This window comes from Giraffa tippelskirchi, chromosome 13, assembly GCF_054371585.1.
Source record: "Giraffa tippelskirchi isolate mGirTip1 chromosome 13, T2T-mGirTip1v1.2.pri, whole genome shotgun sequence".
Taxonomy (NCBI): domain Eukaryota; kingdom Metazoa; phylum Chordata; class Mammalia; order Artiodactyla; family Giraffidae; genus Giraffa; species Giraffa tippelskirchi.
In genome coordinates, this window is record NC_137287.1 from 104731711 (window position 1) to 105175208 (window position 443498).

The window sequence follows — 443498 nt, forward strand, 5'->3', positions numbered from 1 at the left end:
GACAATCATAGGTCCTGTTATTATCCCCATTAGGCAGATGAGGAAACTGAGGCTCAGTGACAGGAAGTACTAAGCCCAGCAAGTCTGGCACCAGAGCTCGCTGTGATGCCATACTGCACCCAGGGAGACATTTGGATCTCAGCAGAGGGTGGGAGGTTTCCAAAATCTAAAACTGTGGCATCTTGTGGGGTAGAAATCAAACCAAGTGCTGCCCTTACACACCACGTCTTAATCTTCTTGCGCCTTGTGAGGCAGGCACTGTCATCTCCATTCTACAGGCCAAGGCTCAGAGACAGAAAGCAATTTGTCCAACGTCATACAGCTAATAAATGAGAGAGCCTGGATATGAACCAAGTTATTTCTGATTCCAAAGCTTTGGCTATTTCTGGGCTACCCTAAGATCTAAGTTAAAATCAGACTCTCAGAATGTTTAGGGAATTCAAATTGTAGGCTTGTGGAATTTAGAATAAAGGAATGTTAGCATCCAAAACTGGCTTTTGAGCTTATTCACTCAAAAAACATTTATTAAATCTCTACTCTGAACCAGTGAGATGCTGGTCATAGACCGTGAACAAGATGTATATAGTCCCTGACATAATAGAATCTACGGTCTAGTGGGGGAGTCATTATTAAGCAAACATGCGTGCCTGCTAAGCCACTTCAGTCGTGTCTGATTGTTTGCGACCCCATAGACTGTATAGCCCACCAAGCTTCTCTGTCCATGGGGATTCTCCAGGCAAGAATACTGGAGTGGATTGCCATGCCCTCCTCCAAGGGATCTTCCAGACCCAGCGATCAAATCTGGGTTTCTTAGGTCTCCTGCATTGGCAGACAGGTTCTTTACCACTAGCACCACCTGGGAAGCCCTTATTAAGCAAGTTCAGTTCAGTTCAGTTGTTCACTTGTGTCAGACTCTTTGCAACCCATGAACCACAGCACGCAGGGCCTCCCTGTCCATCACCAACTCCTTGAGTCTACCCAAACCCATGTCCATTGAGTCAGTGATGCCTTCCAACCATCTCATCCTCTGTTGTCCCCTTCTCCTCCTGCCCTCAATCTTTCCCAGCATCAGGGTCTTTTCAAATGAGTCAGTTCTTCGCATGAGGTGGCCAAAGTATTGGAGTTTCAGCTTCAACATCAGTCCTTCCAATGAACACCCAGGACTGATCTCCTTTAGGATGGACTGGTTGGATCTCCTTGTAGTTCAAGGGACTCTCAAGAGTTTTCTCCAACACCACAGTTCAAAAGCATCAATTCTTCAGTGCTCAGCTTTCTTTATAGTCCAACTCTCACATCCATACATGACTACGGGAAAAACCATAGCCTTGACTAGACAGACCTTTGTTGGCAAAGTAATGTCTCTGCTTTTTAATATGCTGTCTAGGTTGGTCATAACTTTCCTTCCAAGGAGTAAGCATCTTTTGATTTCATGGCTGCAATCACCATCTGCAGTGATTTTGGAGCCCCCCAAAATAAAGTCTGACACTGTTTCCACTGTTTCCCCATCTATTTGCCATGAAGTGATGGGACCGTATGCCATGATCTTAGTTTTCTGAATGTTGAGCTTTAAGCCAACTTTTTCACTCTCTTCTTTCACTTTCATCAAGAGGCTCTTTAGTTCTTCTTCACTTTCTGCCATATAGGTGGTATCATCTGCGTATCTGAGGTTATTGATATTTCTCCCGGCAATCTTGATTCCAGCTTGTGCTTCTTCCAGCCCAGCATTTCTCATGATGTACTCTGCATATAAGTTAAATAAGCAGGGTGACAATATACAGCCTTGACGGACTCCTTTTCCTATTTGGAACCAGTCTGTTGTTCCATGTCCAGTTCTAACTGTTGCTTCCTGACCTGCATACAGGTTTCTCAAGAGACAGGTCAGGTGGTCTGGTATTCCCATCTCTTTCAGAATTTTCCACAGTTTATTGTGATCCACACAGTCAAAGGCTTTGGCATAGTCAATAAAGCAGAAATAGATGTTTTTCTGGAACTCTCTTGCTTCTTCGATGATCCATTGGATGTCGGCAATTTGATCTCTGGTTCCTCTGCCTTTTCTAAAACCAGCTTGAACATGTGGAAGTTCACGGTTCACGTATTGCTGAAGCCTGGCTTGGAGAATTTTGAGCATTACTTTACTAGCGTGTGAGATGAGTGCAACTGTGCGGTAGTTTGAGCATTCTTTGGGATTGCCTTTCTCTGGGATTGGAGTGAAAATTGACTTTTTCCAGTCCTTTGGCCACTGCTGAGTTTTCCAAATTTGCTGGCATATTGAGTGCAGCACTTTCACCACATCATCTTTCAGGATTTGAAATAGCTCAACTGGAATTCGATCACCTCCACTAGCTTTGCTCATAGTGATGCTTTCTAAGGCCCACTGGACTTCACATTCCAGGATGTCTGGCTCCAGGTGAGTGTGAGTGATCACACCATCATGATTATCTGGGTCGTGAAGATCTTTTTTGTACAGTTCTTCTGTGTATTCTTGCCACCTCTTCTTAATATCTTCTGCTTCTGTTAGGTCCATACCATTTCTGTCCTTTATTGAGTCCATCTTTGCATGAAATATTCCCTTGGTATCTCTAATTTTCTTGACGAGATCTCTAGTCTTTCCCATTCTATCATTTTTCCTCTATTTCTTTGCAATGATCGCTGAGGAAGGCTTTCTTATCTCTCCTTGTTATTCTTTGGAACTCTGCATTCAAATGGGTATATCTTTCCTTTTCTCCTTTGCTTTTCACTTCTCTTCTTTTCACAGCTATTTGTAAGGCCACCTTAGACAGCCATTTTGCCTTTTTGCGTGAGATGGCTGGATGGCAACACCAATTCAAAGGACATGAGTTTGGGTAAACTCTGGGAGTTGGTGATAGACAGGGAGGCCTGTTGTGCTGCGGTTCATGGGGTCGCAAAGAGTCGGATATGACTGAGTGACTGATCTGAACTGAACTGAGAAACTGTCACAGCTGAGAGGAGCCTAAGGACACAGGACATCTAAAGGAAATGAGGCGTCCTGGATGGGATCCCAGAACAGAAAAAGGACATTGGGCAATAAAAACATTTTTTTTTTTAATTAAGGGGAGAAAAAAGGACTTCCTTGGTGGTCCAGTGGTTAAGACTATGCTCCCAATGTCAAGGGCACAGGTTCAATCCCTGTTCAGGGAACTAAGATCATGCCATGAGGCAGGGTCGAAAAAGAAAACAAACAAAAAACAAAAACAAGGAGGCTTCCCTGGTGGCTCAGTGGTAAAGAATCCACCTCCCAATGCAGGAAACACAGGCTTGATCCCTGATCCAGATACCACACACCTTAGAGCAACTAAGCCCACGTGCCACAACTATGGAGCCTGTGCTATAGAGCCAGGAGCCGCAAGTACTGACTCACCACATTGAAACTCCTGAAGCCCATGGGCCCTAGAGATGGTACTCTGAAACAAGAGAAGCCACTGCGATGAAAAGCCCACACACTGCAACTAGAATAGCCCCTGCTTGCCTCAACTAGAGAAAGCCCAGGCATAGCAAAGATGACTCAGCACAGCCAAAAAACAAGCAAATAAAATTATTAAAAAATAAAAATCAAGAAAACCTCTAGCCTATGTCAACATCAAACAAAACAGTCAATGTATCCAACAAATATATGTGAAAGTCTACTCTTAATTGGTCAAGGAACTGCACCTTCAGACCATAAAACAGAAAGAGGTAAAACCTATATTTAAAAAAAAATTAAGAGATTGTTTAACAAAACAATTCCAAGGACTTCCCAGGTGGTCCAGTAGCTAAGAGTATGCCTGCCAATGCAGGGAATATGGGTTCCATCCCTCCGGGAAGATCCCACATGTGAGGGGCAACTACTGAGCCCATATGCTGCAACTTCTGAAGCCCATGCACCCTAGAGTCCGTGCTCTGCAACAAGAAAAGCCACTGCGGTGAGAAGCCCACGCATCACAGCTAGAGAGTAGCCCTTGCTTGCTGCAAAGAGAGAAAGCCCACTGGCAGCAACGAAGACCCAGTGCAGCCCACAGTAAATTAAATAAATAAATATAAAAAAATAATAACAATTTCAGTTTTAGAGTTAGGCAGTTCCTTAAATGTTATAAAGCATAGTTATCATATGATCCAGCATTTCTATTCTTAGGTATATGCTTGAGAGAAATGAAACCAACTGATGAATGGATAAACAATGTGATACATTCATATAGTAGATTGCCATCAAGCAATAAAAAAGAAGAACAAGGTACTGATACAGGCTACAACAAGAAAGAACCTCAAAAACATTGTGCTAAGTGAAAGTCTCTCAGTCGTGTCCGACTCTGCGACTCCAGAATACTGGAGTGGGTAGCCTTTCCCTTCTCCAGGGGATCTTCCCAACCCAGGGATCTAATCCAGGTCTCCCATATTGCAGGTGGTTTCTTTATGAGCTGAGTCATAAGGGAAGCCCAAGAATACTGGACTGAGTAGCCTATCCCTTCTCCAGGGGATCTTCCTGACCCAGGAATCGACCTGGGGTCTTCTGCAATGCAGGCAGATTCTTTACCAACTGTGCTATCAGGGAAACCCAAGTGAAAGAAGCCAGTCACAAAAGACCACATACCATTTATATGAAAGGAATAGGCAAATCTATATCACCAGGCAAATTTTTAGAGACTGAAAACAGATGGGCAGCTGCATAGGCCCAGATTGGGAGGATGAAGAGAGTCTATCAAGGGGTGACATGTTTCTTTCTTTCTTTAATTGGAGGTATAGTTGCTTTACAATGTTGTGTTAGTTTCTGCTGTGCAATGAAGTAAATCAGCTATGTATATACCTATATCCCCTCCCTCTAAGACCTCTCCCCCTCCCCACCCCTGCCCCATCCCACCCATCTAGGTCACCACAAAGCACTGAACTGAGCTCCCTGTGATATAGAGCAGCTTCCCACTAGCTATTTTACACATGGCAATGCACACACATCAATTCAAATCTCCCAGCTCATCCCACCCACTCCCCATCCTTGTGTCCACATGTCTGTCCTCTAGTCTGTGTCTCTATTCCTCCTTTGCAAATTGGGTCATCTGTACTATATTTGTAGATTCCACATATAATGTGTTAATATACGGTATTTGTTTTTCTCTTTCTGACTTACCTCAGTTGGTATGACAGACTCTAGGTCCATCCATGTCTCTACAAATGACCCAGCTTCATTCCTTTTTATAGCTAAGTAACACTTTAGGTAATAAAAATGTAATGAAAATCCATTTAGAGTATGGTGATAGTCATACAACTCTGTAAATATAACAAAAATGATTGAGTTATACATGAGCGAACTTTATGGTAGATGAATTGTATCTTGGGCTTCCCAGATGATGCTAGTGGTAAAGAACCCACCTGTCAATGCAGGAGATGTAAGAGACATAGATTCGATCCCTGGGTCAGGAAGATCCCCTGGAGAAGGGCATGGCAATCCACTCCTGTATTCTTGCCTGGAGAATCCCATGGACAGAGGAGCTTGGCGGGCTACAGTCCATGGGGTCCCAAAGAGTTGGACATGACAGAAGTGACTTCAGTTCAGTTCAGTCGCTCAGTCGTGTCCGACTCTCTGCGACCCCATGAATTGCAGCACGCCAGGCCTCCCTGTCCATCACCAACTCCCGGAGTCTACCCAAACCCATGTCCATCGAGTCGGTGATGCTGAAGTGACTTAGCATGCATGAAATTGTGTCTCAGTCAAACTGTGTATCTATATAGTTTCAGTTTAACTAAAATTAAAAATTTACAATTTTCAGAACCAAAGATTCCACTGTCATACTTGACTCATGTTCTCCAATATGATAGAAAAGGTCTAAAATGGATGATACAATAACTCTTTCCAAAAATGTTTGAGATTTACATGTAACAAGCCTTTATGAGTTGATTTATTTTCATAAGTTGTATGACTCAGATGTTGCAGAAATACTTGTGTGTGAAAATAGTTTTTGCTCTATCCTTTTCATTCTTAGCTGTTCATAGTGTATTTTTAGGTTTTACCCATCACTTTTAGATTTTTTTGAGCAAAATAGTTGTTCAGAAAAAAAAAATAGGGTTGTTCAGAGTTATCTAATCCACTAAACTGCTGACTGTTTTATGCTTTTAAAATAACTCTCTGGCCACCAAATAGAATATGGACAACATGGGGGAACAGATTAGAAACAAGAAGAGTATTTCAGGAGGGAGGCCCTAGAGAGCCTCACTAGCCCTGTTTCCAGAGCCCAGTATTGGTCACTCACAAAGAACACTGTCAATAAGCAGGAGACAGGCTGAAGTTGGGGGTCATACGGATTCCACAGCCTAGTGCCACATCTGTCAGGTGCCAGCAGAGGGCAGCAGAGAGCCAGGGCTGCAGAGTCCTGGGCTGGCTGGCCATCCAGCTCTGGCACAAGAAAGATGGAAATCTAGAAGAGGGTGGGAAGCAGGCGTCCTTGAGATTGCCACTTCTGAAGCACTTTCTTCTCTTCCTCAGATCAGAATTACAAATTCACTTCACAGATGGTGATAATTATTATTGTAACCATATTATACCTGTCACCATTTGTTGAACCCAACCCATCTGCACACTCTCAACCGCCAGTCACAGACCCCCCCCAGAGGAAGAGAACCCATTTGGGTGTCAGACTGACTTGGCCTCAACCCTGGCTCTTCCCTTAACATCGAATGTGCGTGTTAAGTCGCTTCAGTCATGTTCCACTCTTTGCAACCCTATGGACTGTAGGCTCCTCTGCCCATGGGATTCTGCAGGCAAGGATACTGGAGTGGGTTGCCATGCCCTCCTCCAGGGGATCTTCCTGACCCACGGATTGAACTCGTGTCTCTTACGTCTCCTGCATTGGCAGTCGAGTTCTTTAGCACTAGTGCCACCTGCGAAGCCCCCACTAACCTCATATAACCTTTAATAGCTTTCTCTTTGAGTCTACTTTCCTTGTCTATAAAATGGAAATAATAAAACAAAAGGTTGGAGGGCTCTGAGAGAATTAAATGGGCCCTGTGTAAGGTGCCTAGCACATGGGAGGAACTCCATAAATTTCAATCCCTTCTTCTGGCTTCTATAGATTGTTTTATTTAGATCAATGTTATTGATGTCACTCAGTGGACATTCACTTGGTGCATACTCTAAGCCTAGATCTATCCTAGGTGCTTTGGGACACGTGGTGGATCTCCCAGATTGGCAGAAGCCAGGAAACCACCCACAAAGTCTATCTTAAAAGCCAGGGTTCCAAATACCTGTTGCCTTGCATTAAATTTATGTTGAACCCCTCAGTTTATGACCCTGGGCAGGTGATCCTGTCTCCCTGAGCCTCAGTTGTATCATCTGTAAAATGGGGATAGTTGCAGTCCCTAAAGGATCAGGATGATAATTAAATGTAACAATGTACAGCAAATGCACAAAGTAAGTGCTCAGTAAATTTAAATACAAAACAGTGGCAGGAATTCCCTGGCAATCCAGTGGTCGGGACTCAGTGCTTTCACTTCTGGTGGCCTGGGTTTGATCTTTGGTTGGCATCACCTACTCAACGGACATGAGTTTGAGTAAACTCTGGGAGCTGGCAATGGACAGGGAGGCCTGGTGTGCTGGAGTCCATGAGGTCGCAAAGAGTCGGACGTGACTAAGTGACTGAACTGAACTGAACTGGGGAACTAAGATCCCTCAAGCTGTGGGGAAAGAAGAAAAAATAAAAATTAAAAAACAGAATTAGCCTCCCTTAAAGTTACCTCTCCCTTTACTGCTCACTTTGGCCACCAATCACCTCCTCAGATTTACCAAAGCAGGATGGCATGAGAGGAAGCAAAAACCCAGCATCTGAAGACTCATTCTAACAAGGTCTAATGTGTGACCTTGCACATTCATTTGGCCTCTCTATTCTTCAGTTTCGTATCCAAAAAATTGGGGTTATAATAGCAGATACCTGTTAGGGGTTTTGTGAGGGTTAAATGAAGATAATACTTAGAAAGTCTTAACACAGTGTCAGACAGAGTGAGTGCACAATACATGTTCAGTTGCTAGCATTATTATTATCAATATTATTATTGTTACTACTACTATACTACCATGCTATCTTCCACATTCACTCTGGCATCAATTCCTATGGTTCAGCTTCCTCAAAGCCCCTCAAAGCAGTCTCCATCCTCAATTCCTAAACTTAGCCCTGTCTATCATTTCAGGCCTCTATTCAGTTCAGCTCAGTTCAGTCGCTCAGTTGTGTCCGACTCTTTCCGTGAATTGCAGCACGCCAGGGCTCCCTGTCCATCACCAACTCCTGGAGTTTACCCAAACTCATGTCCATCGAGTCGGTGATGCCATCCAGCCATCTCATCCTCTGTCGTCCCCTTCTCCTCCTGCCCCCAATCCTTCCCAGCATCAGGGTCTTTTCCAATGAGTCAACTCTTTGAATGAGGTGGCCGAAGTATTGGAGTTTCAGCTTCAACATCAGTCCTTTCAATGAACACCCAGGACTGATCTCCCCTAGGATGGACTGGTTGGATCTCCTTGCAGTCCAAGGGATTCTCAAGAGTCTTCTCCAACACCACAGTTCAAAAGTGTCAATTCTGTGGCGCTCAGCTTTCTTCACTGTCCAACTCTCACATCCATACATGACCACTGGAAAAACCATAGCCTTGACTAGACGGACCTTTGTTGGCAAAGGAATGTCTCTGCTTTTTAATATGCTATCTAGGTTGGTCATAACTTTCCTTCCAAGGAGTAAGCGTCTTTTAATTTCATGGCTGCAATCGCCATCTGTAGTGATTTTGGAGCCCCCAAAAATAAAGTCTGACACTGTTTCCACTGTTTCCCCATCTATTAGGGGCTTGTTAAAACACCGATTGCTGAGCTGCATTCAGCCATTAATAAATCCAGAGTTTTGATTCAGTGGGTCTGCCATAGCCTCATTTGCATTTTTAACAAGTTCCCAGATGACACTGATGCTGTGGTCCAAGAATTATCCTTTGACAACCTTAGCTTCTGAGCTCTTGTCAGCTTCTCTGATTCAGGAGTCTCCCACCTAACCCTTCTCTGGCCAGTGGTCCCAGAACTGGGGTGACTTGGGGGTGGAGATCATTCTATGAGAGTCAGAGGTTACAGACTAGGGTATGAAAAGGAGACTGGCCTCTGGTTCCCCCGTTTGTTCTTCACCCAGCCCCCTCCCCAACACACACATATACACACACACAGCTCTTCTCTGTCCCTCCTGAGGAATATGTATACATACAGCTCTTCCTTACCCACTCCAGGAAGAGTCCCAAGCTGTGGAGGAAGCCACCCTGAGCTCAGATCTCACTTCTCCTCGTGCTGTGTCCAGAATAACCCTTCCTTCCTCTCCTCACAGATGTTTCATTCACCCTCCTCTCTGGTCTGAAATTCCCTCAAAAGCACTCACTAGTAATTTTTCCAAATCACAGTAATTACCTCATTACTTTGATATTAATAGACTTCACTTGGCATCAAGGAGCCAGTTGAAACATGCCCAGACCCTGTGCGGGGAGATGGATTCCTGGAGGCAGCACTGCAGGAGGGCTGGCCTGACTGCAGCCCTGTGGCTCAGCTCTGCTCACCTCCCTCCCCACCGCCTTCTCCCTTCATGCTCTTGCCCACATCAGAGACTATTCTGGAACCACAGACTCCTGAGAAACAGCAGAGGCCAAACCATCCATTCCCCAGAGGCCTAGAGTCTCCCAGCAAAATAGTGGTGCATCCAGAGGAAACCCAGGGCTCTTGGCCATCCAGAGCAGCCTTGCTCCTTTCCTTCCCTCAGCTACGCCCAAGATCTGACTTGGAGACCCTCTGAAACCCAGCCTGGATGAGGAGGCAGGGGTGACTCCTAACCTCCCAATAGTAATGAATACTTACTGAATATGGTTCATAAACTCTCCAGGTGATAGCTTATTTCATCCTCATAGCCTTCTAGGAGATAACAATTCTCATTTAACCCATTTTACAGATAAAGAAACTGAGTCACAGCCAAGGAAAAGGTGGCACAATTGTAACTGAGGACATCCTTGGGGAGGATTCCAGGACTGAATCAATCACCTGCAGATGCTCTGGGATCCTCCTCTCCCCACCCTGAGGCTTTCTTGTCTCTAGCAGCACCTTCAACCTCTTCCTAGTTTCCAGAGACAATAATGAGATTTAGCTCGTATGTATTGAGGGCTAACTCTGTACCAGATGCTTTCCTTGCATCATCTTCCCTCTTCCTCAGGGCTGTTCTCTATGATAAAGATGTAATTAGTCCCATTTCAGATGAGGAATGAAAGTTTAGGTGATCTACCCAAAGACTCAGTCTCAGTAATAGATCTGGGATTAATTCAGGTGGGCCTGACTCCCAAGCTTCTTCTTCTATCCAGGAGACTCTCCCGCAAGCACCTTCCTCTGTAGGCTTCAGCTTCCCCGTCTGCAGTAATCAGGGAGATCATCAGTGGGGCTCCCTGAGGGCCAGGCACCGGTTTGCCACAATCTATACATGGCCTGTTGCACTCGATCTTCTTAGTGCCTTTGAATTGGTGGCCTGTTATAAAAACAGAGCCATACTCAGTCACATCTGCCCACCCTCAGATGGATGGTGAGTGGGTTTCCAAGTTCAAGGCTCTCCAGGAACACTGCTTGGGAAACTTCCTCCACAAATAGCACAGGGGGGAGGGACAGTTTCAACAGAAAAGCTATGCAGAGCAAGGCAGGCCAAGACTGAGAATGACCGGGCAGCCAGAGACTAGACTAGCCAAGCTGGTCAGGGCGGGGGGGGGGGGGGGGCAGTATAGAGGATCCTTTGTCAGACCAGAAGCTACAAGGCTGCCCCATCCCCACCATCTGGCTCCAGCTCCAACCCAGTGAGGCATGATGGGGGAAATGGGGGTGGGGTGCTGGGGGCTGCCCACCTGCTCTGCCTCCTGGGATAAACCCAACCCAAGACCTCCCAGGCCCATCTGGCCAACATATCCCCGAGCACTGACTACCCCTGGGGACTCCTTTCGACAGGCTGGAATTGGCCGGGAGTGTGGCCAGCCTGTCAGGGTCACAGGTCACTGTTAATCTGCTAGAACAAGGGAGGGCAGGCAGGCACGTGGGCAGACAGCCAGTGTGGGCAAAGCCCTGGCAGTTCCTGCCTTCTGCTCTGGTGGTCTCAGAGGGAGATTTTCCTCTTCTGGAGTCAGAGAGGTGGATTAGAAAGAACACAGACTCTAGGAAAGTTGCAAACGCTCATATCTGGCTACCTAGCAAATCCTCTTTTAGGTAAGGACTCTAGAGAAACTCTCACCCTTATGCTCAAGATGTCATTGCAACACCATGTGTAACAGCTGAACACTGGCAATAACCCAGACACCCATCAATAAGTTCCCGTAAGTCCCCTACATATGAACCTTCAAGTTTCGAACTTTCAAAGATGCGAATGTGCATTCCATCAATGTCAGGCGTGAGTGAAACTGCAGCTTGCCCTCTGTCTCCTATTGTTGACGACCCTTCAACTCTAACATCTCCCACCTCCTCTCTATCCTCCAGTCAGTTACTCTTCTTGCCTACTCATTTGATGCCAGCCTGTATATGCCAGCTGTTGTTCTGTACCACTGTATTTTTCAAGGTACTGTACTGTAAGATTTAAAATGTTTATTTTTGTGTGTGTCTGGGTTTGTTATGTATTATTTGTGTAAAAAGTATTATAAACCTATTACAGAGTAGTACTATATTACCAGTGGTGTTAGTTGGGTATCTAGGCTAACTTTGTTGGACTGACAAATTGGATTCATGCATGTGCTTTCTGAAAGGAACTTGCTCTTAGGTAGGAGACTTACTGTATAAGAACCTAGACCATTTCCTCACTGTTACTCAGTTATTGGGTCTGAGAACTGAGGTCCCCCTATGTCAACAAGACTTGACCATTTGCTCCAGGAAATTCTTGCCCAGAAAGATAAGACTGTAAACCAGTAAATAACTTTGCTATTTGCCTCAGGAAATTCTTGCTAACCAGTTTGTTTGGGCAAACAGTTTGCTCACCTTGGCAAATACCTCTCTTATCAGATATCGGTTCATTTGTCAAAGTTTCAAGAACCTCTTCTCAGGTGTCCACCAACTCCAAACTGTTTTGTCACAAACTTTGCACAATCGCAGTCACTCTTCTACTTTAAAAGACTTCTGCTTGGGAATTCCCTGGTGGTCCAATGGTTAGGACTCCTTGCTCTCACCGCTGAGGGCCGAGATTCAATCCCTGGTCAGGAAACCCAAATCCCACAAGCTATAAATAACCTTGTAAGTATTCTTCCCTGATCACCCTTTTTTGAGGCACTGCTAAGACTCCCTGGAGATACTGCTCCCCCTTATTGTTGTTTAGCCACTAAGTCGTGTTTGGCCCTTTTGCAACCCCGTGGACTGTAGCCCGCCAGGCTCTTCTGTCCATGGGATTTCCCAGGCAAGAATACTGTGGTGGGTTGCCATTTCCTTCTCCAGGAGATCTTCCTACCCAGGGATTGAAACTGAGTCTCCTGCATTGGTGGGCATATTCTCTACTGCTGAGCCACAAGGGAAACCCACTGTTTGCCCTTGCTGCAACAGATTTCATTAACTCAGCTTTACCTAAGAGCAACAGATTTTCCTAGTGGTCTTTCTGGAGAAGTTGACAATAGACAAATAAAATGTGGTCTGTTTATATGACAAAACTACAACAGGTAAAGAAAATGAACTAGAAATGGATGGATCTTGAAAAACTTAAGGTGAAAAATTCAAGTTGCAGCAAGATATGGGGAACAATATGACAAATTACATAACACTTTTAAAACACACAAATAATATTGTATATGATTTTAGGACAACTCATAAAAAGGAGTACAAGTATAAACTATGCACGGTGCTCCTGGAAACCCAAACTTAAGGCATTTATGAAAACCAAATTCCCCTATGGGGGGCAGGAAGGGCAGTGGGATAGAGGGGTAGAGGAATGCAAGGAATGGAAGCTCTACTGTTTTATCACTTCTGTAAAAAACGAAAATACAAAAAAATTTGAAAAAACATCTTTAAAACTGTAGTACTTGATTATTTAGGGAAATAGGTACCCATGTGATCTTTTCATTTCCAAAAATTGGGTTTTTTTTAAACTATCTACTGGCCAAAAGCTTACTCTTTAAAAAAATTCTCGTAAAATATATAAAACATGAAATTTACCAATTTAATATTTGTAAGTGTACAGGTGTGTGGCTTTTTTTTTTTGGGAGAATAATTGCTTTACAATGTTGTGTTAGTTTCTGCTGTACAATGAAGTGAATCAGTTATATGTATACACATATCTCCTCTCTCTTGGACCTTTCTCCCACTCCCCCCACCTCCCATCCCACCCACCTACGTCATCACAGAGCACCAAGCTGAGCTTCCTATGCTTTACAGGGGGTTCCCACTAGTTATCTATTTTACACATAGTAGTGTATATGTCAATCCTAATCGCCCAATACATCCCGACCTCCCCTTCCCCTGCTGTGTCCACATGTCTATTCTGTAGGTCTGCTTCTCTATTCCAGTTCATTCACATTGTTACACAACCAGCACCACTATCCACCTCCAGAACTTTTGCATCTTTCCAAACTGAAACTCCATACCTATTAAATAATAACTTCCTGTTCTTCTCTCCCCCATCCCCTGGCAACCACCATTCTACTTTCCGTATCTATGAATTTGGCTACTCTAGGGACCTCATATAACTGATATCATACCATATTCGTCCTTTTGTGACTGGCTTATTTCACTTTGCATAATGTCTTCAAGATTCATCCATGTTGTAGCATGTGCTAGAATTTCCTTTCTTTTCAAGGCTGAATAATGAGTTGAGTTCAGTTGCTCAGTCGTGTCTGACTATTTATGACCCCATGGACTGCAGCATGCCAGGCTTCCCTGTCCATCGCATACTCCCGGAGGTTGTTCAAACTCACGTCCATTGAGTCAGTAATGCCATCCAACCATCTCATAATATTCCATTGTATGTATAGACCACATTGTGTTTATACATTCATCCATCAATGGACACTCAGCTTGCTTCCACTTTTTCACTATACTGAATGATGCTGCTATGAACATGGGTGTACAAATACTGTTTGAGATCTTGTTTTCAGTACTTTTAAGTATATACCCAGAAGTGAAATCGCTGTATCATTGGTAATTCTAGGTTTAATTTTACAAGAAACTACCATGCCATTTTCCGTAGCAGCTGCACCATTTTCCATTCCCACCAGCAGTACGTGCACAAAGGTTTGAATTCTGCATCCTCACCAGCCCTTGTTGTTCGCTGTTATTTAACAACAGCCATCTTAACGGGTGTCTGAGGCTTCCTAGGTAGCTCAGTGGGTAAAGAATATGCCTGCAGTGCAGGAGACACAACAGACACAGATTCCATCCCTGGGTCGGGAAGATCTCCTGGAGAAGACTGTGGCAACCCACTCCAATATTCTTGCCTGGAGAATCCTGTGGACAGAGGAGCCTGCTGGGCTACAGTCTACAGGGTTGCAAGTTGAACACGACTGAAGCGACTGAGCACAGCACAATGGGTGTCTGAAGTGGGCTTTTTTTTTTAAGTGCAAATAATCTTATATGCTTTTCTATATTGAAAAAAAGGGGGGGGGGAAGTAAAAAGGAAAGAAAGAAAAGGAAAAAAAGAAAAAAAATATTTCCAAAGTTAAAGGAAAGAGCACACGTTGACTCAAATCCATAATCCAGTAGTTAGGTCTGTACAGCAATGAACAAACCACTTCACCTCTCCAAGCCCCAATTCTGTTACCCAGGAAAATGGAGGAATAGTAATCCCTCTTCTAGAATTCGGGAAGTAACAGTTGTGCGGATGTTCTTGCAAAGAAAGGAATCTGGCCAGAAAACCAGTACATCTCCCTGCAAAAGTCGGGAACCAGGATCTGCGTGAAGGAAATGGAGCCTCACTAGCCCTTTACTGAGGACCAGGCACTTCCAAACTTTAAAGTTCTTCCCACTGTACAGAAAAGGAAGTGAAGGCGCAGAGGGTCCAGGGACCTGCCCATAGTCACACACAGCAGAGCTGGGACCTGACCCCAGACTGAAACTCTCAGTCCCTGCTTTGCATGTGACCTGATCCTAATACCAAGTGTTCAATGGAATAGGGCCCTATAGATCAGAAAATTTGAGTACCTCCATAACAGTAACTAACATTGAATGAGCACTAGTCCTGTGCCAGGGCTTCCCGGGTAGCTCAGCTGGCAAAGAATCCAGCCACAATGCAGGAGAGCCCGGTTCAATTCCTGGGTTGGGAAGATCCCCTAGAGAGGGAATAGACTACCCATTCCAGTATTCTTGGTCTTCTCTGGTGGCTCAGACGGTAAACAATCTGCCTGCAAAGCAGGAGACCTGGGTTCGATCCCCTGAGTGGGGCATGGCAACCCACTCTAGTATTCTTGCCTGGAGAATCCCATGGACAGAGGAGTCTGATGGGCTACAGTCCATGGGGTTGCAAAAGAGTCGGACATGACTGAGTGACTGAGCACTCTTGAACCAGTAGTTAGGACTCCACACATCCACTACAGAGGGCACGGGTTCGATCCCTGTTCAGGAAACTAAGATCCCTATGAGCCACATGGCACAGCAAAAAAAAAAATGTACCAGCTGCACAAGGGTTGTTGTGAGTTTTGAATGGCTAATGCGAATAAAGCAGAGTTTTCCTATCTGTAATAAGGGAGCAGCTTACTGTTTCCAATCCACCCGTGGACTGACATTTTATAAGATACAATGAAAATGAATTATTTGAAAAATAATCACATGCTCAAATGTCAGAGCCATGTCAAATTGCTATAAAACTTCTAGACATTCTTTTCTTACTCATTTTGCAGTAACAAACAGTTTAGGGACTTACAGTAGCAGAGATTATAGATCACTTGGTTTCAGGACTGGCACGGTTAATGGTAGTCATTGCTACTATTAATAACAATACTGATGGAGCAATGAATAATAAATGTGGGGATGGGGAGAAGAAGGGGTCTTGGATGATACCCTATTGTGGCTAATACTCACAAGGGGGAAGGGCAGGACTGAAGCCCAGATACAAGTCACTCCAGAGTTCTTTCATTCAATGCAGTAGGGAGAAGGCTACAGAGGCCACAGGAATGATTGCAGATGTTGCTGTCTTGTCATTCAGTCGCTAAGTCATGTCCGGCTCTTTGTGACTCCATGAACTGCAGCGTGCCAGGCTTCCCTGTTCTTCACTATCTCCCGGAGTTTGCTCAAACTCATGTCCATTGATTCGGTGACGTCATCCAACCATCTCATCCTCTGTGGCCCCCCTTTCCTGCCCTCAATCTTTCCCAGTGTCAGGATCTTCTCCAATGGGTTGGCTCTTCGTATCAGGTGGCCAGAGTATTGGAGCTTCAGTTTCAGCATCAATCCTTACAATGAATATTCAGGGTTAATTTCCTTTAAGATTGACAGGTTGGATCTCCTTACTGTCCAAGGAACTCTTTAAGAGTCTTCTCCAGTACCACAGTTCAAAAGCATCAATTCTTTGGCGCTCAGCCTTCTTTACAGTCCAACTCTCACATCCATACATGACTACTGGAAAAACCACAGCTTTGACTGTAGGACTTTCGTAAAGTGATGTCTCTGCTTTTTAATACATTGTCTAGGTTTGTCAGAGCTTTTCTTCCAAGGAGCAAGCATCTTTTAATTTCATGACTTCAGCCACTGTCTGCAGTGACTTTGGAGCCCAAGAAAATAAAGGTATATGTGGAATCGGGGCCTGGCTCATCCAGAGGTGTACCTCCGGGCTTGTTATTTTTACCAACCTTGCTGCAGATGAAACTCAGGTGTTATGACTCAAAGGTGGAAAAATGGATCCTTTTGCAATAGATTTTTTTTTTTCAATTGAATGCCTGGGTAAGGGGCAGGTTCCAGACCCCAGCTTTTCCACCTTCCTGGCACAGGACCTTGGTACATGCTGTGTGTCCCCTCCTCCTGAGCATTCTTCCTCCCCTCACCTGGTTACTCCCACTGATCACTAAGGTTTTGCCACACCCCCTCTGTAGCTGCTTTTGCAGGGAGGTTTCCCAATTAATAAGAATTTCACAGATTCAGAGTTCTATGAGTTAGAATTTCACAACCAGAGAATTTTATTGACTGGAATTTTATGGCACCAGAAAAGTATTGATTAGCATTCCATGGTCCCAGAATTTTATTACTTAGAATTTCATGACTTGAGAATGCCATTGATTCAAATTTCATGCTTAGTGTTCCGGTAATGAATACTTCCCCCAGATACCAACACAGACTGCTCAGCCCTCTGCTCAAACTGTCACCTGTCACCTTCTCAGGAGGGGCCTTCCTTCACTTCCTTATTTCAGATTGTCTGTCTTCCACTTGCTCTGTTTTATTTTTCTGCATGGTGGTGATCACCGCTTAACAGACCAAATCATTACTTACTGCCCCCTGTAATAGAATGTGAGAAGATCCACTGGACAGGGATTTTGATCTGTCTGATTCACTGCAGTATTCCCAGGGCCTAGAACAGTGCCTGATGCCTAGTAAATGCTCAATTAATATTTGTTGAATGTTTATAAATGAATCAACTGCAGAATTAATAAACTGTTTTATTTATTACACAGTTATCATATAATAATTTTTAAAAGAGTGACTGCCCATTTATCCATCTTCCTCCTCCAGCATGCTGCCTCTCACTCATTGCCTCAACTTACAATGGAGAGGAGAATGCCCCTCCTTTATCTGTGTCTCACTGCCTAAGACAGGGTTCTCATTTGAGTCAAGATCTATAGGCTTCAAGGAGAGGCGAAGGAATTGAAATGAATGACAGACAGGGATGGACCAAAAAGGAGATATCCTAACATCTGGAACCACTAATTTTTTAGGCCTCAAATGTTATCATCACCTCCTCCAGGAAGTTCTCCCTGATGGCCAGATTAACTTGGCTCTCCTGTCAAATGCTCTTCAACTTTCATGCACCCTGTCCACAGCACTCTGTACTATTTCTATTTAGAGATGTGCTGTGTGATTGATATCTGCAGATAAGGACCACATCTGTTTTGTACCTCATGCGAGGACTAATGCATAGAACACAGAAGGTGCTTCGACCTACTTGCGAAATGAATGTACAAACACCGTATCACACTTCTGCTGGCAGAATAGAAAGTGACACGCTAGGGTCAATAGCTGTCAAGGGTCAGGGGATGTCAGAGGAAGAAAGACCCTCAGGAGACCAAACCTCCCTCGAGTTATCTCTAGGGTTAAGGGGAGGATAGGGTAAGCAAACTTTTTATATGTCAATGGACAGATAGTAAAACATAGCCTGCCTGCTGTTATAGCAATCAGCCATAAACAATATGTAAACAATAAGCATGGACGTGTTTCCAAAAACTTTACTTAGGAATGCTATTATATAATATACAATAGCATTTATAAACTTCATGTAAGTCTCAAGTGCTAAAGTAACATTCTGACTTCGGTCTGTTCAACAGTTAAAAGGTATAAACAGTACAGTACAGCAAGCAGCTATAACCTGCAAAACTCCAAAAAAGTTTTAAGTGGAAAGGGTGGGAGATGGAAGTGAAGAAGGGGAGTTTTTGTTTAAATGTACAAGGTTGAGCAAGTCACTTAACCACTCTCAGTCTCCTGTTCCTCCTTTGGAAAAGGGTGATAATGAAGTCCTTGGTTCACAAAACAGTTCTGAGGATTAACTGAGATAACGCCTTCAACCCAGCCAGGTGGGCTCAGCATGAGCCACTGGGATGCTATTGTTAATAATAATCATTATTATTATTGCCAGGGGGACTTTGGGAGGAGCCAAGGAAGGACATATGCAAATCCCACAGCACAAAGTCTGGCACCCAGGAGACCTCCTTAGAAGATTCTAACCTCCCCTGGCCTCCACCCCGCCTAGGTCACTGGAGATAGACCTCCCCAGCATCTTCCACCAGCCTCTCAGGCTCTCCTGCTCCCCACAAGCCGCTTTGGAGATAGAGAAGTTGCCCACGGCAGCTGGCAGGGTGCGGGGAGGAGGGTTCTGACTAGGCCCCCCTGCGTATTGTCTGAGCCCGCCAGCCCGCCAGCCCGCCAGCCAGCTGATGTCCGGAGTCCCGACACCAGCTGGCCCACCCCACCCCCATCCAGCACTCTTTCCTCCCAGGTCCCTCCTTGTCACAGCCTCCATCCCCACCCACCCACAGCCTAGGGTCAGGGTGTGACTAGAGGGTCTGAGCTTTTGTCCCACCCAACCATAGGCTGATTTGCATTCCTGTAGCAATTTGCACACCCCATTCGTTTGTAGAGGCTAAACAACTACAAAGCCAGCAGGGTCCTTGGGTTTAATTTATTTGCGAGGGGTTTTGAGAGGTGACTTTGGGTGTTCCCTTTCAGCCTTTAGCACTTTCTCATTCTGGGAACTTGGTCACTCAGATCCTTGGTTTCCTCATCTGGAATGGGTACAATAATGCCTTTCCTATTGAATAGTTGTGGGGAGTAAATAGGGGCTTCCTAGGTGGCTCGCTGATAAAGAATCCGCCTGCCACACAGAAGAGGCAGGTTTAATCCCTGGGTCTGGAAGAGAAGGAAATGGTAGCACACTCCAGTATCCCATGACAGAGGAACCTGGCAGGCTATCGTCCGTGGGATTGCAAAAGAGTCAGACATGACTGAGCAACTAAACCGAAGAGAAGTAAATAAGGGAACGCATGCGGTATATCTGGCATAAAGTATGTGCTCAACAGATGATAGTTATTATTTTTTAAAATATTTATTTATTTGGCTGCATCGAGTTTTAGTTGCTGCCTGCGTTAGAATGCATGGACACCCTAGTTGTGGCACATGGGCTCCTGAGTGCACAGGCTCTGTGGCACATAGGATCTTAGTTCCCCAACCAGGGATTGAACCTACATCTCCTGCACTATAGGGTGGATTCTTTCCCTGGTGGTCCTACCAGGGAAGTCCCAACCGTTACTACTTAAACAGGGTAGCACCCTCATGCCTTCCAGAACCAACTGTTAAAACTGGTGCCGTTCCATAAGACAGCCACCAGGCATGTGTGGCTATTTAAAATTAAACAAGCGGTAAAGAATCTACCTGCAATGCAGGAGACATAAGAGATGCTGGTTTGATCCTTGGGTCCGGAAGATCCCCTGGAGAAAGGAATGGCAACCCACTCCAGTATTCTTGCCTGAAGAATGCCATGGATAGAGGAGCCTGATGGGCTACAGTCCATGGGGTCCCAAACAGTCAGACACGACTGAGCAACTAACACAGTTAAATTACAATTACAGGTAAATTGAAGGCCAGAGGAGAAGGGGACAACAGAGGATGAGATGGTTGGATGGCATCTCCGATTCAATGGCCATGACTTTGAACCGGGGAATTGTAAAGGACAGGGAAGCCTGACGTGCTGCAGTTCATGAGGTCTCAAAGAGATGGACACGACTGAGAGACTGAACAACAATTAAATTAAATTAAATCGGAACTTTAGTTCCTCAGTCTCACTAGCCTGGTGTTCTGGTGGCTGTCGTCTTGAGCAGCACAGATATTAAACATCCCTATTAGCAAAGAAAGGTAGATTAGACTGTGCTGATTCAGGCCCTCTAACTCCCCCGAGCTTTTCTCCCTTTCCCCAAGAGGGCTCTCTCTTCTGCATTCTTTCTCCCTGCCCCCATCAAGGTAATGACCTTGGTGAGTGGGTGTTCTATTGTTCTCAGCACCTGGGCTAGAGGGTGGAGAACAGGTGTGGAGCTGTGCCCTGGAGCACCGAGGGGGTGGGCGCAAATTGTCCTTGTGGTAAAGCAAACAGCTGCACCCAGCTCTGTGCCGGGCCACCAGCAGGAGCCTCCACGAGCCCGAGCCCGGATGTCGATGAGGGAGGGGAGGTTCCGGGTTTCCATCCTCACCATCTCCCAGAGGTGGTTTAAGGTCACACAACAGATCAGAGCCTCGGATGAGCAGTTTCCAGCACAGCTGACACCTGAGGAAGGTGTGCCAGATGGGAGGCCTGGAGTGCAAGGGGAGGGGAAATTAGCAACCTCTCTATGCCATGGCTCAGCTGCACCAGAGACTGAAAGGCGTAAATAGGTCACTCTCAGACTATTTCAAACTAGGTGCATCTGTTGTGGTCCCTGGGGTTTAACAACCACAGTAAGAAATGTATTGGGTTGGCCCAAAAGTTCGTTTGGGTTTCCATCCCAGCTTACTGAAGAACCCAAACGAACTTCTGAGCCAGCCTGATAAATCTTGATGTGACTGTCAACTGTCATCTCCAAATCAACATCCCTAAAACTGAACTCGCTTTTGTCTCCAGGATGTGTCTGTTCATTTTATAGCTGTCTCCAGCTTAGGCAATGGCTGCCCCATCATTTCAGCTGTCCCAGACCAAATCTTCCAATCAACCTTGATCCTTCTCTTTCTGCCACCCTACAAAGGAGCCCTGGCTTCCCAGGTGACGCAAGTGGTAAAGAATCCTCCTGCAATGCAGGAGACACCAGAGATGATCCCTGGGTTGGGAAAATCCCCTGAGAAGGAAATGGCAACCCACTCTAGTATTCTTGCTTGAGGAATCTCATGGACAGAAGAACCTGGTGGGCTACAGTCCATGGGATCGCAAAAGAGTCGAACACGACTGACTGACTAATCACACCCACAAAGAAGCCATCAGCAAATACTGTTGGCTCTACCTTCAAAATATACCTTGAATCTGACTCCTTCTCACCTTCTCTGTCTTCTTCACTGCAGTAACCCCAGTGCTCAGGACAATGCTTGGCACAAAGTCAATGTTCAGTGAATGAAAGAAGGAAACACAAGCTCTGGGCTAGAAACCATGCTAATGCAGTGTGCATTTCTATAGGTGTGATGCAGTTCATAATAAAACGTCTAAAAAGAGACCAAAATAAATAGAGAAGTGGTGAGAGGACTTTCCTAGCGGTCCAACGATTAAGAATCCACCCACCAGCACAGGGGATGTGGGTTCAAGCCCTGGTCCAGGAAGATGCCACGTGCAGCAGGGCAATTAAGCCCAGGCGACAAAACTACTGAGCCCAGCTGAGCTCTGGAGCCTGTAAGCCACAAGAGAAGCACGGCAATGAGAAGTCCATGCACAACAATGAAGACCCAGCACAACCAAAAGTAAATAATAAAAACTTAAAAAAAAAAAAAAGAAGTTTTCCACTGTCTACCCTGGACAGTGGAAGCAAGTATAAAGAGGAAGGCATGGACTCAGGGGCATTTACTGGTGATGTCAATGGGATGGTGATTGGTTGTGGACGTTGACAGGAACAAGCCTTTCTCTCATTGCCTGCCGGGTAGGAGGTGCACTGGTTTGGGGTAGCATCTACTTCTGATGGGCACTTCTGAGTCACAGGGATTTACTCTCTCAGGAATGGATATTGGCCATTAGCAATTGACCGCAGTTTCATCTACAAATTTGGAAATGCTGTAAAATAATTGTAACACCCATTGTTAGATGAGCATGCTCAAACCCTACGGGTAGAAAAAATAATTTGGTAAAATTGAAAATCCAATTCCACTCTGAAAAACCTACTTTAAGAATCAAAAAAGAGGAAAAGCTAATGCACAGTGGTGTTCAATAAGGCATAATTTGTCACTGAAAAAATTGGATTCTACCACAAGAAGAATATGAGACCATCAAAGAATGTTAATGAGTAGTTTCTAGTGACATGAAAAAATACAGATAGAAAAAAAAAGATAATAGTGAAAAAAGGCTGGATGCAGAACGCATTAACAGCGTGGTCTGAGAAGACTGTACAGTGAAATGGTGAGAACAATTTAATTCTCAGTGTTGAGAATTGAGTGGTTTTCCTTTTCTTCCTGACGGTGTTATATAGTATTCAAATTCCTCACCTTGAGTTTGCTCACTTCCTCCTCAATCATAAACAATAGTGAATTTTGATGACATAACTTGTCTTGTTCATCTCTCCCTCAGAGAGTTCTTGGGCTCTTCAGCCTCCAATGGAGAAAAAGCTTTGCTTATTAGAAAACTCCCAGCCGTGCCAGGTATTTCTCTGGTGTATAGATAGGCTTTCTAAAGCACCATGAGCATGTCAGACTCCTGTTTACCCAACAAGGATCATATACCTTTAAATTGCTTCCCCTCGTTGACTGTCATCTGGCCAGGCCTTGTGTTTATCCTGCGTTAGTGGAAGGGCATGGTCAGGGCAGATGGCAGGCAGCGAACACTTCTCTCTGCCACCCATCTTCATCTTCCTTGTCACCATTTAAAGAAGAATAATTCATTTGGTTTGGACAAGAAACAGTCAGGGTCCCCAGCAATTCTTTAGGTCTACTGAGTCTATGATTCCTTTTGAAGGTTGTGAAAGTCAGAATTCAATCCTGTCACTTGAGACTTAGCTTCTGACTCAAGCAAATGTTATGGTAAGCCTCTTAACCTCTCTAAGACTCAGTTCTCTTGGCTGGAAAATGGAGCTCTTGCAAACTGAGCTGAAATTCAGTTTCTAAAGCACCTCTTTCAGCCTCTTAACACGTTAATGTTCTGGACTCTGTGTTAAATCACTTGAGTCGTGTCCAGTGCTTTGTGACCCTTTGAACTGTAGCCCACCAGGCTCTCTGTCCATGGGATTCTCCAGGCAAGAATACTGGAGTAGGTTGCCATGCCCTCCTCCAAGGAATCTTCCCGACCCAAGGATCGAACTCCCATTTCTTACGTCCCTGTAGGCCTTAGGTAACAGAAGGATGCTGATGTTTCGTGGCTCTGATCTGTTCAAAGAAGGCCTCTCTTCTCAACCTTCAACATACATACACACTAAACCCTGAACTAAGCAAGAATGATCTATAAAACCGAACAGAACTTAAGGAATCTATATGTTCAAAGCCAGAGCTGCCCAGGTCTTCAATAAGTTTTATTTTCAAAAATGGTAGATTGTAGTGTATCTCAAACAATGGAATAACTGGTGATAAAAAGGAAGGCAAATTACTGATAGATACAACACAAATGAATCTCATAATTACAATGTTGGGTGAAAGAAGCCAGACAGGAGAGTACATGCTGCTTGAGTCCATGCACATGCAATTCTAGAAAATGAAAACAAAAGCATAGTGACAGAAAGCAGACAAACGGTTCCCTGGGCCCATATTCAGATGGAAGGATCGATTGCAGAGGAACAGGAGAAATCATAGAGGGGTGATAAAATTGTTCTGTACCTTGATAGTACTGGTGATTTCACGGGTATGTACAACTGTCAAAATTCATCAAATTGGGCCCTTGAAATTGATGTGGTTCATTGTACATAAACGAAAGGCAAAGGAGAAAAGGAAAGATATGCCTATCTGAAGGCAGAGTTCCAAAGAACAGCAAGAAGAGATTAAAAAAAGCCTTCCTAATAAGTGATCAATGCAAAGAAATAGAAGAAAACAATAGAATGGGAAAGACTAGAGATCGCTTCAAGAAAATGAGAGATACCAAGGGAACATTTCATGCAAAGATGGGCACAATAAAGGACAGAAACAGTATGGACTAACAGAAGCAGAAGATATTAAGAAGAGGTGGCAAGAATACAAAGAAAAACTATACAAAAAAGATCTTCATGACTCCCATAACCACGATGGTGTGATCACTCACTTAAAGCCAGACATCCTGGAGTGTGAAGTCAAGTGGGCATTAGGAAGCATCACTAGGAACAAAGCTAGTGGAGGTGATGGAATTCCAGTTGAGCTATTGCAAATCCTAAAAGATGATGCTGTGAAAGTGCTGCACTCAATATGCCAGCAAATTTGGAAAACTCAGCAGTGGCCACAGGACTGGAAAAGGTCAGTTTTCATTCCAATCCCAAAGAAAGGCAATGCCAAAGAATGTTCAAACTACCGCACAATTGCCCTCATCTCACACACTAGCAAAGTAATGCTCAAAATTCTCCAAGCCAGGCTTCAACAGTACATGAACCATGAACTTCCAGATGTTCAAGCTGGATTTTGCAAAGGCAGAGGAACCAGAGATTGAATTGCCAACATCTGTTGTATTACAGAAAAAGCAAGAGAGTTCCAGAAAAACATCTACTTCTGCTTTATTGACTATGCCAAAGCCTTTGACTGTGTGGATCACAATAAACTGGAAAATTCTTCAAGAGATGGGAATACCAGACCACCTGACCTGCCTCTTGAGACATCTGCATGCAGATCAAGAAGCAACAGTTAGAACTGGATGTGGGGCAGGGTTTGAAAGATGGCAGACGGCGTGGACCAGTAACAAATGACCAAACATGTGGAAGAGCCCCTGGATCTCATCCGGCTCAGCCTGGACGAGCGCATCTATGTGAAGATGAGAAACGACAGAGAGCTTCGAGGCAGGTTACATGCTTATGATCAACACTTAAATATGATATTGGGGGATGTGGAAGAAACTGTGACAACTATAGAAATTGATGAAGAAACATGTGAAGAGATATATAAATCAACAAAATGGAATATTCCGATGCTCTTTGTACGGGGAGATGATGTTGTGCTAGTTGCCCCGCCATTGAGAGTTGGCTGAAATGGAGCATTTATCCCATGTGGAAGACGGGCTATACTGTGTGAGTGCCTCTTTGAATGTGGAAGATATTCAAAAGAGAGACCAATGTACATCTTGATACTAAGAAATAACCAAGAATTCTTCCACTTCTGAAATAAGTTGATTTGTAGATAACTCACAAATTCTTCGGCTAAACAACATTTTTTTCTCCAACCCTTCCAATAAATGTGATCGCTGTGATATACAGCTTTCTCAGGAGTTGATTTGCTCCACTGTTTTTTTGGACAATTTCTGGGTTTCTTCCTTTAAATTAAATGCGTTGTTTCCTTTTTTGTGTTTTTTAAAAAAGAAAAAAAAAAGAACTAGATGTGGAACAACAGACTGGTTACAAATCGGGAAAGAAGTACGTCAAGGCTGGATATTGTCACCCTGCTTAGTTAACTCATATGCAGAGTACATCATGCAAAGTGTACGGGGCTGGATGAAGCACAAGCTGGAATCAAGATTTCTGGAAGAAATATCAATAACCTCAGATATGCAGATGATACCACCCGTATGGCCGAAAGCCAAGAGGAACTAAAGAGCTTCTAGATGAAAGCGAAAGAGGAGAGTGAAAAAGCTGGCTTAAAACTCAACATTCAGAAAACTAAGATCATGGCATCTGGTCCCATCACTTCACGGCAAATAGATGGGAAAAAAATGGAAACAGTGACAGACTTTATTTTCTTGGGATCCAAAATCACTGCAGATGATGAGTGCAGCTGTGAAATTAAAAGATGCTTGCTCCTTGGAAGAAAAGCTATGACCAACCTAGACAGCATATTAAAAGGCAGAGACATTACTTTTCCGACAAAGGTCCATCAAGTCAAAGCTATGTTTTTTTTCAGTAGTCATGAATGGATGTGAGAGTTGGACTATAAAGAAAGCTGAGCACTGAAGAATTGATGCTTTTGAACTGTGGTGTTGGAGAAGACTCTTGAAAATCCCTTGGATTGCAAGGAGATTCAACTGTGCAATTTTGTTCTCATGATCTTAGTTCCTTGGCCAGGGATTGGACTCCTGCACCCTGAAATGGAGGCAGAGTCTTAACCACTGAACCGCTAGAGAAGTCCCAGAAGGTTGATTTTTTTTTTTTTTAATTCATTTGGCTGTGGCAGGTCTTAGTTACAGTATATGGGATCTTCATTGTCTTTCGTGGGATCTCTCCTTGCTGCTCATGGGTTCTCTAGTTGCAGCTTGCGGGCTTAGTTGCTCAGTAGCATGTGGAATCTTAGTTCCTGATCTGTGATTGAACCTGTGTCCCCTGCATTGCAAGGCAGATTCTAGACACTGGACCACCAGGGAAGTCCCCCAGAAAGCTGATTTTTTAAAAAAGCAATCATAAGAGCTGGAGAGTGCAGGATGGGAAGTGACTGCTATTAAGCACGGGGGTATGTCTCTTTGAGATGATGAAAATGTTCAAAGCTAGGTTCTGGTGATGGTTGTACAACTCTGTGAATATACTGAAACCATTGAATTATGCCCTTTAAATGGGTGAGTGTATGGTATATGAATCATATCTCAATAAAGCTGTTAAAAAACAGTCATATAGCTAAAGTTATAGAATAGTGATGACCTCTGGGTGGAGTATTAACTGAAAAGGGACATTACAGAGCCTTCTAGGGTGGTAGAAAGGAACTTTATCTTGATATAAGTGGTGGTTACAGTGTGTTAAGCCTGAAACAATTCATCAACGTGTATGCTTGCGATTTGTGCATTTTGCTGTGTATGTAACTTGCACTTCAATGGTTTCGCTTTCATTTTTTATCATTTATTTATTTGGCTGTGCCAGGCCTTTGTTTCAGCACATGGAATCTTAGATCTTCAATCTTTTTTGCAGCATACAGGATCTTAGTTCCCCAACCAGGGATAGAATTTGTGACCCCTGCAGTGGAAGCGTGGACCACTGGACCACGAGGGAAGTCATTATACATTTTTTTTATATTCTTTTCCATTACGGTTTATCACAGAATATTGAGTATAGTTCCCTGTACTATACAGTAGGACCTTGTTTATCCATTCTATATATAACAGTTTGCATCTACTAACCCTGAACACTCAGTCCATCTCTCCACTACCCCCTCCCTTCATTCACGCTGTTGTGCCTACCAGAAATGTGTCCCTTTTTAATGCTGAATAATGTTTGCTTGAATGATGATTGTACCATAGTTTATCCATTCACTAGGTGAGGAACACTTAGATTTCCAGTTTTTAGTAATTTTGAATAAAGCTGCTATTGACAGCCATGCACAAGTTTTTGTGTAAACAAAAGTTTTTAAATCAGCTTCGAATTTCCAGGATAATTCCAATTTGACTAGGATATATTATCCTTTTTGTATATTGTAGAATAAAATTTGTTAATATTTTGTTGAGGATTTTTGCATTGTAAATACTTACTAATTTTCCTGTGACTTCTTCTGTGACCCACTGGTTATTTAGAAGTACTATATATTTTAGTTTTCAAGTGGTTGGGAATTTTCAAAATGTCTTCTCTTTTATAAATATTTATTTAGTGAATGCATTGATTCTCTCCTTTCCTGACGATGCTTCTGTGACTCTCAAGAGCGTGTGTTGGGGAAGGGTGTCAAGGGGGCTGACTAGAAAGACTCTTTGTACTCTAACAGATGCCTATGCCTACCTCCACTTTAATACTTCCCTTACTTATTTAACAGGCATTTACGGAGGGCCATCTCTGTCCCAGACACTGGAGACATAGTGTTAAAGAACAAAAAGGAAATTTTTATGGAACTTGAGGTCTATAGAGGAAGATGGATAGTAATCCAAGAATGGGAAAAATAAATGCAGAATGACAAACAGGTTCTGTGCTATGAAGAAGAGCTGCATAGTACTACAGGAGTGGTCACTAGGAGGTCTGACAGGTCTGGAGGGTTTCTCTGAGGAAGTACCAGCTGAGCTGATATCTAATGGGTGTATAGGAGTAAAGTGGGGGTTGGTAGTGTGGAGGGAGGAAGGGGGCTCCCAGAGGTGAGGTGAGGCTAGAGACCTGGTACACAATGGGACTCACATTCTGTCTGACCAGCCTGAGAGCAATGGAGATGCTGTCATAGAAGTAAGCCAGATTTGACTTGGCAAGGACAGACAAGAATTTGGGAAGAAGTGAAAGTTGCTCAGTTGTGTCTGGCTCTTTGTGACCCCATGGACTGTACAGTCCATGGAATTCTCCAGGCCAGAATACTGGAGTGGGTAGCTTTTCTCTTCTCCAGGGGATCTTCCCAACCCAAGGATCGAACCCAGGTCTCCCGCATTGCAGGTGGGTTCTTTACCAGCTGAGCCACAAGGGAAGCCCAAGAATACTGGAGTGGGTAGCCTTGGAAAGAAGCGGAAGCCACTTTCCTTTCCTTCTGCCTCTGGAGAGGAGCTCTTGTGGTTCCAGACCTGGGGGCCTTCCTGATCATCAGGGCCTGTGAGTATGTGTTTCTAAATCAGTTTCTCATTTCCAAATGATTTTGACAGTAGCTCACTTTGAGAACCACTGAGTTACGGGCTAGTTTCTCACTATGTGTTTAATAAATAAATTCATACTCATCAGCTTGAATGTGATATTGTTGCAGAAAATTCTATGTTTAGCCTATTTGACCAGGCAACCGCTTCATAGTATATGGTCTTAGGCAGGTTAATTATTGTCCCTACTTCCTTCCTTCCTTCCTTTTGCTGAATTTTCCTTTAATTCAGCAAAAATTTCTTAAATATCTACATCATAAAAATACTTCAAATGTTGCTCAATTATTATATTCCAAATAGCTAAGTGCCAAGAGAAGGCAAGGCAGTATATGGCAGGATTCAAATGGTAATAGAATGCATCAGCAAGGTTTTTTTTGAGCACCTACTTTGTGTTAACAACTTCCAGGCATGAAGGGTAGAGGCTCGGTAGTAGGAGGGAAAAGAGATTAACAACAACAAAAAAGAAAGCGCATATAATAATAAGAATAACATTTAAAAAATGTACCAGGCATTGTACTTTTCATGCAACCATCTTTCAACCTAGGTACTATTGTGAACTACTTGCCTAGGCTTAGAAATGTAGGATGACTTGTCCAGGTCTGCATGGCTGGTAAGTATGGAGCTATAATTTATATCCACTTTGTCTGGCTCTGGCATGTGGGCTTAGATTTAGCACAATTTTAGAGTGCACATAGTATGTAGGTGTTAAGAAAAATTATCCAATTATCCAAAACTTGGAAGTAAAGCAAAAGAATAACTATATGGAACTTGAATTTGCTTTTTCAGTTAATAAGTATGTCTTGGCAACCCTTTATTACAAGTAGATCTACCTACTTTTTAAATGTTGCATATTATTCTCCATAGTTTGTTTTACTAGTTTTCCACGTTGGACATTCGAGTCAATTCCACTTTTTGTTGTTGTAAATAATTCTGGCATAACCTTCTTTCCTACACAACTTTTTGTGCACATGAGCTAGTATTTCTTTGGGATGGAGACTCACAGTGGAATTTACAATCTAATGCATGAAATATGGCAACTCATTGTTTGGTGTCGTCCTGATTATTAGAAAGACTGAGCAGCTTTTAAAAATGTTTATTACCTATTCAGATTTTCTTTTCTGTTCATTGTCTATTTATTCTTTGTCCATTTTTCTATTAAATTATCTTACTTTTCTTATTGGTTTTAAGGAGCTCTTTATTTATTTTGAATATTGATTTTTTGTTGAGTATGTTGCAACAATTTTAAAAAGACAAGTATAGTTAAAAGAACTTTGCTTTTGGTATCTTTGTACATAGAAGAGTTTGGAAATTTTAATCTCTTGTTTTAATTTAGAGACTTTGGGAGGCAGAATACTTCAGCGTAGCTCAAAGTACTGGGTCTGAAGTCACAAGTTCCTAGCTTCCAATCACATCTCAGCTATTTGTTAACTGTACCCAGTGAGCAACCTGGTTAGTGGGAAAGCCCTATCCGCATGTATAGAAAAGGGAAAATAATAATAGTTCTCTTGCTCATTGTAGGGATTAACGGGATGGAGTGTATAAAAATAGCTCGGTAATAATAATGTCAGCTAACAGTTTTTAAATACTTGGAACACTGTCGGGAGACGTGACTTGCCTAAAGACAGGAGCAAAGGCGAAAAGACCTTAACCTGGAGAACTCAGGTGGGGCATTGCGCCCTCCCCCTAAGCTCCGCCCCCTAGGGCTCCGCCTCTGAGCTCTGGCAGTTGCCTTGGCCACAGCTGGAATCCCTAAGCCTGAAGAGTGGACCTTGCACGTGATGGGCGCGCGTGACGCAGGGGGGCGGAACTGAGAAGCAGGGTGCGCCGGGATAGGGTAGTAGGTTCGCGCGGAAGGGGCGGAGCAGGTCAGGAGGCGGGGTTTAGTGGGAGTCGGTCTAGGGGCCAGGCTTCCGCGTGCGTTGGTCTGGCGGTCGAGAACGCGCGGCGGGGGCGTGCCCGGCGGGCGGGGCGGGGCCAACTGGGGGGCGGGGCGGCGCGCGGCCTAACGGCGGCGGCGGCGGCGGCGGCGGCGACTCTGGGGTCTGCGAGCTTGGTGGTTACAGGTCCCGCACCGGTGCCTGCGGGGGACCCGGGCCGCGAGTGGAGGCGGAGGTGCGCGGCAGCGGCGCTGGGCGGTGGTGGGCGTCCCTGGAGCGGCCGCCCTCCAGCGTAAGCGGGGCGGGAAAGCGGGAGGCTGAGGGGGGCGTGTGAAGGCCTGCGGCTCCACAGGCGCGAGCTCCCGGGAGGCCCCCGGCGCGAGGCCAGGCTGGTAAACTGAGGCCCCAAGAAGGGCGGCAGATTCAAGGTCACCCGGCGGGCCGGGCCTTCCCGAGCTCCTAGGGCCTCCCAGGCGCCTCCTGCACCGCTCAAGAGCTCGGAGCTCGTGGTGTGCGCGAGTCTCGAGGCACCGCGGCCTCGGAGCCCCGGCCGGGCCGGCGTCCATCTAACTTGCCGGCGGACAAGGATTGTTTTGTTCTCCTGGCGCCGGGGCCACTAAGTCCGGCCCTGGAGAAATATTAACACACATCCAGTTTCGAGGGGTGTGTGGCAGATGGTGGAAGAGGCGAGGATGGCCCCTCTGAGGGGCCTGTTGAGTGCAGGCTCAGGGGTCTGACTGCCGGGGTTCACATTGCGGCTCCTCCGCTTACAGGCGGTGACCTTGGGTCTCTCTGAGCCTCAGTTCCCCCTTCTGCAAAATGAAGGCGAGAAGAACATCTCCAGCCCTTCCCCACCCCGGCTCAGGGTTTCATGAGGCCAAATAGGAGGCTTGACATGGACTCTGGCACACACAGGCGTGAAAACTGTCATTACTGAAATCGCTGTTAAACCTCATCCAGGGTGAACCTCACTCGGGAAAGCTCGAAATTCGGCTCTGATTATGTATTTATTTGAGATTTTAATTTTATTTTAGGTTAGTCCTGCTCTATAATCCAGTTGTTTTTCTTACCTCCATTTCTCCTTTTCAGCATTTATCTACTGTACGTCCTAGAAATGTGAGATCTTTGGAGGAGGTGTGGGTCTCTTAACAATAAAATTTTCATTGTTTCTTGTTAGCAATAATAGCCATAATAGCCAACATTTTTTGAGCAGCAGGCATTTCGCATTCTATTCATTTAGTACTTATTAAATAAAAAGTACCATTTTGGCCCTGGGAATATGGCAACAAATTAGATAAACCAAACTCAAGCTTTGAGTTTTAGTTAGGGGGAAGGGAGAGAGGCACGTCCAATGAGGAAACAGATAAACCCATTTTGCATGTTTTCTCTCATTTAATCCTGGTAACATAGATAAGAGTTAAGTATTTGTGTATGCCCATTGTGCAGAGGATGAAGCTGAGGACAGGAGGAACCTTCTGGGTTTAGCCTCAGAGCCCAGGTTCTTCCACCCATAAAAGGGGGGCTTTACACAGCCTCTCTTCTTTGATTCCCATTAAATGTTGGACTGAAGAAATGCAGAGTAGGTAGGTGGACCCAGCTAATGCCTCTTCATAGTCAAGTCTGCAGTTGCTGCTTTGGAAAGTTTAATCTATTACTCTTGGAGTTTAACTCGGGAGAGACCAACAGAGGTGACCTTTAGGTCTGGCAAAGTTACACTATCTCTGTGTAGTGAAAGGACCTTTAATGTAAACTTAGATTTTTTTTTTTTTAATGCCCAGATCTCTTTTATGCAGTTTTCTGTTTAAAATAAGCCCTAAAGTACAATTTTTTCGTTCTATTATGTAACTAAGGTTGGTTTTTTGTTTGCTTATAGTGTTCCTAAGAGATTCTATATAACATTTCTAGGCAATGTGCTTAGTATGTTTTTTCTTTTAATCTGGAAGTATTTATAAGTTGCATTAAAATGTTGAGAGACTTTATTTTTCCTGAAGAGAATGTTTTAAAATGAGGGTCTCATGATACAGTTAGTCTAGAATAGTGGCCTCAAATGGTTTTAATGTTCTTTGTATCAGTAAATATGGTTGAGTATGCACACACATTATGTGTTTAAGTTACAATTACAGTGTTGACTGTACTGTCTGTTATGTACATTTTATAACATGTGCAAAAATAGACATTTTACAAAAGGATGAACTGAAACAAATGTAAGTAGAAGTTCCAGTATTTTGGCTTTCCACACCCCAGTGTGTGAATAGTAACTGTGCTCCCTGTGGTGGAGACCATTGATCTTGTAGTCTGACCTTCGCCTCAACCCATGATGTCTATTGAAATTCAGTTCTGAAGTTGTGCCTAGATTGAAATCCTGGGGTCCAGTCCTTACTAGCTTTGGGACTTTCAGCACTGCTTAACCTTTCTGTGCACTTTATTTTCCTCACTTGTAAAATTGAGAAGAGAGTTCCTGTCACCTTGTTTTCAGTTTTACTGTGATGACTTACTGTGATGTACATATTAATAGAATGTATATGTTAATATATGTAGAATACTTACACTGGGCCTGACATACTATTTTGAGTGCTGTTAGTGGCTGAGGATACAGATGACTTGGAATCTCACGATCTAGTAGAAGTGAAGTGAAGTGAAAGTCGCTCAGTCCGACTCTTTGCTACCCCATGGACTGTATAGTTCATGGAATTCTCCAGGCCAGAATACTGGAGTGGGTAGCCTTTCCCTTCTCCAGGAGATCTTCCCAACCCAGGGATTGAACCCAGGTCTCCTGCACTGCAGGCGGATTCTTTACCGTCTAAGCCACCAGGGAAGCCCCAATCTAGTAGAGGTCCTGCACAAATACATGGATAATGATAAAGTGCTTTAAGTTCTCAAAGTAAAGGCTTTTGGGAATGCAGAGTAGGCGCATTGTAATTGTTCTTTGAGGGTCCAAGTAAGATTCAGGTAAGGAGATGACATTTGGAAGGAGAGGGACTTTTTCCAGGAAGTTGAGGCATGAACCTTATTGGCTGAGGGTATAGAGTGGGAACTGGGGGCTGTTGAGGGCTTGGTGAGTGGTTCTGCAGATCTGGACTTGTGGGAAACCTTGTTAATAGAGAACAGTGAATTCTGGCTGAAGTTATGCCTGCCTGGGGCTGGATGGCAAAGAAACCTGTCCTAGAACTTTTCACAGCACAACAGCTCTTTCCTCTCTGGTGGCACTCATTCTGTCTTCTTAAGATATCTTAAGATATGAGTACAAACTCCTTAGTATTAAGTTCCTTGAGGGTTGTGGTAGTACGTGCATTATTGTGATTTAATTTGCCTAGTAGGTAAGTGCAAAATCCATAAATGTGGAGAAAAATATGTAAATTCTTGAACCTAAAAGATTTCTGAACAGTTACAAGTGGGATGATAAATGACCATACTCAATTAGTGAAAAACTCACCCATAAATATTTTATGGTAGATAAGCATTACTCTTCAAAAGGGGTGAGAACTGTCACGTTCAGTAACTCTTTCCTTATCTGGCACTTAGCCATTAGGATGAAAGAAGAGATGTGAAAGTGCACCAGGAAGACTTCTCTGAGGTAGAAATAGGTGCCTTCTGTTGGCTCCTCTAGGTCCACTCTCCATCATTTCCCACCCTGGGAAGCTGACTTACTTAGACTACATCAGCTGGCTTTCTTCCCATCTGAGATTATGGAATTTAATTATCCTGTTCCCTTCCTATGAGTGTTGTCTCTATCTAGCTGTGTACCTTGTTATTCTTCTGAAGGTTATTCTCCCTACATGCATGACTCGCTCCTTCTGGTTTGGAAAGTTTGTAATTCCTTTGTTCTTCAGGCTTAGAGGTACTCACACTAGTCCTAGGATACTTATTAGAGCCCAGATAATAGCAGATTTAAAAGCAGCAAATGCACTTGGAGAGGAGAGAGGCTACTCTAGGTAAGTATACTGACAAGGAGAAACTGGGTCTCGTCTTTTCCCCTGGTCATCACCTGCTGTGGCACACTGCTGTGTTCAGTCAGTTTTCCTCCCAAACTATTAGGATATGAAAAAGAGAAAAATGGGATAAGATTAAAAACACACCCGTAACCTGTGACCACACAATAAAGACTAGTTAAATTGCAGTTAGTAGCCTGTTTAAAACGACAGGGATAGACATGAGATAGGGCTTCCCTGCGAGCTCAGTTGGTAAAGAATTTGCCTGCAATGCTGGAGACCTCGGTTTGATTCCTGGGTCGGGAAGATCCTCTAGAGAAGAGATAGGCTACCCACTCCAGTATTCTTGGGCTTCCCTTGAGGCTCAGCTGGTAAAGAATCTGCCTGCAATGTGGGAGACCTGGGTTCGATCCCTGGGTTGGGAAGATCCCCTAGAGAAGGCTGCCCACTCCAGAATTCGGGCCTGGAGAATTCCATGGACCGTATAGGCCATGGGGTCCCAAAGAGTTGGACACAGCTGAGCAACTTTCACTTTCATACATGAGATAGGTTGTTTGGCGTAATGGAAAAAGAATTTGGAGGCAGACTTTTGGGTTTGAGGTCCCATTCTACTGGGAAGTTATTCTATCTCTGAGACTCAGTTGTTTGTTTATTTGATCTATAAATGAGGTTAACTCTTGCCTAATAGTAATGATGACTAATATTGAATGTTTATTTTGGGCCACCTTTTGCCTTTTAATCCTTTACTTTTAGTTATATATCCTCTTTTACAAACTAGGAATTGACTCAGATCTCACCTGTGCATGTTAAGTCTATTCAGTCATGCCTCATTCTGTGCAGCCCTATGAACTAGCTTGCCAAGCTCTTCTGTCCATGGGATTCTCTAGGCAAGAATATTGGAGTGGATTGCCGTTTCCTCCTCCAGGGGATCGTCCTTACCCAGATATCAAACCCACGTCCCTTACATCTACCTGCATTGGCAGGTGGGTTCTTTACCACTAGTGCCACCTGGAAATACATAGAGCTAATAAATGAACAGTTTAAAATCTAGATCTTTTGTGACTACAGAGCCTGACTTCTTAACATGAAGGTAGCTGCTGAAAGCTTTTAGGCAGAAAAGGTGGTTTAAATAAGAGTACAGTGGATGCATGTAGCACTAGGATAAAGATGAGTTAATTCCCTGAGTTCATACTTCCTCCAGGGTAAGGAAAACAGGAGGAAAGTTGGGGAAGTAAGATTTCTTACCTGCTGGTTTTAGCCTCAATTCTTAATTTTAGAGTATTGTTTTGAACTTCATAGAAAGTGATCATTCATTTGTAAAGATTTACTTAAAATCCCTGAAAGTTTAAAGGCTGAGGGAGAATCTCTCCCCTAGTTATTGTTTCTGCTTTAGTAAAATTACAAAGAGGAGGGGCCTTTCTGGCGCTGTATTGACTGGCCCCATGTGCAATATGAGCTAGTATATTTACATGTGACAGAGTCTGTCTCTGGGTTTTATTATGGCTGGTTAAGTAACTTGCCTCTGTCTCTGGTTTTTGTCTCAGGCCTCTCCAAGGCCTTGAGGCTATCTGAAATTATAGCAGTTGGGGTATCATAAATTAAACTTGTAAAATGCGTCTATAGCAGATATGTCAACTGAATCTGACTTTTAAGTCCAGTTGAATTCTTTAAAAAAGAAAAGTCTTTGCTAGATTTTCTGCTGGGTACTTTTCATGTATGTTGTACTCAGTTGTGTCCAACTTTTTTTGAACCCATGGACTGTAGCCCACCAGACTCCTCTGTCCGTGGAGTTTTCTATGGCAAGAATACTGGAGCAGGTTGCCATTTCCTACTCAAGGTGATTTTCCCACCACAGGATCAAACCCAAGCCACCTCTGTCACCTGCATTGGCAGGCCAATCTTTACCACTACGCCACCTGGGAACCCCCTTTCACGTATGTTATCTCATGTATTCTTAAAACATCCTCGAGAGGGAGTTAGTATCTCTGTTTTACAGATGAGAAAATAAGTCTCAGAGAAGTTAAATAAATTCCCCTAGGTCACACAGTTAACCAGTAGCAGACACACTATTCACACTTAGTTCAGTCCTGATACTGAATTCACTGAGATCTGAGTCCAAAACCCACTATTTTTCACTGTCTACCATGTGGCTTCTCCTTTTCACTAGCTATACTATAGGTTTTTAGACATATGTTCCCAAGGATCCCAGTGTTCCCTGAAGATGCTTGATTTCCCATCATTTTTCTTCAACACTTTTCTTTCCCTAACATCTTTTCTTATTTAAAAATATCCTGGGAGTGGATATGGTTTAAAGAGTGCTGTATTAGATCTTGGTCTTGTTTAGAGGTATTCTGAGTTGGCCTTAGCCATGAATTAAAAACAGAGAACAGAAAGGCAGCAGAAACTCTCAGCAGCCTTTACCAATTCTTCCCATATGTTTCCTGATTTTAGCAGTGAAGCACATGATGGCAGTGAACATCAAAAGCCCAAGAAATGTCCATGCTAATTTTGCATGGCCCCGTGAGGAGCTGTCAAATATGGATCATCAAATATAGTATATGGACTATGCAGTGAACCTTTACTTTGGAATGTGGCTCTTTAAAATATGGTTCTGCCCCTCTCTTTTGTATTCCTGTAATTAAATGCAGGAATCAAAGTAAAACTCAGAGGTACTCGGAGCTAGGTATCCTTCTGTCTGAATTGATGGCGTTGGAGTTGGCTAGACCTTTCAATTAAATTAGCTGATGGCGACAAATATGTAACCTGACCTCTCCAGCAACTCAAGTGAAATGTTAATACCAGGCATAGCGGAGTTCCCTTGACACACTGCTTTGACCTTTTCCTCTCATACAGATGTTTCCCTTATTCCTTTGTTAACTTAGCCATCTCAATGCAGAGGTCCTGCCTGCTTTTAATTTTTTGAAGCCACATGAGAACAGACATTCAAATAGCACAGATTTATTCATTGTTACCTTATATCCCTAGAGCTTCACTAATCAAAATCATTTCCTCTATTTCACATAGTTTTTAGCTGGTTTACTGTCTCCTTACCACTATCCTCTCCCTCTCTCATCCCCCATAGAAGTTAAAACACTAGTGATATTTTTTTCCACCAAAAATGTGGCAGTATTTCTTTGTCCTTAATATTGAGAAAGTGATTATGATTCATTTTGTTTCTCTCTTGAGAAGTTGCATCAACCTTACAAGGCAGAGGCTGGCAGAAAGCAAGTCTTAATGGCCGAAATTAAAAGTAGCAGTGGCTTAGACAAGGCAGGTTCTGAGAGATGGGCAAGAGGAGAATACCAGATAGCTCCTCTGGTATTCATTCACTAGCTGCCTGGAGCCACTGGGAGCTTAGGAGCTCAGGATCTCAAGTTTTCATAAGCTCCTCCTTAAGGGCTTCTCTTTAGTTGTGGCCCGTGGGCTCAGCAGTTGCGCCTTGGGGGCTTAGTGGCCCCAAAGCATGCGGGATCTTAGTTCCTTCACCAGGTATTGAACCAGCATCCCCTGCACTGGTTCTTAACTAGGTGGATTCTTAACCACTGGACCACCAGGGAGGTCCCTATATTCTTTTTATATATGCATATTAATTTTTGAAACGAGTAAGTTATAAATATGATACTTCTTTACCCTAAACATGATAATGTATATTTTCAGTAAACTAAGACGTTCTCTTATGTAACCACAATATTCTTTCCAAAATAAGGAAATACAGATTGGTTATAATATTATTATCTAATATACTGATTTTATTCAAATTTTGCCATTTGTTCCAATGTTTTTTATAGGGAAAAATTTTTCTAATCTAGGATCCAATCCAGGATCTGCATAAAATATTTGCTTGATCTCCAGTCTCCTTCAGTTTGAAAGAACCCTTCAGACTTATCTTTAATGATCTTGTCTCTTTTGAATGGTATAGGCCATTTATTTCATGGAGTTGCTCTCAATTTGAATTTGCCTTCCTCATGAATAGATTCAGATTATGCATTTTGATGGGTATATTGCAGAGTAATGTTATGTCCTTCTCATTGCATCATATCAGGAAGCATTTGATATCCATTTGTTCAGTACTGGTGATGTTAACTTTGATCACTTATTTAAGATGATGTCTGTCAGGTTTTTCCACTATAGAGTTTAATGTTTTCCTTTTTAACTAGTAATGTTATGGAAGATACTGAGTCCATGTAAATACCTTGTTTTCATCAAACTGTTATCCAGTAGTTGTAGCATCTGTGAATGATGTTTGCCTCAGTCAGTTATTACTGTGATAGTTGTGCTTTCATATTACAGAACTGTGCTATCAGTTTCTATTTTTTGCTTATCAATTTTATTCTTTTCAGCTTATCAGTTTTATTCTTTGCTTATTGGTTAGTATTCTGCTGGAGAGCCTTTTCTTACCTTTATTTGTGTGTACTAATATGGATTCTTATTTTATGCAGTAGGTCATAATCTGTTAGTATCATTATTTTTTGTGGTTTTCACATTGTCCCAGATTTGGCAGTGGGAACCCCTTCAAGCTAGCTTTTGACAAGTTCCTAACATTCTTGAACCACTTCCTTTTTGGCACAAAAAGATGTTCCAGGCTTATCTTCCCACCTGAACTTTGGAATCAGCTATTTCTCCAAGATGTTTCTCTCCTAATTTCTGTTAGTGGAGAAAATTATTTAGAAATCAAGATCTAGTTGCTATGTATGCTCATTGCAGTGGGTTGTCATTGCTTTCAGATCCTTTCAATGGGCAGAGCTGAGAAATCTATCTGTATATATACACACACCCATATACACATACATATATACACACATGTATCTAAATTTATTTCTATTTTTATCTAAATGTAAGAAAAACAAACTGAGCAAAGGGCTCCTGTGCCCGCAGTACTGAAAGCCAAACTCTGACAATGGGAGTTTGCAGCAAAGTAAGGATTTCAAACCCACCTGGTCTTTGAGTTAGGGTGATGTTTTAGAGGAAGAATAAAGAGACTGGGACTAATTGTCATGTGATGTTACTGTGACATTTCTTATTTGTAGTTTTGGGAAGTCAGGATGTCTCTGGTTTACGATTCTCCAGCCAAAGTGGTCCATGGCTCTGGGACCACTCATCTTGCGCTCGAGAAGCAACCTGAGTTTGTACGTTAATGATGATGTGCATAATAGCAATTTTAGTTGCTTAATGATGTTGTCAGCAATAACAGTTTTAGTCATCTGACTCTTGTTGATTAGTGTTCAGTTAGCACAGGCTTGAGGTCAGAGTGTACAAGAGAGGGAATCAAGTTTTGGATAGAGAGGTTGATCATAAACTTGATAAGGGAACTTGGTTTTTCAGAATTGTGTGTTCAGACTAACACCTCCAATACCACAAAGTTTATTTAGCCTTTATCTTATTTTTCCTGTATTTTTAAGCCCCTTCTCTTACCTAGGGATCGTAAACCCCACTCACATAATCCATAATATATTTATTTGTCCAAACCTAGAATATACTGGAAATAGTTCCAAGATTCCTAACCCATGTTACTGTGAAATTCAGTTTATAAACCTCTTTGTTTATAGTTTTTTTTTGTCTTTAGGCTGAGGGTATGTGGTCGGTATATTGTACTCAGAAGTTACTTTGGGATAACTTCTCAGTGATTTAAGAGCATTGAAACGTGTATTATCATATGTGAAACAGATCGCCAGTCCAGGTTCGATGCATGAGACAGAGTGCTCAGGGCTAGTGCACTGGGACGACCCAGAGGGATGGGATGAGGGGGGAGGGGGGAGGGGGGTTCAATATGGGGAACATATGTAAACCCGTGGCTGATTCATGTCAATGTATGGCAAAAACCACTACAATATTGTAAAGTAATTAGCTTCCAATTAAAATAAATAAATAAAATTAAAAAAATTGAATGTAACAAACATACTAATAAAAAAAGATGTAATTCAACTTACAGAAATTTGATGTATATATATATGTATGTATATATATGACTGGTTGGTTTTGGCACATAGTGAAATTTTAAATATTTTTTTCTTGTGAAAAAGGCAGAGTGATTTGCTACTGAGTGGTTTGCCTTTGACATTCCAAGTAAGGAATTTAAAGGTGCTCGTTTCTCAGATATATTTGTAGGTGAGAACTGTAGGTTGCCTTTTTTGGGGTTTTGGAATGGGGAGAGCATTGGAAGGAAGTAGGTGGTAATGAATGAAAGTCAAGTAGTAGTGACTACTAGAGTGAGCACTGTCAAAATAATTAAACTAATGATTAAAGAGAGAGAATAGTTTCTCTGAAAACAGGGTATCCCTGTAAAACCTCCTCAGAGAGGTTTAACCCAGCAGTTGTTAGGTGGTTTAGCTAAAATTTCTTAAGCAAATACTGAACCAAACTGAGCATAAATATTGTGATATTTAACTATTCCTTTTCCCCCCAGATGTGTAAATGGAGTAGTTTAGTTTTTCTTTCTCTTTTAGTCATGTTTTTGAGGTATAATTTACATATAGTAAACTTTATTCTTTTTTAAAGGTACAGTTCTGTGAGTTTTGACAAATATATGCAATTGTAATCATCACACCAACCAAGATGTAGATTATTTCCATCATCCCCAATAGTTACCTCATGCTCCTTGCCCTTCATTTAGCAGCCCCTGCTAACTACTATACTAGTTTTTGCCCCTCTAGTGGTTTCTATCTTTCTCTCTAGTTTTTTGCCTTTTCCATGTCATGTGAATGAAACTGTACGATATGTAGCCTTTGTATCTGATATCTTTCACTTACTATAATTGTTTTGAAAATCATCCATGTTGTGTATATCTGTAGTTCCCTTTTATTGCTGGGTAGCATTCCACTGTATGGATGTACTGTAATTTTTTAAATCAGTCTGTCTACTAGTTAATGGACATTTGGGTTGTTTCCTGTTTTGATGATATGAATGAAGCTCTAAACATTTATGTCTTTTGCGCATATGTCTTCATTTCTCCTGGGTAAATACTTAGGAGTGGATTCACTGGGTTCTAGGTAATTTCATGTTTAACTTCTTAAGAAACGCCCAAAGTATTTTTTGAAGTGGCTGCAATGTACCATTTTGCATTTTTATCAGTAACGTATGAGAGTTCCATTTGCTTTTTGGGTGTTTTACTTTGTTTTAGAATTAATTGTTAAGGAAACAGTGTATTTGGGTAAAATCAATTTTGGTTGTCTCGTTTCTACTTAAAGGCGTATTCTCTTTTATAATATAGAGTCTGTCTTCTGTTGGAGTAAACACAGTCATTTCTTATTTACATATCATTAATAGAAATAATAGCAACTACCACTTAAATGTCAGAATAGTTTTCACACATCTGATTTTTACAGCAGTCAGTGAGTAGTAGTATTCTCATCCTCTATTTCATATAAAGTTCAGGAGTCAGGTGATTTGGTCACTATCACACAGAATTCAAGGGTGTAGGTTTTGGGAAGTTGGATCTGTGAGGGGACATTCTTTTCTTTTTGGTTAGATGTGTAATGAAAACATGGGTGTCATCCTAGTGCTTCCTTTTACCTTCAGCTCACAAGCAATGCAACCTTGGACAATTCATATTTGGATTTTGAGTGGCTTTTATCATCTGTGAAAAGGGGACAGCCATACCATCCCTGTCTACCTGACAAGATGAGAATCAATTGAGAAATTGTAGAAGCATGTTCTAGACACTATTTGTTGTTACATCAGTGATTTTGTAATGCTTGAATATATTTTAGATATGTAAACAATACAGATAAAGTAAAAATCCCCTTTATAATCTTAAGTGAAGCTGTTCATTTAACAACTATATTGTGGAGCCGTTAGCTGCAGGGATGGTTCTAGGTGCTGAGGGGCTTCCCAGGTGGATAAAATTCAGGCCCTGTCCTCAAAGATCTTCCAGTTTGTCTGGCCCTCTATGTCCTAACATAGATTTTTGTTGATTGCTCTTGTAGTGAAAGCTTTGACAACTGGATTTTAATTAAGTTTGGACAGTGATTGTCCGTCTTTTCCTCTTATAATTGATGCTGTTGGGGAGAGTTGTATTGGGAAATAGTGAAGCAAAGATTCTGGTTCAGTTGATGGAGGTAGTGAACTTCTTGGGGAGGAGATGGGATGCCAGACATGCCTCCGAGCCACTGAGCACATAACTGTAGTCGTGATACCAACGCTTGACTTGTTCTGAGCGTCCTATAGATGTCTAAATAGTCCATGCTAATTTTGTGGCTGTTGGACTCTGAGGAATGATTAGGTAAATAAGGAGAGTTTCCATTAAAGCCATGGTTTTTAAATAGTAATTTGAAATCTTGGAATCAATTGTTGATTATCTTTTTCTTGAGTCTCTTGGTTCTCTTTATTCTGCTAATTAAGTTCAATAAATCTTTTATTTGAAGGGCCTAATATCTGTATTCTACTGTGACCCAAGCTAATTATACTAGAAGGTGAACTTTTTTAAAAAAGATATTTTGTTTATTTAGTGGTGACATGTGGGATCTAGTTCCCTGACCAGGGGAACATCTATTAAGCCCCTAGTACATGATGCTGCAGATACAGAGAGAATTCTAAGGTGCCAGAGAAGTTTAAAAGTTGTTCAATGGTGGAGGGAGGAACAGATTGATGTTTCATTATCAATGGTAAGCGGTAATAATAGCATGATAAGAACGACCACCGATAGGCATCTGACCTAATGTATCTGCATGTATGTATGGGTGTGTTTCAGAAAAGGGTTCTCCAACAACTTAAAAAAAAATCAATTTTTGGGCTGGTAGTATATTTGCATAATTCAACAATTAAAAGGTACAAAGGTTATTTAGTGAACTGTCTCCCTCACCTCTGTGCTCCAGCCAACACTTGCCTTCCTTGGAGGCAGCTAGCATTACCAGTTTCTACTGTATCCTTGCAGATATATTCCTGTAGGCCATATAATAACATAGATTAAAGAACTTCCTCATTCTGCATTGTATTTCACTGTATGGATGCATGATACTTTTTTTTCTACAGTCCACTACTGGTGAACATTTTACATGCCGGTCTTTTGCTGTTAGAAACAGTGCTGCATAGCTTTGTAAAAAATGCCATTTCATAAATCTGCCGACTAGATTCCTAGAAGTAGAACTGCTTGGACAAAGGGTACAATTTGTATAATTTTGATAGATGTTGCCAAATTACTCTCCAGAGATGATATATCAATTTTTTTTTTTACTTCTAATAACAAAGTGTGTGACCCAAGTAAAGAAATGGGAAGAGATGGAAAGCTGAGTCTGGACCAGGTTTGGGGGGAGGGATTGAAAATAAATATGTTAAAGTATAAAGTGCTAGGTGAAGAAGGGTAGGAGATGAGACTAGAGAAGCAGGCAGGGAACAGGTTTATGCTTGGGTTTTATTCCATAGCTAATGGAGAACAATAGAAAGGATGAGGGAATGACATCGTTATGATTGTATTCTAAGTAGAGCACCCTAGTGGCTTTGTGAAGATGGATTTGAACAGGCAAGGCGGAAGCAGTAAAATAATTTTGGTTAATGCAATAGCTTTGTCAGACCATGTATTTCAGTCTTGGGTTTGGAAACTAGAAGGGAGTGCTAGGTGTGCTAAGGGAGATAGAGGATATGGAAGAGAGGAAGAGTGTATCTCACTGAAAGTAGCAAGAAAGGCTTCACTGAATATTACTTAGTTGCATTTTGATGGGTGGGTCCATCTTGGATTGGTAAATACAGAGAGGGAGAAATGGAATAAAGAAAATCATGCCAGGGCCTGATACTGGAATAAGGCAGCAGTAGGCTTCCGTGGACGTAGGAGCCTGCAGTCCAGGGGGTCGCTAAGAGTCGGACACGACTGAGCGACTTTACTTTCACTTTTCACTTTCATGCATTGGAGCAGGAAATGGCAGCCCACTCCAGTGTTCTTGCCTGGAGAATCCCAGGGACGGGGGAGCCTTGTGGGCTGCCGTCTATGGGGTCACACAGAGTCAGGCACGACTGAAGCGACTTAACAGCAGCAGCAGCAGCAGCAGGCAAACTTTTTCTGTAAAGAGCTTAATAGTAGATATTTTAGGCTTTCTGTCACATATTCTCCTCCTCTTTTTTTTTTTTTAACAACTCTTTACAAATATAGAAATTGTTAGCCTATAGCCATTACTGAAATAGGCCATGGGCAGGGTTTGTACAGGAGTGGGATGGGAAATGGCCTTAGTTACTAACTCTTGTTCTGGAAGGTACGGGATGTACTAGTAAAAGCAAGAGTAAAGGCAGGTTAAGGCAGAACTGTGGGGCACTTTGAATATCAGGCTAAAGAATTTGTTCCTAGGTTAGACTCATTGAGGAGTCATCTATCATATTGACTCTGAGATGGTGACATTTTGCCTAGTACTGTAAACTTACTGTATTATCAGCTATAAAAAGCCTGGCTGGGAGAACTGTCTTGTGTAGACATTTGTATTGCATGCATATACTGCTGATGGATTGCCTGATATTAGTATGAAATACTGAGTGAGGTCTTACCCACTCACTGGGGCTTTCCTGGTGGCTTAGTGGTAAAGAATCTCTCTGCCAGTGCAGGAGACATGGGTTCAATTCCTGGGTCGGGAAGATCCCCAGGAGAAGGAAATGGTAACCCACTCCAGTCTTCTTGCCTGGGAAATCCCTTGAACAGAGGAGCCTGGTGGGCTACAGTCCATGTGGGTCACAAAGAGTTGGACATGACTCAGTGACTAAACAACATTTTATGAAACTGCTTTTATCAGCACAAAGACCAAGAATAGATACTCTGCTCTTGCTACCTCTAAGTCCTTGAACTCATTTTGAGCACCTTATGTGTACACAGTGGGTATGAAGGTTTTTGTTGAGGCAAAAGAATGCTCTAAATATAGGAAAGTCAAAAGATAAAGGATCTCTGAGGTTCTTCTCATTTCACAGTCTGTGTGTCCATGAATTAAAAGGCAATAAATCCTGAGGAAACACTCAGGATAAAATCCTCAGACCATCCACCAGACATGGTATCTGACAACCTTTAACAACTGCTTCTTTATTCCTTTTGGTGGCCAAAGTGAATAGGATAACTATGCAGACTATTAGGACATGCAAAGTTTGGAGACAACAATTTATCAGTCTTTTTTTTTTTTTTTCCTCTAGCTTCATTCACTTTATTTTTCTCATATAAATTATGTGGTAGCTACAGCTAGAGCCTGGGTCCTCTGAACAGAGACTCTGATGTGGGTCTTTACAAGATGGTCAGTGAATTCTGATACAGAGACTTAGTGAATATTGTCTCTTTCCAGAGATCAGGGGTGAGATAACTGTGAGTCTTGGAAATGGTGTCAAAAATGGCCTTGGTGAAGTTGCGCAAGGTGGCGGAGCAGCCCCTGGCAGAGGTGAAGCAGTTGTTAATGCCAGCCATCATCAGGAGCTTCTTGGGCACAGGGGCTGAGACGATACCAGTGCCCTTGGGGGCAGGGATGAGGCGCACCAGCACAGAGCCACAGCGGCCAGTCACCCTGCAAGGGACCATATGGGGCTCCAGTCTTGTTCCCCCAATAGCCATCTCATCACACAGGGGTGATGAAGAGCTTGGCCAGGATGATGGCCCCATGGATGGCAGTGGCTACCTCCATAGAGCACTTGATGCCCAAACTGACATGCCCCGTAGTAACTTCCAGTGGCAACAGATGCCTAGAACCTGGTCTGCTGGTCAGCACAGGTCTGCTTAATTAAGGGATGCTCCCAGGAAAAAGTGAGCTGTCTCAGATTCCTTGATACTGGAGAGAAGAGATAGATCTCCTCCAGGGACGTGATCTTCATGTCTTTGACCATGCAGCCCAGCTTGGTAATGGGGAGCCACTTGTCCTCTCGGCCTTGCCTCTGCGAGGTCCATGGCCCCTGCCTTGGCCTCAGCCCCAGCCCAAGATGCCGCTGCCAAAGCCTCCGCAGAAGCTACCATGGCCTCCCATTCCAGGGCCCCCGCGGGCCTCCTCCGGGCCCTCCCACAGCACCAGTGTCATCTGCCATTTGGTGTTTTTACAGAGAAGTGCCATCTTTTCTAATTAAGGCTGTTATTTCCATTTTGAAGCAATTGAAATTTCCCAGTTTGTTAAAGCACATGTTGGTTGTGGCAGTGAAAGCTGTAAATGCAGTAATCAAAGCTTTTTTGATTGTAGCACATTTTCAGATATGCAGATTTGGAACTAAGTCTAACAGGATTATCTGGATGGTTGATAAAGATTATAAACTTAGAGGGATCTATTAAGACTTCTTTCAGAAATAAGAAATTGGGATCCCATTAGGGCTTAATTGGTTTCACTTCAGTTTTTTAGCTTGGAGGCTGCTGAAGAGTTAATTTATTGTGCAAGGGTTTGGCCATGTGTGGAGCACAGATTTATTTTAAGGAAAGGATCTCTTTGTATGTTTATGCATTTGTGAGATCAGTACTGTTTACATGTGAACCCGCTTCTCAATTATAGGGAAAACAGGCAGATAGTTGATGCCAATTATAAATTAGAACATGACACTGATTTTGGTCCCACAGATTAAGGAAGAAAACAGGGCCAAAGGTTTTATTAAACTTACCCTGAATGCTGACATTAGAAAATGGAAACCATTGGGGAAAGGTCTGTCAGTAACAGATGAGTAAATTTTTCTCATTTGAATAGGTCCTTGTATCTAATTAGATACTAACAGTATTGTGTAGTGAGAAAGGATCTTTAGGTTGATTTTCTTAACACTTGGACTCCAGTTTATAGGTGAATGAAGATGTGGCTTTAACTAATCACCTAATCTTGAGTTATGTTTTAAATGAAAATAAATTTGCTTTTGGCTGTTAACAAAAAGATGTTTAAAAGATAAGTGGAGGGAATTCCCTGGAAGACTCTGTGCTTCCACTGCAGCAGACATGGGTTTGATCCCTGGTTGAGGAACTGAGATTCCCATAAGCCTTATGGTGCAACCAAACAAAGGAGGGGAAAAAAAAGATGAATGGAATCATGAACTGTTTGGAAGATAGCTTAATAATGTTTCTTTTTTCCTGTAGCTTTCCCTTTTTTGGTAAACTTTTTTATTAAAAAATTCACAAATCATAAATGTACAGCTCAATAAATTTTCATAAAGTGATCATACTTGTGCTTTCCAGATCAAAAAACAGAATGTTAAGAGCAGCTACTTCAGAAACCCACCTCTCACCTGCCAGATACTATCCCTCCCTCTCCCAGGGTAACCAGTATCCTGACCTCTATTACCATTCATCAGCTTTGTCTTCTTTTTTTTTTTTAAAAAAAGGAACGTTATGTAAATAAGAATCATATATTGTATATTCTGTCTGGCTTCTTTTGTTCAGCAGTAATGACCCATGTTCTTGTGTCAATAGTTTTTTCTTATTGCTGTATAGAATTCCACCATAAAAATACACTGCAGTTTATCCACTCTGTTGTTGATGGACATTTGATTATTTCCAGTTTTTGGCTGTTAGGAATAATGCTCCAAAGAATATTCTTCTGTGTCTTTGGGTATATGTGTGTATGACTTTTTGTTAGGTACATGCCTAGGAGTGGAGTTGGAAGGTCATTGAGTGTGTATACTGCCAAAAGGTTTTCCAGAGATGTTGCACCATTTATACTTGTGTCAGCAATCTATGTGAATTTCATTTTTTTACATCCTCACCAGTCTTTTAACATTTGCTGAGTCCTACTTTGTACAGGTGTCAGGGGTACAGTAGTGAACAAAAGGAAGTCCTCTCAAAGAGTTTGATGAAAAATATATTTATACATGCATGTAGAATTTTATATATTTAATTGGCTGTGCTAGGTCTCTGTTCCTACATGGGCTTCTCTCTGTTGTGGCGTGCAGGCTTCTCATTTCAGTGACTTCTATTGCTGAGCACAGGCTCTTCGGGCATGCAGGCTTCAGTAGTTGCTATTCCCGGGCTCTGGAGCACAGGGTCAGTAGTTGTGGCACAGGGGCTTAGTTGCTCTGAGGCATGTGGGATCTTCCTGGACCAAGGATCAAACCTGTGTCTCCTGCATTGACAGGTGGGTTCTTACCACTTGAGCCACCAGGGAAGCCCCAACACAGTGTTTAATATATTCATATATTTAATATATTAATATGTTTAATATATTCAGTTCAGTCATTCAGTCATGTCTGACTCTTTGCAGCCCCATGGACTGCAGCATGCCAGGCTTCCCTGTCCATTACCAACTCCTGGAGCTTACTCAAACTCATGTCCATCGAGTTGGTGATGCCATCCAACCATCTCATCCTTTGTCGTCCCCTTCTCCTCCCGCCTTCAGTCTTTCCCAGCATCAGGGTCTTTTCAAATGAGTCAGTTCTTTGTATCAGGTGGCCAAAGCATTGGAGTTTCAGCTTCAGCATCAGTCCTTCCAATGAAATTCAAGACTGATTTCCTTTAGGGTTGACTGGTTGAATCTCTTTGTTGGAGAAGACCAACACCACAGTTCAAAAGCATCAGTTCTTCAGCACTCAGCTTTCTTCATAGTCCAACTCTCACATCCATACATGACTACTGGAAAAACCATAGATTTGACTAGACAGATTTTTGTTGGCAAAGTAATGTCTCTGCTTTTTAATAGGCTGTCTAGGTTGATCATAGCTTTTCTTCCAAGGAGCAAGCATCTTTTAATTTCATGACTGAAGCCATCATCTGCAGTGATTTTGGAGCCCCCTCAAAATAAAATCTGTCACTGTTTCTATTGTTTCCCCATCTATTTGCCATGAAGTGATGGGACCGGATGCCATGATCTTAGTTTTCTGAATGTTGAGCTTTAAGCCAACTTTTTCACTCTGCTCTTTCACTTTCATCAAGAGGCTCTTTAGTTCTTCACTTTCTGCCATAAGTGTAGTGTCATCTGCATATCTGAGGTTATTGATATTTCTCCCAGCAATCTTGATTCCAGCTTGCGCTTCATCCAGCCTGGCATTTCTCATGATGTATTCTGCATAGAAGTTAAATAAGCAGGGTGACAATATACAGCCTTGACGTTCTCCTTTCCCGATTTGGAACCAGTCTACTGTTCCATGTCCAGTTCTAACTCTTGCTTCTTGACCTGCATACAGATTTCTCAGGAGGCAGGTCAGGTAGTCTGGTATTCCCATCTCTTGAAGAATTTTCCACAGTTTGTTGTGTGTGATCCACCCAATCAAAGGCTTTTGCGTAGTGAATAAAACAGAAGTAGATGTTTTTCTGGAACTCTCTTGCTTTTTCTGTAATACAACAGATGTTGGCAATTCAATCTCTGGTTCCTCTGCCTTTTTGAAATCCAGCTTGAACATTTGGAAGTTCACGGTTCATGTATTGTTGAAGCCTGGCTTGGAGAATTTTGAGCATTACTTTGCTAGTGTGTGAGATGAGGGCAACTGTGTGGTAGTTTGAACATTCTTTGGCATTGCCTTTCTTTGGGATTGGAATGAAAACTGACCTTTTCCGGTCCTGTGGCCACTGCTGAGTTTTCCAAATTTGCTGGCATATTGAGTGCAGCACTTTCACAGCATCATCTTTTAGGATTTGCAATAGCTCAACTGGAATTCCATCACCTCTACTAGCTTTGTTCATAGTGATTCTTCCTAAGGCCCACTTGACTTCGCATTCCAGGATGTCTGGTTCTAGGTGAGTGATCACACCATCGTGGTTATCTGGGTCATGAAGATCTTTTTTGTACAGTTCTTCTGTGTATTCTTGCCACCTCGTCTTAATATCTTCTGCTTCTGTTAGGTCCATACTACTTCTGCCCTTTATTGTGCCCATCTTTGCATGAAATCTTCCCTTGGTATCTCTACTTTTCTTGAAGAGATCTCTAGTTTTTCCCATTCTATTGTTTTCCTCTATTTCTTTGCATTGATCACTGATTAATTGATTAATATATTCAGGTGATGATAAAGTATTAACTAAGTGTGTTAGCTAGAGAGAGGAGGGTGATGGGGAGTGCATTTAGATGCGATGATGAGGAAAGACTCCTCTGATCAAATGCTATTTGAGCAAAGACCTGGAGAAAATAGGCTAGCCATGTGGATATCTGGAAGAGGAGCAGTCAGACAAAGGGAAGCAAGTGTCAAAGCTCCGAGGAGGGAGCATGCTCGATAAGTTCATGAAACAGCAAGGAGGCCAGTTTGCCCAACAAACGGAAAACGTTGTAAGGGCAGTAGTGGTAGAATCTCAGAAGGTAAACAGGGACCAGAGTATGTGGGATCTTAAGAGTCAAGGGAAGGATTTTGGATTTTCTAAATGAGGTGGGAGACTGTTGGAGGGTTTTGAGCAGGGGGAGACTTGATCTCCTTTATCTATCTTTTAAAGAGTTCATTCTCCTCTTGGAGAAAATACTGATGGCAATGGTGGAAGCAGGATTGTAAATTCAGAAGCTATTATAAATAAAAATAAGAACAAAAAAAATTATTGCTATGGGCCAAGAGAAGGAAGTTGATTTGTATCAGAATATTTATTAATGGGGGAGGTAAGGAGAAATAGTTGAATTCAGGATATTTTGAAGGTGCAGCTGATAGAATTTGCCCCAGTGGCTTGGCTAGAATTTGCCTCAGTGGGTGGGTGGTTGTCAAGGATGACTCCAAGATTATTGACTTAAACTGCATCTTTACTGATTTGAGAAAGACTGGGGAGGTGGTAGAAGCCCCCAGGTAGGTTTAGGCTGGTATGGGGAACCAAGAATTTGAAATGGGACATTTTGTATATGAGGTATCTGTTAAATATCCAACTGGAGATGTTGAGTAGACAGCAGGATATGTGAATAAGATGGTGGGAAATTCCCTGGCAGTCTAGTGGATAGGACTCTGTGCTTTTACTGCCCAGGCCAGGTTCACTCCCTGGTTGGAGAACTAAGATCCTGCAAACCATACAGCTCAGCTTAAAAAAAAATGGTGAATGAAAATAGAGACTGGACCTAACAAGACCTTTGTAGTGAACAGATGAATTCTCTTTATCATATGAATGCTTGTAAAGCTCATTATTTGGAATTTAGATTATGCAGACTTTTCTGGTGTTTTTGTGAGAGCTGTTTGACAATGAAGTAATATATTAGGAATTTATCGAGAAAGTTCCTGGATTCTTCTTTGCAAAATCTGTGGCCGAAATTTATTAGACTTTATATAGATTTAATCGGCACTTCTCAGGTGGTGTCAGTGGGAAGGAATCCATCTGCCAATGCTGGAGACGCAAGAGATATGGATTTAGTCCCTAGGTCTGGAAGATCATTTGGAGGAGGAAATGGCAACCCATTCCAGTATTCTTGCCTGGAAAATTCCATGGACAGAGGAGCCTGGCGGGCTACAGTTCATAAGATCACAAAGAGTTGGACACATCTGAGCCATGGACTCATTGTAGATTTAATCTACTCTACCGTAGTTTATATTGTCTTTTATTCTGTGTAAAATGATCATATTGACCTTAGAAGATCTGTATGACTGTTAAGTACATTGTGAATTGTTTGAAGAAAGAAAGCTTTAACCACTATTTTATGTTTTATCACATATTTGTAATTTGTACCTACATTGAAAAATAGTGGTTTACATGAGGATTTCATATAGATTATTTTATTCAGTGCTCACAACAGGCTGTGATTTGTACTATTGCCATATCCCACTTTACAGTTGAGAAAACAGAGGCTGCATGGATAATGAACTGACACTCAGCATGTCTCTCTGTTTAGGTAGTAGAGACAGGACCTGAACTCCTCAGAATTATATAGACTAACTCTGTTAGCTACCATGTTCCATTTCTCTGGTATGCTGAATCTGTGATAATTTATTATGATTATATAATTTTTGAAAGATAATTTACAAAAGTAACTTGACGTTCTCATAAAAAATTTATAGCAAATTGCAGTCAAAAGTAAAAATTCCGTTTCACCTCATCACTGAAAGTTTGTATTTCCAGACTTTTTGGAATACCTTTACAGACATCTGTAATACATAAGAATGTATAATTTTTTTTATGAATGGAATCATAATATTTTGCGAAGTCTTTGTAATTTCCAGTCAGATGAGCAGTCCACAAAACCATTCTGTCAGACCTTTGCTTTAAACAAGAGCAAAGCCATTTATCTCTTCTGCTATCTTAAGTAGTTGGAACATATTTTTATGAATGACTGCAGCTTTCAGTATTGATTTGTTCAGTGTTAGTAGTGAGATGCTTTTAAAGTGATCACACCTTTCGTCTCAGAGAACTTTCCAAGTGCTCTGTAAAAAAGGCAAATATATGATCAGTTGCTTCTTGAGGTTGCCAAGAACCATTCAGATCCTTTTCCCTTTCTCAGAAAGTGCAGGCTCGTCCATTTTGGAGCAGTTGGCTCTTGCAGATGCACCTGTTACCTGTAGTTGTAGGAGATGATGTCTCTCCATGTGTCTGGTAGTAGAAAAAGGAATTAATGAACCTGTAACTAAATAGAACAGTGCTAGAAGTGAAAATAGGTCCTTTCTGCTATTGATGACGTAGAGATGGAAAGCTTCAGGTGGATCAGACTCCCCAGGCCTGTCATAGGAATCTTGCCATTTTTAGCTCATTAATGCCATAAAGGTATTTTGGTGATTATTTTCACCAGTGTAAACTAATACATATGACAGATTATGCATTTTGCTTTTTATTTATTTATTTTTTAAAAATTGAAATATAGTTGATTTACAATGTTGTGTTAGTTTATGTAAAGTGATTCAGCTATACATATATTCTTTTTCATTATAATTTTTTACAAGATATTGAATATAGTTTCCTATACTGACAGTAGGACCTTGTTGTTTATCTATTTTATATATAGTAGTTTGTATCTGCTGATCTCAAACTCCTGATTTATCCTACTGCCACCCCCAACCCCTTTTCCCAGGTGGAGCTAATGGTAAAGAACCCAACTGCCAATGCAGGAGACATAAGAGACGGGGGTTTCGATCCCTGGATTGGGAAGATCCCCTGGAGGGAGGTCATAGTAACCCACTCCAGTATTCTTGCCTGGTGAATCCCATGGATAGAGGAGCCTGGTGAGCTACAGTCCATAGGGCTGCAAAGAATTGGACACGACTGAAAAGACTTAGCACTCACACATGAGATCTGAGTCAATTTCCTAGTTTGTAAAAGAGGATATATATCTAACTTAAAAGGGAAGGATTAAAGGCAAAAGGTGGATATGATGCTTGTCATGGTTCAGTTCAGTTCAGTTCAGTCTCTCAGTTGTGTCTGACTCTTTGCATCCCCATGGACTGCAGCATGCCAGGTCTCCCTGTCCATCACTAACTCCCGAGGTTTACTCAAACTCATGTCCATTGAGTCGGTGATGCCATCCAACCATCTCATCCTCTCGTCCCCTTCTCCTCCTGCTTTTGATCTTTCCCAGCATCAGGGTCTTTTCAGATGAGTCAGTTCTTCGCTTCAGGTGGCCAAACTATTGGAGTTTCAGCTTCAGCATCAGCCCTTCCAATGAATCATGGTATCTGCCCCCAAATAAACATATCAAGTAACTAGTAAATATAGGCTTATTAAAATAATGATTAAGGAGGAAAAAATAACTACATGCCACGTACGCTTTGGTGTGCATCCCAGGCATCTGGCAAGCTTGTTAAATGCAGCTTCTGGGACTTCACCTCCCAGAAATTTAAATTCCAGAGTTTGGGATCAGGTCAAGAATCTGCGTTTTTTCATCAGGCTTCCTAAGTAATTCTCTTTTAGGTGGTCTAAAGACTACTTTCAGAAATACTGATTTAGAGTATCTAAGCCTAATAAAGACCATCCAAATCGAAATGGAGAAAGCATTAGGGGGAGGAAAAGTTATTTTGATTTAGGACATTGTGGTAAAGTTAAAGTGAAAGTCTCTCAGCTGTGTCCGACTCTTTGCGACCCCATGGACTGTACAGAGTGGGATCACAGAGTTGGACGTGACTGAGTGACTGAGCATATACACACCTAAGTTAATTTAAAGTCCCATGGGGAGAATAAAAAAATCTCAATTGTAAAGTTTCTTAAGTGTAAAACTAGGAAGAAATTCTCATTTTTCACATGTTTATTTGCCATTATCTCTTAATTGAGTACATTTACTACTTAATTGAGTACACTGATACAGCCATTCTTAATATAACGCACTGACTGCTGGGAGATAATGAGCTCATTTTACTGGGATTATCTTCCTTTAATTGCTCTGAATTAAGTAGTTTGGGAAGTGGTTAATGATAACCAAATTTGTAATCTAGGATTTCACACTTTATAACAGTTCTTTGGCATTATTACTCTTAACTTCTTTGACATTGTTGCATTTGTGTTTTGGATATGAAAAATGTATTTTAACATCTTATAGTTAAGAATGATGTTGGTCTTTAATTTTGGCAATAAGATGAAAATGCTGACCTGGGCTTGCCTGATTGGTAACTAGGGTTGTTATAGCAAGCTGCATGGAATGGGTGTACAGAACCAGGTGTTTCACTTTAACTGCAGCTGTGCCATCTGTGGGAGCAGGTGGACAGATTCTGTGTCATCAGGAAAACACAGCTGGTGAGACTTATGAGAAGAGGTAATTGACTGCTTTTCCTCAGCTATAGCTCTCTTCAGTCACGTACATTTAAGCACAGCTTTTACCTGTACACATGTGTTGCCTTTGGTCAGGAGGACAGCAACAACCGAAGTGGACAAAAGAGTGTACATTTGGCTGCTTGTTTATTTTTGGGATTGGCACTGAGAAAGATAATTTAAGGTTTTATTTTTTTAGTTTTTATTTTTGTTTTTACTTACTTGAGGATATTTCCAGTTCATCATATTAACTTCTCTGAGAGTTCCTTGTAAGGATAGTTAAATATAGTAATGTCTATATATAGTTTATGCAGGCTCCTTTCTCTGGAGAACTGGGAAGTAAGCAAAATAAAGCAAAATGTCATAGATCTCAAGCACTAAAGATTGGAAAGGAAATAACTCTAGAGTCATAGATTCTTAGAATAGACTTACAAGGCATTATTTCTGTTTCACAGATAACAAAACTATGACTTAGAGAAAATAATTCCTCAGTACCAGAGCCTGATTTCTTGGAGAACTGGATTAAAATTCAAAGTAACTTGTAATTCTGAAAAAGTGGATCAAATCCAGTGGTATTTTACAAAGAATTAGCAAAGTGAATGAACCAACTGAATATAGGGAGCAACTAGTTATGTACATAATTTCAGTTCATCTGAGACTGCAATCTAAAAATGAGCCTGTATTGGTGTTGTTTCAGAAAGAATCATGCCACTGGGTTGTATGAAGGGAGCCAGGAGTTTGCTCCTTCCTACCTAAGGTTTAACTTAATATTTATGTACCTCAGTTTAAGAGATCTATGTGAACAACATTTGCGAGATTCAAAGAAGATCCCTAAATGTGATTAAGAAAAAGAAACTCCGATTGATGAAGAGCATGCATGGTGGATTGATAGGCCTTTTGCAGAAGCTGGCTGTTTGTATGCCTGTTCACTTTAGACAAGAGTGGTCAGGCAACATCAACTTTACCTTAGCCATGAGAAAAGTAAATACACATTGCCTGTGCTGAGGCTAGCAGCATCATTGTCACCTGGGAGCTTTTTAAAAATGTAGAATCTCAGGCTGTGTCACAGATCTAGTGAATTTGCATTTTAATAAGATTTCCCCAAGTGATTCGTGTGTACTTAAATATTTGAGATGTACTGGGTTAAACCAGTGTAGAATCTAGGTAGACAAGGTGACTTTTAGATGACTTAAAAAATGTTCCTTCTTTTGTTCTCCTTTTCGTAACACTGTGACTTGCTGGAATTCAGAATCAGGGTTTGAACAGAGAAGTGAGTTACTTACTCTGTTGCTTAAGTTAACCATCTACATGGATTGGCTTTGTAACATCTAAGGGGTTTTCAGACTGAGTTCCTGAGTAATCGGTAACACTTCTCTCCCTCTGTTGTTTCTTCTGGAACTTGTTTTAGATGGATGTGCTACAAACATGCAAATAAATGTTCTCATTTTCAAGTAAAAAAACCTTTGGTTGCAAACTCATTTTTAGGTTTGTTTTTTTTTTTCCTTATCCACAGGCAGTGGGCAAAAAAAAAAGAAAAGAGAACGAACAAAAATACCCCAAGGCTCTATCTTAATAGGAAAGAAGTGTGTGCTTAGAGAAGGGCCAGTTTTAGGCTTGCTTTGCTAGAAGTGAACTGGTTAAGTTATACCCAAGTAATTGTATGATAAGGCACAATTTTTCTTTTGGTATTAATTTGAAAAGCAGGTCATAAGCATATTGCTGTGCGTAAGTCAGAAAATAATGTAGGAAATAGTGTTTTTTCATTAACAGTTTTATAATAGATATAATTCACATACTATACTCTTTTAAAGTGTACAATTTAATGAATTTTAGTATATGCACAAGGTTGTGCAGCTATTGCCATTGTATACTGGGACATTTTCATAATCCCCATAAGAAACTCCATACCCATTAACAATCACTCTGCATTTTCCCCCTTTCCCATCCCTTAATCTATTTTTTGTCACTGGATTTGCCTGTGTGAACATTGCATATAAAGTGTTAGAAACATTCTTTGGCTTGCATTATAACTCTTTTCTGAATTACTTGTCAATATTTAAGATTGGGAAAAATACAGTATTTTGTGACTTTGTCAGTTTTTGTGACTGACTTCTTTCACTTAGCATGTTTTTGTTTTTCCATGTTGTAGTGCATATTAGCACTTCATTCCTTTTTATGACTGAATAATATTCATTGTATGATACACAGTCAGTCCTCATCAATCACAGATTCTGTATGTGTGAAACTGCATACTTGCTAAAATGTTTGTATCCAAAAATCAATATGAGGTGGTCATTTCTGGACATGAACAGTGAAAATTTTGAGTTGCCCAGCACTCATATTCCCAGTTGAAGTTGAACATGCATGATAACACTCTGCCTTCTTTCTTGCTTTAGTTCTCATACAGCAAACAAGTTTGTTTTATTTTTCAAACAAGTTCTTTTTGTGGTCTATTTAGTGCCACATTTTTCACATTTTTCTGCTGTTGGTAATTTTTCTGTTTAAAATGGCCCCCAAGTGTAGCACTGAAGTGCTGTGTAGTGTTCCTAAGGAAAAGAAGACTGCGATATGCCTTAAGGGAAATAGATGTATGTTAAATAAGCTTTGTTCAGGCATGAGTTAATATTGCTGTTGGGAATGAGTTCAATGTTAGTGAATCAACAATGTATTAAGTCAGATGGCTTTAAACAGAAACACATAAAACAAGGCTATATATTGATCCATTGATGGAAATGTTTTGACCAGAGACTCGAAGGAACCTAACCATGTGTTTATTTCCCCTAGAAGCAGTGGTTTGATATTTGCTAATTCAATGTTTGCAATAGCTTTACAGAACACAACTACTGTGAATAATGAGTATATGCTGTGCCTCATTTTTACTTAAATATTTATCAGTTGATGGAATTTGGCTTGTTTCAACTTCCTGGCTAATAAGAATTGAGTTGCTATAAACATTTGTATATGAGTTTTTATATGGGCACACATTCTCTGTTCTTTTGGATATATACCTAGGAGTGAAATTACTTGAGTTATATGGTAATTCTGTGTTTAACTTTTTGAGGAACTGCCAGGTCTCTTTGAAAATGTAGCCAACGTTCCCTTTAGCAGTATATTTGGATTCCAATTTCTCCACATCCTCTCCAATACTTGTTCTTATCTTTTTCTTTATTATAGCCATCTAGTGGGTTGGAAGGGGTGTCACATTCTCATTTTGACTTGCATTTCCCTAATGGCTAACAATGTTGAGCATCCTTTCATGTGTTTATTGTCCATTCATATATCTTCTTTGAAGAAATTTCTAGTCTTTGCCCCAAAGATAGCTTTTTTTGGGGGAGTGGTGTGGAATATCCAGGATTCTTGCCTGGAGAATTCCATGGACAGAGAAGCCTGGCGGGCTACAGTTCGTGGGGTTGTAAAGAGTCGGACACGACGGAGTGACTAACACACACACAAAATATGTATATATATTTGGTTATGCGACACAGCTTGCAGGATCTCAGTTCCCCAACCAGGGATCAAACCCAGGCCATGGCAGTGACAGTGCTGAATCCTAACCACTAGGCCACCTGGGACTCCCAAAGATAGCTTTTTAATGAAATCAAAACATCTATTTGATGAGTAAATTTATCTTATATCAAAACTGAAAGTTTTAAATTGTCAACAACCCAATTTCAGAGTTATAAGTTTGCTTCTTGCAGGATATTGATACATTATTGATTAAAAATTTCAAATTGATTGTAATATAGGAAGTATACCTCTTAAAGCCATATTTCCATGTGAAAGAGGACTGTGTTTTCAGTATGGTTTTGAGAGGAATTTAGCGAAGTCTGCTTCTTTGTGGTTGGAAGACTCAGAAAGTTCTCCATTTTGCTCATCTAGCTAGCACTGCAATATTTAGGATTAGAGTTGGGCCACAGAGCCACATACTCAAGTGAGTACAGGTGTGTATTTGAATGGTACACAACTCCACACTTGAATAAGGCAGATTTCCACACTTGCCATTATTTGAGTGTGTGATCATCCCAGCGTTTCCTAATTTTATAGGATCAGTTGGTAGTAAGCTGCTTTCTTGTTCAAGTCTTCAGCTGTGTTGTTATTACAAGACTTGCGGGACCTTGTTGAGCCACTACCTCTTTGTATGTATATTTAGTAAAGTTTGCTAAATCCAGGAGCCTTTTGAAATTGTTCTCCTTTATCTCCTATCTACAGTTATTATAGATCATTTACTTTGTATATGTTTTATAATAAGTGTGTGTTTACTGATTATTTAAATTTTATTCCTGAGTTTGGGATATATGTGATTTGTCCAGATTTTAAAAAGCAAACAAAATATAGTTAGTATAGTTTTCATGAAAGGCAGAGAGCTAGGAGTTCTTCAGAAGACAAATTTTTCAGGTCTTAAGAAACTTGATACCTTGTGAGAGGTGTATGGCCTCTGCATTTAAGTAAGTAAGTGAGACAGGTTCAGACGAGGACACATGAATGGAATAAAAGAGATAATCAGTAAAAGTTGCATGTGGAAGATGTCATCTGAATGAGGTCTTGAAGGGTGGCTTTCAAAGAGTAGATCGTGAGTGGAATCCAGGCTTTTTGATTGGCTTGATTTGTTCAGATGGGTGCTTTTCCTTCTGCTTTGAATCAGAGGATTCTCAGATGAGCCCTTTATCAACCTTTGACGCAAGTGTAAGTTTTATTTTTGCCCCCAATACTTGTGTGTAGAATTAGGACTTTATGACTTACAAGTTGCTTCTTAAGTGATTCTTACACCTTTTTGCCAGAATTTTGTATATAACTAAGTTCAGTCTTCCTTCACATGTCCACTCTTGAGGAATTTGCTCAAGAACCAAACTTAATTAGCCTGTTGCATCCAGTACCAAGGTATTATCCATATCTAGGCTCATGGTGCCACCAGTTGACTGGTGTGAGGAAGTGTTTTAATCTTTTTCCTCCCACCCCCAACCTCCCGACTTGCACTGCCCACGGCTTAGTTATTTTCACATTATGACATTTCTCTCACATTCATGTTCTTTTTAGTAATCTTCCATTCCTCTGGAAACTCTAGTTTTATTACTGTAGGACATCTTCCCATCTCCTCTGTTTACTGTGTTCTCGTTGTGAGTTAAGAAAAAGTAAAAGAAAAAAACTAGGCATAAGATTACTCCCACTATCTTTGTATCAAGAAAGAAGAAAGCAGTCATATTAAGGGAGAATGTTAGCAAAGGCTCAGAGGTGGGAAAGCACAAGATATGCATACAGAATGACAGAAGCTCTAATTTAGGCCAACATGTATCTCATATACTACACATATTGTTATTGTATAGCCTCCTGATCTTGTGTCTGGGGATTTCGAAAATGCATTTTCGTTGGATTATTGCCCCACTAGGAAAAAATTTCGCTCTGTTGCAGTTCCACATTTGAACTGCTTCATTCTGGATTCCTCATCCTTGGACCTTTCTAATAATTTCTGTGGTCACACTGGATCTGATCTGTTCCTGTGCTAAGTGAAAGCACACAAACTGTGTAGGCATAAATGAGAGGCATATGGGAGTGGTGTAAAAGGAGCTCTAGGAGTCTTCATATGCCTGGGTGGGCAGGCTAAACTAATAGCTCCCAGCAGTTCTTCTGAATCAGACATTGTGGAGCCAAGAGTCTAGCATTTGGAATTCCACTGCCTGTGCAAAGGGTCTGTCTTTTATCCTCCAAACCAACATTTGTTAAATGCCTAATGACCCAGTGGACCTGTTGACAACAGAGGAAGGAGGCTGGCAAAGATCATATTTAAAGGAAAAAAGAAGTTCAAAGGTACAAAAGTAAGAGCAAAAAGGATTTGATCCTATCTTCACCTACTCTTTATTATTATTTTTTAACAATTTATTGCAGAATTTTGAACATACATAGAATAGACAGATTAGTGTAATGAACCTCCATGTACCTTTCCCCTCAGCCCCAGTAAGCTGCGATTACCACACTTAATGAAGGGAAGCCAGAAAGAACTCTGCTGAGCCATGAGTTTGGTTTTCAGGCCTGTTTGGGTCTTGTCACCTTTAGCCTTAAGCCATCAAACTCCTCTTTTCTCTGTTTTAGCACCTACTCTGTATAGAACACTGAGGAGTAGGGCAGTACTTAATCTCTAATAGCTCAAGGAACTAAGTACTGTTGTTTAAGTATAGTTATGAGGGCAGAAAAGTGTAATTAATTCTGTCAAGGGAGGACACTGTGGAGAGGGCTTAGAAAGGCTTTATTGAGAAGGTGGCATTTAGAATTTACTGTAGAAGGTTGGGGCATGGGCGTATGGACTGGATTCCTGATCCAGATAGCAGTGTAAGCAGTCTATTAGTTCTTTTCACTGGACTGTTTAGCACGTGACATTTTTGTTAACATTTCTAACACAAGATTTATTTTAGATGAGCTTTTCCTCCTGCTTTAAGCAATTTAGAAATATAAGTCATTTTCAGATATTTTTTGTTAAACTGTCTGTCTCCTTGAATGCATATTAAGATGAATTATTTAAGGTATGTTAGATTCTTTTGAGAAATACCATTCAAAGCAAGCTGAGCCAAGTTGATTGTCTGGACAGGACTTGTGAGAGGATGTGGGCTTTGTTGGGATCTCTTCTTTCAGTTGTATTTATCAGTGAAATAAGCCAGGAGAGCAGTCTGACTTTTGCATTTTGAAAAGCTGTCAGGCCAAGGGAATGCACCGTAAATAGCGTGTTACAGATTAATGAGGTATTGAGCTAGCCCAGCACCTTCTGCCTTGTCTTCTGTCTTCTGTTGTTTCTCAAGGAATGATTCCTCTTTGTGTTTCATATGCATGTTTCTCTCTGCCTGCAGAAGATGTTTGGCTTGTTTCACTGTCTTCTCATATCCAGCTGTTTCTAACTGCATGGAATCCTCAGGGATCTACTCACTCCCTCCTGAACAAACAGTGTTTCTTCCTGACTTTTCTTAAAACTTTTTATCACTTTTTTCCTTCAGTTCAGTTCAGTCGCTCAGTCGTGTCTGACTCTTTGTGACCCCATGGACTTTTTTTCTTACATGTACCTTGTTTTGTTCTTTTACTTTTTAAGAAGTGGAGGTATAATGGACATACAATCAACTATACATGTTTAAAGAGTACAGTTTGAGTTTTCTTATGGTTATATCTGTGAAACTTTCACCACAATCAAGATAGTGAACATATCAATCACTGTCAAAAGTTTTCTTGTGCCTCTTTGTAGAAGAGTACCTCCCCCTCCAGGCAAATCTGCTTATAGATGAGTTTGCATTTGCTAGAATTTTACATATATATTTATATTTTATGTAAATAAAATAATACTGAGTATATTTGCTCTCTCCCTCCTTTTCCTTCCTTCCTTGTCTGGCTTCATTCATTCAGCATAACTATCTTAATATATTGTTGGTTGTATCAGTAGTTCATTTCTTTTTATTGTTGTAGTATTCACTTGTATGGATATATCATTTGTTTATTTATTCACCTCTTAATAGAAGCTTGAATTGTTTGCAATTTTTGGCTATTTTAAGTAAGTAAGGCTACCTTTGTAAATACATAGGAGTGGCATGGCTGGATCATATGATAGTGTATAACTATTCAAGAAATTGCCAAACTATTTTTTCAAAATATTTTCATGTACGTTTACCATCCATATTTTTTCCATGGTGAAATGTCTGTTTAAATCTTTTACCCATTTTAACAAATTGAATTTTGAGAGTTCTTATTTATGCTGGGTGTAAGTCCTTTATCAGATATATGGTTTGCAGATACTTTCTCCCAGTCTATAGCTTGTCTTTTTGTTCTCTTGGTAGTGGTATTTAGTTGCTAAGTATAGTGTTCAACTCTTTGCAACCCCATAGACTGTAGCCTTCCAGGCTTCTCTGTCCATGGAATTTCCCAGGTAAGATGACTGGAGTGGGTTGCCATTCCCTTCCCCAAATTCCTGGGGATCTTCCTGACCCAGGGATTGAACCCAAGTCTGTGCATTGGCATGCAGATTCTTTACCAGAGAACCATCGGGGAAGCCTTTTGTTCGCTTAGTGATTTTTTTTTTTTTGAAGAGGAGAAGCTTATAAATTTTTTGAAGTGCAGTTTATCAATTTTTTTCTTTTATGGACTGGGCAATGCTTTTGTTGTCATATTTAAGAAATATTTGCCTAACCCAAGATTGCAGAGATTTTCTTTTATGCTTTCTGCTAGCAGTTGTATAGTTTTGGTTTTACATTTGGGTCTGTTAATCCTTTTTTAGCTCATTTTTCATATGGTGTGAGGTATACATCAAAGTTCAGTTTTTTTGCAGTGAACGTGTAGTTTCAGTGGCAGTTTTGTGAAAAGGCTGAACTTGCTCTGCTGGATTGCCCTTACGCTTTCATCAAAAATTAGTTGTCCAGGGACTTCCCTGGTGGTCCAGTGGCTAAGACTCCATGCTCCCAGTGATCAGTTGTCCATGTGTGTGTGGGTCTGTTTCTGGACTCTAGTCTATTTATTTATTTATGTCTGCCCTGGGTCTTTGTTGCTGTGCATGGGCTTCTTCTAGTTGCAGAGTGCAGGGGCTTCTCATTGTGGTGGCTTCTCTTGTAGAGCACAAGGCTATAGGGCATGTGGGCTTTCGGGCTCTAGAGTGCTGGCTCAGTAGTTGTGGTCCAGGAATTTTGTTTCTCTGCAGCATGTGGAGTCTTCCCAGACCAGGGATGGAACCCGTATCCCCCTGCCATGTAGGCAGATTCTTAAACCACTGGATCCACCAAGGAAGTCCTCTGTTCTGTTCTTTTGATATACTCGTCTTTATGCCTCTTCTACAGGATTTGATTTACTATAATTTAAAATCAGATAGTGTTAGTCCTCCAACTGTATTTTTCTTTTTCAAAATTGTTTTGGCTGTTCTAGGTCCTTTGCATTTCCAAATAAATTTTAGGACTAATGTGTTAGTTTCTACCAAAAAAAAAAAAGCATGCTGGGATTTTGCTTGGGACTACATTGAATTTTGGGGTGGGGAGGGAGGAGAATTGACCTCTTAACGGTATTGAATCTTCTCATCTGTAAACACAGTATTTAGGTTCTTTTATTTAGGTCTTTGTTAATTTTTCTTAGCAATGTTTTGAAATTTCGAAGTATAGGTCTTAGACATCTTTGTCATTTATTGAGTATGTTACAATTTTTGAGAGCATTTTTTAAATTTCCACTTCTGATTGCTCATTGCTACTATGCAGAAATAATTGATTTTTGTATATTGATCTTACATCTTACAACTTTAATAAATTAATTCACTTACTATAATAGCTTTTTTGTAGATTTCATTGGCTTGTCTATACCATCTGCAGCTAAAGAGTTTTATTTGTTTCTAAGTATCGTTTATTTTACTTATTACTGATATTTTCTGTTGTCACTGTCTCAGAGTCTGTTGTAAGCTCTTTTGTTACCTTTTTCTTTCTAGCCATTATCATATATCTTTTTTTCTTTGTTAAATCACTTAATAGCAGGTTGCTCTAATACCAGAAATTCATCTCTCAACATCTATCTTGCTTTTGGCTATGAAAACTTTTCCTCAGGAAACACTGGTTTCATTTTGTTCAAGGCCATACGTATCACTTACATGAAGTCCTAAAACTTACTTATCCCTCCACATTGGAATCTTTCCCTTACTGATAATAATTGACATCTGTGTTCACCAGTCTGACTTATTCTAGTTCATTTCCCACCTAAAATAGTAGATGAGGGGAGTGAGCATCAGAGTTGAGATTAAGAGGTTTGGTTTGAATCCTTGGGTTGCTGCTGAATATCCCTGTCATCTTGGGCACGTTTCCTTGTATACTGTGTGCTCATCTTGGAAGAGAATTAACACAAGAAGGCCCTAATAGTGTGTTGTGAGGACTGAAAGAGCAGAGTAATCCTAGCTGTGTGCCTGGAACACAATGTGGGTAGTCCATAAATATTTAGGCTGGCACTAATGTGAGCACTGAGTGAATGATTGCTTTACTGCTTGCTTGATTGTCCTATTCTGGACTGATGTTAATGCTGTTCTCCCATCTCAGGGTACCCCTATAGGTTTTCAGGTCCTCTGAATCCTTCCTTATTTTTCAGGGTCAATTAAGTTTGCTTTAGTTACTCACTTCCATCTGTTCTTTACATCCCTGTTAAGTTGACTTCTTACTGAACTTAAGGACTGGGACTCTTTTTGAATATCTTTGTATTCCTCAAAATGCCTTGCTCAGATGTATCATAGGTGCTAAAATAATTAGTTGATTATATGGTTAATTCAAGAGCAGTGCAACAAAATACTTGGTAAAGTTTGTTGATTTGGAAGGCAGGTATGAGATTCGTTTCAGGGAGAAATAAATTCGATTTTATATGATGTATTGGACATGGTAGAAATAGTTTTATCTGATTAAAGGTAGCTTTCAAAAAATAGTAATTAACTTTTTTCTTTTTAATTTTGACTTTGTCCGTCAAATAGGGTCATTTATGTTACAGAGTGGAAGTTTGGATAGCTAACCCATTTTTCTCTCTGTGCCACTTTATAAATATTTTAAAAAATCACATTGATGAGCTGAAGTAAACTGTTCAGTACTTCTTCAGGGGTAGTGTGAGTACGTGTGTATGTGTATACAGGTTAAAAATGATAATTGATTAGTATGCATGGAGAAACTACCTTTATAACATACACTATTTGAAAAATAGCTTAATACTTGCAGATTTCATTAAGAAGTTCTGTGGTAAGATTATGCTTATCAGAAAAAGATTTCTTGGGCTATTTAACATTTTAATTTTAAAATAAGGGGCTTCAAAACCAGGAGATGTTATTTTTTCATGTTAAATATCCACAGTAGTCATTGTAAGCCATTAGACCTTTTCTTAGTGCTTTGTGTGTTAATAAGTCTTGGTGTGCAGAATACTTGTTGAAACATGTAACTGGTATAGGGCCGGCCAGTAACTCCTGATCATTACTCACCTTGTATCCTGGAGTTGTGCTCTAGGGGGTGCTGTTCACATGGAATATAATGTAAAAAGAAACCCCTTAGAGTTGTGCAGGTAGGAGGTACTATCTTAATGCCTTTGGCTCTATTAAGTGAATAAAGCGATTTGAACATTGCTATGAGGTAGAGTTTAAGATGCACTGTGGAGCACTGGAAAGAGTAATTTGCCGTCAGCCAGGAAATCTGGGCTCTGGACCTGGTCACCAACTGACACGTAGCCTTCCCTGTGATACCACAAAGAACTTTGATTAGGTATCTAGTGGCAAATGTTTTGAATTTCGGTGATAGGTTGAACTTGGGAATCAAGTCCAGCACTGAGATTACTAAAGGTAGCAGAGACATGTGATTGTTGAGAAGTGATTAGAAACAGTTTAGGGCAAAGTTAGGCTCATGATTTTGGTGTAGAATGTGAATGGGAATCCATACACCTGCTCCATGTTCATTGACTGGAGATAGATCATATCATTCTTACATTGTACTGCAGGTACATGAAAGCGAAAAAGAGAAGCAGAGCTCAGTTACCTCAGGTTTAGGCCTTCCTAAGGCTGATGATGAGTTTCTGCTCCTGCCCGTTGCTCAAGCAGTGATTTGACTGGTAGACAGTATGGCCTGTATATTCTAGTGTAGGCTTATGCCCAACCATTTTGATATATTCACTGCATGAAACCCCCGGTTTTCCCCTTGCCTTAGTTTTTTCCACTCCCCTTGATTATAGATGCATTCTCCCTACTCGTCTGAACTCAGGACCCATCTTTTGTCTCCATGAAGCATTTCTTACTTAGTTGGAAGAGACTTTTCTTGTCATTTTTGGTAATTTTTATTTTATATCTCAGATTATTATATCTGGTGCTATATGTGTATTATTTCCCTACTATCTTACAGTCATATTGAAGGCAGGGACTTGGTCTTAACTATTTTTGCATCTCTTAGTGCCATGATTTTCTCAAATTTTAGTGTATAGAAGAATCGTCTTGAGAACTTATTAAACTTTGAATTCTTGACCTCCTCTTCCCCATTCTGATTCATTGGATTTAATGTGGGCCTGGAAACATGCATATTAACAGGCTCCTTGAGAGTTTAGTTAGGCAGGTGGGCTAGGGTCCCATATGGTTTACAGCATCTGTCTAGCTCAGTACCTTGTCTTGCTCTTCAGAGCATATAGTATGATCTGTTGATTGAGTAACTAAATCAGTGGTCAGTCAAAACCAATAATCCACTCATTGGTATGTCTACTAGAAGTGATCTTTAAATCTGTCAAGATTTATTTTATTCCTGGCTACCTAATATTCTATAGATTTTTGTGAGTTGTGTGAACTCTTTGGACCCTCAGTTTAAAGTGCCCTTTGACTTATTTTTAAAAATTTCTGATTAGTCACTCAATTATCCTATGCAGAAAGCTAATTGTAGACATATATGCATTTGAGTTTTGTTTTTAATCTATGTCTTCTAAAAATAAGCTGTCTATAGCATAGCTTTCTTACAGAAAGCAATACTTTCAGACTTTGTAGGAACTAACAGAAATCTTTCTAATTCTTGCCCAATTAAATAATTAATTTCTATGGATACAGTGTGGTATTAGTTATTAGAAAACAAGTATAATTTAAGATTTTTCTGATGCATTGTGGGTACTTAAGGTAAACACATAAATTAGCAAAGGGAACACATAAGGTGTTATGTGATGTGGGACCAAATGAATTGTCCGTGTATAACAGAGGTAAGTAATTACTGGAGTTTAGAGAAGAGAGAGAACCTGAAAAGAGACTTGAGAACCTGAGAAGTCTCCAAGGAGAAGGTAACAGGAGCTGAACCTGAAGAATTTTGGAATTTGATCAGAGGAGTAGGGCATCCTAAGAGGGAGAAACATACAAAAATCATTTTTTAGATGAAAAAAATGGAGGCCCAGAAAAGGAAGTGTCAGATGAGGTACTGGTCCCCCCACCCTTCCCCCCACTCTTTCTCTTTGTTCAGCATTGGGAGGTTTCCAATGTTACCAAGTAAAAGACAGGTAGTGTTAGGGTAACCAAGTGTCAAAGCACTGATAATTCCCATTTTTAATTGTGATAATCTGAAAGTTTAAAACCAAAATTTTTTTGTAAAAGAATTATTAATTTGACAGAGTTGATGTTCCATTAGTACATATTTAGTTTGATGCATTTTCAACAGTACATTTTTAGAAGTAAAAGAGAAGTTGAAATAATAATTATAATAATTTTGAATTGTATATTCCTTGAAAACATATTTATTGTGATGAGCACATGTCTGAGGATATCTAGTAGTCAATTCTTAGTTCTCATCTTACTAGAAGAATTGACTCAATTGATCACACTATTTGTTTAGTTTCTAGAGTACCACCATACTGTTTTCAATTGATCACACTATTTGTTTAGTTTCTAGAGGACCACCATACTGTTATTTTTCCTCCTGTCTCACTGGAAGACTATTTCTTCTCAATTTCCCTTGATGTTTCCTTCTTTTCTTCCTGATCTCTTCATGGGCTCCTAGAACCCAGTGCTAGTCCTTGAATTTCATGTCTTTTTCTATACTTACTCCCTTCATGAACTCATGGCTTTAAATACTGTGCTGACAATTCCCAGATTTATATCTTGAGCCCAGATCCCTTCCCAGAACTCTTGATTGGTTTGTCCACCTGTCTTCATGACATCTCTACTTGGATATCTTAAAGCTATCACAAACTAAAAAATGTCTAAATCTGAACTTCTGACCTTTCTCCTCAAATCACATCTTCCTTCCATCTTCCCTGGCCTTTAATCAGAAACCTTGGAGTTATCCCTGACTTTTAGTGTATGTATTAAAATACATTTAACATAAAATTTACCATCTTAACCATTTTTTTAAACTGGAGTATCAAGGAAGGCTGGGCACTGAAGAATTGACGCTTTCGAATTGTGCTGGAGAAATCTCTTAAGAGTCCCTTGGACAGCAAGAAGATCAAACCAGTCAATCCTAAAGGCAATCAGTCCCAAATATTTGTTGGAAGGACTGCTGCTGATGCTCCAATACTTTGGCCACTTGATGTGAAGAGCTCACTCATTGGAAAAGACCCTGATGCTGGGAAAGATTGAAGGCAAAAGGAGAAGGGGGCAGTAGAGGAGGATATGGTTAGATAGCATCACCAACTCATTGGGCATGAATTTGAGCCAACTCTGGAAGATAGCAGAGGACAGAGGAGCCTGGCATGCTGCAGTCCATGGGGTCACAGACTTAGTGACTAAACAACAACAGCAATAATTGCTTTACAATGATGTGTTAGTTTCTGCTGTTTAACAACATAAATCAGCTACGCTGCTGCTGCTGCTAAGTCGCTTCAGTCGTGTCCGACTCTGTGCGACACCATAGATGGCAGCCCACCAGGCTCCGCCGTCCCTGGTTTTAAGTTCTATGTGTTAAATACATTCACATTGTTGGGCTGCAGTCACCACCATCCAGCCACATAACACTTTTCATCTTGTAAACTGACACTCTATACCTTTTAAGCAGTGACTTGCCATTCTCTTCATCCCCTAACTCCTCATCAACTACAATTATACTTTTTGTCTCTAATTTTAACTACTGTTAAGTACTCATGTAAGTGAAATGCATAGTATTTGTCTTTTTGTGAGTTCCTTATTTCTCTTAGCATAAAGTCCTTAAGGTTCTTCCATGTTGTAGTATATCACAAAATTTTCTTCCTTTTAAAGGCTGAACGATACTCCATTGCATGGGTATACCACATTTTGCTTATCCATTCATTTGTCAATGGACATTTGGATTGCTTCTGTGTTTTATAGCTATTGTGAATAATGCTGTTTAAACATAGGATATACGTATCTTTTCAAGACTCTGCTTTCAATTCTTTTGGGTATATACTCCAAAGTGGAATTAATTGTGGGCTCAAGTGGTAATTCTCTTTAATTTTTTAGGAACCTTTACTGTTCTCCACAGTACCATTTTACATTCCCATCAACAGTATATCCTATTTGGAGAAATGTCAGTTCAAGTCCTTTGCCCATTTTTCAATTGGGTCATTTGTTTTGTTGTTGTTGAGTGTTAGGAGTCCTATATATTAATCTGGGTATTAATCTCTTATCACATATATAATTTGCATTCTCCCATGCTGTGGGTTGCCTTTTTACTCTGTGGACAGTGTATTATGTACAAAATTTTTAATTTTTTATGAAGTCACTTTGTCTGTTTTTTACTTTGTTATCTAGCTTTTAAACAAAAACCATTCAATTTTCTGTAACTTTTATTTTCATTACCCACATTGACTCAGGAGATCATGTTTGCTTCACCTTGAGAATATACGCAGAATCTAAATAACAACTTCAGTCCTCCCATTCTGGTCCAAACCACAAACACATCTGACTTGGCTTAGTAGAGTTGCATGCTAGTTGTTTTCCCTGCTTCCATTCTTGCCCCTCAATATGTTTTGAACACGGCAGCCAGAGTGATTCAATTTAGTCAGGTCTTATAAATTCTCTGCTTAGGCCCCTGTTAATGACTCCTATTTTACTCAAAATAAAACAAGAGTTTTAAAAAAGATTTTCAAGGACTTCCCTGGCGGTCCAGTGGTTAAGACTCAGTGCATCTAATCCAGGGGACATGGGTTCAATCTGTGCTTGGGAAACTAAGATCCCACATGCTGTGTGATGTGGCCAAAAATAGAGACTTTCTGTGTTCTATTCCCATATGTTACTCCCCCTTGATCTCTGGACTCATATCCTACTGTTGATACTTTTCCAGCTCCAGCCACAGATCTTCTTGCAGTTCCTTTTGAATACTCTAGTCCTTGTCTTGTGTCAGGACCTTTATCTAGACTGCGTTTTGTTCACCTGTCCTGTGGTTCATTTCTTCACTTCCATTCTCAATGCCAACCAGGCTACCCTATTTTAAATTGTATGCCTTTCCCCATTGCCAGCTTATCAACATACTGTGTATTTTACTTATTTTGTTTACTGTCTGTTTCCCCTTTCTAGCATGTAAGTTCCAAAGGGGACAGGGATTTTTGTCTGTTTTATTTATTGATGTATTTCCATTGCCTAGAACATTGTCAGGCACATGGTAGATGTTCAGTAAATATTTGTTGAATGAATGAATGGCAGAGGAAGCAAAGTAGCCATGTCATCCTTGCTCTCATGCAGTTTTCAGTTTGTGGTTTGCTTTCTCTAAATGAAGTTGACTACATTTTCCTTATTTTTTTGTTTGGCTTAAATATGTGTAATTCAGAATCTCTGAAATTATATGCATTTAAGCTTTGGGAAGCAGTGTTTGTTAAAAAGAATGCTATCTTGAGTTATGTTTTGAATGAAAGGAAAACTGTAAAGCATTAAAATAAAAAAGTCATGTGCATGCATGTACCAGAAAAGGTGATGATATGACCAGTTTTTGAAAAATACTGTTAGGTCACTTTAGGTCTTAATTCATTGCTGTGGAAGTCTTAATTATATAATGTTCCATTTCCTTGCAATAAAAAGCAAATTCTTTGGCTTATAAAGTGGACTCACAGACCAAATTATTTTAGCTCTCGTTAATCTACCATAAAAAATCTTAAATTTCATTGAAACCCAAAATTCTGTGGTAGAAATCACATATGGAAGACTTTTGAACAAATATCCAGTGTTGAAGCAAACGTAAATAGTAGATATCATATTGATGCCAACTGAGGAAATATGATTAGACTTAGTCAATAAATAAATCTGTTAACATAATCTGCCCTGTGCCAAATGAAATAATGAAAGTATTACTGTAGGAGGATGTTTTGTTAAATGTCCTACAAAGGCCTGTGTCTTCTCTGCAAGCCTACCGTGTGGTAAACACTTAATAATAATTGGGAAATAATAAGACCAAATTTTCTATCACTTAAATCGTTTATCTGAGGGAGGAGGTATTTACTTGTACATAAAACTTGAATAAGATGGCTAATATATCTTGTCTGTTAGTGGCTGACACTTTTTCTTTCCTTTTTCCTGAATATTTGTAGTGATTCCATAATAGAACATTTATATTTTGATGGTTTTTTTGCTTAAAAATTTAGAAGAAATAGCCATATGCTAAAGGAAAAGGAATTTTCAATTGATATGAATTTTGCATTTCTGTTGGTTTACTCTAGAAAACTAGCTCATTGCTATATTTTCTTTGCAATTAAAAGTTTACCACTTGTAATAGCAGAGGAAAATAAGTTTACATTATCTCTCTTTAGTTTCATTTCAGAGCCAGAATTTGTTTAAAGATATGAAATACCAGGCCTTATTAAGAGAGTTTTCAGGGAATGTGATAAAAGTAAAATTTTCTATGAAAATGCAAGAGAAAAATGGGATGAACTGAAGAATTTGTAAGGTTTTCCAGCAGGATGTATGAATTATATATTTATCTGTAGATTCTGTAGTTACTTTATAAAAGTAGAAAGCTATCATTAACCTTAGTATTTTGTGTCTCCAACTGAAATATTGATTGTGTGCTTGAAATACTGAATGATTTAAGTTTTCTTATGTTTCATGCTTCCTAAGTTATCAAAAGATAGAAAATAAAAAAGACTACCTGGCAGAAATTCAACTTAGAGGTGTGTATAAAAATCTGTTATGATCACTCCCACATTTGAGTGAAAGAATTTGAACAGAACTAGTTGTAAAAAAATTTCTCTGAAGTGACTATTTTCTGACTAACTTCTGGTATAAAACCAGAAACACTTTCCTGAAGGGTAAAAAGAAATAATCCCAATGTATCAAGTGTAAAATCATAAGGAAAGTAGCATCTTTGTATTATTCCAGTTGTTGTATAAGTGCTAGGCCAGTTGTGAGTTTTAATCTTTACCTTATGTTCGCTTTTACCTTGAGAACTGGGAATTTAGATCTCTTTAACTGCTTGTGTGGTTTTTGGACTTTAGTTTTCCTCTAGGTAATAATAAGGGCTTTCCTGGTGATAGTAGTTGTAAAGAACCCACCTGCCAGTGTAGGAGACATAGAGATACGGGTTCAATCCCTGGGTTGGAAGATCCCCTGGAGGAGGGCATGGCATCCCACTCCAATATTCTTTCCTGGAGAATCCCAGGGACAGAGGAGCCTGGCGGGCTATAGTCCATAGGGTTGCTAAAGGTCAGACATGGCCAAAGCAGCTTAGTACATGTACAGGTAATAATAGACAGGCTTCAGTAATAGGTACTTGTCTTAATACTAATAAAACTCATATTTTAGGCTTTTTCAACCTCAAATTTGAGTACCTGAAGAATATATAGATGTATTTTTTTAAATCTTTCTAAGTGAAGTGAAAGTCACTCAGTCGTGTCCAAATCTTTGTGACTCCATGGACTCTCCAGTCACAAAGAATGATTCCATGTACAGTCCATGGAATTCTCCAGGCCAGAATATTGGGGTGGGTAGCCTTTCACTTCTCCAGGGGATCTTACCAACCCAGGACTCGAACCCAGATCTCCCACATTAAACATGACATCAATATCAGGCAAACTTCTTTTAAGAGCATAATCGCCTCAAAATAATCAGGAGAAATTACCATTATATATTTTAAAAAACTTGTTTAGGGTGAAACTTCCTGAATGGTGGAGTAAGGGGCTTGGCAAATTCCTTCCTCTCAAGTTTTTGCAGTTAAAACTGGGCAGAATTGTTAAAAGCAACCGTTCTAAAACTTGTACTGGCTTGTTGCCAGCAGCATTACTCAACAACCAAAAGCTGGAAATAGTCAAAATATCTGTCAGCTAGTAAATATAAAGAATGTGGTGCATCCACCAATAGAATACTACTCTGCAGTAAAAAGGAATGAATATTGATACTTGGATGAACCTCAGAAGCATTGTACTTGAGTTACGGTAGTCAGATACAAAGGCAGCATATTATGATTCCATTTATGTGAAATGTCCAGAAATGGTTAATTTATAGGAGCAGAGTAAGCAGATGAGTGGTTTCATAGAACTATGGGTATAAATGGGATTTCATGTAAAGGACCATAAAGGATCTCTGGGGAGCAATTGAAATGTTCTAAAGTGAGATTGGGGTGATGGTTATACAGCTCTATAAATTTACTAAAAATCATTGAATTATACATTTAAAACAGGTAAATTTTATGGTATGTATGCTATGCCTTGGACTTCCCAGATGGTGCAGTGGTAAAGAATTCACCAGTCAGGCAGGAGACTCGTGTTTGATCCCTTGGTCGGGAGGATCCTCTGGAGAAGGAAATGGCAACCCACTCTAGTATTCTTGCCTGGGAAATCCCATGGACAAAGGAGCCTAATGGGCTACAGTCCATGGGATGGCAGTGTCGGACTCAATTTAGCAACTCAACAGCAGCATGCTGTACCTCAATAAAACTCTTACGTTGGGTTCCCCCAACCTCCACCATTCTAAAGGAGTGGCCCAAGTATAGCGCATTTCTGCAGATGGTTTATGTAAATGGCTTTTTTCAGCCTATTTAATTCAGGTATTCTGAGAGCTTGAGGCCAGCAGGAGATAGAGCACTGGCTTTGTTTGATCTTAGGCACATCAATGACACTAACCTTATATGTTTTTAAATTTATAAAATAAGATTCAATAAATATCCAACTTTAAAAAACCTGACAAGAATTTGGACATTGAGTTTTGTCATTCACATAAAGTCTTCTGAAAGATAGTGAGAACTGTAGATCTTAGTAACTTGACAACTCTTCCACCTTCTTGCAAATAGATATGCACCCCTGGGATGAATGATACTTTATCTGGGACAAGGCAGGGGTAGCAAAAATGGTCAAACTGTTTGGGGAAACCAATTCTAGGCTAGTAATTTTTCATAGTTATTAACAAAGTAGTCTTGAAATTATTAAAAGTTTTTGCCATTTCAGAACAGTAGCTTTCCCATAAAAATTCTTGGAGAGAACATAACTTGATTTGACCACAGCATATTTAATAGGAATTTCATCCAACTTTTCAGAACTTATCCTCTCTTTGCTCTATTTTTTTTTTAACTTTTTAAAATTAATTTTTGGCTGTGCTGGTCTTCATTGCTACAGGGGCTTTCTCTAGTTGCAGCAAGTGAGGCTACTCTCCGTTGCAGTGGACAGGCTTCTCATTGCAGTGACTTCTCTTGTTAGGGAGCACAGGCTCTAGGCATGCGGGCTTCAGTAGTTGTGGCACACAGGCTTAGTAGTTTTGGCTCTCGGGAACCCGTGTCCCCTCCATTGACACGTGGTTTCTTATCCACTGCACCACCAGGGAGTCGCCCTTGCTCTATTTTAGTTTAATGAACGAGTTGGACTTCTGTTTTGTTTTGCTATTCCTTTTTGGCCACATCATGCAGCTTGTGGGATCTCAGTTTCTGGGATTGAACCCAGGCCCACAGCAGTGAAAGCACCACGTCCTTACCACCAGACCATGCAAGGACTCCCAAAGTGGGAGTTGGATTAGATTCTTTCTAAGGTTGATATTCTGTGGTTCAATCCTGTTAAATTATTTTTGAAGCAGTTAGGAAATTTCAGTTTATCTAACAAATAAACATTGAGTATGTTGATCAAAACATACCAGTTGCCCTCAGAGAATAGTAACAGAGACTCAGGTCAACAAAAAACTGAAAATTTTAAGTACTAATGTGGTATTATGTCAGGCTTCTTGGACAGCACTGTGAGGGGCCGATTGTCAACTCTGCTTGCTTTGAGAATCACCTCTCCTTAGGGGAAGGCGTCTAAGATAAGTCTTTAAAAGATGAATCCTTTCCCGAGTGTGTAGAGAAGAGCTTATTTGAAGTGCTCATAGTGAAGGAAAATGGTTGGTACTCTGATTTGAGTAGAATACCTGTGTAACATCCCTCATGCCTTAAAATATAGGGTAATGTGTTGGTTTATTCTAGCAAATGAAAATTCCTGCTTCATTTATATTCTGTTCCTCTGATCCATCAACTTTAAAAAAATCTGCTGTCACAATCAGATTGAATTCTTGATTTTGAATAATGATCCACAGCTGTTGCAGTCTGACTTGGTCCCATAAGGGTCGATGACTCAAACATCAAGAGAATTGTTTCAGCTTTGTTTTCAAGATCACTTATGAACTTGATTGCTTCTCTGCTTTTTCTTTTTAAGTTGACACAAAATTCTTACAAGCTTTGTAATGGTAACTATGTAAAGCAAATAATCAGGAAATTATGAAGTTTTTAATAATAGTGAAACAAGAACCTATAGGTAGCCACATAAACTGTAAAGTTAGAATATCTTGTTTCTGGAGAGCCTCCAAACGTCTCTTTCATTTTCAGGCTATTATCAGGTTACTAGACTACATGGAAGATAAATTTAAATAAGACATAGAAACAAAGAAGTTTAAGCAAGAAGCAAAGCTATAAGAAACCTCCTAACACCTAGTTCCTCTGATTTGACAGATGGAGAGGATTAATGATTTAGATAATATACTTAGTAGCTGAATTGGCACAGGTACTCCAGGCTATTTTTGTAGAATTGTGAGAGAAAATTATTATCTCTTAAAATGGTTGCTGTAAATAACCTAAAAAAGAGGACACTCCATAGTCAGATCAGCTGTATATTTCAAACTTTAAACATTTGTTGTCACGCCCCATGGAACTGAAGATGAGTGAGACAGCTTTTGTCTGTTGAGGTTTTTGCAGGATTGTCTGACATGGGGAAGCTGAGACAAACTGGCCTATGTTATCTTCTTACTACTCCCAATAAAGCTCTGTGTGGTCTAACCCCTTGCTTGTCACACAGCTTCAGCCTCCTCCTGCAGGTTTAATGCTGTCTAGTCATGCCAGCCTCCTTCCACTTCTTCAAACTAGCCACGCATCAAGTTCAGTTCAGTCGCTCAGTCGTGTCCGACTCTTTGCGACCCCATGGACTGCAACACACCAGGCTTCCCTGTCCATCACCAACTCCTGGAGCTTACTCAAACTCATGTCCATCGAGTCGGTGATGCCATCCAACCATCTAATCCTCTGTCATCCCCTTCTCCTCCTTCCTTCAATCTTTCCCAGCATCAGGGTCTTTTCAGATGAGTCAGTTCTTCACATCAGGTGACCAAAGTATTGGAGTTTCAGCTTCAGCATCAGTCCTTCCAATGAATGTTCAGGGTTGATTTCCTTTAGGATTGACTGGTTGGATCTCCTTGCAGTCCAAGGGACTCTCAAGAGTCTTCTCCAACACCACAGTTCAAAGGCATCAATTCTTCGATGCTCCACTTTCTTTATAGTCCAACTCTGACATCCATACATGACTAGTGGAAAAATTATAGCTATGACTAAACGCATCTTTGTCGGCAAAGTAATATCTCTGCTTTTTAATGTGCTTTCTTCCAAGGAGCAAGCATCTTTTAATTTCATGGCTGTAGTCACCATCTGCAGTGATTTTGGAGCCTCCAGAAATTAAGCCTGTCATTGTTTCCATTGTTTCCCCATCTATTTGCCATGAAGTGATGGGACTGGATGCCATGATCTTAGTTTTCTGAATGTTGAGTTTTAAGCCAACTTTTTCACTCTGCTGTTTCACTTTCATCAAGAGGCTCTTTAGTTCTTTGCTTTCTGCAGTATGTGTGGTGTCATCTACATATCTAAGGTTATTGATATTTCTCCTGGCAATCTTGATTCCACCTTGTGCTTCATCCAGCCCGGCATTTCACATGATGTACTCTGCATATAAGGTAAATAAGCAGGGTGACAATATACAGCCTTGATGTACTCCTTTCCCGATTTGGAACCAGTCTGTTGTTCCATATCCAGTTCTAACTGTTGCTTCTTGACCTGCATACAGATTTCTCAGGAGGCAGGTCAGGTGGTCTGGTTTTCCCACCTCTTGAAGAATTTCCCCAGTTTGTTGTGATCCACCTAGTCAAAGGCTTTGGCGTAGTCAGTAAAGCAGAAGTAGATGCTTTTCTGGAACTCTGCTTTTTCGATGATCCAACAGATGTTGGCAATTTGATCTCTGGTTCCTCTGCCTTTTCAAAATCCAGCTTGAACATCTGGAAGTTTACGGTTCACATACTGTTGAAGCCTGGCTTGGAGAATTTTGAGCATTACTTTGCTAGTGTGTGAGATGAGGACAATTGTGTGGTAGTTTGAACATTCTTTGGCATTGCCTTTCTTTGGGATTGAAATGAAAACTGACCTTTTCCGGTCCTGTGGCCACTGCTGAGTTTTCCAAATTTGCTGGCATATTGAATGCAGCACTTTCACAGCATCACCTTTGAGGATTTGCAATAGCTCAACTGGAATTCCATCACCTCCACTAGCTTTGTTCCTAGTAATGCTTCGTAAGGCCCACTTGACTTCACACTCCAGGATGTCTGGCTCTAGGTGAGTGATCACACCATCGTGGTTATCTGTGTCGTGAAGATCTTTTTTGTATAGTTCTTCTGTGTATTCTTGCCACTTCTTCTGAATATCTTCTGCTTCTGTTAGTCCATACCATTTCTGTCCTTTATTGTGCTCATCTTTGCATGAAATGTTCCCTTGGTGTCTCTACTTTTCTCGAAGAGGTCTCTAGTCTTTCCCATTCTGTTGTTTTCCACTGTTTCTTTGCACTGATCGCTGAGAAAGGCTTTCTTATCTCTCCTTGCTATTTGGAACTCTTCATTCAAATGGGTATATCTTTCCTTTTCTCCTTTGTCTTTTGCTTCTCTTCTCTTCTCAGCTATTTGTAAGGCTGCCTCAGACAGCCATTTTTGCCTTTTTGCATTTCTTTTTCTTGGGGATGGTCTTGATCACTGCCTCCTGTACAGTGTCACGAACCTCCATCTGTAGTTCTTGAGGCACTCTGTCTATCAGATCTAATCCCTTGAATCTATTTGTCATGCCATGCATGCCTCTTCGAATATATCCCATCCCCTCTGCCTGAAATGCTTGAAATGCTCTTCATCTCCTTTTGAAAAAGAAGCATAGTTCACATCTTATCTTTTAATCACTTTATCAGAGAATTCTCACTCCCCTCACTAACTCTCACTTCACCCCCTGATGGGAGATCCATAGTTCTTCTAATCTTTTTCTAATTTTTTTTCCCTTTATGTTAATAACAGTGGTTCCCAACCTTTTTTTGCACCAGGGACAGGTTTTATGAAAGACAGTTTGTCCATGAGTCAGAGTTGGGTGATGCTTTCAGGATAATTCAGGTATATTACATTTGTTGATCAACACTGCATCAGCTCCACCTCAGATCGTCCATGCTATCTCTATCCCAATGCAGATCCTGATCTGACAGGAGGTGGAGCTCAGGCATTAATGAGAGCGATGGCTGTAAAGACAGAAGAAGCTTCCCTTGTTTGCCGTTCATCTCCTGCTCTGTGGCCTGGTACCTATAGGACTTCCCTGGTGGCTCAGATGGTAAAGCATCTGCCTACAGTGCGGGATACCCGGGTTCAATCCCTGGGTCGGGAAGATCTCCTGGAGAAGGAAATGGCAACCCACGCCAGTATTCTTGCCTGGAAAATCCCATGGACGGAGAAGCGTAGTAGGCTACAGTCCATGGGGTCGCAAAGAGTCGGACACGACTGAGCGACTTCACTTCACTTCACTTCACCTATAGGCCATGGACTGGTCCTGATCCATGGCCCAGGGGTTGGGGACTCCTGCTTTATTTACTGTTTATTATATATTTATGTGTATGAAAGTTAGAATACTTTTCCCTCCAGCAGACTGCAAGCTCTATGTGGACAGAGACTATATTTTTGTACACTGTTGTATCTCCAACACATAGCATAATGCCTGGCCCAAGTAGGTGTCTGAGTCTTTCTGAATCTACTCTGTTGCAGTGAAACCATAGAAACATAGTTTTATGTATAGAGCCGGATAGTAAACATTTTTGGCTTTATGGGCTAATACAGTCTCTGTCTCAACTCTGTTGTTGTCATGGAAAACCAGTTGTAGATCAACAATATATAGAGAAAAGGGCTATATAAGTTTTAGTAAAACTTTTATTTACCAAAAGAATAAGCAAGCTATAGTTTGCTGATCCCCCGCTCTGAGTAATCATCTCCTAAATTGTTTTTGTGGACCTGAAAGTTCTCACATTATGCAGTCTTGCAAACTTTCCCTAAAGGTTTTTTAGATAATTTCATTTTTGTATAGTAGATGTTAAAGCGGTGATTTTTTAAAAGACTGGTGTTAAAATATTTTTTCTTTCAAAATATAATCTTTAAGATTTTTATTTTCTTACTATTGTATTATATGTTTTTGCTTTACCCAATTTAGCAAATATACTTGTACATTTAACTTTACATTTCTGTTTAAGTAAAACATTATTCTTTATATTAATTTAAAAATAAAAAACTGGGGGACTTCCTTGACAATTCAGTGGTTAAGACTCTGTGCTTGTGCTTCAGGGGCACAGATTTGAACCCTGGTCAGGGAACTAAGATCTCACATGCTGTGCAGCAAAGTAGAATAGAATAGAATAAAATATTTGGCTTTGGGGTAAAGCGTAGTTTGAAATTTTATAGTGCGTTAAATTTTAAAAAATATAATCTGATGTTTGAGATGACATATAATATTGTTTTTAAATGACAAATTAAAGAAGATTCCAAATATGCAAGTAAATATGATCCACAGTGGGGAATTCCCTGGCAGTCTAGTGGATAGGACTCAGTCTAGTGGATAGGACTCTGTGCTTTCACTGCTAATCCCTGCTCAGGGAAATAAAATCTCACAAACTTCATGCTATGGCCAAATAAAAAGAAGACCATCCAGAATGAAAATGTAGTTGACTGTAAGCATCAGTATTTATTGTTATTTTTTGACACCATTGTTTGAGGACCTAGAGTCATCTTTATGTGCTAGATGAGAGATAGTTTTAATCTAATGAATCCAACTCAAAGGTCTGGATTACAAGCATATTTGTAGTATCATTTTTAGGCTTCTCAATTTTATGTTATACATTATTAAAAAATAATTTTTAAAATTTATTTATTTTTGTCTGTGCTGGCTCTTCATTGCCGTGCGGGTTGTCTCTAGTTGTGGCAAGCAGGGCTACTCTCTAGTTGAGGTATGTTGACTTCTCATTGCAGTGGCTTCTCTTGTTGCAGGGCAGGGGCTCTAGAGCATGATTTCAGTAGTTGTAGCACAGGGACTTTGTTGCCCCTCAGCAAGCGGGATCCTCCCAGACCAGGAATTGAACCCGTGTCCCCTGCATTGGCAGGCAGACCCCTAACCACTGGACCACTTGGGAAATCCCTACTTTGTCTTTCAGCAGTGGCCCATTATAGGTGTGAAATGAGCATTATTACTGATACATCACTAAAAATAACAATTTAAAATAACTTACTGTTCAGTACCACCACCATGGCAGTAGTTGTGATCATCAGAGTAAGAAACCAAAGGAGAGACTGTCATGAGCAGCTTCGTTAGAACCCCATGGACTGCTGCACACGTTCACTTAATACCCCAGAGTTTTCAAACTGTTCTGTTGTGAGTGGGGACTTTTTTCCTTTTTGATAAGTGCTTATTTGGTGTTATAGAACATCTATAGTAAGTTGCAAGAATCATAAAACAGACCCTTGTTCACCACTTGTTAACATTTTGTCCCATTTGCTTTATCATCATTATGTGTGTATTAGGTATATATAATTTTTAAAAGCACTCTGAGAATAAGTGAAACAATGTCCCTGTTGGCTCCAAATACTTAAATGAGACAATGTCTAGATAATTCTGTTTTTCATCAAGTTTCTATTCACTCGTCTACCATGGTGATTTTCTGCTTCCATCATCCTTTCTGTTTTTATAGGTTGACATCTGCTAGAAGGGATAGCTTTCTTTTCTTCCTTGTAGATTGATAGATTTTTAAAATTCAATTTTTATTTTACATGTTATGCTTTAATCTATTATTGCCATTTATTTTGATGCTCAGATTGTCTCACAGTTGACCACAGTAGCCCTTTCTAACTGGCATCATTATCTTTTTGACATGCCCTCATCATTTCTGAGTAGTCTTTTATTTTCTTATATAAGATGTTGCCTGCTTATCTTGTATTTTCCTGCCCTATCCTGGATCAGCCATTTCTCCAGAGAGCTCTGGTTTTACTAGAAAATGTGGTTTAGGTATCAGAATCTGGATATAAGATGTGTTCATCGCTACAAGGTGTCATTGCTTCTAGACTCTGAGTAAACAGGTAGGAAGTATATGTATGAATGTGTTTGTGTGTGTATTCCTATGTCTATATGTTTTTATTATAAAAATTTATAATATAGTATCATATATAATATAATAGCCATGTGTTCATATTGATACCTCCAATTCAAATCTAATATCCAGGGGCATATTCTAATTTTCCTATAGGAAGACATTAAAAAAAAAGTTTGTTCCTCCCCAAGTTTTTGGCTGCCCTGCATGGCATTCAGGATCTTAGTTTCCACCACCCACCAGGGATTGAACCCATGTACCCTGCAGTGAAAGCACAGAGTGTTAACCACTGGACAGCCAGGGAAGTCTTGGGAGGACATTAAAAAAAAAAAATCCTTTACAAATTTCATTGTAAAGCAACCAGCTAGCACCTGTGTTCACTATTCCTGATAGAGATTGGACTATCATCCTTTATTTTTAAAAGTTGATGATATATCAACTCATGATGTAGTCAGTGAAATAAATGAATATGTTGGTACCACGTTAAATTTCATGTCAGACTTAAATTAGTTTTGTCTGAGTTGCTTCAAAAAACTCTCTCTAGACACAGATACCAAGGGGGAAAGTCGGGGGAAAGTGGGATAGGATGAATTGGGAGATGGGGATTGACATACATACACTGTTGATACTAAGTATAAAACAGGTAATTAATGAGAACCTACTGTATAGTACTCAGTGCTCTGTGGTGACCTAAATGGGAAGGAATTTTTTACAAATGGGGATATCTGTATACATATAGCTGATTCACTTTGCCATACAGTAGAAACTAACACAACATTGTAAAGCAAGTATACTCCAGTATAACTGTTCAAATCAGCCTGCCAATTTCACCCATAATTTGGCACACTTAAAAAAAAATGCTGTCTTTAGTTTTTACTTTCTATTATGGAAAATATCAAACAGACCTAAAAATGGACCCTCATGTAAGTAAACACCATGCTGCAGTAGTCACCAACTCAGCTTCTCTTGAAGGAAATCTTAGATAGCATATAAGTTTATAAATAACAATTTCTGTGTATCTCTTAAGAAATAAAGATTTTTCTTATAAATATTAAAAATTTTAGAACAATTCCTTAGTATAATTAAATGTCAAGTGAGTCTTAAAAATTTCCCCATCGTAGGTTATTTTTTATGGTTCGTTCAAGTCAGAATCCACATAAAGTCCACATACTGCGTTTTAAGTCTTTTATTTCTCTTTATTTATAGGTTTTCCTCCAGTTCCCTTCCTCTATCTCACCCTTTTTTCTATAAATCTAGGTTTGTTTGCACTATAGATTTCTTCACATTCTGGACTTTGCTAATTGTACTTCCATGCTGTCATTAACATGTTCCTATATTCTCCCAATGTCCAATAAATCTGTTGTTAGATCCAAAGATTTAATCAGATTCAGAGTTACTTTTTGTCTCTTGGCTCCGCTGGGTCTTTGTTGTTGCGTGCGAGCTTTCTTCAGTTGTGGTGAGGGGGGGCTACTCTAGTTGTGGTGCGTTTTCTTCTCATTCCAGTGGCTTTTCTTGTTGTGGAGCACAGGCTCTAGGCTGGGTGGGCTTCAGTAGTTGTAGTGCACAGGCGACTTTGCTCCGTGGCATGTGGGATCTTCTCAGACCATATGTCAGTCACACCCATGTCCCTGGCATTGGCAGGCGGGTTCTTAACCACTGAACCACAAGGCAAGTCCCCATATTTACTTTTTTTTTTTTAATCATGAATGCTTCACAGGTGATGGTATACTTCCTCTAGGAAGCTCATTAATGTCCATATATCTCTCGTCTCATATAGTGGCCATTGGTTTATTACCTAAATTAATTTTTTTCATCAGAGATTTGCAAAATGTTTGTATTGTAAGTACATACATACCTCAGATAATTTCGGGTTCAGTTCCAGACCACTGCCATAAAGTGAGTATCACAATAAAGTGAGTCACATGAATCTTTTAGTTCTTCAGTGTATATTAATATTATGTTTACACTAAATAGTAGTCCATTTAAAGTGTGGAGTAGCAGGCCTAGAAATGTACATACCTTAATTTAAAAATAGTTTATTGCTAAAAAATGCTAATCATCACCTGACAATGCAAGATTGCCAGTCATTCACTTTGTAAAAAAAAAAAAGAGTAGTATATGTAAAGTGCAATAAAATGAGTTATGCCTGTATATAATTTTTTCATTTTAGTTGGACTATTTCAGTAGGGATCAGTTTTTACCAATTATTTGTTTTCCTGGAGGTACAGCTCATATGGGAAAGCAGGTAAAATGCTTGATATACTGGTTTTAGAATAATGAATTGGTTCCCTAGTATCCTCAAAAAGGTGAAAAATCAGTTTTTTTCTAAGTTCCATTCTAAAGTCATGAATATAAATATTTTGTTGTGTTTCAATCCACTGCAGTTATTATTACTGTTTTACTGATGCCCAAATTATCACATTTTATTTAGTGAGAGTCTCTTCAGGTTGGCTTCTAAGTCCCTTGGACCTAACTCCAAAAGACTTGGATAGCTTAATTGATTTCTGATATGACAAGTTTTGTACATTTCCTGCCCTGTGCCTGGAATCATCTGTTTTTCTAAAGAGCCCTGCTTCCTTTTAGTGGGAAATGGTATTTAGGAACTGTAGTCTGGGTGCTAGAAGTGAAAGAACCATCTTTTTTTCCTTTTTAAAATAATACTAGATTGATTTATTCTCTCCTGCATTTCCTATAGGTCAAAATTCCAAGGTATTTTAATTGGGTGATTGTGGTTAGTTATGTGGACAAGTTAATGCTGGCATTGGCAAGAGATTTCAGTTCTTTACCATATAGACATCTTAGGGCTGCTGAAGTTTTTATGACATGGTGGCTGGCTTCCCCCAGACCTAGTGATCCAGGACAGCCAGTGGCATCTTTTGATTCATTTTTCTACTAGGCAATAGGAAATAGTTTTTTGGCTGTGAATCCAGACTACTTGGTGCTGACACTTGCTTTGTGGGTTAAATAGCCAAGTTATATAACTCTTCGTGCCTTATTTCCCTTAGCTATAACTTTGAGATAATGATAATATTTAGAAACTTTATAATATAGGGTCTTTGTGAAAGATTCAGACAATTAAAACTGTCTCTGGCATTTAATACGCATGGTAAGCACTCAGCCGGCTGCTGTTGCTTCTATTACCGCCCCCACTGGGATGAACTACAGACGTGAAACCAAGTCAGTAAGTTGCCCTTGACAGAAATAGTCTTTCTTCTTATTTGCCCAAAATTGCCATGACTGAAAAATTGTTTACAGATTCCAGATATTCCAAGTATGATAGAAAAGGGTTAGAGAATCATAGCCACACCTGTTTTGATTATATACATGGAGGATCTTTCATTCTTAATCTGTGTTCATGGAGACTTTAGTGCAGGTATGTGTTGATGTAATGTGACCAGGAAGCAAACACTGCCCCTGGTAACTTTTTGTTTTAAAATACAGATTTTCAGGAAGTTTTTAAAAAAGGTAAAGGAGGTCCAGTGGACCTTTTACCCAGTTTACCTCAATGGTAATATTTTGTGTATTAAGTACAATGTCAGTTTTTGATGATCTATTTTCATTTAGCAGAAATTGACTGAGCAGCTGTTACATGCTAAGTATTTGGAGGTATAAGTGATTAAACTCTGACCTTGAGCAGCTCAGTCCTTCTCTTTGGGTTCTCATTGTTGATATTTCTAAATGTATATTTTGTCTCTTCATTGTTGAAGCTTGCATTAGCAGCTCCTTAATGTTAAGCATTATGTTATTTCTCACATTCATATTTGCCTTGTTTTAAAACAATATTTTGAATTGTGTCTCCATCTTTCATTTATAATCTTTACAGCATCAGAACCATGTTGCCTGCATTGTCTTAATTTAATCACGTGCCAGTTTTGCAGTGCTACCAAGTCTGGATCAGAGAGGCGGCTTGTGTGATTCATTTACATATATTTCTGTTAATATAGCTCCCCAAATTAATTTTCAACTTTGCATTTTTCATCCAATTACATGTTCGTTTTTAATCATTGATTTTAAGAAGGAATTTTTCATGTGTAGAATTTTAAAACTGGTTCAAAGAGCAGAAGCTATTAAACAATAGCAAAAACCAGACAGTATGTAGGACTTTAAATAGTAATTGTTAAACATTTGAATGTTCCCAAAAATATGAGTCTCTGTGTTAGTGTGTGTTTCTACATGTTATTCCACTAGGGACTTGCACAGATAGGTTTTGCATAATATCCTTGCTGTTATTGTCAGCCATAAACAAATTACACGTATTTAACAAGTTAATGTCAGATTGGCCAGGAGCCACTGGGAGGTGTGTACTTAGTGACATCAGCTGGCAAAGAGCCCTGGTAACAGGGAGGGTTGGAAGGGTAGTGGAGGGAGAGGAAGCAGGAGGGAGGGAGAAAAGGAGAGAGACAGAGAGACTGACTGTATCTGGGGATTCTGGCAAGGTGAAGAGCTGGTCTGTTTGGCAGGACCTTCCCATCTGGGATCCATCTGTGTTTCCCTGGAATGGGACAGGCAGCTCTAGTCAGTGAGAAATCGCAGATGTGAGAGAGCTGACACATGTCCAGCTAATGAAAGAAGGAAGAAGGCTGGTCTCACATTGGGCTTTGAAGATTAGGAGGAGAAAAAGAGGAGCTTTTCTCTATTTCAAATAAATTTGGTATATTTTAAGACTCTGGATTGTTATAACCTGGGCATTTGGGGTAAGTACACTTTAGTTTTGGGGGCTAACATGGGCAATTATTTATTTCAGATTATGATGATATGAATCTTTTGATATTTGATGAGAGTTTAGCCTTTAGCTACTCAGTGTTATTTTGATGCTTCATTTAGTTCATATTTTTACTGTATCATTTTTCACTTCCACCTTTATATTTGAATGCCATGCTTTCTTGAATGGAAACTTTAGTCAGATGTTACATATAAACTCTATGGCTAGGAAAGTAGTCCCACAAATATTTCTTTAAGGTATTCTACATTGAGTCTTTCTGTGATATTTTGAGGGAAATTTTTTTCTCCTTTAGTATGCATAATACGAATAGTGTTAAAAAAGATGACTCATAAAATACTCTTTCTTATTGTCACATTTTATTTCAACATATTTGGGTGAATTACAGCTAAAAGATAATTTTAATGTATTTAGCTCTTTTTTTTCTGTCTTATACTTTCTTCCTATCCTGTTTTCTTCTGCTTACTTCCTACATGCAAAATAAATAACATCGACAAACCTGATTTGAATTGTAAGTTTGGAGTAGTTTTGTGATGCAATAAATTCATGGGTACTTAGCTACTGTGTTCTATAGTCCTTTTTAGTTTGTGATCCATAATTAAAAATTTTTTTTTTTTTTGGCTATTTCTGTACATTGTATTCATGTTTTTCCAGGCCCCCTAATCTGGACAACTATGAGAAGAGCATGGGTTTGGGAATTAGACATACTATACAGCTCTTACTTGCTAGTTCTCTAATCTCAAGCAAGCTACTTATTCTCTTGGAGTCTCTGTTTTCTGAAATTCCTGCCTTATGTCATTATTGGCAAAATTTGTCTGGCACATAGAAGGCATACAAGTTAGTTTCAGAACTTTCTAGATGTTCATTATTTAGCTGTGATTGTCTCCTAAATCTTCTGCATTTTTAACTTCAGGCTCTTAGACTAAGAATGGATCTTATCTGTGTAGTTTTCAGGGTACTTTCCTCTTGCTGTACCTACCTCTCAGATCATTTGTTTCTGTTATAAATGTTGTATGCTGTCTTTTTGTCTCACTGTGATTATAAATGATTTGGAAAGTATTCTAAATATTGTAATGCAAATGAACCTGTTTTATTATATCAGAACAGAAGTTTAAATTGTATTTCTTTTCTTTCAAAATGCAAATAGTACTTTATTTAAAAAGTACTTTATTCCTTAAAAATTCTTCAGTCTTCACTTACGTCAGTTGGGTAATTATTTTAAGAGGACAGTATTAATACAATACTGTTTATTTTTTTCTTTCAGTTTTGCAGTCAGATTTCTTTAGCTGGGGGAGACTTTGTAAATGAACTTTTAAAATGCATATTCTCTTACACCCAGTTGATTAAATGGTTTAATAACAAATTTCGAGTTTATTTTTTTTGATAGGTTCCAGTGTTCAGAATCTTTGGAGACTTGTTTGAATATTTGATAGGGTATAGGATTTATATTGAATTTAACTGATACTCTTTCAGTGAGAAAGCTCTTTTCATTGACTCTAAGTGCCTACTCCTAGGTTGAGTGGAGAGAAATAGACTTAATGCTGAAGTGCAGTACAGGTTAGGGTCTACTGTGAAGTCATTCTCATACTGCTGCATGTCCTTACCAGGAATACTTTGATGCTAGAGTTTCAAGAAGCATATAAAATGATAAATAATATGCATTTTAATATGTGGAGTTACCCTGACTGCAAATAAAGGTGGCTTATTAAATGTCCTACTAGGGCCAGCACAGTTCAGGAGGATAGCTGCTTATTACTAAGGCAATAACCAATATTTTCGACTTGAATATTAGAGAAAATTGTAATGTTAGGTTGGCCAAAAAGCTCATTTGGGTTTTTCATTAACATCTTATGGAAGATGTTCATCTTTCTGAAGACTGTGAAAGCTCTCAGGAAGCTTTCCTACTGTAAAAAGAGGAAACCTCCTAAATTGGCTTCCAGGAATGACCCAACCGAGGCTTATTTCATAGCAAGGGGCCATGTTGGGTTGAAGGTATTTACTACAATAATGTCAGTAAACTAGAGAAGAAGATAATGATATTTAAATTGCATCTTTGGAACATAAAGGAAGAATGCTTTTAAGTTTGAATGAACATACTTCATACGAAACTGGAAAAATTGAAGTTGATCTGAAAGACTAGTTGGATCGTGCATTGAGGGTTTTTTAAGGCCACTGATGTTCATAAGTCCCCAGTGATAACCTGTTGAAAGTGTTAGGATTGAAAAGGATCTTAAGGATAATCTAGTCAGTTGCATTATTTTATAGATAAGGAAAGTTGAGGAAGGGTTATAGAGTGGTAAAAAGTCAGCCTGGCCCAGCCTTTATTACCCTAGTTGGTAACTGAGCTTGGACTGGAATCGTATCCTGAGTTTCCAGGACATTGATTTTACAGTTTTTCATTGCCCGTTGTTTGTGATGAGATGGTAAGGGATAAAAAGTCTTCTAGAGGAAGTAAAATGAACGCAAATGCATAAGTCCTGGAAATTACTGCCAACTCAGTCAATCAAGAGAATCTTCAAGAAGAGTTAGCATTTGATTAGAATTTAGAAGGACAGAAAGAATTTGGACTCTTCATTTTTTTTTGGAAGAAGCACAGTGGATAGATGAAAGAGTTCACCTTTCATTAGCTCCAAGTTCATTAACTCAGACTTTGTCAGATATATAACTACACAGTGTTAATTTCTACTATGTTTTCAATTTGCCTAGCTGTTGTTGCTGCCTTTCCAAATCCAAGAGTAATTGTTTCTGAGATAATTATCTATATACATGATACCCCCTACCCCCTTTTTAAACTTATGATTTTTACCAGGAACTCTATAATTTAAAAGGTTTCTACTTAGATGGACTGTGTGAGTTGTTTAATTTTCCCTCCAAGTTCAAGTCAGTAAATACAGGAATTAGGAGTGGCTGTGTCTTGTTGAAAAACAACCCACTATAACTGGCTTTTTATATTCTCACTGGTTGATGGGCTTTCCAAACAGTGTTTAACTTTTAAGATCTGTGTGGCGTCATATTTATGCTGGGAAACTTAAAATGCATATGGATTTACTTTTCTCAAGCGTGCCAAAACTTGCAAAAGCCACTCTTTGTGCTTTGTTTAAAGCAACGGCTAGCAGAAATCCTGTTATCATTCAGTCCTGAGCAGCTTGTTAGAGATGCCTGGCAAGGTGGAGTGCAATTCTGTATAGAATATATATGTGCATATGTCTGCAGTTGCTTCTCATGGCTGAAGTTCTGGAGTAATTAGGATATGTATTTTCATTTGGTTATGCTAGTTAGGACAGGTGGAGGAAAGTCAGTGCAAAGATTATATATAGTCTTTGGCATTAGTCTCTGTAACCGTGAGCAAATTTAACCATCCCTACTAAGCCCCAGTTGTTTCACCTGTAAAATGGGAATAAAGATAGCTATCATTGTGGATTGTAAGAATTAAGTTAGAAAGTAGCAAGCATGATACTAGCTGCATAAATACTCAATAAGATTTACCTTACTGTGTGATTTTTGTCAGTCCCCCTAACATCGAAGTCGCAGTTAAAATGTGTTTCTTGCATTTTTAATAAGCCTCGCTTCAAGCTGACAGGGAGCCAACCTGCTTCCTTAACTAATTCTTAGTCATGGGAGAAGCGTGTGTAGAGAGAATGCATCAGCCTTAACTCAAACCTGTTGCTGTGTGGCAAGCTGTTAGTGTTTGGGGACCTTGGTTTCTTGCCCTGCTAGAAGAGCTGGGGGTGGGCCTCTTTGAGGGTGACAGATGTGCCCTCTGCTGCCGCGGGCGCGTGCCGGCTCTGTTCCTCTGCTCCCGGCACCAGGTGCAGCCATTGTTCTGGCTGGTCTCTCTTCATCCGGCCTCGTCTGTTACTCTGCTCTTTCTAGCTCATTGTTTCTGTAGGAAATTAGCATTAAAAACCCATCTGAAACCCCCATGTCCCTCAACTGCAGGTGACTGTTATTGGCCCCAGCTGCCACCCTTGCGCTTGATTACTTCCATATGGGTCTGTGCAAAGAAGTAGTAGCCATTTATTGATTTCCACCACAACCCCCACCTCTATTACTCAAAGTGTAATACCCTGAAATCTATTAGACCCCCAATAGGCTGTATAGCTCAGTTGGCACTACAACTGTGATGAACGTTTTACAAGCAAAACTAATTATGCCCTCTTTCTCCCCCCATACCACCTCCTACCTAAATATTAAATGTAAAAAACCAGAGTGTCATAGTGGAATAGTAAATCTTTTAAATGTCTGGAGATGAATCTTTCTGAGTAGGAAAGCTTTTAGATTTTGGATGGGCTTTTGTGGAAAATTTTAGTCATTGCTTTAAATATTTCATACCACACCCATAACATTCAAGCAAACCATGGTCCAGTAGGCCCCTAGGGTGGGGGTGGGGGGACACAAATATTTTGGTCATCTGCTCTTTGGTTTATTAAATTTAATCAGGGCAGGCAGAATGTTAGTAAAGGGACCTAGTTTTAAATGATAATATATTTGTGGAAAACTGCATGCATTTAAAACTAGCTAAGTCCTCTAATTTTGTATTGTTTTGTTGTTTGCCCCACTATGTTTGCACAAATTGTTATTCCAGTTTATTTACTCCAATAAATATCACAGAGGGGAGGTTGGCTTCCTAGACTTTTCTTCCTTCATCAATAAATTTAAATGTTCTATTTTGGTTTGGACTAAATCAAGATTATAATGTATAACAAGTTACCAGACTTAAAACCCTAAATCAATATTGTTACCTAGACAAAGTCACTACCCTTATCAGTAAAGAGAATCTGATCCTGGTGGCCTTTACAAGTAAACAGCTCAGAAAAATCAAGGCGGGAGTAATTGACTAAGGTATTTTGACTGCTGAATATTTAGATGTGTCAACTTAGTCTTAAAGTAAACTCTTGAGTTTATAATATTTCAAATTAAGTTATTTAATAATTCTGATATATAAAGTAACAATTTCAGTGTTTCAAATTTAGATTTGTGGTGCTTATAACATAAATAATTACAGAACATAAGGCCATTTCTGTTGGAGAAATGTCCTTTTGCATTTCTTCCTTTTTTCCTTTTCCTTTGTTTTTGGGAATTTGGAGTTTGAAAAGTCCTAGAGGCCCTGGCAGCCAACATTTTACTGGATAGCTCCTTTGGAGGCAAGTCTCCAAGTAAAGCTGTATGATTATGTTTAGGATGGTTTAGGATTTGTCATTTTTGAAGAGTCTCTGGAGAGCTTTTAGATTTGTCCCTCACTTAAGTAATGAAGAAGTGGAAGATTAGAGAGCTCAGGAAAGGAGAGAATTGAGATTTGAAACTGAGTCTTCTGACTCCAAATTAAGTGTGGGGCTAGTAAAAGTGAGGGCTGATTGTAAGCATGGCAGATGTTACTGTCTTGAAGTATGTGCATGTATTCTTGGTTTTTCTTCCTTTTTTTTTTAGTTTTTCTACTTGATGCTCTGAAAGAACAGAATTTTCCTTCAGTGGCCTTTCTGAAGAGAGAAATATGATTCTTGTTTTACTCTGTCTTAGAGAAAGAGATTTGCAACCATATGTAAAATAGATAGCCAACTGGAATTTGCTGTATCGCTCAGGAAACTCAAACAGGAGCTCTGTATCAACCTGGAGGGTTGGGGTGGGGAGAGAGATGGGAGAGAGGTTCAAAAGGGAAGGGATATATGTATACCCGTGGCTGATTCATGTTGAGGTTTGACAGAAAACAGCAAAATTCTGTAAAGCAATTATCCTTCAATAAAAAAATAAAAAGGATTTGCAGTCTAATGTGAGATAAATTTTCTGTTCATCCCTTTTAATGATGTAAATTGTCCTATACCATTCACGGGTTCAATGCCATGATGAAGCTGGCACTGGCTTTGTTTTTGAATGAGAACTGTGATTTCAAAAGCTGTGATTTCTACTTGGTTGCCCCAAGTAGAAAAGCATGGCAAATGACCATGTATGCTTTTATTGCTCAGATCACATTTATGATAGAGATTCTTCAAGACTGGGATTGGGGTAAGGCAACTGAGATACCTAGGTGAAAAATAGGAGGCACTCTCTAAGGGAGACACTCAGCTAAGGGAACAATCTCTTAAACCTAATCTTTAAAAAATGTATCAGGGACTTCCCTGGTGGTGCAGTGGATAGGAATACACCTGCCAATGCAGGAGGCATGGGTTCGATCCCTGGTCCAGGAATATTCCACATGCCACGGAACAACTAGACCCGTGTGCCACAATTCCTGAGCCCAAGTTCTGCAACTGTTGAAGCCTATGCTGCCTAGAGCCTGTGCTTGCAACAAGAGAAGCCACTGCAATGAGAAGCCTATGCACCAAAATGAAGAGTAGCCCCTCCTTGCCACAGATAGAGAAAGCCCGCACACAGCAACGAAAATCAGTGCAACCAAAATCTTAAAAAAAAAAGGGGGGGGTGTATCTGGAAGAGGGGAAAGAGAATCTGTGATTGGCCTTGGGAACTTTAGCTTTGGGGGTCTGTTTTAAACACTTTAGTACACATTTCTGAAGGTTGTTCAGCTTTCTTGGTTTGTTACTTTTTAATGTACTATTTAATTTTTTTTTCTTATATTTTGCAAACACAAATCAATATATACACTTAATAAGATAACTGAAATTAGTGGGCAGTGTGAGGACAGACATGAGAGAATATTCCACACTGCATATTTTCTGCCTTTTTGAGGGTGATTGTTTAATATCCTTTAACTGCATCCTTCCATGTCATCTTCCTGTAGCTTTACTCGTATCTGTATGCTGATGACTCCTAAATTTATACTTTAAGTCATATTTGTCTTTTGAACTCCAGAATCATCTCATCTCACTGCCTAATGAATGTTTCCACGTGTCAGACTTGTTCATTGTGTTGTTCAAGTATACATTGTGTTGTTCAAGTATACTGCAGCTATAGTAATTTCCCAGTTTTATTAGTTTTAAGAAAAGATGTGTTAAAACTTTCCACTGTGATTGTGTGTTTTCAGTTTCTCTTTGCAATTCTGTCATTTTGTTTTTGAACCTGTGTTGTTGGGTACATACTTTGTCCAGGATTATTATATTTATTTATATAAAGAATATTTATTTATATAAAGAATCATTTCTTTATCATTTAGATAATGATCTTTTTTGTCTCCAATAGTGCTTTTTGAATTAAAACCTGTTTTCTCCAGTATTAATATTGCTAATTCATTTGTCTTTTTTAATGATTTTTTTCTTAACCTTTCAGTATTATTATGGTTTTAACATGACTCTTATGAATATCAGACCTGCAGATTTTGTTTGAATTCAATCTAAAAATATTCTTTTACTTGGTAACGTTGTTGTTCAGTTGCTCAGTTGTGTCTGACTCTTTGGGACACCATGGACTGCAACACACCAGGCTTCCTTGTCCTTCACTATCTCCTGAAGTTTGCTCAAACTGATGTCCATTGAATCGGTGATGCCATCCAACCATCTCATCTTCTGTCGTCCCCTTCTCCTGCCTTCAATCTTTTCCAGCATCAGAGTGGTTTCCAGTGAGTTAACTCTTAGTGAATGAGTTTGATACATTCAAAAGAGTAGAAAAGTGGCCAGTGTAGTTAAAATGGAGTAGATGATAAAAATGGCTTCCGTAGATGGCTCAGCAATAAAGAATCCGCCTGCAATGCAAGAGACACATGAGACATGGATTTGGTTTCCGAGTTGGAAAGATCCCCTGGAGAAGGAAATGGCAACCTACTCTGGCATGCTTGCCCGAAAAATCCCATGGACAGAGGAGCCAAGTGCGCTGTAGTCCATAGGGTTGCAAAGAGTTGGACACAACTGAGCTACTTACTGAGTGTCCACGCACAGATGAAGAGAAAAGGGTAAAGAAGTTAAAGAAATAGGGAGACAGCTCCTGTAGAACTTTGTAAATCAGGATGAGGAATTTGGATTTCATTCTTAATAGTGAAAGGGCTATCAGTGGGGTTGTAATGTGATCTGACTTATACTTTATAAGGATCACTCTTCCTGTGATAAGGAGAAGGAGTTATATGGGAGGGATGACTGAAAGCAACAAGGCCAGAAGTGAAAAATAAGTTTGGATTATGTTCATGACTTGGGAGATAGACAGGAGATGATTTGATTATGATTTGGATGTAGATTGAGTTTTTTGAATTTGTCAGTGTATTGAATATTGAGAGAATAAGAGTGCTTTCAAATAATTGTCACATTTGTTCTCATTGTTATTCATCCATTCATTTAAATATTTGCTAAGTACCCATCATGTGCCCAGGGACTCTTCTAGGCATTAAAGTTATATCAGTGAATAAAGCAAAGACCCTGCCCTTGTGGAGATTAAATTCTACTGGGAGAGACAAATGGTAAAGTTGTTTAATAAGTAATATATGTGACCTCAACTATATATGTTGTATATATTTCAAATGTCTGAAATATGTGTTACAAAAATGGGAAGTACTAAGGAATAAGGGAAAGAGTTTAAGAAGATCTAGGCTAAGTTGAGGCAGGTGTCTGTGTGTGTGTGTGTGTGTGTGTGTGTGTGTGTGTGTAAAGGGTAGTTAAGGAGGGTCCCTAGATCTAGGCTAAGTTAAGGCAGGTGTGTGTGTGTGTCAAAGGTAGTTAAGGAGAGTGTGTGTGTGTGTGTGTGTGTGTGTAAAGGGCAGTTAAGGAAGGTCCCTACTGAAAAGGTAACGGTTTTGAGAATGCAAAGGTAATAAATGTAAAAGTTCAGCACTTTTTTGCGGCACATTGTGCCTCTCATTTTTTGAGTACTTACGAACATTGAAGATGGTGGTTGTTTATGGGGTACAGTCTTGACTCTGTGAAGTTGTGTTCATCTTTTTGAGCATAGGCAAGGACTCACCAAATGAGAGCCTAAAGTATTTGGAGTGAGGCGTTAAGAAGTATAGGTCTTGGTGCATGTGAAACATTCATAAATAGTTGGGGAGTCATTTAATAATAAAAATATACACTTCTTTAGAAACAACTTGCAAGGTCCTTTGACTTCATGGGGTTTGAGGTAGCATACAATAAAAGATTAAAAAGAAGGCAGATTAAGAGCCAAGGATTTTGGGCAAGTATCCTAAGTGGAATTAAGTTCTTGCCACTCAGCCCTGCATTAAACTTTTAGCTAAAATGAAAAGGAAAACCCCTAGGTGTTTACCTTGTTCTGATCATCTGGATAGAGGATACATACTTAGGAGAGCCTTTTATCCTAGCTTAGTGAATCCTTTTATCCTAGCTTAGTGACACACCTTAGGGAAGGTTTGTCATGAAAAGATGATACCGAGGTCAGTTCTTTTGGAAAAGGTGAAGAGTCCCAGTAAACTTTGAGCTCAGAAGTATATGACTGATGTCTTGATTATACAACATAATCTGTAGAAAATAAGATTAAGATTCCTTTAAAAATTTTTTAAAGCAGGAAAGTATAACTTGTTTGTCATTTTTTATGATGGAGACTTCTGGGCAAAAGGTGAATTTCAAGAGGGTAGTCTTAGGGTTGAGAAGACCATTTTGAGATGATGGATGTAGTCTAGGCAAGAGATGATGAGGGTCTGTATTTTGTTTGTTGTAGATGGGAGTAGAGAGAGCCAGAGGATTTGAACTTGGCAGGGAGTGGGTGGAGGATGCAAAGTAATGATTGGCTTTAAAATATAAATGAAGGGTTTTGTGAAAAGGGGAGGTTTAAAAGGGTGAATAAAGCTTCGGTACTGTATGTATTTTGTTAGATATTTGGGGGTGGCAAAATAATTTCTAAATATTTCTAGCAACTTTCTTTTTTTTTTTTTCTGCAAGATGAAAAAGTAAATCCTAGGGTTCTTTTTGATTGAATTAGCAGACCATATGGTGTTTATACAGACTGACTGCTACATGAGGTAGCTATGTTATTTTTCTCTTTCAGGATATAATACTTTACCTGATGCCAGTGTTCTGAAACATTTATTTTCTAGTGAACAGTATGTGAAGCAATTATTCTAGTCATTGTATTTTTTCTTAATGTCTCAGTTGATGTTATTCTTTGTGTAGTGTGTTTAACTCTACTGGTTTATTTAATCTTTTTAAAAATTAAATCTGTAATACAGGTCTGTATAGTGCTTTCTAACCTTTTCACATCGTAGCACACAGAGAAACTGATAAATTCTGATTGGCCATCCCAGGCTGAGTAAATCATATCTCAGTACACTCATAACCATTCACACCTCTCCAGTGTGCCTTGCCATACAGCTGGGGAAGCTCTGCCTTATAGAAAGATTCTTATACTGCTTTTCTTTGCTTTTTTTTTTTTTTTTGGCTGCTCTGTATGGCTTGCAGGATCTCAGTTTCCCAACCAGGAATTAAACCCAGGCCATGCCATGGCAGTGAAAACCCAGGATCCTAGGCACTAGACCACCAGGGAACCCCCCCTATGCTGAATTTTGGTTAACTGAAATTAGGAAAGAGTTACGGTCTACAGCATGTATCAGATATGCTAGGTAGGTGCTGTGGTTATGACAATGAAGAGCTCAAAGAACTCACATGGGCTAGTGGAGAGAGATGGGCACAGAAAAAAAAGTTAGGTGATAACAGTATGACAAATGTCATCCTATCAGTGTTTATAGGGGGTCATGAGAGTGCAGCTGTGGGAGAGTTTAATTCTGTCAAATTGCAGTTGAGGAGTATCTGGGAGGACAAAGTTCCTGAGAACAGGGAAGGCAGGGCAATTTAAGGAGAGGGGACAGCCTGTTTGCAGGCTTTATGCATCTTTAATTTCTGTCGGAGATCTTGCTCCTCTTACTGTATAAGAAGATATTGAAACTTAAGAAGTTTGCTCTAATGGCAAATACAGTTATCTGACTGCCAAAATGCCCATTTACTTTCCATTTATGTTGTTTGGATTCAGTCCCCACTCTAATCCAGACTTATATTTGTGTTGTGCTTTTAATTTTCAAAGCTTTTTATCCCCATAACAGCTCCCCAGGGGCAGGAATAAAAAACAGGTGGTAGTCTTTGTATTTTTATGGAGGAGAAAACTGAGACATCATCATCATATCAGCATTTTTGTTTTCCAGGTCATTAAGAAGCAGGAATAGAATCTTGAGGAGAAATCCCTCTGTGATGACTGTCAGTTCCTAGATACAGTTTTTGTTCTCTGCTTAATTACAGAGGGCGCTGTCCAAGAGGAGGAACCTCTGGGCACAGCCAGAGTGCTGACTGCTAGGGCAGTGACCAGGAAGGAGTCAGCAAAGCAGACAGCATGGTTGCCAATCCCAGAGCTAACAGTCCGACATCTGCAAGCTGCAGCTCTAGTCATTGGTCACAGCGTATTTATATACTTGCTCACACTCGGTGAGGAATCACTGAGTCTGGAGGAGAAATGGGACTGTATAAGAATATACAAGAATATGTCACTAGGACTTATATTCTGTATTGGGTAGAGTTGTCCATCAGATTCTATAGTTGGTAGTTGTCCCAGTTCATTTATTACTATGTTTATGCCATCTTCCTTGTACCAATTTTAGTTTCATGCCAGAATAAGATTGAGCTATCTTAACAGATGAATTGAGTAGGTGCTAATTGCACTACTGTGATACTTGCCAAAAATATTTTGTTTTCTAGTTGGTTTTGATCTGTTCTATCCTTCCTAACTACTGTATATGGCACTGAGCATAGTGTAACTTCCCCAGAGCCTTAGTTTCTGTTGAGTAATGTGGTAATGATGATGGTCCTGTCTGACTCTTGTGACCTCGTGGACTGTAGCCCACAAGGCTCCTCTGTCCATGGGGTTTCCCAGGTGAGAACACTGGGATGGGTCGCCATTTCCTTTTCCAGGGGATCTTCCCGACTCAGGGATCAAACCTGCATTGCAGGCAGATTCTTAACCACTGAGCCATCAGGGAAGCCCATTTAACATTATAGGAAACTGCTAAATAGTTCTCTAGTAGTCCAAAGTGGTTATACCATTTACACTTCTACCAGCAATTTGTGAGAGTTTCATATGCTTCATATCTTTAACATTTCATCTTTTTTATTTTAGCAATTTTAGTGAGTTTATGTTGGTAGCTCCTTGTGATTTTAATGTGCTTTTCCTTGATGATTAATGATGTTGGCCACATGTATATATTGGACATTGCTATATCTTCCTTTGTGAAGATATATTAATCTATTCCATTTGCACAATCTATGTTCAAATCTCATTGTCAAAATGTAGATTATTTGTGTCTTTATTGTTAAGTTGTCAGAGTTCTGTGTGCATTCTAGATATGAGTCCCTTGTTAGATATTTTGAGCTTTAAATAATTTGTGTTATGCATGGCCCATCTGTCCATTATCTTAATGATGTCTTTTTTAAAAATTCCGTGTTTTTGGTGGTGCTGGGTCTTTGTTGCTGCACGTGGGCTTCCTCTAGTTGCAGAGAACAGAGGCTATTCTCTAGTTGTGGTGCATGGGCTTCAGTAGTTGTGGCATGTGGGCTCAATAGTTGTGGCGCATGGGCATAGTTGTCCCTCAGCATGTGGCATCTTCCGGGACGAGGGATTGAATTGGTGTCCCCTGCATTGCAAGGCAAATTCTAAACCACTGGACCACCAGTGAAACCCTTAATGATATCTTTTGATGAATAAAAAACCTTGATTTCATAAAGCCTAATTTATCAATTAAAGATTTTTTTAATAGTTTTTTATAGTTTGTGGTTTTTTCTTTTGTGACCTGCCCAGGGATTCTTTGCTTACCATATGGTTACGGAGATATTCTCTTGTTCTTTTTCTAGAAACTTTGTGATCCTGGGTGTTAGTCTGAGCTCCATGTTGCACTTGTGTTTGTGAATGGACTGACGTGAAATTGAGATTTTATTTTTTTCCTACTTGGGTGTCCCCCACTGAATTGATTTGGTACCTTTTCTAACAGCCACTTGCCTTTGAGTAGTTTGTCCTCTAACCTTTTTTTTTTTTGAGGTTGTTTTGACCGTTCTATATGCTTAACATATCATGTAAATAAGTTCTTAGTGTCTATCCCTCTTGTCTTTCTGTTTTTTAATGCAGAGATATTCTTGAATTTCTAAAACTTATAAAATTGAGAATATACTTTTTATGTGGTTGTAATGAAATGTTGTAGAGTAGTAAATGCTGTTGCACAGTATAATCTCTTTTGTGCTTAAAATATAAAGGCATACAACAAATTATTTAAAAATAGAAGAGTGTTTTGCGTTATCTCCCATTGTAAGCAAAGCTAACATTTACCTTGTTTTTATTTGGATTTAAATCCAAGTTGAAAAGTTTGGGTTCTAATTTCCCATCCTGATTTTTTTTTAACCTAATTGTTCCATTATTAGGAAAATTCAATAATTCTGTATAACCCACTAACAAATGCCTAAGAGTTGAATTAAACAGGTTTTTAAAAGTTAAATAAGCAAGTGTGTATTGGACTTGGCACTGGGAATATAGCAGTAATTTAGACAGTCATGGGCCCCAACTTTCAAGGGGCTTACTGTACAAGAGACAGAGGCTGGCCTCTTCTGGGGGGGAAAAAAAAGGACAAATTGTGCATTTGGGGACCGTGTGTGTGTGACTGTGAACAGAAGTTTTTTGATGTTCTTTATTTTAAGCAGCTGATAGAAGCATCAAAACCATCACCTAAGGAAGTGATTTTTTTTTTTTTTTTTTGCCATTTGGGTAGAACAATATCCAGCATAGATAACATTGAAGTGTTTTTGTTTTATTTTTTAATGAAAATAAAGCCTGAAGCCATGGTATACAGCATGAACATTGGAATGAGTAGGTATGTATGTCTACAATTTACTTTGTCTATTATGTAGTTACTTAGTGGTTTTCACCTTCTAAATTCTCTTTACAAAGACTTGTTTTATACTTTGATTGGTATTGTATCTCAGGTTCTTTGTTTCTGTTTTTTTTTAATTTTGGTTTGGTTTTGTTTTAATCCAGAGGAACCAGGGGTGTTAACCTATGTTTTAAAACTCACATTTGATAGTGGTACAAACAGCTGTCACACTGAATGAATAATTGTCAAGTCATTATGAGGGTTTCTTTTGCTCACTAATCTGTAGGTATAAATCTGGGTTTTAACCACATGTGATTGGTAAAAATTAGTTCTTGGACGAGTTTATGCTGTGTGAGCCATCTGTTCCCTGTTCTCAAACACTGAATGAAGTTAGCCTTAAAATTTTCAAACCATTGAACTAAGATGTATATTAGGAAGGTAGGCTGAATGAAATCTCTAGAAGAGACACTTGTAATTTGGGATCTATATGTGGACACCACTGGATTTGGTTGTAGAAGCATTAGTATATGTGAACATACTCTTCATTTGGTGGACAGAAGTCTTCATTTTTAGCTGATTCTCAGTGATGACCATGAGCCATAAGATTCAGCTACATCTTCCTTTTTGTGTGCATCCCCACTCCCTCTTCGGAGAAGGCAATGGCACCCCACTCCAGTACTCTTGCCTGGGAAACCCCATGGACGGAGGAGCCTGGTAGGCTGCAGCCCGTGGGGTTGCAAAGAGTTGGACATGACTGAGCGACTTCACTTTCACTTTTCACTTTCATGCGTTGGAGAAGGAAATGGCAACTCACTCCAGTATTCTTGCCTGGAGAATCCCAGGGACGGAGGAGCCTGGTGGGCTGCCGTCTATGGGGTCGCACAGAGTCGGACACGACTGAGGCGACTTAGCAGCAGCCACTCCCTCTTGGACTTCCCTGGTAGCTCAATCGGTAAAGAATCTGCCTGCAGTGCAGGAGACCCAGGTTTGATCCCTGGGTCAGGAAGATCCCCTGGAGAAGGAAATGGCAACCCATTCAGTATTCTTGCCTGGAAAATCCTTTGGACAGAGGAGCGTGGTGGGCTATAGTCCAAAGGGTTGCAAAGAGTCTGACGCGACTTAGCAACTAAACCCCCACCCACTCTCTTTCTACTTGAGGTTCCCTCCTTTGATTCTTGTCATCCATGTACACCATGGACTCTTTCTGGGTTAGAACTGCAGCTTCATTTTTGTTTTCTGAGCACTTAGTACGGTACTTGGGTCATGTTAGCCTTTAGCAATGATGTATAAGATGAATCATCATGGTAACCTCTTGCTTTAAAAATGGCAGTACTACCTTACCTTTTATTAAAAACAAGTTCTATTTTTTCCACGTTTTCTTCCAGGTTTTGCCTATGATTGTATTTATGTTTTATATGTTATTTCTATAAATACATTATCTATTCTCTTTTCCTTTACCTTAAGGCCTTACTGTGTTATAATTATTTCAGTAGAAAAGTATACTCAGAATGTGTATTGTTTTTATCACATATCTTTATTTCCATGAAACCTTGTTGCCATTTACCAGTCCTTTATACAAGAACACTATTGTACTAATTTGAGAATTCATTTGTTTCAGTTTAGTCATTACCATAAAGTTGGTCTAGCCACATGGTAATGGGCTTTTCCCAGGGTCAGAGCCACAAGCTCCAAAATCTTGTCTGGGTCTCATTTTCTTTGTCTGGACAGCCTGCCTATATGGCTTTTTAGCTTAAAGTTCTTTAATTTTGTAAACCTTATTTTGGGAGAGGTAACTATTTTGTTGTTATTGTTTTAGTTGCTAAGTCTTGTCCGCCCACCAGGCTTCTCTGTCTGTGGGATTTCCAAGGTAAGAATACTGGAGTGGATTACCACTTCCTTCTCCCCAGGATCTTCCCAACCCAGGGATCAAACCCATGGCTTCTGCATTGCAGGCGAATTCTTTACTGCTGAGCCAAGTCAAGTATAAGAACTATTTTTACGAATTAGTAATTTGAATACAATATTGATAAGGTTTTAGGATGTTTCTTTTTGAGTTGAGTATGTTTATACAGTGTCTTCATATTTTATGTTTCATAAAGCATAGTAAATATTTTAAAATCACCTTGTTTCTAAAAAAAGATAAAATTACATATAATTAAGAATGAATTATTTGTTGAATTTAAATAATGACTCATAGAGGGATGTTGATTGAATATATTTAAAGCCCTAAGTCACCTTCTTTGAATTTAGGTGGTGACCAAGTCCCTACTTTATTTTCGGGGCTTTATTTTTCTGGGCTCCAAAATCACTGCAGATGGTGACTGCAGCCATGAAATTAAAAGACGCTTACTCCTTGGAAGGAAAGTTATGACCAACCTAGGTAGCACATTAAAAAGCAGAGACATTACTTTGCCAACAAAGGTCCATCTAGTCAAGGCTATGGTTTTTCCAGTGGTTATGTATGGATGTGAGAGTTGGACTATAAAGAAAGCTGAGCGCCAAAGAATTGATGCTTTTGAACTGTGGTGTTGGAGAAGACTCTTGAGAGTCCCTTGGACTGCAAGTAGATCCAACCAGTCCATCCTAAAGGAGATCAGTCCTGGGTGTTCATTGGAAGGACTGATGTTGAAGCCGAAACTCCAATACTTTGGCCACCTGATGCGAAGAGCTGACTCATTGGAAAAGACCCTGATGCTGGGAAAGCTTGAGGGCAGGAGGAGAAGGGGACAACAGAGGATGAGATGGCTGGATGGCATCATCGACTCAATGGACATGGGTTTGGGTAGACTCAAGGAGTTGGTGATGGACAGGGAGGCCTGGCGTGCTGCGGTTCATGGGGTCGCAGAGTCGGACATGACTGAGTGACTGAACTGAACTGAACAAGTCCCTACCAGCAATGCATTTTGAAACTATTTCATCAGATGTGTTCTTTCTGCAGGGAGTTCTGCTATAGTATGCATTTATTTCCACCCTCAGAGGACAACTGTGAAAATGCTATAAGCCCTTTCCTGTACCCCTCTTACACTGGCCAGACCATGCATTTAGTTATGAACTTTCTATTTCTCCTTCTTTTTTTTTTTGAGGGGACAGGTGTTTAAGTATCAGTTTTGGATTAGAAGATTTCTTCTCAACCCATTAGGTAAACTGTAACCAGCTTCTTCAGCTGGCTTCTTGGTAGGAACAGTAGAGTTAGTAACAGCAATAATAGTGGATGATATTGATGATGACGATGTTGGTGTTTTTGTAAAATGGTTTGCAATTTAGAACAGGACTACTAACTTCATTTCATGATGACAAAACAGGTTGGAGAGAGGGGCAGACTTCATTGTCTGTTTTACACAGACAGTGAACCACTCTTTTAGGTGTGATTATTTGTTTAAGCAGTTACTATGTTCGGAAAAATGATACCCTGTAAACTCACAGTGAAGTTTTTACAGGTTAACTGGCATGCCTTTGGTCATACAGCCAAATTACTGGGATTATAACCTAGGGCAGTTGGTCTGAATTAAGAACCTATTTTTACCCATCTGTGCTGCTCATGTGGAGAAGGACTGGGATCTAGGGCTTCTGACCTTGAAGTCTTGGTTTTCCTGTCATGCTTCCTATTTCAAGTAATCTGTCCCATTGTTCCCTGACCCTAAGTATTTGTCAAAATTTTGGTTTCAGTAATTAGGTCACTGTAACTAGATCATACTGCTTGTGTGTAAAGGAAGACTTAATATGTTAGGAATGCTTGGCAGCTCAGTGGGTATCTTATGATTCCTCTGTAGAAAAGAAAATCTAGTAAGGAGAGTAATGAAAATATTTCATAAGCAGTGTTCGAAAAGAATTCAGGAAATTGGTATTTACTTGCTATGCCCACTATATCCTCTATTTCATTTTCATGCTCCTTTACATACTCTGTGTCCATGTGTATCAATTTTTAAAATAAATAATTGTAATAATACTGCATATATAACTTTATAGGAGGCTTCCTCCTCCATAGTTTTGTTTTGTACGCATGTTCCAAGTGTTGAATGATCTTTATAAATATAATTCGTGATGCCTTCATAATTCACATTGACATGCAGTTCCACCATTTAATTAACCACTCCTCTGTGGCATAGACTGTTTTATCCCTTGAGTTATTTTCTTAAGAACAAATTCCCAGGAGTGAGGTCACACAATCAAATGGTATGAACATTTTTCTGGCAAAGAAATCATTTTTTAACCCCAGTAGCTGAAGTGGTACTTGGAAATATGTTTGTTTCTGTGTTTTTTCTTTCTAGTACATTACTAATCAAATACTGGAACTGATGGAAGATAACAAGCATATAGATAGTCCAGAAAGCCTTACAGTTTGAGCTGGAAATACATCAGTATTTTCTCCCAGAATTCACTATCCATTTTCTTATACTTTGGCAGAGTGATGGAGGACTGACTGAATGAGAAGATGTGGGAAATTGATATTAAAACCTTGCCCATGGCAAATTGAAAGTTAACTTTAGAAGAAAAGCTTAACAATAGAAGAAAGGCATGATTACTCTTCATGGTTAATTATGAAATATAGATTTAATTGTTTTGTCCTTCGTTGCATATAAGACTATTTGACTATTTGCCCCATTTCCCTAAAAAGATAGATATTAATGGGTATCTTACTTTAGCATGTGCAGACAGACTGCAGGTATATGCTCATGTAATCCTATCCACACTGCAATTAATTATTATTTTTATCCATATTTTAGAGTAAACTGAGGTTCCCATTGGTATTGGTTCTTTGCCCAAAACAATGAAAAATGCTCATCATATCTTTCTCTGAAGGTTTTAAATAGACACTGGACTCATGAAAGTCATTCATATCTTACAGCAGATCCTTGCATTGCGCATGGATTCAAAACTGATAAAAATCTTAAGATCCTTCATAGTCAGGAATTTCTAAAATCAAAAGTACTTTGCCATAGGGACTGATACAGAGAAGGAGAAATACAAAAGATGCTCTGAGTCAGGAAAAAATCCCCACAGAGTCCTTTCCTGTCCCCACAATGTTATGTATTTTGACTCTTTAAAGTTTTCTTTTCCTTAGAATATTCATAATTAGAGCACAGAAATTGAGGATTATCTCAGTTTGGAAGCTGTGTACTTGATTGCCAGCTTCCTAAAAGTATACGGGATACTCTCATAGAATTGTCTCTACCTAAGTCTAAACTTCACTACTAAACAAATCTGAAAAACTCAGCAGTGGCCACAGGACTGGAAAAAGTCAGTTTTCACTCCAATCCCAGAGAAAGGCAATCCCAAAGAATGCTCAAACTACCTCACAATTGCACTCATCTCACACGCTAGTAAAGTAATGCTCAAAATTCTCCAAGCCAGGCTTCAGCAATACGTGAACCGTGAACTTCCACATGTTCAAGCTGGTTTTAGAAAAGGCAGAGGAACCAGAGATCAAATTGCCAACATCCGCTGGATCATCGAAAAAGCAAGAGAGTTCCAGAAAAACATCTATTTCTGCTTTATTGACTATACCAAAGCCTTTGACTGTGTGGATCACAATAAACTGTGGAAAATTCTGAAAGAGGTGGGAATACCAGACCATCTGACCTGTGTCTTGAGAAACCTGTATGCAGGCCAGGAAGCAACAGTTAAAACTGGACATGAACAACAGACTGGTTCCAAATAGGAAAAGGAGTCCGTCAAGGCTGTATATTGTCACCCTGCTCATTTAACTTATATGCAGAGTACATCATGAGAAACACTGGGCTGGAAGAGACACAAGCTGGAATCAAGATTGCTGGGAGAAATACCAAGAACCTCAGATATGCAGATGACACCACCCTTATGGCAGAAAGTGAAGAAGAACTAAAGAGCCTCTTGATGAAAGTGAAAGAGGAGAGTGAAAAAGTTGGCTAAAGCTCAACATTCAGAAAACTAAGATCATGGCATCCAGTCCCATCACTTCATGGGAAATAGATGGGGAAACAGTAGAAACAGTGTCAGACTTTATTTTTTTGGGCTCCAAAATCACTGCTGATGGTGATTGCAGCCATGAAATTAAAAGATACTTACTCCTTGGAAGGAAAGTTATGACCAACCTAGATAGCATATTTAAAAGCAGAGACATTACTTTGCCAACAAAGGTCCATCTAGTCAAGGCTATAGTTTTTCCAGTAGTCATGTATGGATGTGAGAGTTGGACGGTGAAGAAAGCTGAGCGCCGCAGAATTGATGCTTTTGAACTGTGGTGTTGGAGAAGACTCTTGAGAGTCCCTTGGACTGCAAGAAAATCCAACTAGTCCATCCTAAAGGAGATCAGTCTTGGGTGTTCATTGGAAGGACTGATGTTGAAGCTGAAACTCCAATACTTTGGCTACCTCATGCAAAGAGTTGACTCATTGGAAAAGACCCTAATGCTGGGAAGGATTGGGGGCAGGAGGAGAAGGGGACGACAGAGGATGAGATGGCTGGATGGCATCACTGACTCGATGAACATGGGTTTGGGTAGACTCCAGGAGTTGATGATGGACAGGGAGGCCTGGCGTGCTGTGATTCATGGAGTCGCAAAGAGTCAGACTCGACTGGACTGAACTGAACTGAATACTCATTGCCTTTGTTGACTGGAATTAGTTTTAATTACATTCTCTTAAGTGGAACTTGTATGGAAAACATCTTAGATGTTTCCAAGACCTAAAGTTGAATTGTTTTACATGTATTTCATTTTAACTTGTTATGTCTGGACTGTTTTGGCATTTAAAGCCATTAATCTTAACATTTGTATCCCAAGGCAAATTTGAGAGGCAGATGCTCACATCTGGACCATTTGTTCCAAACATTGTTTCATTCATGTAGGTTAAATTACACTAGAAATTTTATAGTGATGAAGTTAGGAATTTAGAGTGAACCATTTTTTCCCGTTGAAAGGGAGTGTTGTCTAATTTCAATAAAAATCTAGGTGTGAATAAACAGATATACAGATATTTTAAAAAAATTACCACTGTCATTCAGCTCATATTTCTTTATTGTTCCTTTTTTTCTGGCCTGTTTGAAAGGCTTATACTGCATGATCTTTTTCTTTATTCCTCGGTTTATTATAAAGAACAACACTGTATTTAAGAGTAATACCAGTACACCCTAATCAAACAAAGTGATTCCATCATGCAGGGATGGTTGACATTAAGGCCTTCAAGGAGAAAAAAAAAAATTTCTATAAATAGATCCCTTCCCCACATTAAAAAAGTGTTCGATTAACCTGAAGGCCTATTTCTAATAAAAACAAATAAAAAGCAAGTTTGTTGTTGATAGAAACTTAAAGGGTATAAATGTATAATGTATGGCTTTAATTAGAGCTGAAAATTAATGATGATGGAGATAAACAGAGGACAGTTTAGGGCTGTGGGAAATGCACACATGAATAAATCTGATATAGAACTTCAGAGTTAGAAGTCAGATGCCCAGACACAAAGATCATGAGGAGGCTGAGGAAACACCCCCTTTAGTCTTTATCCATTGTGGGACTATTAGTCTTGATTCTGTTTCTGCTAGATGCGTTGTTATAAAGCATCTTGTTTACATATATATCTTGTTACATTTTTTTAAGATTTAGACCCATAAAATGATCAGTTAATATAAATTCTCTTTATTTTGAGCTTAAAGGAACTAAAAAGGAACAATAAATCAAAACTATCCCCCCTGCTTATTTTTTTTTTTGGCCATGCTGTGTGCCATGCGGGCCGGAATTGTAGTTCTCCAACCAGGGATCGAACCAGGGAATTCCCAAAACTATCCTGCCCTTAATTGATCAGCCCAAACAGTGCTAGGTCATTATTGTCCAGATTTCTCTCTAATTGAATTTCTTTTTGTGGCATGCAGTTTGTGCTAGCTTTTTCTATTTTTATTTCATTCGCTTGTCAACAGCAGCCCCAGCTGCTGGACAGTATTGACAGCATTTTATAAACAAGGAAACTGAGACTTTTCAGGAAGAACTATTCCTACTATTAAATAGTTGGAAAAGTAGCAGAGCCTCAGTTTGAATGTGAATCTGTCTGAATCCAGAGACCATGTTTTTTTCTTTCTTGCTGTATCGTATTTCTACATCAGAGCTGTCCAGTTGAAATATAATGCATGCCATGTAGGCTTATATTATAATAGGGGGCACATAATGTAAAATTTTCTAGTAACTTCATTGAAAAAAAAACATTAAATTTCTTTTTTTGTTTTCATTTTTTAAATTATGAAAGTGTGATAACACATTTACAGGAGACTTGGAAAGTACAGAACAATGTTACAAGTAGTTCCACTATATATTACAATTATTTTTTTAAGTAGATAAATTAAGATTTTGAGTGGGAGCTTCAATATCAAACTCTCAAAAATTAATAGAATGAGTATACAGAGAAGTAGAAGGATATAGTAGACCTGAAGAGCACTGTGAACCAATTTAGCATAATTAAGATTTATACAATTTTCATGCAACAGTAGGATGCAAGTTCTATTCAAGTTCTCATAGACTATAAACTCGGAGACACTAGAACATACCCAGGGACATAAAACAAGGTGCAAAAATTTCATGGTCTAAAGGTATTAAAATCATTCAGTGTCTGTTCTCATATCACTATGGGATTATGTTAGAAATCAATATCAAAATATATTTGAACATAACCCACATACTTGCAAGTGCAGTGTGACATTTACCAAGAGAGATTTTTGACTTGGCCAATTCAAAAGCATCAATTCTTCAGCACTCAGCTTTCTTAATGGTCCAACTCTCACATCCGTACAAGATTACTGGAAAGACCAGAGCTTTGATTAGATGGACCTTTGTTGGCAAAGTGATGTCTCTGCTTTTTAATATGCTGTCTAGATTTGTTATAGCTTTTCTTCCAAGGAGAAAGTGTCTTAATTTCATGGCTACAGTCACTGTCCATAGTGGTTTTGGAGCCCAGGAAAGGAAAGTCTGTCACTTCTTCCATTTTTTCCCCATCTGTTTGCCATAAAGTGATGGGACTGGATGCCATGATCTTAGTTTTTTGAATATTGAGTTTTAAGCCAGCCTTTTCACTGTCCTCTTTCACCTCCTTCAAGATGCTCTTTAGTTCCTCTTTGCTTTCATCCATTAGGGTGGTGTCATCTGCATATCTGAGGTTATTAAAATTTCTCCCAAGCAATCTTGATTCCAGCTTGAGAGGTTGAGGTTTAAATTGTGTATAGTAGGGGTAACATTCACCTCAAGGCACGATGCTGATCAAATGTAATTTTAAGTCATTCTGTTCATGTGAAAAATATTAACTTGGTGGAGACTTGAAACAGATGGTGTGCCATTGGAATAGATAACTTTATTATTCCAAATAAACATTTGTTGAAGCTGAGAAGCAACAATCCATATTTCACTTTTCCCTATTTACATTATCAAGTCAGCTGTGTTGCTGCTACTTTTAACTTGCATTAAGGTTATCAACACAGTTTTGATGTTGGCAGGCAATTACAACATACCCTTAAATTTTTTAAATCATTAGCATTGGAAGAGACCCTTCAGTTACTTTCAACATGTAGTGGTATAATGATTGTTAATACATTCCTGATAGATAACTGTCTAATGATATCTTATACATGAGTCGTGTAACAGAGCACTTTCTTAGTTGTTACTTTGGCTTTTCAACACCTCCCTCCCATGTTACAGATGAGGAAAACTGGACTCTGGAGTGAATTGTACAAGGTCCCACAGCTGATAAATTGGCAGAACAATTAGGATTCAAAGGCACATCTTGTAGTTTCATGCCCCGTCTTCTTTCTGCTATAATAGCCTGCTTTTGACTCTACAAGGACTTAAATCTCCAGCTGGTTTGGAATTTGGTCCGTTTGTCAGACTGTCCTTTTCTTCTTATCTTTGCTGCAAACTAGCCTTTTTGTCTTTGTTATATATTCTGATTCAACTAAGAATCTTAATTTGGGAGAGGAAGGAAGATTATATATTAACTGTTTGATGTGCCCTAAAGCACTAGCCATTGTGCTTGACTTGTTCCAGTTAAGTTTTGGAATGAGACTTGTGTAGTCTCTTAAATGCCTTTGTATCCTTTGCTACAGATAATATATTTGTTCTAGGCTTCTTTGTAATTTTTTCTTGTTTGTTGATGGTTTGACAAAAGGCGAAGTTTTAAAATACTTGGTGTTGAAAGGTATTTACCTTTTCTTTTTTTAATTTATTTTTTATTTAAGTATATTTGAATTATAATGTATTAATTACTGCTGTACAGCCAAGTGACATGTTGATATATACATTCTTTTTCATATTCTTTCCCATTATGGTTTATCACAGGATAGTGACTGTAGTTCCCTGTGCTATATAGTAGGACCTGATTGTTACCTATTCTATACCAGTTTGCATCTGCTAATCCCAAACTCCCGATCCAAACCTCTCCCACACCACTCCCTCTCGGCAACCACCAGTCTATTCTTTATGTCCCCATTTCTGTTTCTTAGATTCTACATCTAAGTGATAATGTATGGTACTTGTCTTTCTCTTTCTGACTGACTTCACTTTAGTATGGTAGTCTCTAGTTGCATCCATGTTGCTGCAAATGGCATTATTTGGTTCTTTTTTATGGCTGAGTAGTATTCCATTGTATATATATACCACATCTTCTTTATCCACTCATCTATCAGTGAACATTTAGGTTGTTTCCTTGTCTTGGCTGTTGTGAAAAGTGCTTCAGTGGACATAGAGGTGCATGTGTCTTTTTGAATTATAGTTTCGTTTGGATATATGCCCAGGAATGGGATTGCTATATCATATGGTAATTCTGCTTTTAGTTTTCTGAGGAAGCTCCATACTGTTTTTCCACAGCAGCTTACATTTGAACTTACATTCCCACTAACAATGTAGGATTCCCTTTTCTCTACACCCTCTCCAGCGTTTGTTATTTGTAGACTTTTTAATGAGGGCTCTCTGACTGGAGTGAGGTGGTGCCTCATTGTAGTTGTGACTTGCATTTCTCTAATAATTAGTTGAGCATCTTTTCATGTGCCTATTGGCCATCTGTATTTCTTCTTTGGAGAAATGTCTCTGTAGGTCTTCTGCCCATTTTTCAATTAGGTTGTTCTTCTGTTGTCAGATTGTATGAACTGTCTGTATATTTTTGAAATTAATCCCTTATTCAGTTGCATTGTTTGCAAATATTTTCTCCCATTCTTTGGTTGTCTTTTCAGTTTGCTTAAGTTTTCCTTTGCTATGCAAGAGTTTTTAAGTTTGATTAGGTCCCTTTTGTTTATTAAAAGAATGTATTTCTACATGAGTATCTGTATATTTAATTTTGAAACTCACAGTGTCTGCAGTTTGGAGGATTATAGTCTTTACTTGGCTTCTGTTTTCCATTTCCCTGGCTGCCCATTTTCTTTTTTTTTCTCTTAATTTTCTTTTCATTTTTATTGAAGTATAATCAACATGCAGCTCTATATAAGTTTAAGATGTTCTGCAAAATGACAACACAGTGCTGCTCATTTTCTATCTCCTTTTTCAGTTTCTTCTCATCTTGATTGATCCCCCAAATTAGAATACCTAAAAATCAGTCCTTGAACCTCTGTTCTTTACTCACTCACTCTAATATATCGTCTCAAGCTTTAAATAGCATCTGTGCATCGTCAGTTGACAACATTTAGTCACGAGCCCACCTCATCTTCAGACTTTTATATCCACCTGCCTATCCAGCATCCCCATTTAAATATCTGCTAGGCCTGTCTAAGTTAGTAATGATCTCAAACTATACCTCCCACCCCATCTTCTTTTCACATTTTCCCCCTTCTCAGAAAATAGCAACTCCATTCTTCCAGTTGCACAGGCTAAAAATCTCAAAATTGTTCCTTGAGCTCTGTCCTCAACCGTAGGATACTTTGTGGATAGGTACTCACCTATTTTCAAATGGATGAATGAGAGAACACTAAAATTCAGTTCAGGAAAAGTTGCTCAACCTCCTCCACTATTAAAGGGCTGAACTGTAAAAATGTATTTGTTGGAGTCCAGACCCGGAGTACTTCAGAATGTGACTGAATTTGGAGGTAGGGTCTTTAAGGAGGTAATTGAGTTAAAATGAGACTATTAAGGTTGGCCCTAATCCAATATGACGCTCTCCTTATAAGAAGGGAATTCGGAAACACAAATGTCTTCAGAAAGACCATATGAAGACACATGGAGAAGAAAGATACAAAGGAGGGAGGCTTCAGAAAAAAAAACAACCCTGACAAAACCTCAAACTTCTGGCTCCCTGAATTGTGAGAAAAGAAAAATCTCTGTTGTTAAAGCTACCCAGTCTGTGATACTTTGTTATGACAGCCAAACTAACATGCCAAAAAGAACAGTTCCATAAAAATCAGCTATACACTTTTTTTAGGGTCGCAGAGCCAGACACAACTGAAGTGGCTTAACAGGCATGCATACACTTTTTTTTTTAATATTCCAATGTAGGGAAGTAACACCTTTCTTACCATGTCCTTTTTTCTGCCCTCCTTATTCATATTTCCCTGAGAATGGATTTGCCCTAAAAAGGCTTTGGTAAACAGAAGATGGACATGGGTGACTGATCCTGGCTGTCCAGAACTGGGAGCTGAAAATATCACCAGAGAAATGCAAGGTAGAATGTTCTGTGAAACAGTATGGGCAAATTGCAGAACATGGGAAATGGTGAGAGTGAGGAGCTTGTGAACATGCTATAAATCTTTGACTTTATGACTAATCCGAAGAAACTGATTAGTAACTTGAAGAAGAGGATGTGAGTAAACTATTAAAGTATGAACAAGTATTTAGTGTATAAATAGTCACTATCCTGTTTTTAAATTTATTTTTCATTGAAGTATAGGTGATTTATAGTGTTGTTAGTTTCTGGCATATAGCAGAATGATTCAGTTTTACACATACGTATTTTTTCATATTTTCCATTATGCTTTATTACAGGATTGAATATAGTTACCTGTGCTATACAGTAGGAGCTTGTTGTTTATCCATTCCTTGTACAATAGTTTGCCAAACTCCCAATCCATCCCTCCCCCATATTTCCTCCCTCTTAGCCACCACAAGTCTGTTCTATGTCTGTGAGTCTGTTTCTCTTTCACAAATAAGTTCATTTGTGTCATGTTTTAGATTCCACATATAAGTGCTATCATATGATATTTGTCTAAACAATCAACAAATCTTATTTATTGTAACTCTAAATATTTTTGAAATCTATCCCCATTTTTCCATTCCTACTACTACTCCTATCCAAGGCCACAGTCGTCTCCCACTATAATAACCTTGTAAGTTAGTCTCTTCCTGTATTATGATCTTACCATTTCCCCAACTGTAGCTAGTCATCTTTCTTTTCTTAGGACATATTTCAAGTTTACAAAATAGGAAAAAAACAAACACCAGGTACCCACTGTTTATCAGATTTTAATGTTTTGTCTTATGATTTGCTTCAGATCTTTTAAAGAAGTGCAATGTTAGAACTACAGTTTGTGACTGTACCTGATTCCATTCCTTTCCTTCCTTTGCAATAGTCATTATCTTGAATTTGATGTTTATTATTCCCTTGCTTAAAAAAGTACTTTACTACATATACATATGTAAATGTAAGTCAATCCCTTATCACACATAAATTTTAAATGGTTTTTATTAAAGTATCCTACTGTCCCTATTTTTCGTACAGCATACTCTTTAGCAAGTATGGTTACACTGTTGGGGATTTAGCTTTTCAATACACAGAGCTTTAATTAGTTCACTTATTTTAACAGTCTTCACTGTTTTTTATGAATAAGCCACAATTGTCTATTCTCTGTTGCTGGACATTTATGTATGTAAATTTTGTAAATTTTAGTAATTGTTCATCAAGTTACACCAAAAGTCTTACTGGCATGTAATAAGATTTACGTTGAATTTATTCATTAAAATGAAGAGAAAATATTAGTGATAGTGAGTTTTCCATCCATAAGCATGACAGATCTTTCCAATTATTTGTCTTCTTTCATGTCTTTCAGTCTACTTATATTCTTTATAAAGATTTTATGTATCTTGAGTTATGTTTATTTCTAGGTGGTTTATAATTTTTGTTGTGTATTCATATCTTGTTGAAATTACTGTTTATTTGCTGGTGTATAGGAATATAATTTTTAAAGCTGTTTATTTTTAGCTATTCTGGGTCATCTTTGCTGCACAGAGTTTTCTCTAGTTGGAGTGAGCAGGGGCTACTCTTAGTTACAGTGCAAAGGCTTCTCGTTGCAGACTATAGGTTGTAGGGCACACTGGCTTTTGGTAGTTGCAGCATGTGGGCGCAGTAGTTGCGATTCCCAGGCTCCAGAGCACAGGCTCAACAGTTGTGGCATACGGGCTTGGTTGCACTGTTGCATGTGAGATCTTCCTGGACTAGGGATCAAACCTGTGTCTCTTGCATTGGCAGGCGGATTCTTTACCACTGAGCCAACAGGGAAGCCCAGGAATGCAATTAATTTTTAAAATATTAGGCTTTTATCTAGCACCCTTGCTAAAGCTACATGTTTTTTTCTAATATTGGGTGGTAGAGTCTCTTGGGTCAGCATAGAAAGTTATCTTGTGTGTGCAAAAGGATCATTTTATTTCTTTCTTTCCAATCCTTATACCCGTTACGGTTGCATAACAGTCCTGCTGCCATGACTTGTGGTGGTGGTGTTTTAGTCACTAAGTCATGTATGACTGTTGTGACCCCATGGACTGTAGGCTGCCAGGCTCCTCTATCCACGGGATTTCCCAGGCAAGAATGCTAGACTGGGTTACCATTTTCCTTTTCCAAGGGATCTTCCTGACCCAGAAATCGAAGACACTTTTGCATGGCAGGTGGCCTCCTGCACTGCAAGTGGATTCTTGGATTCTTTACTGCTGAGCCACCAGGGATTCCTACTATGGCTTAACTCTTGAGTAAATATTGAAAAGAAGCATTGATAATGCACATCTTTTTCTTTCAGAGTTGAAAAGTGATGCTTGTATTTCAACAAACAGTATATGGGTTTTTAGAGGAGACCCTTTATCAAGTTAAGGAATTGATCTTCTATTTCTAGTTTTATTCATATTTATAAATGGAATTGGGTTTTATTGAGTGCCTTTCTGTAATTATAGAGTGATCTTAAGGTGGGTTTAGGGGGATTTTTTAAAATTAATATTTATTGGAGTATAGTTGATGTACATAGTTGTGTTAGTTTCTGCTATACAGCAGAGTGAATCAGTTACATTTATACATCCACTTTTTTTTAGATTCTTTTCCCATCTTGGTTATTACAGAGTATTGAGTAGAGTTCACTGTGCTATACTGTAGGTTCTTATTAGTCATCTGTTTTATGTTTAGTAGTGTATATATGTCAATTCCAATATCCCAATTTATCCCATTCCCCCTTGGATACCATAAGTTTGTTTTCTACATCAGTGACTATTTCTATTTTGTAAATAAGATCATTTGTGTCATTTTTTAGATTCCACATGTAAGTGATATCATGATATTTGTCTTTGACTTCAGTACTGTGACAATCTCTAGGTCTATCCATGTCACTGCAAATTGCATTATTTCATTCTTTCTAAGGTGTTTTTCAAAAATCTGTTAATGTGGTAAATTATTGGATTTCTAATATTAAATTATCCTTACATCCTTAGATAAACTCAGCTTGATTGTAATTTTTAAAAAAATACGTTACTGGATTTGGTTTGCTGATTTTCTTAGCTTTATTGTGAGGTAATTTATATATAATAAAATACACCAATTTAATGTAAAAAATTTGAGTTTTAGCTATTGTATGTAGTTATTTTAACATCGTTACAATCAAGATATGGAATATTTCCATCACCATAAAAAGATTTATCATGCCTCCTAATGTACCCCTTTGGGGTCAGTTTCTTCCCATCAGTACCAGGCACTGATCTGTTTTTTGTCACTAATTCTGTCTTGTCTAAAGTTTCATATAAATAGGATACTACAGTATATAGTTTTACTGTGTGTCTGGCATCTTTCACTTAGCCTAATGCTTCTGGTATTCATCCTTGTTGTTGGATGGTAGTATGTCCCTTTTCATTGATGTGTTACAATTTGTGTTTCTTTGATGGCTAGTATGTCTTACACCTTTTTATGTCCTCACCAGCCATTTATATATCTTCTTTGAGAACTGTTCCTTCAAATCTTTTTGTGCATTCTTAAAATTGGGTTGTTTGTTATCATCAAGTTGTTAGAGATATTTATATGTTCTGGGTTATCTTTGTTTCTGGTGTCAGATGGCACTAGTTGAAGACAGAGAGAGGAGAGATGACTAAGAAGGAAATAAACATAGTCATGAAGCAAGTGGTCCTTCACAGGTATGCTGGTCATCTTTGAGGTTCTCCATTTAGGTCTGTCTGAGTTTTGGAAGAAAATCAGATGACTAGCCTCCTTTTAGCAGCTCTTCAGCTTCATGTTGTTAGTGTTCTGTCTTTAAATATTTTTTTTTTCTGTTTTAAACTAATTTTTATATGTTATTTTCTTTCACTGTCAATAGTAGAATCTCTTTACATCCAGGCTTTAGAAAATAAAACATTATTCAAGTGGGCCACTTTGGTGGATGTGATTTTTTTACAAAAATGTTTATAGGCATAGAAATAAAAAACAAACTAAGAATTAGGCATTTGAATTTTTCCAGTCTTTTAATCAACCATAGTTCAGTTCAGTCGCTCAGTCGTGTCCGACTCTCTGCGACCCCATGAACCGCAGCATGCCAGGCCTCCCTGTCCATCACCAACTCCTGGAGTCTACCCAAACCCACGTTCATCGAGTCGGTGATGCCATCCAACCATCTCATCCTCTGTCGTCCCCTTCTCCTCCCGCCCCCAATCCTACCCAGCATTAGGGTCTTTTCCAATGAGTCAACCCTTCGCATGAGGTGGCCAAAGTATTGGAGTTTCAGCTTCAACATCAGACCTTCCAATGAACACCCAGGATTGATCTCTTTTAGGATGGATTGACTGGATCTCCTTGCAGTCCAAGGGACTCTCAAGAGTCTTCTCCAACACCACAGTTCAAAAGCATCAATTCTGCGGCGCTCAGCTTTCTTCACCGTCCAACTCTCACATCCATACATGACTACTGGAAAAACCATAGCCTTGACTAGACGGACTTTTGTTGGCAAAGTAATGTCTCTGCTTTTAAATATGCTATCTAGGTTGGCCATAACCTTCCTTCCAAGGAGTAAGCGTCTTTTAATTTCATGGCTGCAGTCACCATCAGCAGTGATTCTGGAACCCAAAAACATAAAGTCTGACACTGTTTCCACTGTTTCCCCATCTACTTCCCATGGAGTGATGGGACCAGATGCCATGATCTTAGTTTTCTGAACGTTGAGCTTTAAGCCAACTTTTTCACTCTCCTCTTTCACCTTCATCAAGAGGCTCTTTAGTTCTTCTTCACTCTCTGCCATAAGGGTGGTGTCATCCGCATATCTGAGGTTATTGATATTTCTTCCGGCAATCTTGATTCCAGCTTGTGTTTCTTCCAGCCCAGCGTTTCTCATGATGTACTCTGCATATAAGTTAAATAAGCAGGGTGACAATATACAGCCTTGACGGACTCCTTTTCCTATTTGGAACCAGTCTGTTGTTCCATGTCCAGTTCTAACTGTTGCTTCCTGACCTGCATACAGGTTTTTCAAGAGACAGGTCAGATGGTCTGGTATTCCCATCTCTTTCAGAATTTTCCACAGTTTATTGTGATCCACACAGTCAAAGGCTTTGGCATAGTCAATAAAGCAGAAATAGATGTTTTTCTGGAACTCTCTTGCTTTTTCGATGATCCCGCGGATATTGGCAATTTGATCTCTGGTTCCTCTGCCTTTTCTAAAACCAGCTTGAACATGTGGAAGTTCACGGTTCACGTATTGCTGAAGCCTGGCTTGGAGAATTTTGAGCATTACTTTACTAGCATGTGAGATGAGTGCAATTGTGCAGTAGTTTGAGCATTCTTTGGCATTGCCTTTCTTTGGGATTGGAACGAAAACTGACCTTTTCCAGTCTTGTGGCCACTGTTGAGTTTTCCAAATTTGCTGGCATATCGAGTGTAGCACTTTCACAGCATCACCTTTGAGGATTTGAAATAGCTCAACTGGAATTCCATCACCTCCACTAGCTTTGTTCGTAGTGATGCTTTCTAAGGCCCACTTCACTTCACATTCTAGGATGTCTGGCTCTAGGTGAGTGGTCACACCATCATGATTAACTGGGTCATGAAGATCTTTTTTGTACAGTTCTTCTGTGTATTCTTGCCACCTCTTCTTAATATCTTCTGCTTCTGTTAGGTCCATACCATTTCTGTCCTTTATCGAGCCCATCTTTGCATGAAATGTTCCTTTGGTATTTCTGATTTTCTTGAAGAGATCTCTAGTCTTTCCCAATCTGTTGTTTTCCTCTATTTCTTTGCACTGATCGCTGAGGAAGGCTTTCTTATCTCTCCTTGCTATTCTTTGGAACTCTGCATTCAGATGGGAATATCTTTCCTTTTCTCCTTTGCTTTTCGCTTCTCTTCTCTTCCCAGCTATCTGTAAGGCCTCCTCAGACAGCCATTTGGCTTTTTTGCATTTCTTTTCCATGGGGATTTTCTTGATCCCTGTCTCTTGTACAATGTCACGAACCTCTGTCCATAGTTCATCAGGCACTCTGTCTATCAGATCTAGTCCCTTAAATCTATTTCTCACTTCCACTGTATACTCATAAGGGATTTGATCTAGGTCATACCTGAATGGTCTAGTGGTTTTCCCTACTTTCTTCAATTTAAGTCTGAATTTGGCAATAAGCAGTTCATGATCTGAGCCACAGTCTGCTCCTGGTCTTGTTTTTGCTGACTGTATAGAGCTTCTCCATCTTTGGCTGCAAAGAATATAATCAATCTGATTTCGGTGTTGACCATCTGGTGATGTCCACGTGTAAAGTCTTCTCTTGTGTTGTTGGAATAGGGTGTTTGCTATTACCAGTGCGTTCTCGTGGCAAAACTCTATTAGCCTTTGCCCTGCTTCATTCTGTACTCCAAGGCCAAACTTGCCTGTTACGCCAAGTGTTTCTTGACTTCCCACTTTTGCATTCCAGTCCCCTATAATGAAAAGGACATCTTTTTTGGGTGTTAGTTCTAGAAGGTCTTATAGGTCTTCATAGAACCGTTCAACTTCAGCTTCTTCGGCGTTACTGGTCGGGGCATAGACTTGGATTACCGTGATATTGAATGGTTTGCCTTGGAAACGAACAGAGATCATTCTGTCGTTTTTGAGATTGCATCCAAGTACTGCATTTTGGACTCTTTTGTTGACCATGATGGCTACTCCATTTCTTCTAAGGGATTCTTGCCCACAGTAGTAGATATAATGGTCATCTGAGTTAAATTCACCCATTCCAGTCCATCTTAGTTCGCTGATTCCTAGAATGTCGACGTTCACTCTTGCCATCTCCTGTTTGACCACTTCCAGTTTGCCTTGATTCATGGACCTAACATTCCAGGTTCCTATGCAATATTGCTCTTTACAGCATTGGACTTTGCGTCTATCACCAGTCATAGCCCCGGCCCGGCCTAGGCCCCCGGCCCCTGGCCCGGCCTAGCCCCTGTCGGCCACGCTTCTGCGCCGAGCCGTCGCAGCCGCCTCATCAACCATAGTAGAGATCAGTAAACTGTGGCCCACTGCCTGGTTTTGCAAATAAAGTTTTATTGGAACACAGCCCAGTTCTTTGTATATTGTCTACTGTGCCGCCACAGCAGAGTTGAATAGTTGTGACAGAGACCATATGGCCCAAAATGCCAAAAATACTTACTCTATTGCCCTTTACAGAAAAAGTTGCTGATCCCTGACTGTAGAAATGTATTAAATTAATTTTTCAATGTATTTATGAATGTGGAATGTAAACATCTGTTTTTTTCAATCCTTATCATTAGTATATGGTAAAGCATTTATTTTGTTTCAGTTGGGTTCTGTTTTCAAAGTCCCTTGTAAAATACTTTCTGATAGTCTTTACCTGAATACTTATGCCTCTGTTTTTGTTGAATAATAAATTCTCTCTCATTGTAAACCATTATTCCTGGCTATCACTGCGTATGAAGCCTGCATGTTGTTAGAAAGTTGAATGCGTTGTCAGGTTTGTGGCAGAGCTACAAGAAAGGGAAGTGCTTATCCTTAAGCCTTATAAGCCTATAAGTGCAACAGTAATTTTGATGTTCTTTCCATGATCTTTAAAAGATTAAAATAGTCAGTTTTGGAAATGCTTCTTACCTGATAGTTACACATTTAGAACATTTACCTGTGCTTGACAATTGTTAAAGAGGAATTGTGGTCAAGAAAATCTTTTTCCTGATTTTTTCCTTGGTCTGATACCAACTTTTGATGCAGCATTCAAACCATACACTTCATGCTTTTTGTCCAGATATGCTGCCTGGATAGCCCAAGTAGCCTTCCCAATAAACTACTTAATGATCTATAAAGACTTCCCTGGCCTTAATGAATTAAGTAATGCTTCTACTTCTTTATTTTCTTAGTATTTTGTACACATTTAAATATGTCTGTCTTTCTTGTAACTCAGGGTCCTGTCTTCTTTCTCTCTTTCCCAGAGTCTTGCAAATACAGAGCAGTTGGTATTATGGAAACTAGAGCACCTCAAAATTCAGCTACAGATGATTGCAAGTAGTTCAGTTATATATCAGTAGAGAATTGTTTGAATAAACTGTGGTACGCTCCCACAATGAACTGTCATGAATTGATTTTTTTTAAAAATTTTTATTACAGTACAGTTGACTTACAGTGTTGTGTTTCTGTTGTACAGCAAAGTGAATCAGTTATACCTATACTTATATACAGTCTTTTTGAGATTCTGTTCCCATATAGGTCATTACAGAGTATTAGGTAGAGTTCCTTGTGCTATATATAGTAGGTTCTTATTAGTTAGACAGTATATATTTATACTATGCTATATATATTTACTATATACTATAAATATTTAAATATACTATATATATTTTATATAGTAGTGTGTATATGTCAATCCCAATTTCCTAGTTTATCCCTTCCCCATCCATCATTCATTTGTTTATTTTTTTAAAAAAGTTGTGGAATTAGGACTTTCAGGACATATTGTTAAATTATAAAATGAAACAAAAAAACAAGGAGCAGTACAGTTTGTATGTAGTATAGATCAGTTGCCTATTGGTTTATTGCTACAACAAACCATGCTAAAACTTAGTGGCTTATAAATCTATGAGACAGGAGGTTCTGTTCTTGCTTGTGCTCATTTATCATGTCTGCAAGCAGTTAACTACAGATCATACTCATTAGGTTAGGCTCTTACATGTTTGGGGATCAGCTCATTTGTAGAGAGAAAGAATGGGTGAATATACAAATACAAGTGGTTTTGGGTGAGGTGTAGGGTATATAGGGACAGGAGCAGGGAGTATTTCTTTTTATATCATATATTAATGTTTGAACCATATAAATATATGCTTGTACATACAAAAAAGAAAATTATCTACCTAACCTCTGCACCCCCCCAAAACAGTTCTGTTTAAACTATGACAGTTGTTTCTTAGTTAGGAATATGATTTGTTTTAAAGAACTGGTAATGACTTCCTTGGTTCACCCTGTTTGGAATTATCAGTATTCCTGTGGTATTCATATGAAAGATCTATCAGTTCAGTTCAGTTCAGTCGCTCAGTCGTGTCCGACTCTTTGCGACCCCATGAACTGCAGCATGCCAGCCTTCCCTGTCCATCACCATCTCCCGCAGTCCACCCAAACCCATGTCCATCGAGTCGGTGACGCCATCCAGCCATCTCATCCTCTGTCGTCCCCTTCTCCTCCTGCCCTCAATCTTTCCCAGCATCAGGGTCTTTTCCAATGAGTCAGCTCTTCGCATCAGGTGGCCAAAGTATTGGAGTTTCAGCTTCAGCATCAGTCCTTCCAATGAATATTCAGGACTGATTTCCTTTAGGATGGACTGGTTGGATCTTCTTACAGTCCAAGGGACTCTCAAGGTCTTCTCCAACACTACAGTTCAAAAGCATCAATTCTTCGGCACTCAGCTTTCTTTATAGTAAGAAAGTATAACTATAGTATAGTAAGATCTGTATTCAGCTTATTTTTCTCAGAGATGATAATCAGGAGCACTTGACCATATCTTCTTCTCTCTAGAACTTAGCATAGGTAAACATCTCAATGGCCAAGTAAAATCATTAACAGGGTTATTGGGAGGGGACATGTCACAGAAACCATAGTCACACAGCAAGTAAGTGATAGAGCATCCTTCACATCAAACTCACCTTCTTTCACCTAAATTTCATTCCCCTTTGCAGCTCTGGGATTTCCACCTCTTTGCAGTTGTTTGTGGGCACTCCTTCCCCTCACATAGTTGCATTTGTCTTCTCTCTTATTTATACTTCTTGTATTTATTGCTCCTTCATCAACCTCAAAGTAATTTTTTAAAGACTGTAATAAAAAAAAAAAAACTAATGGAAAAGCGGTTTATAATGACTTGTAAATGCCCTCATTTGTGGGCAGTTTATCATACAAAATTCGTCTCGAGTAGAACTTAGTTACACAGGGTGTTTATGTTTGTGTTTAGCATTATTTTCTCTTAAAGCTACAGAATAATTCTGCCCTTTAGTTTCATGTTTGATTCTTCAACTTTTTATGTGGGAGGAAAAGTATCACAATATACCCTCACACAGAGAACTGTTTATTATTTGTTCTCTTTTGTCAGTTTTCTGTTTTCGTGACTTCCTTAGCATCTTTCACAATGGAGGGGTAAAATCATTACCCAGACATATTTTCCCATGTTTATCCTTCTTCTTTAGCTCAAGTTGTTTGGCTTTATGTTGTTAGGTGGTGAAGCATCAGTGATATTGCAAATTCATGTGATCACATTTCCAATATATCCAGATATTTTAAATAATCAAAGCACAAACTCATAGAGTGACTGAATAATTGTGTTGAACTTTAGAATCTGTGTTTAAGACCTAGTTGAACCTTTCTGATAAAACTAAGGGCTAATTAATTTTCTAGGACTGAGTACTTTGTCTCTTTAGTGGTGTTTCTGGGCTCAAGTCACACTGAAGAAAATAAAATTTCTTCTGTTTGAACTTTAAGGTTCTCTGGAATTGAAAAGAGCTCAAAATATGGTTGATTCTTTGAAGGGATCCATCTAGATGTTTTATAAAACATCAGTTTAAAAAAAATTCAGAAATTATGTCACTCTGAAAGTGATTGACCACCAAGCAGAGGGTTAAAATGCCTACTTCGGAATATACTCCTTATCCACCACCTGAACAACTGCTGGATTTATCAGATTATGAACCAGGATAGAGCTCTCATGTTATCAAGTGCAGTTTTACTGCCCAGCTTCCAATACAATATCATCTTACATTATACTCGGTGCTTTTGCAACTGTTAATTCTTAGATTTTTTCCATACAATATCACTGAGGTTGCATGGACTGTTGATCGTATACTCATTTTCTGTGGGGAACAAATGTCAGTATTAACTTGGACATGGTAACAAGGCAAGTTAAGTGATAAAATCAGGCACTAGTCTTCATGTTTTCTAATCATCACTAGTATTCTTTCTTAAAATACCTTTATATCCAGCACTAGCATTATCTCTAATCCTTAACAACAGAATGAGGCCCAGAAAAGTGAAGTGATTTAATAAAATTCATGCAGGCTGTTAGAATGATGGTTCACACCAAACCTTTCCATCTCTGTACCCATACTCTTCCTACTAGACAGTGTTGTTGCTTGAAACCTGAGGCATATCACTAGTGTTGCAGGTTTGTGAGTAGTGATGTGAATAAGGGATAGGTAGTTTTAACCTATAAACAGTACTCTGGAGTTTGGGTTTTTCCCATATTCTAAGCTTTCACTTGGTATATATATAATTCAGTGTTGTGTAGTTGGGCTGCTCTGAGTTTTTCATTCTGCCAAGTGCTTAGTGCTAAAACACATCTCACTGCTAAGCCCTCCTCGGGCCTTTGGCGCCCTTGCTGTAAAGGCAGGTGGTCTGAAGAAAGGCTCCCTCTAGGTTGTTGCACATTGTACACAACACATAACAGTGCGAGACAACTGTCAGCTCCTTCCTTCTTTTCTCCCCTCACCCTCCGGAAAGCTGGGCCCAGATGGAAGAGCTGGAAGCATGTCAACTGTGCTCTGAAGGGCATTGAGAAAACACTGTCAAGAAGAAAAAGGCAAACGTGATAGCTAATTAGTCCACTAATCAGACAGGACGACCATCAATTTTATAGTGAAAATGTCCTGGACAGAGAGATGGAAGGGCTGGCAGAGTGTTGCCCACATGGCTCTCAAAGAGCTGCACATTTTTGTCAGGGGATTTGTAACTTGGGATTGCTACTCTGATTGACTTTGTGTATTCATTTTCTCTCTCCCCAAAATGTGGCAAACTAAAGTAAAAAAATTCTTTTGGGGGATATTTTCCTCATGAGAAAGTACCCTTCAGTGTACAAAGATTTGCCTTTTTGCCAGTGTCATGAATCCTTTTAGATGTATTGTGTTTATAACTGTGATCTCAGTGAAGGAAAACTTTGATGTAACATTCTCATTTCTTTTACTTGAATTTAGCAGTTATTGGAGAATAAGTGCATGGTACTTAGGTGAAAAACTTGGAATAGCTGAGAAGAACATAGCTCAACTTAAAGGTTATTATGGTAGCCCTGACCCTATTTTTAACCAAATAGGTAGCAAGTTTCCTTTAATGGGAAAAATAACTCTCTGAAGGTGTTAGAACATTACTCTTCAAGTCCTATTCATATTAGCTGAGACCTAATTCTAATGTCAAGTTTAATCTACCCAATCTGATTTTCTGGGACTTGTTGCCATCGAGTATTGTCAAACAGCTATAAATTGCCCTTGTGGATGAAGTAGCCTGTGTTTAGGGTCACCTCTACTTTTATTTTATTTTTTGGGCACTCATCATAAATGACATGCCTGGTGTCAGAAATGTTGTCGCCACTCTTTTTTCTTACTTAGAATAGTTGATATATATAAACATGTATTTCATCATCCATAGTAATTTATATATAGCAGACTATGATTCTGTTTCCATGCCATGCAGTGATGTTCAGTTGTCTGGATAGTCCCACATTAGCTACCCACCCCCCACTACTTGGAGAAGGAAATGGCAACCCACTCCAGTGTTCTTGCTTGGAGAATCCCAGGGACGGGGGAGCCTGGTGGGCTGCCATCTATGGGGTCGCATAGAGTCGGACACAACTGAAGCGACTTAGCAGTAGCAGCAGCAACCCCACTACTTTGATTAATTTATAAGAAGTCAAGAAAGAATGCAGTTGAGATAAGCTGAATTCATAACATGGTTTCTTTCTTTCCCAGCCACTGTTCTCACTGTTAACCCTTGTGTCACATAATCCCTTGCCCTTGCTGCCTTGTCTTAGATTCCTAGAATTGCCATAACAAAGTACCACAAACTGAGTGACTTAAAACAACACTATTTTCTCACAGTTCAAGAGGCCAGATGTCCAAAATCAAGGTATCAGCAGAGTTGATTCGTTCTTGACCTCAGAGAAAGAATCTTTTTTATCCTTGTCTTCTAATTTCAGATAGTTACTAATAATTCTTGGCATTCCTTAGCTTGCAGATGGCACTATTCCAGTCTCTACCTCTGTTGTCACATGGTGTTCTGTCTGTGGGCCTAGGTCTATCTTCACGTCGACTTCCCTCTGTCTGTCTTTTCCCTGTTATACAGACATCATCCTCTTATAAGGACATCATATTGGATTTAGAAACTACAAATAATCCAGAATAGTCTCCTTCCCTCAAGATCCTTAATTACATCTTCAAGGACCTTCTTTTCCAAATAAGGAAACATTCATAGTTCAAAGAATTAAGAGGTGGACATATTTTGGGCAACCACCATTCAGCCTATTATACTAAGTAATCATTTCCATAACTTCTCAGTCCTCTAGGTAGATATGTTGGTATTAGGTTGTCACAAAAGTAATTACAGATTCAGAACATAAATTTTAAATTATTATAACCAGGCTCAAACACATCTTTATTAATCAAAATAGGAACCATTACCATCAACACATATTTGCCAAAGAGAAATAAGTTTGTTTACTCCTGTAGTATAAAAATCTGTGCTTTGGGATTTGAACAACTCTTGGAAAGCATTTTCTACCTCTTGCTGATTGTGAAAGCATTTTCCCTGCAAAAAGTTGTCGATGCTTAAAGTGGTAATTGGGGTAATTGGTTGGCAAAAGGTCAGTGGAGGATGAGGCAAAACTTTATATCCCAATTTATTCAACTTTTGAAGCATTGGTTGTGCAATGTGCAGTCGGAAGTTGTAGAGAAGAATTGGGCCCTTTCTGTTGACCAATGCCAGCTGTAGGCATTGCAGTTTTCAGTGCATCTCATCGATTTGCTAAGCATACTTCTTAGGTGTAATGGTTTGGCTGGGATTCAGAAAGCTGTAGTGGATCTGATGGGCAGCAGACCACCAAACAGTGACCATGACATTTTTTGATGCAAGTTTGGCTTTGAGAAGTGCTTTGGAGCTTCTCGGTCCAACCACTGAGCTGCTCATCACCCAGCTGTCATATAAAATCCACTTTTCGTCTCATGTTGTAATCCAGTCGAGAAATGGTTCATTGTTATTGTGTGGAATAAGGCAAGACAACACTTTAAAAAATGACGATGTTTTTGGACTTGCAGTCAGCTCATGAGGAACCTGCTTATCAAGCTTTTTCACCTTTCCAATTTGCTTCAAATGCCAGATGACCATAGAATGGTCGACGTTGAGTTCTTGGGCAACTTCTCATGTAGTTGTAAGAGGATCAGCTTCGCTGATTGCTCTCAGTTGTCGTTGTCAACTTGGCGATGGCTGGCCACTGCACTCCTCATCTTCAAGGCTCTCGTCTCCTTTGCAAAACTTGATCCACCACTGCACTGTTCATTAGTAGTTCCTGAGTCAAATGCATTGTTGATGTTGTGAGTTGTCTCTGCTGCTTTATGACCCATTTTGAACTCAAATAAGAAAATCACTTGAATTTACTTTTTGTCTAACATCATTTTCCTATTCTAAAGTAAGTATAAAATAAACAGCAAGTGATGTCATTACCAAAAAAAAACGAGAAATGTGCATTAAAATGATGTATAACATAACCACATTTAAGAATGTATTCTACTATCAAACAGCAAATTTCAACAATGCAAAAATGGCAATTACATTTGCACCAATGTAATATTTCAGATTGTTGTCACTATTTTTATTATCTTATAGAAAATTCTGACTTCCATTCCATGTATTCTTTACAGTTGCTGCTGACAAAAGGGTGCCAGCGATGCCTGGATCTCCTGTGGAAGTGAAGATACAGTCAAGATCCTCACCTCCCACCATGCCACCCCTTCCACCAGTAAATCCCGGAGGACCCAGGCCCGTGTCATTCACTCCTACAGCATGTGAGACCTCTTAGTTACTTGGGTTTGTGGTTCATGGTGACGTTTGAATCTAAATGAATGTCATTAAGTCTTCTATATATACTACTCAACATTTTCTTAATGGCTATTAACATACACACGTATATTTGGTTGTTTCTTTTTCCCTCGGAGAACAGTACATAACTCTTTCAGGTACTTGGAAATTTAGTAGTATAAATATTTTGTTTTCATATTTTTGACTTAAAAGTATCTATTTTAATTTCTTTGACTCTAAAAGGATGAATTTTCAATTATTATAGTGACTCATAGGATTCAAAGTAAATTTTATAAAATTATTGAACTACTCCATGAGTGTCATGGTAAGGTTTTTTTACAAAAGAAAATTATTGTTTTATTAGTTGAGTAGGGCAGCTATAACAAAATTCCCAAGACTAGGTGATTTAAACGACAGAAACTTATTTTTTCCCAGGTCAGGAGGTTAGGAGTCTGAGATGAGGATGTCGGCAGAGTGGATTCTTCCGAGGCGCTCACTCTCTGTCTTGAGGAGAGCTGTCTGCTTGCTCTGTCCTCTCACAGCCTTTCCTTCTGCATGTGCATCCTTGATGCTTCTTTCTCCTCTTATAAGTGCAATAGTCATATTGGATTACGACCTGGGTTCGTGACCTCATTTAACCTTTAAGGCCCCTGTCTCCAGATACAATCACATTCTAAGGTACTCTGGGGGTCAGAACTTCAACATAGGAATTTGAGAGGGGGGATATAATTTAGTCCATAGCAATCCTATTAGATAATAAATGTATAATAAGTTGCTCAGCCTTATTAGTCAAAAAGGAACTAAAAGCAATGTAGTACTGTGTACACCCACAAGAATGTTCAGAATAAAGTAGAACATCAAGTCTTGGTGAGAGTATGTGTGGAGCAACTTGAACAATACATTGTTTATAAGAACGTTTTTGGTACTATCTACTAAAGCTGAATTTCCCCAAACCCTGTAACTTATCATCAGATTTAGCCCTAAAACCTCAATTTTAAAAAGGTTTAATTATTTATGGTCCCAAAATATTTGAAGTTAAGTAACTGGCAACTGGAACAATTTGAGCCAGAATTTATGATATGAAGTTTGGTGTCTTTTTCCCTTAATTTCTGTAATTTTATCTCACAGTTAAATAGCCTTAGATAAAGGTACTGTCTTTGAAGTGAAACAGATTTGAATCTAGGCTATCATTCAGATTTCAAGATACATAGTGTAGAATTATATGTGTATCTGTATGTATAACTAAATTGAGCCCTTTTGACCTCCATACTTGACTGTTTAGGGGTGAATATGTATTGCGGAGCCCGGTGGGCTGCCGTCTATGGGGTCGCACAGAGTCGGACATGACTGAAGCGACTTAGCAGTAGCAGTAGCAGCAGTATGTATTATTTCAGAAAATGTGATCACATACTTTCTTTGAAGAAACTGTAAAACAGCTCGAGTGAGTATCAGAGTGGCCAAAAGCATGGTAATGTATTATATTTATGGGTTGCTTCAAAAGAGGGCAGCTCTCCAGTGACAGTGGTCCTTTCTGTGAACACAGAGAAATGGTATACCTTTGTAGCTAATTTTCTGAATTGCTGAGATTGTGTGTTGAACCTTCCTTTCCAGTAGTAGCTCTAATGTCCTTTCCTGGAAGACAGTAGGAAGATCACCATCTTTTTTCTCAGCCTGTTAACCTTTTATGCAGTGAGCCTTTTAGCAACATTTTAATGAATGCTTTGATAGCTAATTATGATATACACAGATGTATATTTATCAAGAAGTGGACAGTCTTTCAAGGCAGTGCAAATATAGAAAGAACTAAGTATAATTTGGTAAGTAAAATAAGGGGCACATGTACATAGCACAGAGAAAAGTTATGAAATCTAATAGGAGCAACATGCATGCATGCTGAGTCGCTTCTGTTGTGTCCAACTCTTTGCGACCTCATGGACTATAGCCTGCCAGGCTCTGTCACACAGTCTGTCAAATAATGCTTCTTAATACAGGTGATATGTTTTTAGACCTTGTTTTATTTTGCTAAATTTTCAGGCCTGGAAATGATTAAATAAAAATCTGTTGACACTTAGGCATATTTATTTCATTCATCAGGGAAGAAGGGACTTTGCCTCGAAGACCATAGCTCGAGTTGTGTTCCAGATTAAAACTACAAGAAATCAGTGTTCAGAACAATGGACAAATAGGAAAACTGTAATTAATCACATATATTATCATTAGAGCAGAAATATAGAATGGAAGTGTCCCATATGGTATCTAGAAAATGCTTGGCACTATCAAGGCAGAGAAAAACCGATTTTGATGAACGTGAATATTTTGAATGGTCAAAGAAATACATATCTCATTGCAGGAAGAAGTCAATAAACCTATGGAGTAGAAAAAAAAATTCTCATATGAACACAACTCTCTACTTTCTGATAATCTTGTTCAAATGCTATATATTTAATTGACTGCTTTACTTCTTTGGGAGTTTGAAGTTGAGGTCAGTGTCCTGTTGGAAATACATATTCTACCAGATTCCACTCATGCAACCCATTGCAAGAAGTCTTAAAAGCTAACCTTCCTCCCCACCCCCCACACCTGCAGAGGTTAGATGTCCCTTCTCTTTGCTCTTGTGGCTCTCATAACTCTTCTATGATTTACTAACGCATCTATGTTATCGTTTTTTATATGGCAGTCTGTCTCACTGTAAAGCAGTGTTGTTGAGGGCTGAATCAGTGCCTTGTATATGCTTTTATCATGTGATTTACAAAATTCAAATCAATAAATGAAAGAGAATGCAAAAAAGAAGAAATTAACAGAGATCATTGTGATTTGCACTTAAACCAAGTTTTTCTTTTAGTGAGCAATGGCATCAACCATTCTCCTCCTACCCTTAACGGCGCCCCATCACCACCACAAAGATTCAGCAATGGTCCTGCCTCTTCCACCTCATCTGCGCTAACTAACCAACAGTTGCCAGCCACTTGTGGTGCTCGGCAGCTCAGCAAGTTGAAACGCTTCCTCACCACTCTGCAGCAGTTTGGCAATGACATCTCACCTGAGATTGGGGAGAAGGTGCGGACTCTTGTTCTAGCCCTGGTGGTAAGTACGGCATCACTGTCAACGACTGCTTTGAGTATGTGGCTCAGAACTGAAGCCAGCAGAGAAATTGTACATACTTCTCCTCATTCCCAAACTTGTAGCAGTGTGGTAAATTCTACAGTCTAGATTAGTTTTAATTTGTAGAATATTGTTGAATCATGGATTTCAGTTGTGGATAATGTTTGTCAATTTAATGTCTTTAAGCAACTTTGAATTTGTCTTAAAACTGAGTTTCAATAGATCCACTGAGGTTCCACTAAGTTTTGTTACTTAATAATATATTCAGTGCCTGGTGCATTGTTTCCTCATACAAATACAATTTCTTTAGGAATTTCAAGGTACACGTAATTTTTTTTTTTTCTATACTAAGGGGCAAATCCATGCTATAAGTTAGAGATTTTCTTACATTGACACCTGGGAGGGTTCAACTCTCAGTATGTGAAAGAGAAGAGCTACCAGTTCTTAATGTTTGTAAATTGAATTCCTCAAGATTTACCTCAACTAAAAGCACACTGTGCTCCTGCGTATTAGCCTCTTATGTGATAAAGATGATTCACAGAACTTGGCAGTTCTCAAAGTGTAATTAGTGACCCCTTGGATTTCTCAAGACCCTTTCAGGAAGCCCAGGAGATCAAAAACATTTTCATAATAATACTAAAATATTACTTACATTTTGACTCTTAATTCTCTCATGACTGTTCAATGAAATTTTCTAGAGATTATATGACATAGGATATTGCAACACATTAAATGCAGAAGAATCCAGCTCTCTTTTATTAAGCTATATAGCAGAGAGATTTGCAAAAGAGGGGCTTCCCAGGTGGCTCAGACGGTAAAGAATCTGCCTGCAATGTGGGAGACCTGGGTTCGATCCCTGGGTTGGGAAAATCCCCTGGAGAAGGGAATGGCAACCCACTCCAGCATTCTTGCCTGGAGAATCCCATGGACAGAGGAGCCTGGCGGGCTACAGTCCATGGGGTCGCAAAGACTCAGACAGGACTGAGGGACTAACACTTCCACTTTAAGTTACAATTTTGTGTTAGTTTCCGGTGTACAGCCAAGTGCTTCAGTTATATTCTTTTTCAGATTCTTTTCCTTGATAGGTTATTACAAAGTATTGAATATAGTTCCCTGTGCTATACAGCAGGTCCTTTTTGTATATCTGTATTATACATAGTATTGTGTATCTGTAAACCCCAAATTCTTAATCTGTCCCTCTCCCACTTTCCCCTTTGGTAGACATAGATTGTTTTCTGTGCCTGTGAGTCTGTTTCTGTTTTGTAAACAACTTTGTTGCACTTTTTTAGATTCAACATTTAAGTGATACTTGAATTCCCTGTCAGTCCAGTGGTTATGTTTTCACTGCTTTGGGCCTGAGTTTGATCCCTGGTTGGGGAACTAAGATCTCGTGCCTTACAGCCAAAAAAAAAAAAAACCGAAAACCATTTAAGTGATATCATATGCTATTTGTCTTTTTCTGTCTTACTTACTTCACTTAATATGATAATCTTATCTCTAGGTCATCCATGTTGCTGCAAATGGCATTATTTCATTTTTCTTATGGCTCAGTTATATTCTTTTGTGTGTATATATCACATCTTCTTTATCCATTCATCTGTCATTGAATAGTTAGGTTGTTTCCAACCGTAATACAATGTCTTGGCTATTATAAATAGTGCTGCTGTATACATAGGGGGTGCATGTAACTTTTCAGGTTATATTTATGTCTGATATATACCCAGGAGCATACGGCAACTCTGTTTTTAGCTTTTTGAGAAAACTCCATACTGTTCTCCATAATGGCTGCACCAACTTACACTCCCACCAACAGTATAGGAGGCTTCCTTTTTCTCGATATCCTCTCCAGCATTTATTATATGTGACTTTTTAATGATGACCATTCTGACCAGCATGAGATGGTACCTCATTGTAGTTTTGATTTGCATTTCTCTAATAATTAGCAGTGTAGAGCGTCTTTCATGTGCCAATTGGCCATCTGTATGTCTTCTTTGGAGAAATGTCTAATTTTGTCTTATTCCTATTTTTTTTATTATTTTGTTGTTGTTAAGCTATATGAGCTGTTTGTGTATATTTTGGAGATTAATCCCCTGTTGGTTGCATCATTTGCGAATATTTTCTCCCAGCCTGTGGGTCATCATTTCATTTTGTTATGGATTCCTTTGCTGTGCAAAAGCTTTTAAGTTTAGTTAGCCGGAGAAGGCAATGGCACCCCACTCCAGTACTCTTGCCTGGAAAATCCCATGAACGGAGGAGCCTAGTAGGCTACAGTCCATGGGGTCGCTAAGAGTCAGACACGACTGAGCGACTTCACTTTCACTTTACCCTTTCATGCACTGGAGAAGGAAATGGCAACCCACTCCAGTATTCTTGCCTGGAGAATCCCAGGGACAGCGGAGCCTGGTGGGCTGCCGTGTATGGGGTCGCACAGAGTCGGACACGACTGAAGCGACTTAGCAGCAGCAGCAGCAGCAGCAGATCCCATTTGTTGATTTTTGTTTTTATTTTATTGTAGGAGATTGATTCAAAAAAATATTGCTGTGATTTATGTCAAAGAGTGTTCTGTCTGTGTTTTCCTCTAGGAGTTCTATAGTTTTATTCAGTCTTACATTTAGGTCTTTAATCCATTTGGGGCTTATTTTTGTATTTTGTAATTTCCATCTTTTACATGTTCCTGCCCAGTTTTCCCAGCACCACTCATTGCAGAGACTGTCTTTTCCATTGTATATTCTTGCCTCCTTTTGTCAAAATTGACCATACGTGTGTAGGTTTATTTCTGGGCCTTCTGTCCTGCTCCGTTGATCTGTATGTCTCTAGTTGTGCCACTGCCATACTTTTTCATTACTGCAGCTTTGTGGTGTAGTCTGAAGTCAGGTGGAGAAGGCAATGGCAACCCACTCCAGTCCTCTTGCCTGGAAAATCCCGTGGATGGAGGAGCCTGGTAGGCTGCAGTCCATGGGGTCGCTGGGAGTCGGACACGACTGAGCGATTTCACTTTCACTTTTCACTTTCATGCATTGGAGAAGGAAATGGCAACCCACTCCTGTACTCTTGCCTGGAGAATCCCAGGGACGGGGGAGCCTGGTGGGCGGCCGTCTCTGGGGTTGCACAGAGTCGGACACGACTGAAGCGACTTAGCAGCAGCAGCAGCAGCTGAAGTCAGGGGATGTGATTCCTCCAGCACTGTTTTTTCTCAAGATTGTTTTGGCTTCTTGGGGTCTTTAGTGTTTCCATACATAAATTTTAAAATATTTTTTTGTTATTTTTTTTCTTTTCTGATTGCTGTGGCTAGGACTTCCAAAACTGTGTTGAACAAAAATGTCAAGAGTGGGCACACTTGTCTTGTTCCTAACCTTAGAGGATATGCTTTCAACTTCACTGTTGAGTATAATGATAGCTGTGGGTTTGTCATATATGGCCTATATTATGTTGAGGTATAGTCCCTCTGTGCCCACTTTCTAAAGAGTTCTTATCATAAATAGATATTTAATTTTATCAGAAGCTTTTTCTGTGTCTATTGAGATGATAATATGGTTTTTATTCAGTTTGTTAATGTCATGTATTACATTGATTTATGATATTCATGGTGTATAATCCTTTTAAAGTATTGTTGGAGTTGGTTTGCTAGTAGTATTGCTGAGGATTTTTCCATTTGTGTTCATCAGTGATATTAACCTGTGGTTTTCTTTTTTTGTAATATATCTTTAGCAGGGTGATTGTCACCTAATAGAATGAGTTTGGAAGTGTTCGCCCCCCTGCAAGTTTTTGGAATAGTTTCAGGAGGATATGTTTTAACTCTTCTCTAAATGTTTGGCATAATTCACCTGCGAAGCCACCTGGTCCGGAACTTTTGTTTGTTGGGAGTTTTTTAATTTCATTACTGGTACTTGGCCCACTCATATTTTGTATTTCTTCATAGTTCAGTCTTGGCAGATTATATGTTTTTAAGAGTTTGTCCATTTATTCTAGGTTGTCTCTTTTGTTGGCATATAGTTGCTCCTAATAGTCTCTTATAGTCTTTTGTTTTTCTGTGGTATTGGTTGTAACTTCTGCTTTTTCATTTCTTATTTTATTGATTTGAGCCATCTCTTTTTTTATTAGTCTGACTAAAGGTTTATCAGTTTTGTTTATCTTTTCAAAGAAACAGTTTTTAGTTTCATTGATCATTTTTTTAAATTTCCACTTCATTTATTTCTGCCCTGATCTTGATGCTTTTTTCCCTTCTGCTAACTTTGGGATTTGTTTTTTCTTCATTCTCTAGCTGCTTTAGGTGTAAGCTTAGGTTGTTTATTTGAGATTTTTCATATTACCTGAGGTAAAGGAGTATCAGTGTAAACTTCCCTCTTAGAACTGCTTTTGCTGCAACCCATAGGTTTTGGAGTATCATATTTTTATTTGTCTCTAGGTATTTTTTTTTAATTTCCTCTTTGATTTCTTCAGTGATCCATTGGTTGTTTAGTAGCATATTGTTTAGCCTCTATGTGTTTGTGTTTTAAAAGATGCTTGATAATGATTTCAGCTTTCTTAAATTTACCAAGGCTTGCTTTATTGCCCAGCATGTGATCTGTCCTGAAGAATGTTCCATTAGCACTTGAAAAGAGTGAGTATCCTGCTGCTTTCAGATGGAATGCCCTATAAATATCAATTAAGTCCATCTGGTATAATGTGTCACTTAAGACCTGTATTTCCTTATTGATTTTCTGTCTGGGTGACGTGTTCATTGATTAAGTGGAGTACTAAGGTTTTTTGTGTCTGTTAACATTTGGCTTGTATATTGCTCCTATATTGCTCCTGTGTTGGGTGCACATATATATTTACAATTGTTCTATCTTCTTCTTGGGTTGATCCTTTGATCATTATATTTTGGGGGGTGGTGTGGGGAGGTTTGGCCACACCACTCAGCTCGTGGGATCTTAGTTCACCGACCAGAAATTGAACCTGGGCCCTTGAGAGCATGGTGTCCTTCCTAACCACTGGACCACTAGGGAATTCCCAGTCACAGTCTTTAAAGTCTATTTTGTCTGATAGAAGTATCACCACTCTGACTTTCTTTTGATTTGTATTTGCTTGAAATCCCTTTTCCCATCTCCTCTCTTTCAGTCTATATGTGTCTCGAGATCTGACACATACCTCGTGCTCAGTCACTTAGTCCTATCTGACCCTGTGCAACCCTTTGGACTATAGCCCGCCAGGCTTAGGCAGCATATATATGGGTCCTGTTTTTGTATCCATTCAGCCAGTCTGTCTTTTGGTTGGAGCATTTAGTTCATTTACATTTAAGGTAATTATCAGTATATATGCTCATATTGCCGTTTTGTTCATTGTTTTTTGGATTTGTTTTTTAGGTCCTTTTTTGCCTTTCTTCTTTTGTTCTCTTCTGTGATTTGATGACTATCTTTGATGTTGTGTTTGAATTCCTTTTTGTGTTTGGATATATTACAGATTTTTGTTTTGCAGTTAACATTAGGTTTTTGTATAGCGGTATATATATATACACACACACACACACACGTGCTTGTTTTAATTTGCTGATTTCTTTCAGAAGAGTTTTAGATACTCTGCATTTTGTACTCGGCTCCTCTCATGATTACTGTTTTGGGTTTTATATTTTACATCTAACTGTTTTGTGTGTCCCTTAACTGCTTATTGTGGATACAGAAATGTTGCTACTTTTGTCTACCCCACCCTCCAGTAGCTTTGTGTATGGGTGATTTCCTGCCTTTATTTTATATTTGCCTTTACCAGTAAGCTTTTCCATTTCCTAATTTTTTCATCACTTTAAGTGTATTGCACCACTCCTTTCTGATCTGCAGAGTTTCTGCTAAAAAAATCAGCTGATTGCCTTATAGGAGTTCCTTTGTATGTTATTTGTTACTTTTCCCTTATTGCTTTTAATATTCTCTGTTTATCTCTAATTTGTGTCATTTTGTTTACAAGTGTGTCTTGGTGTGTTTTTCTGTGGGTTAATCCTGTGTAGGACTGTGCTTCCTGAGCTTGGGTGACTGTTTCCTTTCCCTGGTTAAGGAAGTTTTCAGCTATTATCTGTAAATATATTTTCTCAGGCCCTTTCTCTTTCTTTCTTCTCCTTCTGCGTCCCCTATAATGTAAACATTAGTGCACTTGATGTTGTTCTAGAGGTCTCTTACACTGTCTTCATTTCTGTTCATTCTTTTTTCTGCTTGGTGGCAGTGATTGCCATACTTTGTCATTCAGCTCATTTATTGATAATTCTACCTCATTTAGTCTACTATTGATTCCTTTTAGTGAATTTTTCATTTCAGTTATTGTATTCTTCACCTCTTTTTGGTTACTTTTTATTATTTTCTAGTTGTTTCTTGAAAAGTTCTGGTTTATTGCTCTATGTATCTGTTTTCCTCGCAAGTTCTTCGATGATCTTTACAAGCATTACTCTGAACTCTTTCTTGGGTAGATTGCCTATCTCTACATCACCTGTTCTTCTGGGGTTTTATTTTGTTCCTTTGTCTGAAACGTTCCTTTGTTGCTTCATTTTGTCTACATTTCTGCTTGTGTTTTTATGTATGTAGTAGGTTAGTTATGTTTCCTGATTCTGGAGAAGCAGCTCTCTAGGAGATATCCCACGCATCCCAGGAATGCACTCCCCTCTCGTCATCCAGGGAACACGGGCCAGCTGTTCCTATGGTAGTGTCTGGCATGCATTTGCAGACTTGGTTTTTATTTCCTTACAAAAGTTTGTATCTATCACAAGTGTTTTTAATTCTCGGTTTAATTTTCAGATATAGTGATTATCAATAGATGTAACCCACAATAATTAGAGGGATTACGAGACTAAAAAGTTTATGAACTGCTGCTGTAAAAGATTACTCAGTATTGTGCAGAAGAAACCATTTTCATACAAGGCAAAATGAAATAAATGTCTTCTTTATCATGCAAGATTCTATCCGTTGTTTTGTATAACTGTAGGTGCTTCATTATCATTGCTGTATAATGTTTCATTGTAGAAATATACCACAATTTATACTGTTTAAAAATATTTTTGGCTGTGTCAAGTTGTCGTTACTGCACAAGGACTTTCTTTAGTTTCAGCAGGTGGAGACTCCTCTCTAGCTGCGATCTGTGGGCTTCTCATTGCTGTGTCTTCTCTTGTTGCAGAGCATGGGGTCTAGAGCAAAGGTTTCAGTAGTTGTGGTGGCCAGGCTTAGTTGCTCTGCAACATGTAGAATCTTCCTGGACCATGAATCGAACCCTTGCCCCTGCATAGGCAGGCGAATTCTTAACCACAGTTTATACTTTTCAATGGACATTTGAGTTTCTTACATTTTGAGGCAGCATCATAGGTTCCCCAACACTATTCCCACGTCTTGAGATTTGCTAGAATTCTCAGGACTTGGCATATTGTTGTGCCCAGAGCTGAGATTTAATCTGGAAAAATCCATGTGTAGGCTTCCTTTTTCCCCTGTATGAATGGTCAGAGAGAGTTCACTCTTCCCCCATCTGTGAAGGTACAGCAGCATATGTGTGATGTTTCTACCCAAGGAACACCATTAAACACTCGATGCCTGGGCAGATAGGCACTCTATGTAGCATGTATGAAACTACAGACTCCTAGAAGGAAAATTAGTGTTTAGCATAAATCAGAGCTTGTAAAAATAGTGCCCTCATCCATTGAGGGAAGGTGTTTTTGTTTCTTTGTTTGGGGTGAGGCTGCTGCTGCTGCTGTTCAGTCGCTTCAGTCATGTCCGACTCTGTGCGACCCCATAGACGGCAGCCCACCAGGCTCTGCCATCCCTGGGATTCTCCAGGGGGGTTCTGTTTATTGGTCAGATTTTAGAGTACCATGGAAAAGTCTTTCTGACTCTAGACTAATAAAATTTACCTTAAATGTCAAAACGAGTTTGAACATAATTGGAAGCAAAGTAGACATCAGAATTTGTCTGATACCATTTCCAGCAGCAAATTACTTTAAGTAGGATCTGCTTAATTTCAAGAGTAAAAGGGAAAAATGACAGCTCATTTGCACGTGCATGCACACACAAAATGAATTTTTTTCTAGCTATGAAAATATACTTTTTTTTTTTGTTTGGAGTCTCTATCTCAAGGAGAGCAGACAAGACTTCAAGAGAAAACATCTTGAGGATACATTGGAGTGGTTTGCTAGTCCTTGACAGTGAAAATGTTAGTTGCTCAGTCATGTCCGAATTTGCGAATCCATGAACTGTAGCCTTCCAAGCTCCTCTGTCCATGGGATTCTCCAGGCAAGAATACTGGAGTGGGGTGCCATTCCCTGCCCTAGGGGATCTTCCTGACCCAGGGATCAAAACTAGGTCTCCTTAATTGTGGGTAGATTCTTTACCATCTGAGCCAAACGTAGATATAGCCAATTGTCTCTTTTAAATGGCTGTGGTTAAGGTTTTGTTTTTTTTCTCTTTCAAATTTTTTAATTGTTTGATCATGAGAAGGTGGTAAGATATACATAGCACAAAGTTTATCACCTTAACTATTTTTTTCATCTTAACCATTTTTAAGTGCACAGTTCACTGGTTTTAAATATACTCATTGTTGGGACTTCCCTGGTGGTCCAGCAGCTAAGACTCTGTGCTCCCAACGCAGGGGACCCAGGTTCGATCCCTGGTCAGGGAACTAGATCCCACATGCTGAAACTAAGAGTTTCCCTGCTGCAACTAAGACCTGGTACAGCCAAAATAAATAAATATTTATTTATTTTTAAAAATAAATAAATAAATATACTCATTGTTTTGCAGCTATCAATCACCATCTACCTTCAGAATTTTTTTTATCTTTTGGAACTGTAACTTGAGCCCTTAAGCAATGATTCCCCATTTCCTTCTTTCCTCAGCTCTGTCAGCCATCATTCTACTTGACTACTCTAGGTACCTCATATTAGTGAAATCACAGTATTTATCTTTCTGTGGCTGGTTTATCTCACTTATATAATATTGTCAAGGTTCACCCTATTAGTCTAGAGTCATGTTGGAGAAGGCAATGGCACCCCACTCCAGTACTCTTGCCTGGAAAATCCCATGGACGGAGGAGCCTGGTAGGCTACGGTCCATGGGATCGCTAAGAGTCGGACACGAGTGAGCGACTTCACTTTCACTTTTCCCATTCATGCACTGGAGAAGGAAATGGCAACCCACTCCAGTATTCTTGCCTGGAGAACCCCAGGGATGGCGGAGCCTGGTGGGCTGCCATCTATGGGGTTGCACAGAGTCGGACACGACTGAAGCGACTTAGCAGCAGCAGCAGCATGTTGTAGCATGTCTTACAATTTTCTCCCTTTTTAATGATGAGTTAATACTTCATTATACACACACTCACACACATACACACTATGTTTTGCTTATGCGTTCATCCATTGATGAATACTTGAGATGCTTTCACTTTTTCAGTTATGATTAGTTTTGTATCAGTGTAGGAAATTATAAGTTCCTAGACACCAGTCAGCGCCCCAGCCTTGCAAGCAGGCTTTCCTAAAGTTAGCAGTTGTTGACCAACTATATTAAGTCTATTCTGTACAAATGCCATTGTAAATAATGAGCATTTTTATGTATAGTATATGTATGCAAGCATTGCATTGAACAATGGAATTGTGATTTCATAGGGTATACATGTATATACATTTAGTATATAAGGCCAAATTGTTTTTCCAAGTTGATGCCAGTTTATATTCTCACATATTGAGGTTTTCATTGAGATCAACATCTTGGGGCTTCCCTGGTGGCTCAGTGGTAAAGAATCCGCCTGCCCAGTGCAGGAGAGTCGGGTTCAATCCCTGATCTGGGAAGGTACCACATACTACGGAGTAACTAAGCCCGTGTGTCACAACTATTGAGCATATGCATTGGAGCCTGGGAGCCACAACGACTGAGCGCACGTGCCACAGCAGCTGAAGCTGGTGCATCCTAGAGCCTGTGCTCCACAAGAGAAGCCACTGCAATGAGAAGCCTGTGTACTGCAACTAGAGAACAGCCCCCACTTGCTGCAACCAGAGAAAAGCCCACACAGCAACTAAAACCCAGAATAGCCAAAACTAAATAGATAAATAAAAATAAATAAGCTTATTTTAAAATCAGCATTTTATGCAGACATAGACAAATGGATTTGTGGACACAGCGGGGGAAGAAGAGGGTGGGACAAATTTAGTAGCATCAAAATACATACATTACCATGTGTAAAATAGATAGCTAGTGGGAAATTGCTGTATAACACAGGGTGCTCAGCCTCGTGCTCTGTGAAAACCTAGAGGGATAGGATGGCAGGGGTGGGGAGAGAGCCTCAAGGGGTAGAGGATATATATCTACTTATGGCTGATTCACATTGTTGAGCATTAGAAACCAACACAACGTTGTAATGCAGTTATCCTCTAATTAAAATAGATCTTAAAAAAGATCAGTGTCTTAGTCCTTTTAGGCTCTTATAATAGAATATTAAAGAGTAGGTGGGTTATAAACAACAAATATTCATTTCTCACAGCTCTCAGGGTTGGTAAGTTCAAGATCAAAGTTCAACATATTAGGTCCTGTTTCATAGATGGTCTTCTCACTGTTTCCTCACAGGGCAGAAAGGGCAAGAGGGCTTTCTGGGATCTTTTCTGTGAGAGCTCTAATGCCATTCATTAGGGTTCTGTCCTCATGACCTAGTCATCTCTCAAAGGCTGTGCTTCCAAATAATGGAAATGAAGTTTCAGTGTAGAAATTTTGAGGGCTTACAGAAACATGTAATCTGTAGTAATTGGTATTGAAACTATATTTGGAGACAAGTGTTTGTTAAATTTAATATCTATTTGTTGTTAAAAAATGCACACTTAGCAGGAATTTCCTTAATCTGATGACAGTAGTATGTATAAACAGAAAACCTTCAGCAGACCTCTGCTTAATGGTGAAATTTCAAAAGCTTTACCTCAGATAATAGGAACTGGATAGAAAGTCTATTCTCTGTAAACCTGAACATTATAGCCTAGTAAATAAGGCATACTTCACTTTCACTTTTCACTTTCATGCATTGGAGAAGGCAATGGCACCCCACTCCAATACTCTTGCGTGGAAAATCCCATGGACGGGGGAGCCTGGTGGGCTGCCGTCTATGGGGTCGCACAGAGTCGGACACGACTGAAGCGACTTAGCAGCAAATAAGGCATAAGGATTGGAAAAAGATAAATAAAGCTATCATTATTTGTAGATGAAATGATTGTCTTATGCGTATTGCATTTGAGCTTACCAGTCTGTTCTTTTTCCTTTCTTTTTTTTTCCTTTTTCCCTTTTCTTTTTCTTTTTTTCTACCCTCTTGTTGAAAATTTTGTCTAATTTGGAAGAAATTAACATGTTTAGATTATTATATTTCCCCAATCCATGAACGCCTTATTTGATCTTCTTACATAAGGAATGGTTAAGATTTTGGCAAGCATATATAAATGCACGGTCATTCCATATGGAGAAAGCTTGCTTAGCAAAGTCAGAAAAGGTCACATAGGTAGCATAGCCAGAGTTTAGTTCACCTATGTGCATATGGTGTTTCTGTTGTGTAAGAGGTAAGTAAGGTCCTGGTTGTCCTTAACTATACCAGGAAGCAAGGGTGGCAATTACCACTGCAAGGTAAAGATAAATGTTTTCTACTCTGGCTACTTATCTGGAAAATACACATTCTGGAAGGTAGTTTATACCTTAAACTAGACAGTTCCTTTGACTTTCCAGTATTTCTCCTTGACATTCATCCTAAGAAAATGATAACCAATGTGCACTAACAGTATTTATAATGCCAAAAAAAATTTGAACCAGCTAAATGTTCTATAAATGCCTGAGTAAATGTGACAGTACCTCAGTTTAATGGAATATGATATGGTCATGTCCAGTGTGATTCAGAGATGTAACAGAAAGGTGTGTGTGTGTGTGTATGTAAGTCACTCTAGTCGAGTCCGACTCTTTGCGAGTTGGACCTGGCTGCTTTGTCCATGGAATTCTCCAGGCAAGAACACTGGAGTGGGTTGTCATTCCCTTCTCCAAGGGATCTTTCCAACCCAGGGATTGAACTCAGGTCTCCCACATTACAGGCAAATTCTTTACCGTCTGAACCACCAGGGAAGCTCCAACAGAAAGGTATACTTCTTCCTATTCCGCCTGACAAATACAGTAAAAAAAAAAGAACAGTTACATAAAGCAAAATTAAGACGACTCTTGAAAGGTTGAAGAAAGCAGATTGACTAGTGACCTTGAGACCCAAGGAAGTACATAGCAGTAAGTTCCCTTCATTTTATGCTTTCATCATATATCCTGGACTGTGGTCTGGAGAAATCAGTAACAAGGAAATGCTAATGAGCACAGACAAAAGCAAACCGAAAACCACCACCACAACAAACCCACCCCTTTCTAGCCGAAGGACTAGGAAAAGAGCGTCCGAAGTAGAAAACTGTTAGACGAAAATCACTCTATTATAGTCGACCAGCTCAGGAAAAAAACAATAATGTACAACCTTCCCTCTCCCATAAGAGACCTAGTGGCGAGTCTGAGCTCCCACCACTGCCCATCAGTAAGGAACCCCTCCTTCTCTTCAGATCAACAGAGGTTGAGTGGGAAGCTTGGGATTATACCGCAGCTGACAGCTTCAAGGAGTCTCCTGTTCTCAGTGGCACACTGATGAAGGATGCCTCAAAAACAATATGTAGATAACATCTGGAGTTTTAGAACCCAAAACATCCAGTATACTGCTGAAAGTCACTTATACCAAGACGTGACCATCTTGAGTGTAAAGAGAAAGTGTAACCAAGAGACATCAGTCAAGATGACCCAGATATTTGAAATATGTGATAGGGATTTTGAATCAACCATCATAAAAATGCTTCAGTGAGCGATTATACAAATGAAGAAATACAAAGGTCTCAGCAAGGATATAGAAGGTATAAAGTAGAACTAAATGCAAATTGGAGAACTGACGAATACAATAACGAAATTATAAAAACTCAGTGATGGACTCAACAATAGACTGGAAAGAACAGAGGAAATAATCAGTAGACTAGAAGCTAGACCACTTGAAAAAACTACCCACTCTATACAACATAGAAAAGTTAAAAAAAAAATGAACAGAACCTTGGGGATTTCAAAGAGATCTGAGTCATAGTAGGAAAGAAAGAATGCGGGGCTAAAATAACGGCTGAAAATATAACAAAAGACCTGTGTCTATAGATTCAACAGCTGAGCAGACCTCAAACAAGACATCACATCTGAGGAATTCCCTGGTGGTCCAGTGGTTAGGACTCCATGCTGTCACTGCTGAGCACCCTGGTTCAGTTCCTGGTTGGGGAACTGGAATATCCCACAAGCTGTGTGTCCTATTCTTTGTGCCCCATGGACTGTAGCCCGCTCTGTCGATGGAATTCTCCAGGCAAGAATACTGGAGTGGGTTGTCATTTCCTTCTCCAGGGGATTTTCCTGATCCAGGGATTGAACATGGGTCTCACATATTGCAAGCAGATTCTTTACTGTCTGAGCCACCGGGGAAGCCCCTTCTCATAATTTTTATTCCCTGATTGTCAGTAGATTTGGTTGCATTATATACCTATCATTTACTAAATTGGGCACTCAGGTTTAAAAGGAATTTTTTGATATGAAATGGGATAAGCTGTTCAAACATTTTCATTTAACATGGTTAAATTTGATACATTCTTTTTTCCTAAAGAAATATTTTAGTTTTTACTCAATATTGTATGCTGTATTTGGAAAATCAAACATAATTTCACATATAGAAATAACTACTGTTGTAACTTTCCTTCCAGACACTTAAAATATTATATAAATGTATGTGTATTATTTTAAAAAATGGATTATTGGAATATACTTCTATGTTTCTGATTTTTCACTTGGTATATTATATGTATCTTTCTTCATTTATGCATACAAATATACCACCCTAAGTGTTCTAATGTATGACTGCATTATAATTTTTAATGCAGTTTTGGACCTATATATTTTCCATTTCTTCTTATTAAGAAGTAATAGTTTGCTGATGAATAATTTGTGCGGTACATGTTACATCTTTGAACACTTGATAATTTTATAAAAATAAATCCTAGAAGTCGTCACCGTTCTTTTCGGCAAGCAAGAATTCAGATTAATATTTTGTTTTTAACCTAGTATGCTGTGTTTTAAGGAATTGAAGTAAAAATAACAATAGTTTGTGAACTTTGAAGAAAATATTTGTATTGTTCTATTCCTCTTAGAGAAGCTGAGAATCCTAGTTGAAAGAAAGGCTGGAAAAAATACTGGGGAAATGCTGAAAACTTTCCTGGAATACTAAAATCTAACTAGTGGAAGTCTGCTCACTTGGAGATACTCTGATTTGTAAACAGACCACTTGAAGAGCACCTATTTTTGTTATTAACTTCCAGCTTAGGAGATTTAGGGAACTGATGCCAGAAGTTAGGCAGAACCAATGAAGAAAACTGAAGAAATGAGGCTTCAAGTCATTTAGTTGACATCCTGGACTAATTTGGGAACTGTTCAACTGGAAACACTGTACTCTTGGCTACTTGTACCTAAGGTGACTTGTGATGGACCCCTCAAGACAGGGTACCTCAGTGCCACTCTTCATGGGAGGAATGCAATGCCCTGTTCTACCCACACTGCTGAGCATAGTGGGGAACTTACTAGATTTGGGACAGTTGAGAAGAAAATCAAAGAGGCTGGATTTCTTTCATAAAGGAAACAGAATCTGGTTAACTTTTGAGAGGGATCTGGGTTCACAATAGTGCTCTTGGAATTATCTTCATTATTCCAAAGGGCTCAGCACTGGCAGATTTATGTTAGGAGAACACTGCCCAGTTTTTGAAGTTGAACAGTGTTATTTTATCTTTTCAGAACTCAACAGTAACAATTGAAGAATTCCATTGCAAGCTCCAGGAGGCTACAAACTTTCCTCTTCGTCCTTTTGTTATTCCATTCCTCAAGGTAATTTTTATAACTACTGATTGTAAATTATCTTCAGCATTTCTTCAAAACTGCTACTGATCCCTCTTCTATGATCTACGTCAGGGCAGCTTGCCACATTTTCATATCTTTATTTTATTTGAGGCTGCTAGAGAAAATATGAGTGCAGTTTTCAGATAAGGTTTATGTTTGGTGAGATGACAGTTGCAAAAGCCTTGAGTTGTGGTCTATTTGCAGACACTGCTGATAACACACGGAGCAGGTGGGAGATGGGGAACAGGAGTGGGGGCGAGCTAGAGTTGTGTGCATGACATAATGATTGGGCTCTTAGCAGAAATAACTGGACATTCTTTTGGTTGTGGCCAGCAGGTAAAGAGTGTGTGTTATCAGTGGAGGCTGTCAAAACAGAGGCCTTTGCAGTTAGGACTAACCCTAAGGGTGGAAGAGCATGTGGGAAGTCATTGTTTGCTTCTCTCCTCCCCTCATTTAGTCTAGTTTCTACTTATGTCCTCTGAAATTACTTGTCCTCTGGAACGTAACTTTTGGGGACATTGTTTAAAATTATTGTGTGTCCCTGATATTCAAGTCAGGGTTAAATTTACATATTAAAAAAAGACAATTTTATTTTGAATTAATTTCATGCTCACAAAAAAGTTTTTAAGATGGTATAGTAAAATTCAGATTCTCTGAATGTTAATATTTTATCACATCTGCATTATTATTCTCTTCCTATTATCTTTTCCACAGAAATGTTTTAGAATAAGCTACAAGCATGATACATATGAATACTTTAGTATAATTATCAAATCTAGAAATTAACTTTGATACAGTATTATCTATAGATCTTATTCATATTCACCAGATATCCCACAAATGTCCTTTTTAACAAAATGTCTTGATTTTTGGTCCTGAATCTAATTCAGGATCACATGTTGGATTACACTGTCATGTCTCCCTTCAGTTCATTTTAATCAGAAACAGCTTCTCAGTCTCCTATGATCTGGATTTTAAAGAGTGCATGATAGTTATTTTATAGCATATACTTCAATTTGGATTTTTCTGATTCTGCTTTATGATTACAGTGAGGTTATACATTTATCACTGCATGCTGTCAGGAGATACAGATGTTAATTTGTCTCATAATTGATAATGTTGACTTTGATTAGTTAGTAAAGGTGGTGTCTACCATGCTTTTCCACTGGTGCTGTTTTTCCCTATTAAACAGTAATTTATAAAAACAAGAGACACATTAACGCATAGATATGTATTGATGAACCTGTTTGTAGGAAAGGAATGGAGGTGCACACATGCAGAACAGACTTGTGGACACAGTTGGAGAGGGAGAGAGTGGGACAAATGGAAAGAGTAGTGTTGACATTGGAGAAGGCAGTGGCACCCCACTCCAGTACTCTTGCCTGGACAATCCCATGGATGGAGGGTCCATGGGGTCGCAAAGAGTCGGACACGACTGAGCGACTTCACTTTCACTTTTCCCTTTCATGCATTGGAGAAGGAAATGGCAACCCACTCCAGTGTTCTTGCCTGGAGAATCCCGGGGACCGGGGAGCCTGGTGGGCTGCCATCTATGGGGTTGCACAGAGTCGGACACGACTGAAGCAACTTAGCAGCAGCAGCAGCAGTGTTGACATATATACATTATCATGTTCAAAATAGATAAATGGTGAGGAGTTGCTATATAACACAGGGTGCCAAGCCTGATGCTCTGTAATGACCTAGAATTACAGCTGATTTGAGTGGTTATATAGCAGAAACCAGCACAACGTGGTAAAGCAGTTATCTTCCAGTTAAATAATAAATTTTTTTTAAAGTGATATTATAACTCATAAAGATTTTTTAAAACTGAACCCGTGTATGTGACACAATTTGAATTGTATTTAATTCAATTCAATTAATGAGGGAATCTATAAGGTGTTATAACCTGTTCAGGAGAGAAGCCAAAGAATATACATTATAGATCAGGATTGTTGCTAAGAATATGCGAACAGGGAATTCCCTGGCGTTCCAGTGGTTAGAGCTCTGAGCTTCCACACTGCAGGGGGCACAGGTTCAATCCCTGGTCCAGAAATTATGATTCTGCGTGCCACAAGGTGTGGCCAGAATGAAAATATGCAAACAAAAGTAAAATTGGCTGCTTCTACAGTGGGGCAATGGAAAAGTCTCTAGAACCTTTACTGCATGTAATTTTATGCATGTTCACAGACAGCAAGTTTTTGCATTGCCATCGAAAGGTTAGGGTGCAGTGTTATAAAATAGGTTAAAGGCAATGAAAGGCTAGGGTCGGACACCATTGTATTCTAGACCAAGCACAGTTTGGAAACTTACGACCCGTATCCAGCCCACTACATGGTTTTACCAAGGACTAGAGAGAAGAATGATTTTTACAGATGAACGTTGGGATCGATTTGGTGATAGGAAATACTTATTTTCAACCCCAAATAAGCTAAAGATGTTATCCTCAGTCCATCCCTAGCAAATGAATTTCATTCTTTTCATTTACAGTAAACTATTACCAAAAAAAAAACTGAACTCAAATTTTTTATATTTTGACTTTTGTCAATACAATATTTGTGGAAATTTATTTTCTCTCCTTTATCACAATGTGAGTAGTCACATAATATCAACAGTTTTTGTCTCGACAAAATAAATATGTCCTGGTACCTTCTGTATTTCCTAAGAAAATGTAATAGCATCAAAAGGTTGAGTCAACTTACTGAAGTACTGATTCTGGTATTTGGGTTTTTTAATAAATGAGAGCATTCAAGACATGCAAGGAAATGCATAGGTCTCCATGCACAGCCTGTGTTGGGCTCTGTTCTGATGGCATTGACACCTTGGCCTCCCAGAGCTGTCTGGGGTGCCTTTTTCAGCCTTGAAAACAGCTGTGTGAGTTCTATCTTGGTCTCTTTTCTGTATATCAGAGCCAGTAGATAATTATTTCCCCCAAGACTCCAGAATCAGAGATTTGGAAAATTTGTGTTAATAAGAAACAATTAGCATTTTTAAAAATTCATCAAAGGGCACATGTCACAAGCGTCGAGATCTAACATTGTATTTTTTCCGATTAAGTTTTTACAGTTGCTACAAGATTGAGGTTATAAAATAAAAAACTTTAAAAGTGTTTTATATCATCAAATTCTCTATTCTTAACTCTTGTTATTTTGGAAAACAGCATGAGGTAGGTTGTTCTGGCAGCTTTTTGGCTAGCATTTGGGTTTTTGTCAATTTATTTCTGCTTTAAAACAGTCACTAATTATGGTGCTTGCTAAATTAACTGTTGGTAAAGGGATGAGTACTTGCATATATTAAACTCTCCTTTCACTTGCTCGTCTGTTTCCCTCAGGATAAAGACTTATTATGAGCTCAGTCTGAGTTGTTTTCAAATTTGAGGGAAAATATAATTATTCTTTTAATAAAATAAATGTGGGGAAAGTATATTTTAAATATGAAGGACTTACAGTTAAATTTAAAGGTGCACAGGGTTTTTTGTATGATTTGTCTCATTAGAGGTTTAAGTTTGAGGAGAAGTAAAAATAATCAGTACATAAATAATTATCCTTTTACAAAATAAGGGAATGTGCTTAATGGAGCACCACAGTAAGAAATAGATTCTGCCCGTGGGATACCTGTGTATACTCAGATACTAAACTAGTCTAAGGCTTGTTGCCCCATTCCTATCACTCCTGTTACTTTTTTTAAGACCCCGTGTTCCAACTAAGCCGGAGTAGTTGCTGTTTCCAGAATTCCATGGCAGCTCTAAGAGAGAACAGGAAGGCAAGGTTTTTGTGCTATCAGAATGTCCTAGGATTCAGAAGAGAGAACCAGGATTTAAAGTGAGAAAGGAAAGAGGGAATGCCTTCTACTCCTATGTAGGCATTACTAATTCTCTAACTGATCAAAATCTTCAGAAATGTTTAAGTTTTAAAACTATTATGTTCAACAAACCTTTATGGAGCTTTGACTCTGTGCTAGGGCCACAAAGGTAAATAAAGCACAGTTTCTTGCTTAAAGGGATTTAGATCTTGTGGAGACAATAGACAAGTTAACAATAATTTAAGCTCAGTATAATGGATGTCATATGAAAATTGGACTGACAAGGAGAGAAGGGCTTTTGTTTTGTGTCACCCTGTTTGTGAAAGCCTTTGGAGGTGCTGAGCCCTGTGTGTAGGGCCCAACACTGGGAAGACTGCCTTCCAGCCCCTGCCTCTTCTTTTCAAGGCAAACCTGCCTCTGCTGCAGCGAGAACTGCTGCACTGCGCACGGGCTGCCAAGCAGACCCCATCCCAGTACCTGGCTCAGCACGAACACCTTCTGCTCAACACAAGTATTGCGTCCCCTGCTGACTCCTCTGAGCTGCTCATGGAAGTGCATGGAAATGGAAAGAGGCCCAGTCCAGAGAGGTGAGCCGAGAAGAGCTTCTTTGTCCTTGATTTTCTGGAACTGCTCTGGGCTTTCCTTTTCTTGTGAAAGAAAAAGAACTGGATGACTGTGGTTATATATAGGTATGGACTCAGAATTTCTAAGGCTAGTTTTGCTTTGTCACAGCATCAGGCAGCAGAATGCTTTTCAGCTCTTCAAATGACTCTGTACACCCCTACTGATAAATTCTCCTCTTGAGTATTCTGTGGGTCCACTGCTCTAAAACCATAGAAAATATAATCTGTTTAAGACATTTTTTTCTGATGTGAAGTCTTATAAACGTATCATTACTTTACTTTGAAAATTGAAATTATATTGATTTTAATTTACCCTGGAAATTTATGTATGAGTATCTAACACTGTTTTCTATGGTTTGTTGAGGAAGCAACATTTTAATAACAGTGGAAAATTTGCTACAATTGAAGCAAATGACTAAAAATCCTACCAGATCACAAGTGTATTAATTTTGTGAGCCTTTTTCCTCCTGTGTGGAGAATTGTCTCCTTCCAGTACTCACCTCCACAGTAGCAAATTTAACCTTGAACAGCATTTCTAAACATAGTTGAATCCATAATCTTCCATAGTACTGTCAAGTAAGAAAATGTGTCATCTCCTTAATTTCTCCATTGCTTCATGAGGTTGAGATGTTTCTGTTTGTTGTGGATGGATTTGACCTCTCCTCTTGTGCTGGGATAAATCAGTGGTTTCTTTTAACCTGCCTGGCCCCTGAAGACATTTCATTTCATGCCTCATCTCAAACCGTTTCTTAACATCTTCCTGTTTATGAAAATGCACAATAGCACACAGTAGGTGCCCGGGAAATGTTTGCACCAACACTTGCTGACAGGTTCAGACATGTACTTGCCCATTCTTCTACAGGCGGGAAGAGAGCAGTTTTGAAAGAGATGCAATTGCTCCTGAGCCTCCTGCCAAGAGAGTGTGTACCATTAGCCCTGCTCCCCGGCACAGTCCTGCCCTCACTGTGCCCCTCATGAATCCTGGGGGCCAGTTCCACCCTACTCCTCCGCCTCTTCAGCACTACACCTTAGAAGATATCGCAACTTCCCACCTGTACCGTGAGCCCAGCAAGATGATAGAACATCGAGAAGTTCGTGATAGACACCACAATCTTAGTAAGTGGCATAAACAGCACAGTAATGATTTAAATTCAGATTGAATATGTGGTTTTCTTTCCGTCTCAGTGATAAAGCAAAATAGTATCATCATTGCTTTTTTCCCATTGATAAAACAATATTATACATGAAAAGAATGTTAGAATTATAGTATTCTCATTTGAAATTGATCTCAATTCATACTTTGTTTCTGTTATCATTATAGGGTGGAAGTGGGCTAAACATATTTTAGGAAATACACAGTGAAAAGCATTTAAAAATAAAGGGATATTACTTATTCTGATATGGTTCAGAAGAGAAATGGAGAATGGCAAAGTGAGATAAAATTACTCACATTTAGGAAATCTGGGTGAAGGGTATATGAGAATTCTTTATTCTTGCAACATTTCGGTAAGTCTGAGTTTATTTCAGAATGAAATGTTTTAGAAGTTAAGCAACAAAGATGTAAAACATGTGGTGAAAGGTGCAGAGACATTTAGGTCAGAGGTGAGGCATACCTGAAGTTAAATCTTGATTCTGCATTATAACTAGCTGTGTGATCTGATGCAAGTTGCGTAGGCTTTCTGTGCCTCAGCTTACTCATTTCTAAAATGGAGAGAAAACCACCCCCTGTGCTGGGTCATTGTCATGTGCCAGGAATGCCTGGCATATGTGTCCTTAGCAACCATTAAATTTAAGAAAAAACAAGTCCCCTAGCAAACCTCACCTGAGATCAGTTGTTTTTTAATTAATTTTTTTTTCAATTATGAAAGTATGATAACACATTTACAAGAGACTCGGAAAATGCAGAGTGAGATCAGTTTTGAACAAAGCTCTTTGTCATGTACTCATGTAACTTTACTGCAGAAGGTTTTTTGCAGTTGTTCTGCTGAGATGTGTCAGAGCAGAGAACCAGAGGGCTACTAGCTTCCAGGATTGTTCATACATTTCCATGTGTGGGTTGCCCGTGGAGTAAAAAGTTGCAAAACATTTGCCTGTCTCCCTTCTGACTTAGACTCACTGTCATCTTTCAGACTTGAACCACAGTAGGGCTCTGTCTTCATGCAGTGGTAGCTGAATGGTGAGGGCCATGACAGCAGTGATGTTCTCAGCCACCAGCATTTACTGAGTCTTAAGTACTTAGATTGTGGAATACGTCAGTTGTCTCATTTAATCCTCACACATGGGGCTCCATGGAGTTTACATCTTTTTATACATGAAAATAGACAGAACTGTGGTCAGAATCACATAGCTGCTGCTACTGCTACTGCTAAGCCGCTTCAGTCGTGTCCGACTCTGTGCGACCCCATACACGGCAGCCCACCAGGCTCCGCTGTCCCTGGGATTCTCCAGGCAAGAACACTGAAGTGGGTTGCCATTTCCTTCTCCAGTGCATGAAAGGGAAAAGTGAAAGTGAAGTCGCTCAGTTGTGTCCGACTCTTTGCGACCCCATGGACTGCAGCCTACCAGGCTCCCCCGTCCATGGGATTTTCCAGGCAAGAGTACTGGAGTTGGGTGCCATTGCCTTCTCCAATCACATAGCTAGAAAGTGGCAAAAACAAGATTCTGACCCCAGTTGTCTGATGCTGAGAGCTTGGCTATGTTCCCAGTATGCTATGATGCCTCCCTTAGCAGCTGTTCTGTATGTTTCATTTTATGTTAAAAATGAGACTTCCTATTGATCTCTTCTATATTCGTACAAGTTTTTTGCCAGTTGAATCCATTAGAGAGAAGCATGCCACAAACTAGCTATAACTGCGTTTTGGTCAGGTTTTCCTTGTATTTCTACTAATTTTAGAAAGAGGTTTTTCTTTCATCTTCAAGTATTCTGCTCAAAAGATCTTTATAAGAGACACAGATGCATGGAACAATTTTATGGACTCTGAGGGAGAAGGTGAGGGTGGGACGTTCTGGGAGAATAGCATTGAAACATGTATGTTATCATATGTGAAACAGAACACCGTTCCATGTTCGATGCATGTGACAAGGGCTCAGGGCCAGGGCAATGGGATGATCCAGAAGGATGGGATGGGGAGGGAGGTGGGTGGGGGGTCCAGGAAGGGGAACACATGTAAACCCATGGCTGATTCATGTCAATGTATGGCAAAAACTATTACAATATTGTAAAGTAATTAGCCCCCAACTAAAATAAATAAATTTATTAAAAAAAAAAAAAAGAATAAAAAAAAAAAGATCTTTAATTCTCTACCTTGATGCTTCTATTTTACAATCAACCATTTGTCTTCCAATCTGGATATATGTTCTGTAATTTTCTCCAGTCCTCTTTTGAAAACATATGCCTTAATAAAATAGTTCTTACCTAATCAGTTCCCACCCCTCATATTTAAACAAATAAACTGTAACAGTCCCCTAATTTATTATCCTAAAATGAAATTTATGGATACTATCATATGGACAGAGGAGCCTAGCAGGCTACAGTCCATCGGGTAGCAAGAGTCAGACACAACTGCATCACTACTAGTGCATAGCCTGCCTTAGTGCCATAATTTTAGGATCAGTATTCTAAAGTAGGATATTAATATGTAAGAAAGTATTTTATAATACGTTAGTGCTCAGGCATGACTACACAAAAAGATATGATGAAATAAGCAGATGGTTGCACAAATACAGATTCACTATGAACACAACGCCTATAAATTCAGACTGATGACAGGTCACAAAGAGTTGGGCACAGCTGAAGTGACTTAGCATGCACACAATTGTGTTACATTGATGATTCAGATACCAGGAGTAGTGGTGACATATGACATGATTTTTCAAAATAGTGGATAATTCAGTATACCCTTGATTCACACAGTCATTGCATTCTTGCAAATTTCAATAATATGTATCAAAACCATGCAACAAATAATACTTTGGGAGTACTGAATTGTTTACAAGTGCTTGTACAGCACCAACTCTGTTTATGGTGATTAAGTCTTTGTATTCTGCTGCAACCTTGCCAACAGTTAGTATGATTGACAATTTAATTTTTTCCAATATATAGATGTCAGATTATCTTCATGAACATTTTATTTACACTGTGTGACTACTTATAAGTTTGAATATCTTTTCATATGTTTATAAATTGTCTCTGCTTTTTTTGTCTGGGGCGTAACCATTTATTTCTTTTACCTACTTTTCTTTTGGCCTGTTTGTCCTTCATAATTGATTTGTAGGAGTTTTTAATACATTCTGTGTAGTGATTTGTTGGTTTTATGTCATTTTTTGGTTTTAAGTCATTGTGAATCATTAGCCTTAACAATGTGCTCATAGCTGGTATGGATGAATGTGTATTTACTTGGTAGAATTCTGTTTACTGTATTCTTCTCTTTATCTTCAAATTTAATTTCTAATAGGTCTAAATGGAGGCTATCAGGATGAGTTGGTAGACCACCGTTTGACAGAAAGGGAATGGGCTGATGAATGGAAACATCTTGATCATGTAAGAATTTTACTGTGTATAATTTTCGTAACTACTTATTACTTTTCATCCTAAACATTACTGAGAGTAAAAGTGTGTATGCTTGAAGTGAACTTAACCAGAGCTACAATGTCTTTGCAATAATAGCTGATTATCTCCTACTCCCCAAACTAGAGTGTGAAGAGTAAGTCCCAGATCTTTGTGGTGGGGTTTTCATTTTAGGTCATAACCAAGTGAAACTCGGTAGTATAATGGTTAAAAACATAGGTTTATGAGTTTTAGGTCCCAACTTTGCCACATCCTATCTTTGCAATGGTAGGAAGATAGAAAAGTTAAGTCTAAAAATGGTGAAGGAACTTGCCCATTACCATTTTTAGGCTTAATTTTTATATATTAAAAAAAACTAATGCTGTATTTGAATTTACAGGGGGAGTTAGAATGATATACAAGGTGCTTATCACAGGGCCTGGTATAATAAATGGAGCTTCTCTAAATACAGATGAGAATTAGTACACTGGCACAGAATGTAAACTTAAGTTCTCTGCCCCACTGGAAAAGAGAGTTTCCCCTCTCACTTAAAAGTGAAGAGGAGATGTAATACCTCCTTAAAATATACATACAATAGCTTTTCCTTTCTGAGTGGTGTTGTCTCTGAACATAATTTCTCTGATTGCATTCTTACATAAACCTGCTCTGGGCAGAGATTATACTGTGCTTTCACCATACTCTGAAGAATCATATTACAATGAGACTGGCTGCTTCAACCTTGAAGAATCCAAAAAATAATTAGTTTGAAATCTTAAAAAAAAGAAAAGTATGTGTATATATTTAAAGAGAAACAATAAGATAGGCTTTCAAATGTAAACTCTATTGCTAAATCTGTAAGATTCTTAAGCCTTTATTCTGTGTATTTTGTTTACCTTTCCTCGATGTTCAATGTTGATTGTCTGAATGTCCTTATCCTGTGGCTTTGCCTGACCTTCTGCCCGGCTCAGGCCCTCAACTGCATTATGGAAATGGTAGAGAAAACAAGGCGCTCCATGGCAGTCCTGAGGCGCTGTCAAGAATCAGACCGTGAAGAACTCAACTACTGGAAAAGACGATTCAACGAAAACACAGAGATGAGGAAAACAGGGAGTGAGTTGGTCTCCAGGCAGCACAGTCCTGGGAGTGCAGATTCTCTCAGCAATGGTAAGGGGAGAGTCTCTTTAGTTGGCAAGGGAGGCTTTTTATATATCTTTTGTTCTTATTGTTATTTTTTATATTTGAGGCTTTTTATATTTTCCTTTAAAAGGAAAATGGTACTTGATTGTGGAATTATAAAGACCTTGGGAATTATGAACACTAAATCACAAAATATGTCAAGAACTTGGTCAGTATCTGGTATGTTCAAAAAATGTTGTCTTCCTCACATAGAATGAGAATGTTTGTCATTTTGTTCTGTTTTCAACTCTATACTGTGTATAAGTATGGGGTGATGTTCAAAGAGTGTTTGAATGTTAAATTGAGCCTGGCTGAATGTTCTTGGGACATCTCATGTACATCACATTCATTCATTTCTTATAGTAGCTCTCAAAATACTCACCTCAGCTTCCCTCCGCTTTTTCCCACTCCCTGTGTAGAAAAATACCGTTTATCAACCTCTGCCTGGACAAAAAACCAAATAGTTTTACTGTATACTAAGCTAGGTCGTCCCTTCCTGCCTTTTCCCATCCTGAAGCAGTAGAGATGAAAATTGTTGAGCTCTCAATCCAGGATATATCCAGGACACCACCTGAAACTATTCCTCCAAAAATGTTCCCTTGCATTCACCTAGTGGCTGAAAAAGTGCCCTGTCCAAAGGCATGGCTAAATGAGGAGCCACCTGCGATCAGACTGTGTCGCCTAGAATTCTAACAAAACAGTTGTTAGATTAATAACCCACAATTTAGGGGGAAAAAAATCACCTCCCATCCGCCTTCATTGTGGTATCTACCACATTTGGATAGGATGTTCCCTAACACAGGAAATAAACCATAAAGTGGAAAAACATGGAGGAAGGGAATCCCTGGGATACTTGGGAGGATCCCAAACAACAGTGGGACTTTCCAGGCTGAAATAGTCTGGAAAGTAGCCAGTTCAGAGTAGAATACCCGAGAAGCTGGCTGGAGATTTCCTCAAGAAAAGGGAATTTATAATATATTGACACCACAGGAAGAGAGTTTGAGATTGAATTTGAAATAATTACAAATTCAGTTGTAATTATTGATGTAACAGAATTTGAGTATATTTATTTGGGGGAGAGGAAGAAGGAAATTTTTATTATGTCTGGTGGGCTGAAAAAGGAATGAAATTCTTTCCCACTGAAAAGCCTAATCAATTAATAATGCCTGCAACTGAAAGATCAAGGTGTACCAATATTGAAAGAATCAGCTGAAAAGGACTTTACCATTGTTACAGCAGAAAGTATATATATGTGTACATATATGACCTACAGAGAGGTGATGCTCCTAGTGTGGTTTGGGAGACCTTAACCGTGAACAGTGGGTTCTAAGCCAGGCGCTTTTCTTCAGTCATTAACCCTGGATGCCCCTCAGAACCCATCTAAGGGCCTTTGGGAAGCTCCTGGTGCCGCGGCCCCAGCTCCAGAGGTTCTGATTTAATTTGTCTGAGATGGGACCTGGTCTCCCACAGTAGAGAACCATTTCTTTTTGTTTGGAGCAACCTCATGAAGTGTAGGTATCTTTTTCTTTCTTTCTTTTTTTTTAACAGTCAAACTGTATGGCTCATTGTAGAAAATACAGAAACATATAAAGAATTTACTAGTTCATCATCCCACACTGAAGAGCTTTGGAATGTATCTGAGAATTCTGTATTACAACTTTATGTTGATTTCTTTGAAAACATAACTGCATATTAAACATGTTTCTCACATTATTGAAGATTTTATAAACATGATTTTAATGACTACTACAGTATTCCACCATGTAAATATACTATTATTTTTTTAAGCCATTCTTATTGTTGAACTAAAGGTTTTTTGCTTATTTTTTGTTTTATGGTAAGTGATATAATATATAAAATCTTTACAGGTGGGGATTTTTCCTTTAGGATACCCTTAGCAATAAATTAATGATTTATGGATACAGGCATTTTTGTTCACTTGATCTTGTTTTGTTTTAATGGATGAGATAGTTAATATGGGGTCAAATCTAACATTTTATTTGTAGTTTTTCCTTGACCTTGATCCCTTCCCAGGGCACAATAAATTTCATCTGTATTCAAGTTTTATGTGTTTGCATATTAACTATCCAACTATAAATTCTCCAAATAGCTTAAATTTTCCTACCATCAATTGATACCCATCCTTTACCTGTTAAAATGAAATAATTATCATACGCTAATTTTGTTAACACTTAAATATTATAGTCTTAAGTATTATAGTCTTTCTGACTATATTAGTTATCAGTTTCGGTAATAATAGCTGTACGGGCTCTTACTGTGTTCCTGCCAGTGCTAGTAAGCCTTTTACATGTGTTTTCAAGCCTGCCTATGGAGATAATAGGAACTACCTTTAGATTCATCTACAGATGGAAAAACTGAGGCTTAAATAAGTTAGAAACTTGGCATAAGTAGTCCTACAGCTTATTAAGTTTATTCCAGAACCAGCATACATGCTTAGCAATTAGGATAGCTTCCCAATGTAATATCAAACTTAATTATTATAGCTTCAGAATGTGTTTTAATATCTGGTAATATTAGATCCCCTTCGTTTTCTTGGGTATTTTTTTTTAATGGAATTTTTTTAAATGAACTGCATTGCAAAAATGTCAAGCAGTACAGAAACATAGATTGTGAAAATCTTCCCTATCCCACTTTTTACCTCCTCCACTCCTGGGCTCACTTATTAGCAGATTAGTGTTCCTAAGAAATTTTGTATGCCTATAGTTAAAGATAATTTTTTTCTCAGTTTTTTGAAGTTTTTTGAACACATAGAAGTACTAAAAGAGCAGCAGCAGCACAGTGACCAGTCATGTGCCTGTGCCTCCATTCACCCTTGTTTTCACGTTTGCCACATTGGCTTTCTCACGTGCTTCATTCTATTTCTCCTAAGAGCTAGAGCATCCTCTAGCTTTCTTTCTGTCCCCACTTCTGATCCAAATGCTTGCATTCTCTGTCTGACCTTTGATTAATAGCCTCTGAAACTCTAGTTTTCTTAGTAAATGAACTGAAAATTTTGACTTCTGGAAATACCATGAAGATACCACATCTTTATCCATTCATACGTTGATGGACACTTTGGTTGCTTCCATATCTTGGCGATTGTAAATAATGCTGCTGTGAACATTGGGATGCTTATATCTTTTTGAATTACTATATTCATTTTCTTCAAATATATACCCAGGCATGGAGTAGCTGGATCATATGGTAGTTTTTTAGTTTTGTGAGGAACTGCCATACTGTTTCCTATAACGTCTGTACCAATTTACATTCCCCCCAACAGTGTACAAGGATTCCCTTTTCCTCACCTTCACCAACATTTGTTATTTGTGGTCTTTTTGATGATAGCCATTCTGATAGGTGTGAGGCGACATCTCATGGTTTTGATTTGCTTTTCTCCAGTGATTAGCAAGTGAGCATCTAAAAATTAAGTGTACTATTATAATCAATTTATAATTCATATAAATGAATGTATATGTTTGAATCTTTCTAAGTTTTTCACAAAAGTAAAACATGCCAATTATAGACGGTTCTGACACTATGCTGTTTGTCTCTCTCTCTGTAGATTCTCAGCGGGAATTTAACAGTAGGCCGGGAACAGGATATGTACCTGTGGAGTTTTGGAAAAAGACTGGTATGTCTGTCTGCTTAGGGGTCACATGTACTCACTGATTTGAGTGTAGAGTACATATTTGTGAAAAGGTGATTTTCTCATAACTTCTACTTCAAAAACCTCTAGGCCCTGGCTTCTCCCCCTTTAGCTGTCCCCACTCTGGACTTCCTGTTGTCTTCCTTGCTGGTGAGAATTTGGAGTGACTCTGTACAGTCCATCCAAGTCCTTTTCACCCGCTTCTACTGGGAGGCATTAAGGAACTGACTCTGCTCTATTTATATGCCCCGTTTCTGGGAGTATAGCTTACTTCATTCCCGCCTGCCCTCACCACTGTATTCTCACACTCCCACATTTGGTTCACTCTGCTCTTCCTTTCACCTTCACTGTCTCCAGCTTCATCAGGACTGTTCTTGCTAGGTGTCATTTTCTACAAGAATAAAGGAGGGTAGGAACTGCTTGTTGTGGTAAGACAGGGATTATGCTAACCTCATATACCTTATCCCAATACTATCCTTGTTTCCTTCTTGCCTCCCTTTCTCAGTGGAATTAATAGTTTTGGGGTTTCTTCCTAAGAAAAAATTTATTTCTACAAAAAGATTAACACCCACTTAATTTCAAGACCATAGTATAAACAAATGGACAGACAAATCATGTTATGAGAAATACAGATAACGCTATTGCAAAATGTTTATTTTCACTGACATTCAGCAGAGTACAAGATAATGCAACCCTGACCAATTAGCCCACAAAGTCTTTAACACCTAATTATTGACAAAATTTTATTGGACTCTGTTAATTTCACTAAATAATTCTTAATGGATTAATAAGATGAATAATGAATAATAATACTTAATGAATTATTAAGTATTACCACCTGTGAACACATGAGTATTTTGAAATCATTTCTCACTTGCATGCTTTTGAATCTTTCCTTTTAGAAGGGAATGATTCAGGGACTTCCCTGGTGGTCCAGTGGTTAAGACTCCGAGCTTCCAGTACAGGGAGAACAGGTTTGATCCCTGGTTGGGAAACTAAGATTGCATATGCCACATGGCACAGCCAAAAGAATTAAAACGAATTTGAAAATTATAGTGAAAAGTAGACTTACTTGGTGGTTTAGCGGTTGAGAATCTGCCTACCAATGCAAGAGACATGGGTTTGACCCTTGGTCTAGGAAGGTTCCACATGCGGTGGGGGCAGCTAAGTCCACAGACGACAACTACTGAGCCCACGCACCCCTGAGCCCATGCTCCAAACAAGAGATGTCACTACAGTCAGAAGCCCACCCACCACAACTGGAGAAAGCCCGTGCACAACAGCAAAGACCTAGGGCAGCCAGAGATAAATAAATAAATTTTTAAATAACAGTAACGATCTGGAATGATGCCCTGCAATCCATGATTGTAAGGAATGATCCAGATTTAGACTCACAAGTTGTTAAAGCAGCAGTGATATAAAAAGAGGACTACATCAAAGCCTTTGACTGTGTGGATCACAACAAACTGTGGGAAATTCCTAAAGAGATGGGAATACCAGACCACCTGACCTGCCTCCTGTGAAATCTGTATGCAGGTCAAGAAGCAACATTTAGAACTGGATATGGAACAACAGACTGGTTCCAAATAGGGAAAGGAGTACGTCAAGGCTATATATGGTCGCCCTGCTTATTTAACTTCTATGCAGAGTACATCATGTGAAATGCTGGGCTGAATGAAGCACAAGCTGAAATCAAGATTGCCGGGAGAAATATCAGTAGCCTCAGATATGCAGATGACACCATCCTTATGGCAGAAAGTGAAGGAGAACTAAAGAGCCTCTTGATGAAAGTGAAAGAGGAGAGTGAAAAAGTTGGCTTAAAGCATAACATTCAGTGAGAGACTTTTTTGGGCTCCAGAATAACTGCAGATGGTGACTGCAGCCATGAAATTAAAAGACGCTTGCTCCTTGGAAGAAAAGCTACGACCAACCTAGACAGCATATTAAAAAGCAGAGACATTACTTTTCCAACAAAGGTCCATCTAGTCAAATCTATGGTTTTTCCAGTAGTCATGTACGGATGTGAGAGTTGGACTATAAAGAAAGTTGAGCACTAAAGAATTGATGCTTTTGAACTGTGGTGTTGGAGAAGATTCTTGAGAGTCCCTTTGACTGCAAGGAGATCCAACCAGTCCATCCTAAAGGAAATCATCAGTCCTGAATATTCATTGGAAGGACTGATGCTGAAGCTGAAACTCCCAATACTTTGGTCACCTGATGCGAAGAACCGACTCATTGAAAAAGACCCTGATGTTGGGAAAGATTGAAGGTAAGAGGAGAAGGGGACGACTGAGGATGTGATGGTTGGATGGCATCAACAATGCGATGGACATGAGTTTGAGTAAATTCCAGAAGTTGGTGATGGACAGGGAAGCCTGGCGTGCTACAGTCCATGGGGTCACAGAGTTGGACACAACTCAGCGACTGAACTGAACTGGAGCAAGGGAAAGGCAACCCAGGAAATGCCCACATATCAGTGAATGGTTATGTGAATTTACAATGTGGCACCAAAACAGAATATTATGTTACCATTAAAACTAATTTGGAAAACTACATAGCACTTCAGAAAAATCTTTGCAGTTGGCAATGGTGAGGTGTATATTACCAAAAGGTAAAGTAGAATTATGGGAAATGAAAATAGTTAACAGCATCACCCTTGACTTTGGGGTGAAAGCTTTTCTTGACTGGAGCAATATGATGGAAAGTTTTAGGTTGGCAGCCTAGAACACTGTGTGTGAACCCCCTTTGAGCCTCAGCTATGTGCAAGAACCAAGCGGTGAGGGAGTTTCCTTAGGCTTCAGGGTTGTCCAGTCTTGTGGACTCTGAAGAAACATCATTCACACTTGGACCGAGGACTGAGGCTCAGGTGCATAGCGTATGTCACCTGGAGTACACATCCTGTGGAAACTAAGCAGGGCAGTGGTGATGGGAAGAACTCATCAGGATCCAAGTAGGGTGACGGCAGCTGAGGTTTCTGGAGCCCAGAGCACCTAGCAAGCTGCCCAGAACTGTATCTTCAGGCAGCATTTCTCCACTGAGTTCAGTCTTCTGTACCTAACTGCCTCCTGGTGATTTGTACCTGGATGCACCTCAACCTTCTTGCTTACCTCCACACCAGCATTTTGCTCATTATCTGTTTCATTGCATAGCACTTCCATTCTTCACCTTTACCTCCACCTCCAGACCCTTAGATGCACCAGCCTCATTCTGTCTCATCCCTTCCTCTGTGCTACTTGCTCCTGCCTTCATTCAGAATCTCAATTTGTCAGCCAGATTATTGACCAGCCTCTTGGTTGGTGTCTCTGCCCTCACTCTTTTCATTGTGCATAGACCCCTTTAGGGTTTACATTTTCTTTAGAAGAAGGGCCAAATTCTTTAGTGTAGAATGCAGGACTAGAAGATTCCTTTCCACCTTCCATCTCAACCAAGACACATTTTCCTGATCCTCCTCTGCCACTTACAGACCTGACCACCTTTCCCCTTGGAATTCTTGTCCCTGATAATGACAGGTATCATGTCCCCTCAGCCATGCTTATACTTGATCACAGTTGTGAAAATATGTTACATCTTATCGCCGAGGTCTCCCCAGCATCTTGCACAGTGCTGACAAGTGTTTGGGTCTGCAGACCCAACAAATGATCGCATAAATAGACAAGTGAAGATAAGAATGCCACTGTCATAAGTATTTTTAGAAGAAAAATCATGTTTCACCTCTGTCCCTTCTTTGAAACAAGGTGGAATAGGAGGGGAGAGATTTCTCGGCCAGTTGATTTTACTGTCACTTCCTTCCAGAAGAAGCTGTGAATAAAGTGAAAATTCAGGCCATGTCAGAAGTACAGAAAGCTGTTGCTGAGGCAGAGCAAAAAGCCTTTGAAGTGATTGCAACCGAGAGAGCTCGAATGGAGCAGACAATAGCGGATGTCAAACGGCAGGCTGCAGAGGATGCCTTTCTCGTCATAAACGAGCAGGAAGAGTCAACGGAGGTCAGAGCTCTGGGGGCTGGGGCTGGGGCTGGGGCTGGGGGGGACCAAGCCCACTGCTTTCCTCTCAGTTGCTGGGCAGTAAGAGCCAACAGTCTTTTCTTGAACTAGGTAATTATAATTTTTATTGAGTTCCAGAGAGGTTTGTTCCTCAATTATTATATTCTTACATATTGGCTGAGTATATTGGTTTAAGTTATGAAAAGTCTCCCTAAAGTTTGTGGAACTACATGACAACAATGACCACCACTGCCTGAGTGGGCTTACTGGGTGCCACATACAGAGCTCAGTGTGTTTGTGGGCTTTGTGATCCTCACAGTGGGGTGTGGGTGTTGTTGGAATCCAACTTTACCAATGAGGAAACAGTGATTTCAGGAATTTAACGGTGACCTAATCCCACATCACTGAAGCCAGAGAGTAGGAGAAAGGCCATGCAGGGTCCTGCAGCATCCAGTCTGTTTACAAAGAGGCTAGTTATTTCACGGATTGAGGGGATAGATCGGGCAGGCCTGCCTTACTGCCCTGGAACATGGTGGTGGTTCTGTACCACTATGAGGACAAAAATAAACGGAAAAGAAAAGGCACATGACAGAAACATCCTAACAGCCCTTTCAAATGTAGTGGAATTTTTCTGTAACTTCGATTTCAGTTACTTTTCAGGTTTAAGACAAACTTTTAAGTCCTAAAACAAGCCTGTTTTTATAAGTAGGTAAATCCCATGTATTCTCTGAGCTTTTCTTAAGGTCATAAAGAACTGAATTTTTGTTGTTGTTGGTTTGTTTTTTAAAGGACAGCAATTTTATTTTCTCATCCTCCTTAAATCTTTTTCAAAGAATAGTGTTAAGCATGATGATGTGAAGATGAAAATGCCTAACTATCATGTGGCCATTGAAAAAGGATGTGGGCAAGTCCTGTTGTAGCCTTTCCAGCTGAATTGGAAGAAAATAGTTCTCTGACTCTCCCCTTTTCCTTCTCCTCTCCTGTTTGTTTCTGTCGTGTATTGGATTCATTATAGCCACCCATATCAATATCTATATTCAAGGCACAAAGTGACTTGCAGGTGAGGTGCACACTAGCATCCATCCCTGCAAACGTTCCTTCCAAAACAAGGCAGGATAGCAGGGCCTATGCTCTGAGTGAGTTTGTGTTGGACCAAGACGGCTGGTTTCCTCCAGTTCACTCAGAAACTTCTGCTTGATATCTAGCGGTACCCCTCGAGTTTTTCATTCATCCTGCGAGAGGTAGTTCAGTAGAGCGGAAGGAGCCCAGGGGCCCTGAGCACTCGTCCCAGTTCCCCTCACACTGGCAGCGTCCCCTTCAGGGGTCAGCTCCTTCTCTGTATTGTGGGTGAGTAGCAGCCCCTGTCCTGCTGGTCTCATACTTTTTAAGGAAGGTACAATTAGGTCACAGTTGTGGAAGTGTTTTTAAACTGCAGTGCACTGTTCAGACACAAAGGATTTTGTTAACGCTGTTAACAACATAGGTGTGGCAGCTCCTACTCATGCAGAGCAGCTGCCTCCTCTGAGGCCAGACCCAAGCATCTCCCTTGGAATTATGCCTCAGGTAGAGGTCCCCTTCTGTCCCCAGCCTAGATTTCCTGGTAAACGTGATGGGCTAGCAGTTGAGTATAAGATAGGAATCATTTCTACTTTGAGCCAGGTTTGAAATAAGGTCAGGAAACTTTGGAATGGGCTCTGGGTCATTCTGATACAGGTGTTCCCCAGGCCACACCTGGAGTAGTAACTGACATAAACTGATGGCCCCTGCTTGTCAAAGGATATTCTGGAATACCATATCTGACTTCCCTGGCCAGTAACTCAGAAGGTTTATAACCTTCCCCCATAAATTACAAGGCCTGTTTGGCCATGTGCTTTGCTCCATCTTTGAGGAATGCTGATTTGAAGGGTGATGATCACAGTAAACCTTTCATCATGTTTCTTGGCAAAAAGCCTTTTGGTAAAGTCAGGGCAAAGCCACAGAGACAGGGAATCCAAATTGTCCTTTTTCACCCTGGCTTCTCAATGGTGGTCAAGGTGAAAGCACCGTTGCTTTAATCCTCTGGCCCAGTTTGAGATGTTCTTGCAAGACTTGGACAGAGAAAGTAGAGACCTATGTTTCCACAGAAGCTCCATGAAGCACATTCCCCACAAGCAATACTGTTTCACCAAAGCATTGTCTGGAGTCAACCTACCCGAGTGTGAAATTTTCTGGAATACAGCTTGCTTGAGGATCTGTGAAGATCCTAAGAATGACTTCTGTCCCTGATTCTGGTTCTCCAGTGTTGGTGTTGGCAAGGTTGGGACAGTCCCTGGAGTGTATTTCCTGAGAAGCCTCTAGTGTTGGAAGGGATCTTCAGTCCTTTCTGATGCTCTTTGAAACTAGATGGGTCTCTTGAGAATAGTAGAGACAGGAGGTCCAGGTTCCAGGCTTTGCATAGCCACATGATCATTTTATAAGCTCCGACAAGTCCTGCCTACGGGCCCTCAGTGTCCTACCTATCTATACAGTGCAAGAGGTGGGTGAGGGGGCTTCAACGTCCTTTTTTTGCTCTTATCGGTTGTTTGTTGTTGTTTTGTTAGTTAGTTTTACACTTGAGCAAGAGACGGTATCTTCCCTGATCATCAGGCAAGCCTCATAATTGGCTTCTGCCATTCTGCACAGCCTGCAGGGGAGGGCGCAGCTGGCTGATCAAATCCATAAGTGGGTCGTGGAGACCTTAGGTATAAAACACTCGTGTGTCAGGGAGGAGAGTACCAAGGGGCAAGTGTGAGAGCAAAGAATAGGAAGAAAACTCCCTGACATAGACCTTGGGGCCTTAGGTTCTGAGGTATTACAGGGGCTCCTATAAACAGACAGGAAGTAGTCCCATGATCCCCAGCCCACCTCTGATGGGATGCATCACTGAAAGGAGGAGAGTGGGTAGCACAGAGGGTAGCACAGCTTCCCACACTCGTGGTCACCCAGCCCAGTACCTCACAGGTGACGCTCTTTAAAGATTTCAGGTGTTGTCAGTGAACACAATCAGGATCGTTTCTCCATTGGGACGAGTAAGAAGGAAAACTGTCTAAGCACATTTGTGGTCTTGGAATAGATAGCTATGATACGGGAGCCTTGGGACAGAATTTGGTTTGGTCATTGAGGATTAAAATATGAATCAAAACAAGGAGTTGTTGCCTTCAGCCGGACTTGCTCCTGCCCTACAGTGATGTGTGCATATGTCTTCACATTCCCTCATGTCGCTGTCCCCGCACCCCGGGGTAGGTAGTTTTCCTGTAACTCAGAAGAAGTAAACAGAAAGCAACAGCAGGGCAAGCAGTACAGGCACAGGTATGTGCAGCTCCAGAGCCCACACTCTCCCCACATGGCCCCGCCACCTCTTCTGCAGAGCAGCTGGCACGTGATGACAAGCATGCTCCCATAGGATCCCAGCAGCTGACCAATGCCTGTGTCTTGCAGAACTGCTGGAACTGTGGCCGCAAAGCCAGTGAAACCTGCAGTGGCTGCAACATCGCACGATACTGCGGCTCTTTCTGCCAGCATAAGGATTGGGAACGGCACCACCGCCTCTGTGGCCAGAACCTGCACGGCCAGAGTCCCCACAGCCAGAGCCGGCCCCTGCTTCCTGGAGGGAGAGGCTCCTCAGCCCGGTCCGCCGACTGCAGTGTCCCCAGTCCAGCCCTGGACAAGACCTCGGCAACCACCTCACGCTCCTCCACACCGGCCTCTGTGACAGCCATCGACACCAACGGACTCTGAGCCCCAGACTCACTTCCCCCGGCAACCTCACAGCACAACAGAATTCTGCACGGGAGGCTGGCTATGTGAAGCAGTGCAAGTAGCTGTTGGGTCATCATCCAGAAGAGAAATGGAGGCAGGAAGACTTCAAGCCCCAGCCTGTCCACACACTTGTCCATTTCCCACCTGTGTGCACATGGCCGCTGGCTGGAGCTGACTCCTCCATGGCTTCCAAGTTTGTTCTTCTCCCAGCTAAAGCTGGCATGACCAGCCACTTTTCCATGTAGACCACCAGCTCCTCCCTGCCTTGTGGAGAGCCGACTGTCAAATGTGCCCAGCCAGGCTGGAAGCAGCTCACCTCTTCACTGTCTCCTGCTCCAACATCCTCCCGAGACAGAGGCTTGGAGACTGGTAGCAAGCCGGGAAGGAGGCCTCTCTCTCTCACAGAGAGTGGCTCCTCTTGCCCCTGAACAGTTCCCTGAGCCCATTTCCACTCTCAGCAGGTGCCACTGATTAGTCCCTGGGGACTTGGGCAGGCAAAAAGCAGTACTCAGGACACCCTCGTCGGCCCTGCTGTTCAGATGTAAGATTTTCAGAAACCACAGGAAGAAGTCACCATTTCAGTAAAAGCACCATAATAAAAAATAAAACTTCCACCAAGCATCACAGATCATGTTGGACAAGATTTTCCAGCCTGGCTGGCTATTTTAGTTTGGGACCCATATTTTTTCTCTCTCTCTTTTTTGATTTTGCTTATGCAGAAAATAGTTTTCAGCGCATGGATTGGTCTGAGGGAGAATGAAACTCAATTATGGATTGTCTGTTCTCTCTGAGCATGTTGGCCAAACTAGTGTCATCACATTATTGAATGGATCATCTGTTGGAAATGCAGAAACTTTTGTCACCACTTGGCTCTTTGCACAGTTGTCTTGCTCTGTGTCCTTTTATCTCAGACCACGCATGTCCAGATCACTGGGTGGATCTTCTTCCCATGGTCTCTGTTTGGCGCCTCTGAAGCCATAGTTGACCCATAGGATGTGATGTGGTGTGGCTATGACTTGCCTCACCAGTCAAGGCCTGGTCACTTCTGAGCGACACTTTTGGACCTGAAAGAATTCTTCAGGCTTTGTCGTTATGTGTCCTATGTCAATTTATTATTGAGCATACAATCCTGTTTCCCTTCTCTAATTTTGTTGATACCTACCCTCTTTGAGCTAAGAAAAGTTCCCTGAAATGTGACAACCATTTTTGAGAGCCTGACCAATTTTTCTTCCTGTCTTCAGGGAGTTTTTCCAGCTGCTTACCTGATTCTTCAAACATGACATCACCTATACTCCTTTTAAAATGTTAGGAATTGCCACACACGTTCTTCCTTGCCATTCAAGTTTTATTGGGAGCCCAAGGACCCTGACCCTCCCCGTCTCCAACTTCAAGCCTCTAGCAACCCTCTCGCACCAAGGAATGAGTTGGTTAGCCCTGCTCCTGCTGACCCTTGAAAGCTCAGCTTTAGATGGCCATTTTCTGCACATTGACCAGAGTGAATTGAAAGCTCTCAGTAAGGTATCAGCATAGGTAGCATTATCCCTACATATAGGTATATCTTACTTTAGAAACTAAGTCCCAGGACCTCCCTAGTGGTCCAGTGGCTATGATTCTGTGCTTCCAATGCAAAGGGCCAGGGTTTGATCCCTGGTCAGGCAACTAGACCCCACAAGCTACAGCTAAGACCCGGAGCAGCCAAGTAAATAAGTAAATAAAAACTGTAAGTCCCTAATTTACCTTACTCAAGGATTTTCTGTCTTAAACTCAGTACGAGGCACCATTAAAATACCCAGACTTCTGCTGTGTAAAGTACGGTATCCCCCAGAGAAAGAATAAAAGAATAGTTGCTTTATTGTGCAGCTTTCCTTTAGTTGCAGCAGTTGAGGTATCCTGCCTAACAGAGATGAAATCAGAACCCCAGACAGGAGTTGCCTGCATTTCCCTGAGAAGAGATGTCCCATGAGAGGCTGTCACTGAGCCTATAAATCTGTTGGCAGCAAGAGGGTGTCTCATGGTATCCACTGGGGCTGACCTCAGCTCCCTTTTTCGTCAGCAAGTTGGATGAACACCTAGGTGTGTCCTGTAAGTCTTCAGTGGCTGAGCCAGGGTAGCTCAGGTTTTTTTGGGTTGGAATAGAGTCAAAGCCAACCGAATACTGTTCGTCAGACTCAATGTCAGTCTCTACAGCTAAGGTTTAGATTTAGTGTGCAGGTAGGTCCTAGCTGACTTTTGTGGACTGTGGATCCAATGACAGTTTAATTTTCAGAATTTCTATAATGCTGTTCTAAACTGCTTTGCTCACATGCCACCCAGAGGCCAAGCTAAAGATTTCAGCAGTGTTGCACACTGCGGTTCAGATCTCAGGCCTGTTGCTATATTAATTTTGGTCAGTTTCACATGTCGGTTGCTAGGGCATCTGTCCATGACTTCCTATTTATATGTAAAGAGTCCCTTTCTCCAGCTCCCTCTCTTCTGAAAGTCTCAGCTCTCTGGTTGGAGTTGGGAGGAGAAGGGACACTGTCTTGGAATGGGGTGAGGAGACTGGAGGGGCAGGGGTGAGTCCAGGTTCCTCACTTGGTTTCCTGTGTCTGCTGATAACCAGATTGATGGTGCGAATTCAGGCTCCCCCCCTTTCATCTAGTTAGATTTAAAGTATCTTAATATAATCAGACTGCTTAGAGGACCAACCTTTATAGTTTAAGGGGACAAAGGAAAGACATAGTGGTGGTACTGAAGGTATTGTCAGAGCAGTCCTGGGCTCTTCGGTATTAATCCTAGGAACCAAAAGCAAGTGTGACAAGCAGTGGCACGTCATTGTCCTCTGCTCAGTGAGCAATGGTTGCAGGAGCCAGAGAAGATGGGAAGTAGCCGCATGGGAGCTGTTTTAAAATGCTCTGAGGGAAGCTTTAGGGCCGGATCCTCAGCTTCAGTCATCCTCTGGGGCCCCACTGCCTGCTCCACCCAGTGGTGAAAACAGACTCAGGTTCGTTCCACCTGCTTGGAAATGAGCAGTCCTCCTCCTGAGTGTGAGAGCTTCACCTGGGGGTGTGCTTGCAGCTCTCAGGATGGGGCTCAGTCATGCGACCCTGAGGTCACAGAGCAATCACACCTTCTCTTGTACAGTGCTGAATCCTGTGTGTGTCTCAGTGGATTTAAGTCCGGAAACAAGACCCATCACCCTGGCAAAGGTCCATGCCTGGAGCTGGCTGCTGCAGGTCTTCTGCTGTGTGGATGACTTTTGCACATCCAGGCCAGCTGCTCCACCTGGAGCTCCTCACTTCTTGGTGTCAACGTGCGCATCTTCAGCTTCTAGACAGAAAATCTACACTTCCCTTTGTACAGCCTTGTCCCAAAGTCAGATGGATTCCTCAGTGCTGTCACCTGCTTGCAAAGGGCAGACCTTGTGGGCAGTTTCAGAAGAGATAGCAGCAAGTGGGCTTGAAGTTTCAACAACACAATTAAAATTGTATGGTCATGAGTTCTTCAGGATGAAAGCATGAATAATGACCACATGGTTGTTTGTCCTGGAAACTGTATATGAGATTATGGATTGAGTAAATCATTTAAAATAGAACTCATCTTTGAGGCTTTCTTCAGAACTGGTTTCCAGGCTCCCGGGACAATAGACCAAGCCAGCTTTCTTAGATTTTTTTTTTTACTTAAGCTATTTACAGAGAACTGGGTGGTAGCAGGTTTGAACCAAATGTAAGAAAAACCAGAGAGAAATGGACTGTTCCAGCATGGGCCAGCCAGCCAGCTGTTGGGACTCCGTCCTGGGGTGGGGGGGTGGGGGGTACTGGACAAGCTGTTGAATAGGGCCCTTTCCAACTCTGAGTGTCTGTAGTTCTTGTGAAACCAAAATGTTGACTACCTGCCTCTTTGCCCACGTGCATTGACATGCTCAATTCCAAAGATGATGGTGCAGGCAACCTTTTCCATCATGAGCCAGGAGAAGGTTGAGGCCTGAGGGTGGCCTTTGCCTCCCCCCTTTGCCTCCACAGCCCCAGAGATGGCACTTCCCCTGCTACCCCATCTGGTCAGAGCCACAACTGCCCAGTGTACATTCATTGATGCTTATACCAAATAGGGCATGTGCGGCTGGCGGCTGGCAGGGACAGCCCCGTGCCTGCGTTGGAGTTGGCAGAGAGAAGCGGCAATAAGCATTAGGCGGATGGCTGAAAGTGCTGTTTGGCTCAGAGGCCTTCAGTCCACTTTTGCAGCTTTCCAAGTTCCTGATGAGGCTACAAAAGCTCCATCCACAGAGAAAGCCAATAATGTAAATAAATCCAAAACTGAGCTTCCAAGCGTGGTTTTTTTTTAAGGGGGATGATGAATGTGAAACCACCCACAGGATGCGGTAGAGTTGATTTTTTTGTGCTTTGTCATTTTACTCTGATAGGAACTTTTGTTACTTAACTCTGTGCATAACTTATTTAATGTACTGTATAAATGAACCAAAACTGTTAAATATGTATTTAGTTTGTTCTACTTCAAGTAGTCAATAAAAAGGCTATATTCCTTTTCTGACTCAAGCTGGAATGGGACTCGGAGGGAAGGTGGTTTGTAGACTTGTGTAAGACTTCCTGCCGGCAGGAAGGAACCTCTGCTAGGAGGTGGTTCCGGCTGCTGGACCTCTGGGAAGCCAAGTGCCACCAACAGCTTACAGATGCTCCCAGCTCCGTGTTAGCTCTTCATCATTAAGTGATCTTTTAACGAGGAAAATAGCAACCACAGAAAGTTTGAAGAACAGGGTAGTGGCTCTGTAGGTCTTTTTTTCCCCAATAACTTATTTCCGTAAACATTTTTTTAACATACCTGGATTTGGGAATATTCATTCATTTCCTTTTTACACTGATGTTAAATCATAAATAAGTTCACTGTTGCCTTCATGTTTCTTTGCTTACTAATTGTATGATCTAATCAAGGCCGTGTTTTTGTTTGTCTGATTTGGCCACAGCACGTGGCTCGCGGAGGATCCGAGTTCTACCCGGGATTGAACCCCGGCACTCATCAGTGAGAGCATGGAGTCCTGACCCCTAGACTGCCAGAGAGTTCCCTCAAGGCCATGATTTTCCATAACTCCTCACCTCCTGTTGGGCAGTTGGATTGCTTTCAGGTTTTCCCTCACGTACTAAAGTGAACATCTTCCTAAGCATGATTTCTTTGTTTGAGGTAATTTTCCAGTGGGATTTCTAGAACTGGACATTTCTTGAGTCCTTGACCCTGCGTCCAGACTGCTTCCCCTGAAAGCCCACCAGCTTGCTGTGCCTCCAACAGGACCCACGTAGTACTTCCCATGGCTCTGAGGTGGCCTGACCAGCTGAGCTATGACAGGTTGCTGCAGACACACCTGTACATGTGAGGTCTTGGGCTGTCAGGTTTCCTGGCCAGAGACCATTTCTCATGGGCCCAAATGGCCCCAGCCTCACTCCTGTCACCCAGATATCCATTTCTGGAAAATAAGTAGCCCTAGAACTACTACTGAGCAGCCTTACCCTAGAGGCTTGTTGGCACCATCAGCTTCACGGGCCCCCGAAATACAAAGGAAGAGTTGGTTACTAGATCTCAGGGTTGGGAAAAGGACGGCCTTGGCCCTAAAAGGCAAGATGGGGGCTTAACTGTATGATCTTTCATGCAGATGGTGCCAACTGCCAGTCTCTCTCAACAGCTGCCCAGCGCTGCACTCCACCTTCCAGGGAATCTCAAGCCTGTGACTGTAAGTTAGAACCACAGTAGTAATTCAGTATAGTAGAGGAAAACTGCTCCTTGAGGGCAAAAGAAATTCCAAGAAGTCAAAAGTTTAAGGAACCGTGGCACTCGAACAGCAATCATATTATTACATATCAACCAAGTATAAGTTGTCCGTGAACTAAAGTCCATATCCAAGCAGATGAGCCATTAAGAGCAACAGCAGCACGAACAATAAACTGATTTAGCACTCACCCCAGGTGGTGCTAGTGGTAAAGAACCCACCTGCCAACGTAGATGGAGACGTGGGTTCGATCTCTGGGCTGGGGAGATCCCCTGGAGGAGGGCATGGCAACCCACTCCAGTATTCCTGCCTGGAGAATCTCATGGACAGAGGAGCCTGGTGGGCTACAGCCCATGGGGTCACAAAGAGTCGGACATGACTAAAGCGACTTGGCACGCACGCACACAACTTGGGTTTGACCCAGAGGTGCCCAGGAGAGGACAGCCACCCCAGCAGTGTCTGGACTCTCCTGGCAGGTGCGATGCTTCAGGACATCTGTGCTGAGGCCCTTCATCAAGCTTGTGAGGCCACCTGTTCAGATACATGGTATTGAAGTCACTGTGCCACTGCTCTGTGTTCTGCTGCATCTAAACAGAATAAACTGGAGTGAGTAGCAAAAGAACTGTTGAGATTGACCTGAAAAGGCTGCTTCTATTATGAATCCTTATGTAAAGCATTACATTAAGGTGAAAAGCCTAAGTAACACTACAGAAAAAAAGGTTTTCTCCCCTCTCAACCAGTTGGATCAACTTGCTTGCAGTAAAGAATGGCTTGAACAATCTTCCCTGGAGCCATTGCTACTGTGATGAGTGTCCACTGCGGAGAAGGACCTTGTACAGTTTCCACTGCACCTCCTTTAGATGAAGCTACTCTTACTGAATTAAAACCTGTCCTAGGGACTTCCCTAGTGGTCCAGTGTCTAGGAATCCACCTGCCAACGCAGGGGACATGGGTTCCATCCCTGGTTCGGGACGATCCCTCACACCTTGGTGCAACTAGGCCTGTGAACCACAACTACTGAGCCTGAGTGCTGCAACCCCTGAAGCCTGCACACCACCCTCTGCAACGAGAGAAGCCACCGCAGTAAGAAGCCTGCACACCACAACTAGAGAGTAGGCCTTGCTTGCTGCAACTAGAGAAAAGCCCACGTACAGCAGTGAAGACCCAACACAGCCTAAATTTGAAAAAGAAACGAAGGAAAGGTCCTGAAGAGCTTTCTAAGTAAAAGGCCAAGTATTGAAACTGGAAGTTACGACTGATCCATCAGTCATGGGTGGAATGATTGGAGAGAAATATGTCTGCAGAAGTCAACATTCAGAAGTTGAGCAAAGCAATGCAGATTTTCAAAGTGTCGATTTTCTGTCAGTGGAAATTTTTTTTTTTTAATTCTTAATCTTGGAGAAGCAAAGCGCTTCCTGAACAGAAAAAGAAAAAAAAAATCTTTCTATTTAAGACCCCTGGGACTTCAGATACTGTTACTATCAGATACAAAATATAAAATAACTATGGAACCTCTTAAGATAGTGCTGGAAAAAAATAGCAGAAAGTAAGAGACTGACTAGGTAGATTTGAAGATAGGGGAATACAATCATTGAAATAAATACTCTGTGCACTATTGAACAGCAGATTAAATGAATCAAAATGAGTGATGCATTGCTGTACGGGTCCTTGACATAGACAAGGAGATGGAAAAAAGAGTTGTTCCCTTTTGGAAGGTAGGTTTCAAGGAAAGAGCTCTTCCAAATTTTACCAAGAATTCAGTCAAGAACCCTACTGACTAACTATAAAGGGAAATAACTGGCCTGAGATGATGCAGTCTCAGAATGAGCAGACATGCATTGGTCTAAACCATCCTGCCCGTCTGTGCTTGTTCCTGATGCTGGAATTTCATGGTAGTGAGTTGAGTGTATCCCCTCCTGCACGTCCTCTCTCCCAAGACCGTTGGGGAACCAGCCACAAACCACCCCCACCTCCGGAGCAGCTTCATTGCCTGGTGCCAGGCGCCCCCTTGTGGCCAGAGTCAGACCTGCTGCCTCCCTCCACAAGCCAGCTTCCAGTCCAGGGAGCGGACCCCTACACCCTTCTCCTTCCCGTTCGCACCAGCCTTTTCTGAGGCTGCCTATCTGGCCCCATGAACTCAGCTGACTTTCTCTGGGCGCCGCCTAGAGAGTTCCGGAAATGATCAGGACTCGGCACCCCCACCATCCAAGGGCTGAGCTCTGAAAAACCCACATCAGATCACCCCTCCACTCGCGATACGCTTCCATGGATCTTCTTGCTGTCTCCTCTGCTATCCCGCAGCCCCAGGGCTTCGCCTCACTCCCTCGTCAAAGCTGACACTGTCCTCCAGCCTTAGGCTGGTTTCCGTTACCAGAGAGGGTGGGAGGTCAGCGATGTTCACGTTTGACAGCAAGCAGCTCTCGGTGCCAGGGAGCAGACCCAGCTGTGTGACTCACAGCAGGCACTTGCTTGCTGAGCTGCTGCTTCCGTGTAAATCGGGGAAGCTAATGGTGCCTTCACCACCAGGCTATTGTGAGGTGAAATGTGATCAAATGGGAGTCACCCCCAGCCTTCGAAGCACAAGTCAGTAAAGAATCTGCAGTGCAGGAGACCCGAGTTCGATTCCTGGGTTGGGAAGATCCCTTGGAGAAGGAAATGGCAACCCACTCCAGCATTCTTGCCTGGAGAATTCCATGGACAGAGGAGTCCACCAGGCTACAGTCCATGGAGTCACAAGTCAGACACAATTTAGTGACTAAACCACCACCACCACCCAGCACAAGGCCTACCACCCAGGAAACCCCTGTAAACGCTGGCTGGCATCACAACCTGCTTCTCTCTCTGCCAATATGTGACATCCTTGAGGATTCGCCTTTGTCCCAGCATCCCTCTTGAAGCGTGATGTCTTTCCTCAGGTAGTATTCGTTTCGAGGATAACATTTTTTGGCCACGCCTCGAGGCATGTGAAGAAATCTTAGTTCCTTGACCAGGGATAGAACCCATGTCCCCTGCAGTGGAAGCAGAGTCCTAACCACTGGACAGCCAGGGAATTCCTTCTTGAAGGCCTTTTGTCGTGAGCCATCCAAGTCTGTGTTAAGGGGACTTGCTGTGGCTGTTTCTCTCTGAGAGCTGGAGGGTAATGGGAGCCACCTAGACTGCTGCTGTTTCGCCAGCACCTGGCCTGGCACCAAGCCAGGCCCCAGGTTTTGATGTGTGCAGCTGAGTCACCAGCACAGGTGGGAGGAAGGTGAGGAGGCAGGTGAAAGGGTGGGTGTGGCAGTTGGCAGGAGGAACTGAGATCTCCCAGCTTCACTACTCTGCCCGCTCTTGACCCAGGTGCTGTCGCCAGCCTTGGACATTTCACCGTCCCCAGCACCGGCCACAAAGCCGGGGCCGAGCGGTTGTTGAAATGAGCTGAAGAGCCAACGAGAGAGGGGCACTGAGGGCCAGGAGTGGGAAAGCAGGTCAGACCTGATGGCTTTGACCTGCTGCTTGAAGGCTAAGGAGGCATTTCTCCAGTGGACGGGGTAGGGGAGTGGGAGGGAACAAAGGCCTCGAGGGGATTGACCGAGGTTGCAGATAACCCAGCTCAGCTGGAGTGTTTTAGGGAGAGGAGGCTGGCTGCACATAATAGGAGTGGGTATTGATTGCTAAGCGCCTTGAATGCCAAGTCAAGATATCAGACTTGATCTAAAAGTATTGAAAGGTCTTAGCCAGAAGGGTGTGGTCACCATGGCAATGTCTGAAACCCCCCCCCACCTCACCCCCTCATCTGTTTCTTTCTGGGGAATGGACTGTAGAAGGGAAACCCAGCGAAAAACCTGCCACAGTCATCTCAACCAGAGATGAAGGTGGCAGAGACCTGAGGGCCTAGAGGGATGGCAGGATGGAAATGAATGTGGCCTTTTGAGAGTTCAGTAGACATGTGAGAAGGCCTGGGGCTCTCCGTGCTCCGACGGACCCAGCTCAGAACTTCGTTCTCCCTGTAGCTGGAATTCCAGGCTTCTCCTGTCCAGCTCCACACCTGCCCACAGCACTCCCCTGTCTGGTGACACCCAGCTCCCCGTTCCCTGAGAGACTGATCATTCGGAATCCCCCCAACCTGGTTTCCCTGCCCCCCTCCCATCCCTGCTAACCTGGTCTCCCTGCCCCCCTCCCATCCCTTGCACTCCACTGTTCCTCCTCCTGCTCCCTTTGTCTGGAACATTCTCCCTGCCTGTCTACCCCTCACCTCTGTCTGGAGACCCTCACTCACCTTTCACAGTTCTAACCCAACATCACCATTTCCAAGCAGCCTTCTCAGACCTTGCAGGACTGACCCTCCCCGCTCCAAACTTTCAGCCAGGGAGGAAGGATGCAACCCATCTTTTTTTTTTTTTAAATAAAAAAGGTGTTAACTTCAGAACTCCATCACAGGGTGAAGCAGGCACCCACTTGAGAGATGTCAGCCTGAGCTGAAGAATTTCAGCATCTTTGTTCAAAGGCAACGGGAAGTTTTTTAGTGTTGAGGGTTTGCTGTTGGTGCTGTTTTCGTGGAAGAAATGGAAGGAATCAGAACAGGGCAGACAGCCAGATTACTTCTTCCTAGATGGGCTTCTCTAACAAGATAGACCCTGACCCTCCTCCAGCCACCCAGACCTGAGTGACTCAGGTGCTGGCAGCACTTTCTAGGAACTGCCAGGAGCCCAGGAAGTGTGGTAGCCTGCTGGCCAGGGGCCCCCAGACCCCTGTGCTGGTTCCTGGCCTGGGCAGCCAGGCCAGTGGGAGCAGCTGTCTGTCCCTGCAAGTCTGAACGCCTACAGGGATCCCCGGGGAGAAACCTCCCACCTTAGGGCATCTATCCTGAGCTGGCACCGTCTGAGCTGCCTTCCTGGCCATGCCCCAGGGCCCAGCCACGACTGGCACCAGCGGGGCAGCCAGGTGCCTTGGTGAAATGGCACTCAGCCCACTGGCCAGCCACCCGTAAAGCCTACCGCAGCTTCCGCAAGATGCAGTGCTTCCGAGGCCCGGCTGCCTCCCTGCCTTGGCCTTGACCTCAGCCCACCCCTGAGCTCCCTTCCATTCAGTGAGGCAAGCTCTCCCGCTCAGAGCCTCACCTTGTACATTTCTTCTGCCTAAATGCTCCTGACCCCACGCCCTCCAGACCAGGTCAGAGGCCAGCCTGTGCCCTTGTGCTGCCATGTGCCTCCCTGCTACAGCCCACGACCTGGGTAGCCCTCTCCCACCCACCTTCATATCAGTCACCTCCCTCCATGCCCACGTCCCTCCCCTCAGACAGCTGGAAGGAGGTCCACGTAGCTGGGAGGACTGACTCATCCAACATTCTCCCAGAACTGCCCTCTGGCGCTGTCAGGCAGCAGGGCTGGTGACAAGTCTAGCTGGGAAGGGCCGGGGAGGTTCTCTCTGGGGACAGGTCTTCTCACAGGAGTCAGCCATGCTCTTTGGGCCTTGAGAGGGCTCTGTGGTCTGCCCTCACCTTCATACCACACCTTGCTGGTAAAGGAAGGGGGTGAAGCTAGAACCCCCAGGATTTTAGGGGGGTTACGGCAGAGCCCATGTCCACTCTCCTTTCCCAGGAAAGCCTTCAGAATCAGGCTTTGTGGATTGAGAAGGTCCTGAATTGAGGGAACCTGGATTGGCCATGATTAAGTTCCCACTATCCACAGGCCCAGGGACCAGGCCTTCTTGCTGCGAGAGAGAATGGAAGCAATGCCAGAGGTGACCACTGCCTTTATTGCCTCTGGGCTGGGGTTCAGAGGTATCTGGGGGCAGCAGGTGACTCTGGGCCCAAATTATTGCTACTTAGCAAGGTCACCCTGGGGCTTCCCATAGTGCCCTGAGTATGGGTGGGAATGAGCATGCAAATAATATGCAAATAACATGCAAACCAATCCAGGATCCTCCGGAGGGCTCTGGTGCAGCCACGGGTGCTGAAAGTGTTAGGAGCCTGCTGGTCCAGGAAGAGGGTGGGGACCCCCAGGTCCTTTGCCCACACGGCAGACTGATCCAGCCCAGCCCAGTCTTGGGGATCGAGGTCGGGGGTGGGGTGGAGGACAGTTCCTGAGCATCAGCCCTGGCTCTGCTGCTGGCTGGGGAAGAGCAGAAGCCTGGTCCCAAGACAGCAAGAAGAAAGCAGGCACCCACTAGGTAGCCAGACAGCCCAAGGCCAACTCAGAGAGGGAAGGGACCTGCCGTGGTCACACAGCAAGGCAGGGGCAGAGGGGACCAGAATCCAGGCCTCCCGAGGCCAGACAAATACCAGAGTATCTCAGAGGCCGAAGCTATAAGCAATAAAACACATTGTTAAAGAGGAAGCAAGCAGCCCAGTCTCTGATCCCTGGGCTGTGAGACTCTCCACCAGCTGGCTCTGGGAGGCTCTGAGAGCTGGGTCCCAATTACAGAGGTGGCAGCGTCCTGGTCTTGAGCTGAGTGGAGCTGACCAGTCCCGAAGCTCCAGGAGGAGGCAGGCAGGGCTCTGGGGTCCTTGTCTTGTGCAGATCAGGCTCAGTTATTATTCATAATCCACCAGGAGGCTGCGGGTCAGAGGTTGGGAGTCAGAGGCCATCAGGTGCCCACTGCCCTTCCCCAGAGGATTGGTGACCACCGCCCACCTGGGAAGAACACAGTGGTGAGGGTGTCTGGAGCCCGCAGATGGTCAATGAGGATGCGCTGGAAGGCCTTACTGCAGGCGGACTGCTGGTGCCTGGGGAGGGCCGCAGAGTGGACCAAGGCCGGAGCTGGTCCCCAGTGACCAGGACCACATGGTTAAAAGCTCCCCACTCCCGCCCGGTCCTGCTGCCTGGTTTCAGATCTCAGTCATTCCTCATAGTGGCTCTGAGCCTCAGTTTTCTCCTCCATGAAATGGGGATGCAGTGTCCACTTCACTGATCCCGTGAGGATTACATGCAGTCATACACAAGGCATGTGGCATGGGGTGTGGTGCGGTGGCAGCTGTGTGTATTCACCGAGCACCTACCTGGTACCTGGCACTGTGTTCAGTTCTCTACATGTCATCTCGTAAGGGTGACAAGAGGATGGACTTAGCATCGCTCCCATTTTGAAAAGGAGGCCACTGGGGCTCAGAGGGGTTAGGTAATTCTCCTGACGTCACAGAGCCAGTGACTAGCAGACGATTTGAACCCAGGTTTGGTTCACTCGAGGTCCCACAATAAACGTCAGACCACCGCTCCTACCTTCTCCAGGAGGCCTCGTCCTGCCAGAACTCGTACAGGGTGAAGGAAGCCTTGTCCAGCATCTTCTGGGCAGACACACTGCAGGGCCAAAGAGACGGCCAGGCCAGGCCAAGCCTGGGCTGCCACCACCCCTACCCACCTCACCAGGGGTGTCTAACGAGAGCCCTGGCCCAGGACGCCCAGCCCAGCATTCCTCCCTAGCCGTCCACCCCCCACCTTAGCCGGCCACCACCCAGTTGAGGACTCACTGCAGGCAGTGGCTCTGGGACCCCGTGAAGTCGACGTAGCAGCACAGGGCATGGTGGAAGTCCTGCAGGGCTTCCTCTGCCACCTGCACCTGCCTCTGGGCCACAAGGATGTGCTGGCAAGAGAAGCAGCCTGGTCAGCTGGGGTAGGGCAGGGCAGCGGGTGAGGGCCTGCTGTGGCCTTCAGGAGGGCCCTGCCCTTCTTGGCTTGCACCAGACCCAGCCAACCCTGAGGTCGGGCTCCTGCCCCCATGCGGCCCCCAGCATTCCTGGCTCCATCCTCCTCCTCCTGTTGCCAAGGTTACTGCCTCGCTCCAGCCACTGGCCGGCTCTCCTCCAGCACCGCCCCCTTCAGTTTCTGTCCACACTGCTCCACACGCCCAGCTTTCAGAACTGTAGGCAGGGGACGCTGATGCCCATGGAGGGACAGAGTTCTGCAGAGTCACAAAGCAATGACCAGAACCCCGCACCTGCCCGCTAGGCCCGGGGAACAAAGGCTGGGCTAAGCCTGGAGAAGGGGGTGTATGTACAAGACAGAGGCCAAGGGCGGCTAGCCCTGTGAACCTCTTCACTTCACAGCCTCCTCTCGGCCCCACGCCAGCTACCTGCCCCTCTCCCAGACTCACCGAGCTGGGCCCCTTGGTCAGCTCCTCTTCATACAGGGGTTCCAGCCGGGGAGCCTGTGAGGGATGCAGAGCGTGGGCCGGGTCCCCATTGTGGGCCTGGCTTGTGTGGGTCCCAGACAGTTCCCCCGGCACAGGGCGGTGGCCGCAAGGCACTCACCTTGCACTCCAGCTGGTCGATGAGCTCCTGGAGGCGGTTGATCTGGAGCCGCCACTGCATCTCGGCCTCGGAGCTCTGCCCTGGGGGTCGGGCACGGGCCCCTCAGGCTGGGGGCTTCTCAGGGTGCATTGAGGGCGAGTGGAGGAGCAAACACTGGGGCCCCGGGGGATGCTGTGCCCTCCCACCCCACCGCAGACACACCTGTGTTGGAGGAGCCAGGAGACCAGGTGGATGACCGACTGACGCTCCGCAGGGCCCTGCGCCCTGCCCGCCGGCTGCCTCGGGGCCGGCTCGGCACCTCCACCCTCTCTTCATCTGACCTGAGGGGAGTGGAGAGGGTCAGTCCACTGCTCCCAGACCCATGGGGCCCCCAGAACAGGCCTGGGTGGGTAAGACAAGCTTCAGGACATTGAGGCCCAGTGGCAAAGCCAGCCACGCCTTTTCACCCTCTCCTGACCTCCCTGCCTAAGAACAAGAATTTGGGCTCCGGGATGCCAGAACTGTGGAATGTAATGGAAGCTGAGGGACCTGACACACGGAGATAACGGAGATTCATGAACTGGACCCGCAGGTGGCCAAGCGCCTCACGTACCACGGGCCATGGGCCTGGGCCTCCAAAGTATCTGACGCCCCCTCCAGCGAGCTCTGCAGGGCCTGGAGCTGGCTCACCGTCTCCCGTAGTAGGAAGCGTGTCACAAACTGGTCCACCTTGGAGGCCCGCTCATACTCCTGGGGAAGAGGGGGGCATGGTTGGCATTTCCCGGCTCCAAGTAGTATTTCTGAATAGGGTGCTGCCCCCCTGTGCCCCACCCCCTGCCCATCAGAGCACCGGTGGCAGCATAAAGAGCAGAGGGCCTGCAGACTTGGCATAAACAGGAGGACACCGAGACTCCCGCAGTGGGGGTGGGCAGCAAACCCCAGACTCTGTCCTTGTCTGGGCCCGGCCTCTCACTGGGAGGGATGAAGCCAACACCCAGAGAAGCGTGTCCCATTCTCTGAGCCTCAAGGCCCCTTCCCTGTTGGGGCCACCACTTTCAGGCAGTAAGGCCCCAGGCATAGCTAGACTGGGTGGGGGTGGGGACTGGGGCAGGGCAATTTTGACACATGAGGCAAAATGATGGTGTGATATGGCCCCACACTCACCAGCTGGCCCCAAACTCACAATCTTGGCATTCATCCATTCATTCAATCACTCATCCATGCACCCCACATTTACCGAGCACTTCTTACTAGAAGCTGTAGATACAAGACAGCGGGTCACATACCCCAGTGCTGATCCCTGTCTACACTGCCATTTCCCCCTAGCCTTTGCCAAGGTAGGCAGAGACAAGGAGGCCGACCGTTGCCAGGCCCTGTGCTGCCCACTTGGAATGCCCAGACTCCCCAACCGCCTTCATCTCCTTGTGCCTCAGTTTCCTCGCCTATAAAACAGGGGTGGTAACAGCCAACTCACTGAGCTGCTGAGAGGCTCCAATGAGTTATTTCCTATATAGGGCTCAGCCTACTATCTGGTACATACGTCCTCAATAAAGAACTGCTGTCACGGGGCTTCCCTGGTGGTCCAGTGATTAAGACTCCATGCTCCCAATGCAGGGGTCCCGGGTTCAACCCCTGGTCAGTTGGGGAACTAAGATCCCACATGCCACACTGCCATTGTTTCTGGTCAAACATAATACTAACAAGAAACCTGCCCACTTGTACATCTAACAGTCATAGATTTCCTGAGGGTCTTCTCACTAACACCTCCCTCAGCCCCATACACACACTCGGCCCAGGGTGGGAGTCCCAGGGAGCTGAGGCGACCCCTCCCCAAGGGACCTCAGAGGCATCACACATCGAGGGCTTCGTCTCCCACCCATGACCTGCCTCAGTTCAGCCATCAGACGGACAGAGACAGAGTGGCGGCCGGGACCTCTCATTCTCACACAGGCTAGTGGTTTCTCCAAGCCACTGGACTTCCTGGCCATTTTTTGAGCTTCCTGAAATCCATCCAATAAATTCCCTTTCTAGGGCTTAAGGTGACTGATCAGTTTCTGTTACTTACAAAGAACCTGGCGGACGCTAGCACCCATTGTGTGCCAGGCCCTGTTTCCAAGCAGTTTCATTTAATCCTCATAGTAATTTACAGGCACCATCACTGACTCCATTTTGCATATGAGAAGACTGAGGCCTACAGAAGTGGATTACCTCGGCCAAGGTCACCCAACGAGTGTCAGAGTCAGAATGCAAATCCAGGTCACAGAAATTCCTCTCTCCTCACCATGAAGCCTTTTCATACTGTTCACAGGGTTCTCAAAGTGAGAATACTAGAGCGGTTTGCCCTTCTCTTCTCCAGTGGACCATGTTTTGTCATAGTTTTATTGAGTTGCACAAGCCCCTTTGCCACGGCAAGGCTGTGATCCATGTGATCATTTTATTTTTTATTTGTATTTTTTTTCATGTGATCATTTTAGTTAGCTTTCTGTGATTGTGGTTTTCATCCTGGAGGCTGTGGGACTGTAGCTCTTGCTTCTTCTGTCTGCCCTCTGATGGATGAGGATAAGAGGCTTGTGCAAGCTTCCTGCTGGGAGGGACTGGCTGTGGGGAAAACTGGGTCTTGCTCTGCTGGGCAGAGCCAAGCTCAGTAAATCTTGAATCCAATTGTCTGCTGATGAGGGGCTCTGCTCCCTCCCAGTTAGTTGTTTGTCCTGAAGTGACCCAGTCCTGGAGTCTGTGGGCTCTATGGTGGAGCTGTTGGCAACCTCCAAGATGAATTATGCCAACACATGCCTCCCGGGACTGTTGCTGCCAGTGCCCCTGTCCATGTGGCAGGCTACTGTCAACCCACGTCTCCAAAGGAGACCCTCAAACATTTGCAGGCAAGTCTGGCTCCATCTCCGGTGGGGTCACTGCTCGTTTCCTCTGGGTCCTGGTGTACACGGTATTGTTGGTACCCTCCAAGCGTCTTTGTTTACCCCAGGCCTGTGGAAGTCCTATAATCAAATCCTGCTGGCCTGCAAAGTCAGATTCCCTAGGGATTCTCAGTCCCTTTCCCAGATCCCCAGGTTGGGAAGTCTGATGTAGGGCCTAGAACCTTCGCAGCAGTGCAAGAACTTCTTGGTATTATTGTTCTCCAATTTGTGGGTCACCCACCAGGTAGTATGGGATTTGATTTTAACATGATTGTGCCCCTCCTACTGTCTTGTTTTGTCTTCTTCTTTGTCCCTAGATGTGGGGTATCCTTTTCTTGGTGGGTTCCAGAATATTCCTGTCGATGGTGGTTCAACAGCTAGTTGCGATTTTGCTATTTTCACAGGAGAAAATGAGCACGTCCTTCTATTCCACCATCTTGTTTTTTGCCCAACTTTTGGGTTGTGGATTTTTTTTAAGCCCACAGTCCCCTCACCTAGAGACTGTCATACCACTAGTCTCCTGCCACATCTGCCTTCAGCGCCCATGTGCCCCCTCCTCAGCTGCAGGATGAAGTAGGGATTGGCTCTCTCGGTGATCTGCAGCACGCTGGCCAGCAGCACCTCTTCTGGGTTCATCCACGTTCCCTGGCGCTGCGATGGAGGTACAAATAGGGTGGCAGGTTGGGTCCAGCACACACCCATGGACACTCCCCGGCACACACGACACCGCCCACCTGCCAGCCTGCTAGGTGTGGCAAGGGGAGAGTGACTTCACCGGGGGGGCCCACAGGGCCCTAGCCACAACAGAGCCCCCGCCGGCAGCCAGGGAGGATATGGGGGCCTCGAGTAGCATCTTCACCATGGCACCACTGCCTCCCGAGTGCCCAAAGCCACAGACTCCCCAGGCCCTTCACTCTGCAACTGGCAGAAGTGAAAGACAAAGGAAAAAGGGAAAGATAAACCCAACTGAATGCAGAGTTCCAGAGAATATCAAGGAGAGATAAGAAAGCCTTCTTAAATGAACAATGCAAAGAAATAGAGGAAAACAATAGAGTGGTAAAGACGAGAGATCTCTTCAAGAAAGCTGGAGATACCAAGGGAACATTTCATGCAAAGATGGGCACAATAAAGGACAGAAATGGCAAAGACCTAACAAGATATTAAGAAGAAGTGGCAAGAATACACAGAAGAACTATCCAAAAAGGGTCTTAATGACCTGGATAGCCACGATGGTGTGGTCACTCACCTAGAGCCAGACATCCTGGAGTGTGAAGTCAAGTGGGCCTGAGGAAGCATTAGTACAAACAAAGCTTGTGGAGGTGATGGAATTTCAGCTGAGCTATTTCAAATCCTAAAAGATGATACTGTTAAAGAGCTGCTGCACTCAACATGCCAGCAAATTTGTAAAACTCGGCAGTGGCCACAGGACTGGAAAAGGTCCAGTTTTCATTCCAATCGCAAAGAAAGGCAATGCCAAAGACTGTTCAAACTACCATACAATTGCACTCCTTTCACATGCTAGCAAGGTAATGCTCAAAATCCTTCAAGCTAGGCTTCAACAGTACATGAGCTGAGAACTTCCAGATGCTGGATTTAGAAAAGGCAGAGGAACCAGAGATCAAACTGCCGACATCCGTTAGGTCATAGAAAAACCAAGAGAATTCCAGAAAAACTCCTGCTTCATTGACTATGCTAAAGCCTTTGACTGTGTGGATCACAACAAACTGTGGAAAATTCTTAGAGACGGGAATCCAGACCACCTTACCTGGCTCTTGAGAAACCTGTATGCAGGTCAGGAAGCAACAGTTAGAACCAGACATGGAACAACAGACTGGCTCAAAACTGGAAAAGGAGTATGACAAGGCTGTATATTATCATCCTGCTTATTTAACTTATATACAGAATACATCACGTGAAATGCTGGACTGGGTGACTCACAAGCTGGAAGCAAGATTGCCAGGAGAAATATCAATAACCTCAGATATACAGACGATACCAATCTAATGGCAGAAAGTGAAGAAGAACTAAAGAGCCTCTTGATGAGGGTGAAAGAGGAGTGTGAAAAAGCTGGCTTAAAACTCAACATTCAAAAAACTAAGATCATGGGATCTGGTCCCATCACTTCATGGCAAATAGATGGGGAAACAGTGGAGACAGTGACAGATTTTATTTTCTTGGGTTCCAAAATCACTGTGGACAGTAACTGCAGCCATGAAATTAAAAGATGCTTGCCCCTTGGAAGAAAAGCTATGACCAACATAGCACATTAAAAATGAGAGACATCACTTTGCTGACAAAGGTCTGTATAGTCAAAGGTATGGTTTTTTCCAGTAGTCATGTATAGATATAAGAGTTGGACCATAAAGAAGGCTGAGCACCAAAGAACTGATGCTTAGAACTGTGGTGCTGGAGAAGACTCTTGAGAGTCCCTTGGACAGCAAGGAGATCAAACCAGTCAATCCTAAAGGAAATCAACCCTGAATATTCATCGGAACAAGGGATGCTGAAGTTCCAATACTTTGGCCACCTGATGCGAAGAACTTACTCATTGGGAAAGACTCTGATGCTGGGAAAGATTGAAGGCAGGAGGAGAAGGGCGCAACAGAGGATGAGATGGTTAGATGGCATCACCGACTCGATGGAGGTGAGTTTGAGCAAGCTCTGGGAGATAGTGATAGACAGGGAAGGCTGGTGTGCTGCAGTCCACGGAGCCACAAAGAGTCGGACATGACTGAGCGACTAAACACCACCACCACTAAGCACCTTACAAGCCATCACCTCACTAATCTTTAGCCCAGTTTTACACTGAGAAACCAAGACCAAAAGTCACAGAGTAAATGGAGTCAAGATTCATCTGTAGGTTCTGGCAGGAGCAGCTCGGAGCCTGGAGCTGATGAGGTCAACCCATGAGGTCACAATGTGGTCCCTGGGACAGAGCCAGGGCAGGGGGCCCTCAGCCAGAGGGCAGGGCAGAGGCAGCATGGGCTGGGGTCCCCAGTGGTGACCAGCCCTGCCATGGGAAACAACAGTTCCCACAAAAGAACCAAAGTGCCCAAGCAGGCCCGCAAGGAGAAGCTACCTGACATGGACAAGGCGCAGCGCAAACAGCAGTTCTTCAACCACCTCAAGTGGAAGAAGCCCAGCGTGAGTCCAGGGACAAGGGGCAGGTGGGGTTTGGCGGACCTGGACAGGTGGGCAGGAGCAGATGCTGGGGGTCTAGGCCACGAAGGGCATGGAAGGGGTTGCGTGTGTGTGCTAAGCAGCTTCAGTTGTGTCCGACTGGTTGCAACTCCATGGACTGTAGCCCACTAGGCTCCTCTGACCATGGGATTTCTTCCCAAGCCAGGGATGGAACCCACATCTCTTCTGTCTCCTGCATTGGCAGGCGGGTTCTTTACCACTAGCACCACCTGGGAAGTCCCTAAGGAAAGCATTAGAGAACCCCTGTTGAAGCTGAGGGTCTCAGGAACCCACGTGGGTGTGAATGGGGTCCTAATAACCCAGAAGGGAGAGCAGGTATCCCAGAAACCAGGAGGTGAATGAGACTTGGGAGCCTAGGAGGGTGTGCAGGAGACGGTTGTCCGAACCCGGGACAGATGGGTGCAAGTCCCAGCATGGTGAATAAGCCTTAGTGGCTGCCACTGGGGCTATGGGCACAGGGAGTGCTCTTATCACCCCCTTTCCATTCCCCAGCTTCAAAACGTGTTACTTTCCCCTCTCTTCAACTAGGCATGAGGCCCTGGGCCGGGACCGGGATGGGTGAAGGGTCCCAGCATCAAGGCTGGAAGGGCAGACAGGGAAATCTCATAAACTTGATCGGAGTCAGGTCTCAGGAAGTCAGCCTGGGCTGGGTGAGGGTTTCCAGAGGCGGAGGCAGGGGTCTTGGGAGATGGAGCAGGGTGCCTGCCTCCGCCACCTCCCCCTACCCAGGCTGGGAGGACAGGGGGCGCCAAGGAAACAAGAGAGGGCGGACTTCTGGGAGACAGGACCCGGGTGGGTGAGGGTCCTCGGGAGGCAGGCGGGCGGAGCTCGTTCCCCTCACGCCCCTGTCCCACCCGCAGGCCAAGATCGTGCTGCTCTTCCCCCTGGACAAGCGGCAGCAACTAGCCGGGGCGACGGCGGGGCCCGGAGCGCGGCCCGAGCGGCCGAGCGAGGCTGCGGCGGACACCCCCGCGGGGCCCCCGGCGGCGGCACCCATGCTGCGAGGAGCTGGCGACGGCGCTGAGCGGCGCGAGGGCGCGCGCGCGCGCGAGATGAAGAAGATCCTCGTCCTGCTGCTGCTGCTGGACGCGCGGCTGCAGGAGGAGGGACGCCGCGCGGCGGGCGGCCCCGGGGGCGGGGCCGGCGCGGGGGGCGGGGCCAAGGCAGCGCAGGGCTGGCAGCGGCTCTACGCGCGCCTGCTGACGGAGGGCGAGGCCGACTGCGAGGCCGAGGCCGCCGAGGAGCAGCCGCGCAAGCGGCGCCGCTGTCCCCGCCCGCGGCCCTGAGTGCCTGGCCCGGACCCCCGGACCCTGGTCCAGCCCAATAAAGAGCGCATAGCAACCCTGGCGTCTGTAGCCCGGTCTGAGGCGTCAGGGCGTGGAGACGAGGTGGGGGAAACTGAGGCCCAGAGCGAGATACGGAACAGGCGAATCGGGGTGTCAGAGCCATGGCCGTGGCCTCGGGCCAAGGCTGGTTTTGCTTTCTCCTTTCTTCTGACCCAAGTGTCAGAACCCCTGTGCCGCACTGGAGAGGGGGCACCCTACCACAGTGGAGGGAGGGTTCTTCTCTCCCTGCGACTCCTGGCCAGGGTCAGATCCCGCCACCAGGCCTGCAGATCGACGGAAGAGAGCTTGGGCAAAGCCAGGCTTTGGCCACGCTGGGAGAAGGAGGGGCCTGCTTCCAGCAGAGGCCAGGCAAGTCCAAGAGTCTCCAGCACTCAACAAGTCTTGCCTAGCTGAGGGAAAGTCCCAGGCAAAAAGCCACCACCGTGGGGAAGAACTGAGAAGGTCCACAGTCAGCATAGTTTGAGCCTTAGACTGACATCCTGCCTGTGAGAGCACCCAGAAGGAGAGACTGGGGTCCCTGGTCCTCTGACCCCTCAATCCTACCCCACTGTGCTTGATGACCCCCAAGGCACCTCAATCACCGTCTCCCCACCTACCCCACCCCATTCCTCTTCCCCACACTGCAGCCAAAGGCTTCTTCCGAACCACTTATCTGTAGGGCAGTTCACACTCCTGCTCATAAGCTCACACTGGCTCTCCACTGCCCACAGGGAAACACCCAGACTTATTATTGGAATGTACAGGCCCAGATCCCCAGCCTCAGTCTTTCCCTCTGGGGCTTCTTAGTGACTTCCACTCTCACTCCTGCTCTGGCATACTGCCACCTGTGGTCTTCGATTCAACGTTCACCTCCCTAGTTCATCCACAAGAGGCCCGGCACACTTTCTGTGGGCAGGACCTGGCTCCTCCTCATGCGCCTGGGTCCCAAACCCAGTGCCAGACCCTAGTCATTCTTGTCCCTTCCAGCCCTGCCGAACCTGCAGCCTGCTTTCCGCTGGCAACCAATCTCAAAATGCCCCTTTTGGGGGGAGTACGATGCAGAGGGGTGAAGGTCCCAGCTCACTAAAACCACAGGTACAACTTCTTGAAGGTACACTTTTGTCAGTGTCAGCACCACATTGCCTGCATCAAGCTGGAGGTCGCACTACCTGTCACATCTCCCCCGCTGCTTTGTGAGAACTGACCCTTTCCTACCATCCACATGGTTGCAATCAGGGTAACCACCTTCTTCAATGTGGCCACATCTCCTGGCATAAGCAACTGGCCCAAGCCCAGTCCTATCCGTTCCTTCCCTGGGTGTGTAATTCAGGAACTGTTGTTCAGTCGCTCAGTCATGCCCAACTCTTTGCAACCCCATGGACTGCAGCACGCCAAGCTTCCCTGTCCTTCACTATCTCTTGGAGTTTGCTCAAACTCACGTCCATTGAGCCAAGGATGCCATGCAACCATCTCACCCTCTATTGTCCCCTTCTCCTCCTCAGGAACTGTAGGAGACAGTGTTTTCTATGAGAACATGCACAGGCTGAAGCCAGTCTTGAGAAGAATATAAACACAATGCAGAGCCCAATGCACCTCTTGGGTCCCCCACAGCCCGGCAGCCAGACCCTGCTTCCAGTCTTTTCCTAAAACCTGTTTTCACTCTTGCCCTTAGTATATATGAAACATACAAGGTTCTTGTGATAAAATCCGTATTTTAGCTTAAGCTCACCTGAATAGGTCTTCAACTTGCAACCATAATGGTCCTAAAGAGAAAAAAAAGACTCTGCAGAGACATGACGTGGCCTGTTTCCTGTGGCGGGGGATGACCGCCTTTTGGGGGATGACCGCCTTTTGGAGGAAGTAACTGAGCCCAGGGTGAGATTCGGACTCACTCAGTACACAGTGAAAGCAGCCTCAGAATTGAGTCACAAACTCAGGCCCACGTTTGTAAACCCCTGAAGGTAGAATCCCTTTGTGGGCTACCTGGGCCCTTGAAAGCTAAGCTCATAGAGATCTTCAGGGTAGCTGGAGATCAGTGATTTAAGAGCTTTCTCTTCAGTGTGGAGAGGAGAGGGGCTGTACGTTTATCCAGAGCTCATCAAAGTGGTTTGGGGAAGCAATTAAATTGGTTGTGCTGGCCCCAGGTGGCTCAGTGGTAAAGTATCCGCCTGAGAACGCTGGAGACGCAAGAGATGCAGGTTCGATCCCTGGGTTGGGAAGATCCCCTGGAGTAGGAAATGGCAACCCACACCAGTATTCGTCCATGGAAAATTCCATGGACACAAGGGCTTGGCAGGCTACAGTCCATGAGGTCGCAAAGAGCTGGACACAACTGAGCCCTGAGCATAAACACTGAGCACAGCTGGGTGGCTGAAGCCACATCCCTGGATGTCAAAATCATGGCCATTGGCCCTGTCCCAGAAGACAGGCGGGTCTGGGCGTTTTCATCTGGGTAGAGGCTATGGAAGCACAGCAGATGCTTAGAACTGAGGTCACAATGAATCCAATCCAAGTTCTTTTCCTTGCTTCTTTGACCACCCCCTCCCACCTCCACCGGGAGCCACAGTACTTCGGTCATGCCCAGTTGAGAAGTGCCAGGAGACCGCTAGAGGCTCAAGGGTCGAGCTGGACTCCTGGGTCCCCAAGGGGAACAGATGTCTGGATAACATTGCCACAAAGGCCTTGAGCTGCTCCTGGAGGCTTCTCAATCTCTTCAAGGATTCAGCCCGCTCCTCTCATCATCCATCTAAGCGAGAGCTTAGGGGGGCGGAGCCGCACTGCTGAGGAGGGTCCTCAGAGAGAGGGTGGGGCCTTGAGAAGGAAGAGGGGAAAGACGGCCCGAGGCGGCTAGGGCCCAGCGAGGGCGGAACCTGACTCTTGAACCAGAGGCCGGGCCTCAGGCCCAGGGGCGGAGCCAAGTCAAGGGCTGAAGAGACCACTACTCAGGCCAGAAGAGGGGGACCTCGGGACCAGAGGGCGCGGCCCAAGAACTGAGCCCAGAAAGGTGGGGACGTGGGCCCAGGAGGTAGAGCTGAGAGCTGAAAGGCGGGCCTCCATCGAGGCCAGCTGAGACGCGGTTCTCAGGCCAAGGGCGGGTCTGAGCCTTCTGGGGCCGAGGTTTTGACTGCAGGGCTTGCCGGCCCGAAGGTGGCTTCGCTGTCCAATAGTCGCCGGGCCCCCCGGCTGTCCTCGTTGGGCCATGTCGCGGTGGTCGTGGACCAGGGTTCCGGCTTCACCAAGGCGGGCTTCGCGGGAGAGGAGCAGCCACGCCTGGTACTCAAGAGCTCCAGCCTGGTGCCCAGCTGGGACCGGCCCGTGCTGCCCGGGGCGCCTGGCTGCGAGCTGGCGGGCGGCGTGGCGCGGGCACACCCCATCAAGCACGGCGTGGTGGTGGACTGGGAGGCGCTGGAGGGGTTGTGGGAGCGCCTGCTGGTGGGCGGCCTGCGGGTGTGCACGGAGGAGTGGCCGGTGCTCGTGAGCGACTCCCCGTCGGCGCCGCCCGTGGGCCGCGAGAGGGTGGCTGAACTGTTGTTCGAGGCCCTGGCAGTGCCTGCGTGCCACCTGGCCAGCACTGCCTTGTTGGCGCTCTGCTCCGTCGGCGCGTTCAGCGGGCTGGCCTTGGAGGCGGGCGCGGGCGTGTGCCACGCCACGCCTGTCTATGCGGGCCACTCGTGGCACAAGGCCACCTTCCGGCTGGATGTGGCTGGCAGCACCCTGTCGCGCTACCTGCGGGACCTGCTGGTGGCAGCAGGCCCTGATTACCGACTGCAGGCCCTGCCCCACAAGGTCATCACACAGTTCAAGAAGCGCTGCTGCTATGTGTCGCTAGACTTCGAGGGTGACCTCCGTAATCCTGCCCGCCACCACCCGGTCAGTTTCTATTTAGGGAGTGGGTGCTCTGTCTGCCTTGGCAGCGAGCGCTTCTGCTGCCCGGAACCCCTCTTCCAGCCGAGTCTGCTAGGCCAGGCTGAGCCGGGACTGCCCATCTTGGCCTTCCGGGCACTGCAGAGGGTGCCCGCGACACTACGGACACGGCTGGCCAACACCGTGGTGCTGGCTGGTGGCTCCACGCTTTTCCCTGGCTTCCCTGAGCGCCTGGAGCTGGAGCTGGAGGCCCAATGTCGGCGGCACGGCTGTGAGACACTGCAGCCACGCCTGGTGGCCAAGCCTGGGCGCGGGACAGCGGTGTGGACGGGCGGCTCCATGGTAGCCTCGCTGCGCTCCTTCCAGTGCCGCTGGATGACCCGGGCCATGTACCAGGAATGTGGCTCCAGACTGGTGCACGAAGTGTTCCACTGAGTCCTGCTGGACTGGAAGGGATGGTGCCACAAGGGGGCGCTGCAGAGGCAGATGCTCGGCAGGCTGAGCTGCCTCTGTCAGAGGCACTGAGTGCCAGATAAAACCTTAGTGATTACAGCTGGCAGAGTCGTGTGGTGATGGGTCACCATCTACCCCTTTCTGGGCCAGGAGGGGGTGGTCATGAACCCTGGGGCTCTTACTTTGAGCTGCAGTGTAAATCTTCACTAACCAGTGCCAGTTCAGAGAATGCCAGTAGAGCTGCCCACCCCCAGGCCCCGTTTCCATGGCAACAGGGAAAGTGCTGCCCCTACTGATGTCCAGGCCACAGATATGGAAGTCATCATAGCACACCAACCCCTCATCATGTAGCATTCGGATCCCCATCCCATCCCAGGCCCCAAAGGGTGACCCTTGGAAAAGCTACCAGACCCTGTGTGAAAGCAACCAGAAGGGGAAGCCCTGTCCTCAGCTTATGGTTAACTCACAGAGAGCCTCAGTTTCCCCTTCTGTAAAAATGAGGTCAGGCACAATCCCAAGGCTGCTCACTGCTCCCTCCTCGACCCCTCATTCAGAGCTATGGGACAAAGAGAGGTGGAGACATCTCTTACAAGGAACACAGAAAGGGAAGGGTAGCTTTCGGTGTTTTTAAAAATACCACCCAAGGGCCTGGAGCCCTGGCTGTGAGCACTGTTTATGCTGTGCGCGTGTGTCCATACTATACACAAACACATGGGTGCACACATGCCTGTCTACTCACGCATGTCCTCGGGCTGACCCCCGCCCCCCGCCACCAAGCTCCACACACCAGCATGGGCCTGTGGATGTATGTGAGCATGCCCTACCCCAAACCCATCCCTGCTGGGAGCTGGGCTTGATACTCTACAACAATCAGGTCTGGTCAGTAATAAAAGCAGCAGCAGCTCCAGGTATGAAGTGGCTATTGTGAGCCAGGCAGAGAGAGAGCAAGACAGACAAAACTCCCTGCCTTCATTCTCCTTTAATTGTCACAACGAATGTCTGGAGGTAGGTTCTATTAATATGCCCAGTTTACAGATGAGGAAACTGAGACCGAGAGGTAAAGATGCACAGCCAGAAAGTGGAAGCCAGGTCTCTAGCCCCACAGCCCTGAGTTAGATGATGGAGGCTCCCACAGCATAGCAGACACCCCCAGCCCTCATCCTGCCACCCCCCTGCAAACATCAGCCCCTCCACTCACCAGCTTGGTGGTGTCCATGGCAGTGAGCACAGCACAGTTGAGAGACTCCAGCGCCGCCAGCACAGGCCGGTAGACCCCCAGGTGTTCAGAGAAGTAGTCTGAGGGCAGAGGAGATACTCAAAGGTTCCTAGGGTACATCCCCCCATTTACAACCTAGAATTCCCCAGCAGCCAACCAGGCCTTATACCCTGAGCCCAGCCCAGCCTGCTCCATCAGAACACCAGCAACACCCACCTGCCCAGGAGACAAACACCCCCGTGGGCCTACTTACCGCACAGTTTCTCCGTCTCCAAATTGCTGCAGGGAAAAGAGACGGCGTCCTTCAGACCCTCCTGGTAAACTAGGACTGACTTTGAAGCCAGTGGTCCTTTCCTCTCCCTGCCCAGCTCAGCCTGACACGGAGGCAACTTCTGACTCCACCCCACGTTAAGATGCTCAGTGGACAGAGATGGGGTACTACCAGCCCACCAAACAATATCTAAGGGGAAAAATTCAGTCCCACTCTCAACCTCCGAGGGGATTTCAGACTAGGGGAGACAGATGTGAACACAAGCCAGAGAGGAGTGGTTAGAGCTGGGAAGGAGAAGTCAAGTCTGTGGAAGTGGAAAAAAGGCATGGAGTATCTGTAGGTCAGGGAGGGCTTCCTGGAAGAGAGGCTCCTTAAGCTAGGCTTTGAAGGATGAGGAATTTGACTGGTGTATCTGGTGGTGGTGAGGTAGCAGCAGTGCAGACAAAGGTCTGGCCCAAGCCTCAGAAAATGGGAGGTCATGGGAGCCTAGAATTTCTTCTGAGGAGAGGGGAGTAGGGGGAAGTGAGAGGGAGGGATAGCTGTGCACACGTGTGCACCCATGTGAGGAAGCAGGAGAAGGCAAGCAAATTTGCACGAAGGCCTGGAGATGTGGGAGCACTTGCATCCATGGGTGGGAGCAGGCAGGGCCCAGCTGCCCCCAGGCATCGGCTGGTCGATCAGCAGGAAGCGGGAGTGTTGGGGGGGGCACCTGTGGGCTGAACCATAGGTGGTGACTCAGGCCTGGCTATTTTGGGGTCCCAGCTGGAAGCAGTGTGATGGGCAGGGCTGGAGCCAGGGAAGGGGTAGGTAGGCGGGTAAAGCTGGCACTTAGCCCTGGCACCCCTTTCCCCGTGCCCCCCCATCCTCCATAAGGAACCCAAGCAAGCAGAGGACAGAGTGGGGTAGGGACAACCTGGGCTCACATCTACACACGGCGTGTGCACCCCAACCCCCATACTCACTCAGCAGGATGCCCATCAACACCACTGAACAGCTCTCGCAGCTCCCCGGGGCTGAGAACCCCATCGGCAAAGTAATTCTGGAATTCTTCAAATGAGAGCTTCCCGTCATCTGGGAGGGTGGGGGGGCACGGGGAGCAGAGTCAGTATCTCTGAGCCCTGGCTGCACCCCTGCCACCCGATGGAGGCCCCCTGAAGGCTTCGCAGCATCTCATAACCACCCAGCCAAGTGAAATGGGATTCTGGGCTGGAAGAGACGCCTGGCCGTTGGGGACCAAAGTGTTGGGGCCCCCACTTCAAGCACCAGGGCCCACTCTGCAGGCACCCGAGGGACAAGACAGTGCATACGTGGCACTCTGCAGGGACTCAGTGTTTGCCAAATGGAGAAATAAATGAACAACAGCCTGGGTCACAGTCAGATCATGGCAGGGCCTAGATGTCACTTGGAGGAAAAAGGGCTGGGTCTCTGCCCACATGGCTCCCGGGTGGAGGGGACCTCCATGCTCTGGACCCAGGCCCTTCACAGAGAAGCCGCAGGGAGTCAGATGAGATCTTCCTAAGAGCAGGGCCCCAGTAAGAAGCAGCAGGCTGGCTCGGGAGGGAAAGACCTCCCTATCACAGAGGCTGCTTCCCCATCACAGAGGCTGAGAGCATAAGAGCACTAGCCAGAGGCACCGGGGATTTGGCCTGTGAGGTGTCTAAGCAGATGGGGTGAGAGAGTGGAGCTGGGGAGGGCCTGAGCCTCCCTCCCCAGACAGAATGCTGTGATCCAAATGAGACCACGTGCCCTGGTCAACCGGCTGAAACAAATTTGAGGAGACCCAGGGAGAAAGGGCAAGGGGTGGGGACCCAGTCCTCTCTCAAGGAGGCCAGGTGAAGGTGAGGTCAAAGCTGACGGGTGGTCTCAGCTCAGACCCTCCACTGGCCCATCAGGGCACCGTGGGCTGCTCTGAGTCATCTGTGGGCAGCAACCTGCCTGCAACATCCCCTGATGGCTCCTGCTTTAGCTTTCCAGATTTTGCCAGGCCAGCATCGGAGACTGCCCAGGACTCAGAGCATCGGGGGAGCTGACCTGGACCTAGCTCTGTCCCGCCCACGCCCTCCCTGCATCCAGGTGGTTGATAATATGGAAAGTTACTGAGCTCTCTAAGAATCTACGATAAAATCCCCCACGGCCCTGGCTCCGTGACCACACCCTTCCAAGCCCTTCACAGAGGGAGCCTGGAACCAGGCATCGCATAGACCCGGGTTCAAGGCCCAGCACCTCCAGCAGCCTGCTGTACCTCTCTGGGCCTCGGCTCCTTTGTCTGTGAAATGGGGTGAAGACTTTGGCAGTGGTGAGGAAAACAGGAGGTCATCTACAGGAAGTAGCCCCCACTGGGCCAGAACACTGCGTGAAAGTCAGCCCCTACCTCCAGCCTCTGGCTAAACCACATTTCCTCTACTCTCCCTCCTGCCAAACTGGATTCAAAACAAAAACTTCCTCTGAGAAGGACACCTGGGTTGATTCTTCTGATTCGGGTCCTCTCAAGATTTCTCTCCATTCTCAACTGTGCCCCAAACCCTCCCCCGAGCCTCTCTGATGCCCCTCAACCCCCACCATGGGACTCAGGGGAAGCCACACTCACCATTCTTGTCTGCTCGGCGGAAAACCTAGAGGACAAAATGGCAGGGGTGGGAGCTGGGAGGCCAGAGCCAACCCCCTCCGAAACTCCACAGAGCCCCAGCTGACTGGCCTGCTCCCTGCATCTCCCTTCCTCCTGCCCAGCTTGGTCCCAGCCCCCTGCCCAGCTCAGCCCTCCAGGGGTTTTTTCAACAAGGAGAGCACGGGAAGAGCACACAGCGGGCCCCAGGGCTTGCTCCCTTCTCCCGCAGGGCCTGGCCTTGTGGGGGATGCTCCAAGCTGGCTCTCCGCACCTTCACCTCCCATACCCCTGGGTCGATCCCAAGTTCTCTCTGATGCATCAGCCCTTGGAACGGTCCCAGCTTGAGGCAGGTGGGGAGACGGGCCAAGATGCGGCCGGAAGATCCCGGGCACCCATCCCAGACCTGAACCCCAACTCTGCCGTGTGCCTATGGTTCGTCCCAGACTCTGCCCACTCCAGGCTGTTTCTCTGTCAGCTTCTTGAGACCCTGCCATGCAGGCGGTGGCTAGCCCTTCCTTTGTGGGTGCCTGTTTACTCAGTAGCACACCAAGGAACAGCTCGGGGTTAACCCTTCCAGGGCTGGGTCTTCCTATGAGGCTGACTCAGTACGAGGGTCTTGGGCAGGCCCGTGTGTGTATGTGTGTGTTGTACGTGCAGGGGAAGTAAGGCATAGAAAGCAAGGGTAGACAGATGGTATTTATGGAGAAACAGAGAGGAAGGACAACAGAGGTAGCAAAAGTGAAGTCCAGACACCGTCCCTGTCTCCCCTAGGGATCGGAGACTCCCTGGTCACCCAAAACAACCAGCAAAGAGGGCACCAGCAGGTCTGGCAAGGAGGGGCAGGCCAAAGCCTGGACAGAGCCCGGGTCAGCTCCAGATTCTGAGCGCCCCTCCCCTCGGGCTGCTTTCTTGGGGATGAATGTACTCCCTGGCCTGAAGCCTGACTCACAGAAGGCTGCCACCGGCTCGCTCGGGGTCACACAGCCACCCAGGGTGGCCTGGCCAGGACAGACAGACATGGGGGGGGATAGGGAGGGGGAGGGGTTCTAAGCTGTGAACATTGAGGACATGGAGGGCCACACCCTAGTGCGCCCCTGCCTCCGTGTTTGAGCTGGAACAAATCCCTAACTCTCCAGGCCTTGGTTTTTCCATCTGGGAAATGGAAGGGTCAGGTCCCTTCCAGCTGAGAGGGCTCTGGCCAAGGTGCTGAGTCACTAGGGACAGTGGAGAGGGGGCAGAACAGCCTTTCCCACCAGAAAGGGACCTCTGGGAGTGGAGACGCAAGAGGAACAGGACAGGCTGCGCACAGGGGTGAAAGGTGGGGAAGGGGTGCAGGTGAGTGACCCAGGCTGGGCCAGGGAGCTCCAGGTAGGTGCTCATAGGGGCTGCAGGGCCATCTGCCAGGCAAGGGGAGGGTGTACAAACCACAGAGGGTGAGTGTAGGTAGCGCCAGCCAACTCTGGGATCCCACAGCCCTTGGGTGGGATCTGAGGGGCTCTGGGGTCAGTACTAGGTCAGGAATCACGGGAGGCTGCTTCCTCTCCCAGGCCCCCTTGTCTGGGTCAGCCCAGCCTGGGGCTGCCAGAGACGGGCACCGTGGCTGCTCCCATGACCAAGAGTTGACAGCCCCCACCCGGCCACACACATACAGGGGGTGGTTTGGGGTTGGGGGGGCCGCGGGGGCAGCGACACTGAACCAGAGGCAAGGAGAGATAAGCAGAGAAAGAGTGACAGGCAGAACACGGGACACAAAGGCAGCGAGATAAAGATAAGGGAGACACATGGAAACAGAGAGCGAGAGAGAGAAATCGCGAGAGAGACCAGGGGCCGAGGCAGAGCCCCCAACAAACCTGGAGGGAGACACACGGACATAGGAACGAGGAAAATCAGAATGAGCGAGGGCAAGGAGAGACAGTGAGAGGCTGTCCACAGAGACCGGGAGCGATCCCGCGAGAGACTGACCACCCCCAGGGCCACAGCGCCGGCACCCCCGGCCCGCTCCCCACTCACGTCCTGGAAGAGCGCGTGTCCGGCGGGCCCGGCGGCGGGCGCGGGCGCGGGGGTTCGCGGGGGCTCGGGCGCGGGCGGCCGGATCAGGCACACGGTGAGCAGCCCCGCGCACGCCATGGCGCCGCCACCCGCTTGGCTCCGGCTAGGCTGCGGCTCCGGGCTCTGGACGCCACCGCCGCCGCCGCCGCCGCGGACTTGGGGGGACGCGCAGGGGGGCGCCCGCCCATCGGCGCCGGCGCGGAGGCTGAGGGCCCCGCCCCCCGCAGCTCCGCCCCCGCCGGGCGGGCCGCCGAGGCCCCCCTCCCAGCCCAGCCCCGGCCAGCGCCAGAGCTCGGCCCTCCGCCCACCCGCTTCCAGGGCCTCAGCTTCCCCGTCTGAAAAAGGGGAGCAAACTCCAGCCTTTAGGGCGGCAAGAGCCGCGCGATGCAGAACCCCAACACAATGCACCTCTGCGACTCCCCATTCTCTGGGGGTGGCAGCCACTGGGGAGAAGTCACCCAAGGGGTCACTCCCTCCTGGGGACGCGCTGAGCGAATGACGGCCGGTGTGGAATATTACACAGCCAGGAACGGGACGGGAGGGGCTGCGCGTGCCCACCGAGGGCAGGTCTCCACATCTCTACAGGATCAAGTGAACTGCGGGAGCACAGGCGCGCCACCTGGTGGGCAAAACCCGCAAGCACCTTCACCTGTGAGTGTACCTTCTGCAAAATGGGAGTAAGGGAAGACGCGATTGCTGTGGGGACTGACGGTGAGGGCTTAAAATAGGGGTTGGCTCAGAGAAAGCCCACCTAAGGGTATGCTAAATGGATCCGTGCCAGTCACCCTCCACTCTCAAGCTCAACTCGGACTTCCCTCCCCCACCATGGGTCCCCCTTTTGAATCTATCCTCCCCCACAGCAGCCAGAGGAAGCTTTTAAAATATAAAAACGGAGCATCACTCCTCTCTGCCTCACCAGTTCTTTCCCCCTGAATAAAGCCCAAGACTGAATGTCTCTCCACTCTAGCCCTCACCTCAGGGCTCCACCCTGGTTTCTCTCAGATCCTGGGCCCATATTGCCTTCTCCTGCTTGGTGTATTCTTCCTCCTCCTCCTCAGTTAATTTCGTTAATTTCTACTATCCTACAGCTTCAGGTCAGGCACCACCTTTCCCAGGAAGCCCTCCCTGACTTTCTCATTTGAGTTTCCTCCAGCAGATTCTGAGAGCTCCACAAAGGGAGGGAACACATGTCCCCAAAACCTGACACAGAATCAGCCGGTTGTAATTATCTGCTGCCTGTTTACAAATGTCCAGAAACATCTGGAAGGAGCATAGCCAACTGATCAGAGTGGCCTCTCTGTGGCTGGAAAAAAAGGGAATTCATTTCAGTTTAATTAGAATAAAAAAAGGTGATGAAGCCAATCATTCTTGGGGCTGTGAGGCTCAAATAAAATGAAACCAGGCAGGGACAGGGAAACGGAAAGTAGGGAACGGTCATCACGCCATCAACCATGACCTCTTCCACCCACAGACCTGCTCCCAGTACACAGTCCCCAAACCGGGCCCAAACACCATCAATATATTTATTAAAACCAAAGCAGAGGGAACAGAGCTGTTAGGAAGGCAAATCAAAGTGCAGATTGGAGGGTGGGGCAGAGCAAGAAGTGGGGTGGAGGGGGCACTTCAAACGCCACAGGAAGGGGCCCTGTGGTCTGGGCTGGGGGGGAGGCCCTTCACCCCACCCCTCCCGCCCACCCTGTCAGTGAAGGTCCCCCACTCACCTCTCCCATCTCACATCCATCCTGGGGGCAGCTGGGGCCCTGCAGTGACCCCGTGGGGAGGGGCCACCCCCTCGATCCACCCATGGCTGTCAGTCAGTCTGTGTCTCCCTCCCTCGCTTTCTGAATAAATAAACCACTCAGGCCTCAGCTCCTTCGGAGTGGGGCAAAGAACAGCTCAGGGACCCCTGCCCTCGCTCAAGGGGTAAGGGAGTTGCGGCACCAGTCCCACATCCCTCCTACCCTTTGCCGATGCCCCAAGCTTGCCAAAAAGGCCTTGATAAATAAATAACGCTCCATTAAAGCTTCAATCAGAAAAACCTTTAAGACGATAGAAGTGCTCTCGCTGTCCTGCCAACAAGCAGGCCAAGGCCTCGCCACCTGGCCTGGTCAGCACACAGGATTCTGGGGGCAGGTGGCCACCCTGGGCCTCGTGGGGCCCCTGGAGCAAGAAGACCAAAAGTGCAGTTAGAGCCCCCACCACGCGCACACATGGACTCATGCACACACACGTGGACACACTGGGGCGTGTTTTCAGTGCACGCACAGATGTGTTCACCTTCATTCCCCGGGACATGCACACACACATGCTCACACACCCCTCACCCCGTGGACACACACATCAGGGGTTGGGTGCATGCACAAACACACCACAAACATAATTCTTCCCTTCCTGGCTTGCTCAGCCTCCTGGCAGGAGCCAGACTCCAGAGCTAGAAGCCTCTGGAGGTAGGAGAGAGGGGCATAAATTAAACGTTTCCAATTAGGCTAGGACGGCCAGGGGCGGGGGGCTCCAGGACTGCAGAGATGGGGTGGGCATCTCAGGAGGCCCTGGTCCCCCTGAGCCCCGTCAGAAATCCAGGGGAGTGAGGTCCCCAAAGTCACAGTCGAAGAGGTCTCTGATGCCCTCACCCTCCTCAAGGCCAAAGTGGTAGTCGAGGGCCTCGTGCGGGGGGGACAGGCTGATGAACTCCTCGGGGAGGAGGCCGGAGAAGTCCTCCCTCACGTGCTCCAGGAGTGAGTCGGCCGCCACAAGCGGGGACAGGCGGTCCTCGTCCACGGGGGCCCGCAGGCCGCCCATCCGGGAAAGCACAGGTTCTGGGGAGACGGGGGAGCATCACAGGCCGGGGACACCCCGGAAGGAAGGGGCTGCCACACCTGCCCACCCACCTGGGAGAGGGGCCCGCCCCACCCCGCCCACCCGGCTGTCACCAACCTTGCTCCAGGCTGAGCAGGGACTGACTGGGATCCATGGCAGGGGCTGAGGGGGGTGATGATGGTGGCGGCGGCACTGCAGGGGCAAGGTCAGCTGCCCTGTCCTCCTCCCCCGAAGCTGCCCCCTGGGACGGGGTCTTTCCAGGGCTGGTTCCGCCCACACTCTCCTCAGGGCACAGGAAAACATCGATGGGGCCTTGTTTGCTCTTAAGGGAGATCTGAAAGGTCTGGGTGGAGGTAGCAGGCGGGGTAAACTGAGGCTCAGCTGGACTACCAGCCCAGCCCAGCCTGTCCTGGTCCGGTTTAGACTCCCAGGTCTCACCTCCGAGGAGTCCACGGCTTGGAGCTGGGTCTCGGGGGGGGCCTTGATCACCATGACCATCTGCTCTGCGGGGTCCGCGATGCTACGAAGGTCCTGGCAGGTCACGTAGGCCAGGGTTGGTGGAGTCAAGGACCACATGATCTTTGGCCTTTGGGGCCACCCACCCAGAAAGCTCAGAAGGCAGAGCCCATCCCTGCCTCGTCACTCCTGTCCTCTGCATCGCCCACTCCAGGGCCTGGCACATAGTTGGTGCTCAAGCAGATCTCATGCCCTTGAGCCTGCTTCTACATCCGTACAGTGAGATCACTCTGCCTATTGAATCTCAAGGTAATGATGGCTGCCTATAATCATTTCATAAAAATTACTTAAATCCAGTCATGGTCCTAAGAATTTAATCTGACCCATGACCTTGATGTCAATTAGTGTGTGTGTGTGTGTGTGTGTGTGTGTGAATTTAATCTGACCCATGACCTTGATGTCAGTTAGTGTGTGTGTGTGTGTTAAGTTGCCCAGTCGTGTCTGATTCTGTGACCCCATGGACTATAGCCCACCAGGCTCCTCTCTCCATGGAATTCTCCAGGCAAGAATACTGGAATAGGTTGCCATTCTCTGCTCCAGGGGATCCTCCTGACCCAGAGATCAAACCCAGGTCTCCCACACTGCAGGCAGATTCTTTACCATCTGAGCTGTTATCTCCAAAATGTATAAACATAACTTCTTTCAAAATAAAGTTTCTATTTTTGTAAATAAAAGCAACTCTAACCTTGAAGCTACAACCAGGTATTGAATCCCTGTATTAAATAAGTGTTTGTTATTACTGATACTAGCTTTTCTGGTTTTAATCTGTACAGCTTTGAAATAGTATTGTTTTTCCCCTTTTCCAGAGGAAGCTGAGACTCAGAGAGGTTAAGTAACTTGTCCAGTGTCACACTGTGAGTGAATGCTGAGCCAGGACCGGTATCCAAAGCCAGAACCCTCTCCTGAATCCAGGGCCCAGGGTAGCCCCTCTACTCCCACTTGGATGGGGCCCTGGTCACCCTCCAGGCAGTTCAAGGATATCGCTGGCTGTCAGCATCCTCGGAGAGCAGACGCAGCTGTGTGGTGCAGACGTGGATAAGGTGATCCAGCTGCCGCTCGCTCTCCTGCAGTTGCTGAAGGTCCTGGGTCAATCCTTCAAGCCGCCCGCCGATCCCCACCGTTGCATGGCTGCCTCTGCCGGGAGGCAACGGGAGGGGTCAGCAGCTCCCAGCCCCTCTTCCCTGGAGCTGTGACCCTCAGCAACCAGTCTGTTGCTGCCCCCTGCCCCTCACGGCTTGGCTCCTCAGCCGGGCTTCCAAAGCAGACTGGCTGGGTTCAGACTCAGGCCTGAATGTCTGTGAACACCCACATGGCCCTTGTAGGGGGCTGGATAAGTACACGAGGGCAGACATGCCGTGGAACACTCTGTAGTTGTGTAAAAAGACATGAATGAATTAGACGCAAAAAGGGAAGCATTTGTAAGACATATCAAGCGAAAAGAAAACAAATAAATAAATAAATGTAGAATGGAATATCTACCCAAAACTGAAAACACAAATGTGTCAGAGAGTGGAGTAAGGTGACCGGGGAAAGAGGTGAAAACAGGGAAAAAAAACTAAGAATTAACCAGAATAAAACAGCTGTTAGCCAAGCTCATCGATGGCAACAGAAGCCAGAACAGTGGTCATCTGGGTGGTATGAGGAAGGGACAGTGTCTGGGAAGGGGCACAGGGGAAGTTTCTGGGGTGCTGGAAAGGTTCCTCATCCTTATCCAGATGGTGGTTACCCAGGTGAAGAAATGGAAAGCTGCGCTGAGCTAGATATGTAGGATTTGTGTTCTTTCCCGCATCCATCACCTCAGGGAAGCCAGCTCTCCTCTCTAAACCTCGGTTTGCCCAGCTGTAAGATGGGGACACGGGCAGCCACAGCAGGTATGCCTCTCAGCTCCTCTCGCCCGGCCCACCCCACGCCTCCGCCTACCCCCCTGTTCGGCTGGTACCTACAGCCACTGGATGTGGTTCTTGGACTTCTTGGCGATGAGCTGGATGCCCTCCAGGACGTTGGTGATGTCATAAATGCGCCGTTTCTGCACCTTCAGCACCTCGGCCGCCCAGTTCAGGTCGACCACACCGTCGGCCGAGCGGCTCAGTAACTCCAAGAAGCGTTTGGTGGTCAGGTTCAACGATGTTTCATAGCGTGACTTCTCCCCTGGGGACTTCACACCTGGGGGCCAGGCAGGACAAGGTTCCTCAGCACCACCCCCAGCCACAATGGGCTCCCTGGCAACGGCAGGGCAGGAGGATGGCAGGGTGGGGGTGGGAGGGGGCAGATGGTTCCTTCTCCTTGGTAAGGCCAAGCAGGGAGGCCCCATGGCTGCTGCCTGCCAACCACAGCATTCCTCTTCCGGCTGGGGAACTTCCCACCCCCTAAGGCTTGGGGAAGCCATGCCAGGCGCCCACTCCAGCTGCCCCTTGGGGCCCCCCAAGGCCTGGATCAGACCCAGGCCTGATAGACCAGAGCTTAGTCTGCAAGCATGCCTGTCTGTCCACACCCCCTCAGTGTGGGTCTGGCCAGGGGGTCTGCCTGAGCCCAAGCCCTGGGGGTACCTTTTCCTGGGTGGCGGCCTCTGCCCCGAGCTGGCCCGCTGCTCTCGGCCAGGTATTGATGGTCGGTTTCCAGGTCCAGCCTCCGCTTCACCTATGGCAAAAACAATGGGAGGATGCCCAGTAACCAGGAGAGTGGGGCCGCAAGAGACCTGGCTGAGGACCGGGTGCTCCTGGGCCAACCCCTGCCCCAGTCACTCTACCAGGATGCCCAAGAGTGTGAGTGAGGGGGAGGTCCCAGGCGGCACGATCCTACCCCACAGGACAGAGCACTCAACTGGAAGGCAGAAGTTCAAGCCCCAGTTCCGCCACTACCTTCCTGGGGGACCTGTGGTAGTTTGCAAGTTTTTTTTGCTTCTCCTCTTTTCAACAGGTGGAGCCCAATGTTCCCTTAAGTACGGGCCCAATCTGGTAACTCGCTTCTAATGAACAGAATGTGGTGGAAGTGGCGGTGTGTCACTTTTGAGACAGGGTCACACAGGCACTGAAGCGTCCTCCTTGCCCTTTATTGGATTCCTCCCGTGGTTGGAGCTAGCGGCCATGTCACGTAGGCACTCGGGTAGCCCTAAGGAGGCCCAAGTGGCAAGAAACTAAAGCCACACCCCCAACAGCAACACGGGCAGGCTTAGAAGCACATCCTCCAACCCTGGTCATGCCTTCTGATGACTGTAGCCAGGCCAATATTTTGGCATTAACCTCAGAAGAGGTCCTCAACCAGAAGCACCCAGCCAAGTTACCCCTGAATTTCTCACCCTCAGAAACCATATGATAACAGATGTCTGATGTTTTAAGCCGTTGGGATACAGATCCCCTGAATGAGTCACTACCTCTCTCTGGTTTCTGATTTGTCCGTGAATACGGCAGCACAATCATGGCCCCATTTTACAGGTAGGACAACTGAAGCCCAGAAAGACTCAAGGTGATACAGGCAGGAAGTGCCAGAGCCAGGATTCCCGCACGAGGATGGAGACTACTCCAGGGATTTCACAGGCATCTCCTTCATATCCTGACCCAAACCAGCTGTACCTGCCCCTCCGCCACCCACAGGGTTTCCTGAGCTAGAACCAGCTAGGTTTCCTGGTTCAGGCCCACCCACTGCCCTCATCGCATCTAGCTGCCAAAAATCCCGTCACCACAGCCACGGGCACCTCCTATCTGGACCATCCAGCTGTCTTCCCACTGGTCTCCCTGCCTCCATCTGTCCCCTCCACCTTAGTATCCTCACCTGCCACCACTTCTCCACAGGAACTTCTGCTGAGCTTCTGAGTTTCTTCATAGACCTGCGCCTCCAAGACTTAGCCCGTGCTGGTCCCTCCCTGGCTGGCCCTCGCCTCCCTCCCTCCCAGTTCACACCAACGCTTCCCCCTCCATAGAGAGGCACCTTACCCATCACCTCAGTCTTTCCAATCAATAGCACAATAGAAACTGAGCCTTTTCTCCCTCAGGAGCGCTGCAAACCCAACCCTTCCCCACATGGTCTCTTGCCACAAATTTCTGCAGGTGTGTTTGTCTCACCCAGAGGCCAGGGAGCCCCTCAGAGGCAGGCACTGGGTCTGAATAATCTCTGCACACAGGGTCTGGGCATCAGCATATGTTTGCTGAATGAACAACCCTACATGCTACCCGACTCAGACACTCCCTCTCATGCAGGCACTCCTCGATTTCCTCAGGCGTCTGTCAATATCAGAGTTAACACATGCTGAGTGCTTCCTGTGTCCTGAGCACCGCTAGGTAACTGCTCTACCTGCATGTGATCACCCACAACCTCCAGCCACCTTGCAGCAGGGGTTCTGATGACTTCCACTTCCTGAGGAGTCTGCACCTCGCAGAGGTCACACAGTGAGAGGTGGAGTCAGGATTCGAACCTTAGTGGGCCGGGCAGAAGCTCATCCGGAAGCCAGGCTCCCGCAAGCCAAACCACAATGTACCTGGCTCTCCAGCCTTGCCCCAAAGCCCTGAACCCCAGCATGCTCCAGCCAACCGCATCCTTTGCCTCCTTCCTGCCCCCTCAAAAGGGTGCCCATGCTGAAGGCAGATCCATGCCACACTTAGGCAGATGGATGCCCATCTCTGCCACTGTTCTCCAGAGATGCAGGTACAGGGACCCAAAAAGCAGGGATGAAATAAATCCAGATGACTCAAATACCTATCCATGGGAGAGGCCACAAAAACTGGTTCATCCAGCCCTTGGAATACCACACTGCTGTCAAGAAGGACGGGGGCAGGTTGATACAAAACTCTCCCAAAGACTTATTGACAAGAAAAACATGGTTACGAAGCAATGCATTTATGTGATCCCTTTTGGGGATTAAAAAGCTCATGAAACCATTTTCTCTGGTTCAGTTTGTATTATTATAGAATCCATTTCAAGAGTAACCTTGGTATCAGGGCGAGGACCATAAGGAATTGCTGCCTTGTCTCTAAAGTAGGGATGATGTGCTATTGGAACACAGAAGTAAAGGAAAAACTTCAATTTCTAAAACTTCAGAAAGATGTCATAACCACCTTAAAAAAAAAAAGGAGACTCTGGAAGAGAAAAAAGGAAAAATGAATGGGGCTGGGGATCTTGTCCCCCTCAACTTTCTCATCTCTTCTTCTACAGTAAATATGTATTATATGCAGTTTGTTTTTTAAGAGCCATGACAACAGTGGAGATGTGGACAGAAGAGCCAGAAGGAATGGCTGAATTGCACAGAGCCTTGTAGGCAGGAGGTACTCAATGAATGCTCACTTGTGCAGAAGCTGAGCCTGTAGCTTGTTTCAAGGACTGCCCCCAAACAAATGCTAGTGCAGACGGTGAGTGGAGGCCACAGCTCAGATAGCCAGTGGCTACTTACAGGTACAATGTTAGGGGGTGCTGGACAGCAAAAGCTGGGCCCATGTTTCTGGACTTCAGCAGCAAGGTGGTACCGGGCCCTACCCCTGCTCACGGCAGAAAACACCTACTAGCCCTTAAGTACTGTGACAGCAGAGGCTCTTTACTTGCCTCTGTGCCTAGAATCTCAGAGGCACTCACTAACAACTGCTGAATGAATGGAATGCTCAGACCCAATGAGGCTGCCCCTGACACCCCGGGCGTGGAACAGAGGGCAAACCTCCTGATCCCAGTCCCTGGCTGTCCCTCTGAGCCTGAAGCTCCATTGCCCAAGGGCAGGACAGCCCTAGGCCTAAGCACCTGTCAATCAGCTAAATGGAGGCTACTCGTTCAGGCTCCAAGCTGGTACCTGCAGGGACAGGTTGCTGGGGTACTGGAGACCAATCAGGGAACCCACCCTGTGCAACTTCCCTCCCTCTCACTCATTAGGAGGAAGGGACCCTGGGCTTCCTTCAATCTCTATTAGCATCTCCAGGAAGTAAGGCATGCCAACAGTTAACCACTCAGGAAATCTGGACTGGTCCCACCACTCACGAGCTGACTCACCAGGGAAGGTTCTAACATATCTAAGCCTCAACTTCCCTATCTGCAAAACGGGAAAGTTGTTGACAGAGTTAAACGAGTTAATTGGGTAAAGTGCTTGGCACATGGCCTAACTCACAAAACAGTCTCAAAACAATGGTGCCTCCTATTGTTATTATTAGCATCTCAGTGATTCCGGAAGGAAGGACGCACTGGGCAGGGGGCCAAAGGGGTCGGGGGAACCTTGTTGGGATGCCTCAGGGACCAGCTGCCACCCAGGCCTCCGTCAGCAGTTGGGCTTCCACCTCCTTGCCCTGGGTCCTGCCTCCTTGCCTCAACTTGCTCAGCCAACTGTGCTGAGACCCCATCCTGCCTGCCCATCCATGCCCTAACTTTACCCACAGGCTGCACCAGTCAAACTGGTCTCCACACCCTGTCCTGCAGCCCACAGGACCAAGCTCTAGGCCTCCACCCCCTCCTTCCCCCCACCCCCTAATTCAGATACCTCTCTGGGCCCCCTAGTCTCAACTGTCTTTAGCCTCTTGCTGTGCAGGGAGCACTTTATCAAGGGATCTCCCTGGGGCATTTACTCTCTCCTGGCACTGGGGGCCTCCTCTCCAGCTCCCAGAGGCCTAGCCCACCCAGGACTTCCACTGGGGCCCGGGGGTCTGCCTGCCTGATTAATGAGGTTCCATGGCAACCAGGGCCTGGGAGGGTGGAGGGTGGCAGATGGAAGGACAGGCAGAAGGAGGGGATCAGCAGCTGGCCTAGTCACCCCCGCCCCTGCAGAGAAGGCCTCCCAGCCAGGCAGCCTGTCCCCAGAGGCCCGGAGGGCCAGGCCTGCACCTGGCAGTCCCAGAGGCAGGAAGGAGGGTCTCCTCAATGGCTCTTCTACGGTCAGGTCCCAGAACACCCCACTTTGATCTCCCCAAGCAGCCATGCCCACCACCCAGCCACAAGTTCTGGTCTGAAGCCAGCAGGCCTCAGTTTAAATCCCACTTGCAGCCTTGTGACCAGGGGGCAAGCCACTTCCCCTCTCTGGGCACAGTTCAGATGGGCACAGTGACAACACCAAGCTCACAGCATGGATGTGAGTTTTAGCTGCCTTGAAGTCAGCCAGAAGCCTGGCATGCAGTCAGCGACAGCTGAATACACGTGGACTATTATTATCATTGAGTCTGATCCGGCGAGGAAGCTGAGGCCCAGAACACAGAGCTGCAAACAAGGACTGGCCCGAGGTCACCCCGCACCCCAGGGCGGAGCCCCGAGGCCCAACCCAGGCTCGGCACCGCCCTGCCCGGGCGGCTCAGCCCACCCTCCCCCGCCCCCGCTGCAGCCGGGCCAAACATTGCGCCCCGCCCGGGTCTGCGCGGGGGTCCAGGCAGCGCACTCGGCCCAGTGTCCCTGGTGTCCGTACCGGCGGGCGGCCGAGCGCGGGGCGCGGCGCGCTGGGTGTGGGCCGGGGCGCCTGCGGCGTGGCGAAGAGCAGCAGGTCAGGGTCCCGGGGGCCGGCGGCGGGTGCGGCGGGGCCGGCGGGGGCCGGCGGGGCGCTGGCGTCCTGCGCGGTGGAGATGATGACGATCTGCGAGGAGTCGAGCAGCCGCAGCGCGCCGGCCCCGAGCAGGGCCTCCAGCGCCGGCGCGCAAGGGCCGCCCGAGGGGGCCCCGGCCACAGCCATGGCGCTCACGGCCCGCGCGGCCCGGGTGGCAGTCGGCGGCGGCGGCGCGGGCCCATGGCGGCAGGCCGAGGCGAGGGCTAGATCCCGCTCCGGATCCCGCTCCGCCCCCGGCCGCCGCTGCCTGCAAAGTCCCGGCCACTTTTACGCGCCAAATCCTTTTTGCCGCGAAAGAGCCACGAGCCGCCGAGCGCTGCCACCATTGGCTGTCCGTAATGTGACGGAGTTGACGGCGACGTCGCCCATTGGCTACAGCGCGCCGGGCCGGCGGCGGGGGGCGGGACGGGGCGGCGGCGCGAGGCGGTACGGCCAATCGGGGGTCGGGGCGCGCGCAGGCTTTGTCGGGGCGGTGCCAGGCGCGTTCTCACTCCCCGCCCTCAGAGGGGACGGCCCCTGTCCGAGGAGTGGTGGCCCCACCCCCTCCCCGGCGCACCCCCATCTGGCCGATGCCTCTAAGTGGAGACATTGAGGACATAATGTCCATTAAGCAAATCTCAACGTCAGCAGACCCCACGTGACCCCGAGTACTCTAACCTGTGGCCCTAGGCCAGATCTCTAGAAACTGCCCCTCCTCTCTTCTGGGTTCTCAGGCCCACCTCCAAGCTCCGGCCACATCTCCCTCAACTTCCCTCACCGAAGCCTTTCACTTTCAAATCCTGTACCCACCCTATTCCTCTCAGCCAGAGCCCAAGCAGAAGGGAGCCGTCAGAAAATGGGGAGGGATGTCAGGCCCAATACAGCTCTGGGCTTTTCTACAAGCCCTCCTATAGCTGGAAACTCTTCAGTACCCTATGCACAAACTTCTGCTTGCACTGATTCACTCATTCAACAAACGTTTTGAGAGCCGGCTCTATGCCCCATTCTTGACTCCTGGCGCTAAGGAACTCACAGTTTAGTGAAAAAGGGAAGAGGGAAATAGGTAACAAGCATTTACAACATGATGTGGAATTTTCACTATTAATTCCATGTTAGAACTCACAAAGGGAGGAGGTTAGTGTGCTGAGCATGAAAATGCATTTAATCCGGAGGCCCTGGGACCTCTCCATCAGCCATTTCTCATTGCTCAGATCAGCTGATTTGAGCAATACTGTCCTCTCCTCTATGCCAGGCTCTGTGCCAGCACTGAGGGCAGAGATGTAAAAGGCTTGATGATTTCTGTGAACTTGCCTGCCATCTGGTGGGGATTGACCCATCAGGAAAAAAAAAAAAAAAAAAACCTAAGAAGCAATCAAGAATGACATCCCTAGGCGCAGTATAAATATCACTTCTTCCAGGGAGCACTCAAGTATTGAAGCTTCCTCCATTGTCCACCCCCACCTCTGTTCCAGCACTGAGCACACACTGGATTACTTTATCTACCTTCCTTATCAGACTGGGAGCTCCAATAGGGCCTCTTCCCAACACTGGCCTGGTCCACAGTAGGTGCTGAGATGGGCTGTAAAAAGAAACAGGCTCACACTGGAGGCTACCTGGAAAGTCCCAGGTTTCAGAATCACCTGGGTGCTTGTTAACTATGGGCCCACCCCATCCCTGCCAATTTAGAATCTAAATGCCCAGGAATCATTTTCACAAGCAAACCCCTACCCTCATGCCAGGTGATTTTTATGTACGTTCACACTGGAGAACAAATCGGTGTACTTGTATAACCAAAATGTGTGGGGCAGCCTCAAATTACAGCACCTTGCAGACACTTCATAGCCTCAGTTTCCTCATCTGTAAAATGGGCTCACTACCATTCCCCCACCTCACCTTCCAGGGTTGCCACGTGGATGAAAAGTATAAGGGACCTGAAAGTGTTTCCAAAACTATTAAGATGAGGTGGTTTAGGAACACACCAGGAGTTTCCTAACCAGTTTGTGAAATTAACTCATTGCAAATCCCAGACTATATGAGCACTAGAAGGGACCAGAGAGACTAAATAAGCTTCTTACAGTACAGAAGGGAAAACTGAAGCCCATTCAGGAGTGAAGCCAGCCAGTGACACAATCTGGCAGGCAGTGGATTCCCAGCCCCGGGGTTGGCCTGTCTCCCTCCTCCCTCCCCAGTTCGAGAAGCTCCCACTAGAATGGTAGGTCTCATTCTAAATGGCCAAGCCAGATCCCGACAAGAGGGTGAGAGAAGCCAGCAACATTCCCACTGCAGAGGGAATTTCCTTCCTTCACACATTCCCAAAGGGACTCAACAACAGTAGCATTCATTCTGTGAAGCCCTCTCATGCCCATGAGTCATTCAACAAACGTTTATCAGGCACCTATTATATACCAAGCACTGTACTGGTTGCTGGTGAAGGAAGACAGATACCATTATTATTGCCTCGTTTTAGAATGAGGAAACTGAGACCTAAAGGGCATGAGCTTACCTAGCCTATGAAAAAGCTTATTATTCAGACTTGATAAGACCAAAGCCTGGGGATTTTCAATGCTCTGCCCTCCCTAAAGTATTCCAGTATACAACCTTCTATGTCAAAGCAGGTGCCCTCCTTCCCACAAGCTCTCCTGTCCTCCTGTAGCAAAAAAGGAGTGAAGAGCAGAATTTCCAGTGTGAACTCAGAGATAAGGGCCTTCTGCATCTATTAATACCCACTTGAAAGCAGCAAAGGCTTTCTAAGATAGAGCCTCTTAGCCCCAAGCCCGACATATCCTGATAAGCCTGTTCTCAACAGTTCTCAGGCTTCAAAAAAAAATCCACAATTACTGGGCAGCCATTTCCACTGATGATCTCCTTTCGACCTGATAAGTAAGTGAAGCTCGTTTATCTACATGGCACAGGAAGGAGGCTCAGAGAGGTGCACTTGCTGCTCAAGGTCACACAGCAGAATAGAAGTCTTCCACTGTAAAACCCAGGGCCTGCCCTTCATGTACAACCCCCTCTGTAAATACCCCAGGGTCAGCCTCAGGTCTGTTAAGAGTACAACGTGTGGTTTCCAAAAGGTATTATGTGGATAGTGGCTTAATTAACAGGGGCTCACTGTCCATCTCCACCTTCCTCAAGTCCTAACTCAAGAGGAGTCCAAAGGGGTGGAAGCTCCTGGACCCACAATCCTTTGCCTGAAGACCTCTTTCCAAGAGGCAGGCTGGTGGAGGAGTGATAGCGTGGGCTTCTAAATCAGGTGGATGTAAACGAGAATCCGAGTCTGTGACCTTGGACAAGTCAATTCACTTCCTCTGAGCCTCACTCAGTCAATCCACAGATATTTACTGAGTCCCTGCTATGCATCCGACATTGTGCCAGGTGCCTGGGGGACAGCTGAAAGCAAAACACTCATCTCTGACTCCTGGAGCTCACCCTCCAATGGGACAGTCAGAATTATTTCTATGTATCTGCACAATATGCTCATTAAGAAGTTTGACAAGCGACACAAATAGTTCAAAGCTATTTATTCCGCATACACCAACTCCCCTAAACGTACATTCATAGCTTAAAAAAAAAAAATCTCCAAACATGAACATCCCATTATTATAAGGAATACATAATTAGGAGAAATGATTCTGTGGGGACTTTATTTTATTAAGAGGCACAGAGACATCCATTGTTGAGTTCTGGCAGAAGGAGGTGGGGAGTTTTACGTCTGCAACATTACATTCATCTCGAATGATCCCTTGTCACTACACTGAATGGTTTGACTGACGGTTTACTGTCTCTGGAGACGTTCTGTCACGGTGCCAGTCCTGGCTGTGTCTGAACACAGGCCTCTCACCCATTTGGGAGGCTGTCTCACATAGGAGCAAGCGTTGGGAGTCGGGCAGACCCCCACTGTGTGGCTTGGCCAGATGGGTAAGTGATTTACTCCCCTGAAGAGCTCTGCTTGCCTCCTTCGTAGAACAAGGGGCAGGGGCTTCTCAACAGAATGGGTGTCAGGGTTCAATGAGAAAACAAGACAAGCAGAGTTTGCAAACTGGCCCGCAGGCCAGATTTAATTTGCTCAAAGTATTCTTCCCCTGAATTATGAATTAGTTTTTAAAACAAATTTTAAATTGGGACATGCTATAGAAAAATTTAAATATCTGGATTTTGAAAAATTTTTGGCCATGTTGCATGGCTTGCAGGATCTTAATTCCCTGACACGTGGAATCCTAACCATTCGATTACAAGGGAATGCCCAAATGTTTGGCTTTAAAAAAAAGTAATATCTGGCAAGCTAGGTAGGCCATCAGGGTGCTGAGCAAGTGCTCTCCCCCATTTAGTCAGAGCCTTGACCCTCCAGGCAACCAGTGTCCCTGCCTGGCTTGCCTCACGTGATGACCTTACTTGCCTTGCCACTCTGAGTTTGCAATCCCTAATGCCTGCACCTGGCACTGAGTAAGCATCCAATAAATGTTAGCTACTCTTAGTGACATTACTAGGCACCAGCACGGCTCCTCTTTGCGGACGACATGGATGTGGAAGGGAAAGGAAGTGGGTGTTCATGGGGCTTAGTGCCAGCCAGCAGTTGCCTGGCTGTGTGGCCTTGGCTAAGTCTTTGGTCATTAGCCAGTCCAAATGTCCAGCCGGAGGGTCCAAGGCCAGTGGAAGTGGATAGGCCTCAGGTCCATAAGCGAGCCTCCCTTCCCTTGCGCCCCCATTATTCCATGAGCTCAAGCTCTGGGGACCCCCTCTCCTCTCCAAGGCTCACCCAGTGCCTCTTCCTTTCTCTGTATCACTCCAGCTTCTTCAATGGGATTATGCTTTTCCAAGTAGAGGGCAGATAATCTGACACAGTGGCCATGCCTGCCCTGACTAAGGCTGCGGTGAAGGGGTGGGGAGCCTTTAAAGCAGAAGGGCTCTGTTTTCTCACCTGTAAAATGGGGATGGTAATAATAATGATCACAGTGTTCACCTTATAGGCCTGTTGGGACATTAACTGAGTTATGAAAGTGCTTAGGGCAGTAGTTGGCACATAGAGAGCCCTCAATAAATGTCAGCGGTTACTAAGAATGAAGGCTGAATCACCGGAGCAGCTTGCCTACATCTCCTCCCAATTTTTCCACATGAGAAAAGAAAAAAAATTTCTTGTTAGGCTGCAGAACAGGAGTTTTCAAGCAGCAATCCGTGCACCGCTTCCCAAACTTTATTAGGCCTAGAGATAAGGAGAAAAACACATTTGGACGGCAATGAAGTGTGTAGGTGAGACAATCCTATATTCCACTGATTCTCAGACCATTTTCTAAAAATTGATTAATTTTTTTTAGCTGCACTAGGGGGTAGGTGGGAATCTTAGTTCCCTGACCAGGGATTGAGCCCATGTCTCCTGCAGTGGAAGCACAGAGTCTTAACAACTGGACTGCCAGGGAAGTCCTCTCTCAAACTTTCTTTTTTTCATATTTAACAGCTCTGAAAGTGAGGTGCATCATACAATCAATGGCATGCTCATTTTTAGTCAGCAGCTCTTCTCTTTCCTAGGGGCTCAAGATAAAACATTGTGCCTCATTTTGGAGGGCGTCTTGGAAGTCGGAGATAAGGTGGCCGAAGAGCATGGGGCCCCAGGGCCTGCCCCCACAGAGGCCTCCTCACTCTCATCACCTCCAGCCGCACCAGCACGTTTGAGGCTGGCCACGGTGGAGCGAGTCACTTTTCTTTCATTTTTCTCGTTTTCTTTCTGACACCTGCTGACCTGCATTTGGTCCCGGGGTTGACAGGCACATGGCAAATGCGGTTAGGGAGGGAAGTAGCGAGAGCTCACAAAGAGAAGAGAAAGGCTTTTCATAATATATTAAGATATTCAGAGAGGAGGAGCCTGAGATATTCTCCCTCCCTCTCTCCCCCCCCCTTTTTTTTTTGAACAACAACAAAAAAATCCCTGCTGGAAGCCAGAGTTATATATATGCCAAACAGGCCAGGAAACCCAGCAGGCCTCCCGGAGCTGGCAATGAACCGAAACAGGGGCATTGTGTCCAGGCCACTGGCTGGCTGAGGGGCATTGTTAGGGCCTGGCCCTGTCTGGGAAGAGGGGGGCACAGGGGGCAGGGGGAGTGTGTTCCCATGACTCCCTGGGGAGTGACAACAATCAAGGCCAGCTGGGAAGCTCGCATGCCAGGGGCCCGTGGGCGGGTGGCTGGCCCCAGAGGGGCCATGGAGGGCTGCAAGGGGGCTGAAGAGGCGAGGGGAGGGGCAAGGTCCAGGTCTGTTTCTCAGCTGGACGGGGGAGGGAGGGAGGTCATTTGCTATACCCATCTCTCTCATCTCCACCTCCAAAAAGTCCTGGGCCACCGAGCCACTTTGCAAATGATACCCCAGATCTGCCCGCTTCTCTCCACCCCGAGGCCCCACCCTGGTCCAGGCTGCCATGGTCTCACTGGGACCCGTGCCTAGCTCCCTCACTGGATCTCACTGCCAGTCTGGCTCTCTACGTTCTGTTCCCCCCACACAGCTAGAAGGATCTTTCCAAAATGTAAATCACATCACAGCCACATCACTGTCCTGCTTAAACCTGCCAAAGGCTGCCTGTCAAACTGAGAAGAAAACCCAAACCCCTCACTCTGGCCCACAAAGCCTGCCTGATGGGCCCAGCCAGCCTCTGGGACTCCATCTCCGACACTCTGGTAAGTCCCCACCTGCCACTCTGTCCCAGTCTCACTGACCTCCTGCAGGCCCTGGAATGCTGTCAGCTGTTCCCCCCCTTAGGGCCTGTGCACTTTGCAGCTCCTATGCCGGGAACACCCTTCCTCTACCTCTCAGCATGGCTCGCTCCTCATCATTTGGGTCTCAGAGTGAACAACACCTCCTCAGAGAGGCCTTCCCTGGAAAACAGACCTTGCTGTTCTCTACTGCACTGCCTTCCTGGTACCTACCACTCTGAACTGTATATTCATTAGTCTTCCCTCTCTAGATGATAAACCCCAGGTGAGTAGGAACTGGCTTTTTCATTGCTAAACCCTAGCCTCCCATATCACCAGGTACCTAGTGCCTAGCAAGAACTCAGCCAATATTGATTGTTATTGTTCAGTTGCTAAGTTGTATCCAAGTCGTTGTGACCCCATGCACACCCGTACATGACTACTAGAAAAACCATAGCTTTGTCTATACGGACCTTTGTCGGCAAAGTGATGACTCTGCTTTTTATACATTGTCTAGGTTTGTCATAGCTTTTCAGCCACCCTCAAGCAGTTCTGAAACTGTGATCCATGAACCCAAGTTCCATGAACTTGGACAGGAAAAAAAATTACATCTATATTTTCACTTGTCTCTAACTGAAATGTGACATTTCCTTCCATTTTAAATGTAGGCAACAATCCAGAGGCCAATTAGCAGCAACTTGGGACTTTATCACCAAGAAAAATCACAGCTACTTCCTTATCACAGCTGCCCCAGGGATCCTAAGATACTGTTCACGCTTATGACACCTGTGACATCCTGGTAGTTTTGGACCTGCCACTCGATCTTTTTATCTGATGTGTTTAAAAAAGAACACACAGGGCTTCCCTGGTGCCCTATACTCTTTCAGTAGTAAAGAGTCCACCTGCCAATGCAGGAGACACAAGTTGGATCCCTGACCTGGGAAGATCCCACATGCCTCAGAGCAACTAAGCGCGTGTGCCACAGTTATTGAGCCTGTGCTCTAGAGTCTGGGAGCCGCAACTACTGAGCCCATGTGCCGCAACTACTGAAGCCCACCCACCCTAGAGCCCATGCTCTGCAACAAGAGAAGCCACTGCAATGAGAAGCCTGCACACCACAATTAGAGAATAGCCACAACTAGAGAAAAGCCCGACCGACAATGAAGACCCAGCACAGCCATAAAAAATATTACTGAGTCACAAATATTAAAAATATTGATTATTATTTCAATATTCAATATAATTGTCTTTTGTAATTCTATTTTATTTATGGTTTAAAAAACAACATTCTTTAAAAAAAAAAAGCAAAATTCTTGAGAAGGGTCTATAAGCTTCACCAGATGACAAAAGGTTCATGACACACATAAAAAAGACACCCTAAAAAGGAGTGTCCTGAAAGAGCTGATGTAGGGAGTTCCCTGGCAGTCCGTGGTTAGGACTCTAAGCTTCCGCTGCAGGGGGCCCATGTTCAACTCCTTGTTGGGCAACTAACATCCCAAAAGCTGGGGAGCGTGGGCAAAAAAAAAAGAGCTGATGCGGTATGACTTTGATCTCTCTCAGCTAACATCCAGCCCATGAGAGGATGAAGGGAGAGCTCAGAAAAGCAGGAGAGCAAAGCTTCCAACAGGAACCTCATGACCTGCATTTCACTGCTGCCTGGTCCTGTCTTGTTTATGAAATCATGAGCACACAGGCCTGTAACAGAAAGCAGGGAGCCCTCTCGAAAATCAGTACTCAGGGGAGCCCGGCTTTCCCTCTGTCCTCTAGCTGGGCCCCTGTGGCCTCCAGTCCCAAGAGTGAGTCCTGCAGGAGGCCTCTGGTTAAACTTAACACAGTCTCATCCAAAATGTGGGCTTTCCCCATGGCTCAGTGGTAAAAAATCCACCTGCAACACAGGAGCCACAGGAACCGCGGGTTCAGTCCCTGGGTCAGGAAGATTCCCTGGAGAAGGGCATGGCAAACCACTCCAGTATTCTTGCCTAGAGAATCCCATGGAGAGAGAAGCCTGGTGGGCTACAGCCCATAGGGTCACACAGAGTTGTACATGACTCAGCACGCACACACCCAAAATGCTTTTCAAGACTGAAAGAAGACCCTCTCTATCCCTATGAATCTGCAACAAGATAAGGGAAGGAAAAAAACATAGTATTACTTCTTATAAATACCCTCACAGAAAGCAACCCACCTGCAGTCACAGATAGACTATTGGTTCCAAGAGGTGGACACAGCACTGCTGGTTTAGGAGGGGGTCCGGTTTAAAGCCTGATTCTCACAAACCCAACACACACTCATGGGAGTGGGAGAAGCGAACAGTGTGGACAGAAACACCATCTCCAGGATCCTTTCTGGAGCCTGCTGTGAGGAAGGCGGCAGTCGTGAGAAGCCGAGGAGGCAGCTTCTTGGAGCCTGGGTTTGTGAATCATCACTCTCACGTGGATTCCCCGAACAACCTCTAATTTGGGAGAGGAGCAGCAGAAGGGCCCCAAATTCACTTCAACTTTGTCCTTCCCCTTTCAGTTGGAGTTCCGTGGGCCTTCATGTTGGGTGTCATCTACGACAAGACTCAGGACATCTAGGATGATTCATCTTCAGGTTGATCTGCCCGAGATATTTGGGGACTTAGGGGTGGGGTTGAGGGGGACAGGAGCTGGCTCAAAGAAAGGACTCCCTTTTTAAAAATAAAAAATAATACCAACACTGACTTTTTTTTTGGTCACGCCCCACGGCTTGCAGGATCTTAGGTTTCTGACTAGGGATTGAACCTGTGCCCTTGGCAATGAAAGCGCCAAGCCCTAACTACTAGACCGCCAGGGAATTCCAGGACTCACTTTTATATCAGATTATTGATCAAAGAGAAACCAAACATGCAGAGAACAAGAAAGGAGTGTCCAAGAGTTCTTGAGATGACAGTGCAATGTAAAAGCTTCTTAGAGGACAGAGATGGGTGGTTGTGCAGAGAATTTCTCAGGAAGGGTGCACTAGAATGTATGGACGAGGGCGCCCTGGCTGGGGTGGTGGTGGGTAGGTGGAGCTGAGGTTCAGGGGGAACTTGACTCTTCCTTATTATACACTTTTTTACCCATTTACGTTTTGCACTATTGTGTATGCATTATTGCTTAAAAATTTTTGTTTACAGCTTTGCAAGTCAGAGACCTCATAGGAAAGTAGCAGGTGCTTAATTGACACATGTTAAAACACTGCTATTTCAGGAACTAGCATTTATGGAGCGCCTACTGTGGGCCAAGGGCCCTCTGGCAATCCCGGTTTTCCAGGTCTTATAGACACGGAGGCTGGGCCAGGAGGGAGCTGAGTGGGAACTCCTCCCAGGAGCCGGGGCTCTAGTCCTGCATGAAGACCACACCGCCTCCCTCCCTGGAGTGAGCAGTTGGAGGCACCAGATGCTTTGGCAGGATCCAGAGAGATGCCATCTGTGAGGGGAACCTATTCTTAGAGAGCAGAGACGGTGGGTGGGGGAGCTGGCCAACCCCCAGTGGCAGTGGGGGGATGTCGGGAGGAATGGGGGGCAGGCAGCCAAGGCTTTTACCTTCAGCTGAGGGGCAGGGCGGGCCAGGTTGAAAGCAGAATGTCTGTAGTCCTTGGGGCCAAGCTTCCTTTTACATTTGGACGATACATTGGAAACAGCAGCAGGCATTTATCGAGTGGCTTATTTATATGCTATCATATCATTTAATCCTCCAGACCACCCTCCGAGGCCTGTGCCATGAGAATGGCTGTTTAACAGATGACAAGACGGAGGCCCTGAGTGGTTAAGTCACTTACAAGGAACCAGCGGGGCCAGAACTGAGCCCAGACACTCTGGGTTCCAAAGCTGATAGCCTTAACCACCATGTTATGCTGCCCCTCAACTCTCTGCACCAGGGGCCAGTTTTAGTTTGGGTTCCCCCAAGAGCAGACCCCGAGATGAGGATGTTGAGTGCAAGCGGTTTCTGTGGGAAGTGGTCCCGGGAAGCAGTAGTAGGGGCACGAAGAAGGGAGACAAGGGAGGAGGTGTTATCACACGAGTGACCGCTGTGGGTGGCCGGAGCTCAGTCCTGCTGGGGTGCTCTGGGAGCCAGTACGGAGCAGGCACCTGGGAGTTATCCCACCCAGAGGCAATCGGAGTGCAGGAGTGGGGGTCGTCACCAGTCCCTAGTTGATAGCTGTTCCCAGGATGTATTAATCTCCAGCACCGCAGGTCTGCCGCAGGCTGACAGAGCAGGTGCCGAGAGCAAGGGAGGAGCCTTCAGGCAGAAAGACTCAGGGTGGCAGTGGGGTGGCTGGTGTGCACTGAAGTGGTAAGTTAGACAGGAAATGGGTGGGGCACTCCAGCATCTGCTTTAAAACCCACTTGCTGGTGGCTACCCTCTCCTCTCCCCATAACCTCAGGACCTCATTCAGCCTCCGCAGAGTGAACTAAGAGACCTTCAAGACCATCTTTTCTAAGCTGGCAGTACAACATCATGCCTGAGAACACACTGTTTAGACTCAGACCCAGTCCCACCTTCATGACCTAACGGCTCTGTGACGTAGCTTCCTCATTCGTCACATGGGCTAATGGCTGGCCCCCTATCATTCCCTACCACCTTGTTACTCAAGCTCAGAACAGCAGCAGCCATCACCCAGGAGCCGTGAGAAACCCAGATTCTCAGGCCCCACCCCAAACCCACTGAATCAGAATCTGCATTTTAATAAGACCTCCAGTGACTCATGTGGATATTTCTACTAGTAATTTTCAAAATATAAAAAGACATTGAAGTGTGCCTACTCCAATTGATGGCCCATGGGCCAAATCTCCTGGAGATGTGTTTGATTTGTTCAGTTTGGTGGTTTAAAAAAAAAAAAATTAGTCTGGCACACACACAAGTCTCCAGTTCACCAGGTCCCCGTCCCTCCTGACTCCATAGCACCCAGAACATCATCATTCATGCCAGTTCCCAGGCCCCATAGGCATTTGAGTGTGCACCCCAATAACTAGCTAACTTTGCATAGCATAGTTTAGGTTTCTAAATTTAAGGCACTGGAAAAAAAAGAGCTTTGAAATCGCATAGATCTGGGTTTAAACCCTGGTTTGACTGTCACACTAGTTGTATTGCCTTTGGCAAGTTACTTCTCCAATCCTCAGTTTCCACATCTGTGAAATGGAGATCAAAATATGTACCTTCAAGGTCATTGTATGGGTTAAAAATAATATGTGCAAAGCACTCAGGAAGGAGGAAGTAGGATGATGTCATTAGTAGTTGAAGCAGCCGTTGTAGTTACACAAGTCCAATGTAGACACCAGGTATTACTGTGATTATCCTCACTTTAGTAGAAACTGAGCCTCTGAGAAGAACCTTCCCTAAGGTTACACAGCGGTCCAGTGGGGACTCAAACCCAGGTCCTCCAGCTCTGTATCTGCACCGTCCACTAGAATTTTCTGTGAGGATAGAATGTTCAAATCTGTGCTGTCCAATACAGCAGCCACTAGCCACATGTGGCTGCTGAGCACTTGAAATGTGACTGGTCCAAACTGAAAAATGCCAAAAGTGTAAAACATACACCTGATTCTGATGACTTAGTACAAGAAAAAAAGAATGTAAAATATCTTATTAATTTTTATATTTAACACACATTAAAATGATAACATTTGAGAAATATTGGGTTCAAAGATATAATAAGGTTAATCTCCTCTGCTTCTTTCTCTCCCCACATTTTTTTTTTGGGCCATACCTCGTGGCTTGTGGGATCTTAGCTCCCCAACCAGGGATAGAACCCATGCCCTTGGCAGTGACAGCAGAGTCCTAACCACTGAACCACCAGGAATTCCCTCCACTTTTTAAAAACTGTGGCTACTAAAAAAATCTCAGTCACGTATGTCTCACACTGTGTTTCTATTGGACAGTGGAAATGCTGGAGATTCTCCAATAAAACACCCAAGACAAGGAAGTGAGTATTGTCTAAAAATGCATTTTTGCAACCCACTGCCCACCAGCCAGAAGCCCTCGGATACAGAAGAATGGTCAGAGAACATACCCACCAGAAAGAGACTTCAGTGCCCTCGTCTGGGCTCGATGATCCCTGAGGCCCAGGGTGGGGTGTGACCTTCCCTGGTCTCTCAAGAGTCAGCAGCTGTCACCGTGCCCAAGGCTCTTCGGCCTGATTCGGTGGCTCGTTCCACTATTCAAGAGTACCTAATGAGAACTGATAATCAGTGCTTCCATTTCGCCAAATGGAACCCTGGGCTAATAAAAGTTAGAGTCTGAGACCCCAGATCTTGAAGATGTAGGATCCTCTGGGATGGTTAGCAGATGGAGCCAATCTCGAACCACGGCTGGACACCTCCGTCACCCGACTGGGGTGCAGGAGCCTTCCTGAGCACCTGGGGGCCCTGTTACTTGGAGGGTTGGCTCTTGTTGTAGATAAGGAAGTCCGAGAGGTCGTGCCACACGTTGCTGTCCTCGTACAGGTAGGTCATGGACGACTGTAGCGAGGGCTGCAGGGTGGGCCGGTGGTACTCGAAGAGCCACAGCACCAGTCCCCACACCAGCCCGGTGAACCATGGAAACGGGTCCAACCTGGGTTCGGGAATGAAGCCCTTCTCCACACCCAGGCGGCAAAGGGCAAACAGGACGCGGGATAGCAGGTACATGTTGATCTGTGGGAGGGAAGGACGGGGTTACAAGTGGGCGCAGCCACTGGGAAGCTTCTACCCACCCCACCTCACCCCACCCCACCCCACCCCTCCCCCATTTCCCCCCATTCCCCTCCCCGACCCCACCCCACCCTGGAGCGCTGCCTGTGCACTGGATCAGGGTTTTGCAGAGTGTGAGCAAGGTGATTTGAAGTGGTTTGCAGCAGGCATTTGAACATTACTGTTTCTGTCTTTTTTTGTTAGCAGCACTGCATGGCAAATGGGATCTTAGTTCTTCAACCAGGGATTCAACCCATAACCCCTGCAATGAAAGCACCCAGTTTAAACCTCTGGACCGCCAGGGAAGTCCCACTATTTATGTCTTTTAATTTATTATTCTTTCTTATTAAAAATTTTGAAAAATGAATATATTTACATGGCTCAAAACTAAAAGGTAGCTTGACAACAAAAAACATAGTCCATAAAAGAAAAAAAAATTAATAAACTGGATTTCATCAAAATGCAAAATTCTTCAGTTGTGAAAGTCCATGTGAAGAGGTTGAAAAGAAAAGCTACAGACTGAGAGAAAATATTTACAAACACATATCTGACAAAGACTTGTGTCTGGAAAATATTTTCAGAAACCCTCAAAACACAACAGTGAAAAAAAGAGGCAATCCAGTTAGAAAATAAGCAAAAGACACAAACAGATATTTCACTGAAGAGGTTACACAGAAAGAAAATAGACACATGTAAAAAGGTTCAGCTTCATTAGCCATTAGGGAAATGCAAATTAAAACCACAATGAGAGGGACTTCCCTGGTAGCCAGTGGTTAAGACTCTAACCTCCTAACGCAGGGGGCCCAGGTTCCATCCCTGGTTGGGAAACTAGATCCTGCATGGCACAGCTGAGACCTGGTACAGTCAAGCAAATAAATAACTTTTTAAAAACCACAACAAGCACTACACACCTATCAAAATGTCAAAAATATGAAAAGTAACAAACCACATGCCAGCTTGGAGGTGAAGAAACTGGATCACAAGTATATTTCTGATAGGAATGTAAAATAGGACAATCACTCTGGAAAATACTTTGTCAGTCTCCTCTAAAACTAAGTATACATGTACCGTGTGTATGTGCTCAGACCCTGAGTTGTGTCTGACCCTTTACAACCCTTTGGACTGTAGCCCGCCAGGCTCCTCTGTCCACGAGATTCTCCAGGCAAGAATACTGGCATAGGTAGCCATTTCCTCCTCCAGGGGATCTTCCCAACCCAGGGATCAAACCCATGTCTCCTGCATTGCAGGCAGATTCTTTATCACTGAGACATTGGGAAAACCCTTTATGTACCATGTGACCCAGGAATTGCACTCCAGGTATTTATCACAGAAGTGAAAACTTATGTTCACCAAATACATGTACAAGAATGTTCTGAGCAGTTGCATGCCTAATAGCCAAAAGCTAGAAACAACCCAGATGTAATTCAATAGGTACATCCATACCATGGAACACTACTCAGCAGTGAAAAGGAATGAACAGCTGATACAATACCTTGGAAGAATTGCCAGGAAATTATGCGGAGTGAAAAAAGCCAACCCTCAAAAATTACATACTATAATGACTCCATTTATATAATGTTTTTTAAAATTGACGTAGAGTTGATTTACAGTGTTGTGTTTCAGGTGGATAGCAAAGTGATTAAGCTATACATACACTTATATGTATGTATATTCTTTTTCAGATTCTTTTCCATTAAAGGTTATTATAAAATGTTGAATATACTTCCCTGTACTAATTGTTGTTTATCTATTTTATATATAGTAGTATGTGTTAATTCCAAACCCCTAATTTATGCCCCCCCACCTTTGGTAACCATAAGTTTGTTTTCTATGTCTGTGAGCCTGTTTCTGTTTCATAAATAAGTTCATTTGTATCATCTTTTTTAGATTCCACATGTAAGTGATATATTTGCCTTTTTCTGTCTGATTTCACTTAGTATGATAATTTCTAGGTTCATCCATGTTGCTGCAAATGGCATTATTTCATTCTTTTTTATGGTTGAATAATATTCCTCTGTGTGTGTGTGTGTGTGTGTGTGTGTGTGTGTGTACACCACATCATTTGCTTCCATGCTTGTATACAGTGCTGCTATGAACACTGGGGTGGGTATATGTATCTTTTTGAATTAAGAGTTTTCATCTTTTTCATATATATGCCCAGGACTGGGATTGCTGGATCATATGATGACTCTAGTTTTAGTTTTTTAAGGAATCTCGCTACTATTCTCCACAGTGACTGCACCAATTTACATTCCCACAAACAGTGCATGAGTGTTCCGTTTTCTCCACACCCTCTCCAGCATTTATTATTTGCAGACTTTTTGATGATGGCCATTCTGACTGGTGTGAGGTGATATTTCACTATAGTTTTGATTTGCATTTCTCTAACAATTAGTGAAGTTGAGCATCTTTTCATGTTCCTTTTCCTGTACCTGTTGGCCATCTGTATGTCCATCATGTAACATTTTTGAATGGAAGTCAGAGCAGCTGTTGCCAGGGGTCAGGGAAAGGAGGGAAGGGGGAAGGAAATGGGTGGATCCAGGATTCCTAGAATTTGGAAGTTCATAGACAAGTGAAATTTTTATCATGAAAAAAAAAACTGGGGAAACTTTCCCAAAATACAAAATGCTCATATCAATAGACTCCACAACTCCATGTCTAGGGACTTACAGACAGACTGACACAAGTGCAGGAAGATGCCTGAACAAAGATGTAGACTACAGTGTATGTGTGAGGTCAAACGCTAAAGAGCCCCTAAATGTCCATCCAGAGGAGACTGTGAAATCAAGGCTGGTCCATCCCATCAGCAGAGAGCTCTGCTGATGTTATAAAGGATGAAGGACTGATAAGAGAGGCCTCCAAGATACACTGTTACACGAAAAAAAAAAAAGTACTATGATCTCGTTGGTGGAAAACTCCTGCTATGAACACTGATACAAGCACAGACAAGTTCTGAAAGGCTACACAAGACCCAGTTAAAATGACTGTCTATATACATGTATAACTGATTCACTTTGCTGCATAGCAGAAATTAACACAACATTATAACCAATTGTGTGTATGCGTGTGTGCGTGCTCAGTCATGTCCAACTCTTTTCGACCCTATGGACTGTAGCCCTCCAGGCTCCTCTGTCCATGGGATCTTCAGGCAAGAATACTGGAGTGGGTTGCCATGCCATCCTCCTCCAGGGAATCTTCCTGACCCAGGGATCAAACCCACATCTCCTGCATCTTCCTGAATTTGCAGGTAGATTCTTTACCACTGAGCCACCTGGGAAGCCCAATACTCCAATAAAATTTATTAAAAAAAAAAAAAAAAGTATTTCTGGACAGTTAGAGGGGGACAGAGACTTTCTTTTCAGTTTATTTTCTAATTTCATCATGATGTAGCCTAAGCATCCATAAGTGTGCCAGGCACATAGTGGGTGCTTAGTTTGCATTACTTAAAATGTGAAAATAAAACAATTATTTTTATAATTTAAGAATATTTAAGAAATCTGAGGGAGGCAAATTAGAAAGACTGCTAACTTTTCATATAGCCCAAGAAAGATGCTAAAACAGCAGCAGCAGCAGCAACAGTTAGCATTTTGTTTTATCATTATCTCATTAAAAAATGGAATTTTAACCAACAAAAAGGGCAAGTTGCAGAATAAGAGATAATTCTTCAAATGTAGTAAATTTCATTTTATGAAAATCTTACTCATTTTTCTTTTTCTCACTTCACTGCAGAGTAGTGTTTGGGGGTGTGTTTTGTTTTATTTTTTTAAGTCATTGCCCCAGAGAGCTGCATGGAACTCCAACAAGGTACCTGAGGGGGAAGTTACCTTCCCAAGGTCACACAGGGATTGGTGAACTACAGACCCTCAGACATGGCAGGGAGCCAAGAGCTCCTCTTCTTTGACTCCTATCCCCAACTCTATACCTCAATCTTGCCCCACCCCCCAGCCCTCTCCCCGGCCCCCAATCTGGGAGGACCTTTACCTGGCTGTTGATGTTACTGTTGTTTCCAAACACCAGCAAGCTCCCGATGAAGGCAGACACGAATGAGTGGGCCTGGTAGGTCTTGCCCTGGATGTGGGACTGCAGGGCGCAGAGTCCCTTGTAGAAGAACACAAACCTGGCCAGGTTCCAGGAGTGGGTGTACGTGGCCTGCAGGATAGCACGCAGCTTCTCCCGGAGGCTGCAGACACAGAGAGCCACCGTGAGTGCAGGCCCAGCCTCTCCGAGGGCATCCACCCACCTGGCATGAAAAACCAGCCCAGGCAAGGAGCCCACGGGCCAGCGCTCATCCAACCCTGGGCCTCTGCCCTCCATGCCCTTAGGGCTGCTCCCTCCCTGGATACGGGCTTTGACTTCATGCCGTCTCCTCCAAGATGTCTTCCCTGACTACCCCGCCACCTTCTCTAAGAGGTCTTCCCTGACTACCCCACGTATAAGAATGCCATTGTATTCTGTTCTCTTATCCAATTTTTCTTTTCCTTCAGAACTCGTATCACCACCTGACATTTACATACTTGTTTATTATCTCCCCTGACTCCCATCCCATCCCAGTGGAAGGTACCAGAGAGTGGTATCTACACCTCACTCATTCATCCTCAGTGCCCAGAGCAAGGCCTGGCACATAGCAGATGCTCAATATATTTGTTTCTGGAATGAACATGTGAAGAAATGAATGAGTGAATGAGTGAGTACATACTATGTGCTGGATCTCAGGATATGATTCTGAGAAAAAATAGACTTGCTTGCTGCCCTCATGAGGTTTATGATCTAGTGGGAGAGGGAATTATGAAATAATCACAAAACAAAGGTCAAACTTTGACCCTGACAAGCAACGATGCCAGGACGTGAAGGATGAGGAGTCTGTGAGGTCAAGAGGGGAGAGGAATTGTACTGGGATCAACACAAGCAGAGGTCCTGAGGAGGGACAGAGAGTGGGGAGTAAAGGAACAAAGAGAGGCCATTAAGGCCTGAGCAGAAAATATGTGAGGCAAAGGCAGTGGGGGAGAGGTGGGACCATGGCAAGATGTGTCTTTAAAAAAAAAAAATTTTTTTTTAATTTATTTTCGGCCGGGCTGGGTCTTCGCTGTTGCTCGAGGGCTTTCTCTAGTTGCAGAGAGCCGGGGCTGCTCTCTAGATGCAGTGGCTTCTCTTGTTGGGGAGCATGCGCTCTAGGTGTGTGGGCACAGTAGTTGCTGCATATGGGCTTAGTTGCGCCAAGGCATGTGGAATTTTCCAGAGCAGGGACTGAACCCATGTCCCCCGCCATTGGCAGGCAGATTCTTAAACACTGGGCCGCCAGGGAAGTCCTAAGCTTTGCCTTTATCTTGAGAGAAGTGAACCTTTAAGCAAGGCACGTGGTTGGACTTATCTTTTCACAATCGCTAGGGGGCAGTGAGGAGAACCAAGAAGAGGAACAGCATGTGCTCTGGGAGATCAATTCAGGCCCAGCAACCGCCAGGGCCCTCGAGGCTGGAGGAGGGCCTTGAAGTGTGTCAGCTGGGACCTGTGAAGTCTGCCAGGTGAGGGGGGGCAGCTAGGAGTCAGCGAGCTCTCACCCCACAGGAACACGGGCCTACCACTACCAGTTCTAAAGCAAGCTGCATTTCCCACGTTCCAAGCATAGGCACTAACACTGCCTTGAAAATGCTTCTAGAATCTGAACACTTCTCACCTCTACAGCACCATCAAGGTCTGGGCCACCAGAGTTGCTCAGCTGAATTATTGCCACTGCCTCCTACTTTACACCTATTTCTGCCCTTGACCCCCAGCAGCAAACACTTAACTTTCTCACTGTTAAATCTAAGTCAAATAGTGGCATCCCTATATAGATTCCTACAATTTCCTGTTCCATTTAGAGGAAAAGCCAGGGGGGTGGGAGGAAGGTTCAAGAGGGAGGAGAGATACACACACACACACACACACACACACACACAGACACACACACATATATAGCAGATGCTCAATAAATCTAAGTATATATACATATATATATATACTTATGGCCAATTAGCATTGTTGTGTGGCAGAAACCAACACAACATTCTAAAGCAATTATCTTCCAATTAAAAATTTAGAAAATTAAACAGAAAGAAGAGGAAAAGCCAAACTCTTCTCTTTGACCTAATGCTGAACAGGATGGGCCCCGGTTACCCCCATAATATTCCTCTTTTTGCTCTCTCCCCTGCAATCCCTCTGTTCCAGCCTCCTCAAACTCCCCAGGTATGATCCCCCTCAGGGCCTTTGTATGGGCTGTTCCCTTGGTATGAAACACTCTTTCCCTTGTTATCCACGTGGCCAACTCTTCCATCTCCTTCAAGCCTCTACTTAAAATGTCACTTTCTCAGTGAGTCCTTCCCTATTTAGCTCTGCAGCCTGCCCTTCCCCCAGCACTCTGGATCCCCTTACCCTGCTCTACATTTTCTTTCCTACAGCCCATACAATATTCTAACATACCACATACTTTTTTAATTTATTATGTTTATTTTCTGCTACACCTTGCTAGAATGTCAGCTCTAAGAGGGAAGGGATCATTCTCTGTTTTATTCACTGCTGTATCCCCAGCACCTAAAAACAGTGTCTGGCACATACTAGATGCTCAATAAGTATTTACTGAAGGAATGAATGAGTTTAATTAAAAAAAATAATTTGGAGGGCAAAAACTAAAACAAAAATAAGTTAAAAAAAGAAAAATACATAAAGAAAGAAATCTTCATGACCTGGATTTGAGCAGTAGGCAGTCCATGTATGATTCTTATAAACTCCAGGTGAAGCTAGATACACTAAACACTAAAACACAAGGTCATTTCTGAGAAGCACCTTGAGGGAAGTTATGGAAGATCAGAGAAAGGCCAAGAAGTTTGAACAAGAAAAGAAAGTAGATCATGGAGAGTTTTCCTGAGGAAGTGATCCTCAGAGAACTGGTATGGGTTGCTAGGAAGGAATAAAGGTGGAGTAGAAGAGGTTCGTGACATTGTACAGGAGACAGGAATCAAGACCATCCCCATGGAAAAGAAATGCAAAAAAGCAAAATGGCTGTCTGAGGAGGCCTTACAAATAGCTGTGAAAAGAAGAGAAGGGAAAAGCAAAGGAGAAAAGGAAAGATATTCCCATTTGAATGCAGAGTTCCAAAGAATAGCAAGGAGAGATAAGAAAGCCTTCCTCAGTGATCAATGCAAAGAAATAGAGGAAAACAACAGAACGGGAAAGACTAGAGATCTCTTCAAGAAAATTAGAGATACCAAAGGAACATTTCATGCAAAGATGGGCTCGATAAAGGACAGAAAATGGTATGGACCTAACAGAAGCAGAAGATATTAAGAAGAGGTGGCAAGAATACACAGAAGAACTGTACAAAAAAGATCTTCATGACCCAGATAATCACGATGGTGTGATCACTCACCTAGACCCAGACATCTTGGAATGTGAAGTCAAGTGGGCCTTAGAAAGCATCACTACGAATAAAGCTAGTGGAGGTGATGGAATTCCAGTTGAGCTGTTTCAAATCCTCAAAGATAATGCTGTGAAAGTGCTGCACTCAATATGCCAGTAAATCTGGAAAACTCAGCAGTGGCCACAGGACTGGAATAGGTCAGTTTTCACTCCAATCCCAAAGAAAGGCAATGCCAAAAAATGCTCAAACTATCGCACAGTTGGACTCATCTCACACGCTAGTAAAGTAATGCTCAAAATTCTCCAAGCCAGGCTTCAGCAATACGTGAACCGTGAACTTCCAGATGTTCAAGTTGGTTTTAGAAAAGGCAGAGGAACCAGAGATCAAATTGCCAACATCCGCAGGATCATAGAAAAAGCAAGAGAGTTCCATAAAAATATCTATTTCTGCTCTATTGACTATGCCAAAGCCTTTGACTGTGTGGGTCACAATAAACTGTGGAAAATTCTGGGGAATACCAGACCACCTGACCTGTCTCTTCAGAAACCTGTATGCAGGTCAGGAAGCAACAGTTAGAACTGGACATGGAACAACAGACTGGTTCCAAATAGGAAAAGGAGTACGTCAAGGCTGTATTTTGTCACCCTGCTTATTTAACTTATATGCAGAGTACATCATGAGAAATGCTGGGCTGGAAGAAGCACAAGCTGGAATCAAGATTGCCGGGAGAAATATCAATAACCTCAGACATGCAGATAACACCACTCTTATGGCAGAAAGTGAAGAAGAACTAAAGAGCCTCTTGATGGAAGTGAAAGAGGAGAGTGAAAAAGTTGGCTTAAAGCTCAACATTCAGAAAACTAAGATCATGGCATCCGGTCCCATCACTTCATGGGAAATAGATGGGGAAACAGTGGAAACAGTGTCAGACTTTATTTTGGGGGGCTCCAAAATCACTGCAGATGGTGATTGCAGCCATGAAATGAAAAGACGATTACTCCTTGGAAGGAAGGTTATGGCCAACCTAGATAGTATATTAAAAAGCAGAGATATTACTTTGCCAATAAAGGTCTGTATAGTCAAGGCTATGGTTTTTCCAGTAGTCATGTATGGATGTAAGAGTTGGACAGTGAAGAAAGCTGAACACAAAAGAATTGATGCTTTTGAACTGTGGTGTTGGAGAAGACTTTTGAGAGTCCCTTGGACTGCAAGGAGATCTAACCAGTCCATCCTAAAGGAGATCAGTCCGAAGTGTTCATTGGAAGGACTGATGTTGAAGCTGAAACTCCAATACTTTGGCCACCTCATGCGAAGAGTTGACTCGTTGGAAAAGACCCTGATGCTGGGAAGGATTGGGGGCAGAAGGAGAAGGGGACGACAGAGGATGAGATGGCTGGATGGCATCACCGACTCGATGGACATGAGTTTGGGTACTCTGGGAGTTGGTGATGGACAGGGAGGCCTGGCGTGCTGCGATTCATGGGGTCTCAAAGAGTCGGACACAACTGAGCGACTGAACTGAACTGAACTGAGAAGAGGAAAGGGGATTCCTGGTGTGTATGGTGGGTACTGCATGAGAAATGTAAAGAAGTGGAACCACCTGTTGCATGTGAATGAATGGCAGTGAGTCTTGGTACCAAGGGCTCCCCACGGTGGGCGTTGGAGAGAAGGGAGAATGTCCCTGAGATCAGACTGCAGGGGGCCTTGAATGCCACACCTGGAAGCTCGCTTCTCTGGAGGACAGCAAGGAGCCAGGAGCTGGTGCGTTTTCAAGATGGGATAATAGAATCAGATTTGTGCTCTAGGAGATGGTGGTGCGGACAGGTTGGACCCAACCTGGAGGCTACTGCACCAGTAGTCCTGGCACAATCTTGCCCAGTTTGAGGGGTGTGCAGAGGGGACAGGTACCTGCCGCTCCGGAAGAGAAAGGTCATGACCAGCGCATGAGGGGCCCGGATTTTGGCTCCATAGCTGTAGAAACAAAAGAAAATGGTTATTAAGGCACCACAGTTTCTGAGCTCTCTCTTTGACTCCCTGTGCCCCCTCCTCCCCCTCCCTAATCCTAATATCATTTTGGGAGGGAAAATAATGCTGGCTTTCAAGTTAAATCTGGGTTCCAAGTGGGTCATACAAAGTAAACAGTATTTGGTGCCAAAGCCTTGCCCTGTTTTGCTCTATAAACTTGGGTAAATCGCTGAATGTCTCTGAGTCTCCTTTCTCCCTTCAGTAAAAAGTATTGCCTGTTTCAGAGTTGCTTCTGGCAGTTAGGGACCTAGCACATGTAAAAGCTCTTCATTCAACCAGTACTAATATCGCTACCTTTTTCTTCTTTATTGGACTTGCCCTCACTTCACCAAGTTCTCCAGCTGTCTGGCCCTGACTTTTCCAGGCTATAAGGTCTAACAATCTTTGACAGTCTCCCTCAGGCAATGGTCATGAACCCCATATTGTTGTCACATGAGTATCTGTGAGACATGTTTTTTTTTTTCCAAAATATTTATTTATGTATGTGTTCATTTTGGCTGCGCTGGGTTGTAGTTGTGGCATGTGGAGTCTAGTTCCCAGCCCAGGGGTCAAACGCGGGCCCCCTGCATTGGAAGCATGCAGTCTTAGCCACTGGACTGCTAGGCAGGTCCTTGTGAGGCTTGTTCAAAGCAGCAAAAGACTGGGAGCAAACCTGTGTCCATCCACAGGGGGCTACTAGGTAAACACATAATGGACCCATGGCAACCAGTGGAATACACAGAACTGTACATGAACCAGGCAGCTCTAGATATGCTGTAGGCTTGGTTAGAGCAAGGTGTGTAAACTTCTAAAAAGCTCTAACTTTTTATGCCTTTTGTGAATATGCTACCTAATTTTTTAAAAAATCAAATAAAAAGTGTGATCAACTGACAGCAGTGTTACTGTATGTGGTGGCCAGGCTGAATGGCTTATTTTCTCGCTGCCTAGCAGTGGGTAGGCAGGACCCTCATCTGGCCCCCAGCAAGCTCTCTGCCCCGCCTCCTCCAAAGGCATGTCTTCTTACCCACAAAGAGGCCATTGGCCTCCTCCAGCTGGCCAACGTGAACAGGACCCTGCCTTATACCTCAGACACAAATGGAACAATGCCCCCAGCTGCCTACATGTGCCTGGCCCCCTTCCCAAATTACTCAGACTCTGGTGGGAGCCAGTTACTGCCACTCACAGGATGTCTCTGTGTCCTGAAACATGGAATGCTCTGGATTAAAAAGGACTGAAAGGACATGACAGGGACTTTCCCAGCGGTCCAGTGGTTAAGACTCTGTGCTTCCACTGCAGGAGGTGAGTGTTCGACCCCTGGTCGGAGAACTAAGATCACATGTGGCACATGGTGTGGCAAAAACAAAACAGAACAACACCGTCATGACCAAGGAACCTTCAGAGCGGCTCTGAATACAGACCTTCAGTCCTCCTCCATATAAGAGAGAAATAAAATTTAAATAAATAAAGGACATGACAGATGCTGTATGATATCCTGGAAGATCCTTATCTAGACCATCTTGATATAGAGGACATTTAGGGGACAACTGGGACAATCTGTCTATTGACTAGACAGCAGTCAACATTATAGGATTATGATTAATTTCTTTTTTAATTAAAAAAATTTTATGCACCCAAATATTTGTTCTTTTTAAAAAAATTTTTTTAAATTTATTTTTGGCTGTGCTGGGTCTTTGTTGCTGCGTGGGCTTCTCATTGCAGTGGCTTCTCCTGTTGCAGAATACAGGCTTTTGGGCATGTGGGCTTCAGAAGTTGTGGCACATGGGCTCAGTAGTTGCATTTCTTGGCTCTAGAGCACAGGCTCAATGGTTGTGGCTCACGGGCTTAGTTACTCCACAACATGTGGGATCTTCCCAGACCAGGAATTGAACCAGTGTCTGCTGCATTGGCAGGTGGATTCGTTATCACTGAGCTATGAATTTTCCTCTCTGAGCCATAGTCTTCTCATCCAGAAAATGGGTACAGTGGCAATTCCTACCTTATACACTTATTCATTCAGTTAATATTTAAGAGCCTACTATGTATCAGGTACTAGGAATATACTAAGGAACAAAACAGATAAAAATTTCTGTCCCCATGAAGCTCATTTTCTAGTGAGAGACAGAGTAGAAAAACGGGATGCGTAAGTGAATACTTAAGTGTCAGGTGGTGATAAGGACTATGGAGGAAAAGTCAGTAGGGAAGGAGGTGGAAGTTCAGAGATACCCTCATTGAGGAGCTGACAATCAGAAGCCTGAGGAAGGTGAAGGAGCGAGCCAGGCAGACATTCATGCAACTACAAAAATGATCACAGCAGCCAACAGTTATATACATATCAGGCACTGTGCTGAGCATTTCACACATATTGACTCAATTCTCTCGACACTATGATGAAAATCAAAGTTCAGCCTGTCCAGTTCTGTGACCCCATAGACTGTAGCCCTCCAGGCTCCTCTGTCCATGGTATTATCCTGGAAACAATAATGAAGTGGGTTGCCATTTCCTTCTCCAGGGGATATTCCCAACCCAGGGATCGCACATGGGTCTCCTGCATTGCAGGCAGATTCTTTACCTTTTGAGCCACCAGGAAAGCCCGACAGCATGATATTGAGAGGGTAACAGGCAGGAAGGTCAGGGGTCTCCAAACGGAGGAAACAGACTGCAAGTGTCAGACATTTTTTCTCTCTCTGTTAAGCAGCAGGAGGAAACAAACAATTGATCGATTTTTTTCCCCTTCTCTATACAAATTTAAAAAGAGGTTTCTTTTAAAATTCTGTGTCACCATGACAACATCTGGTTCCACCAGAACTTAACTTTTCTCAAACCTTGATCTAACCAAAGTGTTTTTCTTATGGAAATGTTTGTCTTAAGCTATGTTAATGAACTATGTATTTACCCTAGACTCTGTCTTCCTTGGAGAATAAATGGCAACCCACTCCAGTATTCTTGCCTAGAGAATCCCAGGGACAGAGGAGCCTGGTGGGCTGCTGTCCATGGGGTCGCACAGAATCAGACATGACTGAAGCGACTTAGCATGCATGCATGCATTGGAGAAGGAAATGGCAACCCACTCCAATGTTCTTGCCTTGAGGATCCCAGGAACAGAGGAGCCTGATGGGCTGCCGTCTGTCTATGGGGTCGCACAGAGTCGGACACAATTGAAGCGACTTAGCAGAAGCAGCAGCAGCAGCAGCAGCTGTCTTCCTAGGTTCTGAGTCTTAGATGGAACCGACTTGACAAATCAGTATGTTTTACTTACGCAAATATTCTCTTAAGCTATGTTAATGAGACTGTATTTGCTTAGAAACCTGCCTTTCTTCAAGATTCATGTCAATCATTTTATGGCCCGGGGACAACTCACCTTGTGCCAATGTTATTTCAAAACGCATGTTGTGGGTGAGGGGCCTGGCGCCAGTCTCTGAGTTTTGAGACATTTCCTTTCTCTAATTAGCAGACTGCTAGTAGCTACATAACATCCAGCTAAAGACTAACAGGGGAGCACTCTTTTTGCTGATGTCTATGTCAGCTGCTGCTAATAGAAGCTTTCTCTAATTCTTTTATACTTTAATCAAACTTTATTACACAAAAGCTCTGAGTGATCAAGCCTCGTTACTGGCCCAAGTTGAATTCCTCTCCTCCAGAGGCCAAGAATCCTGGCGTCTTTCACGGCTCAGCAACAATTTTTCAATATAAGTACTATTATCAGCTCCATTTTATAAAAATTGAGGCTTAGAGAGCCTAAGTGAGTTGCACAAGATCATGCGGGTAAGGGGCATCAGTACTCAAACTGAGGTGATCACATCCACACAACCATGCCATGCTGCCACTAAAATGCCAACTCCAAGAACATGCAGATCTTTGTTCCGTTTGTTCTTTGATGCTTCCCCAGTTCTGCAACTGCTGCTGCTGCTGCTGCTGCTGCTAAGTCGCTTAGTCGTGTCCGACTCTTAGCGACCCCATGGACTGTAGCCCACCAGGTTCCTCCGTCCATGGGATTTTCCAGGCAAGAGTACTGGAGTAGACTGCCATTGCCTTCTGGCACTGTAGGCTCTCAATAAATGATAGCGCTTATGCATAAAGTTTAAAGCAAACTGAGTTCCCGTCCTGGCGCCAGCCAGAGGAAATGACCTCCTCTTCTGCAGGTCTGATGGCCAAACTGTAATCAATTTGCTTGGCAAATATTTGCAGTTACACTGGTCACGCCTGCGGCTTACCAGAAGAGGATTTAGCAGTAGAATCTTACAAAAGAATGAGAAGCGGGATGAAAGTCCGGGGCAGCTTAATGTGAGGAGCATAGAGAGGCAGGGCCGCAGGCTTGCTTTCCCACTGTGCAGATGGGGCCGCGGAAGCCAGATAGGCCCAAGGGCACACAGCAGCGGGAGGGGAAAAAATGGGCCCAAATGAAGGGATACAGGGGCTAGCATGGTAAATAGTCAAGGCAATAGGGCCAGGCTGCAAAGCACGGAGTACCTAGAAACAGCGTAGTTAGAGCCCCGGCTCAGAAGGCGCACGGAACCCAAAATCCAGCGCCCACTGCGCCGACAGTAGACACCAAGACCTAGAAACACACTGCTGCTGCTGCTGCTAAGTCGCTTCAGTCGTGTCCGACTCTGCTCAAGGGCGCACAGTGCAGCGGCGCCGGTCCCAGAACCCGCTTCTCCAACCCCACCAGACCGATCGTTCAGCCCCTGCCCAGCCCGATGACCCCACTCACACTGCCCCGTTCCGGAAGCCCTTAAGCATGGCCAGTGCTGCGTGGTAGCGGCGCTTGCGCAACAGTGCGTTGACCGCAAAGAGCAGAGTCCGCAGCGGCGGTGGGCCGGCCATAATGCAGGCGTCGCTGCGGGTGGTGGGCACCAAGCAGGACTCACGCCCTGACAGCCGGGGTTGCTACTGCACAACCCTCAGTAGGGGTAGAGGTGCCCGACGGTGCCGGACATTGCAGCCGCGTCTTTGAGCCCATAGGATGTGTCTGCTGTCACTCATACGAGGAGGGCGGATCACAGAGCTCACTCACCTCACCAGGGGAATGGGACAGGGCGGTCTGATTGGAAGAGACGGAAAGCTCGTAGTCAATTACAATGGGCTCCGTCCAATTCGACCGCAAAAAGGTTAGAAACGTATTCCTGGATTTGTCCAATCCGAAAGCAGTTTCTCTGGGACTTAGAAGAGGTGTGTCACCTGAGAGCTTGGAAGTTTTTTGAAAGAGGAGCTGCTCTCGGGAGAGAAGGGGTGGTGATACTGGGAGGAGCCAGGCCTTAACTCTACACAGGACAGGTCTGATTGGTTAACACGGACCATACCGATCTTCTCAGACCATCAATGACTTGGCACCTTTACCTTTTTGGTTTCCGTATGTTCTTAAAAACCAAACTTTTTCTCATGGTCCGCAGAAGACTGTATGATCTGGCCCCTGTTTACCTCCCTAATCTCACACCTCCACTCTCCCTTTGTCCCCCTCAGTCGCTTCTCTTCAGCGAAACTAGCCTCCTTGCTGTTCCTTGAGCTTGACGCTCCTGCCTGAGTGCCTTTGCCTTTCTTTATCTCCCTGTTTCCTATGCATCACCCCAAGTTCTTCCCATAGCTAACTCCTCCTCAACCTTCAGGCTTCAGCTCAAATGCCATCTCCTCAGAGAGGTCTTCCTAGATATCTCAGAACATTGAGGGGTGACATTTATGTATGATGTCACTGTGTGGAGATGTCATTGGATAGCAGTTACACACGGAGTGGTAACTGTGACTTGTGAGGGTGTCCCCTGGTACATGGGCCATCTGTGACATTATTGCCTAGGTCAGTGTCAGAGGATGATGTCAGAGGTCAGTGAGAAGGAACTACGCTGGCCCTATTTTACCACTGGGGTTTCCCCTGTGGCTCAGCAGTAAAGAATCTGCCTGTAAAGCAAGAGACACAGGCGATGCAGGTTCGATCAGGGAATGGCAACCCACTCCAGTATTCTTGCTGGAAAAATCCCATGGACAGAGGAGCCTGGCAGGCTACCGTACATACGGATGCAAAGAGTCAGACATGATTGAGCATGCATGCACGCATATTTTATCATTACCACTAGAGTTTCTTTTTGGATTGGGGGGGTAATGGTGGACTAATTTATTCAATTAATTTTCCCTCTGAAAATAGCAACATTGGATAAAATATAAAAAATATGCTCTGAGAAATACCAAATCTTAAAAACCTAGGCCAATTATTAGGTGAAAGCTGGTAACCAGATTTTTAACAGGAAGATTGGAATATTAGAGCACCAAAGCTATTATGACTTGAGGGTTTTTGCCAATACTGAACCTGTGGATTTCAGTTCATTAGCCACATAGGGCAAGAGGGACAAAAATAAAAATCCAGGGCCTATCCGAGGTGGGGAGCCTAACAGAAGAATCTCCTCACATTAGGCTGAAGTGTTTCACCCTTGTATTTAATGTGATATGAACCTGCTGCACATCCTACACCACCAACCCGAAGGGAGTTAAGAAAAGATTCCCTTGATACTGAGCAGAACAGGTTTAATTTTTAATATTAATTATTTTCATTTATTTTAGCTGTGCCAGGCTTGCAGGATCATCAGTCTTCATTGCAGCATGTGGAATCTTTTAGTTGTGACTTGCAGGATCTTTAGCAATTGCAGCATGCAAACTCTAGTTGTGGCATGCGGGAACTAGTTCCCCAAAGACTGGGCGCCCTACAATAGGAGTGCAGAGTCTTAGCCACCAAACCACCAGGGAAGTCCCTGAGCAGACCAGTTGAAGGAAATGGAGCAGGAAATATTTTAAAAACCCTTCTTTAGGGAGTTGAAGATATTGACAAGTACTTTTGTGTCCCAGGGAATAGAGAGTCTGGTAGCCCAATAATTCTCAAGCCATGAACCGGGAACCCAGTTTGAAGTGATAACTGGATTGCCCCCAATTATCACTGGAAGTGATTGGTAATGCCCCCAAACCTTGGACGAAAGCAAATGGGAAGTCTTTCTGAAGAGGGCACATTTATCTTTGCCTTTAGGGAACCACCACAAATAATTTTTCAAGGTGACACCAGCACACAGTCAGAGATAACCAGGAACCCAAGACTTCATGAAGAAAAAACAAATACAACATATGGGAGGAATAGATCAACACAGACTTCAGGTATTATAATTCACAGACAGGTTTTAAAAACTTTTGCACACAAGATTTAAAGTTAGATAATAGTTCGGTGCATGATACAGGGCGCTCGGGGCTGGTGCACCGGGATGACACAGAGGGATGGGATAGGGAGGGAGGTGGAAGGGGGGTTCTGGAAGGGGAAAACATGTACACCCATGGTGGAGTCATGTCAATGTATGGGAAAACAAATACAATATTGTAAAGTTAAAAAAATAAATAAATAAACTAATTTAAAAATAAAAAAAAAAAACATGAGAAAAAAATAAAGTTAGATAATAGCTACAGGAAGCAGAAAATTGATTTTTTAAAAAACATAGAAAATTTGGAAAGGAACCAAACAGGACTTTTAGAAATATCACCTGCTACTCCCATGAAGAATCAGCCACTGATCTCTGACACATGGCCCAGCAACAGGAGATGCAATTTGGTTGGCAAACTATTTGCTCCAGGAAGTTCTTCCTGAGTACTATCTTTTGCTATGCCCTTTCTCACAGAGATTAGTAAGTTTTTGCCATCAGGGAGCCTGGGATAAAGAGTTGCCATATGGGGACACTTATTGTCTAATGACACTTTTTTGGAATGTAACTCTGAGTTCCTCAGGGTTTGGCCTATTTCTTCACCTTTGCCCTGTGAAATTGAACTTATTTATTTAATGAGCACCTACAGATTATTTCCTGTATGTCAGGAGTTGTTTCCTAAGGGCTTTATTAACCAATTCATTCTCGTCTAATTATGGGAACTGAAACAGAGAAACAAAGTAACTTGCTTAAAATGATTTAGCTAATAAATGATTGAAATCCAGCCCCTTACTCCATTTTTTGATCTTACCTGCTGTATTAGTTTGCTAGGGCTTCCATAACAAAATACCATGAACTGGGTGACTTCAACAAGAGACATTTATTTTCTCACAAATTTGGAGGCTACAAGTCTAAGATCAAGGTGTCTGTATATTTCCTTTCTTTTGAGGTCTCTTTCCTTGACTGAATTCAGTATGCCGGCAATTTGGAAAACTCAGCAGTGGCCACAAGACTGGAAAAGGTCAATTTTCATTCCAATCCCAAAGAAAGGCAATGCCAAAGAATGTTCAAACTACTGCACAATTGCACTCATCTCACACGATTGCAAAGTAATGCTCAAAATTCTTGTTGAAGTCAGGCTTCAACAGTACGTGAACCATGCACTTCCAGATGTTCAAGCTGGATTTAGAAAAGGCAGAGGAACAAGAGATCAAATTGCCAACATCCACTGGATCATCAAAAAAGCAAGAGAATTCCAGAAAAACATCTACTTCTGTTTTATTGATTATGCCAAACCCTTTAACTGTGTAGATCACAACAAATCGTGGAAAATTCCTCAAGAGATGGGAATACGAGACCATCTTACCTGTCTCTTGAGAAACCTGTATGCAGGTCAGGAAGCAACAGTTAGAACTGGACATGGAACAACAGACTGGTTCCAAATTGGGAAAGGAGTACATCACATCTGTATATTGTCACCCTGCTTATTTAACTTCTATGCAGAGTACATCATGCAGAATGCTGGGCTGGATGAAGCACAAGCTGGAGTCAAGATTGTCGGGAGAAATATCAATAACTTCAGATAGGCAGATGACACCATCCTTATGGCAGAAAGCGAAGAACTAAAGAGCCTCTTGATGAAAGTGAAAGAGGAGAGTGAAAAAGCTAGCTTAAAATGCAACATTCAAAAAACTAAGATCATGGTATCTGCTCCCATCACTTCATGGCAAATAGATGGGGAAACAATGGAAACAGTGAGAGACTTTATTTTTTGGGCTCCAAAATCACTGCAGATGGTGACTGTAGCCATAAAATTAAAAGATACTTGCTCCCTGGAAGAAAAGCTATGACAACCTAGACAGCATATTAAAAAGCATAGACATTACATTGCTGACAAAGGTCCATCTAATCAAAGCTATGGTTTTTCCAGTAGTCATGTATGGATGTGAGAGTTGGACTACAAAGAGAGCTGAGCACCAAAGAATTTATGCTTTTGAACTGTGGTGTTGGAGAAGACTCTTGAGAATCCCTGGGGCTTCAAAGAGATCCAACCATTCAATCCTAAAGGAAATCAGTCCTGAATATTCATTGGAAGGACTGATGCTGAAGCTGAAACTCCAATACTTTGGCCATCTGATGTAAAGAACCGACTCGCTGGAAAAGACCCTGATGCTGGGAAAGACTGAAGGCAGGAGGAGAAGGCAACAACAGAGGATGAGATGGTTGGATGACATCACCAACTTGATGGACATGAGTTCAAGCAAGCTTCAGGAGTTGGTGATGTACAGGGAAGCCTGGCGTACAGCAGTCCGTGGGGTTGCAAAGAGTCGGACTGAGTGACTGAACTGAACTGCACTGAACTGAACTCCTTGGCCTACAGATGGTTGCTTTCTTACTGTTGTCACTTCTCAGTCTTTGTATGCTGAGACACACAAATCTCCTCTTCTTTTAAGGACATCAGTCATATTGGATTAGGGTTCACCTATATGACCTGTGCATGCTCAGACACTAAGTCACATTCTCACTTAACCTTAAATACCTCTTCAAAGACCCTATTTTCAAACAGACTGTGTAGTAGGGATTAAGATATCGACATTTGAATTGGGGTGGGGAAGCACAGTTCATGCCATAACAACGACCATGCTTAGCTGCCTCTTACCTATACCAGGGAACCTAACATGATGTCAGCATCAAGCTTTGCTTTGTGTGCCCTTAGTTTCTTCCCCTTAAGTCTGGGAGTTTGGTTTAAGCTGCTCGTGGTTTGTCCCCTCACTGTGGAGAAGTTATCTTTTCTGGGGTGGCTGGTGCATTTAGTGTGGAAGGGAATACTGGACGTTTCCCGGACTTTTCCTCCTCTCTGCTTGGCTCCATCCCTGGAATAGCTATGTTACTTAGCTCAGGAGTCTCTGAACTGTGACCACATTCAGTTCAATGGTAACCTGCTGGCCCTAAGGGAAGGTGACATAGGATTGACAGATTTTGGTGGAGGAAGAGATGGAGGTGAGTGAGAAGTTTGAAGCAGGGGGAAGCCTGACTGGAGAGCCTGCTGGAGGTAGCTTTCAGGTATATCCCTGAAAGCTCATTCAGTTGTTCCATCAGTCAAGTAGTCAGTCAACAAGCATTTCCCAGGTTGCCTCGGTCCCAAGCTTTGATGTTTGCCTCCATCCACCCGGAAGGATGAAGCATTCTCCTGCTCAGAGGGCTCTCTATTGAGGAGATTCCAATGGCTGAAGAATATCACATGATGGGGTAGGGGTAGAGAACAGCATTTTAGTAAGAGAGAACTGCATGTGCAAAGGCCTGAAGAGCAGATAAAAATGTGTATATGCACCTAGATGTATCGAAATACAGTCCTTCCTTGACTTGCAATGGGGTTGCTGTTGTTCAGTCACTCTGTTGTGTCCAACTCTTTGCAACCCCATGGACTACAGCACACCAGGTTTTCCTGTCCTTCACCATCTCCCAGAGTTTGCTCAAACTCATCTCCATTGTGTTGGTGATGCCATCCAACCATCTCATCCTGTTGTCCCCTCTCCTCCTGCCTTCAGTGTTTTGCAGCATCAGGATCTTTTTCAGTGGGTCATCTCTACAATGGGGTTATGTCCAGATAAACCCACTGATGGTTGAAAATATAATTAAGTTGAAAATACACCTAACCTAATGAATAGGTAAGCATAGCCTACCTTAAACGTTCTCAGAACACTTATATGGAATGTTTGTAAGTGTATTGACTGTTCAGCCTTTTGACTGCACAGGTGACTGGGACCTGTGGCTCACTACTGCTACCCAGCATCATAACAGATCGCTAGCCTGGGGAAAGATAAAAATTCAAAGTTTTTCTACTGAATGCATATCACTTTCACACCATTACAAAGTTGAAAAATCGTAAGTTAAACCACTGAAGGTCAGGGACTGTCTGTACATGAGAAATATTCAAGGTCTATATTGGGGGAATCATTTAATCCATCACCACACCCTCTGAATAAAACCCAAACCCTCTGAAACAGTGTCTGATCCAGAGTAAGGGATGAATAAATACGTAATAATAGACATCATTATTGAAAAGGAGGGGGGAAATACTTTGAGAATTTCCTGGAAGACATTTGATGCAGAACAGCTCAGTATCCTACATGAAGACCAGAGCTTTTCATGGTTATATTTCTGCAAGACCAATGATGTACTATGTAAAGTAAAAGCAGTAACCAATGTAAAAAACGTATCATAAATTATTTTCTCTTTCTACTCAAGAAACTTTAATCAAAGCCCACATCTCTATACTTAATGTGAATATATTAGGCCTTTAGCGGTTGCAAAGTTTTCACAAGTAACCTAATGTAATTCTAAAACACATCATTTTGACTTATAATTGAATTATTGAGAGCATTATAGCCAGAGAAATAAATTATAGTTTAGCCCTTAAAAAAAACCCCACAACCTCACAGTGACCCTCTCCATCTTGTCAACCTCATCCTCCTGTATCCATGTATCATTTATCACCCTCAATTCCCCCTTTATAGTCCTTGCCTTCCTTTCATTTTGGCCTCAGTGCCTTTGCACTTGCCCAGGATGCTAAAGTTAATAAGCTCTGCCTTTTTGTTCCCTTTTCTCCATCTGACTCCGTCTCATTTCTCAGGTTCACCTCCCCAGGGAGGCCTCCCCGACCACTCTGTCTAAAGTTGCTTCCCCTCATCAGAGACATGTCTCTGTCTCTTTTTTTCTTCCTTGCTTATAGCCCATCTCACCTGCTGGACTGGACTATGACTCCATGAAGGCAAGGATTTTGGTCTTTTCATTTTTTTTTTGGCCTTGCAGCATGTGGGATCTTAGTTCCTAGACCAGGGATCAAACCCAAGCCCCCGGCATTGGAAGCATGGCGTTTCAACCACTGGACCACCAGGGAAGTCCCTCAATACATATTTCTAAGCTAATTACATGAATGTGAATGTATTAATCCATTACTAGAATAATTTAAAAAGAAAAAACAGTTATATTGAGAAACTCGTTGAGGAGAGATGATGAGGATCTGTGGCCATTGGATCAAGACGGATGTTAAAAGAAGACAGGGAGGAGGGAAGCCTGGCCTTACTTTTGCCAGAGAGGCAATGAAAATGGGGGTTTAGGGCTTAAGGTGGGCCCTGGGTCTCTAAGGTTCCCAGGAAAAGAGGAGGGGCAAGGAGTCTATGTAGGGACAGTTGCTCAGAGCCAGCTGGGCAAGGAGGAAATAGGATGAGGAAGGGTGCTGGTGGTGGTGGGAGGCGAGCAGCGTTCAGAACGGGATGGGAAGTGCATGGTAGACATGGGCCTTTAGACAGAGGGTCTTTGAGGTAATTTATCAGGAACAGTGAAACAATGTCCTATCACAGTGGAGCTTTGAACAGATTGTATATTTTTAATTTTAGGAGTTATATATTTAGTGATGAAGGTGAAAGAGAAGAGTGAAAAACTGGCTTAAAACTCAACATTCATAAAACTAAGATCACGGCATCCAGTCCCATCACTGTGCATGGTGATTGCAGCCATGAAATTAAAAGACGCTTGCTCCTTGGAAGGAAAACTATGACAAGCCTAGACAGCATATTAAAAAGCAAAGACTACTTTGCTGACAGAGTCCATCTAGTCAAAGCTATGGTTTTTCCAGTAGTCATGTATAGATGTGAGAGTTGGACCATAAAGAAGGCTGAATGCCGAAGAACTAATGCTATCAAACTGTGGTGCTGGAGAAGACTCTTGAGAGTCCGTTGAAATGCAAGGAGATCAAACCAATCCTAAAGGAAATCAACCCTGAATATTCATTGGAAGGATTGATACTGAAGCTGAAGCTTCTATACTTTGGCCATCCAACGCAAAGGGCTGACACATTGGAAAAGACCCTGAACCTGGGCAAGACTGAGGGCAGAAGAAGAAGAGGGCGACAGAAGATGAGATGGTTGGATGGCATCACTGACTTAATGTTCATGAGTTGAGCAAACTCCAGGCGATAGTGAAGGACAGGGAAGTCTGGCACGCTGCAGTCCATGGAGTCGCAAAGAATCGGACATGACTTAGCAACTGAACAACAACAATATTTAGTGAATATAAGAAAATGAAAACTGCGATTTTTGTGATCATTGCTTTGGATGAGGCTAACATAGGTATTTAAGAAAAAATAAGGAGAATGTTTAGAGTCAAATCTATGGTAGTCCACTTGTAGGAACATATGACTATGTTCATGCGAGAGATTGTTTTTTAAATTAATTTTTGGCTGCTCTGGGGCTTCGTTGCTGTGTGTGGGCTTTCTGCAGTTGCGGTGAGCGGGGATTACTCTCTACTTGTCCCGCAAGGGCTTCTCATTGTGGTGTCTTGTTGCGCAGCACAGGCTCTAGGGTGAGGGGGCTCAGTAGCTGTGGCTCACAGGCTCCAGAGCACAGGCTCAGCAGTTGTGGCGCAGGGTCTCAGTTGCTCCTTGGTATGTAGAACCTTCCTAAACCAGGGATTGAACCTGTGTTCCCTGTCGGAGCCAGCCGACGAGTCAACGTAGGCACGGACACGGGATTTTTCGGCTTAGAAAGAAACAGACACAGACACAGAGAGACACAGACACAGACACAGCGGGGCGTTGAGAGGATCACTGCAACCTGTAATGCCAGTGATGCCTGTTTATTTTTACACACAGAATTTTATACTCTTATACCATCATCAAAAATCACCTAAGTAACATGTATCAGAAATCTCCTAAGTAACATAAAGCTATCAATCAAGATCCCATGATTATCTTATGATTCTGTATCTCAAAACTCAGGTATCACCTAGGAAACACAAAGCCATCAATTAAGATCTCATGACTCTGTATCTCAGGACTCAGGTCGTATCTCAGGACTCAGGTCATAAAAGCCATCTGTCCTGCGTCAGATGCGCTCTAGAAGGCTGCAAGAAGTTTCCCTAATAAACAACAAGAGGTGGCGGGACAGAGAACTATGTCTGGACTTGACCCTTGAGTTAACAAAGGCAGCCCCAGCTCTCAAAGCAGAGCCTGCTTGCCAGGTTGCCCTGGAATTAACCCTTGAGTTAACAAGGCAGTTCTTCAAGGCACGTCCTGCTCGCAGGTTGCCCCCCGCAGCTCCCCCTTATTTTTTTACTAAAGCACTGATTTTGTGCTTTAAATGATCAGTATGAATAGCTGCTTTAATGTTAAGCAGCTCTAAAGCTAAGCGCTTGATGCAGCATGGAATGAGACACATCAACAGCAGTAAAACGGCCAGTACAACCATAAGACCGAGAATATAATGCCAAAATGTACTCAGGGTAGGAAAATGGGAAAATAGCCCTTCTAGAAATCCATTAACAGCGGAGCCAATATCAGTGTTTGGAGAGAGCGTATTTTTAATGTTTAGAATTTCTTGATGTAACTTTACCAAATCTATAGAAAGGTTATCATGACTCCATATTCCAGCAAGATGAGCTTTAATATGTTGCCATGGTGTATCTGATTTATTATACTCTTTTTGAGTGACACATATCCAATAATAATTAGCATGACATCTCAATTTACTCTTAAGCTTCAGCTCTTGCATTTGTTCTCCTAAGTATAATACAGAATCATACAGAGCATTTAAGCGATCTTCCAATCGTTTATCAATATCTTCTTGTATTCCTAAAGCATTGGATGCATTTTTGGCAAGCCCATCTATAAAGGCAGCAGTATGAATAGACTGACTAAGCGCAATAGAAGCAGAAATAGTGGATGCTATTAACGTTATCAGAGAAATTATCCCTAGTATAACTAAACCTATTCCTCTCCGAGGCCTGGAGAGTGCATTATTCAGGCGTTTCCACAATTCTATTCCTGTATCTTCATACCAGGATTCTGACACATTTACAGGGATAACAACAAAAGGAGGTTGCTTTACAATAAGCAAGCCTGACTTGTCATCAATTCCTCGAATACAATTTGACAATGTACAGTTTAAACAGGTAATATTATACATACCAAATTGTTTACGAATAGCAATAGACCCCGTTATTATCATGAAAGGTAAAGGTACACAAGCACGAGGATATCTGTAAGGCTCATTCAGATGGTTTGCGCCTGTATACGACAACCTCACTGTCTTGCTTGTAGCGGCAGCAAGCTTCCACAGGTCTGTCTGGAAGATCTTATTACCGCCGAGATTCCAAATGGGAGGATGAAGCTCTCGATAGCCAGACCCTTGTGCAGTCATCAAATCAGGACCCCATCCCAAAGCTTTTGTGTCTCATTATAGATGGTATACGTGGTAGCAGTTTCGTTTCTACATGATGTCCAAGGCACATAGATCTGCTGTTCCCTTAGTCCAAGTCTACAAAAGGGAATGTCCTTAGGCCCTATTCCATTCCGCTGTTGGGTCTGTCCAGCCTTTTCTGTTATTGATGGGAAACGTAGTATCCATGTATTTTGAGCAGCAATCTTGGTTCTGTAGAAGGTTTCTGTAAGTAAAAGACAGCTAGAAGCATTATAGTTTTTATACATACATATGGGAAGTTTTGCAGAAAACCCTGTATAATTTAGAGAAGCATTTTGTGGAACAATATGTTTATCTGAGGATCCTCCCAGTGTAATAGTGTCATTAACATATACAGGAATAAATGCCATCTCCCAGGTGACTGGCTGCAACAAGAGAGGGTCAGGGACATAGGCCCAATATACCTTTCCCTGAACACCAGAAAGATTTTGCAAAAGCAGTAATAATTGAATCTACACTCTAAAAGGAGAGATATCTTGATTAGACCCCTGTTGGGCCAGCCTCAAAAGGGCTTGTACTTGCTGTGATGATGGAAGAGACGAATCATCGCTGTCCATCATTCGCCTCATCTGAGCTGTCAAGGACTGCCTCCGACGCGCGTACCAGCCTTTCCGGGAGCCAGCGTGGCGCCTCGGCATTCTGCGGAAACACACAAACATGGCCTCTCCCCCATATTAATACAGGATCAGGACCATTCCAAGATCCGTTCATAGGATCTTTCCATCGTACGAGTGGGTACTTCCGTGGTGGATCCTGCATCCAGAAGCGCTGGGCAGCAGTATTGCCTTTATTATCGAAGGTCAAAAAATTCAAAACATATAAAGCGTGGCTCAATAGAGAAGGGATACTGCCCTGCACCCAATTCCCCCTTTTTAATTTTTTCAGTTGATGTTTTAGGGTTAAGTGAGCTCGTTCAACAATTCTTTGTTCTTGAGGATTATAAGGGATGCCAGTTTTATGCAGTATAGAAAAAGTGTCACAAAAGGAATGGAATTTACGTCCAGTGTAGCCAGGACCATTATCAGTTTTTAACACATGGGGTATTTCCATGGCAGCAAAACAGCGGAGGCAATGTTGAATATAATTTTTACTAGCTTCTCCAGAAAGTGCTGTGGCCATAAGGAAGCCAGAATAGGTATCAACAGTAACATGAAGATACTTCAGCTTTCCAAACTCAGCTACATGGGTAACGTCCATTTGCCAAAGATCATTAGGACGTAGGCCACGAGGATTGACACCAAAAGAGGGAACAACAAAGAACTGAGGACATGTGGAACAGCTTTTAACAATCTGTCGTGCTGTTTTTTTAGGAATCTGAAACTGCAAACGTAAAGAATGACTATTTTGATGATGTATGGCATGAGAAGCTTTGGCAGCCAAGGCTGCATCTTGAAAATAAATGCTTTTTGTCAGGGCATTTGCTATCTTATTACCCTGAGCAAGGGGTCCAGGCAGAGCCGAATGAGCTCGTATATAGCCGAAGAAACAGGGGTTGACATGAGTTTGTATAGCCTTTTGGATACGAAAAAACAAATCAAATATTGAAGTTTTAATCGAGCCAATCAGTGGGACTGTTTCAATGACAGACATGGCTCTGACTACATAATGACTATCTGAATATAAATTGAAGGCAGAAGAAACTGTATAAAGAGCTCTCAGCACCGCATACAACTCAACTTTTTGTGCTGATTCATAAATAGTTTGAGTAAAAAATGTTTGTTGACCGACAACAAGACTAGCTATTCCATTAGAAGAGCCATCAGTAAAAATAGTTATAGCATTAGGAAGAGGATGCTCTTTCACAATAGTAGGGAAAACAAATGGATGTTGTAAAGCAAATTGCAATAGCTTATCAGCTGGGTAGTGCTGAGTTAATTGTCCAGGTAAGTCAGCTAAGGCAAGCACCCAGTCATCAGAAAACTGGAAAAGCCAGTTCTGTTGCTCAGATGAAAAAGGGACACATATAAAGGAGGGATCTTTGCCTAAATACATAATAGAATCTTTTCGACCTCTAGCAATTACCCTAGCAACCTGAACATGGTAGGAATCAAGAGCCCGCACAGGAGAAGCTGCCAAATAAATCCATTTTAATGGCTTATCTTGATATAGTACTCCTGTGGGTGAATGTTGAGTAGCAAGTATATATAATCTCCATGGTCGGGTGTAATCACAGTATGCCATATATTGTTTAGCAAGTGCCCTTTTTACAGTTTGTAGAGCCAACTCTCTTTGTGGTGTTAGTTGCCGAGGAGACGTAGGTGATGAATTTCTTTTTAAAATATCAAACAATGGTTTCAAACTTACAGTAGGGAGGCGTAAGTAAGGGCGTATCCAATTAATGTCTCCAAGCAACTTTTGAAAATTATTTAAAGTGCGTAACCCATCTCTTCGTAACTGAAGATGAGGGACAGAGAATTTTTTTTTTTTAGACGGAAGCCCAAATAAGAATATGGAGGAAAAGTTTGAATTTTTTTAGTAGCTATAATTAAACCTCTAGACTTTAATGCAATTTTTACTTCAGAAAAGGCTTTTAATAAATAGGCATAATCAGTATGAGCCAAAAGAATGTCATCCATATAATGAAGCATGTAGACATCTGAAAACCTTTCACGCACACTTGTTAGGGCTGCGTCTACAAACTTTTGGCGTAACGTAGGACTATTAGCCATTTTTTGAGGCAACACCTTCCATTGATACCTCTGCATGGGTCGTGAAAAGTTAACAGAAGGAACACTGAATGCAAAACGATAACAATCTTGAGGTGCAAGGGGAATGGTATAAAAGCAATTTTTTAAGTCAATAATAATTATATGGGCTCCCCTAGGAATTGCCATTGGAGAAGGCAACCCGGGCTGCAAAGCACCCATGATCTGCATGGCTTTGTTAACCTGACGAAGGTCTTGCAATAAGTGCTATTTTCCAGATTTCTTTTTGATAACAAAAATGGGTGAATTCCAAGGTGAATTAGAAGGTTCTATATGGCCCAAAGTCAACTGTTCTTGTACCAGTTGTTGTGCAGCCAGCATTTTTTTTATAGTTAGGGGCCACTGATCTACCCACACAGGTTCCTCAGTTTTCCAAACAATAGGATCAGCCTGAGTAACAGGACAATCAGTAGTCCCCACTAAAAATATCCTAGCCCCGCTCTTGGTGTTAGCTTTTGAGGCTGAATTGGCGCAATTTTTCCCTGACCATGCTTACCCAGGCCTTGGTGAGGCAAAAGACCCTGATCAAACATTTGTGAACTTATTGCAGTGCTTGGACTGTAAAGAAAGACTCTCATCTTTGACATAACATCCCTTCCCCAAAGATTAACTGGCAATTTAGGTAGTATGTAAGGACGCATCTCGCCTTGATGACCGTCTTGATCTTGCCAATGTAGTAGCTCTGCACTCTGTTTTGGATTGCTGGACTGCCCAATTCCTTGCAAAGTGGAAATAGCTATATGTTTAGGCCATCCGCTGGGCCAATGATGTTCAGCAATAACAGATACGTCAGCTCCAGTATCTAAAATCCCTTTAAAATTTTTCCCATTAATTTTTAGCTCTAATTCAGGCCTGGATTCTTTAATAGCTTGGATCCAATAGGCATCTGAAGACCCAAAGGCAGCAGTGCCACATGTCTTTTGAATTTTACGCCCTGTGATTTTAAGAGGGAGGAGAACAGGTTGTGCAATTCTTTGTCCTGAATGAATAGTACTAATAGTACGAGGTGATTCTGCCATAATTTTAATTTTTCCATGATAATCTGAATCTATAACACTTGGAGCGACACTAAGGCCCTTTAAAGTGGTACTACTTCTCCCTAACAGTAAGCCTACTGTCCTTTCAGGCAATGGCCCAAACACTCTAGTAGCAATAGTCTGAATTCCCATCTCAGGGGTCAATACTGTGTAGGAGGAGGCACACAAGTCCAATCCGGCGCTCCCTGAGGTGGCTCTAAACAGGTCTGAGACCCGCTTTCGACTGGAGAAGTCTGCTGAATTGCCCCATAACATTGTTTTGGGGCCAGGGGCTGGCCCTTCACCCAGTTTCCCTGCAAGGGGGGTAATGGATTGCCCTGTGAATCTGTTTTTGACCTACAGTCTTTCATCCAATGTCTTCCTCTCTTACATCTAGGGCATATATTCGGGGCTGTACCTCCTGTCCCCTTATTAGTCTTCTGAGGACATACTGCAGCTCGATGTCCTGCTTGGCTGCAGGCATAACAAACAGCATTGGACGAATTTTTCATCATCTCTTTCTTGCGCTGCTGCTGAAATAATACCTCTTTTAAGCTTTTCCCTTGCAAAGCAGCTGTAATAGCAATTCCCTGCATATAAGATGGACCAATATCAGCACAAATACGAATATAATCAGACAAAGCCCCCTTCTTTTTATATGGCCGCAAAGCAGCCTGACAGGCAGAGTTAGCATTTTCATAAGCCAATTGCTTAGTTAAAATCATACCTGCTTGATCATCAGACATTTTTCCCACAGCCTCTAAAAGCCGGGCAACAAAATCTTGATAGGGCTCGTCAGGCCCCTGCCGTATCTTTGCAAGATCTTCTGATCTATTAGAGGGACATGGCAATTTCTTCCAAGCCTGTCGTGCGGCGTTGGAAATTTGAGGATATGCTCCTGGCTGATAATTCAGCTGTGCATTGGTAGCCTGAAATGCACCTTCCCCTACCAACATTTCATAAGTTGTATGAATCCCTTGTCTTTGATTGATTTCAGCTATATTGTGACATTGTTCTGCAAATTTTGATTTCCACAATAAATAATTACCGCCCGAAAGACATGCACGAGCGATTTGTTTCCAGTCATTAGGAGGCAGATTTAAGGCCCCTAAATTCTCAATCATAGCCTGTGTAAAAGGTGCAGTAGCCCCATATTGTGCACAGGCGACTTTAAGTTCTTTTAACTGTTTAAAGGGAAGAGGATCATAATATCGCTGACCAGCATTTTCTAGTACTGGAAATAGAACTGGGAAGCCAGAAACATTTTCCCCATCCTTATATGCCTGGTGAATGGCCTGCTGTAATGGGGAAAAAACTTGAACTTGCACCGTGGCCTGAGCGGGAGGAGGATCTAACCCAGCAATAATAGAAGCGGCATAAGTGGGTGGTGCAGCAGGTATCACAATTTTTTGAGGAGGTGGTTCTTTTAATGTAAGACGCTCCATAGGAGCACAACAGGACTGTTGCACCATCTTATTAGCAGCAGGAGATGACTCTTCAGCCAACAGATCCCAATCATCCTGGTGATATTCAGCTGCTTGCTCATCTAAATCTTCCTCATCAGAAGGAGACAGCCCATCCTCCTTTTTTACAAGATGGGACAAAGTGACCAATTTGTCTTGACCCTCTGGAGCAGCAGAAATCTGCTCTTCATCAACCATTTGATTAATTTTAGAACTTTCTTCATGACTAAAATCAAGGCAATCACGAATTAAAGTCCACAATGAGAAAGTTTCTACTGGAACTTTAGAAGGGCCATAGAGTGTATAATGTGTTTGAATCTGCTTACCAATTTTTTTCCAAATCTCTAAACTCAAGTTCCTTCTTCAGGGAACCATGGACAGACTTCCTCAACAAACTGCAAGAATGTGCGTAATTTAGGCTTAGATACTTTGACCCCTCGGTCTCTTAACATTACATATAACATATGAACAAACACTTGACGACTATGATCTTGCCCCATTTTTTACTCTCAACTATAAACCTGCCTGCCCCTACCTTATTTTTCTTTTTTCTTCAAGCCTGATAGGCGTATTTGTGCGCACCTCCGGGCAGGGCCGAGAATCTCCTAAACGTCGATGCCCCATGTTGGGCGCCACTTTGTCGGAGCCAGCCGATGAGTCAACGTAGGCACGGACGCGGGATTCTTCGGCTTAGAAAGAAACAGACACAGACACAGAGAGACACAGACACAGACACAGCGGGGCGTTGAGAGGATCACTGCAACCTGTAATGCCAGTGATGCCTGTTTATTTTTACACACAGAATTTTATACCCTTATACCATCATCAAAAATCACCTAAGTAACATGCATCAGAAATCTCCTAAGTAACATAAAGCTATCAATCAAGATCCCATGATTATCTTATGATTCTGTATCTCAAAACTCAGGTATCACCTAGGAAACACAAAGCCATCAATTAAGATCTCATGACTCTGTATCTCAGGACTCAGGTCATAAAAGCCATCTGTCCTGCGTCAGATGCGCTCTAGAAGGCTGCAAGAAGTTTCCCTAATAAACAACAAGAGGTGGCGGGACAGAGAACTATGTCTGGACTTGACCCTTGAGTTAACAAAGGCAGCCCCAGCTCTCAAAGCAGAGCCTGCTTGCCAGGTTGCCCTGGAATTAACCCTTGAGTTAACAAGGCAGTTCTTCAAGGCACGTCCTGCTCACAGGTTGCCCCCGGCAGTTCCCCTCATTGGCAGGTGGATTCTTAACCTCTAGACCACCAGGAAAATCCCATGGGAGAGAGATCATGATTCTTGGCCCCTCCATGGTTCCCCTCTCTCTCCCAAGCACACCCCAACTCTTCCTTGTGACCCAAGTATACTTCTTTGAAACTATATCACACCTTGTAATTAAATAATCTTTTAAAAGATTTAATGTCTGTTTGCACCCCCTCCACCAACTTCAAGGGAAAGGACCACTCTATTCCCAGAGCTATTATAGAACTTCAGTTCAAGTCAGTTCAGTTGCTCAGTCGTGTCTGACTCTTTGTGACCCCATGAACTGCAGCAGGCCAGGCCTCCCTGTCCATCACCAACTCTGGGAGTTTACTCAAACTCATGTCCATTGAGTCAGTGATGGCATCCAACCATCTCATCCTTTGTCGTCCCCTTCTCCTTCCGCCTTCAATCTTTCCCAGCATCAGGGTCTTTTCCAATGAGTCAGTTCTTCGCATCAGGCGGCCAAAGTATTGGAGAACTTGGTACATATTAAGTCCCCAAGGAGGGGCTCATGGAACATAAAGGAAGATGAGAGAGAGGTCTGTGTGTGATGGGGGAACCAAAGGAGGCAGGAGGATCCCTGGGAGACCAGGATGGGTTTTCTATGAGGTTGGGCTGGAAGGGTTGCTGAGGTGGGTATTGGGGGTTTATATTACAGAAATGGGACCCTCCAGAGGCAGGGATGGAGGCCCATGTGAAGAAATGGAGGTTTTCAAAAAGTGGAAGGGGGGGATATGTATCAGCCAAGGGGAATCTCTGAGATGATGGGAGATTAAGACTAGGCAGAGAGGAGATTTATGTGGGGAGAGGCCAGTGTCTCCCAATACGTAGAGATGGTGGTTAGTGTGAGAGGGGGAATGAGAAGCCTCTGACAAGGGACGGGACTCCATGTTGCACAGTTGGGAAGTAGTCCTGTATTAGGTGGAGGTGGGGATCCTTGCAACCAAGTTGGGTGGTCCAGTTGGGATAGGAATAGAGGTTGGTGTTGCAAAGGTGGGGATACCGTGTACTATGGAAGTGTTCGGTCCATGTTGCAGAGTTGTGAGGTGTCACGCAGTGGGACAGAGGTCTGTGTCACGAGACCTGGGGGTCAGTCCAGTGGGGGTGGGGGTGGGGCAGGGGTCCAGAAAACAAGGTTTGGTGGTGCCTCTCTGCGGCAGCGATGGGATGGGGGGGATCAAGTGAGACCGGGATAGGAGTTCATGTGAGCCGCTGGCAGGGTCATCAAGGCGGGGCTGGGAGAGTCCTGGTATCCTGGGGGTCCCACGAGTCATTCCCGGCTTTCCGGGATGGTGAGGGGGGTCGGCTGCGGCTCCCGGGCGCCCCCTGGCGGATCCGATCCCGCCGCCGCCGCTCCCACAATGCTTGCGTAGCCCGGCTTCGGGCTTCAGCGGCGGCGGCGGCTCCAAAATGGCGCAGACTATCTTCGAGGCCCTGGAGGGTGAGCGGCGGCGGGGCCGGGGGAGGCGGCTGTTCTGCATTGTGCCCCCTCCCGCCGCGAACCCGCCGCGCCGGGCCCAGGGCGCGTGGCGGCCGCGGGGCGGAGGGCACCGGGACCGGAACAGCCGCGGAGCGGGAGGGGCACGGACGGGAACAGCCGCAGGAGCCGAGGCCCGGCGGGGGTGGGGGACCGAGGGGCCTGAACAGCCGCGGAGTTGAGGCTCAGTGGGGGGGGGGGCGTCTCGGGAATGGAACAGCCGCGGGAGCCGAGGCCCGGCGGGGTGGGGGGCCACGGGCAAGAACAGCGGGAGAGGGAAGGCCCCGGGGGGGAAGCACCGAGGCCGGAACAGCCGGGGAGGGCTGGCGCCGCGGGGAGGGGCGTCCCGAACCGGAACAGCTGCAGCCGCCAGGGCCCTGGGCCGGGGTGCGCGCTGGGCGCGGGGAGCAGTGTCCTGGAGGGAACAGCCGGGGTTGGGTTGCAACCAGGCCTGGAACTGCGGGGTGAGCTAGGCTGCCCCGCGGATGCGAGGCCTGGGAAGGGCTGCACCCAGTGGGGACATGGTGGGGATTCTCCAGGCAAGAATACTGGAGTGCGTTGCTAATACCCTTCTCCAGGGAATCTTCCCCACCCAGGGATCTAATCTGGGTCGTCCACATTGTGGGCAGATTCTTTACCGACTGAGCCATTAGGGAAGCCCCGGAAGAACTTGCGTTGAGCACCAACTGTGTGCTTTGTGCTTTGGCATAGTGTCTCTAATTCAGACCAGGGAAGGATTGATTCCACCCAAAACCAGCAAACACTAAGTGCCTACTTTGTGTACCCTTCTGGGGTGCAGGATCTTAAAAACCCAGATCAAGAAAGGATGGGTGCCAACGGTGTGGTTGGCCGGGCTACCGAGTTCCCAGACCCAAACCAGCAAACACTGGGCACCTGCTGGTTATCCTGTGCTCTGTCAGATCCTAGTACGTGAATGGCCCTCAGGCTCTGGGAATTGTGAGCGTTGGAGCCAGCCAAAGGCAGAGGTCTCAGGCTGTAAAGAATACGCTTGCAATGCGGGAGACCCGGCTTCAACCCCTAGACTCGGAAGATCCCCTGGAGGACGACATGGCAACGCACTCCTGCAATGCGGGAGACCCGGCTTCAACCCCTAGACTCGGAAGATCCCCTGGAGGACGACATGGCAACGCACTCCGGTATTCTTGCCTGGAGACTCCCCATAGAGAGAGGAGCCTGGAGGGCTACAATCATGGGGTCTCAAAGAGTCAGACACGACTGAGCCACTCCACATAGCACAAAGGTAGAGGGCCTCCATGTGCACTTGCTGGGAGCTGGAAAGGGAGTCTTCGAGAACTCAGAGTCGGGGCACAGAGTTGATGCAGGGGCGATATAGACCCAAGAATGCTCTTAGAGCAATGAGATGAACACACACATAATCAGAGTGCAAACTGAAAGTAGGCTGGACTCGGTGGTGTGTGGCTGAGGCTTTGAGCCCTACAACTCCTCAGGAAGTCTCAGTCACGTGTCTTTTAACTTTTGGAGGATCAGAATTCTTTCCCAGAAACCTCCCTAAAGGTTAAGTTTTAGGAATACTCATTGGTGAGGGACCCAGAAATTATATAATTATAGAAAAGGTAAGCAGTAAAAGAGGACAACCTCAGCTGGCCTTCAGTGCTGTGATGGGAGGGCCAAGTCAGTGGATGAGAGGCCAATAGGATGAGGTGAAGTCTACTTCCTCTCTGGATTCATGGACTCCCTCAGTGTTTGAATTTTCACTACAAGAATGTGTGTATTTGTGTGTGTGTGTTTTTTTTTTTAATAATTTTGCTTTTGCGTTTGTTATTTATTACTTTATTTTTGTGCTGAGTCTTTGTTGCTACACAGGCTTTCTCTCGTTGCAGCAAGCAAGGGCTACTCTAGTTGTGGTGCCCATGCTTCTCATTGCAGTGGCTTCTCTTGTTGCAGAGCACAGGCTCTAGGGTGTTCAGGCTTCAGTAGTTGCAGCTCTAGGGCTCAGTAGCTGTGGCTTACCAACTTAGCTGCTCCAGAGCATATGGAATCTTCCCAGACCAGGGGTTGAACCTGTGTCCCCTGCATTGGAAGGTGGATTCTTAACCACTGGACCACCAGGGAAGTCCTGTTTGTGCCTGTGTACCGAGTAATGAAGAAAGTAAAGGAAAAATCAGTTCCTTGGACTGTGTGATTGTGCTGGGGTTGGAGAAGGGTAGCAGAACTGTGGGGATCCAGAGGTGACCCAGGCAGTGGGAACTGCATTTCCAAAAAGCCTTGGGGTAGGAGAGGTCTGGGGTTCACAGAAATTCATGTGAGCAGCTAGAGATGATGCTTCTGAACTTTATCTTGGCATCAGTGTGGAGCTAAGAAGGGGTTTTCAGGAGGGGGGCTGCGCAAGCTAATGTATGTTTTCTGAAGTTCACCCTGGCTGTGCTGAGAACAGACAGGAGGGGCCAGAGTGGCAGCAGGGAGCTGAGATCACTGCGGCTGTCCTGCTGAGAACTGATGGTGGCCTGGGCCCCGGGGACAGCAGTGGGGATGGAGAGAAAGTGGATCTGAGAGATCTTTGGGAGACAGAATAGGCTAGACTTCCTGAAGGGCTAGAAATCAAGGTGGGAAGGGAGATAGGTTAAGGAAAGAATCAGGAGTTGTCCCAGGGGCTTTGACAGGGCGGACAGTGGTACCCTATTTTTACCGATGAGGATTACTAGGAGAGGAACAGACTTATGGGTGAGGAACCACGCATTTAGTTTGAGTTTTAGATTTATTGTTCTTCAGTTGCTAAGTTGTGTCCGACTCTTCGCAACCCCATGGACTGCAGCACGCCAGGCTTCCGTTTCCTTCAGTATCTTCTGAAGTTTGCTCAAACTCATGTCTATTAAGTCGGTAATTCCATCCAACTAGCTCATCCTCTGTTGCCCTCTTCCTCTCCTGCCCTCAGTCTTTCCCAGCGTCAGGGTCTTTTCTAATCAAATGGCTCTTCGCATCAAATGGCCATAGTATTGGAGCTTCAGCTTCAGCATCAGTCCTTCCAATGAATATTCAGGGTTGATTTCCTTTAGGATTGACTCATTTGATCTCCTTGCTGTCCAGGGGACTCGCAAGAGTCTTCTCCAGCACCACAGTTTGAAAGCATGAGTTATAGAGGCATAGATAGGCAGCAATTTTCTTCAAGCACTTAATTTTTTTAAGGGCACTTTTAGGTTTACACAGTTGAGAGGAAGATGCAGAGACTTCCTTTGATCTTAAACATTCATAACCCCCCCTTTAATCAACATAACTCACCAGAGTGGTACAGTTGTTACCAAGAGTGAACCTGCACTGATGCATCATAAGCACTCAAAGTCCATCATTTATTTTTTTTTTTAAACTTATTCATTTATTTTTGGTTCTGCTGGGTCTTCATTGCTGCACGTGGGCTCTCTCTCATTGCAGCGAGTGGGGCTACTCTTTGTTGTGGTGCACAGACTTCTTATCGTGTTGGCTTCTCTTGTTGCCAGCACAGGCTCTAGGCGCTCAGGCTTCAGTAGTTGTGGCTTGTGGCCTCTAGAGCTCGGACTCAGTAGTTGTAGCCCACAGGCTTAGTTTCCCCTTGGCGTGTGGAATCTTCCCAGACCAGGGATTGAACCCATGTCCCCTACATTGGCAAGCAGATTCTTATCCACTGGACCACCAGGGAAGTCCCCATCATTTAACTTAAGTTTCACTCTTCGTTGTACATTCTACTGCACAACTGTATAATGACATATATCCACCATTATTAGCGTATAGAATATTTTCACTGCGCTAAAAATTCTCTGTGTTCTGCCTGTTCATTCCTCCCCACCCCCCACCCCCTGGCAACCACTGATCTTTTTATTGTCTCCACAATTTTGACAGGCAGTATTTTTCATTTCATTTATTTAATTTTGGCTACACAGATCTTCATTGCAATGTGTGGGCTTCTCTAATTGCAGCCTGTGGGATCTTAGTTCCCCAACCAGGGATTGAACCCACATCCCCTGCATTGGAAGGCAGATTCTTAACCTCCGGTCCACCAGAGAAGTCCCAGGCAGTATTTTTTTAAATTAAACTTTTTATTTTGAAATCCTTTTGTTTCTGTAGCTTCACGTGCAGATGTAGAAATAATACCGGGAGATTCTGTTTATCCTTTACCTAGTTTCCCCCAATGTAACATCCTGTAAAGCTATCCTATAATATTACAACCAGTGGCTCTACAGAACCATCCTTTCACTGCAAGATGTTGCTCTTTTTATAGCCACATCCACCTTTTCCCCTGCTCCCCATCCCCCATGTCTGGCACTCTGATCTGTTGTTCTCTGTTCTCCATTTCTTTCTTTTTTAAATTGGGGGAACATTGCTTTACAGTGTTGTGTTCATTTCTGCCGTGTGACAACACAAATCAGCCATGATTATACATATATCTCCGTTTCTAAAATACTATCATTTCAAGAATATCATGTAATTAAAATCATAAAGTATATAACCTCTGAGAATGGCTTTTTTCACACATTGTAACTCCCTGGGATTCATCCAAGTTGTTGCTTATATCAATAGTTTGCCCCTTTTTGTTACTGAGCGGTGCTCCGTGGTGTGGATGAACTAGTTTGTTTAACTGTTCACCCAGTGAAGGACATCTGACTTGTTTCCAGTGTTTTACCATTATGAATAAAACCGCTATAAACGTTCAGGTACAGATTTGCACACAAATACTGGCGTGCAATTTTGCATCATGATAGAAGATTTACTGAAGCTTATTCTGGGGGGGATGGACCCCAGAATGGTTTGACACTCCAGATAATAGGGAGAACTAGGTGAGGGTGAGTGAGGATTCTCAGGAGATTGGAAGAGTGAGAGGCAAGAGAGAGCCAGACAGAAGGAACCCTTCAAAATAGAAATATTTAGGGGACGGACAGGAGAAGAAAGTGAAGGAGGCAGGGAAGTAGCAAGCGGAAAGATGGGAGAAGACCCAGGAAGCTGGCGCCCTGGAGCCTTAGAAGAGAGTGTTTCAAGAAGGAATGTCCAATGCTGCGAGGTGGTCTCTGGTGATTCTGGTGGAATGATGGGGGCTTAAGCCACAGTGGAGTGGGTGGAGGAGGATTGCAAAGTGGGCAGAGAGGATGGAGGGTGTAGACAACTCTCACTGGATGCTTGATGTTGAAGGGAAGAGACGTGAGAACATGGGTTCGAAGGAGGCTATCTAGAGAGACCTGAACGTGTGTAGCTGCTGATGAGAAGGAGAGGTTGTGGGCACAGTGTGAGAGGGTCCAGTTGGTGGAGAGTGGCTTCTGAAGGAGCCAGAGAAGATGCAGAGAAGGCTGGCCTCAGGAGGTGCACAGCCCAGACCGTCACAGGGAAAAGCATGGATTCAGTCTGACCGCAGGATCTAATGGTTTTGAGTTAGGGGCTGGAGTAGGTGTCTAGGTCAGAGATGAGAGGTTGACTGTGAGGACAGAGAGAAAGAGGCAGCCCTCTGGGTTATTTGGGAAGGAGGTAGTGTGCCTTGGGGGCCACTTAGATGTGAGGGAGCCTGTCCTCCAGCTGGTGACACGACTGGACAGTGTACTACTGAGAACCTCAACAGTGACAGCTGATTGGAAAATGTAAATGTAGTCAACTTCTCATGAACTGGCCCCAACCCCTGACTCAAATCCAGATTGCGCTATTTATTGAGGATCTGAAAAAATAAGCACACATTAGAAAACAGGAGAAGCCCAAGTACAAACAGATTTGTGTGGCATTTGTGGGGTGTGGTTGGGAAAGACTCAGTAACATGATTTCCAGAGGGGTTATTGCACTTTGGATTAGATTCATCCACAAGTAAGAGAGAAGCCCAACCTAGCAGTGGCTTAAACAGGCTAGAAGTTTATTTCTCTCTTGTGGGAGTCCAGAATAAGGCACTCTACAGCTGTGACAGTGGCCGTGTTCTACCAGGTCCCCAGAGGCCCAGGATCTGGCCAGTTTTTTGCCCTGCAGTGCCTAGGGCCTGGCCCTTGTCCTCATGATCTGGGATGGCGACTGGACTTCCCACCATCATCTTCTTGTTCTAGGAAGCAGGATGGAGGATCGGACCAAGAAGGAGGTCTCATACTGGGCAGCTTTTAAGAAAACTTCTCCAAAACTTCTATTTGCCAGAACTTACACATTCTCTAGCTGCAAGAGTAGCTGGGAAATGTAATCTTTCTTCTGGGGCCATGTTTCTAGCCCCAAATCTTGGGTTCTGTTACAGTAGAAGCAGGAGAGAATGTATATCAGGGCATGGCCAACTACTTTTGCCATTGGGGCCTTGCAGCGGGTCTGGCTTTTAAGGATGAAGTCACAGCAGGATACTGGGTTCACCTTCCAAAAAGACTGCTTTTCTTTCTTCAGGAATGGACAATCAGACTGTCTTGGCCGTCCAGTCATTGTTGGATGGCCAAGGAGCAGTTCCTGATCCAACAGGCCAGAGTGTCAATGCACCCCCTGCTATCCAGCCACTGGGTGAGTATCTGCTCAGGTTCATCAGCAGGAAGGGTAAGGGGCTTCCTGTGAAAAACAGGTGGAGCTGATGAAGGGGTGTGGGAGTGAACTGCCCACTGTGGTCCCCAGGTTGTCCTCCGGTGTCTGAACCCTCTCCCCTTCCTCCCAGCCTGGATCTTCAGGCTCAGACCTTTCTCTGCTTAGCTCTGAGGCTACTGGTCCTCAATCCCTTAGTAAGTGTGGGGATCATGACAGAGAATGACTAGGAGCCCTGATATTTGTGGCTTTGACCCAAAGTAGTTCCTCAGCCTCCTCTCTATGAGACTAAACATGAGTCTCACCAATTTAACAACGCAGGCTCTTGAGACAAGAAGAGGGCTTTCTTTAGAGCCCTGTGTGAGTCTGTGTGTTCATCTATTCATGCTACAAAGATTTTTGAGTACTTGGGAACCATGCTGGGGACAGAGAGATATGCATCTAGTTTGAATCCTTGCTCCTGAAGTTTGGCTCTGTGACCTTGGGCAAATGAGTTAACCTCTCTGTGCCTCAGTTTCCACATATGTACAGTGAGGACAATAGTCCACCTCATAGTAATCTTGTGAGGGTACTTGGGACTTGGTTTTAGCTGTTGTAAATAAGAAATGCAAGTTTCTTGTAATTTGTACAAGATTAAAGTTTCTCTCTAGTATGAAGTCCCAGTGACTCAGACCCCTTCTTTTGTATGGCTTCTGCTGCTCTCAGCATGGGATCCAAGATGGCTGCTCCAACCTCCTTCTTTCATTTCCACACTCCAGCCAATAGGAAGGGAAGAAAGAAGGAAGTGGATGTCATACCCCTTCCTTTTAAGAGAAAATTGTATAGACAGAATAGTTCTTCTCTTATCCTATTGGTCGGAATTTAGTCCCATGACATGTCTAGCTGCAAAGAAGTCTAGGAAATATGTTCTTTAACTAGATGGCCATGTTTCTCACTAAAATTTGCATTGTTTAAGAAGGGAGAGTGAATATTGAAAACTTTGGCACAGTACATAGTCTGTAGTGGGCCTTCAGTTATGGGTGGTGTTAACTGTAGCTAATCTTTCATTTAGTTTTGCATGCATTCAACAGACATCCACTGAAGGCCTCCTATGTGCACATGAAATATTGTAGTTATGATGATAAACAAGACATATTTCCTTCCCTTAGAAAATATGGTGGTGATGGGGAAAATGTGATGAAAGGCTTGCTCAGACGAAGGAATCGTGAGCATTAGTTTAGGAGGGCTTCCTGGAGGAGGTGACATCTAGGCTGAGTCTTACAGAATGAGTCATTCTGGAAGAGGCAGCTTGGCAGGGGGAGCAGGGGATGCAGAGGCACCCAGGAGTGTGATCATGCAGCCCATTTTGGGACTGGTGAATAAATAAATTGAGTCAGGATAAAGATTCTGACTGTCTCAACCTTGAAGCGAAGCCACCTTGCTATTTCCTGATTTCTGATTTTTTTGGTACCTGTGTGAACCTGGCTGGATATTCCCGAAGGTGCTGATGTGATTTGAAAGCTCATGGGAAGCACAGAGTTGATGCTTGACCCTCAAGCACTGAGTGATGGAATGCCATTAGTTTGCCTTTCTCATGGTCTAGCCATGGGCCTCCCATTTCTCATGGTGATGCCCTCTCCTTTTTTCTTGCTTTTTTTCATTATTTCTCTCCTGCTACTCTGCGGGTGTGACCCTTAGATGATGAGGATGTCTTTCTCTGCGGGAAGTGTAAGAAGCAGTTCAACTCGCTTCCAGCGTTTATGACCCACAAGCGGGAGCAGTGCCAAGGGAGTGCCCCGCCCCTGGCCACAGTCTCACTGGCCACCAACAGCATCTACACACCTTCGGCAGCACCCTCAGCTGTCCAGCAGGCCCCGCCTCCTCCCAATCGCCAGGTATTCATTCATTCGTTTTGTTCATTCATCTATTCAAGTCTTTTTTGAGCACCCACTGTGGTCATGCTCTGTGTGGGCACCAGAGGTACAGGAGTGGACAAACAGACCAGGTCACTGCCGTCATGGCATAAGGTGAGATAGAAACCACCCAAAAGATGTGTTGAGATGGACTTTTCCCAGGACAAGTGCAGAGAGGGAATAAATAGCAGGACAGGGCTGGGAGGTTTTGCCCTTTTGTATGTGATGCTCAGTGGGATGAACTCTGAGAAGAGGTGACATTTGTGCAGAGATCTTGGGAGGTGAGAAATAGTCATGTAGCTACTTGGGGAAAGAGTATTCTAGGGGCGGATCAGCAAGTGCAAAGGCCCTGAGGCAGGAGTGTGCTGGGTTTATTCCAGGAACAGCAAGGAGATGAGAGTGGCTGGAGCTGAGTGAGTGAGGAGGAGAGTGAGAAGTGATAAGGTCAGAGAGGCAACAGGGAGACCCTGGCAAATTGTGTGGCTTTTACTCTGCATGAGATGGGAGCCATGGGAGGGCTTTTAGTAGGAGAGGGATATAGTCTGATTTATGGAGAAGGAAATGGCAACCCACTCCAGTATTCTCGCCTGGAGAATCCCATGGATAGAGGAACCTTGCAGGCTACAGTCCATGGGGTCACAAAGAGTCAGACATGACTGAATGACTAATAACAACAACAGCAAGTACTTTAATTAGATCACTACAGCTGCTATAGAGAACATTTTTGTTGTTGTTGTTCAGAAAATAACTTTCTATTTTATATTGGAGAACAGTTGATTAACAACATTATGTTACTTTCAATATAGCAAAATAATTCAGTTTTACATATACATTTATCTATTCTTTTTCAAATTCTTTCCCCATTTAGGTTGTTACATAATATTGAGCAGAGTTCCCTTTGCTATAGGATAGGTCCTTGTTGGTTATCCATTTTAAATATAGCAGTGTGTACATGTCAATCCCAAACTCCTTAACTGTCCTTTCCTCGACCCTGACCCCAACAGATTTTGATGGGAGTCAAGAGAAAAGTCCAGAGACCCATTAAGAGACTACTCTACAAAGGCAGCAGTGGGCGGTGGTGGCTTGACCAGGATAGTGGCAGTGGAGTGGAGAGAAGAGATGAGACTTTGGAAATATTTTGAAAGTGGAACTGGCCGAGGTGGTGGCTGGACTGGATGTAGGGTGTAAGATTAAGAGGAGGCAAGCGTGCCCAGAGTTGGAGTTGCCATTAACTGAAGTGGGGAGAACACTGAGGAGATTGGGAGTTCAGCTGCTCATGTAGAATTTGAGATGCCCCCTGGACCCTTAAGTGGAGGCGATGAAAATGCAGACAGATAGACAAGTCTGGAGGTCAGGGGATGCCTCATGCTGGGGATATCTGGAGAAGCTTCCAGAGTCCTCAGTCAGGAACACAGTTCTGGAGCAAAGACACCGTGGATGGGAGCTCAGAGGGATTAAAGAATCCCCATAAAGGGGGCTGGGCTTGTCCCAGGATGCCAGGTCATGGGGTTAGATTTCCCTTTGACTTCCTCGTGTCTCTTTCTTCCTCTAAAACGAGGGGTCTCCAACCTCCGGGATCTAATGCCTGATGATCTGATGTAATAATAATAGGAATAAAGTGCACAATAAATTTAAGGCTCTTGAATCATCCAAAACCATCCCCCTGCTCCGTACTGAGTCTGTGGAAAAATTGTCTTCCATGAAACTGGTCCCTAGTGCCAAAAAGGTTGGGGACTGCTGCTCTAAAACATTAATCTTCCCCATTGTATACACATAATTCCTGCTATCAAGATAAACGTGTCCACCCCCAGATCCCTAGGACAGTGTGCACTAAAACTTTTCAAGTTAGCACAGATGTCTTCTAACACAGAACATAGTCATTTTTCTCACTCCTTGATTATGAGTCTCATTTAGTAGAAGATGTTCCTTCCCTCCTGACTCCCTTTTTATTTTTAATAGGAGAGAGGGAAATTCTTCCAGTTCTGAGCAAGGAGAAAACCTTAGCACACAATCAATTGGTTAGGGGCAAACCCAAATCCCTCTGCCTAAGTGAGCTGGGTGGACATGGAAATGATTTCCCATTTTTTTGTCTCAGGCTAATGCATGTGACATTGTAAAAATATGTGTCACTGCCTTTCCTGGCGGTGACATGGGATGCATCCCTAACTTGCCCAGGCTGTCCTTGCTTGGTTGAGGGCAAGGACTTCTGTTGGAATCGGGGGCTCATTTGCTGCTCTCCTCAGGGGTCCTATAGAGAGGTGACTTAAGAAGATGCCAGAAAAGAAAGGCAACAAATAAACAAAACACCCTTTGCATTTACAACAGGAAAGTCACTGCATGTCTGACACCCTCTTGTAAGGTCTGCCATTCATCCTTGCTGTTAACCTGAGAGCATATTATTATATTTTCACATACTTACTAAAGTACCCACAGGAATTACATAGTAGTATGGGTTTGGATTTTTAAAGATGAGAATATGTAATGTACATATTATTATAAAATTTAATTTTCCATGCAGTACCTCTTACTTGCTGTTTATAGTATTCTATCCATGACTGTATTACATGGTTTTAAATCTAGCCTCCTATTGATGGACATTGAGCTTATTTCCAGTTTTTCACTATTAGAAGCAAGGCTGTGCAGAGGACTCTTTTTGTGGACACCTTGTGGGCAGGTGTGGATGTTTCTCTAGGACAGAGGTCAGGAAAGATTGTTGCTAGATCAGAGGTTATAGGCCTTGCGGGTAGGTGTGACTTCTTCTCCTCATTTGATAGAGGAGGAAATGCAGGTGGAAAGAGCTGGAGTGACTTTCCCAGGGTCATGTGACAGGGAGCAGTAGCAGAGGTAGAGATGGAATCTAGGTCTGTGGGACTCCAGAACCCAGATCTTTTCTACCATGCCATCTGCTTCCTTCCAGAATGTCAGACATGTTCTTCCGTCTCTCTCTCTCTCACTGTCCAGATCTCCACGTACATCACAGTGCCCCCATCCCCGCTGATCCAGACCCTGGTGCAGGGGAACATCTTGGTAAGCGATGACGTGCTCATGTCCGCCATGTCAGCCTTCACGTCCCTGGACCAGCCCATGCCCCAAGGCCCTCCACCTGTGCAGGTAAGGAGGTGGCCAGTTTCTCACAGGATCTTGATTTTTGGTCTGCAAGTTGATTCTTGCAGATTCAGAATCTTGTAGAAAGAAAGGGGCTTGACCCCAGCTCTTCTTCAAGCTAAGGAGGGCTGTCAGCTCCCCCTTGCCCAGCCCTGCTGTGGATGGGGAAGCTGATGTGTTCAGCTGGGACCCACAGCATGACTTTGGGGTTTCATAGCCATAGTCCAGTTGTTTTGACTCGTAGTTTAATTCTTTTTAAAAAAATTACAATTTTTTAAAAATTTTGCCTGTGTTGGGTCTTCACTGCTGCGCGTACAGGCTTTTCTCCGGTTTTGGAGATTGGGGGCTGCTTTTTAGTTGTGGTGTACAGGCTTCTCATTGCAATGTCTTCTCTTGCTGCAGAGCACAGGCTCTAGGGTGAGCGGGTTTCAGTAGGTGCGGCTCGAGGACTCAGTCAAGGTTCCTGGGCTCTGGAGCACAGGCTCAATAATTGTGGCACATGGGTTTAGTTGCTAAGCGGTATGTGAGATCTCCCTGGATAAGGGATCAAACCCATGTCCCCTGCGTTGGCAGGTGGATTCTTTACCACTGAGCTACTAGGGAAGCCCTTCTATTTTTATTCTTTGCAAAAGAGTTCTATGTCCATTGAAAAACACTAGAAAGTACACAAAAGAAAAGTTGTTTTTTTTTTTTAAGTTTAATTATTCTTAATATCGAAAGAGACAGGGCAACCGACCGAATTTGCAACTCTTGGTTGGATTCTAGATAGGGTGTGGGGGTTTGGGGTGAGGGAAGCCTTAAAGACCTTATTGGGACACTTAGGGAAATTAGAATATGGAGGAATTTGAATATTTTAGATAATAGTATTATATCTGTTCAATTTCCTGTGTGTGTTCATCAAATTGTCACATAGGAGGATGTCCTTGTTCTTAGGAGATGCATCTGAGTAGTTTTAAGGAATCAAGTGTCATGATGTTTGTAGCTAACTTTCAAGGGGCTTGACAAAACGCAGGTATGTATGGGTGTATATGTACACACACACGTGCACTGCAGATGCGGCAAGATGGTAACAACTGGTGAATTAAATGAGGTAGAAAGAGCATTCATTGTATTCTGTTTGCAACCTTTCTATAGGTTTGAAATTTTACAGAATAAAAATTGGAAAGTCAAACAAGCATTCTTACTCCCTCCACCGAGAGAAAACACTACCAAAATTTCGGTGTCTGGATTTCCTGACCTTTGAATGCAAATAGAGATAGAAATAGCTTTTTATATAAATATGTTTAAAATATACACATCTATATAAATGGATGTTGTTATATGCACTGTTCTGGAACTTGCTTTTCTTACTTTGTTTGTGCACTCAGTCGTATCCGACTCTTTGTGATCCCATGGACTGTAGCCCACAAGGCACCTCTGTCCATGGAATTTTTCCAGGCAAGAATACTGGAGCCTGTTGCCATTTTCTACTCCAGGAAGTCTTTCTGGCCCAGTGATTGAACCTGAGTCTCTTCTGTCTCCTGCGATAGCAGGCGTATTCTTTACCACTGCACCACCTGGGAAGCCCTTTCTTACTTTGCCTTTTGCTTAACATCATTTTCTATCTATGCCTACAACCCTACATCAGTATTTACTGAAGTGTTCCTCGGAACAGTGGCTCCTTGGGATTTTCCAGTAGAAAAAGGATCATTGGTCAAACCAGCCTGAGGTGGAAGCATTGTAGTTCTTCCCTTGCTCTGTCCCTGGGTTTTTCCTGCAGTAAATACTTCAGAAATACTTTTGATTTTGCCAACCCAGATTTTTCCCCAGACATATTTGACCATGGAACCCAAGGAAGAGCAATTAAGAGAAGCACCCTTTATTGAATACTGATCAGCACCATCACTGTAACAGCCACAGAGGATTCTGTTCCATTCCAGGTGGATGGACCATCCTCTGTTTAGCCAAGCTTCCAGTGGGAGGACATGTAGTGGTTGCCAGTTTTTGCTATTATAAAAATAACGAGTAACATCTATGTACAGTTATCTTTGCCTACCTGGTTGATTTTTTTTGTAGAATCAATTGCTAGAAGTCAGTGGCTGTGTTTCAAGGGTTCACAGCCACCCACACATTTCGTGACTCTCTAAAAAGACTCCCAGGACTCAGGATGCTTGTGCTCTTGGCTGGTTTAAAGTAGAAGGATACACAGCAGGATCAGAAAGGAAGAAAGACGCAGCAACTGGAGTCTGCAGGAAATAAGTGTTCTTCCAAGTCTCCAGCGTTCTTTGCCTTGGGAAAGTGGGGAGAGGCTGCTCAGTGCACACAGCGTCCTCCAGCAGTCAAGAGTGCCCAGAGTTTCTGCCAGGAAAGAACACCTTTGATTCTAAGGCCAGGGCTTCTGTTGAGGATTGGTCACATAGGCTTCCAGCCAGATAGCACAATTCCAAATACCCCAGTGGGAAGGAAGTGTTCACCATAAATCACATTGTTGTGCAAACTATCTGGGTAGTTGGTACACTAGGGCCAGTGCCCCAGGTGGGCAAAATAACCTTACCAGCATAGGGAACCTGCAGGACTTCCCTGACGGTCCAGTGATTAAGACTCCGAGCTTTCAAGACAGGGGGCATGGGTTTAATCCTTGGTCCACATGACGCACAGTGCAGCCAAAACAAACAAACAAAAAACCAGGGAACCTTCTACAAGGCGGGTTCTCAGATGCCAGTTCAGAGCCAGTCCTACAAGCAAGCCCTTCTAAAGACAGCAACATTAGGCCTGCTCTGTGAGCTTATTTCTGCACAGGCTGGGCCATTTTTGCTGACTTTCATAGAGGAAAAGGACAGCAATACCAGACTGATGGCTCCTTGGAATTCTCCCATGATTTGGTTTCCATGCCTGCTCTCTACCTTGTCCTCTCCTTCCCACATGGCTGGCTAAGGCGAGTGTCCTTCCCTGCTGATAAATCAGACAGCTGGTCTCAAGAGGCTATGACAATTTAATTTTCTCTTGTGATTTCAGAGTAACCTGAATATGCATCCTGCACCAAACTACCTGGCCCAGCCTCCACCTCCTCCTCCACCCCCTCCACCGCTGCCCCCACCCCCACCACCCCAACCCCCACCCCCCCCACCCCAGAGCCTGGGCCCCCCTGGGCGTCCCAACCCTGGCGGGAATGGCGTGGTGGAGGTGTACAGTGCCACGGCACCCCTCGCTGGGAGTGGAACAGTAGAGATCCAAGCACTGGGAATGCAGCCTTACCCACCCCTGGAGGTGAGCAGATGCTGGGGCTTGGGGTGAAGGGGGAAAAGCTGGTCATGGTTGTCACGGGTAACCTGAGCCTTTTCTGATACCAGAGATACTGTGGGGGCAAAACCAGCTCAAGCTATCATATGTGTAAAGGTAAAACGCACACCATGAGAAGGTGGAATGAAGCAGGGGTTGTAGCAGAAATACAAGCTGCCCTCAGGGAGTACACAGGAGAGTCAAGAGAATACCTGCCTTTGGGGAAAGGATTCCAAAAATTATATATGTGAGTGTCTCATATGATACACAGGTGTATCAGTTAGCTATGGCTGTATAAGAAACACAGTATATGGGGAAAGATGTTTACTGTTCTCACATCTGTGGTGGTCAGCTTGGCAACTGCTGATCTTGGCCGGGTGCTCCCACATGTCTGGTGGTTGGCCGACTGGCTGCTGCTCTAGAGTGGCCTAGGGTGGAATAATCAGGTGGGGTGACCCAGCTCTGCTCCACGCATCTTTCCTTCTCAAGCAGGCTCCCAAGGCATGGTCTCACCACAGTGGTGGATGTGCAGTAATGCAAGCAGAAATGCTCAAGACTTCTTGAGGCTTAGGCATGTAAGTGACACAGTGTCACTTCTGCTGGTGAAAGCAGGTCACAAGGCCAGCTTAGGTTGAAGGAGTATGGAAATAGATGCCACCTTTCGATGGGAAAAACTGCAAGTCACAGTGGAAAGGGCCTGGGTACCAGAAGACATAAAGAATCGAGGCCATTCAGTCAGTGTACAGGCATACCTTGCTTCATTACACTTTGCAGATATTGTGTTTTTTGTTGAGCGAGTCTATCAATGACATTTTTCCAACAGCATTTGCTCCCTTTGTGTCTCTGTGTCAAAATTTTGGTAATCCTTACCACATTTCAACTGTTTTCATTGTTACTGTATTTATCATGATGATCTGTGATCTTTGATATTACTATTACTTGCTGAAGGCTCAGGTGATGGTTGACATTTTTTTTAGTAATAAAGTCAAAAAAGTTTTCTTTAATTAAGATACATACATTTTTTAAGATGTAATGCTATTGCGTACTTAACAGATTACAAGATAGAGTAAACATAACTTTTTTTCATAAACATAACTTTTATATGCACTGGAAAATAAAAAAAAAACTTGTGTGACTTGCTTTATTGTGATATTTGCTTTATTGCAGTGGTCTGTAACTGAACCCACAATATCTCCAAGGTGTGCCTGTGTCATATGTACTATATTAATTCCTAGCTGAAGAGTTTTGAACTACAAGCAGTGTACACTCAAGGCACTAAGACTTCAGAACCATGCCAAGCAAAAGTGCTAGGGGACATGGTTATAACAGAAGGAGCCTGCCTGCACTTGAGGTCACATTATCTCAGACTCACTCTAGAGTCCAGCCATACAGACATTCTATGTCAGGTAGTCTCTCTGCAAAGAACTAGACTGGAGGAAAATTCCACCACCAGCCATATATTGTTATAAGGCCCTGCAGGGGGATTTTCCCTAGCCTGGGAGATAAAGCAAGGACTTGGCTGAATTTAAAAAAAATTAATACGTGAGTATGTATGGCTGAGTCCCTTTGCTGTTCACCTGAAACTCTCAAAACACTGTTAATCAGCTATACCCCAATACAAAATAAAAAGTTATGAATCTAATTGAGTCACCAATTGATCAGTAAACATGACTTGTAAATTTTGTATTTAAATCTTTAAATAAATAAATATTATTTAAAATTTAAAAAATAATTAAGCTAGTGAGATGCTGAGAGGATGATGGTGGCCTCATAGACAGAGGGGCCAGCATAGGGAGAGCTGCTGTTATTTATTTTCCATGTAGATGAGAGTGCTCTTTGAAAATAGAGCCTGAGTCGTCTTTGATTTTGCATCCTTGGCACCTAGCAGAGACCTGGCCTGTGGGACACCCACAGTTGGTATCTGAAATAGGGTGCTCTGACCTCAGTTTCAGAGAAGAGACTCTAGAATGGGAACTTCCCTTGTAGAGCTGTGAGGATAACAGGAACTAACCTAGTGGCTCATTGCTCAGGAATGACCTGAATGATGGGTGAATTCATTCACTGTGACAAATATTGAGTGCTGTATTGAAACCACTCTAGGTATTTCTAACAGAGGGATTTAATACAGGAAGTTAAATCTGTAGGGCTGATGGAAGGGCTGGAGGAGTAAAAGTCAGGGTTGGCAAGAACCACTCGTTTTCAGGGTCACTGTTGTGGCTTGGCCCTTGTAACCAGGACACCGTACTTGGTGAGAAAACTGTAGGATTCTTTTGCTGAGGTTTCAGCTGCCCTGCCATCCTCGGGGCTGGTAATCAGGAGGGGAATGTAGGGTTCAGCCTGCCACTCCAAAACGCATGACTGCTAACCTGCCTGTCTCCCAGCATGGCTGCCAAGGAAAACAGTTTCTACCTCCCTTCTGCCTTCAAATCTCATGCAGATGCTTCTCATGGGCAGAACTTAATTTGTGTTCAGAACTGTGCTGGCAGGGGTACTTGAGGATGTGGCTTGCCACCTCTGCATTTCAGGGGAGAGCATGGGTGGGTGTAGGAAGGTGCCAAGGACTGATGGGCAAGACCTGGCAGAAGCACCTAGTGGTGCTGTATTAGATGCCTGAGACCTCCATAAATGAATTCATTCATTCAGCAAATGTTTATTGAGTGCCCACTCTGTGCCAGGCATTGCTCTAGGCCTGGGAATAGAGGAAGAAACAAAAGCAGAGCAGAAGTCCCTGCCTGCATGAAACCAGGCAGATAATAGACAAGGTAAGTAAGTAAAATGCATAATTTATTACATAATGATGCATCTAAGGAGGAAAATGAAGCAGAGGAGAGGAAGTGGAATTTTGGTTAGGGCAGCCTAGGAAGACCAATGAATGAGAAGTAGATGAAGGAATAAATGAATTCTTTACAATACCCCAGTGTCATGATGTGGGCTTAGTGGTCACTGAGTTTGAGTGGCTCAGAATTTGTTTGGTAATTTCTCGTGGCTTCAGTGTCAATTCCTAGTCAAGGGATGCCTGCTGGTGTGGCATCAGGCAGAGTTGGTTAAGAAGTGGAGTTGCTGGTGAGGGCATAGACCCTTCTGACTTTCTAGTTCTCCTGTGTAAGAAGTCTACTACTAACAACAATAATAATGGCCATCACAAGAGCTGATGTTGATTGGGTACTTACTGCTTGCCAGGCCTTCTTCTAAGCTCTATCCTCATATGGGGTTGCTATAATTAGCCTCATTTTACAGATGCAGAAACTGAAACAGAAGTTAAAAGATTTGCGCAGGGTCACTTAAATGATAAGTGGCAGAATCAGGATTTGAACCCAGGCAGCCTGGTTCCAAAACTGCTTCTAACGGTGCTGGCTTCATGGAGTTCTATTCAAAAGGGTCTTGGGAGTGACTGGGGGCACTGAGTGAGGTGGAGGAGTTAGGGTGGTGATGTAGCTGTGGGTGTCTGAGATCAGCCAGGGCCACAGTGAAGGTCCCACTACCTGGGGCAGCTCTTCCCCTCCCTTCCCAGGGCACTCTCCCTAACTCTGCTGTCCTTGTAGGTGCCAAACCAGTGTGTGGAGGCTTCAGTATACCCCACACCCCAGGTGTACAGTCCTGGCAAACAAGGATTCAAACCAAAAGGACCAAACCCTGCTGCCCCTATGACCAGTGCCACCGGGGGCACAGTGGCCACCTTTGACTCCCCACCGTCACTGAAGACCCGACGGACCAAAGGTTCCAGTGGACTCCCAGAAGGTGGGCACACAGCCTGTCATGGCATCTCTCCTCAGCATGGAGGTATCTGTCCACAGGCTGCTTAGTTCCAGTCTTCCCTTTTGTGATAGTTAGGATTAAGTTTGGTTGCATGTAGTGGAAAATCCAAAATAAGAATGATTCCAAAATGATAGGATTTTGTTGTTCTGTGCAAAACAAGTCCAGAGACAGGCAATCTGGAGTTCGTATGCCTATGTAATCACCAGGCACCCACATTTCTTCTATCTTTCTGCTCCATCATTCCTAGAACATGACTTTTATTCTTAGGTGCCTCATTGTATAAGATGGCTGCTGAAGCTCCAGTCATCAAATTTCATATTCCAAGCATCTGGAAGAAGGATAAAAAAAGCATCTCCCAGCTCCCAGAAATTCCAAACATGATGCTTTTGCTTACATTTCATTGGTTACTAAGTCACATGACCATATCTATCTCCAAAGGAAGCTGGGAAATGTCTCTTTTAGCCAGGAACATTGATGCTCCCATTATGTAGGGGATTTGTGAAGAAAGAAGAAGGGAAAAGTGGATATTAGGCAGGCAAGCAGCGATGTCTGCCACCCTGTTAGAGATGCTAAGTATGTAGTTGGGGACAATATCAGAAAGTAGTGGTAGTAGGGAAAGGCAGAAGAATTGAGAGTTTTGGGGGGCTTCCAGCCCCTTCCTTCTTTCACAAATGTGTTGAGCATCTGTGTGCCAGGCTTGGTGTCCGAACTGGAAATCTAGCATCTTGGGTCATGATTTCCTTACCCTTAATTACTCACAGTTTAATGGGAGAGACAGACAGGGAATAAATAAATATTTATGGGTCACTCTAGAAAGGAGATTAACAGAGTACTGTGATTGAGAATACTGGAGAGAGACTGGCAAATGCTGCTGCCTATCTGTCTAGAGGTGAGAAGGAAACAGTCTTGTGACTGTCTGAAGGACAAGCATTTTAGGCAAGGGGGAACAGCAGGTGCAAAGGCCCTGAGGTGGGACCATGTTTGAGGTCTTTCGAGATTATCTAGGAGTCCACTGCAACTAGATCATAAGAATAATCAGGTTGGTAGGAAGCAGAGGAGGTAGAGCCCCATAGGCCACAGCAAAGAGGGTGGATTTTATCCTCCGGCAGAAGGGAGTCTTTGAGGCGTTTGCCCTACTTTGCCAGTCAGAGCATGTCCTGGGATTTCTTCTCTCAGGCCTTGTGAGAGACTTACCTGTTCTTCTTCCCCAATCTGTTCATGGATGTAGACCTCCTAGGATCTGGGCTGTCTGGCCCTGCGTCTAGGGGTAGAGTGGCTAGAAGCTACCCTTCAGTTGTGTTGCCAGCCTTACCATCCCCTTCTTTGTCTTTTTCTATGTGTATGTCTTTTTTTATTTTTTGTCAGCTGCAGGGAAGCCAAAGGCTCAGAAACTCAAGTGCTCATATTGTGACAAGTCATTCACCAAAAACTTTGACCTGCAGCAGCACATCCGAAGGTAACCAGGCATGGTGGGGCAGGTAGCCCCTGGGCAGCCCTGGCGGGGAGGTGGGATGGGGAATCCACAGTGGAAGCAGTGCTCCTATCCCTGCCCCTTTTGCCTGGTGGTGACTAAGGCCCCAACTGGTCTGTCGTGGTTCTCAGGCCTTCCATCCAGCTCAGGATGATTTTGCCCTTTTCTTCCTCAGTGGGAAGGATCTGTGGGGCCTGCCTGCCGTGATGAGGAAGGTCCAAGTTGGGAGTGGAGGAGGCGGAATTGACTTGAATGACTAGGGGCTTTGTTGGTGGGAGGCGTGCCTCAGCCCTCACTTCTGTAGAAAGGCCTGACCTTGGGGTTAGCGATGCTCTGTGAACGTGCCTCTGCGAGCTCTCTGCTTGCTCAGGACTAACCATGACACCCCTTGTCCCAAGAACATGCAAGGAGCCCCTCTGGGCCTCAGGTTTTCCATTGTGAAGTGGAGGGGTGGTCTTGTTTGATGTTTCTCATAGAGTGGAACACTGGGACGTGAGATGACGTTAGGTGGTTTGTGGATATGGGTATTGAAAATTTCTGAAAGATATAGTGAGAAAAACTTTTTCCATTTCTTTCAGTCAGAGGAGAAAGCCTCAGTTAGGTGTGGTCTGTCTTTAACACCTCGTACAGTTTTGCTCATCTTTTATAACAGAGAGAGAGGGGGGAAGGGAGGGAGAGAGAGTGCCCAAGATTCCAGCCATGGTGAGCAATAGCTTCTCTGTAGACCAGGGTCTACCAGCCTATTGAGATGTCTTAGATCACATCATTCCTTCTGTGGGAGCTGCCCTGTGCCTAGAAGAATGTTTAGCAGTATCCCTGACCTCTAACCACTAGATGCCAATAGACCCCCCCTCACTCCTCAGCTGTGACATCCCAAAATGTCTCCAAACATTTCCAGATGTCCCAGGAGGGACAATCGATCTCTGTTGAAAACCACTGGTCTACAACCAGTGCTTGTCAGGAGAACTTTCTGCAAAGACGGAGAGGCCCCAGTAGGTGCTGTCCACAGGGCAGTGGACATATGGCTGTTGAGTACTTAAAATGTGACTGGTATGACTGAGAAACTGAGTTTTTGTAACTTTATTTATTTATTTTTGGCCATGCTGTGTTTTTGTTGCTGCGCAGGCTTTTCTCGAGTTGTGGTGCACTGGCTTCTCCTTGCAGTGATTTCTCTTGTTGCAGAGCACTGGCTCTCTAGGGCACTCGGGCTTCAGTAGCTGCAGCTCCCGGGCCCTAGAGCACGGGCTCAATAGCTGTGGCACCCGGGCTTAGTTGTTCTGCAGCATGTGGGATCCTCCTAGATTGGGGATCAAACCCGTGTCTTGCACTGGCAGGCTATTCTTTAACACCAAGCCACCAGGGAAGCCTGAGAAGCTGAGTTTTTAACTTGATTTTATTTTAATGAATTTAAATTTAAATAGTCCCATGTGGTTTATGTCTGCCATAAGGATGATGCATCTATAGATCTTAATAAGATTGTTTTATGAATAAGTGTGTTTTTTGTTACTTGTGTTTATGACAAGTGGTTTTGCATATATAATAACAACAGGAAGCTTCATTTTTAATTATTTTAAGTTCTTAAAAAGTGCATTGATTTGAAGGAAAGTTTTAAATTGTTGTACAAGTGCTGTGCTGTGACGGCTAAGATGTTTTCGCCTTCAAATAACAGAAAATTCTCCATTTAAACAATTGCTGTTCAGTCATTCAGTTGTGTCCAGCTCTCTGCAACCACATGGACTGCAGAACTCCAGGCTTCCCTGTCCTTCACCATTTCCCAGAGATTGCTCAAACTCATGTCCACTGAGTCAATGATGCCATCCAACCATCTCATCTACTATCGTCCCCTTCTCCTCCTGCCTTCAGTCTTTCCCAGCATCAGTGTCTTTTCGCATCAGGTGGCCAAAGTATTGGAGATTCAGCTTCAGCATCAGTCCTTCCAATGAATATTCAGAATTGATTTCCTTTAGGATTGACTGGTTTGGTCTCCTTGCTGTCCAAGGGACTCTCAAGAGTCTTCTCTAGCACCGCAGTTCGAAAGCATCAATTCTTTGGAATTGTTTTATCTCACAGTGTGAGATGGCCACAGAGAAGGTCTGCTCCAGGGCTGGTTGATTCAGCTGCTCAGTCTTGTCACCAGGAGCCCGGGATGTGTCTGTGCTTGCCTGCCTCAGTAAGAGGGCTCGTCCTCACAGTCTCAGGATGGTGGCCCACAGCCTGCAGATGCTCTGCTCGGGCCTTCCTGGTGGTTCTGAGCTCCTGGACTGAGGTCACAGTCCCGTCCCTACATGCGGGTGCTGACAAGGCTTGTTTTCCGCAGCCACACTGGTGAGAAGCCCTTCCAATGCATTGCATGTGGCCGTGCCTTTGCCCAGAAGTCTAACGTCAAGAAACACATGCAGACCCACAAGGTGTGGCCTCCAGGACGCAGTGGTGGCACCGTCTCTCGCAACTCTGTGACGGTACAAGTCATGGCTCTGAACCCCAGCAGGCAGGAGGACGAGGATAACACAGGTGGGTAGCAGTGACCACTGTACTGGGCAGCATCTGGCTGGAGCCTCCTTGTGCAGCCCTGGGGATGAGCAGAGCTGGCCACGGGCAGCTCACGGAGGAGGTGTTCTGTGCAAGCAGCATATGCCCACTTTTCTCTGGCCTGCCAGTGGGAACTGGCTCTACTGTGTTGAGCCCTTCTGTGCGTGCCTTCTGAATTCTTGTGAGCTCTAAAGAAGAACCCATTTCTTTCAAAACTCTTGTAGTGCCTAGCACCTAGGGTTCAACCATTGAGCAAACGTTTATGGAGGCTTACTGTGTGCCGGGGGTCTTCCCAGGTGGCTCAATGGTAAAGAATCTGCCTGCCAAGCAGGGAACTCGGGTTCAATCCCTGGGTCAGGAAGATCCCCTGGAGAAGGAAATGGCAACCCACTCCAGTATTCTTGCCTGAGAAATCCCATGAATAGAGGAGCCTGGTGGGCTACAGTATGTGGGATCGCAGAGTCAGATACTTGTTAGCGACTAAACCACCACCACCACTGTGTGTCAGGCCCCTGGGCCTACAAACTTTGAGGTCAGAGGTCCCTGTCCTCAGGGAGAGTGAGCGAGGAACAGCTAAACACATGATTGTACAAGGAGCTGGGAGGCATCATGAGTTCAGCTGGGGGTGGCAGTCAGGGTCGTTAACAACCACGAAGCGGTCTAGAGTGTCTGAGGGGAAGGCCTGCAAGGGGAGACTTGAGGCAGTGGCTCTTCATCCCTCAGAATGTAAGTGTTCAGTAGTTTGGCCCCTGGAATGGCTGTGTCCCTGCGCACCAGCTGAGCATGCGTGCAGGGCCTCGGGACCACGTGGGCACTGAGCCCACGGTTGGTGGGAGGTGAACGCAGCGGAGCACAGGGGAGGTGTCCTGCGAGTCCTTCTTGGGTGGCATGGTCCTCGGCCCTGACTCTTCCTCTGCTGTTCTCAGTGGCTTCCTTCCCTGGCTTTCTCCGCAGGGTTGGGCCAGACGCTGGCGAGTGCCCCGCAGCCCCAGGCCTTGCCCACAGCCGGCGAGGGGGAGGGGGACAAGCTGGAGGCCAAGCAGGTGGTCCTCATTGATAGCTCCTACCTATGCCAGTTCTGCCCCAGCAAGTTCAGTACCTACTTCCAGCTCAAGTCCCACATGACCCAGCACAAGAACGAGCAGGTAGGTGAGGGGGCGGGGGCAGGGGTAGGGGCACGACCACCCGAGTCATGAGCCTTGGCTGGTGCTGGGGTCTTGAACACGGCCTGGAGCGGGCCAGGAGTGGGCCTCAGTTGCTCTGAGCTGACGTGTTGACCATGATGGGCTAAGCTTCCCCCTCTGTCCTCCCTGGGTGGTGCCATAATGGCCCTGGTTTGGGCCATTATGGTGCTTGCCTGAGGCAGGAAGTCTGCCTCTCAAGGGTCATATAATGAAGGAATCAGACACAGGAAGAATTCTTACCACTTTGAGAAGATCTAGTATGTAAAAACCCGCCTATAGGGATTTGAGACTACAGCCCATTTTTTTTTTTTCAATTGAGGTGTGATTTACATACCATAAAATTCACCTGTTTTAAAGTGTACACTTCAGTAGTTTTTAATCTATTCATAATGTTATATAGCCATCACCCCTCTATTTCTAGAACACTTTTTTTCCAGAACATTTTTATCACCCCAGAAATTTTATACCCATTGGTGTTCACTCGCCCCTACTCCCAGACTCAGGCAGCCACTAACCCATTTTCTGTCTCTATCATTTGCCTATTCTGGACATTTTATATTGGAATCATGTAGTATGTGGCCCTTTGAGATAATATTTGCATTCATGTTGTAACATGTATCAGTACCTTATTCCTTTTTATTTCTAAATAATATTTCATGTATGAATATAGCACATTTTGAATATCATTTTATCAGTTGATAGACATTTATGTTCTTTCTACTTTTTAGCTGTTATGAATAATACTTTTGTGATCATCGTGTACAAGTTTTTGTATGAATATGTGTTTTCAGTTTTCTTGGGTATAAACGTAGGAGTGGAATTGCTAGGTTATATGGTAACTCTATTCCAGTGTTTATTTTTTAAAAATAATCTTTGTTAGTTCTTTTTTCTCCCTAGAGATTTGGGAAATTCAGAAAAGTCTGAAGAATATATAGATTCACATTTACTATTTATTATATGCTAAGTACTCTGCTAGAGGGCTTCCCTGGTGGCTCAATAGTACAGAATCTGCCTGCAATGCAGGAGATGCAGGTTGGATTCCTGGGTCAGGAAGATCCCTGGAAAAGGAAATGGCAACCCATTGAAGTCTTCTTGCCTGGGAAATCCCATGGACAGAGGGGCCTGATGGGCTACAGTCTATGGGGTGGCAAAGAGTCAGACACAACTTAGGACTGAATAACAACTCTGCTAAGGTCCTTTACATTCAGTACTTTACTTACTTCTCATGGCAGCCTTAGAGATAGGCATTTTCAGTGTATCCAGATGAAGAAACTGAGGCTCAGAGAGATGAGTGATCCATCCAGAGTCACACTGCCAGTAAGTAACTGAGGCAGGATTCAAAGCCAGTTCATTTGACTCCAAACCCCATGGAATAACCAGCTTACAATATGTCCTCCCAGGAATCCAGCACTCAATGCAACTCTATACGCTTTGTAGATTTCCTTTCCTTCCTTCTTTTTTTTGACTATGCCACATGGCTTGCATGATGTTAGTTCTCTGACCAGGGATCAAACTCATGCCCCTTGCAGTGGAAGCATAGAGTCCCATCACTGAACCACCAGAGAAATCCCAATGGCTGCATTCTTTAAATCCCTTATTATTGGACATTTAGGTTATTTCCTGATTTTGGCTATTATAAACAAAACCATGATGAATATTGTTGTAACCAAATCTTTGTCCACATCTCTGAGTTTTTCCTTATTATAGATTCTTAGGCAGAGAGATTGATGGAGTTAAGTTAGGCTATCCTTGGAGGAAAATCACCAAAAACTTTTCCTCAAACTCGCTTGAACAATTAGGAAGTTTGTTATCTCACATAATAAGAAAACCCAAGATGGGGCAGCTCGGGCCTGAGACAGTCAGTTGACTCAACCCCGCATCAAGGGCCCTGTGTCTTTCTAACTCTTGTCTCCACTGTCTTAGCACACGGCCCTGTCCTCTGCTGGTGGTTCACCTGTGGTCCTGTGATGGTGGTCACTTTTTCTAGGCAGAAGACCAGACACAGTATTATCCATGAACATAAAGGGGTTATATTAATAACATCTGTATCTTCTTTAGGAGCAAGGAAACCTTGCCCAGAAGCCTTCTGTAGCCCTCTCATTGGTCAGAGCCCGTGCACGTGCTCTATCATTTAGAAATGCATTGTTAGGCTGCAAATAATAGATAACTGACTTACTGGTTAGGATTTTTTTTCTCTCTCATATCATAAGAGGTCCATACATAGGTAGTATTGGGCTTATCTAGCGGGATTCTCCTGACTTTCTGCTCTGCTATCTTTAGCATGTGGCTTTCATCCTCAAGGTTGCAGAATGGCTGTCATACCTTCAGTCATCACATCTGTATTCCAGTTAGGATAAATGCAGAAAACAGAGGGAACTTCTCCTAGGAAGCTTTTGCCTTTGTGTCCAGGGAGTGATGCCTTCCCCAAAGATTACTGCCTACATACCACTGGCAAGAAAGGGTCGCATGACTGACATTCGATATAAGGGAGCCAGGGGAGCAAGTGTTTTAACTGGGCATCTTGCCACTCTGAGCAAATCAGGGTTCACTTTGCTAGGAAGAAGAAGCCTTCTTCCTTCTTTGTTAGGAAAAAGGATTGGAATTGTATAGGCAACCCTGAGTGTGTCATGCAACTGTGACTGTCTCACATCCCTATGAGGAAGAGTGTGTGCATGTATATGTGCTAAGTCACTTCAGTCATGTCCAACTCTTTGTGACCCTGTGAGGCTCCTCTGTCCATGGGATTCTCCAGGCAAGAATACTGGAGTGGGTTGCAATGCCCTCCTCCAAGGGGATCTTCCCGACCCGGGGATCAAACCCGCATCTCTTATATCTCCTGCATTGGCAGACGGGGTCTTTACCACTAGTACCACCTGGGAAGCCCCATGAGGAGTGTGTACTACTTATTAATGTATACTTTTTAAAATTTAAAAGCATATCTTTCATACAAATAACATAGTGAACTTGAATCAGAATTTTGCTTAATTCATTAATGGGGGAACTGGAAAAATGACAAAGCCGGTCAAAAGATGATATGGAACACTAATACCTATATCTCTGTATAACTGTGTCAGTGAAAAAAAGGAATCCTGAAATAAGATTACTAAGTTAGATACAAATCTGGTTTATGTCCTTCAGGGCAATAAAACCTCTGGAGTTAAAAAAAAAAAAAGAAAAACCCTCTGGAGTCATCTTTTCTACATGACAAAAATCACTTACGTTGGATCAGTTTTCTACAAGTTAACATTTAGCTTGAGAGTCTAGGTTCTGATCAGTAATAAACAGTCAAAATAAATGACATCACCCAGAGAGTGAGGTGACCTTCAGCAGCTTAACTGTCTTCACCTAACTGCTTGCCAGACAGCACTTCTCAAAGTGACATCCCCAGCCCAGTAGCTTCAGCATCACCTGGGTGCTTGGCAGGAATGCACATGTTCAGGCCACCCAGACCTGCTGCATCAGACTCCCTGGAAGTGGCCAGCCTGTTACTGTGATGCAGGCTCAAGTTGGAGAGCCACCATTCTCGCATAACATTGAAAGGATAGGATGCCATCTTTTCACATCCTTTCAAGATGTTATCGTTCCTGGTTTTTGGATAATTTTTCTTAAGTATACCCAGTGCATACAGTACAAGAGGGTTCCCTTTTCTCCACACCTTTTCCAGAATTTATTGTTGTATATTTTTTTGATGATGGCCATTCTGACCAATGTGAAGTGGTACCTCATTGTGGTTTTAATTTATATTTCTCGGAATCTAGAAAAATGGTGCAAATGAACTTATTTGCAGGGCAGAATATAGACGCAAATGTAGAGAACAGGCTTGTGGACACAGCAGGGGAAGAGGAGGGTAGGACAAATCGAGAGGGTAGCACTGACATGTAAACACTGCCATGTGTAAAATGGTGGGAAGCTGCTGTATAGCACAGGGAGTTCAGCTCGGTGCTCTGTGATGACCTAGGGTATGGTATGGGGGTGGCGTGGGAGGGAGGCTTAAGAGGGAGGGAATACTTGGATGTATACATGTTGACTTAAAAAGAAATACATAGTGTGAGAGTTAAGTTTTATTAGGGGCAAAATGAGGGCAGCCCGGGCGGCAGCACCTCGGATAGCTCTGAGAAACTGCTCCAAAGAGGCAGGGAGGGAAGGGTCAGTATATATGAGATTTTGGTGAGCAGAGAGTACATGCAATCAAGCACATATTTTTTCCAGAAGATTTCCGCTAGGCTTGTGAAGCTTTTGCTAGTCACGAGGAACAGTCGTCACCATGAAGGATTTTAGTGCTTTTCTAGATATAGGGAGATACAAGAATTAGGCTCATAAAATCAGCTCCTAAAAATACCTGAAGGCCTGTCCTACTAGTTTTTCCTCGAGCACAGAGTGCCTCATTTCTGCTGTCCACCCTAAACTCCTTTCAGCGGGTGGGTCAGCTGTAGCAGCATGTGATTTAATCCTTGTAGAGGTAGATGGCAAGTGCCAATTTGTGGTTGACATACATATAGCCGATTCACATTGTTGTACAGCAGAAACGAACACAGCATTGTAGCAATTATGCACCAGTTAAACAATAAATAAATTTAAAAAAATAATATATATGGCAGAAGCCAACACAATATTGTAATTATCCTTCAATTAAAAATAAATGAATGAAGAAAAAATAAAAATAAATCCAGGGCTCCCGCAGCAGGGGAGCAGGGGAACAAGCAGTTGGGTCTTCTATGAGCAGTGTTGGAGGTGGACACTACAGGGCAGGGGACCACAGTGGAGGTGGCTCTCTAGCCTGCCCTCACCTGCCCTGCCTCTTCCCCCAAGGTATACAAATGTGTGGTCAAGAGCTGTGCACAGACCTTCCCGAAGCTGGACACGTTCCTGGAGCACATCAAGAGCCACCAGGAGGAGCTCAGCTACCGCTGCCACCTCTGTGGCAAGGACTTCCCCTCGCTGTACGACCTGGGCGTGCATCAGTACTCACACAGCCTCCTACCACAGCACAGCCCCAAGAAGGACAGCGCCGTCTACAAGTATGTGATCCCCTTTCCCTCTCCCCACAGGAAGCCCAGGGGTCCATTCCCTTGGTGGTTCCAACTGCTCAGGTCCAGTGGGACATCTCAAAGGGGAATCTGAGGCTCTAGGGTCCAGCCTGGGGGAGTGGGTTGTGTGCCTTGGCACTGAGTGGGGAGAAAATGTGGGCCCTCCTTGTATCATTCTCCAACTTGGCAGACATGCAACCTAAAAAAAAAAAATCTTACAAAAGGGAAGCTGATTTTTCCTTGTTCATAGTGGAAAAAAGATTTGTTTTTCCCTAAAGTAAAATATTATGAAAATAGTATTTTGTCTGATAATCTACACAATTTAGATTACACTTAGAATGGTACACGGATTTTTTTTTAACTTTTTTTTTGGCTGCACCGGGTCTTGGTTGCTGAGCACAGGCTTTCTCTAGTTGTGGCAAGCAGGGGCTACTCTCTAGTCGCGCTGTTCAAACTTCTCATTGTGGTGGTTTTTCTTGTTGCAGAGCATGGACTCTGGGGTGTGGGCTTCAATAGTTGTGGCTCATGGCCTTAGTTGTCCCACAGCATGTGGGATCTTCCTGGACCAGGAATTGAACCTGAGTCCCTGCATTCATCAGCAGATGGATTCTTAACCACAAGACCATCAGGGAAATCCTACATCGATTTTTAAATGAAAAAATGCACAAGCGTGTATTTGAAAGCAAAAATCATAAAAATAAGATTGGTGTGTTTTATAATCTATAAAATTTAGGTTAAAGTTGGAGCTATATACTGGTTCTTAGAATGGGACAAGGAATAAATTAAGTATATATTTTATTGGGGGTAATTTTTCTGGCAACGCTTTATGTGGCTGTAGTCTTCTGTTTCAGTCATAAAGAAGGTCCCTTTAGTGGAAATGATGAAGGGCTTCCTCCGTTTTGCCATTTGCTTTTAGTCCTTAGAACTTCTGATCATTCTCTTTGGATCCATTGATCTTGTAATCGTCCTTGTCATTCTCGTTGGAGTTACTGAGCCTATGTTCATCCGTGTAGAGTTTCCCTTCCTTGAGAGCTTTCTGGCTTCTCCTCCAGAATCCCATTTGCCAATGATGTTATCCAGCATCACGTCCATGACTTGGAAGAACCCCTTACTGTTGTTCTCCATTCATTTCGCTGTGCATTAGCCTTATGTCATTTGGGAGCAGCTGCCTCACAAAACCCAGCACATAGTGCATTGGGTATTAGTGGGAAAAAAAAAATAGTTTTTGTCCAGGGACTTCTAGTTCATTAGTGAATATTGTCATTTTAGAATGGTTTTGCTTCTCTGTGCAGACTTGTATCTGCATGGAGTTAGCTGATGACCTCTATTAATGCACACACACACACCCCACCCGCCCTGGCCCTCCTCTAGCTCCTGGGTGAGGCTTCTGGGGTTCAGAAATAAGTAAATACAGACTTTGAGTTTAGAATGCATGGACCGCTTAGGGAGACAGGAGTGTATATATTCTTACTATATGCTGTGATAAAATGCTGTCATAGGCATATGTACCCATGGTGAGAGGTAGGGCAAGGGAAGGTATCCCAGGAGCAATGATATCTGAACTGGGTTTTGAAGGATGAGTAGGAGCTTGCCAGGTAGACAGTGGATGGCCAGGAGTACCTTCCTAGCGGGAGAAACAGCAAGTGTAAAGATAGGAAATAAAATAGCAAGTGGTTTAGAATGACTGTTCTGTAGAATGGAAGTAGGAGGAGATGTTTAGATGGGGCCTGGGAGAGAAAGTAGGGGCCAGGGCCTGAGGATCTTGTAGAAATCACAGGGGCTTTGTGAAGCTGGCAGAAGGACTGGGACTCAAGAAATGGGGTAGAGGGCATCTGACCCTGGGGGAGATTGGGAAATGGGACCCCAGAGGCAGGAAAGCCAGGTGAACTCTGACGAGCTAAGGGGTGATTTCTGGTTAACGATGAGTAATTCCCATTTGTAGAGAGCATTTGCTTTGGCCCTTCCAATCTGTGGAATTTCTAGGAGTCCCTGTAGCTGTGTGGCTCTCTGGAGTGAGATGCCAAGTAAAAGAAAGGGAGTACCTGCAAGGTGCCTTTACCTGACTTAGGGACATTGAGCCCTGCTTTCCTGGGAGGTAGGTTGTATCAGTCAGTTCAGGTGGCTATAACAAAATATTATAGACACACGAGAGAGAGAGAGTGCCCTTTCTCTCTGGTCTTTTGTTTTTTTTCTTTCCTTCTTTAGCTGCATTGGGTCCTAGTTGTGGCACTCAGAATCTTTTCTTGCAGCTTGAGGGTTCTTCATTGTGCCATGTGGGCTTCTCTCTAGTAGTGGTATGGACTTCTCTCTAGTTGTGGCATGCAGGCTCCAAAGCATGTGGGCTCAGTAGTTGCAGTGCCTGGGCTTAGTTGCCCCTCAGCATGTGGGATGTTAGTTCCCTGACCAGGGATTGAACCCACATCCCCCATGTTGGAAGGCAGATTCTTAACCACTGGACCACCAAGGAAGTCCCTGCTCTTTTCATATAATGGCACTAATCTCATCTGGAGGCTCCCACACTCATGATCTCACCTAGACCTAAGCACCTCCCAGAGGCTCCATCTGCAAATACCATTACATTGGGGGTCAGGACTTCACCATATGGATTTTGGAGTAACCTAGTTCAGCCCATAGCTGTGGTGTTCTCCCCATTGTGAAGATGAGGACATCGAGGCTCAGATGAGGAGAAGTTAGCATTCCATTATACATGGATAGGCTGTAATTTATTTAACCTGTCCCTTACTAGGAGTTAATTGGGTTATTTCTAGTTTGCCATTATTATTAACAACATTACAGGGAACAACTTTGGACATGTATCTTTGCTCATTTGTAAATAAATTCCTAGAAGTAATTTTGCAGGTCAAAGATCAAAGAGGGGTTTGCAAAAGATTAATTACTACCTGAAAAAATAAATTTATGTGCATTCAATGCAGTATTTTAAAACTACAGAAGCACATAGAATGAAAAGGAATTCCCTATCCATCCTGACCCACTTCCGCATCCCATAGACAATCGCGTTCAAGAAGTGTTTCTTTTAAACTTACTTTGAGGGACTTCCCTGGTGTTCCAGTGGCTAAAAGTCCGAGCTCCCAATGCAGGGGCTTTAATCCTTGGTCAGGGAACTAGATCCTATATGCCATAACTAGAGATCCCACATGCTGCAACTAAGACCCACTGCAGCCAAGTGAATAAATAAATATTTTAAAAAAAACTTACTTCGACATAATCTCAGACTTCTAAAAAAGTTATACGAATAGTACAAAGAATTCCCATACATACCCTTCACCCACATTTCCCAGGTATTACAATACTAACCACACTGGCTGTATCACATTCTGAGCTTTTTGAGAATAATTTGCAGACATAATGCTCCTTTACCTTTTCTCTTTCATGTGTATTTTCTAAAATCAAGGATAACCTCTTCCATAAAAGCATGGTGGAGTTATCAAAATCAGGAAGTTAAATCAATACAATTCTGTTATCTCATCTATAGACCTTATGCAAAAATTTCCAATTGTTCCAATAACATCCTTTACAGATGAAGAAAAAACTTTTTTCTGGTCCCAGGGTCCAATCCAGGATCACACGTTGCATTTGGTTGTCCTTGTCTCTTCAGTCCCCTTTTTGCTGAAACAGTTCTTTCTGTCTTTGTCTTTCATGAGCTTAGTATTTTGGGAGAGTAGAAGCCAGGTATTTTGCAGAGTGTGCTCAGTTTGGATTTGTCTGATTTGACCTCAGGGTTGGTCCAGGATCGACACTTTTGGCAGGAGCATCACGAAGTGATGCTATGTCTTTCTCAGCTCATTGTATCAAGAGACACATGACATGGGTTTGCCCTATTGCTGGACATGTTACCTTGCATGACTTAGGGTGGCATTTCTGGCAGGGAGTTTTCATTTTAATGGTCTTGCGAAACTGCCTCCCCTGCAAACCCGTGCCTCCTGCCACCGGAGCCTGAGCCATTCCCATCTTCCTCCCACCAGCTCACAAAGTCTCTGCCCTCCTGGTAGCCCTCCTCCCACCCCACCCCCTCCTTCTTTCTTGCCATCTGTAGGCATTTAGCTTGTGGTTTTCAGGGTGTGGCCTGAGGGGGAGTCTCCTGGGCCCACCACAGGTGCAGCCTGCCTGTGGGTACAGATGGCAGGGCCCACAGTTCTGTTTTTAGCATGAATTGCCCACCTGCCTCTAGCTTTCCTCATTGGTACTGCATTGTAAATGGGCCCATTTGCTGGCTAGTGTTTTCGTGGTGGGAAGACAGTGGCATCTTTTCTTTAGAGTGGCTTGTGGCCTGAAACTGCTGTTTTGCGGGTATGTTAACCAGTGATCGTGGAGGAGGGGTGTGGCTGGTTGCCTCCAGCCCCGTGCATGTTTTCTCACCTCTCTGCTCCTCCCCATTTAGGTGTGTCAAATGCGTCAACAAGTACTCCACACCTGAGGCGCTGGAGCATCACCTGCAGACTGCCACTCACAACTTCCCCTGCCCGCATTGCCAAAAGGTGGGGACCCCTGCCCTTTCTGGCGAGACGAAAGTAGGGGGCCAGAGGTGGTAGAGCAAGACCCCACTGTCTCCTCCCCTCCTGCCTCAGCACGTGCAGGCCAAGCTTGGGGTTGTCTCTGCAGACAGCACTTCTTCTTGAGGAGTGAGAGCTCTACCTGGCCCATCTTACCAGTTGGTCACCCATCCTGGCTGGCCTGGGGTTGCTACTGGGGCCAGGTGGGCCGGCCAGGCTGTGGAGTGAGGGCTCTCCTGGGCCCAGGCCCAGCATGCAAACAGCAGCCTCCAACTTCCTGACATCTTATTATCCTGGTTATTACCAGTTCTTCTTTTCATTGGTTCTCTCACGAAAGCCTGGCCCTTCACACTCATCAAAAATCCAATCAGGGTTCCATTTTTCACTTTTCCCCAAAACATAATTTTTGTAAAGTTTGTTTGAATCAGGTCCATATATTGTGATTGACTGATCCGACCAAAGTTTCTATTAATCTACAGATTCCCCCATCAATGCTCTTTTTTTTTTCTTTTGATGTGTTTATTGAAGAAGCTGGGCCTTTGGTCCTGTGGAGTTTCCTGAAGTCTGGATTTTGCCGATTGCACCCCCTGGTGTGTCTAACTGGTTTCTTTGTTCTTCTCATTTTCTTACCACCTTACATGGCAGATTTCCTAGGACAGACAGTCCTGATTTCACTTCGGCCTCATTGTAGATGTTTCTAATTTTACAGCCTAATTTGGGGGTTGGAATTTGTGGTCCGAATAAAAGGTATCATGAATTAGCAAGAACCGTGTGCCAGATGTGGTTCTGAGCATTCTATCTGAAACTGACTCATTTAACCCTAGGTGGCTGGCATACTATTTTACAGACAGGGAAACTAAGACACTGAAAGATCATCCAGCTAGGAGATAATGGAGTGAGTAAGTAGTTAGGTTTGTGTCCTTGACCACGTATCTGTATCAGATGAATGAAAAAATGAATGAGTGCCCTTCCTATGCCTGGGGAGGAAGGAGATTTTGGCTTCTGTGTTTTCTGGCTTTTTATTACCTTTCCATTTATTTCTTCAGTTATGTGTTCATTTCTTCATTCATTCTCCTGCTTGTCAGTCATTTAACTCAGGCCCTGTGCTGGGAAATGAGAGCTCCTCTCTGCCCTCTGGGAGATCTCGTGTGAGCAAAAGGCTGTTATTCAAATAGGTTAGATGCTAACTTTAAAAGTGTGGGTGTACTTTTGAGGCATTGAATGTGGCATTGAGAAGTCACGGAGGGCTTCACGGAAGCAGTGACCTGAGTTGGGTCTTAGAGGATGAGTAGGAGTTTGTCCTGCTAAGAGAAAAAGTCTCTCTGGGTAGAAACAACAGCCTGGGCAGAAGCTCAGAGCCGGCCTGTCTTGACTGGTCTTATGGGTGAGTTGTGGGAGCCATGAGGTTCTAATGACTGAGCTGGACACTGTGAGCCCTGACCCCTGGTGGGCAGAAAGAATGGTGTTTCCATAAGAGCTGGTAATGAGGGACCCCTTGAGCTCGTAATGTGGTGAGGGTGGTGAGTCAGACCTGACGCCGACTCCTCTGTCCTGCCAGGTATTTCCTTGTGAACGGTACCTGCGGCGTCATCTGCCCACTCACGGCAGCGGGGGCAGGTTCAAGTGCCAGGTGTGTAAGAAGTTCTTCCGGCGGGAGCACTACCTCAAACTGCATGCTCACATCCACTCAGGTGGGTACCTGCCCCCCAGAAACTTCTGCTCAATCCCCAACCCCCTCCCCCAGACACCCTCTCAGTTCCCCTTTCCATCCCCCTCTGGCCTTCCTTCTCAGCTCCTTCAGCCTTCTGCCTCAGCACCCTCCTGCCCATCCCCTCCCTTCTCTTCATGCCCCACCCCATCTCCTTCCTGGCCCCCTACCCACCTGCCATCTCAAGGGAACAAAAGGTTCCCACCAACACTGGAGTAGAGATGAGCCTCTGGAGGCTGGTGGAGGGACTCCTGGCTCTGCCTCTAGGAATCATCCTCTTGTGACCACTCTGAGCCCCTAGGACTGGGCCCACTGTTCTCAATACAGAATTCCTTCCCACACCTTAACCTTTTTAATGACTACAGACCGTTCCATTGTAATGATCAGAATTACCTCAGTCATTGGATTGGCATTTTTCAAAAGTACTTATTCATCTTAGAGAGGAGGACAGAGAGGAAATGATGGCAGGAAATAAAACAGCCCAGTCATAGACCTTTTCCAAAGGGCAGGTTGTGATCCCTGACCCCTGTCAGGTGAGAGCTACTCTCCATGCCCCACCCCCACTAGCCCCACCCATGGAATCTGCAGCAGATGATTTGGGGCGACTCAAGTGGGCTCCGGGCCATACTGCTGAGCTATGGAATCTTAGTTCCCCCAAACACTTAAGTGTACACCATGAACCTCAGTTTTCTCATTGAGGACTTACCTTATGGTTTGTTGTAAGGATTCAATCAGATAAGATGTAATCCCGCTCTCCTGTGAGCTTCCCTTGTGACTCAGCTGGTAAAGAATCTGCCTATGGGAGACCTGGGTTCGATCTCTGGGTTGGGAAGATCCCCTGGAGAAGGGAAAAGGCTACCCACTCCAGTATTCTAGCCTAGGAATTCCATGGACTATATAGTCCATGGGGTCGCAAAGAGTTGGACACGACTGAGTGACTTTCACTTTCCCCCGTCCCGTATGGTGGACCCCATTTCAGTACACGTCACCACCATCCACCCTGTCACTCACATGTCACCCATGCCTCAGGCTCATCCTTGACTCTCTTCCTCTCCCGCCCCACAGCCAGTCCATTGGCAAGGGCTGCTGGTTCTGCTTTCTCAGCATCACCAGTCCTCAGCCACTTCCCATTTCTTGTACCAGCCTCCTTCCTGCCTGAGCCCTCACTGCCCTGTCTGCTCTCCTCACACAGTCAGATCCTAGCCCTCCTCCACTCAGCCCTGCTGTGGCTTCTCATTCAGCTCAGGGTAGAAACCTTGGCTTTCCAGGCCCTCCCTGCCCACTTCCTTTTCTGCCTCGTGCTCCCTTCCCTGCTTTTTCTGGCCACACGGGCCTCCAGTTTGTTCCTCAGACACACCCAGCACCCCGCCTCTCCTCCTGCCTGGACTCACTCCCAAATGTCTGCCAGGCTCACTCCCTCATCACCTCGGGGCTCACCTCAGGTGTTGCCTCATCAGAGAGGCCTTTCCTGCCCCTCCTAACTGAAGCAACCCCCTCATCTCCTTGGCAAAGCAAAGTCCTGAGGAAGGAGAGAGAGTCTTCCTCAGGCCACCTCTTTAGGAGTTGCTGCCGTCTGGTGGGGACCCCTGTGCCCCAAATTCAGATTCCCTCTCAGAGCACCCTGGGTCCCCCCAACGGGGTTTCCTCCTGCAGGTGAGAAGCCCTACAAATGCTCGGTGTGCGAGTCTGCATTCAACCGCAAGGACAAACTGAAGAGACACATGTTGATCCATGAGCCATTCAAGAAATACAAATGCCCCTTCTCGTGAGTAGAGACGACCCTGGGTAGGAGGGGTAGGTTTACCAGCTGTGGAGTGGAAGGGGGCCGGGGCTGAGGGCCTAAGGCCCACTCACTCACCTTTGGTCCTGTCCCGGGTCCTGCCTGGCTGCCTCACTCCCCACCCTGCTTCCCCGCCCAGCCCCCAGGGTAGATGAAGGCTAGCAGAGTGGCCAACAAGAGAGTCCTGGGCTTACTGCGCTCCCCTGACCAGTGTTTTGGGTTCTAGGACACACACAGGCTGCAGTAAGGAGTTCAATCGGCCAGACAAGCTGAAGGCTCATATCCTCTCTCACTCCGGTAAGTTGCTCCTGCACCTGCCGGGAAGGTCTGGTTCAGCTCAAGCCCCCTGGGCAGGACCCCAGAAAGAGTAGGCATGTCTCATGAGACTTAGTATACCTGCCTGACACCTTCTAGCCAGCAGACTCTTGCTCCCATGAGCCCTGCCTACGTTTGGGTCCTCAGGGTGCACAGAGGTGAGTCAGCCACAGCCTCCAGGTGGAGAAGGAGGCTGACTCATGAGATGACTGTATCAGAGAAGCACCCACTGTGATAGAGATGGGGTCATGTGGGAGGGATATCCGATTCTGAGTGGGTCCAAGATAAGGCCAGAGGGCTTCCTTGGTCCCCTTGGCAGAGCAGGACAGCTGGGATGTGGAGTAGGGGTCTTCACCTCACTTCTCAGTTTCCAAGAGGCTCCATGGAGCTCCCCCCAAGATCGCTGCTTCCCTGGAGCAGCTTGGCTGGCTTCCCACATCCATGTTCCATTTGGTCTGGAACATGATTTCTCAGTGTCAGCATTATTGATATTTTGGATAATTCTTTGTCGTGGATATCTGCCCTGGGCACTGTAGATTGTTTAGCAGCATAGTAGGTTGAAGACTTGGAGACAAAGAGCCTAGGCTGAATTCTTGGCATTACCACTGTCCTGCTGAGTGACCTCAGGCAAGTGTCTGCCCCCTCTCTGAGCTGGCATTCTGGGGAAACTGAGGGGGCCATGGCACAAGCTGTGTGTGGGATGGAGTTGACGTCACAGTGGACATGGAGGCACCAGTGATTCACCCAGTGAGTGATAATTGAGAATCTACCACGTGTCAGGCACTGGGGGTGCCATGAGGGAGTCAGGCAGAGCCCCACCCCACTCTCCTGGGAATCTTAGCATTTAGTGGAAGAGATAAAAAATGAACAGCAAACAAATAAGTATATTACACTAAAATATGCTGAGTTCAAAGATAGAAATAAGCAGAGTGAGAGGGCAGAGAACAAAAGAGAAGTGGGTGTCAGGGAGGACTTCTTGGAGGAGGTGACAGAAAAGCTGAGTCTGAGAGATGAAAAGGACAGTGAGATGAAAAGAGCCAGGAAAGGGAAGAGACTGGGGAGTGTTTGAGATGAGGAACAGTGGGCAGGAGGCCTAGAGTTCAGAGAGCAAGTGAGAGGAGGAGAAGGGGCTGAGAGGAGAAGGGGGTGGTCAGCTACATGCAGCTCTGTGGGAAACTTGGGGAATCACTGGAGGGTCTGGAGCAGGGAGTGTCATGAAGAAGTTTTCCCAAGACCTCTTTAGGTGCCCCGTAGGGAGTGGTGTGAGGGGGCCATGGTGAGGCAGGCCAACCAGAGAGGGGAGAGATAATGGTGACCTGGCAAAGTTAGCCATGGTGTGGGGGCTGAGGTTGCTGTTCCAGGCAGAGGGAAATAGCACATGGAGAGGCCCAGAGGCAGGAGGCTAGCACAGGAGAGGTGGCTGGGAGAAAGGGGGAGATAAGACTGATGGGAGCAAGGCCCAGGTCACACCCCTGTTCACAGGGCAAGCTGAGAAACCAGGTTTTACTCCAAGTGCCGAGGCAGCCGTGTAGGGTGAAGGGTCTGGGCGCCTCTCAAGGCCTTCCCCTCTCTCCTCAGGCATGAAGCTCCACAAGTGCGCCCTGTGCAGCAAGTCCTTCAGCCGCCGCGCCCACCTTGCCGAGCACCAGCGTGCCCACACGGGCAACTACAAGTTCCACTGCGCTGGCTGCGCCAAGGGCTTTTCCCGCCACAAATACCTCAAGGACCACCGCTGCCGCCTCGGCCCCCAAAAGGACAAGGACCTGCAAGCCCGGCGGCCCCCCCGGAGGCGGGCAGCCCCACGCAGCAGCAGCGGCAGTGGGCACAAGGTGGTGACGCCCCTACCCGACCCGCTTGGGCTGGAGGAGCTAAAGGACACAGGGGCCGGGCCCGTGCCCGAGGCTGCCCCAGGCAAGCCGCCCTTCTCGGAGCCAGATGCTGTGCTGTCCATCGTAGTGGGGGGCACGGTAGGGGGAGAACCTGAGCTGGTAGTGCCTGGGCATGCTGAGGGCCTGGGCTCCAACCTGGCGCTGGCAGAGCTGCAGGCAGGGGCTGAGGGCTCGTGTGCCATGCTCGCTGTGCCCGTCTACATCCAGGCCTCAGAGTGATGGGCCCATGGTGTTTGCTCCTGCGTCCTGTCTGATGCTCACCTTTAGGTCCAGAGCCCCTGGGAGCAGACCAGAGAGCCTTCCCAGTGGAAGTGAGCCACTGGTCAAAATCCTTTTGGAACGTCATCTGTAAACCCTGGCCCAAGGCCGCCTTGCTGTGTCCCCTGTCCTGCTGGGAAGCCCTGCACCATTCTGGGATCCGAGGCAGCTGAGCCTGAGCGGCTCAGGGTCTGGCTGGTCCAGGCTGGTGGTCGGGCTGCCTAAGAGGGAAGACAGGGCCATCCCATCCACCCCTCCTCTAGGCTGCCAAGGGGCAGCCTCTAACTAAGCTGCTGAGGCCTGAGATGGTTGGAGTCCTTATCTGTTGAACCTTTTCACATGCAGTTCCTCCCAGCATCCCCAGATGACTCTATAATGTAGGCATGTAGGAGGCCCTTGAGTGTCATGGTTAAAGTGCAGCTATCAGCCAGATCTGGCTTCAGATCCAGGCACTGACACTTAACTTGCTGTGTGACCTTGGATAAGTCACTTCACCTCTCTGAGCCCCGCATTCCGTATCTGTACAATGGGGCTTATGACAGTACTACCTCATAGGGCTGTCATCAGGATCCAGTATGATGAAGTGTGCAAAGAATTTGGCATAGTGCCCAGCGCTGAACAAGTGCTTAATAAATGTTTTTTTATCAAAAATGGCTCAGGTCCGACCTTTGGCAGTTTCTTTCTTAGCCCCTAGGTGGCAGCAGTCCCCCCTCCAAACCACGTGGGGTTTGAGGGGTTCCTTGGCTCCTCACTCTCAACTACCCTGTCCCAATAGCCACAGAGAGGTTTGATGCATCCAGAACAGTTATTTTAGATCATGACCCATGGAAACCCCCAGAGGAAGGGGTTTATAACTCACTTTTGAAAATCCAGAATCCTGGTTCTTAGCCTAAAACCCTCTGCGATCAGAAACTCTAACCAGAGCCAGAGGACCATCTCTAAATGGCCATAAATACCCTTGCATCCAGCATTCCCTTCCCCGTCTCTAGCTAGGCCAAGGGGAAAGCACACCAGGCTCCCTGGGAGGCAGGGAGGAGAAAAGGGGCCTTGACCAGTGCTTTCTTATTTATCTTCACCACCACCTTGCTGGGCCACCTTGCCTCAGTTGCAGGAGAGGCCTCTGAGGCTCAAGATGGCACAGGACGGGATTCGAGAGGACTGTCGGGCACAATCTGATCATGGAGTTTCCCTGAAGAAGACATCCCTCAGACATCTGTGTGTGGGCCTGTGGCTGGAGCTCAGAGCAAGGCTGACTTCCCCACATCCTCAGGAAAGGGTGTGATGTGGTGGGAGGGATGAGTGAGGCAGCCTTGCACAGGAGAGGGGGTGAGGGCAGTAAGTGTACCTGGCCCAGCCATCACAATGGCCAGGGGAGGGACTGGTGAGGACAAGAAGTCTCAGAGGGGGAAGTAGCCTTTGACACAAAGTGTTTAATGTATGGGTAGATAGAAGAAGGCATGTCAGGCAGAGCAGGGCATGAGCAAAGACCTTGAGGTGTGACAGTGATCAAGGCCTGGGGCTGGTGTGTGGTCCAGGGTGACAGATTTGGGGGAAGTGGGTCAGTCACGATAATCACTAATTGCTTCAAACCTCCATGTGATGGAAGCTTGTTGTAACCCTTCTGTGTCACATCAGTTCAGCCCCATCAGGTGAGAATTGTCACTTTCTTTATTTCACAGATGAGGAAACAGAGGCCCAGAGAGGCAGAGTTTCTTGCCCAAACATACACAGTAAGTCAGAGAGTTGGGATTCAAGCTGGGGGGCCTGCTTCCATGTACGCTTAGCCACTCTGCTCTACTGAAATATGGGTCGATATCAAATCAGAAAGAGCCTTGGATGTTGGGTTAAGGAATTTGATTCTCTACAATGAATATATTCTCTATAATGAAAGCATCATGGGTGGCATTAAACATTTTTTTAAAAAATTGTAACAAAAAGTAAAAAATGTGAACAACCACATCTCCATCTTAATACAACTATTCAAATTATACTTCTCTTTTTTTCCTGTCAATGTACACATGCATGCACTTATCAATAATCATGAGGACTAAAGTTAACTAGGCACTTAGGTCATGCCTGGTGTGTCCTAAGCACCTTAAGGTGAGTGCTACTTTTAATCACATTTTACGGCTAGGATGAGGCAAGGTTAAGCAGCCCCAAGTCACACAGCAGTAAGTGGCAGAGCCAGGCCCCCAAACAAGGGCCATATCAAGATCAGGTCTAATACTTAAAAGATGTGGAGTTGGGCTGTGGGTGAGGAGGCTGGGGCAGTATTGGGGTTCTCGTAGCTAAATCTGTCCTAGGTTGGCATATGGGAGACTGGGGCCCAGAGAGGGGGAGGCCCACGGTCAAGGGTCACTCAAAGTTGATGACAGAGCTTCTGTAGGACAGGGTGTAGTAGAAAAAGGAACTAACCTGGGTATCCAGGGTCGTCAAATCCAGATTGTGGCATCAGGCAGATCTGAGTTTGAATCCTGGCTCTGCCTCTTCCCAGCTGTGTAAATGGCAAGTTACTTCACCTCTCTGAACTTTGGGGTCCTGATATGTCAAATGGGAAGAATGATAATAGCACCTGCCCAATGAGATTGTTGTTGCAACTCAGAGCGTTGAGGTAAAACAGAGATCACAAATTGGCAGCCTACAGGTTGATAGACTTTGACTTTCACAGTGTTTGGAAAAAATGAGCCAGCCTTTAAAAGTTATGGAATTTGAGACCTACAATCATGAAAATTAAGAGGCATTCCCTCTGTGTCAGGAACAAGACCACGGTGCCTGATGTCATGACTTCAACATTATGTAGGAGGCCTAGCCAAAGAACAAGGCAAGAAAAATAAATAGTGATAGGTTAGAAAGGAGGAAATAATAGTAAGGATGCTTAAATAACAGCAAGACAAATATATAAAAATTTACTGCATTCCTATACTCCAAAAGTGATTAGAAAATGTAATTTAAAGTTGGGAGATTTCACATAAAAATCCAAGTTTCTGACTTCTTTTGAAAAATGGGAGGGAATTCCCCTGAAACCCACTGGTTAGGACTCTACGCTTTCACTGCTGAGGGTGTGGGTTCAATCCCTGGTTGGGGAACTAAGAACCCTCAAGCTGCACAGCACAGATAAAAAAGAAAAGAAAAGGAAAATGGGGTATCTGGCACTAGGGGGCAGCAGTCAGGTGGAGCTGGGCTAGCCAGCCCTTTCAGGTGAGCACTTAGGTTACATGTGTCTCAAAAGTGGAAAAGCAAGATGGCCAGGCAGGGCCACATGATTTTTCATGTTCCTGGCCCACTTTACTCATTCATCTTATTTATAGACTCTGGGTATATGACTTTGAACTTCCCTGGTGGCTCAGATGTAAAGAATCTGCCTGCAATGCAGGAGACCTAGGTTTGATCCCTGGGTTGGAAAGATCCCCTGGAGAAGAGAATGGCAACCGACTCCAGTACTCTTGCCTGGAGAATTCCATGGACAGAAGGGCCTGGCGGGCTACAGTCCATGGTGTCGCAAAGAGTCAGACACGACTAAGTGACTAAGCACACACACATATGACTTTGAGGAACTCTGTACATCTTTCTTCCTCTTCCAGTTTTCTGCCTCTAAGCCAGAGCTACCGTCAGTTTCTCTATCAATAAACGTGTTAGTTCAGTCATGGCTTTACTGACTGATTACTAAGTGCCACACCCTGTGCTCTGTACCTTATTTACATGTTACTGGAGTCCTTAAGACACCCCTTGGAAGCAAGCTCTCCTATCATATCCATTTTACAGGTGGAGAAACCAAGGCTCAGAGAGGTATAGCAGCTTGCCCAAGGACTCACTGCTGCTATGTGTAGAGCTGGGCCTCCAGTCCAGGACTGATAGACTCCAGAGCTCCTGCCTAGTCTGAGGATGTCTAAAGGTCTTGCCAGCTCTGATGAGATGATTATTTTTAGAACCACTTCTCTGAGGCTCCAATCAGAGCTCGGCCACACTATCCTCTCTAGGCCACCAGGCTCTCCTGCATGGATGACTGTATCATCAGCCTTCTCTCTGGCATCATCTGCTTTCTCTCTTTCCCCACCACGATCCCCACCACTTTGACCACAAGAGCCCAAGTGATCTTTCTAGAGCCTGATCAGATTATGGCGCTTTCCTGTTGAAAACCCTTCAATGGCTTCCAATCCTACCCAGAATGAACTCTAAGTTTTTCCCTGTAGATTTCCAGGTTCTACATGATGCAGACCTTGTCTCCTACCACTCTTCTTATTTCACTCCACTCCAGCCACACCTGCCCTCTAGCTGTTCCTCTCTCATATAAACTAGTTTTGTTGCGGGAAGGGGGACCCCTTCCAGGGCCCAAAACTGGACTCTTGTCTAACACTCGGAAATGAATTGTCCAAGGAGACACATGTGCTGACAAAGCAAGAGATTTTATTGGGAAAGGACACCCAGGTGGAAAGCAGTAGGGTAAAGGAACCCAAGAGACAGCTTTGCAGTCTGGAGTTTTATGGTGATGGGATTAGTTTCCGGGTTGTCTTTAGCCAATCATTCTGACTCAGAGTCCTTCCTGGTGGTGCTGCCTTGTTCAGCCTAGATGGATGCCAGAGAGAAGGATTCTTGGAGGTGGTCGGACATGTAGTGTCTCCTTTTGATCTTTCCTGAACTCTCTGGTTGGTGGTGGCTTATTAGTTCCGTGTTCCTTACCAGGACCTCCTGTCATAAAACAACTCATGCAAATGGTTACTATGGTGTCTGGCCAGAGTGGGTGGTTTCAGTCAGTATGCTTCCCCTAACAGTTTCTGCCTTGGGGCCTTTGCACTTACGGTCCCCTCTGTCTAGAATGCTCTTTCCCCAGATTTTCGTATAGCTGGCTCCTTCCCTCTATTCACTGTTGTCCAAAAGTCATTTCTGCAGAGAGGTCTTCCCTGGCCAATCTGTTTAAAATAAACCCCACCCACTCCCATTGTCCTCTAGTCCCTTATCCTGCTTCATTTTTATTCATCATTTTTGACATTATATTAGACATTTCTTTATTGTCTGTTCCCCTCACTAGAAGCCCACAAGTTCAAGGACTTTTGTTTTGTTCACTGGTATATCTACAGTGCCCAGAACTTTCCCGGAATTGCTCAATTAATATTTGTTGAGATACTCTGAGAAAACAAGGTCCCCTCCACAATCCCCTCCTCCCACCTCAAAGAGGCCAAATTTCCCCCAGTAAGAATCCTCCATGTAGGCTGAGAGAGAGCTGGGAGGTAATGTCTGATATGAAGGACCCCCTTTCCTTTGCCTTAAAAGGGAGCTGAGAATATCTGGGACAAGTGAAAAGGCGGTGGCTTGGAAGTCTCAGTTGACAGAGCAGGTATCCTGCCTGGCCCAGGAGAACAGGTTGGACCAATTTTATCACCCCTGGGGAGGAGGGAGTGACGGTTAGCAGTTGCAAATGCTCCCAACCCCCAGGGTTGCCAACAAGTGCCCTGTGGGTTCTCAGGACCTGGAGGGGGTTGGTGTCAGGCAGTTTAGCAATTCTACATCAGGGTTGGGGATGACCCCCTCTACTGGCCAAGGGTGGCTGGCGTATGGTTCGTTACAGAAGCTGAGGCAGGAGGTCAAGGCTCAACTTCACTGTGTCGAAGCCCAGAAAGGGGAAGGGTCTTCTCAGGCTCACTGAGTTCAGATCCAGCTCTCCTGACCTGAAGGATCATAGTGACTCCAGCAAGCCTGAGGTTCTTTGTTGGGAAAGAATTCGGAGACAAGCAGAGAAGTTAAGAAAGTAAAGTGAAAGTTTATTTAAGCAAAGATATACTCTCAGAGGCAGAGGGAGCAGACAGGTGAAGAACTGCTGCCCTAGGCCTCTTTGGCAATCTGGTTGTGAGGGGCATACAAGTGAAGGGGTAGAATATTCACTGGGGGAGGAGGAGTTTGGGGGTCGACTTCCCTGACTTTCATGGTAGGTGATGCCATCCAACTATCTCATCCTCTGTCGCCTCCTTCTCATCCTGCTTTCAGTCTTTCCCAGCATCAAGGTCTTTTCTAATGAGTTGGCTCTTTGAAGCAGGTGGCCAAAGTATTGGAGCTTCAGCTTCAGCAAGAGTCCTTCCAATGAATATTCAGGATTGATTTCCTTTAGGATTGACTGGTTTGATCTCCTTGCAGTCCAAGGGACTCTCAAGAGTCTTCTTCAGCACCACAATTCAAAGGCATCAAGTCTTCGGTGCTCCATCTTCTTTATGGTCCAACTCTCACATCCATACATGACTACTGGAAGAAACATAACTTTGAGTAGACAGATCTTTGTCGGCAAAGTGATGTCTCTGCTTTTTAATACGCTGTCTAGGTTTGTCATAGCTTTTCTTCTAAGGAGCAATAATCTTTTAATTTCATGGCTGCAGTCACCATCCGCAGTATGTGTCACCATATGTAGTTGCAAATTGTTTTTTTTCTTGTGCTGAAGATATTTTTAAAGAGCAATCCCAGATCCCCTCCCCCCCAAAAAAAACCCTGACCTAAATCTGACTCCCTCACATTGTTATTCATGGGCGCCTAGTTCCCCTGAACCACCTGAAACCATGCTGGTGGCTCACTGTACAGGTCGCTTGACTCCCACTCTGAATTGAGGAATGTACACTTGAACTTTAAAACAGATTCTCTTTGGGAAGGAGAGCCACAGGGCAACCTCTTGGCAGAGTGGCTGCCAGGGTGTCGTTTGGGGTGAATATTAATGACCTGAGAGCTGCCACTGGTCATGGGATGTTTAGGAGCTTCGGGAGGAGGCCAGAGCATTGAGGGCCAGCACAGGTCTCCATTGTGAACAGGCATCCAGAACATAGGACTAAAAGGTGGGCTCCCAGGCTGAACGCAGAGACCCTCAGGGAGACAGTGTCACTAGCATGAGGCATGGGAATGTGTGTCCCTCTGGTCTGTGAGATCCAGGGGGTTATGCACTAGACACACAATGTCACAGTAGGTCAGAGGTTCCAACAAAGGAGCCCAGAGAGGGGCATGGAAGGAGGATGGTCCTATCTCTGGTGGCCATCTTGAAAAGGCCAAGTGTAGGTTTTGAACCAAACCAAAGGTCTGTGTCTCCCATCAGAATGATGCCTACAAGGTACCAAATATATGGCAGGGTGTCCTTAACCACATGACCTTGGGTGGTTTCTACTTTTGTGGTTCTCAGTTTCCTCAACTGTAACATGGAGATGGTATAGTGATGCTTCTTTCATGGGGTTTTGGTGGATAGAGATAAGATGAGATTTTTGAGTGCAAGATATTCGGTAAACAAATCAAAACTTTGTATGCTTCTATTGTTGCTTTTACCAGGGACATTTTTTACACTGCAATGTAACATGTTTAGTTAAGTGTATAAAGTATGTAAAGGACACTGATCTTAAGTATAAAAATATATATTTGTATACACCCATGTGAACACCACTGGATCTTGATATAGAACCTGTCGGCACGCCCACAATGGTAATTTTGCCTGGTATATACTATCCCAGGAAGTAACTACTATTCTGACTTCTGTCACCATGGATTATGCATGCTTTGCCTGTTTTTCTACTTTGTGTAAATGGAATCACACAGGCTTTTGTGTCTAATTTCTTTCAGTTAGCATAATATATGCAAGTTATTCAAGTTATTGCAAGTCATGGTAGCCCATTCTTTTCACATAGTTTTTAATGAGCTAATACTGAGGTAGGAGGTAGATGGGCCCCTGGGCTGGACAGGGCCCCTGGGCTGGACAGTTGGTGTTTGTTAAGCAGAGTTAAATTCAAAGTTTGTTCTCACCCAGACACTCCAAGGACAAAGCTAGTGTCTGAAGCTGAGCTTTGCTAAAGTAGAGAGAGAGAGTGCCCACTCCTGAGGTTAAAGAAGACTTCCCTATCTGCACATGCACGGGAAGGCTTTTTGGGAGTTGAAAAGGGAGGCAATCCCACCCATAATAAATGTGGCATGTGCCCAAAGTGTTTTGAGGTAGGATCCATCTTAGAGAAAATTTGCGTATGCATCTCGGGGAGGGTGCATCGACCAGTTAGGTGTGAAGAAAGAAACAAGATAATTGGCCAAATGTAAACAAAAACCTGGAAGCACTGTCTTATATAAGTGACTTGAATAGTTATTTATTTGGCTGTGCTGGGTCTTCATTGTAGCATGCTGTGATCTTTAGTTGCAGCATGCGTACTATTAGTTGTGGCAATGTGGGATCTAGTTCCTTGATCAGAGATCCAACCTAAGGTCTGTGCATTGGAAGCGTGGAGTGTTAGCCACTGGACCACCCGGGACCTTCCCTATATGAGTGATTTAAATCACCTTTTTACTGCACTCCTCATTCCAGACACCCGTACTCCTCACTGGGTGTGTGTACCTGCCTAGCTTCTGACTTACTGTGCTCCTCCTCTTTGGAGAGGAGGCCCATACCCTTTCTCTCTGGATACGTGTTTCTGCCTTGCTTCTGTCTTAAACAAACTGTTCCTCTGTGCCTTCTCCCACATGGGGACTGGGGGAGGAGTCAGGGCCAATGGAGGAAAGGAATCCTTCCTATTTTCACAGTTTTTTGCCTCCTTGAAATATTCTTGCTTTCATGCTTAGTAAAGACTCAGGGCCCTTTGCTTCTAGCCTCTAGCCCCTGGTGGTCTAATGTATAGGATTCCTGGGTTTTCATCCAGGTTACCCAGTTCAATTTCTGGGCAGGGAACTAAGATCTCTCTTCAGGACTGCTCACTGCTCTCGCTCTGAGATTAATAACAGTTGGCCTCAGTTTGAAAAGGCTACACATTTACCCAAGAGACCAGAGACCAGAAAAAATGAAGACTAGGGAAGCCCAGTAGTGCCCTGAGAATCTCTACCAAGGCAGCTGAATCCTCAGCCATGATGGCAGCTACCTTGCCCATATGTCACCACCTCCCATCTCACACACTAGGCAGACATCATGAATTGATCTCAGCACATTTTTACAAAATGTCCTGATTCAGACTCAGACTTCTTCTCAACCCGATAACCTGAGTGACCCACACCAATTGATTGTGGTTGGTATTAAAGATTAAATCTAGGTGTTCTGCTATCATATCCCCAAGATGTTTTTCTGGGCTCCCAGAGTTATGACATGAGGGGCTCTGATAGCATCCATGGTTTTCCCCACAGCAATATGAGACTGGTGATGGTGAGGTCTACAGAATCTGCTCATTCATATATTCTTTGGGTCATGGCTCAAACCCAGCAAGTGTTTGCTGCCTGTGTGCCTGGTTGCAGCATGACTTAGATCAGAGGGAAGAGGGTGATTGCTTAGATATGGAGCGGCTGCTCTACCCATTAGATGACTTGATGAAAATCTCCATGTTTCTCTTTTTTATTTTGATAAAAATATTGTCATTGTTGTTTAGTTGCTCAATAGTATCTGACTCTTTTGTGACCTGATGGACTGTAGCCCACTAGGCTCCTCTGTCCCTGGGGTTTCCCAGGCAAGAATACTCGAGTGCATTGCCATTTCCTTCTCCAGGGGATCTTCCCCACCCAGGGATCAAACCCAAGTCTCCTGTATTGCTGGCGGATTCTTTACCGCTGAGCCACTGACAAAGCTCGTTAAAATACTTCAATGTCTCAATTACAAAACAAACTCAAGTCTGGCTTATGTTTCACAATTTATGTTGCTGAGAATTCTTGACAATTCTAGAATGTCTCTTACATTTGAAAAAGTGTTTCCAACCTGGAAAGTTGGGTGAGATGGACTCTCTCATCCTCTGGGAATAGTTACCTGTAGGTTCAGGCTGGGGTTGTGGCAAATTACAGCAACAAAACCTCAAGGACTACATTCAAAGCTTGTTTTTGTCTATATATAGATAATAGTGTGGGGAGGAGACAAGACTCATATATGTGAAATAATAGAGGAGAAGTTCCATTAAGCTCTCATTTATCTGAAACTCTGTTCCTAAGCAACAGAGTCCAGGAAGTGATTAAAAAAAAAAAAGAAGTTAAGATTTTCTTCATGGGCAAGCACTTCAGCTCCTCATTCAGAACAGGTTTACTCAGAACTGGTTTACTAATGCAAAAATACTGGAAGCAGCAAATTAGATTGGTGGGCTTGAGGGAAATATTGGCTACTATACTCACTGCTAATAGACAGAGAAGTGATTCTTGACAGCCAAAGACAAAGGAAAACAATGATATGTGAACCCATAACCAGTTGGCCTTCGTAATGAATGGGCAAAAAAATAAAATAAAATAAAAACAACCCTCAATACTTCTGCTACTTTGAAAGTTTTGAGTCTTCTCCTGGTTTAATTGCTATTGTGCATAATGATGAGCTAGAATAAAATACACATTTCTGAGCACCTACTGTGCTAGGCCTATGCTAAATAAGCATCTAACACTCCCTATCTCACACAAGCTCAGAGGTGGCCCTGTTGTAATCTCCAGTTTACAGTTTTGGAAAGGGACGCACACAGAGGAAGGGAAGTAGTGTCCAAGTAAGTATTCAAGGAGGGTTCTGAAGCTTTGCAGTCTAGCTTTGCTGTTAGCCTCTACTAGGTTTCAAAGAATCAGTTAGGTGAATAAAGCATAGAAAGGCATTACAGGTAGAGGAACAGCATATGTGAAGACATGGCTAGTAAGTTAAGCTAGTCAGTCACTCAATTTCTGAGTCTTGGTTGTTGTTCAGTTGCTAAATTGTACCCAAATTTTTGCGAACCCCTTGGACCGTAGCCCACCAGGATCTTCTGTCCATGGGATTCTCCAGGCATGAATGCTGGAGTGGGTTGCCATTTCCTCCTCCAGGGGATCTTCTCCAACCAGTGATCGGCCTGTGTCTCTTGTTTAGCAGGTGGATTCTTTACTACTGAGCCACCACGGAAACCTGAGTCTTGGTTACTCACCTACAAAATAGTAAGAGTATTATCTCTCACAAGCTTGTGATAATTAAATGTGATAATGCAAGTAAAGCACTTTTCACAATGCTTGGATCATAGAAAGTGCATAACGTTAATTACTGTTTTATAAAATATTCTTCTCTTCCTGTTTTTCCACCCCCCGCGACAGAACTAGTTCCAAGAAGACTACATTTCCCAGCATGCCACCTCGCCCTTTGATCCTAGCTAGACCAAAAAGACGCGCCGCCGAGTGCCTTCAGCCGGAAGACTATAGCCTCCCGGCATGCAGCGCGCCTCCCTCCATTAGCTTTGAAGCACGTCCGGGGCGTTGCCCACCGGGAGTTGTAGTCAGCGGAGTGTTTCCCTGACGCCTGCCGGACCGGGCGTGGGGGCCTGTGGGAGGTGGCGCGGCCGGGCCCAGCTGCGGGGCGGAGGTGGCGGAGAGGCCTGCGGCGGCAGGGAGCGGCGGGGAGAGGAGCGGGCGCCGGAGCCGAGCCGAGCCGGAGCGGGCGGCACAGGCCGGCGCGGCTAGCAACAACCATGTCGGTGTTCGGGAAGCTGTTCGGGGCTGGAGGGGGTAAGGCCGGCAAGGGCGGCCCGACCCCCCAGGAGGCCATCCAGAGGCTTCGGGACACGGAGGAGATGCTAAGTAAGAAGCAGGAATTCTTGGAGAAGAAGATTGAGCAGGAGCTGACGGCCGCCAAGAAGCACGGCACTAAAAACAAGCGCGGTGAGTCGGCCGGGCCCCCTCAGATTCCCTTGGCCGGACTCCACCTTCGTCAGACTTGCTCCAGTGTTTGCTGGGATCCTGGAACTCGTATCTTGTCAGACTCCCTTCCTTGCCTTTCTGGGTCCCTTTCCCCTTCCCTTCAGTGTCTCCCGGAGCCGTGGACTCCTCCGTCATCACACTGTCATTCCAGCCCTCTCGTCTCAGGCTCTCCCCACTCTGCCTGGTCCCTTCAGACCCTAATTTCACAGCACTTGTTCCTCTTCTTCTGCCTTCACTCAGTTTCTTTCTCTTCCGCCTTTTCCTCCTCCCCCCTTGCCTGCCCTCACCCCCCAGCCCCCCTTCGCAGATACTGCCGTCGCCTCCTTGGCTCATTTCAGCCCTCCATCCCAACACTTGTGTCCTTCCTGGTCCCACCCCTGCCCTCTCCCGATTCCTCTGTGGAGTCCGTGAGCTGTCCCTGGCCTCTCCCCATCTCCTGACTCAGAATTCTCCCTGAGAAGCCTAGATGGAGAGGAAAGGGAACTGGGGGAGAGGAGACTCCCTGGTTCCGGCTCTGTTCACTTGCTGAGTGAACTTGAGCAAGTTGCTTTTCTTTTTGAGCCTCATTTCCCCCATCCATCAGCCAGGGTTTGTCCTCTGTAGGCCTAAAGTGCCTTCCAGCTGTTGTGATTCACTTCGTGTTGTTTTATCCGAGTTTCACGTAGCCCAAGCCTTCACCCGGTGACTCACCGCTTCTCGATCCCTGTGTACCAGAAACAAGGATTCCTTTCCTCCGTTGGCCCTGACTCCTCCCCCAGTCCCCACTGCGGTGGTTCTGGGCGGGCTGTTGAACTCTGAGGCACTTTACTTACTGTTGTATGGCTTTCTGGGCAAGTGGTTTGTATTTCTCTTAAGTCAGATGAATATAAAAATGCTTTAATAACTATAAAGCAATTTAGAAATATTTGATTTTTCTCGTCGCAATAGGAGGGTGAACCATAGCATGACAACCCTTCCTCTGAGAAGCGGGAAAGGTGAGAGGGGTTTAGGAGCTTTACAAACAAGTATTTAACTGAGAAATCTGCAAGTCACTAGCTGTGTGACCTTGAGCTGGTGAATTTACCTCTGAAAGGAAGATCATGGATTTACAGCATGTAGTAGGGGTTAGTTAGATGTTTTCATCATTCTAACAGAGGAGCCGAATAACCCATCCTGAGGATGCTCCTTTGCTGATGATAGTCAACAGATACTCTGGAAATTCTTTTGGGGGGCTTACTACGTGCAGGGTATTCAGAGGGTGAACAGAACACAGCTTCCACCCTCATGAGGGAGAAGACAGGAATATAGATGAAGAAAATATTGTCTAGTGGTGGAAAGTGCTAAAAAAAAAACAACCAAAAACTGACTAGGAGTGATAGGGTGGGAAGGGGTGCCACTTTAGATAAGGTGGTCAGGGAAGTCCTCTTGGAAAAGGTCAAGTTTGAACTGAACCTTGAGAAGGTACTAGTTCTGTAGAAATCTAGGGGAGAAGCCTTCCAGGCAAGCAGACAGCAGTGGAAAAGGCCCAGAGATTGGCCTCTTTTAAGAAACAGAAGACCTCTGTTTAATGGAATATAGTGACTGAAGAGGAGAGTGGTGTAATATAAGTGGGTGTGGAGTGGACTTTGAACTTCCTGGTGAAGAGTTTAGATTTTATTCCAAGTGTATGGAAAACTGTTGGAGGGTAATTATGGCTGTCCTAATCATTCACATCGTTTTAAAAACACCGTCGGGCCTCTCTTTGGAAAACAGACCTGTGGGGGTGAGAATGGGAATGAGGGATGAGAATGGGAGAGGGGAGACGGGTGAGGACAGAGGCAGCTGGGCATTTGTGGCTTGGACTCCAGTTGTAGTTCCGGAGATGGAAAGCAGGGTTAGATTTTGCTGTCTTTAGCATTTTTCTTTCATGACTCCCTTAATCAGGATCCTCTGTTGTTCACAGAGGTAGTGAGAGTCAGTGTTTTGACCAGTCTGCATTTGGGGAGGGCTTTGCCCATTGCTGGGCGGAGGAGGGCATCAGTTTACATCATCGCCCATCTGAGAGGGCAGGTCTCCTGTGGTCTTTTGGTCTGGAGCTAGTTTTGTTTCTGCAGTTTTAGAGGTGATTGAATTGGCTTGCTGGAGGCTTGGACAGAGACTGCCAGCCAACTATGGGACTACCAGTCTCAGCTAGCTGTGAGAACATTTTGGGAAGCAGTCTGTTTTCTTGAGTTTACCTGAGAGGACAGGAGCTACCGCCCCTTCTTTTTAGTGTCCTCCGGGGGGAAGGTCGTATTTGCTTATAGGGACAGTGCTATGAGGTATTAACACCATAACCTATCATTCGTTTAGTCACTGATTGACTCGAACTGTGCTGGGACTTGGAAGAGATGAAAATACACTGTGCTTGCCCTCCTTTTGGAAGTGTGTGTGTGGTGGTGTGTGTGTGTTGTTTTTTTTTTTTAGTTTGTGTGTGAGAGAGAGGATGAGGAGGAGAGAGGAGGAAGAGTGGGAAAGGAAGGAGGAAAGAACACTGGTCAGTGCTGAGATGTAAGTGTGTGTGTACATGGGGCTCAGGCTGCCAAGGAGAAGACTCTTGTCTGGAGGGCAAAGGGCAAAAACAGCTTGGCTGAGAAGGGAGATGTGAAGTGGTCAGCAAGGGAATTGGGGAGCCCCGAGTGAGAGCATCCCGTGGTGGGAGCCTGTGGGGCAGGAGAGCAGATGGGTAACCCTAGGGAGTGACCTGTAGCCTTGAGACTTTGACCTGGAGATGGTGAGGAGCATTGGCCGTCTTAAAGCAGAAGAGATCGGTCAGCTTGGATTTCTGAAAGAGCACTGCAGCAGTATCAATAAAGGAAGGAGTATCTGCTGACCAGGAAGGGACCGGGAGCAGGAATCCAGTAAAGGGTCAGGATGGAATCTCATGGACAGCGTATTTGAGCTAGCCTCATTGTGAACCGTATCTTGGGCAGGTCACTCTGTACCTCAGATTCCTCCTCTGTCGGTAGGGGTACTAGTATCTACCTTATCGGATTAACTTATGATATGCATGTAAAGCTCTTAGCAGAATGCCTGCCATACAGTGACCAATAAATGGTGGCCATTATCATTATTACAAGGAGACTCCAGGTAGGAACAAAGGGCCTAGAGAAGCATGGAAGACCTGATAGGAAGTAATAAACATCAGAGCCTTTTCTGAAGGAGAATCAGAAGGCTGGTGGTTGATCACAACTGTGGGCACGATGAAGGAGAGGGAAGGGTTGAAGGTGATTCCTAAGTTTACAGCTCAGTAGGTGGATAGTGATGCCATTAATCAAGTTTGGAAACACAGAGGAGGGGCAGTACTTCATAACTGTGAGTCCTTTGACATTTTTAAAGCTCCTTTTTTCTCATGAGTCTCATGATATTTCCTTGAGACTGAGCTCCATGAGACAGGATGTGATAGTCATGTTCATTACTGTGTCCACTGGACTTTGCACGGTGGTTACGTGTAGTATTTATGCTCAGTAAGTATTTGTTAAATGAATGCAAACAGTCTTGGGGGTATGTTCTGTTATTCCTGTTGTCTGGAAAGGAAACCGAGGCTGGAGAGAGGATGTAACTCGATTCAGAGATCAGGTCTTCCGGTGGCCAGGGGCGTCTTGTGTCCTGTTTACTCCCATGCTGGCCGCAGGCCTCATCATGACCTTTTTCATCGCTTAGCTCATTAAACACCCACCTGTGCAAGGTGTGGTGCTGAATCGGGAAAAAGAAGTGAGACAGGACTAGGCCCTGCCCTGTGAAGTATGTAACCAAACGTGGATGTTATTTTTGTGATGAACATATTGGAAAGATGACAAATGATTCTTTGAAACAAACCTCTGCAGTTCAAGTCAATTATTTGCATCAGGCAAGTATTTTCCAATAAGTGGTTTTAGTTAGGGGCCTAGAGCAAAGTTTGGATTACATATTTTTTCCAAATTTCTTTTCGTTTTCTTTAGTTATATATTCATTCTTAGGCATGTGGCAGGCTCCTAAACTGTGTCCTATGTCCCATGCTCAACACGAGGAGCTTAGTACTGGGAATATAGAGAAAACAGATAACATCCAAGGCACTTAAATATTGTCATTTTTCCTTTTCTATCAAGTGGAAATAGTATTCATCTTACATGGCTATGGTGTGGATTAGCTAAGGTAGTATAAGAAATAGTGTGGCGCATTGTAAATATTGAGTAAGTAAACTTTATCCTTTTCTGATAAAGTTGTTATTGATCCAGCTTTTTTAAAAATTTGTTTTTAATTGGAGGATAATTGCTTTACAATGTTGTGTTGGTTTCTGCCATACATCAACATGAATCAGCCATAGGTATACATATGTCCTCTCCTTCTTGAACCTCCCTCCCATCTCCCACCCCCTCTAACCCCTTGATCAAACTTCTTGGGTTCAGTTGTCAAGTGGAAAAGTTCTTTCACTGAGAACTGGATAGGAACCAGACTTGCAGTGTAGGTGAACTGATAAAAATCTCTCCAGTTTAGGTCTTTTTTGGTATCTTTCTATACAGTGCCTGGTTGGTTTTCTCCTTAAGAAAGATGATCATATAGCAAACATTGTTTTCTTCTTAAGGCATTGTAACTAGTTATAAAATAATCTACCCTAGGTGACTCAGATTTCTCTGTTTTCCCATTTTAATAAAGATGAAACCTGATTGTTGAAAGGATCATATTTTTAGTTTAACAAGAGACATAAGATTGGGAAATGGAGGTTGGATAGCTCCCCCTGCACTGGTATATTTTTCTTGGATTTATGGATGCAAATCAGTTCATTTATAGGTTCATTTAGGTTCAGTTGAAAATGTCTGATGGAGGCAGATAGGCCAGACGCTTATGGGAAACAGATCTTCAGTAAGTCTTGTTCGTTGCTAGAGCCAGGGTGGCTCTCTCATGTTTAATAAAGTTGCTCTAAAATGTTAGCACGTGGGAAGACATCTTCATAAGTTAAATTTATAGTGATCGTGGCTTTTTGGTCCTCTGCAATCAAGATGTCAGGTTGAAAAGTACAGCATCTTAATGGTACATGTGCCAGCAGGAGCGCCTATCCCAGAGGCCCAGGGATGGAAAACCAGAAACCCACCCAGGGAACTGAGCAATGGGGATTTCCCTTGGTGCTGCTTAAGTTTCTTGTTTAAAGAGGTGGTTGGCCAGATTGGCTTTGGTTTATTTCTTAAGACAGATGGAGTGTCAGAGAGGCCTTATGCGTTGGCTCTCCAAACATGCTGGCACCTTTGATTCAAATTACAAAAAAAAAATTTTTTTTTTTCCTATTGGGCGGGAAGATTAAATATTTTAAAAATGCCTCCCAGTGGGTTTCTAGTGTGATTTGAAATTCAAGATAGATTTTGTTTGGAAGTTTAGCTAAACTTGAGGACCTTTGAGCTGGAGTGTTTTGCTCGGGGAAGTTCTGAGTTGTTCTGAGTTGGGTTTGAGTATAGAGAGCTGGGTTCTGGAGAAGAGTCTCTGAAGATATGTGTGAGCCGTGTACTCCTGGGGCAGAAAGCCAGGGCCAGAGCCCGGAGACGGAGCTCGGGCCTGCTGGGAGGAGACAGTGGGCTTCTTGGGGCCTTGAGAGATTCCTTTGCATAGGAAAGGTTTGTGAAAACTTGATCCTCTTACCCAGAGTTGTTTCGTGCTCTGCCACTGTCTTTTAAAAAAGTGAGAAAGAGGATATCCAAAAATTGACAACTTTATATTGGTCACTTTGAGGATTTGTTGCTTAGTCACCCAAGTCGTGTCCGACTCTTCTGCGACCCCACGGATTGAGACTTTCCAGGCAAGAATACTGGAGTGGGTTGCCATTTCCTTTCCTCCTTTGAGGATGGATGGTTATAATTAGAAGGAAAATTTGAGCATAGCAACAGGAAACAACAAGAGACCTAGCTGGGTATAGTACTGGCCTGTTTTTAAGGTGTCTGGCTCAAGTCAGCAGACATTTGTTGAGTTCCTTTTAGGAGGAAAGAAGCATGATGGTGGAGGTAGAAGATTTCCAAACTGAGTGCCAGTTCACCACTCACCAGCAATACCTTGGCAATTATCCTCTCTGAGTCTGTTTCCCCATCTATAAACACAGAGTAAGAACAATACTTCTTAGGGTTCTGGTGAGGCTGTAGAATAAAGGGACACGTGTAAAATGCCGAGCAGAGCGCCCAGAACAGAGGAGGTGCGTACGTTTCCTTGGTTTCCCAGGTATAGTCTCGGGCACACTAAGAGGTAGAAAGATGGATGAGACGCTACAAGGGCACACAGTTCAGTGAAGATGACACACAAACGTACAAGTAGCTGATAAAAGGCAAACCATGTACAAATGAAGTGTTAGAGAAAAATCCAGCAGGAAGAGATGAATTCATTTCTGAGGGTTGGCAGGTTCATCTCATGCAGCCACCCATCCAGTAACCAGATTCCCTTTGCAGTGTTCCTGCTGAGCGATTAACCTCTGATTGAACCTCTCTGCCGACAGGATTTGTATTAGGTGCCCTATCCTCTCACGCTACTGCATAGTCTGCCTTTGGATGGCTCTGACTATAAAACCACCTTTCTTATTTGTAACTGAGATCCGTCTTCCTGTAGTGCTGACCTCCGGTACAGACTGGGGTGGTGGCTCCGCAGGGAAGCAGCTTGGGTTGGTGGAAAGAATGTGGGATCTGGAGTTAGAAGGTTTAGGGTCAAATACCACCTCTGACACTAGACATGGTGAGCTCTTTGCTTCAGCTGGAAAAATAGGTGGTGAATTCTGCCTCAGAAAACAGGTCTAATCCCTCTTTGGGAAGATAGATCAAGGCAAATGAGGCTTACGTCTCAACCTGCATCTCTCTTGGACAGTCTTCTGTGTTCCATTGACTGTTCCTGGCCTGGTGTTTTTGTTCTTTCCTTGTTACACCTCCTCTAGGTGGGCTCCTGTTCATCAGTGTCGCTCTTAAGGTGTGAAGTGGGCAGAGCTGACCACTCAATAAATATGCCAGCTGAGGTCTGAGCACTGCAGCCCAGAACACGCAGGACTGGCTGTTTGTTAGGAATTAATTTAGTTCTGTGTGCTGTATGGCCCTGATAATTTCCATATCACTGAGAATTTTTCTTGTTTGTTTTTTTTAAATGATTACACTTTCCTGTGGCCTTTCATTAGTGAAGGAGCAAGCATCTAGGAGCCCCTAAAATTTGTTCCAGGTGGCACAGTGGTAAAGAATCCCAAGAGACACTGGTTTGATCCCTGCGTCAGAAAGATCCGCTGGAGGAGGAAATGGAACCCACTGTAGTATTCTCTTTTTTTTAATATTTATTATTTTTATGTATTTGGCTGCACTGGGTCTTAGTTGCGGCATCGGAGTCTTCCATGTTCATTGCAGCATGCAGGATCTTTAGTTGTGGCATGTGAACTCTTAGTTGCAGCATATGGGATCTAGTTTCCCCACCAGGGCTCAAACCAGGGCCGCCTGCGTTAGGAGTACAGAGTCTTAGCCCCTGAACTGCCAGGGAAGTTCCATGGAGAGAGAAGCCTGATGGTCTATGGTCCATGGGTTCGCAAAGAGTAGGACACAACTGAGCATGTGAGACACACACACATAAACACACAGTTTGTTTGATCCTTCTTAAGGAGCCTTAGCTGAAGGTTTGAATGATTTAAGTTCTTAACACGAGCATCTGACTGCTTGATTCTCCCATAGCTTCTATTTCTAGCTTTCCCTCCTCCCTCTACATCACATGGCAGAGCTGGCGGGAGGGCTAACTTGAGGGATGCAGGAAAGCTATATGTCTTCATGGTCCTGGATGTTTAGCTCAGAAGGATAGTGATATGGTCTAGTAAAAAAAGCTCTAAGTTTGGGATCAGGCGACCTGAGTTCACATCCCACCTCTGCTTGCTGCTGAAAGTCTCCTCCTGTCCCTGACCATCAGCTTCTTCATCTGCAAACACAGGATACAATATTTACTGTACAACTTTGCTTCTCATGTAGAGAATAAACAGGTAGTTGCTGGAGGAAGGCAGGAGTGTGGGGATGTGAATGACATAGGTGAGGGAGATTAAGAGGTACAGACTTTTAGTTATAAAAATAAATGAGTTAGACTTCCCTGGTGGCCCAGAGTTAGGAACCCGCCTGCCAATGCAGGGGACACGGGTTTGATCCCTGGCCTGGGAAGGTTCCATGTGCCACAGGACAGCCAAGCCTGTGCCACCACTACTGAGCCCACATTCCACAAGTACTGAAGCCTGCGCTCCTAGAGCCCGTGCTCCACAACAAGAGAAGCCACCACATGAGAAGCCTGCACACAACTAGAGAAAAGCCATCGCTCGCCACAGCTAGAGAAAGCCCAAGCACAGCAACAAAGACCCAGGGCAGCCAAAAATAAAATAATATTAAAAAAATAAATAAGTCAGAGGAAATGTGCACAGCATGGGGAATATAGTCAGTAATATTGTAATAGTTTGTATAGTTGATGGATGATAGCTTGGCTTATTATGGTGCTTGTTTTGTATAGAAATGTTGAATCACTATGTGGGCACCTGGAACTAACATAGTGCTGTAGGTCAATTATACTTCAGTTAAAACAAAAAACATCAGTGTTGTAAATTGACTATACTTCAGTTTTTAAAAAGTTGAAAACAACAGCAATAACAACAGAACTTTGCTACTCCAGGTGTGGTCTGTGGGAACGTTGTGAAATTGTTGGACATGCAGCCACTAAACCCCGCCCAGTGAAGCTGAACCTGCACTTTTATAAGATCTTCAGGTGGTTTGTATGCATGTAAAAGAGACGCCTCTCTATAGTTACATCGCTTTCCCTCCTCCCTCTTCCTTATGTTGTAGGGATTATGTGAGAATTTTGGGCGTTTTTCACATGTCCATGACAGTATTCTTTCTTTTCCTGGACACTCAGGAATTCTGTGTACCTGGCTAATTTGCTCACTCGTTCTGTGGCTTAATGATTGAACTCTTATTCAGCTCAGCCTGTTCCCAGCTACCTTCAGTCATCTGATGAGGCCACAGAATGGTTGGAGATTTCAGTGGAAGTCTGCCTTCCTTTCCTTGAAAAAGAACTTGAACACATGTCCTGCTGATGGGGTAGCAGCCTTCTTCACAAAAGAAGCCATCCATCTAGATAACTGACGTGCATTCAGTAAAGCTGTTAGTCATGAGGACGCACTGATTGGCAGGCACCAGCAACCCTGGCTGGTGTTGCTTATAAGTTAGAGGTAGCTGCTGATACGTTAGAGGTAGTTCTCTTCCTCAGTGAGCATCACTGCCTGGTGGGAGGACCAGCGGGTAAAGAAAAACTTTCTTTCACCCGGTGAGCTTGTGTAGAGCGCCAAAAGGACCCCAGGTGCAGAGATAACTCCACCTGGAGTGGGCTAGGAAGTGAGTTTTTTAAAGTCATATTTTTTCCACCAGAAATTTTTTTTCAGTGAGTTCTGATTTCTTGGTTCAGTGGCTTTATGACTGTTTCCTATTCTCTTCATCTGGCACTGATACTGTTCTGATCCACCAGTTTTCTGCATCAGGAGGAAGAGATGTTCTCCGAGTGCCTGTTCTGTATTGGGAGCCGTCTAAGATGCCATGTGGATTTCCAGGCAGTGAAAAAGACACAGCCTGGCCCAGTGGATCCTACCGTTGAACAGATCTGTGGCTTTCTCAGAGAAAGAAGTTATCACAACTAAATAACGCATACGTTTTCTGACTGGAGTCTTAGAACCGTCCTAGGTAAAGTGTCTCTTTCAGGAGTTTTTGGATAAAGTAAAGCTAGAAAAATGCAAAGAGTTTCTCAGCTAGGTGAGGGGGAGTGAGATGGGATGATGAAACAGGGAGTTACAGCATCAAACTTGCCCTATTTGATTCTGTAAAATGCCATCTTTTCTGGATTTTAAGGCGATAGTTTTTGAGCAGGGATTCCTGATTGGGTTTAAAATCCAGCAAAAAGCTTTGTCATCTCTTTTTCACTCTCAAAATAAAACAACAACAACAACATACTAAAAAACACAACACAACAAAACAAAAAGCCCCAGCGTCAAGCATCAGGTTGCTTAGGAGTCTTGGCCTGGAGCTTGGTGCAACCTGCTGAGGTAGATTTTCTCCCATTGAACAATCAGGGCGGTTGAGTTTGCTCAGAGCCAGGAGGCTCTATGGTCCCAAAGCAGGAGTTCAGGTCTTCACTTAATCAGGGTTTCTTGCTGAAATGTGGGGCCCTGCCTTATAGTCCTACTCTCAGGAGGCCCAACTCCTGGTGAAGGGATAAACCCCGGACAGCAGTAATTAAAGTCCAAAATTGGCCAAGGGTGCCACTCACAAGAACACCCTGAATGCAGCTTGGTGGAGATTTGAGTTTGGGAGATTGGTCCCAGTTTAGGATTGGGGATGGCAGTGTGATCTTTTGCATTAGGCTGGTGGCTCAGATGGTAAAGAATCTACCTGCAATGTGGGAGACCTGGGTTTGATCCCTGGGTTGGAAAGATCCCCTGGAGAAGGGAACGGCTACCCGCTACAGTATTCTGGGCTGGAGAATTCTAGTTACTGTATAGTCCATGGGATAGAGCACTTCTACTCTAAAGGAGTTGGTAGCTGCAGGGTGGGGCAGGGTGAGGTGGGAGTTGGGTATAAGCCTTTCATGTTTGGTATATGACACCACCTCAGCTCTAGTTACAATGGGAAGAACTTTTGCTCTCATCTGGCTGTTTGAGGAGAATGTATTTGAGGGAAGGAGTTTTGAAATGAATTTAGAGATTGTGTACTGTTTCGAGACTCTTGCTGTTGAGATCCCAAATCTTTTCCGTCTTCGTTCTGCCTAGATAAGACATTTGCATTTTTTCATTTCAGACGGTACATTTTATTTTTTTTAATTTATTTTTGTTTATTTACTGATCACACCACATGGCAGGCATGTGGATCTTAGTTCCCTGACCAGGGATCAAACCTGTATCCCTTGAATTGGCAGCATGGAGTCTTAACTGGACTGCCAGGGAAGTCCTGAGATAGTCCATTATGAAAGAAGGTTGCTAGAAACTTTTGTTTCATTCATGTACCCATTTGATAAATATATATGAACTTGAGCTGTGTGCCAGATCCTGTCCTAGTTTACTGGGTAAGTGCAGATGGAGTCAGATCATTGCCAATGAGGTGCTCACAATCTAGCCAGAGTGACAGACAAGTAAACAGATGTAATCAAGGTACAGTGTGATCTGTCCTAGAAGCATATTTAGATTTCACAGTACAGGATATGCAGTAGAGGGAGTCAAAACAGCTCTGTGTATGTGTGTTACTTGAATCTGTTTTATTAAATAGTTATTTTGGAGAGTAGTAGAATGTTAAAGCAGTAGGGAACCCAAAACATGAGTGCTTGAAACTTTGAATTAATAGGAAAAGTTTTGAGAAAGGAAAACCAGGAGCATGGTAATATATAATAATGTGCCAGGCTCTTTGTGACCCCATGGACTGTAGCACACCAGGCTCCTCTGTCCATGGGATTTTCCAGGCAAGAACACGGGAATGGGTTGCCATTTCCTCCTCCAGGTGATCTTTCTGATCCAGGGACTGAACCGTTATCTCCTATGGCTTCTGCATTGCAGGTGAATTCTTTACCCACTGAGCCATCAGGGAAGTCCTATGGTAATATATGTAGTACTTTGAAAAAGTACCTTATTTGAATCAGAAGCCCCTTTGGCGGGGACGTAAGAATAGATAAATGTTTAACTTAGTTGGGTGATAAAAATAATTACCTTTAGAATATTGAAGTGTAGCTTATTCTTACTTCCTGTAAAAGGAAATAGTAACTAATAAACCTGAGGAATGGCTTCTTTACTGTCTGCTAAAGCAGTAACTATAAGTTCTTTGTAATCTGTGTAAGACTTGTAATATGTGTAGATTTGATAGTTATAAAAGCAAACATAAGACTTTGTACACATTAGTAGCCTGGCGCTGTTCTCTGCAGAGGCTTGCAGAGGAGTTGCCACTCAGATGTAAGGCTCACCATTTGGGTGAGAATTTTGATTAGCTCAGTGTCCCCAGAGTTCATGAGGCTAGTTTCTTAATTTTCTGTCAGCTGGATCAGTTGCTTTCACCTCTCCAGAGCATTTCTCCTTTTAGAATCTTGCACAAGGGCAGTCAGTGGTTGTAGATTGCTTGGCAGGTCTGAAGTTAAAAGATTTAGGTGTTGAGTTGTAGTGGGTGCTGATAGCCCTGTGTGGCCATGTCCCAGGAGGGAGTTGGTATCAACCTGGCATTCAGCTTGTTGCTCTTAGGAGTCAGGGCTGCAGGGCTGGTGACTGCAACAACCCCCCCACCCCACCCCTCTCTTTTGGCCACATCATCAGCATGCAGGATCTTAGTTCTCAACCAGGGATCCAGCCCATGCCCACTGAAGTGGAAGCGTGGCGTTTTAACCACTGGACCACCAGAGAAGTCCCTAACCACTCTTATGCTTAGATTTTAGAGGCAATTTCAGAGGTGTCAAGGACAAATAACACTATAAAAACACCTTAAGTTATTTTCATCATTCTAAAAAAAATTTTTTTAAGCAAAAAATTATTTTTTCAGGGGAAAAATCTTCTGAAAATGAAAATATTCCCCCTATCTTTGGGAAATGGCATGGACTCTACAAACTTGATCACATTTGACCTTTTCAACAACCTTGTATATGAAGTGGTATTACCTTCCCACTTTTAGAGATGAGAAAGCCAAGGTTCAGGTTACTTGAATCACTGGGCTGACCCAGGAACCTTGGGCATCCTGAGATGGGCTGCATCGTGGTGGGTTCTAGTATCTTTGGTGTTCCATAGGACCAGGACTCTATAACCTTGAGTGCTTATAACTTACGTCATTGGAAATTAATTTTTACAATATTCCCTCCAGACTATGAGCACCTGTTACTGTGCAGGAGAGTGCTTCACATTTGTGCTGCGTCTGTGGCTTCCAAAACCGTTTCCACATCCATGATCTTATTTTGAAACCCAGAGAAGTTCTATAAGGCAGATGGGACAAAGTGATTTTAACCCATTTTGCAGAGAGAGAAACTAAAACCTCAAAGCAATTAAGTGGTTTCCCTAGGGCTTGAGCCAAGGCTAGCCTTCATGAGGCCCCAAGTCTCGTGCTTTCCTGCCACATCCTGCGCCATCCTGACTCCTCATTTATGCTCAATCTCGAAAGGCTGTGTGTCAGTAATGGGCATGGGTCAGGTTGAGGAGAACAAGGTTGTGGGTTCTTAGAGTGACTGAATCATCTTAACACGGTGGGAATAGTGCCAGAGAGAAGATGGACAGGAGATTATTCTTACGTGTCTGGAGTGGTTTGAGAGCTTTTTTTATTCACTGTATTCATTCATTCCCAGTCTGCTACAACATCAGCATTGTGCACTTCCCAGCCTGGTTTCCATTTCTTCTACAGCAGTAAGCTCCTTCTCTCAGTGGCCTCTAGAGCAGTGTTTCTCTACCTCAGCACTGTTGACATTTCGGGCTGGATGGGGAGCGGTCCTGTGCATTGCAGGCTGGTTAGCAACACCCTTGGCTTCTGCTCACTAGATGTCCATAGCACACCCCCACCCTAAACTGTGGCCACCAGAAATGTCTGCAAACACTGCTGAATGTCCAGGGGACAAAAGCTCCTAGAGTTGAGGACCACTGTTCTAGGACTGGTGAAGCCACACAGGTACAGCTGTAAAGCTTCAGAGGTTGGCCTAAGGGGGAGGGATCTTAAAGAGCAGAGCTGGGAACACCTGTTAGAGTGTTATTTTAATTTTTAAATTTATTTTGTTGAAGTATAGTTGATTTACAGTGTTATTAGTTTCTGCCGTACAGCAAAGTGATTGATACCTATATACATTCTTTTTCATATTCTTTTCCATTATGCTTTATCACAGGGTATTGAATGAAGGGAGGGCTTCCCAGGTGTCTCAGTGGGTAAAGAATCTGCCTGCAATGCAGGAGCCACAGGAGACATGGGTTCAATCCCTGGTCAGGAACATCCCCTGGAGAAGGAAATGCCAACCCACTGTAGGATTCTTGCCTAAAACATCCCATGTATAGAGGAGCCTGGTGTGCTACAGTCCATGGGGTCACAAAGAGTTGGTTTATGATAGTTGATTTACAGTGTTTATTAGTTTCTGGTATACAGAAAAGTGATTGATACATTTATACATACATTCTTTTTCATATTCTTTTCCATTATGTTTTATCACAGGGTATTGAATATAGTTTCCTGTGCTATACAGTAGGATCTTGTTTATGCATCCTATATACAATAGTTTGCATCCACTAATTCCAAACTCCCGGTCCTTCCCTTCCCTCTCCTACCCCCCACTGTTTTGGCAACCCTAAGTCTGTTCCCTAGGTCTGTGAGTCTTTTTTTGTTTGTTTGTTTCATAGATAAGTTCATTTGTGTCATATTTGAGATTCCACATATAAATGATATTGTATGGTATTTGTCTTTGCCCTACCTCATTTAGTGTGATAATCTCTAGGTCCATCCGTGTTGTTGTATGTATGAATACCACACCTGCTTTATCCACTCATCTGTTGACAGACCTTCGGGTTGCATCCTCGTCTTCGCTGTTGTAAATACTGCTGCTGTGAACACAGAGGTGCATGCATCTTTTTGGATTATAGTTTGGTCTGGATATATACCCAGAAGTGGGATTCCTGGGTCATATGGCCCCTCTATTTTTAGTTTTTCAAGAAACAACCAAACTGTTTGCATTAGTGGCTGCACCAATTTACATTCCCACCAACAGTGTAGGAGGGTTTCCTTTTCTCCACGTTCTCTCCAGCATTTATTTGTAGATTTGTGTGTGTGTGTGTGTAGATTTTTTAATGATGGTCATTCTGACCAGTGTGAGGTAGTATGTCATTGTAGTTTTCATTTGCCTCTCCTGTTAGACTATCTTTTTTGTTGTTCTGCTGAGGAAACCAAGGTTTGGAGATAGCTCAGGGACTCCTGGCTCTGCTTTCTGGGAGTGTAGTCGGTATCAGGATCTGGACCTGAATCCTTCCCCACCAGGGCTCTTTCATCACCCCAGAGACCCTCAGTCTTTTCAGATTGGAGGACCCTTACCTAGTTCCAAAAACTATTTGGTATGGTCATGTGATAATAGTTGTGCTTTTAGTACCCATTAATTGAGAAGGTACATTATTCTCTTCAACCAGTATTTATTGAATACCCACTATTTTGTATCTCTATCCTGGGACTGTGTCTGAGATGAATGGTAGTAGGTGGTCAAGTGGTGGTTGTTTTAGTTACTGTGCAATATATCCATCATTTAGTGTGCAGAGAGTGCTGGGTCGGTGCATTCACAGAGCAGTGGAGTGACAACTGTGAACCCCATGGGCCTACACCTTAGGCTGGGAACCAGTTGATGCATTATACTATGAGATTTGAGAGAACAGCAGGCCTCAAACTCCAGGCTCTTCTTGAAACCATGAATTGATAGCCACACTCGAGATGGAAATCTCTACACTGTGAAAATAAAAAGCGAGCAGGCTACCCAGTGTCCTCAGTGCAGCCCTCTCAGCAGCTCTACACTGGGGCATTTGTGATACAAGAAGAGGCATTTGGCTGGAAACAAGCTTTAAGTTCTTAGCATTTGTTGGTCAGTGGGGCGTGGGCCTAAGGGGAGTTTAAAATAATGACCTTGTACTTGAGAATGTGTGTTTCCAAAGCCTCTCATCTCAGGCACTCAGCTTCTCTGACAAGAACTATTGCTCTTATTTCAGAGATAAGAGGTAGAGAGGCCAGGCCACACAAATGGTCCGTCCTCCCAGGTTTAGGAGCTGGCACTCTAGTTGGCATCCCAGGATGGAGCTGTTTGTTTCTGTCAGATGATGATGGAAAAGGGTGGTTAGATTAAGTTCCACCCAATTTGGCCAACATTTTGAGTGTTCTGTGAAAGACACCATGTGAAGGGACTGTACAGGACCCAGCTGAATGGGGCACAGATGAAGGGATTTGGCACAGGGAGGGGGTTAGGGTCATTCCAGGCAGAGGAGATTGTGGGAGCCAAGGTCCTGAGATGGGCCTGTGCCATGTGTACATGGGAGGGGTGGGAGGATTATGGGGTATGGGTAGGGGGTGGGGGTGGCCCCGGGTGGAGTGAGAGTTGGAAAGGTGAGCTGTGGCTTCCCTGAGGAGGCCCTGGATGCCAAGCTGAGGAGTCTGTGTTACGTTGAATTTAGTGGGGCACATACCGGAGACACACATTCTATCTGGAGAGCCGTTTGTTGGGGCCCAGCAGTCCGTGGGGTCGCAAAGAGTCGGACACGACTGAGCGAATGAACTGAGAACTGAGTGGCCATGTTTCTCCAGCACCTGGTGAGGTTTCCCACCGGTAGACTTTCTACGCATTATTACTTGAGGGAATGAGGTGGGTAGAGGGGCTGTTGCCGTAAAACAGAAGACATACGGCTCACCACCCTTTTTCTCCGTTTCTTCTTCCTGGTTCCTCTTCTGCTTTTTCCGAAGCCCAGCACACCCTAGGCAGCTGGATAGAGGCAGAATAGCAACTTTTTTTCCACTCTGAGCGAATCTCAGGTTACACGCCGAAGGTAAGCAGGCACATAAATACCGAAGGTAAGCAGGCACATAAATATTTCCTGCCTAAACTAGCTCAACCCAGCCTCCTTTACTAATCAGGTTGTTCGCTGCTTCATAGAGTATATTTCACCCCAGCTGCCTGGCTGGCTCACTCAGTTAGTTGTGATCTTTGCTATTATATAATCTTCTCTTTATATTTATCTTTGAGCCAAAAGAGAGCTGGTGACTCCCTTGGCTGATGACAAGGGCCTCTGTTTATGAGGCCGTATATTTCAGGTTCGGCCTGGACTCTTCTCTCCTAGTCACAAAAATCTGAGAACTCTTTTTTTCCCCCTTTTGTTTGCTGAGCTCCTGGACTCCTGTTAGTTTTCCTGTTTCCTGGGTGCTGCCTCCATGCAGGATGGTCGAACCTAGCCCTAGGACTTACAGCAGCCTCATTCTAGTTTTGACCCTGTCAGCTGGTGTCTTTGGGCAAGTGCCTGCCCAACTCTGGGGCTTTGTTTTCTCAACAATAAAACGAGAAGGACAGATTAAATGAATGCTAAGGTTCCTTCCAACTTCCCTGGTGGCTCAGAGGTTAAAGCGTCTGCCTCCAATGCCGGAGACCCGGGTTCGATCCCTGGGTCGGGAAGATCCCTTGCAGAAGGAAATGGCAACCCACTCCAGTACTCTTGCCTGGAGAATCCCATGGACGGAGGAGCCTGGTAGGCTACAGTCCATGGGGTCGCAAAGAGTCGGACACGACTGAGCGACTTCACTCACTCACTCAAGGTTCCTTCCTGCTCTAACATTCTCTGAGTCAACAAGTGCCATATTACAGCAATCCTCCAGAGAACCAGGTGTTGCTCCAAGCAGTTTTGCTGTGTAAAAAGATGGAGTAGCTCAGCATTTGTTTCATGTGTTAACAGCGTGCGTTCATCCCTGCTCATTGTAAAACTTGGGGAAACTATAGATTATTTTGTGAAAGGTCATTTTCCATTTCATTTTTCTGGTTCAGAGGCCAGAGCTGCATAATGGCATTTAGCTGCTTCCCTGAGGCTCCGTCCAGGCAACAGCACAGATGCCGGCGGGCATCTCTCCTCATCTGGATCAGTAGCCTGCCTCTGACTAGACTGCCAGCTTTTTGGCAAATCAGAACCACAGGTTTCTGCTAGGGCTTGAGCAGGCTCAAGCTCGGCTGGACAAAAACTCGGCGCTAACCAGTTAAGCATATTGAGAGTGCTCCCTTATAGTAGGACTTGACTTGCTCACTGACCCAGCTTTGGGGCCATGGAATGTAGGGGGCTTGTCTCCTGTGTGAGGGGAGTGGAGAAAAGAACCAGCTAGCTGACCAATACTGGCCCGACTTGACTCGCTTAAATTAAATCTGCTATTGAGGATTGCAGTTGTAGATGATGCTGGGGGTCTTGGGAAGAGCCATGGCCTTCTCTGCAAAGGCATTCCGTGCTTAGTGTAAATCTGCTACCACCACAAGCAGCTACGCCTCTTAGGAATATGGAAGCCATTTACTTACCTGGTTCTAAATTAAGGCCTTTAAAACCTCAAGTCTCTACTAGTGCCCATTAAAACAGTTCTCTCCCTTTTATTAACTTCCACACTACATTCCCATCTCCTAAACAGCTCTGGAGGATCACACAACTTTAGAGCTCTTCTGTATTGTATACAGAGGGGTGTCCCAGGCCCGGAGAGTTTGGTGACCAATTGAAAGTGACATCGCTCATGAAAACCAACCTGGGACTGGAACCCACAGCTCCTGTGTCCTCGTTTCAGTGAGCTGTGCCTCACTGCTTCTCCACACATGCTGTAGTAGCATGTTCCCAGCCCTGCCAGAATGATTTTGAAAATAAGGTTGCCATGCAAGAAAGCCAGCTAACAGGCGAGGTGGAGCAGACAGCTGCTATTTTGAAGGGTTGTTTTCTTTTGAGTTATAACTGGCTGTTGGTGGTTTTGTGGGCTGCCTGGAGGATCCAGACTTCAGGGTCTTGTTGCTACATTCCTGACACTGTGTGTAACCCAGCTGTCTCTCCCTGCCTCTCAGGATCCTCCTGTTCAAGGGGTCTGAATAGTCCCTACCTCTGGCCCATTTTACAGGACTCCGGAGGACTAGAAAGTCTATAAAGAGACCTAGGAAAGAGTTGGCATAAATAGCAATTTTTGGTGCTTCTTGATTTTTTTTTCTTTTTATTGAGGTATAATTTATTTATGGTGAAGTGACAGGTCTAAAGTGGACTGCTTAGCGAATTTTTACAAATGTATGTTACCCATGTAACCACCACCCAGATCAAGATATTGAGTACTTCAGCACTCCAGCAGTCTTGCTTTCATAGGATCTCAGGACCTGAGAAGAGAGTGGTGTTTGTTTACTTTCAGGAATCTCAGAGGCCATTCTATTTTCCTTCTGTTGCTCACTCAGTGTCTGTTTTCCCAAACACCCGGTAGTGCAGGGTTCTGTGCTGGGAGTATAGAAAGCAGTAAGTGTTGTCCTGTCTTGGCTCACAACCCATCAGGGATTATAGAATCCAAGGGACAAAGAGAAAGGTGTGGAGGAGGGAGGCTGACGCTTGCTGGGAGGGGAGAGAGTGTGTGTATTCTGTAGACGCAGATTTTTACTCACTTCCCTTACTATCTAGAAATACAGGAAAGGGGCCAGATTATAGACTTTCAGTCTCTTCTCAGCCAGTTGTTTACATTCTCAGGCCATGCTGGGAACTTGGAGAGGTGCAGGCTCAGCTGAAAATCCCTGTCTGTGGGGTTTACTCAGTTTTACCTTCTCTCCTGAGAAGCAGGGGAGAGTTCAGCAGTGTGGAAGAAACCAAAACCAAGAGGGACCCCTCCCCACCTCTGCCCGCCCCCCCACACACACTTCTTTGGCCCTAGGCTCTTGAGGAGCTGACTTCCCTTCTCTCTTCAGTTTTAAGACTCATAAGGCCACAAGTCTTCCGTGAGTTAATGTTAATTTTGACCTGAATTTCTCTGCCCTCTTTGGTTGCATAGTTAAAACATAGAAATTTTCTGTCTCTTAAACAGACTTTTCTAATCTTTTTTCATGTGTGAGCAACAAGATTTTGTTCTGTTTTAATTATTAATAAAGGCGTATGGCTCTGGTTGACAAGAGGGCAGAAAGTCATTCCAAAGTAGACACAAGGTGATTCTTTTCTTTAAAGAGTTCCTGAAGCAGTGAAGACCAACACCTGAGACACAGTCATCATGACGAGATAACACACTAGGACATCTGAATGTGGTGGCGCTATATCTTGGTCCATGTGTAAACAGTAGCTAGGGAAGAAGGAGGGGGAGAAGCATTAGTCTGACTGAAACTTGTTCAAGTTCTGATGAATTACTGTGTCTTGGAAATATAAGAGACTTGGATCAGGGGTCCCCAGCCCCCAGGCCATGGACCTGTTGCCAGTCCGAGGTCTGTTAAGAACTAGGCCACACAGCAGGAGGAGAGCGAGCAAACGAAGCTCCATCTATATATACAGCCACTCCCTATTGCTTGCGTTACCGCCTAAGCTCTGCCTTTGATCAGGTCAATGTTATGGGCATTAGATTCTCATTGGAGCACGAACTCTGCTGCACTTGAATCATCCCCAAACCACCCCACCCTACTGTCCATGGAAAAATTGCCTTCCATGAAACCGGTTCCTGGTGCCAAAAAGGTTAGGAACCTTTGACTTAGATCATCTGTGTCTTTTCCGCACCCTCATTTTAAAGATGGAGAAACTAAGACTTTGATTTGACCAGAGCTGGAACCAGAGCCAAGTTTCATATCTGGTGGTATATGAAGATGTTCTCGAGGAGTGAGTGAAAGAAAGCTTGGCTGAAAGAGGGTGACGGTGATGCAGTGGACAGAGTGGCAGGAGTGTTGGATGGTTCCCCCCATTTGGAGTTGGAGAACCAAAGTGCCGAGGCAGATGGGAGGTGAGAGTGGAAAGACGGAGGAGGCAGCCAGTCATGTGTGTAGCAAGGGGGCTTAGGGCTGTGGTGGTCGTGATTAAGGATATTAATTGGCTGGAGAATCTTTAGTGTTTATCCTCCTTATCTTTTTGTTTTCTGATTGACTACTTTGGGACACTTGAGGTACATATTGCTTTCCTTGTCAGGGAGCTTGCTTTTTGACATTCCTCTCTTTACATTCTTTTCTAAATAATCAGACTATAATCTAGAACTGCTGTATATTTTTCAGGAAATAGAGATGATCTTTAGGTTCTGCTAATTCTGTGCACTTTAGAGTCGATCCTCCACTTTTATTGTTCTCACTCGCATGTATGGTTAAGCTACAGAGAGAAGACCAGATAGCAGACCCACGAACCTATCTGGGAGTTTTTTTTTGGTGGTAAATTATACATAACATAAAATTTGCCATGTAGACCATTTTCTTTTCTTTTCTTTTTTTTTTAGTTCTACCAGTTTATTGCTACCAACCCATCTCCCTCCACCCTCATGCACGCGTGCTCAGTCATGTAACCCCATGGACTGCAGCCCACCAGGCTCCTCTGTCCATGGACTTCTCCAGGCAAGAATACTGGAGTGGGTTGCCATTTCCTTCTCCACATGTAGACCATTTTCAAGTGTACTGATTTGTGGCATTAAGTACATTCACTTTTTTGCAGCTGGTCTGTTTTTACTTTTCGAATTTTGGCGGGCCAGGATTAACCGTTCAGCAGAAAGGTGCTTAAATTTTATGTCTGCCATTGAGAGAAGCTCTCTGAGTGTCTGTGTCCTTATCTATAAAATGGAAGGAATAATAATAGTAATAAGGACTTGGGAGTCAGACAAACTGGGTTTCAATTCAGGCTTCATTACTTTCTCTCTCTTTTTTTTAAAAAGACGTTTATTTATTTTTGGCTGTGCTGGGTCTTCACTGCTGTGCGGAATTTTCTTTATTTTCAGAGAGTGGGGGCTACTCTCTACTTTTCACTGCAGTGGCTTCTTTTGTTGCAGAGCATGGGCTCTAGGGCGCATAGACTTCAGTAGATGCAGCCCGTGGGCTCGTAGTTGTGACGCAGGGGCCCAGTTGCTCCGTGGCATGTGGGATCCTCTTGGACCAGGGATTGAGTCTGTGTCCCCTGCGTTGGCAAGTGGACTCTCAACCCTTGGACCACCAAGGAAGCCCTCGGGTTCCGTTACTTTCTAATTGCAATCTTGGGGAAGTTACTTAACTTTCTGAGTCTCTTGTTTCCACTCTGTCCATTTTGAGGGGGAAAGGAAGGAAGGTTTACTTAACATCCACTATAAAGTATCATGCTACACAAGTATCTTATATGTGCTGCCTTGGTGCTAAGTTAGGTGCAGATGTTATTATTCTCATTTGACACATACGGACTGTGAACCTCAGAGAGGTTAAGTGACTTTCCCAAGGTCACCCACTTAATCAGTCTTAGGAAGAGCCTTTTAGAAGTGACTGTCATGGTACGTTCTGAAATGGGGTTTTGTTTTCCTCATACAGATTCTGATTCAGTTCATGTTTGCTGAGTCTCTCTCAGGTGATAGGCATGGTTGGTTCATACCAGGATTATTTTATTGTCTTATTACCATTTTATAAATGAGGAAATTAAGGCTCACCCAGGGTCACCCAGACTGTAAATGAGAGAGCCGTGCCTTACTCCTACTACAAGCCCACGGGCTGCATCTACTGAAGTCTGTGCACCCTAGAGCCTGTGCTTTACAAGAGAAGCCACTGCAATGAAAACCTCGAGTACTGCAAGTAGAGAGTAGCCCCAACTCTCTGAAAAGCGCACACAGCAATGAAGACCAGGCACAGCCAAAAATAAATAAATAAATACGTCTTAAAGAGAGAGCGAGAGAGAAAGTAATGAAGCCTGTACCTCAGGATGGCCTGATTGTGGCCCAGTTGTTTCAAGCAGTTGTTGATAAAAGTGAATTTCATTCCAGCGTTAGAAATTGGCTAGTCCCAAGAAGTTAATTGCAATGAGATTTGACTTGAGTCACAAAATAATAAAAGGTATTGGAGTGGGGCTGGGGATAAGGGAGAGGCCTTCTCAGCCATTATTAGCATGTCTGTTCAGAAGCTTTGCAAAGAACAGAAATAGAGAAGCTATCATTCTTTGTCTTATATTCCCAGGAGGTTGAAACTAGAGACAGATTCCTTCTTTCCTCTCTCACTGACCTTGGGAGGTAAACCTGTGGGGGTCTGGCAAGGATAAAATTCTTATTAGAGCTTGCTCCCAAAGTTTTCAAGATCTCAGGCTGTTGTTGGGGGTTTTAGGGCTTCCCTTGTGACTCAGCTGGTAAAGAATCTGCTTGCAGTGCGGGAGACCTGGGTTCGATCCCTGGGTTGGGCAGATCCCCTGGAGAAGGGAAAGGCTACCCACTCCAGTATTCTGGGCTGGAGAATTCCATGGACTCTATAGTCCATGGGGTCACAATGAGTCGGACACAACTGAGCGATTTTCACTTCACTTCACTTAGTGCTTTGAGGTAGTTCTGAAATATTTTTAGCAACTGGACATCATTCAAATAAACTCTTATGGAGAAGCAATGATGGCAGGTCCTTGGGCAGTTTAAATCCTGGCTTGGTAGAAAATGTTTGGTTGTTTGACAAGCTTCTAAAACATTTTCCTTAAGCCCAGGGGTCCTAGAAAACTACTGACGGAGGCACAGTGACTGCCCAGATTGTAGGCATTGCTTCCTCGTCATTCATTCAAATGACACATGGGCTTGAATACCTCACCTATGCCAGGGACTGTGCCCAGGAGGTTCACTGGGCTGTCTAGGGGGATGTCAGCTATAGCACAATGTTAGGACTTTTGAGCAGCCTTCAGCAAGAGTCTGTGCAAGAGCATGCAGGGGAAGGGTCCTAGCCTGGCCGGGGTGAGGGCACGGGGGCAATGGTGGTTGGGTGATCAAGAAACTGCTGCCTGGAGGCTTCCCTGGTGACTCAGTGGTAAAGAATATGCCTGCCAACGCAGTAGACATGGGTTTGATCCCTGGTCTGGGAAGATCCCACATGCCACAGAGCAACTAAGCCCATGTGCCACAACTACTGAGCCTGTGCTGTAGAGCCCAGGAGCCCTAAAGCCCATACTCCACAACAAGAGAAGCCACCGCAATGAGAAGCCTGCATGCCGCAAATAGAGAGTAGCTGCTGCTCACTGCAACCAAAGGAAAGCCCACAGAGCAATGAAGACCCAGCACAGCCAAAAATAAATTAATTGATTAATTAAAAAAAAAAAAGAAGAAGCTGCAACCTGGACAGTCCTGTAAGACCAGTGGAGGATAGCCAGATGATGCATGAGAAGAGCATCTGGGGAGAACTGGAAGCCTAAGGAGGCTGCAGAGAATGAAAGTCAGTATGTTTCCTTGGCGGGGGAGTGAAATGTTAAAGTCTGTGTTTGGAAAGACCACTGGTAACAAGTGATGAAGGGACCCGTGCGTGCAGGGGGCAGCAGCCTGGCAACGCCTAATCCCACAGGGTCCTGCCCTGGACACAGTACTCTTGCTCTTGGGTCTTCATTGCTCCAGCTGCTGGGGATGGGGGTCGGGGTGAGGGCCTTCCCTCGGTGTGCTGAGGAGCTAGGAGCTGCGGCTTAGGCCGATGATCTGTGTGTGGGCAGAGGGCCTTTCTGAGCCCCTCAGGAGGGAGAAGCTGAAGTTGCCTTCTGTGTTCTGGCCTTGGCTCAGGTCGGCCAGAATTGGGAGAGGTGGCAAGTGACCATGGGAGAGGAGTTGGGGGTTGCTGACCAACTAGCTTCTTAGTTAGGGAGAGTGAGTGTAGAAATAAGAGGCAGGAGACAGGTCTTTAATCAAACTCCAACCATATCCCTGTGACCCAGGTGGCTGGCAGGGTGCATGTAGGGGAAGAAATGGCCCTGTCTTCTTGAGATGCACTTCACCTCCACTTCCCTTTTGCCCTGAGATCCTCAGAACCTTCACTATATGCATCTCCCCACCATAGGACAGGATCTGTGACTGAAAGAAAAGATAAGAGGGAGGTTCTCATCCTGGAAAGTAGGGTGACCTTCTATCGTCCAAACAGAACACTTACAAGAGTGGAAGGGGATGCCATTAATATTTACTCTGGTACAACAAATATAAACTAGGACTGTCCCAGGAAAGCCAGGATGTATATATAGTCACACTACTGAAACTTATGATAACCTAGTTCTCTCTTTCACACACACACACACACACACACACACACACACACACACACACACATACACACACACATACACTGAGGGCAGAGGAGAGCTAGAAGAAAATGTCAGTTCTGTTGTTATCTTTGTGGAGGCAATAAGATCTGTGCAGAGGCTATTACAGTAGTAAAGGCATGGAGGAAATTCGGGGCAGCAGGGCTGGGAGATGAAATAGTAAGGAAGTTGACCTACAGAACTTGGTGGACGAGGGGTTCTGCTTTGGGAATATCTATCTCGTTTTGCTGTAGCTCCCTCATATTTAACTCTTTGGGAGTCATGGGTTCTTTCAAAAATCTAGTAAGTGCCTCAGAAAACTGTGCATACAATATGCATGGGAAATTTTGCATGTTGTGTTAGGGATTCTGGAATCCAGGTTGAGAATCCCTGCTCCAGCTTCTCTCCCCTGCTTTTTTTCTGTTCTACTTCATTTCTTGAATGGGCCAGTCTATTTTTAGTTGCTGGTGAGGGGGAACTTGTTGAGTCATGACTGTGGGGAAGGGCAGGGTGGAGCTGGTCTCTTTCTGCTGATTATTGATTTACTGACTGATTTTCCATGAATCTGGGCCATGGCTGAAGGTTGCTCTGGCTTATCTCTTTGGATCCTGGGTGTAAAAGAATCTCTACCGCATTCTACCCTTGTTTCTCTCCTTTGGAATCTCTTAGCAGATTTTGGAGAAGGAATCTGATTGACTGCTTGGGTCATGTGCTCATGACTAGATCAATCTCTGTTTTGGAGGCAGGGGCTGTTCTGCAGCCCAGCTTGCATCACAAACCTACTACACGCCTATGGCCAGGGATGCACGATCTGTTTGCAAAGGCTTGGAGTTTGAGGGGGTTGGTCCTTAGGAAAATAAGCGGGCCTGCACTTTTCTCACTGTCCCTGGTAGAGCTCACTGCTGGTGCTCATCCCAGCCCCAGTAGGGCTTGTGGTGGACTGAAGACCTGGGTTCTGGTCCTAGGCCCACCCCTGCACCAGGCTTGGGTTCAGTAGGGGTTTACTAAGCACTTACTCTGTGCCTAAATCTCCCTTGGCCTTAGTTTCCACTTCTGTGCAAACAAGGTTGGATTTATTCCCCAAGAGTGTGTTTGTCCAGCCATCGATCCCTCACTGAGCACCTACTATGTACCAAGGATACTGAGGTGGAGAGAGACAGTCCCTCCTCCCAGGAGTTCACATTCTAGTTGAATAACAGGCAGTGTGAGGGACTTCCTTGGTGGTTCAGTGGTTGAGAATCCGCCCTCCAGTGCAGGGGGCTTGGGTTCGATCCCTGCTTGGAGAACTGAGATCCCACAGGCCTAAGCCTGTGTGCCGCAACTAGAGAAGGCCTGCATGTCATGAGGAAGAGCCTGTGTGCCACAATGAAGATCCAACGCAGCCCCCCGCCCCCAAAAAAATTATAGGCAGCATAAAAATGGGGATAGTTTCATAGGGTTCCAGGACTCTGAGGTTCTGTGCCCCTGATATTGTCTTTTTCCAGAAAGGCATCGGCTTCCTGTGGCTCCCCTTGCCCTCCATCCCTTGCTGCCATTTGGGTAAGAAAGGTGGTTTGTCTTTATGACCCTCTCATGTGCCTCTGATTCTAAAAGGAGAAAAAGCTGGTTCGGTGTTCTCTGTTACTTGGGAGAAACCCTGAAAAGTGTTATTCTGTTGGTATTCCCTCCCTTTGTACACACCCTGCTCACTTCCCCACTAAAGCCCCCAGCCCCCAGCCTTCTGTTGTCATCTCAGTTGCCAGGGTGCCATCATGCTTGCTCCAGCAGAAGGGGCTCTTGTTGGCATGGGTTCAGCTGGAAGCAGAGGAAGAAAAGCCAGCTGGAAAACAAACATTTCATTCCAGCCTGGGAAAGGAAACCAAGGGCAGGCTCTGCTTCCCTTCTGTCTGAGCCAAGAACCTGGTCCACCTGAGTAAGCCCACCTGGACCTGGTAGATACTGGGAGGAGCTCCACGGTGGGTGCCTTCACTCCACTGACTGGACCAGACCACAGTGGCAGTGCGGGGCATCATGAAGTTGTTCTTAGTAAGTGTCTACTATTTTTAAATATAACTGCCTTTCCACATCTGTGGGTGAGGAGGAAACTAGCCATTTTATTTAAGTTACTTCTTTTTGTTTATTTTGATTAGATAGTCATGTAAATGGTACATAGTTTTTAAAGTGCATCCTCTGCCCCAGCCATGCAGTGCCCCTCCATGAGGCAACCTATTTAAAAAAAGCCCAGAAATGGTCTGGGCAAATTACAAGCATATACCTGTATTTATAATTTTCCTGACACATATGCACAAATGGTAGCAATTCAGGTTACCTTGGGATCCTGTGCTCTTTACAATTTTGTAAGAAATGACTTAGATTTGACCCACCCAGAAGTCCCTGAACTGTTTTCTCGTCATCATATAGATTTAGAGAATGTTATTCAAATTTCAGGTGTTAATTTGAATTTAAGTTCATATCTCTGCAGAAAGACCTACTGAGAATGATCTTTCCCTTCTTGCCTCATCTTCTCTTCCTTGAGTCACTAGATTCCCTGAGAAATGGTATCTGAGTCACCTGATTATCCCTGCTAGGAGCATGAAAGTCGTTCCTGATTCCTTCTCCAAGTCCTTCCCCTGTACATTCAAACAGGTGATATAGGCCCATGGAGTCTTCCCTCCTGGCATCTCTCAAGTTCATCCTCTCCTAGTCAGTCCCTCAGCTGTGGCCTTTGTTCAGGCCCTGAAATCCAAACCCTCTACATTATTATAGTGGATTGCTAGTCCTTTTTCCCCCAGCAGCAAGGGCTGGTCTCTCTGAAATGTAAATCTGATCACGTTCCTGGTCTGCTTTGAATCTTTCAATGGCTTTCCTCTAACTCTGGGATAAAGTCCAGCAATTCCTTAATAAGACATAAAGCCTGTTCTTCAGTTTCTTTCATGGGTGTTTCTCTTCCTCCCTCCCTCATTCTCTCTGGCCCTCCCTTCCTCTTGCCTGGCTGGGATATCTCTTATATCTCTTACCTCCCTTCCTCTTGCCTGGCTTGGCTATCTCTTATCATTCTTTAAAATGCAATAACCCCAAAGGTTGGGTTCTCCTCCCTGGGGCTCCCACAGTGCCACGTGCTTATTTCTTATCATATCACATTGTCCATCTGTCTGTTGGTTTGTGAGTGCCCTCAGCCTTGCGGCTGTATCATTTTTGTCCCTGCTTTCAGAGCAGAGTGTCATTTACAAAGTGTAATTCCTGGCTTAGTAGAAAGAGCGTAGATTTGGGTTGTGCAAGGTATTTGTCATTCTGAGCTGTCAAAATTATTGGCGTGAATTTGTTCATATTCCCTTCTTTTCCTTTTAATATCTGTGGAATCTATAATGATGTTACACCTGTCACTCCTGATGTTGGTAACTTTTTTTTCCCTAGTCAGTCTGGCTAGAAGTTCAGTTTTATTCATCTCAAAGAGCCAAGTTTTTTTTCATTGAAATCTAGTGTTTCTGTTTTATTTATTTAATTTTTAATTGAGATGTAATTGGCATATAACATTGCATTAGTTTTAGGTGTACAGCATACTGATTGATGTGTATATATAATCACCATAATAAGTGGTGACCCAATAAATAATCACTATGCCAAGTCGTCCCAGGTGGTGCTAGTGGTAACGAACCTGCCTGCCAACGCAGGAGACCTAAGAGAAGCGAGTTTAATCCCTGAGTTGGGAAGATCCCCTGGAGGAGGTCATGATAACCCACTCCAGCATTCTTGCCTGGAGAATCCTGTGCACAGAGGAGCCTGGCGGGCTACAGTCCACAGGGTCACAAAGAGTCCAACATGACTGAGCGACTTAGCACAGCATGCAGCAAATACTAGTCTAGTTAACATCTATTTTCTGTTTTAGTGATTTTCACTTTGATTCTCATTCTCTTTTTTTCTACTTTCTTTGGATTTTTAGTTGTTCTTCTGTTTCTGATTTCTTAAGGTTGAAGCTGAGGTCACTGATTTGAGGTCTTTCTTCTTTTCTGACATAGGCATTTAGTGCTATAAAATTTCCCCTAAGAACTGCTTTCATGGCATCCCATGAATCTTGATATGTTGTGTTTTCATTTTCATTCAGTTCAGAATACTTTGTAAATTTCTTGTTTTATTTCTTTTTTGACCCATGGGTTATTTAGCAATAGTTATTTAGTTTCCAGTCCCAAAGAAAGGCAGTGCCAAAAGACTGTTCAAACTACCATACAACTGCACTCATTTCATATGCTAGCAAGGTTATGCTCAAAATTCTTCAAGCTAGGCTTCAACAGTACATGAACTGAGAAATTCCAGATGTACAAGGTGGATTTAGAAAAGGCAGAGGAACCAGAGATCAAATTGCCAACATCCCTTTGATCATAGAAAAAGCAAGAGAATTCCAGAAAAGCATCTACTTCTGCTTCATTGACTACACTAAAGCCTTAGACTGTGAGGATCACAACAAACTGTGGAAAATTCTTAAAGAGATGGGAATACCAGACCACCTGACCTGCCTCCTGAGAAAATGGTATGCAGGTCAAGAAGCAACAGTTAGAACTGGACATGGAACAACAGACTGGTTCAAAATTGGGAAAGGAAGTACATCAAGACTGTATATTGTCACCCTGCTTATCTAACTTATATGCAGAGTACATCATGCAACGAGCTGGATGAATCCCAAGCTGGAATCAAGATTGCGGGGTGATGGGGAGGGAGGTTCAAGAAGGAGGGGACATATGTACACCTATGGCTGATTCATGTTGACATTTGACAGAAAACAACAAAATTCTGTAAAGCATTTATCCTTCAATTAAAAAATAAATAGATTTAATTAAAAAGAAGATTGCTGGGAGAAATATCTACAACCTCAGATATGCAGATAACACCACCCTTATGGCAGAAAGAGAAGAGGAACTAGAGCCTCTTGATGAAAATGAAAAAGGAAAGTGAAAAGGCTGGCTTAAAACTCAACATTTGAAAAACTAAGATCATGGCAACCGGTCCCATCACTTCATGGCAAATAGATGGGAAAACATGGAAACAGTGACAGACTTTATTTTCTTGGGCTCCAGAATCACTGCAGATGGTGACTGCAGCCATGAAATTAAAAGACACTTAACTCCTTGGAAGAAAAGCTATGACCCACCTAGACAGCATATTAAAAAGCATAGACATTACTTTGCCGACAAAAGTCCATCTAGTCAAAGCTCTGGTTTTTCCAGCAGTCATGTATGGATGTGAGAGTTAGACTATAAAGAAAGCTGAGCACCGAAGAAATGATGCTTTTGAACTGGGGTGTCGGAGAAGACTCTTGAGAGTCCCTTGGACTGCAAGGAGATCCAACCAGTCCATCCTAAAGGAAATTAGTCCTGAATATTCATTGGAAGGACTGATGCTGAAGCTGAAACTCCAGTACTTTGGCCACCTGATGCGAAGAACTGACTCAATTTGCAAAGACCCTGATGCTGGGAAAGATTGAAGGCAGGAGGAGAAGGGAATAACAGAGGATGAGATGGTTAGATGGCATCACCGACTTGATGGACATGAGTTTGAGCAAGCTCCATGAGTTGGTGATGGACAGGGAAGCCTGGCATGCTGCAGTCAATGGGATCGCAAGAGTCAGACATGACTGAGCGACTAAACTGACTGACATTTTCAAGATCCCACAGGGTCAATCGGAAAAAAACCTGGATTTGTTTCTAACAGTTACCAGAAATCTTAGGACTATATAGGCTCATATATTGTTAGAGCTGAAGGAAGACCTTAGGAGGGAACCGATCCATTCTTCTCATATCCTTGATGAGGAGTCTGAGGCCCTAAAAAAGGAAGGTCCTTGCTAAGTGACATAACTTGGTCTTGGCAGAGTTAGATCACAGGACCCATGTTGCAGTTGTGCCTAGTTAGGAGTCTCCCTAGGAGAGTTGACAGGGGCATGATCTAGAGGTAGGGCACCTGGGTTGGGTTCTTCCTTTCCTGTTACCTCTTACCATGTGACCTTGAGCAATTTTGAACCTTTGCGACTTCCGTTGCCTGTCTTCAAATTGTGCATGGTCAGTCACTCAGTTGTGTCCGACTCTTTGTGATCCCGTGAACTGAAGCCCTCCAGCCTCCTCTGTCCATGGGATTATCCAGGCAAGAATACTGGAGTGGGTTGCCCTCCTCCAGGGGGTCTTCCTGACTCAGGGATCAAATGCACGTCTCCTGTATCTCCTGCATTGGCAGGTGGATTCTTTACCACTAGTGCCACCTGGCCAAAGGCAACGGATTGTCCTCCAGAACTAAGATGTTATGGGGTGGTCAGGTGTAAGGTGGTGGGCCGTGGTGGGTTCTGAGGTCAGTCAGTATGTGCCCCTTCTAAAAGGACCGCTGCTGCTTGGCTCCACTCGATTGTTGCCAGACAGCAGTGTGGGCTCAGTGTTGCCAGATAATCTACATTTTCAAAAGGACGCCAGAAATCGGGATTTTTATGTGAAATGTGCATTCAAATCAGATTTACGCATTAAGACGTGGTACAACTAAGACAAATCTGTGGTCTGCATGTGTGTGCAATTTTAGCCTCTGATAGTTGTTTAAAGGAAGTTCTGTGACCTGGTGCCATATAGGAAAGAGTCTTGCCTTAAATCCCAGAACATAGGTTATCTGACTGTGGCCCTCAGTAACCAAGGGCAGATAACTTTCCTTCCTGGGATCCTAGTGCCCCAGCCTGGCCTTGAGTTCCCTTATCACAAGGAGGTAATTCCTGGATGCCTGCTGTTTGTGGGAAGTGAAACATCTCTTCTTCCTTCCTGAGTTGAACGCAGCTTCAGCAGAGCCAAGGGAAGCCATCATCTGTCCTTTCGGGAACAAGAGGACACACCCACACAGGCCTTTGCACTGTTCCCCCGAGTGAGCCCGAGTCCCCTTGGCCATTTCCTTTTCCTCCTATGGCCCTGGCCACTCAGACTGGCCCACTCTGGAATAATCTGCTGTTCACTCTGGTTCTCTGTCACATCCTTATGTAGTCACAGGGAGGTCCTGGGCTCACTCTCCCTTAAACAAGCCCCAGACCCTTTGGGTTTTGTGTGTGTGTGTGTGTATGTTTTTTCAGCCATGCCACATGGCATGCGGGATCTTAGTTCCCCAACCAGGGATTGACCTCAACCAGGGATTACAATGGAAGCACAGAGTCTTAATGACTGCCAGACAAGTCCTGGACCCTTTGATTTTAAAGTTCTAGGCATTCCAATGGGGATTAGTTAACACAGGGACAAAAAAAGTGGGCAAGTGACAAGAATTTGAGAAGCCTTACCAAGTTCTTGTAGCTGTGGCCTCTGGGTCTTCTAGAAAAAGAGGGAAGGTCATTTTAGGTCTTGGAGAAGATCTGGAAGCTGTTATATTACATTACATTACAGAGTGAGAAGACAGAGGGCTCAGCCCACTGTCCTCAGAAGAAATGACTGGGCATTTTGGAGTGCCCCCTACTCCTCTTATCTCAGTGCTGTTAGGGCCTCAGAGACGCAGATTCTACCCTTGAGAACCTTGTGATCTAGCGAAGAGATAGGGCAGGCACAGGAAAGAAGGCGTGTATTCTTTCAAACAGAAAAAAGCCCTCACTACAAACTCCCTAACTATGTAGAACTGTCATCCTAAACACAGAGGGGCCAATTAAATGGTTGGGTTTTATCACGTGTATGTCTAGCCAATTTAAAATCCACTGGAAATTTTTTTTTTTTTTTAGGCAGAGGCTTTTACTGCCTGCTTGGATGGATTACCAATTAGTCAAGAGTTTCTGGGCAGACTGAGCCACCCCTTGGTGCCAGACTGCTGGCTTGGAGCCTCAGTTGGGTGGGGAGGCACAGAGGCGCTCAGATCCCCAGACTCAGGCAGGAGCAGGCCAGCTGGAGCAGGGTAGACTTTTCCTCCGTGGAGTAAAAACATGCCCTCTGCAGATAGGCTGCCTGGCACTTATCCCATGCTTGCCACTGCTTAACTATGACTCCAGCAGGCGATAAACTCTTTGAGCCTCAATTTCCTGATCTTGAGATGGGACACTACTGTACGTACCACATAGCATAGGGTTTTTGTGGGGGAGGCCAGTGAACACATAAAGCACAAGCCATGGTGCCCGGCAGCCAAGAAACCTCTCATAAGTGTTAGCTGCTGTTATGTATCTCTCTCCACTGGGCCACAGCTGAATGTATACTCTTTCTCGAGGAGACATGCTGGGCTAGGGGAAGGACAAGAAGATACAGAGCTCCTCAGAGAGAATTTAGGACGCAGGCAAGGAGAGAGGGGGGCTGGTGAGGAAAAAATGGGCAAGATGGAGAGGATGCTCACGTTTGTCAAGCATTTTCTTTTTTAAAAAAATGTTTATTTATTTGCACCAGGTCTTAGTTGCAGCACGGGGAATCTTCGATCTTTGTTACACCACACAAACTCTTAGTTGTCACATGTGGGGTCTAGTTCCCTGACCAGGGATTGAATCCAGACCCCTGTGTGGGGAGCAAGGAGTCTTAGCCACTGGACCACCAGGGAAGTCGCTCGAGTAGTTTCAAAGGGATTTATCTTTCTTAACCTGTCCTTGGGGTAGCCATATTGCTCCTGTTTATTAATGTTTGATAAAGAGGTGAAATAACTTACCCACAGCCAGAATTCTGACACCAAGCCCTGTGCTCTTTCCTCTGTGCCTCGGTGCTGGTACAAGTCAACCAAGGTTGTTGATGCTTGTGTTGGCTACATCATCAAGGTGGCTTGAAACTGTTTTTTTCCCAAGCTGTTTTTGGGGCGGAGGGCAGGGAATCATAATGGTATTGGTTCTTTTTCTACTAAAATAGGTTCTGAGAAGTCCTGCAGTTAGTAATGCCAGTGACCAACATGGACTAAACAGGTACACATGTCTGGCCCAGTGCCAGGAGCTCCACATACGTGTCTCATTTTCATCCTCACAGTAACTGTGAGGTGAGTTTATTATTATCTGAGGATTAATGAGATTAAGTGATTTGCTTAGGGTTTACCTGATAGTGGAGCTGAAACTCACAGCTGGACAACTGGGACTCCCTTAGTGACCACTGTAATTTGATGTGACCTTGCATTTCCTGGGCTTATGTGAACTTGTCTTATCTTGCCTTCACCTTCCTTTTACAGAACATACATCCTGTGTGTTGTTTAAATGATTTTGGAGCAGTTTGTCATTCTGTTAGATTGTTAACTGAGTGGGGGCTTATTTCTTTCAGCTTTGTCCAGTGTTAACAGATAAGGGGCTTTTTTTTCTTTCTCTCTAGCATTTTCCCTCACAGGGAGTGCTGTACTCCCTGTGTGTTTGCTGATGAAGTCAGCAGGGTTTCAGACTCTGCTTTCCTGTTCATACACAAGTACTTATTTTACCATCGCTAAATGGAGTGCATTAGCTCCAGGCCACGGAGAGCAAATTAGGGGAACTGGGAGATAGATCACAGAGAAGGAGGCTGCTCTGAAAAGTGCCGTCTGCACCTCCAGCCTGAACGCTCCAGCTGCGGGGGGTAAACACAGCACATCAGGGACCACGTTCCAAGGCTGTGGTAGGATGAGGCCCTCTCTTCTGCAGGTGAGCCTGGGACACTGGGTAAAGGTGAGCACAAGACCAACTGTCTGGGCTTAAAGGTGCATTTTGGTTTGGAAGCCCTTTCTGTAGGTTCCTGCCACCTTTATACAGAGTAGAGAACCGAGAGCCCAGCCTACCCCTGCCTTCTGAAGCTGCGGGCACCTGTTCTAGGGAATGTCCTCTGAAACAAGGCAGACCAGCACCTCTTTTCCATTCGTTTTTCTTTTTCTTCCATCTGGGGACTTAGGAAAGCATATTGGGTAGCTTCCTGGTTCTTTTATGCATTAGCGTGAGCTTTTAATGGAGTTTGCAAAAGGCAGAGTTTGAGATTGGCTAAAAGAGCATTAGGAGACTGTTTTTCTAAAGGAAAGTGAACTGTTGGTTTATTTATAATGACTTACTTTGGAGATAACAGAGTTGAGGTGGTGGAAAGAGCCCTGGGCTGCAGACCTGGGTTCTAGTCCTGATTCTTCCTCTAACTCACTGTGGCATCCTGGCAGGCTGTGTCACCTTTTCTGGGCATCATTTTTTCTCAGTTTCTAATGAAATAGGTTGGACTTTAAGGTCTCTGAGAGTCCTTCAGGCCCCCTCAGCCTTTGATGCCAAGATTGTAACTCTTCTTTGGTCAGGATTTGGTGGGACATCCAGTGCCATGTGGTACAAGGATGCGTACAAATAACCATCCCTCCAGGAGGATGGTTTCTTTGACATTTGTGAACTTTGTAGTTTTGACTTGAGTCTTTTCTTGCCCACATACACAGGGCAGATGACAGGCAGCCCCAGCAAAGCAACTAGTGGCTTGAGGGCCGGGTGTGCTTCTCTTGGCTGAGGGTACCTTGAACATATGAGGTTTACTCATGGGCAAAAAGAGCAGGGAGCAAGCATCTGACTAATTGCTGGAGGTGGGCAAAGCAGGGCTTCTGCGGCTTCACCAGCTCCCTGCCCACCAGTAGCCCTGCCATGACCGAGCTGCTGAGGGTTCTTCAGGATTCTCACTTAGCATTACGCGTGTGGCTACGTGTTCTCTGTGTTTTCTATGTAGTTCATGCTGAGAGTGGGAAAGGACCAGCCCTCTCCTCCTCTCCCAGCTCTTGGACCTTCTGCTGCATGAATTCAGTTGTAGAATCTTGAGTCTTTGAAAGGACTCTGAACATCATCATTCATTCAGTGAGAGGATATCACCGCACCTTCCTTCTCCCCAGTGCCTGAATCTCAGTGTACTAATCTCAGTCATTAGTATACAGTTATGACATCTTAGCATCTGTTGAGATACCCTGGGCTAGTGGCCCCTATTCTGAATGCCCCCAGATCAGGGCAGGCAAACTTTCCCTCCTCGGCAACTCTTCAAAGAGAAGTCATGTCTGCCTTTGCTGAGGAGAAAGGAGCATTCCACCTGGTAGTTGTATTGAACTGATGTGTTTTTTGAAGATGGTTTCTGTCCGGTCACTAACAGATACCTTGCAGAAGGAGTTTCTTGTCCTGGGTGAATGTCTTTTCCACTGATCTCTGCTTCTTTGGGTATCTCTTTTGTATTTTTTCTTCAAATAGCTGTCTTTAGAGTGTCTAATGAAGCAACTGTCTGGAGACCAATGTTTATTTCAACATGGTTGGAGTTGTTTTTGCTTCAGCTTTCAGAGCCAATAAAGCTGGTTATTAGATTCTGTAATTGCTGCTGTAATTACTCTCTTGGAACCAGCAAAGGCATAATTAAATATGGAGATTCCAAGGACTATTTTTTTCCAGCTAAAAGCAGCCTTTTAAACTTCTGTTGGCCTGGGTTATATTTCAGTCGTTAAAGCATCGTGTTTATGAATGACATGGGGTGGGGGCTCTTTGGCAGAAAAGGGGTTTATTTGGACATCTCTTCTTTGAATATTTGGTTTGGATGTTAACCTTGTTAACTCCCCGTACTTGTTTTTATCTTTTTTTCCCATTTTATCCCAGTTTTATTGAGATATAATTGACATATAGGATTATGTTATTATTAGGTGCACAACCTAATGATTTAATATATATGTATATTGTGAAATAATTATCAAATACACTTAGTTAACATGCATCACCTCACATGATTACGTTTTTTAAAACCTTGTAATGAGAACTCAGTACTTGTTTTTTTAACTCAGGAATTTGGAGAAGTATAAGTAAGGCATGCATGCACGCATGCTGTCGCTTCAGTTGTGTCCAACTCTGTGCGACCCTATGGACAGCAGCCCACCAGGTTCCTCTGTCCACGGGATTCTCTAGGCAAGAATACTGGAGTGGGTTGCCATTTCCTTCTCCAAACATATACACATGCTGTTTATTAATTTTTTAATGTCATACAAGTGCTTGAGAGGTCTTGACTACCAGGACAGAGCAGCATGGCACACATAATGTAAAAGCATATATACTGTGTATTCTACATGCCAAGCCATGTTTTGGGCATTCTGTTACGTGAAAATTCACTTAATTCTCCAGACAAACCTGATGAAGTAGACAGTTTTCTCCATTTTTCAGATGAGTAAACGTACAGGCAGAAATACTGAGTCTTGCCTGGTGTCATATAACTAGAGAAGCCGAACTAAGATTTCAACCTTGGCAGCCTGTTTTGTGTGTATTCTCTTAATCATTCATGAAAGTCAAAGTGAAAGTGGCTCAGTTGTGTCCGACTCTTTGCAACTCCATGGACTTTACAGTCCATGGAATTCTCTAGGCTAGAATACTGGAATGGGTAGCCTTTCCCTTCTCCAAGTAAGGCAAGACACATGTAAAACATTGAGTCTGACCCTTTAGGCTTTGGCTATATATAGAAGCAAATTTTTGTGGTCAGCAATAAGATTGAAGTGGAGAATGTTTACTTGAAGTGGAACGGTGTGCAGGAAGAATGGCACATTACTCATTTATTTTGCCCTGAGTTATACTTCACCACCGCGCCACACGTTTAGACATGGGACAGATGGTGAAGGAGGGCTGGGTCAAGTGCTGTGAATATTTATGTTTACACATATTCTTGCAGCCCAAAGGCTGGCCCCATGTCTCATTTCAAGGTTACTCTACTGGTGAACCATGTATGGAGGGGGAAATTAATCACATACCCTTTCTTTTTAGGATTCTCAACTAGTTGAGAAATAGAACAGGAGTTAGATTGGGGTAATCTGGACTGTCTCTGCCAGAAACCATTCTGGAGATTTCTGTGCAAAGAGACGAAGAGACCAAGCAAACCCTGCAGGTTGGAGGGGGAGCCCTAGAGGGCCAGGCTTCTAGCTCAGAACCTTTTCCTCCTTTCAGGGCACACCTCTTGGCAAGAACAGAGGGGAAGGGCAAGCACTTGCCAAAGTTCCTGTTTCATGGGTCAGGACAAATGCAGGGAAAGAATCCTGCCAGATGACTGTTTTAGCCACTGTTTCAATGAGACGTTATCTTTTCTCTGTTGAATCAGAGGTACACAGGAGATAAAATATGGGTGTACCCTACATGAGGAACCCTGCGGAGAATATATGAAAAACTTAAAATAGATGAAATTGGAGATTCAGTTTAATATAATTAAGCATACTGTGTACCAGGCATTGTGCTGGGTGATGGCTTGTAAAGATGCATAATACAAACATTATTTCATTCATGGGGGTCTCTGGCTTACCCCCCTCATATGTTTGGGTATTTGCTTCCAGATAATTTATTGCCTGGGGGATTTTAACAGTGGGGTGCAGATCAGATAAATGGAAGACTGGCTTACAAGGAGTCCCTGCCAATTGAAAATGTATTAGAGAAAAAGTTAAAGCAGTTCTAAATATGCTGTGATGTTAACAGGAAAAGAATAAATTCAGTTTTGAAAGTCAGAACACAGCTGACTGTATAAAATCACGGCTCCTACTGTACTCAGGACACTGAAAAGAAGGGCAGATGTCATCTCACTGTTCTTAAGAACTGTCCCCATGTCACTTACCATCGTCCGGAGCCTATGTGGGAAGCATGGGCCTGGGGGTTCACACAGGCCAGTGGTTGAGCCCTCTGCTCCTCTCACACCAGCCGGCTGACTCTGTTGAGCCACTCCACCAAGTGGCTCATCTGTCTGATCTGTGCCCTTGGACTTTGCGGGAGGACTAAATGAGGAGGCGGATGGCACGCAGAACACCTGTTGAATCTCAACTGATGAACAAGTTCTAGGCTGGGCTATGCGTGGGTGGTGAGGGCGGCTGAGGAGGACCTGGGAAGGGATCACGTGTGGGGCGTTGGCCTGAGAAGGCTGGAGAATCACTTATTGATTGGGGTGTGTCTGAATCGGTTTCAGCACCAGAGAGTCAGGAGGAAGCAACGCCAGGCCCTGACCACTTGTACAACAGGACTCTCCCAGGGTATCATCCCTGTGCTTCTATGGTCAGTGGCAAAGGGATCCGAACTTGGGCTTCCAGAACCTGGTTCAAGGCGAGAATCCAAGCCTTGTTAAACCACTCAGAGGCTTTGTCCTGCGGGCAGAGGGAGCGGTTGAGGGTTCTTAAGCAAAGGAATGACATGATTGGATTTGTGTTCCCTCTTCTGTGATCCTGCAGTTCCCTTGACACTCCCTACTAGACTGGACTGCACCTCCGTGGCAAGGTCCCGCCTGGTTTGTTCAGTGGGGGGCATAGCAGTTAGCATGGCAGCCCATGACTGTGGAGTTCCACACCTGGCTTAATCTACTCTCTGCCATCTACCACCCGGTAACCTGCATTACCTCTCTGAACCTGTTTCCTCCTCTGATAAGGAGTGGTCGTTTCTACTTTACAGGGTTGCTGTTGTGAGGTAATTACTTGGCAGGCATGGCTTAGTACCAGCAGAAGGTGCAGATGTTCAGTAAAGGGTCTTGGGGACACCTGTATGTGACTGCAGGTTGAATTTCTTGACGTCATAGGCCGTTCTGACCATTCACACCAGGATCAAAGAAGTAACAAGTGGAATGGCTTTTCAGCTCTTAATGAGGCACATTTCATTGTCCTTCGAATTTTTTGCAGTGTTTCTTTAGCCTGCTTTATCCTTTGGCTGGAGGAATTTTCCTGGTGGTTTTGTCTGCTGTTTTTGGAAGAACTGTGGACTTAAGAATTGCTTACATGCAAGCCAAGCCCTTTTCCCTTGGCAGATGGTTTTCAGGGGGCAGTCCTAGGCTCACAGGGCACTCTAGTGGAAGGAATACGGGACCAATTCAGGTGACATGTGGAAACACCACAGCCCTGTTGGGGAGGTGATTGGCTGTGGCCAGCAGCCTGCAGGGGGTGGCTCTGGTGCAGAGCTCAGGGACACAGTGGGCACAAGTGCATGGGTGTGTATGTGTCTACACATGTATGTGAGGCTAGTGATGTCCAGGCCAAGGCAGGTGCCAGGCAGCTTCCCTGACCCCACCATTCCTTCTGCTTGAGTCTGTGCAGAGCCTCCTTCCTGAGGTTTATGCTCAGCTAAGATACTTTTCAGTGTAAAGAGGGGAACTAAAATAGTAAGGAGAGAGAATCCTGGATTTTGAGTAGGGAGATGTGGTTTGGCCCTTGCTCTGCCACCAGTTCACCTTGATCGAAGTGCTTGCCCTACTGGATCTTAAAACAAGGTGATCGCCACAGCCTTAACTTGCTGGGAGGCCAACAGAGGTGATGGCATTGATTTGACCCAGTGGTCAGACTCTAGATGAGGCCCTGACAGGAACTCTGTCTTTATTTCAGTTGCTCAGTCCTTTCTATGATAGAGAATGCTGTAGTTACCATCTTCAGGCATGGGGCCTTTGCTCTTGTTGAATACATTTCCAGAAGGAAATTACTGGGTCAGAGGGCAGGAACAACATTATGGCTGTTGCTGTGTGTTGCCATGTTACTTTTCAGAAGCACTATAACAATTTACAGTTGTAGGCTGTGTGTGAGATAGTGTTTTAACCCCAAATGAACCAGTATTTGCTATAGTCATTATTTTATTATTTTATAATTTAGTTGACATAAAGTGATACTTTAAAGCTGCTTTATAATAATTAGAGCTGCTGGGTTTTGGGGGTGTCCACTATGTTAAATGTTGTGCTAAGTGTTTCCATGTATGTTATCTCATTCACATGAACCTATCAGGGAGGCTCAGCAGCTCACTGAGGCTGACAGCTGGCATTTCAACCTGAGGCAGTTTGACTTCAAAGCACTCTCTTGTTTGAGGTGCCTTCCATGCTTTGATTTATGCTTATGGTTACCAGAGAGTGTGAACTTTGGCTTAGTGCCTGGCTGCATTTTGAAGAATGTGAATTTTGTATAGTTGTCTCAGAATATTGAATATGCTGTTTGTGGAGAAGAGAGTATTAGCCCTCTGTTGTAGTGAAAGCAGAAACTGAAGTGCATCCATCCCAATTAGGAAGACGACTCAGTGAACTCTAGGACGCTGCCCTGTGTCCAGGGTCTCTGAAACCCTGTTTTCTTCCCCTCTCCTGCAGCGGCACTCCAGGCCCTGAAGCGCAAGAAGAGGTATGAAAAGCAGCTGGCGCAGATTGACGGCACGCTGTCAACAATCGAGTTCCAGCGAGAGGCCCTGGAGAATGCCAACACCAACACCGAGGTGCTCAAGAACATGGGCTATGCCGCCAAAGCCATGAAGGCTGCACACGACAACATGTACGTGGTGCCCGCTGATGGAGGGGGGCACACACACAGAAGGGCATTGCTGGCCGTGCCAGGCCTCAGTCCCAGGCCCCTTGACTTATCCATTCAAGCACCCAAGTTTGTTCTCATTGTCATCTTTTTTGGAACTCTTATGAAATGGATTGTGTGTCCTGCTACCCCCAGAAGCAGATCTCATGGAATGAAACTGTTCTCTGAATAATTCAGGGTTATTGGAATGAATAGAGTTTTAAGCTGGAAAGCTTTGTCTTCTTAGAAGGTTCTCTTACCCAGGCCTCTGATCATCTAGGTGGGGAAGTTTGTCCCAGGGAGGGAAGGTGACTTGCCCTGGGTTATGGGGGAACTTGGATAGAACTGGGATTAGAATCAGTTCCCATGACTTTCTCCTGGAGCTGTCAGGGGCCCTGAAAGGTGTGGTACATTTGAGGGCTTTAGCTCGTTCTCTTCCTGGGTCTGTTTTTGATGGAATTTTCCCTCCCCGTCACTCTTGGGCTTTGGCTTTCATATTGACAAGTGTCCTTGACCTCTGCATTCCTTCCTTTATGTGGCTACTTCTCATATTCTGTGGCCTAAGAAACCAGATAACTGAGCTGTTACATTTGTAATTAAAGGCCAGGTTAACATTAAGCCCCAAATGAGGACTTCTCCCAAATAGAACAGAATTCTGCATTTGTTTTAGTGCTTGAACTTGGCATCATATATTTGGGGGTGCTGGGAGCCCCTTTTTGCTTCCTTTTGGGTCCTCAGACATGCTTTAAAACAGAGGTTGGCAGAATGTGGCCTGTGGGCCCCAGGCAAGTCCCCTGCTGCCAATTTCTGTAAATAAAATTTTACTGAAACACAGTTGTGTCCCTTAATACACACTGTCTGTGGCTGTTTTTGTGGCACACAGCAGGCTTGAATTTTTGCAACAGAGATCATGTGGCCCACATATTCTAAAACATTTATTACTATTTGGCCCTTTACGGGAAAAGTTTGCTGATCCCTGCCCTAGAAGTGTGGGATTGCAGGAAAAGTAGCCTTCAGATAACTGAGCTACTGTCTGAGGGGATGTTCGTCAGACTGAGCTTCCTGAGTGAGGTGTGTGTCCCCTTCATGTCCATGTTCTCCACAGCACAGCACCTCTTAGTGAATACTGTGCTTGGAAATACACGTGTGTGTATTATATTGATTGATTGTAAGTTTATTGATATTAGTGACAGTGCATAGGAAATAATCTGCATTGTTTGCTTTTCCTTTGGGGCCTTGTAGAGGAGCCACAGTGGATTTGTGTAGATGGGAAGGCTAGTCACGTTGTGTGGTTCTATTGTAGGATTTATGATTTTACTTGTTGCTGTGCAGAGTTGCCCTTGAACTTGAAGAGCTATTGATCCAGGAGTTCCCAAGTCCCAGGGTCTCATCTAATGTGTTTATCAGCTTGCATGAGCGACTCTCACAATGGCATCTAACTTTGCCAGCTTCATTTCCTCAGGGTGTTAGACTGGGTGATGTCTAAGGATGCTTTTGTCCTCTTGATTCTGTGATCCTCTAGTTTAAAAGAGGAAAGAAGACAAAGACAAAAAAAAGGAATTCCACGAGAGTTCCCTGGTGGTCCAATGGTTAAGACTCTGTGCTTCCACTGCAGGGGGCTTCAGTTCGATATCTAGTCGGGGAACTAAGATTCCACATGCCACTCAGCATAGCCTAAAAAAAAAGGAATTCCTCAGAGGGAGTGATTGTGGGGCTGGGGCTGGGCAGCAGATCCTTGTTTCTGCCTCACAGACCCTCTGTACATAGACTAACACAATGCTCATTTCATTTAAAGGGACATCGATAAAGTTGATGAGTTAATGCAGGACATTGCTGACCAGCAGGAACTTGCAGAAGAGATTTCAACAGCTATTTCAAAACCCGTAGGGTTTGGAGAAGAGTTTGACGAGGTAAGTGGTTTCGTGCCAATCACACCAGCTTCTCAGCTGATGCCCGGGCTGCCTCTGATGTGCAGTTGAGGCCTCTCCAGCAGGGACTATGTGGTCTGGAAATCACCAGGTCTCCTCCCTCCAGAGACCTGAATGTAGACACAAGGTGTGGCATGAACCCTCCCAAATTCCGAGTTTTGAGGGATGCTTTCAGTGTTTAGGGGAGCTAAGGTGGAGTAAAGGGACCTTTGTCAGGACCTCTCAGCGGACTTCAGATCAATACTGGTTTCAGCAAGCAGTGACCCTGCACCCTTCCGTGGTGGGCCCCTGGGCTCAGAGCAGGGGCAACTGAGGTCACCATGCCCTGAGGAATTTACAGGGTCTGCCCTCAGACAGCTCTGCTGGGAGATAAAGGTGAAGCCAAGGAAGGAACGTTTACATCTGATCCCTGAAGGATTCATCTGGAACTTGGCCACCTACCAATTTCTGCCATAGCAATTGGAGCCTTGAAGCTCTTAGGTTTTTAAAACACAGTTACATGCTCCGTACCTCATTCTGCCTTAGATTTGAGTCCACTGAAGGTCAGGGCCTCTCCACCGAACCTAATTCTTTGTGCTGATTGCCGCTGTATAGCTGAGAAAGCAGCCTGTAGCTCTTACCCTTGGCTCCCAGCACCAGAGTTTTCATGTTTTCAGACTCGAGTTCGATGGATTAGTCAAGTTCATTTCAATTCAGACATTCCTGAACATTCACTCAGTGCACCCAGTTCTGAGACAGAGATAGAAATGAAAACAAGATGCTCATTTCTTTTCTCAAGATGCTCCCAGCTTGGTGCAGGGACCCCACGTAGACATCAGTAATTGCTCGATAGTGTGCTCCGTTCACCAGTTGAAGTGTGTTTAGGATGAGTCACAGAATGTGCACTTGGAATCCATCTGCCCTGACCTCAGAAGGGACGTGTGTCCCCTGAGCCGTCGGGTAAGAGGCACCACAAGAGGGGCTGGGGTTCCCCAGGGTGTCGCTCTCATTTTTGTGTTTGCTTTTCCCAGGATGAGCTCATGGCAGAATTAGAAGAACTAGAACAGGAGGAACTAGACAAGAACTTGCTGGAAATCAGTGGACCGGAAACAGTCCCTCTACCGAATGTTCCCTCTATATCCCTACCATCAAAACCTGGTGAGTACTTCTTATCCACAGTCATGACACACCCATGACCCATGGGGTAGGTAATCTTGTGGTCTGTTGGCTTCAGTTTGGGTCCTGAGTTGCCCAGAGTTGAGGACCAGGTATCTGCTGTGACAGCCCTGAAGACAGTGTCACCCACTTTTTCCTCGTCTCTTAACCTTGGCACTGTTGACATAGCCTTACCATTCTTTTAGTGGGGACTGGGAGGGGGCCTGTGCTGTCCCCTGTGGATGGTGAGCAGCACCTGTGGTCTCTGCCCTCTAGATGCCAGTGGCATCCCCCTCCCCAAGTTTTGACAACCAAACATGTCACCAGATTTTGCAAGATGTCCAAGGACTGTGTGGGTGGGGGAGGGGGGAAATCTTATCCAGTTGAGAACCACTATTCTAGAATTGCTTTCCCTGTGTCACCAAACAAGATGAGAGTTTACGTCCAGGACGGCTCTTGCTCCCTGTCTGGTATCTTGTGTGGTGCACAGCTGGGGTTCATAGGTAGCCCCACAGGAAGGAAACAGCTTTGGGATTTTTAGAGACCTTGTTCTATAAAACCTTCATTTCTTTCTTTGAGCCTCTCCTCCCCCATTATTTCACCTTTGGGTGGAAGTAGTCCACCCAGAACTTCTAGAAAAGGTGAATCAGCTTGATTTGGCATGGTGAGAGAACCCAGGGAGCAGGGTGTGACCAGGCTGTGTCCTCTCATCCTCCCACAGGTCAAGGGGAAGTGGCCCCTCTGGTTGAGTTGGCTGCCCGGGGTGGGGTGCAGGCCTGAAAGCTGAAGGGCGTCTGAAAGCTGTCTGGCCAACTGCCTGTGGTATACAGAGGTGGCTTAGGCCCTTGAGGTGGAGGGGAGTGGCTTAGATTAGAGCTCTTCTGGGTTCTTCCCACTCTTCCCCACGTTGGATGCTCTGGCCGGAGGCCACGCGTGGATCCTAATGGACTCTCAGTATTGAATCCTCCCCGTTTTGTCTCGCTCTGGTGTTGAGGAGGGGAGGTGCTGGGGAAGCTGTGCCTGGTTATCTGGAGTTCTGCATTGCAGCTTTTAGGCACAGAGAGGCAGTCTGCTGATCGCCTGGAGACGCGGCGGGCTGCACGAGCAGGGCTGTTTGGTAGACCCTGTGTAGCGCAGCCCTGGCATCCAGCCAGAGCGCGTGGAGAACACAGCCACCAGTCTTCCTAAACAGCCTTTTCTGTTCACACAGCCAAGAAGAAGGAAGAGGAAGATGATGACATGAAGGAATTGGAGACCTGGGCTGGAACCATTTAACCGGTCCAGTGCGGGCTGGGCCCAGAGAGACTCTGGTGGCCTGCGTGGCGGGCAGGCGCGTGCGTGTGCGGGGCAGGCCAGACATGGTGCAGGCAGGTTCCATCGCTCTCGAATCTCCCTCCAAAGCAGTAGGGCCGCATCACTGCTCACTCCGCACAGCATGGTCTGCACCCAGCGGGACAGGCGGGGGGGAGGGGGTGGGGTGGGGTGGGGTGGGAGGTGCCTGCTGTTTATAATGTTGAATTTCTGTAAAATAAACTGTATTTGCAAATCCAACATTGAGCTTCTGGACTACGCTAACTCCACTGCTGAACCTCAATGGCAAGGGTCGACCGTTTGCAGTCAAAATGACCTGAAAATGTAGCCTCTGTCCTTTTAAGTCAGCTGACTTGTCACACATCTCTTTGTAAGACATGTATGGTACTTGCAGAAGAGTCGTTTTTTAAAAGCCATAGGCTTTTCCTTGTCCTTAGCTGTAATAATGCATCTATTTTGGTTTCCTCGAGAGCTGTATTTCTGTCCATTACCTGTGTACTGGCCCCTGTGTTTCCCACTCTGGCCCACTCCTCACTCCCATTCCCCTGGTCTTTCTGGAGTTTGTGACACTGATTTGAAATGGATGGTGTTCTCTTGAGAGTGTGTGAGATTGTTTGAGTTAAATTCCAGCTATACATTTTTCTAACATAGCTCTAAGGTCCTTGTTACTGTTTGTGATAACTGATAGATAACCCATTGGAAACATGTGCATACATTTATATTCAGATGAAATTATGGTTTGCACTGTCTATTAAATATCTCGATTAATTTTCATACTTTGCCGTTGTGTTTAATCAATCAATCATTGGCTTTGGGAGGTGACCCTTTCCCAGCCAGTGTGGTGTCCAGGGGAGTCTGGAAACATGGAAGACCCAAGCATGATGTGTATCAACAATTTGAACCGAGAGCAGAGTGTGTCTTACTGGAAACATGCTTAGGTTCTAGAAGCCCTCACCTTGTTTGGGGACCCCCTGGGCACAGTTCAGGAGTGAGTTGGTGCTTGTGGGGCTCCAGGATCTTCTCTAGTTCTTCTCTGTCAGCGTCCGTGGGCAGTGCCCTCAGGACCGCAGACGCTCCACCTGTTGGAAGCATTGGTGTGCCCACTGATGAGGCCCATCTGTGTATTGAAGAAAATAGCCTTTCCTGTGGGGTGGAAGGTGTAGGACAGTGACCAAGAATTGAGGACACAAATGCTAGTCTCAGGTCTGCTGTGACTTGCCCTGTGATTTTGACCCGGCCTCTTCCACTGTTTCTGGTTTTCTTTAGTCTTACACTGTCTTAAGAATCTGATGAAGGGCTTCCCTGATGGCTCAGTGGTAAAGAATCCACCTGCCAATGCGGGAAACACGGGTTCAATCCTTGGTCTGGGAAAATCCCACATGCTGCTGAGCAACTAAGCCCATGCACCACAACTATTGAGTCCGTGCTCTAGAGCCCGTGCTCTGCAACGAGGGAAGCCACTGCAATGAGAAGTCTGCACACCGCAAGTAGAGAGTAGCCCCCCGCTTGCCGCAACTAGAGAAAAGCCTATGCAGCAATGAAGACCCAGCCTAGCCAAAAATAAATTAAAAAAAAAAAAGAATCTGATAAACACTGTGGACCCACCCTTTCCTTCAAAAAAGTTTATCTGTGCACATTCATCCTTAATTTTGCATGCAAATTGGCAGAATCAAGAGTATCCCCTTCCAGTGCCCATCCCTACACCTTTTGAGATGAAAACCAACCTGATAAGCAAGGTCCTACTGTATAGCACAGGGATATCTGCATAGCATATACTGTATAGCACATGCAGTATATATATGTATAGGATATACTGGATAGCACAGTATCCTGGGGTAAACCATAATGGAAAAGAATATGAAAAAGAATGTATATATGTGTATGAATGAATCACTTTACGGCAGAAATTTACACATTGTAAACCAACTATACTTCAATTAAAAAATTAATCAGAAAAAAAAAATAAAAAAAAAATTAATCAGAAAAAAGTCATAAAAAACCCAACCTGAGTTCACAATTAAACACGCCATCACTCACTGGGTGCCCTGCAGCAAGCTTCCCACCTGCCCTGAATATCATTTTCCGGCCTGTGAAACAGCTAGGCGGGACCAGATCATTTCAGATATCCCGTCTGCGAAGCTATTCCTGCCCTGCTCCTCACCCTTCACTGCTCCTCCACCCAAGCTGCCACACTTAGAATTGGGACTTCACCACGGTGGCTTGAAGGTTTATGGCTCGAGTGGATGTTGCCTGCGGTGTTCTAAGAAGTTCTTTCCACCTTAAGAAGAATCTAATGGTAGTGTTTGCTGCCAGATTCCCCCTTCTCAGCCTGCAATTGGTGTTCTGCATGCATCATTTGGTGTGGGAAATGCACAGTGGACATTACACTCATCAGCTGCTTCAGGGGCGTCTCACCCTGGGAGTAGGAGAGGGGAGGTGGCGGACCCAAGCATCCAGCTCTGGCAGGCCTGAAGCTAATTCCTGGGCAGTGTCTGGGGCCCCTGTGAGAAACAGCTGCTTATTTCTACTTGATGTGGATTTTGTGCCAGGCCTGTGGGATGCTGTGTTCAGTAACGCCGAGTCCCCTTCCTGCTCTCTGGAGGTTCTCAGGATGGAGAGAGAAGTGACCGTGTCAGGATTCCTTGGCTATAAGCTACAGAAGATTTCAACTGGTACAAACAGTAAAGACATTGACTTAACCATTCAAAACTTACTCAACAAATATTTTTGAGTGCACAGGTGCCTTAAAACTATAGAAATTTATTCTCTTACAGTTCAAGAGATCATAAGTACAAATCGAGGTATCAGCAGGGCCACACTCCAGAAGCCTAGTAGGGAGGATCCTTCCTTGCCTCTTCTATCTTCAGGGAGCTCCTAGCATTCCTTGGCTTGTAGCTCCATCACTTCAGTCTCTGCCTCTATCTTCACATGACCTTCTTCCCTGTCTCTGTGTGTCCTTTTTCTGTCACTTATAAAGACACCTGTCATTATGTGTTAGGGTCCCTAATTCAATGTGATCTCATCTTGATCCTTAATTACATCTGCAACGACCCCCATTTCCAAGCGGACATTAGTTTGGGGGTCACTATTCAGTGCACGATGATGCCTCACACAGCTGTGAGGTCAAGGCCTGCAAAGCACCCATCAGGGCTCTGGCAGCTCTGTGAGGTGGGTAGAGGTGGGAAGAACAGGTTATTATGAGCCCCATTTGCTAGAGGTCAAAACTATGGCTTAGAGAAGCTTCTAGTTCCACGCTAATAAGTGACAGAAGCAGCTAATGAGTTTCTTGTCCTATGAAGGCCATTTATCCAACATCTGTATTTTGGGCAGCTTTGTGCCAGCTTTCACAAAGCTCTTGGTGAGAAAATTAGGCCATTGCCATCCTCCTCCTCATCATTGCCACCACAGGCTGGGTAATCAATGCAGTGAAACCAGTTAAACCTGTGAAGAAGGAGACAGGACTTCTTTGGCGGTCCAATGGTTAAGACACCACTTTCCAATGCAGGGGGCATGGGTTCAATCCCTGATCAGGACACTAAGGTCCCGTGTGCCTTGGGGTGTGGTCAGAATTTTTAAAAAAAGGAGGCACCTGACTGAGGAGGGCTTTTGGGAAGAGGTACTCTCTCAACTAAGATTGAGGGGTGCTAAGGACTCAGCAGGGGAAAAGTTGTGAAAGACATGGAACTAGGAGGATAGTTTTCAACAGCATGTGCAAAGGCCTGGAGGCCATCTTGGGCTTGCTTGTGGATCTGAGCGGGACAATGACACAGAATCAATAGACCTTTGATAAGTATTTATTCAATGAATGACAGGTGAGGAAACTGAGGTGCCAAGGTACGTCAAGTCCCACAGTAAGTATAGGCCAAGCTTGAGTCCCTGTCTCCCCAACCAGATCTCTTCCTGTCTGCCCTGGGTACCCACCTTGCAGAAAGAGCTTCCTTCCTTCCTGCTAAGCTGCATTCTGACCTTACCCAGTAAACAGAGGAAGCAGGTGGAACTGGGAGAGATGCATAAACCTTTGGGTCCTGCAGCCCAGGCTCTGCACCAATCCCAGGCTAGATTTCTGTTAGTCTCTGGCTAACCCAGGCCCAAATTCTCACAGGGCAATGTAGGCCACAGCAGGAGAACGCAGAGGTGTGTACTCTTGCTCACAGTGATGTTACTTGCCTGGACTTTTTGGTTTTCAACAAACAGTTCATTTCAGTTCCGTCGCTCATTCAAGTCCGACTCTTTGCGACCCCATGAACCGCAGCACGCCAGGCCTCCCTGTCCATCACCAACTCCCGGAGTTGACCAAAAAAAGAATGGCAACCGTTAAGGGAGCATTTACTAAGACCAGGCACTTAATCTGCTTCATCTCATCTCATTTAATCCACACAAGAACTGTTTCAGGGATGGACCACTCACTGCCCTATTTTACAGCTGAGAAAACAGGCTCAGAGGGATAAAGTGACTGGGGGCCCAGGTCACTGAGCTGGTGAGCAGCAGAGCCACAAGAATCCAGCCCCAATCCCTTCCCTGCTGTGGTGGCGGGGGAGGGCTAGATTCACAAAGACTCCTGTCTCCCTTAGAAGGTGCCAATTCGGAATGTGACCAAGTGCTGAGGCCCAAAGAGGAGGCCATCTCTCTTGGAAAACTTCCTGCTGAGAGTAGAAAGGCCACAGGCAACAGGATCTGGAGTCATCCAGCTGACCTGGAATGGAGCTGTGGGTCAGAGTCATACAGTGGAGCTGGGCTCCTCACTCCTTCCCCAAGGGGCTTTTTAAAAATTAATTTTTATTGGAGTATAGTTGCTTTACAATGTTGTATGAGTTTCTACTGTACAGCAAAGTGAATCAGCTGTACGAATACACATATCCCCTCTTTTTTGGATGGATTTCCTTCCCACGTAGGTCACCACAGAGCACTGAGTAGACTTCCCTGAGCTACAAAGTAGGTGCCCAGAGGGGCTTTGAAGATGGGACTCCTTTGGGACTGGTTTCCCCTTCCCACCTGAAGGCCTGACCTTTCCCCCCCCAAACCATCTCACTGGTACTACCTCTGTTTCCTTCTCTCCCTCCTCGGCTTGGGCAGCTACATGGGGGCGCTTGGTTCCCTCGCAGAAAGTGTGGACAAAGACACTGTGGTATACACTATGGCAGTTCCGCTTACCTATTGCTTCACAATAAACCGCCCTGAAACTTAGTTGTGAAACGCAACTATTTCCTTATGTTCACAGATTCTGTGTTCAGAAACTCAGAAAGGACCCAGAGGGAATGACTTATCTCTGTTCCATGGTAATTAGGGCTTCCCCTGCCAAGCCCCGGAAGGCTGGTGATGTCATCGGTTGGAACATATGGAGACTTCTTCAGTTGTGTGGTATGTGTGGCTGTGGGTGCTGGTTGTGGGCTGGGACTTCCCCTGGGGGCTCAGCAGGAACACATGGCTTCTCCATGTGGCTCGAGCCTCCTCACAGCGTGCAGGCCTTGGTGTTGTCCAAGGTCAGGGCTCTAAAATTGATGGTCCCAGCCAGTATTTTTGATAGTGTATCTATCACCTTTATGACCTAGCCTTGGAAGTCATGTGAAGTCACACTGCTATGTTCTACTGGTTATATGAGTTGCAGATTCATCCAGGTTCAAGGGGCGGGGAATTAGACTCCACCTCCTGATGAGGGCAGGGTTAGTTCTAAAAGAGCATGGGATGTGGGGAAGGATAAATTGGGAGATTGGGACTGACATATACACACTACTATAGACATATAGCGGGCTTCATTATTGGCTAAGCAGGTAAAGAATCCACCCGCAAGGCAGGAGACAGGAGATGCGGGTTTGATCCTTGGGTCGGGAATATCCCCTGGAGGAGGACATAGCAATCCACTCCAGTAATCTTGCTTGGAAAATCCTATGGACAGAGGAGCTTGGCGGGCTACAGTCCATGGGGTCTCAAAGAGTTGGATATGACTGAGCGACTAACACTCACTCACTCATAGACTTATGCACATTACTGTATAAAACAGATAACAAATAAGGACCTACTGTATAGCACAGGGAACTCTGCTCAATACTCCGTAATGACCTACATGGGAAAAGAATCTAAAAAAGAGTGAATATATGTGTATGTATAACTGATTCACTTTGTCATACACCTGAAACTAACACAACATTGCAAATCAACTGTACTCCAATAAAAAATTTTTAAAAAGAAAAAGAAAAAAGAGCATGGGGGACAGGAGATATCATTTGGGCCATATTTGGGAGGCACAATCTGCTGTGAGAGCTGACACAGAATGCTTAGTATGCGCCAGGTATTGAATTAACTCATCCGGTCTCTGATACACCATCCAGAGAAATTTTTTTGAATCCATGCCACATCTATATCTGAATCTGTATCTCGACCATCTGTATATCTATATATACACACTCACACAGAGTGATATATTGTGTACATAATACATACACAACCCCTTGAAGTTTTAAAACGCTGGGATAAGAATATAATCAGCAATTCTAATCTATTCTTCTTGTATTCGAAAGGAGGCAAAAGATTTACCTCTGAAATCTGTCCCCCTTTCCTCCCCTCCACTTGGTCCAGGACACCACTGAATCTCATCTGGGCAACTTCAGCTGTTACTTCTCTGAGGTCGTTGCCACCACCACGATGGACCCTTACCAAACCTCTCTTCATAGTAGCCAGAGCCAGTGTGATCATTCTAAAAAGCTGTTGCTCTTCCATTAATAGCTCCCATGGCTTCCATTTGGCTTCCCAGGTGACTCAGTGGTAAAGAATTTGCCTTCGAGGCAGGAGATGCAGAAGACCTGGGTTCAATCCCTGGGTTGGGATGATACCCTAGAGGGGGAAATGGCAACCCACTCCAGTATTCTTGCCCAGAAAATTCCATGGACGGAGGAGCCTGGCTGTCTACATACAGTCCATGGGGTCGCGAAGAGTCAGACCCCACTGAAGCAACTGAGCACGCACACGTGGCTTCCACTGCCTTCGGTACAGTCACAGCGTCCACATCCAAGATGTGCTCTGGCAGGCCCCCGCCAGCTTTTCCAGCTTCCTGGAGGCTCATTTCTTCGGCAGTGTTTCCCATGCTGGGGTAGCCAGAACATCTGCATCAGAATCTCTGATTCTGACTGAACATGCAGGCTCCTGCGTGGATCAGAATTTCCTGGAGTTCTGGATTTTGCATTTTAAACATGCCTCCAAATGATTCTCTTTTCATGAAAAGTTTGAGAATTCCACCAAGCCTTTGAGATAATCTCTTCTAATCCTCACCCCCATGCTGCAGATGAGGAAACTGAGGCCTAGAAAGAGAACTATCCCACGGCCTCAGCATTCATGTTCGGGAACTGAAGGGTTAACTCAAGTCGGACTTCAGGGCAAATGTCCACGGAGAATCTCCAGGGGGCGTTTTCCAAGCTTCTCATCAGGGTGTGTAGGTTCCACCCGACACTTGATGGGAAACGCGGTCCACCACTCCATCCAGTAGGCGGGGTGACGCTGTGGCCCAGGGCGGGAGCCCAGGCCCCGGGTGTGAGGAGCCGACGCCTCAGCGCGCCCGGGTGCCTGCAGGTGGCGCCATTTCCCCGGGAGTGAGGCCCCGCGCTGCGCTGGAACCTCGGGGCGGGGGTGGGGGTGCGCTCTTGAGGAAGGTCTGCGCTCCAGGAGGGAAGGGTGGGAGGAGGCGGGGTGGAGAAGACAGGACAGGAATGGGCTACCACCCCTACCCCCAGCTATCCCCACTTGCCTGCTTTCTGGGGTCTGATGAGACAGACGCGGGGGCGGGGACAGGAGGGTTGGGGCGGGGTGAGATTGATGTATGTGTGGAGGCTGGCTCCTGCCGGAGTGGGGATGAGAGGTGAGGCTGTAACAGAAGGGAGGGAAGCCAGCCAGGAGGTGGGGCCATTATAGCCACAACATTCGTAATATAATAGTCATTAGCTACTGAGCGCCAGGGGCGGGCGGGTGAGGAGAGGGGGGCTGGTGTGCGCTGCTCTCTTGTGGTCTAGGAAGGCTCCGTACTGGTCCCATCTTTGCCCCAGGAATCCCGCAAAGTGGGCAACCTTGTGGGTGACGTCTCCCCTATGGGCTCAGCCTCCACGTGGGAGGGTGGGGTTGGGTCACAGGCTCACTCAGAACTTCAGTTTTTGACCCCAAGCAGGACGCCCCCAACACTCCCACTCCACAAATCCGGCTTTCTCTGCCCCTCTCTCCTATGAAGCTTGTGGACTTGCTGTGGCTGGCCCCAGCCTTCTTGCGCTGTCCCTCCAGCCTCAGGGGGCTCTAGCATCGCCCAGAAACTATATTTTTAGCACACTGACCAAGTATGGCCTTGGACACACTCTGGGAAATGCTGATGAATAAATGTCTTTGAAAAAATAAGACTGACTTGTAATGTTTGCTGATTTCCATGGTGTAAGTACTCCCACCAAGGCCAATTTCAAGCTACCAACAAGACAACAAAATTCCTCAAAGTTGGCTCTCAGAGATTGTACAAGCCCTATTCCAACACACTGGTGCAAAAAGGTTTATGACTTTGTTTAAGCAAGATCCTTTCTCTGCTTTGGTCGGCCCTCTATGTAATTTGCAGGGGCCAGGGCAACATGAAAACATAGGGCCCCTTCTTCAAAAATTATTAGCAATTTCAAGACAGTGACAAGTATTAAACAAAGTGCGGGGGCCCTTCTGGGTGAAGGCCCTGTGTGGTTGCACAGGTTGCACACCCATGAACTTGCCTTGGCTCTGATTCAGGCCACCCTCATTGCTTTGCTTGTCATGGCTTCCTCACTGGTTTCCCTGTCTCCCTGATCCCCTATAAACCATTCTCTACTCAGCTGCCAGGGGTACCTCTTAATATCTAGGCCAGGTGTTTTAGCTCCCCTGCCTGCCTCTTATCCTTAAGAGCAGAGAAGCCCTTCTGCCTGGCTTGCTCTCCCATCCCTGACTCCCCAAATTCATGTTCTCATAGCTCCACGCACAGCCCTGCCTCATTCTCATCACCTTAGAGGCATTACATTTCCTTGTCGTATGTCTGTTTCTCTCTCCCAGCCTTAAATTCCATGATGGCAGAAGCTGTTGTATTCCGGTGCTCAGCACCCCTGTGTGCCTGCACTTAGTAGGTGCTCAGTACTTGCTAGTTGAATAAATGAATTATTTGATGAAAAGGATAATTGGCTATTTTGCCTGCAGGGAGGACCAGAGCCCTGACCTTGGACCCTACATGATCAAGTCTCTGCAGAACAATGACAATTCAGTGGATCTGGTTTGGTGACAATGTTGTCATTTCCCTTTTCTTCCTACATGTAACCTTAGCCAACCCCTCATGGTTAACGTTAAAGTTTGTTTATATTGGCCATACTCTGAACTTTTAGCTATCACATTGGTTATAAATCTAGGTGATATTCCCATGAAGAGGGAAAGGAAGTCACTGAGGCTACCTCTTCTGAGCGCCTACTGCACACTGCCAGGAAAGATGGGCTGGTGTCAGTGGGGGGCGCCTGCCTTCTCCCTGTCCCTGGCCATGCAGACCCTCCTTGGCCACCTCTCAGCTTTCAGCACAGCAGCTGGGCTGTCATGAGCAGAGGATTGGGTGTCCTCTAGGGAGGATGCTCATGGTGAGCACAGGCTCACAACCCACAGCCCCACCTGTCAGGGGACCAGCCTGCCTTGGCCCACTATGCTGTCTTTCTGGCCACACATTGACCATAAAGTGACCTTCTGTGGCCAGAGGCTATGTGCTCCCTCTCACTGGCCTCTAAGCTCATCCTAACACCAACCAGCACTTATTGAGTACTCAGTGTGCTGTTTAGGGCTTTGTGAGTTTTTTTTTCCAACCATTATTAATTTTGTTTTATTTTATATTATTTATTGGAGTGGTCTTGGGGGTTTTATTTCCATCAGTCCTCTCAATAACCCTAGGAGTGGCCATTATTATATCCCCCATTTCACAGATGAGAAGATGGAGTCTCAGAGGTGGGGAGTGACTTCCCAAGATCACATGGTGGGTGAATCAAACAATCTACTCACTCTGACTCAGGCTGCTGAGCCACAGACCAGCCCTTTATCACCTTCCCATCCGCATGTATCATCTGTGGTCTCTTAAAGACACCTGTCATTGGATTTAGGGCCCACTTGGGTAATCTAGGATATCATCTTAAGGTCCTTCATTTAATTACATCAGCAAAGACCCTTTTCCCAAAGAAGGTCACATTCACAGGTTCTGGGGATTTGGATGTGGGTATATCTTTGGGGGAATCACCCTTCACCCCATTATGGGGATCATCACAGCACACTTCACAGGCAGGCGCCTGGCCAGAGACACAAAAATGGAGAGAAGAGGGTGTCTCTGATGGCAGTGCTGCGTGCAGCAAGCTCAATAAATGTGAACCCAAAGAAAACTTGAGACACAGGGAGGAAAAATGCCACTGGGAGAGCCTTTCCCTTCAGCCTTATCTCAGCAGGGGTCAAGCTTGTTCTCCTGGGCCAGGGCAGAGGCACACCCACAGCTCCAACGCCTGTCTCCTGGCTGAGCCCCGGGCAGGGGGGAGCATCTCTGCACCCCATTCTGGCAGAGCACTACCCAGAAACATATTTTACCCGTAAACGGGCCAATTAAGAAGGCAAATGTTTTCAAACAGGAGGATTTATTGGCATAGAATGTGCCATTCCTCCGAGCGGGAGGAGTGGGTGTGTGTGTGGAGCCATCTGGAGGGGAGTTGTTTATCATATTTATTTAGTTACGAGTTGCTGGTTTGGAACTGGCAGGGCTTCATTAGGTGTGAGCATGGATCCCCAGGAGGGTGCCCAGAGTCAGGCGGCTCTGGGAATGTACGTGGGCCTGTGTCTGTGCAGACACTATGTCTTTGTGCCTGAGTAGGTGTGTCCACACGCCTACATGTGTGTGTCCGCATGCCCGCTTGTGTGTGCACACCTCTTCATCACATTCTTCTTTGTGTGTGTGCATATGTGTCTCTTTGCCCTTTGATGTGGGGTATCTTTTTTTGGTGGGATCCAACATCCCACTGTTGACGGTTGTTCAGCAGGGAGTTGTAATTTTCAAGTTCTCGCAGGAGAAGATGAGCACATGTTCTTCTACTCCACCATCTTGGAGGTCCAAGGGCAAAGGAGAAGCCCCAGCAAGACTGTAGGAGGGGTGAAATCGCATTTAGAATCAAACCCCATATGTGTCAGAGATGCTCAGAGGGCTCAAACAAACATTGTGTGCAACAGGACCCAGAGACCCCACAGAGACTGACCCAGAACTGTGTTTGAGCGTCTCCTGCAGAGGTACAGGTCTGCAGTGGCCTGCTGCAGGGGCAAGGGCTCTGGGTACAGTAGACCTGGGTATGGCATAAGCCCTCTTGGAGGACGTGGCCATTAACCCCATCATAGAGCCACCAGAACTTACACAGGACTGGGGAAACAGACTCTTGGAGAGCACAAACAGAACCTTGTGTGCACCAGGACCCAGGAGAAAGGAGCAGTGACCCCACAAGAGACTGACCCAGACTTGCCCATGAGTGTCCAGGAGTCTCTGGCAGAGGCGTGGGTCAGCGGTGGCCTGCTGCAGGGTTGGAGGCACTGAGTGTAGTGGTGCATGCATGGGGCCTTTTGAAGGAGGTCGCCATTATCTTCACTACCTCCACCATAGTTTGGCCTCAGGTCAAACAACAGGGAGGGAACACAGCTCCTCCCATCAACAGAAAATTGGGTTAAAGATTTACTGAGCATAGCTCCGCCCTTCAGAACAAGACCCATTTTCCCCTTCAGTCAGTCTCTCCCACCAGGAAGCTTTCATAAGCCTCTTATCCTTCTCCATCAGAGGGCAGACAGAATGAAAACCACAATCACAGAAAACTAACCAATCTGATCATATGGACCACAGCCTTGTCTAACTCAATGAAACTATGAGCCATGCCATGTAGGGCCACCCAAGATGATGGGTCATGGTGGAGAGTTCTGACAAAACTTGGTCCACTGGAGAAGGGAATGGCAAACTGCTTTGGTATTCTTGCCTTGAGAATCCCATGAAAGTATGAAAAGGCAAAAAGATAGGACACTGAAAGATGAACTCGCCAGGTTGGTAGGTGTCCAATATGCTACTGGAGATCAGTGAAGAAATAACTCCAGGAAGAATGAAGAGACGGAGCCAAAGAGAAAACAACAACCAGTTGTGGATGTGACTGGTGATGTGACCAGGGAAGCCCTTCTTCTTAGCTACTTCTCAGCAATGTTTGCCCTTGGAGGGTTCTAGCCCATGTGGCCAAATCTTCTGATTTTCCAAGAGAAGACAAATGTTTGTGTTTTAACTGAGCATGGCTTGATTTTTAAACATGGACTCATATTTTAAACACAGTGCAGGTCTAACTGAACTAGGTGAGCCCTGCTGCTCTGTGGCTTCAGGGATCATTGCCAAGCTGACAATCAACAGCTATACCTCTAAATTGGGCCCAGGCCACACATAGGCCAGACCCTCTCCTCCTGGACTCTTGTCTTTTGATTGCCAAGAGCTCAGCATGTCCACAGTGCATTGCTGCATTATTCCCCATGTCTACCTTGGGTCCCTGAGTCAGGGAGCCCCACCATCAGCTCTGCAGACAGAAATCTAGACATCATCCTTGGGTCCTCTCCTCCCCTCAGCCTCCTTGGGTATCCAGTCCAATCAGCCACCCAGTCCTGCTAACTATGCCTCTGTGAGTTTCTTTAACTTCCTCATCTCTTGCCTTGATGACTCTGACAGCCACTCCAGAGTCTCCCAGCTTCTGGCTCCTGCCTCCCAGTCCCTGCCCCATCCAGCAATGTCCATGAAACTCTGTCATCTGTTCCCACCCACAACTCTAGCCTCATCCTTTTCCTCTCACTGTTGGCACTTTAAGCCTCAGCAGTACCAAACTGCTTTTCTTTTTATATACTGCCTCTTGCCTTTGCACATACTATTTCCTCTTTGAGTAATTCCTTTCCAGGGCTTTCCTCTTCTCCTAGCTAACTCCTCTTCCACCTTTGAGACCCCACAGAAAGTGCCCTTTGCAGGAGTGTGATAATAAATCTCACCTCACAGAGTTGTTCTCAGGAGTCCATGAGGTCGTGCCTTGCACAAGACCTAGCACACAGGAAATGCCCCAGTTTTGTTTGCCTGTTTGTTTTTTGTGGTTTGTTTTGTTTGTGTTTTGTGGGTCTTTTTGGCTACGTGTTGGGTCTTTGTTGTGGCCTACAGGCTTTCTCTAACTGTGGCAAACAGGGGCTTCTCTCGTTGTGGAGCACAGGCTCTCGAGTACTCGGGCTCAGTAGTTGCGGCACATGGGCTCAGTTGCCCCAAGGCATGTGGGATCTTACCTCCCCGACCAGGGATCGAACCTGAGTTCCCTGCCTTTGAAGGTGGATTCTTAACCACGGGACCACCAGGGAAGTCCCAGGAGGTGGCCAGCTGACGTGAGTGCCTCCCTCTGTCTGCCTCCATGGGCTGCCACCCCCTGTGGGAGGGGGTGTGTGGGTACCTCCTGGGACTGGAGACATTGGACAGCTTGGCCCCTGGACTAATGAGCTCCGTGTCTTTTCCCGGCTTGGACCCCATATGACATCAGTCACAGAACTTCACCAGCACGTGGATTTTTTCAATCAGCCTTCTCCCATTAAATGGGCATTTTAATACTTTCCTTGGACACATATTAGTCATGGAGAATTCTGACTTTTACCGTCTGTGTTTTAGAGTGTGGCGTTCTGGGCTGTAAAGATATTCTCGGCTCTCATAAGAGATGGTTTCTTGGGTGCTAAAGGTGGGAGGAGCATGGAACAGCGTGATTGGAACTCTAAGTGTCTAAAGTGACTGTCGCAAGTCCCCAGAGCCTCAATTCAATCAACCACTGCAAACGGGAACTCAACAATGAGTATTAAAAAGATGGGAGATGATGGAAATGAGAAAAGAGAAACATTCAAGAGGGAATTGAATTCTGAAGTCATTTGATGAAAGTTTTTAAAATGAACAATAACAGCCCCCAAAGTGTGTCTTTCTCACCTGGCTGAAGGGGAGAAGGGTTTGCTCTCTGGGCCCTCACTCTCTTCTTCCTTTCCTCCTTTCACAAATGTTTCCTGAGCACCTACTATGTGGCAGGCACCACATTAGGCACTGAAGGTATAAAACTGAGGGTTAGGCAGGTGTTGTCCCTGCTCTTGTGTTTATGACCCTCCCCTACTGATAGTCGCTGGGGTTATTTCCAGTTTTTTATAATTGCCAACAATGGGGCAGTGAATGCTTTTGCACACTGCCAGTTTGAAGCATGGAACAGAGTTTCCTGTTGGCCCAACAATGATGACTGAGACCAACATGCATGCTAAGTTGTTTCAGTCGTGTCAACTCTTTGCAACCCTAAGGATGATAGCCCTCTAGGCTCCTCTGTCCATGGGATTCTCCAGGCAAGAATACTGGAGTGACCTCCTCCAGGGATCTTCCTGACTCAGGGAATGAACCTGAGTCTCCTGCATTGCAGGCAGATTCTTTCCCATCTGAGCCACTAGGAAAGCCCAACTGAGACTATAGCTACAGACAAAGGTAGCAAGTCTCACACATCCTCAAGAGTGCAGTTAAGGGACTTCCCTGGTGGTCTAGTGGTTGCCTCCACGGTCCCAATGTAGGGGGCCTGGGTTCGATCCCTGGTCAGGTAACTAGGTCCCACATACTGCAACTAAGAGTTCATGTGCCACAACTAAAGACCCCACATGCCACAACTAAGACCTGGTGCAACCAAATAAATACATTTTAAGAAAGAGTGCACTTAGGAACTTCGCTGGTGGTGCAGTGCTTAAGACTCTGAGCTTCCACTAAGGGATGCAGGTTTGATCCCTGTTCGGGAAACTAAGATCCCACATGCCACATGGCATGGCCAATAATAATAATAATAAATAAAGAGTGCAGTTTAAAATAAAGAAAAAAGAAAAAATGATAGCAACAACAACAACAAAAAGAGTGCAGTTAAAATTGGGGCCAGATATAATCTTCAGGGCTTGTAAAAGATAGTCCAGCAAGTTCTGTTATCCTGACTCTCTACCCCGCCAGCCCCTACCACCTTGTCCCGTCTCTATAAGCACAAAATCAGTGAGAGACAGAGAAGACAATCATTGGATTGTAAATTGTCAGGAAGCAACAGTTAGAACTGGACATGGAACAACAGACTGGTTCCAAATAGGAAAAGGAGTACGTCAAGACTGTATATTGTCACCCTGCTTATTTAACTTATATGCAAAGTACATCATGAGAAACGCTGGGCTGGAAGAAACACAAGCTGGAATCAAGATTGCCGGGAGAAATATCAATAACCTCAGATATGCAGATGACACCACCCTTATGGCAGAAAGTGAAGAAGAACTAAAGAGCCTCTTGATGAAAGTGAAAGAGGAGAGTGAAAAAGTTGGCTTCAAGCTCAACGTTCAGAAAACTAAGATCATGGCATCTGGTCCCATCATTTCATGGGAAATAGATGGGGAAACAGTGGAAACAGTGGCTGACTTTATTTTTGGGGGCTCCAAAATCACTGCTGATGGTGATTGCAGCCATGAAATTAAAAGACGTTTACTCCTTGAAAGGAAGGTTATGGCCAACCTAGATAGCATATTTAAAAGCAGAGACATTACTTTGCCAACAAAAGTCCGTCTAGTCAAGGCTATGGTTTTTCCAGTGGTCATGTATGGATGTGAGAGTTGGACGGTGAAGAAAGCTGAGCGCCGCAGAATTGATACTTTTGAACTGTGGTGTTGGAGAAGACTCTTGAGAGTCCCTTGGACTGCAAGGAGATCCAGTCAGTCCACCCTAAAAGAGATCAATCCTGGGTGTTCATTGGAAGGACTGATGTTGAAGCTGAAACTCCAATACTTTGGCCACCTTATGCGAAGAGTTGACTCATTGGAAAAGACCCTAATTCTGGGTAGGATTGGGGGCAGGAGGAGAAGGGCAGAGGATGAGATGGTTGGATGGCATCACCGACTCGATGGACGTGGGTTTGGGTAGACTCTGGGAGTTGGTGATGGACAGAGAGGCCTGGTGTGCTGCAATTCATGGGGTCGCAAAGAGTTGGACACGACTGAGCGACTGAACTGAACTGAAATTGTCAGCCGTGGGGGTGGGGGATTCACGGGTTCTCTCTGTGGGAGGGGGGGAGGGGATCTCTAAGGGAGCACTTGCAGAGAGGAGGCCCATCAGAAGGGCAGGCAGGCATCCTGTGCCACGTTAGGGGGTGTGGCTGTCTTCTGCCTAGACATTCACATGGCTTCTCCACTCTGGACAAGATACAGGCAGGTAGGGAAGGGCTGTACAGAGGAGGCTGTGGCCAGACTGCAGACCCTGAGAGGGTGGCTGGAGCTGTCTGCTGGAACAAGGACTCAAGGGGCATCAGGAGGTCTGAGAGGGGCTGCCAGGGAACTGGGGGGCAGACGGGGCCAAAGCCACGTCCCATGTCGGTGCCCCTGAGGCCTGCAGGCCTGCCCCCAGCCAGGGGATCAGCACCTAGCTGGGGAGCTTCTTTGCACTCACTCTTCCTTTTCCTGGAGCTCTGCCTCCGGAAGCTGTCTCTGCTTGCTCTCTCCCTTCCCGGATACCCACCAGGCTGGGACCCTCCAGGGGTCTCAGCACCAGCCCCTCTGGCCTGTCCCTGCCTGGGATGTGTCCGTCTCTGGCTGACAGCGAGGCCTTTGTTGACTTGTTTACCCCTCCCACTCAGCCTCAGCCCAGCGCTGGGCACAGGGCTGGTAAACAGTAAGCGCTTACCGTGTGCTTGTGAGCGGCACCTTGTTGGAGGAGCATCGAGTCAGGGGAGCTGCCGACTCAGGTCCCTGGGGCTGGAGGATGCCCGTCCTCTGCCTGCCTCTTTATTATCCCTTCTCTCCTCTTTATGCCCAACCCCAACCTGGCTTTTACTTTACAACCAAATAAATAAATCTTCGTTCCCAGAGAATGCTTTCCCCTGGGCAGTGCTCTAAAGAACTGGAAACGCTCCCAGCCCAAGTTACAGCAAAGGAGCCACGGGAGAGGACCTCTTAAGGCCCCCAGGACTTTTTGGAGGCTGTGCTCTCTGCCTGTCATGCTGTCCCTTCCTTCTCTGCTGGCTGAATACCTCCTCCTCTTCTTGGCCTGACTCAAAGCTCGCCTCTCCCAGGAAGCCTTCCTTGATTTCTTTGGCTATATTAGGTGAGTTTTTTGTTTTGTTTTTTAATAATTTTATTTATTTATTTTTGACTGTGCTTGGTCTTTGTTGCTGTTTGGACTTTAGCTGTGGCAAGCAGGGGCTCCTCTCCAGTTGCAGTGTGCAGGCTTCTCGCCGTTGTGGCTTCTCTTTTGGAGCACAGGCTCTAGGCGTGTGGCCTTCAGTAGAGTTGAGGCACATGGGCTCAGTGGTTGCGGTTCCCAGGCTCTAGAGCACAGGGTTCAGTAGTTGTGGCACATGGGCTTAGTTGCTCCAGGGCCTGTGGGATCTTCCCTGATCAGGAAACGCACCTGTGTCTCCTGCACTGGCAGGCGGATTCTTTACCTCTGAGCTACCAGAGAAACACTATGTTATGTCCAGGCTTGGAGTCATGAGTGAGGGGTCTGGAGAGACCCAGGATCTCGGGGTCTGAGAGTGTTGATGTTGGTGTTCAGGTGGATATTGTCCTGGGGTCCTCGGAGCCAGTGAAAGTGTTTCACCAGCAGGAGGGAGGGCGGATCAGATGTTGTGTCTAGAAAGCTCACTCCAGCTGGGCAACAACCAGGGAGGGGATGAGCCATGACGGAGCCTGAACTTGGGTGGGGGCAGCAGACCTAGAGAGCACGGGGCAGACTCCAGTGAGGTTCCAGAGGTAGAATTGATGGGGTTGGATGTTGGAGTAGAAGGGGAAGTCAGGACAGCCCCCAGGACCCAGGCTCTTGCAGCTGGGGTTGGGCATGGACAACGGGAGCAGATGCGGCCCTCTGTGTGGGAGGCAGACAGAACCCCCCAGGAGGAGTGTGGCTTCACCCCAGGGTTACTGCTCCTCTGATAAATTAATCATCAACATTACTGAAAATAGAAATATTTATTTTTAAGATAAACATATTTGAAATTTTAAAATTTGGATTAAGAAACATTTCAAATAAAGAGAAAGGACACGATATAGCAGTCAATTATGCGTTGTTTGTTCCCAAATATATTTAAATGAAAACAAACAAAAAACCTTCTCTGTGCTTCTCCTACCACCTCCATCCCACTCCTCAGAGAGTACCCAGCATTTGCTCCAAAGGGGATTTTCAGTTGTTTGCTGTGGTGTGGGTGATATAAACCCTCCCTTCCCCAACTTGTGGAGGTCTCATTGCTCACAGTGATGTTTTAGAGTAAACGCTTTTGTGGAGGGCTTCCCTGGGACTCTGCACTCCCACTGCAGGGCGTGGGATTCAATCTCTCATGCTGCCTGGCATGGCCAAAAAAACAAACGAAAAACACATTTGTGGGAAAAGAAGAGGAGCCTAGGCCTGTGTCACTGGGAGTTCACCTGCGGGGGTGGGGGGAGGGAGGTGGGAGGTGGATCCCAGGGCCAGCGCAGCCTGACATCTAGATTACACAGTCACCCTGGAGGCCATGTACTGTTGTTCCCATTGTACGGAGGTGGAGACTGAGGCTCAGAGCGGTGAGTTGCCTAAGGCTGTGAAGCTAAAAAAGTGTCTGAACTGGGATTCAAAGCCGACACTGCCCAGCTCCAGAGCCCAGGTTCTTACCCATATTTGTAGGTGAAGACAAACACCAAGTTTGCTTTACATTGGGTGAATCCAGAGGGATCCCAGAGCTCTTGTGTGCATTTCACAGGTGGAGAGACTGAGGCCTTGAGAGCAGTCACCCAGCAAGTCCACAGCAGAAAGGAGAGTAGAAGTCAGGTCTGTTGCCCCCAAGTCTGATGTTCTCACCACCAGCCATCACTTGGCGGAAGATGGACTGCGTGGCACAGAGGAAGTGGCTGGAAGGCAGGAAAGATGCCAGTTTGACAGGGCCAGGGTTCGAATGTTGTGCAATGAGGGTTTCAGAACATTCCCATTGGTCCTGTCACTGCCCCCTCCCCTGCCCCCCCTGCCCCCTACACCCACCCCTCTGCAGCAGCAAGGCCCCACATAACCCACTTGGTCCTCTGTGAACCTACAGCTCCTGCTGGGAGATGGTGGCCAAACCCACATTTTGCTGCAAGTGAGGGAGTGAGCTCTTCAATGAAGAATCATGTCCTTCATCTTGTCCCCTACATTTTACACCACCATGTAAAATTTTCCATTAATTCCTCAGAATAAAATGTAGTGGCTGTTAATTTTTGATGCCAGCTGAATGCTTTTTTTATGCCTGAGACTATTTTCCACCATTAGGGAAGTGTAATAAAAAGTTTTCTTTCTCTCTTTGATTTTATTTTTTAATTAGGCTGGAGGGTTTTCGTGGCTCTGCTGGCAGAGCTGTGGCCAGCAGCTGGGAGCCTAGGAAGTCGCAGAGAAAGGACACAAATCCTCACTCTTCCAATGCCATCCTTGCAGCCAGGCCCTGCCTCCTTGAAAACCCCAATTAGAGTAAATCCCCAGTCTTCACTGTTTTTCAAAAAGGGTGTTTGTGAGAGGTAACATGGAGTAGTAAAAAGTTTCTGTTCTCTGCTTCTTTTTTTTAAAAAGCCTCAACTTTTTTTTTTAAATGTGGACCATGTTTAGTCTTTATTGAATTTGTTACACTATTGCTTTTGTTTTATGTTTTGTTTTTTTGACCAAGAGGCATGTGGGATCTTAGCTTCCTGACCAGGAGCAAACCTGTACCCCCTGTGATGGAAGGCTAAGCCTTAACCACTGGACCAGCAGGGAAGTCCCTGTTCTCTGCTTCTTTAAATTTTCTTCTTCAGAGCTTCCTTTTGGATTGATCAAGTTTTCTTTATTTAGCTGTTTTCGTCTATTTGTTTGGAAGTTGCATATATGCATATGCATTATTTTTATTGTTTCAGGTATCCTTTGCAGCATAAGTCATCCCACATGAGTGGCTTAAAACAGCAATTTACTATCAATTCTTCTGCTGCAGGTGAATGAGGTACTGAGACAGCTAAAGGGTCCAAAAAAGCCTCTCTAACCCTAACATGGCTGGCAATTGTGTTCACTGCTGGCTGGGAGTTTGATTTGAAGCTGTTGGGTGAGGGACTTTCTTCTTCTTTGCTGGTCTTTTTCACATTGAACTTCCTCACAACTTGTGGGATCTTAGTTCCCTGGTCAGGGATCAAACCTGGGCCCACAGAAGTGAAAGTGCCAAGTCCTAACTGCTGGACCATCAGGGAATTCCCTTAACTTATCTTTTATTTTCCATATCTCTTTATTCTTCTATGTGTTTTATTCTGGGCAGTGGCCTCAGAGTACCTAGATCTTCTAGATAACAGCTGTGCCCAGGCTACTGTCAAACTCATCTATGAAGTTTATTTTAATTTCAATTTATCTTAAATGACTTTTTTCCTTCCATGGCTCAGGGTAGGAAATTTGTTTCTAGGCTGTTCAGTTTAGTTGCTCAGTTGTGTCCAACTCTTTGCAACCCCGTGGACTGCAGTATGCCAGGCTTCCCTGTCCATCACCAACTCCTGGAGCTTACTCAAACTCATGTCCTTTGAATCAGTGATGCCATCCAACCATCATCCTGTGTCGTCCCCTTCTCCTCCCACCTTCAGTCTTTCCCAGCATCAGGGTCTTTGCAAATGAGTCAGTTCTTCGCATCAGATGTCCAAAGTATTGGAGCTTCAGCTTCAGCATCAGTCCTTCCAATGAATATTCAGGACTGATTTCCTCTAGGATGGACTGGTTGGATCTCCTTGCAGTCCGAGGAGGGACTCTCAAGAGTCTTCTCTAACACCACAGTTCGTGCAGGGCTATTGGGCAGTTTTTATCCAGTCATCATTCAAGGAAGAAATTTAATTTCCAACTTCTACTTTATATGGGAAGCCTAGTTCCAGCTCCTAGACTGTCACAGAGTCCAGAGCTTCATCTTCCACCCTTACAGAGGTGGAAAACTTAAAACTCTAAAACCCTAACACTTTCCAACTAGAAGTCCAGATATGGCAGCCCTGGTTTTGTGTGGTTTTCAGTTCCATGAAGCTGCTGGAACTCATTCACCTTTTTTTGAAAATAATTAACTTTATGTATTTATTTCTGGCTGCCCTGAGTCTGTGTTGCTGTGCTCGGGCTTTCTCTAGTTGCAGTGAACTGGGTCTACTGATCATTGCGGTGCGAGGGGTTTCTCATTGTGGTGGCTTCTCTGGTGGAGCACAGGCTCTGGGCACTCAAGCTCCAGTAGTTGTGGCTCGTGGCTTTAGTTGCTCTGAGACGTGTGGGATCTTCCCAGACCAGGGATCAAACTCATGTCCCCTGATGGGCAGGTAGATTCTCAACCACTGGACCACCAGGGAAGCCCCTCGTTCACCACTCCAACACCTCAGAGGATGGTGTTTACGCCTCTTGTTGTCTTCCAGGCGTCTTTGAAATGCCTCTGTGGATTCTCACCTCACTGTCCACAACTGGGTCACATGGTGACCTCTACCTGCAAGGGGAGCTGAAGGAGTAAGTACCGTTCCTTCCCACCATGCAACAATTGAGGTTCTCTTAGGAAGTTGGTAGAGCTAGTGGGTATGGAGCGGCTAACTTGTAATGTCTGCCACACAGAATGTTATCCTCATTTAGGTGAGAGAGGTGTGGTGATGTCCGCAGTCCAGATTTAACTGTTCTGGGCCTGTGCTCTTTCTGCTGAGTCCTCCCAGCTCTCACCCTTCTCTGACTCAGGGATCCTGGCCTGGATCTTGGCTGCGTGCGGGATTTTCCCTGGTCACAGTGCACTGACTGTGCATGATGGATGGCCAGGCAGCCTCATTAAACACAGGTTTGATTTTTTTTTTTGGTTCCCAAAGCCCACAGGAGCAGCAGGGCCCAGGGATCTGGGTGCAGGGGAGCTGAACCGGACCCCATCTGTCCTGTTCCCTCCCTCCCCCAGCTCTTGCTCAAACAGGCATCTGTCACACGGCAAGAGGGCAGCTTCAGTCACTTCATCTCTCAGCAATGAGGGGGTCACACAGGGGATGAGTAATGCTGGCCATTGGAGAGGGGCCAGCACAGTTGTGGGGAGCTCAGGGTTTGAGCTCAGGGAAGGAGCTGGCTGACACCTCCCTGCCCCATGGGGGAGGCCTCCTTAACCTCGTCTTTTGGTTTTTCTACCACGTGGTCCTCCCCACCCAACTCATTCCTCTCTGATTGTCCTTCCCCGCTTGGACTCCCTTGCCTGCACTGGATCTCTGCCCTGGATCAGTGGCCATGCACCGATCTTCCAGCTCTGGTCTTTTTTTTTTTTTTTCGGCTGTGCTGAGTCGTCGCTGTGATGTGCAGGCTCTTCCTTGCTGCTTGCAGGCTTTCTCTACCTGCAGCGAGCAGGGGTTATTCTCTAGTTGTGGTGCGCGAGCTTCTCACTGTGGTGGCTTCTCATTGTGGAGCATAGGCTGTAGGGTGTGAGGGCTTCAGCAGTTGTGGCTCGCAGTCTCTAGAGCAAGGGCTCAGTCATTGTTTGGCACATTGCCCCACAGCATGTAGAATCTTAGTTCCCGGACTAGGGATTGAATCCATGTGACCTGCATTGCAAGGTGGGTTCTCAACCACTGGACCACCAGGGAAGCCCCCAGCTCTCTGTCAACCACCATCTGTGCTGACCCTTCCAAGTCTGGTCGGATCACACTCATTTCCTCCTCTTTTTTTACATCCTTCTATGGCTCCCAGAAAAGTTATGACCAACCTAGACAGCATATTAAAAAGCAGAGACATTACTTTGCCAACAAAGGTCCATCTAGTCAAGGCTGTGGTTTTTCCAGTAGTCATGTATGGATGTGAGAGTTGGACTATAAAGAAAGCTGAGAGCTGAAGAATTGATGCTTTTGAACTGTGGTGTCAGAGAAGACTCTTGAGAGTCCCTTGGACTGCAAGGAGATCCAACCAGTCCATCCTAAAGGAAATCGGTCCTGAATATTCACTGGAAGGACTGATGTTGAAGCTGAAACTCCAGTACTTTGGCCACCTAATGCGAAGAGCTGCCTCATTTGAAAAGACTCTGATGCTGGGAAAGATTGAAGGCAGGAGGAGAAGGGGACAACAGAGGATGAGATGGTTGGATGGCATCACCAACTCAATGGGCATGAGTTTGAGTAAACTCCGGGAGTTGGTGATGGACAGGGAGGCCTGGCATGCTGCAGTCCATGGGCTCACAGAGTCAGACACAACTGAGCGACTGAACTGAACTGAACTGATGGCTCCCTACTGCCTGCATAAAAACCAGTAAACTCAGCCCTGCTGACCTCGGCTCTTATTCCTCATCCTCTGTACTCTTGCTCTGTTTGCTATTCAACTTTTTGGAAAGGGTTATTGTGATGTTATGAAATACATCTTTGGTCTTTATCCTGTACCTGGCACAGAGCTCCTAAAACTCTTGAAATTTTCTAAGTGATAAGCTCAGTGAAAGTGTCCTTTACTGTTTTTAACAAGCCCCTTTCAACCACACCTGAGTTTATTACATTAATAAGGTGACTTGGAAAGTCCCATAGGATGGGCTGGTCACAGAAAGACTAAGTGATTAGAGGGTTGGAACTTTCAGCTCCACCCACCGACCTCTGGGAAGGGGATGGAGCCAGAAGTTAAGCTCTCTGAAAACTCTTGAACAAGATTTGATGATCTTCCAGGTTGGTGAGTACATTTATATACCTGGAGGAAGGTCAGTTCCATGGGGACAGAAGCTCCTATGCTCAGCACCCTTCTGGACCTCGCTCTGTGTACTTCATTTTGACTCTTCATCTGCATCCCTTCTAGTATCTTTTGTAATAAGCTGGTAAATACAAGTAAATGTTTCTCTGAGCCAGTTTCTCTAGCAGATTAATGGAACCTGAGGAGGGAGTCATGGGACCCTCCATTTTACGGCCAGCTGGTCAGAAGCACAGGAGACAACCCGAACTTGAGACTGGTGACTAACGTGGGGGCAGTTTGTGTGACTGAGCTCTTAACCTGTGGGGTCTTATGCCATCTCTAGGTAGATAGTGTCAGAGTTGAACTAAATTGTAGGACACTGGCCAGTGCCCCCTGAGAATTGGAAAATCACTAGGTGATACTGGAAAAACACTCCAGAGACATAGAATTACAGATTCCACAAATCAAATTAAAAAGATCACAGTGAAAAAAAATTCTGACTCCCACATCTCTAACTACCCAGTTCTCATCACCCACTGTATTGTTTAGTTTCTAGTGTCTCTTTCCAGAGTTTCTTCATGTAAATGTAAAAGCATTTGGTTTTTTTTACATTTTTACGTATGACTACCAAAGAAGTAGTCGTATTTGTCTATCCCCCGCCCAACACACACCTTTTTACACAAATGATAGCTTTGGACAATGCATCCTCAAGTCACAGACCCAGAGGCCCTGCAGGAGACGAGAACGTCTTGAGCAGAGCTAGCACTTTGGGCTCCTAGGGACACGGTCATATTGGATTAGGAGTCCATGCTACTCCACTGTGACTTCATCTTAGTTAATTACATTTCCCCAACCAGGGATTGAACCTAGGCCATGGCAGTGAAAGCCCATAATCCTGACCCCTGGGCCACCAGAGAACTCCCTCTCTCTCACATCTGAAAGATATTTTTCTTGGGCATAGTATCTGGGGTTCACGGGTTTATTGTTTTTCCTTTCAGCTTTTTAAAGATGCCACTCCACTCCAAACTTAAAAAATGAAAGTTTCTTCAGCACTTTAAAGATACCTACTCTGGGACTTCCCTGGTGGTCCAATGGTTAAGAATACACCACCTTCCAATGCTGGAGACACGGGTTTGACCCCTGGTTGAGGAACAAAGATCCCACGTGCCAAAGGGAAATGGAGCCTGTGTGCTGAAACTAAGACCTGAAGCAGCCAAAAATGAATAAATAAATAAAGATACCTGCTCTGCATAGGTTCTGACTTAAGAAGTCTGCTGCATTCTTACCTTTATTCCTCTGAATGTGAGGTACCTTTTTTCCTTCGGCTGCCTTCAAGATTTCAAGATTTTCTCTTTATTTATCAGCTTGAATATGACGTGTTCAGGGTTGTGTGGTTTTTGTTTGTCTGCTTTCCTCCCCCTTCCTTCTTTCCTTCTTTTCTTCCTGTTTAGTTTTGTTTATTGTTCTCTGAACTTCTTGGATCTGTGGTTGGGTGTCCATCATTAATTTTGGAAAATTCTCCACCATTTATCTCTTCAAATATTTCTTCTGTCCCATTCTTTCTCTTCTCTTACTGGGATTCAGAGTATATGCATGTTATATTGTCCCATATTCCATAATATTATCCCACAGCTTTTGGACATCCTGCTTTAGTTTTTTTCCCAACTCTTTTCTTTTTGTGTTTTAATTTTTTATAATTGAATATATTTATTTTTAATTGAAGAATAATTGCTTTACAATTTTGTGTTGGTTTCTGCCAAAAGTCAGCCATAGGTGTATCTATGTCCCCTCCCTCTTGAACCTCCCTCCCACCTCCCACCCCTTTTGTGTTTTAATTTGGGTAATTCCTACTGGCCTGTCTTCAAGTCCACTGATTCTTTCCTTTCTACATTAAATCTACTAATGTGCCCATTGAAGATAATTTCTGTTACTGTGCCTTTTACTTGGAGCATTTCCATTAGATATTTTTGTTATAGTTTCCGCCTCTCTGTGGAAATTTCCTGTCGGTTCATGCATATTTCCTACATTTTCCACTGGAGGCTTGAGCATAGTAATCATAGTTATTTAAACCATAACTGTTTATCCTTGATTAGTTCCAATATCTGTGTGGTATCTAAGTCTGATTGTTGACTATTTCATCTCTTGACTATAGGTTATTTTCTCTTGCTTCCTGTGTCTTTTAATTTTTTGCTGTAAGTTAGATGTCATATGTAGTACAGTAGAGGTTGAAAGAAGTAGTATTCACGCCTGGAGATGATCATGCTTTTTCTTTTGCCAAGTTTTTAACATAGAGAGTTCAATCTATGTGGGCAGTAGTTGAGCTGGGTTTAGGTTTTGTTGCAACCATGGTTCTCTTAGTGCACCACAGGCTTCCCATTCCTCTAACATTGCTTTGTGTTTAGGCTGGGAGCTGGGTTGCTGGATGGTGTTTTCCTCAATGATCTTGCTCTACCCTTAGATGTAGACTTTGCCCATAGTCTTGTAGACGGTGGCTGCAGCCATGAAATTAAAAGATGCTTGCTGCTTGGAGGGAAACCTTGGAATGACAAATCTAGAGAGTGTATTAGAAAGCAGAGGGATCACTTTGCCAACAAAGGTCCTTATAGTCAAAGCTATGGTTTTTCCAGTAGTCATATATGGATGTGAGAGTTGGACCATAAGGAAGGCTGAGTGCCGAAGAATTAATGCTTTCAAACTGTGGTGTTGGAGAAGACTCTTGAGAGTCCCTTGGACTTCAAGGAGAGAAAACCCATCAACCCCAGAGGAAATCAACCCTGAACATTCAATGGAAGGACTGATAGTGAAGCTGAAGCTCCAATACTTTGGCCACTTGATGCAAAGAGCCAGCTCATTGGAAAAGACCCTGATGCTGGAAAAGACTGAAAGCAAAAGGAGAAGGGAGCAGCATAGGATGAGATGGTTAGATAGCATCACTGGCTCAATGGAGATGAATTTGAGCAAACTCTGGGAAATACTGGAGGACGGAGGAGCCTGGTGTGCTGCAGTCCATGAGGTTGCAAAGAGTCCAATGTGACTTAGGGACTGATCGACAACAAGTTTATGTTGCACCCTTGGGCTATATTATTCTTTTAAAGGTTGTGCCCTGTCCCCTTCCCTCCTGTTTCAGAACCAATCCTGATTCCCACAGTGTGGTAGCTAAGAAGTCCCAGCAACGAGGAGAGCTGGTGGTGTAATTCCATGTGAAATTTCAAGGCCTGAGAACTGAGGGGGTGGCTGATGGTCTGAGTCCCAACATGGCTGAATGCCTAAGAACCAAGGGTGGTGATGTGTGAGGGCAGGTCTCAGTTCCAGCAGAGAAAGGATAAATTTACCCTTCCTCCCCCTTTTTGTTTTATCCAGTCCCTCCACAGATTGGGTGATGCCCCCCCACTTTGGGAAGGGCTGTCTGCTCTGCTCAGTTTACCAATTCAAATGCTAATCACTCCCAGAAACACTCTGATAGACACACCCAGAAACAGTAGTTTTATTTTATTTTAATTAATTTCTTTATTTTGGCTGTACCAGGTGGCTTGTGGAACCCAACCAGGGATTGAACTCTGGTTCAGGGTTTGAACCCTCTCCCTCATCAGTAAAAGCAGAGTCCTAACCACTAGACCACCAGAGAATCCCCAACAATATTTTTTTTCTTTTTTTTTTTTTTTGGCCACTTCATGTGGCTTTTGGGATCTTAGTTTCCTGACCAGGGATCTAACCCATGTCCTCTGCAATGGAAATGTGGAACCCTAGTCACTGAACCTCCAGGGAATTCCCCAGAAGCTGTTTTATCAGCTATCTGGGCATCCCCTAGTCCAATGAAGTGAAAGTCACTCGGTCGTGTTCAACTCTTTGTGACCCCATGGACTATGCAACCCGTAGAATTCTCCAGGCCAGAATACTGGAGTGGGTAGCCTTTCCCTTCTCCAGGGGATCTTCCCAACCCAGGAATCAAACCCAGGTCTCCCGCATTGCAGGCAGATTCTTTACCAGCTGAGCCACAAGGAAAGTCCAAGAATACTGGAGTGGGTAGCCTATCCCTTCTCCACGGGATCTTCCTGACCCAGGAATCGAACCGGGGTCTCCTGCATTGCAGGTGGATTCTTTACCAACTGAGCTATCAGGGAAGCCCCAGTCCAATAAAGCTGACACATAAAACTCACTGTCATAGCCAGTCTTGACTGGGCTTCGGTTGATTTTTCTGGGTGATAAACGTACAGTTACCGGAAAAACTGGTTTGCCTCTTGGTGGCTGCTGAGCCAAAACATACAACCAAGGCAAAGAGTGGAAGAAGGAAGGAAGGACTTATTACTTGCAGCAAGTAAGGGGAGCACAGGGGATCTTTCCCAAAGCTGTGTCTCCCTGAACAGCAAAACTGGGGAAGTTTTAAGCTAAGCATACATGCATATTCATGAAGAAGCTTGAGTGGAAGAGAATTCAGCACAGAATTGGGGCCAAGGTCAAGAGAGTCCAAGCTTTAGTTGATTGAAGTCACCGAGGGTCAATATCATCATTCCATCCTCCACCTGGCTGGGGGCCTTTGTTCCTGCAGAACTCAAAGACTGTATCAGATTGTTATGTTTATTCCAAGTGGAGAAACTGTTTTGTGCTGAGCTATTGATTCGTGACAGTTTTCTGTTTGTTCCTGCATTCCCTTACTTCCCTTAAGATCAGTAATTACTGAGACCTGTTCAAGGGCAAGCATTGTGGCCAGGCGTAGATTACAAAATGGTTTAAATGGCCAAAAAAAAAAAAAAGGCTTCTGTTACGCCAAGAAAGCCATGCCTGGAATTTCCCTAATGGTCTAGTGGTTAAGAATCCACCTTCCAATGCAGGAGGTGCGGGTTCAATCCCTGATCGGCGGGGAACTTATCCCACAGGCCAAGGAGCAACTAAGCCTGTGCAACCCAACTAGAGAAGCCCCTCTGTGCCACAAAGAAGACCCAGCACAGCCAAAGTAAAAAAAAAAAAGCCATGCTTATTTCTCTTTCTCTGGGGACCCCCTACCCTATCTACTTTCATTACTGGCTATGGCTGAGGGGGAATGTGAGGTCCTAAGGAAGGGTGTAAGGGTAGTGGTAGCTAAACTGTAGTGTGCTGTGCCTATTTGCTGGGACCTTCTCCTTCTTATGGGCTTCCCTGGAGGCTCAGACGGTAGAGTCTGCCTGCAATACAGGAGACCTGGGTTCAATCCCTGGGTCAGGAAGATCCCTTGGAGGAAGAAATGGTAACCCACTCCAGTATCCTTGTCTGGGAAGTCCCATGGACAGAGGAGCCTGGTGGGCTACAGTCCACAGGGTAACCAAGAGTCTTACATGACTGAACGACTTAACACACACACTTCTTATGGAGCCCAGAGACATAGCCATACTCACCCTTTCCCTGAGGCCTGGGCTTCAGATGAACAGACCCTCTGCACATGGGGAAGTTGAGGCAGGACAGAGTCATGCCGCTTACCCTAAAAAATACCTGCTGCTGAAACCTGCTCAGTTACTTTAAGAGCCAACACTCAGGGCCCCTCCCCTCACCAGCAGAGACTCCAGGATGGAAAGCCTAAAGCACCTGGGCATCCCAGGTCATTCCTGCTCCTAGGCTGGAAGGACCCTGACCCTCCAAGTTTCCCCATCTGAGCAAAAACATCTCCTTGGCCACCTTGCCCTGCTGACTGAGATTCTACCACTGTCACTCACATTTGCCCACCTTCTCAGGTTGGAGACGTTCCTCATCTGTTCTAATCCTCTTTCAGATACTTGAATCTCTTCTATGACACCACTGACAAGGAATCATCCAGTCTCTGCTTGAATGCCCAGCCACAAGGTGCTCCCTTGCTCCTGGGACAGCTTGCTCCACCAGAGGACAACTCTGTCCCTCTGGGGTTCCTCCTAACAATCAGCCGTCATCTGTCTCTCTGAGGTCCCCTCCCAGCTTCTTCCCCCATCCTACCACATCAGTCCTTGGTCTGCCCCCAGGAATTATCCAGAAGTGATCTGCTCCTCCCACAAGGATAAATTTGTTCCTTATGTAGGACAAGGTATCTGTCATTTCTTTTTTTAAAATTCCCTTTAAAAAATATGCCTTTTTTTAAAGTAGAAAAGTAATCCATATACATTATGGAAGGTTTTGGAAATGTATAGCAAAGTAGAAAGAAGATAAGAATTACCTATAATTCCTCTTCCTAGAAACAACCACTATTAACTTTTACTTCCGTCTTTCCTATTCATTTTTTCCCCATAATTGAGTGCAGAGTGAATATATAATATTCCCACACTATTAAAAAAGCTCCTTGCAAAGATGATTTTTACTTGTAATGATTGTGTAATACACCATTGTCTAAGAAATGTATTGATCATTCCTAATAAGACATTTGGGTTGTTTTACATTTTTTACCGTTGCATCACAATGCTGTGATTAAAACAAATCTTGTGTGTAAAGTGTTTTTGCTGTATTTCAGATGATTTCCTTAGACTCACATCCTAGAAGTGTAACTACTAGGTCCAAGGGTTGTAAACATTTTAGAGATAATAGCTCCCGTTTTTGAAGACATTAAATTTTTTGATGAAATGATAAATGCAGATTGATAAATATATTGACCTCAACACGTCAGACTGATAGCCAGGCTATAATAATGTATGCAGTGTCCATTTATAAATTTTTTTCTTTTGGCTACACCGTTTTTGGAATCTTAGGTGCCCGACCAGGTATCAAACTCCGTCTTTGACAGTGAAAGCATGGAGTGCTAACCACTGGACTGCCAGTGAATTCCCTCCTTTTATAAATTTTTGCATTTGTTTTCAATTTTTTTACAAAGAGCCCATACCATAACATCACTTGTATCCTACTAGTCACCTAACAGCCATAGAGATCCCAAGGGTAGCACCTAGGACTGAGGTGCCCCATGAAGAACAGAGGGGAAGGTCAAAAAATCTGTATGAGCAATCCCCTTTTTTTAAATCAATTTTTACTCACACTAACACTGTATGAGAATGTCCATTATATGTACCCTTTCCAATATTGTGTTATTTATTTAAAATATTAGCTAACTTGATGGGTAAAAACTATTATATTTTTTATTTTCTTGAAATTTCTTATGTTTTAGTAGGACTGGACATTTTAAATCTAATATTATTGGTCATGCTTTCTCCATGGCTCATTGGTAAAGAATCTGTCTGCAATGCAGTACGAGAGAAATGGGTTGTCATTTCCTCCTCCAGAGGATCCTCCCAACCCAGGGATTGAACCCGCATCTCCTGCTAATCTGATCCAGGATTCCAACCCAGATTGTTTGGCTACTATTCCAGAGCTATCCTCTCAGGCTTGATATTTTCTAGCAAGCAATTACTGGGAGTAAATATCTTGTAGGTGCTGCACAGTTAGCCGAGTGGACACTGTTGGTGTCCCACCAAATGCCCTCAAGTCTGACTTGCCCACTTCTGCACACTCATCCCTAACTTCTGGGGGCTTTCTTTTGACAAGAGTCCTGTGAGGCTTTCTTTTCTTTCTTTTTTGGCCGTGCCACTGCAAGACAGTGGGATCTTAGTTCCCCAATCAGGGATAGAACCCGTGCCCTCTACAATGGAAGCACGGAGTCTTAACTACTAGACTGCCAGGGAAGTCAAGACTTTCATCAGCTGATTGCCCTTGGGCTACTAGAGCCATTCACCTGCAGGGATCTAAAAATGTCTGGGGGTTTTTCCTCTGGGTGGCCCTTGGCCTTAGACCACTTGGTGCAGGAGTGTGAAAGCCCAGCTCTCGTGCTTCCAGGTGCAAACTCTGAGGTGTAACTCACATTCATCGGCTCCTATGGGATTAGGCTGACGCTGAGACTCCCCTGAAATCCCACTCTTGCTTGCCGTTTTCTCCTCCCTTCTTTTCTTCCACATCACCTATCCAGCTCCTATAGTAGCACTTCCTTAACAAGGTACTTGCAGGGAATCCTTGTCTTTGGAGCTGTTTCTAAGATAGTCCTCTATGAAGGGGTCAGTGGCTCTAGCAACATTTAACATCCAGAAGCAAAGTAGGGTGTGAGTGTCTGATACTTTCTTCAGCTCATGCTTTGGGGCTAGATTCCCTGCCCCCCGACTCTTGGATGGATGCCCTAAATCAATATGGCTTCAACTTTTCAGATAGTCTTTATGTTCAATAGGAAAGTATAACCCAATGTATTGAGTATTTACTTTTTACATTTAAAAATTATGTTAGGGCTTCCCTAGTGGCTCAGTGGTAAAGAATCTGCCTGCCAGTGCAGGAGACACAGGTTCAATCCCTGATCCAAGATGCTGTGGAGCAAATGAACTTGTGTGCCACAACTATTGAGCCTGTACTCTAGAGCCGGGGAACAGCTGAACCCATGTGCCACAACTACTAGAGCCTGTGCTCCCCAACAAGAGAAACCACTGCAGTGAGAAGCCTGTGCACCACACCTAGAGAGTAGTGCCTGCTCACTGCAACTAGAGAAAAGCCCTTGCAGCAACAAAGGCCCAACACAGCCAAAAATAATAAATGAATAAAACTAAAAATTATGTTAAAACTTACATAAAGTTAGACTCACTCTTTTTTGGTATATAATTCTTAGAATTGATTTACTTGCTTGTTTGTGTTTTAAAACTTTACACAGACTTTTTAAATTTATTTTTAAGTTTTATTTTATTTATTTTTTAATTTTTTGGCTGCACTACGTGACATGTGGGATCTTAGTTCCCTGACCAGGGTTTGAACCTGTACCCCCTGCATTTGAAGCACAGTCTTAACCACTGGACCACCAGGGAAGTCCCTGTTAGAAGTTTTAAAAATACATATAATTGGCAAATACTACCACAGTCAAGATACAGAACAGTTCCATTATGCTCCCTCAATTCCCTCAGCTGCCTCCTTGTAGTCAAATCCTCCCCTCCCCATGAAACCCCTGACAACCACTGTTTTTCATCACCAGAGTCAACTTGCCTTTTCCAGAATGTCTTATAAATGGGCTCACACAATAGGTTATTCGAGTCTTTTCTTTCACTTAACACAGTGCATTTGAGATTCATCCAAGTTGTTGCAGGTATGAATTGCTTGTTGCTTCTTAGTGCTGAGTCTATTGTGTGGCTATATACTACAGTTTGTTTATCCATTCCTCAGCTGAGGACATTTAGGTATGTAGATTGTCTCTAGTTTTTTCATGATTGTAAATAAAGCTAATAGAAACATTTGCATACGGGTCTTTGCTTTAATGTAGGCTTTCATTTCATTTGGGTAAATACCAAAGAGTGGGATTTCTGGGTAGCCTGATAAGTGTATATTTTTGTCAGAAATGGTCCAAGTGTTTTCCAGAGAGGCTGAACCATTTTACATTGCCGTCACCAATGTGTGTGAGCTCCTATTGCTTGACATCCTCACCAACTTGGTAGTATCAGGGTTTGTTTTTTGTTTTCCAATTCTGCGAGGTGTGTGGCCTCAATTTTTAAAATAAGATCATGTCATTCCTCTACTTAAACCCTCCATTGGCTCATATCACACCTAGAATAAAACCCAAACCCTTCCCTGGCCTCCAGGGTGCTTCTTGACCAGCTCCTTACAGCCCCTCTGGCCCCTTCTTCCATTGCCCTCTCTCTCCAGCCATTCCAGGCCCCTCCATGCTTTTCCTGAGACTTCCCATGACGCCCCCACCTCAGGGCCTTCACTCTTGCTGGAATGCTCTTCTGAAATGTTCTTTCCTCAGATTTTCATGGGCAGCCTCCTTCCTGACATTCTGGTGTCAGATTTAAGCCCCCTCTGGCCTCTGCACCCATTATTGCTCACACCTTACTCCCACCTTCAAATAACTCTCCATGTTATCTGGTTTTATTTTCTTCATGGCTCTCGTTGTTATGTGAAATTGATTGAAACTATCATTTAAATTCTTTCTCTTCTCTCATTCTCTCTTATAGAAGTTTGTCTTAATTGATGCATGATATGCACATGGTAAAGCATACACATCTCAAATGTATAGCTCATGAATTTTTACAAATGTTATACAAATAACCCCTTCCTGTATCAGGACACAGCTTGTTTCCAACACTCCAGATAGTTCCTTCTGCCTCTTCTCCCTAAAGGTAACCACTATTCTAATTTCTATCTGGTTTATCATAGATAAGTTTTGCCTGCTTTTGAACTTCATATTAATGGAATCAGATGGTTTGTACTCTTTGTGTCCAAATTCTTTCATTCATCTCTGTGAGATTCATCCATGTTTTTGTACATGGATGCACACAATGGCAGTTTGCTCTTTTTTATTGCTATGAAGTATTCCATTACGGGCTTCCCCTGTGGCTCAGCTGGTAAAGAATCCGCCTGCAATGTAGGAGACCTGGTTCAATCCCTGGGTCGAGAAGATCTCCTGGAGAAGGGAAAGGCTACCCATTCCAGTATTCTGGCCTGGAGAATGCAATGGACTGTATAGTCCATGGGGTAGCAAAGAGTCAGACACAACTGAGCGGCATTCACTTTCACTTTTCTTTTTCTATTCCGTCATGTAAGTAGCCCACATTTTATTTACTCATTCTGCTGATGGCAGATCTGATGGTTGTTCCTGCTTTGGAACTACTGAGTAACAAGCGCTGCTATGAACATTTTTATGTATATCTTTTGGGAGATATGCACTCGTGTCTCTTGGGTTATGACTGGGAGTGGAATTGCTAGATCATAAACTAAGAATATGCTTATCAGCTATTTACCCTTTTACTTGTTTGTATTATTTTCCTCCCATTAGACTCTAAGTTCTGTGAAGGTAGGAAACAGCCTGTCTTATTCACCATTGTATTCCCAGCATGTAGCACAGTGCTTGGCACATTGTAGGCGCTCGATAAAAATCTGTTGAATAAATGAAAGAACAAACATAAGCCACTATCAGCTCAAAGTAAGTAATGGCTGGACTTCCCTGGTGGTCTAGTGGTTGGGAGTTCACCTGCCAGTGCAGGGGATGTGGGTTTGATGCCTGGTCCAGGCAGATTCCACATGCCAAGGGACAAATAAGCCCGAGTATCACAACCATTGAAGCCTGTGGGTTCTAGAGCCTGTGTTCTGCAATGAGAGAAGACACGGCAATGAGAAGCATGTGCACTACAACTAGAGAGAAGCCCCCACTCGCTGCAACTAGAGAAAGCCCGTGCACTGCAACGAAGACACAGAATAGCCAAAAATAAATAAATAATAAATTTTAAAAAATTTTAAAGTAAGTTATGGCGGAGCTAGAACTAGATCCAAATGCTCCTTACTTCCACCATCCGCAAGCTGAGATTTGGAAGCCCAGCTAACTTGGAAAGAGACAGAGCTGCAGGTGTTGGGTTGATATCAGCATCCCGTTATTCTTTGAAGAAAAAGTGGCTCCCTCTCCCCCTCTTGGCCTGCATTGTCACAGCTTGAAATATTCTTTTGATTATGAGAACATTTTCCATTAAGTGTGCTTCTCCAGCTCCCCCCACCCCAGTATTTATGAGCTCATAACTCCAGGATATGTCACAATCAGTGTTGCAAAAGTGTTTCTGAATGTAATGAAATAATTCGATGAGAAACACAGCAAGGAGACAGTTGGAATTTTCTCTTGCCTTACAAACCATCCCCAGGGGATGGGTGTATATAAATCAGCTCCTCCCTTAATTAAGTAAAACATTTTAAGGAAAAAAACAAATTAATTACCACTTCATGGCACCACCCCAACCGATTACCCAAACAGCTCATGTTCCATAAACCTCGCCTGAGTTTAGAGCTAATTATCGCTCTTTAGGTTTGCTTATACTTCTCAATATAGTAAAGATCTGTATTAAAAGTGGGTGGTGTGGGATAGTTTTCCCTGCCACTTTCAAGATGATGTAAGTTGTCATATGAATCAGAAAGTAAGCCTTTTTGGTTTTTTTTAAGCTGAAAACACAGCGTATGTAGAATGTAGAGCACCCAAATATTCAAATAGAAATGATCTTGGGTTATTGCTGGGGTGATTCGGAGAAGCCCATAGGGTACAGAATGTGTGGAGTCTTAGCCTGGGTCAGTCCCTCACTTGCTGTGTAAGCTTGAGCAGGACGGAATGTTTCTAGTCTCTATCTGGGCTAGCTGAGCATCTTCCATCCAATCACCTGCCTCCCTTGCCTCCTGGCATATGATCCCAATAGGACAGGAGAATCCTGTTATCTCTGAGCTGTTGTGCAACTTGACCTGATGTCCTTTCTAAGTCTCCTGCCTGCTCTGGCCTCACCACTGCCAACTGGGACTGACCCATTGTTGTCTTTGATCCAGAAAGGTCCCCGTGGCCAGAGTATCTGTTGACTAATGCTTCACCTATTCCTATCCTAAGTGGCCCTTGGACTTCTCTGGTGGTCCAGTGGCTGGGACTCCATGCTTCTACTGCAGGGGGCGTGGATTTGGTCTGTAGCTGGGGAACTGGATCCCACACACTGTGTGGTGTGACCAGAAAAAAAAAAGTGACCCTGAGTCATCCTGGCCTCCAGCATCTGGCTACCTTCTGATTGGTCCTGTCGCCTGATGGAGCAGGCTGCCCGGGCCTGGTCATGTCTTCTTAGGCATGTGTGTGTGGGAGTGAAGTTCTCAATGGCATCAGATACAACTGGTCTGGGGTAGCAATGAGCCTTGCTCTAATTGCAGAGCCACGTGCCAACTCCTTGTGGATAAAAAGCCAAGCCCTAACCTTCCTTTACTTCTGCTGCTTTTCTCATATGTGTGGCTGTGTACACTGTAGGCCCTCAATCAGTACTGATTCACCATCTGAACTTTAGTGAAAGACATGGATCACCAGGAAGAAACAACAATCTAACTCTTCAAAACATTTGTATTAAGGTTTGAGTTATACACAGTAAAGTGCATACATTATAAATGTATAACCTAATGAATCTTTACTTTGTGTCTATCCCCTTAATCCCCATCTAGGTCAAGACACAGGATATTTCCAGCCCCTCAGAAGTTTCCTTCTTAGTCAATACCCTTCAAAGATAACCATTATCCTGACTTTTGTCAGCACAGGTTAATTTTGTTCTTGAAATTCATATAAATGCAGTCACCTGGTATCTAGCTTTTTTCTGTCTGGCCTCTTTCACTCATCTGCTTTGTCTATGAGATTTATCCTGTATACGTATAGTAGTGTTCCTAAACTCTTCTTTATATTAAAAATGGTGAAAAGTGGTTAGTGATTACTGGTTGTTGGTATTTAGTTCAATAGTATGCTGTCCTTTCAAAATATAACCAAATGCCAAGATATTTGGGGATCTAATACTAATATGATAGTGTGCACTCCCAGTCCCTTAAAAAAAAGTGGAATAATTTAATTCTTAAGAGTATTTAAGTGGACTTTCCAGGTGGCTCAAGTAGTAAAGAATCCACCTGGAAATGCAGGAGTTGTAGGTTTGATCCTTGGGTTGGAAAGATCCCCTGGAGGAGGAAATGGCAACTCTCCAGTATTCTTGCCTGGAAAATCCCATGGACAGAGGAGCCTGCTCCATGGGGTCGCAAAGAATCGGACAGGACTTGGCGACTGAGCACGCCTGCAGTGTTCGAGTACATTCGAGTTCCAAATGGAGGAGGGGCGAGTTTAGCTGGAGGTATCTGACCACATTGGTCCCTTCTTGAGAACCTTCCAAGGCATCTCCTTGTTGCTTTAATTCTCATTTCCTGGCTTACTAAAGAGGTTGAGTATGTTTTTCTTAGGATTAGTTGTATTCCCTTACATCCTGTAAGAACCCGGTCACACACTGGGGGTGGAGGTGGTGGCTATAGCCTTCAGGGAAGGAGTTTTCTGATTTACAGAGCTGAGAGTGGGCATTTGTCTTGCACCCACCACAGCATTCCCCTATCCTCCTTCTCACCCTTGAAGGGGACCAGGTTTTCCTACTCTTTTTGTGGTGGGAGGGCTGGTAAGATCTGAGCCATCTCTGGATTTCTAAAATTATGACCCATATCTTGTCACCATTACTAGATCCCTCCAATTCTTCCTCTAAAACATCTCTGGAATCCAAGCCCTGGGCCACACCTGAGACTAGGCTACTCTCATCTTACGCCTGGACGTCTGTACCACTGCCGCCCTGGGCTCCCTGACACCACTTGCTGCTCTCCATACCATTCTAGAATCACCCCACACCCATCGTTTGTTCTGAATTACAGACCAAATTGGGTCACCATCCTTAAAACCCTCCATGGTATGCCTGAGTAAAGAAAATGCAGTATATACATACAATGGGATAATGTTCAGCCTTCAAAAGGAAGAAATACCTGTCACCTGAGAGAATACAGATGAAGCTTGAGTGCAATAAGCCAGTCACAAAAGTAATAGGGACAGAATGAAGGGACAAAATAGGTGATTAAATAATTAATCCGACTAGGGGATTGTAAGTAAAAAAAAAATACATACATATATATATATAGGAGACCCCTGTAAATTAATGATTACTCAAGAAAGCAGATTCTCTTAACCACAAAACCCAAGCAGGTTTGTTTAGCAACAAAACCATGCAACAGAAGCACTGGACATGACCCACAACAATAAAACAATTGTGTCATGAGCCCCACATCCTTCCCAGTGAACTCAGTAAATCAATGATCCCTAAGATGTGCTCCCTGCACACATAGAAAACAGTATTTTGTGGACGTAGCTTGACCACACAGGGACAAGAAAACTCCCCTGCTCAACCTGGAGGAGAAACTCATGATGAAAATGAAGGAGGAAACAAAACAGGCTCTATCTTGAAAGCAGGACTCCGTCTTGGGCCGGACTGTGGACTTTCAGCTATATGCCCAGTATCTATGGAAACGACACACCAACTGGAAAACCAGGCCCTCGGAAGGAAGAGCCCCAGAGCTCTCCGTTGCCTAAAAGAATACCCTAATTATCCGTGTAACCGAATCAAATCATACATTCTATTATGCTTATTGGGGTAAGACCACAGGCCTATTAGTAATTGTCCACTGTTAACTATCTAGGCTTAAGACATATGATCGCGGGTTAACTTCGTATCTTTCTTTTTCCTTTGTTCAGACTAATTTCAGGGAACCTTATACACTTAGGATATATAAGGTTTTCACAAAAACTGGTCGGGGTCCTTGGCTAAGAGGAGACTCTGCCTTGGGCCCACTGGTGTAATAAACTGCAGTCCACTATCTGCATTGTCCTAAGTGAGTATGTTTCCCGGAACGCGTGGCTACAACAAAAACTTGACGTTACTCAGGAAAGACAAGGAAGGTCTTCTCCCCCTCCCCTCTTTTCCTTTGATTATTAAACTGTAGTCCACCACGTTCTCGGAGTGTGGTATTTCTCACCCACCCACTGGTAAGTCTCACAAGCATCCTATTCTAATAAATCACTTCTTATTTACCACTTTGCTCTCACTAAGTTTATCTCTGCACTGAGACATAAAGAAGTATGGTACTAGAGCTCTTTGGAGCCCCCGCGGAAATGACACCAATGGTTTCAAAAGGACGGATACTGTGTGATTCCACTTATACGAGGCCTCTCAAGTAGTCAGACTCATAGAAACAGAGTCGAATGAGGGTTGCCTGGTGCTCTGGCGAGAGGACGATGGGGATGTGTTGTTTGATGGATATAAAGTTTCAGTTTTGCAAGATGAAAATGTTTTAGAGGGTTTTTTTTGTTTTTTTTTTTTGCACAACAACGTGAATATATTTAACACCACTAAACTATACGGTTAAAAGTGGTTAAGATGGTAAATTTTATGCTTCATGGGTTTTTTCCTGCCACAAGTGAAACAACAACAACAACTTTCAAGGCTCCCCAGAGCGTTTCAGGCAAAGCCAGACCCTTTTGCCTGGCCTCCTGGACCCCTGCACCATCATCCGACCCTCCTTCATAGCCACCTCCCACCTGTCCCCACCATATTCTCTGCCCCCAACAAGCTCTCTAGCTTTCCCCAAAGCTCATGCTTGCTCACCAACCTGTTTCTCCCTGGCTGTTTTCTCTGCCTGGACTGTACTTTCTTTCAGCTTATCAGCCTTTTGAGATTCTAATCATCCTTCAAGCTCAAATATATCCCCTTCTGTGAAAGCTTCTCTCATTCCCTCTCCAAAAGAATGATGTGTGTGCACCAGACACTTTTAACATCACCACCAGCACCCCCCGAGCTATTATTAAACATGTGTGCTGAGCACTGGGCCAAAAAAGCTCTATGCATCAGTGTCTCAGTTAAACTTTTGATAACCCTCCATCATCCCCATCTTACAGACAAGGAAACTGAGGCTCAGAGAAGGAAAGTATCATGCCCAAGGTCGTTAAGCTCTGGCACTGAGACTTATACCTTCCTAATTTCAAAGGAAAGCTTTTAACCACTCAAATCATCTCCCCTTATACAACCAAATTACTGCATTGTCAATATATCATTTATTTTTCTGCTTCCCCTGTTAGGGGAGGGTTGTGCCTTTGTCATCCTGCCTCTGCTGCACCATGTGTGGCCCAGGGCCTGGCACAGAGCGGGAGTTCATTTCGTGGGAGTTTTTTCGTACATCCTCCAGTAAGTCAGTGTCAATGCTAGTTCCCCCAATTCCATCACTTCTATTTCCCCTCCAGGAATTGGCAGATTGGCGATGGCAAAAGAAACATCCCCACCGATCAATAAATAATAATGTTGGAGAATTTAAAATAAGAATCTGGATTATTAAAGTTACAAATCTTTGGTCTTTATACCTTTAATAAAACATGCATCTATTAATAATGGATACTGATTCTGGCCTGCTTACGCTGAAAAGGGGGAAAAAATGACCAGTCGAAAGATGCTAATATTTTTTCTCCTTACCCAGCTTGGCTGCCAAGTGCTTCCCTGACAAATTGCTCATCGTTTAAAAAGGTTTAAAATTTTTAACAGCATGAAAGGGAAATTGAAGATGGGATGCTCAGCCCTGTGGACCCTTCGTGAGAGATCACTCCTCTTGGAGACATCTTTCTCGTGGGCTGTGGTGGACCCATCTCTGCTGGCTCCTACCTTAGTCCTCTGGCTGCGGCTTCTCAGGCTCACTGTTTTTCTCCAACCTCTTCCCTGAGTCCCTTCCTTTCCTCCTCCATTCTTCCTCTTCCTCCCCCCTCCCTTCCCCTCTTCATTTATTGTTTTTAGTTGTGCTGGGTCTCCACTCTTGTGCTCCGGCTTTCTCTAGTTGCAGTGAGTGTGGGCCACCCTTCATTGCGGTGCATGGGCTTCTCATTGCAATGGCTTCTCTTATTTTGGAGCACAGGCTCAAGGTGTGTGAGTTCAGTAGTTGCAGCACTCGGGCTCAGTGGTTGCAGCATGTGGGTTTAGTTGCTCCTCGGCATGTGAGATCTTTCTGGCCCAGGGGTCAAACCCATGTACCCTGCACTGACAGATGGATCAACCACTGGACCACCAGGGAAGCCCCTTTTCCTCTTTTCTCTCTGAACACCCTTACCCTGAGTGACCTCACCCGCTCCTGTGATAACTAGTCATCACCTTCACACCAAGAGAAGTCACTCAATAGGAGAGAAAGTCAAAGAAGAAACAAAGGGACTGACCATGATGGACCTTTGTAAAGACTGTGGAGGCCATGTGTGTACTTTGGCTTTTACGCTAAGCATAATGGTGCCATTGAAGGAGCAGAGGAAGGTGCGATAGGATCTATGGCTTGAAAGAAATATCTGTAGAGGTTGTGATTGAAATAGACTGGAGGGTGATAGGGGAGAAGCAGGAAAACCATTAGAAGACTATTGTCATAATCCAGGCAAGAGATGATGGCAGTTTGGGATAGAGTAGAAGCAGAGAGGAGGTGAAAAGTGATTGGGCACAGGATATATTTTATTTTATTTTATTTTTCTTCCTTTTTTGGCCACATTGCATGGCTTGTGGGATCCTAGTTCCCTGACCAGGGATTGAACCTGGGCCTTCAGCAGTGGAAGTGCTGAGTCCCAACCACTGGACCACCGGGCAGTTCCCCAGGACATATTTTAAAGGTGGAGATGGTAGGATTTGCTTATGGATTGGAGAGGGATATGAAAAAAGAGAAAGGAATCAGGGATGTCCCCAAGGTTTTTGTCTTGAGCAACTAAAAGGTATGAGCTTTCATTTCCTAAGACAAGCAAGATTGTGGGTGGAGCAGGCTTGGGGAGAGCAGATTTAATCTCAAATGTGTTTAGTTTGAGAGGCCTGTTGGATATAATGTTATGGATTGAACTCTGTCCCCTTAAAATCCATATGTTGAGGCCTTAACCCCTAGTGTGACAGTATTGGACTTAGGATTGCTAAGGAGGTAATTGAGGTTAAATGAGATAGAAAAGATGGGACTCTAATCTGATAGTCTGCAGTTGTTATAGAAAGAAACACCCAGAGATCTCTCTCTCTAGGTACACACAGATGAAAGGCCATGTGGGGACATAGTGAGTGACTATCAACAACTGGGAAGAGAGGCCTCACCAGAAACCAACCCTGCAGGCCCCTTGATCTTGGACTTTCAGCCTCCAGAACTGTAAGAAAATAAATGTCTGTTGTTTTAGCCACCCACTCTGTGGCATCTTGTTACGGCAGCCTGAGCTGACTAATATGAATGTCTAAAAAGAGACGTGGGGGGACTTCCCTGGTAGTTCAGTAGTTAAGAATCTGCCTGCCAGTGCAGGGAACCTGGGTTTGATCCCTGGTCGGGGAAGATCCCACATGCTGCACCGTGCAGTCAAAAGAGAGAGAGATATGAAATTGGCATTGGACATATGAGCCCAAGCTCAGGGAGGCTACAGACACAAATCTGTCTGGGATACAGATAAAAATTTGGGCATCATCATCAGAGAGATGGTATTTAAAGTCATGAGGTGATATGAGATTGCTGGTGGAGGTAATGTGATAGAGATGAACATGACAAGGGACCAGACCCTATGACCTTCCTCTGTTTAAAGGTTGAGAAGATGAGAAGGAATCAGTGAAAGAAGACTGAGCAGTGGCCAGTGATATAGGAGAAAAATCAAGAAAATAAAATGTCCTGGAAGCCAAATGAAGAAAGGAGGTTAAGGAGAAGAGAGTGGTCATCTATGTAGAGTGCTGCTAGTGGGATAAATAAGGTGAGAACTGAGGACTGATCACTTGATTTAGCAACATGGAGGTTACTGGTAACGTTGACAAAAGCATTTGATTAGCTTTGAGAGCCTTGGGGGTGAAAACAAAAAGGAGGCTCAATATACTCAATAATTCCCATTATCTTCCAGGAGGAAATCTGCCAGTTGTTTAAGACACCCCATCTTTTTTTCCTGGGAATTCTTAATGTGAGTTCTTACAAAGAAGGCATTGGGTAAACAATGAATCTTGTCAACAGCAATTGAAGGTATTTTCTTCTTTTCCTTCTGACAGTTTAACCCATGAACAAGTGGCAACCTTATGTATCCATTCCAGTCCAATTATGAAGGGGCTCAGAGTGAAATGTGTATAGAGAAACTTCACAGGTCAACATGCCAAGGTGGCATTGGGAAAGGAGTGACAAACTCTGCCTTGGGACTTGGGAAAGAGGAGATGCCCTTGAGGTGGGCTTTGAGAAGATAAACAAAAATTCTCAAAGGGAAAAAGAGGACAAATGACTTTTTTATGCATAGGAAACAGCATGTACCAATTCTAGCATGTACTTTCACTATAAAATGATTTCTCTTTTTTCTCTGCCTTTATGATTTTGTTTCTCTCCCTCTCTTTCTCACACCCCTGTATTCACAAACAAAACATGTAACTGCACATAGATGACCAATCTCATCTCCTTAAAATCCTTTCCTCATTTGACTCCCAGGACATTTTATTTTCTTGATTTTTCTCCTATATCACTGTCCACTGCTCAGTCTTCTTTCACTGATTCCTTCTCATCTCCCCAGGCTTTAAACAGAGGAAGGTCAAGTAGTAGTTTTGTTTGCAAATGACAGTAAACTCACCTCAAAATGGCTTAAACTAATAAAGGAAACTTTTTGGTTCATGTGATTGAAAACTCCAAGGATAAATTTAAGATGTCACTGAACTCAGGGGCCCAAACAACTGGTACTCATGCTTGGTCTCTCTCCATCGTCTAGCTCAGCCTCGCTCCATGTTAGAGCAGTCACACTGAACATGGTGCCAAAAGAGCTGCCTGCAATCCCGGGGCTAAGTCATCCCAGTGGAACTGAATGGAGAGTCTCTCTCTCTCTCGTGTCTCATTGGCTCTAATGGTGTCAGGTGACCATCCCTGAACAAATCACTGTGGTCAGGGGACTGAGATGCTCTGATTGCTATAGCTGAGACACAAGCCCACCCTAGCGCCAAGGAATCAATTCTGCCTATAGCACAGGGACTGAGAACCAGGAGGGAGAGCTCTCCTAAAGGAAAAACTTGTTGCCAAAGAAGGCTGAATGGATCTTTAGCCATGAAAGCTTTGTATGTTCACTTCCAAGGAGTGGTATGCTAAGGGTCTCCCTATGGTGGAAGAGTTAGGCCTTGACGGAAGAATTCTTGAGGGTTGAATAGCCCTCAGAGCAGTGGAGCTGCAGGAGGATGGAGCTTTTGAGAGGGAGCAGAAAGGGAGCACCTGAGAAATGCAGCTGGTCCAGGGCTTAGAGGTTATCTAGCCTTAGAGGTCATCATCTAGGCAGATGACAGTAGAAGATCAGAGAGGGTGAGGAACTTATCTGAGGCCACAGCAAACTGAAGCTGCGTTGGGATTCAAAGCCAGCTGATGTTAAGGCTGGAACCAGGCTCGGTCTGTGTGTCTGGCAGCTGTCACATTCATTAGCTCCCTGACATCTCCTTGTTTCCTTGTGTATTTTTACAAGGTTGTTAATTACCAGCCATAAAGCTCAGAAAACATTTTGATCGGCTTTAAGAGCTCATGAAAACAACATTACATTTTAAGGCATGGTTTCCTAATTAATCTAATTAACTGTCAGCCTCGCATCCTGCTGGTTTCCAGACAAGGCGAGCTGCATCTTTTAGCTTCTGATTCGGCCCCGGTGGACAGGGCTGCAGGTTTTCACAGTCACAATCTCCATGCCAGGAAACTAGCCAACCTGTGATCTGAGGTTTGGGTTGTCCAAGCCAGTGTCGAGATGCTCAGCCTTGTGTTGATTTATTTTCCCTAATGATCTGTTTCTAGGACAAAGACACAGTAGTTTGAAGATGACCCAGATTAAAGCAAGTATGCGGATGACTGGCCATATGAGCTTAGCGCCATTCCAGAAGGCCAAGGCACATTCGGTGCCTTCTCCAATGATGCTCCCTTTCTCATTCACAGTCCTTGCTCTGCAATCCTGCTCCCCCTAACGGCTAGATGGACTGAGATGGACACCTGACCCAAGGATGGTTCAGTCACTTCTGACCCTTTAGTCAGTTCAGTAGCTCAGTCATGTCTGACTTTCTGCGTCCCCATGGACTGCAGCACACCAGGCTTCCCTGTCCTTTACCAATTCCCAGAGCTTGTTCAAACTCACGTCCATTGAGTCAGTGATGCCATGGACATGGCCTGGCTCAAAAAGATGAGCTGGGTCAACCAGAGGCAACTTGACTGGGCCAACTGGGGATGGAGAAACAGATTTAGGGAAGGGTTTACTTTGGTACAGCTGCCATAACAAAGTACCACAGACCGGGTGGTTTAACCAACAGAAATTTACTTCTCAAGATTCTGGTGGCTAAAAGTCTAAGATCAGGGTGCTGGCAGGGTTGGTTCCTCCTGAGGTTTTAGCTCCTTGGTTTGCAGATAGCTGGTTTGTAGATAGTTGCTTCCTCACTGCATCCTCACATGGTCTTTTCTCTGTGTGTGAGCATCCCTGGAGTCTCTCTGCGTGTCCAATTTCCTCTTCTAGAAAGGATGATAATCAGATTGGATTAGGGCTCACCCTAAAAGCCTCATTTTAACTTAATCACCTCTTTAAAGACCATTTCTTCAAATAGTGTCTTTTGGAGGTGCTGGCAGTTAGGCTGCAACATACCAATTGTGGGAAGACATCACTCAGCCCATAACAAAAGGGGAAGAGCAGACTTTCCTGGCTTCCCAGTGGTTAAGACTTTGGCCTCCACTTCAGGGGACACAGGTTCGATCCCTCATCAGGGAAGATCCTGTGTGCTGTGGCCAAAAAAAAAGCAAAGGGCAAGAACTAGTGATGAAAACTCATATAGCATTTGGGCTGGGGCAACGGGGCAGCCATGGCCAGTGCACCACCCGTAACTGTGAGGCCCTCTGCTGGACACTCTGAACACTGTTTACGGAAAACACCTGGGACCTGCCACCTTCCACCTGAGGACTTTTATCTGTCCACTTTCTGCTAAGTGACACAGATGAGGAAATGATTACGGTGGCTTAAGTGCCTTTGCTTGAGTTGAAAATAAGTAATTTGAGAACTTCAAGTTATACTTGAATTGATTATGGTAAATAATTGTCTCAATATACGAATTTGCTGTTTTATCTTACTCATATTTTCAGTTTCAGAAACAGTGTGGCAATTTTTACTTAAAAATGAATGTTGCTTTTCATTTACATTATGTTATTAGCATAGATAGAAGTACTCTGCAGAATCCATTTAATTTGAATTTCTAGGTCTGGGAGACCAATATGAATGAGGACAAAAAATGTTACAATTTTTTTTATAACATATTTACTGAGAATCACCTAATATCACATTTTGGGGCATAGGCAGTATCTATTTTGCTAGAAGGTTAATGTGGGTACTTCTTGAGTAAGCAGTGATGACAGTAAAACTGCCTTTTAGCAGTGTTTTTCACTGTAAGAGGAAGACTCTTACACATCAAACCTGTTTTCTTTCCTTATAAAATAGGGAAAATGTGATACAGAATTTATGTATGCTTATGGATTGTGCACTGCTGTTATTTATTATCTTTGACCCAGAGTTAGGTAAATGGTTAAAGAAGAATCACCAACTTATTCTTCTGTGGCTCTCCTGTTACTTAACCTGTTATCTAGAAAAAGGGGATAAATGATTTCAGGTTGGCTAGTTTTGTTTGTATATTATTTTTTACTTTCTTATTAGGACTTCCTGGTGGCTCAGACAGTAAAGCGTCTGCGTACAACACGGGAGACCTGGGTTCAATCCCTGGGTCAAAAAGATCCCCTGGAGAAGGAAATGGCAACCCACTCCAGTACTCTTACCTGGAAAATCCCATGGACAGAGGAGCCTGGTAGGCTATAGTCCATGGGGTCGCAAAGAGTCGGATACGACTGAGCAACTGCACTTTCTTTCACTTTCTTTCTTCTGATGGGGGCACAGTCACCTACACACAAGCAAAGCTAGAGTGTTAGAGGGTTAATGGTGGCATGGTGTTAAAGAATCTGCCTGCATTGCAGGATACACAAGAGATGTAAGTTCAATCCCTGGGTTGGTAAGATCCCCTGTAGTAGGAAATGGCAACCCACTCCAGTATTCTTGCCTGGAAAATCCCATGGACAGAGCCTGGCAGGCTATAGCCCCTGGGGTCACAAAAGAGTCAGACACAACTTTGTGACTAAACAACAAAGAGGGTTAATACCGGGGGAGCAGCCCTCCTGCCACCAACGACTGATGGAAGTCGCAGGGAGGGGGAATGAGTATCCCAGCTCTCTAACCCCTCGGGTGGGATAACTCTGTGTGTGTGTGTGAGTGTGTGTGTGTGTGTACACACTCAGTCGTGTCCAACCCTTTGCAACCCCATAGGCTGTAGCCTGCCAGGCTCCTCTGTCCATAGAATTTTCTAGGCAAGAATGCTGGAGTGGGTTGACATTTCCTTCTCCAGGGCATCTTCCTGACCCAGAGATCGAACCCATGTGTCTTGCGTCTTTTGTGTTGGCAGATGGATTCTTTACCACTAGCACCTTCTGAGAAGCCCCTGTCCTGGGATAACTCTGACCCATGTTCTACACTGTCTCTGGAGCTCTTGCGAAGGATCAGTGGTAACTGGCACCATTCCTTTCCTTGGCCTGTCCCACTCACTGACCAGTATTTTCAGGGATCAACTCCTAAATAAACTATTTGCATTTGAATCTGTGTCTACAGGTCTGCTTCTGAGGGAACCCAAACAAAGTTAGGTGGCATGCAGACTTAATGTGGGAAAAGAAGCAGAGAAAGCTGGGGAGAGAGAAAGATTGGATCCTAAGATCCAAAGGGTTCCTGTGTTTTATAGGCTCTAGTTCCGTCCCTAGGAGCGCTGCCCTGCATTTCTCACCCATAGCTCTCCAAGTTGCTGTTGTTCATTCGCTAAGTCATGTCAAACACTTTGCGACCCCATAAACTGCAGCACACCAGGCTTCCCTGTCCTTCACTGTCTCCCAGAGTCTGCTCAAACTCATGTCCATTGAGTCGGTGATGTCATCCAACCACCTCATCCTCTTGTCACCCCCTTCTCCTCTTGCTCTCAATCTTTCCCAGCATCAGGGTCTTTTCCTCTTCACACCAGATGGTCAAAGTATTGGAGCTTCAGCTTCAGCTTCAGCATCAGTCCTTCCAATGAATATTCAGGGTTGATTTCCTTTAGATTTGACTGGTTTGATCTCCTCACTGTCCTTGTAAATTAGGATGTTGGGTGTTCTGGAACACAAAATGATTTAGCCACTTCCTTATCCAGATGCAGCAGATTCTCTTGAACTCTTCCAGAAACTTCCTTCTGAAATGTGCAATAATATGGTGAATTGATACCTATTGCTCCTGGAAAAAGTGTCACAGGGTATGTTCTATGGCTTCGTCAACATGCCCCTCCAAGTAGACCCTTGATTTTCAGAGCTGAAGCTGAGGATGAATTAGACAAACTTGCATGTGAGCCAGAAGCTACACGGAGGGTCAGGAATCAAGACTCCTGCACCCTTTCCTTTTGAGATAAAACATGATCACAACTTTTCTGGTTGACTAGGATGAGTCCAGTTGAAATTCCTGAAAGAAATGACATAAAGAGACACAGAGAAAATGGCCATAACTGTGAAGGGAGTCTGCATTGGTGACCTGTCTTCAACACGAGCACTTTTTCTAGCACAGTTAAAAGCTGATGTTAGGGAGGTGCTTAGTTTTTGATCTTTAAAATGAAAAGATCAGTTCCTATATTTTCCCCTTGGCTTAGGACCTCCCTTTAGAAATTCACTGGCCTTCTCCCTGGTGGCTCAGATGGCAAAGAATCCGCCTGCAATGCTGGAGACCCAGGTTCAATCCCTGGGTTGGGAAGATCCCCTGGAGAAGGGAATGGCAACCCACCATTGGGTATTGGTGGGTTGCCTGGAGAATCCCATGGACAGAGGAACCTGGCTGGCTACAGTCCAAGGGGTCGCAAAGAGACGGACACGACTAAGCGACTAACACTTTTCGCTTTCTTAGAAATTCATTAGACTTCTCAACATTTGGTGGGATGAGTATGTGGGGTTTATACCACATTGCATGTAGAGGGAGAGAGAGAGGAATAGAAGCTAGTAGGGGTAGGATCTGGAATCTGAAAGAAGTGGGTGGGAGCAGTTGGCTTCTGTGCTCGAGGGGTTCTCAATATAGAGTCACAAAGGAAGTGTGCCCTAGGTGATGAGGGAAGTCTCAAAAGCAGGATCCGGCCCTTGGGTCAGGGAGAGCGTAATAAATACAGTGACTCTGATGGTGAATGGGATCATTGTCATTACATCTCCTGTTTATAGGTGAGGAAACTTCACAGCTCTCAGCAGGGTGTAGTATCAGGTCCAAAGAATAACATCAGACGGTGAAAAATATGATTCAATGGGCGGAAAGTAGGATGACAAACCGAGGGGGCAATGGAGTCCTATTTGGGGCAGGATGAGCTGTTTCGGACCAAGCCTATGAACACTTTGAGGATGCCAACTTGGAAGTGGGGTACCTCAGAGAAAGGGCTAGTTCTGGTGGCCTGAGGCTAACAGGACCAAGCAGGATTGTCCTTCAAAGTGGCTTCCCTCCTTCACCATACAGTACTCCCTGGCCCCTACCCTGCTTGACACTCCCTAGATGGATTTATTTACTTTTTTTTCACATCAGTAAAAAGTATTTTGACCTTGCTATTTCATCTCAGCCATTTAACTTGAGACTTTGGTTCAGCTATTTTTTTAACTGCAAAAATAGTCTGAATCTCTGCCTATTAAATCCTTGAAATCAGAATTATATGAAAGAGTAAAAATATTTGTTGAGAATTTATTTTTCAGAGGTAATAATAAGACTTTTTAATTTCTTGGTCAATTTTTTTTAAGATAGCAGAGTGAAGAAAAATCTAGTTTATCCACTTTTGCTTTTAATATACTGAAGTTATTTCCATCAAAATCAATTATTTTTATGCAAATGACACTTTCATTCATATCAAATTGACTATAGATGCTCTAGTATTTTAAGTTTTAAGTGTTGTTATTTTTACCATCAACTTTCTTGAATCATTATGTATTTCAAAAATTTTTTTCCCAGTTTCCTGAGACATAATTCATGTAAGGCACTGTATAATTTTAAGGTGTAGAGCATAATGATTTAATTAACATATATTGTGAAATGATTGCCACAACAAGTTTAGTTCACATTCATTATCTCATGTAGATTTTTTTAATGGAAAATATAAACAAAAGATTTTTTTCGTGTGATGAAAGCTCTAACGCTTTACATTCCTCCCCAGGTGGATTTAAATTGATACCCTCAAAACTGCAAAACCAGGCCGGGTTCTCCCTCCCTTCTGTTCACTCACCTTCAAGAATTTAATGAGCTTGTCTAGGTTAAAGTGTTTTATTCAAGCCCAATGCCAGCACTATCACTGAGGAAGTAAATCCTAAACTAATAGAAGTTGAATGTAATGTAAAATAACAATTAATCTCTGTTGCAGAGAGTAAGAAAAATTAACAAACCGCTGGTCAAATATTTATTAGCAGGAGAGACAGGACAGATATCTTTATTCTATGACTGAGGTCAACTGAAACTTTAGGAAGTATCTTGTCCTTACATCATGGGGCACTTGGGCTCAGAAATGTCATGGGGCACTTGGGCTCAGAAATGATCTCAGGGCAGGGGGAGGGAGATTGAGGGTGGTTAGTGGACCCATCCTTGGGGACCTGGCTCTGGGACCCAGAGCCATCCTTGGGGGATGGGGAAGGGTGAGTTCTGTGACAGGTCAGAATGGAGGGGCGGGGTGGACAACATCCCCAGATGCTTCTTATCCCCTTCCCCGAATAAAATTAGATTGTAGATGTTGATTCTGACATGACAGACACCAGCTCACCTCTGACACATGTAAGGAGAACCCCCCCCACCCCCACCATCCAGGGCCTGGTCCTGAACCTCAGCCTTGACCCTCCTACTGTTGCCATGCCTCTATATTCCCTTCAACTGCGCACACACCCCCACACCCCCACCCCTGCCTTTTGACGGCCTTGGCAGTTCTCAACCATTCTAGAGTTTTCCCTACAAACACTGGGCCTCTCCCACAGGCATCACAAATCACCCGTCCTCTCCCATCAGTCTCCTACCTAAGATCTAGATAAAGTGACTATAAACTCTGGCACCTGGAAGAAGAGGTCCAGAATTTCTTTCCAATGGTGGGACAAAAGACAGCCACCAACAATGCCTCCCAGCCTTGGACGTGGGCGCTGTTCTTCCTGTAAAGAGGCGGTGCTGTGCCTCCTTCTTGGAATCTGGGCTGGCCTTGTGACTTGGCTTTGACCTCCTGCTGTGTCAATTTCCCACCTAGCCCTTAAGGGACCTGACAGCTTCTGTTCTCTTGGAACGCTGAGCCACTGAGAAAGAAGTCCAACTAACTTACTGAAGAATGAGGCCCAGACACTGCAGCTGCCATCTTGCATGTTCCAGCCCCAGCAGAATTCCTGAGTGACCCCAGCAAACATGCCATGGAAGAATTGGCCAGGTGTGTCTGGCCATCCCTTGAAATCATCAGTTCAGTTCAGTTGCTCAATCATGTCCAACTTTTTGTGACCCCATGAACTGCAGCACGCCAGGCTTCTCTGTCCATCACCAACTCCTGGAGCCTACCCAAACTCATGTCCATTGAGTTGGTGATGCCATCCAACCATCTCATCCTCTGTCGTTCCCTCTCCTCCCGCCCTCAATCTTTCCCAGCATCAGGGTCTTTTCAAATGAGTCAGCTCTTCGCATCAGGTGGCTAAAGTATTGGAGTTTCAACTTCAACATTAGTCCTTTCGATGAACACCCAGGACTGATCTCCTTTAGGATGGACTGGTTGGATCTACTTGCAGTCCAAGGGACTCTCAAGAGTCTTCTCCAACACCACAGTTCAAAAGCATCTATTCTTCAGCGCTCAGCTTTCTTTATAGTCCAACTCTCACATCCATACATGACCACTGGAAAAACCATAGCCTTGACTAGACAGACCTTTGTTGGCAAAGTAATGTCTCCGCTTTTTAATATTCTGTCTAGGTTGGTCATAACTTTCTTTCCAAGGAGTAAGCATCTTTTAATTTGAAATCATAAGAAATAGTAAACTGTTTTAAGCCACAGAGGCATGCATTGGTTTGTGAAATAGTGACAGATATTTTGAGACACTAATCTTTCTAGGATTGAAGTCTGCCTTCCACCTGCCATTTTGGATGTTGCAAAATATCTACCTTGTCAACTTCAGGACCCCTGTAGACACACGTGTTGGACACCCTGATGCCGACCACTTGCCAGGGCTGTCCTGTTGCCTCACACATCAAACTCCAAGCCCAAGTTCACTGGTTATTCAATAAACACTGATTGTACCTAAAGCTTGATTCAAGCCCTTTTTGGCCCCAGAGAATTCAGACATACTCCCAGACTTCAAAGAGTTCATAGGTCAAAGGGGAGATAGACAGGAAGATAACATGCTAAAATTCAGGGTGCACATGTTGAAATAGTAGCAGGACATAGTTCCATGAGAGTAGGAGAGGTGGGGGGGGACAGTCATGTTCAGGTAGACTTCACAGGGATGCATTTTTAAAAGGTAGCTTGCAAAATCAGTGTCAGAAGTTGGTTCTAATCTTCTTATTTTTTAAATTAGGGAACGTGAGATGTATTTTTCAGGAAAAAAACTACCCTATGAAATAAACTATACCAGTAATAATTTACTAATTTGTGTGTGTGTGTGACACAAACATGCATTTGTTTTATTTACAAAACACTCTGGTTTCCTAAAACAATATAAAGAGCATATTCATCAGCAGGAAGCTGACCATGGGCAAGAGGGGCCCAGGCCACTGGGGGAACCCTGGGCACCCACCCCTACCAGCAGGTGGCCACCCAGGGAAACCCTTTCTTTTGTTACCATCATCGAGGCCAGAAAAAGGACTTATTTTCTGTAAGGGAAGTAGCCAGGACGAGAAATATCAGGACATGGGCTCCCTAGCTCTCAATGGATAAATGAACAGAACTTCCATTTTTGCAAAATCATCATTGTTAGGGTGCGGTATTGCAGTATTTCATGGTCGGAAAGACTCAAAGGATTTCCAAATCAAATGTTTCTCAGACTCAGGCATTTGGGAGCTATTTTCACATTTGCTGTGTGTGTGTAAAACCACAACTAACTTACTTAGTATTTTATTTTAAGTCAACTCTTATTTTATAAACCTAAAATCTTTTATTATAAAAGATATACTACTAAAAATGAAAACCAAAAATACTTGTGATAAACACATAACTATTAAAAATAAAACACAGTTACTTTTTGTCCTTCCTAAAATGATCTCATTTACCACCATTGATATGTTTCCTGTATTTGGGGAAACAGTTATAAATATTAAATTTTAAAGATTGGGAATTCCCTGGCAGTCCAGTGCTTAAAACTCTGTGCTTCCACTGTAGGGGGTACGGGTTTGATCCCTGGTCTGGAAACTAAGATTCTGCAAAACACAGCACAGCCAAAAAGCAAAAAAAAAAACTCAACTTGGGTGTGGTTCAGAGGGGCTTGTTATGAATATCGAAAGATGCTCCCTTCACTTTTATAGCTCTTATCACTAGGAAATTCCTCAGGTTTTAGGAGCTCTGTGCCAGAAATAGGGATGAAGACCAAATGTATATTTCTTATTATAAATCACAATGTCACAGTTAGTGACAGAAAAAGGGAGCCCAGAGAGGGGATGTCCCTTCCCCACGTAACCCCACTCTCAAAAATAACTGACATAAAGACGACAGGGTTGCTTTTCTCTTTGGAACAACTTGGAAGCCTCAAGAGTAAACACGGATGGGCAAGGCCTAGCTGAACAATCTCTGGATGGAGAATGCTCCTGGTTTCTGCAATATCTCTTCCAGAGCAAGGAGCCAGGGAAGCCCAAGTTCTCTGTCTGATCAGATTCATAGGAAACCGGAGGAGTCAGTTTTGAGGTTTTTCAGGTGCTGGGAGAAAACTTGTTATTTTACAAGCAGTCTTACTGTTCTCTACAGACAGATGTTAGAGTTCTTCCTTGGAAGAAAATTGCTCTTCTGCTTGGGAAAATATTTCAAGAGACCTATTGATTATGCAAAGGACTCCTGCAGAGAGTCCAGCCTTGTTGTTCTGCTGTTTGTGATTAAGCAACAGGGATTTGCACTTATATCTAAGTATTGTCTTTTGTATTTGCCTCTTATCTTTCCCTTATCATCAACCTTTATTTAGCACTGTTTTAACAGATTTTTGTATGAAATATACAAAGGGGAGATGGGGAAGAGATAACTTGGCAACAGGCTAGGGCGAACAGAGTCAGGCACCCAGTAAGATGTGCCCAGGTGAGGAACTAATGTTTGGCTTAAACACATTGTCCATTCTGTGATGACACTTCCTTCTCCTTGTTTTGGTAAAAAACAAGACAACAGGGTATTCCCTGGTGGTCCAGTGGTTAGGACTCCACACTTCCACTGCAGGGGACACAGGTTCGATCCCTGGTCAGGGAACTAAGATCCCGCAAGCTGCCAGGCACAGCCTGAAAAAAACCCAAACAAACAAAAACAAAACAAAAAAACAAATAAAAAAGAACACAAAATGGAGTCGCTTATGCTAAGCCCCAAGTACCTAAGAGTTAAAACAAGAGTTAGCTTAGAGTTTTGACTCTCCCAGGAACGAAATCTTTGAAATGAGTCAATTAAGAATCACCTGATCAGCACTAGTTAGGTAACCTGCCTGATAGATGCCTGCCATCCTGTAAACCACAGTGACCTTGCCATAATCAACCCATTGTTTGCCTCACATAACTCTGTTTCTTTTAAAAGTTATCTATTTGTTTATTTTTGGCTATGCTGGGTCTTTGTTGCGGTGCTCAGGCTTTCTCTAGTTACAGAAAGTGGGGGTTGCTCTTTGTTGCAGTGCTTGGGCTTCTCACTGCAGTGGCTTCTCTTTAGAGCACGGGCTTAGTTGTTCCCCAGCATGTAGGATCTTCCCAGATCAGAGATTGAACCTGTATCTCCTGCATCAGGGCATGGCATCCCACTCCAGTATTTTTGCCTGGAGAATCCCATGGACAGAGGAGTCTGGCAGGCTACAGTCCATAGGGTCGCAAAGCGTCGGACACGGTTGAAACAAATGAGCACACACGCATCCCTGCATCAGCAGGCAGATTCATCACCATTGAGCCACCAGGGAAGTCCCAGCCTCTTATAACTTTCTTGCTCCTGCTCACTTCTGCCTATGAAATTCTTTCATTTTGTACAGCTCCTCAGAGTTCCTTTCTGTCTGTTAGATTGGATGCTGTCTGATTCATGAACCATGAAATAAAGCCAATAAGACCTTTAAAATTTACTCAGTTCAATTTTGTTTTTTTAAACAGTTTCCAAATCTTCAGTATCAGTTGTTACCCCAGCAAAAGAGTTGAACTGTGGCTCCCCTAAAAACACATATTCACTTTCTAATCCACAGCCCCTCCCTGTGCTTATGACCTAGTGGGAAAAAGGTTTTTGAAGGTATATTTAAGGATTTTGAGATGAGATTATCCTGAATCATTGAGGCGAGACCTAAATCCAATGATTAGTATCTTTATCAGAAACAGAAAAGACAACATAGGGGAGAAGGCAAGAAGATGGAGATGGAGATGGAAGCAGAGATTGGAATGATGTGGCCACAAGCCAAGAACACCTGGGGCCACCAGAAGCCAGAATAGGTAAGGAAGGATGCTCCCCTACAGCCTTTAGGAGGAGTAAGGTCCTGATGACACCTTGGCTTTGGACTTCTGGCCTCTGGGCCTGTGACAGAACAAATTTCTGTTGTTTTAAGGCACCAAGTTGATGGTGATTTTTCTATGGCAACCCTAGGGAAGAAATACAGTCTCCAACAGCCTTGCATTGGTAGAGCTTTGGAAATGAAGGAGCTTTGGAAAGGCACAGGACATTAATGAGAAAGATGTTTTACTGAGGATTTCATGGGAGACAGAGAAGAGAGTTGTCTCTTATATCACAGAGCAAGCACTAATGAGAATTCCTGGTATCTACCCTCCCACACTGAGCTTGTAACTTTCCTTCTCTTCCTCAATAATTCTCTGAATTTCAAGAGAATTTCCCCATTTTTCAAGCTATTCAGCCTCTTCTCAGCAGAACATAAGAGCCATAGTTATCTGACTAGACATTATCTTTGCCGCCTCACAGGAGCCCTTGTGAGTCTCATTTTTTGAGTTGTTTTCTGCCCCTTATAATCAACAGAGTCTTTCTTAACACATGAGGTATGAAAGGATCCCGGGAGGAAGGAGGATAGAAAGAGAATGGTCTCCATTGACAATCCCCAGTCTTGGGTTGGGCTCCTCAGGAGGCACCTCTTTGAGCTTCTCTCGGTCTCCACATTCCCCAACCCCCACCCAGGAGCTCTATCTAGAAACTAACAAGGTATAAACAAATGCAAAATACACAGAATAAACCAGGGTGTTTCCTGTTATTTAATACTTTTGGAATGGAATGAAATAGTGGATGCAGTGAGGTGTCAACTGGTCCTAGGATGCAAGGGGCTGCTCTCCATCTCAGGTGATCTGGAATCTATTGGAAAGGAGTGGAATGATGCCATGCAATCTGGGAGAAATTACTCTAGGAGCACTTTAACAGGCAATGCACCGAGGCCTCTCAGATTTCCAATTTGTCTCCACCCAGTACCTGGCCCTTAGCAGGGGCTCCGTAAACGGGAACATGTCGAGCTGAACTGTGAATCTGGTTTCTCAGCTACCTCCCACTCAGTACTGCCCTGAGACCCAGGCAAGCCCTGGTCCAGGTTCACACCTCAGGGGCCCTGCACTTTGGAGGGCCTTTCTCAAAGGAAGCCTCCTTTCGGGTCTGAGACCACATGGGGCTGGTAGTAATATTCAGGCCTGATGCTGTAAGCCCAGATCTGGTTGTGTGTTTTGTTTTGTTTCGTTTTGAACCTTAAACATTTTTTTTCATTGTTGTTTTTTTATTATTTATTTGCTTTTGATTGTGTTGAATCTTCGTTGCTGCGCTGCGTGAGCTTTCTCTGGTTGCGATGAGCAGGGGCTGCTCTCTAGTTGAAATTGTGTGGGCTTCTCATTGCCGTGACTTCTCTTGTAGAGCACAGGCTTTAGGGCACACGGGTTTCAGCAATTGTGGCGCACAGCTTAGTTGCTCCATGGCATGTGGGGTCTTCCTAGACCAGGGATTGAATCCATGTCCCCTGCACTGGCAGGTAGATTCTTTTTGACTATACCACCAGGGAAGTCCCAGACCCAGTTCTATATCAAGTCCTGGTTGCCAGAAACATACCTGAACATTTTCTAAGAGTTCCTCTGGGGGCCAGGACTGGCTAGGGTGGGCAGTGCCATCAGTTTGGGGCTCCCTGAGTCTAAACTGGGGCCCATGTGGGTTCCTGTTCCTACTTCTCTCATTTGAAAGTGGTCTCCAACCCTCTCCCCCATGTGTGGAGTCGACTGGATGACCTGAGGAGCTCCAGGATCGTGCCTGTGGGGTGGTCCTGTGACCTTGCAGTGAGACCTGCTTCAGAAGTGTGTCACAGGAGCAGAAAAATGCCTCTGGCTGGTCTGGCATTTCTTTTGTGGTAGTGCTTGAGACTGAGTTACTAGAATGATGCTCACACACAGATTTTGAGTGACTAATAGCAAACACAGGAGGGATTTGGAGCTCCCGTCTATTAATGGCCTACCACTGACCCCTAGGCTTGATCCATATACATGGGCCTGAGTGGCTCTCACCTGTCTGTGTTCAGACCATAGTACCATCTCCAGTCTGCAGCACCCATGACTGCTGGGTGGTAAAAGGTGTTCTTTCCCTGTGCATTTTCTGCCACTGGACCTCAACCCCTCTGCAGGGCTTGGTTCAGGCATCAGTCCTCTAGAGGTGGCTATGTCTACTCATTATTCTGCTGTGCCCACAAGCCTATCAGTGTTCTTTCTTGCCTCTGAGTGATAAAGCAAGTCCTGCTCTTCTGGCCTTAAGCTATGCTAAATGAATACTCGATATTAACACTGGAATGTGCTGGATGAATACTCCACTAATACTGGAGTGGGTAGCCTTTCCCTTCTCCAGTGGATCTTCTCGACCCAGGAATCGAACCAGGGTCTCCTGCATTGCAGGTGGATTCTTAACCAACTGAACTATCAGGGAAGCCCATGCTGGATAGGGACAAACAATCTCTGTGTGTACGGAACCGTTCTTGCTCCAATGGCTCCTCATCTATACTCCCCACTGGTCGTGGGGTATAGTAGGCAAGAATGAGGCCAGCATTCAAACAGATCCCATTTTAGAAATGCAGTGATGGGGGCCCAAAGTGTTCAAGAGAAGACATGGTTAGAAGATGTGTGTGTGTGTGTGTTAGTGGCTTAGTTGTGTCTGACTCTTTGCAACCCCGTGGGATATAGCCTGCCAGGCTCCTCCGTCCATGACATTCTCCAGGCAAGAATACTAGAGTGGGTAGCCATTCCCTTCTCCAGGGAATCTTCCTGACCCAGGGATTGAACCCGGGTCTCCCACATTGCAGGCAGATTCTTTACCATCTGAGGCAACAGGGAAGCTCATGCTGTTCTATATTTACACTAAAAATTCCAATGATAAACTTGACATGATCAGAAAATGGGTGATTATTCACAGGTTCTCCATATTCTGGGTAAGACCTCTTTCAGTTCAGTTCAGTCTCTCAGTCATGTCCGACTCTTTGCAACCCCATGGACTGCAGCACACCAGGCCTCCCTGTCCATCACCAACTCCCAGAGTTTACTCAAATTCATGTCCATTGAGTCGGTGGTGCCATCCAACCATCTCATCCTCTGTCGTCCCCTTCTCCTCCTGCCTTCAATCTTTCCCAGCATCAGGGTCTTTTCAAAAGAGTCAGTTCTTCGAATCAGGTGGCCAAAGTATTGGAGTTTCAGCTTCAGCATCAGTCCTTCCAATGAATATTCAGGACTGATTTCCTTTAGGATGGACTGGTTGGATCTCCTTGCAGTCCAAGGGACTCTCAGGAGTCTTCTCCAGCACCACAGTTCAAAAGCATCAATTCTTCAGTGCTCAGCTTTCTTTATAGACCTCTCTCAGTGGTCATCATCAAGAAAGCATGACTTTGAGGGTCAACAGAAGCCAGTATTCACTGGCTTCATCATCTATTCACGACAGATGATGCAGCCTCATGACTAATGTTGTAGCCGACATTGAATAAATGGTCTTAGAGAAATGCAGAGGCAGATGTATATTGTTTCAATATAAACAGAGTGTGAGGAACATGCCATTGTAAACAATAAAATGTTACTGCCTTTTTCTCGGAGTGGGAGATAGGACATTAGCCCAGAACAGCACATTAGACCATAAAGTACAGGAAGTGATGGATACCACAGGGAATCTTCATGTGTGCTGATTGAGCAATAAACACATAAGCACCTCTTCTGTACCCATTACTCTAAATCTTCTCAATAAATCCTTATACCTCACATGGGCCCAGGAATTCTATAATTCTAATCAAAGTGTTTACATAGGTAGTGTGTGCACGCTAAATCACTTCAGTCGTGTCCAACTGTTTGTGACCCTATGGACCACAGCCCTCCAGGCTCCTCTGCCCATAGGATTCTCCAGACAAGAATACTGGAGTAGGTGGCTCTGCCCTCCTCCAGGGGATCTTACCAACTCAGGGATTGTCTCTTATGTCTCCTGCATTGGCAGGCGGGTTCTCTACCACTAGCACCACCTACAAAGCCCTTACATAGGTTAGGGACTCCCCAAAACATATTGATCAAGGGCCTATGCACCCTAAGGACAGTCCTGTTTCCACTTCCAGATACAGCATCTCCCTGGAACTCACAGATGGACCCTCCATCCATTCATCCTTCTTCTACTATTCAGACCCCAGTTTCCTCAGAGAGAACATTCTGTCCCATAGTCCACAAGGAATCTGATGAAACTGAAATCAACCTCCATTTTGGGGGTGAAACTCCTTACTCATCACATTCTCTCCCATCCCATAGTCTGCTCAGCTTTTTCAGCGTATAACCCTACTCACCAAGCTCTAGGGTCTCAGTTCAAGTCATGTGCCTGACATTTTTTAAACTGGAATCATCAGAATGACACACTTTGCCGGCTTGTGGGCACAAATATGACTACTTTATAAAATTTTTTTTTTACTCATTCAAGTCCTCACGTGTCCATATTTATAAAGGTGAAAAAGTCGCTCAGTCGTGTCCGACTCTTTGCGACCCCATGGACTATACAGTCCATGGAATTCTCCAGGCCAGAATACTGGAGTGGGTACTTTCCCTTTTCCAGGGGATCTTCCCAACCCAGGGATAGAACCTAGGTCTCTGACATTGTAGATGGATTCTTTACCAGCTGAGCCACAAGGGAAGCCCATATTTATAAAAAGGCCCAAATCTTCCATTTTTAGGCCTCCCCTGATGCCTAGATTTTCAAAGCCTAGGGGACAATTTGGTCTCAAGGCTTCAGTAGAGTTCCAATGCCATCTGTTGAAGGAACTAGAAAGAAGTCTGATCAGTTCGCTATAGCCATTGCTCCTCACTACCACATGGTGTGTCTGTTGAAGAATGAATCTCTGTAGTCCCCTGGATGCTTGTCCATAGCTGATGAATATCTTTGCCAAGTTTCTGCACAGGTTACAGTAGTGCCCATTTTGGGCTCCTTCATAACATTTTTTTCACATTTTATCTTATTATTATTTTTAAACTATTTATCTATTTGGCTGCACTAGGTCTTAGTTGTGACCTAAGGGATCTCCCATCTTTGTTGAAGCTTGTGGGATCTAGTTTCCTGACCAGGGATCAAACCCAAGTTCCTGCAGTGGGTGTGCAGAGTCTTAGCCACTGGACAGCCAGGGAAATCCCCATTTTATCACACTTTAATTACATATGTGTTTGTATCCCTACTCATTGTCCGACTCCCCCATGGAACGTACATTCTATGGGTGCAGTTTCCATATCTTCTTTATTCATCAATACTGTATTTAGAGCAGAAGAGCGACTTAATAAACATTGCTTAAATCCATGTGAGAATGAAGAAATGTATGCATGCATGCATGAGTAAATGAAATAAGTTTCTGAAGCAATGGAGAGCCAAGACAGAGAAAAGTCTTCTAGAGACAGAATCTGGACCCACCACTTGAGAGATGAATGGCAAACGCTTGGCACGTGTGCTTCCACTCTCCACCCTTTGTCCACTGAGTCAGTAATCAATCATGCCTTCTTCCTTTCCTACTGAAGCTAAAGACAATGTCTAAATCCTCAGTACAGTAGTCTAGCTAGCTTGCAAGGAAGACAAAAATAATACTTAAAAATTTTATTTATTTTTAGATTTTTTTATTTTTTTGGCTGTGTTGAGTCTTCATTGCTGTGTGTGGGTTTTTCTCTTGTTGTGGCAAGTGGGCTTCAATGTTGCAGTGGCTTCCCTTGTTGCAGGTTGTAGGCACACGGGCTTCATTAGTTGTGGCACACTGGCTTAGCTGCTCCGCAGGGATCTTTCCAGACCAGGGATCAAACTGGTGTCCCCTGCATTGCAAGGCAGATTCTTTACCACTGGATCACTAGGGAAGCTCCCCAAATAAAACTTTCTGCCATGCTTTTCCTATGATAATAGGATACAAGAGAAAGTTCTCATGCTGGCAGTTTAAAAAATATAGCCGTAAGATTCTTTGCTTCTCCTGCTAGTGAATGATGGGATCTATGTTCCCTTCCCTTTTGTCTGGGCTCTGTGAATGCTTAACCAATGAATATGGTAGAAATGATGTTGCACCAGTTTCCAAGCACAGGCCTTAAAAAACTGGCAGGCTCCACTTTCTGTCTCTTGGAAATCTCGTTCTTGAAACCCTGCTGCCATGCTGTGAGGAAGCCCAAGCCGCTTTGAGAAGAGTCATACCTGGAGAAGAGCAAGAAACCAGCACCAACTTGCCAGTCACACAGGTGAGCCATCTTGGAAACAGACCCACTAGCCTTAGTAGAGCTGTCCTCCTGTAGAGGATTGCTTAGCCTGTGACCCACCTGGCCTTTCTGGGAGCCCATGCCCTGACCTTGGATGTTTCCTGATAGACTGTGACTTTTAAACTTGGGAATGAAAGGTAGGTTTATTTCAAGCCAGTCCCCAAGCCTTTTCATTCTCGTGGCTGTATTTGTCAACACCTGAGAACTTAGAAGTTAGCAGAGGTTGTTTATTAGTTGGGAAAGCTGTGTGCCATGTCCAATTCACAGCTTCCCCATCATGGCCTGTCACTCTTTGTGGCTGCTAGACTCCAGACTCGGGGGAACCGTCTCTGAAGCCTCTGTTAAGTGCTTCTGTAACATGTTTAGATGGCATTTAGCCGCTTGGATGAGCCAGTGACTGCCTCATTAATCTGACAAACTCTTGGAAAAAACTTGCTTCCTTCCTTCCTCCTGGCACCAGCAGCCTCCTCACCTTGAAGGTACTTGGAATTTTAGGAGGCTAAGGGAGCTTGCTTTGGAGCTAGACAGATGTGAATTCAAATTCCAGCTTCAGGATGGAAATGTTTCACATTCCTGTGAACTTGCGCGGGGAATGTCACCTCCTTGATCCTGGGTTTTTGTTGTTTGTTTTATTTTTATTTGGTTGTGTTGGGTCTTCATCGCATCACTCGGGATCTTCATTGCATCTTGTGAATATTTCACTGCAGCGTATGAACTTGGTTGTGGTGCACAGGCTTAGTTGCTCCTCAGCATGTGGTATCTTAGTTCCCTGACCAGGAACTGAACCCTGAATTGGAAGGTGGATTCATAACCACTGGACCACCAGGGAAGTCCCCATCCTGAGTTTTCATGTTCATGGGGATAATGCCAGCCTCAAAAAGTGGCTATGAGGAGTGAGTGAAATAAGTCACACAACCCAGATTTTAGCTGAATACTAGCCAGCCCCTTGAGATTGATCCAAGATGGGTTCAAATCTCCTACTTGCCCTTCTATGCAAATTAATGTTTTTTCAGGGCTTAGAACAGTACCTGTTAGAGAGTGTTAGAGAAATTCCTATGAATTTTATGGGCCACTTTTGTGCACCTTTGACTCCAGCCTTCTGGTATATTTGTCTAGAAAGGTGGTGGGGTTCAGTGTTAAGAGTGTGGACTCTGGGGACAAACTTTCTGGGTTTGAATCTTGGCTCCAATTCTTACTCTGGGTGTGATCTTGAGCTAGTTAACTTTTCTGGGCCTCAGTTTTTTCATCTGTAAAATGGCTATAAGAACATCTACCTTTGTTACAAAGCTGGAGTAAATCACTATATATAAAGCACCCAGAACAGACACAGCACTATATAGAGGTTAGTGATTATGATTCTCTCCTATGTTTACCAGATATTAAGTCTCACTCCTTCTGTAATTCCCACACATAAACTCCAACTCAAAATTTTTGTGAGTATTTTGTACAGATTACAAAAAACATTTGGGTACAATGGGCAAAGGAGGAATTTATGGCTTGTTACAAAACTTCAAGTTGTCTTTATTTTATTTTATTTTTTTTGTTATAAGACAAAAATTTAATGAAAATTGGTATGTAATAATCCAAAGGGCTAAATAGTTACATGGGACTGTATTAGAAATTTAATATGCAAGTAAATGTTACATGTTATCATCATCTGATTCATCTTCTTCCTTCAAAGATTCCATGGCATATTTCTCTGCCTCTTTCCTTATATCTTTAGGAACTATTTCATGTCTTCCATTAGTTATTTCACCAACCCAGCTGAGCTGTAGTTCAAAAGCTTTATCCTTAACTTCATCGTGTACTAGGTAAATTATTTTTGCAACTTCTTTAACAACATCACGGCAGGTCATTTCTTTCATCTGAAGCTTTTCAATTTCTGTCTTTGCAGCCTGCCTGGCTTTGCCAATGGCACAGCCCCAGTAACCATATGAAACACCCGATGGGTCAGTCATGTAGAGTTGTGCACCGTCATTCACACTGTAAGACCCTAACATGAAACTGCAGCCAAAAGGTCTAACAGCACTGTAGAGTGTATACGCGTGTACATACATGGCCACTCTGTCTGCAAGATGTTTTAGTGGAATGTTATATCCAAAGTTGGATCTAAAGTTGGAAGCCTCTTCTCTTGCAATGTCTGCTAAAGAACGAGCATCTGCCAACAAACTGCTACTGCCATTCCAACATGTCGATCAACATTAAAAAGTCGTCTGTTGGAACCTTCTTCATAAAGTTTAGACAGGACTAATTTTTCTTCCCCAAAGACAACGCCGTTTTTACATCTGATTCCAATAGCTGTACTACTATTTTCCACAGCCTTCATAGCATATTCAACTTGAAAACCTCTTCCGTCCAAAGAGAATGTAGAAGCTGACAGATCATACCCGGTGCCGACTGAGCTCATGATGCTAAAATCACTAGGACGCTTAGGGCTGCTTAGGGCTTCAGGCCTAAAGCAATCCCCCTGCACCACAGCAAGAGACCCAAGTTGTCTTTAAATATGGCAGCTCCTAAGCTTAAGCCATACTTTTGTGTGGGCCCCAGCACGTCACCCGTATGGTCTCCATCCTCCCACCTTCACCCTAGCTCCTTGTTTCTCTTCCTTCAATGATCTCCATCTCTTCTTCTCAGTCCTCTACTTTGGATTATCTTCATCATCCCTGTCCAAATTCTTCTCCCTCTTATTTACAAAATAACTCTGCTCTCCTCAGCCCTTACTTCTTGTGCAAGAACATCCAACACCCCTTAAGGTGTTCAGCAGAACACAAATGGCGATTTTCATTTCACCGGCCCACTCCTTGGAAAGCAGTTTGATTCATAAAAATAAATGTTATGTCTTTTTTTCTGGCTGCATTGAGTCAGTCAGTTGCAGCACATGGGATCTTCACTGTGGTGACGGGGACTCTCTAGCTGTGGAGCACGGACTTAGTTGCATATGGGAACTTAGTTGCCCAGCCAGGGATTGACCCCACGTCCCCTGCATTGCAAGGTGGATTCTTAACCACTGGACCACCAGAAAAGTCCCAGAAATGCTATGTTTTGATGTGAAGATGTAAAGACTATTATAGACACAGTATTAATTACACAAGTTCAACTATTAGATAACATTTATATGTATTATTTTATATTTACCCTATTGCCCCTCTTACTTCCTTTCTCAGCAGACTTGGGCTCTCACTGTACCAGGGAACAAGAGCTACAGCTGAATGGGAAGAAAAATCAGAGAACTTAATTCCTAAAGATCCAGGTCCTGGTGATGAAAAGGTAATTTCTACAGAATTTTTGAGGATAATTTTGACAACAGATCTTCTCGTTAGTGTAGAAGTTAGGACATAACCCCCACATGAGACAGAAATCTACAGCCCAGTAAGCGTTGACGGCCTTTCCTTAGGAGGAAGAGAATCAGGCTTTGAGTAGAGCAAGAAAATAAAAGTGAACATAAAATCTTTACACAATTATTTGAAAGAGAGAACTCTGATTTTGGCAATGTGGCAAGTTTATGTGAACTTTTCCTTGTTCCAGTTACAAACACACAGAAATGCTGGATGGAACTCTTAAAAAAAAAGATAACTTTTTAATATGCACCCAAGTTTAGAAAGAGAAAAGGGAAATCTGAAGTGCCTGAAAATAAGTGTGATCTTAAAACGAGCACAGAAAACTCTCAGCCGGTACTGCAGCAGCCCACAGGGAACATCCATGAACCTCAAGGACTAGGGACAGAGGTTTAAATATCCATGCAGGTCAGGAGATGTGGCCGTGGGGCCCTGTGAAACAGTGGATCTGGAGCTAAGACCCGTTACAAATTTCAGCTGGAGCCTGAAAGGACGGTCCTCCCTGTGAAAAGGGGATCAGAAGTCCTCTAGCTCAGAACCAGATAGAGGCCTGGGAACAGGACAGGTGACTAGGATGGGAATCCAGACACAACTCCATGTGTCCGTGTGTGAGCGTGGATAGGAGGAAATTGACACTGTGTCTCACAGTATAAGACTGAGTGATAATATTGAGAAATTAACAGTGGCTGTTTACTATGCACCTATGGTATTTTTCACACTTCACATTTCATTCTCGCAACAACTTGATGAGTTAAGTACTATTGATGTTGCTACTGGAAGGCTGAGTTTTGGAATTTGGACAATAACAGGGTGAGAAGGCAGCTGCCTACTAGCTCCAGCTTGGGGAGGCTTCTTGCAGGATAGGAGAGGGGCATTCTGGAGATAATTTCTTAACCCAGTGGCTTTTTGCTTGTTTGTTTGTTTGTTTGGCTGTTCAGGCTCTTGGTCGGGGCGTGCATGCTCTCTAGTTGTGGCACACAGGCTCTAAACCCCAGGGGCTCAGTAGTTGTGGTTCTTGGGCTTCTCTAGTTGTGTCATGGGCTTAGTCTCCCTAAGGCATGTGGAATCTTAGTTCCCTGCAGGTCTCAGAACCTGCAGCCCCCACATTGGTAGGCAGATTCTTTTATTATTTTATACTTTTTATATTTATTTATTTGGCTGTGTTGGGGTCTTAGTTGTGGCATAGCATTCCGGGTCTCTGCTGTGTCACGTGAGATCTTTCCTTGCCACACACCGGGCTCTCTAACTGTGGTGTTCGGACTTGGTAGTTGCAGCACGCGGACGTCGCTGCCCTGTAGCATGTGGGATCTTAGCTCCCCAACCAGGGATTGAACCCACATCCCCTGCACTGGAAGGCGGATTCTTAACCACTTAACCACCAGGGAAGTCCTGTCAACCCAGTGGTTTTTAAACTGTGCCTGATGGAAGTTTGGGGTCTACCTTAGGTAGCAAGGGGAGGCTTTATTCTGTGAGGCTTTGCTGTGCCCATCCCCGCTTCAACCGGAGCAGTTTCACTGATGTCTCTTTTACAACTTATCCTTCTCTCTCATGAGATTTGCTTCACGGAAAGGATTCTGCAGCAAAAAAATTGCAAGAAAAGAAACTGCAATGAAATAAAAGGGGGAAAAAAAGGGACAATCAGATGAGGTATCTGACTGCTATCACACAGCTCTCCCTTACCCTCACAGAATCCCATGATGCTAAGGTGTTGTTAGCCCTTGTTTCACTGCTGCTTCCAGGGACTTTGTTCTCCATGGTTTCCCCAGCATCTGGCCAGAGGAGATCCTCTACAAATGTGGAAAAAAAAAAAAAAGCATGTCATAATTTCCACTTGCCTGGCTGACCCAGGAAACCTGCTTGGTAGAGACTTGGAAGAAGGATTCTGTCCATGGGGTATGGGCTGGTTTCTGCCCCTGGAAGCCCTTGCCATGCCAAAAGAATAAAGGTCCGTTTCTGGTTCATTACATATACCTAAAAGGGAAAACATGCTCTGCCTCTGGAAAATCCTTAATTGCAGCTTTATAAAGAGCCTCCACATGCAGAAAAGGGGGGGGGGATTAATTGGTCTTCCAGGGAGCAGCTGAACTGAGGTCTGGTAATTGAATTTCACGATGGATGCCTCCCTCTGGGTGGCCTGTGTGTGATCTTGAATAGATATTTGAAGTTTTTCTCAAATAGGAGCTTTGGGTTCCTCAAGGTTTACATTTTTCGGTGTGTGTTATTCATTTACACTTTCATCTCGGACAAGAGGAAGAGAAACTTATATCATCTTACAAATTCTAAAATGATAGAAGGGAAGGACAAAGGGGTAGGGGAAACTGACTTTATCTTGAGATGCATTTGGCACATCCTTTGCAAAGATTGAAGAGCCAGTTCAGGGAATAAATTATTACTCAGATGCAGGCTGCCTAAGAGTGAAGCTGCAGATCCAGCCAGGAGGTACTAGAGCTTGGGGACCTTGTTCCAAAAAGAGATGAAATCAGGAGAGGCGAGAAACACATCAAGTCATGAGGATAATTGATACCTTGAACTTGTAGATATACACTGACATGCCCCACAGAAGATTTAACTAGCACAGTGACCTGGTGGGGACTTAATTTGTGTGTTTTTTGTCAACAAAACATTTACCAGCAAATCACTGTGTCCTTGGGAAGGAGAAAAAAGTAATCGCCTAAACCGTGTCACTGCCAGGTGAGTATCAGACCTTTTGGGTTTCTAAAGTCTAGGTCAACACTGGAAATGTAAAATATATTTCTAGAAATATATAGAGTAAGTAGAAACATAATATGAGCCACAAATGCAAGCCATATAAATAATTAAAAATTTTCTAGGGAATTCCTTGGTGGTTCAGTGGTTAGGACTCCAGGCCTCCATTGCAGGGAGCATGGGTTCGATCCCTGGTTGAGGAACTAAGATCCTGCAAGCTGTGTGGTGTGGCCAAAACAAAATAAACAAAAAATTTCTAGTAACCACATTAAAAAAAATACAAAGGAATAGGTGATATTAATTTAATAATGTTTTATTTGACCTTATATAAAAACATAATTTCAACATGTTATCAATATAATATTATTAAATGTAGACTGTGATGTATGTCATGAAAGACAATTTACATTTAAAATCTTTTATTTATTTTTATTTACTATTTTAATTCAAATATAGTTGATTTACAATATTGTGTTAGTTTCAGGTGTACAGCATAGTGATTCAGTTTTTTTTTTCAGATTGTATTTCATTACAAGTTATTGATTATACAGTAAATCCTTGTTGCTTCTCTATTTTATATATATTAGTTTGTGTCTGTTAAACTAATACCCTTAATTTTTCCCTCCCCCATCTTTTATTTTTCATTTGTATGATTTCTTATTTTGTACTATCTTTGAATCCAATCTGTATTTTAGCTAATGTGTGCATGCTTAGTCACCTAGTTGTGTCCAGTTCTTTGTAACCCCATGACCTGTAGCCTGCCAGGCTTCTCTGTCCATGAAATTTTCCCGGCAAGAACACTGGAATGGGTTGCCATTTCCTACTCCAGGGGGACCTTCCTGATCAAACTCGCATCTCTTGTGTCTTGGTAGGGGGATTCTTTACCATTGTGCCACCCGGAGAGCTATTTTAACTTATAGTACATCTCAGTTCACACTCAGTTCAGTTCAGTCACTCAGTCGTGTCCGACTCTTTGCAACCCCATGAATTGCAGCACGCCAGGCCTCCCTGTCCATCACCAACTCCCGGAGTCTACCCAAACCCATGTCCATCGAGTCAGTGATGCCATCCAACCATCTCATCCTCTGTTGTCCCCTTCTCCTCCTGCCCCCAATCCTACCCAGCATTAGGGTCTTTTCCAATGAGTCAACCCTTCACATGAGGTGGCCAAAGTATTGGAGTTTCAGCTTCAACATCAGACCTTCCAATGAACACCCAGGATTGATCTCTTTTAGGATGGATTGATTGGATCTCCTTGCAGTCCAAGGGACTCTCAAGAGTCTTCTCCAACACCACAGTTCAAAAGTATCAATTCTTCGGCGCTCAGCTTTCTTCACCATCTAACTCTCACACCCATACATGACCACTGGAAAAACCATAGCCTTGACTAGACGGACTTTTGTTGGCAAAGTAATGTCTCTGCTTTTAAATATGCTATCTAGGTTGGCCATAACCTTCCTTCCAAGGAGTAAGCGTCTTTTAATTTCATGGCTGCAGTCACCATCAGCAGTGATTTTGGAGCCCAAAAAAATAAAGTCTGACACTGTTTCCACTGTTTCCTCATCTATTTCCCATGAAGTGATGGGACCAGATGCCATGATCTTAGTTTTCTGAACGTTGAGCTTGAAGCCAACTTTTTCACTCTCCTCTTTCACTTTCATCAAGAGGCTCTTTAGTTCTTCTTCACTTTCTGACATAAGGGTGGTGTCATCCGCATATCTGAGGTTATTCTTACAACTCAGCAATTTTAAAAGCCTAATTTAAAAACAGGCATGGGGAAATGAAGGAAATGAAAACTTTTGTTTTGCTTTTAAAGTAAATAAATAAATAAATCTGTTTGTAATGCCATATATATTGTAGTTTATAAATAAATATATGTCAGGAAACAGAAAAAAAATAAAATAAAAAAAAATAAAAACAGGCAAACTATTTGAATAATCATTTCTCCAAGGAAGAAATACAAATTGCTAAGAGGCACGTGAAAAGATGCTCAAGACCATTAGCTATTAGGAAACACAAAGCAAAACCACAATGAGAAACTACTTCATGCTTACTAGAAGGGCTGTAAAAGAAAGGAAAAAAATGGCTAATAAGTGTTGGAGTGAATGGGAAGAAATTGGAACCCTCATTAGCAAAGTGAAAAGAGCTTTTTTCACCACTCATGTAATTTATACAATAAGACCACTGGTCTTATTGTCAGGGTAACAATTAATACGTGTAACCAGATGTACCCTTGGGTTTCTTGCTGTGAGTGATCTCAGTAAGATGGAGTCAGATTCCAGGTCCATGGTCTATATACATCCACGAAGCACTCTTCAAGAATCCGGGCACTCCAGGGGTCGACAGGCTCAGTAACATCTGCCTCCGGGGACTGGTTTTGGCACGAATCTGTGACCCAGATGTGAAACTCACACACAGATAAATAAACTACCCAAATCACAAGAAGCATTCGTGGGTAAAATTAAATTTCTTTCTCAGTTGATAAAATTTTAAAATACAGAACAGAAGAGAGAGTAATCTAACAAATACCCATGTCCTCCAACTGTCAGAATTTAATGCTATTATTTTATAGTTTTTGCCCCTGATTTTATAAATCTAGTAAGGTTAAAAGTGAAATCTCCCATGTATATTTTCCTCCCCAGAAGAATTCACAATCAGGAATCTGGTGTCTGTCCTTCCAAATGGTTTTCATATTTTCACTGCATATACTGTATTCATAAATGCTTGTAACACTATTTAGTGTAAATATTTTATTTTCTGCCACTTGCTTTTTAATGCAATCATGTATTTTCTGATCTGTCTTTGATGATGTATATAGCTAGATATAAATACACATGTAGTTCATTCATAATAATTTATATAGTGTTTTATCATATGAATATTTACAAATTTATCTATCTAAAGCTCTACTTGTAGACAATTAAGGCTTTCCCAGATTTCCTCTATTACAGACAAGGCAACATTCTTGTACACGTTTCCTGGTGCACATGCACAAAGATTTCTCTATAAAAATCTAGGAGTGGAGGGACTTCCCTGGCAGTCCAGTGGTTAAGACTCTAAGCTCCCAAAGCAGGGGCCACGTGTTCGATCCCTGGTCAGGGAACTAGGATCCCACATACTACATGGGGCAGCCAAACAGTAAAAAAAAAATCTAGAAGTGGAATTACTCATCAAAGGGCATGTGCATTTTGGACTGCACTACATAAATACTACCAATTGCTTTCCAAAGTAGCTGTCCTGGTTTTCCACCAGCAGAGTGGAAGAATTCTTGTTTTGTATAAGGAGATTTTTCTGAAAATCAGATGGGTTGCAAATAAACAGAGAAGTGATTACATCAATGAAATGCAAAGAAATTCAAAATAACTATTAGGCTCATCTGTGCTTAAATGTCCTTCTGCCATCCCATCTCCATGCATACAGACCCACGCCCATTAGAGGATTCCACCTGCTGCTTTAACCCATATTGTTCCCAGTCACATACCATCATGCAAACAACTCTCTCCTCCTCCTTACCTAATTTTTATGCCTCCACCTCTAGTCTCATCTCTCTACCAGCTTCACTGGGGCAAAAAATAAATTCTTTCTATTTTCTCATGGAAACTTGCTCAGTCATCTCTTGTGTCACTTGGGGCCTGATGCTCTTGCCCCAGTTTTACTTTCTGTCTTTTCAAGATGGTTTCTCAAATACAGTTCCCTCTTGTAGCCGTTAGGAATTGCTACAAAACTACCCAAAATTTAACTGGCTTAAAACAACATTATTGATTCTCTGGATTAACAGTTTGGGCTAGGCTCAGCTAGGCAGTATGTCTAGTCTTGGCTAAGTTCATTCATACGTTGTGGTCAGCTAGGTGGCTTTGCTTCAGGAAGATGGTTGGCTATTAGCTAGGGAATAGCTGCAATTTGGCCGCATGTCTTTTAGCTAGCACAAGCAAGCTAGCTTGTGTTTATTCTTTTTTAATATACTTTTATTTATTTATTATTTATTTATTTTTGTCTGTGCTGAGTCTTCATTGCTGCACTTGGGCTTTCTCTAGTTGCGGTGAGCAGGGACTACTCATAGTTGCAGTACACAGGCTTCTCATTGCCGTGGCTTCTCTTCTGCTGCAGAGCATGGGCTCTAGAGCACAGGCTCAATAATTGTGGTGTATGGGCTTAGTTGCTCCTTGGCATGTGGGATCCTCCCGGACCAGGAATCGAACCCATGTCTCTGGCATTGGCAGGCAGATGCTCTACCATTGAGCCACAAGGGAAGCCCAGGCTTTTTCTTATGGTAGTGACGGGCTCCAAGAGTGAGAGCAGAAGCATGCAAGGCTTCTGGAGGCTCCAGCTCAGAACTGGTACAGTATAACTTCGGCCTCATTCTATTGACTAAAACAAGTTACGAATGAGGCCAGTCTAGATTCAAGGAGTAGTGAAACAGACCCTATCTCTTGATTGGAGAAGCTGCAAAATCACATTCCAATGAGCGTGGACACAGGGGCGTGTTTGTGTGTGTGCGTGGAGGATTGCAGGTTGAGTTCTCTGGGAAGTAAACTCCGAGATGGAGATTAGCATGCAGGAAATTATTTGGGGAGTGCTGTGTGGAAGAAAGAGGAAAGAATAGGAGGGAGAAGTCAAACCATGATGTCAGAACAAAAGCCTCTGCTTCCATGGTGGACTCTAAGGCTGGCTAAGATGGTAAAGAATCCGCTTGCAATGCAAGACACCCAGGTTCGATCCCAGAGGGAAGATCTCCTGGAGGAGGGAATGGTTATCCACTCCAGTATTCTTGCCTGGAGAACTCCATGGACAGAGGAACCTGGTGGACTACAGTCCATGGGGTCGCAAGAGTTGGACATGAGTGAGCAACTAACTCTTTTGCACTAAAGCTGGGATAAATCTTCAAGGGGATCAGGTCTCTTCACTCTCAAGTGGGTCAATCATTGTATGCAGGCTGCCTCAAAAAGACAGCTGCCAAGGAAATTCTCAAAGAAGGCTCACAGCTAAGGGTCACCTGCCAACAGTACTTGCAGTAGCTGGTGGAACAAGTCCTTTATTCCTCAAGATGGTTGGGCTGTCTGTGTGTAATACCAGAGTTCACAACACGGCCACATCTCCCCAAGAACTGTGGTGCTAATTTTTTTTTATAATATAACTGTTGCTTGTTATTGTGTACATTAAACATTTGTAATCATGTATTTACTGTGTTGTCTTAACTGTGCCCAGATTTTATATGATCACAGTGCTAAACATCACTTGTTTGAGCTCAGTCTTCATAGTGTCATTGCTCACTTGTCTAGCTCATCCACTCAAAACTTCAAAGAATAAGGAGAAACTTGACTTTTGCCACCAGAAACGTAGGCAAGAACAATTTAAAACCACACTGGCAATGGAATCACTAAAATGTAATTAAGGTAGAGATGTGATGTTGTTCTTTGCAGGAGCAGGAGAGAGAGGCTAAAATCTGGATCACAGAGAGACGAGCACTTGAAGAGAAGGTGGGAAGCCAGGATGGGAATTTGCTGGAGGATCAGGTTGTGAGAGGAAGATGGGAATGTGCAAGGCACTAAAGGATAAAGAAACCGCTCCAACCAAGCAGCTATTGAAATCTGGGCAGACATTTTATAACTTAGAAAGACCAGCGGCTCCATGTGGAGAAATTCCAGAGGAGTCACCGACTCAGGATTTGGGGAGTAGCATGGAGAATTATTTCCATCCGCAGCAAAGAAGAATCCCTTGACCACACAGAAAAGACTGTACATTTTGGAAACAAAAGGTATTGACTTTTGGGACTTCCCTGGCAGTCTAGTGGTTAAGAATTTGCCTTCCAATGCAGGGGGTGTGGGTTGATCCCTGATCAGAGACCTAAGATTCCACAAACTATGGGGCAATTAAGACCATGCGCTGCAACTAGAGAATCCGTAACTACAACTAATGTGCTGTAGAGCCCATGCTCCACGACAAGAGAAGTCAGTGTGCCACAACTAGAGAAAGCCTGAATGCCACAATGAAGATGCAGCACCGCCAAAATAGAAAGAAAGAAAAAAGGAAGGAAGGAAAGAAAGAAAGAAAGTCTTCTTACACATTTGTCCCTTTTGGCTGCTCAGACTCAGAGACCCATATGTATGTCTGGAGGATTTCCCACCATGATGAATCTTAGTGGGAAGTAGAGCTCCCTTCCTGATGTAGAATGTGGAAGTGCTAGCTACTTGCTTTCCCAATCTCCTCTGCAGCTAGTGTTTGGCATTTAGAGGGACACACTAGACTTGGTTTGAGGAGCCAGAGACACGAAGACACAGAAGCAATGGAGAAGCCCAATCTGGTGTTAGTGGCCATAGAGGCAGCAATATGCAGTCTCCGGGGCAGCCCAGGCAGGAGGGCCAGTGGCCATGCCTAGCATCAGGTGTGAAGTTTTAGCAGGGTTAAAGGGGAGGCTGAAGGGTCTGACATTCTGTGGTTGGGTCATCACCAGGGTCCTTACCAGACTAGCCCTGTGCTTCTGCCACCTTGATGGCCATTCTCGTTCTTCTGCCTTCCCAGCAATTCTGAAAACTCTCCAGTGTCTATTTCACTGATTCCTCTTCTGCTGAAATCTACCAGCATTCGTTTCTGTTGCTTGCATATGTGAATTCCAGCTGGTGGAAGTTTCCTTGTGTGGAGTGCATCCAAGCTTCACAAGGAACCAGAAAACAGCCAGGGCCCACAGCGGCCATTCTCTGCCTCCCACTCTGATATCTGTTTCTTCCACTCTCTCTGCACATCTGCCATGCCCTTCTCCATCTGTCTTAATTTATGAGAAGGTAGCTGTAATCTATTGGTTGGGAAGCACCCACTCTGAGGCCAGAATGCTTGATTTGAATCCCAGATATATTGCTTTCTAACTGTGAGGATTTGGTCAAGTTACTGCACCTCTTTCCTCTTCTGTACAGGGAAGATCCTCTGGAGTAAGAAATGGCAACCCACTCGAGTAGTCTTGCCTGGAGAATTCCATGGACAGAGGAGTCTGGAGGGCTACAGTCCACACAGTCAAAGAGCTGGACATGACAGAGCGACTGAGCATGCACACGCAGTCATCATAGTAGGGGGTCTTCTTGTTTTGAGGACTAAATAAGATAATATATGTAGAGCCCTCACTAAACTACTCGGCTCATAATAGCCATCGATAATTGTTGTTATTGTTATCTTCGCCAGCAGCATTATTATCATTATCATGATTTGAAAGCCTTATGGTGACTAATTAGAGCAGATGTTGTAAACTCCATTGCCAAAAGGAGCCAGGCAGGCAACAGGAATAAGTGGCATGGATGTGCAATAACACATTGGGGCAAAGTGATGACTATGGAATATGGAAGAGCATGTGTCCATCTAGAGGGAATTGCCACTTCTCACCAGCAGCCATTTATTGCTGCATGGAATGTGAACCCATTGATGCCAAACTTCCACTATTTCAGGAGAAGCCAGAAATCCAGATTTTTATTGGAAACTTTGTTTCTAATGTTAAAAACAAAAACACTATGCATGCTATGTCGCTTCAGTTGTGTCAGACTCCTTGTGACCCCATAGACTATAGCCCACCAGGCTCCTCCATCCATGGGGATTTTCCAGGCAAGAATACTGGAGTGGGTTGCCACGCCCTCCTCCAGGGGATCTTCCTGACCCAGAGATCAAACCCAAGTCTCTTACGTCTCCTGCATTTGCATGCGGGTTCTTTACCACTGGCACTACCTGGAAAGTACATTATACAGGACAAATAAAACCATCCCAGGCTCATTATGGGCTGTTGATGCCAGTGTGTGTTCTAAATACAAATCTCTGGGCTCAGTTGAAATTCTCAGGGAGAGAATCTGGTTGCGTTGGGTTTAGGAATAAACCCATCAAATGACTCCATCAACTATGGCCATGGTCCACTGCTTACCCAGCAGGGAATGTGGTGAGAACTCTTTGAGAAGCAGATGTGGGCAAGCGTGTGATGATGAGCACATTTCAGAGAAGAGAAGCAAGGACTGAGGATGTTCCCCAAGAGCTGCTTCTCTGTGGATGACAGAGACACTGAAGGCAAATGTATCAGAAATGTGATAAACCCCAGTGACTGCAAACTTAAGATGATAGCTTATTTATCTTATGTAAAATTGTGTCTGAAAGAAGCAGAATAGGGCTGGTAGAAAGGCTCAGATACAGCCACATGATTCCAGATTCCTTCCACCTTTCCAAACCTCCATTTCAGTTTGTAGGCTTTCATTTTCAAGCTTGTTACCTCATGGCTGCAAGATGGCTGCAGCTGTGACCATCATGACTATGTTCCAGGCAGAGAGAAAAGGAGTCAAGAAGTGAGGGACAGCCCTTATGTAAGGATTTCCCACAAATGCCCAGCATATTTCTTCTTCCGTCTCGTTGGCCAGAACTGATTCATATACTCGCATCTAGCCACAAGGATTTGGCTATGAAGGTGAATATTTTTAGCTTGATACATGGTAGCCCCAAACAATATCAGGGTTCTGTTCATTGGAAACAAGGAGAAAATAGACCTCGGGTAGGCAATCAGCAACCTCTGCCACCTCCTCAGAATAGGTACTATGGACCAGACCTTGGCTGAGCACTGGACACAACAGGTTGATTGCCACAGCCTGCAAAGCAGAAAGCTACAGAAGTGGTTGTGAAACCCAGCACAGCTGGGCTGGTTCCAAAGTATGAAAATCAGCCTCTGGTTCCTCGTAGCTCCTCTAGGCCTCTCATCCTTCCTGACCCTCCTTGGCCCTCCTGCTGTCAGTGTGGCCCCACCAGGGCCCAGGCATGGTGGGAAGAATGTGTGATTAACACCAGTAGCAGTTTCAGGAGGCACCCAAGAGACATTCCAGAGAGAAATATGTAACTGGCGCATCTGGTTTATAATGTATATTAATCCCTGACATGTAATTTGAGTAATATATGTAAAGCAAAAAGTCCAAGTGCTGATTTAGGAGCCTTGTTATTACCCTGTCAGCAGAATTCATGTTCTATTTGCACAGCGCTCTGGGTCCAGCATCTCATCGAGGGCAGCAGGAAGGAGAAGGCTTTCTGATGGATGCCAGCTGATGGCAGAGGCTGATGGAGCTGGGGCATCAGTCAAGTGCTTGGAGCCCATAGGAAGGTTGGCAGGAGCTCTTCTTGGCAAGGAGGACTGTGGAACTAGACCAAGTTACAGTTGGAGTTTGGGGCAGATCCATCCCCACCCCTTGAAAAGGAAGAAGCCTAGAAAACTGAGGGGCTTGGGGGTTCAAAACCAGCTCTGCCACTATCTCACCATGTGAATTTGCATAAGTGGCTTCAGCTCTTTGAGCCTCAATTTCCCCCTCTGCAAATGGGAATCATAATGGCACTTATTTAATAGGATTGTTGTGAGATTTAAATAAAAACAAAAAATGACAAAAGACCAACCAAGTACTGGGACAGTTAATACTGTGGGCCAGTAATATTCCAAGTATATTACGTGTATGATTTCATTGAATCCTCACAGCAACCTCATGAGGTAGATACTATTATGACTTCCAATTTACAGTTGAAGAAAATGAAGCTCAGAGAGGTGAAATAACTTGCTCAAGGCCATACAGCTAGTAGGATTCAAACCCAGGCAGTCTGGCCCCAAGCATGCCCTTCGAGATGCTTTAACACAGTGCTCTGTTTTGTGTTTTGAAACACGAAGTAAAGGGTGATTCTTGAGAGTTCTGTGGTAGTCCAAGTGGTTAGGATTTGGCACTTTCACTGCCGTGGCCATGGGTTCAATCCCTGGTCAAGGAAATAAGATCCTGCAAGTTGTGTGGCCGAGAAAAAAAAGAAAAGAAAAGTAGGGGGAGTGTAATTCTCTAGACTGTGACCCTCAGTAGATCTTCCTATGATGATGGAAATATGTTCTAATTCTGTGGTGTCGTCGGATACAGTGGCCACTAGCCACAGATGGCTGTTGAGCATTTGAAATGTGGCTAGCTTGATTAAAGATCTGAATTTTAATTGAATTTAATTTTAATTAATTTAAATTTACTCATCTGCGGCTAGTGGCTACTGTGTGGGACATGCGGTTCTAGACTCCCCCATCTACTCTCAGTCCTGCTAGAGGGGTTTAACCCCTTACATCTGTTAGAAGCACAGGGAGATTAGTGGCTTGCTAGATAGGAGTCCAATCATAGGCTTGATTGGAGCCTATGAGCCGAACAAGAAGGTGACAGTTCAGTCCTTTCCAGTGCCAATTAGAACATGCTCTGGGCATCACCATTCAGAACACTGGTCCTTTAAGAGAATGGGGGCTCAAGGGACTTCCCTCAAAGTCCAGTGGCTAGCACTGTGTGTTTCCACTGCAGGGGTCACAGGTTCAATCCTTGGTTTGGGAACTAAGATCCCACATGTCTGGTGGCACAGCTGAAAAAAAAAAGAGAGAGAGAAAATGGGGGCTCAAGATACCAAGACTTTCCGAGAACCCCTTAGCTGTAAGCTCCAGGGTCCTAGACACTGCCTCAGTCAGTAAGATTATTTGACAGACCTGGTCCCTACCTTCCTGGAATTGGCAGTCTAGCAGGGGAGAAGGATATTAAGCAAATGACCACTCAATTAATTATTTAAAAACAATTAATTAAACTCACACCTGAGTGTATGCCAATGTCACAAGGGATAAAATGGCAGTTAGTCAACAGAGAGCAATTAATTGCATATGGGACTTTAGGAGATGGATGTGTCAGAAAAGCCTCCAAGGGGAGAGAACCTTGAATTTGGTCTTAAGGAGTTGGAGATTGTAAGGATGATGTATACCGGAAGGGCATTCCAGGCAGAAGGAACAGCATGGGCAAAGGCACAGAGGTGTGACAGTACTTCCAGTGTTCAGATAAAAAGAACATCATGATTCAAGGGGTGGTGAGAGAGGATGAGCCTGGGAAGATCAGCTGGGGATCACATTGTGAAATGTCTTCAGTGTCATGCTGGGCTGCTATTCCTAATCCTGCGGGTGAAAAACCTTTCTAACCGGGGGCCAACAGATTTGTTTTAAAAGGCAGGTTATGGGACTTCCCTGGTGGTCCAGTGGTTAAGACTCCGAGCTCGCAGAGCTTCCAGTGCAGAGAGCGTAGGTTCAATCCCTGGTCAGGGAAATAAAATCTCACATGCTGTGCTGTGCAGCCAAAAGATTAAAAAAAAAAATAATAAAAAGCCCATAGGGACTTCCCTGGAGATCTAGCATGTAAGAATCTGCCTGTCAATGCAGGGGACATGGGTACGATCCCTAGTCCGGGAAGATCACATGTACCATGGGGAAACTAAGCCTGTGTGCCACAATTACTGAGCCCAAGCGCTGCAACTACTGAAGCCTTCGCACACTGGAGCCCATGCTCCGCAACAAGAGAAACCGTCATGATAAGAAGCCCGCAAACTACAACAAAGACCCAGCACAACCGAAAATAGATAAATACGTAAAATTGAAAAAAGAAAAACCCACAAAAGGCAGATTATGCTTCGTTGAAGAGTGTGCTGTTGAAGAGCCCTGCTATTATCTAGCTAGGTGAAGTCTTTCTGGCCTTTGCAAGTCTCCCTGTGGTCCCTCTAAATCTACTCTCCATACGGCAGCTAGAAGAATCTTTTTTTGTTGTTTGTTTTTCTTGTTTTTCACATGGCTCAAAAGCTAAAAAGGCCAACATTATCAAAATGGATATACTTCTCCCACCTGCTCCCTTCCACATCCACCTCTCCCCACCCTCGGGGATTCCTCAGGGAATCACTTGAATTAGTTTTGTGTGTATCCTGCCAAATTTCTCTATGCAAGCAAACACTCTCTTCTGATCTTTTTTTTCTTTTGCTTAACAGGGAGATCTTATTACAACAGTAAAGAAAACTTTTCCATTCTCTCTCTCGTTTAACACAAAACATTCATAGATTCATATGTGAGTATGAGAAATAATACTGAAAGATTCCATGTACCATTTATCCAGTTTCCCCAAATGGTAACATCTTGCAAAACTGTGGTGTGAAACCACCACCAGCATATGGACACTGACGCAGTCAATGTGCAGAACAGTTCCATCTCCACAAGGATCTTGTGTGTTGCCCTTTACAACCACACCGCCTCCCCCTCCTTGTCTTTCCTTGCTCCTGGCAACCACTATTCTGTTTCACACATCTATAATTTTGTCATTTGAAGAATGCCGTACAAATAGAATCATACAGTATGTAACCTTTTCGGGTTGCCCCTTTAACTCAGCCTAATTCCCAGAGGTTCATCCCAGTTGTTGCATGCATCAACAGTCTGCTTCTTCGCTGACTAGTATGCCATGACATGGACACACCACAGCTTCTTTTTTTTTGACTATTCACCCACTGAAAGACATCTGGGCTGTTTCTAGTGTGGGGCTCTTCCAAACAGTTTGGATTGTATGATAATTGTATGTTTAGTTTTGTAAGCAACTACCAAAACAATTTTTAGAGTAGCTGTACCATTTTACATTTCTACCAACAACATTGATCTGATTTCTCTGCACCTTAATCAGAATTGGCCATTGTCACTATTTTTCTTTTTTTCAATTTTTATTTTTGGCTCTGCTGGCTCTTCATCACTATGCGTGGGCTTTTTCTAGCTGCAGTGAGTGGGGATTACTTTCTAGTTGCAGTGTACGGACTTCTCACTGCAGTGGCTTCTCTTACTGTGGAGCACAGGTTCTAGGCACATTGACTTCAGTAGTTGTAGGCTCAGTAGTTGTGACCCATGGGCTTAGTTGCCCTGCAGCATGTGGAATCTTCCCGGACCAGGGATTGAACCTGCATCATTGGCTGGCAGATTCTTAACCACTGGACCACCCAGAGAAGTTCACTATTTTTCATTTTAGCTATTCTGATAGGGATGTCTTATCACAGTTTTGACTTACAATTCCCCATGGCTAATGATGTTGAACATCTTTCATGTACTTATTTGCTGTCTGTTTATCTTCGGTGAAACGTCTATTCATGTCTTTTGCCCATTTCCTAATTGGATTTTTTTTCACAGTTGAGTATTGAAATTCTTATGTATTCGGCATAGTTCTTTGTCAGATATGTGAATTGCAACAATTTTCTCCCACTCTGTAGCTTGTACCTTCATCCTCTTAACAAGATCTTTCCCAGAGCAAGTTTTTAATACGTCCAATTTATCTATTTTACCTTTTATGGATCATGCTGTTAGTGTCACATCTAAGATCTCTTTGCTTTGCTCTAGATTCCTGTATTAGTTTGGTAGGGCTGTCACAACAAAGGATCACAGACTGAGTGGTTTAAACAATAGAAATTTATTCACAATTCTGGAGGCTAACGGTAAGAGATCAAGGTGTTGGTAGGATTCATTTCTTTTGAGGATTCTCTCCTTGGCTCATAGATGGCCTTCCTGTATCTTCACATATGTGAGCCTGTGTCCTAATCTCCTCTTCTTGTAAGGACTTTAGTCATATTGAATTAGGACTTATCCTAATGACCTCTCCTAGGTGTTGTTCTTGAAGACCTGAGCAACTGTGCAAGATGTTTGACTACCCTGAATCTGCCATGCTCTAAGGAAGCCCAAGCAACGTAGAGGAGCTATGTGTAGGTGCTGTGGTCAAGAGTCCTTACTGATTCCAGCCTTTAAATAATCCCAGCCTAACTTAAACATACTTTTATCCTTGCCTAACCCTGGCGCTGGGAAAGACTGAAGGCAAAAGAAGAAGAGGGTGGCGAAGATGAGATAGTTATATAACATCACTGACACAATGGCCATAAATTTTAGCAAACTCCAGAAGATAGTGAAGGACAGGGAAGCCTGGTGTGCTGTAGTGCATGGAGTCACAAAGAGTCAGACACGAATTAACGACTGAACACAGCTTATATTTCTGTTAATCTATTTTTTTGTTTAAATATGTCTCTAAAGGGTAATACTTCGAAGTGTTTTTCTCATGCATATTACAAACAAGTGCTTCTGAAATTTAAAATCATGCTCTTTGCTCTTTCACATATCATACAAAATCATCTCGTGACCCACAAAGGTACATCCCACCTTCTGGGAATCACTGCGTTAAGCTTTTCTGCTGATCACAATGGTCCCTTTTAACTTTTACATTTGAGAATTTATGAAGTTCTCCTTCCCAAGTTGGTGCTGAAAAGTTGCCCTGGGTCGGGGGGATCCTGCTCTCTGAAGGAGTTCACAAACTTTATTCCTGTGTAGAGCTTTGGAACGATTAACATTCATGAGAGATGACTCAAGTCAGGAGCCATGAAGAGTCTGCGAATTTACCCTACTTAAAAGCGGCGAAGCTAGACTGCTTCTTAGGTGTTAGCAGAAGGCAGAGTCCTCGGGCAGAGCCGGGACTGCAGTACTTACAGAGAAAGTGTAGCCAGACAGTCAGGCTTACTCTGATTCCCCGTGTCTCCCAAGGCTCAAGGAGGTGATGATACAGGTGGGCCTGCACACACAGGTAAATTGTGTTACAGGAGAGATTACTGAGCTTGGAGAATCTACCACTTTTATCGTCAACAGTAAAGAGTCAACTCGTTGTCTGGGGAAGATATTATTTCACTCTGTAAGCTTGCTTCCTACAAACACAATCCTGAGAAGTGGCCTGGGTAGGGGACAGTCAGCGCATTCCATTCTTTGCATATCCAGCAAAAATATGCATGGAGGCATAGGACCCACAGTGGGTTGCCTCTCCCAACAAACCGCATACATGGATATGCTGGCCTCAAACTCCATGACCTGGGTCAGACAGGTGAAATTGTGCTGTGAGGTCCCAGGGCTAACTCCACCATTCTCTCCCCAACTCCTGATTCCACTTCCACCAGTAATAATAAAAGGCAAAAGGGTGGCTCATTTCAGGAGTTTAACTTTTGTTAGTAAAATAACCCAAATGTTGCAGGCTTCACTAGTTTTCCTGTTCAAGGGAAATCACACTAATGTGTTATATTCATTAGCTATTGCGCTGGTAATACCACAAAACTATCAACCTCAAACTCTAGGCGTGATACAACAGCATTTGGTTTGGGGTTATGAGTTTCTTGGTAGCTGGGTGACTCTTCTCCATGTTTTTCTCATTCTCCTCCTTGAACCAGTGGGCTAACCAGAACAGGATTTTCTCCTGATGATGGCTGAATTGTAAGAGAGGGTGTCCAGCTGCACAAGTACACCTCAAATCCTTTGGCCACAGCAAGTCTCATTGCCAAGCCCAAAGCCAAGGGGTAAGGATGTATACTTCATCCATGGAGGTAGAGGGGAAGGGAAGAGATACTCCTGATAACAATCTAATCTTTTCATTTATCAAAAGCCCATGGTATCTCTTCTCAGCATTTTTTACTCATATAAGACCTCAAGCCCTCTTTACAAAACCTCCTCCATATTTTCCCTTCAATCCCAAAGTATTAAAGAACAATTAAGCCTCAAATGATGACTCTTCACACAATGAACTCCTCCCCTTTCTCCAAGAACAGGGCTTTAGAAAAACTTACACTCATTTTTCTCAATTAACTAACATTTCTTCCCAAGAATAAAAAAGAAATAAAACATGGATCCCAAGTTCATTTTTCTAAGCTCCCTCCTCTGCCCACCAGGCTGAGGCCTGCTCTTGGATTGACAAATAACCCCAGTACTTTATGTTCCAGCTTTTACATGCACATGAGGCCTTCTGTTTGAGAAGAGATACGAATTGTGCCATTCCTCATAGAGAATGGATCTGTTCTAGCTTTTACGGTTATGTAAGGTTATAAAAGGCAATAAATTAATTTAGAAATGATTCAGGAAAGAGAGAGAAAGTAAGAGTCAGAATAATAGCTAAAGTGTATATTTTCTTTGCTGCCTTATAGAGTGAGAGAGACTACACTGAGGGGCTGGGCCTTACAAGGAGGTTAAATAATAAGTAGCTGACTCAAGGACTTCCCTGGAGGTTCTGTGGTTAAGAATCCGCCTTCCAATACAGGGGATACGGGTTCAATCCCTGGCTAGGCAACTAAGATCCCACATGCCACAGGGCAGCTAAGCTCAGGCGTCACAGCTAGAGAGAAGCTCGCATGCTGCAATAAAGAGCCTGCACACTGAAACAAAGACCCAGCATGCCCCACCCCCCCTCAAAAAAAACAGCTAGAGACAAAAAATGACCATGATTAGAGAAAATGGATACAGATAAAAAGAAAGAAAACAGTTGAAAAAAAAAAAAAGTACCTGACTTAAGAAATAACTATCTTTTCCTCAAGGCTCTTTTTCCCCTTTATTGCTGGTGTGTGTGTTTGTGTGTGTGAAAGGAATTAAGCAGGGGTATATGTATTCCTAGGAGTCCCCAGAAGGTATTTCCTATGTGCAGTCTCTTTGTGGCTCTTTCCTCTCTTGTCCCAGCTCCTGCCTATGAACATCTGTTGCCTGGAGGCCTTTTAAAGGCTCCTCATCTTTTCTATTGTTGAGAATATCTGTGTTAGTCAAAGACTCTTTGCTTGAAGCAATAGAAACTCAATTCTAACTACTTTGAGCATGAAAAGGGGATCTATTGGCTCACGTAACCAGACCATGGAGAGTACAGAGTGGAGCTGAACGTGGCAAGGACTGGATTTAGACATGCAAACACTGTCAGGCTTTTCTCTCTTCTCTCTGCTGCTCTTTGCTTGTTGGAGTCATTCCTGCCTCTCACAGATGGTCTTTCTCTACTTGGAGGGGAATGTGGCCTCTGGCAACTCCAGGATCACAGCCTTCCAGCTTTAGTAGCTCCTGGAGGATAGAGAACATCTATTTCTCATCTCTGATATGAAAAATTTCAGATATCACTAACTGGCCTGGCTTGAGTCACATAATCATGGCTCCATTTCCAGAATAAAGATGGGGAGCACTAGGAGGGCCGTGGGGAAAATCATTAGGAACCATGAAACCACTTTAAGTCGTGTGAATTATTGTGCTCCTTTTGTTGTTGTTGTTTAATCACTAAGTTGTTGTTTTTTAGTACCTAAGTCATGTCTGACTTTGCAGCCCCATGGACTGTAACCCGCCAGGCTCCTCTGTCCATGGGATTTCCTAGGCAAGAATACTGGATGGGTTGCCATTTCCTTCTCCAGGGGATCTCCCCGACTCAGGGATTGAACCCATGTCTCCTGCATTGGCAGGTGGATTCTTTACTACTGAGCTACCAGGAAAGTCCTTTATGCTCCTTATGGGAAATATAAAATTTGTCCCAAGCCTTTTCTCCGCTTCACTCCATAGGCGGTCCATCCATACAATGGCTGGAGGTGGGGTGATCTGGAAAAACCTCCCACATAGATGTCCTGTGACCCTGCCATAAAGTAACACAGTATTCTAGGAGGCAGCTCCCTCTCACCCCCTTTTTGGGAGCCCTCTGAATTTTGTCTCTGTAGGTCAGTGGGTGGGTCAGGTTCAATTCCTCCAGAGTAGCTGGCCTGTGATGTGACACTACACAGCAGTTGCCCACCTCTTTGAAGTAGTGTTGCTGGGAAATATGATCGATCGCCCATTGCCCCTGGACTCCTGGAAAGGCTGGTGACCAGCCAGTTTCACTGCAATTTTGACTCCATTTAAAGCGTGGGGCATCTTCCCTTGACATGCCTTGGTCTTACAAGCCTCCGGACTTGAAAGCCTTGAGTCCTAGAACTGGCTGTGCCATGCCATTGATCAATTTCCTTCTGTCAGCCTCTTGCCTTTCCAAGCTCTCCCCAAGCATATGTGCACTCACTTCTGCGCTCAGAAGCCTTAGTGAGCAATGCAGAAGTTTCTGAAGATTACCCCTGTGTCAAAAAATTGTCACCTAACTGTATATTTACTTATTTTAAATTAGACTAAAGTGTTTTCAACCCTGAATATTCATTGGAAGGACTGATGCTGAAGCTGAAGCTCCAAACCTTGGCCACTTGATGCGAAGAGCTGACTCATTGGAAAAGACACTGATGCTGGGAAAGATTGAAGGCAGGAGGAGAAGGGGACGACAGAGGATGAATGAGATAGTTGGACTCGATGGACATTAGTTTAAGCAAACTCTGGGAGATAGTGAAGGACAGGGAAGCCTGGCGTGCTGCAATCCATGATGTCACAAAGAGTTGGACACGACTTGGCGACTGAACAAGAACAACAAAATGTTTAAGGTATGCATGCATCATATGTTATGATTATCACTGGACCACTAAGGAAGTCCCTGAACTAATATTTTTAATGCACTGATCAAATATCTCTCTTGATAACATGAGATAAATGAGCTTCTATCATATTTGTTTATTATCTATCATCTCCCAATAAAATATATAATGAATACAACATTTAAAAAAATATTAAATGGACGATGTCTCAGGGTTCTCTCACATGCAGATCCTGGGTCCAGATTTGAGACCAACTAATTTATTTGGTGGGGGTGGGGGATGATCCCAGGAAATGCTGATAGTAGAGTGGGGAGTGAGACAGAGAAGGAAAGGGTGCCCATAAAATCATGTGTGATCAAATAATTACCACTGGAGCAACTGGAGCCTAATTCCACTGGGGAACTCTGGAGGCAATTAAGAACACCCCTCAGAGTTGTTCTATACAATGGGTGAAGATGCTGTCTGGTCATTGGTTGAAGGATATTTTTGTGGGCATTACATCACCAGTACTACTGCCTTGTCCAGCACATGTGCCAAGCATGCTCCAGTGGCCAGGTCCTTTGGATTATAGCTGCAGTAATTATCCTTGGAGCATGGCTGGAGCGCTGAGGAGATATGGCTAGGGCTCTGCCAGCTGGCTGCAGTTGGGTTTTCCTTCCCCCAAAGCAAGATATCCTAGGGTTTTCCACCCTACTGCTGAATCAATGAGGGGTGGGAAGGGTGGTCCACATAGATCCATGTGCTGTCCCCTGACCTCTTAGGTCGCTGTCTAAGGACAGCACAAGGATCCATATGTGTGGACTGGTCAACACCTATACATCATCTTGAATAAAGGAAGGGGTAGAGGCACAGAAGGCAATGCAGCCCACTCCAGTACTCTTGCCTGGAAAATCCCATGGACGGAGGAGCCTGGTAGGCTGCAGTCCATGGGGTCGCTCAGAGTTGGACATGACTGAGTGACTTCACTTTCACTTTTCACTTTCATGCATTGGAGAAGGAAATGGCAACCCACTCCAGTGTTCTTGCCTGGAGGATCCCAGGGACGGGGGAGCCTGGTGGGCTACCATCTATGGGGTCGCACAGAGTCGGACACGACTGAAGCGACTTAGCAGAGGCACAGAAAGAGGAACCTTTTACTCAAAAACTACTAAGTACTAACTCATTTTAGACTTTTAAACTGGAAGAGGCCAAATTACTATTAATAATCAGGTTCATATTTTGTCTTATTAATAAATAGATGAGGCACAAGAAAAAGAAAACTGTCACATAAAAAATAAATAACCTATACTTTTTTTGTGCCTGTAGCTGTAGAGGGTAGAATTCCATCCTCTCACAAATACCATCTCCATGAGGACAGGGCCTTTCACGTGTTTTGGTTGTGGTCATATTCATAGCTCATAGCACTGTGCTTGGCACATAAAAGATGCTGAACAAATATTTGTTGAATGAGCATGTGTTCCATATTTTCCTACAAGTGGCCCCCTTCCCTGCGAAGATTCAAGCCATTTAGTTTCAGTTAGTTTATTGCAGCTTCACCCGGAGCCGGGAAGGGGTGCTGGGTGTTTTCTCTCGGACAATTAAGCACTTTAGTAAAGAGCCAGGGAGTGAGGGGCTGCTCTATGTGCCCCCCACAAGCCCAGCTGGATTCACCGAGGGCGGTGAGGCTGTCAGAGCGCTGGCTGGTAACTGACGGCTGGCGTGTGTCCCTTCAATTTAATGCTCTCTTAATGAATATAAGTAATGGTTAGGTTGTCCTTTACTGCTGTTATGTTTCTGTCTCTAAGACTTATTGCAATCAGGGATGAACATTGCTCCTCCAACCACTTATGTCCCCACTGTCGTGGAGTAGAGCGGGATTCCTGGCCCATCGCTGCCCTCTTTTAGTTGGACGAACTTGGGTGAGTTGTGTTTCCTCTCTGAGCCTCAGATTCTTCATCTGGATAAGGCAGCAGCCTTGAGGATGACTCTAGGCTTTTCTCTCTGCAAAGCCTCACCTCACAGTGGAAACACATGTGACTCTTCAACATGGCGGGCCACACACGGGGATTCACCCACGGGGATTCCCTTCATGATGTGGGTCTTGAGTTAGCCAGTCCTGGGTCCAAATCCTGGGTTCAATTTCACCACCTCTTTTTGGTTGTATGACTATTTTCTTTAACTTTTATTTTTTAAAGATTTTTAATGTAGATCTTTTTTTTTTTTTTTAAGTCTTCATTGAGTTTGTTACAACATGGCTTCTGTTTTAAGTTTTGGTTTTTTGGCCATGAGGCATGTGGGATCTTAGCTCCTAGACCAGGTATCAAACCTCCACTCCCTGCACTGGAAGGCGAAGTCTTAACCACTGGACTGCCAGGGAAGTCCCTTGGCAATAGTTTTGGACAAGTCGCTACACGTCTATGAGCTACACACATTTTTTCTTTTTTAAAAAACTGTTTATTTATTTGGCTGCCTTGGTTGCAGCATGTGGGATCTTTGTTGCATTATGCAGCATCTTCTCTTGCAGTGCCTGGACTCTCTAGTTGAGGCACATGGGCTCATAGTTTCAGCTCATAAACTTAGTTATTCCTTGGCATGTGGAATCTTAGTTACCCGACCAGGTATCAAAATTGCATCCCCTGCATTCCTAGGCAGATTCTTAAGCCCTGGACTACCAGAGAAGTCCCTGCACTTTTTTTTTTTTTTAATTAAACACACATACACATGCCAGACACAGTCTCAAGACTGCAGAGTTCAAGTCCTGAATCTAGAGCTTGCTAGGTATATGACCTTGCAAATCGTTTAACCTCTCTGAATCTGTTTCCTCATCTTTTAAGTGGGAATAAAAGTGTTTTCGTCCAGGGTTGCTGTAAGAAGTAAGTGAGCTAAGATATGTGAAACAGTTAGAACTGTGCTAGCAACATAGTGAGCAAGGATAAATGCTTGCTGTTATTATGGCTGCCCATCTCATTGAAACTTTACAACCCACTCTGGGAAGAAGTTTGACTTCCTCCACTTCTAAACTAAGGGTGATAACACTCACAGCACAACACCCACTCGTGGTTATGATTATGGAAAGTAACACAGGCAAAATAACAATAGCTAATATTATTGAGCATTACAGATATTATATTGTATGAATTAGAAATGTGCTTGGCAGCAAGTAGCACAGATGAAAATTAACAGTGGCACATACTTTTTACAGAACTTTATTCATCTCATATAATAAGTCTGGAGGAATCCAGGCTCTTTCTGCTTTAACATTCTCATCAAGTCAATTTCTGTTGCCCAGATTTCAAGATGGCTGCTGTGCCTCTGCCCATCACATCTGTGTTCCAGGCAGAACATGAAGGTAAGTGCAAAAGGCTGAAGAATATCAGCTGAGTCTGTCTCTTTAAAAAAAAAAAAAAAGAACTTTTCTGGTAAGTAACATCAAGCGACTCCCACTTGCATATTATTGGCCAGAACTCTATCACCTGCCAGAGACTGGCAGGCTCTGGTAAGGGAGGCATTGGGAGGGAAGATGTGGAATGATTTGCTCCCTACTTACAGGTCATATTTTAAAGAGGCCAGCCTGTCCATTGTTTTATTTAAAATAAAAAAAAACTAATTTGGGGATTTCCCTGGTGGTCCAGTGACTAAGACTAAGAATCCCACATGCCACAACTAAGACTCAGCACAGCCAAATAAATATTTTTTAAAAACCTAATTTGGAGACCAAGTAGTAAGGTAGAGAGGAGAGACAGGCTCTGAGGGCTGAGCCAGTGAGAAAGGAGACACACACAACCTTGCAGTCACCTTCGAGAGCTTCCTCCATAACCTAGAGTTGTCAGGAGCAGGTGTTCCAAACCTGCTGTCTACTATCATGGGAGTTTCCTCATTCTGTCACATGGACTTCCTTCCCTCCCAGCTAGCATGTCTCAAAGCTGGTGGTTTCACACCAGTGTGAGTGTGACCTGAGTTCAGCAGGGCAGTGGGCTGGAGCAGTCTGGAGTAGGGGAAGCAGAGCAAGGTTCAGGGAGAGGCAGAGATAGTCACAGCCTGCCAACTCTTTTTCTTTCTCTTCCTAACAAAGGGATTTCCTTTGTTCCCTTCCAAAGGGAATTTGCTTGGGATAGAGAAGATATGGAATCATGTCTTCCAAGAGACCAACCTCAGGGATGATTCTCTTCCCTTTGAGAAGTCAGGACTCTTGTTTTTCATCTTCTTTATCATCAATAACAATCATTAGAAGACATTACCATTTCTTGAGGAACTTCTATGTGTCAGGAACAATATATACATTATTTCTATTCTTCCCAGCAAGTGTCAAGGTAAATATAACTTATGCCCATTTTATAGAGGTGCAATTTGGGATTTAGCTTCAGGAGCTTGTTCAGTAAGAGACAGGTTTGGGGTTGGAACTGAGTTCTGATTATTCGATTTCTGGCTCTGATGTCAGCAATGACTGAATACTTGGGAGGTCCAGCCTCCTAAGACTTGCCAGCAGGTGCATCCAAAATGAGAAATGTCTTCTCTTCGAGTCTCAGATACCCATATGGGCAAGGATTAAACTTATACAGTTTTAACTTGTACTAGAGTAGAAATCAAGGTGAGAGGGCTCCAGCCCTAGTTTGGCAACTTTCCTCTTTTCAGTGTACGTTATGTGTGAGTTCCCCTCTCCAGGCCTATTGTCCTATCTATAAAATGGGCAAGTGGGACTAAATGTCTCCAAAGGTCAATTCAGTCCAACCTAACCTGACAGCACTCACTGGGGGTTCTTGTTTGTGCTGGTAGGATGCAAAAGTGGGCAAGACAGGCCTCCATCCCCTAGCTAAGCAGAATGCATGTTTTAATAGTTATAAACAAGGGGCAACAAATCTTGGAGAGTGAATCATTTCGTTTATACTTAGCAAATGGCAAGTGTGTCTGGCAAAGGAGGTAAGATAGGCTTCTTGGAGGAGAGAAATTCTTCCCTTCTCTGACCATATGGTTCCAACGGGCACTGTTATCTCCTTATTCACACTGCCTCCCTATTCACGATAATTGGTTAAAGAGTAGGCACCTGGCTCAAGGTGGGCCAGTCATAGTACCTGGCCCTGCACTCATAGATAACTGATAAAGAGATGAGCACCCATTCATGTTGGACCAACCCAAGTC

The 443498-nt window shown here is 44.4% G+C and overlaps 8 protein-coding genes, 2 non-coding genes and 4 pseudogenes across 41 annotated transcripts; 9 read left to right on the plus strand and 5 right to left on the minus strand.

The window, feature by feature from the left end:
- The first annotated feature begins 25163 nt into the window (after positions 1 to 25163).
- On the plus strand, positions 25164 to 25588 carry LOC145531197 (U6 snRNA-associated Sm-like protein LSm3 pseudogene; annotated as a pseudogene).
- Positions 25589 to 30932: 5344 nt separating this feature from the next.
- CBFA2T2 (CBFA2/RUNX1 partner transcriptional co-repressor 2) lies at positions 30933 to 172905 on the plus strand. 12 transcript variants are annotated; one of them, XR_014073847.1, is made up of 12 exons: positions 30933 to 31121; positions 128001 to 128144; positions 131000 to 131241; positions 146106 to 146195; positions 150411 to 150592; positions 151491 to 151744; positions 155083 to 155168; positions 156143 to 156338; positions 159913 to 159981; positions 163789 to 163979; positions 167433 to 169271; positions 170877 to 172273. XR_014073847.1 is itself a non-coding variant. In XM_081559724.1 (11 exons), exons 2-11 carry the CDS (start codon positions 128027 to 128029, stop codon positions 172768 to 172770), a joined length of 1488 nt encoding a protein of 495 aa, XP_081415850.1. In that variant the 5' UTR covers positions 30933 to 31121; positions 128001 to 128026; the 3' UTR covers positions 172771 to 172905. The 12 variants fall into 12 exon arrangements, 11 of the variants coding, with proteins under 11 accessions (XP_081415850.1, XP_081415852.1, XP_081415851.1 ...); XM_081559724.1 differs by lacking the exons at positions 167433 to 169271; positions 170877 to 172273 and adding an exon at positions 172711 to 172905; XM_081559726.1 differs by lacking the exons at positions 167433 to 169271; positions 170877 to 172273 and adding an exon at positions 172711 to 172905 and having other exon boundaries at positions 163792 to 163979.
- Positions 45882 to 46725, minus strand: LOC145533100 (small ribosomal subunit protein uS5 pseudogene; annotated as a pseudogene).
- TRNAG-CCC (transfer RNA glycine (anticodon CCC)) lies at positions 139806 to 139878 on the plus strand. Its single transcript has one exon. It is a non-coding gene; the product is annotated as a tRNA-Gly (tRNA).
- Positions 172906 to 173375: 470 nt separating the features above from the next.
- Positions 173376 to 175640, plus strand: LOC145530984 (ATP synthase peripheral stalk subunit OSCP, mitochondrial-like; annotated as a pseudogene).
- A 3578-nt stretch (positions 175641 to 179218) lies between these two features.
- On the minus strand, positions 179219 to 199783 carry NECAB3 (N-terminal EF-hand calcium binding protein 3). 10 transcript variants are annotated; one of them, XM_081559732.1, is made up of 14 exons: positions 199563 to 199783; positions 197535 to 197559; positions 195910 to 196018; positions 194930 to 194955; positions 194659 to 194756; positions 185128 to 185268; positions 182319 to 182455; positions 181928 to 182046; positions 181727 to 181806; positions 181570 to 181623; positions 180947 to 181059; positions 180699 to 180776; positions 180117 to 180208; positions 179219 to 180038 (listed from the first exon to the last, which is right to left on the minus strand). In XM_081559732.1, exons 1-14 carry the CDS (start codon positions 199677 to 199679, stop codon positions 180010 to 180012), a joined length of 1218 nt encoding a protein of 405 aa, XP_081415858.1. In that variant the 5' UTR covers positions 199680 to 199783; the 3' UTR covers positions 179219 to 180009. The 10 variants fall into 10 exon arrangements, with proteins under 10 accessions (XP_081415858.1, XP_081415861.1, XP_081415859.1 ...); XM_081559735.1 differs by lacking the exon at positions 185128 to 185268 and having other exon boundaries at positions 182322 to 182455; XM_081559733.1 differs by lacking the exon at positions 185128 to 185268.
- C13H20orf144 (chromosome 13 C20orf144 homolog) lies at positions 187563 to 189159 on the plus strand. The gene is made up of 2 exons (XM_081559743.1): positions 187563 to 187761; positions 188679 to 189159. The coding sequence occupies exons 1-2, from the start codon at positions 187633 to 187635 to the stop codon at positions 189102 to 189104; spliced, it is 555 nt and encodes a 184-aa protein (XP_081415869.1). The 5' UTR covers positions 187563 to 187632; the 3' UTR covers positions 189105 to 189159.
- ACTL10 (actin like 10) lies at positions 190200 to 193559 on the plus strand. The gene is made up of 2 exons (XM_081556830.1): positions 190200 to 190238; positions 192189 to 193559. Exons 1-2 carry the CDS (start codon positions 190200 to 190202, stop codon positions 193440 to 193442), a joined length of 1293 nt encoding a protein of 430 aa, XP_081412956.1. The 3' UTR covers positions 193443 to 193559.
- A 1835-nt stretch (positions 199784 to 201618) lies between the features above and the next one.
- On the minus strand, positions 201619 to 210685 carry E2F1 (E2F transcription factor 1). 2 transcript variants are annotated; one of them, XM_081559751.1, is made up of 8 exons: positions 210292 to 210677; positions 205481 to 205571; positions 204878 to 205097; positions 203916 to 204068; positions 202857 to 202971; positions 202536 to 202761; positions 202232 to 202417; positions 201619 to 201761 (listed from the first exon to the last, which is right to left on the minus strand). In XM_081559751.1, exons 1-8 carry the CDS (start codon positions 210550 to 210552, stop codon positions 201643 to 201645), a joined length of 1371 nt encoding a protein of 456 aa, XP_081415877.1. In that variant the 5' UTR covers positions 210553 to 210677; the 3' UTR covers positions 201619 to 201642. The 2 variants fall into 2 exon arrangements, with proteins under 2 accessions (XP_081415877.1, XP_081415876.1); XM_081559750.1 differs by lacking the exon at positions 201619 to 201761 and having other exon boundaries at positions 201982 to 202417; positions 210292 to 210685.
- Positions 210686 to 211908: 1223 nt separating this feature from the next.
- PXMP4 (peroxisomal membrane protein 4) lies at positions 211909 to 238774 on the minus strand. Of its 7 annotated transcripts, none has more exons than XR_014073850.1 (5): positions 238484 to 238774; positions 233051 to 233113; positions 227734 to 227932; positions 223099 to 223716; positions 211909 to 211984 (listed from the first exon to the last, which is right to left on the minus strand). XR_014073850.1 is itself a non-coding variant. In XM_081559754.1 (4 exons), exons 1-4 carry the CDS (start codon positions 238525 to 238527, stop codon positions 223453 to 223455), a joined length of 570 nt encoding a protein of 189 aa, XP_081415880.1. In that variant the 5' UTR covers positions 238528 to 238774; the 3' UTR covers positions 223009 to 223452. The 7 variants fall into 7 exon arrangements, 4 of the variants coding, with proteins under 4 accessions (XP_081415880.1, XP_081415878.1, XP_081415879.1 ...); XR_014073849.1 differs by lacking the exon at positions 238484 to 238774 and adding an exon at positions 237858 to 238058; XR_014073848.1 differs by lacking the exons at positions 211909 to 211984; positions 238484 to 238774 and adding exons at positions 213914 to 215605; positions 237858 to 238058.
- Positions 237980 to 296294, plus strand: ZNF341 (zinc finger protein 341). 5 transcript variants are annotated; one of them, XM_081559747.1, is made up of 16 exons: positions 237980 to 238254; positions 240150 to 240274; positions 262835 to 262945; positions 264638 to 264834; positions 267814 to 267963; positions 270952 to 271203; positions 274758 to 274995; positions 276337 to 276427; positions 278760 to 278953; positions 279926 to 280116; positions 284965 to 285173; positions 289582 to 289678; positions 291252 to 291384; positions 293055 to 293166; positions 293408 to 293478; positions 295075 to 296294. In XM_081559747.1, the coding sequence occupies exons 3-16, from the start codon at positions 262837 to 262839 to the stop codon at positions 295602 to 295604; spliced, it is 2574 nt and encodes an 857-aa protein (XP_081415873.1). In that variant the 5' UTR covers positions 237980 to 238254; positions 240150 to 240274; positions 262835 to 262836; the 3' UTR covers positions 295605 to 296294. The 5 variants fall into 5 exon arrangements, with proteins under 5 accessions (XP_081415873.1, XP_081415871.1, XP_081415874.1 ...); XM_081559745.1 differs by lacking the exons at positions 237980 to 238254; positions 240150 to 240274 and adding an exon at positions 256398 to 256456; XM_081559748.1 differs by lacking the exons at positions 237980 to 238254; positions 240150 to 240274 and adding an exon at positions 256398 to 256456 and having other exon boundaries at positions 274758 to 274953.
- A 10585-nt stretch (positions 296295 to 306879) lies between these two features.
- CHMP4B (charged multivesicular body protein 4B) lies at positions 306880 to 353171 on the plus strand. The gene is made up of 5 exons (XM_081559757.1): positions 306880 to 307205; positions 347832 to 348009; positions 349820 to 349934; positions 350963 to 351089; positions 352297 to 353171. Exons 1-5 carry the CDS (start codon positions 307016 to 307018, stop codon positions 352359 to 352361), a joined length of 675 nt encoding a protein of 224 aa, XP_081415883.1. The 5' UTR covers positions 306880 to 307015; the 3' UTR covers positions 352362 to 353171.
- A 53596-nt stretch (positions 353172 to 406767) lies between these two features.
- On the plus strand, positions 406768 to 406840 carry TRNAG-UCC (transfer RNA glycine (anticodon UCC)). Its single transcript has one exon. It is a non-coding gene; the product is annotated as a tRNA-Gly (tRNA).
- A 9053-nt stretch (positions 406841 to 415893) lies between these two features.
- Positions 415894 to 416704, minus strand: LOC145533406 (proteasome subunit alpha type-3 pseudogene; annotated as a pseudogene).
- Positions 416705 to 443498: the final 26794 nt, after the last annotated feature.

Excerpts from the sequence above, each read along its gene's own strand:
- CBFA2T2 (XM_081559720.1), top strand. The coding sequence starts at position 128,027 with ATGCCTGGATCTCCTGTGGAAGTGAAGATACAGTCAAGATCCTCACCT. Across the intron at positions 128,145-130,999 it reads GTCATTCACTCCTACAGCAT|TGAGCAATGGCATCAACCAT; the intron begins GTGAGACCTCTT and ends TTTTTCTTTTAG. Across the intron at positions 150,593-151,490 it reads AAGAGGCCCAGTCCAGAGAG|GCGGGAAGAGAGCAGTTTTG; the intron begins GTGAGCCGAGAA and ends ATTCTTCTACAG.
- C13H20orf144 (XM_081559743.1), top strand. The coding sequence starts at position 187,633 with ATGGGAAACAACAGTTCCCACAAAAGAACCAAAGTGCCCAAGCAGGCC. Across the intron at positions 187,762-188,678 it reads TCAAGTGGAAGAAGCCCAGC|GCCAAGATCGTGCTGCTCTT; the intron begins GTGAGTCCAGGG and ends TCCCACCCGCAG.
- ACTL10 (XM_081556830.1), top strand. The coding sequence starts at position 190,200 with ATGCAGAGGGGTGAAGGTCCCAGCTCACTAAAACCACAG. Across the intron at positions 190,239-192,188 it reads CCAGCTCACTAAAACCACAG|GCGGGCCTCCATCGAGGCCA; the intron begins GTACAACTTCTT and ends GAGAGCTGAAAG.
- NECAB3 (XM_081559732.1), bottom strand. The coding sequence starts at position 199,679 with ATGGCGTGCGCGGGGCTGCTCACCGTGTGCCTGATCCGGCCGCCCGCG. Across the intron at positions 185,269-194,658 it reads CCATGGACACCACCAAGCTG|CGCCAGGGAACGTGGATGAA; the intron begins GTGAGTGGAGGG and ends CCTCCATCGCAG. Across the intron at positions 181,624-181,726 it reads TCGACCAGCTGGAGTGCAAG|GCTCCCCGGCTGGAACCCCT; the intron begins GTGAGTGCCTTG and ends CATCCCTCACAG.
- E2F1 (XM_081559751.1), bottom strand. The coding sequence starts at position 210,552 with ATGGCTGTGGCCGGGGCCCCCTCGGGCGGCCCTTGCGCGCCGGCGCTG. Across the intron at positions 202,972-203,915 it reads GAGGATGCTGACAGCCAGCG|CCTGGCCTACGTGACCTGCC; the intron begins ATATCCTTGAAC and ends GACTCCACCAAC. Across the intron at positions 202,762-202,856 it reads AAGCCGTGGACTCCTCGGAG|ACCTTTCAGATCTCCCTTAA; the intron begins GTGAGACCTGGG and ends ACCTCCACCCAG.
- PXMP4 (XM_081559752.1), bottom strand. The coding sequence starts at position 237,970 with ATGGCCGGCCCACCGCCGCTGCGGACTCTGCTCTTTGCGGTCAACGCA. Across the intron at positions 233,114-237,857 it reads GGCTTCCGGAACGGGGCAGT|CTATGGAGCCAAAATCCGGG; the intron begins GTGAGTGGGGTC and ends TTGTTTCTACAG. Across the intron at positions 223,717-227,733 it reads ACAGTAACATCAACAGCCAG|ATCAACATGTACCTGCTATC; the intron begins GTAAAGGTCCTC and ends TCCCTCCCACAG.
- ZNF341 (XM_081559745.1), top strand. The coding sequence starts at position 256,426 with ATGGCGCAGACTATCTTCGAGGCCCTGGAGG. Across the intron at positions 274,996-276,336 it reads CATCTCTCCTCAGCATGGAG|CTGCAGGGAAGCCAAAGGCT; the intron begins GTATCTGTCCAC and ends ATTTTTTGTCAG. Across the intron at positions 289,679-291,251 it reads CCTGCCCGCATTGCCAAAAG|GTATTTCCTTGTGAACGGTA; the intron begins GTGGGGACCCCT and ends CTGTCCTGCCAG.
- CHMP4B (XM_081559757.1), top strand. The coding sequence starts at position 307,016 with ATGTCGGTGTTCGGGAAGCTGTTCGGGGCTGGAGGGGGTAAGGCCGGC. Across the intron at positions 348,010-349,819 it reads AAGGCTGCACACGACAACAT|GGACATCGATAAAGTTGATG; the intron begins GTACGTGGTGCC and ends TTTCATTTAAAG. Across the intron at positions 351,090-352,296 it reads ATCCCTACCATCAAAACCTG|CCAAGAAGAAGGAAGAGGAA; the intron begins GTGAGTACTTCT and ends CTGTTCACACAG.